The 576716-nt window shown below is 41.2% G+C and overlaps 12 protein-coding genes across 18 annotated transcripts; 9 read left to right on the forward strand and 3 right to left on the reverse strand.

Annotated features, from left to right (window-relative positions):
• Nucleotides 1–54935: 54935 nt before the first annotated feature.
• AHSG (alpha 2-HS glycoprotein) lies at nucleotides 54936–61458 on the forward strand (the record flags this gene model as incomplete). Its single annotated transcript, XM_082056113.1, has 7 exons — nucleotides 54936–55139; nucleotides 56526–56636; nucleotides 57851–57935; nucleotides 58813–58976; nucleotides 59266–59379; nucleotides 60168–60248; nucleotides 61095–61458. The coding sequence occupies 7 exons, from the start codon at nucleotides 54936–54938 to the stop codon at nucleotides 61371–61373; spliced, it is 1038 nt and encodes a 345-aa protein (XP_081912239.1). The 3' UTR covers nucleotides 61374–61458.
• A 5456-nt stretch (nucleotides 61459–66914) lies between these two features.
• Nucleotides 66915–77085, forward strand: FETUB (fetuin B; the record flags this gene model as incomplete). The annotated part of the gene is made up of 7 exons (XM_082055684.1): nucleotides 66915–67133; nucleotides 71434–71544; nucleotides 73391–73478; nucleotides 74004–74170; nucleotides 75104–75217; nucleotides 76099–76188; nucleotides 76666–77085. 7 exons carry the CDS (start codon nucleotides 66915–66917, stop codon nucleotides 77083–77085), a joined length of 1209 nt encoding a protein of 402 aa, XP_081911810.1.
• A 7269-nt stretch (nucleotides 77086–84354) lies between these two features.
• On the forward strand, nucleotides 84355–95650 carry HRG (histidine rich glycoprotein; the record flags this gene model as incomplete). Its single annotated transcript, XM_082055295.1, has 7 exons — nucleotides 84355–84552; nucleotides 88027–88134; nucleotides 89092–89179; nucleotides 89701–89867; nucleotides 91616–91732; nucleotides 93161–93247; nucleotides 93896–95650. 7 exons carry the CDS (start codon nucleotides 84355–84357, stop codon nucleotides 95648–95650), a joined length of 2520 nt encoding a protein of 839 aa, XP_081911421.1.
• A 3102-nt stretch (nucleotides 95651–98752) lies between these two features.
• Nucleotides 98753–115046, forward strand: KNG1 (kininogen 1; the record flags this gene model as incomplete). Its single annotated transcript, XM_082055456.1, has 10 exons — nucleotides 98753–98947; nucleotides 101740–101850; nucleotides 102802–102886; nucleotides 105077–105249; nucleotides 106959–107066; nucleotides 109016–109097; nucleotides 110121–110293; nucleotides 111693–111800; nucleotides 112743–112832; nucleotides 114348–115046. The coding sequence occupies 10 exons, from the start codon at nucleotides 98753–98755 to the stop codon at nucleotides 115044–115046; spliced, it is 1824 nt and encodes a 607-aa protein (XP_081911582.1).
• Nucleotides 115047–131784: 16738 nt separating this feature from the next.
• EIF4A2 (eukaryotic translation initiation factor 4A2) lies at nucleotides 131785–138950 on the forward strand. Its single transcript, XM_082055088.1, has 11 exons — nucleotides 131785–131892; nucleotides 133034–133079; nucleotides 133170–133302; nucleotides 133566–133705; nucleotides 134897–135065; nucleotides 135241–135350; nucleotides 135472–135615; nucleotides 136034–136171; nucleotides 136446–136535; nucleotides 136775–136854; nucleotides 138146–138950. Exons 1-11 carry the CDS (start codon nucleotides 131864–131866, stop codon nucleotides 138288–138290), a joined length of 1224 nt encoding a protein of 407 aa, XP_081911214.1. The 5' UTR covers nucleotides 131785–131863; the 3' UTR covers nucleotides 138291–138950.
• A 745-nt stretch (nucleotides 138951–139695) lies between these two features.
• Nucleotides 139696–152708, reverse strand: RFC4 (replication factor C subunit 4). The gene is made up of 10 exons (XM_082055089.1): nucleotides 152399–152708; nucleotides 151721–151799; nucleotides 147108–147187; nucleotides 145820–145939; nucleotides 144879–145022; nucleotides 144407–144527; nucleotides 143841–143966; nucleotides 142135–142215; nucleotides 140313–140429; nucleotides 139696–139922 (listed from the first exon to the last, which is right to left on the reverse strand). The coding sequence occupies exons 1-10, from the start codon at nucleotides 152521–152523 to the stop codon at nucleotides 139827–139829; spliced, it is 1089 nt and encodes a 362-aa protein (XP_081911215.1). The 5' UTR covers nucleotides 152524–152708; the 3' UTR covers nucleotides 139696–139826.
• A 7171-nt stretch (nucleotides 152709–159879) lies between these two features.
• Nucleotides 159880–323828, forward strand: MCF2L2 (MCF.2 cell line derived transforming sequence-like 2). Its single transcript, XM_082056760.1, has 34 exons — nucleotides 159880–159995; nucleotides 194300–194383; nucleotides 204597–204711; nucleotides 213270–213360; nucleotides 214556–214675; nucleotides 217653–217769; nucleotides 220933–221082; nucleotides 222104–222228; nucleotides 223785–223899; nucleotides 224597–224716; nucleotides 226020–226211; nucleotides 227034–227225; nucleotides 227632–227809; nucleotides 237495–237598; nucleotides 239950–240038; nucleotides 275781–275847; nucleotides 277021–277136; nucleotides 277712–277781; nucleotides 282630–282722; nucleotides 283220–283312; nucleotides 286356–286481; nucleotides 290734–290955; nucleotides 292294–292386; nucleotides 292666–292744; nucleotides 299167–299239; nucleotides 302386–302495; nucleotides 306373–306468; nucleotides 309838–309927; nucleotides 312042–312113; nucleotides 313919–314005; nucleotides 316248–316366; nucleotides 316947–317059; nucleotides 318028–318131; nucleotides 319306–323828. The coding sequence occupies exons 1-34, from the start codon at nucleotides 159893–159895 to the stop codon at nucleotides 319404–319406; spliced, it is 3819 nt and encodes a 1272-aa protein (XP_081912886.1). The 5' UTR covers nucleotides 159880–159892; the 3' UTR covers nucleotides 319407–323828.
• B3GNT5 (UDP-GlcNAc:betaGal beta-1,3-N-acetylglucosaminyltransferase 5) lies at nucleotides 241081–258037 on the reverse strand. 4 transcript variants are annotated; one of them, XM_082056757.1, is made up of 2 exons: nucleotides 257853–258037; nucleotides 241081–245612 (listed from the first exon to the last, which is right to left on the reverse strand). In XM_082056757.1, exon 2 carries the CDS (start codon nucleotides 245270–245272, stop codon nucleotides 244148–244150), a length of 1125 nt encoding a protein of 374 aa, XP_081912883.1. In that variant the 5' UTR covers nucleotides 245273–245612; nucleotides 257853–258037; the 3' UTR covers nucleotides 241081–244147. The 4 variants fall into 4 exon arrangements, with proteins under 4 accessions (XP_081912883.1, XP_081912884.1, XP_081912882.1 ...); XM_082056758.1 differs by lacking the exon at nucleotides 257853–258037 and adding an exon at nucleotides 256786–257560; XM_082056756.1 differs by lacking the exon at nucleotides 257853–258037 and adding an exon at nucleotides 256692–257560.
• A 1201-nt stretch (nucleotides 323829–325029) lies between the features above and the next one.
• Nucleotides 325030–343000, forward strand: LAMP3 (lysosomal associated membrane protein 3). The gene is made up of 6 exons (XM_082054903.1): nucleotides 325030–325267; nucleotides 329700–330487; nucleotides 331873–331995; nucleotides 335300–335357; nucleotides 336551–336718; nucleotides 340038–343000. The coding sequence occupies exons 1-6, from the start codon at nucleotides 325222–325224 to the stop codon at nucleotides 340175–340177; spliced, it is 1323 nt and encodes a 440-aa protein (XP_081911029.1). The 5' UTR covers nucleotides 325030–325221; the 3' UTR covers nucleotides 340178–343000.
• A 4493-nt stretch (nucleotides 343001–347493) lies between these two features.
• Nucleotides 347494–369191, forward strand: MCCC1 (methylcrotonyl-CoA carboxylase subunit 1). Its single transcript, XM_082055906.1, has 19 exons — nucleotides 347494–347581; nucleotides 348809–348855; nucleotides 349989–350128; nucleotides 350560–350655; nucleotides 350814–350935; nucleotides 351914–352061; nucleotides 352882–353003; nucleotides 354138–354249; nucleotides 354547–354628; nucleotides 355418–355545; nucleotides 357259–357442; nucleotides 357943–358052; nucleotides 359394–359610; nucleotides 360715–360801; nucleotides 361380–361429; nucleotides 363676–363813; nucleotides 364824–364931; nucleotides 365946–366017; nucleotides 367556–369191. The coding sequence occupies exons 1-19, from the start codon at nucleotides 347523–347525 to the stop codon at nucleotides 367673–367675; spliced, it is 2142 nt and encodes a 713-aa protein (XP_081912032.1). The 5' UTR covers nucleotides 347494–347522; the 3' UTR covers nucleotides 367676–369191.
• Nucleotides 369192–376731: 7540 nt separating this feature from the next.
• DCUN1D1 (defective in cullin neddylation 1 domain containing 1) lies at nucleotides 376732–396531 on the forward strand. The gene is made up of 7 exons (XM_082056881.1): nucleotides 376732–376891; nucleotides 385117–385333; nucleotides 386593–386761; nucleotides 387305–387435; nucleotides 391899–391981; nucleotides 392206–392302; nucleotides 393756–396531. The coding sequence occupies exons 1-7, from the start codon at nucleotides 376889–376891 to the stop codon at nucleotides 393833–393835; spliced, it is 780 nt and encodes a 259-aa protein (XP_081913007.1). The 5' UTR covers nucleotides 376732–376888; the 3' UTR covers nucleotides 393836–396531.
• Nucleotides 396532–397535: 1004 nt separating this feature from the next.
• Nucleotides 397536–461045, reverse strand: ATP11B (ATPase phospholipid transporting 11B (putative)). 4 transcript variants are annotated; one of them, XR_014184473.1, is made up of 31 exons: nucleotides 460787–461045; nucleotides 446394–446510; nucleotides 445502–445591; nucleotides 442302–442382; nucleotides 437964–438071; nucleotides 437667–437795; nucleotides 437439–437542; nucleotides 436887–436934; nucleotides 436043–436107; nucleotides 435394–435475; nucleotides 433962–434112; nucleotides 431144–431341; nucleotides 430714–430872; nucleotides 430267–430439; nucleotides 429795–429863; nucleotides 428750–428823; nucleotides 428560–428663; nucleotides 428235–428416; nucleotides 427297–427500; nucleotides 426876–427029; nucleotides 425429–425531; nucleotides 423832–423977; nucleotides 422600–422659; nucleotides 422183–422310; nucleotides 421278–421416; nucleotides 417773–417838; nucleotides 417412–417515; nucleotides 416606–416771; nucleotides 406616–406749; nucleotides 399933–402959; nucleotides 397536–398583 (listed from the first exon to the last, which is right to left on the reverse strand). XR_014184473.1 is itself a non-coding variant. In XM_082056880.1 (31 exons), the coding sequence occupies exons 1-30, from the start codon at nucleotides 460811–460813 to the stop codon at nucleotides 406647–406649; spliced, it is 3420 nt and encodes a 1139-aa protein (XP_081913006.1). In that variant the 5' UTR covers nucleotides 460814–461045; the 3' UTR covers nucleotides 397536–402959; nucleotides 406616–406646. The 4 variants fall into 4 exon arrangements, 3 of the variants coding, with proteins under 3 accessions (XP_081913006.1, XP_081913005.1, XP_081913004.1); XM_082056880.1 differs by adding an exon at nucleotides 414264–414349 and having other exon boundaries at nucleotides 397536–402959; XM_082056879.1 differs by having other exon boundaries at nucleotides 397536–402959.
• Nucleotides 461046–576716: the final 115671 nt, after the last annotated feature.

A 576716-nucleotide genomic window follows, 5' to 3' on the forward strand; every position in this document is an offset into this window, starting at 1 on the left:
ACGGGCTGCATTTAAACCAGCTATTTCAGGTACCACAGGCAGCATCATCATGGTACCAATACAGCGCAGGCTGCGGAGCCCACTTGTGAAACCGAGAAAATACACAGTTGACTACACTCTGCTGCACTTAGTAGCCCACCAGGGCTGCTAATCAGCTACGTAATTTAAAGCTAGTTTGAGGTGAATTTCCGCATTATTAGTTAGGCAGTGAAACCAGCTGGGAAAGTTTCTTGCCTCCAGCCACTCTTTTTCACTCCTGTATCTCTGCTCCCTCCCATGGTCCCTCCAAGTCTGCCAATACTGCTGTCTGTGAAACTCACTGGAAACCGAATGCTTGAAGTGATCCACATCAAAAACAAAACCAAGCAACCCCAGTAATACACAACAGTTTCCCCCTGGAGTGGCCCAGGGAGCACTGAGGCAGGGGCAGGCTGAAGCAGACACGGCTGGAAGGGCAGGCAGGAATCCAGTTGGCTGTTGGAAAGTAAAATGTGGGAAAGCAAGATGTGTGGTTCCAGCCACCTGGATGATAAAGAAAGATCAATACTAACCTGACCATTTGGACGGTCAAAGACATAATACTAACATAATAATATATAAAGGGCCTTGGACAGATTACTTTGAAGTACGTTTCTCCTAATTGTAAAAAGTTATAGCCCAGACTCGTGAGAATGGTATCTCGGGCCGGATAACCGCCCCCAAGTGCATGGGATGTGTGAATGTCCTTGGGCCTGGTCTGTGAATGAGTGGAAAAACAAGTGAGACAAACATCACGAGTTAATGTGTTCTTAATAACAATTAGTGGAAAAGCACCTTTTTGTAAACACCTGAGTCCAGGCCTGTACCTGTAAATCCTATAAATTGTCAATGGTGAATAAAGCAAGCAGTATAGGCCTAGGTCAGCTCTCTGCTTGGCCAGGCTCTGCGCTCCTTCCTGAACAAGATCTCTGCCTCTGCGTGAATTTCTGTCTGCGTCCTGGTATGCGTTGTTCCTAATCACCGCAGTTGGCCACCAGCAAAAATGGACATGCAACCACGGTCTCAAAATGCCCAGTTGCTGCTCTTGTAGCAGGCAACAGCACTTAAACATGTCTAAATGATGTTAGTCCTAATAGCGCTACAGAAATGATAAATGTGGTTTCTTCTAACCGACTGCCAATATTCTTAGTTAAAACACATCAGTTGTGTTCTCTCTAACAGTGACACACTGGGGCAAGAGCTGGAAGAGACACTGCTGATGCACAGCATCCTACCGGTACATTTTGTCTTTTGCTTGGCAGCCAAACGTGGGACTTCCTTTTGACGCTGTGCTGCCTTTCACTCATATCAGTTTGTGAGGGGTTGTTTCACCAGAAACAAGAGTGAAATGGAATAAGGAATAAATTAGAGCCAGGACAATGCTGTCATTGCAATTCTGAGAACTTGACAGAAAAAGAGGTAAAAAAACTCCTGCAATAGAGATTTGATTATAAGCTTCCCCAAATAATACCATTATTGTAATTACCAAACTCTATCTAAAACAGTATATAGCTACACTCATTGCAGAATTGTACGTGGAGAAGGGTGTAGAACATGTACTTTGGGACAGAAATGAGGATGTTACAGTCAGTGAAAATCTTTGTTATCAGGGGAGGCTGAAGAAGCTGAGACCATATTCAGAGAGAAAGGAGAGCACTATAGGGGCTTTCCTACCTACTTTCAGATCAGCGCAAAGGAACTGTGTTTATGCATTTTTATTAGCCCGGAAGAATCAACTAGGAGAAAGTAAGATCAAATGGAGAGTTCAAAATGAAATAGGCAAGGATGTCAGCCTTTGCCAGTGGCTGGTCAATACATTTGTGCTATATCATCTGGAGATGGTCTGCTGTATCTAAAGCTTTTGAAAGATACTGGAGGGGCAACTCCAGCTAGGGAAGTAGAATCTCATCGAGATGGCGTGGTTTGATTCGAGTATTTCAAGAGATACAGCAGAAGACCAGTACTCACTGTCAGCCTCTGCTCAGGGGACATCAGCTCATTCTGTGTCCTTGACATTTCTAAAAGCTTAGCAGATATCATCCTGAGCACATGGAGGGATGTAAAATTGTTCAGAAACAACCTCTGATTCCTTGCAGTCCCTGGAGGAGCTACAGAAAAAGCCACATCCCACTACCAAAAGAGCTAAATCTCTTCAACTCCTTCTGTATAATGAGTGACTTAAAAGCAAATGCAAACTCTCACATAAGCAGTCAAATGAGTGATTCCTGTGCAGGGATGAGCCCCAGGTGAATAAGCAACCTTATTAGCTTGAAGCATCAGTTGCTGGCATTTGAAAGGTATCCAGTGTGGTGGGCCCATGCCTAGTGACTGTAAGCACTTGAACTTCAAACGGATAAATGCTGAAGGTTTAAGCACATCGATTATTGCTAATGGCTGAGACTAAAAAGGGAAAACAGGGTTTATTAAAAAAATCCATGTTATCTTTCAGTATACAAAAAAAACTCCACAAGAAGTTAACCAAAGCAAAACCAAGAATCATCAGGGATCACACAGTGCTGAAATTTATTGTGGTATTAACCAAAATTGACTATGTAAAAAGGAGACATCAAGTCTGACCGTGCTGCCAGGACTTCTTCTGAGATGAAGAGCAAAGTACATGCTCCTCCAGTGACCCAGACAGCTACAAGTTGAAGCTGAGGGAGATGAATCCTACCTTCAGTGAAAAACAGTTTCTTCTCTGACTAATTTATCATCAAAGACAATGGAGAGACATCCCAATCTAGACTCAGCAGCTCCCAGAGCAGGGATGAGATAGGAGACTGCAGGTGGTAACCTCTGGATCCAGAAGATACCACCCGAAGCAGAGGTGTCCCCTCGTGTACAGTGCAGTCACTGGCAGAGCCCAGCCAACCTCTGTAGCCAGACAATCCCCTTTTGAAAACAGAAGTTCCTCTCTCTCCTGTACAATGAATATTTCCTTGCATTATGAAAACATTATGCCTATTGTTTCAAACAAAATCCTGACATGTTCTTTCTTGACCTATTTGAGATTTTTAGTAGTTTCTTGTATTTATGCATTGCAGTACTGTCAAGAGATACCTGCAATAATGTTATAAAGATCAGAGGCTCGGCTTGCTTCGTAAGGGTCACTGTAAATGTTCCTGGACACTTCTATGGATAGCGGTCCAAATTTTGCACTCACTACTTTTCTCTGGATAGGAAGGAAAGACATTCATTTAAGGCACGTTAGGTAATTATTTTAACTTACATTTCTTGAACACTTATTTGTGATCCACAAGATAATGTGATCTAGAATCTTATAAAATGTGTTAATTTGGTCAACGTTGGCTCAAGAAGAGCCAAGCACCGATCACAGCTAGCTAACAGTTAAACTGGAATTAAGTTGGATTAACTAACAAGAAGACAAAACCTGAACTATTCCAGATTCTCCCCGGTGACCTGAAGGCTGAATATCTGCTCAATAAAGATTTTTAAAGTTACTAAAGTTCTGGCTGTTGAGCAATTGTTCATCAGCAGTTCTAGAGGACATTCTTCAGTTTCCTATATTCTACTAAAATTTAATAAGTATAAATAAATGAACAAATGAAAGACTTGAGCTGAGCATTTTAGCAAAATACACTAATGGCTAATTATTATGCAGTCCAAAAAGGTGCACAGCCATAATGTATTCAATAATATATTAGAGAAAGTTCCCATTGGAGTCAAACAAAATCTATTGTAAGGGATTTCTAGATAGACTGCAATTATTACCACTTACAGGAGGACTTTCTTATCTCTGGGATGCCAGGCCAGCAGGGACAGCCTGTTGATTGACTGCAGGGATTTTCATCCAGTTCCCAGTCAATGTCGAGCTGCTGCTCTTGGTTACTGTCTGAGCCTCACCAGTGACAGTTTCCTTCCTGCCTTGGCCACTGGAAAGTGGCGGGCAGTTCTTTGGGCTTCTGTGCCACTTTCGAGGCCAGGTGGTGGCACTCTGATTTAGGGGAACAGATTTACAGGGTGTTTCAAAAAGATGGAGCCAGTTTCAAAGCACAGTAATGTCAAATTGGGTCCATAATTTTGAAACACCCTGTAATGTAGAGAGCCTCTCCTCAGGCCTCACCTGCACAAATAAACCGTTGTTCTAACACCTTCCTCGTAGTTGCTTGAGATTCTCAAAGAGCAGGTTCCTCTCCCTTATATCATTATGCAGAAGTTCTCAAACAATTTACTCCCATCGATCTGTCGAGGCAGGCACACTCAGATGAGATATTTCAAGGTATATCTTCTTCCTTCTCCTCCTGCCTATCCTCCCTGGGCAGTCTGTACATATTGACAAGCTTTAACTAGCTGATGCCTTCAAAATGCATGTCCAAGTCTCTATTAAAACTTGTTCCATTCACTCTGAAGCTGAATGAGTTGCAGAGAGTTTAGAAGGATAAGGCCTTGGCTGCTGGAGTTTTTAAAACTATGCATCCCTTTGATCCCTTTCCCAATATGCAAAAAATACTAAAATTATCTCCTGGATTTCATTACACATAAAAAGACATGAAAGTGCAATTATTCCTTACTCATCAACAACTACTCACCAACCTTAGCTCCAAGCTAGACCATTCTGGCTACTTCAGAAAAAACGGGTTTGAAATTTCCATTTCCAGATTGCCCTGGCAGGTATAACTGTGACTTCGCAAACAGCTACAGCTGTGTGTGCTAATTGCTTTCCTCTACATTATTTATGAGACACACTTGACTGATGAGGTTTCTCACAACAGCACGCGCTAAGTGTTGGCAGTGGGCTCCGGAGCCAGTGGGAACCCATCGCCTGCCGAGGAGCCGCAGAGGCAGCTGTTTGCGTGTGCGCTGAGCCGCCAGGTCGGCCTCTACCTGCTTTCATCTCCTTTTCCAATAACTGCTCTATAGGAAATTTATGTGCTAGCATTATATCTGCACGTAACACGCACCTTTTACTTTTGGGATTAGATCAGAGAATACTGGCGACTACCTAATTTAGATATGGCAGAATATAAGGTGTCAATGACCTGTGGAAGACAATCCTTTTCACTGAACAGGGCTTTTCAAGCTCTGGTCCCAGATGCTGTAGGGGGTCTGTAAAATGCAATTAGGAAAGCTAGCAATCAGTAGGCTTAAATTCACCGCATAGGAGGTAGCAGCTTTACCAGAAAAATTTTACAAGATACATAAGCTGAAAAATAATAGAAAACATGACTATAGACAGTACGAAATATTTATCATGAGCCAACACTTACCACTGCTTTTTCCTGGAGGGCTTATCACTGCTATCCAGCTAAAAACTACCTAAAAAGCTATGGCTAAAGGTAACCATAAGCCCTGTCAGTTAAATTAAAACAACCCTAGTGTTCCAGGGACCAGCAAATTATGTCAGTATTTTTCTTTTCAGATATGAATAACTGATAGGGAGAAGCAATCGGAACCAGGTTGGCTAGAAGAAAAACCTCATGTCTTGAGCTGCAGGAGCTCGACAAGAAACAGCCAGAAGAACAAAGCCTGTTAGAATTACTGCTCACTATTGGTGTTTTTATTGCCTTCCCAGGAGACTATAAAGGGTGCTGGGTGAGCAACCAATGTAACATCTTCATGAGTTTCACAGCTGTGTTTAAGAACTAAATTTAAACAGGATTCCCAGCCAAACTATAGATGAAATTGTATGTTGGACTTTTCCCTAAGCAGTAGTTTTACCCCGCCCATCCCAGAAATTTTAAACAACTTGAATTAACCTTGTGCTCATTTATTCTACATATGCTAGAAGATTCACAATGTTTTCTGTACCAAGGTCCACTGGCCCCAGATACAGGGGTTCAGACAAGAAAGAGGGTGACAAAAAGGTTCCATGTTACTCCTCAGAGGTGAGCTGGCATTTCAGAGCCAGGTCAGATATTCCTGAGCCGCTCTGCTCAGTGCAGCAAAGATATCACCTGAACTGCTTGGCTCCCTTCCTCCCTTGCAGTGGAGGTGGCTGTCTGGCCGTGTCCTGTTCAGTGGGTGGCACTTGGGAGTTGAAATAAATGTTGCAGCTTCCAAGCCTGCTCCCTCACAGAGATGGGCCACGTGGACTCTTTGTACCTCTATGAAACAGCAGCCTGGTGTTAAGGAAACGGGTCCCTCACAGAAGAAGAGGAGGAAGCTGATGTTCCCAGCCACTCATCCCAGATGCAAAAGCAGACAGGACAGAAGGTATCTGTCTGGATCTGACACAGACTAACAGCACGGCACAGGTAAGGCTAGGAAGACATTCATGCTTCATTTCTCCCACCTGTAAATTATTCCTCCTCCTTCATCCCCACAGGCACATCATTATGATCGCTCAATTAATTAACAGTTTAAAAGAGCTATGAGACATTCAGATGGAAGAGAAAGTGGGGTTTTTGTATTTCTGCTTCTCCAAAGTTACATGCATAAACACTGAATTTTATAAGTCCTTTGCTGAGGATGAAGTATTACCTCCAGCTTATGGATGGGTGAGTTAAACCATGGAACTATTAAAGCACACATTTTGGTAAACAGCCTCAAGTTCCAAAATTCCAGTTTCCCAGTGCCCAAATACATATAAACACAGCTTGACTTTGAGAGGTCTGAGCACTCTCAATCCTGGCTGTGAACAGCCACAAGTGAAGGCATTCACCCACAGAAGACCATGTGCTGGGATCCCAAATCAAGTATCTCAAAGCTTGGCCCACTCTAGAAACCTAAACAGAAACTTATCCAAGAAAACCTGGATGGCAGCAGCACACTCGAGAGCTCTGTCCACCACATCACACCCAGCACACGCTCCTGTTCGGCTGGAGCGTCAGGAAATCTTCACATACTGAGGCACCAGAGAAGGGGATCAGACTTGCAGAAGCATCTGTCACATGGCTCTCCAAGCACAGCGACTTGTAAATGAATGTATTATGGGAGAGAGAGTTGCCCTGACCAAAACGATTAAACCTCTCACATAAAAATAGAATACTGAAAGGAAATCTGCCCATTCTGCGCTATTATTATTTTTAACAGAAAACCCAAGTTCCTGTCAAAAACAAGAGAATAGGCAATTTCCAGCCAGCTTTAATGGCAAGATCTTTTGAAATACTCAGCCATCTGTCACAGTAGGAGTGCTTGTTGTTCAGCCCTTCTGAAAAACTTGGCCCTTCTTTGGGAACATGGTGCTTTTCAAACTCTCCTCTTAGGCCCCTCCTGGGAACCACTTCTTCCATGGAAGGTCCTGCTCTTTCTGTGTCTACCAGTGCTGTCCTCAGTGCAGCGGGACCTGCCAGTAAAACAGGTAGAGATGGGCTTGAAATACAAAACTGGAAAATTGCTCTAAGCTAGTCCTAAATCCAAGGACAAATGGGTAGGCTAAGTCCAGAACTAACTGTTCTTTCATTTAGTATTGCTTATAAAAAACATTGCAAACACATTTTAGCAAATTTCCAAATGTCTGAATCTGAGGAAAATTTCTCACCGAGTGCTCATTTTCCCTTAGAAACATTTCTTTCCCCCATCCTCTGATTCTTCTTGTCCTTCCTCTTCCCTCTCTTACTATTGTTGACACCATGTTCCAGGTAGAGAAGGGGTAACAAAGGACTCCAGTCACCCAGCAATGGGAAAACAGCTTCCAAATCAGCCTCTCTCAGGGTTATTAAAATCTACTATGCAGACAGGAAAAGTCTGCAGCACCTGAGTCATGCCATGCACAGGGACAGGCAGAGACAGTGTGATGCACAGCACTATGTTAAAACAGAAGTATAATCCCACTGTAAACGCCTACATCTGGAACCAGCAGCAATTCCCCTTCACAGAACAAACGTTTGGCAGCAATGTTCTGAAGGCGACCCTGTGGAGTCCAGCACTAACCTGGACATTTGCCCTTTCTTCTGCTGCGTTAGGAGAACATGTCACTGGTCTCCATTTTAACAGATGAAGCTCCTTGTGGCTCTCTAGGATAGAGACAAAACCCACGTTACTTTCAATGAAGCAAGACCTTCAGCAAATCGATGAGAAACGTAAGAATACTTTTTATTTCTGAAGTTGGCCAAGAGGCTTTGAAGTTACATTATTGCCTCCAGATAAAGGGCCACACAATCCCTCCTGCTGCAAAGGAAACCTCAGTAAAATGCTGGCTACATGAAAGTTAACAGCAAAATTCCCACCAGTTTCACTGTGAACAAGACCTGAGGCCAAAATCTGGTTTCCTACCAAATGTTTGAAAATTATTTTTTCCAGGGGAAAAAAAAAAAAAAAAAAAAGAGTGAATTGTTGTATTGTATTTTCTTTCAAAAGCTGTAACCAAACATTTCATTTTAGATTGGGGTCAATCCCAGTAAAAAATTTCCAGTTCCCACACATGTCTTCATGAAGCAGTGGAACTGTATTGGCTGACACGTGCTGATGCTAAACTGAACTGACACACAATAGCTTGATAATGCCAGGCAATGTGTTTTGAACTTTGCACCCCAACAAAGCAAAAAATTCAGCATATCAAAGTTCTTCTCCATCACACCCTCCCAAGTTTGGATAGAAGTGCATACGGCAATATTGCAATTTTTTGAAGATTTTTTTTAAACTACCATTCACATCAACAGTAGCTATCACCTGGTACCTGGTAAGAAGTTACTCTGGAATAATAAAGTGTAATTTAGAACAGAATTTGGCCTGAAAAGCTCCACGTCCCAAAGAGCCCAGCAAAACCTTCCCGTTGGCTCTGCTCATTCGTTTTGAGGAAGAGCCCAGGGGAAGGGAGGCGGCCGGTGTGCCTGCCAGTTTTGCGGATCACATTAAATTCTTGGGACACATGACCCCAGTTCTCTGGCTCTTGGATTTCCAACAGAAGACTCTCTTGAAAATGATCCTCTCCAGGGCCCCAAGACGTCCACCCTTAACCTATCCGAGTCCTTAAAGAATATTCAGCCTATAACACAACAAATACAGCGAACTTCCATTCGCTACAGCATAGCAATCTCAGAAGCTACCGAAACATTATAAACTAATGGCCAAGGCTTTGTTCAGCAAGGCTGAAGCCCCAGGAATTGAAAAGAACTTCAGCACTTGCTTAAGTTTAAGCACAAGCTGAAATGCATGGCTGAATAGGAATGGCCTGAGGAATTATGCAAATGCTTAGATGAATTCAGGTCCAAATATGAATGACTTTAGAAGATAGGGAAGCAAGCAATGCAATTTAATCATTTTTATCTCCTTCCCAAGAATGCACAAGTTCTTACAGCTAATATTACAGCATCCTCTGCTGCTGCCAGAAGCCAAATGACCTATTCTTTAACAGTCAAGCTCTCCTCATTTTCAAACTGAAGATTAGTCCATTTATGCTGAACAGCGGCACAGAATGACAATTTCTTAATACACGGATCGAGTGCTATTCCGCTCACACGTTACATTACCTTGCCCTTTCTTCCACTGCACTTCCACTTGAATTGACTATCACGGTAATAAGGTGGTGCTGCTTCTAATCTCAAATTGTATACTTTCTGGGATGCCGGCAATTCATTAGATACTGTCGCAGAATGGCCAACTGGATCTGACCTTGAATCTAAACACAAAAAAAAACCTGATGGAGATATAACTTATTCATATTAACAGACTGCATTAAAGTTACATCATGAGCTGGGCACTCTGTAAAATACTGAATAAAATGAACTTTCAGCAGTAGCCCTGCAGAAGGCAGCCAGCACCTCCCCACGGACCATCAGCACTATCCACAAGTGATCCCATAAACACGAAGGCTGATTGTAAAAATGCTTCCACACGTGACTAGTTCTTATTTCTGCAAGTACTCTCACAGGTGTGAACATTTTCAGGGTCGGATCCCACAGCCGTATTGCTAACAGACAGTGCAATACGTGTCAAACACAGATTCCAGTTTGCCCTCCGTGCAGAAATAGCAGTGAATCCGTAATATAATCTCTGAGAATGTCATCACGGAAAACTAATGCTTTACAGTAGGAAATCATGACCCCTCCACAAACTAAAGAAAGTCCTTACTTCACTGTGATCTGAGCAGAAATACACAGGAGAAAGTGGAAAGCAATTAATAAATTCTGCTACCAAAAGGAGGATTGTTGGTAATTACAGCCCAATTGCCACAGGAAGATATACAAAAGAGCTCGCTGAGAAAACATCCCAATTTAGGCTGCACAACTCCAGGGACTGCTTGCTAACAAAATACAGAGTCTTTTACTTCTAGGTCACTGACTTCAATCTGGCCTCAAAGGAGAAAATCACTGAAAATTAATGCCAGCTGACAGCGGTGTGAAAACAGCAGGGTGGATCTCAGCCCGCTTCTGAGCAGACTGGAGGACACAACCCAAGTATTGTGATTTGTGAAAGAAATAAAGCTAAAAATTGAGGCTGTAATTCAATGATAGAGTGAATCCAGCTGTAGGACTCTTAGGACAAGGATCTGATGTGAAATACACAATTCTGCTGGTTCCAGCTCGTCTGAAAACTTTTGACAAGTTAACTGTGTACAAACAGGTGCTAGAGCAGATATTGTTATGCTTTTTACAGCTGGAAAGAAGAAAAATCCAGCCTGCATGTGCCAACCAGTTCAATAGAAATACAGGTGTGTGCCCACAGCTCATCGAGATCCAAACTGTGTGGTGTCAAGGGTCACCAAACCATGGCCTCCAGGCTCCAGCCCTCAGTGCCAGCAGGTACGGGCTGCAGGACCAGGCACATCAGAACTGTGCTGTGTTATCGCTGCTGCTCATCCTCTGGACTGGAGACAAATGAAGATGCTGTCTATACCTCTGCCTGTCCTCTGAAAGGGTGGAGGGTGCCAGATGGTCAGCAAGTCACCCAGGACACATAAAGTCACACAGGCATTAAATAGCGAGACATTAAATGACACCATCCCTGCTGGCACCACATCCCTGCTCATCAGTGCTCCATTCATTTAAACACTTTACAGAGATCAGGGAAATAGGAGATTAGAGAGATGTGCTGCTGCCTTTGATAAGCCTGAAAACAGGAGCAATGTTTGTGTTAATCCTGTAGCAGTAATATAGAAAAGGCGCAATTAACTGCAGTTGCAGAAACAGTCTAGTGCAATCTATTTTCCCAGTGAATTCCTCCATGGAAAGATGGGTCACAGGGCACACCTGCAAAATGCATCCAGGCGTTTGTATCTGCACTGTGACCACGGCCTGTGCTCCAACAGATGGTTGGCCAAAGGTTTTCTTCTCCTTTTTCTTTTTTTCTGAACACACAGGAGCAGAGCAAGCCATTCTGCCAACAGCGTAGTGAATGCAGAGCATTCAGCAATGAAGGGGTGACCTTGATTAGTGTCTAATGAGTAGAAACCAGTTGATTTTCAGCACATAATGAGCTAGGAAAGTTCTGCTGTGGTCTGCCAGAGTTCTTGATGCTGCTCTGAGGCATGCTGTCCGAGATGCTGTCCATACAGTCCCTGCTTCAGGCACCAGCTTTGGTGGTGCCAAATCTTTGGTCCCTCCACATATGTGGTAGCTCCTGCTTCACTGCAAGAGCACTCTTAGAAAAGACTATATATTGCTCCTTACATAATATGCTATTATTCAATCATCAGAACAAGTATCAGTACAGCTCAGCCTGATTTGTACCTTCAAATAAAAAATGTAGACAGCTTTGGTTTAGATTCCTTATTTCTTCCTTATTTCTCTTAAAAAATATGTTCTGTAAGCAGCATCTGTCCCTCATTGCTGATAGCAATGGAGAAGAATGAGCAGACCTCTAGATAAGAAGATATTCTGCATCCACTGATATCAATGGAAAATATCCTTGCTGAGTGTTGTTCCCCTTAGAACTCCGCACCTTTGGGAAAGAAGCCAAAAGAGGTTGGATTAGCTGGTATGAAAGCTTGTAGGATCAGCTGTGGCTTGGAAAGGCAAGCCCATTATAAAGGTGCTACTGAGAATAAAGAGGGGTTAACATGGGCGTTGAATGTATCCATCAAAGCTTGGGACAAGGACACATGAACAGTATTGGCATTGCTTGCTGGTAATAATAATAAAATTGGGCTGATGATGAAGAGGGAAAAGAAGTGGTGCCTCTTTCCTACTACGTAAGAAGAAACAGTGCTGGCGAGAAGGCTACAGCCCATGTACACACAGCCACGTTTCCCTGGAACTGCAGAGAAAACCTCTCCATTCAGGCCACGCTACACATTAGCAGAGGCCACAGAGGAACAGCAATGACGAATTGGAGGTAGTAGTACAGAAACAGAGTAAACCAAGGTGTTTCCACATTATTTAAAAACCCAGGGCACTTGCAGGGCAAAACCTTTCCTGGGGGCATGGGAGGGGGGGTAAAATGTGTGCTTTGGAAGGGAGAAAATTCACAGCTTATAAAAAGGAGGGTGGGAGCCACAGATCTGGAAGCCAAATGCACACAGGGTTTGCACTCTGCAGGCAGGGGGAAGGGTGCTGCAAATGGGAAGAAAGATTTTGTGCTCTTCGGAGGTTTCTAAACGCAGAGAGCTACAGCCTGCGCTTGCATAAGGTACTCTGTGTTTCGCCTGAGATCCCTCCCTTTATTTCAGATTTTACTTGGAGAGGAAGATGTTAAGCTGTGTTGAAAAAGAAGAAAAACAAGTCAAGTTGTTTTTAATTTTAAAAAGAAGAAACTTCTTTATAGCTGCATAATCAGTTAAAACTTGCCTGTGGTGTTATGCCCATGTGCTAAGTTTCCTTAGGGATCCATTTGCATCTGCATAATCATCTGTTTTAATTATATGATGCCATAGGGTATATGATACTGTATGGACAAGTATAAGGATGAGATACAGGTGGGGCAGGAGACAGAGCTCCCACATTTCCATCAGCAAAATTGGCTGTTGCATGTGGTCATGTGCATGGGATGGGGGAGTGACAGTCATGTGAAATAAGTTACTTCAATCCTTCAAGTCCCCAAAATAAATTGCTTCAACACCTTGTGAGGCAGATTTTTCCCTCTTCTGTCCCACAGCTCAAATTCAGTACGATTTTTCTCCTCCAGACTGTGACAACAGTCTTCAAGCCAGAGCTTCCACCTTCTTCAGACTATGACCCCAAGCCTCTGCCATTTCAGCCCCCACCTTAGAGCAAACCCCTCGTATTGCAGCCCAGGAGCCCACCATTTCTCCAACCCCAATGTTATCATTTACATGTATATAAACATTGACATTATCCATACAAAAGAGATCAGGGACTTTTGGCATCTGAAAAATCCCAGATCACTGTTTTCCCAACACTGAAATATTCCTGTTTCTAACCTCATGCGCAGTCTAGTAGATCCAAATTCCATGGAGGTGATATAAAGAACCAGGCTTGTTCACATCAACCACAGCAGAAAGGCCTCCAGGAGCAAGTTGGAGAGAGATCAGGAGAATATGGCCTGTCCACAACCAGATCTCTGAGCACCACATGCTCCTTTATCACAGAAAGCCAGAGCCACGACTGCATCTCTTCCTGACAGATCCATCCCTTCTCTTCTCTTGCTTTTCTCTGTCAGCAACTCTTGTACTCTCCTGCACCTCTCTGGAGACACCGCTGTGTGTACAGCGGCAGCATACATACATTAGCCATTTTCCAGTGATCTTTCTTAGCTGCTCTGGCCCCCATAAGCTTATGCAGATTTTGTAATGATGAATTCTTTGGTCTCTTTCTGGGCGTGAATCCCAGCTAATGACTCCACCAATGGAGCCACGGGGTCCAGTGGTGAAGCTGTCCCACCTGAGACTCTTGGGGGCACCAGGAGATGAAGAATCTACCTGAAAAACGGAGCAAGGTACAGGGATGAGTTTGCAAAAATGAAAACAACTCAATCAGAAAGAAAGACAGCCAGTGACAGGAGTAGGCTAAACCAGCTGCCAAGAAGCTCATCTGTCCCAGGCTTGGTTCTGTCAGCATAGCACATCCTACCACTGTAGGTCAGTTCTGGATACAATATCTGGATTTGTAACTTCAGGGGTTCTGTTACAGCTTGAGACAGGCTTGGGTGGAAAGGAGTTGCCAAACCTGGAACTGCAAGGGCTCAAACTTAGGTACAGACTGAGACCGTCTAGTCTCTGACTCCTGAGTACAATTGAACTTCGTTGTAACAATAAGACAAAAGATGTGCAGGGCAGAACTAAGCAGCTTGAAAAAAATATGTTGTGGGTCACTTAAAATTTCATAAAGAATGATTTAATGCTATCAAGGTGAAAACATGATCCTGCAAAAGGGTAAAATATATTAAACTAGGAAAATGGTGCTAACATGCTCTATAAAGAAAATACTCTGTGCAATTACCGACAGACAGGATATGGATAAGCAGTTTTCAAGAGGAAAGCCCCTCTATCTCATTAAACAGCTGCTTCGCTCCTGCTTTTTTTCTCTGTTCAACTCCTCACCTTTAATCTGCAATACTCAGCTATGCTGCACACACCAGGAATGCAAAGCTGACAAGCACAGGAGGGCCTCCCTTATCAGCTTAGGAAAAAAGCAAGAGATCGAAAGGATGGATTGTCTGTGATATTTCATTGCAGACTGGTAGGTACCTTATGCCTGTTGCAGACAGGCTAAAGATTTGGAGACCTGAAGAGTTGTTTATCTTTACAGATTTGGAGGAATATTGGTAGAAAATAACAGGTGAGCTTCCACATAGGAACGAAAGAAGTGCCACGGTGTTCCCAGCACTAAACTGTGCGATAGAGCAGGGCTGTAGCTGCTGTGTGGCAGGAGCTGGGGACAGCCCGGCAATGTCACTGCTCCTCTTTGCATAGCACAGAGCCCTCCCCATGCTGGCTGATGATAACGGCAAGATACTAATCAATGAGTCCCCTCTCCCCACAGGGATGCCAAAAAAGGGTATGTTTAAGTATAAAGGCTGCAGTAATACACCACCAAGGGAAGCTTCCTTCTAATCTCAGTGGCTGCCTTACAGCCTGTAGAAACAGGATTTTGATTTTTCCTGAGGACAGCAGGTAACTCCAGAACACTGCTGAGCCACTGCAGCAGGCTTCTGCCTGCAAGAGGAGCACAGGGACTGCCAGGTCTGCTCTCTTCCTTGCTGTCTGAATAAAGCTCCTGAGTATATAAAACACAGCTTGGTCAGGGCCTTCCTTATCCTCCCCCCCCGCTGTGATCACAGGGAGCTCCCGCTCCAGCCCTCTGATGTGTTGGCAGCCTCTGTAATTTAGAGTAGCTGTGATTTATGTCTTGGACAGAGCCTGTACTTAGGGAGTACAAAGGTAGGGCTGGCCGGACCAGTATAGCTGTGTCGTCGCTGGCCCTTTGTATTGATCAAACGAGTGATGGAATTGAAGCATTCAATTGTGTTTGCTCTCTGTAAGGATCAGCTAAGGGACAGAGGGCTGGGGGAGGGGCAGGGATTTAATTACCCCTCACACCCAGCAACAGCAGCAGAAAGTGTGATGATGATGCTCTGTATATTGACAGGGGGTGGGGGGACAGAATTGCTCTCAGCACCCCCCTCTGCACTTCCTCTCTCAGTGAAGAAGGAAACAGAAAAAAGAATGAGGAAATTCTCTGAATGCTTCATCCTGCATTAATCACACACCAGATCCTTCTCCTCATCTAGTCTCCAGGGGAATGTCACAGGCACTGGCACAAGACAAATGGAGTTTACAGTTGCCTAAGTCTAAGAGAGAGAGGTGTTTGTGGCACGCAGCATGTTGCAGCTCCCACTATAAATTCATGGGCAGATTTCCAACAAGTAATAGGGAGCCGAATCCAAACATACTACTCAGTGAAAGGCTTGAGCAACCTTTAATCAGACTCCTAATTGGTCTTTCCCTCTGTTTCAACATTTGGCATTTGAGGAAACCAACAGCAGTTCCCAAATGAGCTTTTTTAAGTAACATTCAGGACATAATCAGGTCTCTTTGATAAGGGATAGTTCTAAATTCAGTCATAAATGTTTGATACTGCTGTCTGCCAAATTTAGCAAATGGTTTTAGTGGGGACCTGTATTTATCAAATTACCACCTTCAAGACAAATGCTTATGGGGAAAGCATTACCCTCAGTCTGCCTAGACCTTGTTCTGCTAATGAGGGCATGCCCCATCTTTTCCAAAACACCACTTTTAAAACAATGGTCCAATTTTTACATTACAGCCACTGCTGCCTTGTACAGACTGAATAGCTGTCGTTTAGATTCCTCCTATCAGCTCCAAATTCCCTTTCATCTAGGGTCTGTGTTATGTGATGGCAGCCCAGAGCAGTGACCTATGACAATGCCTGACTTCTTATCTCATGACATGTGGACTAACTTACAAATGCAGGTAATTAGTTAAAGATGTTTCATGACAAATTAGACTAATGGAATTGTAATGGTTAAATTAACGTCTTGGGGTCAGTTTTAAGGTCCCTTGTTAGGGGTGATAGTTCAAAATGCAAGCTGTCAGACTCTGGGAAGTATCTTGTTTCTTTTAATAAAGTGCTTCTTTTGCATGTGAAAAGCCAAGGACCTAACTGCTGAGATAGGGCCTGGCCCAAGGGAAACAATCGGGTTGGCAGTTTCTGGATAAGGCCGTCTCCCCGTCTCCCCAGTCCTGCCCGCAGACTTGTCCTGTAGGCCAGATACACAGTGGAGCAGAGCAGCCAGCATGAGGAGGGATCAGAGCACTCGGCTTTGCACTGCTATGAACACTAATCTCTCACTCTCCCTTTGCACCTTTCAACTGAAAATTTCATCTGACATCTTTCTTTAGGGAGGAAGTTAATTTTGCAAAATCAAACAGTCCGACATAAATTAAACAGATAAATCATGTCCTGTTATCCGCGTCCTTCCTCCAGGAGGAGCCTGCGAGGCTCTCCCTGTAGGCTCTTCTAACAATAGAGCTGCTTGTTAACTCTCACACAATGCTGAGGACAAATGGGAAAGGAAGAGACAACAAAATGGAAAACATCATTCCGCAATTTTGTCAGTCCCTGGTGTGCCCACGTCTTGAGCACTGCATGCAATTCTGGTCACGCTGTCTCTAAGAGGTGTAGTAGAGTGAAGAGAGGCAGCCAGAACATCAGAGGTACCAAATGGCTTTTGTAACTGAAGCGACTTCGTAGACACGGGCTCATTCACTTACCAAACAGCCAGCTGAACCTGGATGTGAGTGAGGTATTTAGTATGGAGTGGGATGGAGAAAGCAAACAGGTAATAATGACTCTTTGGTCCTTATAACAAAAAGGAAACACTTTTTACACAATGGTAATTGAATGTGGAGGTCACTGATTTAGAGTCCAAAGGAATAAATGGGTTCAAAAAAATCAGATAAATTCATGGGAATCCATCAACAGCCATGACACAGAACAGTTGAGATGCAGCCTGGAGCTCAGGAAGTGCCTCCATACAGAGTGTCAGAAGCTGGAGAGATACATCAGGAAAAAGGACTCCTGTCTCCATGCTCCCTTTTATGCTGTTGGAGCCCAGACACGAGGCTGGACAGGGCTTTGTTCTGACCCAACGCAGTCACTATCATCACCTGATCTTGAGTCTCTCCTCATTGCAAACAACTAATTGGTCACAGATAAGGTTGAGTCCACTTCCCTTGGAAGGCAGCCCTGACCTCTGATGGCCATCTAAAGGAACAGCTTGATTTTCAGAGAACTGTTTCCTGTCCTGGGTTCCAGCAGTGACGGGGGGCAAGGTACGTATGTGTAAGTACATGTACAGCCATGTGACTGGGAATGAGATGAGGTCCCTAATCACACAGCCTCCATTTTAAACTGCAAGCACATGCTTTGATCTTTCCTCTTTCAACATAAACACAGAGCAGAGTACACATTTAGACAGACGTTCCCTGCTGAAACAAGCTGCACTACTCCCTGCCCGGGCAGAGAACAAGACAGCGAATGACACAAGACAGCTGTTAGCTGCATTGCTGAATCCACGCTCTTCGAGCATAATGGCAAAAATCACAATGCAAGGACTCATACAGAAAAGCAAGAGCAAGGTGGGTTTCTGTGTTAGATATCATTCCAGAGCCAGTCCGGGCAGCTCCAGCAGGCACAGCACCCTGTTTACCTCTTGAAACTGGGATCGGTCTGTTAAGTTCGTCTTAAAAAAAAATATATATATATCCATGGTAAAAGAACAGAGCTCACTATGATTTGTTACCATCTGCTTGGTCTTCTGCCTTTTAGGCAAATAGTGTCCTCCCTGGTCCCACAATGATAGCTGGCTGTATGCAATGGAAACTACTGTGTCCCCAGGCCGGCTGTGACGTTCCTGACTTGTGCCACCACCCACATGTGCCCTTGTGCCTGGCTGGATCTTGGCTTCAGTCCCGTAACAGACCTTCCTCACTCTCATGTTTCCCTCCTGGAGAATCTACATACCCAGGAAGAACACTCTCCTTTAGACACTCCACAGCACAACAGAGCGTGCACCTTTCACTGCATTACGTGAGTTCCAGTAGCTGCGGGGACAGGAGGTGGTGGGGACCCAAGGGTGCTGGTCCTCCTGCTATAGCAGCTTACACAGTCTGCTCTGGAGCTCCTCAAGTACCAGCCAGAATGGTGCTGCCATTGCCTTCACTTCTCTCCCCCCTCTGGAGGCCACAGGGCAGAGGGGAGATTGGGGCACCCAGTCAGTACCCAGAGGGACAGCCGGGGATGGGGAAGTTCCCTCCACTTTCTGCCAGCACACACACACGTGCAGAGTAACAAGCCAGACCTTCGTGATTAAAAGGAACATTTAAATTACCAGATGAACCTCAAAGGAAAACAATTATTGTTTACTACACTTACTAATTTTTTTTCCCCTGGAACAAAAACTGCAGGAGTGGAGAATTCAGGTATGTAAGATGCAAGATAGCTGTTTAAGACGACAGGAGGAGTAAGTCGAGACAAAAAACATCCACCCGGTGCCTTAAATTTCTGTATCTTTCACTTCCCTCATTCCTGGCATGCACCATTCATACCTTTTTCGCATAAGAAACAGGACAAAGTGACAGATGCAAATGCAACAATTTTCCTCCACAGACAAAACCAGGATTTAAAAGCCCATTAATAGAACCATGCAGGATTCATTACGTTGTACATCCTTGTAAATATGCATGCACACTGTTTTTATATTAGTTCATATATGTGAAATAGTAACAAGTAGTAAAAATAAACACATAAAATAAGAACCTCATGTTATTACTGCACTGCCGTTCTTGTTCTTTATGTGAGAGCTTTTAGCATTAATAGCTGGAGGAGCTTGCACACAAGTCACTCAGTTTGAGAGAACTAATTAAGTTCTGCTGGTTTCTATTACAGAGATAGGACAACTTGGACCTTGAACACAAGACAGAAAGAAGTGAATAATGTTTTACCTTTAACATAAGAAAGAGAAAATTCTTCCCATTAGTAGAACAGTAATAGCTGTTAACTCTGTAGAGCATATATGTGTTAGTTTGAAAAGTCTGTAGGTGGGGAAGATATTTCAGCCTCAAGTATCCTCATAAGACACTGACATACTGTATTTTTCAACACGTTTGTAAAGTGAATACTTGACAAATTTTTGTCTTGGTATTATTATACAGAAGTGACATAAGTAGGGTGTTATCAAATAAATTATTATGCAATGCACATAACCAATGGATATAATATAAAAATTCATTTGAAAAATCAGTGATATATCTACTCTAATATCTATCCTTCATTTTGTCTTGAGAGAACCAGAAAGCAAGGCGATTCAAGAGTATACCTTCGCTAGAATAGTTAATACTAGTAATAAAGGATAATAAACACTTATCTTGTTTGCTTCCACTGAATAAAGAGACATATATTTCCTAAAATAACTTCGGTACTTCCATGTAGGACAAAGCTAATTCGAATAATAGAATCACAGAAATGCTGGTTGGGGGGCACCAACCCCCAGCCCCAGCCCAACCTCCCATTCAAAGCAGTTCTACTGCCAAGAGCAGATCAGGTCAACCGTGGCTTGGCCTGGCAGTATCTTAAAAATACACAAAGACAGAGATTTCACAACAACTTTAGGTGACCTGTCCCAGTGCTACACCGCCATCCTGATGAAGAAATCAAGCATGACAAAGTTTACTGAGAGTTGTAGTATCTTTTAAAAGATGGCCAACTCAAGTTTGGTCCTCTGAAAGAGACTATCCCTCGCTAAAAGTCTTGTCTCACTGTTAACGCTCACAGATAGGGTAAAACCCAATTAAAGAAGAGTATTTAATTAGCCTATCTCTATTTTGCCTGCAAGCATGCAATAACATGGAATATTTTGATCTCTCACCAGTGAATCACCTCAAAATCACCTTCTGATGCTATGGAAATGTTCTCAGTTGTATCTGATGGAAGGAGAACCAAGGTGAACAGACACTGTGCATTCAGTTACACACGGCACCCAAAACAAAGCCAGGAGCTGAATCCCAATTTCCTATGCAATGCTTAAATGCGTTAACCACAAGATCACTTTGTTGTTACTTAGTCTTCCTTTCCCACACGCTGCCACAAAGACACGTTACAAAAGGTTGAAACAATCCTCTGAGGGAAGCATCAGTGATGACACCATTTGCCAGGATCTGAAATTTAGATTCACTCTACTACCTAAGAAAGAGGCACACTTTATAATCACTGCAAGTATGGAGCTCACCAGGACCTCAGTCTGCCACCCTTTGGCTTCATCTTCACTGAGATAAATCCTGCAGTTCCTCTTGGACAACGTGAAACACAGTTACCGACTTACACACACTCTGACTTTACATTTCTGTAAGATTTCAAAGATGCCACTGGAGCCTTTAGGAAGGATTCAGTCTTTAAGGAAACACCTAAAAATGTTAAGTGGGTGATGAGACTGAAAATGCAGCAGTAGGGGTGGCAAAAGCAAGGTTCAGTGCGTATATTTACACTCCCAAAATGAATCAGTTGGAATGTCATTGAGCATCTCACCTGCAGAGCAAAAGAACAGCCAGGTCCCTGTACTCACTTACTATAATTTCATTCCCTACCATTGTTGTGCTGCAGTGTCAGCTCATATAACAGCAGGAACTGACTTCATGGAATCAGGATTCACTCCTGAGAATGGGACCTCTCAATCCCCCGCAGAGGTGCTATTCTGTACCTGCAAACATTTGTGTTCATCTTGAGAGTGATAGCTGAAAGATGCTGGATCCCATTACTACCTCTAAGCACACAGTCCCGTTAGCGAAGATCATGCAGCGCCCCTTTTCCTGCAGCAATGTAAACATTTACCAAGAGAAGACAGGGAAATATGATCTGACACAAGAAGATTAAGCAGCATGGGTTTTTCACAGGAAGCCAAGTTCTTTAGCTGTCAGATGGAAGCCACGGAGTGACGTCTATTGTTTCTTAAAGAGTAATTACTTCTGATTGCTTCCGAGTACACTAATTTGTCTAGATACAGAATGACAGCATAACCCAGAGCAGTGGATAACTGCATTACTTTACCTGTGTACAGGTTTTCTGATGCTGGCAAGTATAGCCACACTGGTTACAGCGGCACTTCTTTTTTTCCATTGTACATCCACTTTGCAGCGCTGTGCCCAGGGAGAAGCAAAACCTGCTGCCTCAACCCATGAGGGGCTGTGCCCAGAAACTCATGGCTGGGCTGGCTCCATAGGCAGCAGCAGCGTTACTGAAAGACAAGGCAGAGGAGACTAGAGACACCCAGTTTCTAGAAAGGAACAACTAAACCAAACTGTATGTGTGTTACTGTGCTCTTGGTGTCCCCAGATTTTCTGGCAGCTCCTACAGTGATTTGCCTGGCCGCAGACACTGCAAAGGGAGACAAAACTCACCAGAACATCCCAGGGCCCAGCACCATCTAAATCTCTGAGCATCATCATGGTAAACGCCAAAGCATCTGAGAGCTACTGAGTGGGCTGGATGTCAGTCTGTGAGGCTGCCAGACCAAGGCCTTTCACTGGCAGTAAGTTCACTCCAGTAAGTGACTCAGAAAAACAAGCCCAGCAGAGCATTCACGTAGCTGATGGGCAAAACGAATGCCATGGAGATCAGGTGGTGGTCATGGCCACTTATTCCTTCCTCAGACCCAAATCTCCTGCTGCCGGCAGCACAGCCCAGGACCTGCTCTCTGAAGTCAGAGCAAACCTGGGCACCAGCTGCAGCTGGAACAGGGTCAGGTGTGGTGGTTCAGCACACACTTGGTCCTCCATCGTCCATCAGCATGTCACAACGACGCACCCCAGTCAGTACAGACCCCAATAGAGTAAAACATCAACTTCCTATGCTCCCTGAGTGCCCGAAGTGCAGGGAAGCAGCAAAAAGAGCCCTAAGACTTGTGCAGAGAGATGTTTGAGAAGTTATATCCATGTGTATGGGCACTTTGAGGGTCATCATACCAAATTCTAATTACAGTCAACACAAGCACCTGTCCAGTGTGCAGCATCCCTGGTATAGCATGCGAAAAGCAAGTAGTATTTCTGAGTGACTTCAGTTATTTACTCTGTAAATTTTGCTGGAGTAGCAAAGAAGGTCAACTCATGGCAGCAAAAAAGGAATCTCACATATAATTTTTAGTAAGAATCTATTGATCTAATTCTGTCTACGACTGAACATGAGATTTAGTTTTCCACTGGATTGGATTTAGAGAGTTTTCTGAATTTAAAAACAACAAAAATAAAGACCTAAATGTGAACAGTTCATAAAATAACTGATAGAAAATAAAATTAGAGAAAAGTGTTAAAAATAAATATATGTTTCTTCCAGAAACAGTATTTGAAGATTTGAATTATGCACTGTGAAACACAAAGAACATAATAAATGTCTCTCCTCATTTGTGTGGGCTTCATGATAAAAAGAACTGATAAATAGGCCAAGATAAAAAAAACAAGTGGATGCTTGTTTTCTGTTATATAAGTAATAAAGTAATAAATCAGCATAAACATAAACATATTTACTCCTCCTCTCCAAAGGAGTTAATTGTTTCATGTTATCAATAAAAACGTAACATTACTGATGGCGTTTTCTTTTCTTAAATCAACCCTGAAGTCGTTATATTGATTTCAACCGGGTTCGCAAAGAACAGCTTAGACCCACTATGTCCATTTAAATATATAACTCTGGAAAGCACCTTTCCATAAGATCTGTGACACTAGTTGCCATTACTCAGTGTTTCCAAATACAGTCTTACCATAAAAGTTATTTACCGCCTTCTTACACTGCAGTTTATCACAACCTTCATTATTCCCTATAGGAGTTGTACTAAATCACACAGCTGACAGCTCAAGCGATCCAGCTCCCTGACTACCGGTGCTTCTGAAATAATCAAGGCCCAAACCGCCTTCTATAAAGCTTCCATTTAATCAGTGCCGACATGCACCTTAGATTGCACTTCAGAAGGTGCCAGCAGAGCCTCCAGGGTTTTGTGGCTTATCACCAAGCAGACAGACCGTGATTCTGCTGGCAGGTCCCCGCGATGAACCTGGCCATTCACATCAAAATCACAGCCTAGCAGGGGGACAAAGTCTGCCTGCACCTTTATAGTTTTGACCCACATATCCAGAGGGTGGCGAGTGGTGTTATTTGGTTTTACTACAGGGCAGCAACAAGAGCAAAAAGCCTTTTGCAGGGCTGGCCAGGTCCAGAAGCTGCATCTGAGCCCTCGCCTGCACAGAACGTGTCTGGTCATACGACTGTCTCAGTCGTATATTTTTCTTCTTCTGACAAAAGCAGTGTCAGCAGAAACTAGTTTTCTTCCAGACATAGTTTATGCAGTATGGGAAACTAGTTTGAAGTATATTGGCAAAAGATTACTATTATTCTGCCAATATAAGCCATGTTTCCACTAGGGAGCTCTGCCCCCAGTGCTAAACCAGTCAAGAAGCGCTGTGGATAGACTGACATGTATACAAAGAAACGGCCTTGCCTTCAGTGGCGCTAGCATGGATTTATCCTGATAAAACTGTGAAACAGATACTGGCCCTCAGTTCATTCTTTGGCGCTTGAATGGTATTCCAGAGAACCACAAGAGTCAGTGCTATAATAGTGAGCCATAAAAACAGACAGAAAATATAAACACATCTGTCCCTACGTCCCATAAAAATTAACAACATCGCAGTAAAGAAACACTTTCTAGAAGTTTCAGGCAAAAACATCTTTTCTCTGAATGATTTTTAATAGAAAAAGCGAAATTTTCCCACCAAAGGCAAAAACTTTAAGCAAAACGATTTTGTCAAGAATCCAATTTTCCACTGAAAAGCATGATAGACTATTCCTTAATAATAATAATGACAGTCACCATTGCCAGTGTGTTACAGATGGAGCAATGAAGCAAGAAAATAGCATGTTCTCTAACAGAACAAAATGAATCGGCGGCATTGCCCCAGACACTGCGCTAATATCAGTTTTGGATCTGGCTGCAGCCGTGTTCCCCGCGCGAGAGCCGCAGCTGACATGGAGCACTGCGGGCTGCTTTTCAACACCTTCACACTTGCTGCTCTCACTCAGAAAACTGTCAAGAGGGAAACCACCACACACTGCACCAGGATGAATTTTAATTCCAGTTTCATGAATTTGCATCAGAAAACAGCAAAGGACTGATGGAAGGAGGCTTATCTGTTTCAGGAGTTACTGTCAGAGGAAGATAAAATGGAGCAGGAAAAGTCACTTCTTCCAGCTCTTGTGCAGAGGACTGCTGTTTGCAGCAGAGAAAGTTATCCAAAATAAATACATAAATCAAGATATATCAGTCTTTGGTATATAGAAACAGACTTGCAGCAAAGAAGATGAAGATGGGGCAGAAGAGGGAAACACTTTTTCAGCATGCATGCTCTGGTTTAGCTGAGGTACCAGCCAAAAGGCAGAGCTGAGGAAGACCATAGGGCTCAAAAGTCCTGAGATGAACTGCAAAGAAAAACTGATCAGCTTATGGGACTCTGAGTAATGTCCACAGTGGTAAAGAAACAGAGGCAGGAAATATAGATATTTTGGTGGTGGCGGTTTTGTTTGTATCATTGGTTGTTTGGTTGGTTGTTTTGGGTTTTTTTGTGTGTGTGTGTTTGGTTTGTTTTTTGTTTTGTTTTGTTTTGTTTTTGTTTTTGTTTTTGTTTTTGTTTTTGTTGTTTTATTTGTTTTTGTTTGTTTGTTTGTTTTTTGGGGGTGTTGTTTTGTTTTTCTTAAAAATATGCTTTTATTTTTGTGCTACTAAGTAAAAAACAATTCTGCTTTAAATCCTGTGCAAAGCTGGTGCATTTTTTGCCAGTGCATATTCTCGCATGCATAAACCGAGAAGTTCTGAGTCACTACATGTCTGAACTTGGGAAAACCTGTGCTCAAGTGTGAACGGACACCTCGTAGCAGGGCTCAGCACAGACTCCTCAGAGCTCACGCTTAACACCCACAGGGGCTAAAAAGTCAGAAACCTCTCCCAGAGCAGCCTAGGAAAGGTTTGAGGACGGGGAGCTCTGCCAGTGCTTTGTGGGTGTGACAGAAGCCTTTGAATATTTCAAGTGCGTGAACATTTAAGCAGGCTTGACATGTAACGGAGCCTTCCAGATTAAGCACCAGAAAGACTACACGAGGATTCAGCAAGGACCGTACAGCTGTGAATGAACGCGGCTGATGCCAGTGTGGTGGCTTAACTCATCACAGGGACACGAATGACACGGATCACAAGGTACCTGATGGGTTTTTCTCTCTGATTTGAAGACTGTAGCGGGGAGTGCTTGGCATAACTGTCGGATCAGGCTTTGCCCATTTTCTATGACATAACTACTTGCTTTGTTGCTTCCTAAAACATTTAGATTTACACGGTTTTGTAACCCGTTTCACCTGTTGACAACATCAATAGATTGGTGAGTCTGTCTCTTCAGAGTGTCCTGGAGCCCAATCAGCTCTGTCTGAAAACAGTGGGTACTTCTCCAGTGACACCACAAGGAGCTGGGATGAGCTGAAAGGGGAGGAAAGAGGTAGATCACTTGGTGGATCTGCTTTTAGAAATGCCTTCTAACCACGGGAGGGACAAACCTGTTACCTCAGCTTTACAGATGGGAACTACAGAATAATTTGGGAAGAGTCCTGTAGTGTGGTGTCTAAAGGTAGGTCTCTACAGCAAATAGGCTTCTATGAGAAAAACTACATACAATTGAAGACCAGAGGCAGATAGTCAGAAGTGGCGAGCAGCCAAAATTCCTCCTGAAACCAGTGGAGTTTTATGGATGGAACTGAGGAAGCACTCTTTCCACAAGAGAACTTGCTGACAATAAATCAGCAGCAAGTGTTGCAATTACTGCCCCACGCAGTGTGATGCCTTGCTTGATGCTGCTTCCACAGCAAAGCAATTCTATTGATGGTACTTCTCACAGTGGCACTGGGAAAAAAACAAACAAACAAACAAAACCAACTTCACAGCAGTTTTGGCACAAGGAAAGATCCAGACAACTGCCAGTCTGCACTTCAATACAAAATCCTGACCAGGAGGAAAATGACTCATGCGAAGTCTGGAGCAAGACATGGTATAATGCTTTCATATGGCCCCAGACACAATTATAATTCCTCCCATCAGGTCTTCCTGCTGACATCAGCTTTCACATTGGTTTGGCCTAATAATTATAAAAGTTCTTAGAACTTAACCAGAACATCATTGTTCCCATGGAAAACACCCCACTGCTCCTGTGATGGGAAATAGCTTTTTTCCTCTTGCCTTTTGAAAATTTTATTGCTGATCTGGCTAGGCCAGGCTCCAAGTCTAAGCTAGGTTTCAGCATGCTTTTACAACGCTGGCTTCACATCGGCATCTCCCACTGCTTCTGAAATCAGCCTGAGAAAATGAGCCTTTGTAGAGAGCAAGGAGAAATGTGTCAGAAAAACAGACAAGCAGCCTGGACTATACCCTGCAACAAGAGTAGGAGAGGGAATGTCTTCTCACACTGTCCTCCCTGCCCCAGGTCCTGTCCCCTGGCTCCATCCTGCTGGGAAGGAGGAACCTTGGTGCCGCAGCAAACCCATGCAAAGGTGACAGTGGCCACGGAGACAGCCGTGGAGAGAGGAAGAAAGAGCAATTAACTCACATCACTTGAGACAGAGGGAGCTGCTCCTGGGGCTCTCTGCGTGGCAAGCAGAGAAGCGATCAGAGGTAGCAGCAGCTAACACGTCTGGCAATCCTGCTCCAAGGGAGCCCTGGCATGGTGCAGATGAGGGAGGGACAGACGGTCCCCGAGGACCAGAGTGGATGGTCCCTATTTGCAGGAGGCTGGAGAAGATATTCCTGCAATCTCAGCCCACTCTTGGGGGAATTAATTGTGTCAGATTATCTGAGAAATCCCACCCTCACCATCTCCGTGTCTCCTCTGAAAGATTTCAGTCGTGAGTGGGGCTGTTGCACTGCAGCTGCTCAGACAGGCGCCAAGAGGGCAAGATGCCCTTTGGATACCAAGAAGGTCAGGGCTGACCCTTAGCTGTGGTGTGGACATCAGCCAAAGCTGCTGTGGTCAAACTGTGTTTGCCTCAGGGGACGATGGGATTTGGTTCGGTGTCTTCAGAGGCAGGATTTTAGTGCCAGAAGCTTGTGTGAGCTTCCAGCGGGTAAGTTATGACAGTGTCTGTCAGTTAACTGTCCCATTTACTTTTGCATGATGTTCTAGGGATTTGGAGGCTGGAGCTTCCAGCTTTAAGATGGTAATAACCCTTTTGCAGCTTAAAATAAAAAACAGTAAACCCAGTTGAGGATACAGTTAAGCAGTAAACCAGCTTAAACTCAGTATGTTTAATTTGCTTTTCTCACCATCCATCATATCATCTTGGGAGAGCTGAAAGCATCTTATAATAATTCGAAGAGTGAGATTTTTCTGCAAGGATACTTGCTTAAAAATAGATTTTTAACTCATGGGCTATAGTAGTATGACAAAACCACTCACTTTGTACACTGACCTTCCACCGAGGAATAGTTGTTAATGTTCACTTTAAGGGCTCAGTTCTAGATTCTTCCAGCCACATAAGCAGCACTCCCCTACCCCGGCTATTCCACTGGAAGAGTTACCCAGACCATATTACAGATTATATATATCTACATACATGCAATACCGGTCTACAAAGCCAGTGGTGTAAGGAGACTTATCAGACAAACTAGGGAGCAGCCCAGCAGTGCAGCACCTTAGCAGACACTTGCAGGTGTAGCTACATACTTTTATTCAAGAGTGAACTGACCCCTGAAATGTTCATTCCTCGCTTTGCACAGTGGTTTGCTGCCATCAGAGGTGACCACTGGAGGGACCATGCTTTGTCACCACTGGATGGGAACTCCTCAAGCTGGCATTGATTAATATTTTATACTGCAGAGCTATGGCCTTAGTTTCATACGACATTACACAGCATGTCTTTGAGTGATTGTCTTCAGGAGGAGAAAAGGGGTTCCTAACTTGTGTTAACGTTGGAAGGGGACCCTTCTTTTCTGCTGTTCTCACCCGCAGGGTGTTCTAGAAACAATCTGTCTCCCCTGCACTAGAATCTTTGCAACCCAGCTAGCATGTAACAACCACTTTTTTTTTTTCTGCATCGTAGCAGCTGACAACACCCTATGGCAAAAAATAAAGTTAGAGTAATTCCAAATAAGAAGCCAGAGCTGCTATTGCTTACTCCAGTGTTACTTGTGTTGGTCTCTCTGAGAAGGTGATGTGAGTTTTAACTGAATACATGTAAGAATGCACTCATGCTAACCTTACCCAGCAATGCAAAGTCAACCTCAATTTCAGGAGCACTCAGACAGCAGATTTTAGCCCTCCATGTGGACAGCCAAACAGTTTGATGCATTGTTTCTGGGAACTGTGTGCTTGTTCTGATGAGGACTGTGAAGGAGGATTTCTTGCTGGGCCACTTAACAGAGCAATGATCCTGATAGTAAGTCATCAGAACAAACAACATTCTTCAAAGTGAAGTATAGTTTTCCATTGTGAACACAAATTTGGCTTTTCATTTACTCAAGATATCAGAAAGAAAAAAAAACAAGTTAATTCTTATGTAGTGCAGAAGTAGCACTAGTTGCGTGTAACTGAGCACCAAGGGGATCAAATCACTTTACAATTAACTCTCACAGTCCTCCTGCTGTGAAGATGATTGTGGCTTGATGCAGGAGCTGAGGCAGAGATGGCTGATGTGCTCAGGACTACGTAGTGGGCCAGCAGCTACCTCAGGAACAGAGCCCAGGAGTCCCAGCCCATGGCCACCGGTGTCAATGAGGCTGAAGATGTTGGGCAGATGCGCTCTCTGCAAATTCATGAGAGGTTATTGTCTCCAGCTACCTGCCCTGAGATCAGCAGGCAGGCAGGACACATGGCCTCTTCAGGGCTGATCTTTTAAGCATTCCTAATCCCTATCAAACAAAACAGGACAGATTTACTTAAGATGACTTAAGTAAAAACTCTTTGCTAATGCAGAAGATTTTGTCAGAAGTAACTTAAGGACCCTCTTCTGAACATCTCTGCAAGCAATCTGAGGATGTGATAACATCTGGCAGGGAGACACCAACAAATAACTGGGAGAGGAAGAAAGACTGGGAGACAATAACCCTTTTTTTCAGCACAATTGGATTCCAAGATGGATATCTGATCCTGGCTTATCACAGTAGCTGACATGAATCATGTGGTAAGAAAGGTCCCACAGAGGAAAAGAGAGGTTTTTTGAGCACTTACCTAAGAACACCTCCTGTGGCCCACACACCAGGTCAACATTTTGACACACTAAATGGAGAAAACAGAGTTAACTAAGTTAGTATTTTTTTGCAGGCTTGAAAAATACCCAGAGATTAAGTCTCTTTGAGCCTTACTTCAAGCAAAACTCAGACAAACCTCTCACACACCAGGAGAAGAATGTCCACATACATTTTCACCCAACCTTAAATTTATACATCAGGCACACCCTCTGTATTTTCTCACATAGACAAAGCTTTAGTTATGCTGTAGATATATTTTGCAACAAATGTCTGTCTTCAACTACAAAAGCATCATGAGCTGATGCAGACAGTTCTAGCTTTGGTTCTTGCTGTGCCATGGAAAAAGTATTGATCAATTAGTATCAATTAAAAAAAAATCCCAATGCAAGCATTTTACAAATCTCTGCTGTGTTTTCCTAACACTACTGTTAGTCAAGAATAACTGTGGAAAGCTGTGTAACGGTGCATAGAATCAGGCCTTTTATCAGTTTATTGAAAAAGGATGTTGTCCTGCTGAGGGGATCAACAAGGCTTTATCCAAGGTCGGGAGTTTTAGTAAGAGTAACTGATGCCAGTCATGCTGCTAGATTGATCTGCTTAACCATGGTGAGGAATGAACCTGTGAAGTCTCCAGAGGTTGATCATGTTGGCACGAAGCAGAGAGGTTATAGAGCCCAAGTTCCAAGTTTGTTTTTCCCCTTGCATGACCATGGAGATTAAGACATTCTTTTTTTTCTGGGCTGACAGTGCTCATTTTCAGGGCTACTTCTGAAAGACTAAAAAGTGAAATTGTCACAGAGGTATTGAAAAGATGTGGAGACCTGCAGCAATCAGAGCTGCCAGGGGAGCAAAGGGCTGTAATGGCTCCGGTCGCACAACCCCGGGGAGCTCCGAGGTCCTGCTGTCCCCATGGAAGGAGCCAGTAACCTGCGCTGCTCTGCACGGAAGGGAGCCAGCAGTTCACCTAATGGAGAACACGACAGTGGAAGCATGAAGGGCAGCACCACCAGGTCCTTCTTGGGAATTCAGTCACAGCGAGAACTTCGAGAGCCATGTTTATAGGATGAAAAGATTGATTTAGGGGTGAGTTGTCTATATATCAGAGTTCACACGAGGACATCTAAAGTCTCTAGTCTGCAGAAAATCTCCTGTCTTAAGGGATGGCTCCTAACTCTGCTGAAAGCATTTCAATCACTGACTTCATCTCTCAGCTGTGCTGGCCCAGGCCAGGGCCCAGTCCCTCCGGTTGCTACTCAATCAATATAGCTATTGATTTCATCAGGAGCACGGGCTGGATCAGATCAGATGCTAAGGAGTTCACAAGTTGCCAGGCTGATAAAGAGTTTGTCTGTGAAAGAGCTGGCTCTCTTTGTTGGAGGAAATGGCTCACAAATATTAACTGTTAGCGAGCTGAACAGAGCAGAGATCCAGTTGGTGCATATGATGTAAAAAAGTGATTTATTAGACCTACATGTTGCAGCAACAGGCTGAAGAGGAGAACTCCAAGTGACAGCAGGAGGTGGTAAGTAGGCAGCAACTAGTGTAGCTTTGCCACCCACTGCACACCTGCAGTTTGTCCACTTTACCGATTCAGAGCCTCATCCTTGCATTCTGTTCTGGCCTGGATCCTGCAAATCCTGGCACCCAGGAGTACTCTCACTGAGCACTATGAGACATCGCAGCATGCATACAGCTAATAAAGCAGAAAATGTTTTCAGCAGCAGACCTTGAACTAGAAAGCATCCATCCCACCATCCTTTCAGTATGATGCATGCATTTAAAATAACCACGATTACACTTATACTAGGAGAGCTGAAAAGTGTGCCTCAAATTGTAGCCATGTAATTCTCAGGCTAAAAATGTGGCAGCGGGGAACTGATTCCTCATCTCACATTTTGTACGCTCTCAATCTCATTTGTGTTGCAGTCTTCATTTTTAACAAAGCCCTAAAGGATAGGATAGTCATTAGCAGCCTGCCAGCAACCTCAACTAGTTCCAATCTCAGTATCTGAAAAAAATCTGAGAAGCTATTTTATTTTTTTGTTTCAGGGATTTCTCTCTTCCCATCTTATACTTTGAATTCTTTGGAGCAGTGACCAGTCCTCTGAAGAGTTTGGAAAGTACATCCTGATTTCAGACAGCAGTTGCAATGAGTATCATTGACTCTGGGTTATTTCTGAACCTTGATTAAAGTTGTCACTGAAATAATCTTTCCAAATTATTCATAAGACTAAAGTATATTTAACACCAGCAATATTTAACTGATTTGAAATGCATAGTTATGGGGTTTTTTCTCCTTTAAAATGTATTTTATGCCTAATAAATGCTTCTCCAGGGTTTATAAAAATCAAGGACAACTCACATTTTGACACTACAGAAGCCTGCGTCTTCCACTGATTTACATAGGTTTAAGATTGACCACGAAGTGAAATTCTGGTCCCACATAAGCCAATGGCAAAACTTCCATGAAGTCGAGACTTCACCCATACCACACAGAGCACGTGTCCCTGTAATGTGGATGGTCTTTTAGATAGTACTACATGAACTAGGAGAATGGTATATTTAGAACACATATGTATTGTTATTTAATACCAATACTAATACTAATAATATTTTGCAGCTAAATTGCATTCTGCATCCCCGGAGTCCAGAGCCCCCCCTGCTCCTGTTACTGAATGGAGCGGTGCAGCAGGCGCACAGCACAGATATTCTCCCTCATTTTCAGGAGAAGAAACTGAAGCTACGGAGAGATTTAGCCCAAGGCTACGAAGGAAGTCTGGAATATGATCTTCGGACATTTTTAAATATTGCCAGTGTCTTGAGCTGTCTAATTTCTGAGCATTACAATTTTGGAGAAGCCCAAAATACACCAGCAGAGATCATATTTGGGGGAATGTTCAAGAACGTATCTCTAAAGCATGAGGCAGAGATCCGTGGTGATTATAAAACCCTCAAACTGCGCAGAGGGCACTGAGGTGCAAAGTCAGTGGATACCTTCTGAAAACACTAGTGTAATGCATCTAGAAAAATGAATGATCTGCCATGGTGTAAGAACAGCCTTTTGCCCTATTTGTCATTCTAAAAATACCAAGATTATATGTCATGTGCACTGTGAAAGAAGTCCCAGCATGAGAAAGTTCCTGAGAACATCCTGAGGTGCTTCACTTTATCCAGTTGTCTCTTTTACACCTCTACCTGTTTAGCAAAACACAAGTTTCAGTTTAGCCACAACTTTACCTACATCCAAAACCTTTAAGCATGTCCTTAACGTAAAAGTGCTTACATACATTCTCATATTCTTAGTGAACTGGGGCTGATTTCAGCTCAGAAGATATAGTCTCCACTGGAAACAGATGATTTCTTGCTTTCTGCTACAGAGAAACTGATGAGGACAAAGAGAGGCTCTTCTACAGGTTTTTATAGGATGAATTTTTAGGAATTTATTGGGATCTTTAAACATGAGTTCAGTATATTGGAAAACCCAATATATTCGTTCTTTGAATCAGTTCCACTTTCTTTTGTAGAAAAGCCTGACTGAAAGATGCTCTCCAGCATTAAAATAAACAACAGCATCACCAGAGTAGCAAATCATATGAGACTCACAATGTAAATCTCTGACTGCTCAGTTATAGCTGCGTGCTGCATTCCCAGCTGAAGGCTGGCAGCCTGTGCCGGCACAGGGTGCTGTATTCCACCCAGAAATGGCTTTAAAAGCCAAAGCTCACATCCTGAACAGCACCTGGCGAGGAGCTGTGAGATATTTTAGTCTACAGAGCTTCAGCACAACAACCCCCATGCAAGAACCTCAGAAAACCCAGCCACAACCTCATTCTGTTTGTGCTGACATTTCCACACACGGCATTACGTACTTTCTTGAGATGGCAGTTCCCAATGAGCATAACAACCTCCGCATCCAAAAGGCACGGGTTAAATGTGTCCAAGAGAACTCTAAGTTGTGGGTCTTCATCAAAAGAACAGAAATCACCTTATTCTTTTCCTCATTTCGCAGCGATTCTTTTCTGTGTTAACAGGAAATTTTTTCTTTCTATTGATTTCCTTAGGGTGTCCTTAAGGTTCCTTTAAACTTCAAAATTACCAGGGAAATTTGGGGTTGCTAACATTACTCTGTAAGTTAGGAATCTGAGGGAGTTCATTCTTTGTGCTGGCAAGCCTTCAAACTATCTTGATTTTATCAGCTATAATTCATGTTTTGTTCACAGGACAAGCTTGTTTCTTTTGTAATATTTTGAGTCATCTCTGGAAAAAATCACCTCGCACTAAAATATGAGAAGAGATTATGACTTATTAAATTAAGCCAAAGCATACACTGTTTTTTGGTATAGTACCATCCCTGGAGGGAAAGTGAATACATTTTCAAATGAGTTCTGCTTCCAATTAGGCTGGAAAACAAGTACCTAAATTTTCAAAGGAGCCCAACACACAAGGTGCACAATGAGCACAGGATACCAAAAATCTCAGCCCATGAGCAGCACAACAGCAACTGCAGGGTGCTGACAGCTTCAGCCAAGACTGTGAGCTGCACAATATCTTACTTGTAATTTTTTGCTCCAGTCCTCCCCCTATAAACTCTGCTTGCTCTGCATGTATTTTGCTACATGGGTGAATCTGGAAGAAACGGTAAAGCATTTTTCATAGGCATCTTAATTCACATCTATGAACAGCTTAAGAAGAAAATGACCTTCTGCCTGTTGGATGTGTGCCTTGTATCACTATGGGTCACTTATTTCAATTATTTAAGTTTGCAGCATTAAATCCTCCACCATTGGAACAAACAAGGACTTTAGTCATTGAATTTAACAGTGGCAGGATCAGACGGGTATTTACTTTCAGGCTCACAGGAAAATGAAATAAGATAAAAACCCCTATCTGTTAAGTATGCAGTGGCCCGGTATTGATAACCTTTAAAAATTATGTCAAATATACATGGCATGGGAGATGACTCAGCAGCTACTAGATTTCCAGAGCAGATGGAACGTCGATGTCCCCATACGAGAGATTTCTATGCACCTGCTTCTTGCTGAAGACACTGGTTCCAGTCATGGAAGCAAAGATTTTCTCTCCAAAGCTGCCTTTGCTAATAATAAGTGTGAAATAAGGATATTTCTCAAGGGGATTTTCTAAATTTAAAACGCATTCTGCTTCTTAACACCTCATATCCTACTGAGTGCTTAACCTACCACAGTCTAAGTGCGGTAATTAAGTGTAAGTGTAATAGTTACAACTGTCTATGGCAGGACAAAAGTAACTGTCAGGGAGCTGTCACGTCTCCATACTGTCCTGCTTCCAGCCCGTAAGTCATGGTTGTGGGACCAAATTATTCCTCCTGATTCTCCCTCAGTTCCACTCCAGAGTATTTAACTTGACTAGTGGTAGCACAGCAAATGTTACACTCCATCTGACTCTCAGCTCAAAAAAAGCAGGAATATGGCATATTTCTCATTACAGAAGCACAATAAAATCTCAGCCGGCCCCACTGATATTTAACTTTAAGCCACAATATTGGTTAAGAGAAGACATAGAATAATGTCTGAATGTCAAGCCAAACGTTTGGTTTCCTTACGGATTTTGCATCCTCTGTCCACTCATATGCTAAGCAATGGCCACTTCTACCTTAAAAATAAAACCATCATCCAGATTCTTTGACACTACTTACGTTGGTCTGTTTTGGCTGTGTAGCTTTATTTTCCATATTTCATATGGAGACAGTGACTATGGTACACATAGGCAGGATGATTTTCAAGGAGTAAATGGTAGGGCTGGGAATTAATCACAGGGCATTTTAGGTGGGCCAGTAAGGTCCCCTTCTCTGGCAGTGAACACCAGCTCTGCAGGGCAGCCCCTTGCTGCCCCTGTCTCCCAGCCCCTTGGCTGCCAGCCCAACAAGGAGCAAACACCACCCGAGAGCCTGTCAGCGCTGGCAGATCACTGGGTTTGGGGAGGGAGAGATGGGGTTTGCAACATCAGCAAGAAGCACACATAGGCTGGTCCCACCTCCACGGGGTGCACCCAGTGTTTTGGGTAGCAGGCTGGTGGGCAGCTGAAAGGGAGAGGTGACTCAGTGCTGGAGGGGCTGCAGGTAGCATTGGAGTCCAGGGCTGAGAAGGAGAGTGGCATAGCTAGGGGCACATGGATTAAGGGAGTCTCCCCACAAATCCTCACCCACAGCTGGGCAGGGTCCTCACTGCCTTCTCCTTCCCTCTTTTTCTAGCCTTCTTCTGTTCCCAGCACCTTCTGGATCTGCACACCTTGCAGGGTGCACCAAAAGAGCAGTGAGCAGGGCTCAGACTGCTGGACAAAGTGTAAAGCGCTGCAAGAAGCACCAAGCCCTGGGAGCTGGGTGCCAAGGACAGAGATGGCTGCAATTGCTTCTGGCTGCAAGATGCTTTGGTCCCTGCAGAAGCCACAGCCAGGGTCTGAGTTGCTTTCCTGATCTGGCTGAAGTTGGGACATCAGCTTTCCTGTTCCCCGTCGTGTCCCAGGGGCTGGAAGGACAGAGCTTTTCCCCTGTCTTGCAAAAGATCCGTATGGAAGGAACAGGGCAGCCTGGCTCATCTTGGTGTGCTCACAAGACCTGCCTTCCCCATGGGCACCTGGGGACATAGTGGTACTGGCAATACTGGCGTTTGTGTCCTCCACCTTGTTTCAAGGATCCTGAAATGATCCTGCCTAATGAATCTTGGTGGTAAATCCGAATATCGATCCTTATTTCATTAGCTTTGCTGCTCTGATAATGGCAAGCTAGTTTTTCCTGTAGCCTTTCTGAATTTCATACATTCCTTTAACTCTCAACATTTATTTTCCCTCTGGAGTCAGAAGTAATCTGAGAGAGCAACAAACCCCTGCACCATTATAAGCCCCAGTTTCTCTGTCAGCGTAGTCCAAACATGCTTCTTATTGTGCTCGCTTCGGTAATAGAGACAGAGGTTTGTGCAAGGCACCTGACAGAGACTGATGGTACACAAGATAGGTAATTTATGCCCAGAAAATGAAAAACATTATTAGGCAGTGCACAGTTAAGAGCACAACTTGCTAGGATTTGACTAAACTTAAGCTTCCCTGCTTAAGGGGACCAACAAAGACAAGGGAGACTTTTGTTGCATCTATTCTTCACCACTAATGTGGAGGCAGCTCTTGGGTGAGATGAGCCAGCACATTAGTGTGGATAAAGAAATATTGGTCAAGGTCGATTGGGTACAAGTCCTTCCCTCACAGGTTCACTGAAATTTCTAATGTTCACACAGATTAAATGGACATCGCTTTAAGTCACATTTGGAAACTCCCTGCCTACCAATTTGCCTATCACTTGGTCATTAAGAGCAAAGTTCAAAAACATTTTCTGTAAGTCCAGTGAAATGTTATTTCAGAGCTTTGGTGCTTTACTCAACAAAAACAATTTTCTCATTTTTAAATGCCATGCCAAGTGTTCTAACAACTGTAGCTACAGATCGTGTAACCGAAACCTTCCTAATGTGAGCTTGAGAATTTTTACTAGCTCTAAAAACAGCTGGTCATGAACATACTAGTCAGAAAAGAATGCAAAACAAAACTAGTAAAAAAGAGTGTTGATTGGTAGCTCTCTCACGGGTATATTTAACCATTTCTTAAATATGTTTCACCTGTCTGGAAGTGAGAATATTTACATTATTTATTTCACACCTATCTAGGGAAAAAAAATCCCTCAAATTTCTAATGAAATGCATTTGTTTCTGACAAATACTTCTAAACTGAAAACTGGTGAATGTTCTTAGCCAAAAAGTTTATTAATTTTGACTGTTCTAGGGTGAAGCAAAACTCCTTGAAGACGAGTCCTAACCTCAAAAATGTTTTTGAACTGATTTCAGGGATCTGTCTTCTGTAGTTCTATGTGTGCACGCACATGCATGTGGGTGTAAAGGTGAGCACGTGTATGTGCGGAGAGAACACAGACCCTGACCCTGTTCATGCACTGAGTGGATGAGCATCCTTGCATTGATTTCAATGGTATTTGGTCAGACTACGCAAGTCCAACCTGTTTTCTCATACAATTTACAGGAACCTTTTACTGATTCCATTGGGATCTACGTTGATTGCTAGCTTTGGTTTTAATCACTAGAATTTTTAGCAACAGGTACCTGCCTATAATAATGAATAGTTGAAAGTTACTACAAAGCAGGCTAGAAGAGAGAATCTGGTATAAGCCCATTGCCTAAAGCCTGGGACAGTTACAGTCAAACCCTTCCTGCTCAAAACAAAACCTGTTCTTTAAGATCTTCACAGAATCACAGAATGCTGGAGATTGGAAGGGACCTCAAAAGGTCATCTAGTCCAAGCCCCCTACTAGATCTTCATCTCTTTCTATTTATACTGTACATAAACTTCATTAGCTGGTAGCAATGCAGCCTTCAAACCAAAACATGGGATACCTTATCACTACAGAAGCAGGAGTCGAGTGGTTCATACTGGTTAGCAAGTATTTGATTGACCTTTCAGTGGCTGCTGAAAGGAATTGTCATACTGCAAATCTGATCATCTCCCTTTAATCAGTCCTTACTGCGAATTTCAGAGGGCATGGATAAGAAGAGTACCCGAATGCTTGAAATCCAATAAGGAAATGGATTAGCACCAGTGACCTCTACCAAAGAGGTCAAAGGGAAAATTCCCTTTCAACTCCTCATCAGCTCTTAGCAAATGAGTGCCAGATCCCACACTTCCAGCTTAACGGCACCATGGAAACCAGTCCAGGTGAGCTGCTACCCGTTACAAAAAGCTGTGTTAATCACATGCATAAGGATGATAGAAATGCTCCCTGGGCTCTCTAGTGAAATGAAACAATGTGGCTTAATGACATTTGCAGGATCCTATATGCAAAGGTAGGAATGAGTAGGATTTCCTTCAGAGATAATTAAGATACGGAACAGAGACATCAGTAGGGTAAAAAAGGTTAAAGTAAGGAGTAAAAATCTGTGCTGGTATATCTCAGAAGTTTTTTACCTTGGCCTTTCATATCTTTGCAGTAATTTTTTAGAGTGCTTCCCTAGTGCAGGCCAGAGAGAATTTTTTATGAACTCCTGAAAATAGATTTAAAATTCACAAAGTCTCATAACAACCGCTATGCTTCCTGACACTCTCCTATATGGTCGTTTTTCAGCTGAGAACTCAGCAAAGCTCAACTGACTGACATATGGCCGTGACTGGGCTACTAAACACCCTCTGATGTTGAGGAGATGATATTCTACAGCCTTTGGCTTGTATGATTTTTAGTGGATTCAGATCTAAGCCTCTTTTGGCCTTTCAAATCCATCAGAAAGATGTTACTGGAGATGCATTAGTACCATCTACTGTTCGGAAGTCAGTATTGCAGCTTAAGCCATTTGTGTCTCCATGCTTTTCATGCTGCTGTTTATTTATCTTTCGAGATTATTTATTTACCTTGTAAGGTAAAATTAATAAAAACAGAGACCACTTAGGCAGGGATTGTGACATCAACACTCAGGAACTCAGGGGTGGACCCACATTGCTGCAGCCGAAACACAGTCTGGTCTCAGAGAGCAGGGGAGGTGGAACAAATACATCCCAATGGCTTGGGAACAACCTTCTCACCTCCCCGGCAAATACTCACATGATAAACATGTTTCCAACTCATGAAATAAGGAAAGAATTATCTTTTATCACTAATTTAACCTCACTGAAAAATCCAGTTAGCTCTTTTCTGTAAGGAAATCGTGTGGCTAGCTTAGAACATTTTCTGGTGAAAATCAGCATAGCTCCAGGGACTTCCTTCCGCTCGGGTGGATCTGAGCCAATTAACTGTGCCTTGTGTACAGAGGGCTGATAAGTAAGCCTGTGCTGGGGATTAAGTCACCAAAAAGAGCACAGACAAGGCCAACTTTTATCTGCTGCTGTTTGTGAGCAAAGGTGAAAAGATAGTTGGTCAAGCGAACCAAACTACTGGGCTGGAAGCCAACTGGTATAACCTCATTGACTCGGGCACAGTCACTCCAGATTCAGCTCTGAATAATGGAGACTGAAATCCAGCCTCTCCCCTGCAACTCTGAGCCCTTTGACTGAGGTTCACACCCTCATTGGCACACTTCATTAAAACTCCTTGCCATGGGTTCTACATACCGTGTACGTTCACATGGCTTTATATCCAGTTGTTTTACCCATCTGTGATGGCAGACCTGAACAAGCCTTTGCAGTAGATCTCAAGATTTAGCTGTTTTATCAGCATCCTCTAACTCTCCTTTTTAAAGGATACATAGACAAATATCTAATAGTTCTGCAGTCAGTGCACGCCACCTCCCACACAGGGGAGATGGAATTATCTCCACATTGCCATTCCTCATCTCTACAGTTTCTCCTTTTTTTTTTGAAGATGGGCCTGATTAGGTCTGGCCTTGCTGTAACGAGGCCCATTCCTGGGCCTGCAGGGACTAGCCCATGCCTAGGGCTTCCAGATCAGTGCACAACACAAACGCAGGCTGTGGAAGCACGGGTGAACTGCTCTGTTCCAGACAGACAGACTGTTCAGTCTGTCCAGGTTTTAGTGACATGTCTGACAGGCTGTACTGTTAATAAAAAAGGCCTCTATGCTGTTACCCTGTCTTAGTCTTTGCTTTCCAAAATAAAAGATCTACACTTCCCTGGTCTGCTCCTGTATAAGGGATGCTCTGCTCATCTTAGAAGCCTTTTCCTGCACCCACCGCCACTGGAGCTCCCTCCCGAGTGGGGTGACCAGAGCAGGGTATGGCACTGCAGACATCATATCGGTTCCCTGGACAAAGGCATTAATGCTTCCCTGGCCTGCTTCTCCTCACGACACCATCAGGCACTGCATTTCTCCTCCACATGCTCCATGCTAATAGTCCAATCATCCTGAAATTAGGGTAAATGCCCACATTTTCCTGTGACCTCATTTATACTACTGATGAGCTTACAGCACTACATTCCCAACCACGAGGCTCGGCTTTTCTCTTCTTTCTTTGTGAAGTTTCACCCCACTTCTGTTACTCCACTTCCCAAGGTCACCTGGCCCTTTGTGCAGCATATCCTGATCGTCCTTTATTAATGGTGCCCTCTAAATGATACCAGCAACTTGCATAAATGTGTCCCTACCCATGTGCTGAGAACATTAATTAAAATATTAAGGCAGTTTTAAGAGTAATCTAAGATATCTGGGAAGTGTCACTATCAGCTTTCCTCCAAGCTGATACTTTTTGTATTTATAGCACATATTTTTGGCTCCCATTTAGCCAGAGGACTGTAACATGTAAGTAACATCTTTAGTAATAAATTCCCTGTATGGCAACTATCAGATACTTACTAAAGCCTAAGAGATATACCACATTTTCCCTGGCTATGAAAATGGATTATCTTAAAAATAATAGTGTGACATGACTCAACATTGGTAAAAGCTTGTTACATTTTATTCCACTTTCCCTCCCTCTCCCTCCTATCCTCTCTCTCACATTTTTCTCCTCCAAACACTATTCATAAGCCTTACATGCTACCGTTACAAGTCTAGAAACCCTGTTGTTGCTACTTGTAAATACAGGAAATTTTTTATTTGCTGTTCTCCAATCACGAGCCCTATGCCCCACTGGCTCATTTGTTAGATAATGCTTGGGATAAACTATTTCATGTCCCCAGTTTGACATAGTCCCAGGACAAAAAGTGCCTTGTCCCCAGTGCCCGCTTCCCTCCATGAAAGTGCACAGAGCTCTCCAGATTTTGCTGTGATATTTTCTCTCTTCTACCTCTGCCAGTGCTTTTATATTCTTCAGGGAAGGGGAATGCAAGTGGTTTGCTGCTAATTCCTGTTACAGTCGGAACAAGGCTACAGAGTGTGGTACGGTGATGAGATGCAGCAAGAGGTTTATGCACCATTCCCAGCAGCTCAAATGGACAGGAATTGTCCTTACATGGACTACAAACTCCCCATGCATGTCTACAGAGGTCTAGCTCTTCCCAGGACTCAGTCCTGTAGTCAGCTCATACTCAGGTCTGCTGAGCTGCTGAAGTGTCCTCCCACCAGCCAGCAAGTCTCCAGGTCTGAACCCAAATAGTGTGGGCTTGCTCTGGGGGGATCCTCATCCCCAGAAAGGAAACCAAGCTCTGTTTCTTTCCCAGCACACGACTCGCAGGCAAGACCCCTGCCATGGCCTGACATCATGAAGCTCTGGCATTTCTTAGTTCTTCCTCCCTTTGCTGTCCTTTTGCCAGCCTGGCAGTCCTCTTTTTTCGAGAACCCCACAGTATCTGTCACCTTCCTTCCTCTAGAGAGGATTCTAAGGCTTCCTCCTCTCATTTTCATTTTTTTGTAATATTTGAATATAATTCTCTCTTGGAACTCTCTAATAAGATTAGGCTCACCCTAATGTGTATATATGCATTAATACTACCTGTGTACAGTTAACTCTTTGAAGGCCAGTGCAGGATTTTTCAGGAGGTTTCAAAAATATACTAAAGAGTGAGCTGAAAGAGACTGACCATGAACTTCTCCTTATTGCATCATAGCATGACGGTCTGGGTATTTACTAGAGAAAGAAAGTGCTTTGATGTTGACTTAAACGTTGTTCATTAACTTATTTTCCATCTCCCATGTTTCAAACTATGCTGAAACACAGTATTTGTTCCTTTGGAGAACATGTTATGTAAACTTCTGATGAAAAGTAAATATTTTTTTCGAAGAAACTGGTTATAACTGATCTAGTCTCAAATAGCTGCTACAAAGAAGCAAAGAAGGTCTCTCTTTTCTGACATCATTGTGTTTAGGTAGACAAACATGACAGCCATTATTTCATCAGGAATAGCTTCCAGGCAATCACTGGTTTTAAACCTACTGGGAAACAGATGAGTATTTAGGGCTGTGTATATCATCCCCTCTCCAATGACATATGCTTGTATTTTTTTCCATAGGCTGTGCTTAGAAGTCTTAATATTTGAACAAATCCAGTCTTGCACTTAAAACAGTCGTCCATATCACAAACCTTACACAAAGGCCAGGAAAAACACAATTCCTGTCCTGGGTACCCACCAGCATTGGGTGGTCTCATAAGTCCTTCATGCTAAGGCAGTACTTGTCACCTACAGATCTCCAGACACATCACCAAGCAGTTATTCAGCTTCCCCAGTGTGGGGTTACTCTTATTTCACATGCAAAGAAGCTGAAGCTGGGACAGCCGGTGCTTCCAACCACCATAGTAATGCCGGTGATAGTCTTGCTTTGCGTCGTTGGTTTGCCCAAATGATCTCCAGAGATCCCTTCCAAATGAATTTTTATGATTCAGTGACTCGGCTGGTTAGATTATCCAGGTTTCCCGTTGGCCGCCGCCGTTTCCCTTGTGCCAGCACAGCCGCTCGTTGGATCTCGGCTAACCCAACTCATGGAGTTAATCTGCCAAAGATCCAACCTCACCACGATGAATGATTCATTTTCTGCTGGCATAGCTCCCTGCATCACCTCACCGCGTGGTCAGATGGATGACAGAGGAATGCCAGAGAAGGGTGAGAGCCTGTGGTAGGAACAGGGGATGGGACCTCCCCTTCCTGCGGCAGCTTGCGGCTGCATCAGCCGACCGGTAACGTCAACCCATGCCATAGGGGCAGACATGGGAACCGAGCCTGCTCCATTCTCCACACCTGCCCTGTTTCTCCGACCTGTCACAGTGTCACAGATGTGGTTGAGTACCTCTGATGGACATCTGCCAGATTGCCCCGAGTTTGCTGCGGCTGGGAAGCATCAGGCGTGGATCCTGGCGTTCGGTCTGCAGCAGGGAGCCGTGTCTGCACAGCACTTGGCAGCTGCAGTTCCTGAGCCCAGAGCTTAGCACCTGCTACTTGCGCCAGCTCCTTGATTTTCTCCCAGCATGTTCACCATCCCACTGAAGGTACGAACCCCTGCATCCAGAATATGCCTCTCTGGGACATGTCACTGGTGCAGATTTTCCAGTTTTCTGACGACTAAAAATACTAAGCGTCAAGAGAGTTTGGCTGCAGGTAACATGTACTTAACCCCATACACAGCACCTCCTCTAGTTCCTAGCTACTCTGATGCATTTTTTGTTTGTAGGCTCAGATTCTTCTGCCCTAATAGTTTCTCTTCAAAAAAATGGACACCCTTCTATTCTGATTTCAGGTCCAATTTCTTTGACCTTTGCTACACAGCAAACTTGAACCCCTGCTCCAGGAAACCCTGTTCATCCATCCCTCTCTCTTACCACAGGCTTCCCATAGTATTCTGCAAGTCTGTCTAACACTGTCTTGATATCTCTTTTGCTCTTGGTAATTTTCCACTCTGTAGTCCCTTCAAACTCGGCTAAACTGTTTTCTCAGCTCAGGCTCTCCATTTAAATATCCATCACCCAAAAGCCTGAGTACAATCTTTAGCATTCACTATCCCACATTGTCCCTAGTCTGAGGTGACAGGCTAAAAGCCCAGCCAGTAAGTGAGAAATGTTTCTTAAAATATCTACAAAACCTCTCGGCACTGGCTCTTCCAACCTGATTATTTTCAGTGGAATTTAATGGGCTTTCCTATCTTTCCCTTCCACAATTCTTTTCACAGAATCCAGCTGCTGGGAAGTTTCCATTTGTGGCATCTGAGGTCTTAAATAGCAGAAGATGTCCAGTCCCCTCTTCTCTACCCAAGATACCATCCAGTCCGGCCCATTGCCCTGTGGTATTTCCACAGGCCCTGCTGCACCCTCTCTAGTGTTTTTGGTGAAGATAAACTGGATGGGGACAGAGTGGGAACTGAATATGGAAATAGCTGTTTCAGAAATAACCTAATGTGTTGCCATATCTGCCACCAAATAGGATGTTTTGTGTTCAGCTCCAGCCACAGAAAGAGCCTTTGGACCGGAGCAGGGGAAGTTACTCCTGAATGAAGCGTGGTGCTAATGTGTGGGAGCCACACATATCTTCTCACAGAGACATAATCCCTAAGGAATTATGACTTTCTCTGTATTTATCTGGAGACAGTTTTGGGGGGAGTTACAGTTGATTTCAAATTGCGGAAGAAGCCAAAGAGCATATATTCCTTGGAGAGCAAACTGCCTTTTCCTTACAAGTGCATATTGATCCTAACAATGGGGTCCAATTGTGGCTGAGACCTGCAGGCCTTAATAGTTTATTATTTAGTGATGCAAGAAAAAAGGGTTTTCCCCCCTCATTACTGTCAAAATATAAAGCACAAATTGTTAATTTCATTCTGACTTAAATTTTACTTCCAGCAAAACTGAATAGAAATGATTTAATCATTCACCCTCTATTTACCTTTGATATCAAAGCAAAGTTAACATAGGCAGCTTCATGATGCATGTAAAACAAATCCCACCAGAGACCATTCCAGGATTTTAGGGGAAATTATTTGTATCATTATTATTCTACTGGGCTGCCTGCAATTTTCAGATCAAATCCAATACATTTTTTCCCCTAGTATCTGCAATGACTTCCAAAATTATGCAGATGATTATTTTATTAGCATGTACCCAGATGGTAGACTGCCAGGCGCAGTTACTGTCACTGCATCTAACTCTCTGTAATGCAAGAATTGCTAAGAAAACAGTGCATTTGGCCACTGGTTATATAAATTAAGACCAAACCAACAGCTACTAACTCAATTCAAATGAAATCAATAAAAGATATGTGAATCATCAGCTTAGTAACATTAGACATAATGTTAACACTAATCTTTTCATTTAAGATGTCTAGCACAACACTGAGATGTGGGAAATGTCTGAGAGGCGACTCCTGCCCCATATCATCACTTCTCATTGAATTTATTTAAAGCCAGTTCTTTTTAAAGCGGTTGATCACCAGCCTTGCAATTTACTCTATGGGTATACCTTAGACCACAGCTGATATACAAGGACTTAACAGCAGAACAAATCATAGTAAACAGGGAAAAATGCATATTCACTTTAAAAGATCATTTTTGTACCACAGCAATCAGGTCCATTTGTGACATTTACCATACTAGAACGGCAGTGGTGTTTATTCCAAGATGATTGTATTTTGTATAAATGCAATGTTTGTCTCTTCCTGCCTCCAAGGGATGATTACCCACATAGCTTGTAAAACCATTTTTGATATGAAAAGCATTGACTATAAAATCGACTGTGAGGATAAAGTACCCAGTGTATTGTAAGATTACTTATTGAATCACAAAGGCACAGAACTGCACGGCTGCAAAGAACCCCCAGAGATGATGCTGTACAACAAAGCCGGATCAACAGGGGCTAATGAGCTGTTTGCAGCAGGCAGACATCAGAGACTCAATAATTCTAGCACCCATCCTCACCCTGGCATCTTTTCAGTTGCTGAATACTCCCCTGCTCCTCTCCTTGCTTTGATTTCCTCCTTTGGTTGTCCATCGCATCTCTGCAGTCCCCCTCAGCAGCTGCAGACTGCTCTTCTGTCATCAGCACCGGCCCATCTTCTTGGGCAGTCACAGTGGCCAACAAGCCTCAGATGTATTTACCCTTACTTAGCCCCCAGCCTAGATGGTATTTGCTGGGCACAGGGACCCAATATGGTCTGGGGGTTCCTTCCCACACTAAATCTTGGACCTCCCTCTCTTCTCTGCAGCAAGTTGCCCAGTCCGCTCTGTCTTCCCCCCCAGACAGAAGGATGAGGAGGAAGGTGATGGTAGCAGAAGTCACCTGGCTTCCTCTGTTGGACTGTGACAGGGAGGTAGGGGACTGTGGCAGCGTCTGCTACTTGGAAGACTGCTCCCCATCTTCTTAAGGAAGAGGCAGAATGTCAGATCTGGCCCACAGTCTACCACCTTAACCACACGGGTTACAGCATGCCCTAAAGGTGTGAAAGCATGAGCCACAAGAGCAGGAGTTACCTTATAAAGGAGGCAGCAATCTAAATACACCTCACACTGTTTCAGAAATCTGTTCTCTATCTTTTCAGATGTGGTGGGAAGATTGTACTATTGGATCTAGATGAGCTAGAAGCCAAGTGTTATATTAAAGTCTGTATGCCACAGGAGGCTTGTGAACACAGGTCTTTTGTTGAAATGTACTATATATACTGTATCTACAGATTTGGTTTAGCTTTACACCTTGATTCTTCTGGCACAGCTGTTCACATTAGGAAAGTCAAACATGATGACAGATCTGATAGCGGCACTGTCTGATGCAAACATGGGAAGCAGGAAGCAAAAGAAATCAAAGAAGAAAAATGTGTCTCTCCATTAATGCACAACAGCAAACAGTCCAGCCATATTCTTGCTGAAAGGAATTTGATGTCTCGGTCAGTGCTTTGCCTAATGAGCTACCAACATCAATCTGTCATCATCTGTATTATTTGAAATGGCCTCTGCTGACACAAGGTATATTCATGTACTGGCCCTCCTGGGCACTTGAGAGTTCAAGTCCTGGCCAGTTTATACCACACTGAATGATAATGAAGGGTAACAGAATAATCATTGGCTTCCCTCTCTCAAGGGGAGGCAAGAATGTTGTTGTAGGAATCTCCCCCAGCCAAGAACAGCTTTTGATTACAGAGCAGGGAATATGAATTATTTGGTTCTCTGTGTACAAATAGTCTCCAGCAGTTCCCTGCAACGGTGCTTTAGCTCTCCACAGCACTTGTAGTGCATCTGTCCATCTGTACTGGCATTTCTGTGAGCCTGTCCCACATACCTGACTCTCAAGAACTTGAAGGGGTGTATCGAAAGCCAAGAAACAGATGGGCAGTGACAATAGTTAGGAATCCCGAGAAAATAGTCCCCTTTTAGTGCTCTGTCTCTACCTGTTCCTATGATACACACACAGCATTACACAATAATCTTTAGCAGTACTTCAGCTGCACTCAGAAAACTATTTCCTCTGGAAATTCCTACTGACTGAGATTTCAGATTGCAAGATTTCTAACCAACACCCAGCAGTTCTCTCAAAAATTGAGTCCTTCACTTGCATCATCATGAAACACCAAACTTCATTCAGTGAAGTAAATTGTTTCTCATTAAACTTGAGGCAAATGGCATCTACTACATCCTTATTGGTGAAAAGTTAAAAAAAAAAAGATCGTTTCCTTTCAGAAAGTACCCGGGAATTGCCACACCATTATCCTAGTAAAGACTTACACTTCAGTGTTAATGCACACTTACAACTGCAGCTGAGTTCCGGGTGAGTTATACAGCAAGATAAATAGCAATGTTTGACAGCAGTATTAACAACCTTTCTGTTAGGAACTCACAGGTTTCCAAGTGTATGAACTAGACCTCATTTCCTGTTCTATAACAAGTATTATAAATATTATGTGTTCCATTTTGTCAGCGAAAGGCTTTCCTCCGGCTATCTCAAGGACAGTCTCATTTTTGAGATGTGTGTGTGGACTACAGGATGTTTTCCTCTCTCCATACAAACACCAGCATGCAGGCAGGAGTTAGGAAGGGGCCAGCTGAGACATCCATTTTCAAAGGAACGTTTAATACTAAACTGATCCTGATAAGCAAAGAAGAGAATGCTGTCCCTAGAGCGGCATTGCCACATGTGCTCTTAAAGACAGATTAGGCAAATACCTAACAAAAGAGAAATTAAGAGGACAAAATCCCCATTTCAGGTGGTTTTCAAATGTTTTGAGTTGTGGGATCCTAAAAACTTCTCAATGAAAGTGCAGCCCTCTGTATAATAAACAGAGGTTTAAAAGTCATGTAGCGCGCTACTGTAGATAGTGTGACATGGGGCAGCTCTTCAGTCCCCGTGAGAATTCAGAGAGTGACAGCCTCAAGGATGAGCTCAGAAACAGGATTCTTTCTGAAGAGAGTGAAAGAGATGGATCTGTCAGTGACGCGGCCAAATGGCTCAAAGAGAAGGTGATGGCAGAGGGGATGAGGTGATGCCCAGCTGAAGGAGAAGGTCTTGGCCAGGGCCTTGCAGATGAGAGGACAAAACTGAGCTCGATGTTCTCGTGAATGGGGAACCACCTGGAGAAATGTGACATACTCAGCAGACTGGCACAGGAAGAAGGATCAGTGGTTGGGCTGTAGAGGAGGTCATCATATGGAAATCATCATATAGGAACATTTGGAGCTATAGTGACAGACAAAATAGGGATTTCATATATATTTGGCAGGAAGATTATGATGTAGACCCAGACGGACTATGTTAAAGAAGAGGACTCAAAAAGACCCAAGATCCCCTTGGGATTAACAGAAAAATTAGAAACCCATTGAGACCAATGATGCTCAACAGAACAGCAGAGGGGATATGCCAGATGGAAAGGCTGAGATATCCGCTACAAAATCCTGTAGCTTCATCAAAGCAGTTCTGAGTTATCTTTACCTGTTTTATTCATAAACCTGTAAGTGCAAAAGAATTTAACATCACTGTTAGGTTCAGAATTTCTGGGCTGAATGTAAACAAAGACACAGCTCTCTCTCCTTTAGCATCACAAAACTTAACAAATTCAGGAAAAGGTGTTGATGTGTACCTCTTTATATAAATGTGACACTGGCTGTTGTTTTTAATCAGCCCATGATGCTTAACATTCACATCTCCCTTTCTTTTAGACACTAAGGAGAAGGTCACCTGGGCACCTGTGTCTGTTCAAGGTGCCTCATGTTTATTGCTCTTGACAGCTTGGAGTCCCTGTCTGCTGTGAATCTGATGTTGTATAAATTAAGCGAGGAAAGCTGTAAGTCTAGCTACTTTGTTGTCATAAAAGTCATTCGTACTTTATGTCTGACATGCAAAATTTCAACTCTTTAGGCAGGCATGTCTATATAATTTCTTTCAAATTGCACTAACTTGGAAAGACCCACTTCCCCCATTGAAAATGTGTTATTAATATATTACATCCATGCTATTAAATTAAAATGTCGGTCTCATGTTTCCCATCTTAGTTCCAGTTTTTTAGCCATGTGGCCGGAAGGCAGCAGCAAAGAGTTGAAAAAATTGATGACTTAGGGACATGTAGCCGTAAAAAAAACCCTTCATCATCTGCCTCACTAAAAATAAATAACTTTAATTTTTAAAAACCACTTTTGCTTGTCAGAATTATGTAAATCTCACTGGGATGTTGATTGAGTTTGTCACGCCCCGAAGGAGTGCTCCAAGATGAGAAAGCGGATCAGTTTGCCATCCTCCCACCTGCCGTTCCTCAGCCCTGCCTGTCACAGCGTGGACACTCCTGTCCCTCATGCCAAGGAGCCTCCTCATGGACACACAGACACTGCTTCCAAACCAGTAGCCCAGTATAAGTAGGTAATGACTTCATGTCCTTAGACTGCCACAGCGTAAGAATGAATGAAACTTGGTGGAAAAAGTACTTACTTACAGTGCCAAGAATGAACTTGGTTTCTCACATCAAAAATATGTCATTGCAGCTGAGCATGTGGGAATCCAGCGAGCACAGCAGGTTTTCCTAACACTTGCCTCTCAATTTTGGGATTTAACTCAGCAAGGGAAGGTAACATGTGGAGTTATCATGTGGAGTTCTCCATCAAAGAGACTAACAGCATCATAGGACATGACAGCATCCAGACCAATTGTGCATTTACATCTTCAAACATCCCTGTAACTAGTACAAATTAATGTGGCGTGTTTCAGTTTGCCTTTTTAAACTGGAGATGTGTGCCTGTGGATACCCTGGTAATGCCAGGACAGTCACTGGTGCTCATAGTGAGCAGGGTTTAAATTCACTTAGGTTGACGTGCTGTTCACTGAGACACGGAGAGGTCAGTTCAACTGTGGGGTGTCTGTTTACTCAGTGAAAAATACTCTGCTTCTGTTGTCTGATCCACTGTTTGCTCCTGCTGTTCAGCTCTGCAGTCTCTTCCCAGGTATCTTGCTTTATTTGTTCTAGGTTCTGAGATGACGTACCCAAATAAGCTGGAAGTCCAAACTATAGCATAAGGACATAAAGCCAAAAGAAAAACTCCAGTAGCTGCTAATCTCTGATTTCACAGTTGCCACCTATCCATCTCCAGCACAGCTTTCCCACACCCATCAAATTGCACAGGCACGATACTGAGAGAACCATGACATCCCTGCAGGGCTGGAGCAAAAATATCCCACTGTTAAGAGTTGCATGGCAACATAAATAACTTTGACCTTGATAACAGGATAAAAAAGTATAAAAATTTAGGAAGGGGGGTCTTAGATACTGGGGTAGCATAACATACAGGGGCTTGAAAACCCTCAGCTCAGAAAACTGCCCATTACTGACTGCAACAAAGCACAGGGCAGGAAAAATGTGGGAATGGGTAGGAAAATTCAGATCAATCAAAAACTTCACTAAGACAAAACATCTTATATAATCTTCCCACTGGGAAGAGAAGGAGAACAGACTCTCCTGTAACAAATGCTGGTTATGTCACTTGATGTAGTTCTGGAAGGCACTCAAGTATTTCAGTGGCACAGACAATAGAAGAGCAAAAGAGAACAAGTGAGAACAGAACAGAACTAGACTTGTTTGGCTTTGTCTGGGAGAGCTGGTAAAAAATTAGAATTTCTATTGCAGTAAAATTTCAAAATTTTTGACAAATTTTCATACCCTTTCAAAGAGGGAAAAAAATAAAAAGGAGTTTTTGAAAAGAAACTCCGCAAACAAAATTTCTCTGAAATAATGAGGACTAAATCTGGAAGCTTGAATTTCAACCCTCTCAATCCTGCTACATCTCCAGTAAATCCACAAATCCCTAAACTTTTACTGACCGGCATCTGGTTTGCCTGACTTATAGATTCCTCAACAGTTTTTAATAGATCCTTCTACCTAGCGATATCGAAACATTTTTCAAAATTCAGTGAGTTATTTCAGAAGACAGGAGCAAAATGGAAATGAGCTATTTCCATTTTACAGTTAAATATACATTAAGAGATTAAGATCAGCAAAACTGAGCCAAAAGGAATCTCTAGCTGGGCACCCAAAACTAGAAGCTCCCAAATGAGATGCCATGTCTGCGTATTTTATTCCTTACAGTAAGAAATGTCTGAACTGCAAATACGACAGCAAATTATGGTATGTGATCAGCCTTCCTTCCATTAAAGACTCTCATATTAAAAAAAAATTCAACATATAATATTACAATCTGATAAAACTGTTGAGACTTAATGGGTTTTTCCACAGCCTGAAATTTCTGGTAGAGGGACACTGGGGGACTTGGACTGTAGTAAATCTAAACCAGCTTACATCTGCTGAAGATTTGCCCACGGAGTGGAAAGGGGCCAATAAGATTATGCAAATCAATTAGTCTAATTTGTCTTGAGGTTTTTCCCAGCCCTATATGGGTTTTCATACACTTTAGTTTTAAATGCTGATTATACTGTCATTTAAGAAAGTAATATGCTGCCTTGGCAAGACTGGTCACTTTAACTATCTGACATTTTCCCTGCAGACATTTCCTTGCCTTAGTGTGCAGGTTTCTGTGTAGGTGATGTCTACATGGGAGACAGCCCTGACGTTCCAATATCTTGTGAACTCTATGATCCAAAAGTAATGCACTTAATCAAGTGTAAAGCAAGAGGTGATTAAGTTTTGCAGTACTGTACAATGCCTGACTGCTCAGAAATGCATCTTTTGATGTGGTGCAGAGAATTGGACCAGTTCTGTCTGCTTTACCAAAAAAATGACGTTTTAGTAATCTGAAAAGAGAGCCTCAGAAATCCCCACAAGTGTTTAACTTTGATCTGAAGCTTTAAAAAGATGATATTTATTTGTTTGCTTGTCTCATTTGTTCAAATTTTAAGCTCAGGAAGGTGTCAACTTGACATCTTATGGAAGCAATTCTTTGCTATTTTTCCAGATGAGGTTGAGCAGGGGCAGCAAGTTTCTAGTCATCACCAGTTGTTCTAAGCATCCAACCAAAAAGAAAATAAAAAAAAAAGAAAGAAAGCAAAGAAAGCAAAAAAGAAAACCATCAACTCACCTTTCCATTGTGGTTTATATGAATTATTAAGAACTGAGATTCAGTGGAGCCTCAATTCTTGAGCATAGAATCGATACTGTATTTTATATAACAGGGGCAGTAAACCCAGCTTGTTCTACTTCCATCACAGTGAAACCTTGTCAAGTGTCTCAGGCAACCTAACTCACTGGGGCCAAAGTGTAACACTATTCACGTGAGATGGATTGAGGTGGGTTGAGGTGGGTTGAAAACTGGCGGAATAGCTGGGCCCAGAGGGTGGCGATCGGTGGCACTAAGTCTAGTTGGAGGCCAGTAACTAGCGGTGCACCCCAGGGGTCAATAGTGGGGTCCAATCTTACTGGATCCATCCTTACTGGATGATGAGGCAGAGTTTGTAGATGACACAAAACCGGGAGGAGTGGTTGATCCACCAGAGGGTCATACTGCCATCCAGAGGGACCACAACAGGCCGGAGAAATGTGCTGACAGGGACCTCATGAAGTTTAACAAGAAGTCTGAAATCCTGCATCTGCAGAGCATGAATATATATGCTGGGGCCCACCTGGCTGGAAAGCAGCTTGGCAGAAAAGGACCTGGGGGTTCTGGTGGGCACCAAGTTGACCGTGTGCCAACAAAGTGCCCTTGCCACAAAGAGGGCAAACACTGTCCTGGGCTGCTCTAGGCGAAGCATTGCCAGCAGTTTTAGGGGGCTGAAAACCAACTTCAGTCTGCACCTGTTGCAAGTTTACCCCAACATTTCATACCAGAAAAGGAAAAAAGGAATTAAAAGATTCAAGGATTAGAAACTGAACTGTGGGTTAAAAGTAGAGAGCAAACCACTATCTTTCTAAAGAAATTTGCCACAATTCAAAAGATACCCACAAGGAACATTCAGAGTGTGTTTTTGGGACACCAAACAATCATCCTTTAAGTGTTCCAGGCCAAAGTCAAGATGACAAATGATCATCTGCACCACAGAACAAATGCTAAATACCTGCTTTCAGTGAGGGGAAAAAATGAATCATGCTCAGAGCAATTTTTTACTGCAAGAGACAGGGAAAGAGCCTTTCTTTTCCCCAGGAATGTCTTCAATATGCAAATCCTACTGTCCAAAACTCACCTCATCCCACGTAACTGAAGGAAATTATTCCATCATCTTAGTCCCTCCACATTCTCTGTCTTCATCACTTAATCTGTCCAACAGAACCATTTTATTTATGCTGTTTTCCATATTTTCAGATTCTAGAAGAGAGAGGCATGACTCAAGACTGCTTTTTTCAACAAATCTTTTAGCCCCGCTCGCCCTATCTTGCAAGCTGAGAAATACTTACATAAAGTGAGAGCTTCTAAATATGTTGAAGTCCTCCTTTTCTTCTCAAATCTACAGCTAATTCCTGAACTCCTTGAAAATTGCAACAGAGATTCAGATATTTTAAACCCAAAAGGGATTTTTACTAGTCTGAAGCCTGATCACCACCGTAAAAAGGATCACAGAAACCTACTCTGAAATCCTCACAGGAAAAAACTTTTCTATTAGTCGATCTAGAGTTATTACGGTTTAATTTAAGAGACATTAAATGCTGGAACATCATAGAAGCTATATTCTGCTCCACAGAATATTTTTGTTATCCAGTTACTGTTTTGCAAACATGTACATTGTGAATGTAAATATGAGCCGGGATCCAGCACTCCTGAGCATTTCAGCAGCAACACTCCCCTTAAAACTCTATTGTGCCCTGTAGGATCTTGTGCCAAATTCTCAAATCTGTACAACATATTCCAGAAAAATTTCTACAAGATGCCTTTTTTTGCAAAACAGAATTCCCGGAATTAGTGGAAGTATTCAGATTGCTCAGAGAAACAAAGACCTGATGCAAAAGATTTAGAAACTATGTCTCATTTTCTATTTCAAATGAATTCAGTAGCAATAGTTGCTATATAATTACATTTACTGTTCAGTGTGATCCCTAGAACTGATTCAAATTCCATTTGTTAATTTATCATGTTACTGATCTCACAATTTAGACTGGTGTCTGGTGAGATTTGGACCCTAACAGAATGTGTCCTGTTTACAAGAAAGCCCAATTAGCACTAGCCTCTCTATACATTTAAGAGGAGGGATCATACTCCTCTTGCATGTGCTGTATTTTGTTGGTAGAAAAGTGTCTAAAAATTATGTTACCTTTTTGCTGACGCTTTCTTCTTTAGCTGCTTTAGCAGACTTTGCAATATCCTACCTGATAAAATTTACTTTGGCCAATATTAATCGGTCAGCTTCATGTCCTAACATTTACTTTTCTCTTTTGTTGTTTGCAATGCCTCTTGGAACTGGGACAAATATCAGACATGCGCTCATGCAAAGTCTGCGGTATGTACTATATAAATGGGACCGCAGTTCTAGCTGCCTAGCTACCATCTGAACAGTATCCTTAGATCTTCATTTCTGAAAGGGATTGGTTTTTTCTCAGGTGCCATGAAGGCACTAGTAGCTTTAATACTGCTTGTTCAGCTTCCAATTCACAAAGCTGCACCAGCAGCTCCCCCTGCTCCCTTGGGCTGCGATGACCCAGAATCTGAAGCAGCAGCTGAAGTAGCTGTGAGTTATATTAATGGCCACAGTCGTCACGGATACAAGTTTGCCTTAAACAGAATCGAGAATATCCGCACGGTGCCCCAGGTAAGTGAGGAGCTTGTAGGTAGAAGAGATGGTTGGATATGACCAACAAGCCCTGCCAAGGGCTGTATCCTCACGCGGGGTAAATCAACATGGTTCTGTTGATTTAAATGGGGCAACACCACCTGGTAGCAGTTGAGAATCCGGGTCACTGGAATTTGTCTCTCAAATAGCAGAATTGAGAGGGGAGAGAGGAATGTTCAGATATTTTTTTACAATGCTAGAAAGGGCTCAGTTTACAGATATGCTTGCTAGGGCAGAGCTTTCAAAGTGCTGATTCATGAGCCCAATAGCTAATCTGGAGAAAAACTGTGAGGATAATCTTCGGGATGCAGGTAATTATTTATTTGCTAAATGCATACCTATCATAATTCCATGCTATTAGTGATTTTGTGCTAGGCATTAATTTTACCTTATATCCCATTGAGCTGACAAGGAAGCTGAATGAAAGTAACTGTGGCTTGTAGTCTCGTTTTCACTAAGATCAATTGCCATCATTGTAGTCATCTAGAAAGGCTGTAGAAATGGTCATGAACACAATGTATGCCCCCATTCAAAACCTTTGATTTTCTCAAAACATTGAAAACGGTCTCAAATATTAACACGAATGAAACTCCATGGGTGTTTTCTACCTGTTACAAGAGGATACCAAAGTCTCTTACAAGAGACTAAACCAGACATTAATAAGATCAGAAGTGTGCCCACAGTTACCCCCACAAAAACACCGGTGACATTGCTTTGCTCATATCTGATACTTTTACACTAAAATAACTTCATTGGTTTAAAAAGAATCACTCATGACTCAAACCTCAGAGTCAACCTTGGAGCTCGGGAGCCTCACTTCTGCCCTTCCACTCACACCTTTATGTTACAGTTGAAAAGGTTCAGGAACAACCATAAAAGATCCTGCAGTTCATGAACATGAGTAGTGGGGCTGGAACTTAGCTGGTGCAATTCAGTGTAATCCCAAGGGACTAAATGGGACAGGCCAAGGTGCACCAGTGTTTATTTGGTATCTGGTTATAGAAACAGAAAGCTTTTCATCAACAAAGCCAGCTGTTTTTAAAACTGCCTGACAAAATACCATCAAGTTAACATAAGAGAACTGATACACTACGGACAGGCTGGACTTTCCAAAATTTACCGGCCAGTTCCTTAGCTGGAAAAAACCAATGTGGCTATCTTGACTTACTCCGGTTAAAAATAACGGGTTTTGTTTTCATGAAGTTAAACAGTAAGGTCCTATTCAGTTACTCTTGTGCATATGTGGAGCTACCCAATGACAGTCAGCAACAGAGACCACAATGCAGCCCCAGAGAAGAAATCTGGTGATGTTTTACAAAGTAGTTACTACAATTCCTGTTGTTTTTTTGGTTTGTTTTCCTCCAGGGACCGAATAATGACATAATATTTCTTGAACTTGACTTATTAGAGACCAAGTGCCACATTCTCAACCCCACACCGCTTGCAAATTGCACAATAAGGAGCTTAGCAGAACATGTAAGTATCTAAAACACTAGCTTGGCCTGAAGGTGCATGTTCAGTACGTTGATGTTAGAGGCCAGGTTGTCATCAGTGAGATGTCCAAGCAAATGTTGTATCACTGTAGCAGCCTATAACCACCCAATCACTTGTAACTGCCTTGTTGATTCAGTTGCCTTCATGTCGTGAAGGATTTCACCCCTGGACTTCTTTCACGTCTGTCCTGAAGAGAACAGATCACTGTCAGCAGTTCATGGGGCCTTGCTTAGGGGCTCCAGACTCAGCCCTTCGTGGTCAGCCCAGGTGTCACTGCCTTGTTGCAAACTGTAGAGAGGACAGGTTGTGAATCTATGCAAACTCAGCCTTCCCTTGCCTACACGTGGGGTGTTAGGTGGTGAAATTCCATCAAGTCCAGCCAGCTAGTCCTAGTCAAGGCTGTAGAAGAGCTGTTCCCTTCAGACTGGGCTCTACCTTCAAAGTAATGCTCAGCTGGAATTTACTGGCCTCAAATATTTTGTTCTTATGGAAGCATGATCCAACTGTGAAAAGCTTCCCCTAACAAAAGCAGTGGAAGTGTTGTCCAAGTACAGGCAGCTCTGGTTTCTAAGCAGAAAGCGGAGTGAGCAATTGCCAATTTCAACCTGCTGTTTCTAGAATAGGGCCAATTCACAGAGCCTATGACTAAATTTGAGTCATGGTCCACCCCTGTATTCACCAGGGCTCAGATCCCACTTTCCATCGCGGGGGAGGTGACTCTCACTGTTCCCTCTTCCCAGTGACTCCAGCTTTGCCTTTGACGTCTCCTCCCTGCTCGGAGTGTTGTGTGTGAGCCAGCCCGCACAAGGCCGCACGCTCTGCTGTTACCATGGCCACTGCCCGGCCGAGACCCGGGAGAATGGTATCAAACAGCCCCACAGAAGGTCTTAATTCTCAACTATGCATACTCTTTGCTCTTTACAAGAGAGGAACCTGAAGCAAATGCCCATCATCTGGCTACCTTGGCACTTCTGCTACTTTTGAGATGCAGATTTGGATCCAAATTCTGCAGCTCTGCTCTGCCTTTTACAAAATCACAGGCACCAGGACACGCCTCGCGGTGCCTTTGCAATCACGCTGATTTTGTCAGGAACACTCAGCCAGGACCTGCTCTTTTGAATTTAGTAATAGTTGCCCTTTTCAGATATTCCTATTTATCCAAACGATGTAACTCTTTGATTTTTGTGTCTCTCTAGGCAGTTGAGGGGGACTGTGATGTCAAACTGCAGAAGCTGGATGGAAAGTTTTCTGTACTTGCTAGTAAATGCCACTCTCATGCAGGTAAAGACTTCTTTCCTTTAGGTTTGAATCTAGAGGCTGGAGTATTATCATAACACTTGTTACACTTCACTAGCTATTCTGATTCTAAAATGGTGGCAAGTGCCGTGTATAAATATTGTATAAAGAATGACACTTAATGAGTTTTATACACCCAGCCATTTTGAAAGTATTTTTTTCCCCTTTTCTGATTTCATTCACCTACAAACACAGCCCTCTCCCTTTCCTCCTCTTTACTATGCCAATTAAGATACTATAAGTGTACCTGGGGAGCAAGTCCCAGATTTGACCTACACATTGCTGGTATTGGGGCTTTTCACTCAGGAGTTTAGCCTCAATAATTTGATTTCTTGTTGATTTTCAGAACCCCTTCGCTTATTTACTAAACCCAGCATTTTCAATATTGCCACGGGAGAGCAGAATTTCTCTTCTGCATGCTCTGTCTGAGATCTCTTTGCTCTGTACAACATGTCGTCAGTACTATTTACAAAACTGGGGAGTGAAGGAAAAAAACACACACTCAAAACACAATTCCAATAAATTAAAATATCTTCATTTTTCCACCATTACTTGTGTGAGCTGAGACATCTTTTCACTCATGTCATGGATAGTTTTCCAGGAGGAGAATTGATTCAAACCTGAGTAAGAACATAATAATGTGCTATTGAAGTCCACAGCACTTTTGCTTTGCAGAAAGTCTTGAATGGCAAAAGTCGTGTGAAATAGTGCCATCTGTAGTCTGTACCGCAAAAAATCTTTGCGCTATAATTTGGGACAAACCATGAAACAGGCTTTTGTGTGACTGAATGGGTCACTGAATGGGCCTTTCAAAGCAACCTACAGGCTGATCAAGACTTAATCTGTTTGGTTCCTCCTGCAGACTCCAGGGAAGATGTTGGGCAGCTGTGCCCGGACTGTCCACTGCTGGAGAGTTTGAATAACACTGAGGTATTGGCAACAGTGACAGCTGCACTCAGCAGCCACAACAGCAGAACCACGGGGGCTCACCTCAGACTCCTGGAGATCGGAAGAGCCACAGCCCAGGTAATTGCTAGAACTATGTCTAGCCTTCCATGTAAACAGGCTAATTCTTCTGTGGTGATTGTGCAGTGCCAACTATTATGTCTGCAAACAGATTTAGCTTGCTCTAATTTGTTCTACTGAATTCCTCTTGACTTCCCAAGCATTTTGTGTTGTTTAAGCCACAGGGTTCCCTTTGACTTGAGTGGGAGATGCCGTGCTAGAAGCCACAACATTTGCCTTTTATCTTTTCTCAGCAGCTCTGCAGTTTCACAGTGCACAGTCACTTAAACAATTCTCCTGTTTTTATCAGTATGCACCGGCGCATATCGTCTCCGTTGAGTTTGCTGTGGGTGCCACGAACTGCTCAGCAGCAGCAGCTCAGGATAATGTGGCGGCTTGTCAACTGCTGCCCGACGATCAGTCTGTGAGTACGCCAGCGTATCGCTCCTGATCTCGCCAGCTCCGAGGCAGAAAAGCCACACGCTGTGATGTGCTTGTGCTTGGGCAGGAATAGACCGTTGTGAGGATGAAAGTGCCAAAGTCATACACCGTCATGACACACTTTTCAATATATAATTCCTAAAGCCACATCACACCTTTCTCTCTGAGGCATCTGGATTGAATCCCGATGTATTTGAATATTCTTCAAAAAGGCTGGAGGACAAAAGTGTCCTTAACACAAAATATTTTTAATCAACAGCATATAGGTTATAGTTTACTCTTCTTAACATGAGCACTTGAGGAAAACAGGCTCATTTGTACTGGACAGTACATAAACACGTAACAAAATGGCAAAATGTTTCACCTTCCAACAATTCAAGTGATGTCAGCGTGCTTTGTTTTGATATGTAGGCTCTTGAGAACTATACTGTATACTTCATCAGGCTAAAATTCTTCTTTTGTTTGTGATGGAATGGAGTCCTAAGCAGTTTTAATGGGTGGGAATCCTTTACCTACATTCCCTTTCCCTTCCTCATATCCAGACATACAAAGGATCTTACTCTAGAAGAATACAGGAGTTTCACTTATTTGCTGGTTATGCATTTAGTCAGCTTGGCTTTTGAATCCAGCTGACTAAAAAGCAAGCACTTTACAATTCAGATAAAACATGAGAACACGTAGCTACTTCTAAGGGTACTGAAACTAAAAATTGTAATGCAAATCTCCTCTATTTTATAACTATTTTCTCTTCACTATGTTCTGCTTTGCCAGGATTATGGTTTTTGCAAAGCAACAAGGGTAATAAAACCCTCACAGGACCTCACTGTGGATTGCCAGCTCTACGGACATCAGGTACCAACTCCAGATGTTCCCTTCCTTTCCAGAGTATTCTGGCCAACCAGTGCTGTCAGAAGCAAATGCCCTGAGTTTACCCCTTTCACTGTAGCTAACCCCAAGTTAGCTCTCTGTGATTACTTGAGTTTAACTTTATATCCTAAAACCAAGGTAAGGTAGCTGTTGATTATCCTATGGATTTCTGTGTCAGGAATTGCCACCTCTGCCATCCATGTTTGACACGGTTTGTCGTCCTAAACATCTGGGACCTTCCCACATCTGGTAGGGCAAAGGGAACCAAGCTCTGCTCATCCAGGGGGATGAGAGATGTGAAATATAAATGACCCACTATAGTAGATGTAGTCAACTGGGGTTTTTGCTAGTAGTCCTTAGACATGACCGAATTTAGGGACCCTGAGCTGCCCTACTATAGCAAGAGAAGGGAAACCTACATGCACTGGACTGGAGGGCTCTCCAGGTATTTCAACTTCCGTTTGGTCTGAGAAGGGGTGGCTGGCAGTGGAGTTCTTACAGACCAGCGCTCTTGGTAATGCAACAGTAATCAGCTGACTAGGAGGTCTACAAAAGAAAGAATATGACAGTTTGAATGTTTTGCCAGCTGCACGGGTGGCCCTGAAAGTTCACCTAGCACAGAATTTGGTGCTTACGATCCACCAGATATTTTAAAGGAGATCCTGGGTTCTGTGTTCAAATGACAATCAAACTTCTGTGATGGTCAGGAACATTTTGTACCTGGGTTGGAGGCCTGTAGTTAGAAGCAGGGTACCCAGTAACGTAGCGATGACCTGTATATTATAAGCCCCAAGTCACTGAACACAAACACAAACTGTTTTTCTTTTCCAGCCTGGAGTTACCTACTTTCATCCAGGTCAAGGTACATCGGCAGGACTGCTGCCCAGTGTTGTACAAGGCTTCACAAACCATAACCTCAGGCTTTCCCACAATAACCCTGTTGCATCTGAATCCATCTCTTCAGAATTTCCTTCTGCCGCGCTTTCAGCAAAATCTGTAGCAAAGAGAGCAGTTGCCGAGGTTGCTCAGCATGACAAGGTACCTCGCCCAGTTGGCTTTGTGCCTCCTCCTCCTCCATGCCCTGGAAAGATTCGCTATTTCGACATCTAGGCTGTGTTACAGACACAGCAATACAGCTAACTGAAGGAGCAGTGTGCAGCAGCACACAGACCACAACATCGAGTGCACGCTTAACTCTGAGCCCAAATGAGTTCTGCCCTAAAGAGGCCAGAGCTGAGGCTGGGATCTCGCAAAGGCCTGCTTCAAAATATAGGTGATTAGAACATAGAGCAGTTGTTTTCTCTACGTATAGGGATGCTTTAGTTAAAATACAGAAGATACTGTTTCAATGAAACTGTTGTAAAAGCTGTACAACAGTTGTAGCTTTGTGATAGCAACGCCACTCAAAAGGTTACTTCACAATAAAGTGTTCAATAGGAATGCTTTGGTACCTTCTATCTGTATATATTTTCATTTAGTTGTCAAGTATCTTCTTCACAGCATTATGAGTCATATTCTGGGCTTGATTTCAAAAACAGTAATCTCCTGCACTTCTCATCAGCTTCACTGGGATGTGTGGGTGCTGAGCACTGCGGAAAATCAGGTCAGTCCTTTCTTTTGATCACATGCCAATAACACTAAAGAAGTGGTGGGGAAAAAATGTACTTTCCCTTTCCACTGTACTGTTTCCTGCCATTTATCTACTTTTAGTATTCATCAGAAGTACCTCAATACTTCCGGACATGGTGTAAGAGCATCCATGCCTATGAAAAGAACAAAGAATCAGGACGCATTAATTGCTGCGCGGGCTGGAAGCATCAATCCTGCCAGCCAAGCACATGGGCACGCTCTGTTTTCCAGCAGATACGCAGGTGCGATATGATCCCCGGGTACTGGGGGCCTGTGTGCATATGAAGGAATACCAATTCAAGAGAATACAAATATACTACAGCCATGTATCTCATATAATAGGACCCAGATAATGATGCCAATTTACCGTTGTCCTAGCAGTCAAATCTTCCCCAAATTCTGACACATGTTAGAGGCAAAATCTGTTCTAGGTAGGGAAGTAATAAGGGACAGGGGCCAGAAGGATCTTTACTGCCAGGCAGGCTGGAATTCTGCAGGCCCGCGGGAGCAGTCTCAGAGACAGTCATGAATCTTTAACCAGGAACAGCACTTGCTACAAGATAATTATCATGCAGGCAGCAAAAGCTGCAGAACACATGTCATTTCTGCACTGTTTCAAATAACCTATCTTGTTCTCTTAGTTACAACCTTCCAGTATTCAGTAAGCAACACAACATTTGTTCTTGGTGTCAGTGCGACAGGTTGCTATACAGAAGGGTTCTGCTCTGCTGTGTCAATGGGGAAAGGAAAAGCCGTAGGCACTTGCACCAGTGCTTCAACTGGCTGTGTGGAGGGGAGAGAAAAAAGGAAATCGGCCCAGACTCTATAAGCCATAGTCTAACATGCTGGGCAACATTATCACCAACAAGCTCTCCCCATGAAGGCAGCAGCTCTCACATTTCAAGAACATGCTGAGCTCCTGCACAAAGTGTGTTGCGGGCAGCGGCACAAGCCGCTGCCCGTCAGTTGCTCAGTGATTTTTTGCCTCTCTGTAAAGCAGTGAGTCCAGAATGTTCTGCATGCAGCCATTCATTTTAAAAGTGCTAGTACTGAGCTGTAAAAATTTGAAGTGGTAAGGTAGGTGTTCATCCCATCCCACTGCACGAGACAATACAGGCTTTAATGAAATGGCTACTACTGTGCTCTGCATTACTATAACATCAGATACATAAGACTGAGTTTTTAACTCACCTGGATAAATTAGTTTTCCTAGCTTTTGTACTTTTAAAACTAGGAATTGCCTTAACTAAACCACACAAATAGTCTTCTATATAGTGAAGTGGGCACTAAGTTACAGAAGAGACGGTGTTTTCCAGGCTTAGAAAATTCCCTATCTGATGGCAGAGACAGTATGTTTATAAAACAGATTCCTGGCCATGGACACCTCTGAACCCCAGAAATGCTGCATTTTCTTGTTGCCCTTTCCAGCCACACAAAGCAAAAATATGTATCAGAACATCTGCAGCCTCCACGCTTCACAGATGTTCTCCTACACCTGCTGTAACTACTCCATTGTTTCATAAAACAGGCAGGAAAAAAAAAAAAGGCTAAAAAAATAAAAGAAAGGCAGAATTGCTCTGTGCATTCCAGTAAAGTAGCTGCACCTCATCTTCTTTCCCCTTAACACTTGTCTCCTTAAGGATGCATTTCACCCTCTTAAAGATACATTTTTCATGGCAGTTTTGAAGCAGTCACTTTGGTTCCCCCCAGTATGGCCCCATATTCATGCACCTGGATCTTAGTAACAGATTCAGTATTTAGTAATAGTTTCTTTGGGCAATGAGTGCTATGAAAGGCAATACATGAAACACAAATGCCTTCTTCCCTGAAATGCAGTGTGAATAGTTTTGTCAGGTCTGTATCACTGCCTGACAATGTTTTTCAGCTTTTTCAAACCCTGTTTTGCTGAGGCATATGTACTTTGTGTGCTGCTTTGGTTGGACATGCTCTGATTTCCCAGCTGTGTCCATGTTTTGAGGTCAGCTACTTCAACAGAGAAATTTTTTCCTTTCCAGTGGGAGGAAGAGTACAAAGAACAGAGTCGGGGATATAACAATTCCCCATTATAAGAGGCACCGACACAGCCAGTACTAACTGGCACCCATCTCCATAGAAATGCCATGTACTGTAAGGATAAAGAAAATGAGTTATTATCCTTTAGCCACAGGGGAAGCATTCCCAGGCAAAAGGAACAATGTGAGTGAGTCTGCATTGCTGCTTCTGCTGTGCCTGTACTATGGCTACAGCAGCATTTCTCAACATTCAGCCCTTGTATCCCTTCCCTCCAGGACACAGTCCGCACATTATCCCTCTCTCTGAGTTTGCAAAGCAACTGGCAACACACGAGGTGGTTTGGTCCAGCAGCCATGTGTCCCTCCTGTTCTGCTATCTGAGTTTTCCACCTCTGCCACAACCCTTGGAGCTAAAGGGACTCAGTGTCACCCAGCAGGGAGCTGTGATTACAGAGACTCCCAGGACAGAAAATGAGGGCCAGGAAAGCAGTTATCCAGCTTCTGATATCCTTCAAGGTGAAATATTGCAGAACTGCCCCACAGTAGAAAACCAATGACTTTTGCTGGGATCCCCCCCAGGTAATGGTTGTTGTCACTTCTCCAGATCTTCAGGATAACAGCTATTTGTACAGCTATTGCCCCATCTCCAGCATGGAGTTCCTGACAGGCTAGCCACGAGGCACACCACTGTCATTTCAAACTAAGGCTTCTCCAGGCAGAATTATTTTCCATGACCCTTTTTCATCTGTACTCAGCAAATCACTTTAGAATCAATAGTGGTCACAGTGCAGTCTCTTAGCTGGCAAATCAACCTCCAAATTCAGCAGCGAGGGGATAAGCCAAAGGTAGGAATAAAGCTGCACAGCTCAGCGTGTGCTCTGTGATACTATGGGGGAGCAGCTGAGTCGGTGAATGCTCCCCCAGAGTCACACTCTCCAGTCACATCAGGATTGTATTATTTATTGTTGCTGAAAACGAACGAAAGCAAAGCACTGAATAGTGCTAAAATAATTAAAATAGTGACATTGCTGGACAGATTTCCGTATGATTCTCCTATGGCCTCCTAGAATTTAAACTGGTAGGCTGTGGCAGTGCTTAGAGAAGCCAAGGAGTCAAAGATTAAGCAGGTGGGACTCTTCCTTGAGCCAATTCTGACCATACAATATAAGGAAGACAATAACACTGAAGAAGATAGAAAACTAAGCTCCTAAATCATCTGGCCAAGAGACAGTTATGGGATAAATAGCTGCAGTTCAGAGAGGAGTCTGGACTAAATCCAGGAGAGCTATGCAAGGTGATGTGTACTGGCAAAGAAACAACTGGATGCACATATGCCTTGATTCAAAGGAAAAAGGAAAAATTTACAGGCAAAAAGAGATCAAGAGGTGGCATAAGAAGGAAGGCACCAGCTACAGGAAGTCAAATGAAGGCTGTTCACCCTCCATTTTATGTAACACGCGCTCTCTTCTTTGAAAAGTTCTTTCTCTTAGATTCTGCCTTTCAGACCTTTGGCACTGAGACGACCATAATCAGTTCCAGGTCCATAACTTTCTTACAGACCACCTTCCTCTCCCCTCCCCTCTCAGCATATAATTTCAGATGTTTCTTATTTCTTCACTAAGTTTGGTTCTCAGGCAATAAAAATGCAGCAGCATGTTACAATTAGCGGCAAAGTTCATATGCAAGTGTACCTGCCTCTAAACCCACAGGAACATAAAGCCAGGTGTTGCCAGGCAGGGGCTGAAACCAGGTGTAGTCAAAAGGTTAAGATGGGAGGAGATAAAAGGAAATAAGACTTGCTCTTTGGCATCAGAAGCAACATGTAACAAGGGCAAGTTCACAGCGGACTTTGCACAATGTAGCAGTGAGAAGGAAGTCAGAAGTTGGGGAGAGATGGGATGGAACAGGAAATGTTCAGGGCTGGGGGAAATCAGAGTGGGGGGTCAAATAGCGGGTAGATGTTAATAAATTGAGAGTTTTAGGCAACAAAGGATAAGTGGACCAGAGTCAAAGCACTGAGGGGGATCAGATCCTGAAACGGAGCCTTCACTAGTCTAAGACCATTTTGATAGCCCTGGTTCACTTACTGTCTGTTTCCACCAGCCTCTTACTGCAGCTCATTTTGCACCATCCCACTAACAGAAGTGAAATCTTTGGGGTGCAAACAAAACGTATCACAGCTATGCTACTATGTTCAATTACAGTTAATATCAAGTCCCAAGTTAACACAATGGAAATTTCTGCTTAAAAGCAGACACCATGATGAAAACATTAATTCTTTGCATTGACTTGGTATCAGGTTATCTAAGAGTATCTAAGGGCTTGAGCAGGCCATTCGTCCACAGGCTTCTTGTCTGGACATGAACCACGTTTTGGCAGCTTGGCTTGGGCAAAGGGCTCACATTCATCTGTAGGCATCCAGCTGAGTAGAAGTGCTCAAAGAATAAACCCAAACCAAGCTTTCTATCCCAGCCATCCAGCCTGCATATAACGGTGAGTCAGCATATTTCTTTACAATTAGCATTTAACAAAGTGGTCCTTATCCAGTTCCCTGATCAAATTACTGAGACCTTTGTCATTGTCTTATTTGGAGAAGAACTGGATGACTGACAGAAGAGAGGTGGAGCCAGACCTGTCCTGCATGTAGGTTTATTTAAGCAATTCTGGTTTCTTAAGAAAGCAGCTTTGTGTGTATATTCTTGTCCCTTGCAATGAGGTCAAAGTTATACGATCTGCCCAGCGAAGTCTGAATTGAAGATGCAGAGCCAGAAGGAGAAAGTGCTCTCTGGCCTCAGAGGAAGCGACAAGACTTACCTAAAAACTTATAATCATTGACTTAGTGTTTGTTGTTGCAGCTGTAGGTTTAAAGGTCACGGTCAGTATGTAATAAAAAGAGGACACAAGTTTATAAAGTGACACGGCTCCATCACAAAAGTCTGCTATTTTGTGCAGGTCAGCCCCTCCATACTGACTGACCGTCCTGATCTGCCGCACTGGTTTTCTCGGCAGGATGGTGTCACTTGTTCTGCTGCTCTTTGGCATGCAGGCGCTCTGCTCCTGCGCTGCCTCCCACGCCAGCGAGGCACGGGCTGCCTTCCTTTCCGCCCCCTGCAACACCACTGCAGCAGAGGAGGCTGCAGATCTGGCTCTTCGCCAGATCAATGCTGACCGCCGAGAGGGCTACGTCCTCCGTCTCTACCGAATTTTCAGTGTCCAAGAACATCCTCAGGTAAGTTACCTGCTTGTTCTGTATCTGTTTCTCCCATGAAGAGCCCTGTGACTCTCACTATTCCTCAGCGATATCTATTTGAACTAAGAAATATTTCAACGGGCAAATGCAAAGTTACATTCATGGGACTCCAGAGGCCATGTCAACTTTATGCACAGATGACTAGAAACAGTTTCAACACCACTGCGGGCAATTAGAAAGCAAACCTCAGTCACGATTCTCTGCTGCCTGCCCCTGGAATAGCTCCGGGCATCAGTTCATATTTGGTATGAGCCACCACTGCTCTGATTTAATTTCATTTTACACCTTCCTCCCACTGCCTTGAGCAGCTGGAGTGCAAAGGCTATTAAGTCATTGTGCATTTTGCACAAAAGATGTAAGCACTAACAGGGTAAACACAGCCAGCTTGGGACCAGGGAATTCCTTCGCAGACCTCTAAATGATGAGTCATCCTCCAGAAGAAATCTGAGATCAGTTCAAGTGCAAAAATTACACTGGAATACCTATGGAATATCACTCTTATGTCCTCAAGTATCTTATTTCTCTACATGTGCTTAATTTATTACTATTTTGTGTTACCATAGCTGAATCTACTGGCACTAACCAGAGACAGCCTGACATGAATGCACAAGGCCCATGGCACATAAGGCACCATGGAAACACACTCCTAACATTCCTTGCCATGCTTGCTCACTTCCTATAATCTCACCTGAAAGGCTGAGTTCTGAACCCTAAAAGAAAATCAAGCTCATTGCCAGACATTTAAAAATCTGTACTGGCAAGGATGTGACACTACTTTGTGCTGCTGTCCCAAGGACATCTTTTCTGCAGATACGCTGCGGCCTCCAGCAACCTGAGATCTCAGGACTAAAGCCACAGCCTTTGCTGTGCTTTGCACTATGTTCTCTGTCTTGCTTTGTTCAAGTGACAGAATGTGCCCACTAAGCAACTGGATCAGGTCTCTTTAGAATGTTTTCCACATGGGATGTCTCTGAGCTGGCCCAGAACCCACATCACCAGTCAGGGGGTAAGGTACTTAGCCCCTCGTCCTTGGGCTATTTCCTTCTGACAATAATTAGAACAGTGCTATGACCCCCCTGGAGTGCAGCACGGTGGGTGCAGATGTGCTGTAAACCATTTCATCCATCTCCCTACTGCTCGCTTCACCTGTGCCAAGTATATCTTAGCACAGGAGAATTTTGGTCATTGTGATTGGGTCTGTCATTTAATTCCCTAGAGACTTAGGCTTAGGGCATACTTTGGTCATTGTTTTGGGGGGGGTTAATTTACTTTTATTCTTAATTTTTTGCATATTATATGCTTATCCTGTAAATAAGGTGTTTGAAAATACTGCAGTAACACATTAGACAATCTGAGCCTTTTGTCATATTTTTGCTGCTTCTGGGACTGGGTACATACAAAGCAGTCAGCTATGGCAGGGATGTTCATGGAGCGAAACAACCTTGTACAACTTTCTATTACTCTCAAAAAAATAAAGAAATCTCTTTTTTCTTTTTTTAATCAGTCAGTGATCCTTCTTCCCATTTTTTTTTTTTTAATCCAAAATTCAGGATAAATCAATTTCAAAGTTACTTCAAATTCAGATCTGCCCTTAAGCAACCTATGGTTCAGTCTTGCTCTAATTGTAACTAATGAGCCATCTGGTATTAACTTATATGTAAGTAGGACAGAGTCTGTCTTTCATACAAGATACTCACAATTAACTTCATTGACAGGCACTTAACCAAAATTACAAAACATGCCAAAATATTTCCTTTCTTTCCCTTGCACCAGGTCACCGTGTCACAGAGATGATGCCGCGTTAGTGCTGCATCTCTGCTGGCTCCCGGCTGCTCTGCACCGTGCGCTGGGCAGTCCCAGCGGCAGCAGCGCTGGGGGAGGAACCTTCTCAGCCATGCAGGAAAGATAAAAGTTTTTGCTCAATACTAAGCAGATATCAAAAGGCCTTTGCATAATAGTCTTCTAATGAAAATTAAAATGAGGATGATGAAACCTTCATCCCAGTGGAGGATGATACGTACAGAAGCAGGCAGACAAAAAGATGTGTCGATTTTGTAATTATCTCATTTGTGCATTAGAGCTGATATTATACAAGAGAGCTACAGGCAACAGGAAATATAGTTTGGTCTACCCTGGTTGCATTCAGTATTTCCAACATCACTGAGCTTTACAATCAGTTTTAGTGATTCAGCTGCATAAACCCATCTAACATCAAACACATTTAATTATAAGAACATTTCTTTAATGAGATATGTGCGTGCTTTTGCCTCCAGAATACCTGAACAAGCAACTTGAAAGCTCAAGTCACCAATCCCAACTTTGGGACTCCTTAAAGACAGACATTTTTCTTAGCTAATTCTTCTTCATGCAGAAAAGTCTTAGTGATGTTTATTTTCTCACAGAGGATCTATTTAAAGTTACAAGCTTGGACCAAATGCTAAAAAAACCCACTGTTTCAGCAAATGGCAATTGCTCTTTGACCAGTCTTACTTTCTGATTATTTATTTAATTTATATCACCTACCATATTAAGCAGATATATCATCATGGTATTTATGTACCTTGTATGTAAAGAGAAAACTACTATGAGTTGTCTGCACAGAAGGATCTGCACAGCCAGGTGTGGGGACTCTGCCAGGGCACCGCACACAGTGCTGCTGCACCTCGGCTTCACTCTTTGTCAAAATAGCTTTTGATCTTTTCACAACCTTCAAAATGACAGTTATAATTAAACCTCAGGATTAGTGTAGGCAAATCCTGAGAGCTCAGTGCAAGGCATTACCCAGTTACTTCATAGAACACTTAGGGAAAAAAGGGGGTATGAAAACACAAGAAATGGGATAAAGCATGGTAAGTTGCCTATGTAAGAATATAACTTAGAGACAAAGCTAACAGAACAATTTACTTATTTTTTATATTTATTTTCTATTTATGTTGCTCTTTTATATTTAAAGGGTTTACTATTACGTTTGCAAGTACATATGGTAGAGATCACATAAAATCACCACCACAGTCTCTTTTCAGAGATCTCTATACTGTGTGACCAGAATAGTTTGTATCACTCAGTCTCCTTAGAACTTAATAACAGATACCCTTAGTGTTTTTCCAAGCAGTGTAAAACCAAAAAGGCAGCAGTGTTCCAGCCTTTAGGTGCCCTATTGACTGGTCTTTAGTTGCTTTTAAACAGAAATCAAAACTGAAGCCAAAATTGTACAGATACTGGCCCCAGACTTCTACAAGACCCTTGGCCCATAAAGCTTTTTCTCCATATGCCCATGAAGTCAACTTGGAATGAATGAACACTGCTCTCGTTCTGTTCTGGTTTTACTGCCTCTTCAGCAAAGACACAACCTTAGTCTAAACATGCAGCTAACACACCCAAGTTCTTTAGGATGTATAAATGACAGCTGCTCTCTTTCCAGCTTTCTACTGCAGAAAATAAAATATGATCCTATTAATCTTTATCCTTGATAAATATCCTGGGAAGGTGCTTACCTGTGTCTACAGTACAAGCAGAATCAGGAGCTGCACCATCTCATCTTTTGGTGCTACATAAAGGAATCACTAGGTATCTGGAGTTGTACCTGTCCCTCTCACATGGAAACATGTTTGCCCAAAAGTTGGCTTCTAATGGCTTTGTGCATCTGTGCTGCAGCGAACTGAATAAACGTTTCTGGGCTTAAGCACAGGGTCAGAACTCAAGCACTCACTGGACTGAAGCTTCAAAGTGAATCAGAGACATGCAAGGTCTCTCAAAGCACTTTCTGATATCTGAGAGAATATTTAAGTTGTCTGCATCAATGCAGTCATTGCCTCTTTACGGCAAGTGCAAAGCATCCATGCTCTAAGAACACACCACTCTAAGAAATAAGGTATTTCTGTTTCTAATGCCTACTGGGAATGTTCCATATTAGCAGGTTTTTATTATTTGTGGTATTTATTGTCTCATTCTTATTGAAGGCAAAATAACCTATCTTTCACATCTAATCGTAAAATGCAGTTGGGTTCTGTTTGGTACCAGAATCAAAAGGATAAAACTGACTCTAAAAGGCTGTACGTTAATTAAATCTGGCCAGACACATGACCAAGCCTGTTCTAACAGGGCCTGAATTTCACCTGATTTGCCACCGTTGAGAATTTGTCCCACAGAATGTTCAGTTTTCAGGATATCTATGTATCCCACCTGTGTGTTTTGTGCTTCTCCATCTCTCTCTTTCATGTGTCCCTACTTCATTCTGTACAAAACTGGGATACGATTCTTTCTTTTTTGTTGCTTTCAGGAGATCTCTGGTTCTGCCTTCTATCTCGTCTTGGATATAGTAGATACTGAATGCCATGTACTCAGCAAAAAATTGTGGAAGAACTGTAAGGCCAGACCTGCTCATGGAACTGTAAGGATTTCATTTTTTAATTTAATCTCAGGTATGATGTTACTCAGGTACTACTGATGACAGCAAAATCCCTGCACATGTATTTTTAGTAGGCAGCAGAGTTTAGAAAAAATCAAAACCCATTTTTTAAGGCCCATGGTTTCTTCTGTACTTTCTAATCAGTTTACAGACTGTAAGATTTAGTTTTAAAAAAATTGAAAATTTAAATAAATTTTTTCATCTGAGCTAATAAGCAGACATAACTAAATAGCTATGCTAGGACACTATTTAGAATAAATCGGTTACTTTTTATAGCAACTCTGTGAAAGTTTATTTTAAAGACAGCCTGTCCAGAAGGAAATAAAAGAAAGTCACTTTTATATAACATGCGATTTTTGGCTTAGATTCATTCTGGTTTTATCCTGACAACTTTGCAAAAAAATTCAGCTCACCTAAGACTGTTGCTACAGGTGACCAAAATGATTCTGTCAAGTTAAAAATAAAATCTTATAAAATGAAGAATGATGAGAAAGAAGCTTCACATTAAAAAAAAAAGTGTCCTGGGCTGCTTCTTAGGTCAATAAGTTTTCATTTTTATATGAAAAACTGGAAAAAATAAAAAGAATTCTGCTCACTTCTGCTTACAGTGCTTTCAGCAGGAAAGTCAAGAAATGTGTGTCCTAGAGGCCTTGATCATACATGTGGCAGTATTTAAGAGGCACTCAGACAATATACATTCAACTTTTAAACATAAAGGCACAATGGATATTAATAGGCCAGTATATATTTATGACAAAAATTCAGAGTTTCTTTGTGTGCAAGGATGATCTTACTGTGCCACAAAACTGCTTGAGGGTTTATCCTACCACTCTCCTTCCTTACCATGGACATAGGTGTCCTGGTTTTGGCTGGGATAGAGTTAATTTTCTTTCTAGTAGCTGGTATAGTGCTGTTGTTTGAATTTACGTTGAGAAGAATGTTGATAATACACTGATGTTTCGGTTGTTGCCAGATAGTCAAGGACTTTTCAGTTTCCCATGCTCTGCCAGGTGCACAAGAAGCTGGGAGGGAGCAAAGCTGGGACAGCTTTGACCCAAACTGGCCAAAGATGTCATGCTCAGTATATAAACTGGAGTTGCCCAGGGGTAAATCCCACTGCTCAGGAACAGACAGGCTATTGGTGTCATGGGTGGTGAGCAATTGCATTGTGCATAATTTGTTTTGTATATTCTATTGTTTATTATTATTATTATTATTATTATTATTATTATTATTATTATTATTATCATCTCTTCTTTTGCTGTCCTATTCAACTCTCCTTATCTCAAACCATGAGGTTTTGCTTTTTTTTCCTTTCAATTCTCTTACCCATCCCACTCAGGTGGGGAGGATGAGTGAGTGGCTGCGTGGTCCTAGTTAATGGCTGGAGTTAAACCACAACAATAGGGAAAGATGGGAAGCTGGAAGACCAGTGACTGGATCCAGACACCCTGAGCTGATCTCCAGGTTTAAGCTCTCTGGGTTCCAGACCCAGACCCAGCTCCCAGTGCGGGGCCTGGCCAGGGAAAGCATTCTGTGACACTTGGTCACTCCTTGGCTGCCAGAAGAGTGGCCTTGTATAGGCCATCCTGCAGCCAAGACCTGCACCTGTATTGCTCAGAGTTACACCAGGGGAAGATCTGGCCTTTAATTTCTAGAGGAGATACTTAGAAATTCACTTCATTACCATTTGAGTATTAACACAATCTTTTTATTGAAAAGAATTTCATGACTGCAGGGAGAAAATGAACCACTTGCTGTCTAGTTACTAGATGATCAGTGCAAAGGGTGCAATATTAATTGTTTCTAAATGCTTATATTGTTTTAGGTTTATGGTCAATGCAAAGCAATTATCTACATTAATCAGGCAAGAAATATTGCTCATCTGAATAATTATGAGTGCATTTTACAACCAGGTATGTCTTTATTTAACACACACACACTTTAAAAGAGGTCTGGAAGAACACTCTTTGCCATATAGCGTGCCTTTAAATTTTAATTGTAATTATAGCAGCACAGTGTCTCCATTAGCTTTCAGCTGTCCTAATTTTCTCAATTCAATGATCACAAGTCCAGTGTGGTCCTGCAGTGCAGTAATAACTGTTTTCATCTCTGGGAAACCCAGCAGAGCATCTATATGAGCTTTTACCCTCTGGTCCAAAAAGCATTTTATGAGTTTGTGAAAGGCAAGTAAAACCAGCAAGCCCTCTGACAGTAGGCTGAGCTTTTTTCTGCAGTGTCTCTGCAACATTTTTATGGGTCTGCAAATTCATGAAGATGCAAAATCATTGAATGAATCAAACCACATACTGTCAGTCCAGGCAACTGGTGGACAAGTGGGTAGGGTTGAGGGGCACCGATACATCTACAGTGACTTACACTATTAACATGTTTTTATGCTTATGTTTCCTCTAATGACATTCCTTTGTTTGAATTAAAAGTTCCCCCCAGATACATTTGGTCAGTATGTCCCAACTGCCCAGTTGATGACAGTCCAACTGAGCCCAAATATTTGGAGGCTGCTGTTCAGAGCCTTGCCAAGTTCAATGAAGAGAGTGAACAAGCTCATTATTTCTCTGTGCTTAATGTCACAAGAGCTTCAATGCAGGTAAGCCAAGGCTCATCTGACTTGCTTTAGCCTTCAAGAAGTACGGATCCACCTGTTACACTTTGTATGATCTGTGTCTTGCAGATTGTTTAGAATTTATATATATATATATATATATATACATACATATATATATACACGTGTGTATATATATATGTATATTTTTATATATATACATACATACATATACACATATATATATGTACACATATACATATATTTTCATATATACACACACACACATATATATATATAGTATGGAGAATTCTTCTATGCAGAATTCTCCTGGGAGATGAGGATCTGCATTGATTCAAGACTTTGACTCCATTTAGTGCAAAAGGAAGGGCTTTATGTAAAACTGAAGACACGGATTTGCACTTCAAAGTTTAGGAAAGCTTCACTGTGAGCTTAAGGATCTCCTGGCTAAATCCTGTTTGTTTACCACAGTAATATCCAGTTTCTCTAAAATTCATTATGTATAGATAGCTCTTTATCTCAAACTGTTAGATGCTACTGCAATACAGTATTTAATCACCCCCATTTTCTAACACTGAGATACTTACATTTCAGAAATAGAAAATGTGATCCTCCTCATTAAAGCAGCTACAAATTATCAACAAGGCACTGAAGAGGGTCTTTGGATGCATAGTTCTATGTGGATGCTAACTTATTACAAAAACTAAACCCATTTCAACTATAGCTAATCCACAAGTTACTAGGATTGTGCATATTTAAGTAGTAAAAAATATCCAGGCAAAAAAACAGCACAGGCAAAAATTCATTCTCCTCTAATACAACCAACAGTAATGTCCACGTATAACCTGCTCCTGCCACACTTATCGCAAGTTTTACGTCTGCTTCAAGGTCTGTAGGATTCTTCCTTCTTCCTGACACACGTACAAGGTCTAATTGCCACTGGTCTCTCACTAACAGTGGGTGATTGGTCCTGCATATTTTGTAGAGTTTTTAATTCAGGAGACATCCTGCTCCAAAAATGACACCATTGCTGACATCTCCAAGTGCAAGCCACTTTCACTGGAACTAGCTGTAAGTACTTTTTCTTGTATAAACACCTATTTTTCAGATACTATGATTCCTCAATTAATACTTGGCCTACCCCTTTGGTTCTTTGCAGACAAGAATCAAAACCCACAGGTATCTTTTTATGGGTTGTAGCTCTATACTGTCTTGCAACTGTACAAAGTGCTTTACAATAGAGAAAACATGTCAGTAAGAGTTCTGAATTCTTACCTAGAGGTCTATGGACAAAGAAAACAGAAAAAAAATACCATCCAGAAAAAGGCGAGGTAGCATTAACTTCACAGAAGTTAAGAATTCTTAAGGATTTCTTCCAAGTAAACAGACACAGACCATGAATCACAAACAATGCATAAATAGTATATTCATACTACAGTCAGGTCAGCTAAGGAAAACGTTTAGGAAAGAAGGAAAACGTAAGAGAAGCTAAAAGACTAAATGGGCATACTGCCACGAGATAACATTTCAAGCCCCATCTTAACTGAGAGGCAGCTATCAGAAACAACATTTTTTCATGGTTTCTTTCATTAGTATGGTGTGAAATTGTTTTTGCTGAAGAAATGAGATTATGTTCTGTTAGACAGCTTACTTGCATGGGGATATTCTGCTGCAGAACTTCCGGGTGCACTTGTAGTTGGACCTTAAGTGACCGCCTTATTTTTACCGTCATGTTACCTAACCCGCCTTTGCGAACACAAAGCCTTTTTCACAATGCTGCCTGCCTTTGTAAGCTTGCCAATCCCAAAAGAAAAGTTTGACCAAGCTGCTTATCCTGACAAATACATGCAGAAGTTATAACTATTCAGCCTTTTATAATCACTTATTCTGCAATATAGGAGCTAAGTATCAGTGCTACAATATTAAAAAATTATTGTGTTTTCTTCTTCCAGCAAATAGGTTTCTGCAAAGGCTCTGTAGCAAACAGTGACTTGGAACATGAACAGTTTGTCACAATATCCTGTGAAATCTACAATCTGCAGGTATTTCTTGATCTAATCTTAATATTGCAAGAGTAATAATCCTTTACAAAACAAGAATTGAACTCTTGAAAGCCCAGCCATTTTTAAGTTTTCTTATTCACAAAGATGTGAGCTTCAAGAAAGTGATAAGGCCAAATCAGGAAGAAATCTGTCTTGTGATAAAACAGACTATTGCTAGGTGGATAAAAAGTCAATAGAAAAAGTATAGAGTCAATCATACAGAATGTGTTCAGAACACTCTACAATGAAACTGTAAATAACAAAGAGCAATAACTGTGCAGTTACCCCAGTTTCAGGCACCCATCTCCACAGGCACAAGCAGCAGCTCCATCTGTCTGTTCTTTGAGCTTCTGTTCCGCAGCTGGTCTTGGCAGACTGGAGTTGCAGCAGATCCTCAGTGCGAGGGGTGACCTTCTTCATATCTGAAAGAATTTTTAATAGCTTCAATATAGGTAATGCTTACTGCCTGTGATTTAGGATCCTGCCACTGAAGAGGGGAAGCAGCAAGCTAAGCAGACACCTGGAAAATCCAGCCAGAGTCATCAACAAGCTTTCCCTTCAGAAACCAATCCTTTCTCCCCACACCTAGAAAAAACAGTGGGCTCAGTTAAGATTCTACCCCCTTCGACTGAGGACACGTATTTCCAAAGGCTACCAGAAAGTCAAACCAAACGCAAAGGTGGAAAGCCAGTTCTACCTGAAGCTGTAGGATCTACATCCACTCTCGATGGACAAAAGACTCAAGTAGACAAATCAGACTTGACCAACCCAGTCACCGGACCAGTTATTCTCCCTTTCCCTGAAGAACTTTCTCTATCAGACTCATGCCCAGGTGAAGCAAAGGAGGTAAATTCCATCCTCCAGCCTTTGCTGCCTAAAAAATATACCAAAGTCTAGCCAGCATCCAATCACCTCAGCTACCTGCAACAAAATACCAGCCACAATGGCAACCCAGTCTTTGAATTTGTGTAACATCTCTGAATAAATAAATTGCTTATTACATCATCTTTGGAGTTCTCAGTTTTAAGAAAGCACAAGAATAGATTAGAAAACTAAATTTAACTGAGGTATTTGCCAACAAAATAATTTGGCTTTTAATTCTCAAATTCATCCCATCAGTAAGGGCATGAAAGAAAAGTACCTGCAGAGGGTAAAAGAACTCGCAGGGCTGAAACAGCCCAAAGGCATCAGAAGAAGTATCCCCAGAAGCCAAAGTTTGCCAGGGAACAGTGTGGGACGGCTGCACCCTGAGGGATGGGGAGCCAGGCTGGCAGGGCAGCCGCCTGTCCCACGGTACCTGCCAGGCAGACCCAGGGCTGGTCAGCTCAGAGGAAGAGGCCAGATCACCATGAGAGTTCATGGGTGATGAGGCAGGTCTGAGGTCAAGCCAGGAAAGTGCATTAGCAAGTTGGGGTCGGGATCAGGTCTGGTCACAGTACCCAGAGTCAGACACAGCCCAGCGATCTCCAGTGGCCTGTCTGCCTGGGAAGGCGGGTGGCAAGTCAGCATCTGGCTCTGGATCCACCGTGTCCATGGCCAGGCACAAGCACATCTGTAACACAGAGGAGCTGGAGCTCAGGCTGTGGCCAAAACACTCCAGCATGAGCCCGAAGCAGCTCCTGTGGGAAGGGGAGTGGGGTCAGCCCTGGCCATGGCCTCCCCACAGCACTGCCTGGGAGCCTGTCCCCAGGGTCACCCAGGGGAAAGGGGACAGTCTCAGCTGGGCAGTGCCTGAGCTGGCCCTGAGCCCAGGGAGGGGGGACACTGTCAGGGCCCTTCCAGAGCCACCCCTGCTGTAACGGTGCACAAGAATGAGAACTTCAACACTCTTCAGCATTAACAGCTACAGGGGTTTTAATATTTTATGGGTTAATTTCCTAATTACAATGTAATGAGCTTAACCTATTTTTTTATTTCCCATGGAAGATCTCAAGAAAGATTATTTTTCCCTAATGCTTTATACCCTCACTTAAAGAACGTGGAAAAGGCTGCCCATTTGTGAAGCCTCTGTACATAATTCTGCTGGTGGAGAACCAAGCCCAGGCTATTCAGATTCTTATGCTTTACTGACCCTGCTGTGCAGGAAAAATGATGATTTACAAAATCAGCCTAATTCTTTCTTGAGATAGGTCATATTAACTGCCTTATAATAAAAACCACAGGGACACTCTGCAGCCTGTAGCGAAGAAAAATCAATTTCACTAAAGCCAGAAGTAGCAATCGTACTGACAATAACAAATATAAATACATGAGAAGAGGAGAAGAAGAAAAAGAGCGAATACAGGGAAGAAATGTCATTTGTAGCCAGGAGTACCCTGATATTCACAAAAATTATGGGACTCGTATGAGACCACAGAGCCTTTCTCTAGTTGTCAACAGATCTGTAAAATCATTTGTTCAAAATAAAATCAATAGAATATTTTTTCTGAAGATTTTGTGCTGCTGAATCATCCCTCAAGATGCTGGGAAATTTCTCCATTCAAAGAGTCTCTCAACTAACATGTACGGTTTTGTTAAAGTATTCTGGCATTATGCAATTAGATTTAAAAGTATTATTTTATTATTATAGCTAAAATATAAATAAAATTATTTTATTTGGAGTGGATTCAACAATATTGAAATCTTGTATGGAGTTCTATTCACAACAAATGTGTTTGTTTTTTCAGTTTGCAAGCCTCTTAAAACCATAAATTTTACGTAGAGAAGTGATTGAACAGCTTCAAAGATTAAAATAAGCCAAAAAGCAGCGTGTGAAACACACCAGCTGAGCCAAAAATAATTCCATTTCAATTCCACATGATGAGAAATTTCAACATATTTTGGTTTCATTCATTTCAGAGAAGAAAACAATTCAAAATCAGATAGTTCTATAACAATCATAAAATTAAAATCCTATTCAATTCTTATCGCAGTATCAGCTCTAGGCTCTGTCAGCATTTCCCTTTTTATCAAGTCATCAAATTACAGCACCTTGTTTTTCCCTCGGGAATTTTCACTATGTATCAACATATGTAACCGGATCCGTCCCCAGAAGGAGTATCAGGAAAGAAATCAGCTTCATTAACCACAGCCACAGCCAAGAATTCCCCATTTCAATGGCTTCTCTTTCTTGACTACAGCTGCTTACAACAGTGAATTGAACAGCAACAGCAGCAAGTGAAGATAAATGGAGTTGAGTTGGTGTGAACATAAACAGAGGAGTTAAAAAGAAGATCTGAAAGTCTGGATCCATGGGTTTGAACATTCAATTTGGATATTTTTTTAGCCTGTTCCACAGACAAGGCTCAGAAACGACATTTGAATCAACACTTTCTCTAGCTTGGATCTGAGATTTGGGTTCAAAGACTATTCTGATTTAAAAATAAACACCAGAAGGGCTGTATATCTAATCGGTAGCTGTATGTACAGTGCAGATCAGCAAGCATCAGTGGGCAGTGCAGATACATAGGCATTTGCTTTATTTGCTGTGGCTGCTCCAGCACAGAGCCCTGTTTCCAGCTTTCAGTGTCACCTGGGCCGCCACCAAGGTTTGCCATCATTGAGGGCTGACACTAAAGTCTAAGACTAATTTCTTAAAGTACAAGTAAGAGAGTGAAGATGAATAGTTTCTGTGTTTTCTGTGTCCTCAGGACATACCTGGATACAGCAGCACTCCCAGATGCCATCAAAATGATTGACAGTTTAGTCATCACTACTGCAAACCCCGCTGTTGATTCAGCAGATTTCTGCCAACCTGTGAGTGGGCCAGCACTGCGGCTTTCTTCCTCCAACATGCCCACATGAGCAGAGAAGGGCACAGGATGCATCTGGTCTCCACACATTTACACTGCGTGACAGCGCGATCAGACAGGACTGCAGCAAATCCTCTAAAAATCCTGTCCAGGCAGTGCTGAACCATCTTCTGGCCACACCAAGCAGCACAGCTGGCACTAACACACCTCTACACTGCCACTCTCACCCCAAATGTTCTCTTCTCCACCCGGGACACTGACCTATGAAGAGCTGCTTCTCCTCGTCCAGCAGCAAACAGGCTGGTACCACCCAGCAGCCCCTGGCTGGAGATGAGAAGAGAACGTGCTTTGGCAGATAATTCCCAATTTGCTTTTCAATTTTGTTCCACAGTTTTTCAGCACATTTTGATCTTATGATGGGTATCATCTATTATTAACTTATTATCTGGGCCATGTCCAGCTAAAATCTGGTCTGATGTTTATTTGAGAAAACGTCCCCATTTCACATGGGCAATGTTTTTTATTCAGGCGCAGATAACAAACGGTCAGTGGCCTCCAGGACTGTTAACGTTTTTGCCAGATCTGAATACAGGTGAGACATCATGAATATAAAAAAAGGAGCAATAACATTCAAAGGGCACAGAACAAGATATGTTGGCCTATTTATGCGTACACTGCATATGCATTTGTTCAGATTTTTCAGATACCCTTCTCCTACACTCATGCTTGGCCAATCAAAAAGATTTTTAAAAGCAAGGACCAGACATCACAGTTCTCAAGATGGGTTTAAAAATCAAGGCTTTTATAAAATAAGTTAACTATAAATTCTATTTGTCTGACTTCAGAACCTGCCCATTGTACACACTTTATGGCTAAACATTTTCATCTCCATCTCTCAGATTATACATGTTAAGTGAATATATTCAGGATATACATATATTTTTTTCTTTTCAAAAGTAGATTTTTAAAGTCCTTCCACTAGATAGAATCATAAATACTATACAATCAAAACAGTTGCCAATACTTCCCTGACGTTAACTTGTTACAACTCATAAGCATGAGTTAAAGCTTACATTTTTCAGAACAGCATAATGCCACAAGCCCTGAAAATGTCAAATCCCTTGGACTTCCTCTGACCCCATTCTTGACATCAAATTCTTAACCCCACCTTCTCCCCCAGCCTCTCAAACCCCTCAGCAACAGGTCAGTCTTGCAATACATCATTACAGTCATCAACTTACTACTAGGGTGGTTTTTTATAGAAAGCAATTTGCAGGGAAGCTTTAGCTGCAGATGCTGCTTTGAAGACCAAAACCAAAGCCAATTTGTGTAACATCGCATTTGTATCAGAGGGCATTCTGTTCACACCCAGCAGATAAAAATCAGACGTGAATGAAGACATGATGCATTCGCATATTTTTCCATCATACTTGGAGGCATTAACTGGAGCCACATCTACCTTTGTTAGTTCTAGTCTTGCTTAGGAGCAGAAACAAGAGTGGCTGCAGAGCAGCAGGGGCTGCAGGAGGGATGAGGTTTTGCTGCCAAGCGCTACTGCAGAGGGCAGAGAACAGTCAGCTATAGCGGTTGTCCTCCTGAGACATCAGAGATGCCTGTAAATAGGTACGGCTGTCCTTTAGGAAGGGAGTAATGCTTATTGAATATTATCTCCTTTATTTGTCAGCTCTCTATTTCTTCCCCCTCCCACCCCTAGAATACAGTTCTATTTATTAAGCGTTTGATACCCGTTTTTTCAAGTGGGGAAGATAAGCCACTTTTTTGGTGTGTTCTCCCAGATTTCTGGAGACAGGTTTAGGATGGATGTTTATTATCAACTCCTTAAAGCTTAAATGTGAATCACCTCTTACTGTTACAAGTCAAGCCCTGGTAAAAGTCATAGAGATAAAAAAGCTTTTGACAAGCTAGTCAAGAGAAATGCCATGTTTGGATAAATACTCCTATTCCTGTCAGCAATGTCTTTATAGAAACAACTTCATTAAAACAACACACAAAACTTGCAAGCAATATATATAAAAACAAAATAAGATATCAAAAAAGATATCAGACTGACTGAGAAATTATAAAAATACATTATACTGACTCAAGTACAACCAATATTTATTTAACTGCTCTGTGCCTGGAGTGCTTGTCCATGCTGTACTTTAATAATTGTACTTTAATAATTTTGAAAGAAATCAAGGACAAAACTCTCTACAGTGGGAAAAGAAGCTGACTTTTAAATCTGCAGACAATTTTGCAGGAATTGTACATTTTCTACTGTTTATTCATAGCGTTTCTATTCCATACATAAAAAGTACCTAAGCCACTGTCAAGACAATGAGCAGCACATAACAGAAGGAGAAAAAAATGAATGAACAATCTGCAAACAATAGATGACTAAGGGAATTATGTTATAAATTACCTAATCTGATGCCTTTCTTCAATATGACTGCCCGTTTGAAAAATTAAGCAGTATTGTAAGTAATGAACGGGGGTGCAATTTGGAACACAGTAATGATGTGAATATTATTTTTAACTGATGGGATGTATTTCAAATGTCTTTGATTATTTACACAACATTTATTTCACCACTTTTTTTTCAACCTTCCAGAAGAAATTCTGAATTATTATAATGAAACATTATAAACACATAAATGAAATGCCCCACTGCATCAGAATGGTGGTTCATCCTGCCCAGTATTAATCTCTTCCAGTGGCAAAAGACATCTGTGCTTAGGAGACAGGACCTGGCCCCTTTCTGCAAACCATTCCTCTTGTACTTCTCCAGTACCCAGAACCACCGTAAAAGTAATTTAAAAGGGCATTTACCTGCTTAGTCCTTCCAGTATCCACTTAAGTACCTGCTATCCATGAACTTTTCTAAGCCATTTCTGACTGTACTGATCCCGTCTGCCTCCACATCTCTCTGCAACAACAAGCTCTAACAGTTCGCTACCCACTGCACAAGGACTATTTTTATCTCTTTTAAACCAATCCACACCAGTTTTGAGTGGCCCTGGTTCTCATATTGTAAGATTCTCCATTTAGCTTACCTACTACTGGAGAACTGTCAAGTGTGTCCTGAGCTAACTATGAAAGCAAGCTACTGCTTCAGCTCTAGGCACTTTCAAATGTGATTTCCTAAGACACCAGATGTTATAAAAGTTGGATTTTTTAAAATACAGATTAATGAAATGAGGTAAGGGTTAAGGATGACAAGCCATTATATTTGCTAATGTTTCTTACAAAAATAACCCAGAGAAAAACTTTGAGGCTGCACATATAAGCCCAAGTCAATTATACAGTCAGCACCTTTTTCTATGAGAAGCTGATCCAACCCCTCACACCAACCAGGATTTGGAAAATTTCTCATCTGAATCTGACCTTGTCATTTTGGACTCACATTGAATTTTTGTATAATATTTTCTTATTCAGAGTTTGAATTTTGTATTCAAACTTCAGCTGCCCCCGACAAGTGATTATTGCCTTTTCAGAATGTCTTTAACTATCCTGAATAAGATTTTGAATAAAATGAGAAAACATCTTCTCCCTTCTGCTTAGTGGAGGATATTGGCAGATCCTGTGAAAGGTATGAATCTTACTAGGTACTGAATTATTTTAATAAATATCAAAAATTACCACCAATTCTCTAAAGAAGTCTATGAAGGCCACTACAGCCAAAGAACACACAAAACTGCTCAGATTGAGAATGTAAAGGCAGCTTTATGTCACTTTGTGGCACACCTAGATCACATAAGCATGAAGCCAGTCAGTGCCATTCTGTGTACCAGTCTGAAATGACGGAAAGCTGGTAGAAGTCTGCTCTAAATTTTCTGGAGCTGGAAGGGTAGCAGGTACTCACACAGAAGCTACAAACCACCAGCTGGCGAGTGCACCTTGAGCTACATCCCTTTTCCAAATCTGAGTGACCTCCTTGTTTCCCTCTCGCTAATTCTGTGCCAGGAAAGGATCTGCAAAAACAAGGCTATAGATATAGCCATCACTTGACTACAAATATTTCATCATATTTTCAGTTCAGCTGTTTTTACAATAAACAGAAAACCAAGATTTTATAATACCTGCATACATAAACCGGACCTTCTTAACGCCAGGCTCAGCAGCACTGTTAGAAGCAAAGTATTTTTCGTAGTAATCCACTATTGCACAATGCCTGCCTAAAGTGTCACAAACACAATCCCTTTGATGGGTAGTCCAGAGGGTATTACTACTTTTCTCAAAATCTGCTCAATCACTATATAATCATTTACTTGTTGTTTGCAAAAGTTAATCCAGGGTCAAGGCAACAACACTCAAATATGTATAAAACCATGCCCTTTCAGCATTCATTTATAACTTTGGTGGGCTACTCTGATTTAAAAGCAGACTACTGGCTTTACCAGGGCATGGGCAGACGTGACCTAGCACTGCAAACAAAATGCTGCTTCTAGCTTCAGCTTTTTTTCTAACACTGCTGCAGGGCTCTAATGCCCAAAACAAAACAAGCGTTACACCTGCAGACTGCAATACCATTGAAACAGATGCAGGAGTGGCCTTGGATTTGGTCAACAGACATCGCAGAGATGGCTATGTTTTTGGTTTATTCCGTGTTGCTGATGCACACAAGCTACACATCGTAAGTATCGATTTAAAGGCTGATTTACAGAAGACTGTGATCTTAAAATATGAGCCAGATCATTAAAAGTTTATGTTTATTGCTTTTAACAGAGCAATGTTGATGTAATTCAGTGAATCAGCTCTGATTTACACTATCACAGTGTTCATTTGTGCATGATTTATTGTATGTAAGCTTAACTTTGATCAACGCTGAATGCCCTCTGCTCCCCTGGCCAACTGGATGTCAGCGTAAGGGATGCTCTGAACACCTGTATACAACGGCAGAAATTAATCTGTCCCATCTGTTGTCAGGTCTCAGATGTTACGTTGAAAATTTATAGTTGTAGTGTTTCTTTACACTGCAAACGTCCAACATTAATTAGGTCAATGTACCCTGCAAGATCGGTATATTGTTATTCTCTTTATTTTGGAGATAGCTGGATAACTGTAAGGAAGGGAAAAAGGCAGATGAAGCCAAAGGAGATGAAAATGCCGCTCTGCAGAAGAGGGGAAGGACTGGATAGAGAATCTGTATCAGTCATTTCCTATTTCCTTGAGAGGATAAATAAGCCTTTCTCAATGATTGCTTAAATGCAAAAGCAAATCAATAGCAGAAAAAAGCAATAGAATACCAGATTTCTTTAGCTAGGAGATTAAAGAGACCAAGGACATGCAGATGTACTAATGCGCCTGGCTACCTTTTAGCTGCTTGGCTGTGAAGCTAGAATCCAAGCAAACATGCATAGTTTAAGAAGTGTATTGTACATCTCAGTATGGCAATGGAAAAAAACAGACTAGTTTTTGATGGAACTGCTTAAGACTGCCTGTTAGGATAAGAAAAAGCTCAGAAAGTGACCCAAAGCCCTGATTCCTACAGGTCTTCGGGTATATCTTCAAAAAAAGCTGATGGGTGATTTTGGTTTTCATAGACAAGGCTGTGGCAAGTGATACTATTCAGTTTTATGCAATAGCCAGGTAGTTAAAGAGCTCACCTAGGAATCAATCACTCTTCTTCAGCATTAAGAGGTTCAAACCCCCAAGTCTCCCCTGCTTGAAGAACGCTGCTGCCACGCAGTATGTGTGTGCCACCCCTGTGAAGTGCAGCCCCTGGGCACTAAGACATGAAACATTCATTGGATGTATGAGAAAAAAAAATCATTATTTCTAAAAAGAAAAATCTCAATGTTTCTACATTTTAACCGATTACTGACTATATAAACTATAGAACCACGACTTGGAATATGGACCAGAACAGAGGGTTCATACTTCCAGACGAACACAACAACCTCTAGACTACCATGCTGATGGTTTGCTTTGTACCCTTACCTAATTTTGCTGTCTTTGAAGACCAGGCCACAGCTTCAACCACCACACTGAGTCTATAAGAGCAGAAAAGAGTCTTCTGTCTATCTTCCTGCTAAAGAATTCTCCCTGGAAGGTCTCTGTACCTTCTCAGACCCAAAGCCACCAGGTGTGGTCTCCTGCACACTGACCATGTACACTATTGTTCAAGCAGTTATGCTGGCTCCACTGCCAAGATGACATAAAAAAATACTAATTAAAAAACAAAAATCAAGTCTATTACATCAACCCCCTTAGAAACCTGAGCAGCAATCCCCAGCAGCCAGATCGCTACTGGGTTTAAATGGATGTTCTAGAAGTGTAAGATACTCAAGTGTTCACACTAGAACAGCTCTGGGCTTGTGCTGTGCAGAACTCTGGTGCCCAAGATTCTTTTAAAACAACCAAGCAAGCACCATGTTGGTTTTTGGTTTTGTTTGTTTCCCAAGAACTATCCAGCAGACAAACAGAGGAATTTTCTACTACATATTTGGATGCAGACCTTTAATTTCACCAAAGCTCTGCTTTAGGTTTTATTGACTCCAAATGCATTTTGCTGAATAAAATTAATATTTGCCAGGGATGAACTGGCTTCTTTAGCATTTCACAAGTTTGGATGACAAAGTGAATACATCTATTAATTCCAGTTTTAGAGGGCTGCTAGTGAATAGTACATTTTACAAGAGACATCTTACCTATCTTACCTTTCCATTCAGTGCAATTTCATAAATACAAATTAGAAAAAAAGTCTTTCTCACCATCTCTGTTCTATTCTCTGTCTGCATTTTACTAACACTTTGTCTAGCAGCTTGAAATTATTGAGATATATAAAACAAAACAGAAAGAGTAACTCCCCCTAAGCAGAGAATAATCATGTGGGTAGTGGGCAGGATGGGTGTCCAGGACAACTAGATTGTTTTCCTGGTTCTACTATTCAACAACATGTGCTCTTGTGCAAATCACACAGCCCCTGTTTTAAAATCGAGATAATGTTAAGACATGCGCCTAGTACAAAACTAATGTCTAACATGACACTGTTGGACACTCACTAATAAAAATATTACATTAGAATGCAATAATTCTTTTCCAAGGTCTCATCTGTACAAAAACACTCTGAAAAAGGAACACAAATGGATAAAATTCCATAAAGCCTGAGGACATTTATTCACAGTGAAGGGATTTGCATAATTTTATCTAAATGACAAAATAAAATACATCTGTTTTCATTCTGCATTTTCATACAGGGGTTGCATGAAGTTTAAATAATCCACCTCAAACGCAAATTGAGATTCATCTTCCTGCAAATAAATACAAAACTGTTTCTATGGGCCGCAGATAATTCTTAACACCACACCCCACTACACTGGTAGCCAAATTCAAATTCTGATTCTCCATCCTACTTACTCAGGAGACAGAACATACTAGAAAAATTCCAGAGCTTAGGCTCCTGACTTTGTAGGGATTATTGCAGCTTTGTTGCATCAAACCCTGAATAAACTGAGCAGGAAGCAAAGTTCTGAAAGAGTCTGGTCAATAAAATAATTTGAAATGGATGTAGCTATAGAATTTTATATATGTATATAATGTATATAATGTTTAAATGTAGCTAGACAACTGATTTCCTAACAGACCAATATCTTTTATGTGAAAATCAGAAAGAGGTAATGGCAACTTTTTAACATTGGCATTTTCCCTACTTGAAATGTGCCGGGTTAGCAACAGACTCTTTGCATAGATTTCCAACAACTGGATAAGAGGCAACAGCTGTGAGTTGCGGGAAAGGAAATTCAGACTAGATATAAGGCCAGAGTTAAAAAACAAACAAACAAACAAAAAAACCCAAGCAAACATGAAATAAGTGGTTAACTACCGGAATAGCCCAGAGAGGATGTGGAACTTGTATCTTGGTGATACCCAGAACTGAGCTGGATCTCACTTTGAAGTTGGCTTTGCCTTGAGCAAGTGGCTGGAGAAGACGACCTCCAAAAGTCCCTTCCAGCCTAAACCCTTTCTATGCTTCTCAGCTCAGAAAAACCTTAATAAGGAACTGAGAAACCTACATTAAAGACTAAACATATCTACTTCCAAAAAAAGTTTCTTTCAGACCAAACTTCTTGTATAGAAACTCTCTTTATCTGCACTTTTCTTCCAGGGAAATTCCTCAGTCCTCTACTTAACTTTGGATGTGTTGGAAACAGAATGCCCTGTGTTATCCAGAAGACACTGGGAGTCCTGTGAATACGGTGAAATCTATTCCACGGCAAGTAATGGCACTCGGGCAGAATCTTATGTCAATAATGCATTAAGCTGATCTTCATCTGAACTGCCCAGAAATTCCTGTGTCACAAAATCTCTAAGTGAGGAATAGGCTTCAATATGGCTAACTGTAACATAAAATCTCTTGAATTCTAGAGTTGTTAAACATAAGCTAAAGGTTTAAAAAAGGGTTGACTCCTTAAATAAGTGCAGCATTATTTAACTAGCTGTGTCAAAGGGGCTATACTCCACTGTTGGTAGCAGTACTGATGTTTTAAGAATAATTCGCTGACAACTAAAGTGCACTACAAATTATTTTTAAGCATGTTCCTAGCATATTAGCCAGAAATACCAGTGTTACATTTTGTCAGTTTTCTGTCATAACATTTGTGCTGTGACAGTGTGACATATTGGTAGTGTCAGTACAGATGTGATATGTAGCAACACTCATCCTCTATTGTTGCAGTCCAGTGATGCAGTCTGGGATGAGAACTACCAGCCTAAAACTTCATTTAAATAGGAGAGAGGTGATACTACCACACGGGACAGAGCAGGAAGGCCCTGAGGAGGGAAGAGAAGGCATTTACTCCTTTTATTAAGTTGGGGAATTATGAAGTTGATAAAGATTTATGTAACCTTGAGTATCTCTGACATCCTAACTTCTCCTGCTAGCTAGTATTATCTTACTGTAAGTAAGTATTAGAATGACTGAGAAGGCTGGTTTAGTTTTCCATTGTCTACTCACTCATACAAACTTAGAATTAAAATAAAGGTAGAGGGAGATCCCATTGTACCTGGACACAAATTTTGCGTGATAGCAGAACAAACATTCATTAATGACCACATCTGTTATTCTTAGAAGTACTGTACATTAAAAGGAGGCATAAGTTCTATGATCACCTACATCCAATTAAATCCAGTGAAAATAACATCATAATCACTTATTCTTTTTTCCTCTCAGGACTTTGGGCAATGTAAGATTATCACATATACAAGCCAGCTGCTGAAGAAACCTCAACTATATGGATTTAATTGTACATTGAGTCCAGGTAAAATAAGCACTGTTGTATGCCAAGGCATAGCTCAAACCAGCCTTAGTACCAAATTACATGTCTGTGCATTGCTAGTGTATGGTAACTGTAATAGATTCATTCATCTGCTTGCAATTCTTCTTTTAGATAATTCAAATGGAATGTTAAGAATGAGTAATAGAATTAAGGTTACTCTACTTCTATAAACACACTTTATTAATGTCAGATGGTATCACCATTTCAGTCCACCAAAACATGATAATGAATATCAGAAAAAAAGTAAAATTGCAAAGAATGCCTGGTTAGGGTGGTAAGATCCTAAAGTGGAGCTAAAAGATTTATAAAAACATTCATTTTCACAGGTTTTCTTTTTTTCATGTTACAGGATAAACCCATATTTGTGGAGTGAGAGATAGGTATTTCGCTTCCAAGGAAACGCTTGCATTTCAGTTTCTCATTATGAGTTCATATAAAGGCACACATGCTCTCCCAAGAGTATTACTATCCATTGCAATATCAGTAACTCTGTGTTTTCACAGTTCCTCCTGATTTATTAGAGTGCAAAGATTGTCCTGTGAAAGTTGAAGTCTTAGAAGTCACTGAGCAGCATAAAAATATTGCTGCAAAGGCCCTGAAGAAATTCAACAGTGAGAGTAACCACACAAACTACTTCGATGTGGACAAAGTTGAAAAGATTTTAAAGATGGTAAGTGGCATTTTGTCCTAGAATTACTTAAAATTGTCAATATTCAATATTTGGAGCAGCTCCAAAACCATGGGGCTGCAACTTAGACTCTTTTAGGATCAGAACTATTGCTTGTCACCTTTCGGCATAAAGTGCTTAAAATTGAAGGTCCTACTTCTGCAAAGATTTCTTATCAACTTTCATTTAGGCATGTGAAAGCAAAAGGATTTCTCATCTGTTAAAAACTATGGCAGTGTGATGGCATACAAAACGTCAGAGCCTTCTTTACATGCATATTTTTATTTTGAACACCTGTTTACCTATCATAATATAACATACAAGAGTTTATTTACTACTGACCAGAGTTCTTAAAGATCTACAGTCATGTGTATTCTATTTGCACAGTCATACGTCCTGTCAACTGAAATCAGATTATTTTTTACTGTTATAATATCAAGCACAGGGGTACAACACCAAGTGGAACACATTCAGCATCATTTTCAGTCTGTGCTGCAGAGCAAAGCAGCACTGAGAGCTCTGAGTGACAGAAGGTAAATATGTATCTTTGCTGAACCTCTTGAAGAACTACTGGCTCTGGTAAATAACTCCTACATCTCTGAGTAATGTGGACATACAGACTTATCCTTTGGGTGATTTGAAGTATAGCTCTCACATCCCCACAATTTCCTGCTGGTAGATACTGGAGACCTTCACTTAAACAGCACAGGATCACTCTGCCAACACACGTCAGCTCAGGACACCTCTGTAACGAGGTCCCACAGCCCCTACTACAATCATTGTTGATCTTGGAAACTGCCTAAATTACAGCATGCCAACCCCAACTTCTTGCAGCTTTTAATACCACTCAGAAACCGGGCAGTGTTCTGCTCCGTAGTCCCATGCAGGATATGTCCCTACTCCCATTTAGCCCATGGCTGTTTTCAGGTTGCCTGGATTCATGGATTTCTGCTTTGTCTTCACACTTCTCTGTCTTTAGCTACACTGGCAATTTAGATTGTACCACTGGATTCCAACAGACTGCATAATGCTTAGAAACTATGAATTACGATTAAAAAATGTAAAGCATGTGCACCCACTTTTAACCAATTTAGTTAAACTAGTGAAACTTATGTGCACACACTTGCTATGGACGCCTTCCATACAGACTTGAAATAAACTGGTACTAGAGTTGGAAATTAAAATGAAATATCTCCTTATGGATTCTAATAGGACTACAAAGGCTTTCTCCAAAGGCTTATGGAGTAATGTCTTATCTGTGTTTAATGCCACTGGCAACAGAGTAAGCACCAATCTCACACCAACTGGCAGAATTTCATGCCAAATTCACATCAGCGCTGTAGCACTATGCACCCCCATTGCCAGAACGGGGTGGGTGCCATCCAGTAGGTCTCTCTTTCCACAGGAGCAGCAGTTCAGTTTTGGGAGAAGGCTCTAAGGATGCTATTTTCTAAAAGCACAAGCTGAAAAAGTAACAGGTTTTATAACACACACATACTAGATGAAGAAATAAATCAACTATTGCTGGAATTCAGAAATGAGTGAGGCGAGTAAGGTATGAATTATCTAATCTATTTTCCTTACTGAATACATGTATATGTATGAATATTTGAATAGCACAGGTAATGAAAGCATGAGGTAGACAGGATTTTGACAACAATATGAAGTATGGTTGCTTTTAAAATTACAAGACTTCTGTTTTTTTTTTAATACACCTAGTTACCACTTCTTGTTTGCCCTCTTGGTTTCAGACTGCCTCACGTGAAGGTCACATTTTAGGATTCTCTATAAAAGAGACCAACTGTTCCAAATCCGCACAGCAAGCAGAGCCGGCATTGCAGTGTGATTTTCTGGATGACTGGCAAGCTGTAAGTAAAGTTTTAGAACAAGAACTGATAGAATGGGCGGCACCAGAAAGATCTTCCCACAGTATTTCCAAGTGTTTTTTATAAGCATGCACCCAAACTCAAAAATGAAAAAACTGGCATGTCCATGTCCAGATCCTAATGTCACAGCTGCTCCTTTTTATTGTACAAGGAGCCAATCTGAACTCTCAAATCTAAATATAACTGGAGTCTGACATATTACAGACCTAGAGCTGAGCTTTTCAGTTTGGATCTAGCTTTTGCCTTCAAATTGTGGACATTTCCTAGTAAATAATGCAGGCTATTGTCACAGAAACTTTTACATTAACATGACTCATAGATTTTAAACAAAATACATGTATTATGTCATCCCACTGAATCCAGGGGGAGTAGAATAATTCAGGCTTGTCTACAGATTCCTATCAAAGCACTTTCCTCAACCCACCTTCCCATTACAATAATAGTCTACACCAAAGAAAAAACTAGGCACGATCATAATTTCAGAATAAATTATTACTCAGAAAGGAAATTGAAGGAATGAAATAAAAATATGGGGAAAATAAATCATGTAGAACTTTATGTGCATACATTTTCTTCTCTGGCTCTTATTACTCCAGAAGAGTGGAAAAGGTTGTGCATGAACTCGTAGCAGAGCCAGAAGTTCACTAGAATGAAGCACAAACCAGATAGCTAGAGGTTTTGAATTCTGTTCTCAATGCTGCCACCGCAGTTGTATGTGTGTAAAATGCTATTAACATGTGTAATCATTGACTGTAATAGGCTACTAATGTCCCAAACATATATCAAAATAAAGCATCCACTACAGGGAGCACACACAGAACCCCTTACCTGAGTTCTGTGCTCTTCACATGAGCAATTCCACACACAACAACTAGACAGCAAGTGAAAGTCACAGCAAAGAGGATGCTAAGGGAAGTAATGCTAAAAGATTAGAATGAATTACTTTTCAAAAAATAAATATGGAAGAAAGCTTTACCTTGAGCTTTGGTTGAAACAGCATAGCTACACAATGTCTGTTGATGAGGACGTTGACCAAAATTTCAGAATAGCCCAATCTGAACAGAAATAAAAACAGTCACCCCCAGGGTACTTGTTTTGGAGACATCAGTAGCCGACCAATTTCTTACAGATATCAAAACATAAGTAAGATGGACAGTAGCAGCCCTCTAGATGCACATGGCAAAGACGTCTTCACAGTCAAAAACACTCAAAAATGGCATCTATTTTAATAATTATTAATCACTGGCAGGTATCACTGGTCAGAAAACTCAGGATCCAGCTAAGTTATGTAAACGTACTGAGACATCAAGTGAACTAGCCTCGCTTGAAAGTGTTGAACCTTCAGTAGGCTCGATTATCTCCATCACAAGAGCCAACACGTGCATTGTTGTTTTGTTTTCTTTTGCTTAGTATGTGGGATTCTGCAAGGCAAGAGTCATCAGTGATGCAGAGGAACCTGACGGAACAGATATCAGCTGTGAACTCTACAGTCCCTGGGTATGTCCTCACTTACTGAAATGTCTCTGGCTGTATCGGCACACAGGTGACAGCAACCCCACTTAGTCCAGGCGGACAGATAATTGCAACAGTTGTCTGTGTCCCTTTATTAGCGCCTGAGTGTGATGCAGCATGTCAGGCCAGACTGGCTTTTGACTGCTACATCAATCGGAGGATGAATTAGAATTGAGCTGTCCCCACTACTCCTTCCAAGGGTGTCTTCTTTCGGTCCAACCATACTCCTTAGTTAAAGTGAGCAGAGACTGGCAAACAAGTTTACAGGAATTTCAGAAAGCAAGAGGAAGGGAGATGACCTTTATCATATTTGGTATTCCAGTTTCTACTACAACAATTACTCCAGTGTGGGTTTTATGTTGTTTTGATCCATCACAAATTTTGCTCAGCTTGTTGTATAATTTCATTTTGTTATGGTGTAGTATTTCCATATTATTTTCAGTAATTTGGCATTTTATCATCTACTCCTTCTATCTTGAAAAACAAACAAACAAACACACAGGTGGTTTTTCCTTACAGGTCACTAGAAATGTAAATGCAAACCTACTAACTCCCACCTCTCTTTCTCACCACTTGCTTCTGTCCTATTAGTATCTCACTTAACACTTCCTCCCCTGGTGTCTTTATAAACAGCAGCATGACTATGGGAAAAGATGCAGACACCCAGCTCCAGGACAGCCATGCAAACAACCCCATCCCCATCATCATTTTGGTCACAAACATCGTCACAGACATCATCACAAGCATGGATGTCCACCCTCTTCTCAATCCAGACCTGAAGATCCTGAGCATAACCATAGTTTCAACAAACAACATCAAGACAGCCATGAAGGACCTGCTCCTCCTCCCCACCACAGTGGACCACCTCATCACTTTCACCCTCCACACCATTGTCCTCCACCTCACCACTTTCACCCTCCACACCATTGTCCTCCACCTCACCACTTTCACCCTCCACCTCCTCCCCATTGTGGTCCACATCACCATCCTCCTCCTCCCCCTCCTCCTCCTCCCCATGATGGAACACATCCTCCTCCCCAAGAGGAACCACAACATCCTCCTTCTGTTCCTCCTCCCCATGATGAGCCACATCATCACCCTCCTCCTTCCCAAGAGGAATCACATCATCTCCCTTCCCCTCCTCTTGATGATGATCAACATAGTCCTCCTCTTGGTCCTCATCATGGACCACACTGTCCTCCTCCTCATCATGGACCACATCACCACCATCCTCCTCCCCACCATGAACCACACGGGCCTCCTCGCCCTCCTCATGGACCACATCAACACTTTCACCCACCACACCATTGTCCTCCACCTCCTCCCCATTGTGGTCCACACCACCATCCTCCTCCTCCTCCCCATGATGGAACACATCCTCCTCCCCAAGAGGAACCACAACATCCCCCTTCTGCTCCTCCTCCCCATGATGAGCCGCATGATCCTCCTCCTTCCCAAGAGGAATTGCATCATCTCCCTTCCCCTCCTCCTGAAGATGATCAACATAGTCCTCCTCTTGGTCCGCATCATGGACCACACTGCCCTCCGGCCCCTCATGGACCACATCACCACCATCCTCCTCCTCCTCACGGACCACATCACCACCATCCTCCTCCCCATCATGGACCATGTGGGCCTCCTCGCCCTCCTCATGGACCACATCAACACTTTCACCCACCACACCATTGTCCTCCACCTCCTCCCCATTGTGGTCCACACCACCATCCTCCTCCTCCTCCCCATGATGGAACACATCCTCCTCCCCAAGAGGAACCACAACATCCCCCTTCTGCTCCTCCTCCCCCTCCTCATGGACCACATCATCACCATACTCCTCCCCACTGTGGCCCACACTGGCCTCCCCATCATGGACATTACCACCATCCTCCTCCCCATCATGGACCACATCATCACCATCCTCCTCCCCATCATGGACCACATCACCACCATCCTCCTCCCCATTGTGGACCACATCACCACCATCCTCCTCCCCACTGTGGACCACATCACCCTCCTCCTCCAGGACACCGTTCCCATCTCTACCACCTCTACTACAGACATCACCGCAACAAGACAAGAATATCGGGAAAATGCTTTCCCTTCCAAATAAGAGGAGCTGTCTATCGCATTCCAGTTCTAAACCAGCAAGATCCTCTCCCGCCTCCCACTGCAAACTTTCCTGAGCTATCCCAAAGCATCCCTCACTCTGCCAGCACTGGTGAAGATATTCCCTTCCTTGGCTCAAATCTAAAGGAGATGGCAGAAGCTCTGGGTTTTCCAGATCACCACATGCAATCAAAGTCATGCCCAGGAAAGCCCAGACTCACTTTTCCGAAAATTTTGCCCTTATTTCCACATAGCTCCATGGCAGAAGATTCTCCTATATAACCTCAGAGAAAGATGTCCTTGGCTTTAGAGCTGCAGGGCTAATGACAGTTGTACAACGAATGAAAACAGGACATGGAGAAGAGGAAAAAGTGCACAGTTTCTGGAGAGGAAAAGCACTGAAAATAATGATTAAAACAAGTATTTTGATTTGTCTCTTGATCATAGCTATCTCAGACTCTTCTGTACCTGAAAGGCTCAAAATTCTGAGTCCCTCAGATAATGTGAATGGGTACAAGTCTCCCCAGCAAACAATGTTGCTTTAGTTCTAACAAAAAGGAAAATTCCCTAATAGTGAAAACTACCTTCTAAAATCTTTCATGTTCTCATAATGCATAATTGTAAGGTACTTCTCTGAGGAAATCTGACCTAGAGGAAATCTAATGACCTTCCGTAAAAAATGATCCCTGGCATTACATTCATGCTTTATAGAGATTTAAAGAAAATAAAAATATGTAAGGCTTTTTCTTGACACAGTTGTCAAAGTTTTGTCTCTTTTGTCACTATGGATGTTCAACTGCACAGTAAATGTCCATGAGGCTTACTCTGGCATAAATTGATTAACGGTGGCTGAGTTACCACCATTATCTAGAAAAGGTTTGAGACTAGTTAATGACTTGTAGCATAACACTGCAGGGTGGCCTGCACAGGTACTTCCATTGCTACAGCTGCTGGTGGTGATATACCAGAAATACTGCAGTCAGGGACAGCCCTTTTCAAATAGTTCATAATTGCTCTCAGGGGATCAGGAAAGCAGATGCATGTAATAAGTCTTTCATGTAAATGTTTTCTTTATCACTGAACCTTCCTCACTGGAAGTTGCACAGCCAGCAACTAAGCACCACACAGCTGCTCACTCACTCCCCCGCGGTAGGATGGGGAAGAGAATCAGAAGAGTAATAGTGAGAAAACTGGTAGGTTGAGATAAAGACAGTTATATAGGTAAAGCAAAAGCTGTGCACACAAGTAAAACAAAACAAGGAATTCATTCTCTGCTTCCCATGGCCAGGCAGGTGTTCAGCCATCCCCAGGAAAGCTGGGCTGAGGGGAAGAAACCAGAGAGTCATGGTCAATGGGGCAGAGTTCAGTTGGAGGCCTGTATCTAGTGCAGTGCCTCAGGGGTCAGTACTGGGGCTGGTATTATTCAATGTATTCATCAACAATTTGGACGAGGGAATAGAGTGTACTATCAGCAAGTTTGCTGATGACACCAAGCTGGGAGGAGTGACTGACACGCCAGAGGCTGTGCTGCCGTCCAGAGACCTGGACAAGCTGTAGAGTTGGGCGGGGAGAAATTTAATGAAATACAACAAGGGAAAGTGTAGAGTCTTGTATCTGGGCAGGAACAACCCCGGGTTCCAGTATAAGTTGGGGAATGACCTATTAGAGAGCAGTGTGGGGGAAAGGGACCTGGGGCTCCTGGTGGACAGCAGGATGACCATGAGCCAGCACTGTGTCCTTGTGGCCAGGAAGGCCAATGGTACCTGGGGTGTATTAGAAGGGGGGTGGTTAGTAGGTCGAGAGAGGTTCTCCTGCCCATCTACTCTGCCCTGGTGAGACCACACCTGGAATATTGTGTCCAGTTCTGGGTCCCTCAGTTCCAGAAGGACAGGGAACTGCTGGAGAGAGTCCAGCACAGGGAAACAAAGATGATTAAGGGAGTGGAGCACCTCCCTTATGAGGAAAGGCTGAGGAGCTGGGGCTCTTTAGCTTGGAGAACAGGAGACTGAGGGGTGACCTCATTAATGTTTACAAATGTATAAAGGGTGAGTGTCACAAGGATGGAGCCAGGCTCTTCTCGGTGACAACCAAAGATAGGACAAGGGGTAATGGGTTCAAACTGGAACACAAGAGGTTCCACTTAAATTTGAGAAGAAACTTCTTCTCAGTGAGGGTGACAGAACATTGGAACAGGCTGCCCAGGGAGGTTGTGGAGTCTCCTTCTCTGGAGACATTCAAAACCCACCTGGACACCTTCCTGTGTAACCTCATCTAGGTGTTCCTGCTCCGGCAGGGGGATTGGACTGGATGATCTTTGAGATCACTTCCAGTCCCTGACATTCTGTGTGATTCCATATCTGTAACGTTTACTTGGAAAGACAAACGCCATAACCCCAAATGTTTTCTCCTTCCTTCTTCTTCCTTCAGTTTTATATACTTAGTGTGATGTCACACGGTGTGGAATATCCTTTAGTCAGCTGGGGTCAGCTGTCCCGGCTGTGTCCCTCCCAGCTTCTTGCACACCCCCAGCCCACTCACTGGTGAGTGGTGAGAGAAGCAGAGAAAGCCTTGACCCTGTGTAAATGCTGCTCAGCAGTAACAAAAACATCCCATATTATCAACACTTTTTTCAGCACAAACCCAAAACACGGCTCCATAGGAGCTACTATGACAAAAATTAACTCCATCCCAGCCAAAACCAGCACAAGTATGAAGACTGACTAATCCGCGTTCCAAAGACAGTCTTGACATGGCAGCAAAGATGGACACTTCTAATAGTAGCATGAAGAACAAGGTTTATCAAGTGGTATTGAAGAGTTATGTGACATTCGATGATATGCAACTGTCCAAAGTCTTTTTTCAAACATTGTCTGGCTTCTCAGAGCTATTGCGGTCTGAACACCAAACAGATCTATAAAATTTACAGGGCTGTTGTGCAGAACCAGAACTTCACTGCCACACTCCCGTCACCTTCATGGGTGTTTTATTTAAGCCTTCTAAAATTCATTCTCAGTAATCGTTTAGATGGTCAGAAAAGAAGCCTGAAAGCTACAAACATTCTGTGTTCTCTTCTGCTCAGGGGCCATCCTGCTTTGTCAAAACCTGCCCCAGCTGCAGCCAGTTAGCATGTGATCTTGATGGCAGGTGGATAACCTCAGTGTCATGCCAGTGACCACACAAAGTTTATTTAGATAAACTCCAAAGTTTATTTGCAGTATAAACAGGGTATGATGAGAAACAACCAACCCCAGCAACCCACCCATTCTGTTTACTTAGCTATTGCCCCTGAAAAACAGAAGAGGTGACTAAAGCTCTCTTAGGCATTCCTTTTCCATTTGGTTTTTAAAGAGCCTTCTAAATTCAGGGGGCCTTTTTTATCCAGTTATGAAACCTTTCCTCGTACTAGCACTTTGCTGTAGTTTTTTGTCTAGCAGAGCCACCCCTCTTCCATTTGAGTTCTTGGACTGTGATGACCCTGATGTCTTTAAAGCTGTCGACACAGCACTGAAGGAATACAATGGAGACAGAGCAAGCGGTAATCAATTTGCTCTATACACAGTGATGGAAGCCAAGAGAACTGTAAGTAGACTCTGAAAAAATAAAAAAGTTGGAATTGTTTATGCACTGTGTTTCAGGTTATCTCCTTCTCATTCATAAGAGAGCAAGCGTGACAGCAAAATGTCTTCCAAAAACACTTTAAAAAATCAAAGAAATGACTTGCACAGTAAGATACTCGTTACCATGACAAGTAGGGATGTATATTATGTTTTCATCAACGGGACTGTGTGTGCTGGTAAATTGCTTATTAATTCAAGGACTAAAGAACAGAAAAATTCTATCACTAATCCAATTTGTCTTACTAGTTCTGGTTTCTCCTTTCTCTATTGGGAATTTTACCCGTTTCTATCATCAGTAAGGTTTTCAGATCAATGGTAAAAACACACTTACTGAAAAACCTGAATATTATCTTCACTTAGGAAGAGCTGGGATCACATAAAAAAACCCGACCTGATAAAATTTGGCAATATTCTGAATAAATTGTTTGTGAATATTATTTGATTGACACTAGTCCTGAGTCACAGATCTATCTAAAAGCACTAGGTGGTATTTTAGTCAAATGGAGTGACAGCTAAAATTACAGAAGAAAAAAAGAATGAAACATGATCCTTTGCCTGGAGTCCTTCTGTGTACCATTAATCTAACAAAAGAGTATTTACCTCTGAGAGGCATACAAAGATGATATTACCATAATAATGACAAGCATTACTTTACTTGAAAACATTAGCTTTTCTTTTCTACTGGATTGGATTTTCAGATGTAAAACACAATAAAGCCAGTGTGGGAGAGAATATTTTGCACTCCAAAATCACAGTCTGTAGTTGACCTCAGAAAGGGGACGTGAATTGCTAAACGCCTTCAGTAAATGACCCACATCTCCTGGCACCCACTCTCTGGTATTTCTGTTTTCAAACTGGGGAGATTTTAGCATGTAGTGACAAAGACTAAAATGTGGCAAACTTTTATACAATTAATATTAAACAAATGGATAGTTCCACTCTCTACACTGAACCACACACATGCTTATCAACAGCTGAATGCAAACGTCTTTATATCAGAGCTCTAACACCACTTGCCGTTTGCTGATGTTCCCAATACTGATGTTTCAGTATCTTATCTTAAACAATATTCTATTTTTAAGAATACATATTTATTGCAATTGCTATTCATCTTTCATTCTCTAGATAACCATCATTCCTTTTCTTAAAATATCTGAGGTGGAAATAATTTATTATTTTGAATCATTGATCTGAGTGTGATGTTATGCAAAAAACAGAGAAAAGGAATCTGCAATAGAGATTTCCTCATATTCAATATTCTTTTTCAAAAGAGTATAGATTTTACTCATCGATAGTCTCACAATGTTGAATGCATTAATTAAATAGCTGGTTATTACATATTCATGTACATTCATTATTGATAGGGTAATAAAACATAAAAGCTGAGTGGTGAAAGACTGAACCTGCCCCAGTTAAAGGCATAGCTATGCATAATAATACTGAAATAAACCAACAACAAATAACATACAGAAACAATGTCTGTACTCACTGAGTTGATTTACTGCAGATTTAGAACACTGTAACAGAGAAAAGAACTTGGCTCTTTTTAAGTCCACATCCCAGATAGCATAATCTGGTGCAGCTCCATGAATGTCGATTTATACCTGCTGAGAATTAAGCCCATTATATTTTTAGAGACCTTTCCATCCTGTTTTACAACCTGCAACCATTATATCAGGCACTTCTACACCTCTTTGTACTTATAGCAATACACAACGGGAACTGAGAGAACACAGAATACAATTCTGTGTCTACACCAGCGTAAATCCAGCATAGTCCAACCACATCAGCTCCGCTTCAATTTCTTGGTACCACTAAGGCAAGAATTATTATTTAGTTCTGCCAGTAGTATCATTTGTGGACAACCAGTGTTAAAGTACAGCAACTGCTTGTGTTTGTGTTTGGAAAGGCACATCAGCAGAGCATTTTTAGTGGCTGTAAAAGATTAGTAACTTCTGGCTTTATAGCTCCTCTAAAGGGTGAACCACAAACCATGGAGCATGTTAATGTTACCTGTAGGCACAGGCTCTCTACCCAGTTTATGGCAAGGAGAATGTGCCCCCTACTGATTTACCAACACCAGAAACAGCTACCACTGGCCAGGCCAAATTTTGCTTCACACTTTGTATTTCATCACGTAGGATTCCTGAGGCTCCCCTCATGAGCAGATCAGCCTTTAATGCCAATGGGAAAACTGCAGGCACTGCCAAATACCGTCTCCAGAGCATGTGCCCTCTTCAAGCCCGTCCCCCGCGCAGGCAGGGCAGCGGCAGTGCCCGTCACCACGGAGCAAACGCTGTTTGGGCACTGACAGGCTGCCCCAGGGCTGCTGCAGAGCTGTGCGGGGGAAAGCAGAGACACGCCTGGGGGGAGACCAAGAGTCAGAGAGTCCTGCAGGAGCACGGGCCGAGCTGCTGATTACACCCACTGTCCGAGCTGCAGCACAAACTTGCTTATTTGGGGTACATTTGACTGTAACACCCAACCAGCCTTGGTACTACAAGTTAAAATGAAGGCAGTTGAGCATACTCTATCTATTGTATCAATATATTGTAACTGTAGGTAAGGGCTCAGTGATATAATTAGATAATTATTGAACTACTTGGGAAACCTTGCATGGAGACCAGCTGCTAATCTGAGATGGTACTATAAAATATAAGGTAACCAATGGATAGTATTTACCTTTGGAAGCTCTTATCTTTTCACTTGATTTATTGCTATGCAAATGATGAGAGGCATATTGGTTTTATCCAGGTAGGTCCTGTCACACAATTCCATGTGAAATATCGAATACGAGAAACCACTTGTGCCACTGAGGAAAACAAACTCTGGCAAGACTGTGATTACAAAGCGTCAGCAGAGGCTGTAAGTATCTGTGCTCTTCGAAAGTTCTCCATATAGAAACATCAGCACAGTGACCCAGACCGCAATAGAGAATTTAACTTTATCTATGTAGCTTTTGAGAGCTTATAGGACTAAAGGGCAGAACATAAATGTTTACAACTCTGAAGTTAACCATTATAATTGTGAGTTTGCAATGATAATCCTACATATGTGCAGAAGGGAACATTTCAGAGCTTCAATATGAAGGCTCAGAATAAATTCAATATAAGATATGTGCTCTATGAGAGCGTGAGGGCTGTAACATTTTCTGCTAATTATGCATAAAGGAAACCTGCACAACCAAATTGACTTCAGATCTGCACCAACAAAAATACTGGCATAGAAGCCACTATGACAGAAAATTTACCAGCGGGTTTTTAGCAGAGCAAAGCACGTCTCGCCTCTGCTGCCGGGGAGCGCCTGGAGGAGGGACAGCTGGGGCACCCCCAGCGTGCAGGAACACGGCACAGTTCCCGTGGAAGTCACTGTCACTTCACCCAGTACACAACACCAAGAAAGCGATGATGGTGATAAGATCATTTGAACCCATGTGAAATGTCATTGCTACATATCTTGTACTAGCAGAGGGGAAATTAGGTAAATACACAATTTCTACAGACTTTATTTAGGAGGATGTGTTAATTTCTGTTATTCTGACTGTAAATTCTATAGTTAATTAATAAGCATCAATCATGATACAATGCAACCTTTCAAATTATCTGCTCAGTACATCCCCTACTCTCTTCACAATCAACAAATCTTTACCTTTCCCAGCAACAAAGCAGCAAATTAGACATTACTGCAAATGCACATATGAATTTGTTCCCCAAACTCAATTTGTAACTGTCAACTTTTCTCAATAGCTAGAGGAATATATAACGCTGTACTTTTCTTCAGTAAGTTTAAGATAAATATTGTCGTATGTTTTCGCAGCAAACAGGAGAATGCATAGCTCAAGTTCACCTGAATGATGCTGAAAAAACAAGTAATGTTTCCCAAGACTGCAAAATTTCTCCAGGTATGTAACTATTTGGGGCTGCACTCAACAAGTATGTTGACTAACAAGAATGGGAAAAATATAATACTGAGACTTTCAAGTATTTTAAAGGTAGGAGCTCCTTATCATTCTTTTCAGATATTTATAAAACTTTATATGACAAAATTGTACCTTAATTTTCTCCAAACTAAAAATGACTAAATCAGTTCTATTAAAGTTTACCAAAACAAATACTTAAGCCCAATGGAAAAAAGCAAAACAAAACACATAACAAAAAAACACACACAGACAAAAATTCCACTTACAAAGTAAAATCTAGCAGTGAGGTAATTACATAAGAGAGACTGTGACATCTGTTAGACTTTAACAATAAGTAGTGCTACAATTCTTGCCTGTAAGACATTTATATGTGACTATTATGTTCACATAGTAATTTTCTTTATTAGAAAGAGATCACATTGTTTTAAAGCTCTGCAACTGAGATCTCTATGTGCCTGGGCCCAGTGTTCGTGTAAGACATACCCAAGTTGGTTTTAAAAATGTCCGTCTAACTGGTAGCAGGGAGCTAAGTGCAAATATTTACCACGATTTCTGAGGTGTGTGGTGGCTTATCTTTGTTTTTTGTTCCTAGTTATCTTGTTTAAAGCTTAGATGGCTACACCTAGAGCCAGTGTCCTTCTAGCAACTGCAGTACACAAACTCCATGTTCTGCTGCTGCATAAACACACTTGGGTTAGATGCATTTGTAGGGCAATGGTGACATCTAGTTGCCAGTAAAAGGTGTGTGAATCCCACAGAGAATGCATGGGAAATCTGCATTTGAGTCTTTGCTTAGAAAGCTAAAAAAACAACATAAATTAAATGAATCGTGTTCAGCCAAAGCAGCTCATCTCTTGTCACCAAGTTATAGCAACTCTGAAAAAAGAATACACATTTGTTCAGCACTTACGAAAACGCTGAGACCAGAGTCAATATACAGCTGGGTGCACTATCTCCTTTGTGATTACTCCCTGAAAATATGGTCACATTTTTCTGTACCATGCATATATTTGCCATTACTCAATCAAAATAAGTTATGCTAGAAATATGAAGGGCAGACTTTGTACAAGTATCCCTTGGAGAGCTAAGTCAAAACAGCAATGCTTACATGAAGATATTCCAGATGTATAGAGGAGCCAAATCCAATCCAAAGGATTCAAACAGAAAGAGTGAAACTACAGACCCTGAGTGGTGAGGGATTTCCCCGCCATGTCAGGTACCATGCTGTTCAGCCTTCTTGGTGGAACTGTTTGATCATATCGACCCTGGATGGGTTTCTGGCTGGTGCAAGCTGGCACAACTCCATTAAAGCCAGTTTATACCAGCTGAGGATCAGGCACACAAATTTTACTGCAGTTCCACAGAGACCTCAAATTGTCCCACTTCCATTCTCAAGCTCACTGAATCATGAAATTAATTTATGTACTGAACTATAAAATTAATTTATGAAAATCCAATCCATGATTACTAGAAAGGAAAGAGAGTTAATAGGATTAGTAGTAGGAAACAGAAGTTTGAGTGTCCCCATCAAGCTTGTCTATCCACAGCCAATCCAGCTGGTTAAGTCTGAGGGTAGCACTGGGTGGTAACTGACAGCCACAGTGATGAGCAGTGGGGTTAAAACAAGACGGCAGGAGAACAGTTCAACCGTGGTCCCTTGGGAGCCCAGAGTCAGAGCAGCTCATGTGGCTGGGCCAGAACAGTCCTGGCAAAGTCCCCACCATGAAACCGTGTGAGGACAGTGAGCAGCTGCGCACAGCAGGTGAGCTGTGAAGGATCTGAAGAACGTCTCCTCAGCTGCAGCCTCCACTGGTTCTTCCCTGGCTGAATGAGGGTTGACCCTTCCTTAATGGTGTCAAAACTACACACAAAGTTTTTCAGAGATTCAATAACTCCTGAACTCACTTCCCTGAATGAAGCTTGCTGCTGAAACCATGCCTGAATCCTAATGTCATGGGTGGCCCCACCACCATAAACCAAAGCACAGTTCTAAGTACACTGAATGTCTTTGCAGGCCCCGAAACTGAAATGTGGGTTTTGCTGATCACTCCAATTAAAGTCAGGAAAGGTTCTTGCTCATTGAACCTTCTCTCTCATTCCCAGATAGGAAAAATTCAAAGCTGAGGCTGTTTTACATGAAGCTCTGTATTTTTTGGTTTCTTTCTTTTCCAGCTACACCCAGGGTAACACTTACTGAGGCTACATGTCTTGGATGCTTCCATCCTATATCAAGTGACAGTTCAGAAGTGTCAGAAATCCTGAAACAAGCCATTCAAAAGTTTAACAGGCACAGTGCTGAATCAGCCCTTTTCAAGCTTGTGGAAATCAAAGAAGCTACAAGACAGGTTTGTGTATGACTTTTCTCTAAATTTTACCAAAAAACACTCCAAACTAGGTACCTTGGTTGTTTTATGTACACGTTTCTGATTTTAAGGTGGCTTATATTTTATAATAAATGCATAAAAAATGCATATGGAGTGTAGACCCTGGAAATAATTCTCTTCATTTATAAGGAATCATAAACAGTTACCTACTGGATTATCAGAGCTGTCAACTTTACAAACTGATAGTGAACGTATTTTTTTCTCTATCTGCAGTTGCATCTAATCCATGTTTAGCACCAGCTTATTTGCATTCAGTGCTGACACAGGCATTTTGTGTCATCTCAGATGCTCTTGGGTATTCCATTTGGCATCTCCGTGCAGCTCCAGCAGGAGCAGATCTCTTCTAGGTTCTGTGCCAGATCTGCCAGCCTGCACAAATGTCTCATATACTCTACAGCCTCTCAAACAGCAGCAGGCATCTATGTTTTTGCAATGCAACAGGACTCGTGTCAGCAGCTGTTAAACGCTATAGGAGGGGTAGACTCCATGTAGGAAAACTGGGTAAGAAAACCTCAAAGCCAGTATGTCACTTGCTGAAAGATTTCTGCACACAAGAATATCTGCTTTGCAAGGAGTGACAGCTCAGGTCACAGAAATTTCATGTCACAGGTATTTCATGCAACAATTATTTCCCTGTGAAAGGCTCTGCTGTGGACTGGTGTGACATTGCTAGACAGTAAAGTTTCTTATTTGGTTTTTAACTAGTATATAACCCAACACCAAATACAGACACTTTTCTTTGAATATGTATGTATTTACTTAGCCAAAAAGCATCTTCCAGTCCCATGGCCATTTGACACATGATTCAATTCAGACTGCCATCTTTCTGTTTATCAATGGCAACAATCCTCTTAGCTGAAAGACAAGCTTGAACATTTAAACCACATGGCAAATGCCACAGACTGCAATCCAACAGCTGGAAAGAGAACTGATGTGTCACTTCTGGCCAACAGAGACTAGTCAGAGGCCTCCATTTTAACTGAGCTGGGATGGAAAACAACTACATTTGATTCTATTTCCCCCTTTTGATCTAATGCTATAATACCTGACCCAACACTGTAACATGCGGAGATTTCATGGCTGAGACGCAGGAGCCACAGAGAGGAAAACCTAACTGCTTTCTGGAGAGAAAATGCAAAAAAGGTCACAAATCTGGGCAAAACAGTGGGTGGGGGAAAGTAAAGCCCAAGGCAGACACAATTATAGGTGGATGATAAATGCAGGGCACTCAAATAACAAATGATGCCAGCAGTATAAAGTTACATTATTCAGATACTGCTTTACTATGTCCCACGCTCAGGAACACAGGACTTGCCAAGCTGTATTAGTGTAGTCATCCATCTCGACCAGCTTCCCGCCACTGGGAGTAATAAGTAACAGATACTTTGGAGGAAAGTGCAAGAAATGAAGCATTACAAGGCTGCAGAGAAGTGGTATCCAAATACAAAGTGCGCTTCTAATATATGCATGACTTAGTTTACTTTTTGTATCACAAGGACGAGATTTTTTTTGCTGTCCATGAATATTCTATGGCTCAATGACTGCAAAGTGATTTGATGGATGGAAGGCATCAAAAGAGTAGTCTTGCTTTCTTTGGTAATCACACTTAATCATTTCACTCCCAAGTTTGTATTGGTTTACATAATGCATCTCTTAAATATCTGTTCCAGGTGGTAGCTGGATGGAATTACATAATTAAATATGAAGTTGAGGAGACGAATTGCTCCAAAGACCAATTCCAAGATCTAACTCCAGAGTGCAAAACCACTTCTAGAGGTGTAAGTATTCTTCAAAATCTGTTTGTCAAGGAAGTATCGTAATACCAAATAATAATTGAGCTCTGACTCAAGAAAACATTTAGTCTTACTTCACTTTGCAAATGAAGTTTAAACCCAGGCTTATAGATAACTATCTATTTATGCAATTAGAACATCCATGCCTTCTCATGAATCAGAGACTGAGATGATCACTGAAATGTTTACAGGTTATAGAATATTAGCAGCCTTGCACAAATAATAAGTCCCTTGAGAAGCTGCTATCTAGATGTTCAAGGAGTTACTCAGGTACAACCCAAAAAATTATAATTAAAATTAGCACCATTTTTCCAGCTTAAGACGCATTTTCTAAGAAAAGTAAGTAGCTGAATTATTACTTAACCTCTGCCATAGTCCAAATAAGAGAGCTTCAATAATTCAAATAAGAGAGCTAAACAGTCCTGCAAAAAACAGTAGTTGCTCTACAATTCATTCTGAAACAGAACTAACTGTAACAAAAATAGAGCGTTACTCTCTTAACCAATATCCCTGAACCAGCTCACCATGGGGTCAGACAAATGCTTCTGCAAATACAAGGTAGAGGGCAGAACGGTGGTGGTGAATGGGAGGGAACCACGGGAGTCCTGACTCACATGTTGAGCTGTTGTGGAAATGCAGCATTGAGTGTTAAGTAATAGGAGAGTGAGAATCAGACTATCTGAAGCAAATCGCCCCATTGCTCGCACTTGTCCTTAAACCTTAAGCAAGTTACTGAACCTGCTTGAGTCTGAGTTTCCCAACCTGTCACCCGGAGGTAAGAACTTCTGTCCACTTCACATGCTCCAGGAATGCTCCCTCATTCCCATGCTGCTTTGATCATGCAGGGTTTGTGGGCTCAATCTTTTAGCACTTATCCCCTGAACTGTTAAGCAGCCTTGCTAATAGATCATTGACAGATACTATTATAATACAATATTCCAAGAATAATCCATAACTTGGAATGACTGAATTCCATACAAGTTGTTTCATACCTTTATTCAGCTCTGTACTACTCATTTTGAAATGGGAGAACCAGAATTGCAGCCTGTATTCAGCACACATGTGAGGCACAGAGCTATAGTGGGATAATAAGCCTTGACATGATTTGTAATTATTTTTTCTAAACCACTACTAACCAGAGTTTCTATGGATGATGTATTCCTTCTTATTTGATAGTTTCCCTTAGAGTCTTTGACAAGGGACTGCACTGAAACCTTTTTGAAAATCTGCATACACTTTATCAACAGGTCTCTTTACCCATTTTTTGTTGATGCTTTTGAAGAACTTTGACAAATCTGCAAAATACAACCTCTGTTTACAACAAAACCTCCGATCTCTCCTTGATGTATTTATGCCCCCTAATTCTTTTCTTATTACCATTTCAAATCTCTTGAATATTACAGACATCAGTTTTATGGCTCTATAACCTTTTTCAAAAAAGAACAGGCTCAACATCTGCTTTCTTACAGCCCTAAGATATCAAGGCAATTTTACGCAAGTCATTTACCACAATTCCTTTAGAACACCTGAGTAAATACAAGAAGCTCAGTAATGTTTGATTTGTTAATTGCGTAATCTTCTTTTTATCTTTACAGTTTAAGACAGAAATTCCAGCGAGTTTTCCATAAAATAGGATTCTGGCTCGTAAACCTCCTCATTTCCTTCTGTAATGAACACACACAAATAGTTCATTTAGCTTCTCTTTTATGGTTTTATTTTCTCTGAGTGGTCCTTTTGAACCTGGATCATTTATTTGCTCTGCAGACTGCCTGTCAGGCTTCTTGCTCCCAGAAGGAGGGAGGGAGGGAAGAAGCGAGGAATTATTAGTCATATTAGTAACATGCTTGACTTATTCTGTAGGAGGAAGGTATTAGGATGTGAGCTTGTTCATTATTTCTAAATACTAAGGAGCTGTTTTGGGTTCTTTACTCCAGCGTATAGGTAAATGTGATGCCAAAGCATATGTAAATCCTCAAGGACAGATCGTAGATATTGCAAGCCAATGCAAGCTTCCAGGTATGTAATAGGCACTATCAATTTAAAAAGTTCTGTGATTTCAGTGTTTTTTTAACAATTATTTTTAAAAAGACAAAAAAAAAAAAATGAAGAGACAAAACCAGATCATAACAGGAGAAACTAATTTGTATACTGTCCTGTTTCTTTGACATGGAGCTGGTTGCTGACTTTCATTTGGAAATTCACAGACACAAACTCGAAGAGTATAACTGTCCTACAAAAATTAATGCCTTTTCTACCACAATGACAAGCAAGTTAATATCGTGCTGTTTAAATAAGTAAATTCTTCTAACTTGCCAAAGAGCTCAAATATATCCTTTTGAAAGGTAAAGGAACTGAGGACCTTAAGATTTTGTCCACAATTGGTAATTCGCCTATTGCCACTTTGATCATTTATTTCATATTGCATAGTTATATTTGATATGTTAGAGGCTTATGTTTTTTCCCCAGTAAATAAATTACTTAGAATTTATAAGTTCATTACAGTCAAACTCCCAAATAGTTTTCTTATTGTTATTTCTTCCTCCAGCTGTTTATTTGGACACATTATCACAGCTCCAGAGCTTTAGAACAGGGAGTACAGTGCTACTCTGTGTAGTAAGTGCTATATTCTCACCCATTCAGACTTGTTTTTCTTCAATAAATTATAATGATATTCTTCGCCACACTCATTCACTGCCAATATCATGCACCTCTTGTGTCACCCCATTCAGGTCCTTCCCATATGTGTAGAAGTTCCCTCTCTTTATTTGCCAGCTACCTGCAATTGGTACACAAAATTCTTGTTTCTAGGAGAAAACTGTTATGAAGTGTCCAATGCTACAGTAGGTGCTGATGCAGTGCTCTTTTAAATAACCAAGCAATGATAATGCTGATCATATAAAACTCAAAGATATTTTGGTTTCATCTGACAGACCAAAATACGAAGCTTTCAGCAAAACAGGGGTTTATACCCTTCTTCCCAGCCTATATCTACATTCAATCTTTTGTTCCTTAGATCTGAAATCTGTTGGTTTCTTTCAGTTGAAGAGACAGTAAATCCTGACATTCGCACTGGTTGTGCAAAGACCATCCCGACAGACAGTCCAGAACTGAAGGAACTCCTGAAGCTTTCTATGGAGAAGTACAATTCGGAAAGCAATGATGACCACTACTATAAAAGTGGAGACATAGAAACAGCAGCAGTTCAGGTTGGGATATACAACACAAATGAGGAACACACATCCAGTGTCATGGTCTTAGCTGAAGTTTGTATCTAAATTTGAAATATGTTTTTTTCTCCAGGTGTTGATACAGATGGTAACTGAAATATCTGTGCATTTTTTCTTGCAAAATTTTATCTATTTTGGCTTGCATTCAAAAGGTTTTTTTAAAATTTCCTTTTATATATATATATATATATATTAGTTTCTGTTAAAACAATGTTGTTTTAAAAGCACAGGAAGAAGGCTGACTTAGGGTATCTGATTTCTGTATATCCACACCCTTTTTTACCAGCCTTTGTAACATACCTTATACTTTTAAAGTAGAAAAGTAGAAATCACCCACTTGATCCACCACACCAATACTCTGTAGGTTATTTTAGGTGCGGTCCACCCTGCGGTAGCTGTAAACTCCAAGAAATGGGGCTTCCAAATTTCCCTTAGAAATCTGTTGATTTATATACTTATTCTGCTACTAATAATTCTCCAGCTATATTCACAAGCGAACACCTGTGCGTAACTTAAGATACACAGACAAATACAGCTGGATAAAGAACAAGGAATCAAGAGGGTAACATATTTGCCTTGCTTACTGTCCCAACATATCAAAACAGAGGTTTAGGACAGAATTGAAAATAAGACAGTGGAGTAGTTCAGAAAATACTTTGTCAACAACTTCTCCTGAGCACTGGGGGCACCCCTGGAGAAGGCACTAAAAGCCCACCAGAGTTTTTCTGAATAGCTCATGTTATCTTACTAATAATGTCTGTGATTTTTCTTGTTTTAAACCTTTTTTCTTCTTTCAAAAGTTTTTCTTCTTTCTCACTTTTCATATCAAGATTGATATTAGCATGCATATGCTTTTAAAACAGACTTAAAAGAGCCAGAATTTTGTGTTTTGCCTGCTGTCTCTGAAGCAAGATGTATTATTCTGGGCTATGTAAAAAATACTAAGAACTTGTACCAGGCACATTCATGAACCCATGCAGTTTCTCTCCTTAATGCATTTGGCAAACGTGTTGATTTTCAACCGAGCCTGTTCATCACACACTTCATTTTACTCACATTCCAGGTTTCTTACATCATATCTGGCTCTCTACAGCGGTGTCTGTAATGATTTCATTTGTTATTAATGAAATCACTACAGGCATCCAACAAAACAAAGCCAAAACTGTGGACTTGACATTCTTCTGACCTTTCTGTTTCCTTCAGTTTCAACGCTGGAATTTTTGAGAATGGGAACTGGAGTAAATAAGTTGACTAGAAGCAGATAGGTTTGTTCCAGTCGCAAGGACTTGTAGAATATTAGTATAAGCTTGTAGAAAAACATCTTTCCTATGAACCCTTTTGAATGCACCTTTACCACAGAAAGTCTTCTTGCTAATTTTTCCAGGTGGTCGCAGGAAAAATCTACCATTTAGAATTTGCAGTCCGGAAGACAAACTGCTCAAAGAAAGAGTTTGAAAAACTTCACGAAGACTGTGAATTCACATCAGACAGCGTAAGTAATGATGATGTTGCCCAGTGTAATGCTCCTAATGGGCAAGTTCATTTGCAACAGAAATTGTAAACACTTAAGTAAAGTCACATCCTGAGTTCTGTTACCTCTGTCAGTAAACTTTTGTTTCAACAAGGGCACCTTTCACTGTTTGTAACCCAAGCTAGTGATAACGGCAGTAAAACAACTGCAGGATCAGTGGTCACTGTGAAGCCAAAAGAACTTTCTTCTGATAACGATGAATCAAAGAAAGGAGGGGAAGAGGTTGCTGTGAAACGAAATAGCTGCAATACTCCTGGCTCAGCACTTGCAGCTTAGGAAAATGCGAGATTGGAGTGTTACTGATGTGCAGAGGAATGGTGTTTCTGGAGTACATGCTGCTGTATGTGTTCCAGACCCTGGGAAGTAATGCTGGCTGTGCCAGAAACCATTGGCAAGGAAGTTGGTTGGGAAATAGAGGTTTTATTTCCCATCTCTTTTCCCACCATATGAACAGTGCTTATCTGTGAGATTTTAAAATGTTAGCACAGCAGGCACTAAATAGGAAAAAAAAAAAAAAAAAAGAAGTCTTTCTATCTGTTCCCAATTTTTAGTCCAACAAATACCATCAACAAACAACATTTGTTAGGAATATCATAAAGATTAAACAGTGCTCCAGAAGTGTTGGACATGAAAAATCCATTTTTTAAAGATCCAATCTCCAATCCAAAGTTGAATTCAAGTGTTCACATAGACTTACTATAGCCTCAAACAGCTAAGCAGTGATGCGTCCCAATACAGAAGTCTACATCACTAAAACGGATTTAATACATACTTGGGTAAAGTTCCGGGTATATTTGTATTTAAAAGTAGTATTAGAAAATCATACATTTTTCACACACAGCTCTCTTGCTTTGTGTCTGATGTTTCATTGCCTTAATGTGTTGATTTTTGTTTTGTCAACAGGCACCATTGCCATGTGAAGCACAAATTCACGTGATCCCATGGGAGAATAAAATCCTTCCCCAGGTTAACTGCTCTATAGAACGATCAGCGGTATGATTTCTCTTCATTACCCATTGTCATAAGTAGAGCACGGAACAAAGGCAGTCATTAAATTCTTTATCCATTCCAAATTATCCCATATTTTTGTACCAAAAATAAAGGAACACACAGTCCTTTTAACAAGCTCAGGAATGCCACACTCCTCCCTCCCACCCTCTAATCTCAGCAACTTGTCACGCCCACACCAGTTTCACTGCAAGGTCAGACAGTGGACAACCTGATGAGTCTGGGAATACAAAGGCAACAGGACACAGAGAACATTCTGCCTGTTGACTGTTCCTTCGCATTATCAGCTAAGCTCCCAAGTATCAAGCCCTATCTGCTCCTTTGAATTTAAATCCAAATATTGAGACGAAAGTGTATTTGGCAATGCAATAATTATACTCTACAGACTTCAAAAGCGTCTGGAAATCTTTTCATATTAGTAGGCAGATCTCCTGCTGTGAGTTGTCAATTTCTGCAGGAAGGTCTTTTGGTTTCTTTCCTGCCCGGCTCTGAACTAGGCCTGATCATGGGGCAGTTTGAAAATTCCAGAAAGGAATATAAATTTTTTTATTAGCAGTTCTGACGATTGCAGGTTTTTTAATAAATGCATGGATTCCAATGAAGAAGAGAAGATACACTGAATAAAGCTATATCCATTAACCTGCATTCATAATCAATAACTTCACTGTGCTCCACACCTTCATAGATACCTATTCATTCATTATGTATTAACTAATAAATGTCTCTCCTCTTTGTTTTCACTATGATGTTATATTCACATCAACTTTCAAATTTAGCTCCATCCCAAACAACTCTGATTGGCAGCTAGATAATGATCAGATGCTTGGTTGGACAGAAATGAACCCCATGTTTGATAGCGACTGTACACCATGAATTCAGCCTTTGTCTTCCCATTGCATAGTGATGGGGAAACAGATTAGTCAATAACAACTGAATTTTTTGTATTATCGGCTTAAACCTACATCTGTTATTTCTAAGCAGTCTTATGAAATGCATACATATGTCATATCATGGAACAAAAGAAATGAATAGTTATATTTCATGCAACAAAATGACCAAGATCTTATGTATATTCTGGTATTGAGAATACTCAGAGATGTGTTGGCCTTTAGCATAAATGTTTCATACTTCATAGTGTTATACTCTAACAAGCACGGGGACATTTAGTCCTAGAAATCAACTGCATGGTGTATAAATGAAAACCAGTACACATTTTTCTCCCTATAGTATCGTTCCCATGTTAAACTGGCAGAATTTCAGTGATCTATAAATGGTTATTTTAATACATAACTGCTAAAACACTCTGGAGTTATTTGGGAGGATACTTATGTTTCTGTGCTTATAATAGAAAAAATAATTATTCAGTTTACTTTCAAAATCTGACAGCATAATTTTGCTAAATGACTTGTATTGCAATGAACTAACTTCTGAATTTCCCAAATCTGAAGCTATTGTTCTCATTCATGTAACAAATATGGCTACCATTGCAATGTTTTTTAGGCTGTACTTCTAAGAAGGCCTCCTGGATTCACACCTTTCCGAAGCCTTGTTGCGCTAGGCCAGCCAAACGAAGTTTCATGCTCTTATCAAAATGAAAAAGAAATGCAAAGACCTGGTGAAGAAACGGGAAAAGATGGTGGACAGGAACCAGAAGGTGAAGGGGAACCTGAGCATAAACATGGGCATAAACATGAGCATAAACACGGGCATGAACATAAAAAGGATCATAAAAGGCATAGGCATGAAATTGGTTGTGGGCACAAAACTGGCCACAAGTGTGGGCATAAAAAACACAGCAAAAATGGTAAACATAAACATCCAAACCCCGAATCTTCTGAGGAGTCTGATGAAAGGGTTTTCAACCAAGATGAAACCCTCCCATCATCCACTGGTGAGACAGCACCACAGCTGGTTAATCCAGAGGCTGCTGTAAAGGAAACCAGTTCACCTGCAGAACCACTAATTCTTCCTGATACTTCTTTCTCTAATGGGTCACCAGATCATCCAGAATCTCCTCTCCCCAAATGTCCTGGAAAACCATGGAAACAAATTATGGACCTTCCAGCTCCTGTCAGCTTTCCCAGAGAATTCACAGATGAGGATCTCTTGGGTTTCTCATCAAAAAACAATGATCCAGCAACAGAAACCTCAACACCTCCCCAAACCAAAGATCTTGATCTCGCAGATGCTTTACTATAATTCAAACACTGTAGGATCCTTGTCAGAAATTAAATATAGAAAAATAATAAAAATACTACCTTTTGAAATGTATAAAATGGGAAGAGGCAACAGCTCCTATCCAGTTAGCTAAGGTACTCAAGTAGGTCACCAGCACTTCTGAGGACTTAAGATCATAAGGCAATACTCTGTATTTGCAGATATTTGCAAAGATGTTAATCAGGCAATGGCATCGATGATTCAGAACCAGCCTAGTAAAGGGAACAGGCAAGTCAATAGACTTCTGCTGCAGAAGTTAAAATTTTATCTCATGTGCCTCAAGTTGCTGTAAGAACAAAGTGAATCACTGCATCAAATCTCACTGTATTATGCTTAAAAAAAAAAAAAAAGCACAAAGAATTTCACAGATTACATGAGGAATCTCAGCCAAATATGGGTGAAACAAAAGGAAGCAAATATAGAGCAAGGATTCCTTTCTTAGATATCTGAAATAATATTTCTCTAATTTACTGGAGTGAATCTTTCAGAGAACAAAACCAGTCAGTTTCTTTAAACAAATGAGTATTACCACCAGTCTATCACTGCCGGGCTGTTCTGGTGAATGAGATAACAGGGACAACGGAGTGAATCCTAAATAAAGCAGCTTTATTATTTCCTATTAATATTATGTTAGCTACATGGTAAAAGTGGATGGTTGACAGATGTTCACATGGCAGAAGTGCACAAATATTACAGATCAGATGACAAAATTGCAAACACTTGAGTTATCTAGAATTCATCTGCGTTCTCCTATTGCTAAATTGCGTGCAGAGAGACAGGACAGAATTTTCTACTCTGGGTATCTATCAAATGTTGAGGTTTTGGTGGGATACTTTAGCTAAAAAGCACAAAATCTTTCCCACTGTATGGATCTAATAAGTCATTCAGCTGAAAAAACACCCAGCAATAAATAAATATTGTAATGCCAGATCAGTTCACCAGTTTGAACCACTATTTGTCCTGCAAAAGGTTACTGAAAGGGTAGGGTGCTACAAAAGGTAATGCTTCAACGATTTTGTTGTAAAAGACCATATTGCTTTAAACCACAGTATAAGTATCCTCTAACACAGCTGCAAAGACAGAAAGGATATTCTACGAAATTGTTCATCCTGGCTGCTGGGATTGCTGTGGCACCAAGACTGTACACTCAAGAGCTGTGAATGTGTCCTTTTGTGTTCTATGCATCCTCTGCCAGCACCTCAAGGGTGAGGAAGAAACAGATGGATTAACAGGAGCAGAAGGTTTTGGCACAAAAAACAAGACGGCTACAAGGAAAGGTCAGAAGACACAGAAGTGGAAAGGACAGAGGCAGGGTGGAATAATATGGACAGTGTGAACAGCAGCTTAGTGGCAAACGTGGAAACAGAGTGAATGGGATGGAGAAGTGAGATGGTGATGTGGTGGAGGTAGCACGGCCAAGCAGCAAAAAAAGGACAGGAACTGGAGAGGGAAGGCAAGAGCAAAACCAAAAAGACCTGTGCAGGAGAGTCTTTCCAATCAAGACAGGACAGTCCCCTACACTTCACAGTACTGAACTGATATTTCCTGAATCTAAGCATTCCCTGGCAGCACCGGTACAACCCCTTCCCATCTGGCAATCCATGTCAAGGGAAAATCACTAGGATTTTGCATGCGCAATCTCTTCATTTTTTTCTAATTGCATGAAAAGCTACATTAAATGTCTTTATGACTATAAATTCAGCCTGGCTATGTATATCTAAACATTTTTAACATAGTGTGATTGGCTGCCATTTAGGCATATATCAGATAGATAAACAGATAGATAATTATCTGTCATGACTGGTGACATTTAATCAGAACCACTGTACTTCCTTTCTTTCTGAAAACAAAATTACCAATCTTTAAGAAATCATGCAACTTAGCTGGAGCTTCATTTTAAGGAAAAGTATAAAAATAATAACACCAGAAGCTATCACTAGTCAAATCCTGCATTTTTTTTCTTCCATTCCTTGCTTTGCAGGATAAAATGCAAAGTCCATCTTTTCTTCTTAGCACATGACAAGTACTACATTTACAAAGCAAGGCAAAGGAAAGCCTTGAGAGTTATCTTGAGTTGTTTGCTTCTTTTATTTTCTCTTTTTTCTTTTCTTCCCTGAATATTGACCAGTATGATTTTGGCTAAAATTGGAAATTCTTTCTGTATGCTGTTATTAAAAGTAGTATAAGCTCAAACCATTTTTTTTCTTTAAATAACTGTAGCAATTTAAGTAATTCATACAAAGTTGCAATAAAAGATATAAAGATGTAAAGATGAGAAAAACAAAGTTTTCTTCCTATCTCTGATCTTCCTCATCTGAATGAAAAGATACTCACACCCTTGACATATTCTCCCTACAGAGCAAACATACATGGCCACAAGTAGTGGGACAGACTGAGTGGTCAGAGCAGGGAAATAAGAGCCAAGACTCCTAGATTCCAGACTGCCTTGAATTTACCACGTGCTATAGTGGTGATGTGACGTTTCATTAATGTTTAATGCAAAGACAACAATTTTGACTTCTTGTTTTTATAATGTGCAAAAATAATTACTTTTTTAAAAAAAAGAAATAATTCTGGAATAAAAATCAAACTGTTCCAGTCTAAAAATTTTGAAACAGAATGTTCTGATATTTTTAGAACAGAGCGTTTCAATTTCTCATTGATGTGTTCCCACAAAGTTTTAATTATAATGAAACAGCACTATCTGAAGAAAAAATATGCTGTCAGAAAACTACTGACCAGGCCCATTTCTGATCTGTGGCTGAAGAGCTCTGCAGAGCTCCTCGTTTCTCTATTGCTGGAATGACGCCGGAGCTCCCTGCTCTGTGCACCGCGGCTCTTTGCGAGCACTTCTCTGCTTGGCCAGCGGATGGCAGATTTTTTGCCACTATTTTTTCATGATCTCCAAATAAGGGGTTTGTGATCGCCAGGAAAGGGTTAAGAGGTTTAACATTCAGCGATTCTTCTGGGTTAGTAACACTGTAGATAAAAATACCACATCTGTGCAATCTGTTTTAAATATTAAACTCTCTCAATACAGCATAAAAACTTTGCCAGTCACTTATTATGAGCAAGGTGTATAAATAATGTTCTAAGTGTAATTTCATGAACATAAAAAATAATAGCTAGCCCTGCACTAGAAAAATTGCATTCTTACTGATATAGATAATCGGAACTAGGGGTCTGGGGTATGAAAATATGTCTGAATTAAATCCCTGTTTGTGATACTGCTGAGATCCAGAGCAAACTGATGGCCATTCTGCAGCTGTCTGGATTTAATGTGCTCTCTCTCTTGTTCATTCCATCTGCGACAAAGAGACAAAATATGTATTTTAACTGAGGCATGAAAAATTCCTCAGCTTCACTAGGAACGGCCTGCTGGATTTTTGCTATAATTCAGACATGACCTTTTAATCACACCGGGCAATTTCAATCATCCTCTAATGCTGTGTTCACATAGTGTCACTCGCCATGGGAGAGAGATGTGCCGGCACTGACAACAGAAAATTGGGGGAATTAATGATGAACACTGGCAATTGATAAGATGTAAGGACCCCATTTATTTCCTTCTTTTCTCAGGTCTCTCAGTCAGCAAGATAATTGCTCCCAATTTAGGAATAACAGCTCTGAGGATAAAAAGGGTCTAAATGGCTACAGAATTAGAAGTGACAACAGTGCATGGCCATTGTCATATGGACAGAGCTGTACCAAATCTAGTGTACAAAAAAACCCATGGGGATTGATATTTTCAGTTCAATGACCAGCTACCCACATACAACTCCTAATTCTGCTGCGTTTACAAGACTACATTAGTATAATTCAGCTTCCACACTTTAAATTAAGCTTTAAATGAAGTTCATTTGGTAAAATGCAATTGATAACACCATGTTCTTACTGTGTTCTAAAAAAGGAGGAAGGCTGCTTTAAGGAGGAATGTGTGAAGGTTTTCCTAATTGGGTAAGGCCTCTTGCTACAATGACTACTAATATTACTGCTGTTCCTGAACTGGTTTCAGTCTGCTGCTCAGTGAAAACCCAAACATAAGCTCCAGAGGAGTAACTCCTATCAGCACGGAGTGACAGGGATTATAAACCCGATAGTGATTCTTTTCTCTTCTGCCATGAATACTGATAGTGCTGATCTGCAAGTTGAAAATTAGGCACTAAATTACTGGTTTCACACAGCAAACTAATAACCTTGCTGTTTCAGTTCAAAATAAGTCTCAGAGAATCAGAATTCCCCACAGAATCCAGAGTCATGCAAAAGAAGTGTATTTGTTTTAAAACTGAAGAGCCTGAACGCAAAAAACGCTTTTATAAGAGGTCACTGTATGAATTTGGTGGATGACTCTGCATCTTCCACTGGATGTACTTATTACAGGAGCCCTAACAGACTTCTTGGCTTGAAAAGAAAAAATACTTGTGTGAGCAGAAATGGGGTGAACAAACAAAAGTGATTAAAGCATGGAATGAACGAGTATCCAGGGAGGACATATATTTAACTGAAACTTAGATTGCTATAAAAAATTCTAACAGTTGAGGTAGACAAGAATGGAGGATTATTGATTTCAAGGGGGGAATATAATGTTTATCAACAGAACACGGAGAGCTATAGCATGTTTAAAGAAAGACTTTGACCTACATGCCCAAAACACTGTAGTTCAGTACCTTGAAAAATCCAGACGCGTGTAAAGAAATTTAAACAATAAAGGAACATTATTTCATTTCTTATTCTAATCCTTACACGTCAGCAGAAGTTAATTCCTTGCCATTCAATCCAATAGAAAAAAAAACACAAAAAACATCACAGACAAGTAATTCTATTATAGCCGAACTCTCTTCATTTTTATGTACCAGCTGTATTACTAGTTGTACATTAACTAAAATAGTAATGCTCACAAAATTAATAAAAATCAAGCAATATAATGGGACATACCTCAATGTCCCAGGAATCAACCAAGTGTTGGCAATATGATTGTAAAAGAAAATAAAATTTGTATTTTGTTAAATCAGTTCCAGAATGTATCCAGAATTCAGACCGATCACTTAAGTAGTCTTGTGACTGCTGAGCTAAAATCTCTAGTTTGAGCACAGAGGCCTGATATATTAATTTTTGCTGAGTACCCTGTGCTCCCATTACCTTTAAATAGCATTGTGGGCACACAGCATTTCTAAAAATCAGGCCTTAGAGCACTCAAAGCCTAAGGTGTAGAAAATTGCTATTACTTGGAAGAGGCTGATATACACATTGAGCAGTGCAACAGCACCTTGCAAGCAGAAAAAAGCTAATTATGGTCAGCATTAACCCTCAAAATAGCTCATACTTTGGGAAGTTTTGGGAATTGGCGCAGGTTCTGGCATTAACCACAGCAGCACTGGTAGCTTAATAGCTTTTTTCCTGGCCCAGATACAGAGATTAGGGAGTGTTGTGGGCAGTGTTTTGCCCTACCTCCTTATTCTCTTGACCACTCCCACAATTTAAACCAGATGGAAGTAGCAGGAAAAATAAGCATACACTCCAAGATCGCCTCTTTCTTCAGAGTCCCATGCATATATACAGACAGCTTAGTAGATTTACAAACAACTCCTCTGCTTTGTTTAGCTTCAGATTAAGTTATTTTTCTACCATAAGACAACCAAGATGCCTCTGAAACTTTCACTGAAGTTGGTAGGTCTGTTGGTTGTAGCTGACAGTCCAGCAATAGGAACTGCATTGATATGAAGGTTATAATGCGTCTGCACTCCACACTCTGGACACAGTTAATTAGCCAAGACATTTCTGTAATAGCACTACCATACCTCTTCTCTTTTTCACTGTAAATACATATTAGCCACCATCAATTGGAGTCAATGAACATACATACCATTTGTAAGCTTGTGAGAATAACCTGTCAATCTGCAACACTGTGCTTCTGGCTACCTCGTTTTGTCAATGAAGAACTACATCACGTTGATCTAAGACTGCAACACGAACTTTCCACTAAATCTTTAACTAAGACAACTAAATTTTATCCTGCATAGGGACCATCCATTTCTTCTTGAACTCTTACTCTGCACAGAGGTGTTTATTACACAGTCATACTTGAGTGAATAATCACCTCAGATTTCTGAAGAACCTAAACTGCTTTGATTCACAAGCTAAGTGAACTCTTCTGAAACGCAGCACCTAATGCTCTGTGGAACTCAGTCATAACACAATTATTCACTCCAGCAAGATACTAACAATTGTTCAGAGCAGAAAATGACTAAACCGATTGCTGACATTGAACTAAATCACAAGCACTTCTATTGCCAGGGTTGCCTCAGTCATGGCTTAAGACTTATCTGAATGTGCTGGCTCAAGGGACTCATGCAAATCTTAACGGGGTGTCATCAACCACTGTCTGCACTGGGGACTACAGTAAATGAGAAGAACAGTTCTGAAGACTGCAGAAAAACTGTCTGCAGCTAATGAGTCTGACAAAATGAGTCTGACTAGTAAAAATACACTTTACACATCCAGCTCCTCATGATGTACCTTCGAAATGGCAACTGATGTATTTATGATCAATACCTGTCACCCAGTGTCATTCATTATTGGGAAATAGCATGTATGAGCTAAGCGCTATAATCTCAAAAAATAACAGTTTCACAGCAAGAGATCGTAATGCTAAAATATTCTGAATCCATAATATAATTTTCTTTGTTTACAGCCTGAATTGCTGATTCTTGATCAAGATAATAGGCTGCTGTAGTAGAAATTCACTCAACCCAATCTTCAAACAAGCTCCAGAAGAAATAGCCAAACACCATTTGATAGATGGTGATGAAGTGCAAAATGAGAAAATGTGAGGAAGCACTGCTCTATCCAAGCACACTCAATAACACAGCAATCAGGCAGTTAAGCAATATCAACATACTATTATCAATACAGCTAAGACAGTGTTACCACTGCCTCTACAGGTTGTCTCAGTCTCTTCAAGGCCCCACTATGCACACACCACAGATGCACCAGGTTGCTGTGTAGGGCATGTGGGTTCAGTTACCTCAGAAAGAGACAAAAGACCGAGAGATGAAGCAGGTGAAGGACAATATAAAGCTGCAAGACGTAACACGCTAGACAGATGTAGAAACAGCAGCAGCTTTTGGATGAGTGCTTTGCAGATGACCCTCCAATGATCAGGAGTCTTAGTGTATAAAACTCACTTCATTAAAGAGATTACACAGAAAGCACGTCTGATATCAGTTGCGTTGTCAGTATTCTTGAGTACCTAACATATACTTTTCAGTATATACCCTCAACGTAGATAAAAGATAAAAGATCATTGATAAAAGGTTGATAACAGATCAATTTATCATAACAATCTTCCTGCAAAAACATTTCACCTGCATTGAGAAAGGTTTCACAGCACTGCCCAGCTAAATGCCACAGCTGACACACTGTAATACATACAGACAGAATTCACCAGCTCAAGATTATGCTGATTTTTTCAGCGCCACTTTTTCTTCTTGCTTATCTACCTACTGAGTTTTTTCACAGCTGTCTTTACCCAGGTGAACATTATTAATACCAAGGTAGTATCAAAAATCAGCTATCTTGAAGCAGCAGTATTTTCTAAATGATAAGTCACTCTTCTCCCTCCCTCTTTTGCAGTATTTCCTCCTGAAAGCATGGGAGTGTGCTTGCTTGCTCATCACTCCTGCTGCCCTAAACAGCGGAGATAGCTTTGTTCTTCTGCACCAGCAGTTCTGCTCCTGAACACTGAGACTGAATTTCCTTTTTTAGACAGCAAGGACGCAGACTTTCTTCCTCTTCTCCCTCCCTCTGCCTCCCTTCCCCCTTCCTACAGTCTTGGCTGTGCCCTCATCTTACCTTCACCAGCACAAGAAATCCATGCTGCAGTTTTTTCCCTCGTTAGCAGCTCTATGGCAACAGCAGCTCTGAGGCAGCAGTCCTTTATGGTTCTCACTTTCCTCTCTTTCTTTCTGCATAAAGATACACAGCTTGTCTGCCCTGTAAATTAGCAAAGACAATTCTGATTGTAATTTAACAAACATAATTCCAATCTGATTTCAGAAATGCGTTCCCAGGGGTATAAAGTTGTATTTCCAGGAGAGCTGAATGTTAGCAATGCAAATGAATAATAGTAAAGGAAATCAGATTATTCCTTTTGAGTAACAAAATGTAAAATTATCTTTGCCATAACTCAGATTTCTTGGACAGAAACGTGGAAAAAAAATAAAGAAAACTCAGAACTGAAGATACACAAAATAGCACATTCAAATGAAGTCCTGAAACTCCAAGTATCTTGTCACTGATTGACTATTTGTTATCAACACATAAATGAAATCAGTTGTTTGTTTACTAAATGCCTGCTGAAATAAAAGGAACAATGTAACACAAGATCTTGCAGTCTCGTAACCCACAGAGAAGTGTATATCAGAATATATTTAGAAATGGTAACACAAGCTACAAAGGACAAAAGAGCAAGCCAAGAAAAAATACCAGTACCTGTGTGGTTACCAAATACTATAATGTCTGCCTGCTTAAAAATTAGGATTTTCCTGACTTGGCCACTTTTAAATTAATCATAAGAACAAGCTACAAACAAATATTGAATATGATAGCAAATAAACAATTAATTAAGACTCAGAAACAATTATTACCGGAAGCTCTTAAATTAAAGTATTTAGCACAAGATGAAACAACTTTGAATAGAGGTACATGTATTTTATTTATTGCCAAAAATTGCCAGTGAATTATAATCAAATCACTTTCAATACATGCCTGAAATAAGTTAATCAATATATTTCTGTAATTCAGCATGAACTCTCATTTCTGTCTCCTGTTGTGTAAAGAACAAAAGGTTTTGGCAACTGCCAATTGCTGTGACATGACGTGTTAAAGAGCACGCTCTGGATTAGCACGAGTGATGCCACAGTGACTGCTGGCTAAAATAACATGATCCCCTGCATGCTGTCTGCACTGGCAGAAGCGGATGGCCACGTTTGCAGCAGTGGATGTCCAGCTTGCTTGCGTCAGAGGACCCCAGGAAATGTGGGCAGCTGTTCCTGGGAGCAACCTGAGAGGAAAATAATGAATTGGCTACTATCTTGCACTGTGTACGTTCATTTTTGTCTCATCTGATAGTATTCAATTAGCACACAAAATAATATATAATAGCATTCTGAAATGGGTTGAAGCACAAAAAACTGGGACTAAGGACTGGCCTACAGAGGCTTCATAACACTAAAAAGAAACCCCAAACAACTGAGCAGAACAGTTACAAAACACTGTTTTAGCAGCCCACTTCACAGCTTCAGCTTCATGGGCACACATTTCAGACCCCATCATTACCAGCTTGCAATACTGTAATGCTGTTAAAGAAAAAATCTTTGTAATATTTATATTTTTTCATCAAAATAATATCAGAAGGATTAACAAAACAAACAAAAAAATATTAAACAAGTCACAATGTGTATCTTGATTATTTTTTTAAACTTTGACCCAGGTAGAACCTCAGCCTTCTGCCCAGAACCAACTGCTTCTAGGCTGAAGCACAGAGCAGAAAGCAATCAGTCCCAGCCTTAAACAGTTTACAGTCTAAGAGATCCTTCCAGGACAGGAGATTATAATTTCCATTTTACAGGCAGGTGAAACAAGGACACACAGCTGAAACTTCTCATCTATAATTTCACATTAAGCCAGTATCAGTGACAGAAGCAAAACTCAGGGAATCTGAGCTATAGTTACCTGCAGAAATGAATAGACTCAAGTTTCTTACAAAAAGTAAGGTTCAGTAGAAAACTTGCTTTTTGTAGAAATTAAGATTTTCCTTGAGGCAATACTTCTTACTACATGGGTCATTTTATTAATGACAAAGTATTTATCTTCATTGTTAACATTTACATGTTGTAAAAAGCCCTATAAACTGCAAAATATTGTTCTGGAGGTGAAAATGCTCTGCTAGAGAAGGATGAAGAGACTCCAGTTAACCCACAAGGCTGGATATGGACAGAAAGAGCTTATGTTCAAGAACAATGAAGGAATTTCTCCAATATCCTACTCCTGCTGTTTACAGACGTACTAATTTTAAATATCCTGACAATAAGGGCCTGTAAGACACTCATAGAAGGTGTTCTGCGCAATGCTGTATCAGTTGATAATATCCAGGCATTTTGTTGTCACTGGTATGAGATGGGCCCTCACAACCACAGTGCTGTACGTCAACTTTGAAGCACCGTGTGCTTGCTCTGGTGTCTGAAAGCGCAATTTGGATGGGGAAGGACAGAGTCGTGTCACTTGGTCTCACCAGTCAGAACACAGGGCATCTATCAAAGTAAGGACATCTACAACATACATTACAGATTTTTTTACTACAAACTTTGGCCCTGTGAAGATACTCCTGTAAAATAAGAAAAAAAACAACACTGTTTGGCCTTTTTGGTGTTTTCATCTTGGCTTGTTTCACATGCATTTGTTCCTCCTTCTAAGAACATAACACTCAACTCCTTCATCAATGAGACAAGGTACGCAAAATTAAATACAGAATATGGGTCTACCTGTAGTTGCAGTTCCAAAAATTAAACAACTGGAATCAGCTTAACAATTAAAAACCTCAAGTGTCATCATTGGACTCCAAACCAAATAACCACGAGAATAAATAACTCACATAGATGGTTAACCAATACTAGAAGGACAAATGTTTTCTTCAAAGTAATGCATAGGCTCCTATTTACCTTTCTTTCAGAATTGGAAAAAAAAGTTCTTGGCAGACTGTCTCACAGAAATATATGACATGCACTCGTTCATGGTAGTGCTGAAGTCTTCCAATTGACTTAAAAAAATAGATGTAAACACAGTACTCTGTCAGGATGTTATCAGCAACTGCCACCTGCTTAATCTCACCAGCTTTCTTTACTTTTGTAATAGAAAGAGCAACCTCTACCCTGAAAGCAGGCATGTAACTTCTATCAAAGATTTCGAAGCCACCTACCATTACTGAGCTCCACATTTTCAAACATTTCCCTGCACGTAACCTCTGAGACAAACACTATCTTTCCCACTTTACAGAAGAGAAAACTGAAAGAGCTCTCATTCCAGTAAAAGTCAATGACAAGTCTCTAATAAACATCATCTGCTCAATTTTAGTGCTAAAATTACATCTGTGGTCACACTGGAAGTCTTTAAGACAACACAGAACAGAGCTAAGCAGACTCCATGTCCTGGGCCTGACTACAAGCTTTAAAAACTGCAAGACAAAATCTAATCACTCAATCAAGGAGAACATTCAAGACCTAAAACTATAACTATTGAGTTTTAGAGCACGCAGAGGACTGAATGACAAAGAAAATAATAGAAAGAAAAGTATATTATTTCTGTTTCAAGTATTTGTGTTGGGATTTTATTGTGCCAATATTCTTCTTATTACCAGAATAATTCCTAAAATCACAAGATCGCCATTAAGTGATCCCATACGATTGTTTTCTTACTTCATACACATTTAAAGACCTAATACTAGTTTACATACTTGCTCTAAGAAAGGAAATAGTGATTTTCTAAAATTAACACTAGGTTGTTGGGTTTTTTTATTAGAAGCCAAACGAAATGCTAACTGAAGTGGGAAATTTTTCACAAGTTCAAAGGCCACTGGATGAAACTATACATACATATTATAAAAATAAGAAGTATTTAACTTCCCTTACTTCTTAGATTTTGACCCTCTGTGACAGGGCTGAGAATCCCAGGTTCCTCCAAGACCTCAGAATGTTTCTGCCACTTCCTTTCAGCAGCAGGTTACAAAAACTTTCCCACTGTATAAAAGAGAAACCGTATTTCTTAAAAATTCATAGAGAACTTCATTATTCCAGGGTAAGAAATACATAACATAGAGACCTCTGAAGGCACAAAGGTGACTACAAGTCTGAATTTAAGTCCCAGACTCTAAGAGGAGATTAATTAATGACCTGAAATACAGAATTCACACAACTTTGCCACTTCTTTAAAAAGCAACAAGTAAATTAGTCTTAAACAGTTTAACAAATGAATATCATCAAGGAAAAAAAAAAAAAGTCCTACTGGGAGTGAGAGAACTCAGGCTAAGAAGCAAAACTGTGAAAAACTGACCTAGCAACACTCCTTGGAACCTTGTGCTCGAAGAAATTAGGGAGCACAAGCCACAAACCACCATGTATACATTTCAGATGAGTGAGTCAGTTGGTCAGCACAGGGTCCTACCCACCCTATATCTTCTGCACAAGCCTGAGTATCTTGAATAGACTGAGCATGTGGGACAATGAAATTAACTAAAGCAACTTAAATCCCACTGGCTTTCTATAGTGCTTGGCTCCCAAATCATTTAAGCATTTTTGAAAATGTTCCTTATTGGCCTAGTGCACAACTGTTCAGTGAGACAAAACTTTGGGAGAGAAAATTCTGTGTCTGGATGTACTTTCAATTGACTCAATGAGGACATCATTGAGATTTCACAACGCAAGTTTGATTGCAGTGACAAAGAGTAGAAATATCTGTCAAAGCATAACAAAGTTGTAAAATAACCTTTAAAAAGGATGACAAAGCAAGCCTAGCAGTCTAGAGTACTAAAGTCATCACAATGTGGATTTCAAATTGCACTGAGATACTAAAGAATAAAACCAAAGCTTTCTCAGTGCATTTAAATGACTGCATCTTACACATTCTTATTATTTAGTTTGTTTATATTGTAATTTCAGTGGTATGACCAAAAAAAAAAAAAAAAGTAAGCTAACATTAATGAAACCCTCTGACTGTATTTAAATAACAAACATGGGACTGCTGGAATTTGGACTTAGTCTCTCCCCTGGAGATTTTCCAGAATCTTTCCTATCCACTCCTAGCGCTGAGGAAGCATGCTTTTGTTTAGGCAGGATCCTTTGGGAATGATGAATTGAAAAACGTTACTTCTTGCTAACAACACCCTAACAAATCATCTTGATCCTTAATGTGACCTACTGGGAATAAACTCCCAAGCACTTTCTTTGCCTTACTAGTTGTGGCAATCAAATAATACATAGTATGTACTCTAGAATCAGACTTGCACATGCAGGAGAGGAACTTGGGATCTTCCAGGTTTCCCGTGAAGTACATGACAGGTTCATGGTAAATTCAAATCATGGTATGAGATTTCTAAAAGGAGATTTCTGAAATTTCCTAACACAAACTGTGACATCGCCTTTGCCAGAATATTGACGAGCAGGAATTGCTCAGCTAGAGCTCGGTTTCAGGAGGTGTCAGCTCCTGCTGCTTTCTTTAGATACATCATTCTTTACTTCAATCTGCATGAATAATGACTGGAAACCCAGCTGCTAAACCAGCTAGTCCATCTGTTACCCCCTGTTCATAAATGTATAATTATACTCACTCTCACTAAAGAGCTCATGACTCACCAGGATTGTCTTTTGGGGAGACATCTACTGAAGTAGATAGTGTTCACATATAAACGTGGCTGTGGATCCTATCTTTAGTAGCACCAACATATTATTTAGTATCTTTTTGGCATCTCTTCTGCCTGTTAATAACATGAACCTGGTCCTTGAGGAGCAAGTTTCCAGTTGAGACTGCTCCAGAAAGCTTTATCAGATGTAAAGTCAGGGGGCTGTAACAAATCCCAGTGTCAATCCAAGATTATCTCTGTGACAAAATCTCACCTTTCGATACCTCTCACTATGATGCTTCATGTTCAGAACATGAGTAATACCAGGCTGAGCATGGCTACCACCCGACTAAAAATACACAAATTAGCTACGAGATCACAAATGAAATGGCTGTTTGCCCTGATATAGCCAAAGAGATATTCCTCAAATGCTGTATTCAGGTACTGAGGTTTTAAAGAGTATGAAATCTCAAAAAAGTCTCCCCTAGTACAGCTAAGGTCATTGCAGGATGACAAGCCTGGATTTCTGTTACCTTGTTTCACAAAAAGAAAGGATTGATTCAGTGTTTCCAACCCTTAGCTTATCCCAAGTTAATGAAACAAAATTTCTTTCCTCTTTTCATTTGGTGAAACAAGCTGATGTTTCTCACCCAGGAAACACTGGATTCCTCTCCTCATATCCCTTAAGGAAGAACATGCATTTTAATTCCTTTAACTTGGGTACTGATGATTTATTTCTTAAACCTTAATTTCATATTTTCAATCTCCAACACTCAAGACAAATAGAGAGCATGTGATGAGAGGCCACCCGACTGGGAACTATCTGGTTCTACAGCACTGGATTAAAATAACGATGAACCAGAGCAAATAACACGGACAACTAATCAGATTTGCCAAACTCTGTCACGACCATGTGACAGGAGATACCAATGTGCCCACAGACTTTTCTTTACATTGAAGCACCATGTGAATCACAGATAAACAAAATCCTCAGAGCCAGGGAAGTTTCAAGCTCGTCTATAAGGGCTGGTGACTGGGAGCTTGTAGCAGCACTTGGCTCTGTAAGTGCCCAGTGTCTGTGGAAAGAAATGCTGGCAGTAGACAGTAAATAACAAAACCAATTGTAGAAATTGTCTCTTTATTTAAGTTAATAGTAAAAACAAACAAACAAACAGCATTTTCTGAGTTTTAGGGCATTTTTAGAACAGGATGAAGTTGGGTCAAGTGGAGTAAAACAAGATTTGCAGCAAGTTGGAGCAAAGGGAACAGTTTCTCCTATAACTATCAATAAAGAAAGCCAGAAAAGCCTTGTTAAAAGCTACTTTAGTCCAAACCAAATTTTTAAAGTGTTATTAATACACAGGTAATCTGAAATGCCACTAATTTCTTTACAGGAAAAGAGAAACTAGACACCTGTTTCTGAGATGATTAGTTTTTTTTCAAAAAGATGCTTAAAGTCTGTGGAAAATGATGAGTTACCTTCCTGAAATGCCCACATACCAAGAAATCCTTTACAGGTTTGCAAATATACCAAGACCTAATTGCAATATTTAAATTTTTAAAAATCTACAGCTTGCTTAATAAATGTTTGAGATCCTTTAAAAATAGATATATATACATATTTAGTAGTCTTATTTCTTCAATTTAGACTCGAAGTAATTTTTAATAAGAAATCTGACTGTGCCAGCCCAAACCTGTCCTCATGCTCTTTCTTCAGTCCATCCTGTTTATCACCAGATGTTGATGCATCCATGCAAACTGCTGCCATTCATCTGGTTATTGTGGCACTGTCTAAACTGCAAAGACATGCAGCATCCTCAGTATTTTCCACCCAGCATGGGTGGACAAAACTTGAGAGCATCAGGGTGGGCTGACAGGGGAGCTGCATTTATATAATTTAGCTGGGATATTGAAAAGCGTTGCGTTATTTCTACACATAATATTGCCCAAGCAGATGCTACCATAGGAAGAGCTGATGTACATTTAGTCTCTCAAAGATCCCCTTTACAGGTATTCTAGATGGTTCTAGACAATTTACAGTATTCTAGACAAGCAAAGGGTCGAATTTTTCAAGCACTGTCTCCATTTGTTCGTATATAATCACTATGGAAACAGGTTTGAGAAGTGACACACACAAACCTATTAAAGTTAGCACAAATTATTGCTTACAATTCATATTATTTGCCTACATAAGAAATATTGATTAACAGATTATTGTAAAACCTGAGGAGAGCACTGAAATTATCTTTATTTTTTTCTACAACAGTATGAAAGCACTGGGCATCCTCTCCGATCATTTCACTGAAATCGGTTTGCACAGTCACATTTTCCTTACAGCTTCACTTTGGATTGCACTAACCTTTAAATCAAGCCTTGACAGATTTTTTTCGCAGACACTACAAACCGCAGCACGTCGCAGCACCGCGTTTTCCTCAGCGCCCTAAGGACCATCCTGCCCCACTCCCACAAATCCTCTCCCAAAACGCCTTCACCCCCTTTAGAAATGATCCAGCTCGGGCGCCCCTGTGACAGACCCGCACGGGTCAGCCCCGGGCTCCGCACCAACCCCGCCGGGGCCGGGCGGCGGGAGCCCCGTGCGGCGGCCCCGGCCCCTCAGGCGCCATCATCTCCCCCCGCACCTCACGGCCCCTCCGGCCGTCGCTCCCCGTCTCCCCCTTCACTAACCAGCCCCTTCCCGCCCCACACCAGGTGAGGAGGGCTGATGCAGGGTGTGTTTTGCCTAGCAGGGGAGGGAGCCATTGCTGTGTGTGTGGGGCGGAGAGGGCGAGTCCCGCGGCCCTGGAACCGCCTTCCCCCGCCACTCTCCTCTTGTCAGCACCGGACTCCGGGGCTTTAAAAACAACCGACATGGCGGAGGAAACGCAGCCGCGACAGGGAGCCGCTCTACCCGCCACATCCGCTGCGCATGGCCTGCTCGCTGCCCGTCTCGGCCCGGCCGCCTGCCCCCCGCGCCCCTCCGGGCCCGAACCCCCACCCGCCCCCGCCATGCTTCCCCTCCCTCGTGCTGCAGCAGGGGCCGGGGCAGGAAACCCCGTGCGCAGGAGCGGGCCGGCGGGGGGGGAGAGGGAGGAAGCGGCGAGTTGTTGTCACGCCGTCAATGGTGCAATATCCTTCCGCTCTCGAGGAAAAAAGTAGTTCTATGTTCCCCTGACCTCGTGGCCCCGAGTGGTTCAGGTACCCCCTCCAGAGCACCTCGAACAGTGGGATGAGGGGCGCCCCTTGGGAAGAGGGCTCAATTCGGGGCGATTCATGCTTTTTTCGCTGTGTCGTGAGGTGTATATCCATGCGCGGAGCAGGGAGAAACGAGTCCGGCGGCGGGGCGGGTATATAAAGCGGGCGCGGCGGAGGATTTGCCTTTTCAGTTGAGGACAGACCCGGTGATCGGAACATGTCAGGCGGCTCCGCGGATTATAGCAGGTATGGCGCGGCGTGCCGAGGCCGCGGGCCCTTTCCTCGTGAGGGGGCTCGATGGGGTGGGTGGGGGCGGCTGGGGAGAGGAAAGGGAGGTTGTGTGTGTGCGGGAGGTGCCTGCGCGCTCGAGACGGCGCTCTGAGGGCTCTGGCGCCGCGGTGAGACAACGCCTGGCGCCCCGGCCCCTCCCGCTTCTAGACGTTTCGGTCTTGTCTCTCCGCGTAATCGCGGTTCAGTAGAGGCTTGGTTGTAGTCCTCGACGCTCGCTTTTGGCTTGATGATATTTCTTAAAAAACTCTACCTCAGAAAAATGTTTTTTTTTTTAAATTTCATTGCATTCTCTGAGCTAAGGTGGAACTAAAACATGTGAGTGTCTTGCTAAGGATTTTTTTTCTAATGACTCTTGCACATCCGCACCAAATTTCCCCCCGCCCGGCTTCCGCCGTTGGATCGCCCCGGGTTTGCGGGCCCGGCTGATGGCGAGACCATTTTTTCGGGGGGGAGGGGCGCGGCCCTCCAGGCGGTCGCCCGGCGCCCTCCTCCGCGCAGGCTCCGCTTTGCGCAATCCCAGGGGCGGAGCTCTCGCGAGAGTTCCCGGCGGCGGGGCGGGGCGGGCTGAGGGGGACCCGCAGCGGAGCCGGGAGGCCGCTCCCCCCGCAGCCCCCCCTGCCGCAGCGGAGGCCGCACCGAGTGCGCAGCGGCCGCCATTGCCCCATCCTTCCCCGCAACTGCCCGCCCGGCGTGCGGAGCCCCGCCTGCAGCAGATCCGTTCTGCGAGGGGGGCGCTGTACGCCGAGACATGCGGTCCTCGCTTTGCTGCCTCGCTTTTTTTCACAGGCGAGGCTGTTCACCCGTGATTCAGCCGGATTTTTATGGCGTTTCTTTTTTTTTTTTCTCACTACAGTCTAAAATAACCTGCGAGCCTCACTTGAAAACTTCAATAATTTTTTGTTGTATCACGTTGAGAGCTGAGGACTTGGGTTTGTGGCGTCCAAGCAAGTGGGGAGAGGGTAGGAGCTTTTCTCAATGGGCAAAACACCAAAGCACCTGCTGGGAAGATACGTCATGGGTTTTGGCAGCCAAAGTGTCAGCTTGTTTCTGCATTTTAGTTGCCATTGTGCTGATAGCTTGTTCTGTTTTGTGACAGAGACCATGGCGGCCCAGAGGGAATGGACCCCGATGGTGTCATTGAGGTGAGCACACAGGCACTGACTTAAACATTCAATCATTGATGAGGATAAGTGTTGGATTTAATATTGTCTATTTTTTTTCCTTTATTGCAGAGCAATTGGAATGAGATTGTTGACAATTTTGATGATATGAATTTAAAAGAATCCCTTCTAAGGGGCATTTATGCTTATGGTTTTGAAAAGCCTTCAGCTATTCAGCAGAGAGCTATTATTCCATGCATCAAAGGTACGTGGGTGATTCATTTGTTGGTGGTATCAACATCTGATAACTAAGTGTTGTAAAATGCTTGCACTGTTTTATTAGTGAACGGTGATACCTCTTTTTAGTCATTATTTGAAAAAGTGATATGATGGTACACCATCTTTCGGGACTGACCTGAAATGGAGAGAACTATTAATACTGATCACTTACTTCAAAGGGAATAAACTAAAACTAACAACATGAATTTCTTGTGTGGGAGCAGTAAATATGTATCCTACTTTTTTTAGGGTATGATGTGATTGCTCAAGCTCAGTCAGGTACTGGCAAGACAGCCACATTTGCTATTTCCATCCTGCAGCAGTTGGAGATTGATCTCAAGGAGACCCAAGCACTAGTATTGGCCCCTACCAGAGAACTGGCTCAACAGGTATTGATAGTGTAGTTAACAACAAAAAGCTGCTTGTGTGTTGCATAGGTTTCAGGTTTCACAACTGAGACAATAAAAAGGCTTCTTAAGGGGCTGTAGCTAATATCCATTCAGAACCCTTTTTGTGTTAAATAATGCGGGATATAAACGGACTTCTGTCCCACAAGGTCTCTGCCTGTTTAAAAAGTTAAATTGTTGTATGTGGACGGTGTGCTGTAGCTGCTGCTGTGCTGTGTATGGTTCTAGGGAGCATCTTCAGCAGAAAAACAAAACACAAGATCTGTTATTAAAAGCACAAGTGTTCTGAGTGGAAACCAAACATACTTTTTGAAGCTATTTGAACTTGTATGCAGTTGTGCAACATGAAAACAGCAGTGCACATGTGGTCACTGATCTTTTTTACTAATTGCTTTTCTATTTTTGTGATATTTTCCTGACTGACTGATATTTATTGCATGTTTGCTTCACCTTCAAGGCTTTGTATTCTGTGTTACCAAGTGGGAATGTTTAGCCAAACTTAAAGGTTACTCAATTTTTAGGATTAATTTATATCAGTAATGTAGGGTCTTCAGATAAAATGTTGAACAGAACTCAAAATAAGAGTAGAAAATAGGTTATATACAATGAACTGTTGTTTTCAGCAGTATCTATTGAGATGCAAGTGCTATAGTGAAGATTTTTCTTGAAAGTAAAACTATACTAAATCAGACAGGAAAGAAGTGTAAAAAAAGCAGCTTAGCAGAACAAGATGCTCTCATCAGAATGCTTAGTGTCTGTTTTACTCTGAAGATGTTAGTGAGGTGAAACTTGTTTCAAAGCCTGGCATATTGCAGTGCACTTGCACACTATTGTATGAACTTCCTGCAGTGCTTAACTTTCAGAAGCCTTAGCAGCTCAAAACTTCAGTTCACTTCTGGAAGGCCCTGCTTTTTAACTTCATAGCAGACTTGTGGTAGTCACTTCAGCTAGTTCATCTAGTAGGGACAAAAATGTAACTGAAGTGCCCCTCTGATTTAAACTTTCTAGTGAATGACTTCAGTAAGAAGCACTTGGGCAAAATCATTAGCACCTGTTACACCTGCAAAATCCTTGCTTGCTCTGTTGGCTTCTAAAGTCCATAAGCACCAATGATAACAGGGCTTAATCTTGAGTGTACCAGGAACTGCTACTAATCAGAGGGTTTTATTTTAGATTCAGAAGGTAATTCTGGCCCTTGGAGACTACATGGGAGCAACATGCCACGCGTGTATTGGTGGTACAAATGTTCGCAATGAAATGCAAAAACTACAGGCTGAGGCTCCACACATTGTGGTCGGCACTCCAGGGCGTGTGTTTGATATGTTAAACAGACGCTACCTTTGTAAGTATGAGCTTGATTTTGTTCTTGATTATGAAATTCCAACATAAATATCACACCCTTAAGAGCTTAAGTAATGCATTTGCTGTAATTGCAGAGTTGTGTTGGAAAGTGACATTAATAGAATTATTTAGTACATTCTGAAACTTCAGGAGATACTTTTTTTTTTTTTTAATAGCACCTAAATGGATCAAAATGTTTGTTCTGGATGAAGCTGATGAAATGTTGAGCCGTGGATTTAAGGATCAAATTTATGAGATCTTTCAGAAACTAAGCACAAACATCCAGGTAAAAACCTTTTACATGGTTAAATTGATGGATGTGGATTTGATTACAGTGTAGCTGAGAACTGCTGAATTCTCAAAAACTAGTGTCCAGGCACATGCTGACAGTGGGTAATGCCTTCTAGGTTGTGTTGCTATCAGCTACCATGCCAATGGATGTGTTGGAGGTGACCAAAAAGTTCATGAGAGATCCCATACGTATTCTGGTGAAGAAGGAAGAACTGACTCTGGAGGGTATCAAGCAATTCTACATTAATGTTGAAAGAGAGGTTGGTATCAGTTGGACTTGGCTCTGGCTGGGAGAGTTCAGTTTACGTTCTCCTACCTTCTTGTTAAAGCACTGTACTAAAATTACAGAAACCAAGGCTGAGCTTTGGTTTCTGTAATAATGCTAGTAGAGTACATGCAGGAAGAAGAACAACTATGCACTGGATCAAAAATGACTGGGGTGGACCTCTTTCTTAATGTCCAGTGTCCTGTGTCTGAAGATTTGGTGCAACAGTTGATGCAGAACCTTTGCTTGATGTCTTGTTCTAACTTTCCAGATCATACTGAATACAATTATATACTAGAGCATGCTTAGTTGGTTGTTACTTATGAGTTTTATTCCTTGTTTGGGATTTGTGTTATGTACTAAATGTTAGTTGTTGGTATGACTGATTTCCTGATCACCTTTGTTCTGTTCAGGAGTGGAAGCTGGATACTCTCTGTGACTTGTATGAGACACTGACCATTACACAGGCTGTTATTTTCCTGAATACAAGGAGAAAAGTAGACTGGCTTACAGAGAAGATGCATGCCAGGGACTTCACAGTCTCAGCTCTGGTAAGAACTGGTGCTTCCACATAACTTCTGAAATGTCATACTGCAAACCAAATAATAATGACATAAATTTGGATTAAAAGCAGGAAAGTTATAATATAGCTGTGCAGTGCTGTATTATCGTTCCCCCTGCTTAAAGAAAAGTGCTTCCTCCTATCCCTGCCTGCTCTGTTCCCAGGCAGGTGGGGACGCTAGGTTTCATACATTGCTTTTGTTTCTAAAGATTTATCAGTCTGAGGTACTGCAACTGTAGTAATTAGAACTTTTAATTCTACAGCATGGTGACATGGACCAGAAGGAACGGGATGTTATCATGAGAGAGTTTAGATCAGGATCAAGCCGTGTCCTGATCACTACTGACTTGCTGGTGAGTATTATCTTACAGCAAAAATATTTCTGATCAAAACTGATGCCAAAAGCTTCATATTTCAGTGAAGGTTCTTGTAGCCTGAACTGTTTGGAGCTTCTTGGAAGAGTAAAGACTACGCTCCACTATGGACTACACAGTTGTAGTTCATCACTAACCATGTGGTCAACAAATACACAGGATAAATAGTTAAATCTGAAGCCTTTGACTTGCATTAAAGAATCTGTATTGCTTTTCAGGCTCGTGGTATTGATGTGCAGCAAGTGTCATTGGTGATTAATTATGACCTGCCAACCAATCGTGAAAACTACATTCACAGGTTAGTTCTGTCCTCTAGGCAGTGAAGCTGTGCTGAGTGTCATGGCCCCTGTGGAAATGGGCATAGAACCTTGCCTGGTTTTCCATTTAGTCCTTACCAATAGCAAGGAGGGTTATGCATCCATTAATATGGTAACTGCTAGTTAAGCTAACAGGAAATAAGCTACTTGTGTTTCTGCTTTAAAAAAGCCTTAGCTAGCCTTAACTTGCCCAGCTATGATTCTAAGGAAGAGCAGAGCTTTTAGACAGTAAAACAAAGCAATGGGAAAACTTCTAAGTGTGCTAAGTTCAGTGATGGCCAATCATTGGTTGCTGAGGTCTGGGAGAAATTACCAGCTGCTGAACTGCCTTTTTGTCAAGTAGGTTGTAGAGTGCCCCTACAAAAGCTGTTACTGGCATAGCAGCAGCGTGAGCTCCATCAGTAGGTCCCAATTGATGTTCAGTTGCTGCTGAGTGCTGCTGCTAGACCTTCAGCATCCCAGCAAGCCAGTTGTGCAGGACTGCCTTGCTTCTGGAGGTCCAGCTGTGGTCATGTTCTGTGTGCCCTTTATGCTCTTGGTGGCTCCTCTTCCACAGTGGGATTCTCCCTTTTGTGGTGTGTTGTGATTAATCACTATGTTTTGTGAGCCATTTTTGTATGTTAACCTCTTGCTGACTACATGTGCTTTATTGTGCCATCTGTGGGAAGGTAGAACTGATAAAGGTGGGTGTAGCTAAACTGTAATGTGATGCTTTAGTGACTGACTTGGACTTATACAAAAATGTTTAACTTGGATTTTTCTGATTTAAAAAGAACCAACACAAAACAAAAAACACCCAGTAAGTTTTCCTACTGGAAACAGTTAAATTGAATTAAAATTCTCAGGCTGAGTGTGCTGTTCCATATTACTGGATATGTTTGGATTGATTTGGGAACAATCTGATCTTTTTGAATAGTGGCTTATTTTTTGTATGCCATGTGTTTGGGACTGGATGCATGTGGTAGGGGGGGCTGTTGGCAGAGTAGAGGGGAGACTGAGCTGGGACTTCATATGACAGTACCAAGCACAAAATTTTTTGCAGCCAAGAGAGTAACTGCTGCTGCTTTGCATGGGATGGATGCTGCTTCTGTACTCCTGGCACTGATGGTTTTTCCTGCCTAGATGTGCCTTTGGTAGCAGCAAGCCCTGTAAATAGAGCACAAACCAGCCAGTTGCAGATAAAGAGCAACAGTTAGTGAAAGGCTCTTGCCAAGGTTTGAAGCGAATCAGAGTAGTTAACTTGTGTGGAAATGTGCTTTTCTTTTTGTGCAGAATTGGCCGGGGTGGTCGTTTTGGCAGAAAAGGTGTGGCTATAAATTTTGTCACTGAAGAGGACAAGAGGATCCTGCGAGACATTGAGACTTTCTACAATACTACAGTGGAGGAGATGCCAATGAATGTGGCTGATCTCATTTAATCCCTGGGATGAGGTGTCTGAATGCCGTGATCGCTGTTGCTGAATAGGCGATTCACAACGTGCATTGTGCTTCTTTCTTTGGGGATTTATTGAATCTTGTCTCAATGCTCATAACGGATCAGAAATACAGATTTTTGATAAGCGAAGCGACTTTTTGTCGTGAGCTCTTGTGGGGAAAGCCACTGGCTTTATCCACTTTAGGGTTAGACTGTTGGGGTTGGGTGGAAAGTCATGGGGTCTGTAAATTTTTTCTTTATTAGAAATTTATTTCCTAGTTCCATAGAAGTGGTTGTATTAGATGTTCTTTATCATTTAATAATTTACTTATGGACTAAAAGATACAAGTGCTGTATAAAGTCAGCCAATTATGTTAAACTAGCCTACCTTCCTTTATTGTATGTACTTACACTTCAGACTGAATTGGAAAGGCCTTTCAAAATCTCTAAACTTTTATAAGAGCATTAAAATGCATTTTTGTTTCATATGTATTTATTCAATAAAGTATTTAATTAGTGGTAAGTGTGATCTGGACCCTGTTGCTAAGCCCCAGCAAGCAAGCAATCATACTATTGTCTTAGTTAGGGTTAAACCCAGTAAAATTTGCCATATTGCACATGTCTTAATGAAGTTTGAATGTTCAATAAAATACTTCTATATTCACTTAAATTGTGAATAGTTGCTCCTTGGCTGGAGGGGGAGGGGGATCGCAGCTCAGCTGTGTGACCTGGCAGGATGGAGCTCCAGTAATGCAGAGCGGCAGCATCAGCTGCTCCCTGTCCAGACCTCCCAAGCTTTATCAGTTACGGGCTTTATGTGATTCTCAAGCTTGGCCAGTAAGTGAAGGAGCCAGAGGCTGTGCCCATGTGACACAGCTCATGGGTGATTGACATGTGTCTATAATACTGAAATACCCTTTCATCAGAGTAGGAAGTGGCCCATTTAATAATTCAGTACTGACTTAATGTAAAAGCACAGGGCCAGGCCAGGTCCTTTACTTGCAGCACTCTGGAAGGTGTGGCAGTACAGGGAATTCAGTTTTCAAATGAACAGAATCTGATGAATGTTCAAACATCTCTGGAAGCCCAACACAGCCATAAAGATGTTGAACCACCACAAAGACCTGTGGTCTTCCCTCTTTTAGCTTAAAACCATCACCCCTTGTCCTATTGGAACATGCCCCACTAAATTGTCTCAAAACTGAGCAACCTAGGCTGACAGAAACAACTCCTTTATTTCAAAGCTTTCAGCTGATGGTAACTTAAGTGCAGCATGTATATGCTCATCTTTGATGCATTATCCTATGTGTAAATGTACAAAGAACTACAAAGCAGGAGCATTATTGGCCCCTCAGCAGCCAGAGATCTCTTTAACCTAGTGTAAAAAAATTCAATCAAACATCCCAGCATGAGATTTTCCAACTGCTGAGCAGTTTTTTATTGAAAAAAAACAGTACAAAAGTACACGGGTCCCTGCCCTCAACCTCAGCTCCCCATGAAACAAAAAGCTGTTCTGCTGCCAGCCACGGAGAAGGGGTTGTTAAGTGTTCTGTGTCAGCTGCTGCATCACCAGGGCACAGAGACTCATCAGCTGCAAGTATTCATCAGCTCCATCCACCAAGCATTTGTCTACTTCCTGCAAACAGAACAGAGAAGTTAAAAACCCTCTTAAAATGGTGGTGCTCAAGCCAGCTGTCTCTAAGTTACAGTGGAGAACACAAAGATGAAGTTTGCAGTCCCCCTGACTTAATTTTCCCTCATTTTATATTAAAAAACCCACAAACGTGCAAGCCTCTTGCATGAGCACCATTAGAACAGTATAACATGACTAATAATTCACTTAACCAGATTATAGTTCCTTCCCATGAAATTTCTCAGGACAAAACATTATGTTCTACCAAGGAACATTCAGGACTAAAAAAAAAAAAAAAGAAATCATTCTGTGCACTTCTTAGAAGAGAGAATAAAAAAATATTAATCACTGGAGATTAATGTGAGGCCTTTTTAACTCAAGCTACAGACTTACCGCGAGTTTCTCAACTATGGCAGATTTCTCTTTGTCGCTGTAAGCTTCGCTCTCAACAACAGCATCATGCAGCTGGTTTACCAGCTGAGCAACAGCATACCCTTCATTGATGAGATTCTGTGTCAGGAAAATGGCAATAATTCAGCAACAAACTGGAAAACCAATCTGTACTGAAATTTATTACGGAACTTTGACATTTTAGAGGAAGAGTCAATAGTTTGCACACAGTCCAGCATCCTGCCTGACAGTGACCCTCATTGAGCACCGAGCAAAGCCTGCAAGAGTGTGGCAGGCATATATAGCAGTAATTTTGCCCAAATATTCTTCCAGCTTCTGTCTGGCAATTCACATCTCGGGGATTTTGTGAGCTTAGAGACATTTTAAGCATTCAACAACCTCCACTGAACCTGCCCAATCTTATTCTAAAATTAGGAAAGCTTAGCATCTGCAGCATCATGTGGCAGTTTCACAGCCTTCACATTTCCAGCTGCCACCTACTTTGATTTATCTCCCTCACCTGGCAGTCGCTAGCCGCGGGCACAGAGACACCGGGAAAGCTAAAGCTTTTCAAATCAAAGAAAAACCATGGCAACTAAAGATAGCTTTTTTAAAAAAATCAGTAGTTCCCAGTTACAAAAGCATCAAAGACTGAGAACAGTGTTCCATTAAGCCATTTAGGCAGAGTGTTTGTGAAAACAGAAAGAGTTGGTGCAACCTTGTTTTTCTGTGCAACAAAATACACACCCATGTTTTACAGAAGTATCCACTCAAATTGTGTCAACTGCATATTGAGCACCAATACATGCAACAAAACCCTCACCTACTCTTGAAACTGGTGAACAGTTCCATATTAGATGAGAACATGGCCTGACTATACCAGCTCTAAGGATGCAGACAATCCATATCATCGCCTCTTAAGATCAAGACATAAATCATGGTAAGTAAATGTGAAAGTATAAGGCTGTGATATCTGCACAAATCCTGGCACAAGAATTCCAAGATTTGCTGCAAGTTTACAGGAGAATAAATCCGGGCTCAAAACCAGATGTCCTACCAAAACTATTTGATAAGGCTCAGCCAAGTAAAAAGCAGGAGCCTGACCAATACTGGGTTTTTACATACAGGCGTGAAACGTTTCGCTGGAAGGAAGAATGGTGCTATGGCATGCTCCCCTGTCAGGGACAACTTGATTTAAAAGCCAGTTCAAGACTGTCTGAGCCTCCTTTAAACTCACAAGATTAGCAATTTCCCATTTCTTCACAGAGAGTGAAAACCTTTTCTGTATTAAAGAAAATCAATTCACTTCTATAAACCAGTAGCTTGTGCCTTCTCCAGCAAGGTCTATTTTAAGTCATGGCAGTTTGTCAGACAAACTTACTCACTAGTGTACTGTAAGATTAACATGAACTATTTTAAAACTGAAGACTTAAACCAGCTTTATTCAGATACTCCTCATCTAACACAGCTTCTGCGTGACCAAGAAGGTAACTAGTCCAGAGACAAGCCCAGCCCACCAAAGAGACAGTTCTAAAGGCCTGAGCCAAGTGTCCCGCTAGGAATTCCTGCTCTGCCTAATTCAGCCCAACAGCTCTACGTCACCAGTTTAACTCAGGAGAAAGCCTGAGTCAGACTGGGAGGGAATATAATTTGCACCTTTGACCGTTCTTCCTCAGAAAGGAACGATCAGAGCACTAACTGTGCTTCCTGAAATGCGCACCCTGACTGACCTGAGGCCAAACTCTCCTCAGGTGCAGCCCAGCAGCAAAGGATCCCCAGGACAGTGACACAGAAAGACACCCAGGCCCGAGCACGAGGACTCTACCTTTGCCAGCGTTTCCAGTTTCTCAAATGAACCACTCTGGCAGACAGACAGCAGTTCGTCAATTGTCTCTTTAGGGATGACCTGTAACAAGAAGTTACATTTCTTAATTTCAACTTTGTAAACTTGAAGTTGATGCTTACAATAACAGACACAAAGTGTTTATGAGTGAGGCCATGTTAGCATTTCATTCCTCTACACACCCAACCACTTTCAAGCAAGTATGTAAGACAGACCAGCTAAATTTAAAGAGCTATGTTTGTCCTATATTGGTGATACTAAAATAAAAACTACATAATGACAGTGAGTTGTCAAAGCCAAGTTCATAAATCCAAATACACAATCGCTTATTCAAGACACTATGTGGAGGACATACTTTAACAATTTATCAGCCAATGCTTTCTGTACCATTCTACACCTAAAGAAAACAGCAAATCAGTCTTCTCTGTAGTGACACACCAGGGACATACAAGAAAAGCCCAATGCAAAAAGATCAGACAATAAAACAGAAGAAATAAAGTTGTCAGATGCCATGATTTAGCTCTGAGCAGAGCAGCACTGCCCACATCCTCCCCCTACTCCTTCCCATGCCTGTCAGTTGAGTGTCTGGACAGTTGGTTTCAAGCTTCTTTATTAATCTTTTGTACCAAGGTCACTACAGGGTCACAAAAGTTACGTGGGACCAGGAAGTTGAGGTCTTTATGAAGAGGTTGTATTCCTTTGGATTAAACAAGCATTAGTCGATAATGAAATTTCATGCTTGTGTTTCCTAATATTACAGTCAACTTAGACCGCTTCCAACAGGTTTCTTAGAAACGATGATTTAATGATATCTACAAGTGAAATCCAGCTCTATTTGACAGCTAGATACGTAGAATAAGTTCACTGAGAATATTGTTTAAAACTGCTCTGTAAAACACGCACAGCAGCAATTGCCTCTGGTTCCATCTCAGTGAAAACCTCACAACCCTTGCAATTAGCTACGATGGTAGCACCTTCAAGGGAAGCCTGTCTGTCATTAAAGCTCATTTATTTTCCAGCTCCTCAACTCCTCATCTCACATTTCTCGCTTTAGAGGATAAGTGTTTTGTTGCTATAGGAACCCCTTCACACAAGTTTCATTAAATGCATTTCCTCTCAGGTTTCTCCTGTCCCTGTCAGTACTACCCATGTCATTCTACAAGAAATCACCGCTGTTTTGTCAGAAAGCAAGATCCTACACAGATCCTTGAGGAGACACCATCACTGAGAACGTTAAGTTGAACGTGAGCTGCTACTGAAAGTCATTCCCCTGTGGTGTTTCCAAACCACATTTTGCAGTAATTTATACTTACACACTCACACACACATTACATATATAAAAGTGCCAAAAAGACATTCTAGTCTACTGTCCCACAAAAGGCAATACATTTTTGCATTCATGGGCAGAATATTTCAACTTCAGTTTCAATTAGATTACTATTTTACAGTTTTCTTTCATTTACAGAGTAAGTTGCTAGAAACTGGCTATGTACTAAACATACAGAATCAGGCAGCCCTTAAAATTCTGGCAGATAGTGTATCAGTACCATCCTGCAACACTAATGGGTATAAACCAACTTTTTAATCAGACTTTGAGCAAAGGGAGACATAGATACAAGTAGCAAGTACAATTACTACACCAATGCTTTTCAGAATAATTACAGGAGAGACTGTAAAGCCCAGCTTACCCCAGCAATTTCAGTGACTATCTTCTCTGTGATCTCCTTCCCGCCCATGAGGCGAGTGGCACTTTGAAGAAAAGTAATTGCTTTTCTTAAGTCCCCTTCTGACACTTTAACAAGGTAAGATACTGCCTGAAAAATAATGTCAAGAAATGCCAAGTGAGATGTTCCCCGTTAATTAAAATCCAATACACTTTCTCAGCACGTTGATTTTAAAACATCAAGCGGTGCCTAAAGCAGATTGTCACAGACCAGCACAGTACACAAGTTACAAGGCAACCTCTCTGCTAATATCAACGTGCACTGGTGATTTCAGAACAAAGCGTGGTTTAATGCAAGTATACTCAGCAAAGAACAAAAAGTCCCACAGTTCTGCTTCAAGTTTTCTCTGGTGGACATTTTTGGTTTTAGGAAGACTCTTAAAATTTATCCTATCTATAGGAGGAGAATAATAGCTAAATGAGTTTATATATATCATATTTAATACAACTGAGCAGTCTGGAAAAGTATGCTGACTTTCACTGTCATGCACTGGACTAAGCAATAAAATTCTATGGCAACCATGAAGCTACCTCACTACTGATTTTCACGTGTTCCTTTTCAGCAACATCCAATAATCTCTGCTGTTGGATTTTGTCTGACAAAGGCTTGAAGCGGAATTTGGAGCATCGCGATGTTAAAGGTTCAATTATTCTGAAAGGAAGGAAGGTACATGCTTGGTAAATGAACACATGGGTCAAATTCATACAGACAAAGCTATCAAGGCAGAAAAGGGCGGCATAACCTTAAAACTGCAACACTAAGAAATAACAATACCTAAACATTGCCTTCATTCTTGTATTCATAGAATAGTTTGGGTTGGAAGGGACCCTTCAAAGGCCATCTAGTCCAACCCCCCTGCAATGAGCAGGGACATCTCATGTGGTTACATCTCTAACTCAAAACTACAACAACTAGATATCAACCTCATAGTGAAGAAGAAGAAGAAAAAGCACAGAATAGGAAGAGCAACAAGTCCAAATGAGCAACAAATTCCACGTGTACCTGCTGATGTAGTTACAAATAAGGCAAAACCGTGTTGTTTTAGATTCTTTTTCCATTGTGCGTCTCAAGGCTGCCTGGGCTGCTGAAGTCATTGAGTCTGCTTCATCCAGAATTACAATTTTAAAAGGAGGACAAACTTTACCACTGAAAAATAAAAAATCTGTTATACAAGAGACATGCAATGTAGAGACAAGGAAAAAAAACCACCGCAAATAGCAAGTCATATTTTACTTAAGTACTTACACCCGACAAATAGAACATATTCAGAGTTCCCACAAAAAGACTGACATTTGAATACTGTAAAAGTCCTTCAAACTATATACTCTTGGTTTAAGTTTCTTCTTTTAACAAGAAATGCAGCTGCTCTCTGTACAGGCTTTCCAGCTCCCTGAACTTTATAGGACACTGCAACAGACTAATTCCAGTACACAAGACCATTTTGTGCCAGAGAGTCCTGACATGCCATTTCTCCCTGCTGCTTTCTACAACCTGTTTTTCCCACACATACGGCTTCACCTGCACAGGGCTTCTCAGCACCTAACACCAGAATCTCATTAGCATCTTCTAAACTAGCACCCAACTTGTATGAGATGCTGCACATTAGAGGTACTAGAGAAGTAACTTCCACCACAACTTACCCAAAGCGGCTTTTCTACGGCAGTCAGACATTCGCAAAGGCAACAACATATGACCAAATCCAGAAGGTTTAATCTGTTGGGGTTTTCCCTGTCTGCCTCTGACAGCACTAGTAAAAGTTCCTCTGGGGTATTCAAACTCTCAACATGAAATTACATGAAGTCAAAGCTTGGTTAAAGCACCGTGCGTGTTACAAACCTCTGGGCAGTGCTGACCCATCGCTCATATTAGAATTATAAAGTTAACCTAAACAAAAACAACCACATGCTGTGTCCTAAGCCAGAGCAGTTTTGTCCAGCACTTACTCTGAACGGCTTCCAGACGCAGTCAGCTGAGCAAAAGCCTTCACTTTTTCCCGAATCACTTGTATTCCACGCTCATCAGAAGCATTTAACTCAAGGACTCTTTGCCGGAATAATTCAGGCCTGCAAAATTTTTATTGCAGCATGTTAGCTGCTAACTCTTGTAATGATACATTATAAAGTACATCAACAACCCTCCTGGCCTTTTTCGACAGCAGGTATTATTTTTGCCAGCATTACTAAATAACATACTTTGTTAAAAGACAGTTGAGATCATTAAATCTTAGGTATGAATTTCCATTAGCTGTTTTTAAAATCACCTCTCAGACTGCAGAAAACAATGAAGTGTAACATTACATCAGTTATCCAGGAAAAAAAGATAGGAAGTTGGCTTCCTAAGTTCAGAGCATTATATTATATAAGCAATGTGGAAGAACAAGTGAAATGCCCAGACACAGTCACTGGCAGTGCTCTTCCATTGCAATACTACCAGAAAGAAATATCTAGAAAGTATAATAAAGGCAGTATTTAGCAGCACTACTATACAGCAGCACCTCTGAGTTAAACATTAATACAATGGATTTTAAGTTCTGGGAATGCAAATGGACACACAATGTGGAGTAGTTTTCCTACTATTAAACTAGAAGTGCTTCTCTCCAAAAAAACAACGTGAGCCAAAAATTAAAGATGACAGGGCTGGTGGGGTACTGAGCTCAACATTGGATTTGTTCATAACATCAAACCACCTTCTCAGCCATTTGCTTATGGGTCACTGAAGTCACTACTCAAAAACTCCCAAGTGGTACAACTGAGCTGATGAATGTACACATGCTGAATTTTAGCCTGACTCCCAATATTATTTCCAGACACAATTCAATGGTGCATGATGGAAAGATTACAATTCTGACATTTATGAAGTGCTTTGAGATATGTGAAGCTAACAACTTGCTGGATATACCATTAAAACTGGAATTCCTTTACCAAGTTCAGTAAGGCATAAGCAAGCCACTTCTTTTCATGCTCCTTGCTACAGGGTTACAGGGCTGCCAGTCTCAAGTGTTGCAAGTCTGTATTGGTAACAGAAATCAATGACTTGTGACAGGGCAAATGAAAAAGAATTATCACATTAGAAGTTAATTAGAATGTGAAGATACTCCCAAAAAAAGACCTTAGAAGTATGAGAAAGTTTCTAGAAGCTACATAAGAACAGGCGATGACCAGAGGGACCCTGCCACATGATTAGAAGACATGTAATACTTGATTAGACCAAAGTAACTTGATTCCAGCTTACCCAAAGAGTTCTCTAGCAGCTGCCAAAATAGTGGAAGTCTTTCCAGTCCCAGGTGGGCCATAGAACAACAGATTGGGAAGCTGAAACAGCAAGGGACCATTTTTTAAAAAAAGCAACAAACACACCAAATCTCAAATAGGAAAACCTACTGAAAATCTGAGCACCTGATAGAACAGAAACTATCTACTTCTCCTGTTAAATAATATAAACTCTATCACTTCTAGGTCATTGCACATAGTGCTTTGAAGGAGGACAAACAGTTGCTGTTTATAAGACAGCAACCATCACATGTTTTTTGGTGGCACCATCACAAGTTTTACCAAAACTGATACTTCGATTTATATTTTATTTTGATATATTCCCTCCAGGTCACGCCTGAGGTCACTAAAGCCTACAGAACTTACTGTTATGGCTGCAGTGACAGGCAAATTTATCCAAGAATGCCCTTCGAACAGTCCGGATACTAGCAGCAGTGCAGCTGTGACAAAATCTGGTGCAGGTTAACCCCCGTGTCCTTCCTCAGCTCCCCAGACGGCCTTTTCAAGCCATGATGAGAATTCTGGGCTGCCACTAACTCCAAAAAGTACAAGAAAGCTTGTGAGCCTGCACGACATTGCAGTGGGTGCAATGCAGAGGTGTCCCCACACTAATAAGAGAGATGCTGGCAACAACCCACTGGAATGCACAGCGCTGGCAAACTTCTACATCCATCCAAGGATTTTTTCAAAGGAGGAAACTGGTGGCATTTCTTAAAGAGATTAGGTTAACTCATCTTTCAAATAAGTTAGTTAATAACATCAGCATAAAAAAATAGCAATGCATTAAAGAAATATGCTGACACAGGAAAACCAAAGCAGCACAGCAAAGACTACAGTAAAATATAGGATGACATTTAGCAGCACAAAGCATGAAATCTCACCATTTGAGAATATACCCAAATATCTGCTAAAGACCTGGAATTAATCAGCTGGAATAAAATACAAGCGGATTTCATTTTGTCTGTCAGTCAGACGAACAGTGTAAGCCTGTGTAACACAGTAGTCCTGGGATGTGCACTTTTAATGCAGATGGAAAATTACTAATACTAACATGGGGCTGAGAAAGCTTCATTTGCAAAGCTACACACAGCTCAGGTCACCCAGTCAGGGATGATGAATCCAAACTGGAAAAGGTGATTAACGCAGTGAAGAGCCCATCTTAGGAGAAGTGACTTTTGTAAAGAGTTTGATTTAGTTAGATCAGTGAAACAAAAGCTAAGATGGAATATGACTGATCTCCATAAATATAGCAGAGCAACACAGGGACAAAGAACAAATTTGGCATAAATCAGATTCATATAAGTTAGCCATGACTAGATTCTGGCTGAAATCAAGCAGCTTTCTAATTAGCATAGGAGTGATAGCTTTCTATACCATTTCAAGTAATTCCTCTTATAAATTATCAGGCTGCACTTTAAAACCGCTGCCTTTGGCAGTAAGGAATGTTCCAGTTCTACATTCTTAGAAAAAGAGTCCCAAAATCCCCTCCAATCAATAGCAAAAAGACAAACCTCTCAGTCTGACTTGATTTCCAGCCCTTAATAAATGTTCTATTTTTAAAGAGTCAACTAAAATTAGATTAGAGAATTTTATGCTGAATATAGCAAGCAATGCGGACAGAATGGGGACAGCAAAAAAGCAGAGTAAAATACAGGGGTAAATAATCCATAATCAGAAAATGAAATACAGACAGACCATTTTGGTAACAAGCATCCCACTTTAACAACTAAGATAACACACAGAGAACAGATTCAACTGTGTATATACCATAAAAGTGCAGGCAGAAGAATTTCAATCTTCAGTCAGTTTATAGTAAATAAATCCATTTCAAGTTTTGCACACTCTGCCAATCATTCATTGCTTGTTTCCCTAGTTACTGAAACGTAAACAGCAGCCAGTACTAACAAACATTTTTTTTCAAGTTTAATTAGATACCACAACATTATTATCACCCTGTATCTTTCAGGAAAGCTCCAGGGAGAGAAAATGTTTACTGAATGACAGCTGAAAATTCCCCAACATCCATGTTAGATTAGCACACTGCAAGGGTAGACGTTTTTGTGGAGATTCATAATTTCTGCCTCTGTGCTAACTGACACTCTACTGGTTCTCAAAAGCAGCATTAGCAGGTAAGAGGCTTTCATAAGAATCTGTTTCCTAATTCCATTAAACCCACACTTTACCACTGTTTCTTTTTCAACCTCATTTATGCCTGTTTCTCGCTGAAGTTCTCACCAGTATTTACACTGCTTTCTCACCAAGCACAGCCTAATCCTTTATGTAACTGCAGCAGTATTTTTAAACAGACTGCAACCTGATCTGGTTATCCATTTTTCCACACTTGCCAGGGTAGAGCAGGATACCTGCAGCCATCACCCTGCTTGTGGGAAAGTTACCACATATAGTGCAAACCCCAACTCCTCTTCTAGAAGTTTCAGTACATGTGAAGACGTAAATTGCAATGATAATCTGACACCTAACTCTCTTGTTGATCATTAAGACATCATCAAGGAAATGAAAATTAAATACTACTATGAGCTTTGTCAGTTTCTTTGCAAAAAGTAACAACAAACCAACAGTCCTGGCAGACAGAAATCAACTTCTCCATTTCAAAACCACTCTGGTCTCCCCAGTTTACAAGAAGACAGATGCTGTTGTTACAGAGACACACCAGGGACTTAAGTCCTGCTCCATTTAGCAGGTCCCAAACCAAGGTCCACAAATACAGGCCAATCAACAAAGGCCTGGCTCTCTGTTTTCACCACTAAGGTTTAAATAAAGTGCATTACACAAACCTACAGCATTGTCACAGCTGTTTCTTTGACCTCACCAGATCTCCAAATTCAGCAAGAACTTCTGAAATAAGTACCAGCCACATCAGAATTCAAACTACACTTCTGCCTTTTTGACAGAATGAGTCCTTTCAAGAACTAACAAAAATGTCTAAATATTAAAAGTGTCAAATATTTTAAAGTACTTGCATAATTTTGTTCTCAAATGCCTTGCTGAGTTTGGGTAATTAAGGCCTGTAACCGCAAGCAGAAGTTACAATTTGTCTTTTCAACTCGGGAGGCAAATTCAACACAAGTGTACTAGTGCTCATAATCTGAAAAATTGCTGATCGAGAAGCTGTGAGGTTTTAAATAGCTGTTGCTCAAAATAGAACTTCACAACCCATCACCCAAGTGATATTACATGACTTACATGTCCAGACAGAATAGGTGGCAGCACCTCAGTTCTCCTTAGCTGTTAATAGTTCCTTCCTAATTACGTCAACTGTACAAATATTGTATTATAGCAGCATTGCTGTTGAAACCCGGATTTCCATGGGTACAAGGTCACATTACAACAGCATTATCAAAGTAAACTGAATCTAGAGATACGAACTACAGAAAGCAATTATGCCAGTCGTTCCCAGTTCTGTCATACCAGCTTTGTTTTGGTTTTCTAAGCTCAAACAAATAAAGGACTTCTACTTCCGCAAGTTTTGATTAAAGTAATGACTACCTGTACATATTGAGCATCAGAGCACACTATGAGTGAAATGCTTCCTCCAACAAACTCTGAAAGGCCCAAATTGTTCCTGTGAACTCTTGATGAGCAGACAGCCACATCACAAATGTCATTTTCACAGCCTCTATCCACCGACCACTTCAGCTGGCATTAGCAGCCCATGAAAACAGAAACAGCTTTTGGAGCACAAGAATGACCCTTCCAGGTGAAATGTTGAGGAAAAAAAAAAAAGTCTCAGGATTTACAAAGGAAGGAATTGTTCACATTTGCCAAAAAGCACAGCCATCTCTTGGCTACCTACTTTATTTCTTCCTTCAGCCCTTCCATCTCCCCATCACCTGGTGCAGAGGAAATAACCACCATTTATGCTGAATATTTACTGAATTTTTATCCAAAAGCAAATACAAGTGTAAACAAAAGCAATGGAAAATGCATGGCTCATCCCCTTTATATTCTTAGGTCACAGATGCCAACACAGTAGCACGGTTTGTGCAGTTGTCATGCTTATCTTTTTGAAGCCAAAGAGGCTTACTTGGAAACTTTAACCCAAAAAGTTTGAGGATCACTATCTAAGTATTAGACTTGGGACTTATAACTTAAACTTCCTCATTAGCAAAGACTACATTTATTTTAATGTTTAGCAGTTGCATAGAAGCACTGATAGATCACTAGAACTGTTTAGGAATGACTGGCGATCCAGACTTTTCCATGAACGAAAAATTTCCCCTCTCCTCGTAAACACGAATGTCCAAATTAGTAGCTGAACAGTAGCGCAGAGACAACAAAAGCCTTTCCAGTTTTGAAACTTTTAACCAATTGAGCTTTCCAGAAAAATTCCAAACTGCATCACAGAGCTGACAACTTTACAATGCTTAGAATGCTGGAAACATTGCAAGTTTTACACATATATCACAACATATTATGCAGAAGCCACTTAGCTCGTTCATAAAGTATCGCTCTAAAAATGATCATCGCTGAGTTAGAAAAGAGAAGGTTTTGTTACCACTGGCTAAAGTTTCTGCCTAAACACACTGACTGGGTAGATGTTGTAATTACACTCACATCAGCACCTTCCAGGGACTTTTTCAGCACAGCAACAACTTCATCCTGGAAGGCGACTTCATCCACATTTTTGGGGCGACTAAATAAAGACATTAAATGCAATTTATTAGCCAACAATTTTTCAGAAGAAAACTGAAATTGAGAAAAACATTTTCCTTTCTGATTACACCAGGTACTGAAGAATTACAGCAAATTTTGTACTTGAGGTCAAACTTATAACAGTCTAATGTGTGCAATGCCTCTGGTCTGTATTACTGAAGTGATCTCATTTCTCAGGAAGCTGTTTGTCTAGTCCTATTGTAAACACCAGCCTGAGCTGCTTTTGGAAGCAGAACTGGATTGCAGACTGCAATATATTACTACTTTGTGAGCCGATCAAGGCTTCTCAAAAACAAAGCATTTACTGCACTTCTGCATTTCTGTATGAAACTGCACCACTTGACATTGGCAATGGAACCATTTTCTGCTGAGTGACACCTGCAGAGGGCTGTTATAGCAGTTCACGTGCTGGTTTTCCCCTGCAACACAAAGAGTTACAGCTGTTGCCCCAAAGGGGGACACCGGTCCCCTCTGCTGTCACGCCCTCCCGTCCCACACACCCCACCAGAGCCAACCCACCCCCACAACCAGCCATGGCCACCTCGGCCAGCGACCCCACGGCCCCAGAAGAGCCCTTACTATTTCTCCACCCAGGGGATGGGTTTGAGCCTCTTGCCCTCCCCGCTGCTCCCGGCTGCGCCCTTCTCCTTGGCGGCGGGGGGCTTGGTGCTGATGGAAGACGGGCCTTTGAGGAAGGCCTGCATGGCTGCGGCTGGGCCGAACCCGGCCCGGCTGTCACCTTCTTCTCACAGGCTGTCAGCCCCGCCTCACAGCCGGTCCCCAGCCCCGCCGTTAGGCCGAGCACGACCTGCAACACCCAAACCCACCGCCCCGCAGGCCCCACCGGACCTTCCCGCCAACCCGCCACCAGCCGGGGGCGGGGCCGCTTCCGCCTGACGAGAACCAATCACAGAGCTCGGCCCTGCCACGAGGGCGGGCGCTGACGTCACGGCCTAGAGCCCAGCGCCGCGCGCGCTCCGGGTCCTGAGGCGGGAGGTGCAGGGGGCGCGCGGCCGGGCGGGGCCGTCACCGTCACCTCAGGGCGCCGTGGCCGCGGGTCCCGCCCCGCAGGGCGAGTCGGGCGGGGAGTCTGCGGGCGGCTGGCGGCCCTCCCGCCTCCCCATCCCTCCCAAATGCCCCTTTCCCAGCAAGTTAAAACAAACACAGCCCTGTAAAAAGCAGCGCCGGAAGCGAGCGGAGGAGCCTTTCCTGCGGGGAGGTGGCGGCCCTGGGGCGGGGGCCGCTGCCGGCGCATGAGGTGCGGCTGGGGCGTCTCTGGCAGTGAAACTCACCAAGGGCGGAGCGTGTCCCGGCCCCGCGCTGCTCCAGCTGCCCCTGGCGATTTGCGATCGTACGGTCACCGAGCGCCGCGGCCCCGGCTGCTCCGTGCGAGCGGCTCCCCCGGGTGCGGGCGCGGGGGGTGTTTGTGCAAGAGGCACCAGTGGAGCGAAAGGGAATTATTTTTGTTTTCCCGTTGCTTCTAATAATCTCCATTACAGCAAAGCCAGAGGAAAAAAAAAAAAAAATTAGAAGTATGATTGATGTGACAGCTCCCTTTAAAGGATAAAAAGGCATCCTAGTAGATTTGGCAGCCGCGATGCACGCCCACATTTTCATGCACTGCATAGCTACAGCTTATCCTCCTCATTATGTACCAGTTTTGTGGATTAAAAAAAAAAAAAAAAGGCGCTTCTGCTACCAGCAGTTGTACATTGTGCGGTTGCAGATGTTCAGATTTACTGTTGCCCCTTGGCTGCTCCCAGGCAGGAGGCACAGCCAGAGCGGCCAGGGAAGCTGCTGCTGTGATCCCCCGGAATAGAACCTGTGCAGGGGAAAAGAGTGGACTGGAAATGGTCTCTATGGCAACAGATGAACAGTCTTTGGAAAAGGAGATGCGGGAAGGAATTTAGGCTGAAAATACATTGTTCTATCAGCTGAGACAAGCCTGTAATTCTTGTCTGGACAATTTAAAATAAGCAGTTTCCTCTCATCTGGCATTCTGCTACTGAAGCATGAAATCCAGATCGCAGCTTTAGTAGCAAGAAATGTCCACACATGTAATTACTGCAGTTGTCTTGTTCTAAATGAAAATGCAATGCTATATTTTTTTTTCCCCTGTGATTATATTTGGTACTTCCAAGTCACAGTAACTTGGAAATGGTAAGGATGTACAAGCAACTAGAACTGACCAGCTTTCTTTCTGAAACTGTATGAAGCTTGCTGTTTGGTGGTCTCTATTCTGTCCACTCTCCTTAATAGGTCCACTTCAAATACACCTGGCATTTGACCATTTTATCAACTATGTATAAGCCTCAGGTTCAGTTCAGCAGTGGAACTTCTTACCTGCTACATTAACTTAACTTTGTAACGCAACTTATTGTTTCACTACCTTGACGAAAGTTAAAGGGCAGGTTTTAGGGCAGCTTGAGCTGATGCAAATGGGAAGCCTGGTCCCCTTCTTTCCCAGTCTTCTTATGCTGGCATTTGCAGGTGTACAACAACGGAATGAGGGTTCAAAAGCTCATACGGCAGAAAACCAGCGTGTCAGGGGTTAGGGACAGTAGCAGGGCAGAAGAATTGATTAGGGAGAGAACGTCTGTCTTTGTAAATTACTCTGCCCTCTGCCATGGAGAACTGCCCATGCAACCATCAATCTAGACCTTAAGCCTGCTGACATTAATGCTTCCTGGGAGATGAGCTCGGGTTTTTTATGACATTGAAGGTGAACAAGTGCCTTCCTTAAAATAAACTACATAGGGTTTAAGAAGTAAGATGATTCTAAAAATTACAGGATCACTGTCCATCAGCTTGGTCTAAAATACAGGCTTTTTTAAAAAAAGAAGAAAGATGCTATAAAGTGTTGGGAAATTATTGCAATATAAATAGGTATATATTGATTTCCTTAAAAGTTTAACAGCAAACCAAGCAAACATTTATCTAAAAACTTTCAGCATTGGAAAGCTTCTGTCAGAATTATGTAAGCAACACAAAGCAGACTGAAACTGGCAGTTTTCACTGTCCAAGGTGCATAAACAATAAAAAGTTCAAAGCAAGATGGCAAGAATGTTGAAAGGTATGAATTGGCACTTTTTTTGGTTGTTTTTAATGAAGAGATAGTAACTAGGACAGCATTCGGCTCAGCTCTGCAAAAAGTGACTGAGGGACATGATCGCTATATATAAAGTCATGGCTAAGATGACTTCTCAAGATGCAGGAACCAGAGGCCTGAAATTGAACTATCAGGCTTCAGAATTAAAAACCAGAAGTTTTTTGTTGCTGTTTGGGTTTTTTATTGTTTGTTTGGTTGGGTTTTTTTGGTTTAGTTTTTGTTTTCATACAATGCATATTTAAATTACAAATCTTGTTGCTACCAAACTTTATGGCTGTCAAAATTATAAATAGATTCAAAAATAACTAAACAGATTCATTAAGAAATGCAGTATTAAATATGATCAGGAAAATGCAAAATTAAGCTCATAAAGGCCATGAACTATAGGCTACTGCAATCTGAGAGAGGAATACTCTCCTTAAGTGCCCTGTTTCATACCCTCTTTCCTAAGGGTATGTTAATGGTCCTACTCACAGCTGGGGTACTGCCCCAGTCTGTGTCAGGACAGCTGTTCTGGAGCACAGACAGTGAGTAGATTGATGGGAATGGTGGTGACAAAAAGGTTTATGATGGGGAAGGAAGAAAGGGAGAGTGAGCAGAGAGCTTTGCTAAAACTAGTTTCTTCAGCAGCCTATTCTTCAGAACGTATGCTGGAAGCAGCTGTGCTCCTTTTCAAGTAAAGTAGCTGAAACAGCATCTGAGGCAAAGCAGGTCAGGCTTTGCACATTTTAGTCAAGAGGCTAAGTGTGAAGGCAGAGACCTAGGCACTGTCAGGTGAGCTGTGTGCGGGAGGAAAAGTGTACATGCAAGTTTTGGCTAAGAAGCCCAGATTTGTCACAGGAGCTGACTGAGAGGAGAGTAGAAAGCTGAGAACAGCCAGAGAAGCACTAGCACAGTGACTCTCTGAAAAACTAAGCAAGAGCACTGTTGACTGAAGTGTTCCAAAAAGAACAAAAGTAAGAAAACTTGAAATATGGAGTGCTATTTTCCTTTACTATGTGATTGATGTTACAGAAAGGAAATGGCACTGTGTTCTTTCTCTGTAGGTATGCATCGAAGTATTTGACTCATTTACCAGTTTCTTCTGCTAATGGAAATGTACTACGTCTCTGAAAGTACTGCCATAGCCAGTTGGAAGTGGTGACCATGTAATTACCCTTCCTGTTTGTGCCAACGATGTTACAGTTTTTCCCAGCTGGTAACAGAGCCCCAGCCTTCGGTATGGGGATCAGTCTTCAGCCGAAAGTTAAGGAAGGAAGAGGTATGATACCAAAGTAGCCTGTTTTTAATATAAGAAAATTGGGAAAGGGATTCTAAACTTTTCTGTTATTCCATCAGCCTGCCTTTTCTTCTGGTATGAAAGTGTTTTCAGATGCACTCAGTACACCAGAAGGTTGTGATCTTGTTCTGGAAGGAGATCCTCCTGAAAAACTGAAAGATGGGTGAGCCTATAAAGGTTATGTGAGACTTGGAAAGATAAAATAATCAATATAGTGAGGAAGGTAGGCTCTTCTCATGGATGGATCTCATTTTGATCTTTAGTAGCCCTTCAGTCTGTTGGCTAAATGTTTTTTAGTGACACAAGAAAGCGATATATAACTACGTAAGATGAAAAAAGAATCAGGTTAATCCAGATGTATTTTTTGTTGTGAGAGTTCCCCTTCCATGTGGCCAGGCCACAGGATCTTGTAAACATTTTTTGTTTGCAGTGTGCTATTTACTTTCTATTAAAATTGCTTACAAAGCTTTGGCCTCAGCTGTTTAATTCAGGATCTAATAAATGGCTGATGATTTGTCAGGCTGTCACTCTATGGATAAATCAAATTCTTTTGCCTGTTGGCCATCATTTTAATAGTGGAATCATGATGTTTGTACAGCCCTGGGCTCTGCTTTTTGGTGAGACCCTGGGTCATGCCTAAAACATAAATCATCATCCTTTGTACCTTTAACACAAGTATATCAGCAAGAGCTTTTAAGTCTCAGAGGTGAAGTCTGTATTTGTCGCAGTGAAAATGCTGGCTCAATTTCACAAATATATGCACCACTGGAAATTGTTACCAGCACAGTGATGGGCTAAGTTGTATGAGCATCTTTGTGCCATTCCTTGGGGCACAGGGCTTTAATTTCTTTCTGTCCCCAAGAGGTCCCTATTGTCCAGGCTTCTGGTTTTCCCCCTCTCTGCTCGGGTCTTGAACTGTGGCTCACCAGTGCTTCTGCAGTGTTTCTGACTTATGTGAGTCCATGTGGCTCTTCCATTTGGGAATTTGCAATGGCAACCCATGCTATGAACAGCAGCCTTTTTTTAACGCGGGCACCACTGAATCTTGGCAATGTAAAGAAATCATCCTATGACCAGTTGAAACTCATGTAGTTTGGTATCTCTCTGCAGCCTAAACCTTTCAACAATAACCCAAATTTCCTGCTTTTGTTATAACTTACACCATAGGACAGCACCCTCCACTCCAACTGAATCCCATGTGACCCACCTCCCAGCTGGGCAGGGAGCAGGCACAAAACATAATTATTCAGTACCTACTGCATCCTTTCATCTTTCAGGCTTTTTGTACCTTGTTAATTTTCAGTGAACCTGTAATTTCTGTCTTCCAAATTGGGTTGCAATTGACCCACAGGCTCAAAAGTTATTGAAGGCATAGTGGAAAACCAGAAAGCAGACTAACACAGGAAGAACAAATAATAAGAGAAGTATCTTAAAATAGCAAATGTACATGTGTCTGCAGTTACTGATGCTGAATAACAATGTTGGTATAGGAGCATATGGTCTTAAAATAGCTGAGAATGAATTTAGCTAGAAATAAGACAAAGGCTCTTAGCAATCCTTGATGTTCTTGAACAGCCTTCCTGTAGGAGTAGTGAGAGCAAACCATCTACACCACTTTTCAGTGGAATTTAATTCATTTATGAATGGGATTATACAGCCTGAAGGGAAAAAAAAAAAAGAAAAACAATCTCTTCAGTGTTTGGAAACAAAACTGTTTTTCTAGTTCCATGTTCCTGCCTGAAATCTGTGACCCTCTGAGAGCAAAATAAAGCATCCCAGATCTTTCAGACCCCTCCAAAGATTGTCTAGGTGTCAGTCTGCTTCCCATATGCTTTTTTCCGCCCCCCCCCCCGATGATGGAATTTCTTCCTTGGTTGAGGGAGTCCTTTTAACATTAGTCAAGGTCTTTACAGTTTGAACTTTACTGCCCAAATAGGCAGTAAAAAGAGGATCTCAGAAGAAAATGTCTTTTGCTTTAACCCCCAAATGTTGGCAGGTGGGTGTCTCTCAAGTCATCCTCCTCACATGTTTTCCGGCAGACTTGCTGTTAAACTAACTCAACAGAAGTATGCAAGAAACCTCTCAGCACAGTTCGTCAATCATCTAAAAATGAGGACACAGCACAGATATTCAGCCTGGCTTGTAGGTCAGCCAGCTGATTATAGGATTTTCCCATCACAGAGGTAGATAAAACCTTTTGCAACACCAGGACTGATGAACTAATTGTGCTGTTACATCTAATGAACCCACAGGGGTATTTTTACAGCTCTAGATTTGTGTATACGTAATGTCACATTCTTTGGCACTTATGGAAAGGTGGACCCAAGAAAATCCTATGGATGGGTGGGCAAATCTGGAATTAGAGCTGAAAACATTCTGTGGGAACAGAGATCTTGCAGGCAGTTGCCCCCTATTTTATTTCTTCATATTTAGATGTGTAATACGTTTTCCCTGTTTCTAGAAGTACCTTGCATGGAGCTCCAGGTAGGCTTCTAAGGAGGAGGCACACAGAGGGAAGGGAGACTCACAAGTCTCTGGCATGCTCTGGCTTTTCTCATCTTCTTGCCTGCCTCACTTTTCCTCTTCTCCATTCCCAGGTGGGGTCTGTAGCCAGGAGGGCTGATGAAGCTTTGCCCTTGCTCAGCAGCCGGTTTCCCTACAGCAGCCACACATCCGCACAGGGCTCAGCTGTGTCCCTGGCACCAGGGGCAGCTCCTCCCTGCAAACCTGCTCTGGCCCACCGATGTCCCCAGTGCCTGCCAGCACAGCTGAGCTCTGTGACCGTGATTGCAGGTGAGACCTGCCCAGCACCTGAGGCTAATTAATTTACCCTTCTTGTACACTGCCCAGCACCCAGAACTAATCAACCTACCCTTCTTGTACACGTGCAGCTAGAGAGGGTCGGGGGGGGGGGGGTGGGTTTAGTCACAGCAGGATCCCAGGGATCCTGTCCGTGGAGGAGGGTAACAAAGCCTCTGGCTACAACCCTCCTTAAAAGCCCATTGACCCCCTCCATGTACTCGGCAATCCCATTTGTCAGGCAGAGACTTTTAGAATGGGGGGGAGAATGGTCTCTAGGGACGTCGGGGGGTTCCACCTGGGGACAACCTGCAAGACACCTGGGCCCCAGGGGTCGAGGGGGAGCAGCGGAGGCTGCGGGAGGGTTGGTCTCCCGAGCACGCTGGTGAAGAGGGCGTCGCAGAGCAGCTGCTGCTGCTGCTACAGCTCTCCTGCCAGCTCCACTCCTCCCGATGCCATTCCTACCTCCAGGATTTTTCCCTGACTCACAGCATCACCATCCAAAAGTCTCCCTGGAGGAAGGTATCTGCCTGCTGGTTTGTCTCTTTATCCTTTGCCTCATCCGCGGGAGAAGGGAGAAAAAAAGCCATAAGCAATCAACTCGCCTGTTTATCTTTCTTTCTTTCTTTCTTTTTTTTTTTTTCTTTTTTTTTTTTTTTTTTTAACTTTCCCCCTCCTGCTCCCTTCCTGTTGTCAAGGGGGGTAAAATCCCCTTTTGGAAGGAGCTTTTCTAGGTACATGCATGGACGGCAGCGAACTGGGAGAGGTGAGCAGCCGGCAGAAGATGTGAGAGCTGGAAGGGCCGTGCCGTGGGAGTGGTCCTCGCTTTGTGTGCGAGCGAGGCAGTGAGTGTGCAGCCTCCCACTCTGGGTGCATCTTTTTTTGGATGCTGTGCAGCTCCCTGTGTGAAATGCTTTTTTGGTTAAAAGAAGAAGAGATGTCACATCAGGAGCTCACCCAGCGACTGACTACGGTTATCACCCATGTGGGTAAGACATCTTTATTTTTCTTCTCTCCATATTTGTGTAGATTTGGGGGCCCTGTTCCCCCAGGAGAGGCTAATGTTCTGTACAGGCAGGAAGCCTTTGTGTGATAATATCGCACCTGTGTGTGAAATAGGAGCCATCAGCAGATTGCAAACCCATGGCTTTGTGCAATTAGACAGCCTTTTATTGATGGTTTGGTTTGTTTTTCAAGCATGCAGTTCTCCAAAAAGCAGAAACAATAAGAGCAGAATGTCCTACCTGTTAACTGATCTGTGTAAAATACTCAAGCACGGTCCTTCCTGCAGGGACGTGGCAGAGAAAAGGGGGTGGTGCAAGGATGCCAGAGCAACAGAAGTGCTAATGTGCTTTGCACTTGCTTGTGATACTGGAATAGCAGCCCATTCTCAGAGTCCTTCTTATTGCAATTGCTGTTTCAAGGGTTCTGGAAGGTGCTAGGACAGGATCCCAAAAGCTCTTCTCCATGTTAGGCTTGATTTTCCTGTTTGCTAACTTTCAAATGCTAGTGAAGACAGGTAAGGCCCTATACTATGCATTGGCATCCTTGTAAGTCTAAGTTGGCTACCCACTGGCTGGCACTGGTAACCAAACTACAAGGACCCATGTAACCTGAAACTAGCAAGACAGTAGGAGATGCTGGTGATTCAAATATCAACTGAGAAAAGCTTTTGGGACCTTTTTTTGTTACATACAATTGAGTTAAAGCAGACTGTGGCTACATTGTGTCATGTAAAGGGAACATTTTCTGTTGAATTGAATGGGAGCAAATTTTATAGCTGTCAGTTTTTGTAATGGACTGTGTATTGTGAATACCAAAGATGCTGTACAGGTTTTTGAAATGCCTTTGCAATTAATTTTACTCAACCTATGTGAGATTGAGAGTGTGAACAAAATGTGGCTTTTGGAGAATATATTAATACAACAAAGATTTTAGACCAAAATTCTTCCTGTGTTTGGTATTAGCTGTAGCAGCTGAACTAAATTTAAGAAAGCAAATGCAATCAGTAGCTTGCCTAAAGAAATAGCACAAAAGCAGATTTAAACTGAATAAAATACTTGAGACCAGGTCCCATTTCTCCAGGCTTTTCTTGAGGGTCAGTCTCAGTGCTCCTGGTAGCCTCAGCAGGGGCTTGGTATGGGAGGGTGAGTTTGATTGCCAGGAGAGCTTGCAACGTCAGTCTCTCTGACCCAGTCACGCCAACATGGGTTGCTTTTCAGTTGTACAAATTCAGATTGACACAAAGTCACATGAATTCACATTTTTATTATGAAGATTTGGGATCCAGCATGAGGCACATTTAAATTTTTAGGAGGAGTATTTCAGTGGACCCAAAGAAATTTGTGTATCTCCTGGTTTTCCTGTCAGATTCAATACAGGTCCCCATTATCCATATTGAGGACCCTTCCTTGATGTCAGGAGGGATTTGTTAGAGCTAACATAGCATTATGCTAGCATTTAGCAATGTAGGAAACCATTCTGGGCTCTAGAAAGATGTTAATGAACCTTTCCCTTTTCGCAGACAAATAGAGAGGTTTCTGGGTCATGTGGCTGAGGCCAGAGAGTCTCATTGGTTTCCTGGAGGTCAACAAGCAGATCAGTCTTGGGAAGACGAATGAAGTTTTTTCTTTTTTCCATTTCATACTGAGGCAAGAGCCTAGTTCACCAGCTTCCAACAGGGAAGGATAATCCCACCATTTTCCCAGCCATTCAAGACACAGAAATCAGACCCTGCTGTGGAGTCTGCCTGCCTTTTAGTAGACAGTGCTCATTTTTTATCAAATCATCTAACTAGAAAAAGCAGCTCTACAAAAATAGAAGCAAGTAATGTTAAAAAAAATGTTATTGGCTGAAGGAAGAACATTTCTTCCAAGCCACTTATGATGCACCATGTTTATGAATCACACTTTGTAACATGAGTTTCCTTAGCTGAATCAGCAGTAGCTCATTGGAACCGTAATTCCTGGGCAGCTGCCGGGATCTCTTGAAAGTTCAGTGTGAATCTTTACAGCTCAAACAAGTGAAAGGGCTCTCATCCATGGTGAACTGAGGGGATCCCTCACCAGGAACATACGTAATAGCGTTTGCTATTTTTACACCATCTATTGCCCTCATATTACCACTTGGACTGATGACATTCAACCTGTCTAGAATGTAGCCGATGCCTGGTTGGGAGCACAGCTCTCATATCACCCAGTAGCAGGAGGGAAGAAACTTATTCACAAAATTTGCAGAAAGCCAAACAAGAATTCTATGGTAAATTTTAAAAGAAAGACCTTTATATTTGCAATAAAAATTTTATGGGATCATTTTGGTCTGCTTGAAGTAGATGACATGCCAATTTATTTTTAATGTGTCAATAAGGGTGTCACAAACATAATTAACTGCCTGGAGCTCAACTTATCTGTCCTGGGCAGCAGCTTTGATCCCTCATTAACTGACTCATGTGAGACAGTTCCTGCACTTGTACAAAAAGCCTCTTATCCTGCTGCAGACTTCATACATGTAGCTGCCTGCTTCATGCAGGTTAAAATCAAAGTGTTGAAGGTATTTACCTACTCCACAGTAGCTGTCTTAACTTAGTAGCTTTCTAGTACCATGTACCCTGTCCCATAGCACATCTTTACACAGTATCAAACAGCAGAGGACCAGATAAGATCTCTTAAATAGCCCTGTGCTCCCTCAGCCTCTCTGGGATTATTCCTGATTGCCCTGGTGTGGGTGAGGTAATGAGGCCACCACAGGTGTCTAGGACAGGAGTAGTTCATGAAGGCGAACAGGCTTTCTGCTTGCTATCCAAGACATAGCACAAAACGTTTCCCAATCTCGTTACCAAAACTGCGTCAAGATTCTTTTTCTAACTTAACCTACTTTCATTAAACTTGACTGATGGGAGGTGTTGGGGAAAGACTCATCTCTTGAAAAAAGTGTGTCCTTTGGGTAGGTGGGCAAGTGGCAGCTCTTCTGTGTTGGGGAGGGAAGAAGCTTTGCTGGGTGACATGCCTGGTGCTGACAGCAGGATTCTTTGCGTGTGGGAATGGTACAGCTCTTCGGCTTGCAAAGCCCACCAGAACATGCTTTTGTGCACTCACTACCCACCCACACTTGGCAGCTGGTTCCCAGAAATCTGATGCCAGCTTTGCTATGGGTGGGCGATGTGCTGGGCAGTTACACATACAAGCACCTCCACCCAGTGCCCCATTTTCCATAGATTTTTATTCTGAAAATGATTTTATAATAAGATGGAGCTGCCAGAACCGATGTCAGCTGTCTCAAAAGGAAACAGAAGAGCTTGGCTTGTCTCTGTTACCAGTAAAGAATTCTGTAGCACATTAGAGGTAGGATTTTCTTAGAGGCTCCCCTTCCAATCGAGTTATAAGAGCTCTTCACATCTTCAAATGACAACTGGATCCAGATGAGCTGTCTGTTGGTGTCCCTGGCAGGGGAGGCACTGATGTGAAATTGAAGAAAGCAGTACATTGCACAAATGATATATACAAGGAGAAACCATACATTCATGTCAGCTTTCATTTGGTTTTACACATTCCTATTTGCCAAATCTCCCATTGTATGAATAGAAAGAAGAATTTAAGTAACTTGATGGACATCAAAAGAAAGGTCAGTGGCAGAACTTGGTTTATGATAGACATCTCGGGATTTACACAGTCTCTTAAAATTCCTATCTGTTAACCATTGTCAGTCAATTCCTACCCCTCTTGCCTTAACTACTAGCTGTGAGGAGTGGTGTACAATATCTCTGTGTGTGAAGAGAAGTTGTGCTACAATTTGGGACAGGAAGTGAAGGATGATACTGCATCCACTTGACTGTTTAAGAGGAATTTAGGTCAGCAGAATGGAATAACCTGATCTGGCTCTTGTCCGAGACCAATGGCTTAGCATCACAAGTCACAGAATCTGTTTTATGCTGCAAAGCCACAATCTGTCACAGCTGGATAGATGATGGTGATGTTTCTGATCTGTGTCCATGTACAGCAAAGACACTCAAAAGAGATTTTTAAAGAAATGACCCTTCAAGTTACCATATCAAATAGGCCTTCTGCTACTTCTATGCAAAGGCTTAAATCAAGGCAATGGAAATTCCCCTGCCTGCAACAGAAAATTCTTCTCTTTGTTTTAGAGCATCCATGCATTTCATGAACTCTTTGCAAACCACTGATTCTACAGCTCTGTCCTACTTTCAGATTTATGGTGAGCAGCAAGAGGCGACTGGTCTTCTCCCCAAACCACAGCACACCAGGTTTCCTTACCCAAAAGTAAGATACAGGCATGGGATATGCATCTATCACTGCATTCCCTGTAACACAGGACAATAGAAAACTGCAAAAACATGTTTGCTGCATTTGCTTGTGATCTCATACTAACAAGAAGTGGGAGTTTGGAGTTCCTTTATCTATTAACCTACTTCTATTAAAAAATTGACCTGTGTACATGTTATCTCCATCTTTCTCTGTGTACTCCAATAAAGCTTTTGAACAATTGGCCAATTTTTTACCAAATTTGGTGAAGTGACAATGGTCATAAAATATTAAGCTCATGCAAAATATGAAAACAGTGACTGAACAGAAAGATGCAATGAAGAAAAGGCTAATAAGCTCATTCTGTTATGCCTCAGAGAATCCACATGGGAAAGTGGAATGGAGGAAAGGAGAGGTAATTACAATTTATCTGGTTTAGTTTTGCAGCTTAAAAAAGCTACTTGTTTACATTTTTGTTCCTAGATTGTGGTTATTAATTTTATCCCATTCTATATGGCTTATTCTGTGCAGCTGTTTCACTGGGAAGTGTTTAATGAGAAACTATTTAAAAGTGTTTTGCTAATGCTGCAAATTCGTGCCTATAAAAAGCAGAAATCAAGCTTTCAAAGACAACCATGAAAAATGTGCAGATGTGCCTAGTGCACTCTCCAAAATGTAAAATGTTACAAGAGCACATGGTACCTGTTTAAAGTCCATATCCTGACCCGGTTTGTCAAGGCATGATCAGAAATAAAGACCATAAAAGATTGTTATGATTCGGGGATCTAAAACATTAGTTTGTCTTAAGGCAAAATATTTATGTGATGGTTTGGTCTCATGTTTAGGGAGAGACAAAGGTGACTAAATTGCTTCCCAGAACCAGTAGGAACAGCAGCATACACTGAGTTTGCTTCTGTTTCAGGAAAGCACAGCTTGGAGGGATTTCTCTTTTATAGTCTGTCTTTTACTTTAGCTGAATACTTTTTCACATGGGATGTGACTCTGCCTCTACCATCCTTAACAGAATCCAAGAAAAAGATGTGTTACCATTAATCATTTACAGCAGCAAGCAGAGCCCCACAGAACTGAAAGGCTGCTTACAGCCCTACCTATTTTCTCATTTATTGATATCCTCCCCAAAGCTGGCTGTTAAATCCTGAGCTATCATTCTCAAGCCAATATGGGACCAGGATGTTGAGGAGAAAAGGGAATAGGAGTAGTTACCATCCACCATCTGCTTGCTGCAGAATTTTCACACTTTCTACTTATGCATTTTGTGATGGCAACTGTTGGAGACAGGGTGCTCGGCTGGATGGAACTGAGGTGTGATCCAATCTGCCAATCTGTAGGTCACTGTTTCAAAAGCCTCCAAACTGCTGCTGTTAAATCTAATGCTACCGCAGTCTCACTCTGTCCTTTACTTTCCAGCTTCCCTCAGTAATGGCTTGTAGGTGTTTGTTCCTTGGAGTGAATGCATGGAAGAGTGTCTGATGTGTGAGGGAATTATTAAAGGAAAGTCAGGTGACAGGATCCGTGTTTTGCTGTTACTACTGGTGGTGCACATAGTCCCACAGCTATGCCTGCTGGGCACTGGGTCCTGTGCACCCTTAGAAAGCTCTGCTGGTCTCTGTAGTTTCTGTTGATGCCTAGAAAGTAGTTGGGACTCAGACGAATTATTCTAGGATGGCCAGTTGCAAGCAAATCTGTATGTCTGCTGTTGGAGTCAGCTCTTCTCAGGGCTTTCCTGAACCCAACTGCCTCAGGACTGGATTTCAGACAGTTTTATACAGCAGAAAGAGGAGCTACCAACTTCCAGAGTGGGCATTTGCAAACACTGTGTGGTGGTTTTCGTTGTTGTTGTTTTGTGTGTGTGGTGTTTTTGTTTTGTTTTCTCCAGGGAGGAGGGGCAGTGAGAGAGGTTGGTTATTAAATATTAAACAATAATAATAATAATAAAAGAAAAAGAAGAATGAGGTAGTTTAGGCCACAAGCAGCAGAAAAATTGCTTCTTGCAGCATCATTCTATGAGCTAGTCAGACTGTGGCACTTTCCCCTCTCTTCTTCAAGACTCCAGATCAAGCCCAAGGCTACTTGGCAAGAGGAGACATGGGGGGAGTCTCCAGGGGAAAGCAAGTATAAGAGTTTTCCTCCTGTGTGAGGTCTCTAGATCAGGCACAATGAAAGCTGCTGGTGCTGACAGAGGTCATTGCTTGCTAACAGGGTAGGCACTTGTGACCATTCTACACTGCTAAGTCCCAAGATTAAAAAGCAAATAGGGCCAAAAGTAGGTAGAGGGGAGCCTCTGTCTGTTCCATTCTCTGTGGCAGAAGGAAGCTCAGATGGCCTCAAAGGAAATTAAACTGAGCTGACATCTATCACAATTCCTGGCAGCTCATTAAATACAAGGGCCTTTTTCAACCTCTTCCCTCATCTTTTATTTAATTCCTTTCCTCACCTTCCATATGGTGCCTGAATCCAAGAGATCCCCTGAGAGGATATCTCCCCAGGGGAAACAGGTTCATCATTTGGGGAGGTACTTGCAGCACCCGACTGTCTCAATGAGTAGAGAATAAGCTGAGCATTTTCATTGCTGTTACTCCTTTCTCCCTTCTTCTGCACCGTGTTTGAGGCCTTTCTTAGCCCCCAAGGAATGAGTTGGCACTCCATCTAGGATGAATCTTTCTGGAAGAAGCTTGGATAACTGCTAAAATAATTCTGACAGCACAATGTCTGGTACCTGATACTAGACCCATTTGTATTTTTTCTCCTGTTTTTCAGTGCTGGGCTTGTGTTCAAGCATTTCTGAGAAGATAAGCCACAAATGTTTTGTGTTAATGCTGATATGTTGTAGCCCACTGATTGAGCCTCTTGTATAATACCTCACTTTAGAGTTCAGCACAGTAACATCTGGATTTCCCCAGGTGGGCAGTGACTGGGAAAAACTCTGAGTTCTCCACAAAGCTGCCTGCTCCTACTGACACGAGAAAAGGCTGGAGAATGATGTGAAAAGGATAACATGGCACATGGATCGTGATTAGTCAGTCAGCTTTGGTGACTCACACTAACCAGTGCAGCAGACATGGCCAGAACTGAAACCAAGGAACAGGAGGGAGACAGGGAGAAAAAAGAGCCAACTCTTACGTGCATAGATGGAAAAAATCACTTGTAAATACCTTAAGTGATCTGTAAATCATGGCACAGAGGGAGGTCCTGCTCTGAGAGCAGAAACACTATAAAGAAAAGCTTGTGAGTTTAGTGGAAGAAATGATATCAGGGTTCACTTTGGCATAGGGACAGATGTGTAGGGGACAATCAGATTGAGATCACAGTATCTTCAAGCTCCACTGTCATTTAAGCCCAACACAGAGAACATATGTGAGTCCAAAGACATAACTGCCTCTGAGGAATGACTGAGCTCATGTACTGGATGAGAGCCACATCCAGGATGTGAACTCAGTCTGGTGCAAGTCTGAGACAACATTTATGCAAGGGTAAAATACGTTACATTTGTACCTACACACTTCTTGTCATTTGCAGTGCAGCATTACAAAAGGCTGATGCCTTTTCAGCAGAGGCCTGCAAATAATTCAGCATTAATGAATAGTCCTTTCTTCTGTTTTCTGTTAAAATATTATTTGCAATGTAGTAGGAAGTGAAGTGCTGAGACAGATGCTTCCTGGCTACCATGGAATCTAGGATTTAGTTTACAAAGCTGCTGTGTTCTGTCCCCATCTTTTCCAGCCATTGCTGGGACCTGACAGTACAGAACAATATCCCAGACAATACAGCCAAAGGAAAGACAGGCTGCCAGGATCAAAAATCCATGCTGTCATGAAATTATTGTCTATTTTGTTTACCAGAACAACATGCACACAATAGCTCAAAAACAGCTTTGCACCTGCTATGCATCGTATTTGGAGTGTTCTGAAAAATGCTTTGTTCCGAAATGGCTGCTGTCATGAAATTTGGGTCCTGAATCCTTTAGGCAGTCAAGAGCTAAGCAAGCACCGCCAAAGCACTGATTCTCAGCACCTTCAGAGAGAGGCGTTGCTGCTCATTTTAATGTCATTACCCTGCCTGCCTCAGAAATGGGTTGCACCCATGGTTTTGGTCTGGTATAAGGGACTACCATCCAGTACCCCCTTGGTTCGAGGACACAGGGTCTTGTTTGGCACCTCAAGGCAGCCACCCCAGCCCTCGCTCACATTGGTAGAGCTTCCCTGACTCCGGAGGTACACGAATGCAGCGTAAATGAATTTCTCTGAGGACTCCATTGCAGTTAGTGCAGGACTATTACAGTGAATGCAAAGCTGACTCTCTGGAAGCTTAAACAGACATTAAAAGGTCCTTTTTGAGATGTTAGTCCAGTTTTTTATTTTAAAAGTCACTGATTCCTGATCTGGATTTCTCAAGCATGGGTGTTAATGTTAAATTGCTGCAGAAGCCAAAATCCTTTGAAACATTGCAAAGACATGGTGGGAAAAGATCCCTCATCAATATTACAACAGAGTGGCTCTGATCCAGAAAGGTGCAAAGAGCTCTCTCTTTCTGTATGAATAAATGGGGAACTGCTGGCACTCAGCACTCTGCAGGACCAGATATTTTTGTCTGAGTGTACTCAGCTGTAGCTGACCCAGCTACAGCTCCTGCTGCAAACAGGTTTAAGAGGCAGCACAGCATAGGCACTGCCTTGGAAGCCAAGACTTATAACCTTCTGTCAGAATAGCCCTGAGTTCATTTGGGGATCTTGGGTCGGTTCCTGTAAGAGCTCAAGGAAAGCCAAGCTGAGAGGATCTGGAGTCAGATGCTACACATCCGTGAGCGCAGGCTATAATCTCTGTGCCTCCAGTTATCTCCATCTGTGTCTCAAGGATCTTGGATGGAAACCAGCAGCTCTTATCCTGAGACTGTTTATGCGCCCACCCATATCACCTAATATGTGAGCACCTCAACGGTACTACAGTAGGGCTTTCATAGTATCAATCCATATATTAACACCATATGTTACAGACTTCACATGAGGAAGGCTGGATCTGCCACTTCTGCAGTGCAGGCTGTTGCCTGGGGCAACGAGATATGAGGGGCTGAAAACCATTTAGCTGTTGCTTTCTCTGCATGACTGTGAGCTGTATGATTTCCAGTTTCCCTTGGGCAATGGCGGTGGACACAAGAGCAGTTATCTGCTGTTCCAAGACATAAATACAAGACAAACAATGCTAATGTACAGCATTTTGGTCTCCCTGGCAACAGCTGCCGACAGGATCTGATTCTCTTCGTTCAATACATGCCTTGAGCTCCAGAGATTTTATAGGAGTTACTCTCAGTTAACACTGGAGAACCATTTCAAGATACTAGAACATGGAGAGGTGAAAAAAATCTAAACCCAGAGATGTTATCTTTCAGTATTTCTGGAGAGTGATTGTTGCCTTTAAATTCCAAGACATTTAATATAGCAGTTTGATTTTAATTTTATTTTAATTATACATAGGTGAGGATTAGCCCACAGTTACTAGCATCTCCAATTATTGCAATATCTGTGGTTTAGTTAGTACTTTCCGTGGATGTGCAAGTGCTGACAGACAGGTACTGGGAGAGAGAACACAAACACATGCAGCTCTAGTAACAATGATAAGTAGAAATGAGATGATTTGTGTGTGAAGTTGGGATATGTTGTCTGTTAGTTACAACATTAACACTTCATATGCATTTTTTCTGGTATGGAGATCATATTATAATAGAATTTCTGTGGCTAGAATTACTATCAGGAGAGTTTGCCTCTTGTTATCCATCAACAATCCTTCACATAACAAAGGATGACTGCATATATTTCCCTCTTTTGAGGCTAAAGTTCGCTGTTACACATCACCATCTGTGAGGCCAAGGCTTAATTTCTGAAGTGATCAATATCGGTGTTTTCAGCACGAAAGCTGAAGCTGATGACAAATATAGGAGCCATACTATCGATCTGGCAATATTTAGAGAAAAGGTTATTTCAAACAGAAAAAGCTATGGCCTTACTATGACCCTGAGATATAATCAAGTGCATAACTAATCAGAAAGCTCCCAGCAATTACATGCCAGTAGCTGGTGCAGGAAGGTTGCTGGGAAAATCTGATTAGTCCTTATTATGGTGATCTGCTTATTTTGTGAAAACAAACTTCCTAAATTTTTAAAGAGAGAGATTCAAAGCTATTCTCACCGATTCATCTGTCTTAGGTATATGCACTGTTATTAATGTCTAGTATCTTTTCCTCTTCCATATTGTGGAAGACAGGAGAGGCTTCACAGCAGACTTTGGAGTCACAGTTCAGTTTGAGGTAAACTTTTTAATCTTTTTTCTTTAGCTCATAAAAATCCTACTTTCTGGCTTTGTTTTCAGCCAGGGGAGAGTGCAGTTTCAGCAATGTGCAATTGTCATTTTGGATCATGTTGAGTTACCCTCTAGCTATACAGCAGAGCCTTGTGCATGGTTGTATTTCAAAGGGGAAAAGAAAGCTAGCGGCCAAGTGCACTTTGAGCAGCAGTATTGTTTGGACAGAAGCAAAGCTGAGTTTGTCAGTGATATTCTGTGGCCATTCTACCCCAGTATCTGCAACAGCAACTCTATACAGGCCACACTCTGCCTGTCCCGCTCTCCGGTTCACACCTGGAGTGCCACCACCATGCAAGGTTTCCCTAGTCATGCCATGGGATGGAGGAGAGCTGAAATACGAGCCCCCATCCCCAGCATCCTCCTCTGCCCAGCAGGACGCCAGAGCAGGGCTGTTACCTGCAGCAGAGTGTGTGTCTGTTGGTCTCTGGATGCCAGATGTGCTGGAGCAGCCTCGTCTGCCACAGGGAAGGGCACATCAGTGCCACCCTGCTTCTGACACAAGCAGAAAGTATTGCTTTATTTTTTGTACAGTTGATTGCCACTCTTGAAGCAGGTATTTTTAAACCCAGAGGCAGACAGGGAAAAACTGTGTAGAACTATGTGAATTTATGCTACAAAGGAGTGGTAAACAGAGGGTTAAAGAGGAGGTGAAGCTGTTATTTCCCCAGCTGAAAGCAGGTACCAGTTAGGAGCAGGTGTTATCACTAATAGTGGGGTGAAGAAGGGCTACAGGACCTGTTCCACAGGAGCTGGGAAAGAGATGCTAGCTGGAAGAAATGCAACAAGAAGGTAGATTTTTCGGGTGTAGAAGGAAATATAAAGGAGAGGTTGGAAAGCTGTGTGGTGCCTGGGAGGTAAGGTTGGGGAGTGGTGTGACTGACTCGAAGGCTTTGTGGAAGGCTGGACTGAGGCTTGTATGTTGTGTGGATATGTGAATGGTATGTGGAGGACTGAAGACTGTTAGGAGGCTGGAAGGTGACATGGGAGATCTGAGGGCCAGGTGGGTGGCTGGTAATTCCTGTGTTCTGTGGACATGCTGGAAGCCTGATCTGAATCCAATGTTATCAGTTCATGTGGCTCAGAAACTTGAGAAAGAAAGAAGTATAATTATTTGTAAGAGAACTTCCAGAGCCCAGGGAGGCAAGCAACAATTATTGTTCGTTTATCAGCATATTAAACAATTGGATTCTCTTTCAGTTAAGGTGACTGTAAATAGGAATTTTGTGGAGTGAGTTATTAATCTAGAGCTCTCAGGGCAACAGGCAGTGGAAGAGAAAGCAGAGACTGGTCAGATATTATAGCATCTTAAGAAGCAGCAACATTTGAGAAGGAAGAGAAGAGGCTGTTTACTCTTAATGTCTTTATATCACTTAAGAATTAATTTTGAGTGATAGGCTGGATGAAGGCTGGCTCTAATGTTCTCCTGGGTGCCACAGTTGGCTTTCAATGCCATCTATAAGCACTGGCTAGGTGAGCAGCGTGGTGCTTGAAGTCTGCCTGTGAAGTCTGCCCACTGGGGTGTGGGGTCAGATGGCACAAAAGCCCTCACAGTAAGAGAGATCTCTGCCAGATGCACTGCAAGCTGGCTTCTCTCTTAAATCAATGCAGACTCCAGCAGATGTGTCACCTACTCAAGTCTACTTTTACAGGTGCATGTGCACTGATAACACATGGTTCAACCTTCTTTGCTGCCCCTATGCAGCGTACCTCGGTTGATACCTTTGGAGCAGTGCTCTAGGTACAGTTGACCAAAAAATGCACTCTGCTACTGAGGAGCTGCTGGCTGATATTTCTTGTTTATGGGTCCAGGAGAGATCGTGCTGACCTACATCAGTGTTGCTATAGATCTTTGAAAAAAAGACTGAACTCTGCTGACTCCAGGTGGTACTGATGCAAGCATGGGTCTTTGGTGCCTCAGAGAATCCAAAGTCCAGTGGAGACAGAAGTATATTTGGGAGCAATTAGGAGGATGGCATGCCACTTGGTCCATGTGTCCCTGTCCACTTTGAGGTCATATCAACCATCTCATAAGTTAAGTCTGGTATGGTTTCATTCTTGACAACAGAATAGTCCTAGTTGTGAACCTACTGTTTTTAGCTGCTTTTGAACCATTTTGCTGTTGCTTCTTTAAGGAGAATATCTTTACGTTTAAAGATTTCCCTTAGTATAAACTAATGCAAAGGGCTCCCAAGCCTGTGGGACATGTATAGATATCTGCTTTTAGCACATTCCTCCCTAAATTTTGGCTTTTGTGGGCCAAAATATTAGGTGAAATTATTCCTGCTCACCCCCCAAGCTGCCTTCTAATGTTTCTCAGATGCATGTTCAGATATAACAAACACAAAAAATTATTCTTAAACTGTATCCTTTTATTGGCAGTTAAATGAGAAATTGTCTATTTCATGGGAGTAGCAATCTCTCTGTGGTGCTAAAGTGCTCAGCTGAGAATCACTGGGGAAGTACAAAGCATTATTTAATGCTATATTCCATGAAGTGATCTTATGCCTTTTGGGACTAAGGTCCATAAATGGATGTGGGATTTAGATACACTTTATTGAGTTAATCTGTGCTGGTCAGCAGAAAACATTTGCAGTGGGGTTTCCTGGCAGATTAAAGAGGAATTTCTTATCTCATCAGAACACTGCATCACTCAGCTTTAGGCAACTGAAGGCCACAGTGCTGTTAAGTCAAAGCGCTGTCCTTGTTTTATGTTGGCGGAAGGCCTAGCCTTGTGCAGACAGTGTTTAGCACATCCCAGCATATGAACACCGCATGTCCTGATAGCAGAACACTCGAGTTGACAGGGAAGGTCTTTGTGCATTACTCTAATGTTGTGGAGAAACCCTTGTGCTGCCCCTTGTAGGACAAGTGATCTCCGATGCGGCTCTGTGCTGGTTCTGCACCTGAGGCTGGCTTACAGACAACTTTTTTCTGTGTGGATGTACTTGCCTGTTAGTGTATGTGGTCCCTGGATAAATTTAGTCTTGCTACTAAAGGAAACGAGGCTTTTATGCTCATGCTTTTTCTGTCTATCCCAAATGGCCCTTTTCCATATAACTTTAGCAGCTCTTGCCTGGTTTTGACAAAGGATTGAAGCTATTGGTTTCCTGTAAATCTTGTGGAAATAGGTTGCTAGAAAGCCCATCATTATTATATGCTACTATTAGACATTACAGAATCAAGACAGAGTAGGGTGATGAAAATCAGTAACTGCTGGTTGGGGAGGAAGAGGGCTGGGGACGTGGTTGTGTGTGTTGAGGCAATGTCTTGGCCTTGCTGTGTCCTGGTGCTTGATGCAGTGCTCTGCATGGGGAGAGCTAGGCACAGCGTACGTGTGAGTGGATTATCCATCCCTTTCTTTTTCTGGTACACACCAAGCATTGGTGTAACTTGGGAAGTCAGCCTGTAGATTGTGTCCTTCTAGAACGTTCAATCTGTTAGAGCTGATGGCTTAGAGATGAAGCTGGGGAGAATAAACTGGAAACAGCTCCGGGGTTCAGGCTGTGGGTGGATGTGAGGATGGAACATTTCTTCAGCATCAGGCATTGAGCAGGACGAATTCCTACTGCCTGGGTGGAGGTGTGTGCAGGTGTCCAGCTGGGCTGCGTGATTGCACTTGTGGGCGCACACAGACGAGAGTGCTGCAGCCTCTCATTTGTGAGTGCCCAGTGCTGAGAAAACACCTTGTGGGCAGGTCCTTCAGAACAGACCTCTGGCTTTTGACAGCAGCCCTGTGCTGGGAAAAAAATGAGAACATGTACTCCATGGTTGCCAGGCCAGAGGGAGTAACTCCTCTTCAACTGATTTTTATCCTCAGTTCCCAAGAAGGATGCAAGCCTTGCCCTAGGGGATATGAAAGAAGTGTGTTTGATGTGTATCTACCAGCTGACACAGCCAAATCAGTCAAAGTCTTGGTGTTCAGAAAAGTCTAGATAGAAGCTCTTTTTTCCTTGTGGACTGCTCAGAGTTATGAGTGAACCTCAGTGCCCATACATGCAAACAGGAAAAAAAAATCAGTAGTCCCTAAAGCCCAGTATCCTACTCTGTGTAGTAACTGATGTTGAGTGTTTGAGAGATGACAATAAAACACTAGAAATGCCTTTACTTTGTAACATGAGAAGCTGTTTCTTCCCATTTGGCTAACATTTGGCATGTGTCCAAAGGCCCTGTGCATCAACAGCCCTTGTGATTCTTACAGATCCTATTTTTATCCTTGTGTCTTTTTGATTCTCCTTTATCTGCCTTAAGTTATGAATTGCAACAACAACAAAAATTCTTCTTCCATCAGGGAATGTGCACAGCTGCTCCTTGGTGAAAGAATCTGTCCTGGTGGTCTTGGCTGCATGGATCCAGGTGCTGTTCTGCACTGCCAGAGCTCCAGTGGTTGGCTGCAGGGAGAGAAAGAGGAACAGTGCAGTGCTCTGGATGCTAGAAAGTATCCGGGTTACCCTTGCACTGGAGGTGACTCAGTGTGTCAGTGGCAGAGTACAGAGAGGAGGAAAAGCATGTTCCCTTCTTAGTGTCCAGAAACCTTATTTTCAAGTGCTCATGCTGCTGCTGGAGGGCGATGGCACAGAATATGTCTGTGCATCCACTTCTTGCCCTGCATGCTGCATTGGTGGTAAGGTGATCATGATGTTTAGGAATGAGGGAGAATGGTGGCCTGACATGCCCAGTTTTATGGTTCACAGCCTTCTCTGGCTTACCCAGTGTCTCTCTCATCTGTTCCTCTTGCATTTACTTGTCTTTCATTTTATTTCTCTGACTCCTTAAGCCAAGAGCTGTATGTTGGGTATGTGTTGCAAAGAAAGGCTCTTAGCCTCACTCAAGTCCTTGGGCATTTTCATGATTGAGACCGGAATAACTTTGCATCCAAGCTTAAACCCTGGATCTAGCTGCTCTTTACTCCTCTGCCAGTTAGACTGGTAACACTGGGAATCTGTTTGATCTTGCCAAGCAGATGTCTAGCAAGACAGAAATGCCTTCTGTTCTTGCTGATGTGCACTTAGGGGCAGAGGCCAAGAAAGCTAGATAAAATAAACCCTGCAGGTGCAGCAACAAGTCCTGCTTACTGCTTGGTCTATGAAGATTCCATTAATCTCCTGTGCAGCTTCTCTAATCCTACAGTGGTGAAGCTATTTTATTTTTTTTTTAATAATTTTTTGTAAATGAGGGTAGTGGTCCTTGGTTAGCCCTGCATCTCTACACAACTTTGAGATAGCAACAAAAGTTCTTTGTTGTCTTCTGATCTTTGCTATACTAATTCCTACTTCTGGCAGGTCATGTGGGAGCAAGTGTGCACCAACAGTGGCAAAGTTCTTGTTTCCCACTGCTGAGGGTGACCAAAAATGTTCTGCTTGTCAGTTAGGAAATCACTTCAAGCAGATCAGTGTAATGGGATTCTGAGGCCATATGGCACTGGAATTAGTGCCTTCTAGTGCAGTAACTGCATGCTGTAATTGCAACAGCGCTGTATGTGAAAAGTAATTTCGAGAGCAGAGATATATATTTTTTTTCTCTGCTCATTCCTTTAACTCCTTGGGGCTTTAGACAATGCCTGGGATGTGGCCCTTTTAAAAAAAAAAAAAAAAAAAAAAAAAAAAAAAAAAAAGGAGGAGAGAATCCTGGTTTGCTTTTTATTAGTTGGAAGAAAATAAATGGAAGTTAATGGAAAAGACCAGTTTCATTTTCCTAGCTGAACAGTGTAATGAATCTTACCTGTAACAACACCAAGTGTGCTCTGAAAATAATCCTCCATGTCAAGCTGCTGAAATGTCTTGTGGCTTATCAGATTCATGATCTGGGTGGTGGCGAAGGCAGAAGGTCACAGGTATATGCAAAAGGAATAGTGTGTTTCAGCATAGCTACTGAAGAACAGGTCAAACTTAAGGTAAAGCATCACAGAAAAAATAGGGAAATGTGAAGCTGGGGTTTCAGGAATTAAATATGGAATTTTAAAAAATTTCTTCAGCTTCTGTGTATATCAATTTTAGTAGCAGCACTGGATTTAGATTACTTATTTCTCAGCCTTGTAGAATATTGTACACAGGTCAGGGGAAGCTGCTAGTTTTCATGAATGAATAAGATATCTCTTGCTGATCTCACTGGGGGGTGTTTGGTTTTGGTGATGTGGTGGTGTGTGGTGTGTTTTGTTTTGGTTTTAATCATTGGTGGATAGGAGAGGCAATTTTTGAGTCCCTGGGGCAGATTTCTTCTTGCATTGCAGTTCCAGCATCAAGCCTCTCAAGCCTCCCCCTTGGAACAGAGTGTCTCAGATCCTCCTGTTGTTAAGTCACTTGGATACCAGTGGGAACAGCATATGCAAGGGAGGATGACAGATAGCAGTGTATTGTCACAAATACCGGATTCTCCCCCGTTGTATATCTATATATGTGCAAGGCTGAAGCATAATTATTGTGTGTATGCCAGACATACACATGAACATATTGTCAGAAAAGCTTATTTTCCAAGGTACATCATGTTTGCCTGTGTATGGAAGGAGACCTTGAGCACCTGTAATGAAGAAGAGGATGGAAGAGAGGTTGTAAGATAAAACTCCTGGGTTATGTTTCTAGTTTTCTTATTTTGTAGAAAACTCTCAGCACAATTCTGCCTTCTGTACCACTGCTCTCCCTATCAATAAAATATTGCGGTTCCCTAGCAATTTCTTTATCAAAGCTCTAATAAATATTTTACAAATGCTAGTGAATCAGGTCACCCAGCAGCTCAGTACGTCATTGTCCTCACTTTGCAGGCAGGGTTTTGGCAAAGAGCAGGAGGGTGACCAGCTTCATGCTGTGCAGCAAACTGGGGGGGGAAGCAGCAAAAATCCTTTGTGTTAAAAGTGGAGATCCCCTTTGTAGCTTTCTTTCATTAAAATGAGAGGTCCTATGACTTGCCAGTTCCCAGGTGTGGTAGGTGTTTCACTGCACAGTTTGTGTGTGCTGGGTTAGGGAGCTGAAACTGCTTGTTGCGTGGCTGGGGAGCAGTGGAGTTGTCAGTGGAGAAGCTGCAGAAGTTTGTGGAATGGGGAAGAAGTAAAGGTGACTTGACTTCTTTGTGCTTCAGCTTACAAGCATTCATGCCTGTCCATCTAGTTATTCACTATTTTAGTAGTGGCATCATGTGAAGCTATTTTCACCTGGCCATCCTTGTCCCCTCTAGTTCATTCTCTGGTTTGTATTAATTAGGCTTCCCCTTTCCCACTCCTTGTCTAGGGATCAGCTGTGATCTGAGAGGACCATGAGCAGCATGGCAGCATTGGCTGCAACTATGTGAAGTGCCAACAGGTGGTACCAACTAGGGCAGAGGAAGACAGACTCTCCTGGCCTGTGTATAAGGTCTTTGCAGGAAGCTTGTTCTGTGCTCAGGTCTCTGCAGTTGAGCTCTGGGTTGCAGCTCAGCCCTGATTCAGTAAGTTCTCACTGTGTGCTTTGCTCTGTCACCAGTGCTGGCCTTGTTCCTGTTCATGTACCTCCTGTGCGGTCCCTCTCAACCCCAGGGAAGGGTCCCCTTATTTTACTATATCAGGATTGAGCGCTCTCTGCAGTCACTGCCCCAAGTACTAGTTTCTTCACAATGCTCTCTGACCAGTGATTTCTGTTATAGTAATTGTTAAAATAGGAAAAAGGTCAACTTAAACATCCAGCACCTTAAATGAGAAATTTCTATATGTATGTTCCAAATCTCTCATTTTGGTGTCAAACTGATGGATTCAACTTCTTTAAAAATATATATATATTATAATTGCAGGGGGGGAGTGCACAGCTAGCAAAGCATGTATGCCAGCAATATTTCCCTTCTGTCCTCCATTTGCTACTCTGTTCATTTAGATTATCAGATCTTATGAGCAGGGACCGTGCACAGCAGCAGAGAGCTTTTCTGTACAGTTGCAGCCTCCCAGTACCACTGCCAGACATATGAGTAATTGGTTGAGCAGCTCTGCAGAGCAGTCTCCTTGCACCATCCAAGCTGAAATGCAGGAGTAAGAAAATCCATTCTCGGTGATGAAGAATCATAAAACCATGAACCTGAAAGAGATCAAAAATCATGAAGAAAAACCTTTTCTTAAAGAAAAACTCTTTGTGACTGTATCTAGCATGCTCTTTAAGAGACATTATATGATCTTGCATTGTGCTTCTGGGATCTTATCTCTTCATTGTCGCTTATAAGATAGCTTTAAATTAATGATAAGGAAGCCATTCAGGGCATTGGCTGTGTTGAGGTTCACAGCTTTCATTCTGAATGAGAGAATAAAGTAAACTGATATTGAAAGCAAGGAGAGAGAAACAAACACAGTCAGTAAGCCTATAAAAGTCTTAGCCAATTGCAATGGTGAACATCCTGCTGGCAACGGTGACCTTGAATGAACTAAGTGGGATAAAGTCACCAGCCTGGACTGACGGCTGAAGAATCAGGCTGGATTCCAGCAAACTGAGAGAGCAGTTTCCTGACAAGATCCTCCTGAGCTGTGGCAATGGCTTCTCGGTGTCGGAAATGTGGACAACAGGTGCCCAGGAATCCACCTTTCACTGCTGTCCGGATAACAGAAGGAGAAATGAAATCGTATCATGATTTTATAGGAGGATGCATTAGACTGGAGCGCATGGCAAAGAAAGGTATGTGCAGCATCTTTGAAAGAAATAGCATCTTCTTTTGGTGGCAGCTGCATTGCATACCTAGGAGATATACAAAAAAAGTATTTCTTTTCTTTTTTTCTAGTACTTTCTCTGAGTAATCAGTGGCAAATAAAAACAATTGAGTGGATTTGGTTATTACCTGAGATATGAGTGCATTATTTGATCTGGCTGTATATTCTGGGGTATTTGTAGCGATCTGACCTAGAGAAGGTTAAAATGGGTGTTAGATTAATTCTGAATAAATGTTTATTTCACTCGGGTATTAGACACTGAGGTTTCTGTATATATGTCTGAAGCAGGTACTTGCTGTGCATGTAAAATACCCTTTTGAAATGAATGTAAGGAGTTGGGGCAGTGGGTTTCACAACCCAGTTGACCCTGTCACCCTGTGCTCCTGAATTACTACACAGAAGGTCATCATCTTTCTCACTGTAAGGATTCTGATTTCACTGTACACAGAACAGAAACTTGGACTATTGAGTTTTTTGTGCTCTGTGTGAGCCGGTCTGGGTCCAGGGCAGTATTCCCTCTGAGTGGGTTGCTAGTATAAGATGCTGATGTCCTGGCAATTTGTGCTAATTGCATGTTAACTCTGAAGTGGAGTGATGTCAGTTGAAAGCTATGCTGTTGGCTGCTTAGTCACACATTGAGATTGCTGAATCATAGCACACTTTTTATCTATGTGCCATTTGAGAGAAACAAGGAGCTCTTTGGTTTCATTTGCTCTCTTAACTTAAATACTTAGCAAAACTCAAATCCAGAACATGTTCACTAGTACGTGACAAAAAGATCCCTCAAAACATGCACTATGAATGTACTTTCAAGTTGAATTGTTTATTATTATTTAATTAGCTCTTCAGCAGAGAGAGTTGTATTCAATCTGGTAAATCGAGAATATTCTGCAGAAAAGAGGTGGACCAGAAGCAGGTCATCTGCTGGCAGCTACTGCTTACAAATTGGGGTTTGCAGATGTTTTCTTTACCAGGGCTCTAACACACAATGCCAGGGCTTGAAAACTGCAAAGCCAGTCCATTGTACCTCTGCTTCTGTCGGCCATCTATGCGTGCTGATTTTCGGGCTCAGTGCCTACCTATGCATTGTTGTATTTGGCTGACCTTTTGGTAACACTGATGTTTCCAGTTGCACTCTTTGTAATGAAGCGTTCTGAGTTCAGCATAGCATAGCAGAAATGTCTGACATCTGAGTAAAAGACAGAACAGAATTAACTGAAGTTCCTTCTTGAGTCTTTGATCAGGTGCTTCTAGGTTGCTCATGGCTTTGGGGGTCTGTGGCCCTGCTGGAGGCAGAGCTCAAGCATCTGCTCTTCTTTTTTTTTATCCTGTAGGTAGAGAGAGGGGAAGACACTGCTAAGAGCTTTGCCATGGTTACTGTTCCCAGGGAAACACCTTCCCTGCCTCTCATATTGAGAGATGACCTGGCATAGTAGTATGGGTGGAAATCCCTTGGAAAAATAATTTTCTGCTGGAGAACAGATAGCGTGTTTAGTAGTCTGAGCCTGTTGTTGTTTTGTGAGGCAGAAAGCATCTTCGCTGCTTTTGTTTTAAACTTAACCAAGGAGGCCACAGGAGGGGTAGGAGTCAGGTTATTGCTAGGGACAAGGTGCCTCCAGCTGCGTGTGTTAGAGCTGCGTGAGCTGTGAGAATATAGCAGTGACAGCTCTGCCTGCAGTGACCATGTTAGAAGGGGACTAAAGAGCTGGCAAGGTGGCACAGGAATTCATAACAACAACACTGCCTGGGTTCTTTTCTCCTGCTCTGAAATGACTCTGACCCTGTGCTCATCTTTTTTTCATGTTTTGGCCTTCGTTTTATTATCTGTGAAGCGGAAGCGGTGGGAATTACCTGCCTCCATAAACAGTGGATCCTGATGATGTATTAATAGCTGAGACCAGTTTCCTTTTGCTGTTGATGCTGCATAAACACAGGGGAAGAAAGATGATCTGTCCCAGAGAACTTGGGCTCTGCCTGCCCCATCTTGCTAGCCCTTTGCTACCAGCAAAGACTCATTGACAAGCTCTAGGGGTGGATGTGTGCTCCTTCCTCGGGCTGGCTCTGTCTGAACACAGTAGCAATGCAGGATCATGGATCTCCAGGGCATGTTCTGACTTGACTCTCACTTAGGGGTACCCTTTCTGCAATGTAAAGATCCATATGGAGTGTTGTTGAGGACTAATTGGCTAGTGCTTACTCAGGACTTCAGACACTCTAGAGTATGAAGCATTTTTCAAATGCAGATCACACCTGTGGGGCTCTGAATATTCTGTGGCAATTTTATCTCTTGTGCTAAATATCATAATGAGAAGAGATGGAAAGCACGCAGGTAACTACAGCAGAAATAGAGGTTGCAATCAGGCCTACAGGTAACCTGCTTTCCATCAGCAGTACCCCACAGTGAGCATGGCTGTGCCAAGCTAGTCCTGGATCATGCAAGTTTAAGGATTCCTTTGAACCAATGTAATTTTTTTTCATGAGTGGTTAAAAGTGTGGTTTTACTTTCCTGCTCATGTAAAGAGATTAAAATAGTGAATGCTTACCAAAAGTGTCACTGTGAGAGGCCAGTTGGAGGGCAGTTTCCCTATGGCTGTGTGAGGACTGCTCAGAGCTCCACAGCCCTGACTCCCTGCAACAGGCCGAGGAAGCACCTTGCTGTATGAACCGGTCTATGGGTGCTGAAGTCCCCTCTGGGGTCTGATGTACAAATGGTGCTATTCTGAGTACCAGTATGTCACCTTGAGACCCTCTGGGAGCTGCAGCTCCAAGGTGTTATAACTGATGACCAAGGGGAAAGAGGCCCCAGAAAGCCAGGCAAGGAATATCTGGGGACTCCAGTCCAGAGCTGATTGTCCTTGTAGTGCTCTCAGTTTCTAACAAAAGAGATACCGAAGCTGAAAGCAAAGCATACCCCTTGTCACGAAATACATCATTCTTGGACAGTGGCTTATGTGCCTTTTCGGCACTGACATGACTATTCATGTCACCCAGTTGCTGGTTAAAATATGTTATGCTTGAGGACACCTCCTGCCAAAATGCCCCCTTCTGTGCCCAGGTGCTCTTAGTTAGCCTGCTTTGTTGTGATGCTCATGTCCTCCAATGGGACCACACAGCTCCTGGGGCTTAACATGGCTGGATGAGCACTGGCTGATTAGACTGTTTCTGCATGCTGTGGAGCTTGAGGCTGCATGCAGATTATATATTTTTAAGCAAATAAATGTGTGGGGTTTATCTGTGCTCAAGGCTGGAGGCTGTGTAAAGGGTAATGAATCTGTAAGGCACTATGGAGTACACAGTTCATTACTGAGGCTATTTGGGATTTTGCTGTTGCTGCAAAAGCAGGCAAGATCCTCCTTGCCAGTGGGATGAGGACCCGTCTCTTGTGCTGACAGAGTATTTCTGATTTTGTCCTTCTGTAGGACAGAGAAATGCTGTGGTTCCATTTGTCCAGCAATCATGGGCACTTGTTCTTAGTCCTACTGCTGCGTCTCTCTTACTGCTGGAAAAGAAAATCAGTTATTTAGATCTGCCTGTTCAGGGACAAAAAGGAACCGAAGTATTGGAAATGGTTTTAGAGCAGTCAAGGATTTAAAGGTAGAAAACAGCTTCTCTGGTGCTATCTCCAGAAGGAAATCCCATCTGAATGGGATCAGGCTGAAATTTCTTGGCCTTTTGGAGCTTCCCCACCTTCAGTAGTGAAATAAATGAGAAACACTTTCCCACATGGCTGACCTTTCTACAAAGGTGCTGGTTACTGGGGCAAGTGACTCTTTCACGTGAAGACTGAAATCTGCAGTGTAAGTTGACGGTATTTCTAAATGCCTTGAGACCCAGTCACAGTGCCTCCTCATGTATTGCTCAGAATTTTTCTTGGTTTATTTCCATTTGGTATCTGTTCTTCTCTTAGATGTAAAAAGCTATCTAGGGAACCTCAGATAATTTTTTGTTTTTCAGCTAGCTCTCACTGCAAAGAAAACAGCTAAAATAAAGTATTCTGTTCCCCACAGAGATTTTTCTAGTAAAAGATCCTTATCTTAGATGCTTATGTCTCTCTTCACCTTTTCCCATTGATACGCAGCCTGCTCTGCTGCTATTGAACAATACTGAACCCTGTTTACCTAATTAGAAAAGTCCGGAGAATGGTGATGAAAATAGAGAAGGCATAGCTTGATTTCCATTTAAAAAGAGTTTTGAAAGATAAGTAGCACTGAGAAGATCAAGAGAACAAATTCTCAGAGGGCAAGTTATAGCAGAGGCCTTCTGGGTATTTATGTTTTTTCCCTTCCTCCCACGATACCAGAACAAGAAACAACTCAGTGAAATGGAAAAGCATTAAACAAGGGTAGACAGATTGCTGTAATTGGTAATGTTTTGTTAGCTTGTGGGACTTATTACCACAAGATAATAGCTCAGTTTGCTTTTTTTTTGCATAGCCTACATTGTAGTGTAAACTGTCTGGGTAGATAATTTTAGGGGGAAATGGTGCTGAATGTACCGGGAGGGTGGAGAGCATCTGTGCAGAGTTCTCACCCTGGTTATGCTTATCTCCAATCTCTGCCAGTTCTGCTGCTTCAAGCCCCACTTCAAGCCCCCCTTCTGCTGTGGTAATATGCTGAGCTTGTGTATAAATTGTGCTGCTGCTTTATTATCTGAATCTTGCTGTGGATTCACCTGCCCAGTGAGGTTTTTAAGTCATAGACTCCCCTCCTTCACCACCTGGACATTATCTAGTAGAATAACTGGTGCTCGAGTATAAAAGTATTATAACCAAAGTTTGGTTGTAGCAGCTCACCTTCCTATATAGGAATATTTGGGCTGAACTGGGTGTCTGGTTGCACAAATTCTGATCCTATTAGTTCATTCAGTTTCTCAAAGGGAAAATAAAATTCTCCAGGATTTTACAAGAGTTATTGACCAAACATTTCCTTTTTTCACCTTTTTCAAAGCTGTGATGTCTCAGCAACTTTGTTCTGCACAGAGACAGCACTTTATTTGTATTCAGAATCTGTTCCTGTGAGTCATTACGTTGGCGATTGCCGAGTTCAGGCCATTTGTCTAAAATCTTGAGTCACCACCTGAATACAGTATTCTGCTGTGGGGGCCGGTAAGGAGCGAGGGTCTACACGGCTGAAGATCTGATTATGAAACTGGAATATTGTTAATTAGTCAGGTCATCCTCTGCTAGCATTGGGAAAAGCTGAGGTGAGATGGGAAGAGGTAAAGGAGATGGATACTCTGTTCTATTTTTCCCTTTACCACTAAACTCAAGAAGGGACATCTGACAGAAGGATAAAATTGAGGGCAACTATCAAATTTTTAAGTCAAAATCACAATGAGAATCAATGGGCTGGAAATTAAAGTGAGAGCTTGGCAACACAAGCCCGCTTCTTTGTGTTAGGCCAGCTCCAGGGGAAGCAGTAGATTTGCCATTGCCTGGAGTCTTTAACATAAGATTAAAGAGCTTTCTAAAATGCTGGTTTAATCCAATTTCTGTGAACTTCTTGTGTGTTCAACAAGTCAAACACAATGAACCTAGTGATCCCCTCTGGTCCTGACTGTGAAGGAATCTGGGAAGATGATCTCTGAGTTAGAGGCACTTGGGTATGAGCCATTCCTTGTCATGCTTTTGGAGGGCCATACCCATGAGCGTGAACATATGAACATGTGGGGTCAGATGCTTGGATGGTGCAAGTTATCAATATTTCAGTGGAACTGAGGATTAGGTCCTTGTTTGGTTTTTGTGTGTGTGGTTTTGTTGTTTGGTTGTTGTTTCTTTTTTAAGTAAATGCCCATATGTACTGCAGATGCTTACCAGTAACAAAAACTGAAACATTCAGCAAGTATTGCTCCATTCCGTATGCTGTATGATGGTGGGACAATATTCGGATAGTAAAAACAGTGAGAGAGGCACAACTAAGCTTTTTGAGCTTGGCAAAGCCATTTTAGATGCACCCTAACATTACTAATTATGCAAATGAAAAATGTCTGACTCTTATAAATCTAGTTTACAAAACTGAAAGTGCTGTCTGAGCTTTCCTTTGAGCATGGAGTGGATGGAGAGGAATTTCTTGGTGACTTTTCCATGGTAAATACAGTCTTCTTGTCTCAGGGCCAGTGGAAAGTTAGCTATTCATGGTCACTTGCGGAGTAGCATTTAGTCTTCTAACTCCACAGATCTGCTACTACTGCAGCATCTCTACGCACAGGGTTAAAATGATTTTTAAAGTGGAATCATCTGGCACATTTATCAGCCACTCACATCAATGTGACACTTGCCCATAAAGCTTTGGAGCTTCTCCCACCTCTGCTCCTAGAGAGGAGCCATCCCTGTGGGAAGGTGAGGAATGGTGCCTGGGGGAGAGCGGGGGCTGCACCAGACCTTGCTGGGGACCTCTGCTCTGCCCTGACTCTGCTGCCTGCCGTGGGGCTCCCACCCGAGATGAGCTGGGTCTCAATGCGTAACTGGGCTCTGGTCAGTTCACTGTGTGCAAGCAGAGCTGGAGCTGAATCTGCCACCCACAACCTCCCCTCTGGAGAGGAAAATGTGTCTGGAATGGGAGACATTTTTGACTGTAAATTGGTTACATATGGACTATACATATCAGTATAGGCAGCAGAAAGTAACATTGCACACTCACTATAGCTGGTAAATTCATTTGTTTAGCACAGAATTTAGGAGAGGATGGGGAAAGAAAGTGCAATGTAAAAACATACTATGTGTCTTGCTGCTCTCCTAGTCTACCTTTATCCACCTACCAGCATCTGTAACACTGCAGGTGTCCTAAGCTCTCATACCTAGTACGGTGATGCTCTGATTTGGTGTCTAGCTGTAACAACAGATAAAATCCTGTTAGTTTTCTCATGCTCTACTATAAACATTGTGTTGATTTGTGTTGGTTGGCTGATAGGGGAAGGATGGAAATGCTCGGTGTGTTACCCTTAAGGCAGATCCATTCCAGCTGCCTGTCTGTATAGACAACTTTTGTTGTTTTCTTTTTACAGGTAGGGGAAACTGAGGTTGGCTGGTGACCTGGATTCCTCTCCCTGTGCCTCAGTTTCTCTATATCTAAAATGAATGACACTTGTCCTTTTTTAGCCTGACTGATAGCAGGACATGTAGAAGAAAGATGTTGCTAGTACATACATATAGCTCCTCTGCTGTACCCTAGGTAAAGAGTGACTTGTATCTAAAGTTACTGATCTGCTGAGGTTTGTGGTGGTAAAGGGACAATTTTATCAACATACCTAAAGTGGTGACCCAATATTGCCTCAGACAGCTATAGCTGTGTTACCCTTGGCACTCCAGTGTGAAAGCGTGAATACTCAGGCACTGTGTGAACTTGTGTCCTAAGTACTTGTTGAACTAGATACACAGAACTGTAGATAGGTAGATACTAGATACGTAAAACTCCCTTGTCCAAGAGCTGGTTTCATGTTGCCAATGAAATTTATAGGTCTTGTGCACCCTTCTCCTTTGTCTTTAAATAACAGTACTATGCTTTGGTGTGTGGGTGTGCCCTCAGGAAAGTACTCCAGGACAGCAATTCACAGCAGTGCTGTTGGTTTCCCTTGGCCCTGAATACTCTGCTATTTAAAGTTATTTTAATGAGAGCCTTTTCCATCCCTTAGTCTGAGAACATGAATCTGCCATATCTCCTGTTGGGATGTACATTTACCTGTTTGTGCTAAGCTGTGGGTGCCCCCAGAGTGTCTAAGGGCCAGAAAGCTGCCTGGGAGGGAAGAAGCCAGCGGTACCTTGGGGAGGGTTAAAGCCTGGGCACAGTGGGTGTCAGAGTTCTCTGCTGTGGTTTGCACTGAAGCAGTTACTAAGCAATTTGTGCAGACTCTTCCAGGAGAGTGTCAGCTCTTTGGTGCAGTGTTGGTTAGATCCAGGACTGTTTCCACAGAAGGCTGCCTCTCAGTATCCCTTCCCTCTGCCTCGTGTGAACTCATTACCCCAGCAGGACTGCAGAGAAGCCAGCCTGCGGCACAAGGGAGGGCACATGTGAGTGTGTGTGGGGGTAAAGGGGAGGCATTGCTCTTTGTGGTGAGTTTCTGTTGCTTTTTCTAATGGGCATCTGGACTGAGATGGTGGTGACAGCTTAGAGAAGGCTGCTGGGAGGGGTGGCTGGGTCTCCTGGAGGAGGCAGGTTGGCTGTGAGCAGTATTTGTACTGTTACTGAGATACATGTTTGGAGTGCTGCTGGCGGCAGTGACGGCTGCTATGGCTCATGGTTTGTCTCCGATGGCAGTAACCAAGGAAATATTTTTGAGCTAACTGACCTCTTTTCAGGAGTGAGCAAGAAAACAGCTCCTGAGCTGAGGCATCCCTCAAAAATTGCGTGAATAGGCTCTGAAGTGATTTTGGTGGATGCAGTAGTTCAGAGCAGAGACAGTGGCTGGAGTTTTTCTAAGATACTGTTTCAGCCATGAAACTGTCTGCTGGAAAGCTCTGGGATGGAAGGACTGAAGTCTGCTGCACAGTCTGTCATCTCTCTTGATTAGCTTAGTGCCCAAGTATTGTAGTGGATGTACTTTAGCTTTGTAGTTTGCCACATGAGGTTTTTGTTATTCATGATGGATTTTAACATAACAGTGTGGAAATGTGAAACCTTCTTTTGTTGTGTTCTGTTCTCTGAACAGGAATTTGTGTTCTAGCAATCCAGCATTGTTGTGAAGCACAGATTTTTGGGAAGAAGATGACTTAACTTTTCTCTGGCAAAAAATAGAAACCATCAAGAAGTGTTTACTACTGAGTAACTAGACAAGGGGCTCTACCATGCTGTAGTAAATCTGGATTAACTGCTCGAAGCTGTCGCTGAGATTAGACCTTGGCCTTTAATGCCTTTTATTAGGCAAGTTTCTGTCTCATGGAGAGCAGGATATAACGTCCTCCCTATAATATGCCAGTGTGAGCTCTGTGAAATCATGCAATGTCTGTCGGTCTCTCTTTCTCAAAAAAAAGTGTTTTGCTGAGCAAATGATGTTGAATGATGTGTGCTTCTGTAGCTCTTTGCTGATTATGTATAGTTCATAATGTATAGTGAAGACTTGTTAATCATACTATCTCATGATTTTACAAAAATATTACAAGGAGTGTCTTCATAACAGGATAGATATAAAGTCACCTAAACTGAACAGTAGGAGTGTATGCTTTAAGAATTTTATATTAGTTTGTGCAGTCTAGCTTTTATGGGGATTATTAATCAAGGGTTCTTAGATGTGTGTATAAATGTATGATGCATTCTAACAAGAAGTAGTTGTAAAAGTCCTTGAAGTATGACTATAGATACATATTTGCATGCACCAATGTATTTTTGTAGACTGTATCAACAGTAGATCCAAATACTGTCTTATTCACTTTCTTTACAGTTTACTTATGTAGGAGAATGTGATTTTTTTTTTTTTTATTCACCAATCAATTTTAAGATATTTTATTTAAAAACAAACAAAATCCCATCCAACCAACATCAGAAAACTGTTTTTCGAGAAGTGATTAAATGGAAAAAGTGGCAAAATCTGCTTGTTCACCCATGGAAGTCTGTACCAAAATCTTTTGTAGTTGGCTTAGAAAGCTGAAATAAACCCTAGAGCAGGGATGTCAAACTAATTTTCACTGGGGGCCACATCATTCTCGTTATTGCCTTCAAAGGGCCAAATGTAATTTTAGGACTGTATAAATGTAGCTGAAAATAAGTTTGACACCCCTGCCCTAGAGGGTGTGCATTAGCAGTAGCAGCACTGCAGATAATAAGTGTTAGCAGGGACCCATCCTGCCTGGGCTGGTAACAGCCTCCTTGCCAATTTGACACAGAAATTAATAACTGATTTTTAAACTATAGATAGATCCCCATCAGCCACAGTCAACTCCTAATGTGTACCATGCCTGCCCAGAAAAACAACTTGTTTAATTAAGTCTGTGACCACTCCTGGAGCACAGGAAAACAAAACCGCCGAGCAGGTCTTTTCAATCTGTGACCTCTCTGGCCCTGTAATTTTATGTTAAAAGTGAACGTGAAATTTAGTCTATGAGATGAACTGAAAAATGCTGTGATCCAAAGTAATTTGAGTAATCTTCGCTGAAAGACTTGAAATCAGAAGAAATGTTTAACGTGCCTGCAGATCAAAGCTCTGGTAAAGCTGTATGTATTTCATTAGCCTGTGCAGTATGTTCTGGGAATACCGATTGCGACTTAATGTAATGAAAGGAGAAAACTTCAGAGCAGATTTACTGTGCAATAGAAGATCACATCGGTACCAGTTTGGTTTCTGCCCAGGTAGACACCAAGGTTCGCAGGTTTTCGAGCTCTACAGAGACACGTGTGCATTTCTAACCTTTCTCTCTTTCATGGACGTTGTTTGGGAAACCTTGCCAGGCAATTTCCTCCACACCGTGGCCTGGATGTGTCCCCTTCACAAGCGATGGGAGCATGTCAGCAGTGCAGCACTCAGGACAGTTACACTCTTGCTCCTAACCTTGCTTGTCCAGATTTCTACTACATTAGCGTACATAAAGTGGGGTTTGCTGTTACAGTAAAAACCAACCAAACAAAAACCTTTGAGGGATACCTCCAAACATGAACCAGATTTACTTAAATATTTTAGAAGAATCTTCTGTCTTTTGAAGTTAGTTAGCAAACTTTGCTAGGAAACCTACTTTTAATGAGAATAGAAGTTGCATTTAAACAAACACACTCTGTAGGTATTACAGTTGTGCTTGGTTAGCAAATGATCTCAGAGAAAAGACAACACCAGTCACCTACCTATGCTGCATTTTTGCTTTTGTGCTAAGCTATTTTAAGTGTGATTCTCTGTTGGAAGAGCTGGTCCTGACCTTGCCATTTCCCACCCCACACCTTACTAGCATTTGTAACCTTCAAGCTCCTTTGCATAGAACTAATCCAGATAAAAGCAACCCACCAAGCAAAAGATTGTTCCACTTTATTTACAATAACTTTGTTCCTGGCTTAGTTTTCAGTTGATTCAACATGGCTCAGCAAAAAAACAAAAAAAGGTGGTGGGAATGTGCAGAAGAATAAGAGAAAGGATGTGATTTCTTTTCTGTTTATAGCGAGATTTTTAGTTCTTCATTAAAGCAAACAATCTGTAGCACAGCCAGCTTGTAGCAGGAACTGATCTTGCTGTTTCTCTGTCTGGGCTGACAGAATAAACAACTCTTTTCAAAAAAGTAAACAAAGGGCACAAATGGTGAGGAAGAGAAATAAATGGAATTAAAAAAAAAAAAGTTATTTCTCTGTTGTAATAACTTTGACTTTTTTTTGACCTTCAGGAACAGAAATGTTTTGCTGAAGGGTTTGCATTGGATATTCTGCTGGGACAGAATATTTTCAAATCCTTTAGCTTGCTTTAAACCTCATCAGTGAAGACATGCAAATTTGTCTCCTTTTTGTGTTTAATTATTGAAATCTAACTTAGCTCTGCTAGACTTTCAGCTAAGTGTTGTTTTTCATGGCAAGCAGGCACTGGACTTGGGAGAACATTTGAACTGTAGGTACTTTGCAGCTGTTAAACTCTGGATTTGTGTGTTGACTCTTGGTACTTTTTAAGAAGAATAAGAACACGTAACATTAGGTGTCCTTTCACGCTCTTAAATGAAATCTCTGGCCTTATGCTTAACCTTATCCAACTGTTCCATCACATCAGCAATCTGATTTTTCCCCAAATCCACAATTTTGATTTAAATGTGGTGAGAGTCATTTTTAACTGAGCTTGCACAGAGTAGAACTAGGCCAACATACTCTTTGATTTTAGCAAAGATTTGATTTCACTCCCAGCTGTCTTCCTTCCCTACGAATTACACACTAGGCTGTCATTAAGAAGAGATGAAATTTGCTCTGGAAATTTGTAGCTCATTATTCCAAGATTAGTGACTTCAGGTGCGAGATTGAAGCAACCCTCTCCTGTTGGCGACATTAGTCCAGGCAGTTGTAGTGTTCAGTCATGAAAAACCAAAGCAAGCCCTGTTATGGCTGGTTGCCTTTGGTTGTCTTTTATGGAGCCGCAGGCACTGCTGTGTCAATCCGCTCGGCACAGTCCAATCTTTCACTCCAGCAGGTCGTCTTTCCAACGCTGTTGGAACCATTAGTTGCCATTAGTATGCAAACTAGTTTATCTCTGCTCATTGAAGATAGGAAGCAAGAAGATTGTATTAAATGTTGCTTTAATCATCTGCTGTTGGTGTGGCTCTGAAGGCAGCAGTCTGTGGGCTGCTGCAGGAATACATACAGCTGTGCTGAGAAATAAAATAGCCAAGTGTGTGGGGGGGGAAGCCCAAGCATGTTTCATTTTTGAGTGAGGAATTATGAAGTGTAACTGAATGGCTTTCCCCTTAACGATTAGATAGCACAGTTGCAGGCAGGCTCCCTAGAGATCTGGGAGGGAGGAGAAGCTGTGTTGGACAGATGGCTGTAGTAATTGCTTTCTCTCCCCATTGCTACAAAACCTTCAAGCGAAACTATAAGGTCTAATTCTTCTGCAGTGAAACTGGTCTCTGCTAGGTATTGAATTTATAGCAGTTTAAGAAGAGAGCCGAGAGTAGATGAACTGATTTGTTTCATTTCTTTTCCTCTAGTATCATATCCTTATTCACCTTTTAATTGTCCTGGCAAATTCAATTAGCTCAAGTAATTAAGAACTGTGTGATATGTGTAAAGATTCAACTTTGACCTATGTAGGGGATTGGCATTGTTTCACATAATGCTGTTCAAGCTTTTTTTATTTTATTTTTTATTTGAGAAGCTGTGCACAACTGCATCTTCAATTAAAAAAAAGTTAAGGCCACAAGAATAATCACAGAGAAACCGGGAAATGCCTGAGTCAAGGTTGCCAAGATAACCATGACCAGCCACTTGGCTGGTGTATGTTTTGATATGATCTTCAGCTGCATGGCCGTACAGACTTTGTCAGGGGACAGGACTGCTCTGAAGTGACCAGCGGTTTTCTAATCACTTCTGTAGATATTAGCGAGGTACAATGAAGCAAGACAGCTCTTTCCAAGCTCCTGCAGCTTATCTGCTTCCTAAAACCTTCCCATTGACTTTTGGGTCCGCGTGTGGTGAATTAAAGCACTCCTGTCACCGCTACGTTTTTCTGAAGTACTCTATGCACCTGCAGCCGTTGGGTCAGTATCAGCTGGTGTCAGCCTAAAGGAAGGTTTTCCTGGCCGTGGTGTCTGTCCCACAGGAAAATGGTGTGTGGCCTCTGCCCAGGAGGCTGAATGTCGATTCCTGCAGGCTTGTGGTTTGCAGTGCGCAGACCAGGAAGGCTGCAGAGCCTCCTGGGATAACATCAGCGGAAGGTATGAACGGATCAGTGCTCACTAATGCTAGGCAAAAACTCATGGCTTTAAAACAAACCCAGACTTGTGTCTTTCAGTTTCCTTTTAAGAAATTTTTCAAGCTTTTATTTTAGTTAACGGTTAAAAACTTTCCTCAGAAGCCCGAGGTAATCATGTTTCCAAGGACTGGGACTTCTATTGCAAACTCTGTGCTGCAATGGGGTTAAAAACTTATCAATATTGGAGAGTAACTACTTTTAAACACTGTCCAACTGTTTGGTTGTGTGGTGGGATTTTGTTTGTTTGGGTGTGTGTGTGTGTTTTGTGTTGTTTGTGTGTTTTTTTTGTTTGTTTGCCCCTTCAATTGCTTCAAATTACTGCCTTGTTAATGTGCACCAGCCAAAATCTTTGCAACTTCTCTCCTTACTGTGTGTCACCATCCATCTAGGAGAGGGCAATGACACAAGCTCTTTGGTTACTTTGTCTCAAGACATTAATGAAGTGTTTGAAAAGGAACATAAAAGTTTCCAAGTGACATGGTGTTATTTAAAACCTAGAATCCCTAGTTCTGCAAAGGATCAGAGTGGATGTCTGAAAGCAAGACAGAGATGGTATTTTGAGCAGCAGGCTGGGGTGCAGGAAGAAAGAAGCTAATTTCTAACCTCTCTGACCTCCCTGTTTCTGGACAGTTTGTTTAAAACCAGGTGCACCAAAGTATTTCAGTGCCTGCATTGTATTGACATCAGTGAAGATCTTGGTGCTTAAATAAGGCAACTTTGATCGGGGTCTATCTGGACCCAGCTTCCTTCCTCTGCCCGTGTTCTGGACAGTTAGAGGTGAGCTGTACAAAGCCAGGACTGGTTGCTGTTTTGTAGCTGTGCAGTGGCTAAAATCCTAATTACAATAGGGGCTTTTGTAACATAAACCTTAATCCTGCCAGTTGAGCTGGCAGATATTCTCCAGTAAATGTTGCTGGTCTGGACTGGGGTGAAGAATGGGGAGAATAATTGGGTGCACCTGTTACAGAAAGAGATCAAATTAGCTCAGTGTGAGATTATAGTTGCTGGTCACCATAAAAATTACGCACAAAAAATTGTTGTGATTTTTCCCCATCTGCTTGCCGAGCTATTTTTTAACTTTTCAGTGTTTACTTCGAAAGAACAGGCTTTGTTCTCACAAGAAGAAAGCCTCACAGCCCCTTATTTCCTCCTTTTACTATGTATTTGCTTGTAACGGAAAAAGCATCAGCAAAGGAAACTGTTCTGGATTAGCTGGTTACACAAAGTCCTCAAGCAGAGAGCAGGGAATTCAGGGTGGAACATGGCACTGTATCTGAAATAGACTTCACGGTTTCAAAGGCTGAAAAGCTGCTTTATGCGGGAGGCCAAATGCAGTGGCTTAATATGGAACATGAAGTAGTAAGGAGCAGGCTGTCAGCTTGAGCAAACCTGTGACACGCTCTGGCAAATCTACTGGAGCTGCTTTATGAAAAGCTCTCTCCGAAATCACAAGGCGATAAATAAAGTAAGTAGGCTGAAGATGAGACTGCAAGTATCATAAACTTCTCTGTGACAGTCGTATAACATCTGAGCCAATAGTCAAGCCAGGCTCTTTTCCTTTGAGTGTATTTTTTGTTTTGCTGGGTAAACAAAGGATAGAAAAATTGTCACAAGGGTTTTATTAACTCATTGAAGATTTCTCTTTTCACTTCACAGATGAAATCATGCAGCAGGAGATACGGCCGCTGGTTGCAGTGGATATAATAGAGCAGCTCCACAGGCAATTTGCTATCTTGTCAGGTAAGAAGTTACTGGTAATCACACTCTGGGATTCTCTTGGAAACGTGTTGGAATATGTCTTGCTGACTCTCACCCTTCAGCTCTGTACAGCAGTTGCAATAGTACTTTTATATTTCTAATGAAAAGTGCTGTTACAATCAGACGTTCAAAGTGTATGGAACTGATAAATGCCAACTTGCTGTGCTTGTTTTTCTTAAGGCAAGTTAATTTTCTGTTCTGTCTGCAGTAGGGTGGGGGGAGCAGATTTAGATGGTAAGAAATTAAACAAATCTTTCTGTACGTATCTTTGCACAGTGTCCAAGCGTCTTGTTTGTGGGAAAAATTTTGGCCTATTCATTTGGAACTATTCATGACCTTCCCCCTCTTCCTCATTTGGCTTTGTTTTAGAAGTGATTCATTTCTAAAGTGTACGGTTCTAATCTTTTAAAGATAAAGATTTGATTATTACATATTCCTTTGTTTGCCTGAAATTTGATATCACACAAAGTGACTCAGTTCCTGCCCTGCGTAAAAAGCTGATATTGAAATATTTGCTAAATTATTTAATACACTTATATCAGATACTATAGAAAAGAAGTCCTTATCTGGGTCTTAAAATGGCCTCTGCTATTGACTGTATGGCCTCTGGCAACTTCTTTTGGCTCTATTTCCTTCTGTTCCACAAATAAGGAAATTGAGAATTTGCTTTCCTTCTTCCCCATAGACACACAGTGAAGTACCATGAATTTGCACACAACACTGAGATGATCATAATAAGGTACTCTTGGACAGCCTGTCCCTCTTGGCTTGGTGAAAAGGAACATGGGGTACACCGTGCAGAGAGTACACAGACCCCGCTCTGCAGATGAGCAACTCAGCAGGCCCAACCCTTGCTGCATCTTCATATCTCTAAGTACAATACAAGCTGCCAAATGAAATCCAAATCTTAAGTTACTCAGTTCCTTATGGGGCTCTGAGTATTAAAACTTGATTTTAGAAGTTTCAAGGTAGCATCTTGTGGCAGTTTCATAAGTTCAATAACTTTTCTGCATTTGGCAGAGGGTACTGACTGAGCAGAGGTGGAACCAGCAGCCTTCTCACGTGCACCAAAGCATGTCAGGCTCACATCTTCCTAGAATTCCTAATAAACACAAACCTCTGTGCAGAACAGCATCAGGAGCTGTGTAAAATTGCTCAAACCTTTTGCATTCCACCGTTGTGCTCAGTGAAGGGTAACTAGGCAAGACTAGTGTAACATCCATCCTAAGGCCATTTTTGTGGGGTAACGTTGCAGTATTTGGTTTGGCTGTCCAGGCATTTACCTGCACACCGAGTGCTTACTATAGCTCTGCCTTGCTAAAGTGGAGAGGATAGTGAGTAGCCTGGTATTATTGTTATATGTTATTATTGTTATATCTAGCTGCCAGGGATCTCAATGCAAAGATGCCAAAACAAAGTTTCAGAAGCTTTAGGTAGTCAGGGAAAGCTGGGTACCCCTTTCCCTTTGTGCTAGCTGCTAAACAGAAAAAAAAGAAGATTGAATGGGAAATGACAGTCTCTTAATCTGGGGGCTGTTGTCAAGTTTGAAACCAGCCCTCACTTAAAGAACTGCTTCAGGAATGCTACTCACATCCCTTTTATTAGTGCTAAGCTGACTCCAGAATATTTTAAATACAAGGAGGGGAACAGGGAATCCAATCAGTGTTCAAATCCTTTTGGGTTTTGATGTTGACTTCAGTCAGATCACAACCGAGATGCTTGTCTGCTCTTTGTAAACAAGAAAACACTTTATCAGCTGGTCTCTCTAGAATGCTCTGCTTGCTTTTTCTGCTCACCAGGCATGCAGAGCTGCTGAAACCAATATTGTTGTCAAGGCCTTTGATTTAACTGATAGGCAAATGCCTGAAAACATATCAGTGTAAACAACATCACACATGTTGAGAATTCAGAGCCTCATGTGCAATGCCTATGCAGTAAAATGTGGAGGACTGCTTTTCTTAAACCCCATTATTTTGCAACATTTGAGACCATTAATAAAAGCTGTATGTGGCATGAAATGAACAACTGGTAGAAAATGGTTTACTAAACAGGAAGAAAAACCCATTTCCAGTTCCAGCTAGAACATTAAACATGGCCCAGAAGTGTCAAGGGTAAGTATAAAAAAAGCATTTTCATATTTCTTTATGAACTTGTAATTTCAGCAGTGCCTGTATTTTCACCTGCTATTTTAGTAAATTCAACTCTTCACATTGGATCTAATTGTTTTATTCTTGGAAGTGATGAGAAATATGTTTAAATAAGATTATTTAAACCTAAGGTGCTTCAAGGCTTTGGAAATAACTCTTCATAGAAGGCAGGGCTGAGGGTCTTGTTTGTTAGGGATTGCCAAGTAACTGGTTCATCAGCAGAAGAGTACTAATAAAAAACTACCAAAAGTGAGTGAAAAGCTGTCTTTCATCTACATAAATAGCAAACTCAAAAATACTTCTCAAAAATGCATTTCTCTAAATAACTGTAACTTTCTTTTTCCTCTAGCAAAAGATTGGGTTTTTTTTCATGCAATGAAAACACATTTGGGCGCTCTCCTGCCTCGTTTCACTTATTAAAGTAATTCACACATAAATGACCTCATTTGATTTTGATTTCCCCACCCCTTGCCCAAGTGTCTCTGCAGATTTTCCGTAAAGCACTCTGCTTTCCATTAGGCACAAGCAACTAGAAATATTTTGGTGCTTCAGTGCCTGCCTACATGGAGATTTTCAATCTCCTGATACTTCACCTAGTTCCTGGTTTCCAGTGCTGATACATTCCAGCTCAGCAGCCACTGTCTGAAACAAACAAAAAAACCCTCTGCCCTTTGGCCTCATCACCATGGGCAGTAAAAGACACTCACAACTTACTTGTAGAGTGTTTTGGGCATGAATGATTTTCTGAATAACTTCATAAAAATGGTATATGCTGATTTATTCCAGTTGGGGTTATTTCTTTCACTCTGTAGGCTGCAGCTTCCTGAGGGCGGGCAGGCGGCTCTTCTGCATGCAGACACAGAGCTTGGGGTGTTACCACAGTCTGGTTTGTGCTGCTCCACAGCCTCTGGCTTTGTCGAGCTCTCCTGTTCAGTCCTGTGGACCCCAGATCAATTTGTTTAGTGATAATAAAAGTAACTGGTTGACTGTTGCAGAGTTTGTTATTAATTAATATTTATTTGGTTAATATCAGCTTTTTAGTAATAGCTTTTGGCTGCGTTCCATGTAGTGAAATCATAATATTCTGTTGCAGTAAAGAAGAAACTAGAGAAGAATGATTGAAGTCAAAGGCTCTTTGTTTTCTCTGGACATAACTCATTAGATACACTGTACTATTGCTGTGTACAAGCTTCTGAGAAGACACTCTGACTGTCTTGCAGTCTCTGAGCAGATAAGAATTACATAACAAGCCTAATGAGTTTGGTGTTTGATTGTTATAATGAATGTATTAGATACTGAGAGCCTCCTATTTGTCCTGGCCCTGTAGCTACCAGAGTAGGCAAGACTGTACTGTCCATGCCAAGAACAGGGGAACTCTCCAAAGCCTTTCCTGGTCTGCTGTGGTCACAGAAAAGGCTGCAGTGTAATGTGACAAGATCCTTAGTCACGTAGTTCTAGTTTGGTCATCTCTTTTTCCATGCACTGATCTAGCCCTGCTTAGCTTGTGAGATCTGGTGCAAGTGCTGGTTCTTGTGGTAAAATTCTAGTTTTGAAACCACTACTGCTTCTTTCCTTTCCTGGAAAACTGAACTCCCAATTACAGGACTACAGCTGTGACAACACAGGAGTGCACAGCCATATGTTTGTGTGTTTCTTGTAGCTGTTAAGGGAACTAGATCACAAGGCTGGGTCATACTGAGAACATGGCTCTTCTAGTGCACACCAGTTTTTACTGAAGAATGGAGAACCACTGCTAAAAATGTTCCTACCCTCCTGACAGACTAATAACCTGCTGTACCAATCTGCTCTTGGAACTGCCATGACCCCCTCCCTTTTTATCTGCGGCTTCACAACCTGTTCTTATCTGTAATTACTGTGTCAAAAAGCCCAATCTGCCATTTGCAGCAATAATGAATCCTGTGACTAAACCACAAATTTATTAGATGAACTGTCACAAAGTGTGTTAGTGGAGATTCATTTTCTTTGTGTTCTGCTATTGTTAAGTCAATGGACTTCAATGGATGGCAGACTATCTGAAAATGGTAACTGACTCTGAAGCCAGTTCATTTAATTTCCAAAGCCCAGAGGGTATTTGGCCATCTGCTTCCTGTTTGAACTGAGCCTTTTGGAAAACCTGGTCTGACCTTGACGAAAGGACAGTTAGGAGTTTGTGTAAAAATCTAGACCCAGGAAGCATGATTTCACTTCAATGAGAAATTCAGCATTCACAACCCTTAATCAACATGAAAAAAACACCAAAACAAGAGAGCATGGAAAAAGCAAAACCTGTCCAAGACAGTGAAACTTCAGCCAAGATACCACTGAACACTTCAACTGTCTGACCCAGGAGATGAATTGTAGTCAGGTCTGCTATAACCAAGGGCAGATCCAAGCAGTTAGCCTGCATGTGCCAGCAAAATTTGAAAGAAAACTTCCAATACTAGCTGAGGAGTTGGTGTCTGTGACAGGCTGGGGAAGTGTACACTGTAAACTTGCAGACAAACTTCTGGAACTTCTCCTGCCCATAGTCTGTTTGTGGTTTTGGTGTGGGTTGTGGTGGTTTTGATTTGTTTTTGTTTTTCCTTCCCGAAAGGGATTCAGCATATCTGGTAAGTTCTGCTTAAATGTTACTTTATGAATCTAGCTATTGGTGTTACAAGAAGAGCTGCTGGCTACGGAAAAGGACTTAAAAGTAGCCCCCAAGCGTCTAAACCATGGATATTTCTGGTCCCTATAGGGGAGGCATAGGAATGCTAGAAATGGGGAGTGGGAGATTTCCCAGGATCCCCATCGTGTCCAGGAACCTGAGCAGCAGTTGCGATTGCTCGCTGCTTTTACATCAGTCATGCCCACATGCAACTCCAGCTGTGCGAGCCGTCAGAATTCAGCACTCACACCTCATCTGTCAATCTCACTCTTTCTATTGCAAAGCAAAATTAAATTTTCTTTGCTGCCATAACCCATTCCCCCCCATGCATATTCCTCCCTCAAATATTTTGGCTGCTTTGTTGCCACAGCTGAATTCTGGCCCCACCTTCACTGCAACACCTTGCCAGGCTGCACTGGCAGTGGGAAAGTCTAATAGGAGCAACTGTGAATGCTGCTTTGCAGCGTGCGACTTCGGGAATTGGCACACGTAAGAATGAGCGATGGTCCCGTTACCATGCCTTCTACTACCCTGATGCAGTTTGTGTGCCATCTCTCCTACTTTTCTTTCCTTTTCATGTTCGCTCTGTACTTCTGTCACTCAGGTTCTTTCTCTGTCCATTTGCCAGTGGGCCACAAGAGGAGAAGTTCAGCAAGAAGTTGGGGTGGAGAATAAGGAAAGTGCCCAGAAAGAGGAGGAAGGTGATGGTGTCATTCTTAGTAGCAAACCAGGCAGAAGGTCAAACTGACTGTAATCTTTTCCTCTCATGTCTTGCCTTTTTCCAGGCAGTCCAGCCTTCTGCTCCTCTAGCTCCTGCTGATGCTGTCTGTCTCATTTGTGCTTCAGGTTGCTGAGTTTGACACACATCTGTGTGTGACCCTGAACGCAAATGATTTAACTGCTTGCTGATAATTTACCCCGATCATAAAGATCTTTAATCAGACTGCCCTTTCCCAAGCAGCAGTGGGTCCGTATCTCTTACGGAACAAGTTTGGGTTGAGTGCAAGGCAGGTTGCTATCTGCACAGGCAGAGAGAAGGAGATGGACCTCTTGAAGGAAGTTGATGAAGCTGAATCAGGGGGGCAGTATGTGTTACCTTTGTGGGTGGTACCTGGGAGGGGAGCTCAGGTCTGCATCAGGAGATGGTAGGCAATATCTGGTTGAGTTTCCTCTGCAGGCAAAACTCTGGGTTTGCTTCTTTGGGGAGCCTGGGGTCTGACTGAGGAGCAGTGACCCACAAGAGATGGCCAGAAATGGTCTGGCTCCCGAAAGGCAGGGTCAGGATTGAGGCTTGTGCCAGTTCAGTTGGAGGATAGCCCTGAGCCTCCTCTTCTGCCAGCCCAACCTCCAGCTCCTGTGGCCGCTGCCACCAGCTGCTCTTTCTCTGGCCTGGCACCAGCATTTGCAGCTCCCAGGTGGTGTTGGAGGTGGCTGCATTGCTTGAGTGCTGCAGAGTGGCATCTAATGGCGCCTGGAGGAGCTGCAAGCCAGCGAGACAGAGGCCTGTGCATTGCAGGAAGACGGCTGCCAGGCGTGGCCATACTCCTGGTACCTATTTTTCAGTGCGTCTTTGTTTCTCCTCCTGACTGCACTGAATTCAAGTTATTGCTCACTTCTCCCATGGGGCTCTTTAGCTCAGCTCGTGCCGCTCTGGCTCTTTGTCAAGCTCCTTTGCTGCTGGCAGTGCTTAGGTCTCCTTATCTTCCTGCACAGACACCGCAGAATGGAGCAGACGTGCCTCAGCCAGCCATAATGTAACCTTGTGGCTTTGTGCTGTGTTCATTCAGCGCTTCTTTTCTGTCTTCCTCCTCCTGCCCTCACTTTCTACTTAAAATCTTTTTTCTTTTTTATTTTTCTTTAGGACTGTTTTTTTCTTTTGACATTCAGTGGAGCTGCTGGAGCTTGTTCTGTGCCCGTCTGCCTTATGATGGATTGTAACATGTTCTTTCAGCACTTGGACTCTTTTTTCAAGGGTTGCCCAGGAATGCGAGAGTTACACACAGTCCCAGCAAGAGCAAGGATCATATACAGAGTCCTTGGGGCCAAATTCCACACACTTAGTCCTTAAGGCTGTGGATCTGACTGGAGACTGTCCTTGTTGGTTTTTAGTTTGTGTTCTCTGCTCTTCCAAGTTAAAGTTCTTCAAGGACTTGAAGAAATCTAGTGGCAGCTCCCTAGAAAGCAAGGTTGATGGATCAGAAAAAAAGGGGCTGCAGCTTGTCAATTTATATTCTGCAGGAATTTGCATACTGCAGCAAATCTTGGTTTAGTGTCAGGAAAAAAAATGGCATTAACATTTAGTTGTACGGAACTGCTCTCTCATCCAGAGGAGAGAGATTTCCAGGCACCCTTGGTATATGAGGAGCTTCCCTTATATCCCTTGATGTCCACTCTTGCTGCCTTGCTAGGTAGATAGCTAAATGGACATGGATTGTTCTCCCTTGTAACCCAACTACTGCTGAAGGTTCACATATGGGAAGGAACAACCCATCCTAACGTATTTGTGTTATTACTTGTCACCCAACGCTTCAGACATTCCTGCTGTCTCCCTGTCATAGTATTTAACAATTTCTGATCACAAAACTCCCTCAAACTTCACCCTAATTTCATGTGTTAGGAACTGAGGGTTTCCTTGTTTCTTTCCTTGTCAGTAATATAGCTGTATTCAAGAACCTTCTGAGCATTCTTCTATTGTGGTTGCATCAAAGTGCTACCTTTACCTTGGAGAATGAGATGAAGCCCAGAAGCTGTTAAGGATGTGTGGCATAGTCAGAGGCAAGGAGCTCTGGGCTCTTGGTTGAATGCTTAGTCTTAGGCTGCTCCTAAGTGGCCTTCTAGATTTGTCACCAGCAGAGAGGAGAATATATTGTGACAAAAGTACACACCCATATGCATACAGTGTGTCATCAGCCTGCCTCATCTAGCTGGGGAAAAGAGGCCAGAGGAAGAAGAGCACATGTACAAATGTGGATGCCAGACAAAATAAGAAGGACACAAAGAGACCCTGCTTAGCAGGAGCATTAGAAGTGCCACGTTAAACTTGTAGTTTAGAGAAATCTTGAATACAACTGCAAGTAAACTATCAGCTGTTGAAGGAGGATAGCCAGAGGAATTGTATCTTATTCTCTAGGGGAAAAATTTGCTGCTTTAAACAAAAGTATTCCAGGTTACTACATCTTCGCCATTTAGAATATCTTCACGTATCTGAAATATGTGAATGGGAAAGTGTGGTGCCCCGGACCCATGTGAATGCACACAAGATGCCATCTATTGAAATACCTTGGCTTGCATTGAACTCTGCAAGATGGAGCAGACAAGCTTCCAATTTCATTTTCCTGGCTGCTACTGTTTGTGTCCAGAAGATGTCACTAAGAATCTGTAACAAACCACTGTAACAGGGTAGCTGCTGGTTGGCATTCCTGGTTTCTGGAGTGCAGCAACCAGCCTGGGGAAAGCCTGACTAAATTTGCATGACAGCATATTCTGTGTCACTGCTGACTGCAGTTAGTGCAGCTGGAGCACCCCGAGATCAAGCTGCCGTGCATCAGCATTTGGCCTTATCCCAAGGTCAATGTGGAGGCCACGGCTCTGCTTGGCATTTGAAATCCGATGCAGTGCAGCGCGAATGACAGGATTCCTCCTTTGCATTTTGGCTGAAAGCCTTTTGAATCTCTGCAGGCCTGTTTTCTGTGCAGCAGAGTAAGTTTAGTGGATGATCTAACACAAGTGAATCATTGTAGATGTACTTAAAACAATAATCAACCTTCAGAAAGGAAAATAGAGGCTAAAGGTAGTGTCCTGACAAACTCACCATGTCACCAGATGTCGAGAAAGAAAAGGCTTTCCTTGTTAAAAATGCCGGTTTACAAGAACTCTCACTTTTACTTTATGCAAACATGTTCCTCAGCATTCCAGCTCGCCATGTCTGGACAGCACAGAGAGGACCTTAAATAATCTATCTGAGGAGGGCTGGCCAGAGGCAGGATCAGGACCAGAAAGGCACAGACCGCTCTATGCTGAAACAGCTAGGAATTATCAGAGCATTTCTTCGCAATGATCACCAAAACAGGAGCAGGTTTATGGCACCAGCTGTGGTTATCAGCAGGGAAAGGCAATAGTCTATGGGAACAGCCTTGAAACTGAGTTCATGGGGTTGGTTTGTTTGTTTGTTTTCCCCTGTGTCTCTGTTTTCTCCCATATTCCTAATGCCATAATGGGATAATTTATTGGATATTTTCCTTCAGGAAGGTAACTTTCTCTCTCTCACTCATAGCTTCCCTTTCACTAAGGGGAAACCCAGAGGCTATTCCTTGGACAAGAATCTTCTGCAGGTGATAAAGACAAGGAAAACCATGTGTGCTGCAGGACTAGGCTCAGTATTGGGTTTGTAGAGAACTTCTCAGCCCTGTGCAAAAAATAGGCTTATATAGAGAGAGGAGGAAGACTGGGGAAAAGCATGTTCTTAATGCCCTAAGCAGCACTAAGCAATAAGGTACCTGTAACAGAAGTTTTGATTCATCGTATTTCTTTGTCTAATACCATGTCATTAGTCTACTCTTGGCTCTGAGTGCAAGTTTGTAAGAAAAATCCTGTTAACTTCTGTGTGGTTTGAGTGATGCCCAGATTTATTAACAGAACCAAGTTAAGATTGGTCCTGCAAGTAAACAGGCTTTGTGCTGTGTACTGCAGCATCTCCTAGAGCTGAGCATTGTGTCGGAAGAACTGTAAAGCCTGCTGGGTTATAAGGGACTTGGCTTCATGCTCTACCAGAGTTTGAATACTGCTGTTTGGCTCAGGGAGTCCCTCAGATAGGAAGTCCTCTGGACATTGCTGCTTATGATCTTCCTGTCCTTTTTAATGGAGGTTTAATGCACGGAAACACTAAAAGAGATAAACTCATTGATTAAATACTCCACGCACTTTGAGCAGTTTTTTTTGTTAAGGTAAGACCTAAGACTGGATTGGTGCTAGGCCTGTCTCCTGGGTTATATCTGTCTATTCAAAGCTTGTATACTCTATTACTTCATTGCCTTTAATGTCCAGAAGGAATCAGAGTGCGCTGTATCTATACATAGGGAAATGTAATATCATCACAATGAAATTACTTGAAAGTGGAAAACCACAAAAAAAAACACAAACAAAAACAAAACAAAAAGTGCTTAATCAGAATTATGCAGAGGATTCGTGAAAAAGCTGAGAATGATCAACAGAATCTCAGCTGGAGTAAACTGAGGTAATGAAACTCCAGTGAGTTATAATATCATATGGGAAGCTGATCACATGTGTTCTGGATCTGGGTGCTTTTCAGGGAGGAATTTGCCAGTGTTTCCCATTTGAGTACTTACCAGTCTGTCCAAAGGCATAAACTCACCATCTAATCTTTACAACCTCTCTTCTGCAGGAGGAAGAGGGAAGGATGGGGCACCCATTATAACATTTCCAGAATTTGCAGGATTCAGCGACATACCTGATGAAGATTTTCTGAACGTGGTCACATATCTAACCAGCATTCCCAGGTGAGACAAAGCACAACTGTTGATTTCCTAGAGAGCTTTTCTTCCTCAGTGGCTCACTGCTTTTAGTGGTGCTACCAGCATATACCAGTGACTCTGCATCCATCCAGTCAGTATGAAACTTTTCTATGTGCAGGAGACCCTAGGAACCACTTGCATCATCTTCATGGGGAAGAAAGCTCCACACAAGACAAGGTTTTCTGTTCAGGGCTTGAACGGGGTGGAAAGGGGTATAGATCTGAACAGCAGCAGTAAAGAGCAGATCAAAAGGGAGGGAATAGGGGCTGTTCGTGAAAACTCTCAGGGGTACTGGATGTAGCAAAGGAAGAGTTGCATCTGGAAGGAGCCAAATTTACCTAGGTCCTGTTACTGCTTATTCTTCAAGTGCATCTTTCTGAGCAAGCTTTCTCTTTTCTGAGACAGCAAGCTACGTGCTTTGTTGACAGGACTCTGGCAAGCACCACATACTTTCTGATGCTTCATTTATTGGGAGGCTGCTCTGCAGCTAGGATGTTATCCTTGCTGTTGCCTGCAGCTCTGCAAGGACAGTGAAACAAACTCACGCCACTGCTCTGAGGAAATGCGCTAAGGCATGACTGCTGAATTACTTTTTGTTTATCCAAAACGAGAGCTTAATATTTTTCAGTCCCCTGATCCTGTCTCCGGACCATGGCTGTTTGTGCTAGCTAGAAGCACAGCAGGGATTTATTATTTCCTGTGGTCTTGTGTGCTTAGGGGATGATGAGGGGAAAACGTGCTTCCTTCAAGTTTGAGTAAGCAGTTTTCCAGCTCCACCTACATGTATTCCCTATACGGAGTTGCCAAAGCAAGCTGACAGAAACCACACACCGTGAACTTAACAGCTTCATTGTTTCACTCTGCTCTGTAGGGCTTTTGTTCTGCCAGGAGAAGCTCTGTCTCATGTATTTTTTTCACTAGCTTCAGGACTGGGAGGATGACCAGCTTCAGGGTTAATAAAACAACAATAGTAGCTGAGAAAAACACAAAACTAGTTCTCCAGTTCTTTGTGTTTGGTATGCTGGAGGGTGATTCCCAGTAACATCACGTGTTGGGGAGTTAGCACGTTACATTGTCAACATGATAGACAGAAAAGCTTTATGCTTCTTCTGCCTGTGTGAAAGCCAAAAGTACAGATGGGTTCAAAAGAAATAAGCCAAATTCATTAATGATAGCTCCATCAATGTCAGCTGAAGACAATGCAAAGTCTAGCTGAAGAAATCCATATATTCCTTAATCCTGGGGCTTGGGAAAAAATACCAAGAAAAAAATTGTCCTTCTTAGTTTCCTTCTGCTTTTGCCTCTGTGTCCACTACCTACCAACGCTGGAGATGGGGTACTGGGCTACATGGACCTTTGATTTCATTGATCAGTTTTCTCTCAAGGAATCCCAGAACAATGTGCAAAGAATGATGAATTAAGTTTCAAAACTCTGTAAGTCAGGAGAGCTGCAATATACCTATTTTCCAGAGGATGAGATATGCGTAAGTAATATCTTACACTATAGACAGGGTCACCAGAATTTGTGTTGAGTAAGTGACTGTTCAGTTTTATTTAAATGACCGGTTCAAGGTTGGTGACAGGCTGATATTTGAACTTAGATTTTCTGCATGCCAGCACATTGGTTTTATTCTTAGGTTCGATAACAGATCACACTGTAGGCGTGTGAGTCTTTGCTGCAGTGCATTTAGAAAGATCGACCGCATTTCTTGAGTCACTATTTGAAACTTCTGTCACCCTTTATGTAGATAGTGAGGGACAAAGGTATTAATTTAGAAGAGGAAGAACCTGAGCAGCAAGCTTCAGTTGTGTGATTTATGACATAATTATATGAAATACAATCCGAATGTGGAATAAGAAGTGGGGCTATTTGGGTAAAGCAGAGAGTTGCTAATCTGCATTTAGCTGGTCCATGCAGAGAGAATGGAATGATGGATCATCTGTGCCCATATGACAAAACATCAAAAAGATAAACAGCAAATGTTGTTATTTAGAGACACAGGCATGCATTTTGATGTTGCTGAGCAAATATGCTTTACCAGCTGTGGCATATCACAGTATTTTTGGGTGGGCTGAAAGTAAACTGTGTACTTCTGGGTTTTAAAACATGATCTGCTCGCCAGGATGGAAGGGAGACTTTTGTAAACTGATTAATTTTCTCCCTGGTTCAACACCTGCTCATGAGAGTGCTCCATCAAGGGGTCTAAATGCATACACATCCACAAACACTGAGTAACATGGTGTACGCACATGGATACCACTCTGCGTGCACACTTAAAATAGGGCTAGAAAACCCTTTTTACTTGCTTTATTCCATGGCCAGAATTTCCTTCTCTTTCAGTTGACATAGATCAACTACTTTGATAAACAAGTGCCCTCCTCTTCTTCCACAAGAGGTCAGGAAATTTGACATCTCTTGGCCTCCTCAAATCAGTGTTCAAGGGCTAACCTGAATTCAGAGATGAGGATGGATCAGCTCTGTTGATTGCATTCATTTCATTCAGAGAATGGAAACCCGTCTGCCAGACATCTGTAGATATAGGCATATGTGCCAGAATTTGATTTGGAGGTAAGCTTGATGTTTATCTGTTGTGCAGGATTGCCTTAAAATCCCTCTTTTCAGAGAACTGGAGAAACCCCAATGCATTTCCACAATGAGAGTGAAGATATTACAGTGCTGACACTGAGAAAACATTGATAGAGTGTGTTTGGTTTTAAACGAGCCCCCTTCCTCTGGATACACACACGAATGGGGTTTCTCAGCTGTAGATCCACTTGTGTTGATGCTGCCATCCTGGTTATGCTTCTCTCCAGGCTGTTTGCCTGCACACATCCCTTAGTGCCAAATGACATTCAGACCTTGGTGTGGCCTTTCCTTTTGACTGGCTGACTGAAATAGGATCACTTGCTGACTCTCTCTCTGTTTCCCTGGCTAAATTTAGGTCTTAAATAAGCCTTATCTAGTTAAAAAAAAAAAAAAAAAAAAAAAAAAGACATACAAATACCATTGGTTTATCTCAGTGAAGACAACTGATACCATTCTGAACACCAAGGTGAAAAGCAGGGAATAACATTGCAGAAGGCTGAGGTCTGGCTTTGTGTCAGGGTTACAGGCCCGTTTTGAGTTTTCTGTTGTGCGAAGGTACCTCTCTTGTCTAGACCCTTGTTGTGTTTCATCCACCAACCTGTGGCAGTCAAGATGTGCAGCAGTGTATCCCTGAGTGGTTTCTTTGCTTCTTGCCTTTGCATAGTCTGCCAGTGATTTGAGTGATGGAGACATTCTCCCACGTTTTTCTTTTCTGCACTGTGCAGCTGCTTTGCTTTTAGCAGCATGTGTTTTCCTCATCTTCTGTCCCCACTCTTCCTTCTTCAAATCACGTAATCTTTAAGTCTATTCTCTATTTTTTTAACCAATAAGTTCAATGTTGTAAATGATATATACTGTAATAGGTAGCTGAATTTTTTGATTAATGGCCTGATTCTCATTTTTCCCTGAAAAATCTCTCTTCAATTTCATGCCTTGGCTTGCTCTTTGCACTTTTCCACAGCTAGGATTGTACCTGCACTGTTTGTGTAATGAAGGGTTCTGGCCTGTGCCTTCCCCCCAGCCCCCGTGCCAGGCACGGCTGGTTGGCAGGTTTGGGCTTTGCCAGCCGGCTACACTCACTGCACTTGGCCTTGGAGGGGGAGAGCTGCGAGTGGCGCCCCCCCATAGCCAGACTGCACACTCAGTGGTCTTGTGCTCTCCTTTACTCTTGTCTCATATTTAAATCTAAGTCATTACATATCTATTTCATCTTTCATTTCCTCAGCCTACCTGTTTAACTGGCCTGCAACACTGTGATTTGCAGCGGTAACTGATAAGCAATGTTCCTATTCCCATTTGTTCACTATTTCCAGTTCTCCCCACCCCCATGACCACTCTTGCGAAGCGTAATTTCATCAGAAAATTCCTTTGCTGCTTCTCTCTTGCATTTCTCTGTATTTAATAAGCTCTTGTTCCTATTATCTATGAATTTAATTTTTCTTGTTGCATCTGATGCCTGGATGCCTTTGTGCTGTTACAAATTCCCATGCACAGAATATCTGAAAAAAATGAACTGCTTGATTACAGACATGTAGTTTTAAAAACAGCAAAGGTCCCTTTTTAAGTGACTTCTGATCTACATGTTTGAGACACACTTAAAAATGGGACTTAAAAGTTAGTTGTGAGGCACAGAGGCAAGTTCTACTTGGCACAAATACTTCTGTGTTTGTTTAAATCACAGTTGTACTTGTTGCTTTTGGCAGATGCTGTTTTGTCAGTTACTTCCATTGCAGTTTGCTCACCAAGGTGTGATTGTAAGGGTCTGATTCTAAATTCTTATAGGCCTCCAATCTTCCATGAACAGTCCTTTTAGAAAGCCTCTAGTCGGGCTCTCAAACCAGGCAGATGGGCAAAATAAGGCAAGCCTGTGTGAGTATGGTGCTTATGGGTACAGTTACTTGTGGTTTACCTACACCATAAATTTTGTGAAGAACAGATTTTTCTCATTTTTATTAATTGAATTATATATTTCTTTAGACCAACATCAGTATTTTGTTAACTTCAGCTAACACACCTACTTTGTTGGTCATTATGTTATAAATTACTGTTTTCAATGGAACTGCATCAGATTTGAGCCTCATTTGGTGTGTGCAGTTATTATCTGAGAGAGATTCAGCAGCTGCTAATTGGTTGCATGAGTCTGAGCTGAAAACATAAGTAGATACTGATTGTAATAGGTATTGTCTGTTTCTTTGGATTAGAGGCCGTATTTTGGTGATTCGTTTGATTCAAGTATGTCCTCTTACATTCCCATTTTCCTGCTGCTTTAACACGGTTCTCTAAAATTAACATGGCTGTCAAAAATGTATAGAGCATATTAAAGAGACAGCCTTTTCCAGTGAATCTGAACATGTAACTGTTGAAAGGACAATTGCATTAACTTAATTCCCTCTTCGTATCTCACTGTTTTACTAACAACTTTGTTCTAAACAATAGACTAGTTTCAATAACACCCTGTAAGCAACATGGATGTTGAATTGTAACATTGTTCTCTTTGTATAATTAGTCACGACAAACAATTGTGTATTTCCTCTGGTTAACCAGATACTTGGATCAAACCCTGTTCCTTGCAAGGGCAAAGAAACCCAAGTGGGGACATGCATCTTGTGATTACTCGTTTCTGTGGTCATTTGAAGAACTGTGAATAGAAGAGTTACCTCCACAGGGCCAGAACTTGCTTGAGTCTGTGCTCTAACACGAGGCCAGTGAGGGTGCTGAGGTTGTTTTGGGGAGCACTAGACTGTAGTAACTGTTAGTTTTATCAGTATCAAATGTTTAAAAACTTTATTCCGGATTAGTCTGAATTGGTGGATAGATTGTAGGAGAATTTTCAAGTATTAACAAGTATGATCTTGGCTTTGACAAGCCAGTTTTCTGTGGACTGGATGGTCAGACAGCAGTTAGTACTGACTGGGTAGTCTCCTGTTCCCTAGGCCAGCAAACTGTATGCAATCACCATCAGTCTGGTTTTTAGAGTGTGTTTCTATTTGACAGCTTGTCAATGGTTGTTTTGCCTTTTGGGAGGGTGGTTGTATTAGCAGGAGGACTGTGGAACTGTAGCTTCCAGGTTCCTCTGCAGCAAATGCAGTACCTGGGCTGTTGTTGGTACAGGGGCTGGCAGATCACAGTATCACAGTATGTTTGGGATTGGAAGGGACCTCAAAAGATCATCCAGTCCAATCCCCCTGCTGGAGCAGGGAACGCCTAGGTGAGGTCGCACAGGAACATGTCCAGGTGGGTTTTGAATGTCTCCAGAGAAGGAGACTCCACAACCTCCCTGGGCAGCCTGTTCCAGTGCTCTGTCACCCTTACTGAGAAGTTTTTTCTCAAATTTAAGTGGAACCTCTTCTGTTCCAGCTTGATCCTATTACCCCTTGTCCTATCATTGTTTGCCACCGAGAAGAGCCTGGCTCCATCCTCGTGGCACTCACCCTTTATATATTTATAAACATTAATAAGGTCACCCCTCAGTCTCCTCTTCTCCAAACTAAAGAGCCCCAGCTCCCTCAGCCTTGCTTCATAAGGGAGGTGCTCCACTTCCTTAATCATCTTTGTTGCCCTACACTGGACCCTCTCCAGCAGTTCCCTGTCCTTCTGGAACTGAGGGGCCCAGAACTGGACACAATAATCCAGATGTGGTCTCACCAGGGCGGAGTAGAGGGGAAGGAGGACCTCTCTTGATCTACTAACCACCCCCCTTGTAATACACCCCAGGTACCATTGGCCTTCCTGGCCACAGGGGCACAGTGCTGCCTCATGGTCATCCTGCTGTCCACCAGGACCCCCAGGTCCCTTTCCCCTACACTGCTCTCTAATATGTAATTTCCCAACCCATACTGGAACTGTGCCCAGGGTGGATGCAGCTCTGATGCTGAGGAGTGGGGCTTTTGCCTGGAGGGAGATGCTGCACAGAGGGTATAGAACAGGAACAGAGAAGCAAAAAACGTTGTCCTTTTCCTTGTGACTCCTAAATGCATGTGCACCCTCAAATTTCTAGGAGTTGTTTTCTTTCTGTAGTGACCTAAATGTTGCCTGGCAAGTTACTAAAGAAAAAATATATTTTTTGGACATGTACGACACAAGCAAAGGATGAAAATGACATGTGGCTTTGTGCTCATTTTGATTTCCCAAACTATCAGCAAGTTTACCCCAACCTTCTCTGTTTGAGATGTAACCGGAATCCCTGTCGCCCCACCTATAGTGCAGCACCATCGGTTGTCCAGGCAGAAAGAAGCAGCCTGACCTCGTCCTCTGTGTCTGTTAGGACGGGCACCCTGCCCCAGAGCTGCCCCCTGGTGCTCTGGAGACTGAGGCTGATTGCCCAAGCCTTTCACACCTTCCAGACCTCCCATGCAATTTTTGGTCCCCATTGGTTTGATTAAACCAATGAAGATTTTTGGGTAGGGTAGGAAGCTCCCAGTTAAGACTTCTGTGTCTAGTTTCTCGCACCCTTTTGGTAACAATCTGTAATATACACCATTTCTTTTTTGCCTTTCATCTGAACACTTTTTTCCTAACGTCCAGAGCTAACACATAGGTGCCATGGTGGTCATTTTTTTTTCCCTGAAACATTTGTTAGGCTATTGAAGGATATGTATATATTTGTATATATATAAAAGGAGAAACTGATGAATTATCTTCCCTGTGCTTGAGAGGCACTGCTGCAAACACATTTTCTGTCCTCTGTGTAAAGAGCTGCATGTTGCACTACTTAAGAGGAAAGGTCATCTATTTTCATGGAATTTTGTAATTCTCAGAGGAATGCTGTAAAAAAATATTGAAGCGGGAAACTGAGCGAGTTTTCCTATTACCAGTATGAACTGACAGGAACACTTGCATGGCATCCCGGGTTTGCACAACACTTTGGCTTCCAAGTTGCTGTCCTTGATCCTGCAGAGTTGCTAATGCTGGAGCTCTTTGGTGGGTTATTGACATGAGTTTGCACAAAATGACTCAGGAAAATGGTGTTCCTGGGATGCTTCTTTTATGAACAATGGAAAAGGGATGAAGAAAATGTTTTATGCTATTTATTTTGATCTTAATCTGTGATTAGATGTTCAATTGCAGTACGTCCTTTGATTATGATATTTATACTCTTTCTGCCTGCCTCTGATTTGTCCAGAGGTGACTGAGCCATCCTGCTATAATGAAGTTTCTGGAAGTTTTTCTCAGTGTGTGCTCATTTGTTTCCAAGGACTTGCCTGCAACTCCGATTGTTCATGGCAGGCAGAGGGCACAGCAGTCCCACTGAAGCCCTGTACACCAAAGTGGGATTTTTGAGAGCAGAGTGGATGGGTTATTTGAGGTCTATATAGATGGGATGGAGCATCAAATCAGTGCCTCATAGATCCTCCTGGAAAAGTACTGAGAAGGAACAGTAACCGTTATTCTAGCAAATATGTTAAAAGGATACTTTTGAATGACTTGCAACCCTAGAACCAGTTTGCAGTTGGCAAGATATAACCCTGCAATTCCTGCTTTGTCTACCAGAATAGTGTACACAGGCAAAGTGTGGTGACAGTGGGGAGATACTGAATCCCTGTCAGATGTCAGCATACTTGGAGAATGAAGATTGGAGTGTCTAATAACTTGAATTATTTTGCAGAGAAAGAAAGATCTGAGGTGTTTGCCTTCAATACAGAACAGTGTAATTCGTGATCCCGACCTATTCATATCACCTAGATTTGGCAGCAGAGCAGCATAGCGGCTGAGAGACTTGGCAGATAAAATATCCCTGTTTTGTGTAAGCTACTAGCCTTACACTGGAAACAGAAAATTTGCCGGCTTTTGTTTTCATATGCATTTCTGCCAAATATTCATTCTTTCCACTGCACGCTGCATTTCCATAATGGGCTTAGAGGGTGATCTGACGGAGGCTGTGTTTTGCTGCAGTACACTGCCTTGAAACAGGAGCATCTCCATGTAACCCAGCATACTTATTTCATCTGTTTTGTAGTCTGGAGGCTGCCAGCATCGGATTCATCATCATCATAGACAGACGACGGGACAAATGGAGCGCAGTCAAGGCATCCCTGACAAGGATAGCAGTAAGTGCTTGCTTTTGTTATTTATCTTCTAGAAATTTAAATTATCAGCTTCAGCACAGGATACAGTCTCCTGTGCTTGTTTTTTAGCTCCTGTTTTCTGGCTGTGGATGCAGATTCTCCTCTGCCCTGAAGCTTATTAAGTAAGAGATGGAGGAAGCTGCAGTAACAAATTACACAGCCTTATTTTTTTTACTGAATTAGGACAGATTCCTTATTTGCTGGGTTGACTGCAGTATAATACTAGTAATTTGAAGTTGGTTCCTAGAAGAAAATAACAGAGGTGTCGTTCTGTGCAGCAAGGAGTGATGACGTGGCCTGCTTATGAAAGAAACTGATCCCAAGGGACTTGGGTTTGTGTGGTAGGAAGTCATCTCTGTCAGAAACTCTTAATAGCTTATTATATCTCATTTGCAAAAGTCAGAGCTAAGCACTGATTTTTCAGTGCTAATTAAAGCAGCTGGTTTTATACATCTATTACTAGGAACATGTGCTGTGTGAGGAACAAGCATTTATACACAGAGGTGTAGGATGGAGGGATGACCAAGGCGATTTTAAGTTCTTTCAAGGAATTTAGACAGAATTGCTTTTAATTCCTGGTTCTTTTTAGCTGCTTTCTTCTAGAAATTAGTCTTTTTTATGCTTGATGAGCTTGGAGGAGAGCGTGAGAGATGTGGGCTGGGTGTTGCAGACAGGACCATGTCTCAATGTGCTGAGTGCTTGGGGGGCGGGAAGAACACGAGGAGATTAAAAACCCTTTCCAGAGAGAGAAGGTTGGTCAGTGTGGGGAATTCATCTGGGCCACCAGCTCCTTTCACCAAGTCCAATGTGGGTGGTCAGGTTTGTCCTCTAATGGCTGCAGCCTAAAACAATGGGAAAGTGCAAAGGGGGCTTGGTGAGGTTCAGGAATGGGGGAAGACACTAGTCCAGAAACTTTACAGCTCTGTGAGAAATCCATATCAGAAAACAATGTATGTCTGGGCAGTGAAATCTATAGGCCAGTCTTTCTGTTGGGTTTGGAGACTGTGACAATGGGCATATGCCCAATGGACCAGCTGATATTATTAGCAGATGGACTGAAGAAGGTTCACTAAGTCCTACCTGCTTTGGTTCCATTTAGGAAACACTTGGCTGAAAATTCCACTGGCTTTCCTGTAAGGCAGAGTTGTGCCTTCTAATATTTCTGTATTACTTGCAGGGAGCATTCCCAGGAAACTTGCAGCTGGTGTTTGTCCTGCGACCCTCCCGCTTTATCCAAAGGACAATCGCTGACATTGGCATTAAACTCTATCGAGATGACTTTAAAATGAAGGTACCGGTAAGCATGCATTTTTTTTGCCCATGTGTTTCCTTTATCTCCATGTCTGCAGTTCTTAGGTGTCAGCAATTTCTCATAACCCAGTGACTGAAATTTCATTGCAAGTGGCAACTGGGGACTTTGACTGAGGTCTCTAAGATATATATAATAGTAATGCCAAGGAGTTAATTACCAGTGGGTGTTTCACAGTATTTAATGGAGATATTCCCATGTGGAAGGTCAGTCTAGCTAGAAAATGTGAGTTGCTTTTTAAGTATCGACATCTCAACTCAGAGGAGCCATTCCCTGATGTAGGCCCAGGTAGATCTTCTCACTCCAGTGATAAACGAAAGTATTTAGGAATACAGAGCAATGAAAGGCTAGGCCTGAATTCTGTGCTATTTTATGTGTTATCCATGGTGAGGCTGACAGTGCCCCTGTTAAGTGCTTACATATTATTGCCCATTCTTAATGCCTTTTATGATCCCCATGCCCTCAAGAGTCAAAGTTTGTTTTTTGCTTCTTTTTATATGCATTTGGCATATACTGTGGGTTGATGACAATGTAATTTGAGGTAGGTTATCAATCCTGAAAAAGTTTTTGATTGTTCTATGAGAACTCTTTGGGAGTTGTTCCTAGCTGCATGTTTGCATATGATTTCAAAGTAGTTTATAAATAAACCTGAATGGTGATTATTAATAGTATTTAATCCTGGAACAGGCTCATATTGTGTTACACAATTACTTTACTGGAGCGATTTCATATGACTGTTTTGGATTTTACTTGTGGTTTTATATTGTTTTTGCAAAAGATCTGTGGCTCTCCAAAAAGTTCTGGCTCTGTCAATAACTGAGTTTGAAGTTCAGGTGTTTAAGACACTTCATGGTTCTGCTCAAGAGACAGCAGCCCATTTATTACAATGCATACAAAAAAGTAACCATGAATATTCATCTGGTTATTCTGGATTAAATTGTAACGTTGACCGCGTTTGGCAAGGGTGGCTTTTGGGTAATTAAGATGCAAAATTATGTAAAAATTTAAGTTTGATTACAAAATAAAATCTTTTAATTTTATAGTACCTTAAAAAAATGGATATTCCTATATTTAATAAGCCACAATCTGTTACCGTAGCAACTGTAGTATCAGCGACCGCAGCCTGGAAAGGGACAACTTCATCAAGGACTAGCATTTTCTAACAATTCAGCATCTTCTATACTTTTAGTAATTTATTCTATGACACTGTTGCATTTCAAATCCAACTTGAAACAATCAAAGTTGGAAGGGAGGTTAATTATTCTAGGCAGGGATCAAACACTGCATTAAATATTAAACAGTAATTTCGTTACAGGCAGGAAAATCAATATGAGTTTAGTTTGGGGTCGTCTTGGACATTCGGATTTTGAACCATCTTGAGTATGTCCACAGAGGTCTTAGAGTCTTACAAAAGCTAAGAGCACGATGCGCTTGCTGCTAGATCTGCCCACCTCCTGCCCAGAAATCTGTAAATAGCTCGTCAGATTTATATACAGGCTGTCCATGTGGGCCTGATGCTGTTATAAGTTGCTCAAGGTTGTGCTAAAGATGTCCAAAGCTCCTGGACTCTGCTGTGGTCTCTGGGGGGGCCTTCAGCTGTGTTTGCAGCCCCTCCTAAAAAGGTTCTCTGGATATGCCTCTGTGTAGCTCAGTTTCAGAATGGGTAGGTTAGTGAGAGCAACTTCTGTTTGTCCCCATTGAAAATGGCATCCTACATGAGAACAGAGCCAGAAAGTTCCTTACTCGAGGAATTAGGTATCATCAGTACATACCTTTAGTACCAACATCATCTTTTAAAATGGTTTGCAGGTTGGTTGTTCATGTTGTGCGTTTGGCACTATGTCAAGATTAATGTCATAACCGGACCATGGATGGGTTGCATTTCCTATCACAATTATAAGCGAGTCAGGGCCAGGACCTGAGCTTTCAAAAGGGGCTTCAGGAATACGGTGTGCATTTGTTAAGGAAATATTTGTTAAACATTTTAGCTGAGCTATCAGACTGCAAATATGTTCAGTAAAATAGATTTGCTGGGTTAAATCAACACTGGATTGAGTAGCAGCCAGAAGATCAAACAGGAGCAGGAAACAGAGGTTGAAATAATAAACCAGATACAATAAGAAAATGCAGGATTTACATACAAATGTGGTTAATAAAACCAACCGAAGTAAATATCTACTAGGATAATTATTTGATTAAATATCATTACCCAGGAGCAAAATACAGAAATATTGGAGATACACCAGCATTCATGTGAGATAAAGACAAAAACCTGGGAATTCAAAAGGAACATAGCCAGAGATTTACCTAGGGAACCTCCTATCATGGGAAGGGAATTAAAGCATCTTCTTAGCATACACAAAAGCCTGAATAATCTTTTCATAGCAGGCACTTCCTTGACCTTTGTAGACTGTGACTTCTCTTAGATGGCCTAACCCATTGTCTCTTCTTTCTCTTCCATCATGGTTTAAAATGGAATAATAGCAGTGAACTCTGTGGACATATGATGCCACAAAAATGACACAACTGAAAGGAAAATGTTAGTCTCATTTCAGCACTTCCCTGGATCAATTTCTTGGTGTTGAGCAAACTGTCTAACATGCCTACTCCTCTATTTCCGTGTAAATAACAACAATCTAGAAAATATAGCAATTATGTGATGGAAGTTTGTGTGAACATTATAAATACCATACTTTTGCTCTTGATGCATGTACGAAACAACTGCACCCTCAGCCTAGCAAGGAGCAAGATGATGTCAAATGATGATTAGTTCAAGAATGGCCACGTACATGTTGAGAAGGCAAAATCTAATGGAAATTGCCTGAACAAATGTGTAATGAGAACTTACTGCCTCTGGTGGAACTGCAGTTTCATCATATATGTTTAAGGCACACCCAGATCCTAGGAACAATGATGGAAAGGGCTTGTTATTTCTCTCAGTCTGGTGTGTTTGGATTCATTCCAGATCATCATGTTAAATTCTGTCTCTGATCTGCATGGCTATATTGACAAAAGTCAGCTGACGCGGGAGCTGGGAGGAACCCTGGAGTATGGGCACAGTCAGTGGATACATCACCGAACGGTGAGTGGTGGTGGTGTTCTTACACCTCTGTACCCCGAGTTATCCAGATGACAAATTAAGCAGTAACTCTCCAGTTCTATTTCAACCCACAGATTCTGCTAGAGGTTCCTGGAAAGAGGAAATCCCTTACTCAAATAGAGAAAGGAAAATTCCATTAAAGTTTGTAATAGAAGTAGCAACCTGTATCCCACTCTCGACCTGGACTAGGGCCGAACAGTATTATTACTCAGCAAGGCCCTTTGGCACTTTCCCAGCTTTTGAATAATTGATAAGATTCATAGGTTGAAGTTGAACATATGCTTTAGCACTTTACTGAAACAAAAGTCAAGATTCTCACTTTAATGATCGATTATGTCCATGTTTTTAAGTGAAGAAAAATAATCAAGATGATAGGTTTTATTTTCCTTTGTTTTAATTTCTGTGCTATGTAAACATTCATTCTGTCTGGGGCTTATTTTGAGTAACCAAAGAATAGTTAATTGTAGGAAGGCAGAAAGACTTTTTATTCTGTTGCCTTTGAGGAAATTTGTTACAGGTTTGATTGTTTGTTCCCTTTTGGGGTCCATTAATGCATCAGTGGATGCTTCAAAACAATGTAAACAATTCACTATGGTGCCTAGAAAAGGTGACCGCTTACAAAAAACAGACCCCAAACTCTGACACTTCATCAGCCAAGATATTGTCTCACCTTATCTAAGCAAAAACAGGCAAAGCTGCGTTCTGATCGTGGAAAATGAATTAATTTCCCAGAGATCGTATGCATTGTTTGCATCCATCTTTGTGTGTCTACTTGCAAGACTGGCACGTTAGAGCTCACATCAAAGTAACCCCAATGTTTTGCAGTGTTCTGAGCAGCCTTGGGTTTGAGTCTGTTGTTGCTGACCTGCAAGTTAGGTCTAAGAGCTTTTCCTGAGGTAGCTTTGTTAAGTCACATCACTTTTGTCACTTTTCTGCTATGATTTTCTGTGCTTTATTGTCCATATAAAATTAAATTTTACCCTCCTTGAGAATCATCAAATGTTTCAGGCTTCTAAATATGCAAATAGAGAATCTGAATTTCCTCTAGCACAGGTTTGATACATTTATAGCTGTGTTGACTACAGTCAGGTTAGGATTGAGAAAGGTGAGCAGGCTTATATGTTAAAAGTATCAAAAATATTAGACTGTCCTTGCAGAATGAGTGAGTCTCAAGGAATCATCTATATGAGCTTTCAAACAGCTAAAGTCAAAACAACGAGTAAAAAGAGGCACAAGAAAGTCTGTAATGTTTATCAATGACAAGCGTTTACATAAAGCATGAATATATAGTTTAGTAAATATGCAAATAAAAGTGAGCCAAGATTTGAGGTGAGTGCGGCTATGTAATCCCCAGATCTTTTGGCTAAACTTGTTTGAAAAGCTTTCACTAAGCACAGAGACTTGAAAAAAAACCCCACAGATATAACTCAGATAAATGAAACAATTTATTACTCATACGGACAGGAGAGGGTGGGGGCAAGCATGCTATTAAGTGAAACACTGACAACCTCATGGTACATGGTGCAGTTGGCCAAGGAATCTCTGCTGGATAAGACATTGTCATCAGGGATGTGTCAACCTCCCCGGCACCTTGAACCAGCCTGATTCAGTCTGGCTGAGCTGCTGTCTTCATCCCCTTTGCTGCTTCTCTTAGTGTTCTCATATCTTGTCCTGACAGTGCTTTTTTTCCTGAAACGGCTTTAAACTCTTGCTAAATTATAGTGACACAGCAACCCCACTGCATTCTTCATTCTTTCTGCTTTCTTAACTTGAATGGCTAGGAGCCCATGAGCTTCCTTGCCCACAGAGTACAATTTTGGCTTTTAGTACGCGGGCTTTGGTCGTGGATGGCTCTGGCTGTGTTGCAGTTAGAAGTGTGACATTTCAGCCAACCATAATCCAGTAGTTTCAGTGCTGAGAACAGTGGCTACAGCTGCTAAGCACTAAGCCAGAGCACATGTGGGTCTGTATTGCTTATTTAAAGCAGGCATGAATTTTTGGGAAAACAGGGAAGAAGACTATGAACCCTGCTAGCATTGCCTCATCCGGGGAAGTTTTGAGTCATGTATGTGCAATGTAATTTCCCTCTCCACCTTTTCAATGATGATCTACCTCCAGTTTGTTTTTCACTGGGCACACAGCATAATTTTAACTGTCATGGTTGCAAATGAGGAATTCCCATCATTGCTGGAGAAGGGAATATGACTTGCAACAACTCTGTAGTGTTTGACTGGGTGTAAGAGCATCCTTAGTGCTATTGACTGACTCAAACCATTGGGTGGTTTAGATCTAAAAGTGTAAAGAATGAAGAGCTATATGGGACAATAGAGTCCTTCAAGTAATTGGGGCATGATCATGAAAAACATCTCATGCTGTTACTTGCTACTAATACAAAGGTCTTAATCACATCTCACAAGTCTGAACAATATATTCTACTCTGAAAAGGCAGCACTCTTTTCAAGCCTTCCTCACTTCCATTTCCTTCAGTAAAACCACAGATTTCTGACAAGATTAGTGTTGGTGCACACAAGTGAAAAAGAAAGAGCAGTGGTCCAATGAATTTAGGTGTTTTAACTGTATTTGCAGCAAGCTGTTCTTGTATTTGTGTACTAATATGAACAGATAGGAGGGAGTGACTCGAATGCATTGAGTACAGATAGGCAGGATGGAGATGCACATTTTCAGAAGTCAGAGGGAAGACAGATTGCTGCTGAGTGAACAATGGTTGTATAAATATAAGTGTAAAAAGGTTTTGCCCTATATACTTTTGGAGTCTCTTCAACTTAAATAAAGCCTTAATTAAAATTTTAAACACAGCAGAATTTCCCAGCAAGCATGGACATAGGATCTGAAGTTCCATTCCTGGCTTTGAAGCTGGCATACTCTGTGGTTTCATTATGTCTGTTAAGCTCTGGGAGTTCCCCGGCTGGTTAATGGAGATGATAATACTTGGATGCCTGTGAAAAGATCATTTGTGACACAGGATTTAATTTGTAACTTTTGGCATATTCACCCAAAAAAGGGCCCCATGGCCAGTTTTACAGGCATGTAATACTTGCAGCACAGCGTGCCTGACGGACTAAGCATTGTTAAAGGGTTATGGCTAAATAACCAGTCTGTGACTTTATGCTCTTGCTTTTTCCAGGCGATAGAAAACTTTGCAATGACAGTAAAAACAACAGCACAGATGCTACAGACCTTTGGAACAGACCTAGCAGAGACTGAGCTTCCCAACGATGTGCAGTGCACGGAGGAGCTCCTCTCCGCACACATTGACCACCACAGCAAGCTGAAGGTGAATGTTGTCTCATGACAGCTCCAGCAGTGTGATACATGATTTTTGATTTAACAAAGTTTTCTGCCATCACTTGGGAGTCGATTGTCTGGAAACTGCTGAAGAGGAGAGAAAACTGACTTCAGGAGGTTGATTTGATTCAACTATGAAGAAGGACTTTTTACAGCTTCAGGAATGATAAAACAGGGAAAAGTCACTTCTGATATATGAGAGGGTGTGATGGGATCACATCTGGACTAGCATGGGCTCCCAATGAAGAGTTTATCAGAAAGGATGAACTCACAGTGGAGCAGATGTAGAGAACATCTGTGAGGATAATCCAGGAATAGACAGAATGATCTAGCTAGATGATGGGTGTTGTTTTGTTTTTTTGTTTTGTTTTGTTTTGTTTTAAAAAAAAGGTTGGGGCAAGTTTAACTTTGTAGACTAAGGCTCAGAAGAAAACATTACTGCTGTCAACAAACACCTTAGGTTAAATGCAAGAGATAAAAATACTACTTAAGCTATATTAACACAAGAACAAGTTCTATGCAAGAAGTGTGCAGTGATGTGGGGATTCCTCAGCTGACATGTTAATGTTTGAGCCTCATTGTCGTTTTCATTGCTCATCTTTCATGCTGGGAAGATACATTCTTCTGTGGATGACTCCTTGGTAGCTGACGGTACTATGGCTCAGTGTGTCACAACGTTTCTTAAGGAAATGAATTGCTGACTGAACGACCTGTGGCACATTCAGTTTGTGGTAGAATACTTTATTCTGCAAGTTGCCTGGTCAGAAATACAATCTGCTCAGAAGTTACATGCTTTTCTCAGAAATATATCTATATTCAAAGTGAATAGATTTAGTGTCTGCATTTCTAGGAAGACATATCATCTTTGGTAAGCATTTCTGTTTTGTTCCAAGTATTTGATACCTATGAAAGAATCCCCCTTTAGCATTACTATGTTGTCCATCTAAGAGATGTGAGTGTTGTTAGAATAAGTACATAAAATTTGTTTGGCTTTTCTTTTTCCCCCTCAGGATGAGTTGAAACTGGCTGTGAAGCAGGGGGCCACCCTACTGACATGCATTAGGGAGCCAGTCACCCGAAGTGCCAACAGCAAACTCAGTCCAGATGAACTGGAAAATGTGGCAACAGTAGAAAGGTCAGTGAAGCTATACAACCTTGTGTAAGTTGCTAATTTATTCCTAAGAAATACAAGGGTAATTTAATGATTTAAATATGCAGACTATGGATTCCCACTGGTTCAGCTATTCAGAATTAATTGGACAGGTAACTTGGCGAAGGGAATAGCTTTGAGGAAGCTACTTGATTAAACTGTCAGTGCAGGTTCAAACAAGTCCTGAATTTCTTGGTGATTTTTGTTTGCACCACTAACTACCTGGCTGAAGATTTAACGTGGGAATTACTTTCCCCATCACATATGCATCCTCCAGACTTCTATGCCTGGTTAGAAAGTGGCATCTGAATCCATGTGAGATGAGAGGGTACGTGGTTGTGCATGTCTGTGGAAACACTGGGGGAGGCACAGATGAAGATGATACTCTGCAACATACCCCTTCACAGCTGCAGAGAGAGAGAAACCCCTGTTCCTTCCTATAATGCTAGGTATTACCATAAAGCTTTTATTTACCATGTAGAAGTTTCTGCTGTGCCATGTGATGCAGTGGAAAAGAGAAATGTCATGCTAGTGCTCCAGCGTGTCTGCATTCACGGGAAACAAAGCTGCCAAAAGTAAAGCTGGGCTGGTATTTTTCACTGAATACTTTAAAATCCTTTAAATGGTCATACCACAGGAATTTGCGAATTCATCTTGAATTCAACAACTAGCTTTGATTTAAAAACACATTTTTCAGGGATACATTGAAGAAAGAACTTAGTTTATTAGGACTATTAGGAGAGAGTTATTGGTATTTGTCACAATAGCTTGACGATTCTAGCACTCACTGTGCTTATAGAAGATCAGGCCTGGTCCCCTGCCTGCCCAAAGAGTGCCCATCTATTGAAATATCGGATATTCAGAGAACACTTCATTTTCATATTTTTCTGTTTAAAATGTTCTACTTCTTAGTATAAGTAATAGATCATTGAGAGAGTGTGAGGATGACTCACTAGTCCGGTGCCAGACCTTTTACTCAAGATGTATGACACCTTGATACTAATTTCTTTGTGAATAAATGTTTCATCATTTACACAAAGTGAAACAGTGTCCATGGGAAGCATTATGAGCTTATAATCTATTGTTTTTAATGGACTGGGAAAAATGATTCAGTTCGTGCCTGTTTCTGATGGTTGAAGAAAATGAACAAGTTGTAGAGTTCTGCATTAAACATTCCTTAAAATAATAAGTGCATCATATCCAATCTGCATTAGCTTGGGGTGAATTATCTTTGAAGAAGTGGGTGGAAGCTTGTGAGAGAGCTGCCTTTGGTGCCAGCGCATGGAACAGCTCTGTGTCCCTGTTGCAGGTCAGGAGGCAGGACTGCAACTGCCACAGTGGATCCACGTTGTTGTCACTCATCAGCTGCACTCCTGCCTCTACCACTGCAAATTTAATTCTCTTTTGCTTAAGAGAAAGCTGACACAGAGCTTTTGTACGCAGCTGTAGGCTCCCCACCGTCTCCCTACTCTGCTTTCTGCCATCTAGTTGGTGTAACTTGAAAAAATGAACTAGCTATTTTTGTTCTACTTTCTTAACAGGTTGTTGGCTCAGTTGGATGAAACAGAAAAGGCTTTTGATCAATTTTGGACCAAGCATCACCTGAAACTAGAACAATGTCTGCAGCTTCGACACTTTGAATATGATTTTAGAGAGGTATTTCATTTGTTCATTCTGTCTAGCCTTCTCTGGTAAATAAAGTCAAATTTTACCTATACTTAGAGTATACTGGCAATCCAAAAAGGAGGTTGAGAGAGAAGCCCTTCATTATGAAATAGGAAATAGATATTAAAAAAATAAATTCTTGACAGCTATCAGATATCTTACAGCATTTTAATAAGGCACATTGAGGAAAGTTCCAGTGTGTTAGGCCGAAATGTGAAACACCAACTTCTTAATAAATCAATTTGCATTTATGTGTGATGTTACCAAATGTCACCTCTGGGATGGTAAGTTACTAATCCCGCCGGAGTCAATGGAATACAGTTCAGAAAGCCCAAATGTCAGCCCACGGGCTGGAGTAACACATATTCTGGAATAATATAGACTCTGGAGTTACAGGTCTTTAATACCGTGTGTGCCTAAATAAATAGTGAGAAGCGGGGCAGCTCTTTGAAGAATAGTTGATTGTTGCCTTATTCCTTGGCTTTTCCATTTTGGAATGAACTGAAAGACTTATCTTGAGACGCAGACTCTTCTAAAAGATGTAGGTGAATGTTTAGAGGCCACAGGTTTGTTATAATTTTTTTAGTATCTTGTGATGGTATTTTGGGTGGTGCGTGGTGGTGATGTGTGTGTTTTTGTTGTTGTTGCCGTTGTTTTGTTTTATGTTTTTGTTGTTGTTTCTTTTCAGGTAAAACTGACATTGGATAATCTCATTGAAGCGCAAGCAGGTTTTGCTGACATTGGAGACAGTGTGACTCGAGTGGAACACCTCCTAAGGGAACAGAAACAGCTGGAAGAGAAAGGACAGGTTTGCACTCAATATAGTACTCTAGCAGTTATAGATATGATCTTCTAGACACTTCTCTGTCACTGTCCTTACATCACATGTATTCTCTTCTCATAAGTCATGATTTTAAGTTGCAAAACTCATACCCTAATTATCAGAAGCCAGTGTGGTTCAGACCCAGTAGTTCTAGTTTGTTACTTGAAATGCTAGAATCCAGTTAAAAAATTGGTATTTCAGACCATGAAAGGCCAGGTCCATCTTTGGAATCTGAGAAGCTCAGAATACTTAACAGGTTGCCTTGGCCGGATACGTTTTAAAACCATTCTGTTTACACTCATAGCAGTTTGAGGAACACTCATACTTTCTAGTAAACACCTTTCTTTTGCAGACATTTACACTTTGTAATTCCATCAGCTGGTCGCTGTGATATAGTCATATTTAGTGTTATTAGAAAGCATTGAACAAATGAGTAAGTTGAGTCAGAGGATGATGCATGTGAACAAATGGAAAAGCTGATCTTTCTTAAGAATAGGATTAAGATTGGAAAATATTGTGATCTTTTGATCAGTTGTTCTGCAGAAGCCTAAAGGAATAAAAGTTATAGTAACATGCATTTTCCTTCCATTCTCCACATCCCATAAGGTACTGAGGTTTGCTCTATTCCTGTTAGCCACCCCTAATTTCAGCCTATTGTGACTAAGATTATGAATTCTACTCAGTAGGATCTGAAGAGTTTTCCAAAATGTATGCTGGAATAAAAAATAAACTAAAGCATGATAAATCTGGCAATTAGTGAGTGAAAAAATATAGGTATTTTTTATTATTGGGAACTTTGCAAGGAAACAAAGCTTGTGTTTAATGTCCCCTGTATGTGAGAAAGAAGGCAGCATAGACTTGCAGAATCACAGTTACCACAGAATGATAAAGGCCGGGAGGGGTCTCTGGAGATTGTCTTCTTCAATGCTCCTACTCAAGCAGGGCCACCTGCAGCAGGTTGCCCATTAGGGCAGCTTGTCCAGATGACTTTTTAATATCATCAAGGAGGGAGACTCTACAAGCTCTCTGGGCAAACTGTTCAGTGCTTGGTCACCCTCACAGTAAAAAAAATGTTTCCTGGAGTTCAGAGGGAACCTCTTGTGTTTCAATATACTCACTGACAGCAAAGCTGGTCTTCAATGTAAATATAAAGTACGACACATTAGCTAGATTGATACCCCAAGCCTTTACTTCCAGGCTACAGCAGGGATTACAGAGATTAATTGTCTTTATTATGCACGTCATTTTAAGATCTAACATTGGATTTTTTTTCTCCTTAACTTCACAGGAACCTTTGGAGAAAGCCCAGTCTCTAGCTCTCCATGGAGAACAGCTCATCCAAAACAACCATTATGCAGTTGACTCCATTAGACCAAAGTGTGTTGAACTCAGGCGTATTTGTGATGACTTTACCAATGAGACCAAGAAAAAGTACGATATTTTGGGAAAGTCTCTTGAGTTGCATAAGCAGTTAGATAAGGTGAGTAAACCTTCTCAGATAACAGCCCTGGTAGGGTTCTGCTGAAAATGAATGTTTTTATAAGCTAAGGTAATTTGGATGAAGAGAAAAAGTATTTATTTCTTGTTTCTCCATTTAATTCGGAAACTGTTACTATAAAAATTGGAGCTGTAGCTTCCCATAATTATGGTCTTAAAATGATGAAAAATAGGCAATAAAACTAAGAAAAGATTGATCTAGGCCTAAATTTGAAAGGAGAACCAAATGTATTCCTGTGCTTAAAAATGAACAGTTTACTGCTTGTTCAGTTGTTTTCACTTTCTCTAGCTAGCACAGCAAGCTAAATGCTTTCAGAATGTTGGCATGTGTCAGCCTTGCAGCCTCATCTGAAACAGAAATTACCATTATTTTACAGTAAAAACCTGTTTTGGAGTATTTTTAACTGAGTTTCATACGCCTAAGAAATTTTGGGGAGTCTTGATACGGTTTAAATATTCGTTTTTGGTTTTGGATAAACGTGTGATTGAACATCGAAATGGGACAGTAGAGCTGACAGACTCGATTTGCAGCAACCACAGTAGCACTTCTCCTCTTTGCTCAGAATATTATTATTTTACATGTTTCTGGGCTATCTAGCCCGTGAGACCTGAACTGAACTTGCTGTTGTTCTACACATCTAGGTAGGGTGACTTGTCGCCTGGAACTGCTGGGTGCTATGAAGTGACATTCATTCCCTTTTGTGGCATGTTAGGTCAAATCTGTATTTCACAGAGTAGAAGCAACACTTCACAGCATGGCCTGTCCGTAATGATGGAGTCCTTCTTGCCCCATTTTTCTTTAAAGGCAAGCCAGTGGTGCGAAGCTGGAATCTACCTCTTGGCTTCCCAAGCAGTGGACAAGTGCCAGTCACAAGAGGGAGCTGAAACTGCGCTTGTTGAAATTGAGAAGTTCCTGGTGACAGCTAAGGAGCACCAGCTCTCTAACCCGAAAGAGTTCTACAATCAGTTTGACTTGATCCTCACCCCTGAAATAAAGGTAAAACACCTCAGATATGCACGCACTCACTTAGAATTCCAAAATTACCAATTGCCTGCTGCATGAGAGTGTGCTGGGCTATATATTTGATTCTGCTCAAATATGCCTCTTTCCCCACACCAAAAGGGCACGGAGGTGAGCACTTGAGGGTGGTAAGTTTTACTCAGATGAGTAGTTGTGGAAGATATATGAGATTATCTTCAGAGTAGTTCATGGAAGAGTGCATGAGTCACCATGTCCTACCCAGTGAAACTGAGATCTGTGCCGAGTGCATGGCCTGGGCTGCATTAAACTGCAGCACAGTATGATATTTAGTTCTAATCTGAGTCTGGGTAACATAATTCCTTTCTTAACTTGCTCAGTCCAGCACCAACAACCATCTGTTGTTTACCTTTTCTTTGCCTAGGCCAATGCCCAAAGAATTCTACAAAAACTAGAAGATGTACAAGAAATGTTTGACAAGAGGCAAGTAAGTCTGAAGAAGCTGGCAGCCAAACAGACCCGGCCAGTACAACCTGTTGCCCCACATCCTGAATCTTCTCCAAAGCGAGCATCACCAAAGATTACCAGACCAGCAGGAGTAGGTAGGCCATACACAGCTGCTTTCAAATACATGCCAATGTTTAGTCCATGTGGGCATGTTTAATTTTTGTTAACAGAATGAATTTGATGTTCAGTGTCAGACTTGCAGGCTCAGCTGTTAAAAATGAACGTGAAATGTGTCTCAGTGCAAACATACAAACAAGGGTGAATAAAAAAAAAGATTCAGGCTTCTCTTCCTAGGTCTAATTTACAGTGTACATTTATATACTGTTTGCCAGTATCTCTGATATTGCTGCTTCTTGAAAACCCAAGCCAGGCTAGTCACTGCAAGTATGCAAAGTAAGCAGGAGAACCTCTTTTACACTGCATATACTGTAATGTGAATATTTGCCTTTAAAGGGTCGCAGTTCCTCAAGTTTCAGTCAGATACTTGCAAAGGTGAGGGGCTCATTAGCGACTCTGACTCATTTGTGCAATTTTTGGTTTTTCCCTCTACATAACTTCATTCACTTGCTAGTGTCATCCTCTACAAATTATAAAAGTGGAACCTTGCTTTTGTTTGGAATTTGCTAAAAGTTCCTGATTTGAGGTTAGCACGTGCCTTTAACCAAGTTAGCTATTTTCTGCAAAAAGAGCATGGGGGAAGCAAATCTTGGAGAGCAGCTGCCCTGTACTTGGTAGCAAGAAGGAGTTGTCCCTTTTCAGCAGAAATGGCTATAAGAGAGTAAAAAATGGAATTTTAGAGCTTTTTAAAAGGGGAACCTTTTGCAAAAAGCCTTGAAAAAACTGATTTGCATGAGGAGTATCCAATAAACTTTGCTTTCTAAACAGGAAGATTAGGATGGGCAGTAGCCTGACCATTTTGATTTCTAGACATACTATCACGAGGTCACACAAATGTCCCTGTTCTTCTCTGCTCCACAACACTCATCTTTTCTTGCCAAGGAAGATCATGTTCTTCCAGTTACCATGCACAATCTGACATCTGTGCTTTTTTTTCCCCAAAAAACCATGCCGGCTGTGTTCTTAACATATAGTTGCTACCTTGAGTTTCAGCTTCATTATTGGCTTAAGGCAAGCTGAGACCACAGTGCCTTTGAAGAGGTCCTGCTCTGCTACCCATACATCCTCCAGCAATGTGTTCCCCTCTTGCACTGTTGTTGCCAGTCAGTCAGCTGTACGAGTTGTGATTTACCTTGAAAACTCAGTGAACTGACTGCAAAAACGTAGTAGTTAATTTTCCGTTGCACAAGTTAGAAAAATATGGGGAGCTCTGGAGGTGACGTAGCCTGATCACCTGCTCAAAGCAGCACTAACTTCCAAGTTGATCACATTGTTCACTGCATGGCCACTAGTGCTGAGCAAAGGAAGTTGCAGAGAAATGAGGCTGTGAGGTCGGGTCAGAGCTCGTTAGTCCTTGTTAGTAGTAGTACAGTTTCTGAGTGGCTTTCACCTACTGTGAAACTGCATCTTCAGGCTAAAAGCTAGTCTTGCATTTCAGTTCATGCATGCAGTCTCTGTGTTTGGGTTTCTTGAACTTCTTTCTTGTAATTTTTAGAGCATTTGCAGATTTTTCAAAATTTAACTTTAAAAAATAGTCAGTAGTATATAAATGACGATGCTTTAAGTTTTCATTCTTGTTCATGCCACCAATCCAATACTGTCAGCTCTTTCACTGAGAATCATGGGATGTTCCATTGCTCTCACCCTTGCACTGCAGTTCAGTGTTACATCACACAGGATAACTGTGTGACAAAGATTAGCCTCTGATGTCCTGTTGCAAATTAACAGGTAGATGAAATTTATTTTAAAACATTACTTCAGTTCTCTGAGGAGATGCAAAGTGTGACCCAGCCCTGTTTAGACATTGATAAGTAGACCATAGCATCTCATTCAGATTCTTTGTGCCTAAAGATGATTGACCTAGAGTACCTCTGTACAAAGAAACAGGAGTCCCCGGCTATCTACAGCTTATTCTGGGGCTCAAACCCAGTTATTTTAACGGATGTATATTTACATATAATGCATAATGTCATCCTTTGGGTATTATCCAATTGTCCACTATAAAGAGTTATACTTTGAATTTCCTGAGTGCCCTTTCCCTCAGAATGCTCAGGCACTTAGCAACTACTGGTAAGTATGTCAACCTCTTTTTCAGAAAAAAACAATCTGAAGCACAAATAAACTGAGTGATTCACCAAGGGGCTTGACAGTCTGAGTCTGAAACGTGGCTGAGAATAGAAACGGGGACACTGAGTCCTATTCCAAGCCTTGAAAATGAGGCTGTGAAATTCTGTTGTTCTTGAAGCTACCCTCTTTAGGACATTCCTCTGTGCCCTTTCTTCACATTCACAGGATCAATGCAGAGTCAGCATTTATTTATGGGGAGAATTTATTGAGCACCATCTTGGAAAAATTAAAGGCTAAGAGCACCTTCTTGAAACAGATATTGTAACTCACTGTTATTTGTTACCCAGGACATACCTGAATATTTCCAAAAGCTTGCAAAATAGCATATGGCAACAGGAAAATACCATGTTCCTAGGCTGTGTAAATACAAAGGCAGGCAAAGGCAATGAAATGTAGTAAACAGAAATAGAAGAACAGAAAGAAAGGCTTTTGTCCCCAGGCAGCAGATGTAACAATACCATGGCAGCGTTGCAATGGCTGGCTGTGACAGGAAGAAAAGTTACGTTCATTCTAGAATAGATTTTGTGTTTTGTTTTTACTTGCTGACTCTCCATTTCCCTAACAAGGAGTGGAAGGGAAAATTCAATCCAGTTCAGGGTGCTAAAAATCTTCACAGAGGCAAAGGCCCAGGCATGAAATACTCCATTATTGTAACTGAGACTCTTCATTTTACATGGACACATACATACAGGTAGAGCTGATACCATGTATGACAGAAACGACAGATTTCTATCAGGGAACTGGCTGTGACATTTTCTTGTGTCTATGTCCTTACAGTCTCTGGTGACTCTTGGCAAAATCTTGGTTTAGTGAAGAGCCAGAAGGGCAGCTCAGAGCTGTGCTGTAAACTCACCCTCACCCAATGCTTTTCTGTGGCTCTGGAAATTCTGAAGCAAAATTTAAAATTCATTCCGTTTTGGCTTGAAGCTTTTGGTTTCGCAAATGAACTTGTAAATTTCCCAGGGAGAGGCCTGTTCAACATTGCAATATTGGTACTGGAATTATCATGATGCTCTAAAGTCCATGCCAGCTGGACTTGGTGCACATTCTAGCTGTGGGAATCTGCTTAAATATCATTCAAAGATCAACCCAGAAAAGGCAGAAAACCCTCTGCTGACCCTTTTATAATAAATGCCTTAAAAATATGTAAGTAATATATATTTATTCACCTTATTTCAAGGAGAACTCCATTCACGCCCAATGGAAGCTGCTTGAATACTGCTAATGGCTGAACTTGTCCCTCTATGTGTCAGGAGGAAAGCAGTGCCACTTGGAGAAATTCCCTTGCTCTAGTTCACTTCTGAGGGCATAATTTTTGATTATTTTACTACATATTTGTGAACCATGTTTCTGTACAGAACTCCTTAGCTGGAGTGAATTGGGATAGGTCCACAAAATCAAACCACACAGGCTGGTATTCCCTATGGGCTGTCAAGCATAGTGGGATAAGCCACAGAGCTGCAAAGGATAATATAAGCTATTAGGGATGACTGTAGTTGGCATTTCTCTGCTTTAATTTGCTTGTAATTCTCCCAAACTCTAACTCTTTGACATGAAACTTCCCCAAAGGCTGTCTTCTTCAGCCTGACACTTTCTTGGAAAACTTCAGTACAAAATGGTTTGGCAATCCCAGTGAACAAGGCTAGGAAAATTGTCTTTAGTTACCTTGGTGGTGAGAGCTGGAACGTGACAGTACAGAATAGTTTTGTCGCTTCCTAAACTGTCCAGATTTGGCAGAATTATAAGCACTTGGAAAAAAGAAAACAAACTCAGTTCATACATGTTCATTATGTATGAACTTGCTATATTTTGGCTCCTATAGTCTCATTTCCTTTGTTGTCAGCAAAAATCTTTGGGACTCAGAGATGAAATATGTTTCTTATCCCCAGCACTGTTTCCTTACAGTGCGATCTTGCAGCAGCTTAAGCCCTTATTGCAGGGCTGTGACCATGTCCCTTTCTTGTCTCCCCTTTGCCCAGCACTGCAGGGCTTGGGACTCGCTTCCCCTCAGTACTTATGGCCACTTAACTAGTGAGAACAAAGGAGGGAACTGACAACTGCCACTTGGGCAACTACATAAAGTAATCTGCACTGAAAAAAACAGAGAAAGACTGAAATCAGAATTACCGGGCAGGACATGTGCTCTTGAACATGTGAAGTGACATATTATACACAGTAACCTGAAAATTCACTTCTAAAAATGTCAAGTTACTCTCCCAAAGAAGTGTATTCTCTTTAGATCTTTATCTATGGAACTTGGAGATCTCAGTGTGGTTGATAAGAGCCTGTTAACCTCTGAGAAGTGTTGTGAAAACAGCTCAGTAAATATTTATGAAGCACTTGAATTGTAAAAATTACTATTAGAAAAAAAGACAATTATTTTCAGAGCAGGGATTGGAATAGTGTATGGACAGTAAGGTTCTGTGCGCCACTAAGAAGTACAGATAAACCAAAATAGTGAATAGCTGCTCATTAATTAAGCAGTTTTAATTCCATGTGCTGAATGAGGCAAGGATTCTTCATGGAGGGTGGGCCAAGATGCCTTAGCAGGGAAGAGGCAAAATTAGGGTTGCACATGTAGCTTTGCTGCTGGCATCTCCTGTCTTCTGAATGCTATAGAATATTCACCCAGGGATTTCTTTGTGTGCAACACGGATGTGAAATACAGGAGCAGAGATCTCAAAATTTCTCTGAGCTCATTAAGCAAATAACGTTTAACAGCACATTGCACACTCAAAATCCATGACTCCCCCTACAACCATCTCAGAAGGCCAACTTAGAACATGAAATTCATATGGGGGAACGCAGCTGGAGCCTTTTCAGTTCTTTAAATAATAAAATTGAAACTGATTCCATCTCAGTTAAATGTGGATCCATTCCAGCATTCCTCATAGTCACTAATGTGTAACACTCACTAACTAATAACATCTGGGTAGAGGATAAAAGAAGAATGTCTTGTAAGAGTCTGGGGATGTGTGCAGGAAAAGCGCGGCTGCAGAGAGACTAGATGACACAAAGAGGATGGTGCATTTGATTTTCATTAATGGTTTTGAGAAACCACCAGATTCTATAGTTCAAGATATTTCTATAAATGAAGTAGAGAGAAGGAAAAGATGCTTTCAATTTTGCTGCTGTAGGGCTGCTATCACACTTGGGCAAGTCTGAGGAAACCAAGTAGTGTGTCTCCTTGCAGAATAATATTCCACATACAGGGGCCTCATTCTATGCTGCTTATATGGGCAGATTCTCTGGGGGCTTGACAACAATTTTGCTAGAGCACAAAAGTGTCGATTATATTGCCTAAGGATGGAAAAGACTTTCTGTATTAAATCATTGAATGCTAAACCTTAGATGCTCTGGTATTTCTTTCGCTGCCTAAGCATGCTGTTTTGTCATCATCAGCATTCAAAACCACTATTAAGTAATTAGTTATCTTCAAAGTCATGTTCCTGTGGGACAGCATGAGCTGCAAGCCCCAATAAGCAGTTTAGGCAGCTAGTCATTCCCATGCCTGTTCTTGCCAAAGGGCTTTGATTCTGCTGTAGGTGGTTAGTGAAAATCCACAAACTCTCCCACAGAGCAGATGAGGAAGCGTGTGGTTGGGAAATTCACAATGCGCTGAACGTAAAGCATGGTATGATACTTACTGGGAGGACTTTGAATGTCTTGGAAGTGCTGGGTGTGTTACGTAGCCCTTGACTACAGAGTCATCTCTCTTGCTAGCCCATGAGTTACATTTACTGCAGCAGGAGCAAACTTGAGGCCAGTCACCCAGGTGCTCTAATCTGGCTGTGTCTGAGCACCTGGGAGCTGCACACAGTTCTGTTTGTGCCTCTTGGTGCGATGGAGCCCCCCGGAGAGATGAACTCCGGGGAGATGGAGCAGGAGCAGGGTGGGCAAACGGGTGAAACCACAGCCTTTCCTCACAAGCAGCACTGCCAGTCGTCCTCACTGAGTACAGGTCAGTCCTGGAGTAGCAGAGCGACTGCAAGGAAACACTGAGCACACGAGGCTATGCCCTTTCCTAGAAGTTTTAGGGACAGTACAGCTTACATTACCACTTGCTCTAGGCTAGGTAATAAAACAGTAATTCCATATTTATCATGCAACTTCTTAATAAAAAATTAGTAAGCACTACTAAAGCCCCATGAGGGAAGCACAGTGGTGCCCCAGCTGAATGCAAGTGATGGACCCAAATCCTGCTTTACTGTATGCATCTGTGCAATAAGTTTACCTCTGCATATGATGCCCTTTAACAATATTTGCTTTAACAGCAGCATCAACCAGTTAAAAATGGTAATGAGCTCAAAATGAAATCTTCATTCCTCTTTATCCAGGGGAGTACTGTGAAACAATAGGATGAAAACAACCTTGAAACCAGGCAGACCTTAGATTATTTATAGATAGCTGCAGTTTTTCTGTGTTTCTGTGCCTTTGTTCTTTCAGTAGGCAAACACTACAATTTCCAGCTTCCTCAGCAGCACAGTAATGACCTTGAAATGGCCACCTGTAGTGAATTTTATGCAAGAATTTCCCTTATAAAATATTTCCAGTTTCACAGTAATTAGTGCAATAATAATTGGTAGGTATGTGGGCTGTTTCTTTCTAAATGACTCCAGAAACTACTTAAACATAGTCACATGCAGCAGTCTCTGAATATGGGCCAGTCACTAACTCAAAACACTCTGGAGCACAACTGCAAACAGATTGCTTCCTCTTTTTGATTCATTTCTGGGTCAATTGGAGAAATTTCACTGTTTCAATCTGAACCAAATTCTCCCTTGAAATGTAAGCAGTTGGACCGGAGTGTTTCCTTATCTTGTGCCTGCCTCCTTCCTTCTGAAATGTCATATTCATGAAACCAAGACTAAGCCAGTAAACAGAGCAATTTGCTGGATCAGAGTGATCCATCACCGTGGATGCACCATCTTTCATTTAAACTGCCCAGTGCTGTCTTTCCTGGACCACCTGCAGCTGCCAGACATTGAAGCCATAACTGATTTCCATGTTTCTGATGACTGGTTTCAGCCATGATTTTTGTACCAGAATGAACCGTCCCTTCAAGCTAGAAAGTTTTCTGATTAATTAATAGGTCAAAGAACTCGGTATTGCTAACTGTGCTGTTCTTCAGCAAAAGTTCTCATGTTTCCCAAAGTTATTTCCTTGGCTTCCATTCCTTTTAATAACACATCCCATATAAATAAAACTTGGGCATTAGCTTTGTAGAGCAATGGAATGGATTGAACTCAGATTTAGATATGGTAAGCGGACACTGGCAGCATTTCTGAGGTATTCAGGACTGCCTGGTATGTGGGGAAGAATATGAAACAAGATCTTTGTTTTCTTTAATCGAATCAGGACTTTTGTGATCAAATCTTAGATTTATTTATTTTCTTCTAATGCTGATTTTTCCAGGTATAAATAGGGTATAGTTGGGAGAAGCTCCAGGAGAGAATACTATTCAGTGCAATAGGTATGATCACAGCCTGCATCTCTTTCAGATCACAACAGGTGAAAATTTAAGGCTAAATAGAATTTTCAGGATCCATTAGTATGGAAAATAATGAATTTGCTGATGCTTGTAACCAATCTACTCAGGGATTCACGGGGAAAAACATTAAATGCCTGTTGAAAAATTTATTGAATAGTTGTCAAAGGTTGGTATTCTCAGTTTGCCAATGGTAGAAATCATCCTCCCTGCAGATTAGAAATGTAGGAAGCACTTTGACAATATGGACAAATAACTTATACTTGCTGCATTTTGCTTCCCCTCATCTCACCTCTTGGTTTCAAAATATCAGTACACCATTTTTGGGGTGAAATAACAATACCTTTGAGAGAACAATTGCTACTTTATGGAAAGCTTTCTTTGCAATGGGAAAAAGGCGTCTGTTGAAAGTGGTGCTTAAAATCAAGACAAATCCCCTGCTGTATATTCTGAAAGAGTGATGGAAGAACCAAATAGAGTCAACATTTGCATTTCAGCTCAGTCCTGGGAACCATAAGAATCTTCTGCTGGTGGATTAGAGCTGCTGGTGGCTGCCAGACTTTGCTGTTCCGTTGAAGAAACTTTCTAATATGGACTAATTGTGAGGCATGAAGTGGGCATTGCCAAATCTTCATGTCATTCAGCATTGGATAAAACAAGGACAATTCAGGAAAGAGCTGGAGAGAAGCTGCTTTAAATAATTCTCTTCCCAGCTGCATGATCAGGCAGTTGAAAAGATAGAGGGTGGAAGAAATGTTAGACTTTGTTATTAATGTCTATGAAACTGATATATTATCCTTTTAATTGCATATAATTTGGGTCTTTGTATGCCCTTTTTTTTTTTTTTTTACTACATTCAAAGAAGAATTTAATTACAAAGGCATTTGAAAATGTGTTAATGTATTTCTTTAAAAAAAAGTCTTAAGTCCTCTCCTACATGAATCTTTTGATACTATGTCTTCATTCAAAAATGTCTGCATCTTTTTTATTGCAATTCTCAGTTTCACCCACAGAAGGTGACCACCAAGACTCTCAACACTGCAAAACATTAAACTTGGGAAAACATCTTAAAGTATTACCAGATGCATTTGAAAACACCACCTTTTATTTTTGGAAAAATTCTTGTTTAATTTGATACTTTTCCCAGCATAAAACCTAAAGGGACTTAATCTCAGAATCGCAACAATTTTGTGCTTTGTTGCCTGACCCAGATTCTTTCATCATTTCACCTGCTATTCATATTTGTTTTTACCAAGACATGCATGGCTGCCTTTATCAATTCAGCAACTAAGGAGAGCCCTGTTTGCCTTGCACTTACATAACATGCACTGTGAACTCATTACCAATTTAAAACAAAGATACAAACTGTAACAGATTATTTTCTACTCAAGCTACATATATGATTCCCCCTTCTCAGAGTTCATTCTAAACCCTTGCTTTGGACAGCAGTTTCAAGATAAGTGGTTACAGATAATTTTCTAGTAGCATTAGACAAGTTGCTGTCAGCTGTGGTTTACAGAGCCTGCAAGGACCAAGAAACCTGACACGGCAGGTGACATGCTGAAATAATTTCCTTGGATTCACTGTCATTACACATATGGTCACCTGTATGATGACTCCTTTGGGACTTCTTCATGTGATGAAACCTAACAGGGAACAATCCATTATAATCCAACATTAGCAAACCATTACCAGAACCAAAATTTCCTTTATTTGGGATCCCATACAGGTACCACCACCTGAGCTGAAAAACTATGCAAGTGACAATGACCCAGCTGTTGGTACAGCTGGCTGACATTCACCTGTGCTACCCTAAAGATGATGGCCAGGGAGGAACCCAACCAAAGCCTAGAGCTGAGCACCAAACACTGTCACCCATCCCGTGCACCAGCTGGTCCTTTACCACTCCAGCCACAGCTCAGTTCTCTAAGCCAGGTCTCACTTACTGCTGGCATGACAGGGTCTTTGCTCATCGCTTTCATTAGGAAGTAGGATTTCAACTTTTAGCACCCATTTTCCTAATGTTACTTTCTTTTTGACTCCTTCAGCTACCAACAGGAGGTCCACAGAAATTTCCTGCCCTCCAAAATCCATTTCTGAAGTAGAGTTATCAAAAAAGAAAAACATTAAGAAGACTAAAGGTGGAATTAAGGTAGGAATACCTACGTTTTGGGGACGTCCCATATTGTGAGAGAATTCAGAACAATATAAGTGCAGATTTACATATTTATACTTGGAATTAAAAAATTGAACATTTACAAGGTAATTCTCTGGCAAGCATTTTGGTTTTACACTTCATGTTGCAGTTTGGTAGTTACTCAGATGACAGCGTTAAAAAAGATTGATACTCAAGTACATGGAAAACCAAGTTACACTAAAGTAGAAACCACTTGCAGAGGATAAAAGGGGAAACACGGAGGGAATGTCCAACAATAGCACATTAAAGTGCATCCAAAGTGCCCATCCTTCCTTACAGGATATTAACTATTCTAAAACTGGAATCTTATTCCAGCTCCTCTGAAATTGTGTTACGATCAGAATTTTACAAAGTTATCTATTTTTCCTCACTTAAATATTTTCTAAGCGTAGTTTCTATGCAAAGGAGGAAAGACTAGACATTTTAATACTTAAAAATAAACCAAAGAAAAACTCCACTGTTACCTGTTGCTGCATGGGCAAATAACGTTCAGGAGAATGTATTTTGCTTTTTTGTCTCTATGATGCCATTTGTTGCATTACTGTTCCTGCAGCAAGATTCTGTTCAGGGCTGTTTGGACATCCTTGTCCTTTCCTCCCCGTTCCCAAGCCCTACAGCGTTTCAGAGCCCTGTGCTTACAGCAGAGAGTCTTCTGTTTGAGCTGTGGAGACTCTGTGATCGTGAGCTCTCAAGACAGCTGTTTAGCCCTCCTTGCGTATTTTAAGACTGGAAACAGAAGGATCCAGAAACTTCATTCATCTGCAGTTCTTTTTAACTCAGCTGAAGTGCAGCTGCATCCTGAAACTTTTAATTCACCCAAGCTAGCTGAAGCAGCCTCTTTCAGAGACCAGACTTCATTTTTCCTGTCAAATTCAAGGAATGCCTCATTTCTCTTATTGAAAGTGTTTGGGTTTAAACCATGTAAATATACCTATGAATGAAATAGGCAGAGGACCACTGAAGTTGTATTCTGAATGGTCTGTGTACAAATGTTTTGGAGCTTTGCCAATATCCCCTTCACTTACAAATTTACCATGACAAAAATCAAAACAGAGTGCCACTCACATTTTAAATAATAACATCCCTTTGTCATAATTTTCTTGCATCTTCCCTGCATTAAGATTTAGATTATTAGTTCTTTAGGTCAGCATATTGTTAGAATGTTAAAACATGCAATTTAAGGTATGTTTCAAGAAAAGAAAAAAGAGAGGGCCCCAACTGTATTGAGGGAAATAATAAAATTAATCTATATTGATATATATAACATCACAAAAGAAGTTGGGTAGTATGAGAGAGAGGTATTCTCATCAGTAACGCAGGTAACCAGTTGTTTGTCCCACAGTTAGATATACGCAACAACATGCTACAGGCTTTACAAAAACATACATTCATTCTTAAATCTATTTTCCAATACTACAGTGCGAATTTTGCCCTCTCTCCTTCCCTCCCATTGTTGCTATAAAAGTTTTTGTGTATATTCTATCTGTTCTGATAATAGTTCAGGTGAAGATAGCTGATGAATTGATTCCATCATCATCACCAAACAGCTAAATAATTTCGCTATATAGAACATAAGACAGGCCACTGCTTTTTTCCCCAGAATCAGCCCTTAAAAATGAAAGTGCTCAGGAAGTCTAGATATTGGGTTGGATTAACTGCAAACTCAGCAGCTGAGTTGTTTTACTGAATTTGAAGAGAGTGCCTTTGAGTTAGCCCAAGTCCCACTTTTAAAGCTGCAGGCAAAAGGAGGAAAAGCCTGCTTAAAACTGGCCTGGAGCACACTTGAAATGATCCAACTCTCAAGACTGGACAAGGAAGTAGGTTAATGTTTATCAAAATATTATGTAAAAATCCCCAGTCCATTTCAAGCTGGGGACAGCCTTTGCACAAGACAGATGCCCTGGACTTCTCCATATGGCACTATGCAAAGAACTCTGAAAAGGTGAAGCCTTTGGGTTGCATTCAGGCAAAAAACAAAAGAGGTATTTCAGAGTCTAAGGAACAGACTGTTACACCTCTAATTATCTATATGAGGAGGTAATTCACCTGCTGTAGTGGAAGAACACAAGAGACTTTGCCTGGAGCCAGGAACACCCCTCATGCCACTACTGAGCATGGAAGCAGAAAAATATAGAGGAGGTATTCTTGATTTACTACCTGCTCATCTAGAATTCAATAATTTTACCTTGTCCAGTGATTTCTAGACTAAGTAAGATTGGGGTTTTACTCTTTTAAAGAGTAAAGTTCTCTAAATAAATGCATCAGCAATTAGTATTTTCACTTGTAATGTGTCCTTTTTTTTCCAGATTGAAGTGATGCATGAAGCTAGTCAAGGAGGATCTAGCAGAGTCCTGGTGATGAGTGAAAGCGATGAGAACTTGTCCACAAGGAGGAGGTAAGGCTGCATACGTTTTTGTTCTAGAATGCAAATAACTGCATTTACAGTACAGTCTCTACAACTTCTTTGAAGTTCACTATGATTAATAAATAATTAGATATAATCAAGTTACTTAAATGCTTATAGCCATGCATGTATACAGAGTCTATCAGCTGGAAAGCAAGCAAGATTTATCTTTTGCTTTGACCTGGCGGCTTGGGGTTTCCTTTGCAACTTTTTTCTTAGAAGCATTAATTACAAGACATGAGAAAATAAGTCATTAGAATAAGCCTTGCACGTATTTAGAAAAAAAGCAGTGTTAAACATCATTGCATTGTGTTCAGGATATTAATATTTGATTATATACCTCTGAGAAACTTCTGGTTTTGTAAATGCACTTACCTTTTCTCCCTTTCTGCAGTCTTGAGAAAGATATTATTAATGCTGTAATCTAAACCACCAAATACTTAAGTTATTTAGCTTAACAAAATGTACCAAGCAAGCCCAGTTTAATTTAGTTGAGCTGCCAGTGAGCAACTAAAAACAAAACCAAAAAAGAACCCACCACCCAACAAAACCCACCCTGCAACAAGCCAGACTCTACAGACTTCATTTCCTTTGTTCCCTTTTTCAGTATGATTTAGATAATTTATACTTATGCTATGACTGGTCTCCATCAGCTGGTTTCCAAAAGGTGCAAAGCGTGATCTGAAATAGAACTTATTTAGATAGATACACGTCTCTTGGGGAATGATTGCCTAAAGAGAACATACGCATTTGTAAGCTAATATTAACAGCAAGTTAAGCTTCTAATATTTGGCAGATTCAAACAACTTTAGACCTAGAAGTTGGGTAAACACATTTTTGAACTGTCTTCCTTCTTGGGAACACCAATATTGCCTTTTGTTCCACAAAAGGTTTGGTTCAAAGTAGAACAGAAAGGAAGCAGGGGAGGGGGGGAGCAGTCTGAAGTCCTTAAGAGGGGACTCAGAATAGCAATTAAAAGCATCAGAGTAGAGCCCGTCAATTACAAAGAAAGCAACAAGAAATATTTACCACCTTTGTTGTGTTTTGGTTTTTTTTTAAAAGAAATAAGTCTGTTTATTCAAAACAATTTTTACAAAACAATTGTCTTCTTGTGGTACAGAGCAAAGTTTAAGAATAAATATTGAATAATTTGTATAAAAATTAGTAATATCAAAGAGAAACCAATGCAAACCAAACAAACAGGTAAAAACAATTTTAGCATTAAATATGCTGTGCAACAACATCAAACTCTTACTGAGGAGTGACCATTCAGGCTGATACAGTTTTACTTGCAGAAGTAAAACCTGTCAGCCCTGCATTGGAGCACCAAGACTATTGCTAAGAAGGGTTCAGATAAAGGTGTACAAATCTTAAGACAGCGTTTAGAACCAGAAAATAAGAACTTTTCTAGCATCTCCATTTTCAAAAGGAGCGCCTTCATGCTTTCCTTTTTATTCAATAAGCAACTTCTTTTCACTGCAGCAAAACAAAATGCACACTAACAAATATCAGTGCCCTTTAAAGATTAAGAAACAATCTAAACAAAACTCAAACCAGCTGTTAAAGTACTTCAATGGTCAAAAGTGACTTTCAGCTAATGACAAACTGCATTTCAGCAGTGTTGTAGATGTTAGCTAGGTCACTACCCCATAGAAATTTAAACTACTTAAAACTTATTTTACGTTTGCTTGTATAAGTGAAAACAATTCCAACACATAATGATGCTGGAAAAATTGTAGTATTACCAGTACATTTTGATTGCAAACTGCTTATGAACACCCTCTTTCCCTACAGTGAACAGGGTGGCTTCTTCTAGTAGTGCAGTTTTGCTGTGCAGCTTGTTGATTTAAATGGCTCGGAGATCTGATGGAGCAGCTTTCTTTTGGTACAGAATACTACTTTTCTCTAGATGTGGTTATTTCTCTATAAGCCAACATGTTTTATAGACCTAGAGCTGACTTCTGTTTATTTTTTTTCTTTCAAAAAAACACAAATCCTCAGTACTGTAATCAATCTGTTCAGGTAAGAACAAGAACTGGATTTGTTCCTTCTAAAGTATAGCTGTTGCATTCTTCACTCATACTGGCACTGAGAAATTATTTGTGTGCTCTTTATATACCCAACATTTGGGTCCAGTTAGAATACTTACTCTATTCCTTCTGGAAAACCAATTGTAGAAACGTACAGATTTCACTTAATTCCAGTAGGTACCTACCATCCACCTGAAATGGCAGCTTACAGAACCAGCAAGCTCACTCCCGGATTCTGGCTGCGCTGACATATCCCATTAGCCGTTTAAACCATCAACTCCTGCAGCACAGCTCCAAGAGCAGCTGCAATTACTTAAACAAGAGTTTACTACTTGTAGCTTAAAACTGCAAAGTCCTGTATAGCTGTTCTACGGTAAAGTCAAAAGACATAGATCAAGTACCTCACTGCTCCACACAGTGAGAAACTTCAGGCAGAAAGGCCAGCCTTAGAAAGCAAGAGGTATTGCTCCTGTAATTAGCACATTTCCAACAGATGCTCAATAATTTGTGAGCTTTTGCATTGTTATTGCTTTACTGATAAACTTGACTCATTCAAGCTTTCAGAAGTAGTTTTCTGACACATCCATGCTAGAATTTGTTTCAGCATCAAACCAGCTGACAAATAATATCTGACTGTAGTTTTGTGAGGCTGCATGTCTACTCTCTGAAGAGCCACCACAGGTTTGGCAATTAGCAATTAGAATATCTGTCCTGAGGATCTGTGAAAACACTGTTAGAGAGCAGTACTAGAGAAGACAGACATCCTAGAACTTTTGTTCTCTCAGGTATTCCTATGGCACCACAGTACAACTCATAATAGCTGGAGGTTGAGCATCACTCCATTTATCCTGATTTAGAGTGCACAGGTGTCTTCTTCCTCTTGCACGTGATACTAACATTTAAATATATCCAAGATACAAGGTTTTGTGGACACAAACAACCCTGAAATTTTAAAGAATCTTGTGCCCAAGACTTCAGGAGAAATATTTTAGTAATTTTGATTTGCATACTGAGTTTCTGTGGATCACCATCGCCCTATCCCTTCACCATGAAGTCAAGCCTTGTGCAGAAAATACCCTCCCCTCTTCGTTAGTACAAGCATGAAATTTGGGGGTTTTTTCTAAAGTCTTTAACAGCTTCAAATTAGCTATAAGTAACATTCTTGGGGACTTTTGCTTGCTTTTCACCTTTAAAACTATGAATACTGGAAAGCAGAAGTACTGTTAAAAGAAAAGTCATTAAGCTTATTTGCTTATTAAAGACTGGACTGTTTAAACACACTGCTTCAGTTTTCAGAAGGCAGAGGGAGATTAACAAAACCAGTGACATGAGTAATATTCAAGTCTTCTCCTTTCAAGTTCAGGCCTGATCTGAAGAGAGCTCCTTTGTTATTTAAAACAACCAAGACAGTGGGCACTCAAACACTGTTCTGCTATTTCAAAGGTCTAGGGAGCTTCGAGAAAAAGACTGTAGCAGGTCTTCCCTTCTGGCACTCACTGTCAAGTGTGGAGGTCCAGACTTACTTTCTATGAAGCACTGAAAAATGGTCAATATTTGTAACCAATTTACATTGCCTTAAACTACTGCAATAGTCTCATTCATCAAGTTCTATTTTCCTTGTGTTTTGAAAGGTCTACTCCATTTTGATATAGCAGATTTTTTTACCACGTGCCTTAGTTCACATAGCTTTAAAAAACAAACACCTTAAGACTTACTAACAAGTTCAAAGCAACACACATATCCACCAAGCATTTCAAAGTCTAGAAGTCAAGTCCATAATGGAACATTTAATCTAGACTTGCATCCCTTAAAAGAGTGTAAAGAAAAACAAAACAAAAAAACACGCACACAAAACACCAAAACAGGCTACAATGTAAAAAGTTGCAGTACAATAGGAAAGTTATTCCAACAGGAGCTTCTGAACAGAATTTGGGATCATCATTCCCCCCACCCCCAACTATTCACATTTAAGTTTTACCTCTTTCTATGTTTACATGTATTTTGAATAAACAGCTAAAAAGTTGTTGCTCTGTTTTGGCTCAGTGAATCTTCAATGCAGATATTCAAGTATTAAGAAAATGCAGCTGAACAAGGATATGTGTCCTCATAGTATGGTTTACAGAGAAGCACAATATTGACTAGTCTGCAGTATATTCTACCCCAAATCCCCGAAGAAAACTTTTTAACTGTGGGATCTGTAGCCTGCTTCCAGAGCTGGTGAAGATCATCTACATGTCCATGAGATGTCATCATTTTTTTATAAATGCAGGGATGATATGGAGCCTTTCCTTCCCCAGAAAAAAATACATGATATTGTGGTACAATTCCCATTTTATTGGCACAGAGACCCATGAAAACATCATCTATATAAAGACTTGTATTGAGAGTCAATGAAGCCTCGTATACTTTAGCTGCTACATCACTTGATATTACATATGCAGCTCCTGCTGTGTAGTCAGGGTAAGAGGGCCACGGGTACATTTCATGTGGAACATAGTATTTGCTACTCTTGTCTCTTACGGGAGGGGATCCGCGATGGACACGACCAATCCAGAGATCTTGAACACCCATTTGTGCTAGACTTTGGAGATAAGCAACAAGGTTTGGCATATGGATAAATATATCATCATCTGCAGACATAATGAACCTGGAATGAGGACAGTAGGCATTGACCCAGCTAAACTGTAAAAGCAATTTAAGAGTAAGATTGTGAAAAGTATCCAAGAAGTCTTGCTGAATCAAATCATTGTATTTCCGGTCTTCCAGCTTAAGTTCTCTTTGCAGCAGATGATCTGTTGGTCGTCCTAAAGCAAAAAGAGTTTTGATGTTGGCATTGAGTTTAGAACGAACATGCTTCTCATTACCCCAAGTTTGTCTAATTGCATCCCTCCGATGACGGTTTTCGGGAGAACTCTTCACAAACAACAGGAGAAGGACATCTTGCTGCTGACATTTCTCGCTGTGGTTGATCAAGTACTGGTAGCTTGACACTCTCTCCAAGTTATCCCTGTTGACAGACAGGCTGTCATTCACAAAATGGTAGCTATTTACGAGGTATCTGTAGGAATAGGACTTCATATGGCTCACAATGTGATTATCAAATGGTTCCCAAAAAATCATGAGGCACAGTATGAAGCAAGTGGCAAGTATCTGCAAAAAATGCCATTTTCTGACTCTTCTGGGATTAATAAACATTCTGATGCAGTTTCTATAATCCTTACTTCTGTTCAGGGTCTGTGTTTTTACAGTGCCTGGGTTTTAGTTTAAGAGCACAGTGTCACCCCTTCAAGCTAAGCGTTCATTGTAAGGCATGTTATGTTGTCTTTCATTCGCTATCCTTGTAAAGCCAGCTTTGTTCACAGATTTCACAAGTCATCTTTTTCAAAAAACGTTTTTCTTTGGTTGAAAGAATGCAGACAGGTTTGGAAGATGAGACTTGCAGATGAGTATTTTCCCTTTGAGGCATCTTGAAGTGACCACTACAGTTCTAAATCAGGTCTTCTCAGGCATTCCTTTCCTTCATGAAGACGAATACCTGCCAATTGTAAGGGGCAGGAGGAGAGGAAAAAAGTTTTAGTGAGCTGTTATTAACACATCTGGTTTTAGGTTTGGTGATGGAAATGAGTTGACTACTCAGGCACTCCCCATCACAACCCACCTACACCTCCCTCCCCCAAAAAAGGCAAGTAAGATGCTGTCTGTGGCCTAGAGCAAGCTCAGAGGAGAACGAAGGGTAACCTGACACAGAGGCTTCAGTTCTGACACAAGAAACTTTCTCAGAAAAACCCACTGCTGTTAAACAACGGATGACAACATTTTGTGTTAAATTCTTTTAAGCTAGGAAGGAAGTCACACCCTACTGAGTTTAATAGGACACCCAAAGACAACTTGTAAAGAGTGAGACCCACAACTGCTCCCAGGTGTGGGATCACAAGGGCCAGAGCTGCCCCACAGGCCTCACCTCCCTCACAGCCATGGCTGGGCCTCTGTGCTGCTGCCCTCCCCTCACCACTGCCCTCCCTTCACCACCGCCCGCCTCCACCAGACTCTCTCCAGAAGGGCCTGGAGCCAGCTGGGAAGGAACAGAACCAGGCAGTCCTTGATCCCGCCTGGTCGAAGGCCTGGGGTGCAGGTTAGGCAGGGGCAGGGGTTGAGGGACCTGCGCCTCAGTGCAGTCCCCCCTTCCCGCTCCTCACAGGGCCACCACCTCTGCCCTGAGGGAAGGCACCACCTCCATGGCATCCCTTGCCTGTGTGGGTCCCCCTACCACTGTAACAGCCTCATCCAGCATCTTCCCTGCACCAGAGCCCTGCTCTCCTGCTCCCACCCCACGGACAGGCTGGTTGAGGGGAAGAAGCTGTGACTTCCACAGCCAGCCTGAGCTTGGTCAAAACGTGCCACTAGTGCCACCACGCCGCAGTGGCACCCCTTACCAAACATCCCATCTATCAGATTACGACGTTCACTTTTTAGCCAATGGTGCAGATGGAGATTGTTTGTAACCTAAGGTGCAGTTTAGAGGCAGGTTCTGCAGCCAGGCAGGAGCACAGACACGCCAGTCAGCCACACCTCTGTCACAGACACACCCATTGGCACCAGACTGCCAGCTCTGCAGGGCTACTGTCTCTGCTGCCAGCTGGGCTTTGGTGAAGAAAAGAATCCAAAGCACAAAAAGCCACTCAAGTCTAGCCTCCTTGCCTTCCAGTTTGTAAAATTCAGTTCTTGTAGCCAGAGTTGTCTCTCCTATCTAATGAACAAGAACAGCCTGAAGTAGCAGGTGCTTAGTTATCCCAAAAAACCTCCAGAAGCGAGTGAGCTCTCTGTCAAGCAAGAAATGTAGGACTAGCACCCTAAGGAATGGCACCCCACAAACTAAGCACTTCTTCCACAGAAACATAACCCCTGAAGCAAGAGAACACAAGCTATCACTATTATGTTAGAAGTTACATGCAACACAAATGTTTTGAAATAGTTTTACCCGTTTGAGATCTTTCAACTAGATAGCACAGTGAGAACGCAACAGACTAGGGAGAGATAAGAAAACTCAGAGCAATTCTGTGGTGTATTTATCTACAAGAGGAAGAGGACTGGCTGCTCAAAATGGAAACCATGCATTGGTGCAGTCGAGGCTTGCAGATTGTAGTGCATTACAGAAAAGCTGTATGGGCAGTCTGGTGAATAAAAGCCATCAGCACTTTTTACAGTATCAGTTCAAACCCTTTTTATTTCTGAAACGTGAAGTTAGACAATGCACCTCAGAGTTATAAACTCAGCAGCTTTACAGAAGAACACTATTGCAAAGCTTACTCATGTTTCAGATGAAGCACAGAGATGCAGGCAAGCTGGAGCGTTACAGAAATCCAGGCATTTCATAGCTCCTTTTGGAGGAGTGGGTCTGAAGGTACCCACTGCTTCCCAACAGTAAGGGTAAGTTCTGGTTTTCCTCTCTGACCTAGACACTTTGTGCTCTTCTCCAAAAATCTGTATTCTGCATGAAGTTAGCCAGTTAGCTCAGCCTAGGTGGTCAGGTTGCCCACTGCCATCATCAGACAGCTTAAAACCACCCGACTTTCCTGAAAGGGAGCAGGAGGCAACATATCTAACTACTCAAAGCAAATTTTACCTTGGTAAACACAGGAATCCTAGTCACCAAAATATATTTTTTAGATTACACTTGGATAACATGTTTTTGGCAACAGTCTGCAGTTGCCCATGTCATGTGGTAAAAGGAGACAACAGTCACCACCACGAATATGAAGTGATAGACATCACTGAAGACTAGCAGTGAAACTAACCTACATGACAGTTATTGTCACTTTGGAAGAATAAAAGCCCCCAGAATAAAAATGGCAAAAAAACACCCAAACACACACAAACAAAAAAACAACCCACACCACACACAACCAAAAAAACCACTAGAAGTCACCATGGAAACAGCTTTAATTATGGAGCAGATAACAAGGCACAAGAGATGCACACAGACTAAATTTTCTCTCTCTAGCATCCCCCTCCTGTAAGTCAGGGATGCTGGAAAGAAAACTTGAGCTTTTCCTCAAAGAAAAAACAAGCCATAAGAGTCAACTGACTGAAGGCTAGAACTAGAGTCTGGTCTGTCCTCTCCTTGATCTAATTCAGGGGAATTAGATCAGCCTTTAATAGACAGAAGTTCTTCAGAATCCTTCTCAGAAACATACATCTCAAGTAAAACTTTAAAATGCAATTATAGATGAGCAATACTGATGGAATTCAAGGAGGCCTACACCTAACCCCATCTCCCTCTGAAAAAAAGCCGGGAGACTTGTATTGGAGGTGCCAATGCACAACTAAAGTCTCTTTCACTGTCACAACTTTTTATAGCTTGTTTGCAACACCCATGCTCTGGGCTTAGTCACGCTCTCCTTCCCTTACAGAAGGGGTTGAGTCACCGCAGGAACTGTTCGCTGCCAACTGATTCTTAAAATTCTGAGAAAAGAAAAAACCAAACCACCAGTGTGTTCCCCTAGCAAGAGGAAACATCATGGAACAGAGAGAAATCCATGCTTGATAGTAATTTTTCTCGCTGTAATTAAGGTGTTTTGCATCTTGGTGTGCACTTTCTTACTTGTGGCTTGGAAGCTTTTAGATCCACTCTGAGACTGGAGACTCCGGGAGAACCAAGCACCCATACACAGTTCCTGTAGCTGCCTTCCTTTCCAGTAGATTTAAGATTCACAGTTGCATGTGGTCTTCCCCCAGTTGCAAATATGGCAAGCTTTTTCCATGCTGCAGCAATCCTACCTTTCCTAAAAGGGTTTGTTATTTAACCTTTCAGTATTACCACAAACAAGCATTACTGACATCTGAATGTAGCAACTGGTTACAATTCTGTATTTTGCATTCAGTATATATTCTGGGATGAAGTGGAGCTGACATAGTTTGTTATGAAAACTTGATAGTTTGTAGAGCGACCACTGTGGAAAACCAGATCCTTAGAGAGCTACTTCAAATATCCACAGAAGTCCACATTTGAAAAAGGTCATAATGAAGTTATACAGTTGAAGAGCTACAACATCACAGCTCCACCTAATCAGTAATTTTTTCTGCTGCCCGTTTTTAAGTAAGCCTATTCAAATATTTATTTGCAGCTAGAGATGTTATTTCCTGCCTATTTTCCCCATAAACCTAAGGTGGCTTCTGTTCCCATCTACAGGCTGTACTTGAAGATCAAGCTGAAAAACTATTTGAGGCAGACTTTTTCCATGCTAGCTGCCAAACTAAGAGGAACGTCAAATTTAAGACTGACACAACTAATTGCAAGAAAACTAGTTTAAGCTGCCTTTAGGCCTCACTTTGAAATTTCTGCTTAGTAATAATACTTTCAAAAAAATACAGTGAGTTAGAAAGTGTATGAATGACTCATTTAAACAGAAGGTTAACACTGTTGTACCACAGCCATTTCTAAACCATGCTAGACTTTGCTATTCTAATTCCATGTTTTAAGTTTGTCATTGCAGAGTTAATATTCTCTCATCTGCTCTCCAGTCTATCCCTCTTCCTAATACTCTAGTGTATGATCCCAGTTCAGCAAACTCCAGATGGATCTCCCATTTTGCAGCAAGAGTTTACTATCAAAATTTGGGTGTTAATGTGTCACTAGCATGCGGGTACTAAGAAAGACAAGTGAGAAGTTCAATTTGTAGATGCGAATGCAGGGGGGTTTTGTGCCAAAGCATTGGGTTTTTCTTCTTCCAGTTAGACCAATGATGATAAAACACATTGGAATTTTAGTCAAGTCGAACAGTGGTTAATTTACAGGATACAGAAACTGGTGGGGTTTTTAGTGTTCTATTAGACTAGTTTTCTCCTTTCCAGATTTAAGTTAGCACAGATCAGAGATATGTGAACTCATGAGTCCATCTAGCAGAATATCATCCCATCTACACTTCCCAAATCAGCTCAGCTGCATAAACTTGTCTCTGTCTTAAGCATGGCTCATTAACTTGAGCCGAATATCACACTGACTGGCCATCCGGACATCATTTATTCTCTACGCACAACCGAGCATGACAGAAGCCCTGGATCACCCCTTCCTGCATCAAATCTTTTCCTCCAGTAGTTTCTCTTCCCAAACCTACAAGTAGTTCCCTGGAAGACACACCCGCAGGTTTACTTGTTTGCCTGCAAACCACATGCACAGGAGTTCCAGGAAGCTGGACTGCAGCACACTAGTGCTGGTTTCCACCCTAATGGCACCTGGTCAGTAAGAACCAACATCGCTTTTGTTAAAAACTCTTTCACTTGGATGACCCAAGTCACGTAGTCAGGAACAGCCTGTTTTTCAGCTCTTTAGTCACGCCATAGAAATTAAACAGCAAATCGGGTCCCAATCCTATGCATAGGGATACTAGACAGTACACACTAAGTCTCTCTGTTGCCGGGGAAGCATCCAGGTCTTCAGTTCAAAGGCCACACTTCCTCCACCACATATACACACCCAGCAAGCACAAAGTCTAATGCAAATCTGAGTCCACCATGCACAGAGATAGCCTCAAGCAAAGCACACACCAACACAAAGTTCTCCTAGTCATTTAAGCCAATCCTCTTAAAGCAACTGTAGGATCAGCCTAGAAAAGCAGCAGTTCCATGGAAAAAAAAACACTTCTACCATATCCAAGAAAGCATCTGCATATATGATTAAATTTAAAAGATGAGCTTTCTGCCTAGTGAAAAATCATGAGGAAGAGAACCTCTTCAAGGTGACCTCCTAATGGCTCATCACCCCCCAAAAATGTAGTGGGGCTGCCATTGCCCCAACATTTCAATGCCCTCCTCTTGAGATCACCAAGAGCAAATATTGCTTAAGCCACTTCAGCCTTCCTTGCATCCACAGATTTACAACCATTTATGAACAAACAGTCATTGCACACTCTGTTCCCTTAGCCCTAAACAGAATCATGCCTTGTTCATTCTCACCCTCCCCTGTTCGCTCTGTACATGGCTGCCAGCAACTCTGAGGCTGGAAGAGAGAAATGTTGTATTCTACTCAAGGCTGAGGGAAGAGTTATTAATGATCCTGTCTGCTTCTTGGATAGTCTTGTCTAGTTGGTTGTCTTCTTTTATTAATAGGAAGTTAATCAATTCGAAGCAAGCAAGCAGTCTGACTGCGTTGTTTCTTGTTTAGCATTTGTATTTCAGTTATTGTCTTAAGAGAGTAATTCCCATTTGGTGTAGTTCTGTCCTAACTTGCTAAAACTGTTTCAACATATGCAAATGCAGTGTAACAGTGAGGTCTAGATATATATACTATACATACACATTTTCTATAGAAGTATGAAGTGCTAGTCATTCAAGATACACCAACAGAAATTAAAGCACTTACATTTTAAATGAACTTAAAATTAAAGTTACATAAATAACACCTTGAATTCAATTAAAGTCACCCTAACTTTAGATGAGTCACTATCTAGAAATAGCAAACACACCAGACTGTCCATTTCTCCTAAGTCTCAAGTTCCAAACTGCCCGTCTCAAAGCATTCAGTCTTCATCCGCATAACAAAGCCCCAAACAGCTGTAAAGCTGAAACTGAATGAACATGCTAAAGCATTATGTTAAGAGGTACATGGAGTCTGAGGAAAGCCAAACTCCCATCAAACAAAGAGACATCATCCAAACCTGCTAGGTTCATGCTTTCCAACCAAGAGCTATCTGTCCATATCAAAAGATATCCACTTCTGGGGGAGCAACTCAGTTTGGGGAAGGGGTTAAAGAAAAGAGCAAAGAAAATTTTGTGCAAGCAAAGTGTCCTGGAGGAGCTGGTCACCAAAAAGGGCTCCCCCAAAAAGGGGAGAACATCTTCTGCATTTGTGACAACAGCTGCGGACAGACCTCACCACTGTTCTAATACCTCCATGAGATCTGGATTCATATGGCTAGCTAACCTTTTCCTTTCATTCAGTGAAATGTTAAGCTACTTTCTATTTCAATTATTTTATATGACTGCATAAGTTTAAATGCTTTAATGTAGTTCTCACAGTTTAAATAATTTTCAGGATAGTCAAATATTTCACATCGGAAGCTATTGATTCTCTGTAAATTTAAAACCAGACTCCATACAGAAGGCTCCTACATACATGTTGGGGGTTTCCATGTTTGTTTCAAGCAAGCCAGACAGGCACAAACACCTCAGATTTTATGATAAATTGGATCAAGAACTACCTCAGCATATCCAGAGGAGCTGCAGAGTGACTGGAATAGCAGCAGTTTGAGACTTTGTTTAAGCCTGCCTGCAACTGGGTGGGATGAAATCCATTACTAATCTCCTACTCCTATGGGAACCAAGGAGAATTTCAGCCTTTTATACAGCCTTTTCTGCAATGCAACAAGGCCAGGGATTGAACAGGAGACACTCATCTGCGTTTTGTTTTTATGAAATACAGGGAGCAGGAACAGCACAGGCTCATGGCAGAAAAGCAAAAAGAACCAACCCGCCCCCACATGCACTTAAGAGAAATGTCACAAACCAGCAGAACTGAAGCAACTCAAGAACGGCATCCCGCGGTTTCTAGCTTACCACACTTGAAGCACCCTCACTGAGAGCTGCTAAAAAGTCATTGGCCATAACAAGCCACAGAACAGAGGACTAAACAAAGAATTCCTAGCTTCAAGATTCAAATCAGATAAGAAAAGTCAAACAAAGGAGCTGCAAATCACTACCAACATGTTTAATAAGCAGTGAGATTTCTCTAAGACTACAGTCTTTGTAAATTAAATGAAGGAACTCATGAAGGAATGCATTTGCATTTAACTAGAAATACTTGTCTCTTCTTAGGAGAAATGGATAGTAGGTCACACTATTTAATAACATCAAGAGCCAGTAAAAATAATATTTTGATATATATATAAAAATGAGTGTCTATCGTATGTAGGTGTGTATATAAACACACACACTTCTGTGCAAGACTAGTACAAAGCCAAGAATGTAACTGAACTACATACAGCACTGGCATATACACAGCACCAGACTAAGAACTGCTGTGTGGAGAGTTCAGTGAAACAAAGTAGAAATTACAAATGGAATTCATTGGGAGACAGACCACAAAACACCAGACCAGCAGTCTGTGGACTCTAGAAGGAAGCTACAAAGATGGGAGCAGAAGCTTACAAGACAGAGATGACTTAAGGCAGAATGAAAAACAAAGACACCCATTTTAAAAGCCTGATCATTGTAGAAAATTGAGCTTTGAGAACAATGCAATAGAAACTCAGTACTTGTAATTGCCACAGCACTTTACACAGGTCTCGCAGACAAAGCAGCCAGAAACTCAGAAAATAATGAGTCTTAAGTATGGTACTTTTGCCACCTCTGTTACCCACTATGAAGGTTTCCTACTAAAAAAATATAGTGAATAAATATTTTATTGGGAAGTCAGGAAAGTTACAAGGAAGAGCTGCAAGAGCACTTTTTCTAGTCTTAATAATAAAACATGAGGATTACGCACCCCAGTATACAGTGCGAAGTGATAGCCTTCCTTTAGTTAACCAAGTCAAGTAGAAGAAAACCCATCCATCCTCCGTCTGTTTCACATTCCGTGGAAAAACACAACTAATCAACGGCTGTGGTGGTGTATGATGAGTAGTGGTTTAAAGAACAAGAAAAGCTGAAAGTTTCCTGCCCTAAGATGAAAGGCCTGTTTAAGTCAATCTGCAAAGGTCTTAGCAGATGTGAAACTGGAGGAAACTTAAAAGTTACAGGATGCAGCAGAAGAAATGTGAGCAGAGAGTGACTTACTGGGCCAACAGTAAGTTTAATTTGAAGCAAGTTTCCTCAGCTGTAAATGCAGAGGACTAGCCAAAAATCCCTCCTCTGGCTGGTATGTCCCAAAGCACCTCCAACAAAATTATATGTATTGACAAAAAGGACTTCTTTATTCAAAGTTGCTGCACCTGAGTTGGTGAGGTTGATTTGCTGCAGGTGAAAAGTGACAGCGTAGCTTCAGAACATGGCAGAATTCCTGGGAGTTTTGAGTGACCACACACTTTTTGTTCAAGTTTAAGACTACATCCAGCAATCTGGAGATGGCACCAGGCAGTCAAGCTTGGCCTCATGAAACTGGTCCACAGCAAGCAACCTATCTCTGTGCTACAAGGCAGGAACTCCTACAGTCTGATCTTAGCAATATTTAGACGTATGTGCCTCTTCAACAGTCCTTCAAATGAAGTTGCTTTCTCTTACACTAACATTCCCTTCTTCCAAGGTCATCTATCCATAGGTTGTTTAAGCAGTCTTGGTGTGTTAGATTTTCTGAGTTACCTGGGCATGTAGCAACAGCATCCATAAGCCACAATTCCATCTAAGTTAACAATTACACTATGCAGCCCCCTAAGCAACAGATAAACTTCAGGACTGGTACAGGTTCATTCTAAAAAGTTACAATTCCAAAGTCTAGGAGTTGCTTCATCAGCTCATTTCCATACATTGTGATGGGTTCCCCATTGACTATAGAATTTAAGTCAAGGGCCATCTTTCAAATATCCTTCCATAGCACTCTCCCCCCTTGCTGCCAAGGGGAAACATCCTATTTGCAAAACTTACAAAAGAGGGAAAACCTCTCAAGTGTCCATGACTTTTTCAGTCTTTTGAGACTCAGGAAGGCACAGTACAAGGATCTGGATCACAATTTCCCAGATGTTGTAAAAATTCCAAATATGCAATGTCTCTTGTATCGGCAAAAAATCCTGATGTCACTTCTGACCAACCTGACAGAGTTGGACCATGCTGCTTTCCACTAGAATTTAAAAGATTAGTTATTATTGAGGTCTGCTGAATAATGAGATAGCCTCATTCGAGAAGTGCACATCCTAGGAAGCTGAGGAAGCTACTTTACTGAACTCCACAAGCCATATGGAAGGAAGAACTATGCTAATCCATCACCTTCTGGTTCCCTCCACCACTTTCCACCAGTTCCAAAGCCCAGCAGACCTACTGCAATAACAGCAAAACCACAGTAAGTTTTCCCAACAACAAAAGGCCCTCAGTACTTCTGTACTTTTAGTAAGCAACATCTTCAAGTTACAGGATTACCTAGAGAATCCTTCAGACATAGACTGATAACCATGGGAGATGAGGCAACGTTTGGTACATCTTAGATGCCATAACACTGTAGGTGCAGAATAACACCAAAAACATGAGCCACTGGCATCTCAAATGGTAAGTGATGACTTGCAGGGTTTTCCACATGCTTCTCCCTAATCTGCAGGTGAAGTATCACTCCTAGTGTCGGTACTCACTACTCTGGTTTAGCCAGATGTCAGAGAGACTGTCCCAACTACTGCTTTGGGCAGCATGAGCAACCAGTTTGGCTCTCGATAATTTAGGATGTTAGAGGAAGCAGAAAGTGATGCAGTTTTGATTCACTCAATAGAAGAGAACTAGTAAGCAGCTATTACACTTCTAAGCAGAAAAAACCACCCTCAAAACCTTACTAGTGAAAAACATTTTCACCAAGATAATACATTTCTGTATACAACAGATGGTGGGCTTTTATAAAACTAGTGCTGTGCTGTGCAGAACAACCAGTTACTCTCATGTACCAAAGAAACACCCAGCTCTATGTGACAATCCAGCCTTCTACGATATAGCTAGAATATTCCATGGCTGTTGTTATCAAGAGTGATTTAATATCTCCTGCCCTGCTCAACAAGGGGAAGAACAAACAAACAAAAAGCTGGCATTTATCCTCTCTTAGAGGACAACTATTTTCCCATCTTTAAAACAAACCTATCCTTTTGCTAGCCCCATCTTTCTCACTTTTCAACTGCTGGGAGAAATGCAAGGATTGGGGACGAGATGTGAGAATACGACTGTGCTATATAAAACAGCTTTCAACAGCTGCACTAGGAGTTTCAACACTACCGCCAGGAGATCCTCAGGCATGAGCCTTGGCAGTCACTAGGCTGAGGATGCTGCAGCACAAGCAGCACGTACCGAGCTGTCTGCTGCTTTGTGTAGCCAGAACAGAATTACAGGCTTTTTAAAAATCATTGCCTTGAACTTAAGTTAGTTGCTTCCACTGGAGTAAAGCCAGTCTCCCATCTCTAGAGAGACTCCAAGATCCTGCTCAGAGGCAGTTAACAAAGCTACTTCTAAAAACCTCAGCAGTTCCCTACGCTCCCTACAGCGAGGTCGAGCCAAAGCGACTCACCCCTTTGCTCGGGCCCCGCCGCCCCGTTCTCCAGTCGAAGCTCCGGCAGCTGCCTCCTCATCGCAGCTCCCCCGAAAACCTCTGAAACCCAGGAGGCTCGAAAATACCCAGCAGCTCGCACTGGTGCGGACTGGAAGTCTCCCCGCCGCCCCCGCTTGTTGCCGCCTCCCGCACCCCCGCGAATCCCCAAATTAGCGCAGAGAGATCGTTAGCCGTCACACCACCCCGCCTTCCCCCTCCCCAGCCCCCGGGGCATCCGCGGGAGCCGCCTGGGAAGGGGGAAAGGGGCAAAATTGGGGAGGAGAGCGAGTAGCACGGAGCCATGCGGCTGCGGGCGCCGCTCCGGGGAACAAAGGCGGGCGCCGGCCCGGCTCAGCCCGGCCCTCCCCTCGCACACCTCCCGCCGGGCACGCCGGGCCGCCGCCAGCCTACCGTCTGGGAGTCCGCAGCCCGGCCAACAACAGACAAGAAGAAAAAAAAAGGCAGAAAAAAAAGCTTTTTTTCAGCTTTGCTTAGCGAAACGCACTTTTTGAAAGCGTTCAATATCTCCCCCCTTTCTCCTAATGTGTTTTCTCAAGCCGAATTTTTCCTATGGAGTCCCCCAAAATGGTTTGAGAGAGGGCTGTTCCCGCCGAGCGGGCGGTAGGCTCCGTGTCTGCCTCCAGCGGGGAGGGGAGAGGAGAGGAGAGGAGCTGCCGGCGGTAATTAGGGCGCTAACGAGGCCGGGGCGGGAGGGCAGCGCCAGCGCTTTCGTGGGTGCGTCCCCGTGTTGCAACCCAGGGCTCAGCGGAGAAACTCCGAGCAGGATTTGCGAGTTTCTTGGGTGGGAGCACTTGAGAAAAAAGAAAAATCCCACACTTTTCCTGTAGGAAAAAAAAAAAAAAAAAGAAAAAAAGGAGAAATACGAACCCCGGAGGGTCCGCCGGAACAAGGGCGGGAGGAAACAGCTTTGAATGGGTTATTTCACTGCAGTGCTCGAGTGGCTGCGGCTCCGGGGATGAAAAAGACCCTCAAAGGGTCACAAAAAGTTTCTGAGGTTTTTCTATACTCTCTCCCCCCGCTTTATTTATTTTTTTTTCTTTTAAAGAATATAATCGACTGCCAGACAATGACCAGAGATTTGGGGGGGAATCTGCTAGAAGGCTCCACAAACCAGCCATTAAAGACACTGAAGTTTGTGCCTCGTTTATCACAAAAATTTGAAATCCCGAACTCCGACAAAACCCTTCGTTTAGACAGGAGCAAGGCGATGGCGCACGGAGTGAATGGATGCGGTCTGTAGCAGAAACCTTTTAAACAAAGCAGTTGGAAAACTTGTTTGCCCAAAACACAGAACAGCAATTCCAGAAGTAAGACACCCTCCTCCCCTGACTAGGGCAGCTCTTACAACCCCCGAAGCCAGACAGAGAAGAAGGAAAAAAAAGCATTTATGAAAACAGAATTATTTTCCCTAGTTTTAATTACCCAGCTACTCGCCTTACACATAAAGGACGAACGAACAACCCGGTTGCTCTTCCCAAGAGGACAAACTTAGAAAGCGGGGTGGGGGGGTAAGGAGAGGGACGGGACGACACCCAGCGCAGCCCCGCGTACCTCGGACACCGGCCGCCGGCTCCGCCGCTTCCTGCCGGGGAACGGGACCGCACCCGGGGCCGCCCCGCTCGGCGGCAGCATATGGGATCCCTCGGCCCGCGGAGCCAATGGGCTCCTCCTCTCCTCCCCTCCGGGCTTGGCCTTGGGTTCCCGTGCTTCGCTCAGATGTCCCGCTGTTTGTAAACAGCCTCTCACCCGCGGCGCTGGGTGCCTTTGGGATTGTCCGTGCTCCCGCTGTGCCACAGGGATGCTTTTTCTTTAAATATTTATCCTTCCTCTGAGGGTGAGGCTGCGTGTGCGATGTGGGGAAACAGTGTCCTGCTATGCCAGTCGAAGTGCTAAAAGTAATGTTTCTTAAAAGTTCACAGTTACCTGTCGTTTAAAAATATCTCAGGGGACAGGATAAAAGTTTAGCTAATTGCTGCTCTGGTGCTAAATAACATCTTACTGTGGGCTAGTTAGTGTGTGGGTCACAATGTAACTCGTTTGGTTTACTACTTCAAAATCTTCAGGGCAGGATGGAAGAGTGGGTTTTAGGTTTTGTTTTTTCTTTTCCACCTTACCCACAAAACTGGGTGACTGACTTAGATCATCTTGAGGGCAATGACTGATTAATTGAAGTACATCAACAAGTCAGTCTCCATGGTTGGCAGACTGAGGTGGAAGTATTTAAAAAACAAACCGAGGCAAGCACTATGAATGTGCCTTCTTCAAATACACTTCTGCAAAACTTCTTTAGTGAAGAGAAAAACTAGGTTAAAAAAAGCTCATTCCGATTGACAAACCACTGTTCAGGCTGTGCCTTGAGTGATTTATTGCAAATCTGAGATTTCTCACTGAACATAAATACCAAACACAAGTCCATTGTGTATCTTCCATTCTTTCACGTGACTGTGATCGACCTGAATCATACTTGACCTCATCATTGACTTCATAGAAATATAACTGTTGCCTGTCATGACAATTAGTGTCTGTTTGTCATTTTACAACCATAAATCTGACAACATCTTTGGGACATGATGAGTTGTTTTCTTTTTACACACAGAAGAGAAAATCTGGAGCATCCAGCAAAAGCAGAACAATGATAAAAACGGAGCAGCTGACAGTCCCAGGGAAGGATGTGTTGCTTCAGAATACAGGTTTAGTTTGGGGAAACTTCAAGGCCTGAAGAGTTTTTCACTTGATCTCTTCTTTCTCCTGTTGTATGTCTTATATAACTAAGCACTTTAGAGCTGCCTTCCCAGATTTCTCTCCATGTGATTCTGCAGTAAGACAAAATATAATTCTTTACAGCTGGCAGTTCACCCTAGCAGGAGAAGATTGTAGATCGTTGTGTAAATTTCCCATGTTCTCTAAGCAGTGTTTAAATAACAGTAGAAATAACCTTGCAAACAAAGCATCCTTCTTTTTTCTTACCAAAATGGTAATTGCTGATTCCTTCTCTAGTTCACAAATATTTGTTTAATAAGTTTATTCTTCTTTCTTACTTTTAGGTGTCATCCCATTCGAGCATTTTATTGTTCATAAAACGGTCCCTTTCACAATCAGAAATTCTCAATTGTAGATACTTTAAAAACTCTAGAACACCGATTTCTTGGCCGGTGATACCAGTTTTTCCTGTTTTCATTTTCAGTTGAAACTGGTAAACCAGAGAGGAAGAGAAATAGCAGCTGGATTCTCTCTTCCACAACTTACTGTAAAACAAACCAATCAACCAACCATGATTCACTTATGGTTCAACCAAATATGAAGTGCCATTTTAACTTAATATTTTTAATGTGTAGGAGATCATCTTGCCAAAAATAAGCATGAAAAAGCCTCAACTCTGAGCCTTCCAAAGTCAGATGTTCCAAAGACATTTAAAAATTAAAGCCAAAATACTTCTGTATTATCTGTGTCTTGACAGTGCAGTTTCCAGAAAATACAGCTTCAAGGAGTCAAACTTTTAAAATCATGAGATAACTTTAGACTCTAAGGTGTGTGTATGGGGAAGCGCAATTTGGACATAATTACAAGATTCTAAGAACGAGGTCCATAGAAAGGAAAGTCAGAGGTATTTGAATTATTGAGCAAACATGACTGCTTCTGTTCAACTCTACAAATAGACTTAGTTTGGTGTGACTGAGTTTCTCTTACAGTTATGTCCACTTTTCTCATGAAAAGTGACTTCTGCTCAAAGAATCAACAACCTTTCATTTGTGCTCACTAATTCCCCTTTTTGGTTGATCTGGATTTTCCCCAATTTAAAAGAGGCATCTCTGTCAGTGAAGCAAACGGACTTCATCTGACCTGAAATTACAGTTGGGAGAGTTTGTATGTGTTTCACTTCAGGGACTTTATTTTCCAGTGGTAAAAAAATTGACTTTTGGTTTTTTTTCAAACCCAAAATCCTGTTAGGGTCAGATCCTCTGCTGAGATAAAATCTTATTTAGAAGTAAAGCTCCACCACTTCCTTTTCCCCAGTAATGTTGCAAGGGGAGGGGAGGAATTTTTTTAGAACATCACCCTTATTTATTTATGAATTAAATCTTTACACCCCATCCCAGCTGTATTTTGTCCACTTTGGCCTCCGCCGAAGACAGAGATGCAAGCAGGTTGCGTGTCTAAACCAACAAAAGAGGAAACAGCACTACCAAGCATGCTTTTCTAAAGGGTATGTCACATGTTTTTCTCCAGAAACACCTACCCCCTGTGTTAATCACGCACACGTCTCGAGTCTTCAGAGGTGTGGAGAGAGCAAAGTGCTGTAAGGACCCATCATAGAATCATCGAATGCCATGAGCTGGAAGGGACCCATGAGGATCATTGAGTCCAACTCCTGTCCCTGCATAGGACAACACCAAAATTCATGCCATGTGTCTGAGGGCATTGTCCAAACTGGTGCAGGAGGGTAGAGCCGAACACTGGCAGGAACGGGATTTTAGTCGGGCTGATCCCTTGATGCATACAGTCATCTGGCACAGTTGGCCTCACCTCTGGCTGGAGACTTCAGGCCTTATTTCAGCATAAATAATGAGTTGATAAGATTCAACAGAACAGGGAGAAATACCTAGATGATACAATTTTGTAGAATGAATTGCAGTTCCTGTGGATTTGTGCTAAGCTGCTCTGCTGTTATTGTTTCCGACTCTTGGTATGAGCAGCGTTCTTTTAGCTGTTCTTGCCCAGTAGAAGAAGAAGGTAGGAGGGAATTTCTTAAAGCCATTTGTTTCTAAAAAAGAAAAAAAAAATATACCGAAGCCTGCTTACCAATGAAGTATTTTTACAAGGAGGTTGGGATCAGAGATGTGTCATTTAATGCTTCTGTGCCTTTGAGTCTACGTGGAGCCCCGTCGAAGCTGTGCAGAAGAACCCCCTCAAAGGGGTTGTGATGGGTGCCTCTGGCCCAGCTGCTGCCTTCTGCATCATGTAGATCCATTCCAAGAGGATGGACTAGCATGACCAAACAGTATCTGTGTGCCCTCACTGGTATGTCGTCCAGTTCTACAGAGTCTGAGCCTAAGTTTCATGAGAGGAGGTATTAAATCAATATAAAGAGGACTTTAAAATGGAAAAGCCACAGTTCTGGTTGATAAGCCAAACCAGCACCCTCCTTTCAGAAATCTTAACTTTGGACTCTCATTGCCTTTACTGTCAGGTGGCCTTTGTAACTCTCTTGTTACATTATATTCTAACTGAAAGCTTTTGGTTTGCATTTTCAAATCTTCCTGTGTATCCATGAGGTGTTTCTTGTATGAGAAATCTGGTGGCCTTTCATAATCACATGACTCTGCGCTTAGACTAGAAGTATGAAATAGTTGGGCATTTTTGGTGAAGTCACAAGGAGGGCACCCTTTCTAGTTCAGTTACACAAGTGTCTGGAGACAGCCTGTATGGATGTTATTGTGGCAAACCAGCCAAAGTTCATGGACTCCTTAGTACTACAGTCCTTAGTACTGCAGTCCTTAGTATCTTATCTGCATCAGTTACATGTGATATTTTGCAATTTATGTTCAAATATTATTATGGGGAGCTGATATGGTCAGATGTTCTGTGGTAGCATTTTATGAAAAGAAAACTGATTCATAGGTCTGTTCTGATGACAGTTTCACAATATAGTCTGGGCCCATTTAGGGCTCTGCTGCTGTCCTTTCTTCCTCTTTCTCTCTCCACACCCACACCATGTAGTCTGTTTGTATCCCTTGTACAGCTGCAACTGTGCAGCTAGTATGACTGGTTTTTCTTTTTCTGAGGTTGATTTTGAGTTGAATCAACTCATCTTGCTCACCAGTTTGTCTGAGTGTCCATGCTGGTGTACAATTACTGTCAAATGCAAGGGAGTGGGCAGGATGGAGTGACTGGGAGTCTGCACAGTTACGGAGTGGATAAACTGATGAAGAAACTTCATCCAAATAGTTGATATTGATCCACATCAGATATGAAATTGAATTTCCTGTAAATCCAGAATATTTTCTGGTTGATTTGCTTTGGGTCCAATTCACCTATCGTTTTTCTAGTCCACCTTGCAACAAGGGCTGGGTGACCTTGCTAGTCAATGTTAGTGCTTCCCACTGAAAACACAAAAGTATGACATCTGTTCCTGGACTTTCTGACCACAGCTTAACTCTTTTCCTGAGATGGTGCTGGTGCTATCAACGGGTCATTGATGTGGCCATGACGTCAATCACTCGTAAGCACAGCAACAGGTATATTGAAGTGATAAGTGTGCAGTGGCAGGAGTTACAGCAGTGCCACTTGTGTCTGATTTTCATTAATGTCTTTTACTACCAAATAGTAAGGTGGAAAATTGCGAGACATTGGTGGTTTTGTACTCAGATGTGGCATGTCATGTAAGCAGCATAATCTCTGCTTTCTGAATTAAATTCTCATGAGACCATAAGCTCTTCTAGAGCTTATATTCAGATAGAATTACCTTCATTAATGACCAGGTCTAGGGTTTGGAGTTTGATGTATCATTTATGTGACTTAAATGAGAGTCAAGTTTAAGAACACGGGATGGGCCTAGCTGTCCCATATGCATGGAGCATTTCTGTATAAATACAAAATAGTCTTCAAGCATGTATGCTGTCCAGACTCATTGTTTATCCTCTGAACATGCACATTAAGTTTGCTTTACATGATGAGGACATCAGTGGAGCATCTGGCATCACTTCTTCTGCACACCAGCAGCCAGGTGTCACTTTGCAAACTCACATCCTGGAGTGTGCGACTTGTGGGTCTATGCCTGAAGGTGTTTGTACCCTTAAATGACAGGTTCCAACTTCAGATTTGGATATGATTTAAATTTAGGAGTCCTTTAAATGCAGTGTATCTTAATATCTGGGTCAGGCCTACCCTCATTGTTACTGATATAACAAGGACTGGGGAGCTTCATAACTCAGTCTATGCATCACTCTGAACATGAGAATAACTAAGTGTATCACTGAATCATCAGGCTGGGTAGGTAGAACAGAATAGCGCTTCTGCCCTGGGTGAAGAATTAGAAGCTATTTTCAGAATGAGAATATCGTGCCAGAGCCCTATTCTAAATCAGCAATAACAAAGTTGCACTGACATTAGGTCTGGGAATTGCTAAATTTAGGTGTGGACTGGTGTCAAAAATACTAGTAGCTCAGGGGAGTGCAGCTAAAAGCTTCGGTGTCCAAGTGCTTGTTGTAATCATCAGAGCTGCATATGGCAGGAGAGAAACTAAGATCCCTGATTTGGTTAGCTATTGGCCAAAGATGCAGAGCTTCTCCAGCAGGCAGAGGTGAATCATAGAATGGTTTGGGCTGGAATGGACCCAAAGATTATCTAGCCCACAACCCCTCTCCCTCCCTGGGCGGGGACGTCTTTCACTAGATCAGGTTGCTTAAAGCCCCACATTTCCAATGATGGGCCATCCACAGTTTCTCTGGGTAACCTGTTCCAGTGTCTCACCACCCTCATCATGAAAAATTTCTTCCTTATGTCTAATCTAAATCTACCCTCTTTCAGTTTAAAACCGTTGCCCCTTGTCCTCTCACTACAGGCCTTGGTAAATGTCTCTTTCTTTTAGTCCCCTTTATACTTTGAAAGGATATAATAAGGTCACCCTGAAGCCTTCTCTTTTCCAGATTGGACAACACCAAAAGAGGGAATGAGTTTCCCCTTTTAAATGGCAAAAGTAAGATCCATTACAAAGGTTTCCCTACAGTGTACAAATGTAAGATGTAACAAATTTCATACTATGATATAATAAAATATAGACTTCTATTACAAATGAGATAAGATTATTTTAGTGAGAGATTGAGACTTAAGTGTTACAGTAGAATCCTGAGAATGTGACTTTGCAGTCTAATTTCCAGACTCATGAAAACTTTCAGCTGGCAGAGGGGAAGAACTTGGAGTCTACATTTTAATAGAGAAACTTTTTGACTTTATTGTTAGGCACAGAGAACTGTTTTCTTTCATGGAACTTAATGAAAGAGCAGTCAGCAGGAGAAATTTCAAGAAGCCACTAGCCATTTCTTGTTTGCCATCATCTCTTTCAACCTTTACAAAATCTTTGTTTTCAGAGAAGTTTCCCTGTTGGGCAGATTGGCTCCAGTACTTACAACTCTAATTACAGCCTAAAGGGTTGGGAAGATCTTTGAAGTAAAATGTATGCTGCCAAGTGGGGAGATCTTGCTGCTGATAGTGCATAGAATAGCAAGAGGAGACATCATCCCACTATAGATCCAAATAGTTTTGTGAACTGGGAAAATTATTATGAATAGGACAAAAAAAAATCATATTGTTACAATACAGTGGTTTACTGAGTGTTCTGGGAGGCTTCCTGAAGTCCTTGCACCCAAAGAATCTGGGAGGCAGATTCTGAATAATAAACCCTTAATATTCACATGCTTTCTTACAAAATTTGCACTTAATCAAGTATCCAAGAGGAATAAGCAGCCACTTCTGCTATTATCTCTTGTACCTATTTGCTATTGGATACTAAGATTATTTTAATACTCTTCAGAAATTCCAGGAATTCCTCAACTTGTTTTCTGTGCAGTTGTTCTGCTGCCTGCTGGCTCTGGGCAGGCTCCTGGAGTGCAGCTGGCCACATGCGCATACTGGAGGGTTGGTTTGTTTTAGGCACACGGGGAGATTAGGATCAGAGGTGTCTTCTGGCTTGCCCTGTCTCACAGGGATGTGTGTGCTCCACCTGAAAAAGCATTGGAAACTTCATCAAGCACACAGTCAATGGGGAGCAATCCGCATCATCCATTGTGTGGCTACTTGCTGTGCCTATCCAGGACTTTACTGAAAGTCTCTCCCACCACCTGATCCATCTCAGAGTTTATAGAGTATGTTCAAATAGAGGCTGCTTTGTATTGGCCTGAGACCAGATTTGTCTTGTCTGAAGAAGCACATGTAGGCTTAAAGGTTCCTCTGTTTCTCCCCGAACTGTAGCTATATCACCTCTCCATAAAAATGTTGCTTTGCTCTGATGTAGGGGGTTGACAGTCCTTGGCCTTCCTGTATGTGCATAAAGGACACCTGGAAACCCCAGGCAGCATAGGCACAAGCCAAGGAGAGAAGGCTGTTACTCAACCCTGTTATCACTGCCAAGCTGATGGATGGGGAAAGAGGAGAAGAGCACTGGTATGATTTTTATATCACCTCAGCTCAGGTGGTACCACTTTCTCTTCAAAGGACAGAAAAGTGACAGTCTCCAGGCTAAGAAACCACTGAAACAAACTAGAAGCAATCAGGCCTCTCCAGGTGTAAAAGTCTCCATACAGAGCTGCCAAAGCATACCTCTCTTCCCTGTACACGTTCACACTGGTTCCAGTGACATCTGGTTTTAAACTGATCTGAAGTTAAAACCATGCAGCTTCTGTACGTGAATTAGCTCATGAAGGAGTGCTGAGCATGCTATGTTGTCATTTACAGCGGTACAAAGAGCAGGTCATGTTGCCTAATCTGGATATCAGTGACTTGCACCCACACTGGGCTGATCTAAATAATCGCATAATTTGCAGGAGAGTTGCCAACAGGGCATAGGAGATAGGACATCTGTCACTCCGGTGTAGCTGGTGATGCAATGGAGCAGTCATTTATCAATTCAGTTCAGTAAATCACCACTGACTTCACTTCCTGCATTTAACAAGCTGCTCATTAACTGGGAATATAATAACCAGCTTTGGAAGGTTTGTGACATATTCCTGTTTAGATTACTGTATTTACTTCTGAAAATTCACTCATATTTTTTCAGCTAGCAGAAACCTTCTTCCCTCATATGGGTCTAAACAGGAATTCTGTTCTACATAGTATCACTTGTCTGTCAACCAGACCCTCTGCAGACTCTGCAAAGTTCCAGATTGTTCAGTACACTGTTGCTGATCTTTCTCTGTAGCCTCCAGTTTGAAGGCACTGATGCTTTATTTGCATTTCTAGTTTTCGCAAATCTGCCTTCAAATGTTGTTCTCTGGTTAATAGTCATGTCGGACAAACTAGCATGGACTACCTTGCCTTTATGGTGTCTGACCTAAATTAGAACTAGATAACATGGCACTGAGCATGCTATTCTTGATAAAAATGTACAGGTTCTGTTTGTCTGTGCTGGCTCCTCCACCAGTACTCTCAGATCAGATTTACTATGTGGGTAGAGGACATCAAGAGCTTCAGCCTCTGTAACAGCTCTGTCTGGTACAGCGTGCTCTTACCTCTTCCAGTCACCTGTGAACTGCACCCAACCCCAATTCTAACTACAAACACTGAAGTGGCATACAAGACATTCACCATGTAAACAAGGCTTGTGTAAGACTCATAACAGCCACTGAGACTGATAAAGCAAGCTTCCTATTCTCTCAGGGAAAAAAACAGAGGAATGGCAGTCCCGAATGAGCCCAGAAATCTGTCTGTCCCATTGTATTGTCTTGGACATTAGCCATTAGCAGCTCCTCAGATAAAAAAAAGTAAGAAACAGGGGTAATACTGTTACCCAAATACTGGGTAATATCCTCCCAGTTTCTTGCAATCTGTAATTGTGCGAGTTTTCTGTAAAGCAACCCTTTGAACACATTCTTCAGCTGGAATCTATTCTACAGTTCTCTAAAGCTGCTTTCTAAGTTGGGAATATCTTTCAACAGACAGTGTCTCTCTCTCTTTCTCGAAGTTTAGCAGGAAGTTCTGCAACCTGCCTTCCAGAGGTGTGGTAGAGAGTGTTGTCCAAAGTACAGCTTAGGAAATGCAGAGAGGTGTTGCTGGGAGCTGTGTTTCCCAGTCACTACCAGGTGTACCGTACCTGCAGATGGAATGATCCTTGCCTGCCCCACTGCCCCGGATTACGGCTGTGGAGAAAGCACCACACACACACACACAAAGGATGTTTGCTCCTCGGCCATAGCAGTTCACAATTTACTGATGTAAACATGACAAGAAGAAATTAAAGCAGCATATGTGTTCCAGCTGCTCCCATAAACTCTGTTTTAGCTTGTCAGGATTTTCTTTCCCTGTTCCATTCCTATTGTCATGTAACACCCTCAGGCTTGACAGAATGCTGATTCTCAAAGACATTTAAAAGCAGGGTATATCCAAGAGATCTACCAAAGCTCAGGCAGGAGGACCATAGGTTTTAAGTCTGGCACAACCCTGTATCCTATTACAAGGAGAAGTGGATTTTGCAGGTTGGAGTTTCCTTAAGGTCACACCTCAGACTGAAATATAAACCCACACAGGGGCTGGGAATTATATCTTATATCAAATCCATCCCCTCCCTTCCAAGTGCAACATGCATGTCTCTGCTCTGCCCTCTCCAACATAAACTCAGGGCTGTCTGTAAAATCAAATATATTAATTTTAATAATAAAGCTAATTCCTCATTCTACTCAAATGGCCTTTGAAAATCTCGCAGAACAAAGCTGTCAAAGGCAGATCTGCTACGAGAATCAAAACCACTGGACCTCTTATCTTCCTCCAGCAGTGGCCCTTTGGGATAGTATTTGTGCTGCCATTTGCATGAGATGAAAAATAGTTTTGTGTTCAGCTTCTCTATCCCAACCCAGAATGGTTCTGCACAGCCCAAAATGTCCTTGCAGGGCCAGGATGGGGACGAGTGAGTACCACAGGTGTGAGAGATGTAAGTCACTGAATCTAAGAGGTGCTCTGGAGTAAGAGATTAGGGTGGTGTAGGAATTTGTACAGAGCAGAGTCACATATGCCTAAATCCTTCATTGTCCCAGCAGCTCAGCAAGGATATCCACCTGAGATTACACAGATTTTTGGTTAGAGGTTGTGGGCATCTTTTAGGTTTACTTAAAGCCTGAGCTCTAGTAGTCACCGTGAATTCTCAGAATAAATGGTTCCCATTAAGCTTCCTTTAACCTACTTTTGGGTTGTGTTTATTTTGTTTTGTTTTTCTCTTGTTTGTTCGAAAGTTTGGGGGTTTTACCACTGTAACTTTTTATTTTATTAAAAAAGCCCCTTTTCAAATATCATGCTTCACCACTCTGTGTGGGAAAATCCACAGCACTCTCAGCCTTTACCAGATTTCTTGCTCAATGAGGTCAACTGGTATTTGGATATCATTATACTGCGTCTGCAAAGGAATGGAAAAAATATACTGCATCTTAACTGAAAGTAGTTTGTTTCTTGAAAATCAGGTTGAGCACAGAAAAAAACTGTTAAATAGTTTTGCAAAAGTCTGAAACCATAATACACATAAAACACAGCCTGTTCACCTGCAGTGGCTCCGTTACATGCAGATATTTTTACAAGCATGTGTGTCAAGTAGCTTGTATGGATAACAATATATGGATAACAATCTATGAGCAACCTAATACAATCTACTAAAATATGGCCCAATACTAATGCCACTTAGCCGTTACATTGGTAGCAAATTTGATCTATAAATTATTTGCTTACTTTTAGCTAATTGACTACTCCATGTTGAGATATCACAGAGCTAAATGTGTCTTTATCATCAAATAGAAACGGTGAAGCTACATGATTAAAAGACCAAAATCTCGAGGTGGGCCTGATGAGTAGTTCACAAATATGGGTAGCTGACAAATAGTTGCTCAGCTACTTGGTGTGTTATTTTGGCCAGTAAGGACCAGTCTGCTGCATCCACATTGCCCAAAGCGAGCTCAGCTTTGTGTACAGAGCCGCATCATTTCAGTGCAGATGCACAGCTGAGATGAGAAACAACTCTTGCTCGACTTTAGTCCTCTGTACATATTATTGCTCTCTGTAGGTGATTTTATTAATTTGCCTCTCCATTAACAACTATGTTCTGGTTCCTATAATGTAGGTCAACTAATTAAGATATATAAAAATATTTCCCCAAGGTAATTTGTTTTGGGAACAATGAATATGGGACAATTCTTTATATGTGAAGAGATCAGAGCATTTCAGAAGTAGCAAAATATTATAAATGGTGACTTTGGTAGTGAAATATATTTCTAACAAAGATATAATCCTTCTGCTCGGAAGAACTTCAATTATAACTCGAGCAAGTCCATTTGACATTGCAGCAGAATAGGATCACCTAGGCAGGCAATTCCAGTAACTTTACTAAGGGGCACTGATTTTCAGATGAGATGGAGCGTACTATCTAAATCCCTTGTGCTTCTTAAAGTTAGTTAATTGGGGTTCATTTGCAGCCATGAAATGTACTTTGAGAACAAACATTGTTCTTTCAAGGCATTACTCCCTTCTATTTAAAAAAAAAAAAAAAAAGTGTCAGAAAAATCAGAAATGTTTTCTGCGTAAAATAACAAATACAAAGTTCCATTCAAACAAATATTCGTACGTCCAGAATGATCTTTTATTCCACTTTAGGAGGCAAAGTACAGCAACTGACTCACTACTTAAATTTCACTTGAGCTGTTGCACCATCTCAGCTGCAAGTACTTTCCAGCTGGGAAAGGCACTTTTAGCACTGTGAGAGATAAAAAATATATTCCTCTTAAAAGCAATTATGTAAGTAGAATGGAAATTTCCTTTACGCGGTAGCAGACATGCTGTTATTTCTTCTGATTCCATAGCACAGAGATAACTTTGAGATTTTGTGATTACACCAATCTTAGATTTTTTGGTAGCAATTTCTAGTTCAGAACTGGATGTGCTATTTATTGCTGATTCTATTTCCACTGGGACAGTGATATTTTCACTATTTACTACCCACAAAGGAGACACCATTCCAAAAAAATCATTTCATTATATTTAATTTACACCCAGAAACAGCAAGAGTGCTGGGTCAAGAGGGTCTTTACCACTGTGCTCATTTTTGCCAGCCAGTACATTTCTCACTGTCACTTTTCTTATGTCCTACTCTGTCCGCACACAGTTCTGTTCAGTCCTTTCTCTTGTTTTTGAAGCCTCAGGTATTTAAAAAACCCATATTTTCAATTAATTCATATCTCCATCTAAATTAGACATATTGATAAAAGTTATATTTATTTTATTTTTATTAATTTAATGGATTCCACTGAGTATTTTGCTCTTGCACACTGGTATTCTGCTGTTTCAGCTGTTGCAAATATTAACTTTGCATCTTCCAGGCTCCATGCATTTTCAGAAGACAGCTATGGAGTACCCATGCACACGTGCCACTTTCACTGGTCCACATCAGTCATGCAGACAGATTTTCTGCAGCATAATAATTTTGAAGCATCAGTTTTGATGTATGCATTGGGTTTTCTTTCAGGAAAACCCCACTGGTTTAATTCGATTTGATGGCTCCAATTTCTTTTCTAGGAAAAGACTCCTTAACAGGACAGGAACCTGTGACAGCAAATCCTGGCATAGGAACAAGATCTGTGAATGGAAGTGAGACAATGAGTTTGTTAGAGAAGAAGAACAGTTATGGAAACAAAAATCTCGAACTAATTTTATGTTGCCATCTGAGCAGGATGCACAAATAGTAACTGTATGAACAAAGAGCCATTGAGATTTAGCCAGAAGAGATATTAATAGGTTGTGGTAGTCTCTGGGTATTTTTTCTGCTTATTGATTCATTATATTTGATAAGGTTTTCTAAGGTAGCTCGTATCACAGCAGAGAAACTACCTAACACGACTCCTACCAGAACTGTGATAGAGAAACTGCATAATGACCTGACATACCTGGAGAGCTTGGCCAGGCATTCAATTACATTTCCTGTTTCTTCTGTTAATAAGGAAGAAGGAAGGACGAAGAATTATTCAGATGGAATGGGCGGGTGTGTGTCTTCTTTCTGGTCGTCGTGGTGAGGACCTTCCTCTGTAGGGTGCTCCAGTTACCTGAAGAAGCCAGCTCATAAAAATGCCTGTTGACAAAAGTTTTGTTGCAATGGGGCCACACAGTGCAGGATTAGTTTATACCTCATTAAAAGCATTGCTAGGTGTTCTTTGCACAGTCCAAAGCAATGTAAATAGTTTGTTCTAAATGTCAGCACAGGTAGTGACACATACAGAAACGCCACACCACAAGCGAAGGTTGCTAATACCAGTGTTTCCGTCAGATTCAAGGTTTCACTCGTGACTGAGACAATGCTCTACCACCATCCCTTCCCACTCAGCTTGTCTCCCACTTGTTTTGCTTCTTTCAGCCTCTTTCTCCAAGTCTCTTCCCAATGCTTTTGCTGTTCTGGCACCTCCTGCAGTCTCATCCCTGCTGAAGACAACCCTTTATGCAATCATTTTTTTTCTTCATTTCAATATGGCATGACTAACTTGCCAGAGGTAGAAGTAGTTTTCCTATCACCTTCTGCTTTCTTGTCCTCCTTATTGTGATGGCACTGTGGTGCCTCTCAAAGCCAGGAGTCATTTCAGGTGGAAAGAGGCTGAGTGCGTGAGATCTTTGTAGTGCTGCAGGGCCACAGGATGCCATGAGTGCCAAAGCAAGAATAATCTGACCAAAGGAAACTGATGTGAAGTCACACCTTTCAGAAATGTGGTCTCAGTGTAACCAAGGTCATGATGTTCTGTTAGAAACCCAGATCAATAATTCAAATAAATGTGAGCTAGTTTTAACTGTTTCCCTTAACATGAAATTTCTTTTGCTGGAGGAACATCTGACAACTTCACACCAGTGGGCCTGTGTGTGATCTGTTCCCACCACAGCCACATCCTAGTTCTGCCAAGCCAGGGCAGCAGCAAAGGCCCCGCCACACCACGTACTTTGTCAGGTTAGTGGTGGCTGAGCCCTCTCTGCTAGGACACAAGATAGACTCCTTTCAAAGGGAAAAGCTGGCCTTGCTCTCCTGAGCAGTGTTCGACGTCACTGTTTTGACACCAGGAAAGCTACTGGGTCAGGTATTATTTGGACCAGAATAACTTTGGAACTCTTCTTATTTGGTGAGTCTCTTTGTTTCTTTGCGGAAGGGGCAAGTGTACTCCAGTGGAATTAAGGTTTACTGGCAACAAGGATGCCTACAGATAAGATCTTAAGGATTTCTGAGACTCTTTGTAAACCTTAGACCTAGAGGTCAGATGCCTAATCCTCCACCATCTGGGCTGAGATGGTCCACTTACTTGGGGACGATCCTGGCGAGGAACTATCCTTGTGAGAGCTGCCCTTAAACTTAAGCCAACACAGAGTTTTATTGGTTTTGGACTGCTGCCATCTCAACCTCATATTATTATAAAATGTCTCTGAAATGAAGGAGCAATGGAGTGTGAAAGATCTCCCCCCACCTCCTCTTTACCTCAGACAGCCCAGTTACACTTGGTTTTTTATCCACTTTCCAGTCATCAAGGGGGCTGTTTAGGTCTTTCCTGTAACCACAACGCTGAATCCGAAGTCGAGGCTGCAAACTGCTTCAATTCTGAAATTACCTCGGAATTCTCTCAGACACAGCCAACTGCAACAAGCCCGTTTAAAGGCTGCAAGTTCTCATACTTACTGGCCAAACCATGAACAGTCCCTTAGTGCCAAGGCCAAGATTTCAGGTGGTCCCTCCTGGCTCCATCTCCTGTTTTCATGTTTCTCTGTGAAGGGGGAAAGCAAATACGGGAGCAGGGGGGATGGCAGATACTTCAGTGCTGTGTCTGCTGCTACCTCCAAGGGAGCAGCCTGCGATTTGGGTGTTGAGCAGTGTGTGTGGCAGCACGGGAGGCTGGAGAAAAGCCCTCAGAAGCTGGTAGAAATCTGCACAAAACTTCTGGACTTTGCTATGTAGTTTGGATGTGGGTACAGAAAAAAAGAGAGGGACTGAAGGAACTGTGAATTACGTTTAAAACTCTAAATACAGTAATGGCCCACATCTCTGATCTGCCATTGGTTAGCTCTTATTCTTCATTTTTCATTCCTTCGCTGTTTCACCTTTTGTTTAACATCTGGTATTATTGACAGGAACATTAGGGTGAACCCTGGTGCCTGTACTTTCTTCTTAGCAGTCAGAAGGACAGTGGATTAGCTGCATTTGTCTTAATTTCTTATCCACAGTACAAGGTCCTTTCTCTTTATAAACAATGGATGTTCATTTGCAATATTAGCTTTATTCAGATGTTGGGCAGTGTAAAGAGGACTTATGATGTAGCTGGTCACTAGAAATAACTTCTAACCCAGTCATGTTTGTTGAGACTGTACAAGGGAAAAAGGGAGCTGGAAGAACTGCCTGTGACAATAGTCCTATCAATTTCTGTGTCATATTTTAAAAATGGTACTCGCAGCAGGTACATGTTGAGTTACCCTCACCGCCCCATGGTGTCTTGGAAGAGATGGACATTTCACATTTCATCCCTCATGGCTTGAGGTATATCAGATGGTGTCTCTGCCAGTTTTCTAGGCTCTTAGACTACCTCAAATGCCATTAAATCCCTTGTACCATACAGTGAGCTCTCTACTTCATCATGTACCAACCTAACATGCTCACACAGTGACCGTGGAAGCGTGTCCTTTATACCCTCTCAATGCTTTCCCCTGCAGCAGCAACATACACTTATGTAGCTCTTTATTTTACTGTTCTCAAATTGCATCTTTGTCAGGGCAATTCTAAAGTCTGTGGAAGGCCCTTGATCAAGTGCATGGCTTTATATTGTCAACAGTTTGACAAAAGAGTGATTCATGTGCAACAACCTTTAATGTTTGAGATTTTGCTGCCGTGGATATTATTTGGAGAGCAATTCAGGTAAGTTACTCCAGAGTCAAGGAAAGCTCTTTTCTGATGGGTTTGTGCTGAGTGTTCCTGCTGTGACACTGACCTTCTTAGAGAAAGAAATACAGAATAACACCGTCAGAAGAATAGTCTTGTAATTATATAAAACAACATCTGGATGTGGGATCGGTGCAGATGGATGGATTATATGTTGCAACACTCTTATCAACCAATAGCAGCCTAGGGAGTAGAATTTGCAGCCACCAGCTCTTTGCAGAAGCATGAGAGGTATCTGCTTTGGGGACAGTTGGGGGTTAAGCATACAGCTCCTGTGTTCCAAGTGGGAAATCCCAGAGATGTGCTTGGCCATGGGTACTAAGAGGCAAATGTAACAGCATGTGCACTGAATCTGACTGAACGCTGGATGTTTGATTGAATTCCTCTTTATTCATGTGGACACAATTTGTAGTTGGAAAAAGACTAGTTAAAAAACAAACAATCACAACAACACAAAAAAACCCCACAAAACAAATAGATGACAAAAACCCGCAAACAAACAAACAAACAAACAAAACCAAAAAGAAACAAACCAAACCAAACCAACCAACCAACCAAAACCAAAACAAAAACATGAGCAGTGAAAGTCTTATCTAGGCAGCAAATTCTGCTATCCTGCTGCTATTTCACAGTGCAGATGTATTGGAAAATGATTACCCTTTATGTACAGACCTATAGTTTAGAGATCTGAAGCTCTTAACTCTAACCAGGAACCAAAGGAATGCCATCATTATTATTTCTCTGTTTCACTGTTGTTGAAACTGAGATGATAAAACAGCTACCACCACCTTTACAAGGAGGGAATATGTTTGTTACACAAGTTTCCATAACACAAAGTGAAAGCATTTACTCTTAGTATACAAAATTAAGTTAAATAATAAAATCAAATCTTCTTGAGGTTTTGTGTTAGATTTTATGACATATTCCAGTTCCTCTAGACATTACTCCCCAGTGTCCTTCTGGTGCTGTGTTTTTGTTTGATGTCGCTGTGTGGTCACAGGCTTCTGTGGTCCATCGACCAGGAGAGGAATACTTGGCATTCATCCTTTTCAACTTCAAGAAACCGCTCAGACCTCTGGAAGAGCCACCCTGAAAACTTTGTTCATAAGTGTATTAAAGAGAACATTTTATTGAGAATATGGGACAACTGATGCATTAAAAAGTTGAGGGATTTAATGCAATTTTATTTTAAAATCTTATTAGTTTTTTGTCCAAAAGTGAATTGGTTACATTCATGTTTCTGTGAAATAAATCAGGCATCTTCAAGACATATGTCTTCAACTTACCTAGGAGCACTGAACTAATATTAGAAATAAAAAGTCCAAGATATAGTATATTTTACTCCAACTTACTTTCATGTTTTCAGACTTCTGACATCATCCTGTTGCCTGTTTTTGCAATGCATTAAAGAAAGGAAGCCTGATCACCAATTTTGTTTATTTTGCAAAATAAAGCAAAACAGAAACGTAACATAGGCTTGAGAAATATGACCCCCTTTTATTGAGTATTGTTAGTTATTATTAGAAGAGGAAACATTTTTTGTTTGCTTTCTAGGGCATTTTTAATCTTTTTGTTCAGATTTGTAGGAGTAAAAATGACAGAAGCAACCAAGATGAAGTTTAAAATGAACTGAAATAATAGTAGTTCAAGGGTTGTTTAGGACTTTTAGGCTTATCAACAAGGCACGTTATTAAGTATGGAGAAATTACCTTTGAAGGGTTTTTTTTTTGTGTAGTCAGAGGCATAAACAGGAATATGCAAAGAATACTGTTTTTTGTTTCATGTATTCTTTGTTGAACTGTTGGTAAACACTATATCTCTCCACCTTTCTTGTCTTTTAGCCACATAATCAACGAACTCATAGAAACAGAACGTGTTTATGTAGAAGAACTTCAAAGTATAATAGAGGTAAGAAAAACTTCTGAAATTACTTCTGGTGCTTAACCTCCAAGTCACCAGTGGGTGCACATCCTTCGTGGGCTGAGCACTCTGACCTCCCACCTCCTGTTTAGAGTACATGGGCTTTGTTAGCAAATTAACCCAGCCTTGGAGATGGAACATGAGAAGGATGTTTTGAACATCTTTCCTCAGGGCTTAAAGGAAGAGGCACCTTCTCTGACCCCAGCCCACAGAATGGTAAAAGTTGCATGGTTCTCAAAGCTATGGACAGGGGAACCATCAATTACGTGCCTTTTCAAAATATCAATAGGCCTCAGAAACAGCACCCTTGATTTCCATGGGGCCAGACACTAAATTTCTGTGAATGTAGGTTTGGAAAACAACAGAGAAAAGGGCAGGCCCTCTTCCCCCTCTTGTTTATTGTCCCACGTAGTGTCTGAACACAGAAAAGAGCAGCTCACACTGCATGTGTAACTCTTGAGCTTTGGAAACTCATAGGACACCAGAACACTGTGTGTGGAGTCTGATGTCCCCAGTCTGTGGGAGGATGGAGGCTGAGCAGGGCTCAGTCATGCCTGGATTTGGGTGGGACACGAAGGACTGGGTAGTTTATTTTTACAGCCATGTGTTTGCTTCTTTATTAGATTTGAGCTGTGGGAGCTGACAGCTCTCATAATTGGTATATTACTCTTGAGTTTAAAATCTCCACTCAGACTGTTTTTCTCTCAAAGTTTTTATTGAAGAAACACAATCCAGTTTCTACAAGAAATGACCCAATAATCAAGCCAAATACCACAGTTCAACAAATAAACCCAAACTAACCCTTTTGAAATTAAGCAGTATAGCAGAAAGATATGTGTCTATCAAACCTAGCAGTTTCCATGCCTACATGACCAAAATGGCTTTTGAATCTTAGGTACGTGATTTCATATTTTTCATTAATCCAGTGATTTCTCAATTTGTGGTTAAAAATGTGTTTGCACAGCTACCAGCGGTAAAAGCTCCGGGGAAAATTAGAAGCATCAGAAATTCATGGGAGCAACAAAGAAGCTGGCACAGGAGAAGCCTTTGTATGCTCTATTGAGAACAAAATGCAAATAGGCGTTGGGGCTTTTCAGTGTCTCAGACACAATACTTCTTCCCTGGTAAAAACAGCTTGGTTTTATTTTCCACTCTTTGCAGGGATATGCTTCGGAAATGGACAATCCCAGTTTAGTACATTTGATTCCATCTGCACTCCAGAACAAGAAAGAAATTCTTTTTGGGAACCTCCCAGAAATCTACGAATTCCACAACAGGCATGTGGGAACTGGTGGCTGTCCTGCACCCTCGGGTGCTCCTGTCATTGCTGCTCCCTTGATATGGGTGCTGTGTCACACACACAGAGGCAGGAAAAGTCACCCTCACTCTGTCTCTGTGTGTGTCCTATAAAACCCATGCATGGGGAACACCCCTGAGATCATCTATTTCATCTTTTTTGGTGAAAGATTATACCCTTGTGTGTATTTACTAATGATTTCCCCGGGCATTATCCATTTTGAATGTATCTTGTGGCAAGTATTTTACCTCCTCCCTTGGTACACTGGTAGATGTTACAGGACTAAATCCTGTTCTTTCTCTGGCAAAATTCCAGTGTAAGTTTCCTTAGTATTCAGCTTATTTGTCCTATATTTCTGTTATCACCTCAGAAGACATGATATATTTGATATCCTTTTTAAGATCCTAAACCTTTCCAGAAGCCTTGTCCACTATGTGGGCAAGGTGATCTAGAATACCAATTATCAACATGATTAAGTGCTGCATTTACAAAGACGCTAGCACACTGTGTGAGTGGGATGTTACGTTATTGTTTGCTTTCCTTTCTTCCTCTCAGAATTTTCCTTAAGGAGATAGAAAATTGCATTGAAAACCCTGAACTTCTTGCCCGATGCTTTTTGAAAAGAGTAAGTAAATTCTTTTGCAGGTTTGTATGAATATCTATGGTCGTATCTTATAGTGCTCACAGGTTTACTCCTATCCTTTCATTCTGATTGCTTTGTGAATGAGGAAGACTCACATAAGTAGATACTCCCAAATTAAGCCACAGTTAAATAGCATGTATTGTGACATCTTAAGCTTTACCTGGTTTACTGACAGGCAGAGATCTGTTACCAGTGTTTTAGCCATGTATTTCAAGCCCTAGTTAAAAAAAAAAAAAATCAGTGATCCAAACGTTTGACTTATTTTTTGTATCAGAAAAATCTATGCCAGCAGACTGATGTATCCCAGACACCATCCTACTGTAAATAAGCAAAGAATGCTATCACAGCAGATTGCTCCGAGTGCAGACAGTACATCCTGTTCCTACCTTATCTTTCTTTTCTCAGCACCATTCAGGAGACTTACTCCCCTAGAGCTGGTGCAGCAGAGTCTACCACCTTCCTTGTGTGGTGAAACCTCACCAGCTCCATAAGACTCTGTGAGGTCAATTCCTTTGCTTGTTCACATATTTCAACAAGCAAGTGGGGTTCTCCCCACTTGTATGGAGTGGCAAGTTCAACTGTTTAAAAGCAGAGTGAGCTCAGTTTACGAGCAAGCATAAAGCCAACAGGCAGTGGTGGCTTTGGTCACATGCCTGTGTCTTCACACCCTGTTACTTTCAGCTACTAAATTGTGCAACTCTCCTCCGAGAGCTGCCAGTCATGTCCCTCCCACCACCCAGTTAGCATGACTGTCCTGTTCCCTGTAACATAACAAATGGTGCTTATTTATATAGCACTCACAGTGAGGCTCTACTAATAAGAAAAGACCTATTTTGGTGGGTTGCTGCTGTTTTCATAGTCTGACAAAACTGTTTGAACTGCCTGTGTTTTGCATGGGGAATGCAAGAGGCAGGAGAAGTGGGAAAATCTGTCCTCTTCCCTGTAGGCAAAGGTACCTCCTGGTTCCACTGTGTACTACATCCAGCATTTGCTGCTTTTCCAGGATACAGGTTGAATCTTCTTTTTTTAACAAAGTGCTGCATGAAATACAGACAGATTTGGATGAAACATACGTACCCCAGTTGTCAGAGGTGTTAAGCACTGCCTCATCTCTAAGTTTTCAATGGGAGTTATGACCAAGTGATAATTCCAAAGGGTAGCCCCCCAATTTACAAACAAGTCAGGCTGAAGAGCATCATACAAGTATAAATGCGATTATAAGTCCACTGTATTATTTTCTGTTTAACAGTGAAGCATTTAGAGCTTGAGTAAGTTACACTACTAAGGAATATGTTATCCTAAGATTCAGATGCTGAGCAGGAAAATATTGTGGCGAAATCATTATGCAAAATAGGATAAACAGTCTTTGAAGAGCGCAAAGCTTTGAAATCCAAGAAGCATAAAATAGTCTGTATGTTGCACATATCCTTGGATTTGGAGCTAAAGAGAAATTCCTGGTACAGAATTGATTCTGTAATTCTGCAGAAAGTTCAGATTCCATGTTTAAATATTGTAGCTTACATCTCTCACTGTAAAAAACAGCTGTTGAGCCCAGTTCTCCTCACTATTCTACCAGCATGAAATCAGCAGCACTAAAGCTGTGGTTCAGGTGTGAAGTGGAAGAAAAATCAGTCCCTCTGCCACCTTTACTTCTCAGTTTCTGTGGCATAGTTAAACAACACTAAATCTGTTGAATAAGAGGTTAAATCATGCCTTTGCTTTCTCCCTATTTCAAATTTCGCGCCAAGAAAGCGAAAGCCTCTCTCCAGAGATGTCTTTGCTCACACAGTAGCACCTTTGATTCAAGAACTTGCCCTTATGTTCTGTTTTTAGAAGAAGCCACATAAAGTCCAGAAATCCGTTATTTCTGTTGGACTGCCTTTAGGAGACACAAACAAAAGTCTGGTTGTATGTTTGCGTTCCCCACGTATTGGCAGCTTTTTATGTCTTCCTGCCGAGCAGAGGCTTCTGGCTTTCCCTGTGAGTTATGACCGTGCTTGCTTTGGCACGGGGGAAACTGAGACGGCTGCTGTTCTAGGTGATGCAGAGTTCTGGGAGGATGGTCACATTGTTGTGGATTTACTCTGTCCGATCATACTGGGACTTTTCAGCCCTGATTCCAGAGCTGCATGAAAGCGTCCTGAGAGCTGTGGTGGGACACCCTGCTGCCCGAGTCCCTCTGTCCCCTGCCAGTCATTCCTCTGCCATCTCCCCACATGCTCTCCCATGGATGTGAACCTTTCTTCTCAGGCAATGGCAGAAACAGCCTGTGGAGTCCCAGCCTATTTTGTCTCTCTGGCTTCTCTCCTGGAACGTGGTAGCAAAATCAGATGAAAGGGAAATGCCCCTCTTGTTCTCACTCCCACTTTGCCTGTCCTTGTTAGGAGATGATCTTCATGTGACCTAAATTACAATTAAAGCAGCTCAACTTTGCCCACGTGCCAGCTATTATATGATACCATCACCAAGATGCCTGATCTTGCTTAAAGCCCTGCACAGGTGCTCAGGGGGGAGGGATCAGTACTAAGTGCTTTGTAGGATGGGTCTTCTAGTGCTTTATCAGCAGCAAGAGGAATGCTGTGGGCTGATCTGCTAAACATGGGGCTGGGAAGAAGGCAAGCTTGCCAAACCAAGGCAAGAATACCCAGGAAGAACCAAAAGGTGTGTCAGGCTGCTTACCAGCAAGTGCTAGGTGAGGTGCCTGGCAAGAGTGACTGGCTGTGACTTACCACTATTTACTTATTCATATTGCTAACCTTGGGAAAAGAGAGCAATTTAATAGGAGCCAGCAGCTGGGGCATGTGGTCATTCAGGGAGAAAGAAACCTTTAGAAAAGGAGGGTATCTGTGAAAGGACTGTAGCGGTTGAGCAGAAACCTGTGAGTTGGGTTCAAAGGGCTGAATTCTAATCTGAAGTAAAATTTATTCATAAATCAGCAATCAAAAAGATAATTTGAATTGTGCATATACGCTGCATGTGTAAAAGCGTATGAAGACATTGAGATGTAAATCACTGTGGAAAGGAAAAGCATTGCAGGAGAGATAAGCATGGTGTAAAGGTACCAGCAGAGAGTCATGACCTCTGGATATGAAAATAGAAATGTATGGAATGTTTAAAACTGGGATTTGAGTAATTAGGTAATTAATTATTTCTTAGCATTTTAGATCCTGATCCCAGTAATTTAATCAGGAATTTTCTATTTCTTTCACTATTACAAACTTTAAAGTTGTATTTAAAGATGTAAGTTTCCACCTGAGCAGGTGGCACTGATTTAGACAGCAGGAGATTGCATTTGCATAGGGTGGTTCCACTATGACAAATTAATGGTAAATTGTTGATTATTGTACCATTTCTTTAAATTAAAATTGGTACTTCTTTCTTAATCCTAATAGTGCTCTTGACTGTTGCTGTCTCTATTCTTCTTGCCCAGTCCAATCAGGTTTCTGTGGACCAGGAACAAATTGTAATGCTTGATCACACTTCGTTATTATTTTCAGTTTTGTGGGTTTTACCCCCTATTAACTTCCCTCCAAGGCAACATGTACAAACAGTTCTATTTGTGTGAAGAAAACTATACACCTATTTTGTAAGAGCACCATTAATACTTTATTGAGTTGCAACAGGGCTTTTTGCGTTGTGTAATCCTTAATGCAGTAAGGTGTTGCATGGCATAGTTTTGCTTTCACGTCTGATTCATCAGGGAAACTCCAGCCCAGGTCTGTGGAGGTAGATTGCAGCAATACTGGTTTCTTCTAGTAACTCCATACAAAACAAAATGCCTTCCCTGCACCAGGAATGTGTAGATACAGTCTAGTGGGCTGAAAGCACAGAGGCAAGAGCCGGGAATTCCTGAACTTCATTTTGGCACTGTCTTGATTCGCTGAGGTCATATCCACCAGGATAGATGCAAAGATGAGAAGCTCCCAGATGGTCAGATACAGCCAGCCCAGCTTGGGAATCTATATGGTACAGCCAGCTCTGCTCAGATACCTGTATAGCACGGCCAGCCCTACTCATGAATCTATATAGCACAGCTCTGTGGTCACCTGGCTGCAGGGCTTCTGTGCCACCGGAGTGCACAGTCAGTGAGCCAAGAACCTGGCAGAACTTGTCTGTCTGTATCCACCCATATAGTCTAGGGAGCTTAAAATACACCTCTCTGGGCTTTTATAGAGATTGCCTTTGTTTCCACTGAAGTCAGTGGGATTTTTTTTTGCCATGGTGTTAGTCAAAGTGGTATAGTTAGTCAAAGTGGTATAGTTAAAGGTAAATAAAAGTCAAGTGAATCCCTCCACTTCTAAGTTGCAGAGGACAGAGTTTAAGCACTTCCACCTGCCTGGCCTGGGACATCAACAAGACAAACTTGCTACTGTTTTCATTAATCCTTGTACTATTGAGAGCCAACAGTATTTTCAAAGTGTTTTGAACATGTAAACCTTGGCTAAGTGGTGAGCATTGTTAGAAATTACATGTCTATGCCAGTACTGTTAACAAAATTTACATTTCTAATGTTTATTTTTGTTTGTTTTCAAGCCATCTCTTCCCCATCTGGAAGATAACAGTTTTGCAATTAGATTATGTGTCTGCCAGTCTGCAGTCTCCCTGCTTTGTGCAAAAAGTGTGAGGAAAAAAAAATCTCACTTTCAGGTGTATTTAGCTTTACAGGAGTAAAAGGCAAGATTGGTAGCTTCAGTGTGTTTTTTACACACAGAGTTATCACCATGAATTAATGACTAATGTTAGCATGGAAGGTAAGAAAAAGTGTCACTCAAAGCAGGTGCTCTGTGGATTCTTTTTTCTTATCTTACTTAACCTCTCCTTTTCTTGCAGAAAGAGGACCTCCAAATATATGAAAAATATTGTCAGAACAAGCCAAGGTCTGAAGCCCTCTGGAGACAGTGTGGAGACAGCATCTTTTTTCAGGTGGAGTTTCAGTGCAGACTAGCAGTGCAAGACCATCAAAGCTTGCTTTCCTTCTGTAGCTCTTCTTTCTTTAGAAAACTTAGAGAAATACCCAGACTTTTCCACATGCTGCTCATAGTGATGGCGAGTGCTCAGTGTGTGTCGAGGTTCTCTCTATGCGAGACTGGGTGGGTAGAGCAGCAAATGGATTCCCTGACTCTTCAGGCTATACCCAAACCAAACAAGTGCTGACTTCTCTGCAAACCCCAGATGATTGCGATCTCATGAGCAGGGCCTGCCAGATTTCGACACCAAGTTGAACCTAAATATTATCTCTTGTTTAGATATATTTTCACTGTGGCATAAGTAACCTGGAAACTCCTACGCAGATGGAACAAATTTCTCTCTCAATTAATTCACAGACATATAATCTTTAGTTTACCAAATGATAATGGTCTTGGTGTCTTGCCTGTGCTTCAAGAAACCATTGCATTTTTCTTCCCTGTTGTCTCTTACAGGAGTGTCAGCGTAAATTGGACCATAAACTCTCACTAGATGCTTATCTCTTAAAGCCAGTCCAGAGAATCACCAAGTACCAGTTGCTGTTAAAGGTAGGTTCTCCATGACAGTGCAAAGAATTCCAACACATAGCTTGTTTTACTTACAGAATTGTGTATAGGCATTATTTTCTGAAGGATTACCTCAAAGAAATCCTCTCTCATTTCTTCAACAAATACTTTGTAATGCTAAGTTGTAAAATGGTAACAAACAGTCAAAGAAAGGACTTCTATTTCAGAATGAGAACTGCTATTACTTAGCAGCATATATTACTCTTGCTTAGTATGTATATATATATATACACTTATATATAAAAAGTAAGATATTTTATATAGTAAGTACTTTATTATCTTATTTATTTTTTTATTTATCTTTAAACAGAAATTGAATTTGAATTACTGGATTAGTAGATGATCTTACAGTTTGAAAACAGGAACTGATGCTTTAAATCCTGTCTCTGACATCTGTCTCTGTTTAACAAAACTCTTTCAGCTCTCTGAACCTGATATTTGCCCATGGTTGTTACTCAGACCTCTCAGAAGGAGCAACTACCTTTTGGTGCTTCTGTTTTAAAGACCCAGCTAGCAAAAAAATGTCTGTGACTTTTCCATGGGGTGAATATCTGAACTTCCCTCTTGATTTAGTTGGAGCTGTGAGTGGTCTGTGCTTGAAATTTTGGTCTGAACAGGGCTGGGGGAAATATGTGCTCTCAGACCAATGACGTTTTTTGGAGATGGTGGCTTAAATGTCTGTCTTCATCTCCGCAGTTCTTAAAACCAATATTTACTGGTTTTTCCTTATGGCAAGGTTATGCAGGTGGATTATATGCTGTTCTCAAGCCTTTGGACTTAATCTAGTGTTGTGTAATGTCATTAAATTTAGCGTGAAGATTTAGCAAGGAAGATTTTAGGCTGCAATTTTATTTGCTAATTGCTACCATGTGCTGGTCAAGTTGTGCCAGTTAAAGCTATGTGAGGATCTGGCTGGCCATTCACTTGTGCAGTATTTCTGTGACCCATTTATTTAATCCAAATATCAACTGATGCAACTTCACTGATTCCAGTAGATTTACATCAATGTAATCCAGTAGTAAATTTGGCTCTATTTTTTGAAACCATTCTGTGGGAAAGGAGGAAATGTCAAGGCCTTCAGAAGAGCAAGACTAAACTACATTCTAATTTCAATTTGAAATACAACTATAAATAAACCCAAGATTAGATCAAGGAGTAAAATTCTTAGGCAAAACAGGTTGCAGCCATTGGGGTTGAAGCTGGTCAGACCAGTTTTGTACCAGCAATAAGGCACAGACGTTTACTTTGTCATGGATTAATGAGACCTGTGAAGATGTTGCATCCCTGGCAGCAGGAGCATTTAAAAGTGTAAGAAAATGTGAGTCAGTGAAAAATTGTTAACAAACAAATGTCTAAGAACCTGTGTGCCTTGAGTGAATCATTTTAGATTCTGGATCACAATTAGTGCAGTCCTCTGGTTTAAATCAGTTTATCTAATATTATAAAGCAGCAGGCCCACTATACAGAGAGCAGAAACCCATTCTCATCCTAGAAATTGTACAACAGGTGCTACAGGAATGCATCCTGCCTTTACTTTCTGAACCCTGGTCACTCAAGCACTTCAGGAGAGATTGCTGCTATTTTGCAGTCCTGTTTTACAGGAACACAACTGTCTCAGCTTCTGAATTAAATGATTTCCAAACTCAAAATGTGGCTGAAAATGACATGACTGAACGAAAACCATGTCAATGGCCACCTTTGAAGGAGTCTAATTCTTACTATAATAAAGATTCCTAAAGATAGTAGAGTTTTTATTCATTCTTAGGTTTATTTCTGGGGCATAGTTTCTCTTGACATTGTCATCAGCATAAGGAAACAAAACTAAACTCACTTACTGTACCGTTCCAGGTGAAATGTTATTATTAGAATAACTTATTTCTTGATTTCTTCACAGCTTGCATTTCTGAAGTGAAAATTTCATCCAGCCAAACACTTCTTTCATTCCACTGTTAGATGTATAGGGCGGGGACAAGTCAATAATGATGAATAAAATGGTTATTTGGTTATCAATTCTGTCACTGAAACTATTACCTCATTAACAACCAATAAACTTATTCTTCCCTAGATGCATTTAGCAAAGACATAGAGTCCAATTCTGATCTCAGGTGAATACTTGCTGGCATTAACTGCTTTCAATACAATACAGTGGGGAAAAAACAATCTGTCCATCTGAATCAGGTTCAGGGCTCCTCTATAGGCAGAAGAGCAAGAGGCAATGCAGTTAATTTCATTAAAAATGAAGATTTTAATGTTTTTTGGGATTTGTGTAGGTTATAACTGTTGGTTACAAAAAGAGAATTAAGACTTCAGCTATGACTAGAACTTTTCAACCAAAAGACACATATAGAAATAAGAAAAGTCATCCTTGTAAAGAACTATACTATACTAGGCTAGGTAAGCAGCTGGCCCTAAATATTTGTAGCTCTAAAAAGGATTTCTGTATGTGAAGTGATTACAGAGATTGAGCCCTCAAAAGGTTTTGTTTGTTTCTTTCCTTGGGGCACATACTTTTTGATTTGTCCAGAACTTTGTCTGTTGTTCCTTGTGCAAGGGTTGGAGGATGGAATAACTTCCCGTATTTCAAGCAGAATATAACGCTTGATAATTTTTTGCTCGAGGTCAGCATTGTTCTTCAAAATTACTCTCTCTCAAAAGAGGTTTTCAAATTTGCAAATGTAGATCTGTACATTGTAGTGCAGAGGCAGAGAATAACAGATGGGTAAGATTTATAGTAACCTGGCCTATTTTCCCCCCAAAAAAAGATTAACAGCTGAAAAATATGTACTTTGTGGAACAAATTGCAAAGGGAAGTGGTGAGTTCTTTAACACCAGAAATTATATTGAGTTTCTTTTCTAGCAGATGTGGAGTAAAAAAAACAAAGCTGGATGTAATTCTATGACATGCAAATAGTTCATTGCAAGTATGTCAGAATGGTCCTGTCTCATCTTAAATGAACCCATAAAACTTGGCTTCTGGTGTAAGTTTTCAAGTAGTTTTCATATATCTTTTTTTTTTTTTAATCAGGAAATGCTGAAGTGCAGCAAGAATTCAGAGGATACTGCTGAATTGGAAGAAGCCCTCGCCACAGTGCTTGATATCATCAAATCAGTAAATGATTCCATGCACCAGATAGCAATCACGGGATATGAGGTATTATTTGCTCTTGTTCCGACTCTGGTCTTGACCCATCCAATGTTCCTCTTGTCATTGATCACATTGTGTCTATGGCTGGTGCACTTTGCAGGAGCCTGTGCCACATTCTCGAAGGCTGCCACTCACTGGCATGTTGTGGTGATGGAAATTATGTGTCACCATAGCAGTCATGTGGAGGTGGGGGTGTGAATGTGAGGAGGAAGGGGGACAAATGCTCTCATTCTGAGTAACCACTCCTAAAACTCAGTTGTAGGTGAGGGGTAGCAAGTGTGACAGACGTAACTTAAGAAATTCCTGGAAACTTTGGCTGCTATGCAACTCAAGTGTTTCCAGATCTTTTGCACTTAGGGAGGAAAATTTGGCTTCCCTTTAAAGTGGGTGATAGAAGCCATGCGAGCAACTGGCAAAGTCACTCTCTGAAACGTGAAATAACAACCACAGAACAAATTGAAGGCCACAGATGTATATATCTGTGCTGAGTCTCCATTGAAGTCATATGACTTTCAAGAACTAGTGTTGCCTACATAAAACAAGCCCTTAAGTGAGAGGTGGAAGTGACTGACATATAAAAGAGAAACATGCGTGGCAAAATGAGGCCTGAGGGTGACGTGGTTGCCTGTTTTGAAGTAGCTGCACGATGAAATGTCAAGAAAAAAAATGTGCTGAGAAGTTGGATTCAAATAATTACTAGATCAGAGTAACAGGGTTCAGTCTGGACACCAGAAAACTGATATTTTGTGCAGAATGTGAATTCCCAAGAAAGCAATGGGGTCTTTACTGACTGTGTCTGGGTGGGAAAGGTTATTCTGTGTTTCACAGGATGGAGTGGCTTCAAGAGTTTTAATTTGTATAGTTCTCTTTTGTGCAAGTGTATCTGCATCTGGTAGCTGAGGAAATCCATGCCCATTGTCAGCATTATTTTAGAAATGAATTTACCTGCTTGTTTGGCTGTATGTCATAGACCTACTGCTGTACACAGCTGGACATGCTCCTGTGAGTTGTGCATTACATCGAAATGAGAATAGTAGCTGTACTGGGTTGAATGTGGCAGTGCCCACCTCATTAGATTACTAACCATATAGACAAGCTGTAGCGTCTGTGGATCAGAGAAACGCCACTGGTCCTAAGCATAATATAGGTCTCTCAAACCTGACAAAATTCAGTAAAGCACATACCTCCCCCCAGCCTTCTGCACAGCTCTGAGCTACACCTGGTGTGGATTGATCGATCAGCGGGCTCTTGTGCTTTGTCTTTGCACCAAGAGTTGGGGTTGCATTAAGAACATAGCATGAAGTTTTCCTGCTTAGTTTAGATTAACATTATCTTTTCGATAGGATTTCCATCTAATTTTCAGGTTTTCCAAGTTTTCTCAAGGTAGAAGAAGCCTCCTATATTCAGATTTGTTGGCTGAACAGGAATAGATCATTAGCTTTTTAATTTCTCCAACATACAAGGTCAAACCCAGCATCTGACTACCATTGAATATTCTTAAAAAATTCTTTACTAATCTCTCTTCTGATGGAGCAGAAATCCTACACATTTTTCAATCTTCACTGAAAAAGAAAATCTTAATTTCAGTAATGCAAAAGAAAATGCTGGTCTTGAAATATTTTATACTGGTGTAATTGGATGTAAAAAAGTATTGTCAGATACATTTTTTTATTTAAATATGCAGAGACAAACCAGCAGCATAAAGTGACTCACTGCAGATAAGAATTTGTCCAAATATATTTAAAATATTACTGATAAAACCATGGAGACCTCTTAAGCTGAATGGTAAAATATATTTAATTCTGTATGTTTTATGAAAACAAACGTGGTTCACTTTAGTAGTCAGTTTTCCTTCAAGTTTTTCTACTCTTGGGAAGCTGTTTTGCTTTATTTAAAGCCAGTGCCCAAGCTTGTGTTCACTTTTCCATCACAGTGGACAAACTTTCCTTCTAGTGTTTTTGTTTTGTAAAAAGTTTTTCCTGGACAAGTATAAATGAAGGTTGAGACACATCTCTGCTGCTTTCAGGTTTCTTCACACTTTATTTTATGGACTTTCTAGGGACAGGTGTCTTTGCCCTGGTGCCACTGTTCTCAGTACTTGGGGTGGTTTTGCTTGATGTGACTCAGAATCACTGGTTGCAGTGACAGCTTGCCGGCTCCTCCTGGGGTTTCCAGCAACTGCTGCACCAACTGGTACTTGCACATTGCTGAACATGTTACCTTGGTCAACAGTTTCTCTTTTGAAACAACCAAATCTTTATTTGTATTTGCAGGGAAGATAGGAATTTGCCTGTGTCTTTCCCCCCCTGCCAGTCCTTGGTTACAGCCCATTTGGTTTCAGTAGTGAGCCTTTTCAGCCTCCTGGGTGTCAGGAGAAATAGCTTGTGAAAGCTTCTCTAAACCATTCTGCTTATGGCTAATTCTGAGTGTCTCAGAGGCTCAGTTTAGAAAGACTCTTTAAAGCCCGAATATTATTATTGCAAACTTGGACCAGTCAACATGGGCATGGGAAGCTCCTGGATACAGCGCGTCTTTTAGCTCCCGGTTTCTACTGTTTCTGATTCATTCCCAAAGAGAAAGATATTTTTCCTCCTGTGTTTCCCAGTTTAAATGTATGTAGTTACAGCAATTTTACAAAAAATTGTTTTTAAATAGTTCTGTCACGGATGGGCAGAAGAGCTGCTTCTGCAAGAAAGGTAACATATTATCCTGAGCAGAGGGGATATATCCAGTTTCCTATCCATAGAAATGTTGAGGTTATTCTTTTGCATATTCCTTATTTTCAAATCTCAGAGTAATTTTGTACTCAGGAATTCAGAGAGGATTCCTGTTCCTTTTCAGCTTCTGTTTTTGAATTTGACAGCCTTCCGTGAAATGTCAGATACTAGTCTCAAGGAGTAGATTATTTCCTCTGCTTTTTTAGCTGAACCGAAAGACATGACGAAGTGGAACATGGATGCTGTGTAGCACCATGCTGACAGCATTCCTGAGATGGTTGGTACATGATAATTGAATGAGGTCAGACTGTGAAAGAGGATGAACCAAATAATTTATTCTACCTGTTCCACCTGTCCCAGGAGCTCAGCTGTGATGCCAAATAAACACCTCCCATAGCTCATAAAACCTCACCCCATCTTGTGGCCTCTTTGCCACACAAGCACAATAGAAATACTTACCTAGAACACCTTTCAGAGAAGGATATTATGCCAGCCAAAAAGCAGGTTTTGTGGTAGCTGATGCATGCTCTTAATTGCATAGGATATTCTGCTTCATCTGCACATGCAGACTTCAGGAGCTGAACTGTGGTGTAAGAAATTGCTAACATTTAAGTCTGGGCTTGTTTGGGTGTGGGTTTGTTTTAATGTTTTTAGGCAAAGTCACAAGAAAAGTAGAGAAAAGCTTGGAAAACAGAACTTTTAGAGATGTTTCCTACTGTCATCCTAACATTTGTATATAATCCAGCCTGGCTAGTTTGTCCATGAGTTATGCAGCACTGAAGCCATTTGTATGCATCTCATCTTCCATAAACATGAGATACAGTGTATTGTTCTAACAGGGAATAATTATGTTTGAGATAGTGATTCAATCCTCCATTTTAAATAAACTTCCTGTAGGACAAAATATTTCCATCCACTAGCACACATTATCAGAAAAAGTGTCCTCCTCTATATTTGCTGCCTACACTGAAGAAAGAATCCAGTCTTTTGTTGGATTGCAGCAGATTTCCAACCCTCTCCACCCTCTTTCTCTCTGCAGGGGTAACCTCCCACATCACTTGCTCTAATCCCTGGTTTTGCCCAGGGATAGAAGCAGATTGTAGCAGAGCAGAAACTGAACCTGGATCTTTCGGAGCCAAGGCCTTTGCTTGGGTATTTGGACTATGCTGGGCCTTCAGAGGTGTCAGGAGTCTTAAAACCCATTTCTTGTCAGAAGATGCTTTCTCTGAGGTCATCACAGGGGACAGCCTGTGTGTCAGATCCAAAGAGGTCCCGAGACAGACCTAACTGTGAATGGGGAGACAAACTGGCAATTATGGACATGGAAAACAATGTGTTAATGGTTATATGGAGAAAGAACACAGGTTTGGCAAGGAGATGTGCTGTTGGGATTCCAGCTGTAACACGTCCACTCTCCAACACAGGGATGCCAGGGCATGTGCCTCTGCCTGGAGGCTTAAACACTACAAGGGGCAAGAACTGTGCCTGGGATTACCCGAGATTGAATGTAATGTGGGCTCTTTCTTTTCCTTGCTTGCTAGGGGGATGTCAGTGAGCTTGGCAAGCTGTTGATGCAAGGTTCCTTCAATGTGTGGACTGACCACAAGAAGGGGCACAACAAAGTGAAGGACTTTGCTAGATTCAAACCAATGCAGAGACACCTCTTTCTCTATACAAAGATGCTACTCTTCTGCAAGAAACGGGAGGAGAACACAGATGGCCATGAGAAGACAGCTTCATACAGCTTTAAAAATTCATTAAAGGTAACAAATGTTGCAATGATGAGAGAAAAAGTAAATCTGCTGTTCTCACAACATGGGGATATTTCCATGTGCAACTTGAAGAAGGTATACTATCTTGCAACACAGAGTAAATGGAAGCTCCCAATTAGTTTTGATCTGGAGACAGACCCAGCCATATGTCCTACAACTCAAGACAAGAACCTTGGTTTTGCAACTTGATACAAAGGGGAACCTTGTATGTTCTTGCCCAGCATCCTTTAAAGAGGAACAAGACTGAATGGACCTGCATCTCTCATTGTTCTGCCTATAGTCATCCTCCAAGCTCAGTTATATTGAGAGTTTTACTATTAGCTTCAGTTGAGCAGATGTATTCCATGACGATAATAGCTACAGATAAATCACAGTGCAGTAGAGGTACCCTTTTGTTTGCAACCATGACATTTCCAGATATGAGTCAGGACAATTTCTTTTAAGATTCACAAGTAGGCCAAATTTTTCCATTAAACTAGTTGGTGTGACTCTTGTGACTTCAGACAACTGACATGGTCATCAAGTGTAATGCTGCAAACTTATTACAGGGTAAACAGACAGGAATTGTAATAGAACGTGGTTCAAGGAGTGAGCCAATTCATATAAGCATTTGAAGTTTATTTCTGTGGAGATAGTAGGAATGATGATATAATCAAAGCTGTTTAAATCTTCAAATCTAATGCTTAGATAAATCAGAACAAGGGGGATGAACAAATACAGAAACAAGATGAGAAGCTAATAAGTATAGTGACAGCTGGACTTCAAAATTGTGGTTAAGAAATTTAAGAAATCTAGAACTGTTTTTTTAAATTCCTTGCTGATCTTGCCTGGTTAGGCACTTAGCACCTTGCTGAACTTTTTTTTTTCCCTCCTGAAACAGTATTGATTTTTTTTTATGTTATCTGGATCTCATTAACACTCACAAAGCCCTGTTACATCCCTCATCCTTTCCCACCTGAACAGGTCAGTGATGACCTCCTCAAAGTACAAATTTGTGTAGGTGAACAAAAGCCAGGATAGGCTTGAAACCACAGTTCAAGCAAAAAAAGCGAAGAGGATAAACTGATGATCAGACTTTAGCTTGTGTTACTTTTGAGCATTTACTCTTTTGTTTGTGGTGGTTTTTTAATTTTATTTTTCCTGAAACAATCAAAAAGAGGAATGATAAATTAAATCCTGAGAAACAGTGTGTTATGAATTATGCTTTTAATGACTCCCTAAGGTGCAGAAGTGAATGCAGCCTTTTAAAAACACTTCTCAGAGGATAGAGAGTTTAAAGACTATTGATATTTTCCAGATTCCAGCTGCTTCTTTTCTATTTTGAAACAGATGAGCACTGTGGGCATTACAGAAAATGTAAAAGGGGATAACAAGAAGTTTGAGATCTGGTATAATGGCAGAGAAGAGGTCTATATCATTCAGGTAACAACAATGCTTATTTTTCCAAGGAATATACTTCCTTTCAATTGAATTGTTTTTAAGAAAGTCCCAGTTTCATGACTTTCACTGTCGTATATACTCAAGAAACAATAGCTTTTGGAAGCTTTATTGTTGTGTTTGCACTGAAATTACCAATTTATCATTGTGAAAATGATCATGATTTTGTGTAAAAGAGGAAAAAAAAACGCAGGTCAGGACAGCCAAGCGATTGGCAGCATGCTTTAACCAGATCTGCTTTGCCTTGTCCTCTTGTGTTCTCAGGCATCTTCTGTTGAGCTGAAAAACACCTGGATTTCAGAGATTCGCAAAGTCCTGACAGGACAACTGGAAGCATGTAGAGGTAGGACCAAGTGAGATCTGGTAATGTTGCCTTCCTTCTGTAGCCGTGTGTGACAACACGGAGCTGGGATGAGTTACAGTGCATCCAGCACCACCAGTGAAAACAGCAAGAATAGATCTTCTGTGTGAGGATCAGTTGGGCAGTTGCAGCATTGCTCAAGCCATGACCCTAGAAACATCTGTTCACATCAGCGTGTGAGGAGATGGGGTTCCAGTCTTAACTCTGTGCCTTCTCAGAGGACCTGATGCAAAACATCTCCTTCCACATCCATGACTGGACACAGCAATTGTTCCTCTTTGTTCTGTTGTTTGTTTTGCTTTCTGTGGTTTTGGAGGGTCTTTATTTTAAATCTAATTGTCCACCTTATGTTTTAAATGTCAGTTATCCCATCTTTTTATCTTAGTGACCTCCCTGTAAAATATGATTAATGACATTTCCCTCTCTCACAGAGATGTCACTATGATGGTGATTTGTGATGTGCTCAACACATGAATGATTGAAGCCTCAGGAGTACATAAAATAATGACAACCTTTTTGATGTAAGATGTTAAACCCAAGACAGACAAAATTCAGTTAGGTTATTTCAGATAGTAAGAGAATATAGTGATGAAAGCTATCCGAGATACTCTTCTGTTTATGAACAAGAATGTACAGAGTCCTAAAAGCCATTTTTCAGGCTCTCTTAGAAGAAAAAGCCATAGTTGTGTCCAATACAGATATTTCCTGAGCTTTGGCACTCCTTCTCACCTTGACCTGTCATTTTCTGCTTCTCTCATACACACAGCTCATTTTAAACCAACGCAAGCAATGCCTCTCCATCTACATCCTTCAGATTCCTAAGCAGGCTTTGTCATAAGTGTAAACTTGTGCCTGTGCTTTAACTTTAGAGGTCATCTTTATTTTAATTCTCTGTTTCAGAAAGACAATTAATTCTTACAGCCTCCTTAACTGGAAGGAAACAACTATGCATGTTAGCCTCAGCAATTTAATCCAATCCATAACAATATACTTATTTACAATGCTTACTACTCAGATCTTTTGTTATTATTCTTGTCTTCATCCTTTTTCTTTTTTATTCTGAATTTCACTGTGGTCAGTCCAGCAAGAACTGCTGAGGAAAGTACTCAAGATTCTTATCAGTACAAGTTCAGGACTTGATCTAGGGACTCTCTGATCTGGTTTGTAGTATTTACTTCTGAAGTATAAAAGCTGGTTTTACTTAGGCTACTGCAGAAGGGAAGAGTAGCTCATGTAGTTCAGAAAATATCTGTGTTCGATAGGATAGAGTGCTGTTCCTCCATGTGTGGTTCTAGGCAAAGAATATGAAGCTTGTATGTCACACAGATGAGCATTTGTGAAATCTTTTTAGGATACCTATATGCTGGAGTTACTAAGCATTTTCCAGAGGAAACTGCGCAGGAATCAAGACTGAAAGTTTTTGAAAACATTTATATTTTGATATTCTTTATTGTATGGTCTTAAGATCATAGGATCCTAGAATATTTGAGGTTTCAAGGGACCTCAGGGCATCATAGTCCAACGTCCTCCTCAAAGCAGAGTCAGTTATTGGTCAAACCATGTTACTGAAGACTTTATCCAGTCTGGTCTTGAGAGCATCCAAGGATGACTTTCATCCTACTCTATAAGCAAAGTCAAGCTTTCCGTCACTGTGCAGAACAGCGACCAGAGGACAGAAGTAGTATCTTATGTGACTGTTTGGGAAAAGGCAACGGGGAGAATGAGTCAAAGTCCTTATTACAATAGTGACAGTAGGAAGCAAATGCTTTGTCCTATCATTTTAAATAGTTGTTTCTATTTCCAGTGACTCATGAAAGAAGAGGCCTTAATTCATGCTTAATCCAAGATTGGATGTTTCTCCAACTGTGCGTTGTAATGAGAGAAGGAAGAGGGAGACACTTGTTTGTCTGGGCTGTTTTTAATGACTGTTGTTAGGAGTTGCACAGGGGTCTGGAATGTTGGAAAGAACCTGCTGATATGAATGAATAAAGGGCAAAGAAGGTGGCCAAAGGTGTGTGGTAAGGTTCACTCTATTATTTACTGCATGGAGGAAACATGCTAAGCTGAGTCCTGGTTACCTTTCCTCCAGGGGAGTGGTGTCAGGTCATTCCAGAGTCTGGATCCTACGTGCCACAAAGCAAACTCTCAGGTATTAGAGTTCATAGAAATAAAAAATTTGATGGAGTAGTATAGCAGTGTATACATATTGCCAGCCCTAGACAGGGACAGGAGCCCGGCTAATATAATCGACCCTCCAGGTATTCAAGGCCTGTTGACCCTGTTTTACCTTTTCCCATGGCCTATGTAATGCCCATAAATATAATTCTGTACAAGTTGCGCGGTGATGTATGCATGTTTTAAAAGTATATAATAGCAAAGGGGCTTGATTGTGAGCAGTGTCCCATGCTTGTGCAGTGTAAGCTGATGGATGTCCACAAGCTATACACACATTTAGAGCTCAAGCATGCAGCTTGGCAGATGTCATTATCTAATTCCCTATTGTCTTGTGACTCAAGCGAGTCAACTCTATTGTGCTCTTCTATTAACCCTTCATAAGGGGAAGCTTCCTGCACAGAAGATTTAGGGATAAAAGTTCTCCAATATCCTAAAAATCCCCAAAAGTCATGTAATTGTTCTACCACAAATGATACAGAAAACTGCTGGACTGTTTGCTATACCTTCTCTGGTATTCCTCTAATCTGTCCATGCCAAACTATTCCTAAAATAGTACACTAGGATCTTTTGTTTTAGTTGGATTTATTGTCCCGCCTTGGTCCTATAAATGCATTTTCAGAAAATTTGTCAGCTGCTCCAGTTTCTCATTGTGAAACTGCCATAATCAATAGATCGTCAGTATCATTGCAAACAGTAATGGTACCTGACCATAGTGCTGTATTAGCTTGTAGCTTTTGGTGGTAAATAGAGGGACTGTGTGTGTATCTTGCACTGAGGTGACAGGCGGGGTGGGGGGTGGTGCAGTGTTGGCGGTGGGACTAGGGCTGGCTGCCTTTTTTGCATAAGCAATATCTTTTGGCATCGGCAAAACATTTCTGATGGTGTGATTCCACCTATTTCTAGTTAGCGGCTTGTACAAGATCATTCCATGTTTGTTTCCTCATCACCCATGCTGTAGCTCCTTTCGGTTTTGCCAGCTTTCCTTTATTCGCCACCCGAACAGAGGATTCTGAATTTACAGGTCCAATTTCCCTCAAGGTATTTGCTGGAGCAGCTACATTACCCTCAGCATTTGTCACTGCTGGTACAGCCACAGGTTTTAGTGAGGCAGGCACTCCTCTCAAAAGCTGCATTTCAATACTTCTTGTCACTACTACCCTGTCTGCCATAATCAACTCATGAGTCAACCCCATCTGCTGCACTACATAAATACCCTCCTCCTTTGTACACCAATTTCTGAGAGACAACAGCAATTCCACAGGTTCAGCATATGCTGGTAAAAGTGCTGCACACAAACATTGATATAATGTAGGTGCAATAATATCTTGCCCATCAGGACATCTGATGTTTTTCAGCTGAGCATATTCTCGTTGTAGCTGATCATTTGTTATGGGGCTTAATAAATCATTTTAATCTGCTAATAAATGGATAGATGCAGCTCCACTATCCTAAACTTGCAAAATCCATGCCTGTGTTCCTTTCTCACTCTTCTGCTGAGGGATCTCTAAAAATTCCCTTAACTCCTCTGGAGCATAAGTACACAAAATCTGCCCTCCTTGCATCTGCTTGTTTCTGCTTCTGTGTTATTTGTATGGGGGGTTGTGTTCCCATTACCTCCCTGCCTTTTATGGCAGGATCAAATTCAATATTGGAGTCTGAGTATTCACTCCAAATATTTGCATCCCATTCTTCAGGGGACTCAATTAGTTTCCTAATCTGTAGAATATCAGGGGGATGAGGAGCCCACATAATTTCATTTTTTTTTTTCCTCTAGCTTTTGTTTCTTCTCCTTTTCTTCCTGTAGCTATTTCTGCAGGTGCTATTTTTAAGGACAATAATTTAGCAGATTTTTCTACCTTCTATTTCCTCCCTCCCATCTTGTTTTTCTCTATTCAAGTTTCTCCTCTCCTGACAAGTGGCTTCTAGGCAGGTACTTAACATTTTGCAAATAATTCCCTTTCCATCCTTTATACAGCCCCTGGCTGCCATTACCTGGTCTTCCACAGCTTTCCAATCATGCCAATTATCATGAGCCCATTTCTCTGAGAATTTAGGACTCAGACTCACCCCACACCTCCATAAATAATTAGTGATAGTGCCTGCCATCCCACTTCTGACACCAATTTGTTACGGCGGAGAGATGTAGGGTTCTGCTTGCCACAGAACAATGTTTAAATCACTCAAAGAAAAGCATGATTTAACAAAGTTCAATGGCAAGATTCAGTCTTATTTACGGCATGGAGGAAATAAGCCAAACCGAATCCTGCCTATCTGCCCTCCAGGGGCCTGGCCTAAGGTCGCTCTGAAATCTGGATCCTAGTGCTCACAGAGCAAACTCTCAGGCATCATAGTTTGTAGAAATAAATAATTTGATGGAGTAGTATAGCAGGAGGGCTGGCTCAATCTGGGTCAACCTGTACAGGGGTCTCAGCCAGGCATAGAAATCTCTGTATTTTTATATCCTTCTAGACTCTGACTGTTCCTCACGCCATGATTCAGACAACAGCAATGTTTGAGTCTGGGGTCTTCTTCCTTCTCATTTGTTCTTTTTCTCTGGTCTTAGATGGGCCTTTGTTTTGTTTAACTGTAGATATTGTTTATAGTCCATAGTTTGGAAGGTGCTGTTTTGTCTGAATGAATCTTTTTCTTCTCAGCAAAGTGCAGAACAGGCCTTATCTTGCAGGTGTCCATAATGTCATTGTGTTAGCCCTGAAGCCGTTATTTTCTCCCCATTCAATTCCATTCTTCCCAGTAAAGTATGAAGTAGGCCTTATTTTGCAGATGTTCAGTGTAGTCTGTAGCCACTTTTTGTAAATATGAGCAGAACTTTACAGCACATAGCTTATTAAGTAACGTGAAGCAGATAGTATATTACAAATCACACAACTTTGTAATTCTAGGTGATTCATTCTATTTAGTACACATTTACTTAAGCTAAATTATTGATATGAAACCTAAATTGGGCTCATCCAGTGATCTACGAGCAGTAAAAACCATTGCCATACAGCCAACTTATTTAGCAGGGAGAGCTCAAAGTTGGCTCACCCAGGCTGTCATATTTATAGAATAAAGTGTTTGACTCATGGTCAAATTGCATACGGGGGAAAAGCATGCACGAGACTGCTTGTGCCCACAACTTATCGATGTTCAGTGTACCCTTCTGCTTCATTGTGGGTTTCCTAAAAGGAGTTCTTGGCCTGGCTGCAGCTCAGGCCTTTTACCTCCTTCGGGGTCTGTACCAAACTGGTGCTGGTTTGTCTGGGGGTGGTCGAATGCATCTGCCACAATCCTTTGGTCCCAAAGACCATCATTGTCTCTTGCAAGTAAAGAATTTACAGATGCAGCTTTAGAGATTTGTGCAAAGCTGTGAATCAGTCGCCAAAATCAGGAATGCAGCTGCTTCCGACTCCCTGCCCAGAGTGCTCCTTTTTCCCAGCATTTGCACCTACAAAACACTCAAAGTTTCATCTTTCAGTGCTGCCTCTGTCCCCTTGTCTGTTCTCCTTTCATTGACTGGAGCTTCATCTTCTTCAGGGTGAAATAGGCCCAGAATCTCAGCAATTTGAGAGTCTGAAAGGAGCGCCTTCCTTTGCCTCCTCACTTCTCAGTGTCTGATTTTCCTGGCCCTGAAAACCAGGTTGTCAGCATATTTCTTAGCATCTTTCTTTACTTAGCAGTTACTCGATGTAAGTACGAATGAGGCTGTTGCTACCTCGCAGCTAAGCAAAAAGAGCGAACAAATGGCATTTGAACAACATTTTATTATTGCTGTTTGTTCAGGGTGCTAAGCAAAAGCATTTTTCAGAGGGATGGGGATATTTTCTGCTAGTTGGCTGTGTGTGCAAACGGACTCATGCACACATGTTGCTAAATCCAGAAAAATCTGTGAACCACAAAACTTGTATTCTGGGAAAAATGCCAGTAGTCCGTTCCCTAGATCCAAGTGGTACAGTGAGTTAGAGAGAGGCACAGAGCAAAGAGAAGATGGTAGGGGAAGACATTTCTTCTGCACTGAAAAAATATGGGTAGAAGAGCTGTTTGGGGTGAGCTAAGTTTTCAGCCTATAAGATCACTACATGCCTTTCTCTCCAAGTATGAGTATTCATTTCGATTGTAGCCATGGTCAAAATCTCCCCACTCCAATTTCTCTCTCTCTCTCCCACCTTTATGCAGACAAGGAAGCAAGTTATATAATTTGGAGCAATTCCTTTTTATTTTTTCTCTAACAGAAGCAAGTCAACTGCACCAAAGAATTACCGAGAGTGTATACCATGCACCAATGGATCCATCCAATGCAAGCAGGTAACAACAGCTGTCATGGCATATCAGGGCCATGTTTTGTCTTGCCTTTTTGCTTTTGCAGTATATTCATTCTTAGTTTTCTATGTTTTGCTTCCTGGGTATAAACTTACTGGATTTTCTTCAAATTCTTTAAAGACATGTAAATTCAGATAAAGGTTTTGCTCATGGGGAAACTAAAAATCATGATGCAGAATTCATTCCAAAGATGATGATTTGGTTTTGCAAAAGAACCACATGCTGCCGATGAATTCAAGTTTAGACAAAATGTATCAGAAAATTTCCAGGATGTTAAATGGAGCTGTCAGCAAATTTTTGTAATGACCCAGTTGCTGGGTGAGTTTAATGCAAGTTGGCATGGGATATCGCTGTAAAATTTTAACAGGATCAACAAACCCAAGAGATCCCAGGTAACACAAACAGCCTTTAAAAGCTGTACAATTCGATGCAAGAAATTTTAAATAGATGTAGTGCTGTTAATCCTGCACCATGTTTTCTCTAGGCTTGGTTACATTTACATTGTTTAACGTTTCAGGTGAAAAGATTTAAGGGTGAAAATCTTTCAGCAAAACCACCTTGGGGTAGGAGAAAACTATTCCAGTGAAATTTGAAATGCAATCATAAAAATGTTTCAAAGCAATCCATATGTGTGTCCTTCTTACAAGGCTCTTAAAGTGAGAATTTTCAGAGCAGAAATTATAGACGAAATATGTCAACAGAAAATTATTTAGCTCTGGGAAGAAAGGCCATTTGATTAGCCACTTGTCCTAGAGTGGATTAAACCACAGGAAAAATGAAGTGCTTGTTGTCCTCACCGTGCCAACTGGCCAGAGAAAGAGAGGTGAGATGCTTCCGCTCCAAATGCTGGGTTATTAGAGGATCAGGAAGAATATGGTAAGTCTTCATGAAAGAACAAAGCCCTGGGCTTTCATGAATGGAACAAAGTCCAGATTGTCCTATCAGCTATTATATAATAAACTGAGTCCACCCTGATGCTCTGTAAGATGTGTCTCAGAAAGAAGCACGGACAGGGGAATTGCAGCACGAGGTGGTTTTCCACTGGCTGATGTGCAACTGTGGATCCAGAATTCTCAGACTGTGGATCCTCTTCTGCAGCATGTTTTGGGATGCTGGGTGGAGGCAAGGAGAGGAAGGAAGAATTTAGACTTTGGGATAGCCACCAGCATAGGCGTAGTCTGTGTTTATGACCGATGTGACCAAGCAGCCCCAGTTGTGAAAGACGCTATACGTAAGCCAGTGATAAGATAGTATTAGGTAAAGAGCAACCAGCATCATCAGTGCTCTGCCAGTGGTTGGAGGCTAATTAATTACTGAGGCTTCATTGAACCAATAGACACCATCTCCTGGGTTGCTCATATGTAACAGTGACTCTGCTGTTTATTGGGAATTGTCAAACCTGTACTGTGATGTTGGGGGGACACTCTCCTGACCCATATCTGTTCGATGACAAAGACTGTCTCCTTTACTTGTTTATGTACCATCACAGTGCTTGGGGCTGCAATTCCAGGAGATAAGGCAGGGCTGGGCTGACTCACGGCTGGAGCTGAAGGATCTGCAAAGAGACTTAGAACCAGCGCCCGGGCAGCTATTGGATATCCTGAAATACTGTTCAATCCATTTAAATTGTCTCTCTGTAACTTCTTCCCCAAAGTTTCAGCGTCTAATCCTAAAATGAGATGCCTTGTGCCGTGTCTCTCTCAAGGGATGGCTGCTGCGTTTCAGTGCTAATGAAATTATCTCTTTGTATTGTTTTCTAATCTGTTTAAACATATGAATCTCAGACTATTGTTCTAACTGCTTAATTATCTGATTTCTTGGAAACGACTGATTCAGCCATATATCCATGGAAAAGTATCCCATACATATAGATACACACAAACATTTAGCAGTTTTGCTGCAGATTCTGTTTCAGAGAAGCTGGTGTGTCTTCTCAGTGTCTTTCTCACAGCTGTAAATCTTTAACTGTGTTAGCTGCATGTTTCACAGTTAGCCTAGCTGGGAAGGAACAGAGAAGAAAGAATAAGGAAATGTGAGTGTGCTTTGGATTTGTTCCCGTATTTATTTTGAGCCCCATTATGTACCTGACATCAGGCTGGAAAATCACATTTTGGTTTAGTACCAGGAGGTAACAGAGACCTCAGTTAAAGTTCCATCAGAAACAGGTCAGAGGTTCAAATACAAAGCAATGAGTCCCGGGTTGTCATGTAGTTATAAAAGGTATTCACAGATCTCTAGTATTCCAAATGTTTTGGAGTTTATAATGACACCTTGGACCTTCCCTTCCAGCAAGATAAACCCTATGAATGTTAAGAGTTCATGTGTTAATTGTGAACAGCAATGTAATTGCTGACACATGTTAATAACAAGCATTTTGGGACAGAGTATTTCAAGTGTGTAGATATGAAATACGTGGAACATTCAGTCTGCCAAGGCTAACAGTCAAACACTCAAATTAAACTACCAGACCTTTGCAAAACGATGAGGATAAGAACCATGAGAAAATCTTGCAGCACGAATGCCCCACAAACCTGGGGTAGAGGGGTCCTTCCCATTACAGATGCCAAGGCCGGTACCAGTGCAAATCTGGCAAGATGTATCCCCTTGTCTGTGGTTCAGCTGTAGTTTGAGATATCCCACTTGGATTCATATTTTCAAAGAGGAGAAGAAAGAGAAGCTGGGAGATCCTGGAGCCAGTAGCATCCTTATGTTCCTCTGTACATGGTATGACCTCTGTGTAACCATCCAGTTTCCATTTTTCTCCTGGAGTCCAATACACTTATGCTGCAAAGGATGGAAAACTGGACTCCTCTTTTCTAACCTGGATTCCTACCCCTTCCTTCCGAATCTGTTGGACTTGCAAAAAGAGTTTGTGCAGACTTAACCAGTTTGTCCCTCCATTTTTCCGTTCTCACTAAAGACATCCCTTACTGCGTGGTGTGGAAAGGAAGCGGGACCTAGAACGGCTTTTTTCACCATACCTGCCTACACAGATGTAGAATTCATAGCGTACACAATTTTAAAACCTGCCTTTTGTTCCTTAAGCTTCCATATCTGAGGTCAAGAAAGAATGCTTAGTGCTTAGATATTAAGCAGGAATGTAACTATTTTTGTATATCTTTTCTCCAAAGATATAGCCGAAAGTCATCAAGTTTATATGAAAACAAATCTGAGACATCAAACGTGGAAGCATCTAACAATAAAAACAGGAATTCCAGTCCCAGCGCCAGGCAAAAGAGAGGTAGGAGTTCTGACACAGAGCCTTTTGCTTCCAAAGGGTAACATTTTTATTTTTGCACACTCATTTCTAGAGTTTGATGAGGATAATTTAAATGCATGTTTTTTAAACCCAGCATCAAGAAACAACAATGCTACAAAGCTGAGTGACTGTACCATGAAACTTCTTAAACACCAAAAAGTGTTACCAGTTCAGGATGTTTTAAGTCTGAGTTTTGATGCATTACAGTGTTGTTTATACAACTGGTGTTTTTTAAAAATATAATTTTGGGGGATAGTATGTGTATTTTAGCCTTCTATATCCTGCCTAAATATTTGGATTCATATATATTTTTAAGACTGTCAATGGACTTTGCTAACAAATTTCCTTGCTTTATGTTGAAGAGATTTTTTTTTTTTGCCTCCTCTGTATATAGGTTCCCCTATAGAGTATAATAAATAAGTGCACATGTGATCACTGAAAGTCCCTCCGTTATTTGAGGCCACAAATACAGTAGATATAGTCTGTACAATGTAGGTTAAAATGAACATTAAAAAAAAAACTGGATGTCGTGTTACAGCAGAGGAACAGAAAATCTTTCAACACCAGTTTCTCTTTTAGGTGGTATTTTTAAATCTTAAAACAATGACTTTTCTAATAGTGTAAAAAGAAAATTGTGAGGTCTTAAAAGAAGAGATGAATGTAAAAATCAGGCTTAAAGTGACAGCAACTCCTTTAGAAATACAGATGGTAAAAAAAATGTGGAGATTTTTTTTTCTTTGAAAAATTAGCTATTCCCCAAAAGATTTTTCGTTGCATTAAGTTTCCATTCTGGGAAGAAAGTTATGGATTCTTCATTTAAAAATCCAGTTTTACTAATTAAAACCATGTTTCAGTAAAAATTTATTTTTTTAAACATAGGACTTTTAAAAAGTAATTTAAAAAAAAAATTGGAAAAGCAGCCTTCCATTTGAAATTAATAAACTCTATTAAAAAAAACAAAAACAAACAACAACAGGAAAATTACTGGTGTTTTTAAACTCGTCCAACACACACAAGAGTGTGGGAACCGGGATGACCCTGGACTCCGATTTCCATTGTTCCGCTTTCCCATGGCCGGTGCCCCCGGGCTCTGCTGTGACGCGGCTGGCTCAGCCCCGCACCCCCGGCTGCGGGGTGTGCGCGTCCCACCGAAACTGCCGGTTGTGTCCCTGTGAGGCAGCGGAGCCTCCAGCTGGGACTCCGCGGAGGCTGAACTCGTCCTAAAAATGTGCGGGGAGGTCCTGCTTTGGAAGGTGCCGAGGTGCTGCTGCTCGGCCAAAGCTGGCTCTGTTGTGCCACCTACTGACTGAAATACTCCCAATATTTAAGTAATCTCAACGCGGGATATTTTGAAAGAGTACAGCGGGGGAGGACACTATTGGCAAGATATTTCGGCTTCATTATTCTTGTGGCTAAGTGCCTGTGACTGAGTTATCTACATATAAAAGAGTGTTTTCTGTGGACCTGATTGGTAGATTCACTGACTATATGGGAGCAGAGTCCTGCAGGAACCTCTGGAGACCAGCTAGCCTAACCAACCGCTTTGCTCAAAGCAGGGTCAGCTGCAGCAAGTAGCTCAGGGCCATGTCCAGTTAGGTTCTGAGTATCTCCAAGGATGCAGACTCCACAAGTGCCTTGGGGATGCTATCCCAGTCTTTAACCACCTTCACAGCAAAATAAGGGTTTTTTTCATATTATTAAATGGAATTTTCCATATTTCAGTTCGTGCCCATTGCCTCTCTCACCCTGTCACTGGGCTCCACTGACAAGTGTCTGGCTCCATCTTCTTTACTTGCTCCCATCAGGAATTTATATACATTGATAAGATCCACCTGAGCCTTTTCTTCTCCAAGCTGAACAATTCCAGCTCTCCCACTCTCTCCTTATGTCAGCTACTGCAATCCCTTAATCATCTTACTGGCCTTTTGCTGGATCCACTCAAGTGTGTCTCTGTCTCTCTTGTATGGGGGAGCCCAGGAGAGGTCAGAGCACTCTGGTTTGTCTCACTTATGCTGAGTAGAGGGGAAGCATCACCTCCCCAGCCCTGCTGGCAAGGCTTTGCCTAACTCAGCCCAGGATGCTCTTGGCCTTCTTTGCCACAAGGATGCATTACAGGCTCATGTTCAACTTGCTCTCCATCGGGACCTAGCTCTTATTACGTTTGAAATGGTTTCCAGGCCTATTTGGTATACCTGCAGAAGGAAAGGTTGAAATAACTCAAGTGGAGACAACATGTCTTTAGAGACCAGTCTCTTATGATTGTCTGGTGCTGTGAAGCTGTGAGAACTTGTGAAATCCTAAGGAGTATATCAGTGAAGTGGTATAACTGCAGAGTTGAAGAACTAGTTTATAAACCTTCCCCCTATACACATGCATTGTTGTACTTGCTGCATGACCCTGTGATCATCAGACACTATAGATTTTTTTCTCTTTGCAGTCAAAGTAAATATATTTTATATACCAGTTTCTGGATTCTTTATAAGCTACAGTATTTTTACAAAGATTGTCTGGCAGTGGGAGCAGCTGCGGCAGGGAATGGCCCTTAGGCTGACACAGGCAGTTGGAAAGTCAAATGCTCCCCAGTGCACCTGTGGGCAGCCCCAAAGCTGAAACTGCCACTTGGTAGCGGTTCCTCACCAGATGCACCTGCCTGGCCCAAAGCTGGCATGAGGCCTCTGGCTGGAAGGAGCTGAACCACACCGACATACTTCTGTATTGTTAAAATCTGTGCATCTCACACCCACCTACGCATGCAGCACCTTGGATCCTGGGTTATCTTGGCTGCAAATCAGGAAGTGATGGGATGCGCTTTCCTTTGAAAGCACAGCTTGTCTGTCTGTTGCTTGTCTGTCAGTGTGGAGTCACTGTCTCTTCATGTTCCCTTTGTACTTCTGGTCTTCCTTTATGCCTCTAATGACTCTCACTTGGCAGTGTATGAAATAAAGAGGAGGAGAAAGCAAGTGGATAAATCCTAAGGCACAGAAGCAAGCAGCCAGCACATGGCTTTTCCCCTGGTCTTTTGCCATAAACCTGCTGTGTGCTACCTGCCTACACAAAGAAAGGGGCAGATGCAGAATTTGGCAGGAATGCATGGATCTGGGGGGCAGTGATCTAGGTCCATCTCTTTCCTGCAATGCAAGTAACTGATTATCTTTCAAACCCAGAGTCTCAGGACCTAGACCCGCCTGTGACTGATCTCTCTAAAGGTGACTGCCAGGCAGCATGGCTGGCTTACTCCTGTAGGAGCCTGGCATGTAAGCTTTGCTGGCATGGCACTCCTTACATCCCAGCAATTCATGAGATCAAATGCATGACTGTATGTTGGCTTTGGAGGCTGTTAGAAAGACTTCAGCAGGTAAGGCTGGCGATGGCAGACTCTTCAGTGCTAGCGCTGGGTAGCAGCAGCGGGACCGCTCACAACACTGGCTGGCTGTATGTGTCCTGCACTGCAAGGCTTCTTCTCTTGTTTTTCCTTACAACCTTGCTGTTCCAACCACAATGATGTATTTTCATAGTAAAAGGCACTAGGTCCTTTGTAATGAGCTTGCTGCTAACCTGTATTTTCCTTTGATGAGAGCTACATCCCTCCACCTGTTTTTCTTTGGTTTTGTTTTGTTGTTGTTCTCCATTAAAACTCAGTGAGCCAAACTCAACCCGGGGGCTCTGTTTGGCTCAGCTGGTTTAATCACCCTGACCTCATGTCACCTTTCTAATTGATTAGCTCTTGCTCAGGCTTGAACTGAATCAAAATTTATTTATTTACTTTAAGTTGTCATCCAGTGCTAACCTTTCCTTCCCCGTAAGCTGAACAGCTGACCCTTCCTTCCTTATTTCTCTTCCCTTTCCCTCTTTCTCCTAGTTGATGCTTCCACCAGCCTTAACCTTGAGCGCACAGCGCTTGCTAGAAAGCGATTCACATTGCAAGGTCTTTCCAACCGCAGAGCTCCACCCAAAGGTAAAATCACCCCATGCAGTATTTGGTCTCTGGCCATCTGTCTCCTGCACTCCCACAATCCCACAATGTTCTCTCCATCCCATAGTGCCATCCATCACTATTTCCTAAAGTGCTGCCACATCTCACCAAAATGCTCCTGTCTGACACACACATATGGCTCCTCTTCTCAAAGATGCCGTTACCAAAAATCAGTCCCATGGCAGTGTTTGCAAAGCAACCTTTGAGTTGACTGGTTGGATATTTTACTGGTGCACTGCGCAAATACATTTTATTTCCAATCGTTTCTCTCAGGGGCCAAATGTGAACGCGTTTTAAGCTGTGAACCAAACTTCTTTCAGCAGCTTACTGACTTGAATGGAAGAGTATTGTTGTCTTGTGCTACATGAGATTTTTATGTGTGAAATAGTTCATTGGTTGGACTCTTTGTTTTTTCAAATGTTGCTCAGCCACGGCCTAGTGGTTACACTGAGGAACCAGAATTCAGAGGAGCTGGGGTTTATTTCTATTTCTACTTCATTACGTTATATAACACTGTAAAATGGTATGTTCTGAGTCTGTGCATAAATGGTTAGATGACATTCAATATCCATGAGTAGAGAGCATTCTATGTTCCTGCGATGGCTGTACAAGGAAGAGACTTTAAAGGAAAGAAAGAAATGTGAATAGAAATTAAACTGAATTACTATTTGCAATTACTTTCTGAAAACATAATGTAATTACTCTTTTTATTGTTATTGTATGACTTTTCTCCTGTTCTGATTATATTTCTTCTGTCAGACAAAGCGTTAGTGTACATCAATGGAGAGGGTGAACATCAAAGGAGAAAGAAGTAAGATGAAAAAAAAAAAGAATTACAATGTTATAAAGCAGATGAAAATATACTAAAAGCCGGCACAACCACAAGATTTTGGCTGCAAGGTTAAGGCTGCACTTGGTAGTAAGATCCAAGATGGACAAACCAGTTCAATATTCTGAATACAAAAAGGGAGTGGTTTTCAGATCCTGTGACTTGGGGAAATCAATTGCAAAATACAGATTTCAGAAATAAGGCAATTTGGATGAATTTGGATCTACAGTTTTGGTTTGGGCTTCCTTTGATCTTTTATCTGAATTTTGCTTGTCGTGTGAAATGTCTTGCCTTTTATTCCGTCATTCTGTGTTCCAGACAGTACGGCACAGTTCAGAAGAGTTCATATCCCCTAAGCCATAGGCACTATCAGCTCAAAGTCTTCCTGGCTCTGGTTACTTGAGGTTCCTGTGAAGCCTTTCCATTACACAATGTCCCACTTCTCCTTGTTGTGCTGTTCAGCTGCTAATCTGGTCCTGGCCAGAGGAAACCAGCTGGGAAATAGCTTGGAGGATTGCAGAGCGTGGTCATTGCTGTGGGCAGTGATGATGCAAAGCTGTGTTAGCACTGTATGGACTGGCTGTGAAGGCAGGTCAGAAGCTGTGAGGACATAATGGGGAAGTTACTGCAAGGAGCTTGTCCTGCTCTTGACCTCATCGTGTAAAGATTTGTTACTGGTCATGGCAGGAGATGGCACACTGAGCTGAGCACTCTTTGGTTCAGAGCCACTGTGTCTGTTGATGTCCAGAACACTTAAAAGGGAAAGTTTATATAATAAAATAACAAGACTAGGGGGAAAACAATATTTCCTGATACATATTGACTGTCAGTGGAGCGGGGATGCTCAAAGCATTGCTGAACTGTCTGTCCGGGCTGGATGTGATGGGGTAGAAAATGTTGTATATAAGCACTTTAGTGTTTTAGCCAAAGAAATGCTGATGTCTGGCAGAGAAACTTTACCATGCTGCACCCCAGTGCAGAGACCCCGAGGTGGCCACACCAGAACTGGCACCGAAGCGTGTGAAAGCCCAAACTCATAGCGCTCGGCATCTCCTTTCCTTAGGTCAGCATTAGTCATCCTGGTTCGCAGAGCCAAGCTCAAATTCCTTGTAACTGGCACAGAGTCTCTAGGAGCTGCATGACATGGTATAAATGTAGCCCAATAGCATCTCTATGAAGTGAAATTGTCTTTTTATTTTAATAAGGGTAGTTACATCAGCCTAAATGTGGAGTTAATCCTTTGTAGAGCAGTTTAAACTCTCATTTTTCTTCAGCCTTTTAGGAGGTGTGAATAAGGAGGTACTTGAATATAAGTGCTTTTATCAGTAAATTGATAAGTGCATGCATTGGCAGATAGAGGATTTACAGTCTTTCTACAGTAGCCAATCTACAGTTAAAATTGCCTGAGATTTTAGGGAGCTAATATAGTTTCCTGATGTTTTGGTATAGTAAAACCTTACAGGAATTGCAGTTCAACCAGCCATGCTCATTTCTGCTCCACTGGAAACATACAGTGAATGTGACATTTACTAGGCAGAAATATGGAAAAAACAAAGTAAAGAGAAGTGTTGTGTGACTGAACATTAAAATAAGGAAATATGAAGATGAGGAATAGGAAAGAGAATTTTAAGATCCCTGGCTAGGAAATCTTCACAGTAGTATAGTTCTGCACAGGATATTTAAACCTGAAATGTAAAATCACCTGAAACTTCTTTTACTCCAGTGCTGTATGCTATTTAATAATGGGAAAAAAAAAGAGATTGAAAATAAGATAGACAGAAGATTTGAAGCCATTTCTAATACCATTTTCAACTGAGGTTGTGTCCTGGTAGAGTTAAGTGTTCACGTGTCTTACTGAAACTGAAATACAAAGCATATGAGTAGCTTTAGTCATGTCTCAATGGAAATACTCACTTGAGTAATGTAGCGCATGTGCTTAGAGCATTTTCAGCAGAAGAGAATAAAAAGTTAATCCTAAAATATTTGTAAGCAAGCAGCGTTTTCTCCCAGGTGGCACTGCTGCAGTTGGTAGGTGCAAGAAGTATAGTGAGAGAAGGTTTTCAGGCATTCACACAGTTAACTTCTAGAAACAGCAAATGTGAATCCAAGCCATTCATGTTTGTTTTTCAGTGTATTTCAGGTCAATTGTCCCAGAACGAGCAGTTCAGTGTCTAAAATAATCCAAGTCTCATCTGTAGACACACACCCCATTCTAACCATCCTGCTCACCTGTCTGTTTTGTAGCTGTGCTTAGACACTAGTTGGTTGCTAAAATATTAACTGGCATGTCTCCTTCCTGAAGTATTAAAATTAGTGCAATTGGAATTGCTTTAAAAATATGTTAATTTGAACTCTCTTGTGTGATTTTTACTTAGTTAAGGGATTTTTTCCTGTCTATTTTAGTGGAGCAACCTACCTTTTATTTACCGTTTTCCAGCTGCTGCTTTGCTTTGGACATCTTTTACCCTCAGTGCTTATTAACCTCTAACCCTGCCCTGCATTGCATCTGTCTGTTCTCCCAGATTCAGAATCTAAGGAGAGAGAAGTCACCCGTCGCTTTTCCCTAGCCTCCTCCATCAGCTCCACCGTTAATGCTTCTGCTGTGACCAAAGGTACCGTCCTGCTGCTTGCTTAGCTACCCTTGTCCCTTCCTGCTGACTGACACATTTACTGCCAAATGCTGTTCACAGAGTGAGTACATCAGGCTCAGTTTTTATAAATGCAGGAGTTTCCAGCAGAAGAAGAGTCAGGACCAGCATAACCCCCACAGTGAGGCAGGCCAAGGCATTTTAAATGTATATCAAGCTGTACTGCCAGCATATATGGTGACTCTTCGCAGTTTCTCTGTAATAGGCTTCAAAGAATGGTGCTGGTTTCCATGGAAACTGGATTAATTTTTGGCTGATGTGGGGTTAGGTTTCCAACTTCTCCCTGGTTTGTATTAACCGAAATTCAATAGAAATTATTTCTCCATTTCCTTAAAGCTGTTTAGGATTTTTGCTGTTAAAAAGGAAAGAATCTCCTCATTGTGTAGCAGACATCAGATGGTAAGAAAGCCTGAAATGAAGCTGAAAATGGAGTAACAACAGATGCTAGTTTTAAGAATATTTAGCATAATCACAGTTTTGATTAGAAATTACAATTGCAAGGACATTTTCAGACATGTAAGGGAGTTAAGTGCCCAGGGCGCATGGAACTCTATGCAGTTCTTGTGGGAACTTATTAAAGTTTCATTTTTGAGCTGAAATTGTTTTAACAAAAAGCACTTTTATGAAATTTACTTGAAGTTATTGCACTAGTGCCTGCATTTAAACTCAAAAGCAACCCATGCATTTGGGCAAGCAGTAGGATTGCAGGCACCTATGCCTACATGTCAGAGTTAGTTTTGAAAACAGAACATAGTCTTACATCGAATTCGGAATATATTGTCTTTTGGCAGTTCTTGGAATGGAGGAACTGATTTGCAGGTTTAAGGTTTGTGACACAATTCACAAACCAAAATAGAAGGAAAGATGGCTGAATTAATTGGTATAAAAATCTTGGCTATGTATTTGTCAGGAAGAAGGTTACACAGTACATGATATATCACATTCTAAATAGTTGTGATGGATATGAACCATATCCTCGACTGTGCAATGAAGCTGTCATGAAATGAGAGTGTGGTGGTGTTTATTGGCAGAGGAAGGGTGATATTATTGCTACCTGTTTGTGCAACTCTCTTTAGACTATAACACAACAACATCACCGTATGGAAATGATAGGCATAGCACAGGAGGAGAGGTTCTTATAGCTTTCTGTCCTGGGCAACAGCTTCAGAAATATCAGCTACTAGGTTATGGGAAGACTGAATTATTTCCTAATATTTATCTCCTAACCTGAGGAACAGAAAGAAGCGCATATGTAGAAAGAGAATGGGCAACCAATGGTTGTACTTTGGTGTGGCTTATCAAAGAGAGCATGTATGATTTACTATGGAATACAAACTCTGCTACAGTTTCATATAAAAAAATCCTGCCCTAGGATCCTGTCCACCACAAGACCACTGGCAATTTTTTTGAATGTTGAGAAAATTACTTTTGTAATGCTTTGAAAAGCTAGAAAACAAAATCAGTGCTTTTCAATTAATTCACAGCATCTGCTTTAAGAAAATAGTCTAGATGACAAAAGAACTGAAGCCTGAGTCGTATCTCAGCATCAGCCTCATGTGGGTCTAGCCGGGGTGTTTGGATCATCACCCTCAAGGCTTCTGCCTATGGCTGTGTGCTGATCCCCACTGTGAACCTCTCAGCTCCATCACATCGCCAATCCTCCACACCGGGAGTCAGGACACAGGAGAAGCCCTGGATGTGGAGCTGTGAGTGGTGCTCTCCAGTTCTGTGGGGCAGAAGTGTTGGATTTTGTGGGCTCTTTCCTGCCAGCCTCATGGGTAGAAAGCTGAGACTGAGATTGTGCCTGCGTTAGTGCCATCTCCTGGACAAAGCACGAGACTAAACAGCTGTGAAACCTGACTGGAAGCAGATACATTTACTATGCTGTAATGTTTTTTGCAAAAAGTGTTCTGCTTCCTATCCACTTCACAAAAGTGTTTATCCTCACCACCTAGAATTTAGGGGTCAGTCATTTTTCTGGGGGAAAGTATTAGGCAGGCAGTGTCTCCAGCTAATGGGAAAGCAAGTTTCTCCTTTAACAGTATTTACAGCCTTGTGACTCTGCAAACTTCACACAGGTCCCCTTGTTCCTGCAGTTAAAGTCAAGAGACATGAAATAAAGAGTGATCCAACTCCCCTGGGGTTTGAAGGTACGAGTATTTCCATGCTGCATGAAAACCTGTTTGGCAATCTTTTGATATTATTCACCGAATTCACATCTCATCCCTGCTGGTAGATGACACTGGAGTCTATTATGGGCTTGATGTCAGTTTATCTGTTTAACTGTGATAAACACAGCTTGTCACCCCTTTGCCTGTCCCCTGCACTCATGCTATATTTACCAACTTTCATCTAGGGATGGGCATAAATTAAAACCTGTTTTGGGAAGTAATGCTCTAGACTGTGATCTGGATTTTCTGCCTGGCTTCTCCCTCACTCTGTCGGGTGCAGCAGCAGGGAGCCAAGGGGCTACTTTTCACCTTCACCTGCAGTCTGGCCGCTCGCATCCCTCTTCCCTTGTTAGTGTCTATACCTAATAAGAGGAGCAGGAACCATGTGCATGAAGACTACAGCAGAGGCTCCACTCTGCATTACTATCCATTTAAGGTGCAGTGTTTCATTTCAGCCAAGCAGGATTTCCACCTATTTGTTGCAGCAGATTAATTAATTGTTTGATAAGCAATATGAAAGTATTAAAATGGGAAGTTATTCCCCAGCCATTGGAAGATCACTAGTTTCCATTGTCAGCTTTTCCCTTTACATGAGGATTTAGAATCATAGAATAGTTTGGGTTGTAAGGGACCTTCAAAGGTCACCTAGTCCAACCCCCAATGTTTTGCCAGAGCATGTTGCTTTGTGGGGCACAAGCAGCCACATACCCTTGTTGTAGGACAGGGAGAAGAGACATGTAAGCTGAGGAATCCTTTAATGGGATTGTGTTGCTCTGTACAAAACCTTGGTAGAAAGGGCAGGTGGCCAGGTCAGTGATGGAACTGGTGACATATTGGAGTTATCTCCTTGGTCACTCCTAGTAGAAGGGGACAGTGAACAGAGAGGTTGGCAGAAACAGTTCAGAGACAGCAGACGAAGCAGTGTTTTTGCTGTTTGCAGAATATTTGCTCTTGCCAGTGCCCCCAGCACTACATTTGGAATCATCCTGGCACACAGCAGCAGAGTTTCCCAAACTGTGGTGTTTATACCTCACTTTCCTCACTGGCAGATACTCCTGATCTCAGCATATCACGTGGCTGCAGAGACAGCAGATATTTCGAGGTGCAAGTGCTATCTCTAGGATAGAGCTGAGTTGATCCTCACTGGTTAGAAACACGGTCTTACTGCACAACATTCCTCACTCCAGGCTGAGTTTCTTTAAGTAGGAAACAATGATCAGTATCAACCCTTTACCAGAAGATAATGCTGCTATTTCTAGAGCTCTGACTGCATTAATAACAGAAAGTATTTGATGTACTGGGATAAAAGCTTCTCCCACAAAATTGCATTTCATTCCTCAAGAGTGAAATAATTCATTTCTGGCTGGGAATAAGAGCCTCCCTGGTCCCTTTTCATTACTATATGCCTGGGCATCAAAATAATATACGACCACTTACAGAATTATTTGAAATGCTGCAAGGAAAAGATATTAAAAATGTCTAAGGAAGCTGTAGTGAAATAAAACACTGCACTGTCCACCCAGCAATGGTTTTCCTTAATTAACATCAGTATTTCTGTTTGATTCATTTGGCTGTTCTCTGTCCTTCTCAGACTTACAGTTTTTCTGTGGAATGCTGCTGTCTTTTCACTCATTTGTGCTGGTCTTGTGTCTCCTCTTTGGACCCCAGTCCCCCTGTTTGTTAAAGAGACTGCCGGTTGCAGAGGTGATACAGGAATTCTCTTTGCACTGGTTGTCTGGTCTCTATTTCACCTTGAAGACACAAAATTGTACTTCCTGTCACAGATGCTTTTGAGAACACCATATTGGCCCAGACTAAATGTAATACCGGTTCCACCATGAGACCCGTACCTAGATCTGCTTCACAGACAGGTAAAGAAAATGAAAACCTTTATCATCTCAAATTGAGAGCGTAATATAAATTTACTAAAATATTTACCCTCTTTAACTTAAAGAGATTTTTCTCTTTTAATGAATATTATTTCTTGTGAAGGCAATAAAAGAACAAGCTGGGATCACTAGCAGATATAGAACCAATGTCCCAGATTCTGCTTTTCTGTAGGTCAGGCACACTGAAAAGGATGCTTTTAACTGATGTCAAAAAGCTCAGAATTTGATCTGTGTTATTTTATAGCTTGAATGAAGTACATAAAACTGAGCCTATTTCTTAGCCTCTGAAATTAGAATAGCAATTTGTATGGAAGAGGAAGGCTGATGCATGTATTTGTAAGGAATCCTTGCTGTTTAGGTTTCTGTCTTGGATGCTTCATGCAAAGGACAGTAGCAAAAGATTGCAGAAGCTTTTTTCTAAGTGGGAAGGGGGACATCTTTTTCTTTGCATGTTTGTAGCCCAGCCTGTGAATTTGAACTAAAATTGTTACAGCAGTTTAAAGCCAATTAGCATCAATGTATTCTTGTACATTTAGACAGCTGCTGGTATTTTGCTGGTGTGATTCTACTGATACAGCCTATGGGGTTCAGTTTGATATTCTGCATGGTCTGTAACTGAAATTGTCTGTTCAGCCTCAAAATTCTGTTGGCAGGGACACTCACAACCCAGCACATGAATGCTGCTTCAGGGGCAAGTTTACACCTGGAAAAGTACAGATGAGCTAACAATAAATGTAGGGTTATAACTGGGGGTGCTGCTCTGGTGGAGGAAGGTCACTGTCTCTGTTGTAACTGAATTGCTGTGGTTGGGGCACACAAAGCCCTGATGGAACAGGAGGGAGAGAAGGGGCTGCAGAGCTGCGTGGCCACATGTTGCACCACGCAGTGCCTGTAGCAAGGATGTCATGCATGGGGAGGGATTAAATAAACCTGTTTCTCTGTGATCAGATCACTTTTCTGTTTACTCCATGGACTGCCTGGCTTGGGCTTAGTGCTGTCTCAGGCCAGGGTTTGTTTTGAGTCGTGAGTGCTGGGTTATGTATAATCCCACTGCATGAGCATCTGGCTCCGCGCCTTGTTGTCAGAGCACTGCTTTGCCTTGTCGAGAGCCCACAGGCTGCAAAGAGTTCAATTCAGCATTTGCTCAGCCCACGTCCCTGTGAATCAGAATAATATCCAGCCCAGGTCCCTGTGAATCAGCAGAATAATATCCAGCAGGTACAGTAAGCAGGAAGGCACAAGGTGATTTGACTGACTCTGTTCAGCTTGTGTCTTTCTGGGCTGCAGGATCCCTTGGTAGATGCAAGGTCTATATCCTCCTAGCTGCCCTATAGTCATCCATGTCAGAAAAAGGACAGACATGCAGTACAAAGGAAAGTGTAGAGCTAGATTGCCCTCTGTATGGGGGAGGCTGAGATACCTTTCCAGCATGGGAGCCTCAGGCAGGCAGGTCTTGTAAAGCTCAGCCTGAATTTCCCTCAGGACACATCCTCTAGGTGTGCCTTTGCAGGTAAAGAGATTGACTTGTGTTTGGGCTGGAAACCTCTCATTAGGTATTTTCCACTGGGCTGGGGTGGTTTTGGGTGTAAATCATGCAACTGGGCTGTTAACAGCAGTGTGCGAATGAGATCTTCTCTACCTACCACCAAAGGTCTGGTTGTCTTTGTGCCTTGCCTTTCACTCTGTCCCTTCCCTGCACTTCTAACCTGCTATAGGGTATAGTCTTGTAAGTGGTTCAGATGGTAATAACACCTCAGGGTGGATGGAGATGAGAAGTCAACCAAAATTCCATGGCTTCAGGCTTCAATTTATAGGAGATAAGCTGGAAACTGAGTGAGTATGGCCTTCTGAAAATCACATCAGTAAAAGTTATCATTTGCTACAGTGCTTGCTCTGCAGGAAGATTCCTGGTCCTTGCTTTTTGTACCTCCTGAATTGGAGAGATCTAGCAATGCTAAACACTCAGGGTATTGATGGACACACATCATTGGCCACACGATCTGCCATCCCATGAATGGCAGCAAGCAGTACAGGGTTTTAGAGAGAGAATCATGGCTGCATTGTAATTTTGTGGCAAAATCAGAGAACAAGCTGTAAAAAGTTACAAGCAATTCAGTAAGTGGAATAGTGGGAAATGAACCTGTGACATTTATTTTTAAAAAGTGAGTCTGAAAGAGGCTAACGATGGATAGTTAACTCTTTTTGGTTTATCTCCTTTGAAAAGGTTGGCCCAACAGGCAAATGCCATCTCTAGACACATTTGAAGATTTCGAAGCCATCCCCTCCAGCACAGATGAACTCTCCAACTCTTCTGACTTGGAAGAAGAGACCAACCCTAACAATGTAATTCATTTTTCAAATTACTCTAAGCCCTTTCTCAGTGCAATCTCCTCTTCTGTAAAGATCAGGATTTAACCTGCAAAGTTTGGGTTCATGCCAGCCTCAAATTCATGGATCTGCGGAAAGACAGAAGATGGGAATTTGATTTAGTGTTGGGCGATTTTTCCAAGACTATTTTGTTCATTAGGATCAGGACCATAAAATGTCACCCCATACTTAAAAGCTGTAGTTTTACCTGCGCAGGTAAGTTTCAAAAGTGTGGGAAAGCTCTGGGCCTTTTAAAAAGTAATTTCAGACTTCTCTAGATAACTTAACCTGGTGTTGCAAACCCAGTTTCTGTATCAGAATAATGGCTGCCTGGTTAATTCTAAAGCCTGAATGCACAGCACAGTTCTGTCCTAAGTTTGGAAAATATTTAACCTGGCATGATAAAAGGAATAAAGAGTGATACAATTCCCTCCAGAAGAAATCTCTGCCAGCATGAAATGCCTAATTCAGTTTTTAACTAATCTCGCTCTGTCTTGCACAATGTTCTTTCGTCGATCATGACTGCATTTCTGATGCATTGTTTCATTCATTTTAGGGGACCAATCTTTTTCGGGTAGAAGGCAGCTTTGACAGCTGTTTCCCAGATTCTCTTACACTTGAGGATGGAGATTTAGTGCAATTCGTGCAAGAAGGAGAAAATGGTCAATGGTAAGTACAGCAGAGAGACAGAATTTGACAGGTAGAACTGCCATAACCTCCTGGAAAAAAAACAGAAAATGTTCAGAGGAGTGTCAAAGCCTCTTCAAAATCAATCCAAATCCACTCACCACATTGATCACAGTGTGAAAGAGGCAATGGGAGGCATGAACGTACAAGTAGCTTTGGTTAATTCCACCTGGCTGGCTTTCAGCCCAAATGCTTGTGACATTAGGCTTAAGATGACAGAAGTTTGCATAAAGGAAATAAAGGGGAATATTTGGTTTTTTGATATCTTCTAGCAAAAAGGACAGCTGTCAAAGGCAGCACCATTCCGTAGGGTACATCAACAAAATCCTCATGCCTCCCACCGAGCTGCAGCAGTGAACCAGAGTGCATTTTTAGCCCCGAAGGCTTAGGTATAAGATGTGATTGACAAAATGGAATGATTCTGGCCCCCTTGAGCTCATGTATGTTCCAGTGTATTTGTTCTCTCTTGCTAATAAGTGAGTGTTAGGAACAGACCTGGCTGGGCATTTGAATTCTCTTTCCATGGGTAATTTGGGGGAAGAAGTTCTGATCTCTTTGAAGTGCCTGTGCAGTCAGACCCTTCACTCAGTACTGACATGCAGCTGAGATGGGAGCAGGTCCCAGAAGTGGGTGGGAAGTGAACTAAAACTGTGCATCCAAGATGATATTTACAGCAAGGGGGATGGACAATATGAAAGATTCGGTTTCTTCAGCTCTGAATTTGGCCCAGGGTCTCAAACAAGGCCAGCGCTTCCTTGTCACACAGCCTGTTTGCAAGTGAGCTTGTTCTGGGATACCAGGTCACCATCTGAGACTGTAGAAATGTACTGCCTTGGGTCCTCTGCTGTCAGCCTTGGTTTAGGAAATAGCTGTTCAACTTACACCTCCAAGAAACACAATCCAGGGAAAGGGAGTGTAAGGAAATTCACTCACTGTTCTCTGAATTTTAGGTTAGTGAAGAAACTGGTCTCTGAGAAAAGCGACTGGGTTCCTTCCAGTATATTGCAGCCAGCAGAGGGGGACAGTAACAACATAATTAAGAACAGTAATGCAGGTAATGGAGGAAATGTATTTCTGGCTTTTTTTTTTTTTTTTTACATACTAAAAAAAGATGTGATAAAAAGGATGTGATAAACAGTGCACTTCCTATATCAATGTACTTGTCCTGAGTGTTCATCTGTGTTGCAGTCTCCAGTGATGTAGCTGAGCTAGCCTGAAATTTGGTGCGTTGGGTGTCAGAACTAGTTAGGCAACGGAGCTCACCTTGCCATGGTTTAATTGTTTTCCATTTCCCAGGCAGAATTTGAATCTCCCAACAAACTCCTGTGGCTACTGGTACCTGGGCTGGCTATTTACAGGCAAGGCATGTTGTAACTGCGGGATAGCTTTCATCTTGACGCAGCATTTGGAATCAGCTCAGCATCAGGCTGTAGTTCTGATTTAGGTTTGAAAACATTAAAATCTCATGAACCATTACTGCTTTAATCATATTTCATTGCTGACTCCAAAGGCTGGAAGAAGGGCTGCTCTGACAAGATTTCAGCCAAATCAGCACTAAAAGTCATGCTTCCTTCAGCTTTAGCTTTGACCTAACACCCAGACAGGTTGCACTGGAAAAGCTGAATCTCAGCAGCTCCACAGATCAGAGGTTTAAATTTTGGATTAATTTTTGCCCATCCTTACATATAATTTACCAAAATGTGTCCTGCTTTTTTTCTGCTAGCAGAAGAAAGCAAAATCCGTTACAGCTATTCCCTGGGGACTGCAATAGGGAGCTACCAGCATTTTCTTCTGAGTTACTGGGTTTTTTTGGTGGCTTGCTCTTTGTTTGTGGGGTGTTTTGTTTTGTTTTGTTTTTGTGATTTGTTATAGGGGAGGAAAACCTTTTAAAAGTTAACCAGCATTCTTTGCTGTGATTTAAAGGGAGTTTGATGACTTCTGCTTCCTTTACATCAACAGCAGGTCAATTTTATCTTAACCCTCAGTGCCTAACTGTGGCTCTCATTTCTTTTGCATTTTTAGTGCTTCAAAAGAAAAAGCCACACACATGCTACAGTTAGCTACATACCAGAAGAACCTCTCTTACGTTAGTGAAGGCATCGAGAACAGTAGAATTGTGATTGTTTATTTTTTATATTATTTCAGGATTCTAACAATGAACCTCAAGACTGTAGATGGAAAATCCTTTAGATGTGTTGTAGTGACAATGCCCATGTCCTTCTTTTCAGACATGTACAACGACTCCTGCAGTATGGCCTCAGTTGAGTCAGACACCAAGGAGAGCGAGGTGGCCAAAAGCTTCCCAGCAGAGCAGAGGGCTGGCAGCTGAACAGCAGGATCGGCCTTCCTCAGGACCCCATCCAGCTCTTCATTTATTTTGGGTGGACACTGGATCCAAGTTGCCTTTCTCACAAGCTCTGAGTTTCATCATTCACTAAAACTTTATCAGCACGAACAGATGAGGACTGTGCTGCCCACCTGTCAAGCTGGGAAAAGCAAACTTGAAGGGAGCATTAAACATCCAGAAAGCATCAAAACCCACCTTCAGTTTTAGAGGAAAAAAATGCTTCTCGCATTGATTATCAAACTGTTTCAGAAGTCATGGCCTAAATTAGGTCCACAGCAGAGCTGAAGAGTTACTATGCACGCACCTTTTGGCAACTTTGCTTGAACATGGAGTTACTGCAGAGGGACACATGCACGGTCAGGGTTACAAGGTCTTGCTCTACCATGAGATCAACTGGAGGTTTTTCCATTTGCTTGTCTCTGGCTGTGCCTTCCCAGTCCTCCTTAATTCCAGTTGATACAACACAAACGTGCCCTTTTTGCTGATGGTCAACACCAAAAACATCTTATTTTAGTGTGGCTGTGGAAAGGAAACCTCTGACACGGACTATCAGAGAGTCTTCCCACAGCAATGCCATGACTCCTTTAGCGTGGCACAGTGAGTGACCTGCTGCAGACAGCATCACATTGGGGTGATGCAAATGGCAACTCCTGGCTCTGAGGTGGAGGTGCAGGGCTTAGCAGGGAAGCAAAGACGTGTGTGACAGCTACTGTGACAAAAAAACATTTTGAATTCTTTTTACAATATAAGTCATTCCTCTGCCCCCTCTGCAGTGTGTGGTTGCTGGATCACAATCCTTTGCATTTGGTGCCGAGAATTCAATTGAATGCCATTTAATGTCATATGTTTGAGTAGACTGCATGCTTTCTGTGTGTGCTGGGCTATGGAGTAGACACGTTTCATCCCCCATTTGGAATATACTTAAGCATTGCAAATAGGCAGTGAGCATTAGATGCTCTCTTGAGTGGAAAACGTGTTGTTGTTAAATACTTCTTTCCAGGACATTTGATTAAAGGACTGTACCAAATCTCTGCCACATAGGGATCTTATAATAGAATTATAGAATCATTGGGTAGGAAAAGACCTTTAAGATCATTGAGTCCCACCATAATGTATAATATAAAGTGATTACAGATATTATTATTCCTATACAAGCCAGTAGCTCATTTAGAGCAGCTGTTAAGGTATGAAGGCATTTTGATAGTAATTGGGTCTTAAGTCCCATAAAAGCTGCTAGTATTTTAGTAAAGATAAATATTGACTAAGGTTTGCAAACAGGCAAAGATGAGCCTGGTAAAAATGACCCTAAAAGCTCGAGAGTGAGTGTTTGGCTTTCACTATTATGTTTTTTATTTGTTTAACCCTGTGACTAGTGACCCTCTATGTAAATAATAAAGGGGACAAAAGCACTAAAAATGGAGATGAAGCAAAACCAAAAAACACTGAGCAAAAATAACCCCAACGCTCTGAATCTCTGAGCAAAAGAATAGGAGCCTGTAATATTTCTGCTATTGTATTTGCAGGGACCTGAATGTTTTTCTTTGTGTCTCATTGGAGGCTGGCATTGCAAATATCTTAGTGAGTCAGGATAGCTGCAAAGTAGGTAGATAGTCCTAGTCAAGAAAAAACCTTGGAGTAGCTAAAGGCTTATTCAGAATTTTTCCTGTGAAGGCTTATTGGTTAGTTATGAGTTGCACTGTGGTGGTTAATTCCCGTGGTTCTTCTAACCCTCAATATCTGAACCGTGATTTCAGAAGTTTTCTGTTCATGACTGAAGGACCTGAGAGTTCTGTACCTTTTGGAAGCTAATTTTGTCCTACGGAGATAAGAGCTTGTCTGTTTTGTGCTGGCCATTTATATTAAGAATGACACGTAGGCTCTCAGGAACATGAACCCTGTTAATCTACAGTAGTGATGAGCATCTTGAGGGAAGAACTGATTCCTTTCAGACCCCTAAGGAAATATGCAGTGATGTTTTCTTGTAGTGCAATTATTTTATCCTCTCCTTAAAAGAGTTCATTTTGATTTCTTTATTACTTTCAGAAATTTTTTGCACAGCCTGGTACCAGTGCTTCTGTCTACCTCTGCCCTAAGCATAGGAGAGGAAAGGGGTAGGGAGCTTTGATTGCACATTAATAAATATTGTAAGCGCTTGTGTGTGTGAGAGAGAGAGAGATGGGGAAGGGTTACCCTGCATATATGAAACTGCCAAAACTAGGATTTGTGACATTGCTGGCGATGGAAAGATGCAAACCTGCACTTTGGAGTTTCTCTGGAGGAATCTCCTTCTAACGGTGAAATGGAAGTGGGAAGTCTCTCAACTGAAGATGAAAAATCAGGTATTGAGTTCATTTCCTACCTCTGCTGTGTGCAAGGTGACAGTGTGCTAGTCCTATATCCCCTGGTGCCTCCATATCTTCCTGTAAAATGGGAGCTATTGGATTTCCTATGTGTCCAACCTGATGCTAAATTTTAGTATGTATGTAAAAATCAAGGACCCTTCACAGGAGAGCAAAGCATTCAACCCCGTATGTCCTGCTGTGCCCCCCGTGAGTGCCAGTGGTGGCATTCCCTGGAGCAGGGAAGAGGATTTCTGCACAAGTGTCTCCTCTCTCCCATCTCACCATGACAACTGCAAAGGTATGGGCTGCATTCAAACAATTCTCCTCCCTACTCTGCTTTTGAAAACAGTATTTTTGGACACTACTGAAGCTGAGAAGGGAGCCCACAAACTGTTAATTGTGTCTTTAACCTTCTTGCCAGTGCCAGTGAGCAAAAGCAGTTCAAACCCAGAGCATCCTGCAACCATGATGGCTGCTGCTGGGGAGTAACTGGGGCCCTTTGCCAGTTGATGTCTGGGGTGCGGATGTCAGTGAGGCAGGGCCACCCTGCTGGCTTTGGGTTTTTAAAGAATGAAGTTCAACGACAGATCAGGCTGCTGACAGGTCTGACAGCAGCCAACAAGAAGCAACCTTCTGGCTTTGCTGATGAGACAAAAGGGGGTTTCATGACTTTTTTTTTTTTAATAGTAGACAGGATAGTCTTTTAATTAATGCATTTCTGTCAAGCAAGGTGATAATTAAGGGAATGGCTCTCCATGTACAGTATAGAATATGATTTGGTGATGTCCAGCAAGACTAATGTGTATGTTAAGGTATACTTATTCTGTATATAGGTCTTTGACACCATCATTTTCAGGTAGATGGACCTAAAAATCATAGTTTCCAAGTATGAATTTCATTTCAGTGTTGTTTGGAGATGACATAGTGAGCAGAATGTAATTTAAAAGTAATGATTGCCACTAAGTTTCAGTTGTAGAAGAGGCAAGGTCCAAAGTATGCTGTAGTATCACTCGTGGTTGAGCGTTGCGCCCTTGCTGCTTGACCAGCAGGTCCGTGCCGGCTGCCTGGCTGTTCCCTCTGGGTCCAGACTAGTGAGACCTGCCCTCTGGGCTGAGGTTTTGACTTGGATCTCCTCCCTCTGCTCTGCTGCCAGTTTCTGTGGAACTTGCAGAAACCTCACATCCTCAAAGCTCTGCCCTCTGCTCAGTTGGATGTAGTTGGGCAACAGGCTCCTTCCTCACTGGTGGTAATGACAAACAGATAAGCAGCTGGTTGCTGTGATATAAAAGTCTTGCTTTTCTTAATAAACAGGGCCAAAGTATAATCAGGCCTGATTGTCTCCTCCTCTCACAGTCTAACCCCACTGGGTGGAGAATCAGACCAATGGTCGTCATCTGGATCATGAACAGCTGCGGCCAAACCATGTCTGAACACTGGCTTTTCTGCCAGGGACAACAGAGTTGTGTGTGTGTCTTATATGCTGGTTGTGTATGTGTTGAAAAGCCATTTTATTATCCATAATTTTCTTAGACTCTGAGATTTCAAACAGGGTTGAGTATGAGAAAGGCCATGTACATTTTTTTCCAAAAATACTCAAAGCCTGACTTCAAATATATATATATATGATTAGAAATATATGAGAATAAGATGAAAAAAGAGCCAAATTGTGTATTTCTTCTTGCAGCTTGAGCTGAAATAGCTGCTAAGATTTCTTCTTCCCAGCTGAGAATTGGTACAGTTTGTTTTTCTTACATATTTTCCATGGTGTTGATAATGATGTATTTGTATATTGTGACTGATGAGAGATAATCAGACAGGGAAAGAGCACAGAATTACCTGTCCTTTTTTTCCAGTCAACACAGAATGTATGAATTTATTAAAAGAAAAAAAGTGTGCAAATGAGCTTTCTGTAATTAGGCCATTCTGACCTGTGTAGAACCACACTTTGTTTGAAATTTATAAAAATTACAACTAGTACAAAACATTGTGGTTGATGTCTCTATATGAAGTAACAAGTCAAATGTGCTTGCTTTCTATCCAAAATAGGTATCACTAAAGGCACATCTGCACAGCTGAAAGAAACCCACACACCTGTTCAATACAACTTTATTTGTCCAACACACGTATCACAAAAGGCACAAAGTGACTTTTTTCCTTTACCCATCTTCCTTGGTCATGTTCCTGAATCCCTGGCACTCATTGGAGAGTGTAAATGCTCACATGTTTCAGAGTTGTGGATGCCAATGCTGCAGCCCTTAGGCAGGCAAGTTGTAGGACAACTTTGTTATAGTTACCCCTAAGATACCTGCATACCTTTGACTACCAGTGGTTTATTAGGGAGCACTGATTGACCCAAATGCATGTTGTGGATCATGTAGAAGGGCAAGGAGGTAAGAACGAGAATGTAGAAACACAATGCAAATATAGAGAGCAAAAAAAATTGGAACTAATTTCAGCTGGTATCCAGATTTCTGGGGGCAAACTTCATCTCACTTGAGCTTTCAAGTGACTGGCCTTATTGTGTTACTGCTCTTCAGCATTGGTATGAGAAAAAGAAGAATGAGGACCACAGCAGGTGTGGGTCTTGCTTTGTTATCCCCACACGCAGCAGGCCCCAAGGCAAAGGCCAAGGGCTGGAAATCCAGCCACACACGTGAGCACACGTAACACTCTCCTCTTGCAGATCTCTGGTGCTTGGCTATGCAGGTCGGGACCTGCCTGTGTAGCTCCGGTCTCAGTCTTGGCGTGGTTTGCAGGAGGCACTTCATGGAACAGAGGTCAGTCATTGCTGTTTGCCAAGGAGTGTGTTTGGACACAACACCGACGGTGAGCCACCCCGGCTGATCTGCCTTGAACAAGCTCAGTCCTTGGAGCAGGACTGAACCAGCCAGCAAAAGCTGCAGCCCGTCCCCAGCTGGGACCAGAACCCGTGTGGGGTTTGCTCAGCCCTGTCTCCTTTTAGCAGGTGCTCTGCAGAGGTGGCTCAAGATCGCACCTCTCCCTTCTCTGCCTTAACATAAAGAGTTTGGCTCTAAAGAAAGTACTTTTTTAAAACCCACAGGGGAAAGCACTGATTTACAGGTGTTAACCCTCCACTGGGGTACAGCTGCAGTCTTTACCAGATTATCAAAACTGGAGTGAGGAGCATGAAGCTTTACATGGCTTTGCAGAGCCCCGGGTCTCAGCTGCAGGCTGAGAGCCTGCCCTCCCTCCAGTTAGCCCAGCAGCCCTTTCTGTTTTCACTTTCTTTCCTAATCATCATTTATATTTCCTTCTCTGGCAGTGCACAGACAAGAAGCATCGGTCTCCTGCTCTCTCTCCACCTCCTTTCCACCCATGTGACTGAGCACTCCCTGTATCAAGTGAAAGTTTTCAGTCCCTGGGATACCTTGATTTCCTCTCCATCTACTCCACGGTGAGAAGCAGCGTCTCTCAGACCTGCAGCTGCGCTGGCCATGGGGAGGAATGCACAACAGTTCATCCTGCTAACCTTCGCCTCTGGTGAGTAACATCCTCCATCATTTCTATCAGAAAAGTGAGACAGACTACGCTGGCTTTGTTTCTTTGCAGTCAGGACAGCACCTAACAGACTGAAAACTTTAAATAGTTTTGTTGCTAGCACTGAGGATGCTTTTAGTAAAGTCCTACTGCTACGAAATAGCTATAGCTATATTTAATTGCAGCTGCTATAGACTTAGTCTGATGTTTTCTTGTGTATTTTACTTGCATTCCGTGGTGACCTAAATTCTGACTGTGAGATGGAGTCAGCTCAAAATAGTATTAAAGCAGGCTTTTTTGAGCTTGCTTTTCTTAATTAAAAGTAATTTCCAGACTATCAGAACTCACTGAAAGTCTTTAGTGAGACAAGTAGAAGAAAAACTATGGAAGCGTTGCTCAAGTAATTCATTTGTCTGCATTGCAAGAGAGAGCACAATCAGGAAAGCAAGAGTGAAGCAGAGGGCTTGGAGAAGGCAGGCTGGGGCTTATCTCAATGACACACCACGTCAAAGTCACTGTTCAGTCCTTAATGCTGCTCTGTGAATATCTGTGGAGCCAGCCTGGAGAAGGATGTGTCCCAGCATGTCAAGTCATCCCTCAGTACCTGCAGCAGTAGAAAATCTGCCAGATGAAGGACAGCATGTGATTTAATCTGTGTAATGACTAAAGCTTTGAGCTTGCTGGTGGGGTGCTGGATTTCTGCTATGTGTTTTGCCATCAGCACACAGGGATCACACGAATAACACCTCCCGTCCCCCTCCCAGTGCAGGGAAACAGCCCAGGGGCTCGATCACAAGTTGCTTCTGCCATATCTGCTCTGCTTTCCCACACCCACTTCATCGCTGGAGCCGCTGAAGTAGCCCCAAGATGTATACATGAAAGGAGAGCAAGATCAGACTGAGGGAAGTGACACTAATAGCTCAGTGGTCAGCAAGGATATTTTGACCAGAAAGAATTTGGTTCCTCGGCTCCTTATCCATTTTTGATCATTCCTTTAATAACTTCTTGTGATGTGTTATTAATGCCACAAGTCAAGTCTTCCTGTGCAGACAGAGAATTAAACATAATTAGAGTTTAACGGATAAAGTCTGATGGATTGGAGGCTTAAGAAACTGCTCCCGTATTGGTGGGAATCCATGACAGTACTGAAACCTCTCAGAAAATCTCTGTGCTTTGCCAGTTCCTCAGGGACTGGAACCAAAGCAGCCAGTGCCAGTGAGAGCGTCTTTGGTGATTGTAGGAGCTGGGCCACATTTTCGTGCCCACACAGTCAAACATAAGCATTTCTGGGTAGCAAAAGCAGAACAAGCGTGCTGGGCTGCCAAGCAGCATGAGTGTGTGGTTAGATGAGAAGAGGAAAAAATCCCCAGCAAGAGTTTTTTTCACCAGCTGCACGACAGGACAGCAAGCTGAGAAATGTCACAGCCAGACGGTGGCACTGAGCGCTCCCCTTCCCATCGTGACGCCTGGGAGCAGGGCAGTGACCTTCCTTTGCTGACATTGATTGAAACTCCCCGATCACCAAAGCATGAAAATGAGGTCTCCAGGCCTAGACCAGGGACAGCAATTTTCCGAGAGCCGCTCTGATCCTGTTGTGGGAGTTTTGTTCTGAAGCGTTGCATGCATGGAGGTTTGCTGGACAGAAACGCGGCCCTCGGCACTTGTAACGCATCACTTTGAAGCTGAGATGAGACGAGGGGATTGCAGCTGCTTACCCCAGGGACCACGTGTCCCTCAAACAAAATGTTGGTCATTTGAAGTTTTGAAATGGCCTCATAGGAAAAAAAAACAGAGACGGATGGCGTTGCAGGGCTGCAATTTGCTGTTGCTCTGTGGCCCCTTTTGCTGGCAGAGCCATGAGAAGTGCTGGCATAGGGCTGGCAATTGGCTCCTTGGCCAAGATGTGCCAGGCTCTCGGAGAGGCAATGCTGAGGCACATGTTGTGAAGCCTCCCAGGCCTTAGCTGAGGGGTGGGTCAGGCATACCATGGGGCCACCTGCCCCTTTGCACAGCAGAGCTACTGACCTACCTCCAGCAGCCACCTGGAAGAGCCAAGACCATTAGGTGCAACTGGAGATAAATCCTCACCCATCCCTGGGAGCTCATGTGGCCAAAGGCGTTTCGAGAAGATGACTCAAACCAACAGGTTTAGCAGTGTGGCCGTGCCCTGACAGATGCTCCAAAATGCTGGGGAGAACTGTGGGAGGCTGGAGGAGCGGTCTGGCAGGTCAGTGGGTAGACACAAGCCATGGGCCACCCAAAAGACGTCTGACTTTACCCCTCACTGACCCTCTCAGGCTGAACATTCCTCTAGTGAAAAATAGTTAGGTTGAAATGAGCTTTTGAGGGAAAATTAAGTTGCATTCAAAAGCTATGGCTGGCATCCAAATGTTAGTGAAATAGTGTTTCTCTCCACGTCTGTAAGACAAGTGTTATCTGGTCAGTAATCTAAACCAATCTGTTAACTAAAAACTAAGAAGTACCGACTACTTCAGACTTGCGTAAATTTAAATATGGGTTGTTTTGCAATCCTATAGGGGAAAAAAGACTGAAAATTGCAACTTCTTCTTTTTGTTTTTTATCATGCTAATACACTTAGATGCAACTACCTATAGTTGGCATATGGCAACTGCTCTGAATTTCTACCAGCACATTGAGAAGGATATAAGTTAATCTGATTTTCAGATTGCCAGCAGGTGTGGGGAAAATGAGAAATGAACTAAAGTATCTTATTAATTATGGCATTTTTAGGTTCCTTCTGATAAAATTCACAATTGGAGGGATCTGTCCTGTCATTTCAACTGTAACAAGCTGCAATTCTTTGATGATAACAGCTATACTTGCAGTCAAGTATGTTTTGTACAGAACAGAGGTGAAACCCAGGCAATTTGAGGAATGTGGAATATATACCTACAATTCTGTTCTTCTCTAGCATAGTCATTTTAAGGGGAAATTGAAGTGTGGGTTCAGATCTATACATCTGTTCTCATTTCTTTTGTTTTGATCTTGAATTTAATTCAAAACCAAGTAGGTTCTGGTGTAGTCTATATGTACCCTAAAATGGTGAGATTTTGTGAATTCAGCTATTGTTGCAGATCTCCATTCATCCTGAGTGAAAAGAAATAAATGAAAGGAAGGTGAGCGTGTGAGATTTCAGCCACTTCCACTCTGAATGTGTCTCTGGCCTTAAGAGATTCTAAAATCCAAATCTCAGCAACCAGCCTGCCACAAAGTCTCCATACAGATTCATGATAAATTTATCTGGAAAAAAAACAACATGCAATAAACTTCTCAATGTTTTGTGGCATCCTCGGTGGAGCTTTACTGGTAGGAGTATGACCTGTCTTGGACTTTTAGGTTCCTGCTGCCTCCAAACTGGAGAATTCATCTCTGTCCTCCAGCTAATTTAGGCAGTGAGGCATTTAACTACACCTGAAGCTTCATGCCCATCCAGGAATTAATATATGTCAGTGATTTAGCTTTTAGCTTGACCTTGTCTCTTCAGAGTCTTGTTGCATACTCACAATCAAAGACTCACACAGAAGAGTTGTGACCTTCATCTAGTCTACAATGTATTTTTCCCACTTTTTATTCACTTCATTATTTACATTTAGGAGGCAGATATTTCCTTTTCAGTTCGGCAAGTGACACGTTTCTGTAAATGTTATAAGATGGAAGCGTAGTTTTGGTGCTGTGACTATTTTTAGATGTGGTCCAAAAAGCCCCTGGATGCTGTACACTTAAATTTGTTTCTTGTTGTTGAAAGAGCATCAGTAAGAGGGCTGGTCTTTCCCTGTTCGGAGAATCTCCTTGGGTACCTTCCAGAAGGGAAAATCTTTTGGGTTCAAGCTGACATGGCTACAATAAAACCATAAATAAATATCTGGAATTTCCCCATCTCACAGACTGGTTTCCCAGACTCTAATGAATCACTGTAAGACCATTATGCTGCTTCACTTCCTTCACACACACAAAATGTTCCCTTTCCCCATGCTTTCTTGGTAAGTAACCAACCATCCCCTTGTCTGTTACATCCACTTCGTCTTCCTTAGACCTTCGTAATTTGCTTCCAGCAAATATTTCTGTTCTACTGCCTGCAAGGGAAGTGTGTGCTGCCTGGGGATCATCCAAGGCCTGCACACACCTCTGGCATCCTCTGACTTTTTCAGCAGTAAAGGCAGCGTGTGGGGAGCTGGGAGCCCATGTGCTTCCACTGCAATGGGTATAGTCAGACGTGTGAAGACTGGGGAAATGGTGAAAGGTTATGGATAGTCCTGCACCATGTCTGCTTTCACTCATATCATGACTGGAGTCAAATGAAGAATAAAATCATATCACTCATTTGATAACAAAATCAGCACAGTTATATTGTGGGTATCAACAGAAATGTTAAACGTATAGGTTTCTAGACTACTGACTTATTTGTTTCTTGCAGCATTTTCCTCCTGCTTTGCTGAAGTGACCCTGGGGACTGAACTGTCTCCAGGAGCCACATCCTTCCACCATACGACTACCTCTGCTCAGCCACTTTCCTTTAATCATTCTTCAAGCCATCAAGGCACCACAGCTCATTTTAACAGCACTGGCTCTCCTAAAACAACACCCATAAGCCATAGCACGGCTGTACAGACAACAGACCAGAGTCAGGTAACAACAAGACCAGGCTATCACACAACGGTCCAGGCAGGAGAGACCACCACACAAGTGACCAGCCAGAAATCTCCCACAGTGTTATCCACAACATCAGCAGACAACACAACTGCAGCTGGCCCGGCTACAACCCAGGCAATGGAAATGGTTACAGCTGCAGTGAAGAGCACAACCGTACACTTCATGTCTTCAACCAAGCAAGGCAGAACACATGTGAGCACAGAAATGACAGCAACAGCCATGAATTCAACAATAAAACATACACCACCAAATACACAAATGACATCTGCTGCCGTAACTACTACAACCACCACCATGGAAACTGGAAAGCCCACCACAGGGTCAGGAAATCTAACAACCTTGCCTAAAAGTCTAACAGCCACAACCATGACCAACACAACAACTATTCGTCCAGAGACTCAAACAACCATCCCATCTACTACGAGGACAGTGAGACCCACTCTTGCACCGCATCCTTCTCCCATCCCCACTGGCACATACACCGTTTCCAATGGGAACAGGACATGCATCAAAGCAGTCATGGGTTTGCAACTGATGGCTCAAAATACACAGGTGAGGTGGAAGCGCTACAAGGCCGAGCTTTGTAATGCCTGTTTCTTCATTAGCTGGAATTTATTCTTTTTCTTACAAAGTGATTTTCAGAAGTGAGCTTGTATGATAAAAATATGTGGTTTGCTACCAGTCCGAGGCCTTTTCTGTGCCACAGCATCTCAGGTGCTGTACTTGGGCTTGTATGATGATGCCAGTGGGACATACAGGTGCTTTGTTATCTATCTGTGGTAGTAGTACTTGGGAGTTGTGTCTCCCAGAATGGGAGACTAGTTAAAATCCAAATTGACTTCAGTGAAGGGCTTGACATTGCAAGTTGCAATGAAAGCAAGAAATTGTCAGCTGTCAGGCTTGGATTCAGAGGTGGGTTGTCTTAATGCTGACAGGCGGAGATTTTAGGACACAGGAACTGCCGGGCTGGATCAGAGCAGGGTAGCTGGTACCCTCTCCCAGCAGTGATCCACTGTGAATAATTCAGCAAAAGACGTAAGAAAACCTGAAATGGAGATCATGTCCTTCAGAATTAAGGTTTTGTAACCTCCATTAATACAGTATGTGGGGTTATATCATCAGACTCCGGAGTTCATATGCCTCAAGCCATCTCCATTATCCATCCAAATATCCTTGCCTGGAGTCTGAATATTTCTAACATAGGATGAGTAGCTAATGTTGGTGAAAGCAATTTGCATGGAACCATTTAAGTTAGAAAAGACCCTTAAGATCATTGAGTCCAACCATAACGTAACACTGCCAAGTCCACCACTAAACCGTGTCCTTTAGCGCCACATCTGCACGTCTTTTATCCCTTGTCCTGTCTGAAGCCAGGCAGGGAGCATTGTTCCTAGCCTCACCAGAACACGGTGAGATGTTTGTTACAAAAGGTGTGTATGAGATGAGACTGAAGAAGCCAAATTGTGTATTTATGGCCCCAGAGCTCTCCTTTTAAGCTACAATGTGGGTTGGCTGATGCTAGAGGTGAATGGCGCAGGACATAATGGGGAGGCCAGGCTGATACAGGGAGCAACAAATTGAAGCCAATCTAACCACTGTCTGTTTCTGTCTTGATCTTTCTTCTGCCTTCAGGCACAAGCTCCCACTGCTCTCTCATTTTAAATTACCACTGGTGTTCATCTGACCCTGCTCTGAGTGAGCAGAAAATGATTATTTTCTGCCAGCTTAACACACTGGGGCAGCTCAGTGCTGTGTCAGACAAGCACTAGTGCTGGTTTATGAATGGGCAATGACCCCAGCAGCCACTGCCCTGTTCATTCAGCCATGTAGAGCCTGCTTGGAAAGCAAAACAAAAGCAGCTATGAATCTCTGTGATTCTTATTAAAGTTTTCCCCTCCTGCTCATCGGCAGCCCTGCAATGTCTCTTCTCTCCGCAGACGCAGATGGAGTACGTGGCTGTAAACCCCAATGAGACGCAGACATCTGGCAGCTGTGGGACCACGCAGGCTGAGCTGAACATAACTTTCAGTGGAGGGTTTATAAACTTCACCTTTGTAAAGGTAATTGTTGCATTTAAAGGGAAGGAGTGTTTAGGACAGGGGAGCTGGGACTACAGCTGCCTTTCATCCAACCTGTGCTGTGGGAAAAGGCATTTCATCCATTTCATTCCACCTGTATGTAAGGCACGATTACTCCTCTCCTTCTCAAGACACTAGGATCATAGAACCATGGGTGAACTTAGGTTGGAAAAGACTTTGGAGGCCACCTGGTCCAACCTCCTGCTCAGAGCAGGGCTAACTTCAACATCAAATCAGGTCTAGTCTATTTGAACTTGGAATTTGGAAAGGCTGGTATGTGCAATTAAGGGTAAGTACAGTGCCTTGCCATCCTTTGATAGAAACCATTTAAGAACGGTGTTAAAGCTACCAGTCTAGCAAAACAAAACCTAGAAATAGCTCCAAGCAAAAATCTGCCCCTTATTTTTATGTAGGTAAAAATCCAGTGGGATGGAAAGCCAGGTCTGACATTTGCAATGGAAAAGGATGGAGGGAATGGGTTTGGGGCTGAAGTCCCTGCACAGAGGCAAGCTGTGTGTGCCAGGAGCTCTGACTCATGTCATCAAGTTGCTTTTACAAAATGGTGCTTCGGGGACCACCTGAGTGCAGGTGAGATTAGTCATTCCTTTCCCATAAATGCCACGTATCGCAACTGCACAGCCAAAAGCCAGCTGTGGTTGTTAGATTGAAATGGCAGCCTGTGCAGCCACAGCTGAAGGGGACTAATTTAATCTTATTTTTGAGTGGAAAATTCCAAATAAGTGAACTACAACAACCAAATTGCATATAAGTGCCCTTAAAATGCACCACACCAGGGAGACTTATAAGTACACCCAGAAACTTGGCCAAGAGAGAGGCCCATGCTTACACAGTGGGAAAATGAGCTTTCTTTTTGACGTCGTGTCTGTTGATACCATGTTCCCTGCTGGGACCACATCGTACATGGATGAGGCTTTAACATAAACTACCACGAGTGCTGCTGATATTATAACCACAGGAGAAAATTGCTGAGTGCAGCCATCCTCTTGCTTTCTCAGACATTTACACAGTTTATGCAACTTGGGAGGCAGCACACAGTACCATTTCTCTGGAAGTTACTGCTGGGGGGTGATCCCAGCAGGGCTGGAGACAAAAGTTCATACTGTGTATGAAGTCATTAATGGGCAGGGAGGAATACGACATGGATTGGATCCCACCAAACTCTGCCTGTGCGTGTATTAAGGCCACGTCCTGGAGCTTCACAGCAGTTCAGAGCTGCATCTGGCCATCACTGCTGATCTCTGTCCTTCAGTTAATCAAGGCAAAATCTCAACCTTACAGCCTGGTGCAAAGCTCAGATTAGTGACAGTTAATACAAGTACAAATGGTTACTCAGTCATTTCCATAGGAAGTCCAAGAGGCAACAGCGTATTATACCCCACCAGAGCCATTAATGATTGAGCAGAGAAAATATTTCAATTAACAGTCATCTTGATTTTAGTTTATGGCAGAAAGTTTTCTTAAAGCTCCACAGGAAAAGTGAGGTAAAAAATCAAGGAGTTGTTTTAAAACAAAGGATCACTTCAGACCATGAGTGTTTGCTTTAAATGTATGCTTCCTGCAACAAGGGGAGCATTTTCTGTGCTACAAGGATCCTTAGAAAACGCCTGGTGATTCAAGTACCCATGAAAGCCCCAGCTCACAGCAGTGCTAAGGAGAGTGATGTGAACCTTTAGGAGGTGCTTGACCTGTCTTGCCCTGAAAAAGGTGGTTATTGGCACAACATTAGAAAATCCTCCCTTCACTTAAAGATAAGCCTCAAGAGCGTAGCAGGGCTCGGCTTAGACTTCTTTGAAATTCAAGTTAATAAGAAATCACTTCGCTGCTGGTTTTTGTGTGTTTGGCTCCACCAGCCTCTCCAACTGCTTTGAACCAGGAGTGCTCTGGCGATGGCACTTCTGATTTTCGCTGGTGAAAGAGGAGCTGGACTGGTGCGGGGCGGTGGGAGGTGAGCGGCTGGCTCAGTGCTCACCGCTGCCTTTTGCAAAGGACGGGAAAAAAGGAAGTTTTGTAACCAACCCACAAGAGCTGAAGTAGGTGCAGGTGTTTTCCCCAAGCAAAGTTATTAACTGCGGCCAAACAGAACACAGCACTGCTGCCAAAAAAAAACCCCGTAATATTTGACCTATTTATGTCTTTAAGTAGGAATAATGCTGAGAACCTCTTCTCTGGTGTATTTATTTCTTAAACTTTCCCAACCCATCCTACTAGCTTTTAAGCTGCATGATATAAAATCTGGATGCCCAGGAGACATTCATGTCTGCTGCCATTTATCCAGCAGCTGCACTCCCCAGCTCGCAGCTGGAATGAAAATGAACAGTGGCGCTGCCACATAAAGACTCACATTATAGTCCAACACTGGTACCAGGGAGAAGCTCCAAGGGCTGGTGTTCACTTTGTGACATCCCAGGGGAGGACAGCGTTCGGATTGCACCAGTGTTTTAGGGCACATGCAGGCAGGACACATATAACAAATGGAAATTTTGCTCTGTGCCGTTGTACCAGGTGCTTTCCATGTCAGCACGCGCGTGAAAAACAGCCAGCCAGCACCAACAGTGTCAGCAGGGTGGAAGAAATGGTTATTTCTTCCCTACGCAGAGACATCCAGGTTGCTGTTTCCTTATTTGTAGTGACCGCTGTTGTTAGACAAAATAGGAAATGACTGATACTGGTATGAGACCAGGTCCCAGCTCCTGGTGTATTGCTGACCTCTCCCAGTTCAGAAGGCCGATGAACACAGAAGTGCTGCTGCTGTCTCCAGTCTGCTCACACGAAAAGCATCGATGCATAAAGTGCACTTAGTGCCTGGAGTCCTGGGTGCTGAAGCTGTGGGCTGAGGTGCTGCAAGCGGTCAGGCTGCAGGTCAGCGCGGGGTGGTTCGGTGCAGGATCACTCGCAAGAGCACTGCAGGGACTCTCAGTGAAAGTATGTCAGGTGAATAAAAGCAAAAGGGCCTTATCACGTGCCAGTGAATTTGTGCAACGTATATTTGCTTAACTCCCTCTTACTTTTGGTTACTGCAAGTATCACACAGATGTCAAGCTTGAGCAGTGTGGGCAAAATCACACCTGCATGGTCTAGTGTCTATTAGATAGAGTGATTTGGAAAAGAAAAAAAAAAAAAAACAATACACCCAAGCAAGTTGGTTCTTGATGCTTTGAAACGTGTTTCTTTGGGAAATTCTTTGTGACCATTTTGCTGTGGTGAACTGTATTTTTTTCACAAATATGAGGATGTATTATGAATAAGGATGTATCTTGTTTTGCAGCAAGATCCAGTGTACTATGTCAATAAAACTGAAGCCAGATTGGAGTTATCTTCTGGAGGTCAGTGATTTTACACTTACTTAATTTCATATCAAACTGTTTCGGGATGAGATAGGTTTTCTTATCTTTAAAACACTGGATTTTGCAACTTAGGTATTTTATCAGGCTTACAACATGTAATTCACCTGAATCTTATGACATGAAAATGGAAGAGAAGGGAGTGGGCTGCAGTTTCATTAGAATTGTTCAACTTTTCTTTTGTCCTCAAAAAATTTCCCTGCCTTTCACTACTCTTTCAGTATAGAGATTACTTCAAACATAAATTTAAGATACAAAACAGTTCTAAAAATTTTTATCTGGAAACACAAAAATGCTGTGACTCCAGTTCAGTCTCATACATCTTTTCAATCTAATAGGCCAAATGAATCCAGTATCTGGACCACAGAAATGCAGAGCTGGATCCAGATTTCAAATACACCAATATGGAGAGGAGATGTGTCTGACGTTTTCCTTTGGCAAAAATAAGAACTGGATCTAGGCTGATGTTCTTCAAACCATCCTGTAATCCTAGACCTTGTCTGTGCTCTTCTCAGGCAAACAGATTTTCTCTTTTCTTATATAGCCCTGCTTCTCACCATTTGAACAGTCAGGAGCTGCCTCAGGTGCAACCTCCTAAGAAATGCTAAGAGAATATCATTTAGGTCAGAGAGAATTTTCTGTGAGATTTTCTGTGACATTAGTTTTGCACAAATTTTTCGCATGATACCAAACCTGTGGCAGGTTAATGACTATATGATGTTACTGCTCTGTTTGTTACTCATAAGTATTCGGACTGACTTATTTAATACATAAAGCAATACAGACTAGATATATCAAATTCCCATGCTAGAGATGGTATCTGTGTTTTGTCTGGAAATAGCTGTGCTAGAGACCTAAGACAGTTGTCTTCTCCTGCGAGAATCCTAACCCCTTCTTGCAGACTGAGGTTCTTAAAATATTATTTGAAGAAGCATCCAGAATTTTCACTACTTTTTCAGACCCAAGCTCAGCTGAGTTGCCCACTGATAATTAAAGCACTCATTTAAACATGGAAGAAATGTAACTGATACTTTATGGGGAAAATGTTTATGCTTTGTCACATCTGCGAATGCTGCTCTGCCAAAGCACCAGGGACCTTCCATTTTATCTCAGAAAGATTTTGGTTCCAACAGAGTTAGTGTGGATTCTCATTTATCTCTCTTTATGGCCTCCAGGTATGCTTTACTATGCAGCCATAAATGAGAAGCTGTTTACAACAAAGCTGGGGAATTCCTTTAAGTGTGCCAGCAAACAAACCTTCAGCTTGGAGAAGAACTTCCAGATACTCTTTGTTAATGTGCAGCTGCAGGCGTTTGATATTGCCGGTAACCAGTTTGGAAAAGGTAAGAAAGAAGGGACACCTTTTCCACCCTTCTGAGATCTACATACCAGAACTCTGGTAGCCTGATATATATTATCTGCTAGATTGCAACCACGCACACGCGTGATCCTGTTACACCTATAGCACAACCACAGCTTTGTCATAGTTCCCAGATAATGTAATCTGCCTGCTGCTGTATTCTCACCCTTTTCCAAGTCATTTTCAACACAGTGCTAATACCTATGAGAGATGGAAAAGCATTATTCCCTCCTGCATTCCGTACTTTCTGTTTCACCTTCTCATTAAAAACGTTCGGCTTTACAGCCACGATTTTATTCTTCACCTGCTTTCTCCCAGAGCAAGTGGAGGTGTGTTCACCACCACTGTATTGTCCAAACTCCTAATATGTACAGTTTAGTTCAAGGTCACTGTCCTTCATACAGTCAGAATTTAGGTATTTTGAAAGGCTCTTGACACTCATGATGTCCCACAGCTGCAGCAGCAAAACTGCCAACAAATAAGGGGTATTTGTGAATGCAGGATGACATGTTCAGAGCTGCTCTGTCTAGACATGATGAAATATGCTCCTGAGGAGGAGCATGACTGGCGTGCTCCCAGTTTCAAAATTAAATGTGATTCTCATTTATCTCTTTTATTGAGTACAGCCACAAAGAAGCAACCATGTGAATCTCATTTATCTCTTTTTTTTTTTTTTTTTGAGTACAGCCACAAAGAGGCAACCATGTAGCTTCGTAAAAGACACAGACAAACCAATTCTGACCCCAGGTCCTTGGATTGCCCACACTGGAAGAATGTATTTGGGTTTATCACAACTTCTTCCCTATACCCACACCTGGGGTTTCTTCCACAGGGAAATGAGATGTTGTCATCCTTGTTCTTGTCCAGGGATGCAGCCAGAACCTGGCCAGGCTGTGGGGTCCAGGACTGATGGGTGCACCAGGAAACTCCCTTGTCCCACAGTATGGACACCCTCACAGTCTGCTGCATTACTTCTTATGAGGTGCATGAAACATCCTACAAAAAGCAGAGAGGTGGACTAGACAGTACCCTGTGCTCTCTTTCACATTGTCCATCTTCACATTTCTGTGCCTTCCTCTCAGGGTGTTTCCACACAAGAACTCAGGTGGACAGAGAGGCCTATCAGCTCTCCAGCCCCCCACATGCACTAACATTCCCTTTTCTGACATTTTACTTTCTGCATGCTTACAAAATATTGCCCCTGTATTCTTTTTTTCACTTAAGAATGGCCTTTTGGCTCTGACTGATTCTTCTTTTGTTAGTTCACCAGTTTGGCTGCCTTTCTTTTTCTAGAAGGGTTATAATGGGAAACAACATTTGGAGCTTTTAAAAACATGGACTTTTTTTTTTCCATACTTTTCTTTAAATTCTTAAAAGCCATGCTTCTCATGAAGATTTTATTCATGGGATAACACTGAATTGGAACAACTCATGGGATCCCATCTGGTCCCCACATTCCCATTCAAATTTGTACAATGAGTGAATTCAGTTGTGGCTTTTGCTATGGCCTCACCTCCAGCAGAGACAGAGCTTAGAAAGATTCTCTCCTCCCCCACCAAGGCCAGGCTAATCTCTGCTAATCAACACCATATACAAAGTTAAATTAGTTTTACTCTTAATCAAAGGGCTGTGAAAGCAGCTACCACCTCTGAAATAATTCCCCAGTGGCCACAAAATAGTTATGAAACTCTTACATCCTCCTGGTGTGTATGCAGATTTTGAAAGACAAAATCCCCAGTGAAGAAATGGCTCTCTACACATCACCAGCCTCCTCCCCTTGGGTTTCTTGAGACTGGTAGTTTCACTTCCGTGCTCCTGATTTGCTTATCATTAAAACAGGAAGAAAAAGAAAACACTAATAATCACTGGTTTCAAGTTCCTTACAGTTTGGTACAGACAATGTAACATCAAATATAATAGCTTGGCCTGTTTGAGTCTGGAAAGCTGTAAAAGGGTTGTCTTCTAGTAGAATGCTAATTCCTTTGGCTTTGTGGCGTTGCATCACATGAAATCACCATCTGGATGAGAGGAGAAGAGGATCAGATTTTGGAGAGAGCCCTGCGGGGAGGCTCTGGAGCTGTGGCATGATGCTGTGCACTCCGCTTGCTCCCTGGGCCAACTGCCTGCTGTGGCCGTAAAGATTCCACTGGGGAAAAGGCCAAGCCAAGCTGCAAACTGTGCCAGCAGAGTCATCAGAATTAGACAATAACAACAGAGGCTTTTGTCTTAGAGTGCTGTTGAAATCTGCCTTGGAATAGTCACAGGGAGTGATGGGGCGGAGAGGATTGGGGCTCCCCCGTACTCTGAGTATAAACTGGGATATGCTGCGGGGTTTAGCTGATCAAGCTACCCTGCTTAGAGGATAGTTCACTGCTCAGGTGACCCTCAAAGCATCATGATACAGGTCTTTCCCTGGAGCCCAAGGAAGGACCGTTTGTTCCTACAGATGAGAGGGAAGATCTACGTCTGATCCAGTTCTGGGGTAGCACGTTAGTGGTCATCCCCAGACCTTGCCTTCATTCCCAGGGCTGTGCTTGTTGTATTGCAAATTTGAGTGATCCTGCCACTTTCACTTGGGTGAATATTCCATTTATGTCAGCGACCCAGATAGTGCACTCTCTCCATAGGAAAGCTGCCAATTTACCCCAATCGGGAAGTTCATTTTTAAGTAATAAGTTTCCATTTAATCAGAGGATGACATGAATGTTCATTTTGGTAGGCACTGGCTGAAATCAGGCTTTGCCCCTTTGTAGCTAAGAGGTATGTTTGGAGTGAATAGATCTTTGTGTGGTTCTTAAAAGATATTCTTTGCATCTAAACCTTTTCTGGTATCATCATATGTACCATAAAATTACAATGGAACCACTAAAGCCACCCCCTGGACTAAGTTCAAGGCTCCTGCCTTCCTCATCTCTTGCTGTTCTGAGTTAGCCACAATTATTCTGTATTAAACAGCGAGGACAATTAGAATTTCATTTTTCTTAGGAAACACTGACTTAACTAGGAATCTTGCTGCACTAATGTGCTGGTCTATGGGCTCCATTCTCCAGCCTGATCCTTTTTGTTGGGCAGAAGCAATTAGATGCCACATAGGAACAGGTTTTGTCCATGCAGTATACGTATTGCTCTTTATTTTTAGACTTGCACTTTGTAGTGTGATGCTCCACATCTGTGTGTATGTACTGATCTTGATGGTAAAGCAATTCTGGCTTGTATTTGTTAACTTTTCTGGAATATAGATGTACAGCCTAGGGGTACGGTATCCTGCTATAACACATTCTCTGATTTCTTTTTACTTCCAGAAGAAGAATGTTTTCCTGATAAAAAGAGCAAAGCAGCTCCCGTCGCAGTGGGCCTGAGCATCTTGGGACTGTTTGTCATCGTGTTTGTCACATTCCTGATTTCCAGAAGAAAGCCGCACAGAGGATATCAACGCATCTGAGTAATCTGTGTAGCAAGAAGAGAAGTCACAGGAGTTTTAACTTCTACCTGGCAATCTCACTGCCCTGAAGCCATATTTTTAAGTGGGATGACACCCTGTGTTTAAACCTGATTAATATTTCTGGAAGAGATTTCTTTGAGGTGGCAAGGAGAGAATTCACACCATCTACTTTAGGCTATTCTTGGCATCTAATTTAGATGAAGTCCAGAGGACCAAGTTTGAGGAGCTTATATTCTTTATATTATCAACAAAGGATGCAATTCAGACCACCTAAATCAGATGCCTCAAAATAGCTTAAAGCAAGCAGTATCACTAGTCCCTGGAAAATCCATTAGGTATCTTAAAGATGGTGCTTAGATTTATTAAAATAGATGAGTCCAGTGACACGACCTTCAGGTGAATAAACCAGAGGTCCACAGCTACAGCCAACCCTGTTAAGTGAGAGCTCAGTGAAAGCCTTGTGGGAACATTGTGCATGCTGAAGTCTAAGGGCAACTGTTAGTATGATTTCCATAGATAAGCAAGTTCCTCCCAGTACTGTAAATATCACGGCTACTTTTCGTAAGTTGGTAATATGTAGTAATATGTGACTCTCACTCCAGATAAAGTATCTTTAGAAACTTTTCTAGATACCATGTTCATGGAAATCCACTGGCACTGTATGCTCAAGGCTTCTGTGGGAAATAAAAGCTTGCACAGGCCTTGGACAAACTCTCTGCCCCAAAGCAAATGCTACCCAGTGAGCTCACAGCTGAGCAGCTGGATTGGCATCTGGAAATAATTTGGAGCTGCTTTGAAGCACATTAATTGTAACACTCTGTAGTCTGCTTCCGGCTCAGCCAATGATGAAGGCATGAAAGTAGTAATTGCTTTGGAGATTCAATTCAGCTTATGTTATTTGTTATAACAAGAAAAATCTCCTTGTCACAAAAGATTGACAAAGCTCAACAATTGCACAAATGTGCACATACAAACACACATGCATGAACCACATACAAATCTGTTCAGTGCAGCAAACAACATCAAAATTATAAGAAATTATATATAAAAACATTTACAAAAAAGAAAATAATATTAAATAAGAGCTCACTTCCTTCTTAGGACTTGGGGTAATGGCTTAAATTCTACCAATAAAGTTTTGTCTGGAAAAAGATTGGAATGGCACTCGTTGAACAAAAGAAACGCTGAAGTAAACTCCAAAAATTCCTTGTTGTTAATATGCTAAACAAAATAGAAATATTGGGAGATAATTTCTATTAATAATGGCCCAATCTTGAGCATTTATTAATGATGATGGAGCCTCACTGGATTTTCACTGGGTAAAACTGATGACAATGTCTTGTGAGTTTCATTTCCCTTAAGTATTTTTAAAATAATTTTGATATTTTACTAGTTGGGAGTTTACTCATCTAAATTAAGAATGAAAATAAATCCTTCCATTCCATTAATTACTAGAACATGCTGGTCTGTGTCGAGCAGGAATCTTGGTCATACTGTTCCATAATCACCATAATATGTAGCTATGGAAGTAATTAACAGTCCCCAGAAATTTTCCCTGTGAGTCTGAATGAACCAATAAAAAAGAGAAATATAAAGACATTTTTGTGGCTCTTTTGCACTTGGAGAAGCATAAGACAGAAGTCAGAACCAGCTGTGCACAAGGGAGACAGCTCAATACAACTATAAGGTAAAGTAGCACAAGAAACAGAATACCAAATGTTCAAAGCTTTAATGTAGATACCGTGCTTTGAACTGTATTCAGCTGAATATTCAAATTGAAATTTGAATGTTTCAACTATTATTTTGCAAAAGGCTCCAGCACTGTTAATATTACTTAATGAACTGTATTTAGCTTATTTTCACCCTTCCTCCTCCCCCCATCAGTGGCCAGGAAGCTGCTGAACGCAGGGACGTTGGTCAGGCCCTTGGCTTAATAGAGTCACTCTGGTCCTAGGGTTAGTTAATACTATGAATCTGTTGTTTAGAAAGCAGGTTTTTATACTCAATTAAAGCATTTCCTTTTTTAAAAACAGGAGAATTGACGAGGTGTCCAGCAGAAAAGGTAAATATATGGAAGAGATTCCATTTGAAAATGAACCTGTGTTTCAAAAACAAACACTGCCTAAAAAGCTCAGCACTGCACATGATCTGACTCAAAGCCGTTCCAACTAGTGATTAATAGACATCTTTCCCATTCAAAATTAAGTCCTATTATTTAACATGTTCTTTGGATTGTTGGGTTGCACACACCCAATGTAGACACAAGGGCATCCCATGAGCATGATGATATACTTAGCAAAATCAGCAAGGAGTTTGTAAAGCAGGATTTAATTTCTTTCAGTCCTTTTTGCTCTCCGATAGACAAAGTCCAAATTAAGAAACAGCTGTTAATTCTGGTTGAAAGAGGAAGGGAGATGTAGATTAGCTTCTTGAGTGTATGGAGATGGTTTGGTTGATCACATCCCGCTTGCTATAATATATGGTTGCTAAAAAATAATTTGCTATGAGAAGTAAGTTATGCTTTTTATTTTTCTATTACTGGTATTTCTATAACAAAAGTTGTATTTAGTCATTAAAGTGTGCATTGTTATGCATTTATTATATTCCTCAAGTGCTGTCTCACCTAAACTTTTAAAATCCAAGTACAATCTAACAAACAGGCAGGCTACTATAGGCTCTGGACACAAGCCACAGGCACAGATATACTTGTATCCTAACCATAACCTTGGTGATTATTTCTTCTGTGGCTTGGGCAGCTCAACTGACATTTCTATCTTTGTTTCAACAGTATTACCAAAAAAATAAAGGGGGTGTTGAAAAGATTATGTGATTTGATGTTAATCTCCACACAACTTCCAGAATATCTGAATTCACCATGTTTCTTTATATGACTAAATGTCTTTTTGTTTTCTATTGGTCTAACAAACACAGACCATAACTCATAGCAGATGTGATGGATGGATGGATGGATGGATGGATGGATGGATGGATGGATGGATGGATTACTTCATCTTTAAACTGCTTTCACAGATAATAATCTTAGGAATTATGATAAGAGTCTTTTGAGAAGAACGCATCCTTTCAATGTGAAGTTATGGAAACTAAAGGAAATAAATAGCTTGGAAAATACCACACATAAACTTGAGAATTCAACAGCTTCTGTGTTGGTCAAAGGAATTTCCCAAAAGATGGAGGTTGGACCAGATGATCTGTAAAGGTCCTTTCCAACCCAAACCAGTCTGTGACTTTGCTATGATTTCGCTGTTTGCTACACCAACAGCCAGCTTAAAATATCATAAATGTAGCACAGCTGCATGAGGTAAATTTCTCAATAAAAGGGAACACTAAAAAATTCTTCTGCTTCATCTTTAAAGGTTTTTCAGTGAACCTCGAAACCAAATTTGTCTAGATCTACATTTGGCTAGTAACTGCAGCCAGACCGTTTTGGGTGCACGGTCCTCTAAGGCCACTGTTGGGAGGCTGGGGCCTGGGTGGGCAGATGGGGGAACAGGACGCTGCCTTCTCTCTGGTGAGCAAGATAAGGCTCTGAAATGGCCAAATCCAACATGTCATGCTTCTCATGGCTAATGAAGCAAAGGTTGTTAGGTGGATTGCAGGAAAGCAGAAGACATGGTAAAGATGGGGGAGGAAATCCTATCTCTCTGCTGCCGGCAGCTGATTTGGGAACTTGTCTGTTAGAGAAGTGCCAGTGAGGACAGCAGAAATAAAAAAACTTCCACCACTGATAAAATACCACAATTATTCTTTACTTGCTATTACTGCTTCTAGTGGCAGTGTACACCCCTACATGATGGATAATTTAATGGCTACAGATCACAAGATGAAAACTTTGCAAGCCCCTTGATTTGCACTCCAGTGGCGAAGCAAGGCTGCCGGGAGAGCAGGGTCAGTTTGCTCTGCTCTTTTGCACTTGGTTGACCTGGAGCAATATTAAATTTGGTGCCAGGTTTGCCCAAGTGACACACGTAATTAGTGGACAAAGTTCCTGTCTTGTTCATCTTAGTTTTAGAAGCTGGGCTGGTAAATACACACTTGGGAGATGCATTTCAGCTGCTGAACTATGACTTAGATGGGGCCTTCTGCATATTCGTTGCTGAGGGAGGCTGGGGTGTGTGTCTGAAGTGGACCCTTGAAGGCTACTGGATGTCTCAAATTCTCTCTTTCTTGACAAGGTTTAATGGTAGGTGGAGGGACAGTCAGTCATTTTTCCTTTTAAGGCAAAACCTCCTCGGTCTGTAGGTCACACCATGGGCTGCCCCAGAATCACAAAGGTTTCAACTCCACCAGAGAAACATTTTTGAATCAGAGTGTCTAGAAGAAAAAAAGAAATATTTTTTTATAAAGCATCAATTTGGAGAAAATAACAAGGGTGAGGAGAGAAAGATTTCTATTAAGTCAACCCTTGCTAGTAAGGTAACAAGACACTTGGAGACCACACTTTCTCACGTCCATGGCTGTGGCCTCTGCGTGCCAGCGATGCAGGGGTATGGACGTCTGGAGTTCAGCAGCCACAGCAATGCACACACTCCTGGGCTTCCACCAGCATCTGGGCTTTCCCAGGTAGCCACAAAACGTCACAAACCCTGCATTTCCCTTTTTCTGCAAGGTTTATTGCCTACGAAGTTGGTAGATACTAAGTCTTTTATTAAATTATCATTTAATCGGCTCAGTTTCTTACTTAACTCTTTCTTCAAAATTTTGAAAAGGAGTAGGTTGCATTTCCCACATGCAGAAACAAAATAAATGGCTGTTGGAAAAAAGGAGAGTGTTCAATCTCAGTCAGAAAATCTGTGCAGATTAGAGACACAGACCTTAGCTCTGAACCTCAGCTTTGCTGGGGCTTTCCTATACATTAGAAATTTCCAAATAATATGATTCATAAGTCCAGCCAATGCTTATCATTTGTTTTGCCACGGAATGACATTTTTTTAATCTCCTCAAGGAAAATGAATTCATATTTCAAACAAATTATGATTTTAGCAGTCTGCTCATGGATAATAATGAGAAAAGTACTCAAATCATTAATCTAAAGCAGCTTTCAAAATATGCCAAGCTTCCAGAATAAAATTTAAAACATTGCCAGTCCAACCTACTCAGTATATCACTACATTCATCACAGTGCCTCTGTCTGTGTCCATTAAGCATACCGGTGTTAGTGAGAAAATGATTATTTTCTGCATTTCCATTTTTCTCCATTGCACTTTCAAACACCCGTATTTACAATCTGGTGATGTGTTTCACTTTGCAAGCCCTAAATGCCATGCTTGCAGGATGCCGTCAGCAAGAGCAGATTTGCAATATAAATGAGTTTGCATCTTCCATTAGTTCTGCTCTTCAAAGTATAAACTCCTCCATCACCTCTGTTCTATGTATTGTAAAATGTCTTTGGTTTTCCCCATGGTCAATGACAAACTACACAAAATGCTGCCATCTTGTGTTTAGAGACAAATTAACACACTGAAATTTTTTAAAATCTGGATTTTAAAAGACAAAAGGAGGAACTATGTTGCCAGCACATGATGTTGGAGAAGAACTAAGATAATGAATTATGGAAAAGTTGTAGCTTCACTTAATAATTCATCATTTAAAACCTCATATTCAGAGCAAGTGCTGAACCTGCCGTCTCTTGCAGTCTGGCTCAAGGGACCACACAATTTCCCCAGGCTGATCTGGAGCCCGTTCAACCTGCCACCGCCTCTCAGTCCCTGCTGTGACAGGTCACTGTGCTGAATGACAAACAGCAGCAGCAGAACAAGCAGAGGTTGCCTGCATATCAAGAATGCCCTTTATGTAAGAAACTGTGTTAATGCTTCAGAGTATGGAGAACATGTAAGACATGGTGTAAGGAGCCATTGAAGGAGGAATGTCGTTTTTACAAAACTGGAGACCTGGCACCTGACCCCAACGGGGGGAAGGACTGAGAGACATCAGACTGTGAATCCTTAATGTAAAACAAAGTCTCTTTGAACTAATCCCGGAATGCAAACTGATTACTGTATTTAAAAAGTTAAGCTGGGGGAAGGGTAACCAAAAAGCCAGGAAACCATATTTTAAATAAATCAATAAGGAGAGGGGATTGTTAGAATTAGATGAATGAGACAGGTAAACTGAGGCAGGCATCAGGTAGTCTGCAAACCCTGCAGTACCAACCAGTGGGGAACAGGTGAGGGAATTTGCAGCTGGGATTTGGGGGAGATATAAGCAGGGGCTTTTTGCCCTATTCTGTGTGCCTGCCTTTAGGTAGAACACCCTGTCTTGCAAAATCGTTAATAAAATATGCTTTGCTGAGAGTTCCTGCCTGGGCCTGTTACTTTGGCAAGACGATTGCTTCCTGCAGCGGTAACACTGCCACCCTGGCAAATGATAGCGTGTGTATTCCTTAGGTGGAAAAGCATGGTTGCTATGGAAACGGCAACTCTAAATATTTATTTTGACTAAGTGCCACTGTTTCGTTTTATTTCTCTATATAGTTAATATTAAAATCATGTTCATGTGACATACTCCTTTGGAAATGCTCTATTGCAGCCTATTAGGATCAGTTTATCCAAACGCTATTGTTAACCTCGGTTCAGGAAATCTGCGTGACTGAGACAAACGAGGTGACCTGCGTGATTCACACTGTGAATCTCTCTGTGTTAAGGGATCCAGCTCGACACGGAAAACAAAACCGGCCAGATGAGGCCTGTGCAAAGGCGCAGGTCCCCATGGGCGCCCCTCGGGAGCTCACGGGGTGAGCACCGGCCTGCGGGGCCGCGGCAGCCGCACCGGCTGGGCCTGTTTTCTGTTCACGGAGGGCGGGATGTGCTGGTCCCACAACCGTCCGAACCTCCCCCCTCCCAGCCGGTTCTGAGCTGGGGGCAGCGCGGGCACAGGGAGGTTTCGGTGCCCGGGGGGCCCCGCGCCCACCGCAGCCACCCCACGGTTCTCGTCGCTGCTCTGTTACAACCCGGGGTGCAATTTCTGAAGAACACGCCTCTCTGTGCTTTTATAAACGAAGCCGGGAGTCCTGCAGCGTGCATCACTTCACATTTATATGAATTTTATTTGATCTGCCGTTTCATTGCCCAGTTTCTCGGTGTCATCCAGCCCCTGCGCGTCCTCCCGGCACTGCCCCACCAGGCAGCCATTTCTCCCCGTCTCCCAGATCGCTCAGAACCGACCACACAACCGCCTCCGGGCCCTCCGTGGCGGTAACCACCAGCCCCCCGAGCGCTCCGTCCCCGCCCCGCGGCTCCTCCCCGCCGCTCCCCGCCCCGCCGAGGCAGCCAGTGCCGGCCGGCCCGGCGCACACACCCCCGTCCCGCCGCCCCCCGCGCTCCCCAACATGGCGCTGGTGCTGGCGGCCGAGCGGGGTGGCTGCTGCTTCTGGGCGCTGCGGCGGCGGTGAGTGCGGGGAGGCGAAACACGGCGCGCCGGGCCCCGCGCTTTGCCCGGGGCGTCCAACGCGCCTCTCGCCGCCTTCCCCGCTGGGGCGGTGCGCGCTGTCGCCGCCGTTAACGGCGGTGGAGGAGGCGGCAGCGACCCAGCGACCGCGCCCGGGGGGGAACTGGCGGCGGCTGCCGGGCCTGGCGCGGGGGAGGCTGCCCAAGGCCGAGCCTGGAGCCGGGCGGCCCGGGGGAGCGGGAAGGGGAGCAGCGAGGGAGCCGCTGCTCGGTGCCGTGTGTGTGAGGGATTCGGTTACCCCGAGCTCCTCTGGGGAAAGAAAGAGCAAAAACCCCCAACTAGAGCTTCAAGCATCGTTTTAGCAGTTGGTACAGACTCCATGAGCCTGTCCTGGGTGCTGGGTTTGGCGAGCAGGGCGAGGAGCCGCTGTGGCCGCCCCTGTGTGCTGTCCTGGGCAGGAGATGCTGCCCTGGCAGCTGGTTGTTTATCAGGAGTTCAGGAAATGCCCCCATTCCCCCTCTCCTTATTAAAACTGAGCTGTTGGTTGTGTGGTGTCCAGGAGGCCTCCTGTCCTCTTGCCTGACATTGTCTAAAAATTGCTGGACTTGATCTGAGATTCCAAATTTGGTTTATATGTTAATTAGAACAGTTCCAAGAGTTTACTTTTACTGTTTCTTCCAGCCACTTAGCCTTCTTTATCTGATTTCTTCAGTACTTTAGTTTGAGGTCTAACTTATATTCCAGAATTCTTCATAGCTCTTCTTTCTTGCTATCTTTCACATTGCTCTTGCTTGCACCGTATATAAACAACTCCTATGTCCTTTTTTAACCATTTCTGGTTTGTGATTATTCCTATTTTTTTTCCTGAATACTTAAAGTTGACATCTTTGTAATAAACACAAGATGTTGCCCATTCTGTTGGCTAGATATTTTATTTTTTTTAAAAAAAACCAACTTATGTTGACTATTTCAATTGGAATTCTGCTTAAAAAAAAAGCAAAGGGACAGTTTCTTTTTTCTGTTGTGTCTAAATGAAAACCCTTTTAATGAGAGATCTGGTTAAGTTTGCTTAACCTGCCTTGTTGTACTCAAATACGTTCTGTATAAGTAGTTGTATCAAAAGCTTCACAGCCACGTTAGTCCTTCTGCCGGTTGAAAATAGCAGTATCTTAGTTGCCCCTTCTTCATGTACTTTTTTAACACTTCTGTGTGTTTATAATTCTACAGGCAATGGAACCAAGTGCAAAGATTTGTGAAATGGGCCTCAACGATAGGTAGGAAATCTGACTTCTTTAGCTGCTGATTTTAGAATCATGGGATGTGCTCAGTTGTAAGGGACCCACAAGGATCATCGAGTCCAACTCCTGTCCCTGCATATGACAACCCCACCGTTATTGCTTTTGTAATGTGGATGGTTTTACAGTTAGTTTTACAACATTAGTTGTTGAAAAAATGGTAGGTTTTTTTTTAAAGTAAATATTCAATATTTGTATAGTTCTTGAAAATGGTAGTCTATAGCGTACCTAACAGAAATAATCTTTAATGTGTAGCCAACATTTTGAATAATTTTATTTGTCATATTTAGGTGTACTCAATGAAAACTATTTATTTTTGTGATGTTCTCCTCTGAGTCCTTTTCTGAGACAAACGTTGCAGAGTCTGTGAGAACTATTTTTTAGGCGTAATGGTATTTAAACAATATATGAAGGAAAGTAAAAAATATTTAGCAAACTGATTTAAGCTTTCCCTGTTATCACGTTGTCTAAAAAGTTATAGAATTCAGAGATACATTTTAATTTTATTAGTTAGTTTTAAGCTATTTAGTTCTGCCTGTGAGGTCTCTGGCTGTGCTGGCCTTGTATGGTGTGTTAAGCTGTTGTCATGAGGCTCAATAGAAGCTAGATGCTTGTAAACTGCTGTTTAAAAACAAAACAAACACAACAAAACCACCACAGACATTCTCCCCCCCCAAAAAAAAATCCTCGTACCTTGTTATGTCTTTGTCACTATGTATCAATGGGGAATAGTGCCCCTCAAAGAATTGTGAATCACTTCTGCTGGGGAGGCGAACAGGCGTTAATTGTTTCCTAGGTGGTCCGGAAAGTACACAGTAAATATATGAGCATCAGGTTTGCTGTTTTAGGGTTAGAATGTATTTCTTGAACTGTAGAAAGAAAAAAAAAGTCTTAAATTGAACATATTTCAGCATAAGGATTGTAAGGAAAAAATTCCAAGACCGGCATGGAAATGCTTTGGCTGAAGCATGTGTTTTTTCATTATTGGAAAAAATGCATAAACAGTATAAATGATGGAAGAGAAATCTGAATTTTAAAATGTCTTTATTCTCAGGAATGTTTTTAAGGATTTCTTTTAGAAATTGCTTACTGTGCTTCATCCCTTTAAACAGGAGGTCACAACATAACAAAGATTCTTATCGCAAACCGAGGAGAAATTGCATGCAGAGTGATGCGAACAGCGAAGAAAATGGGCGTGAAGTCTGTAGCAGTTTACAGTGAAGCAGACAGGAATTCCATGCATGTAGCAATGGTGAAGTATATTAAATTCGTGATTAACGCTCATGCACAACAGTGTTTCTCATTCATAAGTTCAGTGTGAAAGTAGATGTGTGTGCTAAAGCAACTGATTTTCACCTCTGTAGAGTTACTTCCAGGTTTTCCTTGAATCCATGAGAAGTTTGCCAAGTCTCTGTCTCGACAGCTGAACAATTTTCAGGAAGTGCATTGAGGTTTGGCTCTAACTCCGAAGTAGCCACTGGGGGTTAGAGAATGGACTCTGATTTTTGGGAAGAAAGTCAGAATTTGTTTCACCCAGTTGAATCTCCCCATGAAGAGAGCCAGTGATTTAAACTGTTGCATGCTCGCAGTCTGATAAGCAATATAATGAGTTCAGAAGTAGTTAAACTTGCTTTTTATTATTCACTAAACGGTCTGTGTTATGTGTATTTTTTTCTACAACAGGCAGATGAAGCATATTGCATTGGTCCAGCACCTTCCCAGCAGAGTTACCTGGCTATGCAGAAAATAATGCAGGTGGCAAAAGTCTCAGCAGCACAGGTAAGGAAATAATGACTTTAAATCTTCCTTTACTCTTTAGTTCTTTATTTTTACCCACGGTGTTTCCATCTTGTGTTTCTTTAGCACTCTACTGAAGTTTCAGGGTTTTCTAAGCTAAACTGATATAAAAATAGGCTGGTAACGTTATTCTATTTTAGGCTATTCATCCAGGTTATGGTTTCCTCTCAGAAAACACAGAGTTTGCAGAGTTGTGCAAGCAAGAGGGAATCATCTTCATAGGTCCACCTTCATCTGCTATCAGAGATATGGGTATTAAGAGGTATCTATTTCTGATTTGTTACTTGGTTATGCAGTTTACAGTTTGGCAAAGCTAATTCTGTTAACAAATTACCAGTCGCTCCGTAATTGTTTTATTCTATCGGTTCTCTTTCTCTTTTGTTTTTATGGCTTTCTTCAAAGGGATAAGCTTCAGGGTAGGAGATGTGGGATTACTACAGAGTTAGAAACAATCAAGATTGTTCAGTTTTTAGGATTTTGGTCATTAAATACCTAACTGATCCCGGTTTTCCAGATTTGGGGCATTGCAGTGTTATATAGGTAAAGGTTTAGCGGTCAGATTGGATGTCATGTATATTGGTCAAAAGAATGGTGGAAAACACCCACCATATCATCAGGAGTTATTGTGGCTCATATAAAATGGAGTGATAAGTTTTGTTCATCACAGAGGATCATATTCTTAGTTACTCAGATCAAAGAAATGTTTCCAGGGTATAGAGTATAAATCAAGAATATGGAAATAAGGTTATTACTAACACATGAACTATGTAATATTAATTTCAGAGAAATACTTCTTTCTCACTTCCTGATGTGAGAGGACATTATCTAATTTAACTAGTTTCATATGTCTATTTGAAGTTATTGTTACACTTGAGTGTAACAGCCTGTATCATGAAAAGAGTTGTGCCTTTGTACAACTTTAAATACAGTTTTGACAGGACACAGTGTTGTAGTTTGAAAATGTGAGGTTTTGACCTCTGTAACATGAGTCAAAAGATAGGAAAGAACAGTGAGCCTGAAACTGCTGCTTTTGTGTGGACGCCTTGGAGAAAAAAAATCCCTGTTCGAAGCATTTGATTAATTACAATCCAATTGCATGTAATGCAAATAGTCCCGTTGAGGTCAGTGGAACTACTTTTGTGAGGAGAAATAATATTGGGAACATATACAGGTTTGGAGCTTAAAGTAAAAGAAAAAAAAAAGCTATTATAATTCTAAACATAAAACTGTTTTGTCAAAGCACTTCCAAAGCTATAATGTCTGCTGCTGGCGTTCCTGTTGTTGAAGGTTATCATGGAGAAGATCAATCAGATGAGTGTCTGAAGGAACATGCCAAGAGAATAGGATATCCAGTGATGATTAAAGCTGTTCGCGGGGGTGGAGGAAAGGTAAAAGAGCTAATCTGTTCATCCTGTGCTGTCAAGTTGTCGTGTCTCGGTGTCCGTAACTGAATATTCTGAAAGAAATCTTTAAAAATGAACTGGAAAACTACTTTTTGTTAAAATTTATTATTAATGTCCAGTCTAGCACTATGAAATCTCATTTCCTTTTGTTGTGCAGTCAGGCACAAGATAAGTAGCTGATATGAAATGGAAGAGTTTTGTTTATTTCAGTGGATCTCCAGAAATTCAGATAAACAGAAAAGTTCTGTGGATCTGTTTGTGTGAAATTAGATTACTGTAAATTGTTACTTTGTGACAGCTTCTGTGTTCTCTCTTTTTTTTCCTAACAGTTTAAAATGTTGCGTTATAAGTGATTAGAGCACTATTAAAATATTTGATGTCCAGACACTTTTTAATGTACCATGAATTTCCTGTTTAATCTGATTTTAGTCTGAAATAAATTTCTATAAAAATAACATTATAGAGAATTATAATTATTTCAAAAATAGCTATATTTGGTTTTTAGTGAAATCACTTTTTCTTTGCCAACCTTGGAAAATTTCTATGGTATTTAAGAATAAAATAGAAATTTGTACTCATCCCTATCAATGGAATGGTAATATCTAGTTTTTACACTTTTTATGGCACTTTCAATGGGACTTGCTGGGATTATCTTACTGGGAGTTGATAAACAATTTTTGCTAAAGTTTAAGAAAGAAGGGAAAAGTGTTATCATTAAACTAATTTATTGCTGTTTGCGTGCAGCGAGGATTTTTATGCATATCATATTTTTAGACATTTAGATATACTTTTTTCTGTATTTTAGGGCATGAGAATTGCTCACTCAGAAAAGGAGTTTCTGGACCAGCTCGAATCAGCCAGGAGAGAAGCAAAGAAGTCTTTCAATGATGATGCAATGCTAATTGAGAAATTTGTAGATAATCCAAGGTGAGAAATGTACACTGTAATATATTCCACTCTTACATTAACATAGCTGTTTTACAGGTAGGATGAAAATTGGTCTTGTATGTTTTATTTGCACTACGGCAGGTGTTAATTTAGTAAAAATTGTTTATAATGTATTGAATTTCTTGTAATGACATTGTTTTGAATGATAAGAATTAAATTACCACTGTTTCAGAGACATGGCAGTGACATTTAAAGACACTGATATTCCTTCTCGAGTGACCTTTCTAAATTTGATTTACATCTAGGAAAAAAATCCCTTTATAATAGTTAAACTTCAGACCTGAGTCAGACGGTTGTGGTGTTTCTGCTGCCTTCAGCTGTCTTAAACTGGTTATTTAATCTTTCTCTAGTTTGATATTTCAAACAGAAGTTGTAGTCTTTAGCTCATGCCTGACCTGTGAAACTGAGCTAGTTTATTTTTTTATAAAGAACTCAGAGTTCTGTTTGATACTCTTGAACTTTACATCTGTTTTTCTTGAAGCATCACTATAAAGAAAGCATTTCATCTAAAGAAACCGAAGGCCTGCTTATGCTGCCAGGTGGGCATGAGAACTATCTAATGAAATTATTGGGGAATTTCTTTTGCCAGCATCAGAGGATTATCAGAATGATTACACATTTTTGTTAGTTTTATACATAGAACGAAGTTCTGCCACCTAATAGTTGTCCTCTGAAAGGGCATGTTGAAAAATACAATGTGATTCCTGAGCCAGGGCTGCTGCCCCTTGTGAATTGCTACACAGAAAATTCGGAGGGAAATCATTGTTATCAAATAATAGTGAAATGGTTTTATTTTTATTATAAAAAAAGAACTAATAAAGAGGTAGCAGCCTTTAGATACGTATCTTGCTTATCTTACGACCTGTGAGGTTTCACTGCATTTAGAATCCAGTTTCATTTAGGGGACTGAGGAAGTCCAAACCAGTTGAAATCCTGCATAATAGCCCCTTCTTTTCTACAGTTTTGTCTATTTGAGGTCAGACATTTGAACCTAGAAGAAGTCCTACTGACACGTACAGGATTGTGTACAAGTTCAGAGTCTGTTTGGGTGATGTCAGTCACAGGATTGGGGCTTTACTGAAATACATTGAAACATCTATTATTATGGAACAGGCATGTTGAAGTCCAGGTGTTTGGTGACCAGCACGGCAACGCAGTCTATCTGTTTGAAAGAGACTGCAGTGTGCAAAGGAGACATCAGAAGATCATTGAAGAGGCACCAGGGGTGAGCAGAAAGTTCTCATAATATTTTTTATGAACCGACATATTTTTGAAGTAATTGCTAACCCCCGTTGAATTTATTTAGCAGATAATAATTTATTTGTAATTCTCAATACCTGTTCTAATTGAAAACAATTACTTTTTTAGGAAAATGATTCTTAGAAAAATAATTATGCAAATTTCAAGCATAACATTGATAAGGATTTCGGTACAGTTGCTAAATACCACAAAATATTCATGCATAGTAGATTTAATAACACCAACACTCACAATAACTTATTATCTTTTGTGTTATTAACAGCCAGGAATTAATCCTGAAGTTCGAAAGAGACTTGGAGAAGCTGCTGTCAAAGCAGCGAAAGCAGTGAATTACGTGGGAGCAGGTAAGTCTGTGGAGGAATGGCTGCTGCAGAGATGTGCTTTTAACTTAGTAAGACTTCAAGCCTCAAGGCAAATGGTGTGTGATTGTTTTAGAATAAGTCACACATCCCCCAATTTTTTTGAGGTTTCAGAAAGTCATCACATAGTTAATTCTGATGTAGTTACAAATTTGAATTAGCATACCTGGGCTGAGCTCAAGACTGGTGGCAGCTGGAAATAGAAAGAAAAAAAATCAGAGCAGATAATTGAGGAAACTAGATTGTTTTTGGGAAGTGAGCATTATGAATGTTGTTAATTTTGAGCGGAGCAAGGGAAAAATAATTTCAACATACAAAGAACAATATATTGAAACGGTAAAGCCTTTAAAAGAAAAACACAACTCACTATGAAGCCCACACTGTTTCCCAAATCAAAAAGAACCTGCTAAAACTATTTGTGACTTTCTTTTCTCACTGCTTGCTTTGGGTACTTATTTTTAAAACATAATTACACACTCTATACATATACACAATAGTTTAAAGAGTCTTGATGCACTTTTTACCAAATGCAGCTCTTACTGTAGAGTGGCTGATAAACAGCACAGGATATGTAAATGTGCAAGGAAACAGCCCTTCTGTTTTCAGACCTCAATTGCGTGACCCTTTAAGATAATTTGTATAGGATTTAATGAAATTCAGTGTATCTGATTTAGAAATAGTAGTCTTGTCCTAGCATAAGTGAATTAAGTATCTTAGGTGCCCATTCTGAAGAAGTCTTGTTTTGTTGAAGTGCCCTTTTATTAAATGCTTCAGGAACAGTGGAATTTATTATGGACTCCCAACATAATTTTTACTTCATGGAGATGAATACCAGACTGCAAGTAGAGCACCCAGTTACAGAGATGATCACTGGAACAGACTTGGTGGAATGGCAGCTTAGGGTAAGTGTTAATGGATTTTATGTGTACAGTTCCTCTTGTCTGGTGAATAGTACTCTTTGATATTTATTATGAAACACCAGATGGGTTTTCAGATCCTCATCTCCTGTTCAACTAATGGGGTAGAGTTTCCCTTGCTCCAAAGGAACATCTTGTATTACTGTATTTGATCGTAGAGCATTGTGTAGATGCTCTGAATTCCAACAAAGTATTCTTGTAGTTGTATAGAGAAAAAAAATGGGTTTTTTAAAGCACTTTAGAGAGGCTATAGAGAATGTGGAAATTGGGAGGAGTAGGGTCCTGATCTTTCCCTTACCAGGCTCAAAATTTTTTAAAACTTGAGTTCAAATGTATCTCTGGCCCAAAAATCATTCTTACATCAGGCTGTAGGAGGAAAACTCTTCACAAAAATATGTGTCTGGTGTTATACCAGTATAGTCACATTCTAAAATAATTGTATAGTGTGGACTGGAAACAGGCAATTTCCTCACACGCCCAATTTGCAGGGAGATTACTCACATGTAGTGATAACAAGAAGTTTTGGACTTTGGCGAATTGCAAATGAAAACCAGTTCTTGTTAGAGCAATCCAGCAGTGAGGACAGCAGCACACATTGAGCTGAAGTAGATAGCATGGGGGAGTGTTTGTGTAACCAGAAAAATAAAATGACAGATGCTGATGCAAAAAGGAGAAACTTTTGTCTTCCTCATCTGTGAATAGAAATTGAACATTGAGTGCTGAGTTGGAGCAGGGATCAAACAACACTGGAAGAAAGAGATAAGGCAGAAAGATTTCAGTTGTCTTACTGTGTGGCTTAATCAGCCAATAGGTAAAAAATGTCCGTTAGTTCTTGGAGAGAGTACTTTTGTGAATCTGTATAGTGCTGTTTCTTTAAAGACTAAATTACATTCTGCTGTCTCTGCTGAAATCTGTAGTTTGGGCACAGAAGACATAGTATGGAAAACTCCTGACACTTCAAAACAAGATGAAATGTTGCTATAATTTTTTTAATAGGAACTTGTATTTTCCCGTGTAGATGGATATTGTGTTACTTCCTGGTGAAGGGTCTGCTCTGCTTAACTACAGCAGGCTGCTTTCATTATTTTGTCCCTAAAAGCCCTGGTTTTTCAGTGTCAAACTGATGTGTTGCTGGTGTTTGTTGGTATTCATGTATTTGTGATGTGAATTCCTTTGAGTAATTAAATGATGTTTCCTTCCCTGTTAAAGGTTCTCAAATTGTTAGAAATCCACCTATAGAAACATTCCCTTAAATGTGCAAGTCCCACATTACATGGAAGACTCAACAGCCCAGGCCAGTAGTGCTGGCTGCTTGTAATCCATTTTATCATCTGCTTTTGGAGCAATTTTTCTCTAAAAAAATCTTGTCTTGGTTGACCAGGCTTTAACTTAAACATTTAATTATTTTTGACACAACCAGAAGAAAAAAAAGAAGTTCCATTATGTTTTAGTTGTGTGAAATATTAGGAGATCAGTTTACACAATAATAATTTAAAGTCCTTTGACTGATGATTCCCAGAGAAAACGAAGGCATAACTTCAGAATTAGCCTTTTATGACCTACCACATCTTTCTCCTTGTGCTTTTTTTAAATCTACTTTCTAGTTGTTCATGTTTAGAAGAAAGATATTCAATATTTCGTACTTTGGGACTCCAGAATATTAATCCTGCACTAAAGAAAAATAACTATTATTTTCAGGTTGCAGCAGGAGAGAAGATTCCCCTAATGCAGGAAGAGATTCTGCTCCGGGGCCATGCATTTGAAGCCAGAATATATGCTGAAGACCCTAATAATAACTTTATGCCAGGGGCTGGGCCATTGTTGCACTTATCCACCCCACCGCCTGATCGTTTCACCAGAATAGAAACTGGAGTCCGACAAGGTAGAACTGAAGGCAGGGATGTAATCAGAAATATTTACATCAAAAGCTTTTCTTTGTAAGCATTTCCCTCTTTGGCCTAAAGAAGTTTATCTGACAGGGTCTAGTTATGAAGACAAATCTCTACAGAATTATTCTTCCTTGTGGTTTTCCAAGTACTTTGGGTCAATCGCTGAATATTTTCTTTACCTCTTTATTTACCTGTATCCAAATGTTGTCCATTGGATCATGCTGATTATATTCTCATCACAGTTTATCAGTCCTGCATTCTGATTGCAACAAAGAAAACTGAATTTGAGTAATGTTACCTCTACGAAAGTCTGTACGGAAGTTGTCCTTGGGCTTGAAATGCCAGGTTACATAATTAATGTTCTTTAAGGACACAGGGAAATGTGGCCATCAATTGTGTCAGTGTTTAGTGCCATATGGGTGCAGTACTATGCATTATCAGCTTTCAGAAATAACTTGGTTTAGTGTTACAGCATTTTTTTAATATATTTTAGGTGATGAGGTTTCTGTTCATTATGATCCGATGATCGCAAAGCTGGTTGTTTGGGCTGAGGATCGTCAAGCAGCACTGAGAAAGTTGCGATACAGTTTGCGTCAATATAATGTAAGTAGAAGGAATCCAGTATGATTTCAGATCTTGAGCTAGCAAAATACGGATAAAATACTGCGGTGAAACAGAAGTGGTTTCTAAGAGGGAGCCTGCATTGCTGCTACTGTTTCGGATTTGTTATTTGTTTGCAGAGCCTGTATTTTTTCCTAATTTGCAAACTGTTTTCATTGGGGGGGTGAGCAGAGATAAGCGTGAAGTCCAGTTTTACACACAGGTTTTTTTCTAAAGTTTGCGATACCTTCAGCTGGATGATGCAGCTGGGACTTTGTAGAAGAGGAAGGCCAAACAACGTTTTTAATTGTGGCGTGAGCTTTCTCAAACTTAAAGGAATTTGTAGGTGGAGTTTGTGTTAGATGGTGTTTACTTGTAATTTCTAATTTATAAAAGGAATTACTTTTTTGAACCATGTGGTAAAGAAATAATGGAGTGGTTTTTTATGTTGTCAGTTGTATTTAAGAAGTGGTCCCTTTTTCTCCTATAAAAACTACAGGTGTTATATCTGTATATTTAAGGTTTGACTTGAGGTGAGACAATATTATTAATATAGAATTAATTTACACTTTTAAATCAGAAAATTAAATGTGACTGAGGTACTGAAAAAGTTTGGCCCACTATTTTTTTGGTTAGAAATGAAAATTATTGCAAGTGAAAGGGAGAAAATAATTCCCTTGTGGATTTTTCAGAATTTTCTTAGTAATTCTGTCAACAAGTGCTGACAGCACGATATATTTACCAGTTTCACTGATTTATCTAAAATAATTAGTTGTGTTTTCCTGTTGTCTGCATAGGTATTTTGCACTGCAGAAAACAAATAGTATCTAGTAAATTTATGAAGTCACCGTTCTCATTTGTTACTATTGAAAGATCAAATACAGACCATCTGGAACTATTATAACTCCTTTTTAATAAGAGGCACTTTTCATATTAGGAATGTTATTTTAAATATTCAGAGCATGAATTTTCAAAACAGTAGTTTTTGGTGGTTTTGGTTTTGTTTGTTTGTTTGTGGTGTGTGGTGTTTGTTTTTTCCTAAATTACCTCCCATTACCCTTGCTGGGAAACTTTGATTAAATCTTTGATTTAACAGTGGGCAAAGGCCGAGTTCTGAAAACGGAGTGCTTTTGAGAAGGCTACTTTTGTTTGTTTTTCTTTTTGCAACAAATGGTTTCATTGGTAATGAAACACACCACTTGAATTAATTACATTTTATTGGTAACCTTTGTGTTTCGATGGTGCTGTCTGAAGAAAGATTCACCTATCTATGCACAAATTGAGCAGAAAGATGTATATTTATTCATAACTTCAATTTGGCAATGTGCTTCTTTTTCTTTACAGATTGTAGGATTAAGCACTAATATTGATTTCTTACTGAGCCTGTCAGGACACCCCCAGTTTGAGGCTGGAATTGTGCACACTAATTTCATTCCTCAGCACCATGATGAACTGTTTCCAACCAAAAAGGCAACCCCACCTGAAGTTCTGTGTCAGGCAGCTCTAGGACTCATACTGAAAGAGAAAATGCTAACAGATGCTTTTAGAGATCAGTCAAATGGTAAGGATCGTCCTTTTGTTTTGATTTATTTTATTGGATGAGACAGTGCTGTGAGCTCATGTGCAATTATTTAATTTGCGTGCTCCCTTTTTGCCTTACTTTGTATCTGCTCAGGGTTCTGCATTCTGGCATCTGTCAGATATTTACGTGCAGAACAGATGTCACTTTTGTTAAGGGGCAGATATTGAATATTGAATATATCACCACTGTAAGGTACAGGCTACTTCCCACAGCACTTCAGATGGGCACTGTCTGAAAGATCTTGGGATTCATGGTCAGTGTCACTGTGTGCTCTTTACAGGCATGAGCAGTGAGTATCAGTCACTATTATCCCTACAGCTGGCCCAAGGTCTTCAGAGGTGGAGTTTGCCTCTGCTAAGGCTGGGAGAGGCAGTGGGGTTTAATGGAATGAACAGCCCTCCAGGAGCTGAACATTCCGGAATTCTGACACTGTTAATGGCTATACCAGTGGGACATGCAATTGCTTTTAATGAAATCTTCATATAAATCTCATATATGCTGCCAACAACCTTGTTAATTTTATATCGTCTTCCACTTAATCCTGGAAAAATGGGAGAGTGGGACTGGAAAGATTCCTATACACTATTCCCTTGCCTCGAGAGATAATGAACTGGTCACTCAGTATTGGATAGGTGTAAATCTGATCCATTCTCAAAACCACCAAGTAACAGAAACACCCCACAATCTTCCCAGGCAGTTTGCTGCCATGTTTGACTTCTCTTACAGTTGGAATTTTCAGTTAAAGGTTAATCTGAATCTGCTGCATTGCAGTTTAATTCATGTGCTATCTTGTCCTGTTCAAGGGTGTGTTTATGGTCAACAGTCAATATCCCTCTTCTTAGTGAGTGCTGTGGTTAGTGTCATGTTTTCTGTAGGTTACACAGCCTCAGTTATTCAGTGCTGAAGCTTGAGTGAGGGGTTGTCACTATCTATTATGGTGGTTCCCCAGTTTTTATGTGCAATATAAGCAGATAAGGATGATGGTAGTAATAGTGGGACACTGATTGTTATGGTGTAAGTTCTAGGTATTGTGTTCTGTCAAGGTAGAATGAAAGTAATGTATCTGTGTATTTTGTGGTTTAGATAAATTCTCACCATTTGCATCCAGCACTGGTAGAAGAATAAATATGTGTTATACTAGAAAACTGTCTCTGCTGGATGGGGAAAGCGGTAAGTTAATAAAAAGTGTGTGAAGGGAGAGGAGATGTTTTATAGCTACTTATTTTGATTGGTGCTTGAAAATTCAGGCAAAGAAACAGCAAATAGAAGCAGTATGATTTTAATGCAATTTAATCTGGAAATTCACAGAATTGTATGGTTAATCTACACTGTTAAATCTTGAGGGGATATAAACCAAATTCAAATGATGCTACTAATGTACATCATTTAAATGAGTAAGGTTGAGATTTTTAAGACCTCAGTGCCGTTGACTTTTTTTTTTTTTTTTTGCTTCACTCTGGTGTGAAAATGCTCAGTACTTTTTCCTGTGAAAAATCTGGTTTCTGTCCAGATAACTTAATATAGATTTCAGGTCATAATATGAGGTGTTCATTTTTGAAAAACAAATTGTCTAGAATTCAATATGAAATCTGCAGTGTGTACTAAGCTAATTTGAAAATACCTGTTCTTTTCTTAGTATTGGTAAGTCTTTTTTTATCAAGAAATGCTAAATATTGTTTATATGTCATTATTCTTCAGATGCTATAATTGAATCTACTCACATACACTTACTTTGTTTTATTGCACAGTTGTGGATGTAGCTGTAAGTTACAATCAAGAAGGGTCATACAATATGCAGGTACAAGTCCTTTTTTCTGGATATTTCATTAGATAAAAGAAGAATGAGTTTCATGTAGGCTTCTCTCAGTATTAACTGTTACTAAAGTTGCTTCATAGTTATTGATACAGGATTCTGTTTTTGGTTTGCTTGTAGCCGTTGTTGTAGACTATTGTTTTGGCCTGAAATCATTTTTGCTAGATCCTGGATTGGCATGGAAGAGCTACTAAAATGCTTTTGAAAACTAAAGCTAAGAAAAGCATTTGTTTTTCAAGTTTTTAAAGATCTTACTCTTTATTTTTCTCTTCCTTAAATTTGTCTAAAACATTGGAAGTTACATTTAAAGCTGCATTTAAAAAGACTTTTTTCCGCAGGACTCCTGCCTTATTCTGTGCATGAGATGGATCTCCTGTGGGATAAATAAAAGCTTTCTAGAGCTTTGTCTGTAAGATAACACTTCTCCAATTTCCACCTTCACAATAAAAAAAGCAATTACCAAATGAGATTGAGGAATGATGAGAGTAGTAAATCTTTTGGTTAAATAATTGAATGATGCCCCATAGCATTGGCTTCTTTCTCTGTCTACACTATGGAGATCCTATGAGATACAACTCTTTAAACACTGATAGTTTTGTGTGTGCATGTGTGATCGTCTCTAATTGTGTGGCTTATGGGGTTGTGTTTTGCAGTGTTGAATAGCTTTTTTTGCATCACCTTGAGTCAAATGGATTTTCTGTCCAGTGTGGCACGCAGGAGGATTGCATGCTTGAGAATGCAGTCTCTCTATAGTTCAGCTTCTTGTTTCCAATATTCAGAAAAGGCCAATTATAAGTCAGTATTTCTGAACTGCTTAGACTGCATAGAGATGAGTGTGCTAGAAAAATAGTGAGAAAAATATTATGCTTTTGTGTGTATAACCACATATTGGTTAACTCAAACCCTTACTTCTACTGATATGAATATTGAGATAACCCACATCCCCTAAGCAATACCCAGGTTATTTTGAGTGTATTGATTACATATGTAATGCAGGAGAGCTTTTACATTTCAGGCTTATCTCATACAAGTAATGTCAGCAAAAAATAAAGAAAGGCTGGAAGGAATGAAGAGTGGAACTTTTTGGGGAGGGAATTGCAATGGGGAGAATGTCGACTCCCAAGGAAGAGGGAAATGGGGGTTGAGATGGAAGTGGAGCGAAGCTGGAGATAAGGGATGGAGAAGCAGAATGGGGAGCTGATGATGAGGAAGATGGTGCCTCTGCAGTGCTACCAAACCCATCCTGAGGCCGGTCAGCCAGAGCAGGTTGCTGGGCCATGGAACTGGCAAACATTCCCAGTGTTGCCCTCATTTGTGCCCCTGCTCTAGATAGTGATCAAGCAAAAGATTTTTCTTCCCTCAAGGGATCAGCATCAGATCAGCAGTATCCTTTCAATGCATGTTATAAGGTCGTCAGTCAGTGGGGAAAAAAGTATGTGACTCTGTAAATGAAGACTTAATTTTATCTCATAACATGCGGAAAGATCAGCAAGTCTCTGATTCTTTCCTCACAGCTAAAAAGATCAGTTAAATGTAATGAACTTATATTCATATTCATACTGCCTTTTATATTCTGAAGTTGTGGCAGAGATGTGGTTTCCATTGACATAGGTGGAAGGGTTACCTACAAATAAATGAACTTTCCATTTGGTCTTTTAGTTGCACTTTTGGTGTCTAATTGAGACTGTCCCTGTTACTGCTCTCTTCTGCTCCTTTGTAGGTTTACTTGAATATATTGTGGTTTTTGTATTATAAGCTTCCAAGAGTGAGGAAGTTACCTGTCTTTTGGAAAGCATTGTGGAAACTTGTCATGTGAAGTGAACAGGATGGATTTTGTCTGTTTGAAGGAAGCCAAGATGTGGGGACAAATTAAAAATACCAGATTCTAGTAGCATCACTAAACAGAATATTCTGTTTGTTTATTTATTTGTTTGTTTTTTTTCTGAGAAATAGTATACCTTTGTATTTTGCTGAGTGCTATTGCACAGTTTGTGATAAAAACTGTCCTCAGAGAGCACATCAGCTGATCTTGTGAGCTGATTGCAGTGGATACAGAATTCATTCTGTTAATTGACAAATAAAGGATACATAAGATTTTTTAAAAAATATTTTTAATTCCAGAATTATCTGTGAAGAATCACAGGTTATGAGTGTATACTGCAAACACTAACTTTTGGTTTATTGTTCGTGAAGGGGTAGGTTTTGTCCTTATAAAAGCATTTAACTTTCAGATTCAAGATAAAACGTACCTGATTTCTGGAGAGATCTTCAATGAAGGTGATTCAGTTTACTTGAGGTCTTCAGTAAATGGAACAGTGTGTAAGTCCAAATTGGTCATTTTGGACAACACCATTTATCTCTTCTTTCCGGTAAAGTTCCTTTCTTTATTATCACAAGTATAAAATTTCAGAGTTTTAATCCATGTAAATAAACAATATAAATTTCAATAGAATGTCAAAGGGAGTCATCATTTCAACTTGTTACATTGGCCCATAATGTTTTGATACTTGTTTGATTTATAGCTGTAATTAGAAGTTAGTTGCTTATGGTCAGTGAGTGAGAACATCCATTGCTTTTAGAAAGGTTATAAAATAAATTCAGATGAATCAGAGTTCCAAATGATGGCTTGGGAGGGGAGAACACAAAATATTGAAATGGTCAAATATCCCAAGTTTGTTGTAGAACAGTAGCAGTTATTTTAAACTGACGATTATCTGAAAGTGCTTGTAACTGATTTTTTTTTAATTTCAGTGTGTTTAATTTTTAATATTAAATGATTAAAAAATAATCTGTGGTATCACAGTGGAGTGTGAGGTGAAGATCTCAAAGAAGTCACAGGAATTTTAGGGTATGGGTAGGATATGGGGGACAATGAGCCTTTGGAAAAGTGGGTAGCAAGTCTGAGGAATTAGGGGATTTTCAGTAATGGTAAGAATTTTTCATTAAAATTTCATTGTGAATTAAGAAACACTCATTGACAATGCTTGGCGATGAAGATGCCAATGTCTGTCTTGTTGTAGCAACCTGCCTACTCCTTGTGCAAACAGCCTTTACTCATTTTGTAAAACCTTCTGTGCTGTATGAACAGGGAAGGTGTGGGTTTGGGACAAAGGTCTGTATGGAGTCTCTTTTTCGCAGGGGTCGTTCCTTCCTTGCTGATCCTCAGCAGCAGCAGGTGTGGCTTTTAAGGACTTGGGCACTGGCGAACTATTAAACGCACCCACAGCCTTTTTGATGCCCTGGCCCCATTCAGCTGGCACCCTAACCAGCTGGCTCGTTTGCCTGAAGCTGGGTCTGGTTTTTCCCTGTGTGTCAGCACGTGTACTAGTGCTGTTATTTTATGTTGCTAACTCAGATGTCATTGATTTTACTTCCGTAGGAAGGCAGCGCTCAGATTGGCCTTCCCGTACCCAAGTACTTGTCTGCAGTGAGTTCGGTGGGAATGCAAAGTGGTGCCGTAGCGCCTATGACAGGCACAGTTGAGAAGGTAATTATAATAATACAGATAGGAAATTAATTATCCGATACATATCCAAGTTCACTCTTCCAGAAATGGTGCTTTTTTTTCCTGTACTGCCATGAAAGAATCAGGGCCAGAGTGTCAGTCCTGGGTGACTTTTCCCAGTTGGAAAAAGCTCTATTTATTCTGACTTTTTAGCAGCCACTCAAGAGTTTTTTCAGGCTTCTCGTCTTCTCTTTTGAGAGCTCTGGAAGATCTGAATATTTAACTAATCTTACCGCTTGAGTAATTTTTTCTTAATTACTTTCTAAGTCAAAGTTCCCTGCAGTGTTACAGGCTTTTTGATCCATTTCATCTGACCAAAAGAACAAGACGATAGATGGACTTGCAAAAAAATTAAATATTTGGAAATGCCTTTTTTGTTAAGCTGTGTGTTTGACTGCTTCTGTTTCCATTTTTGTTTCTTTTTCTTTAGCTCATTAAGTCTTGTGTATTTTCCTGTATGGTGGAAAAGTTTCAAAACAAAAGAGATTTCCAGGAGAGTTTAGTGGTTTAATCATTCTGCTAACAATAAAAGGCATGAAGCCCTTCACAGGGTAGAGTGCATTGAACGTGGATCTCTGACATACCGAGTGAACACTCTAAATCAGAGTTATTGTGGAAAAGCCAGGTGTCTCCTGCAATCTTTCTGGGTTTTGTTTTGAAAACAGCTTTAGTGACTGGCTCCAGGAAGAGCTTCTGGGCTTTCTCTCTCTCTTTAAGCACAGAAAGGGTAGAACATATATTGTCTCTTCTAATGCTGCTTGTTAGATAAATAAATGGCTTCCTGGTCATCCCGTTAGCTGTTACTGATCCTCTGACCCCCTTGAGTATTATGTGGAGAACTCAGACACCCAATTCAACAATAACAAAGATCCTGTGAGGCTGGTTTTGCAAAGCCACCGTCAGTCAGGGGGTTGTGCTCGCCAAGATCCACCTGCTGGTTTTTAATGGTACAGATGTGTGATTTTTATTTGTTTCCAATTTTCTCTTGAATTGTAGGTGTTTGTTAAAGCAGGGGATAAAGTTCAGATCGGAGACCCTCTGATGGTTATGATAGCTATGAAAATGGAGGTGAGTGACGTATAAAAGGTTTTAATTACTGAGAAAATAAAAACCTGTTCATAATTTAATCGTTTTTGATTGCATTATTGAAGTATGATGCAGATTATAGCTTGCAGATGTCAGCATCGCTTTATATGCTGTAGAACAAGTGTGTCTCACTAGATTTTAGAGGATTATGTTTGCTCTTATTTTAATAACCAATGATGATTATATAATCCATAGTATTCTGCAGATGTTTTAATATTCGTTTGGTTAGATTTGTCAGTCCCTGTCTCCCCTTCCACGAAGCCTGTAATTCTTTCATTTTTCTAGCAGAAAACTCAGTATCTCTCTTGTGACTGTCAGGATATAAGCCTATGGAAAGCCAGCAGTTATTTCAGGCAGAAATGTAGCTAATCGTCACTTTATAAATATGCCTAGGATATTTCTTTTTGTTTATAGTATTTTTATTATTACTTCCATAAAGTTTTACCAAGAGTACACTAAATATTCTGTGTAATTGTCCATGTGGCATTCAGTGGACTAGTATTTTGGCCATTATATCCTGTCACATTGCTCGACCATGGCTCACATTGCTTGAACTACAGCTTTGTAGCCTGAACCGGTTTGGTTTGGACTATTAGTTTATTTTAAACCAGATTGTGTCAGCAGAATTAATGTTGTTGAGAAAATTTGCCTTTCACTTATTGTGCCCTTTTGTAAATTACACTAAAGTTACATGAAATACGACATGTGTGCACTAAAAAAAAGTTACACCCAAATTATTTGCAATTGGACGCTAAATGTTTCTGCCTCCCCAGCTGACATCTCAGTCTGACATTATCTGAGTAGTTCTTTTTTTCAGTGCTATTGAGATATAAAAAAGCAAATTATTATTTAAACGAATTCTTGCTTAGATGTGAGGATTTAATATCTGATATTAAACGCTTTGATATTAGATTAACCCTGTGTAGAAAATTACCAACAAACAAAGCTACAATGGAAAACTAACCTGATACAATAGCAAGTAGAGCAATTTGAGGATTGGTGTGTAATGTAAATATGTTATTCCTTTACTGTCACTAGTAGCTGTATTTGTATTTCATCTGGATGTTGCCAAATATCTATTCAATAAAGCCCCTTCCTGGCCAGTGAGCAAAAATATCTTCAGTGAATCTGCAGCTTCTTCTTAAGGGGATAAATCTGCTCTATGATTAACAATTTGGACTAAAACTGTATTATTTCTGCTCAGTATTTATTATAATAACAAATAGTATTAGTGAAGTAAAATAACATTTAGCTCTTTATACTTCAAAATATAACATTATATAGCTTTTTTGTCCCAGGTATACTTATCAAAATACATATTGATGAGAAAATAAAACTTGCAAAATGACTAGGATAATATTTTAAAAGAAGGTTTAAAATAAATATACATGTCAGAGGAAGTAATTCAGTGCATTCTTTTCTAATTGCACCAGAAGAGCAATATTAGCATGTATTAGCATTTGGGGGGGGGGACAAACCAAACCGCTCTAGTGATGGCCTGTTGATGTGTTTCTGTGCAGCACACCATAAGGGCTCCAAAGGCAGGAGTGATAAAAAAGGTTAATTTCCAGGAAGGTGCCCAGGCCAATAGAGACGCTCCACTAGTTGAATTTGTGGATGAAGAGGATGAGTCAAAATAAAATTCAAGGAAGGTGCATTTTATTTTTTTCTACTTTGTTAATTTTTCTCTCCGGAGAAGATTTCTTCATATTTTCAGCAAACTGTTTTGTATAATGGATTGAGGAATTGGTTTCCTCTGCAGTTCCTACATATTCTGACTGTAAATTATACTGACTTTGCTGAAATTTGGATATTGCTATACTGTAATTGTATATGTAACTCGCGGACCTACATGATTGTTGTTCAGTTGTTACGTTTGCCTGTGAGGAGGCATTAGACTGGAACAAGATGTGGAACTCCTAAAGGGTGGGAAAGGTTAGAAAGGACTGTATGTTACAGACAGGTAGGCTCCTACTTTTGCATTCACAGATGCCTTTTTTTCTCCTGAGATGTGAGAGCATTGATTTGAAGGAAATCTGAAAGGTGACAGTTGTTCTGTGAGTTCATTTCTCTGGCAAAATCCCTGTTTGTGGCTTATGCTGTTGCCTGAATAGGGAATTCAGGATTGTTCCTTAACCCAGGATCCCTCTCAGTCATTTTTGTTGCATCTTTTTTCCCATTTACCTCAATGAATAATGAAAATTTGCTTTACAACAATTATTTTAATATTCTTTGAAATATATGATACAAAGCATTTTTAAAATATGTAGCTATACTCATCAAAGGTGGGATGTAACTGCTGTCCAAAAATACAATTTGATCTATAAACATGAAATTGTAGTGCAGAAGGATGATCAGCTTATTTAATACTGTTGTGCCAAATAAAATACTGACTTCAAAATCCTTATTACTTTTCCTATATTGTTCATATTCTAATATATTACTTATTGGCTGAGATGAAGTATACCAAATTCTTTACAACAACATGAAATATGACTAGGAATAATAGAAGGGAAAATTGGTAGTTTTTTGATATGCAAAGAAAATATTTCTCCAATGCAGGATACTGTTCATTTGCCATAAATTTATTTTAACTTGTTTAAAAAGCACCTCAGAGAAGCAGGAAAAGGGAAAAAAAAAAGATACATTTTAGTTGTTGCAAACTTGCCAAATCTCTTCACTTTTTAGTTAAGGTGAAGTTCTGCTTGTCATATGAACTTCTGATACACTAATTGAAGATGATAGCATGGTTTATACTGCAGAAAGGAACAAACGCAGATGTTGCAGTGATCCCAAATTTGTAGTTACATCTCTGCAAATGGATTCTTTTACTTATCTGAAATCTAATTTCTGAATCGATACACAATGTCAGAGGGAATTCTGATGGGATTCTGTAACTGTGCAGCCTTGCCCGCAGTGCAGACAAAAAAGTAATGGCTCTGGATGGTCTGTATATTAAAAGCAAACTGTAATACTTTTCAGATTTCTTTGTAATCCAATGGCCACCTAACAAGAAATTCCACTTCAGTGATCACCCTGTAGGATATCGCCACAGTGATTTTTATGTACTGCTAAATAAAACTTAAGCTTCACTTTGAATGTTTTTATTTTTCTTCATTTTGTTCTTTCCTTGGTTGTTTATGTTTATGCGTGAGGGTTTTAAGGAGCTGTTCATGTGTCATCATCTGATATCTGACAGACCACAATCTGCAGATCACATTTAGGAGGCAGCAATCCAGACACTTATAATGGATTTCACTGCAGGTAAGTTTAGTGACTGGTTTTATTTAAAAATTGAATCTACGTGCAGAAACGTGAACTCAGTCATGAAGAAACACTGCAGCTTGGCATTTGTTTTTTCCTTTCTATGTGACATTGCTGTGTTTCTCGACCTTCTTTGCTGCACTGAATCTGTAGCAAAACAATAAAACTCACACCATGAGGCTCTCTGTCCACTGAGTCCGCACTGCTTGCTTCAGCCAGTGAAACAAGAACATGTTCCTTAGAAGCTGATAAAATGTTTCCCTTGGGAATGAAAGGAGGCAAATAATTTAAAAGCTTTAATTTTCCCTCACTACTGAAAATAAGCTGTTAGGGTTTTTTCTCTATAGGTTTCCACTGAGATTGATTTTTCAAATAGTGATTTTTTTTTTTTTAATTGCAAAATAAGCGCTCTTGCTGAAGTCAGTGTCAGAATTCACACATGCAAATTGTTTTACTGCAATGTGATTTAATTGAACTTAAGAGATGTGCAGAGAATTATTAAAGGTAGATTGTTCCTGTAACCTAGAATTTTAATTTACAAAATACTCAGAATTTTTCTGTTTATTACAAATAAATCCTTGGGTTATGAGAATTGAAAAGAGTCATATGATAATAACATAGCTGTAACTAAGCTGTTGTCTGTAGAACACTGTGGTAGAGTAAGAAAGAAAAAACTTGGTAATTGTTTAAGATTATCTCTGCCAGTTTTTAGTTATTGATATACCTTTTCAAATAAGTGCTTGTAGTTCTGATATGAGAGTCATACATATTACAGAAACCCCCAGGGCTCAGTATTTGGGCCAGTTCTCTTTAATGTCTTCATGAATGATCTGGACAAGGGGATCGAGTGCACCCTCAATGAGTTTGTAGATGACATAAAGTTGGGTGGGAGTGTTGATGTGCTTGAAGGTAGGAAGGTTCTACAGAGGGATTTGGCCCATCTGGAATGATGGGCTGAGGCCAGTTGTTTGAGGTTCAACAAGGCCAAGTGCTGGGTCCTCCACTTTCATCACAACAACCCCATGCAAGCTCAGTGAGCTCAACGCTTGCTGTACCAGGTCAGAGACATCCCGCTTGGGAACACGAGTGTCACCAAAATGCCAGCCCTCCATAAACTTTAGTTGCCCGCCTGCGGGGATCTTGGTCTCTCATGCGCCCTTCAGCTGCCGTCAGTTACTGTAGCTTACACCCAGTGAAGACCTGTGGCGTGGGGCCTGAATTCACACTGAATCAGGGATTAGGACACTGGGGTAGAAAGCAGGAGAGCAGGACTGTGATCTCATTGCAGCCACTGACTCACCGTGACTTCAGGCAAGTCACTTAGTAGGTATTTGCTGTGTGTCCTCCTGCTTAATGAGGTTCATGTTAATCAAAACACTGCAAAATTTGTGGACGCAGCGATTTATAAATAATTATTTTCTGTGCTTGCTGGCGGATTTGTAATTTCAGAGGTAGATTGTTTTTACTTATAAGGTTATTTTTTTACCTTTTATACAGTAAATATCTAAATTGGTGAATTGTAAAAATAGTTTCCAATGTGTATTGAATCCTTTGTAATGGTTGTACTACCCAGTTACCAGAAAATCCTGGCTTCTGCCTTCATGATAATTAAAAAATTAATACTCAAGTGTTTTGGCAGGACCTTTAAAACTGAGTCATTGGTAGGGAAAAAAGTAGTTGGTCTGAGCACTTGTACCTATTTTAAACGGCATATGAACCAGTGCACTTATCACAGGTGTATTCATTTCTGTTTATTATTCTTCTGTTCAGTCAGATCAGGAAATTTTGACTGTGTTCTATCTGTTGTATTTGTAAAAAGCTTAACAGTGCTGTGTAGAGTTCACTGAACAGTCAATGGCAATGGATTAAGGTCTGAACTGACAGCTTTTACGCAAGGTATGTTCTTAATAGATACTTTAACTGCTTATAAAGTTATGTTCAAAATGATAGATTTTTACACATGAATGCTTCCCAGGTAAATATCACTTAGTATCTTTATGGTAGTGGGGCATAGCCTTCTGCATAAGAACTCAATTTGGAAAGGAATATACACTACTGAACATCATATTAAAAAATCAATATCGCAGAAATTCATAATTGAAACCTTGGCATTTATTTTTATGTGGACTGATTGTATTTCCTGAAAGAAAAAAAAATGGGTTCTGAAAGCAATGCAATGTGTTTTATTAGACATTTGATGTTAGCTTAAAACCTGTTGATAATATGATGAATCCATGTTAAAATAAACATGGATATTCTGGTTGAATACCCCATATTTTTTATTATGGCAGTAATAAGCAAGTAAAACACATGTCTGGAGCCCTACTGGGTTTTGAAGTTATGATGGTAGCTGGGTTTTAGCTTTAATCTGTTTTCCATATAAACAGTTCTGGTGCCAAAGAGTTGCTCTTGAAATGGTAATTGGTCTCTGTGAATGGCAGCCAACCTACTCACTTGAAAAGCAGGGAAAGCAGGAGATGTTAACGTCCCGGAGCCAGCAAAGCGCCACAGCGGGTCTGGTGAAAAAGCTGCTGCTGAGAGCTGCATCCCTTGTTTCCCTCTCTGAAAAGGAAGGCACATCTTTTCCTGGGCTGTAGCATCTCGCTCACTCATCAGTGTGCACTGGCACACAAAGAAACAGTGCTAACAGCCCACATGTGTTCAGTGCCCTGTGCTAAACATCCCAGAAACATAAGACATAGAGTTGTTAAAATGAGATCAAGTATGAACTAGAATAGACCAATTACAGATGTGGTTAATGCGTGTTTTCCTTGAAGCCTGCCCCACTGTATTGCTATGGATTGCTAGTCACGGGCAGGGAGGTTACAAATTGCCACTTAGATATCAAAAAAATACTATTGGCTGGGATGCGTAGATATGTTTGCAAAAAACAGTTTGCTGTTACAATAGTGTGAGGAGTAGAAAAGGCTAAATGTGTGTTACCTTTGACAGGAGGTAAGAGTCATCTTACTTTGTATGTCTGTGTTACTTTTGCAGACTGCTTACTTCAAGACATGCCTCCCGTACATGTAACTTAAATTACTGTTTCACATATTAATAGCAATGTGCTCTGAATTGGGATGGCTTATTTTTATTAAACAATTAAAGATGGCACATACAGAAAATCACTGTCATAGGGAAATAATAGTTTGTCTCAGTGTCACGGATTCTTGAAATCATCCATAATTCTTTGTAGTGAGAAGGGAAAGCTGCTTACTGTTCAAAGGCAAAGGTTTTAATCATGAAGTCATAGCTATGATGGCACTGTCTGGTTTATAGCTTGTGAAATTTAAAATCATTCTGTTTACATAAATCATACCTGTTTACATACATTCTGAACCAAGGAAATGCCAATATCTCATAAAAATCAACTAGCTATCTCAATTCTTATGGCCTCTGATTTCTTAAATCATATTACGTAGACTAAAATCAAGGCATTTTAAGTATCTCAGTCCTTCTAATGAGTAACAAAAAATACAAGAGTCTTGCAGTCTTGCTTATTAGGTGTCCTGGAAAGTCTCGGTTTATTCAGGGTAAGCCTGCCACGGTATAGTTAGGTACAGCAGAACATTCACACTTTGTTAGGTTCACTGACCTCTTTGTCCTTTGTCACATAAACCTGTCCTGCTCCCTCCCACAGATACCGTCATGTGGCACCCAGCTCCTAACAGTGCCTTTGACTGGGTGTAGTACCTTGTAACCTCTTACGTAATGTAGGAAGGATGAAAAACTTAATAGAAGGTGAACACCCTTCCCTGTAACCTGTTAACAACAATCTGCAGACACTGGCGATGTGCTGGTTTGCAGGTGGAGATCTCGGGCTGTTCACTTCCTCTGTGCTTCTTTCAATACAGAGAAAATTACGTGGGCTGATACAGACATTAAAATGTATCAGCTGAACAGCAGGATAGGAGGAAACCCTTGGGTCTTACCTGTGGATGCTGAGGAACTTCATGTCTTTAGAGTGGCATTGAGTCTCCTGGCTCAGGATAGTTGATGGGACTCTGCTCTCTTAGTTAAACATGTGGTCAGCGTTCACAGGCAAAGGACCACAGTCAAAACCACTTTATGGCTCTTCCATCATTTTAAGATGAATTGGTGGTTTCACTTTCTAGAGCGTTAAGTAGTTGACAAAACGATGTGGGGGTTAGAAAGACATTTCTAGGCCAAGCTGTTCCAGGTTATTGTTATCCTTCATAAAGCTTTGGGCCTCTTCCTCACAAAGTGCTCTAGATGGAAGTTCTCAGCAAGGGGATTACACTAAATGGATTCTGCACTGACAATGTGAGACTTGTTTCTCTATCTCCTCAAGAAGAGAGCTCAAGTCAGTAAAGCAGATCAGCATTATATCCAGAACTATGCATTTGACACACGTGGATTTAAATAAATAAATCACTGACTGGTTCTCCTAGGGTTCGCAAGAGATGAAACACATCATTGGATCACACCACAAAACAAGGCAAGCGTGTCAGCCTTACCATAAATTAAGTCATCATGTTATTGTGGTCAGGGTGATTATGCTGCATGCAGGTTGCACAATGAATAATATTTCCTCCTAGTCTGTATCACTGAATGCATGTGTCATGTTTACAAATAGCAGAACTGTTTATCACTAGATGGAGTTGTACAAAAGCTGACATGCTACAAGCCCAATTTAGACAACTTATTCTGAGTATGTACAAAAAGCCTTTTTGGCAGCCTCATGGTGCCTCTTGCTTTACAAAGCATCTATTTTTTTGCTCGGAAGCAGTAAGGGTGAGATTCAGACAGCACACACCTCACTGGAGCACAGATCTCCATCTGCAGTTGTACTGCCAGTGGAACTGGGGCAATCTGACTGTGTCCTGAAGTGTGTGCTGAGCAGGATCTGCCTCCTGCAGCGTGCCATGCTAGGGGAAGATAACTCGGCCTGTCTAATCAAACTGGCTCAGGCTGAGGCAGGGGACGGCCTGAGCTCTGGGCAGGCCAGCTTGCCTCCCATTCTGCAATTCGGACACAGCTGTGGAATCACTCTGGAAGTCAGACAGAAGAGCATAACAGAGCTCCCACTAAAATCAGTAACACCGGACCTCCAACTTCACCAGCAGTAGGAAGCCACTCCTCATGTACAGTTTCACCTTAAAATTGAACTTAACATTGAAAAAACCAAACCAAACACAAAACAGCAGCGTGCCCATGGGAATAGCATTTATCTGTGTTTCACATGATTTTTTTTTTTTATATTTCACTCGCATTTTACTGAATCACCCATTTTTATCTGCTCTGCTAAGAAGCCCCTGCAAAGCAGTTAATATTTTTCCATACCTTCTAAGATGGGAGTTCATAATGTAGAGGAATTTAGTAAGTTAGATCAAATCACAAGTCAGTCAAAGTTGGAAGCAGAGTCAAATGTCCATGACTGCCAGAAAAAAAAATATGGTACAGCAGGAACAATTTCTGAACATTGAAGTACCAAGAACAACTTCCACTAGACCTGCAGCTAATTTGATAATTGCTAATTTGTAACCCAGGCAGAAGAGGAAAATAATTTATTGAACTAAAAGTTGTAGCAATAGTGAATTTTTCAAGGACTATTTTTAAAGTGAATATTATTTGAATGCATAAAATCAGGTCTTCTAGATAATAACCATAAGTCTACTGATGTGAGTAGCACCTTATTAAAGCTTATGATGCTCTTGCATGTGATGTTCCTTGTGCTCTTAAACAAAAGCTAAATGAAAAAGAGAAACACTTTTTCAATGGTGTGTTAAAAGAATGTTAACATACAACTTGTTAAAAGAACACGTAAAACTAAACACAGTGTGCCCCCAAACACACATTCAGCACTGCCCAACAGACCCTGCGCTACAGAAAACCAGCAAGATTCACAGACGTGAGGGAAAAACAAGCCACTTAAAAATCCTGTCTCTGTCCTAAGGAATCCACTGCAATCAGAGTTCATCTCTCAGATTATTGTTACATGTCGCAGTAATTCACAGAAAGGTCTGATTTGTGTCTTCAGATTGCAGGAGGGCTGTCACAGCATGGTGATGGCGATTAGTTACCTCGATGCAATAGCTTTTCAGGTTTGGCTTTGCCTCCCCGCCGTGGTTCACATGGACCAGGCTGGTGTGCAATGTTCTTGGCTCTACACTGGCCAATTTCAAAAACACGCTCTTCAGGAGGATTCAAGGTATCCAGGCAACTAGTGTCTCTCAGGATAGCTGAATTCACACACAGTTCCGTACACTTAATACCAAGACACCTCTTTACTGTCTCAGAACACCAGCACAGTGGGACGCTTCACAGGACAGGCTTCCCCTCTCCAAATACTGCTTGAACTCCTCGCACTCCATCTAAGCTTAACTCTGATTTTCAGTGAAGTAAGAAAGAAGTGATTCAGACTCTTTTCTATAAAAACATACATATAATCCCTGGACATTCACCATGAAGCAGAGAGAATGGCTTTCTCAAGTCTTAATTTCTTTGTGGCGTGTGCAGTCATACTACTCATGTAACATAAATACAGAAGCTTGCTTTAATAGCTCCCAGCTCAGCGGGAGATAAGAGAACATGAATCAGATCTCAAACCTTCATCCTTCACAACTAGTGGTTTGCCACCAGTGTGAGTGTTATCAGCAAATATTCTGCTGCCCCAAGCCGTCACAGCTGCCAAAAGTCTGCAGTGGACAGAATAAGCTTATCTGGGAAAAAACAACTGTCTGGGATACTGGTACAAACTGTGCTTTAACCCGTACAGCCTCTTGCGCTAGTACATCTGTGCTGCTGCAAAAAAGGCTGCGTCTGTCGACAGCCCCTTGGAAGCAACAGCTCCCCAAAGGGGATCGCAACCCCCGGCAGGAAAATCTGACAAGGGTGGAAGGTGGTCCCGGGAGAAAACGTCTGTAAAGCCGCTGCCCTCACACTTCACCTTCCCCAGGGCTCCGTGGCTGCTCGGCAAACGCCTCCTGTCCCCCTTGCAATTCCACCGAGCACAGCCCGCGGGCTTTTCCCGTCTCATCCCTGTTGGCGTCCGTGCACCCGCCCGCCCCGAACACCGACACCACCTCTGCAACCGCGGGGGCGCGACGGGCAGCTCTCACACGCGCTCACACCGAGCCCTCGCGAAGTGTTTTAAGGACATAAGGAGTTTTCCCGACACACGTGCGGCGAGCGCAGGTCCCAGGGCAAGGAGCCGGGCGGGACCGCCCGGTCGTCCCCCGGTGTCTCCTCGCCCCGATCCCGCAATAACACCGAGGGGAGCAGGGGAGCGTTCCCCTCCCTTCCCCGGGCCGCGACCCCCCGGTGCGGCGCCCCCCACCTCAGCTGCGTGCGACGACCAACCGCCGCGCTGCGGGTACCGGCCGCTCCCGGGGAAACCCGCACGGGGCCGCCCCCCCGCCCCGCGCAGCCTCCAGCCCGCCGAGCCGCGGCCGCGCAGCGCCGGCTCCCGGCGCGGAGGATGCGCCGCACTGCGCATGAGCGGGAGGCGGCGGAAGGGCCCGTGAGGAGCCGGGAGCTGCCGCCGCTGCCGCCGGAGGAAGCCGTTACCGCCGCCGCCCTCAGTCTCCGCCCGAGCCGGGAGGGAAGAGGCCCGCACAGCCCTCAATATGGTGAGTGTCCTCCCGGGTCGCCTCTCGGCCCGGCGGCTCCGGGCCGGCCAGCCGCGGCGGCGCCGCAGGGGCAGCTGGGGCCTAGTCGTGGCGGGCTGGGGTGTCCGGCAGCGGCTCGACGGGAGCGGCGAAGGGACCTGTCCCACGGACCCCGCAACCGGAGCATGATGTCCTGGGGCCGTGGGCTCCTCGGTCCTCCCGCTGAGCAGGGCGGGAAGGGCGGCGCGGCGGGCCGGGGCCGCGGGGCGAGCGGGCAGGAGGCTGCTCCTGGGCAGGGGCGAGCGCCAGGGCCCAGCTGGGGGGCGCCGGGATCCCGCCGAGGCCTCGGGCCCGTGGGACGCTGTCAGGCTGCCCCGCGGAGGGGAGGGGATCGCCTGCACTTCGTCTGAGGGTCCGGGCGTCTTTGTACGGGACAGCGGCCATAGAGCTGTTTTGTGGGCAGCTGGGTCTGTGCCTGTGTGGGCTGGAGAGGCTGCCAGAAACCAGGGGCTACTCGGAGGTTTCACAGGATTTCAGGCGACTCAGGGCCCATTAAGTGCTGTCGGTTCACTGGGAAACTTGGATATGTTGATCCCTCTTGGACTGGGATTATGTTGCAGAATTTCAGGATAATAGTTTTGCGGTTTTGGTAAGGCTCTTATGAGTGTTGTAAAGAAGGACCTATCTTGCATTTTCTCTGTAATATTTTTTTTCCTTAGAGATGAGGTTTTGCTGTGGACTTCTCAAATCGACTGACTTTCTCCCTTTTCTTTTCTAGAGGGAAACTGCAGTAGCTGGAACAAAACTTGATATTTTTGTTTGCCTAAACAAAAGAAAAATACATTGCTTAGCTTTAAATAAGGGGGGAATCCTTATTGGTTTCTTTGGCGGTGTCTTATGCACCCAAGGGAACATGATTATAGTCCTACTTCTAGACCTTCTCTGTATTCAGAAGTTGTACAGCTTTAACTACACCTGTACAGTTTAAAGTAGTACTTTTCTGTAGCAGGTGTATTGTCTTATGGTAGAGTGTAGGAGGGACTCGAAGATCCACTGTTGTACACCTATTGGAATAAAGATATCTTATACCTGCAGTTAATATTATTCTTGCAAGCAGTGTTAAAAGCATATTGAAAAAAAGTCACCTTTAACTGATGTTGGCATAATAACTCAGTCATCCAGGATTTAAATTAGTGGTACAATGTGTAGACTGCTAATGAACTTGCCACTCTGTTAGTAGTATAATTTTTAATTGAATAGTTTGATATAGATCTGCACTTAAGGTTGTGGGTTTTTTTTTATGGAAGCTTAAAACTAAAGTCTGGATAAAGTTCAGACTATGGAGGTGTCTTATTGTAATTCTGAAGTTCAGGGACTGTCTCTAATGGCACTTGTGCAGTAACGTTGCACCATTTTTTATGAAGCATTTTTTCCATGAATATCACCTATAGGTATGCAAAATAAATACACACTTGATGTCTTGTACATACGTATATTATTGACTGGCTCTGTGGTTAGAAATTTAAATTGAACTATAGTAAGTGGCAATATAACAAAATAGTGAGGCACGTTATTCTGAGAATAGCGTTTTGTGAGAAACAGCAGAGTCTTGTCTGCTTAGTCTTCTTGGAAATACTGAACTGAAGAACTGGCAGATATATTTTATGGAGCAATACTGTACTGATGGGTTGGTATTTGTCAGATTGAAGGGACCATGTGAATACTCTGGTCATTGCCCTGAGCACAGCTGTTTGGCCCTACGCAAGTGTTTTCCAGGTTGTGCTTATTGACTCCGCACCCAGGTGAAAGGATGACACAGATGCTGAAGTGGGACTAAATGACAGGCTGCAGGTTTTATAAGCAGTAAATACAGGTATGAATTTTCTCTAGTGCCCAGGTATAGGATTCTATACCTATACTTGTGGTATGTCAAAATCCTCTAGTTAGGGGGAAGAGTAGAGATCTGAAAATGTCCATCCAGAAACGCGAGATTCAATGTTCCATTCTTCTGTCTGTACGTGTTACTGCTCTGTCCAGTCCTCCCAGTGGCTGTGGCGGGTTCCTGGGGCCAGGCTGTTTGTCCAGCACAGCAAATGCTACGGGGGAGGCTCCTGCAGCTGGGACCTGGCTCCTGCTCGCCCTTGCAGCACCGCCAGTTAGAGCTCTTCTGGCTCTGGCTTAGTCCCACCAGTGTTCGTACAGCCAGTGCTTTCAGGACTTTGAACAGTCTTTGTCCAGTATCTGGAAGGGAGACCATTACAGCAGCCTGTTAGGCTCGCTCTGGCCATTTAGGTAACTTGAAAAGTGTTTTCTGCACCACCCTGGTGGGGTTCCTTGGATTGCTGGTAGCAATCTGCCTCTCTTAGCCACGTTTTCGTTGGAGCCGAGCAGCACCTGTAGAAGTGGTGTTCTTTGCCTCTCTGTCGGTACGTTATTGCTTCATCTCGTCATGAGGATGTGTAATGTGCCTACAAATCAAGACAGAGCAGCAAGCAGGTCCATTATACTCTAAGCCGTCTTCTCTGAGAAGATGCTACCAGCTGTATGATTCTGAATGATTTAATGAATTTAAGACTATGTGTGATAATTAAGGCAATTGTGTGAGTATCCATATCTTTATCCAGAGCCAAATGTTAACCTTATATCATTTATATTTTTTATATTGTCCAGTTTGTATTCTCTGAAGAATATTTCTAAAAATAAATACATAATTTCTTACTGCAAACCTCAGGTGACAGGAAGTTGTAAAAATTTAGTATTACAAGAATTTAATGTCTGACAGCATTTCCGGTAATGTTATTGCACATCATGACATTGTTATGTAGTGTTTAACTTAACAAGCTATTCTGCAAGGCTGTTTTATATGGTGCATAGTCATGTCTGTAGTAGTTTGTTGATATTAAATGCTTTTGGTTTTGGTTCTCCCATAGTAAAACATGTGGATTCTTGGCATTACACTTAGGCCAGAGTAGTCTGAGTGCTAGACAAGATGGTGCATGATCTTGTTTCCTCTCCCAGCTTACCAGAGAACCCTTTTGAGCTTACATGCTAAAATCACTTTTAACTAGAGCCATGAAAAAATTAATTGGGAATATGAACTACTCTTGAGAACAAGGTGCGAAATTTATTATGTAGCTCTTGATATTTTACTCATTTTCTATGGTGCCAATACAAATATAAGGTATGAATGCAGCTTCTAATGACTGAATAGAGCTTCTGCCCTAGACCAGAATTAAGAACGCTGAAAACCTGACAGCTTTATTTTGTCCCTTTTTAATTGAAAAATATAAAACCTCCTGGGTTAACATGAATTACCTTGAAACACTATTACAACTACTGTATTCTTCTGGGTAGCTATATATTGATCTTCTACAAAAGACGTTCTGCCCATGTGCAAGTACTAAAATGATTTTGTCCACTAAAAGTACATTAAGGGGTATAAAAAGCAACTTTGATTTTATGTTGCTTGTGATTTTTCCTTGGATTTTATATCTGAACAGACCTTGTAAATTTTCTCAGTTTTGTTCTGTTCCACTGCAGACAAATAGATTTCACATCAGTTTGAAACAAAAGCTTAAATATGTCCTTACAATTTTCTTTGTGTGCCCTCTTTTTAAAAAAACTGCTGCAGAAAATGTAGTTGAAGGGCGTATTTGCTTACATTATATGGAAACTATGGTTGTTTACTTTAATTGTTTTTGTCTTTAACTTAGATTTTGTGGGTTTTTTTGGTAGTATACATGTATGCCATCACAGTTGGTGGACTAAAATATAATTGAGTGTATTCACAGACTTCTGTTGTTGTGATTAACTTTTGTTTTCTTATAAAAGAAAAATACTCATGATTTTGCCTTTTAAGCTTTAGCCATGTATTTGTTGAATACAAGCAGTAAACCAGATTATTTGTGGGTGTCTTGTACATTCCTTTAATGCATACAGCCCAATGTGCAATGATTCAGACACTATAAAGGAGCATTATTCTCTTGACCATTAGTGTGTGTGTGAAGACGTGACACAACTGGCAGTCATGATCTGTGAGGCTGTCACATCCACAAGCCCGTTCTGTGTGCAGGTGAAGTCATTTTGTGTTTGAACCGATGTCATCGGCGTCCTTTGGAGGTTCACGGGTGCTTCCTGTGACCAGATCTCTTGCTAGAGTTTAAATGCAGTTTGTATAAACACCTCGACTTTGTGGAGGTTGGTACTATTTTAGAAAAGGCTTTTACCTGTCACATGCATGAGAACTTAACAGGCTTTTCTTTGACTCCTGACTGAAACAAAAGCACAGATGTCACATCGCTCAGATTCCTTTCCTGAGCAGTGAAACCAGCAGGAATCAGATGTCCTGTAAGCCAAGGCTGGATGGGGAAGGTGAAAAGCAGTTTGTCTTCACGGAGTAACTGTGTGAATGCCTTTTGTGGGGGCCAGAAGGGGTTTTGGGCAGGGCTGCTTTAAGCTGATCGTGCACTGCTTGTCTAGCTGGCAGCTACATATAAACTTGGAGCTAAGTCCAGGACCAGGGTTTTGGTAGGAATCCTCAGCTCTCCAGGCCAGGCAGTGTGGGACCAAAGTTGTTACTGTTTCTTATGGACATTATCCAGGAGAGTGGAACCTTCATATTGCCATCCAGAAAATGTAATGTTCATGACCAGAGTGCAGAGCTGATCTTTGAAACTGAGGTGACTAAAAATTGTGTGTAGAAGGTAAGGAAAAACAACCATGTAATCAGAGTTGGCAGATAAAGTGTTTGTGGTTTTTTTGTTTGTGTGTTTTTTTGTTTTTTTTTTTTTTTGTGTGTGTGTTGTGTTTTGTTTTGTTTTGTTTTTTTCTTCTTTCCCCTCCCTAAGCTGGTAAAACTTACTTTGCTAGACTGAGGGAGATTCAGTCTGAGGCCAGAAAAAAAATACTTGGGGAAAACAGCCCGAGTATTATTTTTATTTTTAATCTTTCGCTGTATCTGATCAAGGGTGGGTTGCTGAATTAGAATTATCAGATTGGGTGCTCCATGGGGAGAGGCAAATTTTCATTTAAAAATCAGTGTCGTAGCATCAGATGTTCATTGGAATGATGTAATTATTGTAGTTTTATGAATCTACGTAATGTAGCTTTTTATTTGGATAAGTTATTCTGTGTTTTAAAAGTACGTTTACCTTCAGTTTTTTATGACATACTTATTGTGAAAGGTGCCTTGGATACCACACAAATTTGATCAAAGACTTGCAGATGTGAATTTTTCAGAGACTTACTTGAAAATTTGTTGCATTTGTTTTCCATTGGTTTTCACTTGTATATTTTAGCAAGACAGATATCAGTTAAATAAAATTCTGTCTCTTTTTTCAACTCATGTTAAAATTGAGACATTTTAAATGTATTGCATTGCATTACAGCACATACAGTTGCAGTGTAAGGTTTCTGTTGCCTGATGACTAAAGGATTAAAGGTTATAGGGTGCTCTGGCTTCTGTTTTGCACACTTAAAACAATAATAGACTGTTAGAGCTCAGCTTCTAGAAATAGCGCTTGGAACCTGTTCCTGCTTGAAGTGTGAGGTTTTAAGGCGATGAAAGAAGAGCTATAATAGGATAATAAAAACTCAGCAGTAATTTCATCTCTTGCTGTCCTGTAGTGGGCCTTCAAAGAGTTGTCCAGTCACTTAGGATGTGCAGTGTCTCATCGACATTGGCAAACTGCTGTGGAAACATCAATCAAATTCAAAGAAAGGGCTTTGGTGCTTCTTCACTAAAAATAAACTCATATTTGAGTAGTAAAAATATAGTTAGTCCGGAAAAAGATTATAACTGAGCAGTGAGATTTATTGCATCCTAATATATTGCCGAACGCTCTACTGATTAATGTCATTAGCTGCTTGACTCTTGGCAAATTCAATGTTTTTTAAAAAAGGTTTTATATTGTTACTTAGGGAGCTTCAAGCACCCAAAGATCCCGTATGCATATATAGGATTTACATTTTATCATAGAAGTGATTTAAGCTGCAATTTTTTGATCTAATAATTGCATTCTCCTTTTATGTGAGAACATACAAAACCCGCTACCTTTGATGATCTTGAGGATCCATGGTGAAGCCCTTGTAAGCTCTGCCGTGACTTTTTGTTGTATGTCATTGCTTTTGGTGTTTACCCTTGCAGGAGCAGGGCAGAACAAAGCCTCTTGAGGTTTTACAGAATACTAACTATTAAAAGGGCTATGCGTAGTTATGTGTACACATTAAAGATAAAAGCAAACAAGAAACTACTGAATAAAGGCACCATCTTTCTCAAAAAATAAAAGAAAAAGGTCATAAGTGTGACTCTGCCCTATAGGGCAGCTGAGTGTGGTGATGCAGCAGTCTGGCTGCATGGAACTGATTGGAGGAAGCTGGTAATTGATACAGAAAGTTAGCCTTGGAATTATTTCATCTTCATTTGGAATTTCATTCAATGGTTTGTTTGAATATATCTGAGTTTACAGTGTATGTTTTAAAATTGCAACTAATAATTCATTAGTCATTTCTGGAAGTCCTTCCACGTGGCTTTGTTAGTGTAAATGACTTTTGTGAAAGTTTGAGCTCAATATTGTGAAGTGCTGAAGTTGTGCTGAGAAACTTGAAGCGTGCACACGTTGTCAGCAGTGGGTCTTTGCAGGATGTGCTCTGATGACTTGACCTCTACCTGACACCACTTCTGAAAACCTGAATTTCAGAAACATGTTTGTAGCAATGTGAAAACTTATTCAATAGACTGAAATAAAGCAGAGGTACATTGTAACTTTAAAAGTAGTATAGCCTAACTAATATCACTATGTTTAAGCCTGCTGTGTGTGCTAAAATTTTCGCTTCGGCTAAATGTTGTAGATATAGGGTTGTTTTGGTTGGGGTGGGGATTTTTTTTTTTTTTAAAGGGATCTTAAATTAAAGGGTATTGGTCTATTTAGTATATTGTGTGGTTATCAGTTTAAGCCAAAAGTGATGCTCTTGTATTTTTTTTTTTAATGGTGTAACTTCGAAGTTGGTAACTTAACTACTATTATAGTGGTGTTCACATCCACTGTCATCAAGCAGCAGAAAACTGATTTTGCCTTTTAGGGCTGGTGAGTTTGTGTTCTGTGGCTGAGGATGGTTTATCCTGTCTGGAGATTTTTTTGGCCATTTTTTTCCCTATAAACCCTGAGAAGGAGCCATGCACTTGGAAATTACAATAATGAACAGAATATACAAGTTTTGGTTAGAATACAAAGTAAACTACAAACAAAATATTTGTGCCACATAAGAAATCCAATCCTGACTTAAAAGAACTTTAATTTACCAGCTTGCAACACAAGGAGTCTTCTTGCTTTCAATATATTGAGTGAACTTTAGAACTGTATTTGGATTTAGTGCAGGAACTGTATGGTTGCTTTCTCCTCATCAGCAGTTAGTTTTGTGTAACTAATGCCCTTGAAATACTGGGTGTGCTTCTCCTCATCAGAAACATCCTTGGGAATCGCTCCAGGCTGATAAATTACTGGCAGCAAGTTCTCTGTTCAGTTTTGCACTAGAGCGGGGGGGATGTCTCTTGGTCTGGGCAGGAGGCCCGAAATTCCAAAGCTCTCACCTGAGCTACTCACTCCCCTGTCTGCCTCCGGCAAAATGACTTGCCTTTTTATTATTATTATTTTTAAATTTTTTTTAGCTTTAGTTGTTGCACCTATGAAATGGAGACAATGCCTCCTCACAGGAATATTTTGCAAATTATGTAGGTAGAGTTGAGCACCTTCAAAGTGAAAAATTTCTGGGGAAAAAAAAAATAAAGGAGAAGCATTTTAAACTATTGCAGTGTGTATCTCCCTGAAATGGATGACCCAGCCTAGTCGCTTGGTGCCATCAAGAGGCCCATTAGGAGAGCCTGTTTAAATGGAAAAGTGTCCCACCTTACAGCTGTACATTAATTTGCTGTGCTCTTCAGCTCTGTCTCCAAATATGCAATAAAAATAGCTATTTTTTATTTCTGTGATTGCTTTGCTGGCATGATTTTTGTGATGATTTAACTCAGTTTTGTTATAGTGTGGAGTATCTAGAATGAAGGGAAGCTTAAATTAAAAAAGTAAATAGGGAAAATAAATGTTGTTTAGAGTGTCTTACTGTATCTGTTAGAGGAAGTCTGATTGCTTGGGAAAATTGTAAAAGATACTGATTTAAAAAAAAAAATAACAGTATTGATTCTTTTTGTCTGGTAAAACATTTCTAGTTACAGTATTGTCTGTTTTTATCAGAACAAGTTGAAATCATCACAGAAGGATAAAGTGCGTCAGTTTATGGTCTTCACGCAATCTAGTGAAAAGACAGCAGTGAGTTGTCTGTCTCAGAATGACTGGAAGTTAGATGTTGCCACAGACAACTTTTTCCAAAATCCTGAACTTTATATACGAGAGAGTGTTAAAGGATCATTGGACAAAAAGAAGTTAGAACAACTATATAACAGATACAAAGGTGAGTACCCTGAATTTTAAGGCTTATTTCCTACTTCTGTATATGTATTATTATTAATTACAATGTATTAATGCAGCTGTGCTCTTGTGCTTGGAAATCTTAACTAGCTCTTTCAGCTTTGTTTTTCTATTACTAATAATACAAGTCAGAAGGAGAATATATGTTCTGCTTCGCAAGGATTACAGGCAGTTGCTTTGTGTGCTCTAAATAAATGTACATTTATACAAGAATAGGGTCTGGAACTGGAATTGTGTGTGCAATGAGTTACTGTGATGGTTAGTGTGGATTTTAGGTGATTCTTCTGGGGAAAGCACATCACTCGGGACTTGCTTCTGACAAAGTGAAAGCTTGCATACTGGATTCTACCTTAAGTTTATTCAACTTGTGCTTATTATCAGATGGTTAGAAACAGAGTAGAAAAGAAAACAAAGTCTCTTTATTTGTTCTCTAGCCAGTGTTCAAGTGATGATACCCTACTACAAATAGTAAAGTGGATTCAGTACAGTGGAACAAATTGTGTGTTTTAGCACTTTAAAAACAATCTCAAAATGAGTGCTACATTTTCTGTCAGTTTTCATATGCCTGCATAATCCAAATACCATTTTCCTAAAGTCTTTGTTGGCTTGCGTTAGTAGATCTTTGTTAGTGCACTTGAAATGCGAACATCTCCCTTCCCGACCAGCTGTTGATTCCTTCTTGGAAAGAGGAGTGTGCCTGGCTGACTTGGAATCGGTAACGGGGCAGTGTAACTTTCCTCTTGGAGGTTACTGTGTCCAATCTCATGCGTGCTGGTGATGCCAGAAAATGCATAAATCTAATTTCAACTTAGTAGTTTATGGGTAGATTTGGTTATTGTGTCAGTACAGCTTGCAAAGGGACACTGCATAATTGTTTATAATGGTACACAGATTGGCAGTCTTACCAAAGATGCCAATAATTAAGTGTGCTGGTGGGAAAGGACTGCTGTTCTCTGTATGGAATGAGTCAGAATATCTTGCATATTATTAGGCAGAATACAAATGTTTGTGGTGCTTTTGTCTCTCAAAACATTAGCATTATTGTAGTAACTTCGTTGTTTGTTGGAGCTTAACCATTGAAAATACTAAATTAATTTTGTTTTAAAAATATTCACTTATTGTAGCTGATCCCAGAAATGGCTTCTTGAAAACATTTACTTACCTTAAATACTCTTGTTGAATAAATAAATAACAATTCTTCAAAAATCTGTTTTTCTTGATGCTTGCTTTTATATCCTGAAGATCCTCAAGATGAAAATAAAATTGGTATAGATGGTATACAGCAGTTTTGTGATGATCTAGCCCTTGACCCAGCCAGCATTACTGTACTCATCATTGCATGGAAATTCCGAGCTGCAACACAGTGTGAATTTTCAAAGCTGGAATTCATGGACGGAATGACTGAGCTGGGGTAAGTGTGCAGTAAGTACTAGACACTGACAGCGCAATCCAGTGTTGGAAACCGGAATGTACAGTGAAACAGCCCTGTTTTGGGGCATTCACATTGTCCTTTCAGACTTCAGAGACTTTGGAGTCTAGCATCACTTGTTACCTCTGTAAAAATGCATCTGCCGTCTATGTGCTGGATGCTGAGTGACCAAATAAAAGAAGGCAACTTTGAGAGCTCCTCACCTTGGTTGTGTATTTCAGTTAGTTGCCATAGAGCTGCTCAGGTAGGTGCAGCAAGGGTTCAGCACACCGGGCTGTTCTCTGCCTTATGGAGTAGGCTTTGTCACATTTTTCTAAAAATCTTGTGAATTATACAATCTGATATATCTGCTGGTATGTGCAAATGGCAATATGAAGAAATAACAGCAAAGAAACGAAATGGTTGTGTAGGTACAGACTAATGAAAGGCTTCCTGAATTTTGTTTTGATAATAGTGTTTAAGTTATAACTCATATTTTATAGCAAAATGAATAATACACAAATAAACATGCTTTTTAAAATGCAGATGTGACAGCATAGAAAAACTGAAGGCCCAGATTCCTAAAATGGAACAAGAATTAAAAGAGCCAGGAAGATTTAAGGATTTTTATCAGTTTACTTTCAACTTTGCGAAGAATCCGGGACAGAAGGGTTTAGGTATGTATTCTTAATCATAAACATTTTTTCATAAATATGGGAAATGATCAAAGCAGTAAGTGAAAGTATTATTGTGATCCAATGAGTCTGAAAGATAACCACCCTTGGGATAAAATACATCTCTGTTGTGAAAGACAGATGTCAATTCAAATGGATAGAAATACCTGCATCATTAATATAGGCTACAGAATTTAATGAGGAGGTTTATTCTTTCATTAAGAGTGGGTGCAGTGCCCATTAAGCACAATGGATCATGCTCTTACATTAAAGGTATAACTGTACCACTGGCAATTTGTGGCACTGAGGAGATCAATTGGATTTCCACTTTTAGGATAAATTGAAGCTGTAAAACTGATTTCCACGTCAGTACACTGGTACAGCCTCTTGTAACACCAAAAATGCCTGCAAATGTCTTGGCAAAAAAGAACTGGAAAAGTGCAGATACGTTTCTATATCTGGGCTTGGTGCCTGTTGTTGTGCTGTTGGTAACAGGTGCCTACCGTGTGTTTTTTTTCCCCTCAGCTCACTGGCTGATTATTTTTTCATTATTTCAGAGCTTTTCTGCTGATTTTACTTTTGACTGGTGTAACAGGTGTAGTGGAAGAACAGCTTAATAAAAATAAGATATTTTTGGAGAAAAAAATTTTCCCCTATTTTTGGGGGAAAAAAAAAAAAAAAAAACAACCAAAACCCATAACAGAACAGCACAGTTCTGATGGAACCAAATGAACAACCTGTACATCTGTCTATTCAAAACAACAAAAATGAGGCAACAAAACTTTCTTTCAAGCAGTAGTGTTAACGAACCAGAATGCATATTCAGTTACATACAGCGTAGTTGAGTTACTAGCCATAGCTAGTATTTCATGACTCTGTGACCGCTGACTTCTTCACTGTTCTGCTTTTGAGATGAAATAAAATGCTGAAAGGCTGGTAGACTCTTCCTTGGTAGATTTTTCCTTGGCAGCTTGTGAATTTATTTTTCTCACTAATGCAAAGGCCTTAAACTGGCTGCCACTGACCAGCTTCGTGTTCATTTGCTGGGAAAGATGAGAATTCTGCTGTGGTTCTGTTGTCTTTTATATGTGGACCACCTTCTGGCTTAAAATGATACTGAAAATAAGTAAATAAATAGAAGCTCCATGTCTTGGTTTCGACTCGGTGTCTTTAACATCTTTCTGTATCCTCTCTTTTTGTTTTCAATCGGATTATGAGTTTCATTGCCTGTGAAGAAGGTCAAAGCACACTGCTGAATTGTTTGAAAATACTTGTGCATGCATGTAGTCGGATCTGAATCCTGCCAAGAAATGAATGGACTGATTTCTTATTTCTTGTAGAAAGTCATATTAAGTTTTTTTAGGCTGCTACAACAAGGAGAATGTGGACGGTAACTATATTGTGAGAGGACAGAAGTTTGGTTCTGGAGAGCGTCAGTGTAGAATCAGTTCAGCAGCATGAACAGTTGTAGGTTGTGGGTTTTGTGTTGGTTTTTGGTTGGTTTTTGGTTGTGGTTTCCATTGTAACATTTGTGTGTTGTTGTTGATCTTTAGTCAGCTTTACACAACAAGGAGTATTTTTCAAATTCTCTGTAAGGTGGTATAAGTGAAATGACAAATTACGATGATAGAATTACATGATAATTTTTATATTTTCTCAAAGCTTCAGAATAGCAGAACTGTTTGATTTTTTTTTTCTTCTCCATATTTCTAAGGTATAAGGGAGACTTGCGTTCTATTTATGAATATTTTTTTCCTTGTCCTTTAGAAATGAATGGAACAGACCTCAGTGAAAAGTATTTACCAGGAAAACTAAGTCCCTTGATTACTTTCTCAAACATCTTAAAGTTTCTTTATGTTGATCAAGTTCCAACAGTAACAGAGACAAGTATAGTTGTCTCAGATCCATGTGGCATATACACAGTATAAGGTGGGGTTTTTGTTGTGTTGTGGTGTCTTGGGTTTTTTTTAAGCCTGGGTCTGGCAGTGCTGTAGAATTCAGCTTAAAATCGGGATGCTTAACAACCCTTTGGGTGCCAATAAATAGACAGTTTTAGGCATGAATTTATGATAGGGCAGAATAATTCTGGAAACCTTGAAGCAAATGGATATTGGGAGAAGTTCAGTGCTGAAAAGTAAGTGCTCCTGGTTAGGCAGTTAGTTTTGGAGTGTCTAAACTGCTTGTAGGAACTTGCAAATTGATTTTAATGTATATTGGTCTCTGATCTTCCAAACGTGTAGTAGTTCAGGCACAGTTCTGGAATCACAGTTCCTCTGCATAATTCCTTACTACTGCGTGAGTACTGTGGATGTCTTAGAAGTTCTTGTGATGTTTGCATATCATTTGAGAATACCTTTTAGCTGATGTGTATCTCAAACATTGTTTGCTCCTCTTGCATCTCTGGATAAAACTCAAAGTGGAGCATATTTTTAGACTTTCATATTTAATCCATGAGGACTTTCCTGAGCATTCTTTCGATTTCTTCCAAAAACTTGAAATGATATCTTTACTTTCAAATTTTGTGATTTCCTAAAAATTCTTTTAAAACATGTAGTTTGTCCTAAGGCATTATGGCTGCGTGCTTTACATGTTTGGGCTCACATAATGACGGTGAGGTTGCAGCATTCTGAGATCCTTTGTTTGCCCACAAGAATAACCTCAGAACTGTACGAGCCTGTCAAAATGCACAGTCTGTTTATGGTGTTTGTTTATAAACACTGTAAATATGCAGTGATTTGATGGCCTTGTGTTTTTGGTATGCCTGCTATGAATGCACCACAAGGAAGTACAACTTAGTTTTCTAATCCGTTTCCTTGAGGAACCGATCAGCTTAATCTGAAGTTTGTATCTGTTTATTTTTAGAAAGGCAGTAGTTTTAGTTGAAAGCTGAAGTGCATATCTTTGTATCTGAATCTTCTGTTAAAGAGAGCTGCCTAGCCTTTATACTCATTAGTAAGTGGTCATTTTCACCTGTAGCTTATTTACTCGGTAGTGACTTCTCTTTGATTTGTCTCTGCTTCTCGAAACTCAGACTTCTGTCTGAAATCCTTTGCAGCTGCTGGAAAATCCTCCACAACTTTTATTATTTACTTTGGTCAGGAAGCACTATAATGTGAATACGCTGTTCAAGAAGAACATTTAATTTCAAAGATACTAAACAATCCAGAAGCTCTCCCAGAAGCATCTACTTTCCAGCCAGCAATGCAGAGTTCATACTTTGGTTTGTTTGCTATTGATTTCACCTCTAAGATCGACCTCTCTGTTTGGTTTTTAAATAGATTTGGCATCTGGGGGATGGGAACGGTTTTCTTGAGTTTTCAGGTTTTCTCTTTGGTCATGTGCCTCTTCCCTCTGTTCTCACAGAAGATTTTTTGTGGAAGAAGAGATTTGCTAGACTGCACAATATATAAGAGCTTTTGTTAAAAGAGAGGTCACTCAACTAGGGAGCCTTTTGGGGTTACCGTATGTCCTTGGTGATGGATACTGGATGCAGGAGCATTTTGTTACGCAGTGCAGAGGTCCTTGTGAATTCCTGGTGATGGAGATCACACTAGAGAGAGGTGTAGAACTTGGATACGTAACTTTATCAGCTAACGCGTTACTGTATGCCACTAATAAACAGTAAATGCATGTGGGTTTAGCCTTTGGCAAACCCCAGAGGGGCTGGTGTGGGATTTCCCTTACACGCCGGACTAACCCGTCTCTTTTTCTGCCTGCGGCACTATCCCAGCAGCCCTGCTGACAGCAGCACTGACGGGCCCTGGGCTGCTCCTGTTCCTCAACTGTGTCACTTCAGCCTTCTCAGGAGTCCTGAGAATCAGATTCAAAACAGGCACGAACTTTACAGGAGTCTTTGGGAAAAGACAAAAGGCAAACCCACAACAAACCAACAACAACATAACCCACCCCTCCCAAAAAAAGAGCAACAACAAACCAGCCGTCAACCATCTGCTTGTACAGTATTGCAAGGTTTTCTCGAAAGGAAACCCGATTGCAGAATGAGCACTCGGCAAAAGCCATGTTACAAAGCCAGCGCCTCTAACAAGGTTGCTCTAAAAGGGAAATCATGAAAGGCTAATTTTATGTAAAGTGTATTTTGTATATAAAAAAAAAAAAAATGAAAGCAGATATTACTACAAAATACTACAAATTTTCTTTTTGAGTCAATAGCATTTCTAAGACAAAAATATTTCACTGAGTTGTAACTAAAGTATTGGTAGATAGCAAAAGGCATATGAAATATCCCTGTGTGTTTTGGAGATATGTTGGATATTAATATGGGCAATTTTAATTTCTTCTGTATTCAAGTGATAGTGTCAAAATCTCTGAAACATTTATTTATGGTTGTCTTTTTGTAAAGGATCCATGATATATTTGCATTAGATTAATCTTTTCAACTTTAGGAATATATGGTTCATCATATTTGAATTGTATATCTCTAAGAGTAATATATTTTAATATTACAGATTTAGAAATGGCCATTGCCTACTGGAATTTAGTACTTAATGGAAGATTTAAATTTCTAGACTTGTGGAACAAATTTTTGTTGGTAAGTTTAAATCTTTACATAAACTGGACTGCAGTAATTTCAAAACTTTAAACTATTAAGTCGATGAAATAAACTATTTTGACCCATATCCCAGATACTACACTTCATAGTGTGTACAAAAGAAATATGTTTTGGGGATGTGGATATGTCCAAGACAGTAAAAATAAATGTGTATAAGAGTTTTTAATTTTTTTTAAATATAATTTTTCCACCCCTCCAAACAGGAACATCATAAAAGATCAATTCCCAAGGATACCTGGAACCTTCTTCTAGACTTTAGTACAATGATAGCAGATGATATGTCTAACTATGATGAGGAAGGTAAACATTTCCATTTTCTTTCATTAACTTCTGTGTTCTATGCTACATTTATTAGTGTGTTTCTGCTTTGGCACAGCTGGCTAATAACAGCATAATTAGAACATCACTGGTCATCTGAAGTCCAGTCAGAGCTACTTTAATGCATGTTGTTATCGTCTGTTTATTACTGCAGGTTTAAAAAAGAAAGGCTGAAACTTTCTTAAATCCATTTGCTTTTTTCTTCTGTCCTAGCTCAGATACTAATTGTTTCTGATTGAGACAAACCCTGCTATTTGTCCATTTAAAAACCACAGACTCTCTGTCAGTGCTGTTCTTGGCATCTTCAATAAGTAACTGATTCATAGGGTCCTCTGGTTGTTGTATTTCTTTGCTGAGAAGATATTTAAAGTTTGGTCGCTTCAGTTTATGTGAAGATGGGACATGCAGTAATATTTCAGTGAAGCTGGCAGCGTACAGGGATTGCTGAACATAAGTTCTTTCCTACCAAATGTGTTTCTTGTAAACTTTTGTATTAATCTCTCCTCTTCTAGTCCATCTGTAGCGAGAGCAGGTAATTACCTTCAGTCCTCAGTGAGTGGAGGAAACTAAACTCCTGATACTTCCAGAGCAGAGGGCAGCAAACTTTTACAACCTTATTTAATAATTATGGACAGTTCTCATTCCGTTATCGTTGAGGAAATGGGCACAATAAATCAATGTAGTTTAGAAAGATTAAAGGCAGAAAATATGTCGTAACGATTCGGAATAAAAAGGAGGGGCAGAGAACCCAGCTCATAATTATTTTTAACCTTTGCATGAATATGATGCGTGACTGGGAGGTTTTGGATATGGCTGCCCATAATATTTAAAATATTGACATGCATTTTAACTACTTCTCAATAAGGAATATGGCCGAGTATATGTAATAGCAGCCTTCTAGGGCATTAGACTGCACTGCTGCCTGTTGGAGCACGTTTTGCCGTGTCCAGGTACGGCTGAGTGCGCTGGTTCGGACGTTCCTGCACAATCCAATTGGGAGCAGCAGAATCAAATGGTGGGTGGCAAATGCCGTGGTGTGTCAGATGTGCTGCTGCTCACAGCGCAGGCTGCTCCAGCGTTCAGCCTTTGAAGCAGCTGTTGCCATCCAGGAGAGCAAGTTCTGGTGCTTAAACCCGACAGTTTTAAGCTAGAATTTTTGTCAGCTATTTTTTTTGATTCTTGGGGTTTTTTTGATGAGGAAGATGAAGGAAGTATGACCCTTGAAAGGGACATGTATTAACTGGTTTTAAAGGAAGCAGACATCTTTAACTAGCAGTTTCAAGCAAGACAATCAAATTAATTTTTTGCTTGAAACTCTGCCTATTTATGACTGGAAAGTAAAGAACTTGTTGGGCTCTGAAGCTCTAAGAGGCACAGAACACCTTGTTGAACTGAGTTCTCATGGCCTGGTCTCTTTTTTTTTTTTGTTTTTTAGGGGCATGGCCAGTTCTCATTGATGACTTTGTGGAATTTGCACGCCCTCAAATTGCTGGGACAAAAAGTACGACGGTGTAGCACTAAAGGACCCTTCTAGAGTGTACATAGTCTGTACAAATACCCGAAATGGAAAATTGCACAGTCAATTTCTGCTGGCTGGACTGAACTGAAGATCAATCCTCACAATATGGCTGAGGGTTGAGACAAACCTTTAAGGATACATCTTGGACCATATCATATTTCATTCTTCTACTGGTGGTTTGGGCTTTTCTTCTAGTCTGGACCACTTTTCGCCTGTTAAAATTTCAACATTGTGGATTTCATTATGGATTTTTTTTTTTTGTGGACCACCCTAGTTCCATCTCCCATAAGTTCTAGAAGCTTTATAATTATTTTGAGATTTCTGGTTTCACATAAAGCACAATGCTGGTCATCATCAGACAACTGTTGTATGGCATCTGAATTATACAGATCAACATCAAAACAATTTTTAAAAGAATCCTTAAATATACACCTGGGGCTAGTTGCAAAGACTGTCTCGATAGCACTTCCTGGAAGAGTGATATATTTAAGTGTACTGGGTCCGATTATTATTATTTTATTTTCCTTTTCTGGAAAAGTACAGGTATTGTCTAAGTGAGTTTGAGAATCTGGTGAAAACAGTTACAGAAATAACCAAGAAAACCTGAGGGTGTTGCTAGTGGGGCATCCAGGTGCCCGCCTGAATGGTTTGATTGTCCGTGAGCTGACGGTGGAACAGCTGAAGTGCGACACCACTACCGTGCACTTAGAGCACCCGCGTTTAATGCTGCAGTCGGCCTTGAGCGAGTGTCCTGGAGAGGAGCTGTGTCTGGCAGGATAGAATCCAATATTCTCTAGGTTATTATCTAAAAAATCAAGATTTCATTGCAGATTGGAAATGCGTAACCGTCTGTCAAAGGAAGGGTTTTCATTTCTGTGGAAATCTAAAACTTGACTATACTGAATTTGTTTCTTAAATGTTTGCTACACATTGCAGTATTTTAAAGTGAGACATGAATTTTTATGGTTGCGGTATGACAAACAAGTGGCCCTGTTGTACAAGAAGCTGGTGAGTTTGTGTATCGAGGTTTGGAAACCATTATCCTGAGAAGTTAAATCTTTATAACTTAGAGGTACTGCCAGTATGGATGACACCCTTTTAAAAATGATTTTGAGTTGTCCTTGAATTGACATATCACTGTGGTTGCCAAATACAGAAATTAAGAGTAAGGCTTTCCCAAACAAGCACAGATCAGATATAAAATACTACACTGGCTTTGTTTGCTTCAATTATTTTGTTGATCCATCACTACTTCTTACTGTCTTGGTGCATTTAAAATAATTTGTTCAAAACAGGTTTTATCAAATGCAGTCCTTTATTTTTAATATTACAAGAGCTTGTGAGCTGCTTTTGTGCTAAACATGGTCCTTTACTCCTCAGTTAGCTACATGTGGAGAGACCTGATAACTACTGCTCTGTAAAACAAGCTGGAAAATATGAATACCAAGCTGCAGGAAAAAAAGAAAGACTCTGATTGTAAGGACGGACAGAGTCTGTGCTCCGAATAATCTCATGATAAGGCCAGAGTTATTTTAAACGTGAGTAATTGATAGTTGCACTAAACAACAGAACACTGTGTGCAGATGCTAAAACTCTTTTAGGGAAAAAAAAAAATAGACTATTAACCTGCTAAAAAATGTTGATTTGTATTCTCTGAAGTTGCCCGTAAGGCTGGCTCCCCTTGTAGCAGCGCCCGTGGAGAAAATCCAGGTATGTATTTCAGTAATACAGTTCCACAAAGACATTGCAAACTTCCTCCAGCTACTGGACTTGGCGATGCCAAAACAAAAGTGTGTTTTGCTGCTTTCAGTATTTCCTTTCTCAGTTTTGTGTAAATAGATATGGGGACTTGGGTGGAAAAAGGCTCTACAAGGTATCTGTGCGTGCTGGTTTCTGGCTGGAGGGGTTTGGTACCGGTTCCGGTGGGTGAGTTCAGGGTGCTGGGGGTGGGCAGAACTGAGGTGCTTTGTGTCCCAGCCCAGACTTATCCCTCAAAAAAAAATCCCGAGACTGGGTAGTGGGGCAATGGGGGTGGTTGAGACTCTTCCTTTCGAATGCAAGATCTTTTCAACAAAATAGTGTTGTCATCAGTTTGGTACTACACGCTTATAATTACTGTGTAATTATAAAGAAATACATAAAACTTTGTCTAATTATGTTGCAGAATAGGGTTGTTTGTGCTGTGATGGCATCTTAAGTTTTTCAAAATGAGTGACTGAAGTTGAAAGAACCATTGATTTTAACAGGGTGTTGTTCTAAGGACAAAATGCCTGGTTACAGGGAATATTTTGTGTGCTCAGATGTGGCCACGTGTTTTTTTTCCTTTATATATTTCTGTGGTTTTTCTTTTATTTTCTTTTATTTTTTTTTTTAAAGAATGCAGACAGATGCTTACTTGGGTTGCTTTAATTCGTAAGTGCTTATGTCTTCAATTTGATGATCTCCCCTTAAATGGATCAACTTAATTTTGCCAAATGTCAAGAAAAAAAGGCGGCGAACATCAAGTTTGTAACCTGTTTTTATACATTATGTACAAAATTAGAAGTGCCCTGATATAAAACAATCTCAAGATTATATTTAGTAAAAAAAAAAAACAACCATCATTTACATATCTCTGTAAATTCAAATGTAACTTCTTACAATCCCTCTCATTACCAACAGAGGCAATAAAGCTCCAGTGAAATTGCCATGACTAAGGCTTCTCATGCATTGTTTCAGTGTCTTATTTGTAACTTAGTTCCAGAATGTGCTTATAAGCAGGGGAAAAAAGTATGGAATACTTATGTTCTGCAATAACACATCTTATTGTAGGTCTGTTTTTTTGGGTTGTGTTCTTTTGGTGGGTGAGGGCAGGGAATAGAAGAACTGCTCCACACCTTTCCCAGGGCTTATTCTACATGTTTGTAAGTACAAAACTGAGCTGATGTTTCCCAGCTGTGCAGCACCTGATGTGGAGGACGATCCCACCCACAGCGCGGGTGCCTGACTATGGTTGAAGACGACTGTGTGTAAGTGACTTTATTGATTACACTGGTAAGTAACTCAAGACTTACTCAAAACTGTTTTACAGTGAAATCCTTATGGAAAAAATCATTTAAGAAAGATATAATTTTTTAAAGAATGGATTTAATAAAATTTTGTCATTCACCCCTTAGTTAACTAATGGTGCCAGAAGTCTCTGTAGATTTTTGACTATGGTACACTGACTACATTTGAATTTTAAACCCATGGTGCCATTCCAGCCTCTGAGCTCAACAAGAGTAGCCCACACCAATAAATAATCTCGTCTATCAGAAATGGGCTTTAACTCCGTAAGGCGTAGCTGACTCATTTTTGCTCCTGGCAGTGTAAACAGACACCTGTAAGTCAAGCTCAACTCTGGACATTTAAACTGGGGCAAGAATGAACTCCCTGCTTCTGGAAGTTCTTCCAGTGACTTGTCTGCAAGTTCTCAATTTAACAAAAGCTGCTTAGCCATAATTGGAATGTTTTACATTCAATTTTAACTGTTTCCCTTTTAAACTTTGTGTCTTCAGAGTGTAAAATTTCAAGCCATCCTCCCTTGGGGGCCAACAGGCAGGAGTCAGAATGAGGGGGGGGCGCTGGGATCCAGCGCTGCTGCGGCTGCACCCAGGGAGCAGCCGGCCTCGCTCCGCTCTGCTTTGGTTTCCTCTCAAGCATAATTAAAACCAGGACTCAGCTAGAAATGAAAGGTTTATTTAATAAATATAATTTCCATAAACCATTTTTAAAACAACTTCTACTGACCAAGCTGTACAACAAGCAAGCACACAGACTCTGTCAGAATCAGAAATTAACATGAGGCAGCCACAGTGTCAGAGGTCCAAAATTCTTTGTACTAATTATTGCTACAGTTTCCAGTTGTCAATGCCCCTAAAATAATATCTTTAAAAATATACTTCTTGCAGAGATTATTAATTCAAGCTTTTTCTTTCAAAAAATAAGCAGAACTTCATCACATTTCAGTGCAAAGCAATGGTCTCTAGGTCATTTGTCACTCTGTGTGCATAGGACCCGAAATCTCTCATGGGACTATAACTGGGCATTGTAAAAATATATGACTTGCTGCAATGACATTTCTACCTGAAAGTGAATCTCATTTTTAACCATTTTCCCCTGTTTAAACTATGTGCCCCACGGATTATCATCTTTTATCACAATGCCAAAATGTAAAAAGGTTGAGAACCTGCTGCTGTAGGAAATAATTTCCTTTAAACCTGCTGAGGAAATATTAATACACACCACAGGCCCTTGAGGTGTTTCTTTCAGACAAGTCCCACTTTGTCTCATGAACAGCAGCGTATTCATTTCATTCCACTTCACGTTACACGTAGCGCGTCTTTAGCCCATGGTTTTATTCACGTCTGTGCATTTATACAAACTGGAAACAACAACAACAAAAAGCCGTATCTACAGTGATGACAATCATATGTACCTATTGCAATTCAACATCACGGCGTGGCGACAGCAAGGGCACAGCGACACTCCAACGGGAGGAGAAGGTTCCTTGTAACAAACGCCAGAGCAGCTCGGGTCTCTATTTCTGCTGCCCCTACCAGCAGCGTTTAACTGTAGGAAAATAAAAAATCTACGGGAAGCAGAAGCCTTGCAAAGACTGAGGCGAACGCGCTTCTGAGATGACTGACGGCAAGAGTCGAGGCAGCCGCTCCGTCCTCCGGCTCTAAACCGAGTCCTTCCCACAGAGCTGAACCCAGACAAGCTGCTGGAAGCAAACAACAGAAGCAAAGAACATACAGAACAACCACCACCAGAAAACATTCACAGAACATAAATGCACCGGCAAAGAAGGTCTAACTGGGAAATCATGAAGGAACAGGCAAAAGGCTAAAAATCAATCCGTAAAGAGCGTTTTCCCAGCTCCAGGAGTAACTCCTCTAAATCAGTGATGTCTGTGTGACGAGGCGAGTGCAGCGACTGACGGGGCTGCCAGAGGTACCGGGTGGGACACCCAACAACGAGACTCTCAAACGGGTCACAAGCACATTATGACCGAGCACTTGTGCAGACTGAATTTCACCAACATCACTAATTAGAAGTACAGAAGTATCCAATAAAACTATTAAAAATAATGTATAGACTTCAGCTTGGAGACATTTCTAACACTAGAAAATAAGATATATTTTTTTTTTTCCATATAGAAGTACTGTCATAAAAAACAGGTTGGAAAGTATCACCAAAGGTTTCCAGTAAGAAATTATAGTTGCCTAATCTGCATTCTAAATTGCATAATCTTTTCTCAAATCAGCTTTTGCACTAGAATACAAGAAATCATTCTGAAAATGTAAAGCCTGTTTTCAGTATTTCTTCACATTTTTTTTGTTCCCCCTCTCGCCATAACCTTAAAAAAATATACAGAATATTTTAAGCAGAATATTTACATTTTAATTTGTGAAACGATTCAGATCATCTTCCCGCTTAATCTTTTCCACTGCACCCTTTAAATAGCTTAAGAAGTTTGGCAACTAAAACTATGCTTTTCTAAGTAACAAAAGCAAACTATTTTTCAGAGAATAAGGCCTAAAAATCTGCTGAGAACTCAATCCCGCTTTGGTGGCTCTGGAGAAGGTGCCTCCTCAGAGACCCTGCATAGTAAAGTGACCACACACCCCTCCTGCTCACCACCAACATCTATGACAGGTTTTTCTGCCCTACGTTACAGATTTCAAGGTTAAGAGGTAACACTAAACCTTTTCTTTATGGCAACATTCTCCCTCACCCATTCATACTCTAACTCAGAGACAAACGCTGGATTTATACTGAATTAGCTGTGTTTTGTTCAGTTCCCTTCCCGAAGAACTCTACAGTGCACCCAAAGCACAGTCAATGGTTTCATACACTTCAGCCATCAAAGAAACAACAATGAAAAAATCTTTGCTTCTATTCAAAGAAGAATTTCAAAAGCTTGGTGACATCCGTACGAAACCACAGTCGCTTCCTCCATCCTAAATACTTGTCAGACCAAAAAAACACCTGGTCTTATGCAAATCAATCCTACGTTCTTACTAAATGAGAAATTACTGATTTAGATTTACTGCGAATAGAAAAATATACCTTGGCAGACAGATGGACTCTTAAGTTCTTCCTGAATTGTTTAAATGCATGTTTCTTCGGTAACCTTACAAACACTGGGAAAAGGGAAAGCGGGGAAAAGGGAGAAGGAAGGTTTTAAAGAAACACATAATGAATGTAAATTATTCTTCAAATATAGGACTGTGCTGCTTTTGTGCAAATATAATTAAGATATTTTTGTGGTAAAAGCCAAACTACATCTATGCACAGAGCTGAGCCAATCTAGATGCTTGGAGCGGGGTTGCGTATCAAAGCCTCTGCCTTCTGCCATAAAAATTCATCAGTTTATATTTCAATACACGATACACTAATCACACAGAGTAATGAGGTTAAATGGTCACACAAACTGACTGGATGATTTGAATGGTTGACATGGACACACAAGTACTGCTGAAAAATGAAACACTGATTGAGAGGTAAACAACACAGCTAAACAGCAGATATCTGATTAGAATATTTAAACCGATTATTTTCTAGGTATTGATGGCAGTATAAAGACGCTCAGAACGAGAAACTACTATTCAGAAAAAGCATTATTTTGAAAACAGATTTAACATGATATATATAAAAAAGTTACAGATGCAGGCAAAATCCAAGCACATGTTGTTACTACTGCGTATCTGGATAAAAGTGTTCTTGGGGACTGGAGAGGTGACCATCAGTTTATTGCATCTCCGCATGGGAACCAGGTTTCAAAGTCTCCCCAGTCAGACGAGTCCCATGTTAATACCTGTTACAGGGAGTATGTGAGACTCAGCTTTCAGTGGTTTTAATGATCCGGACCCTCAACGTGGGGATCTATTGTACAACTGGAATTTTCAAGCTTAAGCTTCACTGCGCTTATGCATTTGAAGCCATGAACTGTGAACGCTGAATTAAACACTTGTTTGAAAGGAATAGTTGCTATATTTTGATTTTGTTTCTTTTTCATAATTAACTTTTAGAGCTTCTCACTGAATTTGTGAAGTGGCCTTTATCTGTGCCAGTGGGACAAAACCTCACGTACTGCACGTTCAAGTCACTACAAGTATTAAAATGAGGTTGCAATGACAATTTTTTACTACACAAACGTTGCCTTAAACAACAAGATCTTCAAAATCCAGCAGCATCTGCAGCCTTCAGTTCCGAGTGAGGCTTCCAGTCTCTAATGCAAAAATAAAGTTCCAAGAACTGAACCAATACCGCTTAAATAAATAACACTTAAATAAATACCGTTTAAATGAATAACGAACAGCAGAGCTGCTGATAGATAAAGAACATCCAAAGCGTTTGATACAAGGAAAGTCGGACCTTTTGGATGCTCACTGAACTCAGGAGAATTTGGGATGCACGTAACAAGAGGGGTTCACTCTGGCAGCAGCCCGGCCCCGCTGGGATGTCGTACCGGGAACCTAAGATGCATTTGCCTGGATTACAAAGTAAAAAGTACTTGCCATGGAACTTTCTTGGGAGACAGCTCTTCCGCCAACAGTGCGCACTGGTGCGGGCAGGGTGAAAGCAGCTAATACCGGGTTTGTCCAAATCCTACGCTGCACCACATCTTTAATAAAGAATTTCTCGTGGGTGTTATTTAGAGTCTGTGTTCAATTTACAGTTTATTCCACCCGGAGATAATTTGAATATGCAGCTTTACATCTTTGACGCTGAAGTCCCACCAACAAGCTTCCTGTCAGACAGTCAAAGTCTGACTTAAAATTGGATTCCCAAACAAGGGTCCAGAGGCAGCAGCATTTTTACCAACGTGGAGCCATAAAAGCCGCGGTACCTCAGGCAATGCTCCACTGCTGGCCCTGGTGGCAGCACCTCCATTTTATCCCCCACATGTAAAGGCGACCAACAGGTTTAGCCATCCTGGCAGAACAGACACGCAGATGTTGCCACCAAACCCCAAACATACAGACACGTTTATCCTGGGACAAGAGATGTACCTGGGAGATGTACCATGCAAAGCTCCATCTCTGCAACTTGTTTTTATTGGCATACTTAGGTATCAAAACATGGCCATCAACGTCTCAGATCCTTCAGATAGATGAAGATAATTAAGCATTAATTGTATCTTCAAAGTACAACATGACCAAATATAAATACATGAAAAAGAATAAAACATGCAAAAATTCACCAACGTTAAAAGGATTAATAATTCAAAAAATTTATGCTAGTGAGACTTCAGCACAATCCACCAATTCTTACACGTTTCCAAAAGTCAAGATCAAGAATTGTTATAACGAAACACACAGGGCGTAATTAAAGATGACTGGCTTCTGAATTATAGTTTAGAAGAACAGTGAACTGTTATATCCCTTATTATTCCAAATTATTGATTTGCAAAAGTGAACAGTGCTTTTCAATGCAATGACTAATATATTGCCATTCATACACCAGCATAAATATTTAAATTGCATTTAACTCTCAAAAATTACTAAACTGATTGCTTATAGAATATAGTAACCGACCATGGAAATAACAAAATTGATTTGCAAACTGCTAAGACAGCTCAAAATTAATGTGTGTGTTTAAAGTGAAGGGTCATCATGAAAAACGCAACTTTAAAAAGTTTTGTTGTGGAGAATCAGTTCGATTGGATCACTCCAATTTGGGAGGAAAAAGGTTTTCTCACTGCGCTACAGTGATAAATATCAAATGCGGGATTCCAATCTGCTCCTATGGTAACAAAAAAGAGGTCAGAGGTAAAAATGTTCCTTAAAAAAAAATATTTAGCAATTTGTGGCTATAATTAGAAAAAAAATATCGGAAGCAATGACTGTCCAGATGAGTTACACTGGGGCACAAGCCAAGCCCCGCTCTGTCGGCAGCAGCCGCGCTAAAGTCTCTCCCAGGGCTGGGATGCGGCACTGAACTCGCTTCAGAACCTACTAGAGGTGTGTGAGCAGCACTCGGCTTCCACACGGCATTTACAAATGTCCCTGTTAACAAGTGGGCGAGTCCATTGTGGAGAGAGTCAAGATGCTTCTGTCGTTGGCATAGAAGGGATCCGATGAACTCCATGATCTAAAGTAACAATAAAAGAAAAGTTTGGCTGACTGGGGACTTATAAGCTAGAGGTGAGGAGAAAAGTCTAGGAGAGCAAAAGATAAAGGTGTTATGAGATTAGGCAAACGTAACTCTTCAAAAGACTCATCTGTTAGTCTCCTGTAGGCACCTGCAATTCATTCAAACTTGAAAACAGCCTGCGATTCATCATGCCAGCTCTGTAAGCAACAATTCTAGGTTTACCCTTCTGGCAAAGCTTACCCACAGCTACAGATATTTTCATCACTATGAACTAAAATGAGCAGAGGTTTACGCGCCAGTTTTACAACTAAAGTTGTGATCCTGCGCCTCAGGGGCAATGGGAACGGCGCCGTGTCAGTGGAGGCACCGCGAGCGCTGCGGGTGGTCAATAAACCTCCATATGGTCTGAACGTGGGCAAAACTCACCTACAACCACCAACCTATTTCATCCCTTGCTGTTAAATTTGAGTTAAAATTTAAGGCACCCAGAAAGCTTCCTAACACGTCACAGCTTTTGATTCAGTTGAGATCTCACGATATCTTTCTCTTAAGTTCTATTTAAGGAGAAATGCTATTCCTGGTTGCACAGTGTTCTAGGACTGCATGTGAAAAGCTGAAACATAGAAGGTTGGAAGGCAGGAAATCAAAATGTAACAGACTTATCCTCCAAATTTGCCTCTGTCAGAAATCTGCTGTTTCTTTAGAACTTTGACATGCGGTGCCTTGACACAAACACCACTAATGGGAGAGCTGAACAATTCAGAAATGAATTCTACTGTACAAGAATGTATGTGATCCAGCATTCTTAATATTTTAGTGACTGACAAGTTGACAGACAATTTAATGGAACAGACAGACAAAAATGCGTTTTATCATACTACAACACACATTCTATATTCTAACTGGTGAATGAAGCTTTAGAAACCACGTCTCAAACACATTTTACAAGCAGTAGATTAAGTACAAGAGACTATATTCCTGTGGCCCGCTACTCCAAGCATTTGTACATCTTTGATTCATCAGTTTCTATCAAAATTTGATACCATGTTTGATTTCATATTCAGGTATCGTATTTGACAGAATATCGTATTTGACAGGGTATCAGGAGCACAGGATAGAACACAAGCGAGCTGCAGCAACATTGTTTAAAACAGTGCTCTGCATTCTACAGCACTCTCACAGACAATGTATTTATAAGCATCACTTCATTCAACAAAAATAATTTGCAGCTGCCTCCTGGTTGAATAAAAAAGCTGTTTTATAAAGCACAAGCACTCAGAAGACCATCCTGTTTGGGACTGTGCAATCTACTGAAGATACCGGCTGTAGGGGAAAAGAAACGCAGCTCAAGCTCATGAACAAAGGCTCAACCACTCTACAAGCGTTTTAAAATCACCACATAGATCTGTTAAGTGTACCTTCAGCATTTCACAACTTTTAACTGCCTCATGTGATTGATGCAATTCGTACATTAAAAAAATACACAAAGACTTTCATATATTGCCCAGAAAGCGTAGGGGAAAAAATAGTCTTAGTACCTTGACTTTTAGGCTGTGTTTTAAGTTCAATGCTGAGTGGAAGGAACTGAAGTCATTGAAGAAAGTAAATAAGACCAAAATTTAAAAAGAACAAGTATTTTCTAGATGTATTGTACGTAAATTTAAGTAAAACTAGAAGATGGTTCAGAGTAATTTCAACCAGAGGCAGAAGCAAAAACTACAGAACTTTGAGCCCTTAGTGTAGCACCAAGATAGTTTTGCATATTCATTAAACATAATACTGAATTCTGCGTTCTAACAACACCAAAATTATTCAGTTGGATGGAACTTCACCTGGAAATTACACTAGGTAAGCAGACAGGAAACCTGAGAAAAAGCAGTCTTCAAAAAATGTTTAATATTCTGTCAAATACGAGTTGTCTTCAATAAATATTTGTAAGATCTTAAAGAAAAATTTAGTGGAAAAAAAAGAGGAAACTGTAAAAATGTAAATGTATTGCAGAAAATAAAACACAGAATACCTACCTTATGAGACTACACATTACTAAGCAAATGTTAACTAAAAATCTGCCCTGATTAGATAATAATAAAAAGTAGCATGAAAAGTTCCTCATTTGGAAAGCAGAGTTTTACAGAGAAGTGGAAAAAACCAACCAACCAACCAAACGCAAACAAAACCACCTTAAAGCATCTGCTCCCAAAATGTTGATTTTTAGACCAATTAAATGCTCACCTTGTAGATTAAAAATTCTATTAAATTGTTTATTTTTTACATCATGCCCGCTTTCTATACAGCAAGAGTTTGAATTAAAAATGTACTTAATCATAACAGTTCATTTTTTTTATATGGAATGAAACATTTTGCATAATCATACCCTAGATTTGTAGAAACATTGAATAAATTTCATAAGCAAGCCAGAGAGAGAAAGTGACTGAAACCAGCGACACCGTGTTCAACACAAGAGTTCAAACCCCAGATGTATTAATTTCATGTACCCCGTCAATGCCTAAAGGCAGAATCAGAACTGACAGAGCTTGTCAGTGAAAATGACCCACACATACGGGATGAATGGTACCACAGACCTTTAACCAAAGGAGACAAAGTCATTCAAATACAAACATTTTCCTTGAAAATGTGTGAAGTGCAATGTTTTCAGGTTTGCCTTTTGAGCAATGAAGGACTGTGATATCATTCAGGGACTGAGAGATTACGATGTACAAAAGACTACTTTTCTTTCTACCCCCAAATATTTCCACATTTGTTAGCTGGCCCTGTTTCCTTGGAAATGGGGAGATGGCACATCAGCAGGTCTAGTAAGAGCTTTTCTCACAGCAATGCTGACTTCAAGAGCAATATTGCTCCTTAGAAGTATCGCTCTAATGTGCTTTTATCCCATCGAGGTTTGTTTCACACGTGGTTTGAGAAGGAAAAGATTTATTTAGCACATACTTTGGAATGGCACACGATTTTGACAATATACCTTCTAGAATAAAAAAAAAATCCATTTAAAATTCTCAGAACCTGAAGGCTCTTTTCTGTCAATTACTCTGATTTTAGAAATAATTATAAAAGTTATACTATAAAAATATTTCATCTTCATATCAATCAATGGCTGAAAGATTTAAAGACTCTCCTTCTAACAATGAAGTTATATTTAAGGGGGGGAGTGTGAGCCTTTTGTATATCCTCAGGAGTAACGCAAGCTCCAAGGTAAATATTTGGAGGTTGTACATCAAGAACCAAAGGGAAAACTCTTTCAACTTTACAAACTCCTGATTTGTGAAGGAAAAAAATAGTCATAAAAAGGAAAACAAAAGCAGCAGCAAGGCTTGATTTTCTAAAGAGGAGAATGTACAAATCAAGAGAAATTATGATAGATACAACACAAGAACTTGTAGTAAGCCAAACTAAACGTTTAAACAGAAATCTTTTGAAAACTGTTTCTCCCCCTCCCCATCCCAAAAGAAAGCACTCGGAAAGAAACAAGAAACTTGTCTTTCAGGATGAAAAAAAGTACAACAAAGAGCTGCATTTCCTACTTAAACAAGCAAAACCTGCAGCTGGTGTGTTAGACATCTATTGCTGCAGGCTCATCGGGTTCCAGTTTATAGGAGAATCGTCTGCAGCAAAGGCTATTGAGAGAAATGCCACACCTGTTGACCCGGGTCGGGCTACATCTTCCCATCAGTCGTTCCAGCATTCTTCTAACAGATGTGCATGCTGTTTCCCCATCTGAGAAGCAGCACATGGAGTCCAAGCAGTTGATACCTGAACCTGCCTCAGTAAGCTGGAAGGAGGAAAAAAAAATAAAATACAATAAAATAATCAGTACTCGGAGATTCTAGCAATGAAGATGTTATCAGAAAACACTTCAGAAAAGCAAGTTTTCTTAAAGTTAGAGTGTTGAATATTTTTCAATTTTATAGGAGAACTACAGTGACTAATAACGTGACCATTTCCCTTCCTAAGGTACGTATACACTAAAATTTGATCTTCCCAAGGTTTGCATGCAGCCTTGGTGAGCGTCTGGAAATCATTTAGCACCATCTCTGCTTAACGCTGGAAATAAACTGTTTTGCAGTTCTCTGTGTTACAGCTGTAATGAATCTCTGGCACAGAGCATCATGTAGTTTTAGCCTTGATTAACCTCAGTAGAGGTACAACTATTTATACAAGCTGCAGGTCTGCCCTATTTTAAGGGAAATCTATCAAGAGAAAGCTCCAGACCAGGGCTGCAGGATGTAATGCAGCAACCTGATCGTAAGTCATAACTTTTCCTCAAGAAGTGTAGAATGCAACTTCTTAGGATAATTTACGTTACATCTCTGCCACAGATACCCTTGGCTTGGTAAGGAACAAAAGCACATTCCCAATTTTGTGAATATCTTATCTAAATGCAAACAAGGCTGATATTAGATTCAGTCATGCTCATGTCAGCACGAGGAATAATTCAACATTAGCATAATAAACTTTCCACTGTTCATTCTCAGTAGGTGAGAAAAAGACCCAAACAAAATGAAAGAAGTAATACAGAGATATATAGGTTCAAGTTAAGTGTGCTCCTCTGCATTATTTTTGCACACTAGTCAACCACAGCACAACTAAAATCTAACTGAAATCTAGTACTGATGGAAAGAGAATATCCAGAACTGACTTCAGTATCGTTTCCAAAAGGAAATACAAATATGGAGTGTAGGGATGTTTTTTAATTCGATTTGAGACTCTGTAAGAGAGCACCCTGTCAAACGCCAAACACACAGGCTAAATTTAAGCATCCATTATCCTCACCTCACGCTCCGACGCCAGTGAAGGAGGAAATCTGACCTGGGAGGAGGCAGCTTAGTCTATAGTAGGACAGAGCTCACTTAAGAGCTTCCCTCAACATTTCGCTGTGTGAACAAAGGTGGCTGGCTGTTGTCTAGAAACTTTGGTTTCCAATCCCAGTTCCTTTAATGCCCCCCACACTTGGCCAGCACTCCAAGTGAAGCAAAGAACCTCAGAGTTTCCTATGGGAATGGCTTACTATGAGTGGACACATTCCTTCCTAATCCCCCAAAAACAGACATCTGGACGGATTACAGCTTTGTAACAGGACAACATCTGTACTACAAAGAGGAGGCAGCGAACAGAAACAAGAAGCATTTAGAAATCCAAGAGAAAAATCCCAACTGGTAGGACAAGAGGGGAGCATACAGGCAGAACTGGGGTTTCCATGGGGTTTCCCTGCCTGCCCCTTCCTCAGCCCTGCTCTGTGTCCCCACGGTCCCTCCCGATCTTCCCGTCACATCCCTTAACGTGACGCTCACAGGACTGTCAGTTAACCATTGTAGGAACTTGGAGAAAACACCACAAACTGAAATCCTTGATTCAGTCGCTGCACCTCGCAGGCCACGAGTGAGTGCAGGCAGAACACACACTTCTGATTGACTCGTACTCGTTTGGGAGCTCTCCTGGACACAAAATGAACATTTACGGTGGCAATGAACTTTGTAAATACCTAAGACACAGGAGCAGCAGCATTGCAACTGACAGGTCTAACAGGGGTCTTGGTTAAAACAAACCCACAACAAACCACATCTCAGAGGTCAAGTCCCTGAATGCACATCCATCTGGTCACAACTGTACCGCCACAGAAGATACCATCATTAGGAACAGCACAATTTGCAGCACTAGCAAATATGATCTTCACAGCCACTTCATGCTGCGCTCCCAGTGTATCGGACAAGAAATTACCCAGAACAGAAGGAATCGCTATTAGGAGGTCAGAAAACAAGCTCCCTGCTGCATCCACAGTGATCTTCACGGTTGTGTTCACAGCAACACTAAACAAACTCAACATTCCTACGCTTAAGATTTCAAAAAGAATATTTAGTCCATGCATTATCTTGAAGCAGATCAAGTAAAACCTTTAGAGTTACTGCAGAAGATCATATCACAGTGGGTGTATGTAGGATCAGACAGACCAGACATTTCTTTTTCCCTAGAATCCGCTGACCTGAGAGCCAGCAGCCCTAGATATTATTCAGACTGGCAGAACGAGGAGCCAAGAGCAACCCAAACTATTGTAGCTTCCAAGGAGTGAACCCTCAGCTCTGCGTTTTGGAGGGCTGGTATCTCTTCTTCACTAAAATCTCCTTTGCTCTTCTCAAGTTAGATACAAAAAGCTAGGATCACGCTTGAACCACTGTTTACGGAAAAGTTAATATTACCGTTTTTTAAAAAACAACAAATGTGACCTTACATAAGCCTGGAAACAACATTTATATTATCTATCACTGCCTGGTGAAAATGGATTTTATTTTTATATCCGCTACCTAGAAGGAAAATAGTTCTATTATGCTAAAGAGTCCCTTTTCTCACTTTTATCTCTGTGGTACACAATTATGATCGCAGTTTTATACCAAAGTAAAACATGGTAAGGCAACAGAGCATAATGATCTCTAGAGACCTGAAAATGCCCCTCAGGAAACAAAAGGCAGGAGAGACAATGCTTTAAAAAAATTAATAAGTATAGAGAAATATCTGATATTATTCATATTTAGGCTGCAAATCAGGTATTTTCATAAGGCAAGATCCAGGATCACAAGAAATATTATACTTTATATGATAATGGCCCATTTCATGTAATAAATCAAAACGCGACTGAAGTGCAGAACTAAAGAATGGTTCAGCTTGATAAAGAAAAAAAAAAATCAAATGCACATACTATGACGCAAATTTACTTGTAGATACCAAAAATATGGGTATTTTGGAGATGGCTCCATGACTGTCTATGTATGATATATAAAAAAACATATGTACACACAGGTTAGGGTAGAGCGGGAGTACTACCTAGTGAACGCAAGAACTGTCGGGCAGGCTAGATGGATCTAGCAGTTGCCTATTGTCCTCCCCTCTGTGCCTGCTTTCAGCAAAGTCACATGCTGAGCTGACTGAACCCTGATCTTCTTCCATCTAGAAGGACAGAAAAGCAACAAATCTTACAGAGCGCCATGCTTGCATTGCTTTAAAACAGTTACCTGTTTTACAAGAACTTTCATTTTACGGATCTGTTCTTGAGAGAACAAGGCACATTTACAAGGTAAAGAGGCATTTTTTCAAGTTAATGGGTGGATCAAACACAGTCTATCAGTGCACAAGTATCAGAGGTGCGCAAAAAGGCCAAACACCATACACTAGAAAAGGGGAAAACTCAACAAATTCGAAATCTAATTCAAAGTTTTCAGATTTTGGTTTAAAATTTCAGAGTTTTAGTTGGTTTGCCCCTTCTAATAGAATGGACCATTTCAGTTTGTTTATTACAGGATATTCTACATGCCAGAAGACAAGACATTTCAACTAAACATTTAAATCACACTGAAATATGCAGTTAGGACTTTGTTGAACAGGAAACGTATTTAATCCTGTACATGAAGGCAAAAGCACTGCAGCCTGTTTTCCTGATCCCAGGTCCTAGCTGCCAACATGTCTGATGCCACACGGATGTTTCAGAAAATATATGAGATGGCCATTACTACTCCCCAATTAATTTAAAACTTGGTCCCTGCAGTAAAGCCCACTTTCCTTAACCCTCCAAACACTGTATACCAAAATCTCAAACAATTAGACTGAAACATTTAAAAGAAAATATAAGAATGGCGACATCTAACAACCTCACTGGCACTTGTGTTTTCAACACGTTTCTAGTTCTTCTACTCTTCATCTCTTTGAATCAAGTAAACCTACAAATGCCAAACTATTTTGTTATCTCAAAGTCATTACGCAAAAGTATCATCAGGTAAGTAGATATGTGTGTTTTTTTGACCGAAGATAAATACAAAATAGTCTGTTCTTCTCTCATTTAGTCCCTCATTTATTCCGTGCATTAGCTAACAGATCAGAACCACGCTATGCTAACACAATATCCAAACTTGTAGAGGCAGAGGTTACCCTTGTTCAAAGTTTGGCATATTAAGATGTTCCCGTATACTTCACTAGTGTGAATGCATGTTTGCACCTGAATAGTCTTCTTGGGAATGATACGTTCCTTACAGAAGACATACGCTGTGAAAGGAACAGAAACCTGTCCTCGACTTCTACACAGCTGGGCTGGATCAGATACGAAAGCTATTTGGAAGGGAATCCTATGAAACAGTAACCAGAGGAAAAAATACAGACAAATAACAAAGGCCATAAAGCCAGGGCCAGGAGTACGGAGCCAGAATGCAGATCTGAAGGGAAAACAAGGCAGCAACAGACTCACGGGCCTGTAAAGGGGAAAGAACAGGGTCTGGGCTGTGCTAACGCAAATGCTACAGTTTGAGAGTCCCAGGCACAACGTTACGCACTGATAGTGTTCCCTGGGAATACAAACCTTTTTGTGTTTTACATTTCCCTAGTATTGCATACAGTCATAATACACTGTCCAAAGGTAAAAACTCTATAAACATAGTTAATCCCATCTGTAAGTAGAGTTAAAACATCTGTTCGAGCAACACTTCTGACATGCGGCTCAAGATTTCCAACAGTTCTTATGAAGCAGAGACATGTATACGTACATATACACACAAAGCTTTGTTTACAAAGGAAAAACTGAAATGAGATGCAATGGGGCCCAGTTAGTACCCTAAGATATATAATTCACATGTTTCAAGCGCAGGAGAGACAGAGGAAAGAAGAAGTACTCAAGTCAGTCTCCAGTTAAGCAGGAAGCCCAGACCTGGCCTGTGCCGCATGATTTCACCTTCACCCCAAGTTACAAAAGTCACAGTGAGGTTCAGAGGCACGAGTGGGACAGGCACACATAAGACTGCACCTCTGACTTACAGGAATCACATGGACACTTAAAAGACTCGTCTCAAAGCTCTTAACTGTGTATCACAAATGTACTTAATATAAACTTGAACATTTTCTGCACACTGTAAAGCCTGCAGACATAAAAACTGATTACAGCATCATATTTGTCTTTTAATTTGCATTCAAAAAGGTATTCTGCTTTTGTACATCGCTAGTACAGTAAGCACATTTGCAGAACAAGGCATAAGTCAGTTTAACCTGGTGCTATACTGATTTTGAGGTTTTTAATACATATTTAATGAACAACAAAAAACTGCCCAGGTCTGTTCCCCAATCTACACACATTCTGCAGTCACACAGGATGCAATTACTGGGTGGGTGCGTACAAACGAGGTGTGGCAGAATTAGCTGCTTACAGCTACTTTCACCAAGCAGCTGTTTTGTTCCATGTTCCTACAGTTTTCTGTTCTCCCTCTGCTCTGCTGCTTTTGGAAAAACAGCTGCCCTGGACACTACAGAAACTAAACAAACCCACGGTCTTACCTCCAAATTAGTTTTTGTTTAGTACAGCAAAGTAAGTAGTTTCCATCTATTAACTGATTTTTCTTTTCACTGTTTTAGGGAAGGATCCACAGGATAGCTTCAGAACTTCGTCCAAAGACTACAAATAAAGAACTAGAGAAACCCAAATGCTTGTTTCTTGTTGCACTTTACAACTTCACCTGCATGGTACAAGGCACTCAGTGCCTGCACTTCAGGTACCTCGCTATTAGACACTCAAGTGTAAAAATTCTGACATACAAGAGAATTGGATTTGCGTAAACATTTGTTCCTCATGGACAAAACAGATTTAACATGTTTTTCAACCCCTTCCCTAAGTGTAATATGAAGAAAATGCCCTCAAGTTAGCAAGCATTCTCCTGCTTTTAGCATTTTAGTAACTACAGTGCTGCATTCCTAGGCAGCTTTATTTTTCTTTTACAGTGACATAATTCTTAAAGCATGTTTAGTTTTGGAAAGTTTAAGAGAATCTTTTGTTACAAAACCTTTGGTGTAGATAAGATGCACCATGTAATTCACTTTAATAATTCAGTGAGAAAACAGAGGTTTAGTGGAAATATATTTATCCAAACTTTTAAAAAGGTAACTTAGTTACATGACACTGATAAACCAAGAATTTCAAAAGCTACCTTGTAAAAGTTTTTGCAGAAAAATCTCCCCAGTGTGTTGGCAAGTTTACTGAAATTCAAGAGGTATAAAGCACTTTGCCTGTTTTAAAGCTAGTTAAGTGCTGAATTTAAAAAAAAAACCAAACCACCCCACCACTACCTCTGAGAGATGTTTGGAAATATAAGCTGCTATGTTTCACAGTGGGACAACTAACAGCTAAACACAACAGCCCTTCCAAGTTGTGCCTTGCAAAGGTATAGCACACTCTCAGAGGAAATACAAAGCTTTTCTTCCCTACTGCCCCCCTTTAAAAGACCTGTTTGAATTAACCACTAAAAACTCTCTGCTCACGATTTATCATGTCAGCCTCCTGTCTCCCACTTTCCCTCAGTTAAACAAACGGCAATAAAGTCCCAAACAACTTGGCTGGTTGGTTCTCCTAGCACCTATTTGCACATTTATAAGCAACACGGTCATCTTAAAAATATTTAAAAGGAATGAGTTCTTCGCATAAATTCTTGTTATAGAATATAGAAGTAGATAAAGGTGGGCTAAACCATCAAACAAGTTGAGGCATTATTGGTGCATATGAATGTTTTAGCTTTACAAAAGAGAATCAGCATTTGACAGCATTTCACGTACTGAACTCGGTGCATTTCAAGTGTTTCAGAATCGTAACAGTTCACCTACGCAGACACATGTACGCTTTGATCTTTTTTTGAATAATTTTCCAGGACTTTGTAGCCAAATGTGTTTAGGACTATGTGTATCTATACACATTGAAAACAAACAACACTCACTTTATAGATGCACAAAACAAACACAAAAAGCCTTAGCCACGCAAGTATAGGTACACACCCAAACTTAAAACATTTTCTGCTCTTTTAACACAAGTGAAAGCAAATTAAAATTGGAAAACAACTTGCAAGAAATTGCTGCCTGAAATACATGGACCTTCCTGACATGGCCTTATGAAGCTGAAATTATCCAACATGCAAAAAGCACTGTTAATTTTGATCACAGAGAAATGAAAAGCATTATAACCATGCTAGAAACCGTAATTATTTTAAAATGGATGCAAAAAAGAGCTAGATCTGTATTCTGAAAGTTGAGCATCATGCTAGGGATGTTTTTTCCTGAAAAAAAAAAGCACGTCCAATACATGCTACTTAGGAGAAGCATTTGGCTCAAAAACACAGAGCAAAGCCAAGAAATAACCAAACCGAATGTATCTGCACTACAGGTATTGCCCTCTCAACCCACTAACGTTCATGCCTCTTCCCATCTCTCTCGGCACTGGTTAGTTCACCTTCAGCATGCATAAGAGTTGATGAGGAACTGTCCCTCCTACTCTACCTAATTTTGCTCAGCTGATTCCTTGCCCTGGACAATGGCTGCAGTGCGATGAACTCGTCACTTAAAGCAACTCTGTTGGAGTACATCTACAATTGGACAGAGAAGGGATGGAACATACATGTCAGTAAATAGCAGCAGTAATTTTCTAAGAGAAAGACACAGGACAAGACATTGTTATTTCAGTGGAATACACATCATATACAGAACACACGCCTGGTACCTTCAGAACAGCTCAGTCAGTTTGCGTTTGGTAGGACCACCCTTACGTGTATCTTAGCTTACACACTGAGAAAAAAGGCCTATACACTTTTACATCTCTACTTTACCAGACACCTTTATTCAGTATTACCTACTCCCCTCAACAGTGCTGTGATTTATATTCACCCAAAGATTTACATTTTGCTTCAGATTTACCTTACTGTCTGTTTCCTCCTATATGATTCTGTGACAGACTTAATAGTCAGAAATTACCCAGAAGCTACTTCAGGGCAATAGACCTAAGTCAAACATAAGATTTTCTTTAAGGCCAGCAAAAAAACCTTGGAACACAGAAAAAAAACCCTAAATGACATATATGTACCCTAAGTGCATTAAGGAAGGTAAAGTTAACCAAATTCAGCCCTCTATAAAAGTCAACTCATGCTTGCCTGTCAAATTTTTAATATACTGACTTCCCAAAATGGAACAGACGTGATTTTTTAAGTTGTTGTAACAGAACAGTATTTACATTTAAAAGCTTATCTTTAGCAGTATTTCTCAAGTGCTTCTCTCTCATACCAGTTACATGTAACACCTAACTGATCCGAGACAGACTGACTGTCAATGCTGTGACCTTATACTAAAAAAACCAAAACCAAACAGATATAAAATGAAGTTCCTTATATACTAAGCAGAGTAAGGCAGATGGCTGCAGATACGGTGAATTCAGAACACTATATCAGGCAGCTTGCGCAACTGGCATGCTCTTAGTTTCTGAAAAACTAAAACAACAGGGGCAAGCATTTTGGGATGAGAAACCTGTGTTCTGCTCACTGTTCCAGGGAATGTTTTAGAATTTAAGTGATGGCAGACAGAAACAAATAACTTAAATAACAGACTAAAAATTGCTAGCAGGTTGCAAAACATAACTGTATATGGGATATCTTTGTCAACTGGATTCTTCATTCACTTTTGCTTTTTTTTTTTTTGGCCCTATGCTACTTGATCTCTCATCAATGCCCTGGAAGAAACCAAGAGAATCACTTGCAGATGAGAAAAAGGTGCAGAAGATAACAGACTACTGGTGTCTATTATTCTGTGAACTGAATACAGCTGGGGGAATCATTATTTCCATACTTAGCACTGATATATTCTGTGGTGGAATATTCTGCCCACTGGTGAAATTCAAAATTCAGATGAGGTTGAGGAATGGAGAAGATTACAGGAGAAACACAAGAATGATTAAAAGACTGGAAAATAACTTTTTTGACAAAAGATGCAAGTCCAATCTACTTATCAGTGAGAAAATTCACTTGATCACAAACCTAACCATGAATAAAAAATCCCATTAATAGAAGGCTTTTCAGTTTAGTAAAAGAAGTATAAGATAAAAAGCTGAAAACTTCAACCAGAGACAGTAACTATTGCAAGAGTGGGTCAGGATGACTTCTCCATAACTGTCACTAAACAGAAGAAAAAACTCAATCATAGATGAGATATTTACCTAGAAGACAGGCTAATTTCAACAGAATGATTTCAAGGAGTTTTAATAACCTGTGTCAGGCAAAAGGGGGATTCTATTATCACAGCGTATCTTCAGACCTCTTCTATGAATTTGTGAAAATGCCACATGGGTAATTACCTTTAATTACATAATCAAATACATGGCATGTGATATGATCAAGATTTAAGAAACACTAATTAAAACAAATCCTACTAAAGCAATTTAAAAAATGTTTGCTTTCATCACATTTTAAGAACTATTCAGTGCCAATGACAGTTGAAAGGAGAACTTCTAGTACCTGGACAAAAAGCAGTATAAAAATGTGCAGTATGATCCTCTCATGCAGTTGCAAGCTGAGATGCAAAAGACTGAGTGACTCCTTTATAAATAATTCTACCATTGTTATTGTCAATTACTTAAACATAAATGTTATTTCTTTGTAAAATGGCGTCCTCATTTTTCTAATTTTAAATTAACAACTATCTGTCTTTTGAAATGAGAACACTTTTGTGCATTAAACATGACAGTAATGTAAGAGGATAATTAAACAGCATAGGAAAGTAATCAGTTTACAAGATAGATTTTAACAAACGTGTTCTTTTAACTATTGATCAAGTTGGATACAAAAATATAACATTACCTGAGCTTTTTCAGTACTCGTTGGTTGTAGATGTCTGTACAGCACTTTCTTCACAACATCAATAAACAAACAAGCAACTACTATGAGGATTATGGCAAACCAAGCAGAACCACTTGACAACAGTTGAACAAATACAAAGTACATGTCCTGGGTATGTAAAAATGGCCTGAAAAGTTAAAAGAAGCAGCAGTTACTAAAAGTAACTTATAGAAACAAAAGCACAGCACAGGCAGGTTCACGTGTATCTTATTTTACATCAAGCATAAGTCTCTCAGGATGCAGCGTTACAACCCCATGGTGCCCGTGAAGACGTCCAGCAAACTGTTGGACCTGACCCGCAAAGAATCTGGGGAGGGAGGGCACTGAACTTCAGAGGGAAACATTCTAGTTCAGTTTTACATAGTGTTGCTGGAATTCTATCACCACCCTATCGCTCCAGGACCCCAAAATGCAAGCAAAATTATATCGCTTTACTGGTTCAAACTCCAGTGTCTTCACTCCTGTTGCAAACATTTACCTATTACCTATCTTAGGCACTCTTTCTACTTTATAAAACAACAAGGCCTTTGTAGTCACAAGCTGTCAGAGCCACATAATGGCTGTCCCTGAGCACAGGACAGCTTAGAGCATTGCTCAAGTTTCTAAAAGAACCACCAAAAGTCAATGGCCACTATAGGTTTGAAATCTATTTTCCGACACCTATCACAAAATTCAGAGCAAGATGGTAGAACATAATATTCCAGTGTTTTTCATCGTTTCATCTATCCTATGTGCTATGGAGAGGAAAAAAAAAAAGAATCACTCACCAGATAATTCCCCCATAAAACAAGGAGAATATGAAATAAAATACAATGGATCCCCAAGTAACAAAATGGTTTATCCATGTCCAGAAGTGCGTTTCTAGTGCCATCTAAAACAAAGATAAATTCAATTAACTTCCTTTTCCCCCCCACTTCACAGAAAATGATCAATACTGGTCTGAACGTACTTATTAACTTCCCACTCAAACATTGAATATTGTTGTAACACACAAAAACTACAAAAAACTATTTTCACCATCACCGACATCAAACATAAAAATCACCTATCTGGAATCCTCAAGAATCAATTAAAATTGTTGTTCTGTTACATATCTATACACAGGGAGTAATAAGTACAATATCATACCTTCATTGTAACAGTTATAACCATAACCGTGAAGACCAAAGTACCAAATGTCCAGTTTCCAAACATCTAAGAAAACAGCAAGGCAAAAATCATGGAAGAAAAAAATCAGTTAAGAGCATTCGTGGTAAGTTAGATTCTTCTCAAGTCAGCTACACTAATGAAACAAGTCTGCGGACATAAGATTGTGACAACTAATCATTGCCAAAAAGAAGGAGATACAACACAAACTACCAGAAAAAAAATACAGCTTATGCTAAGAGCAAAATTAACAACCCACAAGTCATCTTTCTTCTTGGTTCAAACCAAATCACCACGAAGGCTACATGGAGTACGAAGAAAGTCCACAACAGTAACATGAAATGATAGGAAAATGAAGGTATCAATGTTATCAATTAAGTATAAGCATCCAGTAGAAAGTAAATACTGTGTGGAAGGTATTCACTTTAACATAAGTGCAAAACACTTTGAGTTTAAACATCTCCAGATCATTTTCAACATGCAGCATCACTTGAAAGTTCACTTTTTACCCCAAGCACAATTCTACAATTCAAAAATAATGGTGCCATTGTATTTTTCAAAGAAAATTCTAAGGAAAAGACACTTTGTTTCAAGGCTGATAAACACAAAATTAAGCTTCACTTCTAAAATGCTGTTATCTGTCACTTTTGTGTTATCTTGCCCATGTATATTCAACTATCAAAACTCTGAACAAGTTCTACAACAATAAAATCTCAGCTCTGACAATGAAGCAGGGATGCTGAGTTTGTAACCTATCTACACACATGCTACTCAGACACACCGCCATTCTACACCAGGTCCACCTGCTCTGCTCTTGTGAGCAGTCTGGGTGCTCAGTCCAGAGACATTGCTGTTTCGGAGCTATTGTTGCCACTGACACACTGCACAATGACCAAACCCTCAACTCCGTATTTACTGTTACCAAACTAAGCAAGCAAGGAGGAAGGTACCACATGCAGACAGGCAACCAAAGTCACCCCAGAGCTGATTTGTTAGTACAGCACAGCGGCACGGAACTGGGATTCGCACAGTTGTAGTTCTTGTTACAGAGCTCTGACAAAAAAAATATCCCTACAGCCTGATGATAGATCTCACAACTGCTTTTATCACCTTTATACAAGGTACAGAATTGAGGCAGCCATGAGTCTGGATTTACTGATAATTTTAAAGATCTTCGTTATAACACATCTTCTGAAGCCTTCTGTTTACTTTTTACAGCGACAATAACATTTAACAAGCAACATGCTTGCTCGTAACTGCTGCAATGATAATCTTAAAGGAAAATTGGACTCCTGCTCCTGAGTGACCTGTGAAAGAAAGTGTCTTTGCTAACACTGCTCTCAATGGTCACAGAGCTACAATGCAAAATGTGAACAGGTTCTTGCCACCATTTTATTTTTGAACACATTTACACTGTGGATGCTGCATCCTTTAATCCTGTGAAGTAACAGATACAATACTTTGTATCTCCTCCTTTTCTAAGCTCTTACCATTTGCCTGTTAGGTTTCAATATCTGACGACATGCACAGCATGGAAAAGGGGGGAGAAAAAAGAACTAGAAGATCAAGTTGTTCCACAATGTGTCAAGGTAAGCCTAACAAACCACCAGCATTAACAAATTATTTACAATCTCTTCTGCTTTGCTCCAAACTGAGAACCTGGAATGAAAAGGTGAGGCCTGGCACCAGCACTACCCTGTACTGCACACGTGTGCACAGTGATCACCTTCTGAGGGCTTCTTGCAAGAAAGCAGCTCAGCAGTACACGAGATTCTCTTGCTCTTAACTTCGGCTTTTTCAGGCACACATTAAATTTGCGACATAATTTATGCACCGCAGATGTTTTACTGAAACACACAGTTCTACCAGTTTCAATAACCATCTTTTAGCAAACACAGAGAGGTAGAGAGTAACTCCAAATAAAATCTAAGGCTTTTTAAAGTCACATCAGGGAAAACACGAGAAGGCAAAGGGCATCCAAAAGATTTATTTCCAGTATGCTCACTTACTAAATATATTTTTAAAATCTTCAGGCTAGTTGATGCAAGAAACCATTAAGAGAACCTTCTCCATAAAGTCTACATTAACACACTGGTCTAGACTTAGAGAAATCAGTCTGTTCCCCAGACTAAATATTTGTTACTATATACAATGAAAAAATTCTGTTCCTGCCCTGTGGATGTTTACTAAGCAATTTTGAAGTGAGGCACTTTGACAACTGAGACAGATGCACAGAAAGGCACGGATTCATAATGTAAAATTCCTGCGTCAGAAGACTACTAAAGGTCCTTCACCAGTTCACAAGAACTTCAAAGTCACACAGCTTGTAACAAATGGTCAGAGAGGACAAACTCATACCTCAGTGGTAAGAGACATTTGAGTCTAAAGCTATTTTAACATTCTTATCAAACTTCTCATGATGAAACAGGTCCCCAGCTCCACCTTCATTGCTCCTTTCTCTGCGGGGATGCCGACCACCCATTCACACACTCTCCGATTTGGGTCACTCAAGACAACTCCAGCCATTCTCTATACATTGCTCTATGGAAACCCTTTTTTTGGCTAAACTTCCCGAGCTCATGCCCACTCCTTATCATCAGGTGGCCACTGTGAATACAGCTTGACGCTAATTTTGTACGTTGGGCCAGAACTTGCAACCCTACCAAGTACCGCAGGAGAATCAGTGAGCGCTTCACCTCAGTACTAAGAATGGCTTAGTGGGAGAAGTAAATGTATTTATGCATCACTAGCCATAACAGTTTTATGAAAGGAAAAAAATCAGTATCTAAACTGGGTTAACTAACTCAGAACTGGGGAAAATGAGGACGCAGACTTGCAATGGTTTTATCTAAGCTTTAGAGCTTTTTCTACATTATTATTCCTGTTAACTATAACATCTTTAAAACAGAAAGTGTCAAATTAGTGTTTATTTCATTAAGTTATTGTCTTAAAAACATTTACTGAACAAAAAGTGTAACTTTAAAAGCAGCTTGCCGCACTTAATTTTTAAGAATTCAGAATAATTAAAATAATAGATTTTCAGGAGAAACTTTTAAGATTTTTGGAAACTTTCAGATTCAAGCCTAATTTTATAGCAGATACTAAAGAGAAGCCGTTGTTTGACACTGTAATTAAGTCCAATTCCAAATGAGTTTTGAATGAGTCAACACAGATTCTCATTTACTGAAGTTACGACATATGATTCTGACAAAAACAGCATATAGAGTTTAAGACAACCATAACACACTTATTATCTTGAAAGATATGTTCTTCATGGACATATGCTTTCTGACAACATATCTTACAGTTTGCATACTAAGAAATGTTACTCCTGATGATTTGCCAATATTTGTGTGTGCTCTCTTTGGTAATTATGTTGTTCATAAAAATAAGAAAATCTTAGATTTTTCTGACACAAGAGGATTTAAAAAGAAAAAAGAAATATCACCTAAAATACAGTGGCAGAATAATTCTTATGATATTGTACCTGGCCATTTCCCAGCAGAGAAGTGTCTTCTCCCATTAGAAGATAGGAGCCATAAAAGAAAACAAATGCATGAAAGAAGCCCAAGACGGTCCAGTAAAGAAATGGTTTAAACCCCAGATGGGCATTTTTACTGATGTCTCTGCAGAAATAAAACAGATTTGGGACTTAGATTGCCTTTATATAACCTATCAGCTATTGACATTGCATGACTGCTACTGCTTTGAATAAATGTAACTTTCAACTGCATCAAGATACATTTAACAAATGCTGACATCTGAAAAAATACATAAGTTATGGGCAAAAAAAGAGCTCTGAGCTCCCACGATTTGCCTCTGCTTTAAGCAGAGATCACCAATGGCAAGGGTTTCGAGTGGGTCAAATTCAGAATAGCACAAACTAGAATTCTTCTCCCTTGAGGTGGAATTGCAAGAGGAAGAAAAAAACAGATCTCCTAATACTTGCCCTTTGTCCTGCTTAAAAGACCTTTAGGAAAAGAAAAACATCTAAGAGACATCTCTTTTTTACAAAAATATATACTTTTTTCTCCAAAAAGCAGTATGCAATGCAACATGTTACCACTGGGAGGACATCTAATTCTACAGGAACTCACTTCCCCTCTTAGTAAAGCATTTTTTGGTGATGATTCCCCTCACCACACAGTGTCCTAGTTTTTCATTTGTGTGTCTGAGCAGTTTTCACCTCCTCTTAAAATATTCATATTAATTAACTTCTAGGTTGAAAACCACATAGCTGCAGTTCATCCTCATCAAGGTAGTTACTAAAAATTGCATAAATTACAGATAAAAATACTGTAGGAATGCAGAACAGCAAGTTCAGACGTCTGCAGACGCCACTGTTGTTCTAAATTATGTGCTACTGTGACAATATATGTAAAATATACATACCGATAGAGCATAGGTTTACTCTGTAATACATGCGGATGCACATGCTGTTCAAAAAGACTGTACACAAGGACGGGCAAGGAAGTGAAACAAATATTGTACAAAGTCAGGTATACACTGTCATAGAGCGTCTGAAAATGGAAACAAAAAATATTTTGAGTCTTGTAAAGAAAATGTAGCTTATATTTATTAAAATTAGCACATTAATAGCAGCAAAAATCGTTAATCATGTTAATTTACTAGTGAGGAAAAAAGCTGTATACACATAACCATCTAGTAACATCAAGCTATGAAATACAGAAAATGAAGCTGCAAGTGTAAAATCTTTGCTGCTCCTGTGTAGTTCTTTCCCATTTTTTTAGTTATTTACCCTGAGTGTTTCATACATATTTACCAAGATGTAAGGCATCCAATACTTACTTGTTGTGAAAACAAACAGAAGAACTGATATAAAAATTGTGGTGTAATAAAGCACACATTCTGAAAAAAAAAAAAACAAGTTAAGGCAATAGTTAATCCTCAGTACATGCCTCACAAACCTAAAAGCAAAAAAACTCTTAGAAGTTGGTAAATGTGCTCATGGAGAGCGTAAGGCATTTCAGAATTTTACTAATACTTGGCAAAGTGAAGCAATACGCTTTGCTTGAAAGCACATTTTGTTTGTCCTTTGGGACAATGAACATGTAAAATATAAACTTAATTATACATGCCTGACGAACACACGTCATTATGGGAGTACAAGTAGTATTAAAAGGAGGAGAAATCCACCATTTCCCCCTCAGTTTCTTTTTAAAAGTTTCTTTGCAAAATAGTTTAGACATTTCATTCAAGAAAGCCTGTTCCCTGCTCATGTGAACCTTTTGCATGGCAGTAGCCAACATAGGAACCAAAACCAGCAAGCAAAACCTAACACCATGCTGTTATCTTTAAATGAAAGCAAACAATGTAAGATAAAAAGTGGCTTGGTAGTCAATGCTAGAATCTCAGATAAATTTCAAGTAACATAGAGAATTTTGGATTCTTATCGAAACTGATAATCAGGTTTAAAAAAAAAGTTACTAGCATTTCAAACACGCCAACCCAGGATTGAGCTCCCAGGCCCATGTCCCCACTCCTCCCTCTTGCATTTTGTTTGAGCTCGCCCTGCTGCTCCATGCCCACAGCTCCCCGAGAGGCACTGGGGATAACGCAGTCCATGGTGCTTCCTTCCCTTCCAGCGTTTCACCTCAGGATTTCCTAAGCCAAGGCTAGGACTTAAGTTTTCTTAAGGTGAGCTTGCTGGCAGAGAGTATGCTCTATCCCCATACACCTTCATTGGCCCTTCCCTCCCCCTGCTACTTCCTGTGCTCCTTGTTCCTTTTAAGAAAGATGAATGGATTTTGTTCACATTAAATCAAGGAAGGTTATACTTATTGTAAACTTATTGTGGTATTTAAAACCTACTTCTAGGTGGAAGTATTGAACAATTTCACAGTTAAACTACTGCATTTGGTTGTAAAATATATTAAAAAAAAAAAAAGCCCAGAAAACATGTTTGAACAGAGATATTTAACCTGTTCCAAACAAAAAATGTTAGATCTGAAATGAATTTCTTGCAGGGAAAAGGTTACACATTTTTCTGTGAACTCCACTGGTACTCTTTGAAGACTTACCTTATAAAAAAAGTACTGTACAAGGGTTGCTATTCTAATATAGTAAAAATGCCCATGAACAAAAAGCAACTTGGAGAGGAATTTAAACCGTGCTATTGCATAGTCACTGTTTCTAACAGCTTGTCTTCCTTCCTTGCCCATGATTCCTGTAATATTTGGGAAACAAAACAGAAAACAGGTTACACATGATAAAAATTAAAGTTTCAAAAACCCAGCAATATGTGCCTGAAGCTACAGTTCTGTTTTCAGCATTATAAAGACTTAAGTAACTTTCAGTTCCAAAAGAAGGCATTATTCCTGACAGTTACAATTAAAGGAAACATTTGATGCTGATTCAATTAAAGAAAAAATAATTTTTAAAAATATTACTTCTGTAAGGTATGCTTAAGAAAAGATTTCTGGGAAGACATAGAAATAACAACACTCATACAAAACCAAAATTCCCAAACCAAGGAAACCATTATCAATCTATCATCAATTATCAATTTGCTTAGTATGTTTTACTTCACAGACGTTTTTCTTGCTGGGAATAATATATGACCTACACTCAACAGCAGAACAAATAAATGCTGCTCTTACATTAACAGTCTACTTAATCTGATGGGCTGACAATGCCTGTTGCAGCTGAACACAAATTCATTTCTAAATACTACTTTTAAGATTAGGATAAGCATACACAGAGAACACAAATTGCTCTTTTACAGGAGAAAAGTGGCTCAGGATTCCTGAAAACCAGACACTTAAAAGTGCTGTTTGCTTTTGTAAAAAATATAGTAAGATTCTGTTAGTTGATCAATTAGCTGTAAAATAAAGCATCATCTGTTATTGGCCTGTAACCTTTTCAAGCAGGCTATAGAAATCATGGCCAAACGACTTACATGATAAACATTCCATAAACCTTTTTAATCACACAGGGTGACAGACTGAATATCCTGATGTACCACTACCTTAAGTAAGAACCTTAATCATTTACTATTGCAGCAAAGTCAGTAAAGAGCAAAACACCACGTGATGGGTACCAATTCAGTTGTGTATATGTTTTGTTTTGTCCCCAGTTATATAACACAGCAGAAAAAAAATAAGGTCCTGGCCTTATATAAACAGAGAAACATAAACAGAGAAAACTACCAAGCTTAGCTGCAAATCAATAACAGTCACTCAAGAGATACAATGAAAGCCTTCTCCTCAAAGACAAACACAAGCTGCATTTCTATGGTGATACAGACATGGTGCAAACAGTGGCAGTTTAGCACAAAGAAAGTTTTAAATGTCAAGTTTTCTGTGTAAACTTAGAACCCAACAAAGTCTGAAGTTCCAGATATCCACTTTTAACAGCTGAGTACTTCTGAGATGTACTTCTAAGCTGGACCTCTGTCTATTGGTAGACTACACAATAAACCTAAGACTTCTGAAAGCAAACAGCTCAAGATTTTAAATTTCACTACAAATCTGCTACAACAAATGACTCAGATTAACACCCTGCCATTCACGAGTTAAAAACCTTAGCGTATCTGTTTATAAACATTATTAATGATCTAATCCTCTACTAAAATTGGCATCCTATTTGCCTTTGTCTCTTCTGACAAAAGTGAATTACCTATGCCAACATGTGCTTCTTGTATCATGCTCACATCATTAGCACCATCACCGATTGCTAATGTTATAGGTTTCTCTGGAGATGTTTTTAACAGTCGCACTACCTAGAAAAAAAAGGGCAGAAAATTTCTCAGATTAGACAGTCTGCCTACAAACCATGCCACTAATTCACAAGTATCTTAGTTACCTACCTGTAAATATAATCAATATGTTTATGAATAAGCAGGCTTGGGTAAAAAACATCTTTGGCATATCACATATACATATTCATTGATACTTTAGAAAAGCTGCTTGCTTTGGAGCACAAAACTTATTTAAATATTATGCCTTCCTTGAGCTTATTTTGCTGTTGTTATTTCAGCTCAAAGAGTGTACATGAAGTGGGCACATCCAACATATTGTCACATGGAAGTTACAAACAACTTCCTGTCAACATTTTATTGAAGCTAATATTATACCATTATAGACAGCTGAACAGTTTTATAATGAAGTGATTCTAAAGACTGGGTTCAAAGTCTGACTAAATGTTGGAAGCAGAAAGAGTGACCTCAAAACAGGTCACTTATCCTACAGTAAAAGAGGCTGCCCTCTTTTGCACATCTAGTAACTCACATCAGGGTTTTCTAGTGCTTTAAGGTAAAAACATGTCTTTTTCTTTTTCTTTTTGACACGGTGTAAAAATAGAATGCCCAACAGTGTCCTTTCAGAGGTTCAGTATTACTGGAAATACAGGCAAAAAGCCTTTAAAAGCATATAGATAAGCTAAAAGTGTAATAAACTTAAAAATCCTCCAATAGAGGTACACAATTGAATATTAGTCAAAAAAAAAAAAAAAGGAAGAGAAGTATAAAAGGAAAGAATAAATATTATAGCTCTTCAGAGCCTAGCTTTCTAGAGCAAAAAAATAAATCACTGAACATTAATTTGAATTTTATCCAACCCATATTTAAGCAAAATTAAGTACATGTGAACGAATACTGGTCTTATCAGAGATGGTTAAGGCAAACCTCCTCTGGAGACAAAGCCTCAGCTTCCCTTCCCTTCTTCCTCCTCAAACTTGGGTATTTTTTAAATCTTTAGAGGAGCAGATTTTTTTCCCTACAGCTTCATGAATTTTCAATCTGGCTTTTTTGTTGTGAGGAGTGATGGAAAAGGCAATACAAAAGCATGCAGGTGATCAGGATAGCTACTGCCTTACAGAACTCTCAAGAGGCTGATTAAAGATCACCCGTTTTCTTGCACAGTGGCAGCGTTTTGACTCCCCCACACGCTTGCAAATTTTCACAAGTGCATGTAGCAACGTCTGAGCAAACTGCTCCAGATCAACTGCATTTAACAAGGATGCAGAAGTCACACAAAAGGTCGGGCAAACAAACAAATCAGTTCCAGAAGTCCTTGCCTCCTCGAAGCATGATAAAAAGGCAAGACAGTCCCGATTATATTCTCACCTTTGCTTTCTGAAGGGGTGCCATGCGACAGCACAACACTGCAGAGCAGCTTTTGCAAACTTCCATGAACAGTTTTTCATGTTCCCTGAGTGCAAGAGAGAGGCTGGTCCCATCCACAACCAGTCCGTGCTGGATAACATGGTCTTCCTTTATTCTATTCAGGGACAAAAAAAGTTGGCTTTCTATCAGTGTGACAGGAACATTTAAATTTTGTTATGAACTATGTAGTTGCCCATCAATTAACAAAGAAGTTCGCCTGTTGGACAGACTGCTTCTTCAAGTCTGTTATTGCATTAATAATTTTTTAAAAGGCAATTTCATGTGTTTGGCAAATACATCAAAGAGATTGTCGTGAAATTTGAAAATAAAAGAAAACCAAACTAAGATCATCACTGAGATAATGACAACTCATGTATTTTACCTCTTGGCTAGCTGCCTCAGTTGTTCTGCGCATGTGCTGTCTGACTTGTGTTGTACAAGCTCAAGGATGTTCATGGTTCTATGGAAGTGTCCACATGATAAACTGACACTAACAGCTGTTTCGTGCTTATCTCCAGTGAGTACCCACACTTTGATACCAGCCAACCTGAGTGCTTCTATAGTTTCTTGGACTTTTTCCTGCAGTCTAGGAACAAGAAAAATCTTAAATAATCAATCAAACACTTAACAAAGAGCTCATACTGTAATTCCATGTTACTCCTGTAACCCCGCTGTCATGACGATTTAAAACTGCATTTCCAATGTTACATGTATTTTCAGAGAAACATAGTCTGGCAGATGACATTCTGTCACCAGCAATAAAACAAAGGCCTTGATGAAAAAAACCCTGAACTTCAATCCTGCTAAGTGATCAAAAACTTGTTATAAGCATATCTTAATCTAAATTAGGCACCATTACTGCATCTGAGAAGCTTTAAAACAGTCCACAGTAATTACTATCTACTCTGGTGCATGAAAAGCTTTTAAGTGTTCCATCTGTACACTCCAGTGTACAATCCACCCTCTGACTTAGAGAATACACACCATGCAAGCAGAATGCTTTGTAAAGTAGCTATATGTAGAAGTTTTCCCTAGGAGTGAACAACTACCCTAAATATTTACTACCGTTATTCTGTTTCACATACATTAAATCTCTCTCGATGAAGCACAGAGTATGTCATCATTATTAAGCCAAACTCAGTTGGTACAACATGAGTTTTGAATGTTCCTCAAGCCAAAGAGTGGTAAGCATACTGAACAAGAACAGCACAGAACTTTTGCTCATGGCAGGACAGTTTTTCATGGCACACATCATATTTCAGCTAGAAATCCTAAATTCTCTATTTTTTGAGGGTAGTTAGCAGAAACTCCATTGCATACTTGTCTTCTACTCCTGTAGCCCCAAGTAATTCCAGATCCCTTTCTATGAAGTTGAACACATCTGCTAATCTTTCTTCCCGTTGTTGTAAGGCAGTCCTGGCCTCATGAAGGCGTTTGCCAATTTCTTGATAATCCTCAGGTGTGAATCTTCTGTACGCTACGCACAAAGTTCTTAGTCCTTTCTGTGAGAAAACAAAAGATTATGTTCAGAATAGACAAGATTTTGATCCAACAAGAATGTGTCACCTACAGTTTTTTCACTTCAAGTCACAGAATTTGTACCAGAATTCGTTCTCCCATCAGCTGGGCAACCATACAAACTTACCAAAGCAAATTCATCCACATGTACCCTTGTTTTGTCTATTTCTCCACTCTTACTACGAGGAAGAATGGAAGATTCTGCTCCCTTTGTGAATAAAAGCTTTTCCCCTAAAAAGTAAAACAGAAGAGAAATTAATAATAAATACTATTGAAGAAGTTCTCAACTGCAGCTTGTGCAACTTCTGATCACTTACCTGAGGGACTCTCTACAATGACGCTCATTCGTCTGCGATTTGGATCAAACTCCAAAACATGAAGCAATTTATACCTGCATTTTGTGTTTTAATAAAAGAAGGAAGGGAAAGAAAACATTTTTAGAAACAAATTTCTAAAGACCATTACTTATAAATGCACCCTTACTGCACAGAACTTTCCCCACAGTATCATTTTTATATAGAAACTCTAAAAGTAATGCTACCACTGTTACCAGTGTTTGTGCAATTGATTGCTTTTCATCACTTTATACATATTTATAAATATATATATTTATATTCTATAAGAATAAAAGGTTCTTCCATCAACAGGAACAGTTTTCTGAACACCATCTTTACACCTGAAGATTACAATTGGCTCTCACCTAGTCCTTTATCCTTCTATCATTACCTTCCAGCATAAATTTGAAAACTACATTTTGTTTCTAAAACTTGTAACCAATCTACACAGTCAAATAAGAATATATGTTCCCTGAAAACTGGACTATTTTTTGTTGTGTTACCACTAGTTTAGAAAATTAATTTTAGACATTTAAGTTTTAAAGCACTGCCAACTACCTTACACAGATCATATGGATAAAAGGTGTTATGACATATCACAGATATATAGTTATCAACAGCATTTCTACTCATTTTGAGAAAGCTTAAAATATGTAGTTAGGTCATTCATACATGAGAATCATTCTGGGAACTTCTAGAGCTAAAAGCACAAAATTTTAAGACTTGAATAAGTGATCCAGTTTTCCAGTTTTACTACAGTCTCAACCTTTGAGGAATGGGCAAAGATCCAAACTACTACAATATACACCTATATAATGTACCTCAGACAAAATTCTCGCATCTCCCTTTCCATTGGTAAGGTATAAGATGCAAGTTGTCTTGAAAACATTGAGGGAAAAGCATTAAAAAGAGCATGGTGTGGAAAGGCAAGGTTTTCTTATGAACAGAGAGGTCAAAGAAGAGAACATTATACTAATCTTCACTACTGACCTATCCTTCAAAAGAAACAAGGAATAAAAACTAATACCTTTCTGGTTTTCCGAGACTTTTTACTTCCATACTGTCCCCACTAGTTCCAGTAAATACCACTCCAACTCTAAAAGGAAAAGAAAATATACATTTAATCATCACTTTAGACAAAATACCTGTTTACTGTTGGGAGGAGGAGAGAAGATGAGGAAAAAAGAGAGACTTTTATATCCCATTACTGCTGTCTGTTTCTAGAGAAAACCAAGAATGCTCACTGTCAACAGTATTTTAATAGGAGCATACTCTGTCGACTACAGTTTCTCAAGGATTTCCATAAGTATTTTAAACAATCACTTTATAATATGCCTGGGCTTTTGTGTATTTTATTTTTTTATGTTTTCATAGTAAACGGCCAGTGCCAGGCCATTGGCTGTAAAGCCTTTTTGAGCAATTTTTAAGGTTGCTTTTAGCATCAATTGCCCCCCCAGTAGGCAATTTCCACATCAGATAGATTTGGCAGTACAACTCACCGGCTTGCAGCTTCAACTAAAGCTTTCTCATCCGGTGAAGAAGCATAATACTCCAATGGGGCTGCTATTCCATTGGCATGCCAGGGACCATCAGCACCATCTGTTTGATCTGCATTGATCTGCACTGTATGACAAAGACAAACTGCTTTCAAGAAGAGTTCTTCCTCTTTCATCTATAAGAAAGAGAAAACTTCATTTGTAACATTTACATATTAACCCTGTTTTGAACATTTTAATAAAAAAACATGGTTTTACTTAAAAATCTGCCAAGTATTCCGTGTTAAATAATCACAACATGTTCAATAAATATTATTTGTTCAGTAACACTTAATAGCTTCAACCTATTCAGAAATTCTGATTTTTTTTTTAATGCTAATGCTAGAAGAATATTTCTCTGAAATAAAACACTTTATGTAGGATGCCTAATGGAGGAAAAAAAAGTCTTACCAAACTATGCCTATTTCCATCTGGAGAATCTTCAGAAAACCCCTCTGGAGTTAGTTTCCCATTGACCTCTTGGTACTTTATGCCATTAATGGAGCACTCCCGAAACTGCATCTCATTTTCAGTTAATGTACCAGTTTTGTCTGTAAACACATACTCTACCTTTTGTAAAATAAAACAAAAAACAGACTTGGAGTTGCATGTATTTGTTAGAAGAAAATGAAACAAACTCAACTCACATTCTTCACTGCACACATTTTTTTGACCACATAAAAATTTTAATTTCTGCCATCAAATATTTATACCTTATTTGTAAATTAACCAGATATCAAAGCACAACTAGTAAAAAGTCTTCAGTAATTTATTTTAATATTAGAACAGAAGTAAAAAATAGAAAGTAAAAAAGAAGAAATGATGTATTTTTTTACTTTACCTGTCCCAGTTCCTCATTGAGGTCTGAAGTATTTACTTGTGCTCTCTGGTTCGTTTCTTCATGATAGAGGTCAAGATCCCAGCCGATGAAAAAAGATCCAAGAAATTTCTGCATCTCAACAGTCACATAAAGTGAAATAGGTATGATAAAATTGTAAAGTACCAGAAAAGCAAGAAAATCTGAAATAAATCTCAGAATCTACAAGAGAAAAAGAGAAAATATAAAGATTACTGGAGCGACCAGGTGAAACATGGCTACTTAGTTACATTTCAATATGCATGAAAAATCACAAATTGATAGAGCCAGAGGAGAACAAGTCCCCTGTACACAGGAGAAAGACAACACACACCTGACAAAGCAGGCGCTCCCAGGCTGCCCCAGTAACGCACCTTCGGACTGATGCACAAAGATTGCCTTCAGCTATCACTGGATGTTTCAGTTCTCAGATTCATTAATTTTTGTCCTTTCTACTCAATCTGTCAGGAGGGCTGCCAATTAATATTCAATCCAGTGGTGACTGTATTTTCAAATAGATCTCTTGAAAGAGTTGAGTCTGAAAAAACTAAAGCATTCCCCATTCCATCAAGCAGCCACAGGCCTTTCTAAGGGATAAATGGTAAATGCAAACAACTGATATTCGGTGTTGCCAGAGGAATCTGGAAGTATTCTGCATTGGTTTAGGAGAGGGTTCCTATACACTGGCATTCCCCAGTGACGTGGGTGATCCAGACCACACGACAAGAGTGCGTGTGGATTTCAATGACACAGGCTTCCTTTGTGCGTCTTCAAATCACTGTGTTCGACATATACACTTCAGGTAAACAGCTACATAATAGGATAGAAATTCCTCTTTATTAGGTATGACAATTTTAACAAACTCTGAAATGCAACATTACCGTCTCTTTGAAGTCTCTTTTCAATTTGGACAACAAACTCAATATCTAAATTGTAGTTTGGGAAGACTCTCACCAACACTTGAATATTGAGCAAAGGAGATTACAGATGAGAAGAACTGGGACATCTCTTTCAACTCTGCCAGATACTCGTGTAGGAGATGTTTTGGACAAAGGGAGTATAAAAGTAGCCAACAGTTTGCAAAGCTAAATAATGTCTGTTCTTCCTAATTAGGGAATGTTGCTATAATTACTTAATAAGTCAGTACCAAGAAATAAGGTCTCTGACAAAAACTCAGGAAGTTCTGTGCCTTACAAGATCTTCCAAACTAAAACAAAAAAGATGAAGATTTAGAGCAGTAATACATATAAAAGAAGATATACTGAGAAGTGCCAATTGCTAAGGTTAGCATGTTTCTTCAAGCACTGTCTATTAAAAAACAACCTGCACAACAAGGGACAGATGAACATGGAAAGCACTCCAAGGAAGGATGTCAGCAGATAGAGAAATGCTAAGCAAGTTGTGGAAGAAAACAAGGGAGAGAGACAAACAAAGACATGATAGGAGAGCGACACTGCAGAAACACAGATGGTTCTCTATGTTCCTGAAGGCAAAGGTAAAGAAATTGAAAGATTGAGTGAATACTTATCCCAGTTCTACTCAGAACTGAAAAGGCTTCACAGGCTGGTCTAACCTGCATAGCAACTACTTCAAATTAAAGGGGAGCCAAGAATTCACTTGACTGAATATTTCAAACAGGTTGAAGTGCTAAAGTGGGTGCAGGTACTAAAAATAGAAATCACTAACCAATTTGAAAGCTTTTAAATTCATTTAGTACTTTTCAACAGTGACACTTTCCAATAAGGTTATTTTAGAATACATTAAAAAGTTTTTGATAGCTTTAGTGATAAACTGAATTAATAATTTTAAATAAAGCACAGCATTAAGATAAACTTATTTTCTTGTTAAATGACAGACACTTTGCATTACAAGCTTCTGAGAAAATTGAATGTTCTACTGAAATGCCAGCAAAATCTTAACTCGCCTTGAATCAAAGACATTATCAAATTACTTCTTCTTCCATCCTGAACCACTATGTACTAACTGTAACTATCATGCTGCTTGTGAAGAACAGATCTCCCCTGACTTGAGATTTGGACAGTTTTGCACAAACGGCACCTAGTGAGCACATTCAATTCTCAGCTCTCTGGGAGATGGGGAGGGTGTGGTGGAATGCAGGTGTTTAATATCTGACACATCATCACATGGGAAACTAGATTTCCAGTTCTTCTGTACTTTGAAAATCCCCTCTGCTTCTTAGAATCAGATCCTGAACTGCTTTGGAAGAAGGCAGACTTCTACAGAAATCAAAAATTAAACACAATGTAGAAAACACACAGAATGATTAAAAAAAGACACTTCTCAGAACTGCAGACTTAAGGATCACTTCAAAGCTCCGCTCCAATCTCTACAGAAAAGTGAGAGGGCAAGCTGGAGCTTGAGCAAAATTACAGCCTTACAAAATTATCTGACCAATCTCAACATCACAGAACGCCCAAAATGCCTGAACTGTGAAATCACCGCAATGGAATGGGCAGAAGAACAGCCATCCTCTTTTCCTTTAAGGAATGACAAAAGACACACAAAAGAATAATAACTACAATAAGAACATCAAACATCAGAAATCTGTCCTAACAAAACCCAATATTTTCAAAAAAGCTTGTTATTTTCTTAGAGGAAGAAAAAGTCCAACTAGTAACAGGGATATTTCTACACAGGGTGAGGCTACATAGCAGCACACTGACTTGCAAGTGGATCACGTGGTAGTTACACCTATATCCAAGAACAGAGACATAATAAATATCACATTTAGTACATAGTGGTGAGGGTTTCTCAGATATGCAATTGGGTAGAGCTACATTACCTTACTGCTGTTTCTTTCATGTTCTGTTTTCCCATTATACCAAGGCTCATCCCATTTTTCTTCAGCTTGCCATGCATACTTTAAAATAGTGCTCAGAATGGCTTCAAAGAGGAGGATTATTAGATAAATAATCAAAAATGAATTCATGGACCTACAACAAGGCAAAAAAGAAATGCAACTTCAGTTTATTCTACTTGATCTGTTGGCACACTGTGGTTACATGAATTGATCGAAAACTTAACATGTATCCTGTGTTTGATATGGATATAAAGTTTCTATGTGACAAGTAAGCAACAGGAATGAAAAGAAATCCTACATCTAAGATATACTCTGCAATATGACGACTACATTAAGGTGCAAGAATACCCCAACATCTGACTTATGCCACACCTGTTGTCCAAGATTTTGGGGCCTGACTTATTCTTCTCTTCTTCCTTGAATATTTAGCAAGACTGTGAAGGCAGTCCAAATAATGACAGTGGAAATCCAAGGCTGCACCTTCTTCTTCAATTAGAAGAGCACTATCGTGTGCATCTGATTAATTAAACCAGGCCATGCTACACCAGGATATAGTCAAACTCGCCTCTATATTCTGCAACGCTAGTCAGATAATCTTTTTCCATCCCTTGCTGTGATGACTGACTTCCTCCTGTGCACTGTACAATTCTGTTTGTATCTGGCTATAGAAGAATAATCAATCCCATGTTTGCAAAAGAAAGCCAGGAGGCTATCTCAGATTTTTGGTAACTGGAATACAGGCAAGACATCAGAACTCCTCTTCCTTTTAACATAATTCATGAGGTTCAACATATAAATCTATAATATAATATAGCAACACCTATCTCGTAACTACAAGTAAGGATTTTTAAAACTGAGCCTGCGACTTGTACGAGAAGCAAGATTCATTGCAAAACATATCTGGATAGGCTACATCCTTTAGACTATGTGAAACAAAGCTGTTTTCCATTATATCAAATACTATGGCTTGGGACAAAGATTTGTAAGTGACTAAGACCTCATTTCAATCAATCTTCTTCAAAGGTGCGATGCAGTTTTACAGTAAAAGATGCAGAGAGCAGCAGAGGCTGGGACTGTTGTGAAAACGATCTCTGAGCGTTCAGTTCAAGCAGGATTTCACCTGTCATTAAGTAATCTCCATATCTCAAAAACAAACCTCCCAAACTAACTTTTTCTGCTGTAGTCCTTTTTAAGCTTGGCTATTTCAATTTTGTACGCCACTGGAAGAATCAATAAAGGATGAAATATCAAGAAATGGATTTTATCTTTATAGCTTCCGACTGAAGGCAAAGCAATTACACTGTCTTCCCTTGCCTACAACCCAACGATGAGATCATCAGGGTTTTAAAGTTACTGAGGAAAGACTATGTTAAAACTCTACAAGTAAGATAAGGATATTAGAAAATAAACATACTTTTCTACTGCTGACCGTTTCTGAGATTTACTCTTGTAATTTAATGCCATCTTTGTCTCCATACCTGTATACACTGCAACACCTGGGAAGGAAGGGGGGGGAGGGGAAAAAAGAGTTATACTTTATTTTCTGCACACAAGCAATATGCAGAATTTTTAGGTTTTAGAGACACAATAAAATCAAGAGGTGATACTACTTCTGTGTTTACTTCAGTACAATGGTGAGATGGTATTTTGTAAGTATTTACAATATTCTGCTATAGTAAAATAGTCCTACTGAAGTAATTTTAACACTTACTAAAATGCTGTTCATTAGTATGACTGTACTGCTCTTCAATATGTATTTTATGCAAATCAGAATAGTAAATCTCAGGAGAAAGTATTGAACAATTGGTAACAGCAACAACAGTCATTGAAGTTGAGTTATTCCTTTATCAAACCACTTCAAATATTTTCACAGAGCAGAGCTGGAACTTTATATCCTTAGAGATTATTCAGCATAGCATCATTACTTTAATCTATAATCATTTCCCCTCAGGTAACAGTCAGCAAGATTATCACAATTTCTTCAGTGCAGGTAGAATTAAACCACAGTTCATCAACATGTTTTAAGAAAAAAATACTCTTTAAATATGTAGATGTCTACAAACCAAATATTTCTTTAGTGTTTTTTAATCTTGCTCCACGAAGTAGGAGACTTTCAGGCCCGAGAGGTCTAAAAAGAAACAGACATAGCAGCATTTAAAAATTGTTCTGTATTCTGTAGGACTAGTGAAATTCAGTTTCCTATGCAAAGTTGTCCTATATCTCCTGTGAATTAGCACCACAACAACTTCAACCCTATCTCCATTTATGTCCATCTTCAATCCTCCTACTCCTTTACCACACCTCACCCACACATCTCTCCATTCCCTTTCATATCTTCCTTGGTCACTGCCAGACTCTGCCACCACTGGCCAATATCCCATAATTAGTGATTTCTATACCAAGTGGCTGGTTCAGAGAGACCTGCAAGGTACTTGAGAAGCCAGCAGGTAAAAAACCTGTCGAGCTCACAGTGCAACAGCAGTGCTATTGTTAGTTTGGAAGCACTTATCTTTACAGTCCAGGTAGTACAGTAGATTGAAATATATACTAAAAGCTACAAATTTGTAGCAGAGGCTTTATTAAAACAGACCGTTAACCAGATCAAGAAACATATTAAAAACCAAATAGCAATAAAGTTACCAGCCAATTACCAGTGCCTAAAAACTACCCCCTTCAGAACAGCCAAGCTTTCCAGAACTGTCCTATTAAATCTGAAAACCTGGGCAGTAATGAACTTACTTTCACTGATTTTTTGTCTTCTCCATTTGAAGGATGCAGTTACAATTAGTACTCTCAGTAAAAATACCCCTCCCTTTTGTGTATGCAGCAGTAACTCTGTTTTGTGATGGTCTTTATTTTAGCCACCTTAATCAATTCTAAACATTAATCTTATAAAATTTTACTTACCGTACGATTTCTTCAGTTTGTTGACTTATAGTTATTCTTCCAACAAATCTATGAAAGATGGCCATGTGTTAAAAATAGCTACATCAAGACTCAAAAATGTAAAAGACTTAAATAGTCAGAATTAACATAAGCTTACAATAATTTGCTACATTTGAGTTAACTCCATTTAAAAACATCTACTATATAGTACTGAAATCTCCTGGCAGAACCTTCTACGACTCTTTCTCCAACCTGCTCAGACTCACAGGCCATTTATTTTTTAAAATCTAGAAACAAGTTTACCGAGTAAAACAAAAATGTACGTGTCATGATTAAAATACAAGAGGTAAATATTATCCTATAATTTCCAATTTGCTACTGAAATACTCAAATTTAACTTGTCACTTGCAACTTGCATTAAGTACATAAGTATAAACACTTATGCTAATTATTAAAACCTAAAATTTAAGCAGATGTCTGAAGCTATTTTAATCCAAGCAAGACCCATAACATTCAAAATACTAACCACTTCATTTTAATTTAATTTCAAAATGTTTACTAATAAAGTGATACCTGTACAGATCTGCTTCTGGCTGCTGACATTCTATAACAGCTACAAGTTTGTCCAGGTTGGCAACAGACTGTAACACTGCTGTTTCTGGGACTGCAACATGCGTCTGTAAAACAATGTCCATTAAGTTAATGACGCAGGACTACCAGGCACAGGGGTTATTCCAACAGGCTGAAACACAAATGGGATCACAAATTAACTACGTTCTATTTCACAGCAGTAACCCAGACCTTAAGATTGGTCTCTCCATCCAAACTTGCAGTAGTAACATGGCATGAACCGTCGGCTCGATCAGATGACAGAAGCACCAGATCAACTGGAAAAGTCTCATCTTTGGCTACTCTGACAATGTCCCCCACCTAACGGATTGAACACAAAGGAGAAGTGTACAAATAGAGTTTTAAAAGAAAGTTCATTTTAACATTGCTACTGAATCATGATGAAACAGGCCACAATGATTAGAAGTGAAACAACAGCTTTAGCTATGCAATAGAAACACAATTTGCAATTAGTCCTTAGGCACATACCCGAATGTTTTTAGATCTAGTTTTTACAAGGCCACCACTTCGAACAACATAAACTGGAGCACCATTTACTTCATTGTCTGCTTTATGTCGTAGCCAGTCTTCATAACCCTGTGGAAAACACATACAAATGCACTTTTTAAGCAAGTGAACTATAAAGTATAACAAATATCTTCTAAGCAAATGTGCTTCAAATTACTTGTTGCATACTCTGAATACAGTTACTAACTTCTTGAGTTTCTACCACAGCTGCTACTTAAGAACCTGGGAAATGTCTTCTTTTTAACTCACTTTACACAACTAAGAGCAAATAAAGTAGCAAAAGTGGTGAAGAAACCTAGCAGTTCTGTGTTCTGCCAAAACAGGCAGTGACATTTTCTGCAGATGATATGAACAAGCACTCATTTAATCTTTAATCTACATGGATTAATATACCACAAAGCTACTGGGAAGCCACTGGCAGTCTCTCCTCTGGATTCTGGGGTTTTTGTTGTTGGTTTTGTTTGTTTTTGTTTGTTTTTGTTTAAGAGAAGTAACAGACTGAAATTACTTCCTCATGTTTTACCATATAGCACTTCTTATAGTCACTGCCATAGCCTATGCATGAAATCTTACGATTGCTTAATTTTTTATGACATGCTGTTCACACATCAGCTCTGTATAGCAAGAGAATATGACTGACAATTTTAGTTGGTTTTGAGTCCTAATACAACAGTTCACAGCAACTGAATTTTTAATGGATAAATCAAGCAGTGTTGGTTTATCTGATATTGGGCACCTCTTTAAGTACCCTTTATCCCATGCACACACATGTGCAAACATTCATGAGAGTAAATTCAGGTATATTGTTCTCCTCCTATTTTGCTGAACTATTACTAGACTGCTTATTTAATTTAATAGCATGATTGTGAATAGCACAATCTCTGGCTTCCAAGTCTAGGCACTGTTCGTGAAGCCCCACGAGCAAACACAAGAACTGGATCAGCCAATGCAGAAAGTTCAACTCCCTCTTGCATCCTGGCAAGACTCTTACAACTGATTTGCAGTAACAGAGACATTTCCAAAAATGCTTTTCTGTCGGTATAAAAAACGAGAAAGAGTTAAAACCCCTTCCTTGGAAGTTTGCAGACAGAAGGAGGTGGCCCTCTGAAGCAGCAGGCAAAATCCCAACTCATCCCAGAATGCCACAAACATTATATACGGATGGCATAATACAAAGAGCACTAATGCAGAGGCAGTTTGGAGAATTCTACGGTTGACCGGAGTTTGAAGGAAAGTTATATGATGTATTTAGCATGCTAAAAGTATAGTTTTGCAGGTCTGCCTTCATGCACCTCCACTGTTAGTAGCACAAATGAGTAAGGACAGCACAACTGCACTGCCTAGGTTTAAAAAACAAGACAAAACAAAAATAAAAGCAGAAGGAAGCTTTACCTGCCAAGTGCGTAATAATTATGTAGTAATAGCAGCCACACAGAGAGAAAGTGGGAAATCGGAATCCTAAAATCCCTAAGTAAGGCTCTTTAAGGTCCTTCCTAATCCACATGAAAAAGCAAGTGTCAATACCTACAGCTCCTTGTTAAAGGTGACTGACAGAAGAAAACAGGATTTAACTATCATCCAGTAACCTTGGGGCATTTGTCTCATAAACATGAACGGCTGAGCAATATGGGCATTTGGCAAAGAACTGAAATTTATTTTCTTCAGAAAGTACAGATTTCAGCACTTTCTCCATCTGACACCTATCGCCTACAACACAAGGGCAGCACCTCACACCAGGGAATTTTTAAGAGCCAAATTACTGTGGTCAGTTTAAATTCCCCCAAAATTTACCTACTGCAGCGTTTTTGAGAGAGTTCCTTATCCTCACTTGCAAATATTGCAAAAATGCTGTTAAAAGAATGCAATAGGAATACAGGAAATGTTGCTTAATTGCATGAACAGAAACTAAAGATTAAGAACTTAATTGAAAGATTTTAAGTTCTACTTAAATAACTTCATCAATGTACTTGTGAAAAGGACAGCATTGAAACAAGCCTGCATACGATATTACCAGATTTTCCATTCTCAGTTTAGGTCTATATTTAATCAAAACCTGCAAAGCAGTTCTTTATAATATACCTGACAGTCATGTCAACATCTGTGTCCAATCAGCTTGTTTGCTAAATACCTATGACCTTACTGAAATGGACTAAATTCCACAAAGTTTCTTACGGAATACTGTTATTTTGTGTATTTTGTATTTTTCTAACTTTAGGTTTTGTTTTCTTTATATTTTATATTCTAATTTTGGACTCCTCTGAGGACTGTATATGCATTTTCACAGGCATAAGGGGGAAAGCGCTCTGGCTAACTAGACAGACCAAATGACACAGCATGAGTTGCATCATTTTGCAGTCCTGCATGTCCTTCTTCTGACCTAGGTGCAATTACACTTCTAAGAAGAAAAAGTTCTGTCTTCTTGGCTGAGAATAAAACAAGGCTGAGTTTTGAGGTTTACTAGAGGTGCCACATTAACTGACTTTTTTTCCACCCACTGCTAAGCTTCTCAAACCTGCACATGCTTAATGCTTCCATTTTTCCCCCTTCACCTTTCCAGAGACTACTCAATTGTAGGTTCAACATTTAACTTGGGGCAACTTCATACAGAACCAGTGCCCCACAGCTTTCAAAAGGGGTTTCTTCCCCTAAAATCTGCTTTCTATTCCACTTCTGATTTGAGAGAAAATGGGAGCTGGTTTTGAGACCATCCTGGGTATTTTCCCCTCTGCATTCCAGCAGATGATTTATCTTTCTTCCCTGCCCAAGGGCAGCCTGTTGGAAATAGAACACTGAATTGTCCTTCCAAGATAACAGCTTGTGAATGCTGTTTGCCTGCTTTGCGGCAGGTAGGATAAACTGAGAGTCCATTAGATCAGTTCAGGTGGTTCAAATAGTCCTTGCAGAGATACTGAGACAAGCAGAAAAACTCTTGATGCTTGGCAAGTCATGAATTATTTGAAACTTCCAGAAGGAATGCCAGAATTTCTATCCTTTGCAATTGATGGTAAGATACTTAAATTTCCCAATATGAGATTGGGCATCTGGAAACAAGGTGGTGATAGATTATTCTGCACTATTTTACACTTATACAAGTCCAGCTTCTTTCTGGGAAAAAAAAAAAAAAAATCTAATATTTATAACTAAGTTGCACAGCTTTAAGAGATATTTTCCATTGCCTGCTTATGACTTATAGCTCTTGAACATGGGATTTTTGGGGGTGATGATAACAACTGCAATTTAATAGGGTTAAGGTACAAATTGCATAGTAACAAGATGAAATTTTAGTTCAAATACTGCTCCAGCATTAAGATCTTCTCTGCCTCCAACACCATACTATCCGCTTGAAAGCTAGAGCTGTTTTTACTTTTGCCCTGTTTCACAGTGGCTTTGGGTCTTACTGGCTCTGAAGGCAAATTGAAATTCCAGTTGTAGCTCCACAAGTCTCCTGCTTCCTTTTCAGTTGCTATGACTGCATCTCTTTCCGAGACAGCACTGTCAAACCCTTTGAAGGGGATAGTTCCCAAAAATTACCTCCCTGCAGAACAGATTATAGTTTCTATTCACATCACCTCTTTATTTATGTGCTTGTTTCTCCTCTCGCTTTAAAGGTTTAAAGAAAACATAAGATTTTTTGATTTTTTGATTTTAAACATTCTCCTTCCAGGGGCTTTAGGTCTTAGTAGGATACAGTATGGTGTTTGAACAAGATTTCTATTAAACTCATACTTAGAAGATCTCTCTTATTTCAAGTACTATAAATCACTCAAAAATGTTTTATGCAACCAAAGAAAATTAAAAGAAAACCAGAAGCTTTCTAAACGGGACCTTTCACTTGCTACAGGTTTACTGTTATTACAATATATATTTTACACCATGAAACACAATCCTTGGGGCAAAATTTGCCTTTTAACTACTGACAAACATGGATTGCACCCAAGCTCCTTTCTCAGTGTGTCATGCAGGAGGATTGGTTTTAATATGCAGCGAGGTGTGCCAAAGGAATAAGTGAGGAGCTTTCAGAAAATGTCTTATAACAAGTGACATGTAACATTTAGACAAAAATGCTGTCTGACAGTCATTCACTGGCCATTTAAGGGGACCGCGGTGAGTCACTGAGCACTTGACAACTAACCAAAATGCTCAAGTTCAAGTGTCTAACAGGAAACATTAAATACAAAATCCTTTCTAAAAGTGACACCTTTTTAATTTACTTTTAGTATCTAAACATTATCTTAGCCAGAGTTTGTTAAGTAACTTTACCTTGGAAAGATTTCATGCTACAAGATTTTTCCCCTTTACCTGTTTTATGGCTGTCACAGTTATGACAAAGAATAATGGCAATCCACTAGTAATAGGACTGGTAGGGGTATCTATCATGAGCTAAAAGAGAAGAAAATACAAAAATTAGCCCAAATTTTATTTCTACAATTGTACTTTCCAAACAAACAAATGAACTCCTCATTTTAACCTGTCAGTATTTTTACTACACTATCTGCAGTAGCTCTGGAGCAAAACTCAACTTCTGACACCTAAATAATACATGTCAATAACAATGCAAACAAAGGTTCTAGGGCACAGAACAGACTTAATCACATTCATAATACATGTGACAATTTTAAGAGTCCTTACTAAAAGGAAGATATGTTTTTATCCTACAAAGATTAATTCCAAAGTAAATTACGAAGGAAGGAAATCTACATTTCAGGAAGCTGTTTCAATACTCTATAGAGTCAACTGTTTAACAGCAATGTAGAGTATAACATCCACTTCAGAAGTTAAAGTTAAAAATAGAAATTTCCAGCTGTTCAGATATTAGAGAACAATCTTTCTTTATACCGCTCCTTTCTGGTTGCCCCAAGTTAACATGCAGTTTGTACAGTTTGTGCTGTCATTGCTGGCATGCCGTAAGTGCAGTGTATACACGAAAATTCTCTATGTGGAGGGAATGATAGTGGTTCTCCTCTGCTGCAGGGCACAAACAACATGGTCAAGTGCGGTAACGAAAATATACACAAGAACTATTCAAACCCATGAACACTGATTTGATCCACTTTACCTGAGATTTATGGCATTGCTTTGGGAATCATTAAAGAAGAAAAAAAAAAATCATACATGAAGTTTCCTCTGTTAAGAGCCAAGAAACTCATATGGAAAACAGATGATGCCACCTTACAACACATGCATGACCTAGGTTTTTTTTTTTTTTTACTGAAACACAATTTACAGAATATGACAAAAATCCGATCTAGCTTGCAATATGGTCTGTTCTTCAATTGTCGCATTGTAATTTCAGTTTGGTAGCATGTTGTCCAAGAAAACTCATGCCCAAAGCACCTGATTTCTGGCCAGTTAACTATGACTTCCTCAAGAGAGGCTCCTATGTGAAAACGGAGCAAGTTCTGTGCTGGAGTTGTCCCAGCAGCCTGCTCCTTTTGGCTCTTTTACCAGAATACCATGGCCCTTTGCCTGCTACATAACTGGTCACGCATCCTTCACACAACCGGTGTGGAGCCTCATGTGACCAAAATGCAGCCTGTCCCCATGTCTCTGGCATGCATACATGAGGTGAACAATGTGGTCTGGACTGTGCTGCGTGTTCAAATCACACAATGAGAACCTGCCCCAACTCTGTCATCCACAGTGGAAGAAGGTGGTAATGACAGATGCTGCATCTTGGTCACATGAAATTCATCTACAGACAAGATACCATGGCAATCAACTCTTAAAGGCACCTTTGCCTTATAAAAACAAAAAACATTAGATATTTATGAACTCCCAAATGGGATTTGAATAAAAACAGAATTCCATTCTAACAAATGAACAAAAATGACTGCAGCTTTTCTCCTGTTTGGTTTCCATGAATACAGACATTGACAAGACATTTCGGACACAAATTAGGGCATCCACTAGAGTTATGATCTGAGAGAAGAACAGGATTACACTCTGAAGTTCCATCTTTAGATCCTATTTGTTCATGGACGTCACATCTAGATATTACTAAAGTCAAACAATTTGAAAGGAATTTGACTCAAAATTGAACTAAAGAGGGAAATTTACATTAAAAAGAAAAAAAAGAGCTTAAAAAAAACCTCAACAACGTCTGTGTTTGCTGTAAACTAACATTTATGGTCCATCACCAGCATGCCCCTATCTTCCACATGCTTCAATATGTTAAACAAAATGAAACATCGTAACAGGAATGACAGAGTCAGTATTTTTAACTAGGAAGATGGGATGGGCAATGCATTCTGCTAGGCTAAGCTAGAACTATACGACTTTAGAACTCCAAACACAGGAATTCTCAGCTTATTAGAAAGTTCATTTTTTCTACATGTGAAAGAAAAAGAGCAAGAGCTATAGGAGGCAATGGATTAAAAACTGCCCAGCTGGCCGTGCTATTGACGTAATGCACAATCACAGACAAATCTTACGAACTCTTCACTATTCCTTTTTTTTTTGTCAAATGAGGTTCCATCTTCTCCAGATATGTACTGTAAATGTTGGTTAACCACTGTACATGGGCAAATCACTGTCGCTGTACATGGGCTGTACATGTTCAAAGCATTCTACTTTATAATGAAAGAAAAGATTATGCACCCCAAAATTCTGTCTCTGTTTCAGATGCTAATTGGTCTTTCAAAAGTTATTCTCTCTCCTTACAGCCTTTCCCTCACTTATCCTTCACCTACTAAGCCTGCAATAGCTCAACAAAATTCAAATACAATTATAGAGTGGGAGATGCAAAGATGACAGAGAATTTACAGACTGTCACACTTTTAATATGCTTGTGGATGTTCTTAATTAGAAGAAGTACACTCTGCTACAAAAACCACAGTAACATTTCTGACCTATACTGTATCAACATTAACTCATGTCCTCAAAACTGACAAACTGTCAATCCTAGCTGCAAATGTTTGTGTTCATTTTATCTGAACACACTAAATTTGAGTATCTTAGAACTGTGTGACAATAGTGTGTTGATTTACAAAAGCAAGATTCCACCTACAATGAGAATATACAATAATCCATGCTCAACTCAAGAGCAAGCATACTGCCCAATCTGATGCAAGTGAACCTGAATGTCTGCATTTCTGCACACTAACGTCCAAGAAACACTTGAAAACACACAGAATAAAACTCCTTGTTTATTCAAATACCACCAATGGCCACAAAAATCAAAAAGTATCTTTGGAATTTTATTACTAACTTAACAGACTTAAAATTGTATTTTCGGGCGGACAACTGAGCACCTGTGCTGGCAGTGCAATGGACTTTGAAGCTAAACATTAAATATATTAGCATTCCTGGAGGTAAAACCTAAGGACAGTACTTAAATTCGGACATAATTCTTTGTAATGGTATGTTATTTTCTCAGAGAAGATGGAAATGTGTTTTTTTAATAGAAAGAATATGGAAGTAAAGAAGTTAAATCCAAAGAACAAAAATCAGTGGCAAAATTGACAACATAAATTGAATTTCATGAGTATTATGCAACTTACCTGAACCAAAAATATAATCAGAAAATAAAAGTTGGCTACTCTTCTGAACTGCTCAAATAAGTTTTTTGGAACAAAATTCCACACTGTATACTGAAGAGAAAAAGGGAGAGAAAGAACAGTTATGACACACTGAACATTTTTTCAGTGAAATTTAGTTCTACTCCCATTAATTTATCTTAAACTAAATGTATCCATTTTCCATCTCCTCTCTTGCAAACCTCCTTCTGGCCTTGCCCAACTCCCACATAGAACTGCTGTATCCTTTTTTGTTAACTCCAACTAGCAAGGAAGCGGAGGTAGCAACTGCATTGCCGTGACAGTCAAAGTTTTCAGTGTTCTCCCACCAACTGGAAGGGAGCAGCAGGAGTCATTTGGCTGCCTGCATCCTGACCAGCAGAGAAGAAATTAATTCTTGCAGCTGTAACTTTGTCTCCTACGCTACAGCAACAAGACACATCCCCACCAGCAGTTCTACTGATTCCAATCCAAGGTCACACCAGGAGGGGATCTGCAATTGCAGCCCATTGCTGATTTATTTTTTGCAGAGTACTAGTTTACAATTTGGCTCTTTTATAAATCCTCACAACCAGCTTCATCCTTCCTTTTAAACTGTTCTGAGCATCACATCCAGACACAAACAACATTCGCTTAAAACCTATTTCTGACCAACACATGTAATTGTCCTGTACCTAGGTTCTAAGGAAAGAAGGGTTCAGAGCAGGAAAAAAACAACACAGGAAGCAACCTAGCTTTTTCCTCAAAACAATTCAGAGCACATTTCATTTTGAATTTTGTATATGCGCAGTTCGACATAATACACACATGCGGATTTGCTACACAACTTCTTAAGTAGCATATCAAGTGGTTTTCCCATGACAAACTGATTTCTTACCTTGGATGATATGATTCTGTTGTCTGCAAACTTCTGAGGAACATAATGGCCATGCTGGGGAAAACGATTTGCTATATAAATAGTTCTTGTATCGCTTTGATGCGGTGGGTCAAAACCCTAAAAAACAAAATAAAGTATGATCAAGAAAGACTATTTTATTAACTGAAATTTTGCAAAACTGTTATCTTTGTGCTGATAAATAATACACACATATCAAGCATCGGTTTTAGAACAGAAGCTTTTGAATGGGAAACAAAATTAATCTGTAAATTAAAGCCTGATGTGTCCACAGAATTTACAAAAATTACAGGGGCGGGAGGCAGGACGGGGACAGAATCTCAAATTCGAGGTTGTGTACTCATTCTGGAAAATGAAAGAAAAAGTCCTAAGTGTCAAAAAGGCAAAAAGGATAGAGAATACTTGCTATCATGCAAACTTCGAGCCCTGTTAAACTTAAACGAAATGGAGACGAAAACATACACAAATTACAAAATCTCACAGTCACGCTCATGATAACCCTAATAAAACAGATTGTGAGAAAAGTAAAAGATCAAAACAACCAAACAAACCATACCAGAATGGTGTGATAATTGGTTTTGAAAAGATTCTCACCATCTTAAAACCAAAACCATATGCATCTGACCAGACAACAGTATTTTTCCAAACATGTTCTGCCTCCAAGAACAAACATTTTGTCTAGTCTAAAATTCGACCTTTAAGATTTCTTGACATTACCGCAAATTCACACGACTGGTAGCAACACTGAAAGCAAACTCATCACAAAAAAAGGGATACTCAGAAATACTTATCAATAGTTTCCTGCCAAAACAGAAGATCTGAGTGAGGTCCCTTGGAACCAAAGCCCTGTTTCAGGTCTAATGTTCAGCATTTTAATCAACTGTTCTGTGAGAGGAAGGGGAATATGGGTGTTAAATTTGCAGGTGACATCACCTTAGGACTGCAAGAAGACTAAACAACAAGAAAAAATTCAAAATCATCTTGACCAACCAGATGCACTGAAGACTGAAAGATACAGCAGTTATACACAATTAACTGCATCTACAAAATGAGAATAAAAGCCTATATAGGAGTTCTGTAGAAAAAGATCAAAAGGCTACAGCTGTTCGGAGGCTGAATGTGTGTCAGTGATGTCACCCCATTTAAAAAAAGGCCTTAGGTACCAAGGAGGCTGGAAGAAGAGTGGGAGCCACAGCCCAACCACTGTGAACCTACTGGATGGCATCCAGAGGAGTGGAATGGGAGCCACAAAGATGATGAAAACACAACATATAATGCAAGGCTAAACAATCTAAAGAGCAAAGGGCAAACAAATTAGGGTCATTTAGCCTAGGGGAAACTAGCACATATTTCAATATATAAAAGACTGTTCCACCTGGTAAAGGGGTATTCTGATGGATAAAGAACAGAAGCAGGCTTAAGCTGCAACTAGGAAAACTTAGTTTGGATATTGGAAAAACAAACAAAAATTCCTTTCTTATGGAAAGGAATAATTAAAAATCACAATAAGTCACGTGGGAAGGTTGCAATGTCTCTGTAACACAAGGGCTTATATCTAGGTCATTCTAGTCTGTCTTTAATTGAGCCTTTCCTGGGGCTACATGACTCACCAGAGCCCTTCCTAGCTCTAATGTTCCAACCTGGAGAAGCAGGTAATGGCAAAAGACAACAAGCAAGACAGTAAAACAATAATATTTCAGTTAAGAGGCCAAGAGGATTACTAGAATAGGTAAGAAAAAGACACGCAACACACTAGTGAAATAAAATTCGGAACCGTTGTTAGATAGGGAATCAATGATTGCCAGGGAAATGGTGAATTTCAGCATGAGTGTCAGACATTCCTAACCTTAGAACCATTCAGGATGGTGTCATTGTAAAGTAAAGGAACATTAAAAAATCCTCTCAAACATACAAATTCTTGTATTTGGCATCATTGCTACAGCAACATTCGGCTTCAGAAGGAAAGAGGGCCAGAAGAATGAAAGGAAAGGGGATTGTGCAAAGAGACTTCAAAGAGATTTGAAGGAGAATAAACTTTAGATGACAAGCACTGGAAGGCTGGTCCAGTCACATGCTCCAGCATGAAAGCTCATTTACAGATAAGAGTAGAGCAGAAAGACAAAAACTAGACAGGGGAAAGGACTGGAAAGAATATATAGGATGCCAAAAGCAAAAAGAAATTGTTCACAACTTGGGAAATGAAAGCATGAAAGTTAAGATGAAGAAAATGTGTCAGCATTTAACAGGTACAAAATTTTAAAAGAGCACAGTTTTTGTAGCTGAAGCATTCTGGATATGTGACATTAGTGACACATTATTTCTATATCAATCCAAAAGATGCCACAATAAAAGTGTTTCTGCAAGCAAGAAAAATACCTGCTTAACTAGTAAGACTATGTACACAGCGCTTTTCTATCTCAGAAAATGTCTGGCACTCACAAAATGCCAGACATCCTCACTTTGGAAAGTCATACAGCAGGGAAAGAACAGAAAAAGCAAATAAAGTGACTGGCAGTCTTGCAATGGTGATAAATGCTAATCTCCATGCCACTCGCTGAAAGTTATTAAAAGATATATGAAAAAGAATTCAGAGTGACTACAGTATCATTGAATTTTTTCCCAAGTATTTATATGCCCCTCTTAGGCCACTATCCAAGCACCTGAAAGTTGATGAGTTTAATGACATTTTAATCATGAAGAGCGGAGACGGCCATTCCAGTCAAGCTTAACCGCACAAAGACTTCTATAGGATGACACCTCCGCTGAGGTAGACTCAACTGATTAAAAGCAAAGAATCTATTTTCCAAATCAGAATCTCAGGCCACAGGAGTTTACAGCTGCAGTTGTGCTCTGTTTTGTTGAAATATATCACAGAGAAAGGGCAGAAGCTGCACAATCACCAGATCTATGGAGATGGCAACGCCCAAGCAAGGCAGGCTGGGGACAACCACCTCTCGGGAGAGGACACATCCATGACAACCTCAGTGACCCGACTGTAGTCACAGCAGGATAGAAATGTCAGACCTGGGAACTGAACCCAGGTTTCCTAAGTTTCATTTCTGTAACTGTGAAAGATCATTTGAAATTACCCAACAAACCTGTCATCATATAATTAGCTGGTGAGACTGCAACTGCAACCAAGACCTTCCAGAGCAATTTTAATTACACATATCTTCCAACTAAAATTCTGCACAGACGTTGAACTTAATAGTTCAAGTCTTTAACTTTTCTGTAACTACATGCCTGGTCACAGATCCTGCTCCTGAAACAAAATTGATTTGTAGTCTAAATTTCTGCCAAGCAAAAGGATTTTGCATAGTGTATATACATACAAGCCAGCAGAGAGGTGCAGAAAGCACACTGTTTCCTAATTTCTCTTCTCAGACAGTTCTTTCTCTTCCTAATATCATTATCAAACTCAGGTGCACACCCAGGGTAACATGTCCTTGTGAAAGGATTTCTGCAGCTAAATCACACAAGCAGAGAATCCCTGTATTAAATTTTGATTCTTGCAAAAAGATACAGTTGTCACCAAGATTTTTCAACAAAAGTTACTTTTCCTGCAGTTATCTAGTGAATTTCTATTCAAATGTGACAAATAAAGCCGAGTTTATTACAAAACCTGATATTTAAGGCTTCTTAATCAGGTGTATTACATGAATCAACTGTAAATAAAATAAAGCTTAACCATAAGATTCAGAGACTTAAAAAAAATAATAATAAAATTTTAAAAATCTGTGTGATTTTTTTCCCTTCATGCTGCAAATTAAATCTAGATTTATTGGCCTAAGTTCATCCATTTAGCTGATTTATCAACATAACCAGGCATTATCTACACCTGGAATACCTCTCTCATTTAATCTTTGATCCACACCTCCCCGACAGAAATTTTGCACCCAGATAAACTTGACATGTTTGTTTTTGAAAACAGTCTAAATGAATGCCATTTACATACAACATACATGCTTGAGTCAAGCTGATTTATAAAGCAGAACAAAGAAAACATTTTGCAGAAAAAAAGTATTCATAGTTTTCCTTTTTTATAAATTTGTAACGACTCTAACCAAAGTCGAAGTCATTTTTAGTAAACCTCTTCAGCAGTGATTTTGTTAGCATTCTGAAAGTTAGACAAAGACACCCTCTGTGTAATAATTAGGCTCCTTTAAAAGAGCATAGAAAATGTATCCCAGCGAACGGAGATGATTTTTTTTTGCTATGATTTTATGTTATTACTTTCATGAAAGAAACAGCCTTCCACAGCCACCTCTCCTCCAAATAACCCCTGCCTACATTTTGTCTCCACCTCCACTGTTGTGCTGGGAAAACTGCCCACAGAGCCACACAGTAAAGCAGACTGGAAAGCTGATCCAACTGAAACCCCACCATTTTCTCAGTTGTTTTTTATTTTTTTAATGTATCGGTTCTCTAAAGCAATTGCACAGTCATGCCAACAGCCTGGTGGTACAACAAAAGGGTCCAGTGTGGAAGAAGAGTTTTGTATTGCTGCTGAGGAAGCATTATTAGCACGAACAATGAATTAGGCAAATGGAGAAAACAGGCAGAGTAAGCAAATGAGAAGCAGCACCACGAAAGACCCGTGCAAAGGAAGGGACGGCCCTCCCAACACCTAAACAAAGAAAAAATGCTTTCTCAGTCAACTTGTTGGTACAATATACGCTATCTACTGCAGACTCGTGTTTCTTCAATACCACTACAAAAAAAGCTGAACTTATGGTGGGACGCACGGACGTCCTCCCCATGCACTCTGGAGCACCAAGTGAGACGGCAGAAATCCACAGATCTTTCAGCCAGGATTAGTGACCTGAGACCAGCACACAACAAATCAGCTGCCGCTTCAAGCTTTGCAAAACATGAACCGATAATTACAAATCATCTGACAAGCAATTTTTGCTTAGGATTTGCATAAAGCTAGTCTACTTTAACCTGATCTCCCAGTGCATCTTACTCATCATTCACAGCTTCTAAAGGGAAAAAAAAAGGGGGGGGGGGGGAAATGTTATTTGCTAAAAGAACTTCCGCTATTTGAGCAGCTTTCAGTGAGAGTGGTTTGAAAGAAAGAAGTCTCAAACTGAGCCTCTGCCTTTCAAAAACCACACTGAACACCACTAAGGAAAGTAGTCGTTCCTTCCAAAGGGCTTTGGACACCACGTACTAGTTAATAGAACTAATAAACAGAGGAAAACTTGGTCTCAGGAAGCCTTTATCCTAGGGAGACGACTGCCCGACCGTGGCCACACAAACAGAACACCACACTGCCTGGCAGATAGCCCAAAATCCTGCCATTATGCTGCTGCCAAGATACATTTTGATTAAAGGTGTTTTGAGGAAATGGATTTTCTTGCTTCAGGTTTTTTCTGAGTATACATGGAATACTTTTCCCTTTGTCAGGTAAGATGATCTATTCACACTCCATGCACATTTTCAGAAGTCTGTGTAAATTTGTACTCAAAACAGCCAGCCAATAATTCCTCCAGTCACATAACTGAGCAGCAGTCAAACTGAATTTGTCGTATCAAAGGTTAGCGTAGAGGAAGAAACAGCCTCTCACAGCCATCTTAAACACTGCTCTAAGAAATACAGTGAATCAGCTGAAACACCCTGAGCTTTACATAATGTCATGCAATTAGTTCCTCCTCTTTTAAATATCACTGCAGTAAAGAAATAAAACAGTATTAAAAGTCATGTACTATTCATGCAACTTCCTCTTCCTGCTTACTATATATACACTTATATCTGATAAAAAAATCATGGTGCAACTTCCTAGAAGACCTATAACCAGAGTACAGTACTTACAAAAACACTCTAGGAAACAACGTCTGAGAAATCATGAAGCAAACCAAAAACAAACAAAACCCCCACACAACATCTATCTTCTCTTCATTTATCTGCAAATGAAGGAAGCTAAACTGGCCTTGTCCACTGGTAACATATGTCCCTGTGCCAGTATCTCCTTTCAGGTGGCTGATGCCCAATATACTGGTCTTGTAACAACAACAAAATCAGACAGAAAAAGTGAGCTGAGCAGGCACTTTCCGTTACTAGCAAAGAATTTTAAGAGAGATGTAGGTACAGTGCTTAATTTTAGAACAGCCCAACTTTGCATCAACTGAGGAAGCTGATTTCTTATCCTCCCCTAGAATCCAAACCACGGTATTTACAAAGCACAATCCATTTTGGACTTCACATGACAAAACAAACCTAATGCTTTATAACAGCTGCTCTTTAATTGTCTTCAACAGAATTCCAAGCTTTGCATTTTTTCTACAGGACTATTAAAATTATTACCTTCTTGCATTCAATGTATTTAATTAACCAAATGCCTATAATACATTCCTCATTTGCTGCTTTGTTTCAGAATGCTCCCTTTCATACTCAGATACACGGATTATGAAAATTATCAATAATGAACAGATCCAGTAATACTTTTGCTCAGATGCTTACTGACAGAAAACAGATTTTACACTAAATGTCTTCAACCCTAATAAAGAAATCAACTTGGTTAACATTCAGATTCTAAGCAGCAAGCCTCAATCTCAAAGAAACGGCTACTACTAGTGACTCCCAAACTACTTTGCAAGGCCATTCAGTGCTCTCTAAAATTTTTTCCTTTAAAAAAGATGCATTATGATAAACTCCAAGAGGTCTACCACAAGTTGAGGCTTGACAGTATCTGTAGTCCAAAGTATTTGGTCTTTTGCCATGATTCCCAAAGCAGCCCACTGCCCTAGAAAAGCGGGAATGAAGATGTGTTTGAAGTTCCAACTACACAGTTTTAATTTCAGAACTACCAGCTTTCCTCTGGGGGCTCCAGCAATTATTTATCCTTATCTGTAGTATCATCTCTCTCAGACACATGCAAGCAGAGAGTAGGCAAGATTTTCAAAGCTTAAGGGTGACTTGAGACACTCATCAGGAGGCAAAAATACAGCTTCATATTTCATAAAATAAGAACCGGGATCTCAAAAATCAATAGCCACTTTTAAGAATGCTGCTCAAAACATATAAAACACTTTGAACACAGAAAGTGTTACAATTCTGCAATAATCAATCACACAGAAACAGCAGTTACTAAGCCCGTACAGTAAATGAAACATTCAACACACAAATCCTTCATTTATCCTGAATAGCCATAGCAATCAACAACAAAAAAATCCAATTGTATCCTATCTGCACAGTCTCTGGATTTATTTAAGTAATTTTATAGCAGAAATATTTTTCTTTGATTTTCAAGATTAAACAAGGCATTCAAATCTGTGACAGGTTATGAACTTTCACTTAAAATTAGAAAGCAGTTCCAATTTCATAGCTAGCAGTTTCACCATATACAAAAATTACATTTGTCAAGTCCCTGACAGGACAAATACAGAAGAATCATACATTCCTTCTCGTGCTTGCTTACTGTGTGCATTATCATCTTAAAATGAAACGCTGCTTACCTGCTGCTTTGAAGAGTCATTTATAAAACTATTATATATTTTACATAAACATGAAGGGCTCCTGTACTGAGCTACTCATCCAACCATTATTCAATATGAACAGTGAAAATCACCATTTTCAATATTCAGATTGGTTCTAGTAGGCAACAGCTATGTAGGCCAATCAGCTCCTGCACTGCAAGTTTAATTCCCATCTTCCTTCAGTTTATATAAGAAAAAAACTTAAAAAATAATTCTTCCCCCAAAACCACTCCTACATGATAAATCTTAAGGCTTTTCCAAAAAGTATGCCAAAATTATACTGACAATTGCTCTGACAGTTGTTGCTCAACACATTTCTCAGGAAGAGAATTTAGTTCATAGATAGGTCTGGCTCTTCCTTTTAACATGTTTTGATAAAGCCTGCTCTGTAAAAATTAACATTACAGTTGAGTCTACCCCATTCATCAAATATCACTTCAAATTTTAATTCCCTTTCAAACATGATTTGTGACCTAAATATCAGTTTAACATCCTGCTTTCAGACATGTCTACAAACCAGTTTAACCTTAAAGCTTGCTAAATCTTAAGCTTCCTTTCTATACTGTTGCAATTCTTTTTCAAATGGATATATATCAATATCTGCAAAAATTAGCACAGTCACCCATAAAACTAGCACAAAAATGTGCAAAGGGGATAGTAAATAAGTAACAAAATGTAACAATATATAACAAAACCTAGTTTTTGGAGTAAACCATATAAAACATATTTCCCGGGTAACGTATTTCAGGATGAAAACAAACAGCCTACCTTTTGTCAGAATCACTCCCCTTCCTATTTACAGGAAAATTCTCCTTTCCCACGTTTATTTTTACTCAAACTGAACATGAAAAATAAACCCTCTGAAGTCACAGCATGTGGGAGGCCAAGGAATTGCAGGGTTATGTTTTTTAAATCACGGTTCCTATATTTTCTACCATGGTGTGTACTATTGCTAAGTGTCTTTTTCCAACAGCAGTTGAAAAGAGGTTTGCATAAAAAATGACCAAGTCTAGCTGCAAATGTCACCTGTGTTTTGCTGGAAGATATGACCTTGTGTTTACAGAGGCACTCGTCAGATCTATTTTGCTGCAGTTCTGATCTGCTGGCTTACAGACTTTGTACTAGAAATCAAAAGATTTTTTTTTTAGAGATATACTGTTGATACCTTTTTCCCCGTTAAATAGTTACAGTCGTAACTACTGAGGACATCACAATACAACAAAGAAAAACAGACAGCAGATCACTAGTTAAAGGCACGAGTCACAAGGCTTTTAATGAAATCTAAAAACATTATTATATTTTTCTCTTGTTACTCTTATTTCTCCACCTCAGAAGAAAGCAACGTAAGTTTTAATGAATTCAGCCAGCCCATCCAAAATTAGAAAAACAAATACCAATGATATCCAAAACACATGTTGAATGTTATTAAATTCAGCACATTTTTACAGCCTTAGATGATTAATTTTACCTTCTGAAAGAGTTCAGAGGCAATTTCTTAGCAATAAGCAGAGGCAACCACCCTCACCATCCCCCATCATGTCACCTACTGACCAGAACACAAAAAGCTTTTGCTCTTTGTCAACAAAATAATACAAATTTTCCCCTCAGTCACATAAAACACAAAGAGACAGTAGCTATGAGCAGGACCCTATTAGTACAAGAATACTATACAGTCAATGAAATTTCCATATTATTGTGTGACAAGTGGAAGTTGGGCACAATAAAAATTCACTGCTTAAAAGGCTCATGGCTAGGAGAAAAAAAAAAAGGGCGAGATGAGATACAGGTCAACATCCAAGTCTCACAGCGAGGCAGTACATCAGACAACCCTGATCTTCCCATTTTTAAAACGGTCTTTGAAAGAACCAGTGTCAAGACTGGTTTGATTAGGTTTTGGTAGGCAACTTCTAAATTTAATTTTTATGGGATAAAATTTAAAACACACAGGACACAACGGATGTCTCCGTTCAGAATAGACAGCTGGCTGAAGACAGGAACACGCTGTGCTGCAAATGTATTAGCCTTCAGCAGTTGCAGAATATAAAAAGCAAATAAGGTTAAAAGACCCACAACACAATGGGAGGACTAGTTCAGCAGATCACAGAATAACTCTAGCAAAAAACAGGGTCATGTTTTATCTTGTGTGAAGTCACACGAGGGAGGTCGTTAACCCCCAGTTCTCAAACCACTCTCACCAAAGCAGTGCAGCCCTTGGGCTGCATCTCGCTGATCTTTCAGGGACAGTGCAGCAGGTATGAGCTGCACAGTCTGAACCAGAGGAAATATTTTGAGCAAATATGCATTTATTTTTCTGGTATACAATAACAAACACCGACTTAATTTTAGCCAAAAAGGGGAACAGGCTTCAGTGACAAGCAGTAAAAGAGGAGGGGAAAGGTACTTCAGAAAAGCAACGTGATTTCAAAGCTAGGACCCTCAGCCACTGGATTGGTTCAAAGTACTTTGAGCATGCAAAAAATGCAGGGAATTCTTTTGGCCAAAAAAATAACCGCATTGGTTCAACTCTATGAAATTATTAAGTGAAAATAACAGACACATGTCAGTGCAAACAATATCAAATGCTGTCCACATTTGTTCACAATGCCAGTAACTACATGTTATGAGAGAATCTGTCCTCTAGAACATCTTAACAGACACCGACACCTGGAAGGAAAGGGAAGAACATCCCAAACATACGGTCCTCTAGAGCTAATCTATTTGAGGATATTGCCCTTACTAGTAGAAGAAACTTTTTATTAGAATGCATCCAAAAGAAAAACAAGAACACTTCTACAAATACTGTTGGGGTGAGTGGGGCGTGTGACAGGGACAAGTAACACATAACAGTCAAAAACTCCCTGTGACCACCTCTCATTGCAGGCTGTGTAGAACTGGACTAGATGAACTCCCGATGTCCCTTCCAAACTGAGCCTTCCTATAACCACAAAATGAAACAGTTTGGTACCTAGGTTTTCCATTTAAAAGGCACCGATCTAAAGGAATTAATCTATACATTTTTGACTTCCAGATAAATATCAAAGTTGCATTTGCCTGAATACCTTGCTCTGCATAGCGTAAAAGTTGTTGCCAGCGCACAACAGCATTCAGGTTCTTAAGCTGTACGATATTCTGCCAAATACAGCATAATTCTGCTTCTCTTGAACTATCATGTATAAAAGAGGGAACAGGCAGGTAACCCTTAGGTTTTCTCCATGCAGTATCTTTTGTACATCATTGCATTGTTTGGTAACCAATTAAAAGGCTCAAACTCCACATAAAGCAACTAGAAGTGAAATCCAGAGACCCTTCTTCACTTGACAGGACTAACAGTTCTAAACTGTGCAGCTAAGATCATACATACAAGGGTATTCTATCACAACTTTTGGAGACCTCCTTTCCAGACAACTGATGTTGTTCATACCACTGCAACAGCTTCTGCACTCCATGTGCACCATTGGTTCATCAGCACAGTCCAAGCGCTGCCATAAATCTACTGAACTAGAAGTGGTGCAGAAAGTCACTGAGTGCTACAAATGCCACCTGTTTTGTGTTGGTACTGCACAAACTTGACCAGGAGAGCCACAATAGCACTCTGCCGTACACAGATCAGCTACACAGTCTAACCCTTCGTATTTGGAAATGCAAATAAAATGTACTGTGCTATTCCTGAATATTAATGAGGCTTCCTATCAACTGTTGTTTACCCAGTTGCTTTTTTTCAAGCAGAGCTGGCTGTGCCTGTGGTGTTATGCAACCCTCAGCAAATCCACATGCCCACTGTCTTTCTGAGATCTCAAGGTAACAGAGCTGGAACTCAGGCATCTTTCCTGTTCAAAGCTTGCCTTAGAAATACATCAGGGCATTTCACTCAAAGCAATGAATTGTAGCTCCACTTGTCCCTACATTTTTTATTATGAAATCTTAAGTACTATCAACACTTAACTAGATAATGATGTTGTAATATAATAACATTAACTATAAAGTTGCATACTGTTAAGGACTTACTATGCAGTTTACTTAGCACGGGACAGCATTAGATGAAGAAAAACTGATAAACTGTCCATGTAGGGTGATGTTAATTGTTTCTGAGCAAGCAAAGTAGACTGAAAACAAGATACCAAAACAAATGATTTGTAAGAGAGTCCCACATAGGCACTAAAGACTAAGCAACAGTATTACTGTGACCAATTTCTATTATAGAACAAACCACTGAAAAGACAAATAACATCTCATTTAGAAAACTGTTTTGGACTTGTAAGACCATAATAAAGATGAAGAAAGTCTCCTGTTCTCCGAGAACTAGTCGTCCCTTTATGTAGCTATGCAGGCATAGCATAGATCTTCACAGGCTAAAGCACAGCAAAATCACCACTTAAAGAACTTCACTGAAATAATTTGAATTCCAGACCAGGTCCTCTCATTATTTATTTTTAAGACCACTTGCTTCCTTTTTCCTGTCCCTTTTACAGCTCTTGAGAACACAAGTTGACAATACCATACACGCTCAACACAGCCTCATTACTTAGTATATGAAATACACTAGAATTTGCAAAACTTTCGTTAGTTTTGTACAGAGAGTACTTAATAACTACCTAAAAGCACCTTTGGCAAAGTACCAGTTCCTCCTCCTTCCCCAAACCCTTACTACCTTCCAACATTTCTGCACACAAAGGTTTTTCTTTTGTACTACTGCAACATCCCGCTTAAATCACTCCCACATATTTGCCTGGTTCCAACCCTCCTGTATGGAAGAGAACATTTTTTCAAAACCTATTGCCACATCAAGCACAGGTACAAATACACACTCAAAAGGCATCCAAACCCACACATTCTTCTCCTATCAGAAATAAATCAGACATAGATTTTGCCATCCTTTGATTCAAATATTTCTACCATTCCACTCTTCCCACTTGCTCTGATTATTTTCTCAGCATCTTTCCCCAGGTACTCAGCCCTTTGAGATTCTTTCAGAACCTAAACATCACTGACATATGAAGAAGCAAACGTATGGTTAGATCTACGTTAAGCCAATGATTACAGGCAGGGGTGAGTTGTCTGAGTGTCCCTTGGAAGAAACACACAGTGTGATACATATCTTAAGCTATTTTTCATCTTTATGAGCTGTGAAACAACCAAGCCATTAACGTCAAATGGTGAGATTTATAGAAAACACAAAACATGTATTGTTGCAATATTTTTTTCCTTAATACCATCTTTCAACGTTTGTTCAACTGCCTTCTGTTATCCCATTCTTCTACCACACTGATCCCTCCCTGTCAAAACTAGTGCAAGTTTTAAACAGTTATTTTCCCATCAAACATTTTCTTTTAGAAGAAGAAAAAAAACCTCTTAGTGTTTATTGCTCATCTTGCTACACTTTACTTTCTATTAAGGGCAAACATATTTCTGGAAAGCTGGTCAGTGGACTACCAGGGAGAAAAGTGACCACGTTTGATACATGAATTTCTAGCATTGATACCGTCCTACTCTGAACTCTACAGAAGACAACATCATGCTGTTTTAAAAACCACACATACAGACCCTTGCCATCTGCAAGAGGAAAAATTACACCAAACAGGATTAATATAAAACCACCTTAATGACTGTAACAGAACAGAAGAGTGCAGTCAGAGCTCAGACAGAGCAATTAATTTCCAGGTCAATAATTCTTCGTGTCAGACCAAACTAGCGAGCACTGTCAAGCTGGCACTGAGACCAGCACCATAAGTTGTGCACTTCAGACACAGAACTGGGAAAATTTATGGGCCACAGAAAAAGAGATAGGGGAAAAAAAAGGAGGAAAAAAAAAAAATGTCAAAAGTGATGTAACAAATCATTAGCGAGACACAAATTTTAACCATTAAAGTATACAAACCTAGCTTATATAAGTTCTCTTATTAACTTGGGCAACATCTATGACACAAGGTAACTCAAATGAATGGAAAAAGTAAGTTTGTAAATAATATGGAAGGAATTTCTCCCTTTGAGAAAACGCAAGAAAAACACTATGCTGGAGAGGACAGGAAGCCGACCAACACTTCAAATCAAACCAGTCAAACTCAATGACTTCCCTCCTACAGCATCACACACGTTACAGTCACGGCCGCGTTATTTCCCTCACAGGCTACAATCCAAGCACAGCAAGTAGCCCTATTTCGAGGGAGACACCTCTAATCGAAACCTTTTTCAAGGGGACTCCCCCGCGAAAATAATTTAACGGATGTTTTCCTTCAATTTCTCGTCACTTTCAAAGCCGTAACACGCACCGGCAATGGCTGCAGAGCTCTGGGGTGCAGGGAAACCACTGAGACAGGCGCACAGCAGGTGAAAAAGCCTCGGGAGGTTTCGCAACGTGGAGGAGGAAGAGAGGCCAGCGAAGCCCTGAGGTGTCGGTGCACAGAAAAAGGCACCGTCATTTCTCCCCGAAAAGTTTGGGGAACCTTCCCAAGGGGGCCCACAGGTGAGGGAACACGCTGTTCTCTGTGTCAACGGGTTTTCAATGGGAAAATAAAATAAAATAAAATAAATAAAATAAAATAAAATAAACGCGCACACACACACAAAAATCCAACCAAACAAGCCACGAAACACCCCAAACCATCCAATACGTACGTTAAAAAAAAAATTGTTTTAAATGACAATGATCCAAGGAAAACATGCCAGTGTCCCCAGCCTCACACCTCCCGGCGCGGAAGTCGTCTCCCCCCTCACACGCCCCGGCCCCAGTCCCCTCAGCCCGGCCGCCCGCACCCCCTCCCTGAGGGGACCGGGCAGCGGCCCGGGCAGAGGCGCCGGGACGGCTGGGCCGAGGCGAGGGGGTGCGTGTGGTGCAGGGGAAGCCCCGGCCGGGGCCCAGCGCCGCGCTCTCCCCGCCCCGCGGCTGCCCGAGGCACCTACCAGCTGCTGCCGGACCCACCGCAACATCCCCGGGGGGCGCGGGTCGCGGCCCCCGCGGCGGGGCCCCCTCGGCAGTGCCGCGCCCTCCGCTGTCGCTGTCGCCTCAGGCCAGCCGCCCGCCGCGGCTCCTCCCCATGGCGCAGGGGCCCGACGCCGAGTTAGGAGCGGCACAGCCCCCCCGGCGCCCCCCGGCGCGGCTGCCGGCGCCCCGCCGCCGCCATCACAGGCCGCCGCTGACACCCCGCGGCGCTGCGGCCCGCCCCCAGGAAGTGACGTCAGAGGGCGGGGGGGGAGGCGGGAAGAGGGGCTGGGGGGGGACAGAGCGGGGTGAAGCGACGGCTGTCGGCCGGGCAGTGTCTGTGGGGGGCGAGGTGTTGCTCGGGAGTTCTTCACCGCCCCGAGGTGCTGCTTCTGGAGCGCAAGGGCCGCCTGCGTGACCCGAGTCTCAACAGCCTACCCCAGCATCTTGGACGGGGGCGGCCTGGAAAAAATGCCACCTTCCCCATCCAGGAGCTCCGGCCGTGGCCTGTCAGGTGTCTGGGCCCGTCAGCCGGGGCCTCAGCCGCTCTGAGACACCCCTTGTCTAGCGAGTCGAAACTGCTTCACAGCTTCGTTATTTTTCTTGTAAAAAGATGCAAAACGCACACGTTGGAATAAAGACTTGGGGAAATAAAAAAGGTTTGATAACCACTGATTTATCTTAAGTGCGCAGTATGTAGGTATCCCAAAGCAAGGTACATGTGTTGGCAGAATCTGGCACCTTTCTCTTGATACAGGAGCTATTGCGCTAAATTGCTGTTTGGCTGAAATCGAAGTATCGTGAGGTCAGGCAGTGATCTCTGTGAAATCTTCTGTTTTGCTCTGAAAACAACAACTACTTAGGAAAACAAAACAGTGTTCTGCTTCAAACACTTGCACACACCAATAAAAGTCTTCAGCTCCTGGGCCTGGTGGCTAAGAACTAAAGGAGATTATTTTAAGAAGTAAATACCTGGGTATTTGTGACCAAATACTGTTGTCAGTGAAGTCAATGACAAGTTTGACACTGCCATAGTAGTCTTTTTGCGTGTGAAGATCAGAGTACTATTTCTGCTCTTCGCATTTGTTTCCAGGTAATTCTGATGTATATAATAGTAACAAATCATAATCATATCTGCCATAGAGTTAATGTAGTTTTTAGTGTTCAGTTAGAAATTTAGGACATAATTCAGCATTTAAGATAAATGGTGCTATGTCTGAACAGCTGAATCTTGTGGTGAGTGCTCATGGTTTAAGCATCTGCATTTACTTAGAAAAATAACCTTAAAGCGGTGGGGAATAAGACAATTTTCATCAGGCACTTAGGAAAGCTAATGTTAGCAAAACTCTGTATTAAATGCTAGTCATTATTTCAAAACATTTAAATACATTCAAAGCTGAGTTTCAAACAGCTTGCACTACCCTGTTCATCTAATGTGAAGTCTAAAATAACAGTGTGATTTCACAGCGATGGCACATTGCCTGGAGAGCAGCCTTGAGCCAGAAGCTTCACTGATACACTCGATATTCTTGTGCTCCACCTTTAGCATCAGATGTAGAACAGTGTCCTGACCACTGCATGCTCAAAATCGTCTGCCATTTCTCTGAAGTGCAAGTACATTTGTTGCTGTGTCCCTGCCAAATTCAAGTATGAGTTGTGCTTTCTGCAAGCCTCTCTCTCCATGGCTTACAGTTATGTTACATAAATCTGCTTTGCGCTTCCTGTTCCACATTGCTGTAATGATACTATTTCACCAGTGAAAACTTGGAAGCAATTTACAAGTGATTTGAACCATGTGGTTTACATTTTTCACCTTAAAAAGTGTATATTTTAGTGGATGAAGTATACTGATAGGATGAAATTATTTTGCTGTATGTGGCAGAATGCTCTGACCACATGCATTCCTTTTCCAATACACAGCAAAATTCCACCAGAATAACATTCTTTCCTAGTGTCCTGGCTCGTAAAACTTGGCACCTTTTAAATTGTTCAAAAGCCCACACTAGACGTTTATGAAATTTCTTCTCACCCTTGAGAGGTAAGTAGTTTTCAGAAGAGAAAAACTGAAGCAGAGCAGCCAAGCCAGATATTGATTAGCCAATAACACTCCAGCACTTCTGAAATTGAAGGTCAACTGTATTAAGAATGAAAACTCACATATCAGAGATCCCACTTTAAAATGTTGCCCTGAAGCCTCACCTTATACAGAAAAAAAAAGCAACTGTTGAAGAAAAAACTCACCTGATATGAAGATTAAGCTTAACCTGTCGTCTAGGATTTCTTGATGAGACTCCAAGCTTTCCAGTTAAGTATCTGTGAAAGCAATAATTTGAGATGTTTGTTTAGCAAGATGAGGACACAAATGTTTTCTGGTATAAAAATGTGTACACAAACACAAAAGCACACACTTAGATGTTAAGTCTAGCAAGCTTTTAATTATGTGTGTGTGAGTAATTCTTATATAATCAACGGTAATACTTTCAGGTTTATAAAATTAAATGTTGGTAGCCTCAGAATCATTGCCTAAATGTGCAACCACCAGGTTAACACTGGGGCTGCTGGTGTTCCTCCCTGAGCTTGTTCTTGTGCGAGACATTCATGCATTTCTGTTATTCCTAAATGGCATTTTGGCGCCATTCTTCAGCAGGAGCTGGTGAAGTGTTGGCCGTGTCCATAGCCGAATGGCCCATCTAGTGTTTGATGAGGGGAGATGGAAATGCAGCACTGATGCCGGAGGGTGAGCTGCCTCCAGGAGTTCTGCCTTTGACAAATTTGACACCCTTGGGCTTGTGTTGCTGCTGGTGAGCACCTGGGTCCTTTGGGGCCAAACAGAAAAACAGCAAAGGCTGAGAGCAGTGGAGCAGGGGCATAGATTTGTGTAGCAAACGACTAGTAATAGCAATAGCTGTTTATGCTCCACTATTTTCCTGATGGAGAATTACTCTCACTCTTTATTTTGTTTTCAATTAAGTATTGTGTCATTTCTTTAAATGAGTATTTTAATCTATGCATTACTTCAGCAACTATGGTGCTAATTAAAAATGTACACTAACTATAAAAATGCTCGTTTTGTTTCTAATCCATAGAGAGAAGGAGCTGCCTGAGAGACACAGGGTTTCTTCAAGGCATCTTTATTCCACAGGCATTCAATTACTGGCTGAAGCACCAATTATATATAGATAAGCAGTGGCTGATTTTCAGTCACAAAGCCCTTCATTTAAACACACATGTGGATTCTTGCCTAGAGCAACCAGTCTTCAGGGAAAAAGTTACAGAGTTTGAAAATGAGCTGGGCTTTTTAAAGGAAAACCTTGTGTGTAGTTTGTTATTCCTTTTTTGTGCCCTGCAAGAAATAAGGTCAGGTTAAATTACAGGATGCACAAGGTGACATTTCTAAGACACTTACTAGAGCTACACAATAGTGCATTATTTTGTTATTTCTTCTTTCTGATTCTCTCAATTGCTAAAACCTGGATCCTGATGTAAAACTTCACCTTTCTATTATTGTTTTCTTCTTTTTCACTTGAAAGCTTTCCTTACAGTGCAGAGCTTCAGCTTCTACCCAACACATTAAGCTGAGCAGAGCCGGATCCCAGAGCGCCAGGTGAGGGGCTCGGTGCTGAAGGGCATCCATGCACTCAGAGGACATTGCACTGTGCCACACTCCATGAAAAGATGCTCAACACTTACGTCACCTCCTGGCCACGTGGAATAGCCTGGTCTGCTAAATGCAAGTCAGTTTAGGGTCAGCGCTACCCGGTTTGTAAGGCTGCAGCATAACAGCAAGCTGTGAAAAACATTACACTTCAACATCCCTTTCAGCTTCACTGTTAACTTTTTAATTCTGTGTTGCTGGTAAGCCATAATGTTTGGCCTCTGGCTTTCCCTAGAGCTGTGTTTTTCTTTCCTAGGGTAGCAGTCCAAGACTAGAGGAAACAGGAAATGTTTAAAAGCCCTTCCTTATCTTCATGAAGATGAGGATGACCAGGGTGAAGAACAAAAAAAAAAGGGGGGAGGAAGGAAAAAAAAAAGGTACAAACAACCAGAGTTTTAAAGGCAGAGGTAAATTTTGAACTCAAGGCTCATAAGGTTGGAAACATCTCCAATGGCCCTGTCTTGATGGAAACCAGAGGACTCATAATCTTGCAAAACAGGGTTTTGTGAGGTAATGTGTTAAGATTAGCCAGTTAATTGCTATTATATCCTGGACAGTGACATCATTTTGCTATTCTGTATTAACAATATGGATATCCTTATAAAATGTGATTTTTTTTCTCCAGACTCTTTATTTAATGATTTATAAAAACATGCTTTTCCAGCTTCTTCATTCTTAAACTCACTCTTTCATAACAATTTACTTTTGTGTTTTAAATGCTGAAGTGATTATCAGGCACATTCATACATCACCTCATGATTAGCCCTTGTAAAAAATCGCCAGGTGAAAAAGGATGCATCTCAATGTTGCCATTTCTTAATAAACACTTATAGTATATTCCATAGGTATGCTTTTTTCTCCTTTATAGCATCTCAATTAAGACCACAGAGCAGATAATGAACGACTGATTTCTGGAGAATCAAAATGCATAAACACAGGGACTAGTATCTTGCTGTCTCGACACTAGGCTCCTGGGACACTACCGTGACGACAGTAGTACAAACACTTAGATACCCAGGTGACTGCTTTGGAAAGCAGTTTGAGATCTTCGTGGGCCAGGAACAGAGAAATTCTGTTCATGGCTGAACACATTCTCTCTTGGTGTAGCATCTACTGTATAGGACATTCTCCTGGTAATGGGAGGTAGAAGTTGAACCTCTGTTTCCCATGTCTTAGAGGAGTGTTCAAACTACTGAATTTGATAGAGCTTTTCTGAGAGCACCTTCTTGTTCAGACCTTACTAGTCACATAAGTGGAAAAAGGCTTTGTTACTAAATTTCAGTGGGGTTTAGATATGAGTTAAGCTTGTCTTAACTAAGGGTATACCTATACTATATTTTTTGTTTCCAGGGCTCAAGTTTTCTATTGTTTGCGCTAGCTCATACAAAGCTATCTTAGCTGTCTCTGTACCACATTCAAATTATGAAGCAGATATTCCTCAAGGTGTTCCTTGCCGTGCTCATTGTGGCCAGTTTGGATGCTGAAAACCTGACTTGGGTGCCTGTGGATCTTATCACTTCCAGCAGCAACGAGCTGTGATTACACAGGCTCCTCTTCAAGGCTCTTCCCTTCTCTCAACTCATCCAAGGATCAAGGCAAAACAATTTAGGAGTGTCTTAATTCAGTGTTCTCCATCAGCTCCCCGTCATTTCAGCAACTCAATAGTGAGTGAGGAGATATTATGCAGTCTAGGTGAGTTCAACACTTTCTCAAGAGTGTGTAAGATTAAACTGGTGGATGGTGACTCTAACTCTGTACCTGCTTTGTACAGGTGTCTTAAAGAGTGATGGTTATCCCCCAGCTCAGGCATGTCTGTGGCAAAGCACAGGGCTCCAGTGTGTCTGCAAACAAGGCACAGACAGCATGGAGGGGCAAGACAGACACCTTGGAGAGGTAAAGAAAATTACAGTGCCTCATCTAAAGCTGATACAGCCACCTTGGACTGCAAAGGACAAAATAAAAGAGCTTTGCCATGTTGGCCATGAATGCAGGTTTCAGATATATCAGCAGGTATGAGAAGGTCTCACAAATCAAGGCAAAATCACTAGATTGCCCTTAACAGTACTGAGGCTGGTCATTAGTACAGCTGTAAAAGCAATTTTTTTCTAACAGAGATGCATTTTATACAGCAAAAGAGTTTAGCAAAAGAGTTTGCCTGACAGAATAAGATAGCAAAAATGCTTCTTCCTTCCAGTACAATGTTTATAGTAAAGTTTTTGGCACTTTAGAATTTGTAAATTAATCACACCTTCAGATGATGTTTACGATGGGATATCTGCCCAACCTGCCCTAACAACACCATGGGATGCCAATCTCCAGCCCTTCCCAGCTGTGGACCTGTTGATCCAGACCCTGAGCTCATCCCAGCTCTGTCACTGTAAACTGATGATCTGGTCTCTTGATTGAAAAAGGTTATTTTTAGCACAAGTTGTATTTCATTTCATATACTAGGAGTATACATATATACAAGAGTGTATGTGTAGTTTAATGACAGATCATGGAACTGCTGATACCACAACACCTCCACATTTCACTTCTGGCTAAGCTTCAAGAAAAATCATGCAGACTTGGAGTTTCAGAAATCTGTTTATAATTTCAGAGTCAAACTTCAGAACTAACTACAGTAATGAATAAAATCATAGGAAGTGTTTAGTGCTTCTTAAACTCAAGCTTTGTGAATAAAATTTGAGTATATATATATATATATACTTTTTAAAATCCATTTGTGGCATACTATTCTAGAAGTAGGGTGTAATGATCTATTTACCATGCAGGGATGGATGTTTGTGATCTCTGCAGACAAAAAAAAGTAGCTGTGAACATGACAGATGATGTTCCTGCAGCCATATGAGACAAAGAAACATATGGCTGTTCTGTCTGAAGTTCCTACAATGCTTTATGTCTTCACAGTGCAGCAAAACATTGGCCGATTAACATAATTAAAGCATTTTACAAATGATTCCTAATTATTTTTGCAAATGTAAATGATGCTGCTGACACGTCGGTTTTTGATGCGCATGATGAATACTGATCTCTCATTTTACTGAGTACTGTAATCAAATTTAGAACAAGCGTTATATAAGTGCATAAGCAATCCTAATCCTAATCCCTTTTCTGATGTCTCACTTTCTCCATGTAGGCCTGCTGCAGCTGTAAATCTCCCATATTTTGTGACTTCCCTGCATATTTTTATTTTTGTTTCCCAATCTCCTGTTGTTTTCTCGAAGCATGAATTTTTGGTTGGTAATGGTTCTAATGGAGTGAGCGGTCTGGGTTGTAGCCTTCTGCCAGCTTCTTTATGGTGCTGTATGTTTGATCACAGCAAAGGTACTTTACTGAGGCTATTGCTGTACTGGTGCCCAAGCCTATAAAATGTGAAGCCTCACCCTGTTGGAGCACGAATTAGAACAAACCTAGAGGTCTTTGAACATTTTTTACTCTGTCCTTAGTAGAATATCTCTTGTATTCAATGTTTTATTAATATCAGTAGGGGTTGGCTGAGGGTATGTCAACAATGCATAATTTAAAGTAGCCAGAAGATATCCAAGATAGCAATAAACAAACTGGTTGGTAAAAACCAGTTCTAGCTTTGGAGCACTAAGTTCTCTGTGGGCAACCTGGTGCTGTTTCCTGCTTTTACCCCAGGATTTGTGCCCCTGGTATAGTTAGAAATTATTTGACTGGCTCAATGAAAAATGGCCAGAAGGGGCAGGATCCTGCACAGATTTAAATGCAGAAATCAGGAAAACAATGAAGAGAGCTCTAGTGATTGTGTTTTGTGATATATTTCCAGGAGATGTTTTGGAATTTACCAGTTTCATAAAATTAATAAAAAACTTCATAAATTAATCCACATATCAATTTAAATTATTTTACATCAATTCTTATGCTTTTCTTTAATGAAAAAACCCTTTTTTGAACGGTATATTTTATTTGGCATATTTCTAAGGGTGTACAATAGCAAAAGATACGTATTACAGCTGAGCGATTCACAGCATATAATTTATCCAGTTAATTTAATTTCTTTGTATTTGTCTACAAATTGCTTATAATTTTAGGTAATTAATTCATTACATGAACCTAATTGCTAAAATAGCTGTGAGATCGTTCAGCTGAAATAAATAGCAGTCTTTTTGTTGGCTTGGGTGGGAACAGCGCTAGGCCACTGGAGGCTTATCCCTATTCTGCAAATGTTACCAAAGTTATTCTTTGGAAGTACTGAAAGAATGTGCTGTTTCACATTTGACATGTTATTCCTTCTTTTTCTTGCTTGCTAAAACAGAAATAATTCTTAAGCATAGAATATTCACATTTATAAATTGTTAAGCAAGTCCTGCAAATATTCTCCAGTTTCTTTTTTTTTTTTTATAAAATACATGTGGCAACACAATCACTGTAAATACATTTACAAATTGAAGCATACATTTATAGTAATTCTTTCTGTGGCATCCACACCGAATAATTGAGTACTCTTGACTAATGAACCCTTGGTGACATGATATAAAATATTATGTGGTCAGAAGCTAAAAACTTAGTGCCTGTCAGTGGAAATAAGAGCACAGGTGTCTGTCTTCCTTTCCAGTTCTATTGATTGATTTAATTACTGCTATTGCCCTGCCACACAAATCATGCTTCTCTCACAACTACAGCTTACAGCATCACTATGATAATGATGCATCGGTGACATGGTTACTTGTATTAATGATATGAAAACTTCAAATTTAATATGAGATTATAATTAATAGTAAAGCTTTTTGAATAATGAATTTACTAGCCACTTTATACTTTACAGATTTTATGGCAGGTGCTACGATCCTGTGTTAAAATGTGGAAAAAATGATTTCATTTATCTTGCATGCATTTGTATAACCCATAACAAGACACTGTTTTTTTACCCCATAGCTATTACACTGTTGACTACTGGTCAATGTACGCCCTTCTATGACAAATTATTCTTAAGTAATTCTTATTTTTTCATTGATCATATTTTTAGCACCACCAGACTATTCATCTAGCTTACCAACAATATTTTGAATTCTGCTCTTCTTCAAAGTGCTTCCCAGCTTGGTATCATCTGCAAATATAATAACACAGGATTCCCTAATCTGAATGCTTAATGAAAATACTAATTAATATTGGACCCAGAACAGATTCCCATAAGAAGCATCCTTCCATTTTCACAGCAAAAATGGATTTGACCAGCACTAGCTCTTATTTGGATTTGAGTTATCCTTAGAAAACAGACTTGCATGGATACCCTGGAGCCTTTCTTGAGATAAACATGATTCTGGGTTAGTCAAAGAATTCATTATGAAACACACAGATGGCTAAAACAATTATTATTAAACTGTGTTAGCCCTTTGGAGAAATGCCACCTGAAAGTACCTGAAAGTGATAGGGACAAAGTGCATTGTCCAACTTCTACATTTTTAATGATATTCTGCAAGGTAAACGTCTGTGGTGCCAGCTGAGTAAGCCCTTCTGCAGATTGCCAAAAAGATGCTGCAGATGACCCAGAAAGTCCAGCAGTTAACAGCCGAGGTTAGATCATCTACACAATTGCTAAGCTTCCTTATATTCCTTTTTCAATTCTCATTTTATTGCATTTCCAGCTCTGGTGTTGGATTGATGCTGCCCTCAGGAATACAAAACGTGGCTGTGAAACCACCCCAAAAAGGCTTGTCTGTCAGTCACAGGTGCTCAGACCAGCAGGCATTTATCGTGATGTTTTGGGAGAAAGACCAGAGAAACTGAGGGAATATCAAAATTTATCAAAACCGATCCAGACAGGCTTTATTTATTCTTAATAGAATTTTCTTTCTCTAACTTACCTATCTTTCTATTTGAATGCATATATCTGAGCTGCATAAGGAACTGGAGATTTTCCTGTGTAAAGGCACACACAAATTAAAGGAAAATTAAAAAAAAAAAATCTTTATTTTGATAGAAAAGGCTGTTGCTCAGTAAAGAATCTATAAGGAAAGATTATTAACTCTTTAATTTCAGATTTGAGAATCTGATTTTCATTCCGAGACTGAAGCACATGATTAACAGTATAATTTAGATATGAGATTGGCCTGTTCTGTTGCCAGCCTGTATTTGGTTTCAGGGTTCTAATGTTGACTATTAACCTGTTTAAATATTCACCAACAGCCTTCTGCCAAGGTAAATTAATTCAGGATCTCACATCCCTGTCAAGTTGTCAATTTGTCAGATACTTTCCAGTTGCCAGTGCCCTTCACAGTGACAATGATGGCACACAGCTGAGCAACAGTTTTTCTGCTGATATCTCCTGTTACAGGAAAAACTCTCCAATATTTGAGTAGCTGAAGCTTTCTGTCTCGGCAGTTCTGAAAAACAGACTTTTAACCAAAAAGCAGGAAGTGTGTACAGGAAGGAACGGATGTACCATCTTGTTTGATTTATGACAGCAGGGGCCTGTAGCGCCAATGTGAAAGTTACCTCTATAGCTAAAGAAACTATGTCAGTTTTTATACTCACTTTGTTTTTAATCCAGAACCGTGAAAAAAAAGACATCAATGTTAATCATGGGAAGATTCTGGCTCTCCCTCATGTCATGGCCAGAATTAACCCCAAGTCAGTCTTTGGTAGTGTACCAAATCGTTAGTTTATTTACTGAACCAATAATTCATCATTAATTCTCATTAATGTTATATTTATTTAATATAATGTATTGTTTATGTTATAATTCATGCCAGTGCCTTAAAAAATACCAGATTTCTTTTGGTTACCTTAACTTTTAGAATGTCTTTTTGGGGGGCACTTTAATCAGAAACATTCAAGACATACTGATGATAAATATATTTTTTGTGACAGAAACCGAGTCAGCTGCATTGAGTGCACAAAGCTCCTTTTATAGCTCAAGTACTTCCAGCTTCCAAGTGAGTATTAAAACCAAAAATTAAATAAAGCAGTTTTCTAAAGCAAGGAAACTCTGTTGGAGTTTATAGTAGCAAATGTTTATCTGTGTATTTAAGAGTGGTAGTCATCCAGGAAGAGGTCTAGTGAAGCCAGTGGAGTTCAAACAGGGATGTAAATGGGATGAGAATGAGGCCCTTGTGCTCCCAGATATCCTTCCCACCCCAGGGGCTGTTTCAGGTCAACATACCACCGAGGAAAGAGATTTTCCTTCTCTTAGGCACGTGGCCAAAGGCACATCTGATGTGGAGGGCGAGCAGAACGCACCTCAGTCTGAGAGCAGGTCAGAACCCACGATACTTCATTTCACCCGCAAGCATCCCAGAAAAGCGTTGCCAGAAAGTACTAACCCCAACACAGCCTTTTCCAGCTCAAACCTCTCTAAATCTATCTCCAAAGACATGCATACAGATCTAGAAGAAGCTCTAGCTTAGCTGGAAACAATTTTCTCCCTACTTGCGTAGAGGCCCTGACTCCTGACACCCACTGACTTCCCATAAGTTTGGTTCCAAGTCTAGAGAAGGCACCACATTTCATTTAGTTAAACACAGTAGAAACAGAAGAAACATTTAATATATGTCCAAAAAGCCTTATGTCAAGGTTATTAGCTATGTTTAAAAATATGACTAAACACACACATGTGTGCATAGTTAAAACTATACACAACTGTCTGACCAGAAGTAAGCTGGACAGATACCTATCCCATTTGCTACAAGCAGTTTGCTTACGGTGATTGATTTCAATGTAGTCTGCAGTTCTGTTTAGTGGGTGCTGTATTAGCAAATCCATCATTAAATAAATATGACACAAATGTAATTCTACACGTCAGGCTGCTTTCACAAGGCTTTGGACACATTACAAATTGGTACATGGATAGACTGTACTATATAAGATCAGATAGCTGAGGCTGCAGCCTGTACTGTATACATTTCCACTCTGATAGCAACGTAGTGATGCTGCTGGGTTAAGAGTAGTATTAAAAACAAAAAAAAAGAGTCCTGCAAGAGGTTCCTATTTCCTGGAGAACAATTAGTCATTTTTTTCAGTTTTAATAGAGGCTGAACATCAGTGTTTGAATTGGAGAGAGAAAAGGAAGAAAGTGATGTGTGGGTAAGGAGAGTCAGTCTTCTGGGAGATCAGTTCTAACAGGTCCATGGAAATTAACCTCATTCCATCATCCTCAGGCTCCAGTGATGCTCCTGCAGACACTTGGCTACACAAGCAAGGACTGGGCGAACCAGCAGCCTTCAGGACCAAAGCTGATGGGGTGTATGCTATTTTAGGATCCAAACAGAGTTCCAGAAGAAAGCTAGTATGGTCAAATAATTATTTGTATTTGTCTGCATTTTTTGTTTGTATTTAGTCCATAGGGCTGTGAGCTGACTGCACCAACAGTGTGTTTTCTGAGGGACAACTAGTCCCCATCCTTCCCATGCTGCGATTAAAGGAAAGGCAAGGTATTCCTGTAAATGTCACAACCTGGCTTCAAAATATTCTATTTTATTGTCACCTGTTCACTTACAGCTTTCTGTTTTGTTCAAACGGCAGGTGAAATGTAACTTCTCTAGTTCTGACAAAAATTAACAGCACTTAATGTAGGCCATACAGAATAAAATGCTAAGTCACTGGTGGTTTATTTGCCCCAGTGGGCAGATCTGCCACACAGAGTTGAGGTACTTCTCAAAAACCCAGAAGTTCTTGTTTGGTTGATTGGGTTTTTTTTTTCAGATTGTAGGAAATTGTAGCAAAATTATCCATTCCAGTCTTCTCATCAGGTTCCTCTATGGCGTGGGGAGTTGGGAGATTAGGGCTTTGTGTCTTGTCATGATGTTGTTTTCATTACATTTCCACAATTCAGTTTTTAATACTCTCTTCAAGAGCTGCTAGGTAATTGCTATGTTAATTTTAAAGCATTTATTTTAGTAGTAAATAATACTGTAAGTTCACAGGCCAGTTAAACCATTTATTCTAAACTCCCTCCTGCTCTCGCTTACAAAGCTGTTAGAGTATCCAATTGCTTCATTGTTAAAAACAGAGGCAAAACTTTAACCTGAATCTGATTTAAGGTACCCACTGGATTTAGGTGTCCCCTTGCCCTTTAAAGTCTAGAGAGTCCAATACTATCAGATATCTTATTTATGTAAATATTTACAAACTACTATCTAGTCAGCACTTCACCTTTGTGTTAATCCACTAAACGGATTAAGCTTTCTGCAATTTTCACTGGGAGCTCTGTTTATGTTCCAGAGCTCAGTTTACTCTCCCAGCTTGGTTTGCAGACAGGCAGTGCTTCATGAGGAATCACATGGCCAGAAGCAGAATAAATAAAGTATTACAGATCAAAATCAGAAAGAAAGAGGCACCTGCAAGGCAAAACAATGCCTCAGTGTAATTGGTTGGTGTGGGGAAATGATGATGCTACTTGGCACATCCTGGAAAAATCAGGGATTTCATGTCACTAAAACCCAGCTCCTGTGTGGGACACGCTGCCAAGGGGGTTTTGTAGAGACCTCGCACCATGGCACTTCAGAGATTAAATAGGTTTAGGGTGCTGCATGATATAGGGAGAGAGAAGCACTTCCCAAAATGCTCAGTCGAGGTGCTCGAAGCTGAATCCTGGGGATCAAGGCACTATGGTGGTTTCACAGCTGCATTAGGGCTGCAGGAACTCCCTGGGCATTCGGTTGCCCCCCAACTTGCTGCTGCTCCACTGTCACCTTGCACTGGAGAAGAGAGGACTCAGGAACCCACCAGGCTCACACCTGACTTTTAAAATTTATTTCTTTATTTTTTCTGTCTGGACCTGTTTCCCCATTGAATTTGCCATTAGCCGGGCCAGTAAGGAGAGCCTAGAGCAAGCTGGGACTTTACTTCTTCCAGCAGCACAGCCTGCCATTGCAGCTGGGGTGAAGCCTCACAGTATACTGCAGCTGGGGTGAAGCCTCAGCCCCTGGGGCTTCCTCACGCCTCTGTGCAGGAAGCAGAGAAAGGATGTGGCACCCTAAAGCCAACCCCATCCAACATCTCCTGACGTGACACATAAAGGCCACCTCCACCTGGCAGGATGATAGGTCGCTCCCACCCCTTGGTAGCCCTGGATGCACCATGGTGAATCCAGCTTCTCCTCCAGTCCCCTGTGAGCTCACGAAAAAAATATTGCTGCTGGGAAGCAGCGATTTGCAGGGGACAGGTTTACAAGCACAACTGTGGCTCTGGACCTGCCCCATCATGTTTGGGTTGGAGGGGCGCTCACCCTCCTAGGCTCACTCTAGTGCAAGCCTGAGTTTTGAAAGAGGATGGAGAAACACCACCATTTTTAAAGGGCAGAGAAGTAATCAGCTAATTGCCTTCATGGTTACATGCTCAGCTTTCCACTGTTTGCACAAATGAGTCACAAACAGGAAGACTGATACCACTAGAAACCTTGGGCTGCCTCTCGAGGCAGAGCTAATCGTTCATCACATGTGTAGGCAGTCAGTAAACAAACAATAGCGTTTTACACTTCATTTGTCAGCCTGCAAGATACCAGTTGTATTCATCTTTTATCTCTACACCCAACTTGCACAGTAGTGTCATGCAATTTGCGCTGATTTTTTTTGAATTAGCAATAATTATAAGTAGAAATACTCTACTGAGTAAATTATAGAGTCACTTGCCGTTTCCTCAAGAAGCACATTGCTACACTCTTGTTTCAGTTCTTGTACTCGTCTGCACCTGCTACAGGGAAAAAATTCAGTGTGGATGGAAAATATAATCAAAAGCAAGCCGAACCATTCCAGTGGTCAGTTTTTGTAAAGCACAAATATTCCTGTACAATAAGCTGGACTAAGCAGCATTATTAGCATTTCTCAAGCTACATTGTCAGATGCTTGTTACAAATAGATTTTTGTTTTTTTTTTTTTCCTAGTTTAAAGCACAGTGAATAATCAGTAAAAAAAAATATAAAAGCCAGTTGTGTATTTTTGCAAGAGCAAAAGTATTGCCCCAGGAAGGTTCCAAGAGCACTCTGGCAATTTCTGAGACCTCAGAAACATCATGGGAGGGCAGACCTCTTCCTATGTGCAGCAGAGGCTGTTGTTGGGTGGCATTCAGCATGTAAATAGAAGAGGGTGACACAATATTCAGCTATGGTGGAAAGTAAAACCCAAAGACATTGGCTCCAAGTTTGACATTTGCTGGTTCGTCTCTGTGGGCCACTCTCACTGGCACTGCATGATTCATGGCACTTGGTGGGGCATAGAAAAAGTCATGTGAATCTCAATAGCATCAACCTGCTCAAGGACACCCTGGAACTGAGGTGATAAATTTCTCTTCTTGTCATAGAGTGTAAAAATGGGACATGATCATTTACTCTGCAATGTCTGACATAATTCAGGAGGCTCTTCCAGCCATTTTTAAATGGCTTTAAACTTGCAGCTATTATGCTCACGAGAAACAGCTTTTGCTCTGCCTATTCTTTGTTTTTGGGCCCTGAACACCACTTCCACTCAAATGAAGCCTCAATTTCAAAGCCTATGGGGAACACAGTTCTTCATAAATCTCCACAAAGCATTTGTAAGCCACAAAATATCTATAGATTTCAGTGACAGTATGCAGCTTGGAAGCTGAACACAGGTGATGGAAACAAGGACACTTTTATAGGCACAATCATTTAAAACCTGAATACAGAACTGAATAACGGAACAGCTAAAACTATCTGATTTACACCAGCTTCTGTCGACACAGCCACAAATAAACACAGTCAAAAGTCATTGTCAGGAGAGTATAAGACAGGAGTGAAAAGTAGTTGTGAGTATCCTGTGCCACGTGTAGACAACCAGTACACTAGGAAAAATGTTTAACATTGGCTAGGAGCCCATGCTGGGGAGGCAGGGACTACTCTTTATCAGCATATCTTCAACTCGGCCTATATGAATAGAGATCTGGGATACATCCACACCTTGGCAGGATTTCCTTTTCCTGGTTTGGTCCTGTGTCTCACACCACATCACACTATTCTGCAAGGAATAACTGCAGAATAATATCCACTCCTTTCTTCAGATAATGATATACATATAATAGATTATTATAGATACAGATGGTAATCCCTAAATAATAGATGATAATCCCTAAAATTATAGATATAGATGATAATCCCTAAATAATAGATGATAATCCCTAAAATGTCCTGCTCATCTCTAACTACACCCTCAGTGTCATTTCCAGTGCCCATTTATTTCCTATACTCGGCTGCTCCAAAATCTATTCACAAGCTCTCTAAAACTGATGTATATACACATATTGTAAATGCATCATTTTGCCTCATCTCAGAGGCAAAGTAGTTTAATACCATCCTTTCCACCAAGTCTCCCACTTCAACTCACTTCTCACCGCTCCCCAGATTCCCATCTTACCCTCCCATGCAAGTGGTGTTTTTGTCACACTCTGCAGGTTCAAGCTGTTGGCCCTTTCCTCTGCTCCCTCCCCTGCCAGGGACACATCTGAGTTGCCTGCCTTAGGTAAATAGTTCTTGCAGATGAAATCCATTCCAGTTTTGCACACCAGGTTGAAAGACACCACCAATGAGGAACTCCAGCCATGAGACCAGATTCTCCTCCAGTTCTGCTGGAACTCAAGAGAACCAGATCCCACTGACACTTACAGGGTTCTCCTGTTATGAGCAATACAGCGGTAGAGGCAGGCTCAAGCCTAGGACCTTTGCTTATAAAGCTTTTTATAAAATAATCACTCTGGTGAAAGGCTTCAGTAAACTCAGTCTCTCATTACAATGGTCTCTGTTAGAACCTCCATTGCTTTCTGGCCATTCCTTATAATAACACTCAAATTACTTGGCTCATTAGTCTGTCATTATAATGGAAGTCCAGTTGGGTTTAGTTTATTTAGTGTTTATTAATAGTATTATTTTTTTTAACAAAGCGACAGACATTTGTCTTCATTTGCACAAAACTCAAACATAATGGGAGTGAGTGGGAAAAAAAAAAAAAAAAATCCATCAGGGCTTTTAAAGGCTTTAATCATCCACATAAACAGCCAGATGACTGCAGTCAGTCAGGATAAAAATAAAATGAAAACATACAGACTTCCGTAGACAAGTGGATAACTCTCAAAATGACTAACCTGACAAAGTAACGATCTAGTTAAAAGAATATTAGCTGAACCATACTGGTTTTGGAACCTCTGATGAGAGACAGCTCAGAATAAAATAGATTTTCCAAGTATTCTGGCTGCGCTGAAACAAAACAAAGCAGATTGCTTCCACTAAGGAGGCTTCAGGTCTTACTGCTCTTCTTAAAGGGGTTGTGTCACCAGGATTTATTATTAATGTGGACATAAGCTTGTCAAGGCACTCAGCTTTGTATTAAGAGGCCTCAGTGAAATTTAAGGGGCCAGTTTGGTATCACGCATAACTTCAAGCAGATGGTTAACTTCAGACTCTGTTATTCCCATTGCTGGTCCAACAGAAATCATCAATTTGGATTGCTGGCATTGGTACCACAGCATGAACTGGAGCCCTTGAATTCGGGGCTCATGCCCTTCTTGACGTGTGGTATCTCCTGTCAGAAAGGCCACACCAACACATTGGCAATTGTTTCTGAAATCCTTGCAGATGGATTCAGAGGGCATATGCTAGAGAGCTACACCTAGGCGGTCTGATTTGGAAAGTGTGGCGTAAACAAATTGTTAAAAAGAGTAAGGCCAAGTTTTCCACCTTAAAACTTTTACTGTGACTTTCCATATTGAGATCGGCAACAGGCCAAGTTCTGTGGGAAACAAAAAGCCATGTCTGCACAACTGCAGCCAGTTCCAAGAGTGGAGCTGGGAGGGAGAAAGAAAAGGCTGTTTGCTACATGGTAAGATCTTCAGGCAGCCACTGATTCAAAACCTCCTGGTGCAGGGCCCTGGAAAATGGAAGGGGCTTCTTCAAGCCAGAGATGTGCTCTTACACTAGAGATGCTAAAAGCAAAAAATAAGGTTTATCATCCTTGGCAAATGTTTAGTTACAACTCGCGAAATAGGATTGTTTCACGTTACCCAGAATCTCATATAATAAGCTGAATACTGCAGATAGAAATGATAGCTCCTACTTGGTAACTCTTGTTATGTCTTTTTTTGTTACACAAGATGTTGCTTTATGGATTCTGCTGTGTACTAATACATCCGATTGAATTACTTTATCAAAGTGCTCTTAACAAAATGACAATGCAGCTAGGTCAGGATAAACTAAAAATAACTTCTAGAACAAGCTGTTGGGAAAATTAATTAGTTTTGGGTCTAACCCAGTACTCAGTGCACTCCATAGAAAACATCACTAGTAAGCACAAGGAATGGCAGACCAGGCCTTCGCATGATTCTCTAACCCTGGCCAAATTATTGCATAAATGCAAACTCATGATAGCACAGCTAAGTAAAGAACTGAGGATCAGAAGCTGGATGTCTCTCTAGCTGTACATTTGGTCCTGTTTCTCAACTGAAAGGAAGTTATTTAAGTTATTTTACACTTGTACTGTATCCTGCCAGAGGCGAAACACAAGTGAAGTTCACTGCTGTGTCCTTAGAGTACTCTGCTGTGTCATGAAGGCACCTTTCCAGCTCAGGGCGAGTGAAGGACAATGTCACCATTAACTGAACTTTCTTGCTTTTGCTACCTTGGTTCATGTCCTCATTGTTACTTAAACTAGAGAGAGTATTAAAATACACATCCAAGTAATCCAAGGAGAGAGAGTGAATGACTTCCTAAGCTTTAATAAACTCTCAATCCTTTTATATTCTTCCTGCAATATTCTACTTCTATACTTGTGCTAAGTAGCCCCAGATCTCACAGCTATGGAGTCCTTGCGTCCATTTTTAAGCATTTAGTAGTTATGGTATTTAAGCATTAAGCAACTATGGTATTGGATTCAAGAACTGAATTGTAATGATTTCCTTTGGTATAACTCTACTGGGGAAGAGCCACAGTTACTATGAACCACTGTTGTAAGTCAGTAGTACTGTGCTGAGAACATCTGCTCTGGACCTGCTCTCACTGAATCACTCACCGGTTACACCAGCACAGGTAAAAGGAGAACCAATGTATAAATATCAGCTACTAATAATAACTAACATGTACAGAAGTTTGTAAACTTCTAAGGCAACAGTTTTCATAGTATGAAGAATATGTAAAAATAATGCAGTTGCATTCCCTGGGTACCAATATAAGTAGGAATTAGTAGCTCAGTAGCTCACAGAAGGATGCAGAGTTACTCTAGAGTTGCTTGACATGCTCCAATTGTTTTCTTACTCATTCCTGTGCCTCAATCCAAGTTCTCTCTTCTATGCACTTCACAGGGGATATTCTAAGAAATCAAGTGAAGAGAGCACCCTGAGCCAGGAATGAAATGCAGACCCAAACCTGCATCGCTTCCATTGTAGGAGAAACCTCTATCAAACAACAGTGTCCTGTAGGATGCAGCCTGTCTACTGAAACAGTTTTTCAGTGAATGGAAAAAAATAATCACTGGACAGCAAGAGAGGCTGGTTTATATCACATAGCAGTCAGGATGCTCACTTGAGATGTGTGTCCAGGTCCTCGTGCCATAAAAGTGTTGGACCACCTCTGCATTGCATAAACAAAGGAGAGATTTAGAGAGATTCCTTCCCAACAGCCCACAGCCCAGTACCTACACAGCTCTAAGTATTTCTGCAATATACATCAATAATTGTGGTTAAAATAATCACAGTAATTAAGACTTTTATATGGAAGATCCAATACTTTTTATAAGTGATACAATTCAGATGATTTATCATTGAAACCATTTAGTTTTCTGTCCTTTTATCTGCTTGAGTGCTTGTGCAAATGGCACTGGTGACCGACTTCCAAATAATCAAAATGTAATTACTTCTCTACTTCAGGTCATGGAATTGTAACTTTTTATTTCATCAATGTAAATGATTAAATGGTAACATCAATGAGGAGCAGCTACGTATCAGCTGAGCTATAAGTGACCTACATCAGTGGTTGATCTGGCTTCTTGATTAGTGTAAGCTTTAAAGCTCATAAGCTGTATTCTGCACTAAGACAGACATTTAATAAGAGTGACAATTAGCTAGTAGCTTACAGTTTTCTAGTATTAAAGCCTCCCTAAGAATATCACAAATCTTTACTTCTTTATACATTATATTAACCACAAATTTTGAGGTTCTCTGAAATTGCATATCTTCATACCTGAATCTTGGGTGCAATTCTCTCATTATCAATATGAACTGTTAACAACAATTATGTTATCTAAAAAAAAATGCTAATTAAAAACCTTTAATAAACCTTCTCTGAGGTTGATGGCTTTCTTGCATCTATCAGGGGTAGCCATAAAGTGATCACATATTAAAATATTTATGTGTATAAATGCATACATATGAACAACTGGCCTGAATCAGTCTTCCAAAATAGTCAGCAGCAGATTAAGGAAGGGGACTAAGAACAAAGGACACTCTAAGGGAGCCCTCCTTGTAATCTGATGATGGTTTTGGGCAGTGTATTTAGACATTGTAGTCATTGTCAATCTTGGGTATTCTGCAGGGTGATAGTTTTGAAACTGATCTTGGTGAAGTGGAAGTGAAAGGAACCTCAGGGCTTTCTATTGCTTAACCATCCCTCCCAGTACAGATATACTCCCTATGTTACTGATGTGTATTTCCCTCATTGCTAGAGTCGATCTGTCTGCAGTGGGAAGAGTGAGGATGCAGTGGCTGCAGTTGAAATGGGAAGAGAAAGAAACCCCATGGCTACAGGAGAAAATGTGGTGGGTTTTGTTTGTTTTAGGCAGAAACCTCTGCACCATGTTGCTCACTTGCCTTCGTACCCAGAGTAGTGGCTGGGTGCCCAGGTGGAAGGAAGATGCTCTATGAAACAGGGTCAGGTACTGAGGGTATAGATTTTTAAACTATTTACATGGCTAATGGTGCAGACAGGCAATTAGTGAGACTTTCAAGTTGCATTTCCTAATTGCATAGTTAAATACTTGAACACACTTCATAAAATTCAGTCTTTATTCCTCCTAAGATCAAAGTGAGGGGAGATCAGGACAAATTACAAGACAGCATGTAATCAGGCAGTCTAATTTTGTGTGCCCATAGGATGCCCACGTGAGAAGTGCAGTTTCTCACATCTTCCTCCGTATTACCAGTTCTGCCTGGCTTTGCAGTGCTGAGCTGGAAGCCACAGCTGGGCCAGAGCTCCCACAACCCATCTGCCCTTCCAAGCAGCACAAGCGGGCACACAGCTGGCAGAAGTGACCCCACCAGCTGTCCTGGACCAAGCCAGCCCCAGCCCTAAATCAGATCCTTAACCCCTTCCTGGGTGTGAATTGAAGCCACTAAGCAGGGCTATGGGTTGTGGGCAGGAGGGGCTTGTTTTGAGACAGTTCTCATCATTTCTTCTCCTTCTTTCACAGATTCAATCAATATTCCAGGTTGGATGTGGTGGCAACGCAAAGGCTGCCTCCAGACTGGGGAGGGGTAAGAGTGGAACCTCTAGGGTGAGATGAGACAGGGAGGTAACACTCAGACCTACAATATATTCAAAAAATCAAAGCCTTTCTGTGCTTCAGAGCAGTTTTTTTTGCTAGTTTAAATCTGTGGCAGACACTGGAAGTTACATGATGTGAATACCCCGTCAGAGACAATTATTTTGCTGATTTGTTCTTGTGACAGCTCAGTTACACACCAGCACTTACAGAGAATAACAGAACAAAAAAACAACTTGCAGCATAGCCTGAAGTGAAATGACAAGAGAGAGTCATCTCAGGGGAAAATAATAAGGAAATACATTTGAAAACAGGAGCATTAGAGGGTTCAGAAAGCCACTGTTGAGCGTGGGAAGGCAGGGTGTGAAGGCGGCTGACAAACTAATGCACTGACTGAGACTAACGCACTGACTGAGACGAAGTGCTCCCCCCTGGAGAAGACAGCAGTCTTTGAAGAAACACAGCCCAGTGTCCAAGAGCCTGCTACATGGCTTTGGCTACGAGTTTTGCACTGACTCTGACTTCCACATTCAGCCTTAGCACTGCTCTTGCCCTGTAGCTGAATCCTTATCCCCAAGGGTGAATTACTGCCCACCTTGTAAGTCTTCAGCGTTTCTGATCCGTGCTCCCCTGAGCCTGGCAGTTATATTTATGATATGCTCTGAAACTGTGTGTCTCACCCTGCCATGCTTGGAGAGCTTTCCCTGCACTCCAGCTGAGAGGAGCAAATCCCTGTGGGTATGATCATTACTACAGGCTGATGGAAAGATGCAAGATAAAAAGGGTTTGGGACCACTAGGCACACTCTTGTACTCTTTCCTTCCAGCCTCATTTGAAAACAGAAGCACCCTTCTCTGTCCCCTCTGCGCATACAAATAACAATAAAACAGGAGAGTGAGAATGCTTTAAGTACTCAGATCAGAGATGTCTGTCTGACAGCTCCTGTGCTCCATGGGGAGGATGTGTTCTGGGTATGTGATAGACTTCTTGCCTCCTTTTGAACAAATCTTTCACTTTTTCTGACTTCAGTCCTAAACACGCCTGCCTCCCCAGCTTCCAGATGCTCAGCCTCAGTTTTGTTGATCTGGCATCTAAGCCGTGGCAATGCCTTTGAAAACGCCAAAGCTGAACAGTATCCTCCAAGTACTTTCACCTTCAGAAGGGAGTCTTGGAAATGCAAAGCAGCACTGGGGGGATGACCCTGAAATGGTGATATGTTTGTTTCTGAGCATCTGCAGGATAACTTTTCCCTTGCTGTTCCAGTGCAATAGCTGACTCTCCAGGTGCCCTTGACAAACCAGCTATAACAGCATAAGAGAAACATCAGGTGGATCATTACATTACCAGCTGCCAGTCAACCTTTTCTTTTCCCCACTACAACTGCGGATCATTTTAAAAGCAGCCCTCTTGCAACACTGGGTGGCATTTCTCACTGCCATTATCTGTTTGAATCCAGTTGTAAAGTTTTATTTTTTCCAGAACAGTTAAAAAGCATTAGTTTAAATCCCTCCCATTTAAAAGAACAATGGCTAATCAGCTGACTGGCAAGCAAACAATGTCACCATTAGCTTTGGAAACCAAACACACTTCCAAAATAACCAGAGAACAAGAGGAGAGAAAAAGGCAATGCCTTTTGTGACTGAAGCCTGCAACAGAGGCAGGCTCTGAAATGCTCACCCATCACTTTGGGTAGTTCCCAACATACATTATTTATCTCTGCAATCAGTACAGTGGGGGAGCTAATGTAATAGGAACCATTCATGAGGACACCCTTCGCTGGGGAGGACAGTGCACAATAGGCTGATCATTTTGGGCTCGATCACAATTAAGCACTTTGCAAGTGGAGTCAGAAAACTGACACCCACGTGGAGTGCCTGGGGAAGGCTCAGAGGTGAGCAGCTTGTCAAGCTCGCAGACGTGCCTGGGCTTTCAAGGATGCCTGATGCAGGAATCTTTTGGCAGAAATCTTCACTTGCAGCAGAATGACTGCTGTGTTAACAGCAAGTTTCCCAATCTCCTGCCCAGGAGAAGGGAAAACACCCCTTCTGCAGAGTTTTATGATGATCAGTAAAATCCAGCTTGAGGAGCATCTTGAATTTTAAGACTAATAGATTGCCTAGCAATGAAAGCTTTGATTTAGAACAAAATAGCCTGGAAATAATATTTACTCGCTGATGTTTCCTTAAGGAATCATGCTTCATCAGTGCACCCTCCAGTTATGCACACTTCACGTCGGTATTACTGTGATTTACAGGACATTTCAGTCTATTTAGACTGAGCCGAATGCTGTACAGACTCCCAGGAACCAGCCAGGTGGGCTCAGTCCTGCTGAGGGTGTTCAACCCTATACTCAGAATTTCCGAAAATTACGAAAGCATCACTTCCCCATAGTACGGTATCACAGATATAATATAGACACAGATTAATACCGATTAATAACACAGTGTTTCCTAACTGTATAGGAGAAACAGTTCTTAGGAGAGGAACATTTCAGCTAAATAAAAAAGTTCTCAGCTTTTATGTATATGGGAAGGGAAGAGTCACATTTTTTCACTTATGTGAGCTTGTTTAAAAAGATTGATTAGCCCCTCAGCAATGTAGAGAGGCCCAGCTCTGGGAAAATCAGCAGCTTCACTTTAAGCTTTACTTCCCTGAGCACTGAATTCCTTCTGCAGCTGGTAATTCCCTCCTCCCTCACTGACAAGAGACTCCTTTCCATTTCAGAGAGTTTTAAAGGCTTCACTCCTGGAACTATGAATACACAGTATAAAACCAGATGAAATCGGCATTTACCAAGGTTGAGAAGGGCACAGACACAGTTTTGAATATTCAGAAAAATACCCAAGCAGGCTTATGGCTGATTTGCAAGAGACAAGAAGAAAGATGTGGTGGTTTTTGTTTCTTTTGTGAACAGTGCAATCAGATTTTTTTGTGTGTGTGTGTGTCTTTTTCTGCCCTGGAAACACAGTTAAGCTGCTCATTCCCATCAGGCTCCAGCAAAATATCAATGTCTATCAGTGTGGTCTTCACAGAACAGTTTTCATATCTGTCTAGAACTATTTGCAGTGATTCAGACAATCTGCCATCAAATGGCGCTGTACCAGAGCAGAGTCCAGCCGTATTTTGGAAGTTACTTTCCAAACCATACAGCCCAAAGCTTATGCTGGAACACAGCTACACTGCAGACTTCCAAAATAAAATCACTTAAAGACATGCAAATTGCCTTGTTTTATATATGTATATATGACATGATGGCACTCCGCAAACAGGTGTGTGACTTCAGGAATGCTCTCACAAGGAATCAGTTCACAGGGTCTCTGGCTTTCCACTAAGCAATAATGTGTTGCTGCTGTTTCCACCAGAGGAAAATGAATGTATTATTAATGATACGGCATGGCGAGCACCATGCCAAGGGTGCAGGCCGAGAGCCAGACCTGAGCTGCTGGAGGCTTCTGCTCCCAGAGCCCTGAGCTGAGCTCCCCCGGCCCAGAGCGGGTTCTCTGGGCAGAAGAGCTGCAGGAGCAGCTTTGGTTCTGTGAGCAGGCGGTGGGAGATGCTCAAGCACCATCTAGCGGAAAAAAGGAAAAAAATCTGTGTATTATCAGACTTACAGGGACACACATTGTTTGGGAGGGACACACATTGTTTGGGAGTGACACCCACTAAGGAAAAAGAAACAAAACCAGGTATGGGCTTGATTCCCTGGGAATAAATGTTCTCTTTTCTCTTTGGGAAGGAGTCAGGGTATAATCACAACTGAGAAAATAAGGTGGAGCTAGGAAAAAATGGAAAAAAGTGACTGCCAACTGGGATTTAGGTATTTTAGCTCCCTGCACATATATTTTACTCTCCATTGCTCCTGCCATTTCCATCTTGATCTTCTCATGCGTTCTCACTGCTGCTTACGGTCCTTCCCCATTGGAGGCCGTGTGCCGGCTGGCATGGGCTGACCACGCTGGCAGGGCCAAGGGGCTTTAAGGAAGAGCTTTTGTTCATTTGGCTCCATGCTACCATATCAGAACGGGTTGGTAAACCACCCTTCCACAGACAGTGACCCAGTGTCTGCAGGCCTTGCTCTCCTGGCACACACAGGGTCCAACAGCACAAGGGCCCCACTAGTTCTGTGAACGTTTCCCTTTAGAGCCAGGGCTCTCCCAGCAAAGACAACACAAATCGAGCAGTCCTCCTCCTCTGAGGGTGGTACAAAGGTCTATAAGCAATGGTTGGGTTTTCCAGTAGACACAGCCATGATGGCAGCTGGCACAACAGAGACGTCTTAGATGGAGACCCCCAAGGGTGTCCTCTGCCGGGTGGCCTTAGGAGCAGCTGTCCATGCTGTGCTGGGGAAATGTGGGGAGCCAGCCCAGCAGAGCCTCAGCCAATATTCCTGACCCTGTTTATTCATTTTTTGCCACCTCTGCTTACTGCCTCACTATATATCTCACTGCATCCAGACACTCATCTAAAAACTTCAGTTACGTGTCATACTTCAAAAAGTCTACCTTCCATTTAAAAAAAACAAAATCCAACCAAACAAGGATTTTTTCCCCATAAGTTTTCCTTATTGGTTCCTTTGGACACAGAATGTATTAATACAAGATTAATTTGTAGGATATTGTATTATAGCCTCACTGATGACAGGCTGATCTTTCCAATTTTGGCCTTACAGCAGCAAAAATAAGAGTAAACAGTGTGTACTCTATGTTCTACTTGGTCCAAAGGGAGAAATGCACATGGTGGACTCCCACAGATCAGTCTACCTTGACATTTGAAGGTCAGGAGAGAGAATAGAAGAGTGACTCCTAACAGGGCCACACCCTGGACTTGTGTAGAATCAGAGAATAGAAGACTCATTTCAGTTGGAAGAGACCCTCAGGATCATCGAGTCCAACCACAACCTAAGTCTAATGCTAAACCATGCGCCTAAATGGTTTGAGGCTTTAACCAGGGCAGTAAGATTTTTACACCTTTAACTCCAGTGAGGCATCACTTCCTATGCACAGAGCATGTTGAGCTGTTTCCCTGCCATCACAATCCACCTGTTGCCTCTTACAACCTCTCTCAATGCTGTAGTTTGGTGTTGCTTGCAAAGCCTCATACCTATTTGAGAGGTTTGGTCCCATCTGTTCCTATTTGGGAACAGACTCTCCTCCTTCCAGGCAGGGCAGCAACGTGCTGCCATTGCCCCCTGTGCCTCAAGGGTTCCCCATCCAGGGCCTCATGCCTGATGAACAGAGGCACCTGCTGGGAGTCACCACAACTGGGACTCAAACCCACAATCCCTGGTTTAGGAGGCCAGTGCGTTATCCAATGGGGCTCCAGTATGGTGAGAAGAACCAGTAAATTTGGGGCTGGCTTGTCTCAAGGTGCTTGGCTTCCAGATTCCATTAATAGATTTTGTGTGTGTATGTAAATCCTCCCTATGGCTCAAAAAACCCTTGATGCAGAGCTTTAGAAAAAGGCAGATAAAAACTTAATACCCTAGGTTATTAAATCTCAGCATTTCTTTTACTGCAGCGGATTTTTGCAATATCTACTAATCTTTTTCCTCCATAAAACTCCATATCCTACCTCACAATACACTTTGCTGTGTTATTACTAATCTTCAAATTTGTGCATGTTCTTCAGTAGTGGATGTGTCACACGTGCACTGTGAGAGAATTAAACTTTGAGTATGCTGGATGTGTTGGCTTTAGCAGTAAAGTCAGGGTAAGACATGTTTCCTCCACCCATGCCTGCCCCATGGGGCTGGGGGAGGAACAGCAGCAGGGGAATGAGAAGATGCAGCAGTTTTTATAGGGCAGGCAAATTGTTAGCAAGGTTTTCCTGCCAAAGCCAAGGCGCTTATGGCTGCAGAGACCAGCTTCTCTTAGAAACCTAGCTCATTCTGCAAACGGTGGGATCTTATTTGCATATTGAAACTGCTCCTTCATCTCTGCTTTGCAAGAATGAAATGAGCAAAGAGAGAATTATAAAGGCTGGTGCAACAAAGCCAGAGGTTATGTTTACAAAATTTACAACTTCAGTAATGTCAGCCTGAGTTTTGCTCGAGTCTCTACCAGGAAAGATAAAAAGAAACTTGCAAGTCTTTTCCTGAAAAAAAACACCAAAATACTCTTTTCCCATTCAAGTATTTTTTTTTTTTTTAAGAGAGAAAAAAATGATAAAGTTTAATGCAAACTGTATTTGCCTATGGAAATAATTTTTTTTAATAAGCTTTGTGGTTGGCCACATGCAAAAGAGAAGGTACATATCACAGAATGTTAGGGATTGGACGGGACCTCAAAAGATTATCTAGTCCAATCTCCCTGCCAGAGCAGGAACACTTAGAACTTTGTTCTGCTAACTCACATAGAGGACCTGCCTCTAATGCATTGTCCTGTACTTTTATTTTGCAGTAAAAGTATAATGCTTGTAATAGTAAAAATGCAGTGGCTGATCATATTCTAAACTCAAAGAACTGCTTCTAGAGATGAGACTTTTCAGAAAAGAAACATATCAAACCACAATTTACACATTAAAAAAGTAGTTAACGATAACAAATATAGGTGAAAGTAGGAAAAAAAAATAGAATTTGGGTGGGATAAGAGAGGAAACCACAAAAAGTCATAATAGACCAGTGCATGCAAGCAGACAGAGGCTGTGTTGTGGCCAGCCCTATAGAGGACATAGCAGAACTGTGAAGTTTAGGTCTGGTCCAATCTTTAAATCATCTGCAACTTTCCCCTCCTCTGCCTGGGCCCGTTTTGTCTCCTGCTGAAATCAGAAGCAAGGGAGATGCTGGTGCAGCCAGGACAGTGTCCTTCAGTGTTTAGGTGCTGCTCTTTTCTGCTTCAAACACAGCTGCAATCTCCTCTGCCTTTGTTTCACTTTATCAGTAGTTCAGGAGCTCACATCCTCCAATCAACTCGGTAACACAGGAGCTTGTCCCCCCTTTTGGGCTGCTGCTGTATTATCAGAACCGTGAGAGAAGGCCTTCAAAACGCTTGTCCAGCGCTTTCATTTGTTGTGCTGCAATGTGGCTGCTATAGTCGCTGAATATGTAGATTTAAAAGTAAGGTGTTTTTTTTTTTTTTTTAAAGCAGTGCTTGGGAGGTATGCATGCTAATCCCATTATCTGATAAATGGATTTGTGAACACACCTCCCACCATCCTGCATTAATAACACATCCCTCAGTATCACTAGGAAATGTAATTTAAATGCTCATGAGGACTCGATAGACCATATGTTCAAAACCATGGAATTAAACAAAACAAGTTTATGGAAAGTTGCAACATTGTCAAGATCTTATCCCCTGCTCTCTCCTGTCAGCTCCTTCATCCTTTGAAGCCAGTGGTTAGAGCCGCTACTGATTTTCTGCACATTTGTCAAATGTGCTACCACACACAACCAGTCTCCCCCAAAGTGTGCTGGAAGCCGAGAGCTCCAGCATGAGACCTGACCGCTCCTGGGACCTGGGAAATTTAGATTCTCATCCAAAGCCAAGCACTGACTTCTGCCCCCAAGGAAGACATTCATTCTTCATCTTATTCCAAAGTGCAACAAATTCTATAATATCAAGGGTTCAAATGTGCATGCTTACTCTAATATGTTTGCCTGTTATCAGGATTTTTCAATTGCATCACAGTGAAGGATGGTAAATAGAGACTTTTGGGGACCAGACAGCCAAAGTAGTTGATAATGAAATCAAACTTTTTGCATACAGGCAATCAGTGAAGACACAGTACAGGCTGCCAGCAACTCGGACCATTAGTTTTCATTTATCTGTTCTGAATGGATATGGAGACTACATTTGTATTCTCCTTATCAAGATATACTTTCAGGGAAGGGACACTTATCGGTACCCTTTGAATATTTATTATTAGTGGTATAGATTACTTCCTTAAAAATCTATTATGCCATATATTGCAGTGTAAATTTTAACAGTTAATGGGAAATCTGAACTTCAGCAAGGCAAGCACTTTTGACATGCTAGACTGAAGATAAGAGATTGGAAATGGGTGTGTAAAAATATGAATAAACTATTTGTCAAAGAAACAAACGCAAGAAAGACATGTAAGTAGTACTCATCACCCAGCAGTACAGCTCAAATATTATCTCTTAAAGATGACTTCACTTGCATAGCAACAAAAAAATAAAACAAACTAGTTCCCATGAATAATTGATGCAAACACTAATACTTGCATGGGATCCATGGGAGAAGAGAAATCTTTAGAAGGACATTTTGTGTCATAACCTGAAAAAGTCAATACATGATTCGAAATTCAAGGTTTTAACCTGCAGGAGCATAAATCAATCAGGTTTTCATTGTCTATTTCTTTTACAGTTGCTCTGGTCATTCACATAGCTCTTAAGGAGCACTTTTAATTCCAGAATTGTATTATGGTTTGTAAGCTGTATGTCAAGGCTTTGCAGCAGCAGGTGGTGCTTTAGGAGCTTCTAAATGCCCTCAGTAGGCAGGCCAGGATCAGGCTTGTAACAATTTTCTCCCAGTATTAAGATGTATAAACAAAAGGACTCTGTATCATCAACTCAAGGACTGGATGACAATGTACACAAGTTGCTGGGAATAGGCTGGAGTACAAACTTCCCGTCACCCCACCTCACCACAGGCAGCCATGGCATGTAGGAGATGCTGGAGTAGCACCCACTCCCAAAGCACAGGTAAACAGGGGTCAGATGCCAGAGGCAGCTCATCTGTTTCCAAGGGCTCGTCGATGACATTGCGGTCCTACATCCTTTACCACTTTTCCAGAGAAGTCAGCACAGTTTGCCCATAGGATCAAGAGGCAGAGACCATACAATACAGTGCTCTGAATGCCCGAGATGCAGCCACAGCAGGAAGTGGGGAGAGGGAAGGTGAAAAAAAGCAAGTCAGAGGCTCAGCACTTGAGCTGTAAGAGGCCTACGGTGTGTCCTTGTAGTGACAGGGTCATTCACACCCAAGGGGGAGAGGAGACAATTCCTTCCCTTCCACCCATCACTTCTGCAGGTGGCCTCTTTTAGTTCCCACAGATAAATACTTGGGTTTTGAGGTCTTCCATTATCCTGGGCTGGAGGCACACAGTAACAGGGCACATTTGTTTTTGTAACCCACTTGACCAAGGAAGGAAAGAACTGTTTCAAGTCCCAGCAGTCCCAGCTCTATGAGCTTAGTGTTAAGGAGGTGCTTGCTTCCCAAATCAAGCAGGAGAACCAGCTCAGCTGGTGGGTTCAAGTCCAGACTTACAACTAACAAAGTTCAGCTGTTTGCTAAGCAGACCATCGCAAATGAAGGAAACGCGTCGGATAATGGCGTTTCAGACTCAGTGTGAGCTGCTGCGGTGTGCAGTCCCTGGAGCCGGTGCACTGTGCGCCTCGGCCCGCTAAAGGGAGCTCCAGGCTCAGGGCTCCGCTTAACCAGCTGTCAACACAACCCTTTTCTTTCCTCCTGCAGTGACTGGGTACATAGAATTAATGGGGGCGCTTGCAGGGACATCTGTGAAATGTAAATCTGCTCCTTAACTTTGTGTTTGCAATACAGCAGCCACAAACTCTTTGGGGAACTTTGCACACCTTGAGGAAACGTGAGGCTTATCCAGTGTTTCACTAGGTATTTCCTGGGAATGTCTTCACAATGTGTTTTATTTTGTAGCCAAATGCAGTCATAGGTGTTAGAAAGTACTTACAGCCTAAGCTTGTCAACATAGACTCAATAAAACCCCAGTCTCATTCATCTCTTTTTAAGGCTAAGCTTTTAAAAACATTACTATGCAACACATACAGAGATGCTTACAACAGAAACATGCGAATCTGAAATAAAGTACATGTCTACTGACTTAATCTGAACAGCTTTGAAGGGGTGATGTATAACATCTGAATATTTTAGATTTACAAAGCCGGTGTGTGCTGAGTTGCGTATTATCCTTTCACACTAAAGCACAAAGCAGTCTTGGGTGCCTGTAGCATCATCAGTGCAATCAGTGTCCATTAGTGCAAATACATTGCAACAGGTAAGCCAAACAGTGCAAGCAGAAACATGCACTGGAGTCTTCTGACCAGGAAAACAACACACACAAAGACCTAATTGGTTTGCAACAGCAGCGTGATTTAAAAACCAAGCAGTTAAAAACCCCAGGGAGCAGCATCCGCTATGTGTGGCAAGCACAGCGTCATAATTTAAGTGTCCCTGAGGTAAAAAAAAAAAATCAAAACATATATAACAGCCAGAAAGGGTTTCCATAGGCAGTGACAGTTGGAAAGGGCTGCTCACGGGGCTGGGGACCAGGCAGAATGTATTTCTCATTTTGTTTAAGTGTTTCTAGCAGGTGATGGAGCTATACAAGGAGCTGCTCTCCTGGTATGAGCAGTGGTGCCCTTCCCAATTTTGCTAGCCCTCCTGAGGGACCTCTGATTAACCAGTTTTGTTCAGTCTCTGCTGGAGTCAACTGTTTATTAATAAGTGTAACCCCCTGTTTTCTACATTCTCTTCCTAGGGGAAAAAAAAAAAAATAATAAAATCCTTGTGCTTTTTGAGAGCTGGTTAGAAACAGGCGACCCTGAGGTACTTTTTGCATGTTCTTTGTCTTAAAGAGACTCACAAGTCAGTACTATTTTCATTATCATTATTCTCCTAATTCAAAGCAGTATGTACTGTGCAGGAAGCAGTAGGGACAAGCAGGCAGAGAAATGCAAGGAAATTCCCACCATCAGCCTGTCTGTCATGCCAAGCTTGTGCCTGTATAGATGCAAAGCTGTGGGTCAGAAGACTGATGATTCACTTGTTTTTAACTACTGCAGACATTTACAGGAAAACAGGGGCTTTTTTTTTCTTAAGGACTATTTACTCCAGCACTTGCTTCTCACCTGGGCAGCCTTGCTGTGGCTATAATAGAGATAAGGGACAGTTTCTGGCCTAGCTTTGAAAAAAAACGCAGCCAACTCCATCCAAGTTGGTGGCCTGCAGGTTTATTTAGGGAGAATAAAATCTCCCAATCAAATCCAACAGAAAAAAACCCTAAAATCAGAACCTGTGCTTAATAAGACAGGGTTATCTGCTGCTAACCCTGGCTGACTGCTCTCCACAGGGGCACAGGTAGATGCAGCATCAGGAGGGAGGTGGGGGAAAAAAACCACTCCCTTAGTTCACACTAGTGCAGCAGAGCTCATTATGTGCCCTGCTGCCTATTGCTGTGAGAGGTTAGAAATGCTGCTTTATTTCCCCTGCCCTAATGCACTCGCTGCCTTCACCATTCTGTTTATTTTGTGCCACCAAAGCAGTAACAATCAGCCCTGTGAAGCATTATTCCCCAGCCTCTTTTCTGAGGTGAGCACGGTCCTGAAAACAGGAGCAACTTCCAAAAAAAGAAAAAGAGAGAAAATTACTGCCACATCAATTTCTATTCAAATCGCTTGGCAGATTTCTCTAGTTCCTTTGCTGGAGACCAAGGTTCACTTCCAGCTCCCCAGCCTTCAATGCCTCAGGACAGTGAGTGCTGGCACAAACTGAAACCTGGTGACCTTCCTTTGAGAATATTAAGTCTTGTTGGAGTTTCTGTGAGGTTAATCGATTCCACTCAGTCCTCTCTCATGAAATCCTTGGACAGGAAAGAACAGAGAGAAAAAGCCAAGGGAGATTTTCATGCAATCCTTATGGCCTCAAGATTGCTTCATTTTTTAATGGTGTTTGTATCAGTCTCACCCTCCTTAGGAAGCATGCTTCTCGATACTCATATTATTCCTTAAAAACAAACAAACACACAACAAAACCAAAACAAACAAAACAAAAAAACCCCCCACAAACAGACAAAACCAAAAACCAAACAAAAACTAAATACTGAGCTGCACCTTTAATTTGCCAAGAGCTCCCGCTCTGTGCCACTTTTGAAACACTATATGGCAAGGTACAGTGCAACATCATCTTGGTTGTCAGAACTGCTTGAGATGCTATCTTACCTAGAGCTCCCAAAACTTTGTGAAGATATTTATTACCTGTCACCCAAAAAGCACTAAGTGCAAGGAAACTAGTTGCACTGGTTACAGTCACATGGAGATTGATGTGTTAAACACTGGCCCATGGAGCCATCCAGGCAACGACAAGCCTAATCAACTCAAACTCTTTCCTCTTCACTACAGTTGCCAACATAATTTCTGTTGAGTGGGCACTCACAAATACAGTTTTGTTACCGAAAGGCACAAACCTTCCATCACTTTGCGGCAGCCAGAGCTCACCGGTACCTCTGTATTTCTCTGTTCCTGATGGGAGACACAGACTGACCTCCAGGCTTTCCCCACACTCCCTCTCATGGTGACCTGCACCACACCTGGGGCAGTGGTGGATCTTTTTCATTAAAAACAACAGATCTGACCAAAAGGATTTTTCTGCTGCCAAAACATCCCCATGCCAATGCCTGCACTTTGCCTTCAATGTGATCAGGATCACTCTGTCCTACAGGTCCCCAGCCAAACCAGCCGGCAGCATCAGCAAGAGAATCCACGTGGGATAGCTGGGCAAGCACTGCTGGCGCAGACCAGCTTTGCACAGCACTCAAATCCCTAAATAGCAGTACGAATAAAAATAGTTCAGTTTGGACATCTAGAAACCAAAACTGTGTAGGAACAGATTTAAATAAAGAAGTCATTTCCAAAATGCAGAGTGTTCTCTAATTATTTGCCACTATTTGTGAGGCTGTACTGAGAGATGCTACTTCACCTCATCACTTTCAACCCTCTGAAATGCTTCACAAATGTCACACAATTAGCTGAAATTTTGAGCACCACTCTTTCCATTCATTCAACTTAAAAATCCTAATTTTTCTTCTATGTTACAGACACTGATCAAGAGTGCTATATAATCTTTGGATTCATCTATCCAACAATCATCTAATTAATTAATCATTGATAATTAAAATGACCTCCTTTTGACTGATACCTGATCTCAGAAGGATTCAAAAGAAACTTGACACATGTTGTGTCATGTTCCAGCATAACCCACTACAGGTATGTTATCATGTTGTGCCACATCTGGTTTCCAGAAAACAAAATGAACCGAGGAACAAATTAAAGGAGGAACCAGTTGTACATGTATCAGATCTAACCAGTTCAAGTATCTGGCAACATACAGGATCAGGTGAACTTCCAGCGTACTTGTAGGACCATCATTAAGCCCAGAAATGGCATTATTTTTGGATATGTCTAATCAGGAACATCTGATAAAACCCCTGCTATATTTAGGTGCTAGAAGAACACTCTTCAGAGAAAAATCTGACTAAAATCTCAGCTAGACTGACAAGAGGGAAAAGTATTCCTCCCATTTTGCCTGCACAAGCACTGAAAGCTCATATAGACATTGAATCCGAGATGTGCAGACCATAAGGAAAATGAATGAGCCTCTCGTCCTGTACACGCCATGATTTTCTTCCGCAGCTCCCTATATTACATGGGAACTGCAGACTGACCCCAACCTCCTCTGCTGCCCTTCCTGGTCACCATGTGATGGAGGAAGGTGTTTCAGGCTCCCAGCTGCCTCAGATGAAATGTCACCATGAGAAACTCAGTTGTCCGACAACACTAAATACTCCTGTTTGGGGGAAAGATGCTACCCTGCATGGCAGCATGAACCTCAACCAGTGAGAACAACTTGTCTCAAAGGTGCACAGTACTCAGCCCTCATTTGCCTTTTCTGGGTGCTTCCTCCTCAGTAGTATCCTGGAAAAGCAATGTACAACCCTCATTTCACCCTTCAAATTCATTAAAAGGCACTGATAGTGGATATTTCATCAATTTGGGGAGGAAAAGCATTTTGTACAAACAAGAGTGTCAGCTACAGAGTTGGAGTCCTACACTTCTCAGAGCAGTACACCTAAGGAAGATTTCCATTGAGCTGAACAAGTTAACTGATGAAAACCAAAATGAACATTTACATTTATTTTATGCTGAGGCTAAGCATAAGCTTTTTTTTAAAAAAACATGAAACGCTAGTTTAGGGGCAGAAAAGCTATGCAACTGTAATAAATTGTGGGTCTCCTCCCAATGGGATATTGTTTTTCAGTATATAATTAATAACAAGAAAACTGTATCCTGACTTTGGGGTCCACATGAGCATCCTGGAACAAAAAGGGCCATAAATTAGCATCAATTATGTATTAAAGTTCCAATTAACCTGGCTGACACTGATATACTTTAACAAGATACACTTAGATAAAAGAAGCAACTCTCTAATTACTTGGAATGGGACCTCCTGACCCATTCTGCTCTTTTATCCCAATGCCAACCTAATGAGGAAGGAAGTGAGAGGTAGGAAACTGTGCACAAGGCAAGGCTGTAGCACCACAAGATGCCCCTTGGGAAATGCTTTTACTTTCTTAAAATTGCCAATGATAAATATTTTATTGCTCTTGATGCCTTTTAACTGTTTTCAGAAGAAGTGCTTTTCAGGCTGAAATTGCTAATGATCATTTTAATGTGGAAATCTGCCATCTAATGAAGGTTCTGGTCACCTGTTCGCTGCTCTGTAACACACCACATACACAGTATTTGTGGTGATGGCACCCAGGGTTCCTGGACACAGATTTAAAGGGTCCTCATTGAAGTGAAGTATCTTAATCCAGGCTAGAGAAAGAAAATCACAATTAATTTTACACCTTAACCACAAAAAGTTGGTTTAAGCATATTTTTCAGCGGTGAAATTTTGTGTAAAGACAAAGGGCAAAAGGTAGACCTGTCTAAAACCTGTGCTGCTAGGGAGAGGTACAACAAGGTGAAGAGTGAGGACTCAGGGCGATGTATACAGAGCATATAATAAGGCACATCATTTTTCTTCCTTTTTATGTTGATTGAAATCAGATAACCCTGAATACCCAGGGGAATAAATCCACATGCATCTCCCGTCCAATAATAAACCTGGATAGTTGTGGAGAGTGTACAGCCAGGCAGTCTGGGCTGGTTCAGTTCTGTTCAGTGCTTCTTCAGAGCTGAGCACTAACTGCCCAGACTTTGAACATATGCAATTATACAAAGGGCAAAGAGGGCTGTTTTTCTGGTGTTTGGTTCTTTTAAATCACTTGAAAGTGTTGTACTTTACCATTGAATATCAGTTCTCCAGAGCAAGGCAATTCCTGTAATGAGAACTGTAGAACTAACTTGTCCCTGCAGAACAATCCTTTCTCAGTGCCAACCCTTTCTGTGTGTCATGTTATCAGCACTGTAAATAGTTTTAAATTAATGATGACATTGTCCCCTTCTTTATGGTTTTCCAGCGCAATACAGTTGGAGTCTCGGCTTTCACAGTTGATCTCCCACTAGCCACACAAGCCTGACTTCTGTCCTCTGGGAGAAGAGGTGTTGGTGGAATCCATCAAAGGCACCTCCTAATTATAGTCACAGTCTTCAAAACTCAGAGGGAAGCAAACTTGGCGCTGGGATGTCAGCTGGATGACTCCTGTGGCAAGTACTTTCCTGGGTCCTGGCAGTCAAAGGTTATCTTTCACGTAAGCCATGTCAAAGTTTAAACTTAAACATGTTAGGACATCAACCTCCCTAGATGGAATTTCACTACAGAAGGAGGGAGATTTTTTTCTAGTGCTGGTGAAATGCACGGTGCTAGAAGAGAAACTTAACAGCTCCCTGGCCCTGAATCGCAACTCCTTTCCCAAGCTAGGGCTGTTGGATGTAATATGCTCTATTAGCAAAAGCAGTCATCAGCCCAAATTACAGCCTCTCCAGCAATATTTACAGTATTTCTTTGCTTTAGTTGGGAATTCTGTCTTTATCATCTTCCCCATAACTTTGAGCTGCTCTGCCAAAGTCAGCCAAGAATGAAGACAGAAACGTAAAAGAAACACTCATGTCTCTTTAGTCACTAAAAGGGTCAGAGTCAGATCACCTGCAAGATTTGAACAGTTCATCGATGTCCTGAGCTAATGCTGCCGCGTGCATTATTCTCCTCCCCTGCATACCCTGCATTTTCTGCAGGAATACGTCTGGATCATTCAAATGGCTTGTGAAGATTGAAAGTGAACTTATACAATCAATTTTGGCCTTTTGTGACATCCCAAGTTACTTCAGTAAGCCCTTGTGGAAAAAGACACATCCATAGTTCATACATGTTGAACATTCCCTTTGATCCGTCTCCATTTAAACCAAGGTCTAGTTTAAACATCTGTGGGAATTGAATCAGACTGACAGACTATTATATATACACCATAGGGGACTTGCTCATAAGTCTCTTGTGGCAAACATGCTACTTATACAGTATCCCATTCAGATAAGTGACCTACTTATTGGTTGCACTTTGTAAGCTATTTTGATGAGAGCAATGTGATCCTTGCTGTTCTGCTTTGAGTAAACTTTAGCCTTTGGGTATAAGAGGAGGAAAATTTGACATCCATGTAATAGAGGACAGCCATGTACATTCAGAGTGGGATTTTTCAAAATCATTCATCCCTTGCCTGAAATCAAACATTGCTAGGACAATAGTGAGCTCTTTTAAAAAAATCCCGCCCAAGGTATACTAATACATAAAGTACTTTGTTGTGAAGCACTCATGGGATTTGCAAAGCAACACAGCTGCCAGAAAAAGAGAAGCAAAGCCTAGAGCACACATCCTCACCTTCACCCAAACACCCATCTTACCATTACCAGAGCTGCATCGCTCAGACTACACACCGAGTCAGTCCACCCTTTTTCTGTTTTACACACACTCCCTTACCACATTGTCTCATCAACCCCATCAATAAGGGTTAAATGTTTCTCTTATCAACTGCTCAGTGTTTTCAGATGGATAATACAGACAGAAAGGGCAGAGAAGAACTGTAATGAAAGTCTGTGGGTAGATGTAAGGTGGTAACTCATAGCACAGAGCAGTTAAGTGTTTGTACACGTGCAGTCTTGACGCTATGCGTACAATGAATTGTGAAAAGTAACTGCAGAAAGGAGAAAAATTCACAGTGCCTTGATTCTCACAGGAACATGGTGACATAGTAAGTATCTGAGTGACTTTATTCTCTATCACACTGATTAAAAATGGGGCAAGGCCCTGGGTAATAAGGCAATTTGGTACTCCTCAATTGCACTTGCACAGGAACGTTAAGGAGCATTGTCATCTCTATTTCTTACTATTTCAAAAGTCCAGTTTCTACTGGAATGTGACTAATGTGAAAAGTAGGCAAATGACAGACTTCAACTTTTTTTGCCAGTTTATGTTGTTGATGAAATAAATTCATCTTCTTCTCTGCAAGACTTAGCTTAGAAGTGATGTGAAATCTACCACAACACATTCAAAGAAAAACATCATTTTAAAATAACACGGAGGGGGAAACAGTGAGTGTCCTCCTTGAGATCTTATCTCTTTTCCATCTACCTTTACCCCGCCATCGTTTTGTTCAAAGCAAAGCACCATCATACCCCAAGAAGAGCTATCATAATGTATTATGTTTGTTTGGCAAGGTTTTGGTAGTGGTGAGGCTACAGGGGCAGCTTCTCTGAGAAGTTGCTAGAAGTTTCCCCCAGGTCTGAAAGAGCCAATGCCAGTCAGCTCCAAGACAGACTGGCTATTGGCCAAGGCTGAGCCCAGTGATGGTGGTAGCACCTCTGGGACAACGTAGTTAAGAAGGGGAAGAAGGACTCACATTGGAGAAGTTTGTGGAGGACTGTCTCCTGTGGGAATGACCTCACACTGGAGCAGGGGCAGAGTGTGAGGAATCCTCCCTCTGAGGAGGAAAGAGCATCATAGACAACACATGATGAACTGACCACAACCCCCATTCCCCATCCCCCTGTGCCACTGGGTGAGGAGGTAAAGAACTTCGGAATAAAGTTAAATCTAGGAAGAGGTGAGGGGTGGGGCCAAGGTGTTATAAGATGTAGCTTTTATTTCTCATTGTCCTACTCTGATTTGATTGGTAATAAATTAAACTAATTTCCCCAAGTCAAGTCTGTTTTGCCTGTGATGGTAGCTGATGAGTGATCTCCCTGTCCTTATCTCAACTCACAAGCATTTTATTACATTTCTCTCCCCCATCCAGTTGAGGAAGGGAGTGATAGAACAGCTTTGGGAGGCACGTGGTGTGCAGTCAGGGTCCACCCATCACCCCATATGAGCTGGGACTGTCCTGGTACACCTGCTTCTGTACAGTATAAATATATGCACACCCTGTTTCCCAGTTCAGGTGACTCTGCCCAATGGTACGCAGCATGTGAAAGCCCTTCAAATCTCTTCAGCAAGCCAAGTATGACAGTTTACTCTATCTTTTGTAACTCCTCTGACCTTGCCTTGTTCAAAGGAGAGCTTTTTTTTTAAAATTCCTAATTCCCACACTCTCTCTTTTAGAGGAATGAGAGAAAAATTTAAGTGCCCTGCTTTGACACTCAGCTTGCTGCTTGCGTGCAGTCAGACCAGCTGCCTCCCCAGATCTCCACTGCATTGTCAATACGTTCCTCTTGTGCCAAGACAAAATTTATAAATAGATTTGCCCAGTCAGTAAGCCCTTTCTCTTTAGAAAGACAGGGATTCAGGCAAAAAGAGGATTATTGATAACATGCAATATCTTTATTATAGCTGAGACTGCTACTGCTACTATAGTTAAGGACCTGTCAGCATTTCCATTGTAAGATAGTTTTTTTCTGTGTGCAAGGGTTTAACTTGGCAGTAAAAATTTAAATATACTTGAGGCCAGACTTTTTTCTTACAATAATTCAGCAAGAGAGTTAGACACGGGGCTCTCTCCTCTACCCCTTCCTAATTAACAACTAATTCAATGAGTTTTAGAACTTCTCATGTGAATATGCCTCTCCTGTTTTCTGAACAGTGGGGAGTAACACCTGATCCAGCATTGAGTAGTACAGAGCAAAGCGCAGGACAAACATACAGGAGCAATCCTGCTCTTGTTAGTACTGGTGCTTGAGTAGCATTTGGACATTACAGGAATACAGTTTTGGCTAAGATCCCTATTTTCCTCGACCAAAAAAACAGCTGAGGAGATGCTAAAAAAAGTCCTTTCAAAATAATCTCATTAGGTAGTTAATTTTCCTTGCAATGCATGATGGTAGGACAGAGGAGTCTGCCAATTGATGAATATATCTTGGGAGTCACCTCTTTCCCCCTGTAGTCTGTGTGTCTCTATTCAGTCTCTGGCAAACTGCTTAATTTCTGCTCTGCCTCAGTTTCAGCATTCAGGATGGAAAACAGTAAAACTCACGCAAAGGGTTCCGCACACAGAATTCATTCTGCTGCAGCTCAAGCACTTTCTGGCAGGAGACAATCCAGCTCCCTTTGACTTCAGCAGTAATTAGCCTGAGTGCAGAGCCATGGCGTGGTATTGCAAAGCCGCTGGCATCCATATACTTGTGTAACTTCAAGGAGTCTCAGAAATCTTGAGGGCGGGACTGCTCAAATACTGCAGTGGATCGTACATGAGCTTCATCAGAATAAAGCCATCTTTACTTTCAGCCATATCCAAAACCACATGGAAGTAGTTGGAGATGTGTTCTCTGATAAATTTCTCCTCCTTTAGTTTTTTTAAAAAGGGGGAAAGTGCTCATGGCTTTAATGTTTTTTCCTTTTTTTATGGGAAGTAAAAAGATAGGTACATTAAAATACAGACACTGATTTTGCTAAGATTTGTGAAAAAGGGTTACTAAATGGAGAGCTGGGGGACAGATGAAGGAGTAGTAGATTTATTTCCCTTCATCATGTCTCTCAGAGAGATACTACATGTCTTTTAGACAACTGACACAGCAGAACACTTTGCTTTCAGGGTCTAAGCAGCTTTGCTCTCTCAGCCTGAAGTCAAACCCTTAATATTAGGAGAATGCAGGCCTTTTTTGGGTGCTTTAAATCCAGTGTAAGTTACATAAAGTCCTTTACACATGGTACCAAAAGTTCTTTGGCTGTATCTTTCAACATTTGTATTTGTGGTCAACTGAGTAGTATATTTTGTGTGCTGAATCCTACAAAAGAATAATACTTCTGTTTTGTCTGTTGACAAGATCTTCAAATCCTACTGCCCCTCTGACACATAATCAAAATTTAAAAGAGTATGTTTCTGTCTACTTTTATTTTTATTATATGAGGATTTAGTTAAGACTTTGCCACCATGGAAACTAGACACAGAACACGATCTTGTTCTATCTAAATATATCCCACAACTTTCAATCACACTTGACTCTTTCATATTTCATAAAAACCACTCTTTAGCTTCCTCCATCTATGCAACTTTTTTGGCCAGCAGGATCACTTTGAGCCCGTCCTTTAGTTTTCATCACCGGCCATTATCACTTCAAGAGAGAATCACATGCATGAGTGCAGAGAAGGCAATTCAAGAAACCAGGCCCTATGGAACTTCGATGTAGCATATCATTAGGGTAGTTCTCAAAAAAATTAAGTGTTAAATGGAAAGCAACTTTTAACCTTCCTAACTCAATGCCAAGCACAGCGTTAATTAAGAAAAACAGGTCAGCTTTTTCCTTGTATTGTAACAAGAACGGACTGTCCATTTCTTAAGCCATCAGTTCCACCATCAGGTACTTGTTTATTACAGTCTTCGGGCACTGGGGTTTATGAGTTGTTATAGCTCACAATCGTAACCCTCATTTACACTTTCTCATCTATAGGGCTAGGAGGTTACCACTAATTTATTTATTTATTTGCATTAAACCCTGAAACCATCCCCAGGATGTATTTCACAGTAAAGGAAGTAGGAAGGAGAAGTCTCAAATGCAGCTTGATGATCACAACTTTCCCATTTCAGTGTGGACTGAGATAGCTGCACTTCTGGAGACAGAAAATCCATCTCTTAAAACCAGCTTCATGGACTGATCTGGGTTTTTGTACAACTTTGAAAACAGGACACAAAACTTGAGGCCAGAGCTAAGAAATTTAAAATAGTTATGATGCGGCACTGGTGCAAGTGTGTACACACATGGTGCTCGGCATGGAAGATGGGCTGCCTTTCCTTTCCATGTTACCAGAGATAGCAAACACAGCCCTAGCAAGACCAAGAATTTCCCCTCCAGACAAACAAAATTCAGTATTTATGCCCCTAATGGGCTGACTGGCTATTTGTAAACAGTATATTTTAAGTGCCAACATGTGTTATTTTGCCTGCACCAGACAACTGAGCCGATAGCTGAATGAAGCAGGCAAGACATTTGGGAGGAGCTGCAACAAATGTCTTAAATTTTTGAACCTGTCTGTTTTGCCAGTGACCCATACAGTGAGTAGCTGTGTCAGCTAATCACTTAGCTGGCCTTTGCTGACAGACAAATACCTTGTGGTGACATCTGATGGAGCTGTTACAAAGCATCAGCCTTCTTGCACGCTTTCAGAGCTGCAGGTTGTGCCCATGCAGAGTGTGGCAGGTGTGCACAGAGTTACAGCAGCACCCTGACAAGTGCCCAACAACACACATAGGAACCCAGAAATGTTCAGATTAAGTCTTTGAAGAGAAGGTGTTTGTATTCACTTGGGCATTTTTTTTTTAATCCTCTGATGATAACTAAATGATTAATAATATCACAGCCATCAAAAGCAATAGCATGCTTTCAAGGAGCATGCAATAACAGCTAGCCACTTCTATGGCTTTAATTGTAAAAGCAAATAATTACACGTTTTTTCAAGGCTTGAAGAGAATTGCTTTCAACTGTAAACAGAAACTATGAAAAGAAAATTCTCCAACATAATATCAATTTTTAAATGACCACCTCCTAAAAAAAGCTTGTAACAGCTGTGTTTCAGGTGTTTATTTAGGGACTAATTACAGATATGGACAGTGCCCAGACAATCAGATGATGCTCTGCTCATCATCATGGCATCTTTAGCCATGGATAAATTTGGCCCATGTCTTTTTTTTTTTTTTTAAAGCCCTACAGAGTTCAATGTGCAACACTGACCACACTGGGAAGAATGCAGATAACCTCCAAACTGAGCCAATTCCTCTGTCATTACTCTCCAAACCACTGCAATGGCTGGTTCCTTTTTTCCCTTTCCAGTTCCCTTCCAGTACCTGACAAATCTCACATACTTTGCATGCAGTGAAATAGGGACTCACTGAAAATTCTGGGTGCAAACCATAGAGAAGACGAAGCACAAATGCAACTCTGCCATCTGCCACACAAACCTTTTATATTCTGATGGAATTTGGTGCCTGTGGCTGATCTGTCTATAAGCTGCACAAGCATAATGCTGACACATCACCAAGAACCAGCCAACAAACAAACCTGTGTACCTATATCTTCCATCAGATGGGCTCAGTTAGCGGGGTTTTGAGGTCAGCTTTCTACTACCCCAACTTCTCTGGGGTCTGACTCAACTCCCCCAAAGTGGCAGAACTCCTGGATTCAAATATTCAACTGGACTGGATTTGGATGGAGCTTTGCAAACAAGTCATGCCTCATTCAGTAAACAGTTTTGTCTCAAAACTCAGTGCTCTAAACGCCCATTTTTAGGTGCTTACACTGGACCAGGCTTGCCAACCTGTATGTGAGGTATGAAGCGTACGTGGAGTATGGAACTAACCCAAAAGTCCCTTTCACATCAGCAATCTTAAGCACTGAGCATTGATCATTGTTGCTTTCAACGTTTCCAGCTCCTGAAGCAATTCCAGCCAGACATGCTGACAAAAGAATAATTTTATCAGCATATGGCTGATCACAGCATCCAATTCCACCAGTATGAATTGGCTCTGTAGCACGCACTAGCATTTCTGCATACAAGTGGAACAGATGCTGTAGAGATCAATGTAATAACAGTTTAATTAATTTTAGTGTCAAAGTCAAATGCTTCCTTATTTCCAGTTGAAACCTCTCTGATTTCATGGTTGGCTCTATAAATATTGAAAACAGGAAGAGAAATCTGATTCCAGAGTTAAACACTACGGAAATTAAATGCAAGAGAAGCACTTCTCAATTTTTGTAATCTTCATAATCTTGAAGTCATAATATTGTCCATTGTTTTACAGTTAAGTTTTGTTTTTACAAAGCAGATCCCTACATCTCTTACTGCAACTATTCCTCTTGCATAAATATGTAACATCATGGAACTCCAACCTCAGAACAAAATCCCACTGCAGATGACATACGGGGCCAGGACTCAAGAGATTTGGCTTCAGTCTTCACTCTGCAAGTGATGATTTTTGTCAGGAAAAGTTTAATCCATTGGACATCCTGAAAATAGATATACCACTAAAAAACCCTCATTGTATTAGAGTGAGATCTCATATCCCACAACACCAGATGAACTATCAACATTGTGCAGCTCCTACCCCAAAATGCCAATGGTATTCAGCAGATGAGCTGGAGAGGTGGAGAAGAGGAGGAAACTTATGGCTTTGGACAAGTCATTTTATATTGCAGGTCGCTGATATCACTAAACACTAGCTGCATATTATACTAGTGGAAAGTTTGCACATCCTGCATCTCCCATTAGTGCCGTGTTCTCTGGCTCCAGGGAACAGATAGGGGAAAAAACAGCACAGTAAACTCAAATACATTTAACAACCAAGTATTACAGCCTGACTTCTGGTCAAGGGAAGTGAAGTTAGACAATTTATTAGTAAAACACTTATAGGAGAGATTGACATAGCTGCGGTCTTGGTGGTGTTTGAATTGTCACAACAGTGAGAAGAGGCAGAGGGTGATGAGCAATTGCTTGCTGAACAAAGTGTTATTATGCTGAAGTGCGTTCAGCAAATGTTTATTCCACAGGCAGGAACTACTAGTGCCTGTAGTGGTCACTTAGGCCCAAACCCCAAGATTTCAGGCCATTTCATTTGAATGTGTTTGTCAAGCACAGGGTGACATTCACCAACACAGGCAGCTTCTCAGGTTTCAGCAGGAACTAATCTACCATCCTCCTGCATCTATCACTTCCAATGACCCAAATTAAAGAGCATCATGCACACCCTGCCTGTTCTGACACTCAGTAGGGTATCACCTCACAATTAGGACTCTTCATCCCAATGTATTTCATTAGCAAGAGGAGTCGGTGACCAGGAGTCTGCACAGGTTGTCAAACAAAGAACGCCCAGATCACAGCAGGCACCGCCACAGAAACACCCCCGCCCCTCCAGCAGCCTCCTCCCATCTTGAAACAAAGACAGGTTGAGGGGAGAAGTGATGGGGACGGGAAGGAGGGAACCCTTAGCAATGCTTAAGCAAACACATTTGGAATGAGGCTTAAGTTACTACACATGTAAAGCGGGTTATTTTCCTCCTCCCCCTCCTCATCATCATGTTGGCAAGCTGTTGACGACCACAGGCATGGAGGCCTCTCAACAGGGGACCAACAGAGACCAGAGCCAAAAGGACAAGGGGTTCGTTGTGCAAAGGAGAACGTCTAAAAAGACACATCCTCTGGGTGCTTTTGTTCGAGGGCTATGCTTGACTAACAAATCCTGTTGCACTAAGATCTCAGGCTGCAGATATCCTAACAAAAACAAAACCAGAGAACTGCCTGAACATCTGAATGATTTTAGGGAAGAGCTGTTAACAGCAGGATGACAAACACCACAGTCCTCGAGCTCATGTGTGCAAATCTGAAACAACTCCTTGCGCTAGGATATCACACAGAAAAAATCCCACAAATCAAACACGGTAATACGAAGTGCTTGTATAGCGTGTTTTACCTGCAGCTCTTGGAGCGATTACAAAGAGAAATGAAGAAGAAAGGCTCATTACCACCTTTTCACAGATAAGGAAACTGTAACACAGAAAGGAAGTGATTTGTCCTGCAGCCCAGTGGAAGAACAGGGCAGTCAAGTCAAGCCTCTTAAGTCCCAGTCCGATGCCCTCTCCCCTGAACTATTGTAGCTGACTCTGACCCTGCAGGAACTTCACATTCGTCATTATGCTTTACACCTTGATCATGAGGCTGGGTGTCTTCAAAGCACTGCCCTCAGCTCCTTGGCCAGGAGAGGAAAAAGCTCCCATGTACCTAATCAAATATAATTGCCATTCCTGGAGAAAAGAGATTCCTTCTCAACTCCTCTGGATGATAATTCACCCTGTGTTCAGGTGTAAATGTAATGCTATATGTAAGCCAAGATAAAAGTAACTCCTCTGGCCACTTTTAACTCAACATCCCTTATGCAGTAAATTTCATACATAGCTATTGAAATAGTACCAAGAATTGGCTGTAATTTTGTTGTCTATTAATACAATTTCATATAGCAGTTTTAGAGTATTTTTCCTAAAATGTAGGCTTCAGGGAAAGCTTGTTTAACAATAAAAGCCCTTCACCTTTAAACACACAGATAGCAGAGGGTTAGTTTAATTATTGAGCTGTAACTGAGGGACCAGTTTCCAAGAAGACATTGGCCCAGCACAGATCCTGCATCCCTCAAGGCACAGGCACAACACTTCTACCCACTACAGCTGCAGTTACATCACATGGGAACAGAGGAATAGCCAGGACAGCAATATGGGTCAAAATCAGCACTTAAAAGTTAACCTGGAAAACAGTAAATCACTAGTGGACATTCCAGAGTGTGACCACAGAGTGCTTGAAAAGAGGGATGCTGCTTAAAAAGTCATCTGGAGAGTGTTGCTACTGTGATAAGAGGTGTAGACTTAGGATGTACACATGAATACCATCTCAGGAGGCAGATGAGAGCATCCTGGTGGGTACACGGCAGGTTTCCTCTCTCTGTTGCTACCAAAAGGTCATTAATGTGACCAAGTCAGACAGTTAAATTATCAGACACGAACAGTCAACAAATGGGGCCAGGGAGGAGTGGATGTTTTCCCTTAGGTGCCCTGTATAAACTTGCAGCCTGCCATGCACTAAAGGTGGCCATAGGTGACTTGTAATCCAGGCCAACAGCAGAAAATCACAGGATTAAAAGTGGGTGGTCAGATCATTCATTTGACTTGTAGGAAAAAAACCCCATGATATCCGCTTGTAGACGACAAGCAGTTTTGCAGGGAACAAAGAAATCTCTCTCACAGACAAAATTGGTCTGCCAGGAACTGAGCCCATCTAGCTCCCCACCTCCCCACCACCCTCCCCATATCTTCCCCTCTAAAAGGATCTTTTCTGGGATTCAGGGAATGCGTGTTTATAAAATAGTTCCATTCAATTAGGGCACAGAGTACAGCAGCTTTATATCAGAGGCAACCCAGAGCGAGAGCTCTGTGGAAGTGCAGGTACACGGTAATGATGACAACCCTGCACTGGTTGTAGTGTCATCACCTCTTATTCTTAATCAAAAGGCTTCCAATCCCTTCTCGACGTGTGCACTCGGAAATGAAGGGACTGCTGGAGAATCATTTGAATGTGGCAGCCCTAGATAATGATGAAACGAATAAAAGGCTCACTTTTTTGTTTAGGTTTGAGGAAGAATTCAGGATTCCTCTCGTGAAAAGGCAGCAGTTTAATAGCAGTGAGGCAGAAGGGCTTCTCGTTATCGGCAGAGGCTGCTCTTGGCACTGCGCTAATGGCCACGGCACGGGCTTTCCTAAACGGTCCCTGTGCCGCGGCTCCCCAAGGAAGCCGCCCGCTGGTGAGGTGAAAGGAGGCTGCTTCTAGAGACCTGGTGCAGGACTGGGAAACAGCACTGGGCTCGAGTGCAGTGGTTTTCCTCTGTGGAAAAGGCAGAGGGCAGTTTTTCTCAGCTACACTGGGCAATACAAGTCATGCAAGCCCGTGGCTGGTCAGCTGAGTCTCTGCCCTCAGCTTCTTCATCCCCTGCTCAGGCAGTGGCTGCATAAGCAAATGTGATGCTGTGTACAGTGGAAAGACCATGTAAATGAACTATGGGGCAGGAATCTCTTCCATGGAAGAAGGGCCTTGGACAGGCACATAACATCACTGAGCCTGGAAAAAGCCCATTGATAAAGGGTGTCTCCCCATTCACAGCTCTACAAGGCTGATTTTTATATTAGATTTGGAACAAAAGAGTGGAAAGCACCTGAGCACTTCTCCCTGTTGTTTGTATATACCTCTCAACACAATCTTATTAATATCTCTTGCCATATGTTTTTGCAGAGTCTTTTGTACACTCCAGGAACCAGCCACTGTAACTCATGGGACCTTTTGTCTGAGGGAGGTCAAGAGCTGTGCTGAATCACCCATCAGATACCTGCTGGTTCCACACAGTGGATACCACTGCCATGCCAGGCAAGAACGATAGTAAAGGCTGTTTATTTGTCTGGTTGATTTAAAAGGGTATTATTTCAGAAAAGGAAGCTGAGAAACAGAAGCTTTTCCAGTGACTTATAAACCGATGAAAATAATTTTTGCTTCTATTTCGTTATTGGCTTTTTTGTCCAGTTTTCATGAAAAATATTTCTGACACTTGCAAAACTGGAACTATCTTTAGCATTTTGCCCAACCCCTCTCAGGCATTCACATTGACCTATACCAGAGCAAAACACACAAAATAACAAAATAAAATTCAAAACAACTTCTGTTTAATCATACTTAAAGTTACTCTATTCACGGCAGTAACATTTGCCCCAAATGCAGAGCTAGCAAGGTCAATAGTTTCACTTTTTGTACTTCAGCCACATTAATATAACAGTTTGCCATTCCTCTCTATTACTGTGTACGTTCAAAGCTTCATAAGCTATCATGGACAGCCTGATCTCTGACACGCAAGACATGTTAACAACAGCTTTTGCCATTCAGAAAGCCAGCAAGAAAGAGAAGTCAGACCTTTCAATGTATGTTAAGTAACAAATACAGGATCTCCATGATGTCCTACATGATGAAACACCTTTCAGCAGGTTAGAAAAGGAAGTATGTGGAATCAATACATTTCTTCTCACAGTTACATAGCTGCATACATCACCACTTTTAACTTCACTGTCTTCAAACCAGCCCACTGTGTCCACAAGTAATATCATAGGGACAAGGCTATAGAAAAGCCAAGGACATTCTAAACGAACAATGAGGTTATTCAGTGCATACATCTAGGGTTAGGGCAGAGTGACCAGTGATATAAAAAGCCCAGAACACTCTGATGAGATTTCACCGCATAGCAATACCTATCATCATGAACAACTAATAATAAAAAAAAAAAAAAAACAGGGGATAAAAAGAGCTTACAGAGAGCAAACAAACACAGTCAAGCAAATATATAGAACATATATGTACATGGTTTCGGGATTCTTTCCTCCCGTCCACAAAGATCAAAGCATATCAATTAAGACAGTTTCATTGGGTTTACGTGGCAAGGCTTTGGCAGTCAGGGGGTGCTGCAGCCCCCAAGGAGCACACACAGGAGCAGGTTTTTCCATCAGGAGCTGTGGCCCTTGGGGCCCTGAAGGGCTGGGTGCACCCCGTGGAAAGGACCCATCACTGGAGCAATCCATTCCTGAAGGACGGGCTGCACCCCGTGGAAAGGGCCCAGTTTCTGAAGGACTGTCCCATGGGAAGGACCCCATGCTGGAGCAGGTAGAAAGTACAAGGAAAGAGTGGCAGAGACAAGGTGTTATGAACTGACCACAAGCCCTCTTTCCCCTGTGCCTCTTGAGGGGGAGAAGGTAGGAGGGTCAGGAATGAAGGAGTGGGGTTAGAAAGTTGTTTTTGATTCTCTATTTTTTAAATTGGCGATAGATTACCTTAGCTTCCCCTGCCCCCCCCCAAATTCTTTGTGCTTTGTTAATGACACTAGTTAAGTAATCTCTCTGTCTTTATCTCAGCCCATGAGCTTTTAACATCTTGTTTTCTCCCCCTGCCCTGTTGAGGAGGCAGAGAGAGAGAGAGAAGCTTGGCAAGCATCTGACAACCAGGGTTATCCCACCAGAACAACTTTGACTCCTGCCTGGTAAAGAACAAAACAAAGATACACATCTCTCTAGAAATCAGGATTCACACCAGATACATGCCTCAGAGCAATAGAAGTAAAGCCATTGTCAAAAGAAGGAAGAACAGATTAGAATTCAAACAGCAGCTACTGTTTTGTTTACTGCAAACCAAATGAATTAAGTTATCACATATAATAACTCTTACCTTAGTTCCTCTTTTTTTTCACTTAAAACTACTCCTGCATGTTCACTTCTGACAAAATGCCTTCAATCACTTTTTTTTCCTTTTATAGCCTCTCCACCATCCTGATAGGCAGCACACTATTCCCACCTGTGGGTTAACAAGACCAACACCCATTTTTGTTTCTCTTGGTCTGCTCTGCCACTTTCAATGAAGCAATTAAAACACGCAACCAGCTCCAGGTGTTTTCAACCTATTTTGCAGGTCACATAGTGAAATACACAGCAAGGAGTCAGCAGATGAATATACATGTGAACTTCAATCAGCATAAACCCCTGAGAAAACATTCTTACTTTGGTTTATAATAACTGCTTTGGTTGAGCTGAGACTATTTCTTAATAATTTTAAGCTTTATCAGTTATTAAAGTGATCATATAGACTTCTGTGTGAGTTTTATGAAACCAACCTGTGATCTTGTAATAAATCTCATAAGTTAGTTGAGGATCAGCCCTGATAATGTACATAGGAAAGATTCAACAAATAAAGACATAAGAAAACAGACTAAATTTTTACCATGCTTTAGTTATTAGGTGGTTAGCTGACGAAAAGCTGAGTTGAGAAAGGCCATTTTAGCCTCAGCTGGGCAAAGGAGCAGTGTCTTTTTCTATTGCAAACACATTAATGCCAATAAGGTCAGATAACATAAGAGAAGAACCAGCACCTACTCTTCTCTTAAGCGTGATGAAATCCTCCTTTCACAAAGCTGCTGTGTGGATGTATACTCTTACCAGGGCAAATGAGCACCTTAGTTAACTGTAAATTAACTGTAGACAGTTAAGCACCCTGCTTAGCTGTAATCCCCTATTTGTATTAATATATTGCTCCAATTAAATGTACCATTTTGGTTGCTAATGAGTAAACTGCAGTGTATTTTACTTAGACTGAATAAACATCTCGTAATTAGTACTAACCCACCTCATGGCAACACTGTGGTCTCCTACACATGCCAGTAGCTATTGCTGGTTGATAATGACAGGGGCATGTTTTGGCCACAAAACAGCAGCTTTACAGCACAGCCCTCATATTTGCTTTTGTTGCTGTCACCAGTGTCTCATGCAAAGTGTGCTTCATGGAGGCTCCACTAGAGCCTGTTGGGACCCATGGGGAATGAAGCCAGGGAAAAAATAAATCTTTCTGAGGAAGCCTAAAACTGACTGACAAATGATGCTTCTGAGTTACTGAAACTACAGACTTGTGTGGAATTCAGTGAATTATGCAAGCTTAAAAAATATCAGTGTGTCATGTTCTACTTCAGAAAATTTCAATGCGTCTTCTCTAAAGACAAAATATTCCAAAGCAAAACACTGCTTTTAGAAACCACGGAGCAAGGCAATCTGCAGGAATAGAGAGTGGCAGTGCCCACTCCGGTGGTCCCGCTGTGGGCAGCACTCCCAGAACAGCCCCAGAGCCATGCGGTGCCAGCTCCTCACAGGTGCTTCTCATGAGGTCTTAATCCTAAAGCTCAGCGACAGCATTTTAACATCACCGCTCACCACTGCAGCAAAGCAGCCACTCATCTGGTTTATAAAATAGATGTATCTTATGTGCGCTGTCCCACTTTATTCTGTACAGGGAAAAGATTAGGAGCGGACTTGCAGCCAGATATTGCTCATCTCTCATGCCATCCTTTCTCTAAGAACTGTTCTTGGTTTTCCATTATTTCTTTATGAGTGTAGTAAAAAAGCTCCGGAGAGAGTCTTGTGTTTTGCAACCTGAATAGGCACAGCTGACGCAAAAAGGCAAGTTTCAAACTAGTTTAGAGCAGTGATAAAAAACATATTGCACTTCTGTTTGGTTCAGTTTAGATAATGTCTGCATGAAAATACATGAAAAAAACAGAAGGAAATGGGATGGCAATAAAAATCTATTCCAAGTATTATGTACCCGAGATCAGCCTGCTTACAGCATTTCTGAATTTGGTCCAGAGAAACAAACCACAATGTGTCAACATAAATTCAACAGGTGCTCTTCAGTGGTGGAGCATCCGTAACCATATCACAATAGAATTGCTGATGATGGACTGTAAGCAAGGTAATTTTGTCACCTTCATTTTTTTTGGTGAGAAACAGGAAACAGGAATGCTGCAGTGCTGGGAGATGACACCTGTGGGGCTGTGTCATAGCAGCTGAGCCTGAGGAAACCCTGGCTGCCCCGTATGGGCTGGATAATCCAAAACTTGAAGCATTTTCCAAAGAGGCTGAAGGAATGACAAAATACTCCTCCTTCTCATCAATAGAAGGTGCTTAGCTTTGGGCCCCGGCTGGAATAGAATGAGCAAAAGGATGCAGCCTGATTTTTTAATTTTTTTTTAATACACACTAACAGCATAATTAACCTAGCCCCCCAGTTCCAGACAGTTATCCAGCTGTTAGCACAGGAAGGCATATTTGTCTGCAGACTCACCAGGAAATCCTGCTGTCAGCTGTTGCAATTTCTACACAGCTCACTCGGCTGGACACACAGGGCACAAGTGAGGCCACATCCTAGGGCTGCAGGAGCGGGATGCCCTTGTGCAGAACAAGCCGTCCACCAGCACCCGAACTCCTCACTGCTGCCCCATCTCATGCCAAGGCAAGAGGAACTTAAGCAGTGAAATGTTTTGAGCATCCTTAGCAAAGGCAAATGAGTAGTTTTAGGTGTGAGTGGATATGTTGAAGTATAATGGGAAGAAGAACAACTCCGCATTCCTGAGATGTGTCAGCAAAGGCCTTTTTAAAAGCCAAGTGAGCCGGAGAGGGAGCTGGGAGGCAAGGGCCTCCTCTGGTTAGGACTCCAGGACTCAGAAGAAGCAGATTTAGCCTCCACTTCCAGTAGAGAGGTCCCAAGTGATCTTGAGAAAAGCACTTACTCTGAGTTTCCTGGCTGTAAAAACTGCAGATCAAACTGTATCTTTTCCTTCCAACCTTCTGTATCCTCTGTTTAGGTTCCAAACTCTTTTATGGGGCAACTGCACAGGGGCCACACTCTCAGCAAAGGAACGTCACCACTGCTGGAGCAGAAGTAACCTCAGAAAGATTATTCTGTGACTGTCTGAATTGCTTTTCCTTCTGTTTTGGTTGCGAACTGCTAGCAGTGTGCATTAGAAGATTTTCAGGCTATTGTGCTTTTATTTTGGACTCAGATCTAGATCTTATCATGTAAAAATGCTGCGCTAATGCATAGTAGGATGTGATATCCTGCATTTTGCACCTCTGTATCATTAGCTGGAGGAAAGAGTGAAAAAGGGAAGGAAAAAAAAATCACCTTTGTGTAACTAAAAACCTCTCAGTGGGATTTGTTTAGTGGGAAAGAATGATTAGTAATTTTTAGTGATTAGCAATTTTCTCCCTCAGGTGGCTTTTCTGCATTCCCGTAGAGCTCACGTACACAGTAGACCTGCCAAATGGGAAGAGAAAGCTGAGACAGAAAACACCACACAGCAGTGAAAAATCTAGCAGGCATTTAAAACAGATATATTTTACTATTTTTAAACAACAGGTCTAATCAACAGGAGGAATATAATCCTTTTTTTTTTCTAAATCACTCTGTGTTTGTGCAAAATTCCTCCTAAATATCTCCAGATCTCACACTGGTGACATAATCTAGGAAGAACAAATATATCTAGCTATATAGATATATAGTTATCTATCTATATATAGCTATAGTTATAGATTACAGATTATATACAGTTATCTATATAGATGTGCTTTCCCCTCTTCCCTGTATTGTTTAGAACTGAGCAGAGATGAAAGAGACCTCTTGGTTATGCCATTTCCCACCCCCCTTTGACATACTGAGGAAATTCTACTCTGGTTTTCCCTGCCCCCTTGTGCAACAGAAAGTGATTATTTTTAATGTGGGTTAGAAGGAAGCATTTTTCCCCTCTCCCTTTTCCAACTGAATCTGCTGCAGGAGGGATCTTCCTTATTTTACAAGTGAGGAACATGGGGCCATATTCACACGGGAGTAACTCTTACGGAAGATGGTGGAGTTGCATCAGGAATGGATTTGCCCCATGATCCGTTATATTTCCCCTTAACTGCAGCTTGCCTGCAAAACCTCAATCATTACACCTGGTTACTCTAGATACTTGACAACCTGTGTAGCCTCAGCATTTCCTTTTACGGATCATCCCCTGTCTCATATAAAGAAATCCAAGACAAGGTGAACACGGCTGCTTAGTTTGATGGCAATCACATGCTTTGCCCACCTCGGGGCTGTGTGCCTAACCCTTGCCAGAAGCTGGGAAAATATTCTCAGCTTAAAACATCCCATTTAATGCTGCCTGTAGAACATGAACAAAATTCTCCGATACTTTTACTGTGGGAAAAGGTGCTGGAATGAAACCATTGGAGACTGAAGTCCTACACATACAGAAATGGTGCCTCCTCCTCCTGGTTGCTTCATTGATGTCCTGCCCTGGTAGCCCACCTCAAGGAACAAGAGGCAAAATTAGTGTCTACACCCAGCTAACCTTAAACTAGTAATGCCAGCAGCAGTGATGGGTTTTCACAAGTCTGTTTCATGTGAAGATGACTAGAGATCCACTAACGTTTTGGAGATGCCACTGAGCAGCCCAAAGCTCCTAGATGTTTCCTCATGGAAAGGCCCAACCTGCTCCAGGACTGGATGTGAACTGCTGTTGGAGATAAAAAGCTTATTTCACAGCACTCCTGGAAAATCTGAATGGGCAGCTAGGAGGGAAGGTGAGGAAACATGGAGTCTCTCATAACTGCTCCAAGTTCTCCCTTCAAATTTGTCATCAAGCCTCATGCTACTCGATGCCCTAAGCAGAATGTCTGTGAGAAACAGCTTATAATATAAAATAATCCTGTGCACGGTGAGAAGCAGATTTAAACAGGGAGCTTCAGAAATATGCTGGATGTTTTTGTTTTGTTTTTCCTTTGCTGCTTTGCTTTTGAGTCAGAGGAAATTATTAGCTCCTCAGATTTCCCCAGTACTCAGGAATGTGACTCCTTAGCAGATGAGGCCACCTTGAAGGATGGGATTCAGGCATTTTATAATCCTTGTGTTTTGCTGTTCTTGTGTGCTGATCATTTAAATGGATAAAAGATGGTTTCCCTACCTAAAGCACTACCTGCTGTATTTGTTCAGGCAGAGGATACACACTTATAACTAATTCCACCCTTTCTTCTTAAAGCTCATATATTGTGCTGTGGCTTTGCTTTCCCACTATATCATGGACCATGTTACTGGATCTGGAGTCAACAGATATCCTTCATGGACCACATTCATAGATCTAGTTAGAAAAGGCTTATTTTCCATCAGAGTATCAGATCAGAACTGCTGCAGACAGGCAATGGATACTGAAAAGAGCAAATCAACAAGCTTTTAAAGCAAGGAAGAGCTCAAAAGCAAGCACAGTGAAGATTTTCTAACTTCTCTTTTCAACTCAGAACGTGTTGACTATAATTTTTTTTTGTAATTAAAAAAGACCATTCCAGTCAATACCTTTGTCAACTCTGAAGCCTGATTTCACGTTAAAATAAGACAGGAATAGAAAGTTTCTAAAGCAGTTGTTATGTTTCGGCATGCACACACATGGAGTGTTTCATGACCAGTCCATTTCCTTAGCCTGCTGCTTGCCCTGGCTCTTCATTTGCCCAGACAGCCTGAGGAGTGGATGTTAATGTGATTACATCTTTATGTCCTTTCCCAGCTGCCAGAGGTTCCTCATATACCTGAGCAACGCAATTTGCCTTTTTGGCAACGGCGTTTGCCCATGCAGTCTTCTTCTCCCAACATTTGGCGTATTCCTATACAAACGGGTCCAAACAGGGTTTAGGAGCGTGCTGGCGGTGGCACTCTCAGCTTTAGGCAGGCTGCCTGGCAAAACCTCTCTTTATGCGGTACCTGCATCCCCGGGGGGAGCTGGCAGCCCACCCTGGGCTCGGCGCGGTGCCATCAGGGCACACAGATATGGGAGCGCACACGGCTAGGACGCCGAGCAAGAGCATCCAACCGGTTTGCTGACAGCAGGGATGGATCCAGGCTGGGAATGTTAAGATGTTTGGGCTGTCTTTACACAGCGTTACGGGGGTATGCCAGCCCTCCTCAGACTTCAGAATAGATGTTCTTGGCTGAAGAAATTGTGATTTCCTGGGGGAACAAGAGGTTGTGGGTTTTTTTTTTTTTTTTTTTTTTTTTTTTTTTTTTTTTTTTTTATTGTTAAATACAAAGCCCAGGCTTCACTACAAGTGTTTCCATAAAGAAGCAAAAGAGGATTCAACTAAACAGGTGAATTTATATTTGTTTAATATTAGAGTTAGTGGATATCTACAGAGCCATCTCTTGAAGAGAGCAGCATTTTCCAGGTTCTACTTCTATTTCTTCCTTCTGTTGTTCCCAGGAGTGGGATCCTTGGTTCATTCAGCCTCTTTTTGCTCACAGTTTTTTGCACTTGTAACTCATGTGGGAAGATTCTGACCTCACACGCTGCTTTTTCTTCTCATAGTATCACTGAACTCAACAGGATTCCTCCCCATGTGCACTTTAATGAGCAAAGGAATTAGTATCACCTTCTCTTTGAGAAGGGAAAAATGAAAAGGCTCTGATTTAGTACTGATTTGACTATCTGAGAGAGGATAGTTAAGAAAAGAGCTCTGAGATCCCGAGAATAAAAGCACTATGGAAAGTGAGTGTAACACTTACATTAATGGAGGAGTAAACTGAGGCACAGAGTAAGGAAAGTGAGGTGACTAAGTCTGTGCCAGCCCATGTCCATGGTGAGGACCAGTAGAAGATGGTGCCTTCCACTGATCAGTGGGAAGTGGTCCAAGATTAGCATAAAAAAGAAAAATAAAACAGTTTGAAGAAAGACTGCACCAAAGACAGCAAATACAGTTATGCCAGTGTTTGTTTTGGAGACAAGTGTATACTCAAGTGAGAAAAGTGTCCCAACTTGCAGCACATTTTAGCTTGTCTGCATGCAGAGCTCCCTGGGATTTTCAAGATAATCACTTTCTCCACTTTGGAGAAGAATGACAGACCATCCATTTGATGTATGACAAAAATGAAGAAAACAAAGGCCAAACACAAACTTAGCAGAAAAACCTGCCCCAAAAATCAATTGGTGTTTTCCTTTTATTTGGAATGTAATTCAGTACTAGAGTTCAGATTTCCTGAACTATGAAAATGAAGATATTTATCATTTTGACTACAGTTCTAACATTCCTTCTTCCAAATCCTTTGGCTTATTGCTTTGACCAAATCCATGTCAGTGTGAGACCTGAGTCTAAATATTCATCCTGAGAGTTCTCCCCCAGCCAGCACGCTGGAGGATGATGATACAGGGCCTGCAGGTCAGGCGGGTTGTATCCCTTCTCATTTTTCTCTTCCTCACCACCTCACACAATCCTCCACCTCTTCATGACTTGTCTCTTCTGTTAAAAATAAGCTGATAATTTCCCTCAGGCTAACTTTTGAGCTCTCAGACAGGTACTTTCACATTTTCCTGCCTGCTGCCTCTTGGGCTGGGAAGAGCTATCTCTGGAACCATGCTTTTGCTCCCCTTCAGGTGCTTTTTCAGTGTGCCTCCAATATCTCAATGGCTTGTGCTCCTGCCCCTTTCTGTGTCCTGTATTGTCTCCTGTCAAACCCCTCAATGGGGTGCATATCAGGGCTTGGTTTTGCAGACCACAACAGGACCACAACTGAAGCCTCCATTCTACACCGCTACACAAATGCATTTTTCAATTCAATCAAGTATGCTGGGAAGAATTTTCCAACAGGAACATGCAGCCCCCCATTCTCATCTCAGCAAGTCTTAAACAAGTCATGAATGAAACCAGTAAAATCATGGTTTTGCCTGTGTCAGGGCCATGTAACATAGCAGAGCTCTTGGCAGTGCTTCTTTTAATTACAGGCAGAGTAGCTGACTGAGACAGCAAACCCACAGATATCAGCAAAAGAAATCAGTCCAGAAGTGCATGGTAGACATGCACATGGTGCACATAGATAAGAGACAACAGACATAAACTGGAAGAAGAGTCATTCTGATTAGATATAAGGAGAAACTATATCACCATGAGGATAGTCAAGCTTTGGTACATGTTACCTAAAGAGGCTGTGCCATCTCTTTCCATCCCTTGAGGTTTGTACTGAACAGCCTGTCCTGGTCTCAGGTGATCCTGATTGAGCAGGGGGTTGAACTGTAAACCTCTCCAAATCCTTTCCCACCTGAATGATCTGATGATCTCATCATCCAACAGCAGCCAAAGGCCCATATCTGCCTGCACTGGGCGATAACAGCAGAGAACCAGCCTGCTCCAACATTAGAGGCAGGATGAGCTCTCTGCTCCCACTGACAGGTCCTCGCTGCCTCCCCTGCCTCTCGGTGCTGTGCCCTCGCTACCCTGTTAAGAGGAGCTGTATGGGCAGCAGCTACATCAAGGTGTGAGGAAAGGAGCAGAGGGATTTTAGATTAGAAGGATTTCCAGAAAAAAAAACCACAAATGAAATTGTAACCATAGAGTTGATATGTCCAACCCTTCTCCCAGGTTCTGCTCATAAGCTGCAGTGATGATGTTACAGGAGGGAGAAGGAGGGGCTGGGAAAGGGCATCAAAAAGCCTCCGCTTTCCCATCCACCCTGCACAAAGTATGGAATGCCTGTATTCATTTTGTTTAGAAACCGAGTTACCTGAGTTCTCACCTTTGTTTCTTGGATTCTTTTTTTTTCCCCAAAGAGTTTCCAGGAACTGAAGAACTGTTCTACATAGTTCTGTTTATATTAATTTCTTCCTTGAGTGCTTTCAGTTCAAATTCAGCTTGACTCCGAGGGATCCTGAGAGCAAGTTAGTTAGAAAGCATAAACCTAAGTACTTTAAGTGTTCTCCAGGATATGCAGTCTCCTTTAGTTTGCAGGAGCCTATCCTCCCTTCTAGAGCATTTTACCCTTGTTTGAGTCTATCATGCCCTGAATTTGCAGGCTGTTACTTCCTACTCGGAAGGCTCTTCAAGCCTTATTGTACCTCCTGCTCTCTCTAGGCACCATTTCTCTCAGATATCTACCACCACATCTCCAAAGTCATCATCCCACCCTCTAATGAGCTAATTGCACAGCAAAGGCACCTGCTGACATTCTCTTGTTTTCTGTGCCTGGAGAGGGGCAGCCGAGGGCGAAGGAGATGGTGTGGAGCCTGGAACACCTTTACACATCCAGGAAATCAGCCTTTTGCTATTCAGGCACTGAACTGGAGTGTCGGTTCTCCCCTTTTGTATCCGCTGATGTGGCTGGATCTGTGCCTGTGCACATGACCTATATATCAGCTGAGTGCTGGCCACCACATTATGCACCCTTAATTCTGCACCGATTTGAAATAGTGCAATTTCTCAGTAGTGGATTCTTTCAATTTTGAAATAATATTTTTCTTGGACAAAATGGAAAAGCACACGGACAAACTTTCTTCCACACTTCGGGAAAATTGGTGCCGTTTCCCCACTAGGTGACAGTGTTTACCTGCAGATCTTGTTCAATTTGTGTGAAACCTCACAAATCTTTCAGAAGTCGCATACAACATGTTTTGCGCTTAAAGAAAGAGGGAACTGGTTGCAGAAGAGAAGGAAAATAGGCTGTCAGTGAGGTAAAATTAAGGGCAAACCTACAGTTATGAGACTTTATGGTCTGGCTTACAACAATTTACTAGAACGAATTTTAAAAGCTGCTTTTTATCAGCCTCATTTCAATGCCTTAGGAAATTGTTTTATTTAAAGAAAAAAAAAAAAAAGATGGGCACTCACCATTAGCACAAATCTCAGCCTGTCTCAGATTTTTGTCTTGGAGAACAGTGTGAACAGAATTGCATGGTAACAGAGCCAGGGAGGACGGAGGCGAAAGAAGAATTTCTACAAACTCATCTGAGGAGAGCTTAGTGGAAAACCGAATCTCCCAAAGATTTCAGAATGTCACATTTTCTCCACTGTCTTAAATATGACCAAAAATGGTAATCTCAGTTGCTGAAAACCAGCAGTCTGAAAGAAACAAAAAACAGTTATATGCTGCTTAGGTTTTAATGAAACGTTTTGGCATTATTTCATATTATTTTTGCCTTAATATATTTTTACCTACAAAATTGCACATGTCAATTAGAAAAACAGTGTCTTTCATTATAAAATGCTGACCAGGTCAAAATGTTTTAAACTGAAAATGAGATATGCCAAAATCAAGAGCTTCCCACAAGATGCATCAGTTTTTAAATAATATTTTTGAAGTAGAAAAATGCTTATTTGGAAAATTCCTATACAAATCTGCTGCTATACACTGCTTAGCAAGGGTTCAGTGCAGCTGGTGATGGTATTAGGGAAGTCTGCGCTAGACTTACCTGTGATCTGTAATTCTCAGTTGCAAAGAAACTGGACAAATCTGTTTGAATTGGGCATGCATTTGGGAAGAACTTTGGAGAAGTCCATGTTCTTTCTTCTCTCTTCTGCTAGTGATATGCCAAAAGAAACATCCCTCATCTGAAGCCTTTAAATCAGTCTTTCAGAAACACTAACCACCCCTGAGTGTCAAGGGAAGTACACAGGAGTGCTGGGTGTCCAGGCCCTCTAGGAACAGACTGGGCACCTCTGGAGAGCAGGGAGGACTTCATGGGAATGTCCCATCCTAATCCTCTCCCACTGTAAGTCAGCTTATTTTTTTTTGGTGGTCACAGCCCATAAAAGTTTATGTCCCACTTCGTGTTTAAACATGGCCATGGTTTTCAGAGATGACCTTTAATTCCAAGTAGAAGCCAACTGTCTAACCACATTCAAAGGTGGGATTTGACTGTTGCTGCAAACACTGTCACAACATACAGTTTTGCAGAACGTTTCTATATGATACCGTTCACACTTGTATGGGAAGATGTTCTCTTCCCTATCATTTTACTATTGGGCATTTTCCTTTTTGGTTCTCATCAGATCTTCTACACCCCAAACCCAGGATGGCCAGCCCTGGCTAATGTTAATGAAGGAGATGCAAATCCGTCTTCCCACGCTACTTCCGACATACTCTGGTCCCTATTACAGCAAGAAGACTGTTCACAGATCCCAACAGAAGCAAGGTCCTTCTCCTGCTTCCTTCTGAGCATTGGGCTCTCTCTTAATTTCTAATTGCTCATGCTATAGGTCAGAGGTTTTCTAGATGTTTGCGGATATCTGCAGATATGTTAGGTTGAGTCCCACTCATCACTGCTGGGAACATTTGGTTGATCAGCAGTGATGATGGAGCAAGAGGCAAGCCTTGCTTCAAAGCTCTTGTGATCAGAGTGCAGAAGACAGGAGGGCAGCAGAGGCACAGGGATGCTCTGAGGACTTCTGCTCCTGAGCCAGGAGCCTGCGTCAGAGCTGAGGTGCCTGGGGACCTCCTGCCGACCAGGCAGAGCCGTGCGACCGCTGCTGTTTGTGCGATCCCCCACGTGGCCCGTGTTTCAGACACTGCCTTTTTTGAAATCCACACAGCGTAATTGATAATTGCGCGAAAAGCCTTGGGGGTTGGACAAGATAATAGCAGTTTTACAAGAGCCTAGAAGACACTGAAAACTTTTATGGTGTTTTTGATGTAAAATTATTATTTTTCCCTGCTGTTCAATGCACACAGTAGCTGCTGGCACGGTTTCAATGGTTAGGTGGATGACATGTTATTTTTACATTTTTGAAGTGGTTTTCGGGCCCAGCTCTCAAACGCTACAGGGAGAGAACAAGGAACAGGGGCCGTGTTAAGAACCAGTGAAGTCCCTAAACTGTCTTGCAGGGTGGAGAGAATAAAATTTAATTTAGACTGTAACCCCAAATTGAACTTCACCTCTACTCCCACTGCAAGCTTTCCACTGTGCCACTCTTCCAAAATTGTTTTATCATATGGGGAAATGCCCAGGGGAATGCACTGAGGTTAAGGGCCTTGGTTTAAGATGGCATGGAGCAAGTCAGCACAGCAGGAGCTTCTCCCACCAATGTTCCTCAGTCTCAAATCAGAACATATCATGAATTTCAGCCCCAGTTGGGACTCTCCTTGCTCATGAGTGCTACAGGCAGAAAATATTTCAAACAATGTGAAAGCTTTGTCAGGGAAAAAAAAAAAAAAAAAAAAGGAAAAAGGAAAAAAAGGAACTAGTTCTCCAGAGAGCTGCATCAACAAACTCATTGCTTTGGTGACACCGTCCAGATTTGAGACTGCACCTCCAAAGGCAAAGGGCAGGAGCTAGTTTGTTTAATTTCGAATATTTGCATATCTCTTTCTCTCACCGCATTGATATCAGATCTGCAACAATCTATTAAAGCTTTCATTTGAATAGCCATTATATGCCTGAGAATGGAGACTGGGCTCCTTGGGGGCGCTTAGGAATAAACAAATCATTTGTGGCACATGTGTTGTTCAAGCTTCAAGCAAGGTAAATGGAAAATACAGATTATGGTGCCTCAAGTCCTCTCCATTTTCCGCTCTTGTCAAACATTCCCAGATTCTTCAAAAGGAGAATCTAGCCATATTATTAGCAATAAAATGGCTTATAGCTGAAATTTTGAAAAGATTTAACAATGTTCTTTGCAGGAATTGTGTTTCTCATTACATAAATCTCCAGGCTCTCAGGCAAACCACCACCACAGTGAGCCATTATGTCCTGCTGTGGCGGTGTCTCCACTTCAAAAAGGTAAAGATTCAGGGCTTTTTGACTTTCTTGTTTTCTATTCTTATTCCTTTTAAAGAAAAAGCCTACCACAAACCCACAACAAACCAAGCAATATATTCACCACAGAAAAGTCCCCACAGAGTCATCTGCACTGGGGCAGATTCAGTCCCCATTTACACCAGCAGCCCATGAATGGCCAGGGCTGGATAGAGGACATCAATGGATGGATGGGGGGAAAGTGGGCTCTTGTCCCACCCTATTCCTCCCCACCCCAGCAGTTCTGGGAGGGAAATGGGGGTAGACGCAGGGTCAAAAAACCCAACACACTAACAGCAAAGCCAGGAGAAACCTCCTTGCCCTCCATTGTGCCTTCTGCGCCCGCTCTTCAGAGCAACATAAAAGCTGAAATTGCCACTTGGCTTAAGCCAGAGTGTTTCTGTCGGTGCTTGTGTCCTTTCCCAGCCTGCTACCCGAGAAGGATGTGTCCTGCAGGCGTTATCCTGCTACTGATGTCTGCTGAATGTTGACCTGGTGCCTAATTTCTCCACATGGACTGCAGAGCCTGAGATATGCCTGGTCAAAGGAAGGGTAGGAGTCCTTGGTCATCTGCTAATGTGACTTCAAAAGCAAATACCAGGAGTAAAATAAGATAAAGTGAAATCCCAGCAATCAGATGCTGGACCTGATGCAACTAAATTTGCAAATCTTCTGTTAAAAGATATGCTGTCAATTGCCAGGCAAATTTCGCAGGTTGATATGGCAACTGGAAACACTGGAAATCAAAAAGCTGAGCAAATGTTCTTAAAGGAGAAAAATAGTCTCGCTCCTGAGCAGCAGGGATTTCCATGCTCCATTCCTCAGCCTGCCGCCTTTTAAATTCACAGCCTACAGGAACAGCAGTGTCATGAGATGACGCTGGTTTTCTTTCCTTCATCAGAGGCTGTTTCTCGGAGGCTGCAGTCATACTTTTGCGCTTTTGTGTGATGGATCTATAGTCACAGCGTAGCTCTTAGCCTCTCTTCAGCAGTGGCATCCACCTGCTAGCATGGCTCGATGCCCTCACCAAAGTAATAATATTACTCTTTCATTTAACACCGCCAATATGTAGAGGGTAGGCTGGGAAAAGAGACAGAGCTCCTGGTTATCTGTATTATGACTGTATCGGTTATATCACTTCTAGTCTCAGCAGAAAGCTAGTAAGATCCCAAGAGTCCTGGTCCCTCCCAAACATGTCCTGTAGTGGGGTTCAGTGGGAATGGGTCAGCAGCCCACACGAAGGGAATGGCACAAACTGGGCAGGAGAGCTGCCAGCTGGCAGGTTGGCTGGGAACAAAGGAATTAATGACCCGTAGGTGTCCAAAGAGCAGCTACAGGAAAAACATAAACAGTATTCACTTAGTTTACGCACAGACTTTCCTCCATGCCCAGCCAATTTAGTACAAAACAGGAGAGGGAAATGGTCATTAAGCACCCAAGGCTGCCACTTGAGAAGAACAACTAAACAGGACATTCACATTCATATGCTAGCTTCTTACTCCAAAAAGATTTAGAGGGAACAATTAAGATGAGAGGAAAGAAGGAGGAGGTTGAAGAGAGCATTTCCACAACACTTCAATGTGGAACTTGCAGCCCTAACAGCTGGCACAAAAATAAGGGACCTCCAGTGAAAAACAGATGGGATGACTAGGAAGTTATCCAGCTCTTAGAATAGACCAGGACTATAGTAGTCTAGTACCTGACTAATAATTTTTTCCATTTCTAACTTCTTGTTTTCAACCTCATTTGCTTCACAAATAATCTTTAATTTACCAATAAAGGTAAAAGTGACCTGTTCTGGATATGCTAAGAAAAGCGGTGGGCACAGCTGCCAGAGATGTTGGGCAAAGGAAGACGGTGCTTGCCATAAAATGCTACGGTCTGTGACGAGGACTTCTACTGCTTTGTTCTATAGTTTGTGGCAGATAGAAGGAGGCACCTGCCTCATGAGGAGCAGATGGTCGTGTCCTCTACAGCTCTGGACAAAGCCAGAAGACTCTCATGTATATACTGTGATCACCATGGGATTTGACTGGAGCACACAGTCCCACAAAGCCTGGGACGCAGGGGTGGGAGGACACTGGAGATGCCTGGGGCAGTTTCAAGCTTGAAGTCCCTCTGCCAAACCTTGGAGAGCCCTGTGCTGCTTCCCGTCAGAGATGGGACAGGGGTTGCCCTCTGTGACCGTGCCCGCAAGGACAGCGGTGGTGCCGTACACCTGGCTGGCGCTTCCTTTCTGGGGAGACTCTTATTTAAGTGAACGAACCCTCCGTCCCACTCTGCTTTCTCTCTTTGCAGATGCTGAAAGCATTTGATAAAGTCTCCTGGATCCAACTGACCGTATCTTCCAAGCCACGGTCCTGCGAATCAAACAGAGTCAATTAATATATTTTTATCCTCTTAAAGGGACAAGAGAACACTAAAAAACCCACCTCAGAAAACCAGAGAGAGCAATCAGCTCTTATTTTATATTTATCTTTTCTTTAAACAAAGGGCTGCTATTCTTTTCTCTCTCCACAACGAAGTTAATAGATTTATTCATCAAGTTTTCCAAATTTAGACATCAAACTGATGTTTTTCTCCCACTGCTAATTTTATTCTTAGCAGCACTTACATAAAGGCAAGTATTGCAATATGACAAAAATACAAACCTCCTCTGACCTGGAATGTACCAGCAGGTAAAGTACAGGGGAAAGTACAGGCAACTTCTCAACCTCTCCTAAACAGCCAGTCTTAAAATAGAATTTAGGTTTCTTTAATACTGTTTTCTCTCAAGATCTACAACTGACCTATCTTGCCTTTGTAGTCTGGCCCTGGACTACTAGGTTGTGCCCTCGTATTACCACAGCGGCTCTGGATGATGCTGTGTTTTGCAGGAAAGCCAGGGTTCCTGGCCTCAGTTCAGCAAGCAGCATCTTGTGCTCATATGTGGTACATGCCTGTTCACAGGGACCATGTTACATGCTCCTAGTTTGTGAGGTGCCAGCCTCTTCCTAGCACTTGATTTTCCTCCCAACCTGTTCCTCTGCAAGCACAGTCACACTCAGGCTGAGCTCCCAAGCACTTAAGTTTGGGTACCTGCATCTGGCCCAGTTTGGCTGATTTTGGGTCAGGCAAAGAAAAAGAAGCTCCAGCCCTGCACACTCCTCCAGCTCCCGCCCAGTACAGCAGGTGATCTGCACTGGGAGGTGGTAGCCAGCAATGCACCCAGCTGAGGAGCCACCACACTGACAGTGGCTCTTCTTGCAGAGTGGGCAACCTGCAAGAAGCACTCACTGCAGTGTCTCTGCTTTTCCCTGCCTTTCCCATTTCACAAACTGATGCTGTTTAATGTTGGTGAAAAGGATGCTGCCTGCCTTAGCCACTTGTGGGCTGCCTGCTAAAGAGCCAAAAATACATCCATACATATGCCCCAGAGAAAGAGCCATAGGGCCATGTTCAGAATCCAGTGTAGAAAGACACTGAGCAAAAGCCAAGATCAAACCAAGTTTTAAACACTGCTGAGCACACAAGAGACTCTCAAGTATAGTTGCCACTAGAAGAGGGCAATTGGGGTGCTGTCATCAGTGATGGTGAACCCTTTTCACCCATTACTGTGCACCCATCCCATGGCATCCTGCATCCTTGCCCAGTAAAACAAAACCCAGCCCCCAGGAAAAGCTGCAGGTTTCCACCAGCTTGTGCAACGCCCGAGTCCCACACATTCCCATTGGCCCTGGTCGTGCCTCATTAGTTTGGCTTAATCAAGTGACGAGCATCGCTCAAGGCTGGGGAACTGCTGTAGTCAATGGGGTCTATTCTCCACTGGATAGACACATGTCACACCCATTAGCGTCAATGGGAGTTATAAATGCACAGCGGAGAAAGGCCCCAATGTGTCTAATGTACATTAGGAAGGAAAAGAGGGGACAGTTCAGCCCTAGGGTAAGGGCCTGCAGCTCCGTCATGCCTTGCAGCAGAACTGAAACTCAGCTCAGCTTCAATCCAGCCTAATGGGATAATCACCAAAACAAACAAGCAAAGAACCACTTCCCACCCCCACCAGTCCAAAAAAAAAAAAAAAAAAAAAAAAGAAGTATCACCTCAGGGGTGGGGGTGTTGGATTCTACATAAAACCCCCCAAACAAGCAGTGTGGGGCTGTGGCACGTGCAGCAGACAGATCCCCACACACCAGCATGCTGCCGCCGTGCTCACCTGTGCTGAACGGCGCCAGGGATGCAGCCTCTCGTCAGGAAAATTTCCACTTCTGCAGTACCCCTGTGGTGGTTAAACAGCCCCCAGACTTCAGGGCTGTCAAACTGATATTTCCCAACAGACCTAAAAAAAAAAAAAATAATTAAAAAATGAAGAGGGCCAGGATGGAGGCCCTGAAGTGGCCCGGGTTGGCCAAAAGGAGCAGGCTCTGTGTCAACAGCAGGTGTGAGAGAGGGGCCACCGTGTCCTCTGCACGTGTGTTCATGCCCCATCCTTAGCTGACAAAAGAGAGATTCTTCATTGAAATCTGCATGCCTGTGCCAAGGCTCTGACCTCATATGAGTTACGTCTGAGCCAAAGTAGCGGACTGGATCACTGAACTTCACAGTTTTGGGGAGGTTTTTTACTTTCCTTTATCTTCATTCTTTTTCCATTCATGTTGCTACTCATTGTCCTTGAGATTTAAAATGAAATTTAAATAGATGCTTTGAAAAGGCTTTTCTTTAAATATTATCCTAACAACTTGGGAGTTCTCATCCATACTCACTCTGTAAGAAGAGCGAGCCTGGAGGGTGTCATGGCACATATTTCAACAGTCCACATATCAGAAAAAAACAAAAAAAACAACAAATGGTTTTAAACATTTGCTTTTCGATTTGTACTTACATGAATGCAACCTCATAAATATTATCATCGGACACTTGGGTCATATTTATCCCCTATGTCACTGTTTCACATGTTGGTATATTAACTGGACATGGGGCATGGCCCTCCCTGCACTTTTCCCATGGAAATTTCCCCTAGAACTCTGGTGATGATGGGCTTGACTTACCTTTTGTGAAACATAAATCTAGTCCAAAATATGTAGCTCTATATCAGACTATGGGTACTGCTCTGGTACTCCTAGAGTTAATAACCATAATATATATCCAAACAAACTGTCTTTAGCTTTCTCTATATGTTAATTCCCTCTAATCCTGTTATCAGTACAGGTAGTTGGACAAACAGTATGATAATAAAGCAGTATTTATAATACATGTCCTTCAGTCCCAGATTAACCATGAGATTTCCCAAGCACCTAGGGATCTGATTTACATACTGTGTGCAAAACACCCGTAAAAAGAAAGTATCCAAGGAAAGATATTTGCTCCCACAATGTATTGTTTACCATCCACTTTCTCCCTGATCTGTGCGTCTGATCTACACGATTTATTTATTCTAGCCCTTGATGACAGTCTAATGCAGGGTCTAAAGACCTGGATGTTATCAACACACTGAAGGAGTTTGCTGTGAGCATCAGAAATGCTCCTTCGTATCTCCCAAGCGTTGCCCCTTTCCCCACAATCAAGAATTAAAAAAAGCCCAAAGAAGGAAAAATGAAGAAGCTCTTTTCCGCATAACTGCTACAGGTGCTTACTTAGTTCTGGATAAATACAGCCCCCTTCCCCCCCAGCCCACCACCATTTTTTTTTAATTCCTCTCAACGTGTTGTAGCTTTATATGAGGCTAATGGAGCAAGGCAATGCTCAAACGTCAAATTAAACTGCACAGCTCTGTAATCATTCAGACTGACATGGCATAAAAGGATAATTAGTAGTTCATTACATGGAACATTGTTTGTTCAGCTAAATTGATTTCTCTCAGCTGCCCATGTTTTCTGTTTACTTAGTAAGTGCTCCACTGCACATTCTTATTTGTGAACTAGGAAATCCCTTCCCCTGAACTTTTTTTTCCTCTCTAATCAGCACTGAGTTTTTAAATATAGTTTGCTGGAGGTAGATGAACCTCCAAAATTACAGGCAGGTGCGTGGCAACAATGGCCCGTGTGCAGTGATACGCAGTGCAAAACAAGCTGTGGTTAAGGAGACTGGCCCAAGTATCCCAAAAAGGCCCATGTGCGCCCATCTGCTTGGTACATAGAGATTCCTACCCTGGTTGTTTGCTTTTCAACTTACAGTGAACTTGCCTTTTTCTCATAGTGGAAAGAAATAAAAAGAATAAAAAAAACCAAAGTAGGGCTATAATGCTTCAGTGCTAGGAGTGGAAATTCTGCAACAAAGTCTTATTTAAAGCTTTCCTTTTGCTCACTGGGACCCAGAGAAAAGAGGAGATTGTTGTTTTAAACATGCCTTTCTTTCCACTTGCAATTAGGACTGAGGCACAACTACCCAACTTCAAATGTTTCTAAACTAGCTGCTTCATGAAACCTCTCAACTCAACTGAATCTCAAAATCCTGACAGCAGTTACAAGTAAATGTGTTGGAGTTATCAACTCCCACACTTTTAGTGTCAGTCTCAATACATTTCTATTTTGCTTGAAGCCCTAACTTCTGGAGTCATTTTGATTATATTTTTAAAAGGATTCTTGTTTAGGTAGAAAATGTGATCCCGAATGAGTCAGAACACGGGAGAAAAACAGACAAATTACTTATTTTTTGAAGCCTATTTGAAAACTTTTGCTTCAGTGCTGCCTACAGCATCCCAGCTGCCACCAAAAGACACCCACCGCAGCCCTTTCCCGTGGGCTTGGCAGATACTACGTTTTCAGTGCTGGTGTGTTTGAATTGGAAGCCACGATTGTTTTATCCTCATTTCTGAAAGAAGTTTTGCATAGTGACCCTATAAGAAAAGTGGTGCTCACTTTCTCTGAATTTCAGTGACATTTGAGTGCGGGCTTTTAGCTCCGATGGCAATATCAAACTAAAATATTCCCACGCCCCGCTGCCTGTTACGGTCTCCGCCACCCCCTTAGATGTGTTGCCACAACACAGTGAAGCGGATCGCAGAGCTGATGCAGCTGAAAAGAAATTTCCATTTGTGCCAGGTTATTTTCCGGGAAGATCGGCTGCTTCAGCCAGCTCACAACGTGGCCCCATGGACGGGGGTTTCACCGGTCGGGACAGGGACAGGAGGGAGCAGCCGAGACGAGCCAGTGAGTGGGAACTCTGGTCCGTAGCATCATGAGAAAACCAACTTGGAGCTGTGGGTAGATGAACCCCTCACGACACTTCCACCCCAGCTTTACTCATCACATCCACGGAGCCTCAGCTATGATCCGCAGCACATCCAAGCCAGTCACATGAAAAAATGAAGCCATTCTGGTGCCATGTAAACCTCTACAGATTTTTTTCCCCCTTTTTGATCTCCTCTCAGTCATGTGGCAGGGATCCCTTGCACTATGTCCACAGCAACAAATCATTTTATTTTTCTACCTAATGATATCTGCCGTCAGCATTCTTTGATTTATCTTCATCACCTAAACACAGATCACCTTTAAACTTAAATTTTGCCCTCTGTGACCAAACCACTTCCAAACACGGTATGAAGATATCAGGGTCCCCCCTTTGGGAATCCCTTAGTGGCTCCAGAGGCCATTTCAGTGACAGCACGCCTGCTCCTTCAGAGGCAAAACTAACACGTCTAACAACTTGGGGTGATAGGAAACCCCCAGCTCCTTTGGAGACAGATGTTCCCCTGGCACACACATGCTGGGGCTGCCTGGCCCCACAGGAGGGGAACACCATGCTTGCTCCAACCCCCCACAAGCTCTCTCTCCATGGACACAATCCTGGACAGTCACAGCATGTAGACATTTTTGTGTTTTCTCCTGGTCAGGGATGGGCAAGCATTGCCTGTTTTGGCTGCTGAACCAGCCAGGGCAGAACAAAGACAGTGTATTCCTCCTTTCTTGACAAAATAGAAAAATTAAAAATAAAAAAATAAAAAAAAAAAAGGAGGAAAAATACTTGTGTTTCATGTAGAGAAGTATGATCCATTTGGCTGCTTCTGCCCTAAAATTGAATAAAAACACAATCTTGAGTAGTTGCAACAAAAACAAAGGATGAAGGGTAAGCCTTGAAATATCTCATCAATGGTCTCTTTCTTCAATTACCAGCTCAGTGACAAAACCTGTGCCAAAGGCATCAGCAATTTCACTGCAATTCCTTCCTCTGCTGAAACTATTTGAAAAAAATTACTTGAAAAATTTGATTTCCACCTGTGATTACCTTCAGTGTGATGGAAACATAATTTTTTGAACGAGGAAACTATTTTCTAAAAGAAAAGAAGTCCAGAGTGCATCCTGACCGCAAATAACGAGTATCAGTGACAACACTCCCTGTGAGTGGGGGTGGCACCGGTCAGGGACCACTTCAGCAGCACCTCCTCAGCAGCGATCTAATTCCTGTAAAGGAAAGGGAGGCTTTTTCTGCAATCAGGTATCGCCCTTTCAATACATTGTATAATATTTGTGCTGTTGCCTTCTCCAGTAGCACTGAGAAGCATTTATTATTGGGCTGATTTCTCTGATGTTATTTTTGTTTTGGGTCCTGCTCTGCCCCTGCTCCAAGCTGCCCAGAGCAGAGCCAGCAGCTGCTCACCCAACAGTAGCACAGATTGAACTAGCTCACCTTGCACCCACCGTGGTTTGCTACTTTCTGCCACATCAACAAAGCTTCTCACCTGGATCTGGCTGGCACAGAGCTTGGGTGAGTCTCTGCCATGGCCAAACTGCAGGGCTTCCTGAGGTGATTTTGCTGCTCTCCGGCTATGGGTACAGCTCTGCAGCAGACCCTTCTGATGGAAACCCTGGCAAATCACCATCTCCTCTGTCTGTGTTGGTATCTCCTTGATTTCCCTGGACCACTCGTGCCACTGCAGGGCTCCTCTCTGCTTCTGGCTGCTTGTCAGGAATGTGGTTTTGGAAAACAGACAGGTCCTCTTTCTGCTGCAGACCAATGTGACCTTGCACAGCTAAAATCCATGGCAATGCGCTCAGTCTTTAAACATCCTCCTGGAAAACTCCTGCAGTGCGTAGCCATTATCACACTATCTGTCCTTGGAAAATTCATTCACAGCAAACCAATTGCCTGCAAATCATTTGTTTGATCCAAGACACATCTTTAAAGGGAGTTTCCACATACTGTTCCTGGCATTTAATATAAAGTTACCACTCATAATGAAATCTAAACCAATCATTAGCTCATCTGCTGTCTTAGCCATTCAGGCTTTTATTTTCTTGCTCCAAGGCTCCAAATTTCCAAGCATTTGGACAACTGTACCTTCCTTCATAACTGTCTCCATTTGAGGGCAATGAAGTCATTTGGGTTTGGACGCTTCATTGCATAGATTTCTGAATGTGTCTGTTCTAGTAACAGCGCTGCTGGAGCCAGCATCCACTGTCCCCACGCATTTCCCAGATCCCACTGTCCTTGCAGCAACCAAACTTCTGTGGTTGTTTAACCCACCTAAAACTGAACAAGCAGTTCTGCAAGATAATGAAGCTAATGAAGTCTGGTTTCCTACACATTTACCTCTCATCATTGCCTTTCGTGTCTGAGGATGAAGTTCCAGTAGAAGTATTTGACATAACTGGGAATTTATATGTGTTCTTTTTCTCTTCTATATTGATTTTCTACAATTTGGGCCCTTGCCTCAAGACTAATTGGAAACCTCTTGAAACCCATAGGAACTTGCTGATCTTTGAGACCTTTTTGTTCTTGTCAGGTTCAGATGAAATCAGCGAATGAATTCAAGTCTTCAGCAGGGGACGCAGAGATGAATGCGGACAGCAGACCTTCATAAGCCTTTGGTCCCACAGGAAAACAGGTGAGCAGAGCCGGTGGTGCTGAGCAGTGCAGCTCCTGCTGTGTCAGCTCACCCTGGCAAGAACCCGTCACCAGACTGGGAGGGGGATGCTCGTAGGCACCGTTGACAGTCTCTGACCCCCCTCCAACAGTCCTTCACATGGTGTCTTTCACGAGCTGCTGCGTGAGCTGCTTCCGCCAGGTATTGCACTATCGCAAATTACCTTCATTTGACTAAATTAACTAATATTTTCCATCTTTGTTTAAAAATACCTGAAAGACTAGAATCTCCTTTCCCTTCTCACATACGTGACACAGATTCACTTGCCGATCAACCCACAGTGGCTATTTCTTCTAAACTCTTGTGCTAGAGATTGAATAATGTTGAGTAGGAAGGTGTTTGTTCGTGTTGCCTTTCTTTTAAGACACTGCAAAATTTTTGCACTCCAAAGATCAATGTTAGCCTTTCCAAATGATTCTGGATTATTAAACAGATGTATACTTTTAAAGACTTGTTCAAAACACATTAGTATGTAGCCAGTAGACTGGAGCAAACTTCTAAGGATGATTCAGTGCATGATAAACAGTCAATTGATCCACAACATTTTGTTTGCAGACAGGTGATGAGAGGAAAACAAAAATTCAAATGCTGGTTAGAAACTGCCTTGACATCAGCAGAACCAAGGACTGAAAGACTTACAAGGTGGAATAAACCCACTCTAAGTTATTCTGACAATAAGCAGTTAATTTTGAGCTGGTACCTTTGAGGAAGTTTAGCCTTAGCAGAAGAGATCTATAAACCACATGTAAAGCTCACTGGTGAGTAAGTATTCAACACCATCAACCACAAAAGGCTCCTCTCTAGCTCCATCCCTCCTCTTGGAACATTCTGCACAGAACAGCTATGCTGCAATGAATAATTTTTCTCATGGTGATGAATACATAATTAGATAATAAATGCATCTCTGAATCTTTGAAAGTAGAGTTGCCATCCACTCTGTATAATGAAGGCTAGAGAGGAGCTAATTCACCTGTCACTGACGACATTCTCACTTAAGTTTGTTTTTTTTAAAAAAAAAGGCAGCCAGAAATCCCTCAATCTCTTAGGGCAATGTCTGTGCCACTTCTTCTTGTGAAATGACTGCCCATCCTGTTTGCTCACAAACAGGCTCCTCTTCCCTACCCCTCATCGAATTTACTGCTTTCTAACGTGAGAGAACATAACTTCTGCCATCACATCATAACTAATGAAGTGTTGAAGCGACTGCTGGCACTTGTGCATCTGCTGTGGAGGCTGCACAGGGAGAGAAAACAAGTCCAGCACCAGAGACAAACCCACAACCACCAGAAGCTTTCTAGGACCAGGCGGTGGAAACTTAGGTCAGACACTGAAACCTGTTGGTTCTCCTGGGTTTAGACCTCGATCACAGAAAAACTCTCACACGTGTAATGTCATGAATACAAATGATGTCTTTGAAGCCAAGAGGGCTTTTCATGTGAATAGATTTTAAAATAAAATGCAAAGATTTACAGGATGAGGTCCTGAAATTCATGGCTTTATATCTTTCAATGGAGTTGTACAGTGCCAGTTGCATTTAAGAAATGCTATCATTTTGAGAAACTAAATGTTCTCAAATGTCAAGAACTTCACTGGAGATGAGGAAGGTGTTTGCTTCACTGACTTTAACTTCTGACCATGGTAATTTTTAGCCATTATGGATATTTTGGTCCAGACTCAATATATAAAAAGTGTTTGTTCCCAAATTCAGTTTATAGTATAAGGCTTTCATCTCTGATTTTAGAAAGCAGTAGTGGCTACCTGCTTCTGAGTGTACTCTGTTTAGCCTTTTGCTAGTTCAAGGTTACATCTCTGGCAACTTGGATAATAAGATATCAAAAATGCCCCGACACACACACACACACACACACAAAATAATCAACAATGGATTGAATAAATGCACCTTATTCCATCCCAACCCACCGCCCCCGGCGCCCAACAGGCCTACTTTGGAAATGGCTCAAGGGATAACTCGTTGAGCTTCCAATGTGATGTTACAGTGCTGCCTCTAGATCTTTTCCTCATCAGTTACCAACATGCTACCAGTCAAGCAATTTTGCATTCAGCCCAGGTATATGATCCAGTAAACTGCAGTGGGGTCATCCCCAAAGCTTTCTTGTTTCTTGCTGTATGAAAAATTGATTGCAGCCATTTAATCAGTAATTAATTTGTTCATTCAAGGTTTGGATTAATAAAATTAAAACCCAGTAAAATTTAAGTAGAAAGGAAAAGCCAGTATAAACCAACAAACACTTGCAGAATTGCTTATTTTGGTCAGGGATAGAAAGATTAATGTTCTCTCTCTTTCTTACAGTGAAATAGAAGTGTTGCTTTGGGCCTCCAACTTCTGGCAAGCAGATTTGAGGCAGGAGGGAGAGAGGGGCGTGTGAGAGCGCAGAAGGCACACAGGGTGCAGGCTCCAGAAGTTAGGAAATGGGAGTTACGGAGCAAGATGCCCTATTTTTAATACTTTTTAATGCGAGGCCCGTTTATTTATTTTTTTTTTTTAAACCTCTCAGCAGGAATAGCAAAGTTTTCCAAGTCATCACCTAGCAACAAAACTGAGAAAAACATTTGCAAAGCAGTTTTGCATCACTGCCATCCCTGGAAGAACTTACTTGTTGAAGGCTGAATTTGCCATGGAGAGAGATTGAATGCTCTGTTCTTATTCAGAGTGCTGAGACGTGCAGTCCTCTTTCACTGAGAACAGAAATTCACTAATGCACATACACACACATTAAAGGTTGCTTTGGAGGTGTTCTTAGACAGTTTTTGGACCACAGGGGTGTGGTTTTAACTGGAAACAAATCATTAATTTTTTTTTTTTTTTTTCTTTTGCAGTACATCATTCGATGTTACAGATTGTGCTTACACTCATTTCCTGCATGGTGGATGACAGCATCGATATATAATCTCAAAATCTATTCTAAAGAACATTTCATTTCAAATTAAAATAATTTTGTTGGAGAAAAAAATCCCTCTTTAGCAGAGCAGATCACCTAGATCTGTTTGAAGTCACAGTGAACAGCCTGACATAATGCACCATATATTTTAATGAAACTAAATCACTTTCATCAATACATTTACAAAAAAAAAAAAAAAAAAAAAAGGAGATTTGCTGAGAGATCATCTTTTTCTTGTAAGATTCCTCCTCTTCCCTTCCCATTGAACACAAGGAGTTTTCATGACCAGTGAGGTCTTTAACTGTCATGACCAGTGGGAGCAAGACCCTACAAAATCTACCACAAAAGGTCTGTCCACACAGTGCAACCCCGCGCTTTCTGAGATGTTCTCCAGCTTGCTCAGAGCACCATCAACAGCCATTTCCCCTCAGCATGCAGACACCAGTTCAGAGCCCAGAAACAACATGACCACGTCAGTGCAGCATTATGTTGTGTGAATGAGCCGAGGCTCTTGGTAAGGCTAATCAGTCCAGTTACAGCAGTCTTGTGCTTCTGATTCTCATTAGCATCACCTCTAAAGTTTCTGTTGCACTGGACAGCGTAAAAAATAATGAATTTATTTTTCCATATTTATTGGGCAGAAAAGCTGCAGATATATAGGACCAGGAAAAAAATTCAGCTAATAGTGAAGTTCTTTAGAGACAATATTACTTATATTTACACATTCATGTTCCTCTATTGCTGCAACGGTTGGAATACCGCTAATGGGCCAGCTCCATGGCTGATACGTACCTGGAGTGTGGAGCTGAGCAGAATAATCATGTTAAATTCAACATGGCATTTAACCTCCCAGTCTCCCCAGTCCAAGTTGTAGATTCACTTTTGAGAGGCATTAGTTGTTGTCCATAATCACTTTAGACCAGGGTCTGTAGAAAGAAGAAGAATTTACTGGAGAATATGGGTTTAATCCCACATTGGTTATATGCAATCACTGCACAGCTTTACATAGAGTTTTCTTGCAGGACTGCTTACATCCCTTATCACTGTGGGAGTTTTGCACAGCTTGCAAGTATTTCCTGGGATATTTTTGGCTATTACCACTTTGCTGCTTTCCCTGTCTTTCACCAGATAGTGGAAAACATTTGGAACTCTGCAGGACTTGCAGTGAACAAAAACCCACTCGTGACAGTTCCCATTTCATTGAGAAATGTTTGCAAAGATAGAACCTGTCCTTTCTTCTCTTCGCAGCTAAAGAAATGGCTGAACACTGGGCTCTTAAAATCTTCCCAAAGTGTTCCTAGGCCTTGGGGAGCATTAACGTAATCACAGGTTTATGACCCACCCAGCAGGGGTTAAGTACTCCTACACAGTTTGTTCAGAGGACTCGCTGCTCCTTTGCTCCCAGCTTTATGCACTGAAGTCAGTTGGGGTATCACACATGCAAAGCTGGTGTAAGAGTGAAGAATCAGGCCCTTCATCCCTATGTCGTTCAGCAGATCCTGCTTTGTCAACTGTGGCTCCTTGCACAGTCAATGCCTGAACTTGCAAGCATAAGAGGGAGGACTGACCCTCCGAGTCCTCATTTCTGTCATTTGATCTCAGCAAACCTTTCATCCTTCCACTGCTTCCTCTTGTGTTGTGTCTCATCTTTTTAACGTCTCTGTGTAACCTCGACTTAGTCACCATTCACAAGGCTAGTGAGGGCAAATGAAATCTATGGAGGGGTTGCTTTCCCCTCCCGAATCATCTTCAGCATTACCCCTCTCTGTTCCTCGTGCTTTGATTTCTTACATTAATTTTTCTTCCAAACTGTCACCAAGTGGACAGTGATTGTAAGGCTGAGATAGGAAGGTGGGTCTCTTTCAAAAATTTACATTTCTTTGGGACATATACTGCTGTCATTCATGGACTGCTAATTTGTGGCTGAATGAGTTACACTATTGATAGTCTCTCACCACTACCAGGTTGTAGAGAAGACAACAAACATCACACATACACCTGCAATTTCTATGCTTTCTACCAGATACCAGTTTAAGATCACAGGTCAGCATTTTAATAACGTGGTACAAATGGGAAATACTGAATATGTGGCCTTTAGACACAGATGTATCTGCAGAAGGATGCTACACTCAGGAGAGCACATTCTGGAGAGGCTGAAGTTGTCTAACAATTACAATAAGGCCCGGGAAATCAAGATGCTTGGCTACTACTAGTTTAATCTCTTTTTGTAAAATGGGGGTAATATTTTCCTGCAATATTCTTTAGAGTATTGTGCTATTTTGTGACTTTTGTAAAAGACACCAAGATCTTCAGGAAGATCATAGCAAAGCAAAATTAGATGAGTAGGGAGCCATAGTGGAGACAACTGTAAGTTCCAGGCAAAATTCTTAACCTCTACCTCTATCCAAATCAAAGTGGAAAACTCTTACACTTGTTTCATCACGTGTATGTGAGCTGCTGCTGTGTGCAAACTACAGCCCAGGTGAGCTGCAGGTCTAGACCTGTTTGCCTGGTTTAGTCTCTATTGCTTCATATTCATAACTTCTCATTTTCTTGTATATGAATATATTCAGAATGACAGTTGACATACCTTCCAGCTGCTTCATAGTGAAGCAGAACAACAAGCAGCAGCATTCTAGGGCCACGTTAACAGTTTATTACAATAAAGATGCTATCTTGGAGCCCTCATTAGTGTCAATATCGCAGCTGTACATACTGCAAGTAGATGCATAATCAGTGATATAAAGCTTGTATACAATGGATGGAAACAAGATAAGGATAAAAGAAAAGCTGTAAGCTAAACTATGTAGTTGACTACTCACTGAAGCCAACAGAATTCCTGAAATATTTGTGGTCTAAAGAGCTAAACATAAACCTTTTAAGAAAAGCTTATTACAAACACACAAACTATAGATCACACATGTGATCATTATCAGCCTGAGATAGAGAAGTGATAAATAGATGTGTAGAAATGGGCAGGAACTGTCTGCAGATATGTCTGTTGTGTGTGTGGAGCACAGAAGGAAGATGCCACCTTCTTAATAGCACACTGGCATTAGACTAAAAATAAGAATGGGACACTGTACCTGCCAAAAATAGAAATTTCTGCAACAAGAGTTGTATGCAAGACACTGAAGTGTACTACAGGAACTTAGTCTAACATTAGAAAACAGTGGGGACAAAGAGACAAGCAACCTGATGAGATGTTCTTCCATCAATGCCATGACAGTGATATTACAGAGCCAGATTTCCCAAGGTCTTCTCTTAGATGAAGTCTCTGGGATGCAGTATGCTTGTCTGAGCAATGGGCATTATGTTGAGCCTCCTTCATCCACTCTTTTTGTTGGAACTTGTCTACAAAACTCACCAATAATTAGCATCTCTGGAACATTAGTCTCACCAGGAAATTTAGTTCAAATTGGCCAAGAGCTTACATTGTTACGAAAGAGGAATGAATGATGTCCAGATCTGACTAAATAAAATTTCCTTAGGAAACCAGACTTTAAATTATACATGGCATTATACAGAGGCTAGCTCAAGAACAATCCAAGGAAAATAACAGAACAGTTTGCTCAGTAATTTAATAACAAATAACTAGTGCCAAGGACATAATTCATACCAGTGTATGCATTAGCGTATTTTTGACATAGGTTAGGAATTAGCAAACCTGTCTGGGAGATATTATTAGGGATGGGAAGATAGAAAGATTATGGGGCAGGCCTATGAAGGCTGTTTTTTAATATAGGGCTCTTGAACTTTTCTACCGTAAGTGAAATTTTGAGTTAAAACTTCCATTACAAAGGAATCACATAGTAGATAACTCATACATCTCGAAACCATCTTTTGAAACCGTGTTTGCAGTGGTGCAATTTTTAAGGGAGAAGTACCAGTTAGCAGGGTACCTTTAGAGAGATGCATTAAAAAAAAAGGAAAAAAAAGAAAAAGTATTTCCCTATGGTCTAGCAGTATTTAAATTGTTTTACCAACAACCTGTGTGACAATATACAATTCTTGCTGATAAAGTTTCAGTAACCAATCTTGGTGATGTCTGCTATTACAGAGTGAGCCAAATCTCCTGGTCAAGTGATTGTGATTCAGTTTGGCTGCATTTAATACAGCCACATGCAAGGTGATACATCTGGGAACCCAGAGGGCAGATTACAGCTATAAGATGGAAGATTCTGTCTTGGAAAAAAGTGACCCTGAGTGAGACTGAAAAAGTGAGTGGAGATAACAGCTTCAACATGAGCTCTCAATGCAAAGCTGCAGCTAAAAGGGCAAGAGTGTCTTCTTAGTGTATGAAAAGGGAGGTATTAAGTTAGAGGTGGGGAAGCGATCCTGCCTCTGTAGGGAGCTACACTGAGATCAGCGCAGCAAAACCATGTCTAGTTTGGAGGTCCACTTGTGCATCTGGGAACAGCAGAAAGAGTCCAGAAAGGAAAGACACAAACAATACAGGAGCTGGGGAAGATCACAGGACCTCAGGACGTTAAGGTCCTTGAGGAGTTTGAGAGGAAACCTGGTCATTACAAATGTCAAATGAAGAGGCTATCAGAGGGCACAGGCCATTTCTGCTCTCATAATTCATTTTGGCAATATCTATTGCAGCATGAGCACAGCAGAACCTGTGGGGTTTCCACAGAAGACAGGGCTACCAGCACCTTCTGGGGAGGCATTAACACCTGATGAAAATAGACATCGGAACATGCTATCAGTTTTAGCTGGGCACCACATAACAGCAGAATTATTTTCTCTTCCTGCAGAGAAAGATTGTCAAGATAGACTTATCATACTGTCAGTACTCAAACTTTTATTATCTAGCCTTGTACTGACTGCTAAGGAGGCCTGATCTACAAAAGAGTGATCTCAGCTGTAGAGAAACAAAGGCTTTTTAGTATTATTACTAATTTTATAGTTCATTTTAGTATCATTCAATTTATAACTAAGGACAGACTGGATCAGCTGGAATATTTGTATAATAGAATGAAATATAAATATAGTAACATATATCAGCTAAAGGGAATTTTGTCTGGGAAATCATTTTAATGGTCCAAATCTCTTTGTAATAGTCACAGACCTGCAACATATGGGTGTAGGAGGATATTCCATTGATGTTCCAACATGAAAATAGGCTGTGAAGACCGTGCTGCTATCAATTTTATCCTCCCAACTATCTCAACAGAAACCTTAAGCTTTCAATTCAGAAATTGCCCTGTTTTATAACAAGATACTAACACCTTATGTGAGGATCTATTATACTTTCATTTCTAGAGAAGTCAGAGTGGTTCAGGGGAAGTTTTGGGTAGTTTGCATGACTACCTTGAAAAAAGCCACAGAAGCATGTACTGCACATAGTAGTAACTATTTTGAGTTTCTGCTAAGTGATGCTCCCAATTTTGCTGAATGATTTGCAGCTAACCCCCAAATACTTGCGCTGGTGTGGACAACCCCACCCACTGAATTACCTGGAAAAAATATATCCCAGGTCAGGTGTTCCTCCTGCAGTAATACCTGGCAGCAAACAAGCCAGACATTGTTTTCTGACAAGCTGTACATGACACATCATGTTGCAATGTGAGGGAAGAGACATTTTTCCATGTTTACCACCCACAGTCAAACTCACATAAAGAAATGCCATCTCTCGAGTTTACTCAGCAGAGAGAAGCTGTTCAGAGCTTTCCATCCTTAGGCTGTCCAAACATTTTGGGAAAATTGGTGACTGCTCCATTAGAAAAACAGGTCAGAGACCTTCAAAATAAACCTCCCACCTGAAAATGTTTTCTCTCAAGTTCTTGGAGTTAAAGGGATCCTTTCCTGCCCACCCATTAAGGATTATTTGCATAGCCTGCATGAGGTGCAGCACTGATGGCTCGGAGCAAATCTCCTAATGGCAAGTCCTCCCAGGCTCCGCAGCATACAGGCTTTGCTAGTCTAGACTTGAGGTCCAAGCCCACTCTCACTTTCACGACTGCCTGACAAAATTTAGCAGATCACTCACTACGCTTCCATTTTTAAGACCGTGGCATTTTGGTTACCTGGAAATCATGTCAATTGAATGCCCCAAGCTGTGTGCCACACTGGTGCCTGGGGAAATTGCTGCAATTTTACAGGCTGGCTCATTCAGTAAGGGTTACCCGGTTTTCTGCTAAAACCCTGCAACGATGTCACAGAATATGTTCATAAATAGCACAGCTGTTGAACTCACTTTCTCAAATTAAGGAAAGTGAATGTTTCACATGCTCGGGCTCGGAAACCAAAATGCTTTTTTATGTTTTAACTCTCAGTGTCCAAGGCAAAATGAAGACAGCGTAAATACCTAAGTTCTGGTGGGCATAGCCTTGATTTTTGTTCAGCTGAAATCAAGAACAAAGGCAGAATGACATTGGACTACTCAGAAGAGAATTGGTGATTGCATATTTCAAGCACAAATTTGAGCAGTCTCATTCTGTTATTATGGCATTAAGAGAATGCTCTGGGGGATACCTACAGTTACACATACCTGCTTTTCCTGGGAAGAGAAATTCGAGGCAAAAAAAGGCCCAACAAGAGATTATGCACAAGAAAAAGAGAATATTATGAAGGAAATGTCTTAATTTTTTTTTCTCCTCTCTGTTGCCAAGGAACCTCAGACCTGGCCTACACAGGAACCCTCCTTGGATCTATTTCTTGTAATAATCCTAATTGCAGCTCAGTTGGTGTGTGCAAAATATCCTTCTCTCCATTTAGCAAAATGAAAGGTTCCATCAGAGCGAGCACATCTGCATGTGCTAAAAATGGAAATGCAAGAGCAATGTAAAATCTATTAAACAAATATTTATTTTCTGGGGGGAGGGGCAGGACTCTAGAAACGCCAGGGCTAAAATGCAGGAAAATGAAGAAGATGAAAGCCTGCATCAGAAGTTTTCTGTGCCAAAAGGTGTGCACAATGCTTGAAAGTACATATTATGCTGCACTGTTATCTTGTAGATCTGGCATTATAAAAAGTCTCCTTTAACTATTTGGTCTCAAAGAAGATGCACATAGTTCAGGTCAGTGCTAATATGGAAACGTCAAAATACCAACACACATATTCCAAAGCTGATGAGAGGATGGAGACAAAAAAAAAAAAAAAGAGACAGAAAACTGGAAGCCATATTTTACTCAATTAATTTCCAACCAGTCATCCTGGAAGCTGTCAGTCACTCTCCCTGGAAGGCCCAATAGTTCCTCCAGCTACACACAGCTGAAATGTGCAACAAGTTGTGCTTTCAGAGCACTCATTTCAGAAGATCCCAAGGCCTTTCAGCCTTCCAAGTGATAAGTAAATTCTGCAAGAGAAAAGCCTGGGTACAAGCGAGGTGGATTATGCTGCACAAGACACCAAGAGCCATCCCTCCCCAAGCACAAAGGCTTCTATTTCATGTTCACATGTCACCAGATACACAGGACATCCTCTTGCTGCCACAACAATTTCAGTTTTGTTAGTGGTGATATTTATCCTCAGCATAAATAAATAAAAAGGATCCAAACTGATCTGCACACACAAAGTCCTGTTTCTGCAGAGAGAGGAAACCCTTAGAAAATGCCCTTAGAAACCCTTAGAAAATACAGAAAAAGAGACTGAAAAGTTCAGAATCCCAGCACCTTGATTCCTGATGAGTTTAAATGTTTAGAAAACAGAGAAATAAACACCTTCATCCCCTCAATCACACTTACAGCAATGCTCATGATAAAATTCCCAGGATTTCTCCTATTACTTCTCTTCACCTGGCAACTGCCTGAACCTGCTGAACTCTTTAAGGACCAGTCTGTTGTCCACAAGGCTCTGCTTTGCCTTTCACAGTCCTCATTTGCCTGGCCATACCAAGCACTGTGTCCCATATCAGCAAGAATCAGACTCATGGCTGGTGTAATTCAGATTTTGTAAGAGCTCATGACACCATTTAGCCTGAAATGTTTTAAGAGCTGAACTGCTACATGCATGTACTTAGTATAGCAGAGGCACGTCATGTGGGCTGAACTGCCACATATTTTGGATACCTTCATTAACTCTGCAGTTCATTCAAAAAGTGTGGTTGCCTTAGAAACAACAAAAGCGCAGAACACTTCTAAGATAAACCCAACTGATAGAATCACTCAGCAGCGGCTCAGATATACACAGCGTTTCTATAAATCCAAAAAGATATCTTCCTCCCTCCCCCCTCATGCAATATAATTTCCACATTTAGAACTGGGGGTATAGAGAAGTGGCCGATTACCCTATTGCAGATGACAGATCACTGTATCACGTTACGTGTTCAGGTGGCCTTAGCCTGGGAAAAGCCTGTGTTTGGCAGGTTAAGCCTGTGGGAAAGGAGGAGGCTGTAGGAGACAGGGAGAGCGCAGAGTCAGAGCTGGCAACAGTCTTCTGGGCCAGAATTTCCCTGCAGCTCTGGAAGGATGAAGAGAAGTAAACTGTATGTCTCTATTTCCAGATGTTCCTTGCAGAACAGGCTCCCTCTGTCTACTTCTGCTGGAGGCATTTCCCAATCCATATGAAGTGCTTCATTTAGGAAGTATAAATCTGCTCCCCTCCCCTGCCTCCCCCCACCCTTTTCTTAGTACCAAAATGCTGAAACTTGTCTGCACCAAGGTGATGTTTTCCTATCTTAAGAACATAAAGCGAGCTCCCGAATGGCATGTGAACTCCTCCAGCTACTAAAAGTTTTATAACCAAGGACAAAAAAAAACCCAATAAAAATAAAGTAAAATAAAATCAAGCACCTCACCTGGTAAAAATCAGCACAGCCTAAGTACAGTGGAGCTTGCCTCAGGCAGGGGTGGAAATTTTGAGGTATTTCCAGTACATAGATGGCAGGTTTATTGGAAGGCATTAAAGCACAAGTTTTACTCTTAAAAAAGGTAAATATTCCAGACTTCTCCCAGGACCATCCTCCATAAAGATCTCTTCAGTGAATCACTGTAAATGGTCAGATAGTGACTACCAACTACCAGTTGGTTTATTTGTGTGCACTAACAAAATAATTTACACCCACTGTGGTTAATCCCTGGTTTAGCATGTATAAATGTGAATATTCATTACTGATCCCCTTTCTGTATTGCTCCTTCCCATTTGTCCTACATGCTTGCTTTCAGCTGACAGAACATACAGCTTGCAGGTAGGACTGGTAGGTCATACTTGGGGCAAGAAATGGAAGTTTCCCTTGGAGGGGGGTGAGGGTCCCCAGGATTTTTTAACTTTATAGCTTGGGAACTGCCGGGTTTTGGCCTGGTGCTCCAAATGCAGCCACAGTACCTGAACAGCCAGCAGAGGCACCTCTGCACGCTGGATCACACCCACCGCATCTCCAGTAGTCCCAGTAGGGAGCAAAACTGTTGCTAACTTACTGACACTCTCAGCTGACTTGTTCAGAGCAATATCTGCCCTGGTTCCTGAATTGCAGCAGATCTGATGTTGAGAAAAGCAAGAGAGCATGGCCTGGAGCAGGAGCTGGGGCAGACTTGGAACAGGGCACTGTAACCACGAGATCCTCAAAGCCTGATTTATTTCTTTAACATTTTCCCCAGCTTGGGTCCTGCTTAACCTGTCAGAGTAGAAATCTAATACCATCTATAACAGCAAAATGGCAGCTCATCCATGGCTTGAAAGCTGCACACCAACACGAGATGCCTGTCCCAGGGATGTGCTGGCTGAAGGAGGTTTGTCAAGTGCAGCAGTCCCGGAGTCCAGCTTATGCTGGTATCTCAATGATCCCTCTGGATTAAACAGCAAAAAGACTCTGTAGATGCCAAGCTCTATTTGATTAGCTTGCTTGGCCATTATCAACATTTTGCCTTGGATAAACACAGAAATGTCAAAGCAATACACATAAGCAATGGAACCACCTGTGAAAAAAAATTGAGATAATTCAAATAGTGCTTCATTTAAAACAAGCAATTGATCTGGTCCTTTTCTTCGATCTCATCCACCCTTCCTTCCCCCAGGAAATAAGGAAACAGAATACAGAGACCCAGCCATGCCAAGTAGGGAGAAAAAAACTCAACACCACCACCCCCTCCAAAAAAACCCAAACCAAACCAACCACCAAAAATCCGAATAAAACTAAACAAACTGCATCAAAAATACCCCACACCAAAAAGCTGGATCACCAAAATAAATGATTGACCGTGAGCTATTCACAGGACAATTATTCCAAGTTTTGTGTGTAGGTCCTCCCCATTCCTCCCTCCTGACCAAAGGTCCCAAAGCACTGCCTAAAGCCTCATGCACTCATTTTGCATCCCCTGACCTGCTGCCAATGCTGAGGCAAGAGCCATGCAGCTTCACACCCAGTCTGAGGAAAATAACCCTCCTGAAGAATGACCAGAAACAGAAAGGCTGAAATAACATTTCGTTAGGAAGGGAGATGTCTTGGAAGGATAAAAGACATCATGGATCCACTTATATATGAGATCCTTCTGCCAATCAGATAGTGTTTAGAGGTGCAGTTTGCTCTTCTGGGGGAATCTGATTTCACAAGTGAGATCACTGGATTTCCTTTTTCCTCGGTGCAGACTATCTGGAGATCAAAGCCCCGCTCAGAGCTGGTAAATAGTATATTCTCACTTTGATGGATCTGTAACTCCTGTGAATGCAAACACGGCAAGAGGAGAATGCATCCTTTATGTGACACTTCCCATGTTTTTCTGAAAACTCATATTGCTGGCCAGAAGAAACAGATTTAAAGGGCAGATTTAGTCAAATTCTGTTCTTTGTGCTTTTCCTCTGCTGCTACTGTGTTTTATTAAGGGTGACAAGAGATCTATTCCTTTGCTCTCCCCCTCCTTCTACTCCACTTCATCCTCCATACCAGGTAATATATAACTCCATTCATTGTGATGCTAACGAGTTCTATTTAGCTGTATTTAACTGGATATCATGACTCCACGTGATGACCTTTCACTCCTGGGAAGTAGTTCTAAATTTGATCCACAGCAAAGGAAAATCCCTCCAATTCATTGGTTGTGAAAGGTCACAAGTGAAATGTGTTCTGATGGTATCTGCTCATGGTTTAGTTCTCAGTATACCTGAGCATCAAGCTGGCCTGAATCAGCTTTTGTCCTGGCAGTCAGAGTACCAGGCACCCTAAGAAAGCACTGTGGAAAAGGCAGCCACACATCTGGTGGTGCCAACTGGTGCAGGCAGAGCTTGGAAATGAGATGCCCCACTGAACCCAAAGCATGTGCTACCCAGGATGAAACACAGAGGTCCTACCCAGCTTGATTAGATATTTTGACATTCTAATTGTAGGAAAGTTTTTTCTCCAAGATATTATCAATGCAGCGTTAGGCAGAAACACACAAAGATCTCATGTGTACATCAGACAGTGATGCCACTGAGTACACTGGTAAATATGACTTCCAGGACAGAAATGGATAGAGGGGGAAAAAAAAGGACTAAAAGCTGTATTAACACTGTTGTATTAAAACTTCTCTAACATTTTTGCTAGTGAGTTAGTGCAAACCTTTCAGCTTGAGATTCCAAAATAAAACACTGCCAAAAAAACAGTCTTCTTCCTCCTTTATGGCCATTCCCCATGAAGAATCAGAAGGGATAGTTTCTCTCTTCTCACCAAAAATATGTAGCACTGTGACATGATGTATCCTATACAGGGCAGGAAGGAGTGTTGTCTCACTCATTTCTCATTACTTAAAGTTGGCATTATAGGAAAAACTATAGCTATCAGTCCAAAAACCACCAAACAAACAAACTAACCCCATCAAAGCAGTAAGAAGATCCTCCTTCTGAAAGTACGGTCAGTCCACTTATACAGCAAGAATAAGGGAGACACAGGTGACTGAGGGGACTTCTTTTACCCTATTTCCCTGAAAATAAGCCCTAGCATGACTTTTCAAGGTGCTTGAAATATAAGCCCTACTCCAAAAATAAGCCTTAGTTAGAGTGCATTTAAAAAGTCAATTTAAATAGTGTCCAGATATCTATACCTGTAACAAAGTAATATGTTTTGGAACAAAAATTAATTTAAGACCTTGTCTTATTTTGGGGGAAACAGTGTATCTCACCAGTTCATGGCAAAGCTCAGATCCCAACTTGGTTCCCCTCTCAGCCTGAGTCACCTTTCTAAACCATATCAGGTGTACCAAATGTAACAGCAACCAGAACCTGAAAACAATAAAAACCAACCTTACAATGGGAAAGCTGAGTCATAGGGTTGTGTCAGAAATCAATTGGTTTTGTGGTTGCTCTGGTCAGATTTGTACAGCTGTGAGCCTCCTGTTAAGGTATTAAATGAGGTCTCTGTGTATTTAAAACACCAAGGTGTGCCCTGATAGCAGTATGAAAAGACTTTGCCTTCCACAAAACCTTGGTACACTTGCAAAACCCTGCTCAGACTGGGATCTTTGAAATCACATTAGCCAACATGAGGAAAAAGAACAGACTTTTACACCTGCTTAGACATGGCTCAGATACATAGCAAAACTAAAACATGCTCAAAAAGTGAATGTTGTCAATAACTGAAAGCCCTGCTGATTTCTGACTGTAAAGGTACTGAAAACACACTCAAGCAAATGCCAAGCCTGCCAGAGATAGCGAGCAGCCTCAGGATTCAGGATAAGCGGTGTTGCTGCCTTCATGGTGTTGTAGTTGAGATGAGCCTGTGGTCTCAGGATGGTGAACAGCCAACCTGTGTTGCTAATAGCATACGGATGTCTCCTTACTAAGGGAGCAAATGACAGCTACAGGGAGAGAACATGGAGCAGCAGGGTAAAGAGTTTTGGAAGTGTAATATCTTCTGGTATCAATGGGCAGAAACAATTGCGTGACAAAAAAAACCCCTTATTATCTCACATAGTACCAGATCCATTCATTCACAGCATGCTCAAGACTTCCCTCACATACACACAATCCCCAGTGAGCTCTCTGGGCTGATCCAAGGAGAGAGCACAGGGAGTTATCACAGAATAGGGTCCTACAACAAGATCCATTAAGGGCTCCTGCATTCAGCTGACTCCTGCATTCTGAGCTACACTCATAACATAGCGCAGAGCATGAATTCTTACTTTGCTCCTACTATTGACTGAAAGCCAGAGGGTGGCTTGCACCCAGCCCAGGAGAACAGGGACAGGTAAAAATCAGGATGCTGTGTGTCTTCTCAGTCCTGCTGTTAAGTAAATCTAATTCAGGATGACTCTAACCTAAAGCTTTGGTACAGCACTGGAGCAAGGAAGTATAGCCTATATTCTTACCTTGATATATCCACTGTAGAAGAAGAAGGAGCAGTGCATAGCAAAACAACTCCTGCTGAGAGCTCTCAAGAATCTCAAGTTCAGTCAAGTTTCATTTTTTTATGCTGTAAAAAAAAAAAAACCCAAACACCCACAACAAAAAAATATAATCAAAAAAACCCCAAACCCAACAAACAAAACAACACCAAACAAAACAACAGCACAACAAGACCTTGTCCAAATGTGGCCCTGTCTTTGTACTGCAGTCAGAATAAAACAACATGAGTAGACCAGGGAGACCCAGCCCTTGAAGTTTCTCATCTAAAATTCAGAAGAAATACATGGGGAGGTGAATTAATAAAACACACCTGCAATGGCTTCTTCTGGAAACATGCCTCAGCTGAGGTACCTGGCTTCACTCCCAACACTTACAAACAACTCCCAAATGTCAGGGTCTGCTGTTAACAGACAGCACCATTTCCAGGTCCTAAGAAAACCTAAACTGACAGGTTTCTTTTTTGAAACACTGTAATAGCTTATAAAGCTGTCAAAGTGTTTTTTTCTTTTATTATTTAAACCATGCTCCTATGTAAGTCCTTGTATGACAAATTTTAGCCAGCAGCTAATTTTTAAAGTCAAGTGATAAACCCCAGAAAGCCGAGAGTACACAGAAGCACCAACACAGCTTTAATTAAAGGGTTGTAATCAGGTAGAGGTAAATTACTAAAATGTGTTGGATAGAGGCTTTTCATTGTTAAAACATCACTAAGACCTCTCCTATGTTATTGATAAAATGCTTTTATGCTGCTGAACAGTTACATCTTCCTAGTTCAAAGTTTAAAAGTATAAATATCCTAATGAGTCCTTATATTGCTTTTCTGCCTCCACTCCCCTTTGCTTTTAAATAGTAATGTTAGTTAATTAAGTTTGGTTAAACTGTAGTTCATCCTTCCCAGGGGGAAGTCAAAACATTAAATGCAGTTGTGACTCTCCTCACAAAACGACTTCTCCACTAGTTTATACGTAAATGACCAATACCTTGAAGGGTCTATGGATCCAACTAAACTACAAGCCACCTTTACCTTGAGGTCTTACTTCAAGTTTTCCCCTGTAAATAAATAAAATTATGTACTCTGCAATTAAAAGCTGCTGCTGAGGTTCCTGTTTCAAATGTTCCTATCAGTGTTTCTTTTGCACAGCATTTTCATTGCCTCGCTGCTCCACCTCAGCTGTTTCTATGGACTTGCTCAAACCTTTCTGATTGATCTCGCCTTTCCCCTGGAATAGCTTTTCATTTAATTCATTTTTCATTTAATTCCAGATCCCAAATCTTGCCTCAGTTCTGATCCATGGCCATTGTAAAGGAAGGCCTAGTCTGTCTCATGTTATAGATTAAGAAACAGTCAGATGTAGGTAAAATTAGAGAAAAAATAGTGCTTTCCTTTTTGTTTACCTTTATGGAAGCTTTCATAATCCCTAGAAGTGTCTTTCATTTTAACTTCTGTCAAGTACTCTAATTTCTTAATTTTGTTTAAAACACAAATGTCTACCAATAAAAGCCAATAGTCTGCCCTGGGTACCAGAAATAATGTTGTCACCAGAGGCATTGGCACCTGAGCATCTCTAGGGTCATGTACACATCATCTCTGAATTTTCATCTCCATGCTTCACCCTCTCACCTTGACCAACCACAGCCACTGAGATCTGCAGGTCCAAACCAGGGCTGAAGCATCCTGAGCTATGGCCTCATCCCTGCAAGGTGCTGAGCACCACAACACTGAGCAACTTCAGAAGGAATTGAAGGGACTCAGCAACTGCTGGGTTGAACTCAGGCTGAATGATATGGGTGGATGCTTCCTGAAGCACTAGTAAATTCACTGAGGCTCGGGTTTTCTGCCAAATAAATGCCAGCTGAGGAAGTTATGGCTGCCCAGGGACTTTCTTCAGTGTACATGTTCTGCTTAAAATTCTACTGTAAGTTTTGCATTCATAAACTCACGTTCCCCTTTGCCTTCCTCTTCTGCCCTCTCTGACTTCTGCCCTCCCTCCTCAGCTGCCAAGAAAATGCCCCTTTGTGTGCAGAAATGCCCAACAGTTCACAGAAGTTAAGCAGAAAAGACACATTCAGCCACTTTCTGTCAAAATGCCTTGACACTCTCCTCTCTGTCCAAAAGACCTTTTTGCTTTGGAAAGGCCCCCACAGAACACCTCCCCCCTTCCACCTCCCTCTTGAACTTACCCTGCAACAACAATGCAAAATAAATAAGCAGAAGAGGTACACCTCTCCCCTGTCCCAAGCCTTTGCTGCAGTATTTTTTGTTGCAATCTTCACTATGAATTTTATGCAAGACACTCGCAAAGTCCAGACAAATGCAAAATGCTGCCACTTGGCTTTATATTCACGGAACTTCTGTTCCTCTTTCATGACTTTTCACTTCTGCCTTGATGCTGCTTTTTCTGTTTTTCCATTTCTCTGGCTGTGGGAAGGGATCCTACTGTGCACGAGACCCTCTTGCTCTGTGTGTGTTGGAGGGAAGGAACGGTGACACACGCGGGGACAAGGACGGAGTGATGGGCGCTGTGCTCCAGCTGCCCCTCGCCCAGTGCCCTGTGAGCTCTCAGAGCACAGTCAGTGCAGTTCAGAACAGAAACACAAGGTCGCTCTTCTGCTTTGCGGACAAGTAAGTAGCACATGAATTATCTCAAAATCAAAACAGACAGCGTTGGAAGTAGAGACTGCACCGTTTTGATCAACATTTGAAAGTCCTTTGGATGCCAATTGCTACTCACAAAGATACTGAGCATCTCGTGTGACTCCCATTAAGCTTTGGTACACTAAAGGCAAGCACTAACACTACTGTTTAACTAAACCTTAGCCTTTTTGTGATATAAGACTTTCTGAGACTGGCTAGGGAACAGGTCCTGTGATGGGTGAAACAAACAGATGTTAACTCAAATCCAGTGTTAATGGGCAAATTTATTTCTGGATTCCCTTTCACCAGAAATTGGGGGGCTCTGCCCCATGTACATCATCTGGCTAGAAATTACTGGAGGTTTTACACAAGGATGGGCTCTTTGGAACTTGTAGCTATGTATTTTTAATACTGTCAATAAACTACTTCCTTGAGACGCAGAAGGGCAATAATGGGAGCTGTTAACAAAGTGTGAAAAGAAACGGGCAAGCAAAGGTTAATCACATGGCTGACCACTAATGACCTCTCCAGCCCTGAGTTTAAACCCTCCGCTACTTGTAAAGACCAATCACGTGAATAATTTCCTGTCTGAGGTAGTCTTTATGGTTAAGAATAAAAGCTGAGCTTATTGTGAAAAGAAAGTGCTCAGCAGGGGAGAAGGTTATTATTTTTAAGCTGATCTAAACACCTGGGTTTCTCAGTAGACCCTATTAAACTTCCTCCATTATGTCTAAATATTTCAATCATTCCTACCACAGTAGTAAATTAGTGTATTACTGCTTAAAGCAGATAAGCCGTAGTGATGGGGACATCCTAAGCTGATGCTGCTCACCCACCCTGAAGAGAGACCCAAGCAGGCTGTTTCTTCCCCATAAGTAAGGCAACAAGGTCCGGTGCCATTCCAGAATATCATCTCCTTTTTGTGTGCTGAGATGTGAGAGGAACATTTACTCCTGCTGCTAACAGGACCGTGGCATGGACTGAGCCTGGGGCATGGGAAGGTGGCTGGAATCTGGATGCTCTTGGAGCAAGGTTGGCTCTGAAGGGGTAGGGCACAGGAAAGCTGACGGAAAAAATTGCTGCCATCTCTTCTGGACACCTCCAATGACAGCCAGGCGGAAAGCAGAGAATACAGAATAATAAGATATTCTTGGTTAAGGCTTTAGCTTTCTCAGCAAAGGGAGTTCTGCGTGAGTGCAAAAAATAAAGCTGTCCTGGCCAGCAGCTCTCTGCCCTCACTCCCTCTTCCTTCTCCTCTCACCCCCACGTTATTCATGAGATTGTTTTTTTTCATCCTGGATTTATGATCCTGGAAAATGCCTGGAGGTGAGACTGTGCACAGAGGGAACATGCAGCCTCCCTTCCTCCCGCCACATCTTGCTGCTGCTGGGATCTCTGCAGCTCAGCAGCACATCACTACCCAATGCAGCCCAAACCAGAGCGCTCCCCCTGTGCACCCACCCTTCCCAGGGCTCTTCAGTGAGGGTAGCAGAGCCCAGCCCCTGACAGCCCTCCTGGGGCTCTGCACAATGTGTACGCTGTCTTAACTCTGGTTTATTTATGGGTTTGTGTATAAAGAGTGCCAGATCCTCGGCCAAGTCCAGTTTATCTCGGAGTAAACCGCACTTATGCCATTTATTTCAGTCCGGATTTACACACATCAAACAAAATACCTGCAGATCTTTTCCCTTCTCAACTTCCCCAAAAGGATCTCATCTGGCACATTTAAACCAAGACAGCCTGCAAGAGCTGTAAAATGAGTGTGAAATTTTAACTGAGGTCAACATAAAGTGCCCACCTTACAGTGCCCAAAGGGAATTATAATAATAAACCTTATTAACCCGTTTAAAACGCTGCCTAGAAACTGTTTGATACTGCACGGGTGGTGTCATTGCTTTTTCTGCTTAATAAATGAAGTCCCTGAGTTTTCCAAGCAAATGTGAGAGAGAAACTCTTCTGTTCTGTAAACAACTGTGTGTCCAGTTTGCATGCACGGATACCCAATTTGTGCATGCAACTGTAGTTATTGTGCATTCAAATGGGGCACACCACTAGTCACGGGCCTGGGCTTCTTGCCAGTTTAAAAGTCAGCCCTTCTGTATGTAGAAAGAGAAAGCAGTATCCAATAGAAACAGTACCCTGCATGCACTCACAGCTCTTATTCAAGGCTCTCAGAACAATGTCTAACTGTTAATCTTTCCAACACTGCCGTGAGGCAGGGAATATTTTATCTACATTTTACAGTCAGAGGAAACTGAGGTTAAGTGACTTGCCCAAGGTCAAAAGACGGATTTAATGACAGGTTCAGGATCAAGCCATGAGAATATGCTGCCCTGACACTGGGTTGCTACACCTCAGGGTGGATGAGGAGTAAATGTGTCCTTCCCATAATGTCCAAGCAGTGCCATTTGCTAAAGGTCTAATCCAAGGAAGCTCAAACAAAAATCTGCAGTGGTGCCAAGATTAGGGAAATATCTCCTCTGTGGTTGGGCTTTTTTTGTGTTGTAAATGCAGAGGCTGAAATTTCCAGAGATGTGGATGCCCAATTTCCGCTAACATTAATAAGCTGATGTGTCCAAATCCTGTAGGCAGCTTTGAAAGCCTGTTTGTGCTTTCCCTCTTCCTACTATTCAAGCATAGAGTAAGGTCAGGGCTTTCCCATACCCTCTCCCTTCTCTGCCGGTGGAAAAATTCTGGCCATACCTTCACTTACTCTGCAGTGAATGGATAATGTCACTGGGGATTGATTGATCTAATACACACAAAAGGCCAGAGGAGAGATTCCCTTGGTTGCCACAGATACTGGATCAGGACCTTATCTTTTTATGGCATCCATATCACTCCCACTATTTTAATTTCTGAACATCTTATGGTTTATAATATATTCCACTTCCTAACTCACCCATGAGATACAGGGGTAGCATTAATCACTTAATCCCATTTTACAGATGAGGAACTGAGGCACATCGGACTCCATACTCATTTCAGTCTGAGCTACTCTGAGACACTCTTGGCATAGGCAAAAGGATGAGATAAGCACCTGCAGCCAGAGATTTAGACACTGTCTTGGGAGGGGATACCACAGTGAGAATGAACAACCCTCTGGAAAGTGCTTTTTTACACTGGCAGCAAAGGGAGCCTGGATGACAAGGTAGTTAAAATCCCTCCCTTTGAGATAACTACTGATAGGTGAGATGAATCTCCTCCTAAATGAGTTGCCCAACGCCATGGAGAAAAGCTATGGCAAAGGAGGAAACTGAGTCCCAGACACAATTACTTGGCTATTTTTCTTGGAATGAGCTTTGATTTCAGGTAAAGGATATTTTTGTTAAGACACATAAAATACTAATAAATTTAAAACTACAGCTTTGCTTGGATTAGTTACTGGAAATCTCAGCAGCCCAGCTCTTGAGCTCTGGCCTCTTTGACTTTTGTGTGTTTAGATGTTCAGGCCCTAATGAGTTGATCTCGTTGATCTTAAGGTACCTATTCATATGCAAATCCTGGCATTCTACTTTTGCTAATAGTCTTTGGATTAACACATGAAATAATTTTTTTAAAAAAGAAAGTCAGTCTGTGGTAAATCTTCATGCTTACGTTTGTTTGCACTTGGATAAATGATCATGGTCCCTCTTTATATGATCTCCTTGCTGTACATCTATCAGGAAAAAGAGGAAGGAAAAAGGAAAACCAGTTTTAACCTCCTACACATCACTGCAAATATTTTGTCAAAGCAAAAATTGTCCAGGGACCAAGAGATACACAAAAATACGCTAATGCCACAGCTTCTTCTTTGGTCATATTTTTAAAATTAACACTGAAGTGTCCTCAATTCTAGTGTGGTTAGTCTACTAAAAAAACCAGATCTGTTTTAAAGGCTCCAAAATCAGGGCCTGCCACAGAGAGGGTGCCCTTTCACAGGGAGATTTTGCAGTTCCACAGTGCATGTGTGTGTGTGAGAGAGACACGTACATCACTGCACCATGCCAGAGCACACTCGGGAGATTCTGAGCGTGAATCCTGACCCCAGTAGTCAATGAAAAGCACTCAATGACTTCAAAGGGTCTGGGATTTCACCCATCGTTTTTCAGACTGAAGCCTGCAATCATTAGTGGTTTGCTCTGACTAGAAGTAGTGGCTGCAGTTGCAATAGTGTCATACGGGAATTTCATCCAACTTTTAACAAACTTCTACTATCTCTGTTTAAACCCTGTGAATAGTACAGTTATGTATATAACATCTATGGTACAGTTATATATATAAGTAGGTTAGCCACAGAGAGTAATCTGAACCATAACAACACAGGAAAACTGTTACAGGGCCTTAAAATGTACACTAGACACTACGCATGTGCGTGTATTTTATTTATGGATGTGTGTATGCACTTAAAGCTTTCAAAAAAATCTCGGTCTTAATTTGAACAACTTGCTTGGAATTGTAGCTGAGTTTCATTTGCTAAAGAAAAGCTGTTTAGGAGCAAATGCAGGTTACAACAAACTGTTAGGAACAAACTGTTCAGGATCTTTTTTTACAACAATCCCACGCGCTTACAAATCTCCCTTAAAGAATAAAGTGGTAGTGCAAACACCTAATTAAAAAAACGGCTTGTATTCGGAGTTACTAATTAAAAATCCTCATGTTCGCCCGACTTTTTCCCCCCTCTGTGGAAATCTGCAAGTTATTTAATTGAAGTCCCATTTTGTCGGTGCAGATGCACGAAGTGTCTGAATCATCAAACAGATTTAGGGTGTTTTGATTGTTGTGTGTGCCTCATTGCTATTCCCAGAATGTCGAGCTGAGCTTATGCTGATCGGCAGGACTTAGAAGCATGAAACAGTAAAAGAGTCCTTTCTTCTCATCCCAGCCCCATCCCCCTTGCCCCCCTGGATTTACATTGAAACTTTGCCAATCTCAGATCGCACTCTGTCTGCTGCCTCTACATTAAAATTGAGCTGCATGCCTGTTTCTTTGGCCCCGCTTTCCATCTTCAGATTGCCCTTCGCGGCCACAAGACGCCTCTCATGTTGCTTCACTGAAACTTCTTTAAGAGGACGATTTCATTTTTCCTCCTTTTTATTATTATTATTATTTTTTTTTAATAAAAATCCTCCTCTGTTTTTACATTTGTGCACTGAGTGAAAAGAAACGAGACAGAGGAAGAGAGAGAGAGAGAAGCCTGTTTTCGTCTAGAGGTAAAAACAGCCTGGTGAGCAGCAGGTGCAAAGCCCTAAAGCAGCTGCTTACTGCTCTCAAGTTGAAGCGCCTTGGTCCCCCACCCTCCACGCCAAGAGCACTTCATATAATCCTCTCATGCAATTCACACTGTAATTGCAGATATCCAGACTGCTAGGGCTCATTTTATTATTATTTTTACTGATAACAAGATCTGCAAACAGGGGACCAGTCATAGTAATTAGTTGTGTGTCGCTAGGCAGCTTCTGCAGACGCAAGTTGGATTCTTTTCCTTTTCTTGGGGGGGGACGGGTGGGGTAAGGGGGGAGCCGGGGTGAAAAAGTGCATTGTCCCCTCCTACCTCTCCTTCTTTTACCCCCTTGAAGGCCACTAAAAGTAGCACATGGGGAACTTTCCTGCTGGCTCTGCAGGTCCTTTTATTGTCTTGCCTGCCTCATTCACTCCTTGAGATGAAGCCTGTTGGATGGGTGCTAGCAATGAAGATTATTGTCTTGAGGACCGGCTTGTTTTCTCAAGGCCCTGCTTGTTACATTGCTAATTATGGGTCTATGGGATCCTTTTCTGATATTTGACTAAGTGGCATGGATTACTGTGTAATCATTTCCCACTGGGTAGGGGGATCTTTATTATTATTATTATTATTATTATTATTATTATTATTATTATTATTATTATTATTATTATTACAATATACCTCTGGACAATTTTCAGTAGCTTTTATTTAGGTAATTGCTCTTCCCTGTAATCCAGGAATTCTTATTTTTTAAATCACATTATGGATTTCACCAAACACTAGTTAAAATGTTAATTACTGGTAAACACACACTTCTTTTTCCCTTCTGTTTGGAGTGAATACAGATCCTATGAACATGTTGTTTGTCATCTGTATCCCTTATGTGTTACTTCTATCTAACAGGACACTTGTTTACAGAATGAAAAGACTGAATGTTGACATTTGATTCCAAATTTTGTTTTAGATTAAGGTTTAATGAGTTTATGTTTTTTTTCTCAGTTTGATTTTTCAAGCCAGAATATAAAGGAATAAAGGTCAGTTTGATTACATTATTATTTGTAATAACCTGAACAGAATTTTCAGTTCTGAAAGACGCTATTTAGTTGCAGAAAGGCTGATGCACTTGCCATGAAGTTAAGCCAAATTTCCCACTGAGTGAGAGAAACTCCTGTTAGTGTGGAAGACCAGGCAAGTTTCTTCCAGAGTGTCCTGATAACATGGCTCAGGCCCAAGCAGATGAGTGTGTCTCTAGGCAGAGGGGAGTGGAGAGGAGATTCCAGCACTGAATCCATTTCTAGAAACATTTTCAATTTGCCTTAAAAAGAGATTATTTTTCTGTTTCATGACAACTGTGTGATTTTTGCAAAAAATGTAAGTTACGGAAATCTTCATGCTGCAGCCCCAGGATTTGATAAATAAAACTATTGCTACACTGAGTATAGCAAAAAAAAAAAAAAGGTTTTAAAGACTCAACAGCTCCAATAACTCTCCTGTAAGAGTGCTGTCAGAAAAGTGCTGTTTGGCTTTAATGGCTAGAAAGAACCTCCAGACAGATTAATATAGATCTAGAAATGTCAAAGAGTAGCATATTTCAGGAATGGGATAAGTGAGTTACAACCAAAATGTAAATGAGAAGAGTTTAAGGCTGATTTAATCTGTGCCACACTATCTAGGATGTCAAAGGCTTATTCTAGCACTGAGGAACACCCAAAGCATTGGTGCCCTCTGGGGACACCTGTTCCTCTCATGGGCCACAGCCCACATATCAGGACACTGAGTTTCACACCTTTTTTATGGCTTTTTCGATCACTCCAGAATTGTTATGACACAAACTTTTCAGCTTAAATTTGCAAGCCAACTGCAGTGTTAGATTTTTATCAGAACCCAATGGTACTATTGATGATAATCCATCCAAAGCAAAGTGTGCTGGTGCAAACCCTCCTTATTATCCCGTAAATGGACACTTGCCTAAAGGAACAGCAGCTCTGAGCTCTGCAGCCCCTGGTGTGTTGCCTGGTAGTTTCCCAGCTTAGGTGCCATTTGTTTTTAAAAACTCTTCTCAAGTTTCAGCCCAAAGAGCTGCTGGACGTGGAGCAAAGTAAACACACTCCAATACCAATTCTCAGCAGTCAGTCCAAAAGTGCTTTTCCCCAGGGGGGCCAACAGGGATGTCCACAAGGTTTCAAAATAAACACAATTCAAGGTGACACTGGCCCACCAGGACCTGCATTAAGGATATGTCAGGAGAAGTAAATTGCAGGCCGGCAGAGTGGGAGAGAGCAGGTCAAATGATACGGTGAAAGAAAACCATTTTGGTTCCTATAAAACGTTCAAGCAGTTCAATTGGTTCAGTGTAAGTGCTGTTGACGGTACAACTCTCGTAAATCTAATCTATAATGTCAAAAGAGTTTCTGTTCTTTGCCATTAGAAATGTGAATGTCTTACAGACACTCTTGAGGATGAGATTTATTAGGCTAAAAAGTGACAACGCCTGAATATTTCCTCGAGAAATGTATTATTCCATCTTAGCTAAAATTAAAAGAGGTCAAGTAAACAGCTCTGAAAGCTGGAAAACTCAATTTCTTGCCCATCCAATTATGCCTGGCTAGACTAGCCTATACAATTTTCCATTATGGCTGTTATGAACTGTGGGTGGTCCTCCTGACTGTACCATACGAGCTGGAGAACTGGAGCACAATAAGGCATGTTAGGGGCTGTCAGCGCGTTTTAGGATCTTCTAATTCTTGTTCACTGTAATCATACCACTATGTACAATATAACACATTTGAGATGACCCTCTGAGCAAAAGTCCTGCTTTCAGACAACCCCACACTTTAGAAAAACGCCATTTGAGAGGTAAAGAGTGTTATTTAACTTTTTTATTAGATAAAATCAAAACTTTGAGTTACAATATAAGTGCTTTCTCATTGGACTCAGACTGCCCTTAGTTGCACTTTCAGGCTCCTCTTGTTCATCCATGTTTACTTATGTATGGATTTTTTATTTTGTTATCCCTGCTTTGTGCCATGATCACCTATCCTGCATTCTGATTACTTTGCTATAATTCATTCATTTACTGTTTCAGTGCTGCTTGGGTAGAACATCGTAAAACCTCCTCAAGTACCAAAGAACCTCCAGCTCTCATAAAGGAATCTCTTTTTTATTTAAATCAAAGCAATAAAACCCAAACAGCTTTTCTTTCTCTTCCCTCTCTCAATGCATACATACTTTCCAGTAGTTACAGAACTATATAACCACCCTACACCCCACAGCTCATATTTTCATCTCAGCACTTGCCAGCTTTTTTAACAGTGCAGCTGGGTACCGTTTTCCTTCCAGGACAAATCAGAAAGTTATGGCACTGACCTTGGGAAACCAGTGAAACGAAGGAGGAGCACAAGCAGGATTTTCAGAAGGAGAGAAATCCCTCATCACCTGCAGGGGTGCAAAAAATATTTCAGAAAGGCCAGCAGTGAAGGAGGAGTAAATATCTAGTTAGGCATAGTCCTAGTTTTCTACCAAAAAGGTCTGCAAGAGGCAACATGCTCTGGCTGGGAGCAGAGTGGGATGCACCAGGTGCTGGGAGATGTCTGCAGTGGTGGGGAAAGTGTGGAGGTCCTTGGGCATGGGACCATGTCCTGTCTCAGTTTGGGACACGACTGCATAGAAGGACAGGGCTTCATGCTGAGAGGCTGGATTCAGGCAAGGTAGCATGCATCCTGGAAGCAACAGTTAGCATCTATAATCACTTTAATTACAGTCATTGCAATATCATCAAGGAAGAAGATAGGCTGCACATCCCAATGTGTACACCTCAGTGTGGCCACCAGCCTTTTCCCTGCAGGTCAGCAGCAATATGGGTTGTGTGGCTATGGTGGACTACATGACGAAGGAGTTGCTCCCTTCTCTCCTCCTCTAATTCCTACCCTGGGGGATCAGGGCCAGTCACCCAAGGAGGTTTCCTCACATGCCAGTTATGCTTTAAGTGCCTCCTCCATGGCTGGTCCATTCTCTCATAAAGTATCAAATGGTCAACCCAGCTCCAGGTCAAGTCTCATCCTTGTGGTCTAAGTCACAGTGGTTTTGAACAAAAATACCTGTGGGCTATATCTGTCACCTGGGAGCATATCGTTTGCAAAATCTCTCCTACAAAACAACCCCAAATAGTGGGCAATACCTCAGTCACCGGTGTGCTGGTACCAGCCTCAACCCACTGCCCACGGGACTGCACGCAGGAGAGCTCTGGTGTTCCCACATCTACCAGCATCTCTCTGCTGTCTCCTGCTCTTACTGTAGCACCAGGGAAAATGGTGTTTGTGTAAGTCCCGCTCTGTGCCTAGAGCTCTTAGAGGCTATAGTAATGCTACAAGACGTAACACAAACTTAAGAAAAATAACACTATGTGGGCAGGCAAATACAACCCAGTGATTTGCATGGGCACATACAGGTACCCAATTTAAAATCTGCTTGTGAAACTAAGACGGCAAGTATTGCTGAGGTTTGAAAGAAGTAAAAATACACCATGAAAGCAGAAATTAAAGCACAATTCCATACAACAATAAAATACCTATTTGCTGCGGGCCCAATATAGCACAGCTGTTCCCAAACTGTTCTAAAGAACAGATTTCGTGCAATTCTGCTATACCGTTTTTATCTCTGCTTGTATTAGAGCTGCATCAGAAAACCCCAGGTAAAGCTGGGGCCCTGTCCGGGTAGACAACATGAAAAGCCATAGGAAGAGGTAGTTATCTTCATTTCAACAAATTTAAATATATGCATTGAGGCAGAAGGTGGAAAAGGGAACAAAAATGGATGAAGGGGCTTGCCAGAGGTTACAAATGAGGTCAATACCAAGGGCTTTAAAGCGCCAGTCCAGTGACACATCCACTGCACAGCCTGGCCTCACGCTCACCCAAACCTTGAGAGTTTGGTTTCCTCCCCTCCCCGCACACTTACATCTACTAATTTTCTATTCTCACCAGTGATGAGGACAAAGGGCAGATGACTGGATTTTGTTCCTTTGCAGCTGCCAGCTTTTCACAGCCCTTTTGCAAGCTTAACTAACACATGTTGCATCTGGAGTGCTGAGGGCCATATTTTAAAGTGCTTAGCACCCAGCAGTGCCTATAGGAACACTGACTGGAAACAACATTCAGCCAGATGTTCAAAACAGCATAGTAGCAACTTGCTTAGATCTTTGGCTATTTATGCTGGTGTCTGAGTGAGAACACAATAATTTCAAAAATCTGCTAAACGGAGCCTGCTGGGTATTTTTAATATAAATGTGTTTCAAGATCTAATATTTGTAAGTCAAATATTTTAAGAAGCATTCATAACTGAGCTTTGGAGTATCTGGTCATAATGCTCAGCTATCTATTGGGGGAAAAGTAACTGTTTTACTTTACCAACTGAAGTGCACGATGTCTGTGTCGTAAGGAAAATGCTTTTTAAAAAGTTGTAAATAATAACAATTTTTATAGCCAAGTAAAAGACCTGTTATTAAGTACAATTGCCCTACATTTTTGCCATGAGATCCTGTTCTCTTTACACCTGTCTCACCCACGTATCAAACAGAAGGGTGGCCCCCAGTGTTTGCAGCACCCACGCTCACTTCCCCCCATCCCCAAGCCAGACTCTTCGGCTTGTAAGTGCTTTTATTAGTTTTATAAGCCAAGAGGGACTTGTTCATCAGAGTTCATCACGGCTCTATTTTTTTCCCTCTCAATTTAATCTTAAGAGTGGGCCAGCCCCAATATTTGAAACTCCTCCTGCTCCATTTCTTTTCATTCTCTCTTTCTTCCTTCCTTCCTTCCCCCCTCGCCCCCTCCCTCCGTCTCCTACTCTGTCCCCTTCAGAAGCCCCCAGGATGACACTGCTCATTGATGCTTCTCCTTCATTAGCATTTCAGCAACTTGGCTCAGTAGTTTCAGAGACAATCCGTCATGAGAAAACTGAAGAATGTGCCCCATTTGCATGATTCTGTGCCAGAATGCAACTTTTTCTCAGCTGTTCATTGTATAATTTCCCCTTGAGCCTTCAACTTTCCCATGAAGTCCTAGAAATTATATTATAGAATTCCAGACCAGCTGAAATGCTCCAAAGATTAGTTTTATGAACATTTTTAACCAATCTCACAGCTCTACAAAGAGAATCACATACATAAGAAACACGGTTTTACTTTCTGTTGTTACGAAAGGCAACGCGCCTTAGATGAATAAAGTCCTTTGAAACTACAAGAAGGAATTTATGCCCCATGATGAGAATGATCCAATAACTGTTGTGAATCCTTACACATATTTTTAACTTCCACTTGTCCTTCCTTAATTATTTTATTCCTCTTACAATTAAATGTTTGTAATCCATTTTGAGAGTCTTTCCGAAATGAATGGATATGCAAACAACTTGATTGAAATGCTCAGTGCATATGACTAAAAGTTACTGGCTCTCACACATCAGCAGAACAAATCAAGCTTTTGGTTAGTTGGTTTTAGAAATCAAAAAGTGGTTTGTAAAAAAAGACAGGCAGATGAAACCTGCTTCTAATTACTTTCTTGAGGGCATCTGAGTTCGCAGAGATAAAGAGTTTATTATATTAAAAGTAAGCGAGAAACTGAAAATTGGTGTAAAGCAATCAAACTACTTTGTCAATTAAAATGTATCCCATTAGGAAAATTAGGCACCTGTTCCACCAAAGTTAGACAATAGAGCATGGGAGGAGAACACTGCATTTTAACAATCTGGTTGCTAATTAAATTCTTTACTTTTTCCTATGTACACCAATAACTATCATTTTTCCCATGTCATTTTTAAGCTACCAAAACAGAACTTGTTTTTAATTATTCTGCCCTTGAAAACACCGTATTTCTTCAGTGTTCTCACAGCCATAGCACAGAAAATAGAAATATATAGATATACATTTTACATACAACTCAGAAAAAAATATTTATAAATATGACGTAGATACTTTTAAACATAGATTTGTATTTGCCCCTTCCCCCTCCCTATGGCTGGCTCTGTAAAAAGCATCCTCTGATTCATATAAATATAACGAACAAATTCAAAGATACACTCACATTATGTGAGCATATACTTATATATGCACTTGTATTTATATATATATATATATATATATATGTAGATATGTTGCTAAATTCCCATGGAAGGAAAACTTGCCAAGATTGGAACTTCATCAACAGATAAATTAGGGTCCTTCCAATGCAAAAGATAGGGGGTTTGGTGAGAAGCTCACACGGTGATTAGAGCGAGGTTGTGGAAGATTTCTTTAATTATAGGTGACTAGTTTTCCTCTCAGAGGACAGCTCAGGTCCCCCAGCTCCCCCTCGGCAGCTCATCTTAAATTGTTGTCTAACCTTTCCCTTAATTCAGCTCATCTTGAGCTGATGGGAACCGCTTTCATTCCACCTCTTGTGGAGGTAATGAAACAATCTTCTTATTCACTTGGTTCCTCTGAGCCGGTGACACACAACAAAAAACCCAGGGCCCTGATTAATGGCCGCTAATTAGCAATGTTAATGACCAGGTGTCCAAGAGCATGGCCAGCTCCTCTCAGCATGGAGTGATCCCTCAATGAGGGCCCTGCAAATCCAGCCCCACTGACCCTTCCCCTCAGCTGCCAGTAATGAAGCTGAGCTCTCTCATTACACCCAGGAGAGGCTCAGGGGGAGGCCCGAGCCTTGAGAGCCAAACCTTTTCCTTCGGGTCTAGTGGGCCTTCCATTAATTAAGGTCAGCATTTTTGCTCCCCCCGCCTTCTTCTCCCTTAAAAAAAAAAATACAACCCTCAAAGGTAAAAGATTTGGAGGAAGGGAGACTTAGCTCTTTTGGCATTCTCTGCTTTCGTAGTGATAAAGATGCTTTTTCCCAGTGTGTTCGGGCTACTCGCAGCCCCTTCCTACCCCTTGGGTTTCCAGTCCTCCAGCGCAGTGTTGTGGGGGTGTAATTTAGGCTGCATCACGAGGGAAAAACCTGCTGGCTGCAGCAGCCGCTCCTGCCACACGTGAAAAGAGATGGGAGAGCACAGACATGGAGTGAGGATTGCACTGGCAAAGAAAAAAGTCACGTATATCAGTTAAAAAACCAAATGCACATCTCCACAGGTCAGACTGGCCACACAGAAATGGGTTCATATATTATTCCTCACCAATACTTGAGTCATATTCATTATTCTTACTTTTAGATGTGTAAGAAGTGACCTTCAGCATAAACGCTGAGTATAATATGCTGCTTTAGGCAGTTTGTTTGGCTGCAGTTTGTACCAGCAACACGAAGCAGAGATGATCTCTGCTTTCTGCCTCCAGGTTTGGGAAAGCAGAACGGGGAGTTTGCCCCGTTCAGCACGGCCCCAGTGCAGGCAGAGCCCCTGTCTGTCCATACGGGCTGTGGGCAATGACAATAGTAAGTTTTACAAATCGATCTTGTTTTGTGGAGGGAGGGGGCTGTTTAAGGACAGGGGGATGTTATGTCAGCATGCATGCAGCACACAGCTATGAAAAAGAGCCAAATCTTTAAAGAAACAGAGAACTGTGTTATTTTTGCTCTGTTAACTTAGCAAATGTGATATATGAGAGAGAAAAAACTCTACAATGCATCTGCCCACAACCTGTGTGGTAAGGCTGTGTGCTCCTTAACATCTGAAGTTTCTGGAAACTATATGTTAGCTTTCTTAGCTTTAACTTTGACAATACAAATGTTTTCTTTTAGTTGGAAAAATATTGCTACGAGGCCATCACTTCATTTTCAGTTGTGCTCTGTGAAATGAAGGCACAAAATTAACATGCATCTGGAGAGAGAATAGTTAGCGAAGCTGATGGGGAGATAGGAAACCTTTTATTCTAGGCCACATCTTGAGCTGGAAGTGACAGAAAGTTAATACTGCAAGAATGCTATTTGGTGGCTGTTTTAAGATAAGGGGGAGACTGACTCAAACCTTAATGGGTTAGTGCCTTCACCAATGCGTTACCAGTACTTGGGGAAGTAGCTGGACACTATACTGCACCAACTGTTTTCCTATAAATCCTTAAAGGATTGATTTCTATCTAACCATGTAATACTGTCTCCTCCCAAATGACCATTATTCTCTGCTCTCTTGACCATCTGGGCATTACAGCAGTGGCTAACATGGCAAATTAATATCAGAATGATAATGCATGTGGATTTGCCTAGTGAAATTTAATGAGTGATAAAAAGGGTGCTGCCTTTTGAGATGACTGGGAGCCCAGGTACAAGAGTTGACGCTCCACTGACAAACCTGCACTCCAACTACTGGACTTCTGTGCATAAATAAATTACTAAACTTTTCAGTTTTGATTCTTTAGACTATTTTACTGGCACCCAACTTGACTGGAGAAAAATCTTGTAAGACGTACTTGCTCATTCCCTGTCGATTATTCACTCTCCATGGGATCACTGGACTTTCTAAGGGTACGTAGCCTTGAAATTGTGCTGCTTTGACCTGGCACACAGCAGGTTATTCAGTAAGGACCGGTTCTGGCTCTGTCTTGCTTCACCTGAAACTGTAATCCTGCACTAGGTCAGCTGTCTTTTAAAAGGTGGTTTTGAACCTGACATGGATTTTGGATGAAGGTTTATATCTATTCCCTGTCTAGAGGTGCGCGTTGACTGTCATTACAGATAAGAAGGGTTCAGTTCCCAGCTCTCCCATTGACCTCCTCAGAGAATTTGGGTAAGTTAGTTACAGCCAATGAGGGCTGCTGATGAAAAGGTGACATAGTGATGGTGAAAGCATCAAAAATAGAAAATAATATAAAAAGCTTATTAAAAAATTGGCCCGGTTTAAAAAAGCAAACTCCCCTCCCCCCCAAAAAGAAGAAAAAAAACCCAACAAAACAGAATAAAAATTAGCCTGACCCTCTGTACCTCAGCTGCCTGTATATAAAACAGGTATAACACCTTTGTTTTCCCCAACCATGGCAGACTAAAGCAAGAACTGACCTTTCATGTGCATTTCTGTGGCATCAAAATCCTATGGGAAAGCAGTGGCAATTGAGGGCTTCAGCTATATGACATAAAGAAGAACAACTCAGTTTTCAAAATGTCATTCACTTGTCATAACTTCATTTATAGCACTGTGCTGCTCATAGAGCCATGAACAGCAAAACAACTCCTGCAAACTGTAAGAGCTTTTGTAACTCCATCCTACGCATCTAATTGATCAGCTGTGCCAAAAAGAACAAAAGTCTTTCTATAGCTATAGTTATTCTATTACAGGTTATGCAGATAAGGTTACGGCTACAGCCAGACACGTTTTTTCCAGATAAACCTTTTTTCACTGAGAAATGCACATTATCATCACTAACTTTTCATGAATGGGTATTGAGTTAATTTTTTTTCTTTTTTTTTTAAACTAACAATCTAAAAAAGTTTTCAGCTAAATTTATTTGCAGTTAATTAGAAATGCCTAGGAAGCTTGAAACTGCTTTTCAGTGAAATATGAAATACTTTTCAGGGTTCTAGTTCCCCAAAATTTTGCACAGAATTTCACTTCAGACCTTCACATGCGTTGTTATTGTATACACATCTCTGTTATTGAACACCCAGTTACCTGAACAGCTTCACTAGCCACCATTCTGCCTCCTGTATATTTGTCCTTTCAGGCAACGGCTCTAATGCCTTTTAAATATATCTTTAAAATTATTTTCTCTCTTTCTACAGCATTACTGAAGTCTTTGCTTAAGTAAGACATCTGGTACCCTAGTTGTTCATTACATATTGGTAGTTCATTTATGAATAGGCATCAAAAGCAAGTTTTTACCTGGTTCCAAACTTTCCCAGGTGTTTGGAAACAGCTTCTGCTCAGTGTCCCACAGGGAAGGAAGGAAGGAGAAACACACCAGGGCAGTGACCACCATGTGGGCCAAATTACAGTCACGGATGCCGAGGAAGTTCTGGTACTGACTTCTGTAACAACAAGAGGTAGAAGCTTTAGAAGATAAGAGAACTTTATGGAGTTGTGAAATCTGTTACCAATAAAGATGCTCGTTCTCCTTAATCCTGTAAGGTCCACGTTATATGCAGTATGTTATTTAGTAAACTCTTTAGCAGCACCACAGATCAGGCTCCAAAACTTCCAGAATCCTCTTGACACTGGCAATATTTTGTTTCTATCTCATCTAGGTTTATGTCCATTATAAACTCCCAAAAAGGACAATGCTGCAGAGTGCACAGAAAGTGCAGAGATTGGGCTGAATGTTGAGATTCCTGAAGTTCTTAGCTTATCCAGCAATTTAATTTGCAACTACAGTTTCTCAAGATTTGATGGGTGGTTTTCCAGTTGCTTTTTCTAATCACTATACATTTCAATTCTTTGTCTCAGTTGAAAAAGGTCCACGTCACTACCTTTGCAACAAGATAATATCAAACCTCAATTTGTTTTTGCTTGCAAAGCAATTTGCAATGACTGGTTTGTAGCTGTTCTAAGTACAATATATTATTAATAAAGTAATTAGATAAAAATAAATAAGGAAGGAATTATGTGAATTCTGATAAAAAGCAACTGGTAACAAGGCAAAAATTTCACCCATTATTGGAGCACATAGCTCCATAGGCAAATTAAAACAAGGGCTCTGTCCTCAGAGTTTTGGGCAATCCAGGCTACATAATTGATTTGAGAAGAGCTACTCCAGGCTACTGTGTAATTACAGAAGTATTCACTCTTCTGGCTCCCACTCTCCTTGTCATGTTCTACCTCATTGCCCTTTATGCTAAAGCTTTTGTTGATGAGGGGACGGAAGCAGTGAGGACAAATAAAGCAATTAGCAGGTAGGGGGAATGCTACCACTGTTTAAGGATGACACACAGCCTTTAGTAGGACATTTACTGAGCAAAAGTCTAGAGCCTGCAGGTCAGAAGGAAAGTACAGGTAATTCAGAAAAACAAACAAAATAATAATAATAAAAAAACAAACAACAAACCCTTTCTCACATGTTTGTGGCATTCAAGAAGTCTTGGCAGGAGGAAAACATTTTCAAATAGTCAAAAATATGATGATTTTACTTCAGAGAACTATATTTTTAGTGAGATTAGCTTCCAACTTTCTAATTATTTTTTTAACCAGAGTCTCATCAGTAGAGTGCTCTTCTCTCTTGTTTCAAGTGAGCATTGGCAGTGAGCAAACACTAATTTTTGAAGGGCTAAAATCTTGTTTTAAGTTGCTGCAAAGCCAGCCAGGAGAGGGAGCCAAGACCTTGAACAAACCTTTCTTCCTGGTGCTCCAGCACCCTGGGAAGGAAGCTGAGCCATTTTGGCCAGGGCTCTGCTGTGATCACAAGGCTTGTGTGAATGCATTGCACGAGGAAGGGACACAATAACACATGATGTCCCCAAGCATTGGATGTTGGATGACTCATGGTATAAGTAAGAGAAGAAGGAAGAAAGATCAGTGAGGACTAGTGAAAATTAGCAGTACTGTAGTTTCTCACTTTTGATGCTTTTCATCGCTCATCAGGGGACTAGTTTAAGAGACTGTTGTATTCTGTGGACTCTGTTTCTCTTCCTAATTCATTGTCAGTTGAGTTTGAGTCAGGTATGAAGAAAACCATCGATTTGCTGCAGACTGAGATTCTGGCAGGTCTAAGCTTGGATCAGAACTGCAATGCCAGGCCCTGAAATGCATGGAACTGCTGCCGCTCCTCCAAAGCCACCCCAGTGCCTGGGTGGAGTTTGAATTCTGATCTCCAGAAAAAAAGCCTGAGCTACTCTTTATCTCCATAACACGCCAACCCAAGGTGCCACACCGGGCATGCCCGAACGTTTTAGTTGGCGTGAGCCTGGGTGCGGATGTGACCTGAGAAACACTGAGGGATTTAGGTGAATGTTCTCTACCTTCATATATTCAATCCAAAAATATTGCAGGAATGCTAAGGCTTACCTCATTCCTCCTGGGAACAATGTAAAAGTAAACCTCCTGATGTAAAAGTCAACTTCATTTTTTACTGCTCAAAGTGAACATTGTGGTTAGTAGGTACCAAGGACAGTTAGGGACTGTGCCTGTGTTTGTTAAATAGCTGAATCACTGTCACTCTTAATTAGAAAATAATATTTTACAAGAGCTTAGTTGTAGAGTGAAACATTTGAAATTAAGAGGAAAATTTCATTCAAGGCCATTTGTCATATTTTTCTCGCTGACAATCTAGAAGAGAAGATTCTGATTCTAATTTTACTGCTTTTTTTTTTTTTCAATTTCTAAGGTTGCAATGTTTATAAAAATCATCTCTCTCCCTTTACCTCTAGTGAGAAGAAAACAAAATATCTTGAGACAAGTCTATAATGGAGAGAGCAACCACCAGGAAAATTTTAAAAGTATTTTTTGCTAACTACACCAAAAATTGTGTTTTAAACTGAATTTAAACAAAAATGGCTTATATTTTTTAATCTTGAAATTTAACTCTGAGATTATAAAAAGAGTAAAACTTGCACTGTGTACTTTTGTTTTTTCGAAAAATCTATAAGAAATTTTTTCTTCAAACATTTTAAGCAATTTTAGTTGTTGTGATCTGTTACAATCCTTTATTTGTAGACTCAGATAAAAAATCAGTTCCTTACTACCGATTTCAATTTTGCTCATTGTTTTGAATTCTTTTTTCCCATTGTGCAGGTAGCAACTTCTCAGAAGTGCATCCAAAATAAACTAATAATGAATAGTGATGAACTGAATAGAAGACAAAAAGAACTTTTCCCCTATTCTTATCTTAAAGATCAAAGTATTTAGATCAGAGACAAACACACTACACCTTATTTTCTGCGCTATTTTCTCTTTATAGAAGCCTAGCAGGGTTTTTCAGGTGCATTACTAAGCTATGGGATGGTGAACCTCTCCCAGCTCCTCTAACAGGCAGTGAGGGATGAGCCTGGAGATCTTTCAGAACAACAGCCCCATGGCCAGAAACCAATGGAGAATCTTCTCACAGCTCTCTTTTCAGGTAGCTCAGGGGAAGCAACATAATCTAGGCCTAAAGTTAGAGTCCGGGAGCATTTTTGACTCTTTGTGGTCTCTGCAGAGCAAGATCTTCCTCAAGCAACATTGCTACCAATTTACAGAGGAGAAAATCGAGGCACAGGGGGAAGGAGCCCTGCATGGAGATGGTTGGCTGGAGATCCAAACCAAATCTCTCAAATCCACTCTGGTGCTCTCTCATGGAACCATGTTTTGCTGTGGTGTAGGGAAACCTAAATCTCGTCATGCTTGCTTTCTATGTAAACACCAAAGTTAGTTTGCCAGACTTTACAACCTGGCCACATGCTGCAGAACTTTATTAATTATTGTGTTTCCAGAAAGTGTGAATAAAAGGCAGAGCTTGCTAGATGAACAACCAGAGAGCACACCTTGTCACTGGCTGCATGGCAGCCTCAGAAGCATTAGTGTGAATCCCCACAGATATCCTGTAAATCTTGATTAAAATCAGGGGGAGTTTCAGGTCTGTTATTAAATGTTCAGTTACACTCTGCAAGGAACAACAGAAGCAAATTGATAAAAATATGGTAGGAGACAATAGGTTTTGAGCAAAGGAGACCACTCAAATATGCTTGTAAAGACAGCCTGGAATTATTTGAATAATGAACAAATTTGTAAAAATCAAAGTCTGTTTGCAGGTGAATAACAAACACAGGAATGGGCAGAATTGGTTGAATGAATTATGCATTACGAATCATTTAACAAGCACTGATATCTATAAAGATAATGATTCTAATGTAAATAACAAGCCTTTAATATTTATGCAGCCTTAATAGTCTGGAGAGTCTGAAATGATAGGTAAAAATTAAAACGTCTCTTCAATGATTTTCAGTGGGAAACAGATTTATCACAATGTCTCAAAACCAAAGCAGTACCACTTCCTGCAGGGTCTGATATTCCTTTACTCCACTGGGACCCTGTCTACCCTAATGCTGAGGTCTGGACAGAACAAGCACTTCTAATTTACAGTGATGCCATGAAAGTAAAATCAGTGCTTGCTGAACTCCCTAGATGTTACACAGCACTCAAACAGTGACAAAACTGGAGATTTCACTTTCTACTTTGAGATAAGGATCTCTGGGCCGACTTAGTGCAATCACAGCAGCGAGCAGAGAAAGGAAATGAAAAGCCCCTTCCCCTCCCCAATGTGCACGTAGTATGTGTGGGAAAAAGAGAGAGGCTATAGAAAGGCCTGTGCAGTCGCAGCTGGGCTGTTAATTGCTTCTCCCTGTGCACAGAGTCACACCTTGTTGCTCCTCTGCAATAAGAAACAGCCATCTAGCCCAGCAGTCTCAAGGCAAGGGCAAGAAGGTTTGCGTATTCTCCTGCGTTATTTTTGTATCACCGACGTGCCCATGAGTTGCCACAGGCTCCCGTGGGTGACAGCAGCCCTGAAAGTCAGGGAGCGATCGCATGACTGAGAAAGGATTTGGTTTCTCAAACCCCTTTTTGTTAAGTCGAGGTTATAGCAAGGGAAAACACTTTGGTTCACAGAAGCAAATTGAACCAAATGCCCTGCTGCACACCCACCGCTGGGCACGGCAGCAGAAGGCCCAGCCTTTAGGGAAAACCAGACTTTCCCAACTAATCTGTCTCTAGTGGCTAGTATCCTGACTCCAAAAGAGTTTTCACAATTACATTTTGGAGACAAGGTTGCCGTGTCCATTTTCCTTCTGTGTGGTCATGGATTTCTGTAAAACCTATTTACCTGGAGATCTGATCCGGTACAATTCCCTGGGTCTTTTAATTCAGATGCAAAACTGACGTGTACTAAGTGTGACACTATATCAAATTGCATAGAGCCTGCAAAATATGTTGTTTTTTAAAAATATATAATTAACTTTACCTGTAGGATATTAATATAGTGGCAACTACCCCTGCAGGATATAAAACTGGCACCAACTATAAGAACTTCTATTAATGCTGTAGGGTTCTAGTTGCAGTAATGGTCATTTCATCTGAACATGTGGAAATAAAACCAAACCATAATAGGAGTTATAAAGCATTCAATGCATATTTGTCCATAAACACATCATATGAATAAAAGCTCTTTTAAAAAAAAAACGTGTCAAATGAATCAATGTGTATTCTATTATGGAATAATAATATCCCGTACCACATGTGTTGCTGAAGCAAATAACTTTAGCTGGTATAATAGTATTTTCCATTTTGTGGTACAGCTTATAATTTGATCTGTTGATTAAGGACCTACCCCTGAGGAAGCCAATGACAAGAATTTCTCAGGTTTAAAAGGAGGAGGAAAAACGTGTAAATGATTTGGCCGCAAATAAGGAAACAAATGTATTTTTCCCCCTTTCTCTTAGCATGAGTGAACACTGAATACAAAGGCAGTTGAAGACAGTGGAAAGATTTGCTCTTCGCTTCAGCAGCTTTGGATCTACGCACGTATGTGTGAGATAGATTTTGGCACTACTGGAAACCCCACCTCATACCTCCCACTACGAATATGTCATCTTTCTATGTGCTCATGCGTGCCAAAGCTTTATCTCTTTTGAAATATTTCCCAGAAAAAGCCATGTTTACTTAAGTAATAGAGAGATTCAGCTATATGTAATAATTTCTTCAATGGAGAGGCTGTCTTTCCACAGTTGTACTTTGGACTTTGTTCCTAGTTTAGCTTCTATTTTTCTAACTTGATTGTTTTATCCAAGTTTGACAACAGGGTTGGATTTTTGTTGGATTTTTTTGAAGTTACACACCTGGAATTAGCTTTTTCTGCCAAGAATTATAGTGCACCTGGAAGTACTAAATCATTTTTATCTGTTTTTTAGTGGTTTTGCACAATGGAATTACATATCTTTAAATCTTTCTTGCCTTTCACAGAACTAAATTGCAGCTCTAGACAGAGAATTTTATGAGTATGCAGATACTGATATCATGAGATAGTTGTGCCCTACTAGTGTCTGCCTCTACCAACCCTAGGAGTAGTTAGCTGAGAACTACCTTGCAGGGTTTCTTTCCTCTTCGGTGGCTCTGCTTACCTACATAACATATGGAAATGTGAGCATACTCTTACAGCAGATTGTTTGCTATGTTTACACCAGTTCTAACACTAATCCCCATTAATGTTTGATATTGCTCCCAAAGAGTTTAAATAGATGTCAGGCCCCAGATCCATTGCATACGCATTAGGCATCGTATAAACTTCAAACAGAAAAGTACAGAAACACCGTGGGGTGTCCTTTTTTTAACATCACGTTTACTGACTAGATTAACCACATCAAGTATATGCAAAGCCTTGCTACTTTCATTATTTCTGTCATCACATTTAAGAGTACTATTTTGAAGGAAAACATAAAACAGCTTCACATCACCTTAGGAGTCCAGCTTCTTGCTTCTGCACTCAGTTTCTTCCATTTATTAGATATGTCTGTGAGTGCAAAGTGAAAGAACAGCTAACTGCGTGCAAACAAACAGAAAACTTTCTTCCTGCCTGTTAAAGGATGTCAGACACAGGCTGTACTAGCTGTGTTTTGCTGCAGAACACTAACCAGTGGGATCATGGTGAAGTTTGCTCCAGGCTCCGCAGCCCCTCCACCAGCAACTTGGATGCTCTGATCCATTAGAAAACATTTAGCTGCTGTGCAGAGATGTGGCCCTTTCTGCATGGGCAAACAGGAGTGCCTGAGGACCCCAAAAGTGCCAAGTGCCAGGCACATCCCCAGCTCAGTCTGCTCCCAATATCAGCTTTCCTCAGTATGTAGTTACTAGGATTTTATGTCACAGTAGAGAGAAGTCTTGAGCCCTTCATTCTTTGCCTGCCATACAGAGAAGGAAGCTGGTCAGGCCTCCTCCATGCCAGGTGTTCCCTTTCCCTCTTCACCTCCCTTCCCAAATTACTTTGGTTATGTTACATGAGGCTGTTTCTCAGGCTGATTATTTTTAAAACTCCTGTCTTGAGGGCTCAGCTCTGAGGCTGCAAAGCTTTCCTCTCCACCAAACCACCTCTGTTTGAGGCACTTAGGATGAAACCACTTTGCATCTAGAAGACTGGTTCTTATTATAGGTTTATACACTGCCCTGTTCTACAGGACCCTAATTTTAGCTGGAACCTCTCTGAAATGCTTTTATTGTCATACAAGCAATAGCAACAACATTCAGCTACAAAAAATCACCAGCAGAAGCAAGAAACACTGTGAGAGCGCTTGGGGATGGCGGGCAGAGAAGAGTGGAAAATGGTTATTGAGACACGCTTGTAATTGAACAGAGTTGATCTGCTTCTTTAGGCTACAAACAACTAATTTGCACTTCAGGCGACCACAGAAAGAGTAAATAAAAACTGTAGACATGGACACATCTATTAAAATATAGTGTTGTTTAGTAACAAAAATAGTTGAACTTCACAAGTTAATATATTTTATGTCTTGGGATACTTTTATGTTAAATGACTAAGCTGTGTCTCAATCTTTACTAAGCTCATTATAACCCTTAAGTAGTTCAAGTTTCCAGATAACCAGCAGCAGAACCAGGTAAGCAGGCAAAATTAGTGTGGCTGGGAAAATTTGTATCTGTCACACAGGTCTGGTTCCCACACACTCTGGTTACATCATTACTTAGTCTGTTAACTAGGAAACCAATTAGGCCAGAGAGCTACCGTCAGGTGACCAAAACACGAAAATGCACAAGAAACCCTACCCGAAAGATGGGATTTCAGCAGAGGCCCTCAGATAGCTGACTCCTCTTCTGCTGCACTGCAATTTTCGTATTTTGTTTCACCTTTGCTTTCAGCCTGAGCTCTGAGGTCCCACAGATTGATGGTTGAAGCAGCCTTGTTTCTCCCCTCAACAGGTGCGCTGAGAAAATTGTTTCCTGCATCAAAAATTACACAAAATTATGTAATAATTCCTCTCATTTACTCAGGAAAATTTCCTTCTCCTTCACACCTTTTAATTTACAGGGTGAGAACAAGGCAGTAGCTACAGAACTGAACCCTGCGCTGTGGGTAACAGTAAAGGAAAAATGCATGTAAGACCAGGGCACAGCTAAAGTTTCAGGGCACAAACAGCTTCAATAACTGACATTTGTTTTCTACAAATGTTGAACGCATTTCTCCATACACAAAGGTAGCTGGGCTGACCTTTGGGAGAAAAACATGCATGGGCAGAGGAGGCCAGCATGGGGCACCAGGAGGACAGGTGACAGCCAGCTTCCTGCAAAGCATGCATAAGAAGAGAGTATGAGTGTATATATATGAATAAATATACCTAATCCCTGTACCACATCATTGATCTAGCTGTAGTATTATTACTCATATGAAAAATATAGCTTCCACAGCTATTATGCATTCTTACATGCACATATTATAGACACATACGCATTATATATAAATGTACATGTATTGCATACTACAAATTA

This window comes from Streptopelia decaocto, assembly GCF_964273445.1.
Source record: "Streptopelia decaocto genome assembly, chromosome: 6".
NCBI lineage: Eukaryota > Metazoa > Chordata > Aves > Columbiformes > Columbidae > Streptopelia > Streptopelia decaocto.

Coding starts and splice junctions, on each gene's coding strand:
- RFC4 (XM_082055089.1), bottom strand. CDS start 152,523: ATGCAGGCCTTCCTCAAAGGCCCGTCTTCCATCAGCACCAAGCCCCCC. Junction 144,528..144,878: donor ATTTGTAACTACATCAGCAG/GTACACGTGGAA, acceptor CCTTCCTTTCAG/AATAATTGAACCTTTAACAT. Junction 140,430..142,134: donor AACTGGAAACGCTGGCAAAG/GTAGAGTCCTCG, acceptor TTCCTGACACAG/AATCTCATCAATGAAGGGTA.
- ATP11B (XM_082056878.1), bottom strand. CDS start 460,813: ATGTTGCGGTGGGTCCGGCAGCAGCTG. Junction 445,592..446,393: donor ACAGAATCATATCATCCAAG/GTAAGAAATCAG, acceptor TTTTCTCTTCAG/TATACAGTGTGGAATTTTGT. Junction 430,440..430,713: donor ATGGAAATAGGCATAGTTTG/GTAAGACTTTTT, acceptor TCTTTCTTATAG/ATGAAAGAGGAAGAACTCTT.
- DCUN1D1 (XM_082056881.1), top strand. Junction 386,762..387,304: donor GACGGAATGACTGAGCTGGG/GTAAGTGTGCAG, acceptor TTTAAAATGCAG/ATGTGACAGCATAGAAAAAC. Junction 387,436..391,898: donor TCCGGGACAGAAGGGTTTAG/GTATGTATTCTT, acceptor TTAATATTACAG/ATTTAGAAATGGCCATTGCC.
- EIF4A2 (XM_082055088.1), top strand. CDS start 131,864: ATGTCAGGCGGCTCCGCGGATTATAGCAG. Junction 133,706..134,896: donor CCAGAGAACTGGCTCAACAG/GTATTGATAGTG, acceptor GTTTTATTTTAG/ATTCAGAAGGTAATTCTGGC. Junction 135,616..136,033: donor ACATTAATGTTGAAAGAGAG/GTTGGTATCAGT, acceptor TGTTCTGTTCAG/GAGTGGAAGCTGGATACTCT.
- B3GNT5 (XM_082056757.1), bottom strand. CDS start 245,272: ATGTTTATTAATCCCAGAAGAGTCAGAAAATGGCATTTTTTGCAGATA.
- MCF2L2 (XM_082056760.1), top strand. CDS start 159,893: ATGCTGTGCAGCTCCCTGTGTGAAATGCTTTTTTGGTTAAAAGAAGAA. Junction 317,060..318,027: donor GAAGGAGAAAATGGTCAATG/GTAAGTACAGCA, acceptor TCTGAATTTTAG/GTTAGTGAAGAAACTGGTCT. Junction 318,132..319,305: donor AATTAAGAACAGTAATGCAG/GTAATGGAGGAA, acceptor CCTTCTTTTCAG/ACATGTACAACGACTCCTGC.
- LAMP3 (XM_082054903.1), top strand. CDS start 325,222: ATGGGGAGGAATGCACAACAGTTCATCCTGCTAACCTTCGCCTCTG. Junction 331,996..335,299: donor TAAACTTCACCTTTGTAAAG/GTAATTGTTGCA, acceptor CTTGTTTTGCAG/CAAGATCCAGTGTACTATGT. Junction 336,719..340,037: donor CGGTAACCAGTTTGGAAAAG/GTAAGAAAGAAG, acceptor TTTTACTTCCAG/AAGAAGAATGTTTTCCTGAT.
- MCCC1 (XM_082055906.1), top strand. CDS start 347,523: ATGGCGCTGGTGCTGGCGGCCGAGCGGGGTGGCTGCTGCTTCTGGGCG. Junction 348,856..349,988: donor GAAATGGGCCTCAACGATAG/GTAGGAAATCTG, acceptor CCCTTTAAACAG/GAGGTCACAACATAACAAAG. Junction 357,443..357,942: donor AGAAACTGGAGTCCGACAAG/GTAGAACTGAAG, acceptor AATATATTTTAG/GTGATGAGGTTTCTGTTCAT.